This window comes from Ochotona princeps, chromosome 13 (assembly GCF_030435755.1).
Source record: "Ochotona princeps isolate mOchPri1 chromosome 13, mOchPri1.hap1, whole genome shotgun sequence".
NCBI lineage: Eukaryota > Metazoa > Chordata > Mammalia > Lagomorpha > Ochotonidae > Ochotona > Ochotona princeps.
In genome coordinates, this window is record NC_080844.1 from 40,215,289 (window position 1) to 40,759,684 (window position 544,396).

Here is a 544,396-nt window from a genome sequence, read left to right on the forward strand (position 1 = left end):
GCATCTCAGTTCTGAGCTTCCAGTAAAGCCATCATGCAGGGAACTGTCCTTCATGAAGTCAAAACTCTGAGCGTGGACAACTTCCATTTCAGGTAACAATAGGGTAACTGGTAATAGACTACTCCCCTGCCATAAGCAAAATACGGACAAAGCATTTTGAAAGTCTGTTTCCAGATGTTGAAGAACAGGTTGCACAAGACTCTGATCCCTGAGGAACAAGAAACCAATGACGTCAAGTCCTACCACTGTCCCAGTGTGAGGTCTGAAAGTACTTTTCTGGACTCTGGCACTCAGGGGAAGCCCAGACAAGCCTCAGGATGCCTAGTTGAAGAGACAGAAGTCCAGTGTGGTGAGGCTGAGATTGTGGGAATTTGCTGGAGGCAGATGAGGATGGATAGCATGCAAGGTAGAAACCCAGAATCTGCATAAAGATCACTGTGAGTCTGTCTAACTACTAAGCTGTACTCAGACTAAAGCACCATAATCTAGTGGAAACAACAGCAACCAAAAACCCACTGGGAAAGAATAATTTCCAGAAAACCATAAATTGGACAGTTGCATAGACCCAAAAGTTTCTGTGGCTTTTCATTTCTTATCAACCAGAGCAGGGAGACTTTGCTAAATCCTAGTACATTCACTCCAGACTCCAGAAGGTTCAGATTCTAGGAATAAAAATAATCTAGCCGTAGAGCAAAAGCTACTTAAACTCAGGTTTTGAGAGTATCAAACTAATCCACAACTAAATTAACTGCAGTGCAGAATAAAGGTCAAAATTCCTTAAGAGATTGACAACAAAATTTATACTTTGGTCAGTATTCATTCATAATAATTTTAAAGATCACTAGACAAGCAAAAAGGGGAAGAAATGTCGCCTATATACAGAAACCAAAACACAGAGAAGAAAGGAATAAACAGAAAAGGACTTTAAAACTGTTACTACGGGCCCCGGCGTGATAGCGTAGCCACTAAAGTCCTAGCCCTGCACACAACAGGATCCCACATGGGCTCTGGTTCTAATCCTAGCAGCCCCATCCAGCTCCCTGCTTGTGGTCTGGGAAAGCAGTCAAGGATGGCCTAAAGCCTTGGAACCCTGCACCCATGTGGGAGACCCAAAAGAGGCTCCAGGCTCCTGGCTTCAGATTGGCTTGTAATGTTGGGGGAGCAGGTGGAAGGGAAAAACATAGAGAATTCTTGAGTAAATGGTGACTGCTAATTTTCCACTGCTGATGAAAAAAATCAACCCAGAGATCCAACAAACTCGGTGTTCTTCAGGCAAATTTAATACAAGGAACACTAAAAATTACACTAACACAACTTGACAAAAATAAATGATAAAACGTTTTCAGAGAAAACAAGTGAAGCGAGACCACAATTTCACTGACTTAGCAGAGTCCATTCAAGCCAGAGGAAAATAAGAACAAATTTTAATGTTTTGAAAGAAAATTGTATGTCTAACAAATACATCCCTCAAATACAGAAGAGAAATACTTTTTCCCCCAGGAAAACAAAAGCTCAGAGAGCAATGTGCCAGCAAGTCTGTTCAGCGAGAAATGTTATAAGAGTTCTTCAGGCTGAAGGAAAACTCAGCTTGCATTAGAGTGGAGGGAGCCAGGAACTGTAAATATTTAAGCATATGTAAAAGATTTTTCACTGTACAATCTCTTTAAGAGGTAGCAGACTGCCACAAGTAAAATAGTAATCTATACGTTGAAGGAAATTTACAGCTTTCCATTCCCGCCTCCCTGCCGACAGTGTTTTCATCACTGTAATCCATCTTGAGACCATCCAGGCCAGCTGAGGTCTTGGCCACACCCTCAGGTGGGCGGTACGAGCACTGCCCACCCATTTCCTAATTAATTAAGAGACCACCAATGGGGAACATCTTACCTTAGGTCCCTCCCCCCCGCCAACAAGGAGGGGTCAGGGAATGGTTAAAAGCCCAAGACCCTTCCTCAAGTCTTTGGTGTCTCTCCCTCCCCTTCCAGAGGCACCCCACCTCCCGCCTTCTCTCCGGAGGTGCTTCTCCTTCCCTGCTCACCTGGTCCCTTCGCAAACAAACTTTTCTGTCTGCAACAGATTCCCGGCTTGTTATTTGTATACGAAGCTGAGGAAAGAACCCACCAGGCATTTCTGGTAATACATCTTACTTAGATACACTGCAAGTGAATACACACAGAATGGGAGCTTTGGGATGGGGCGCATGAGAGGGGATGAAGGAAATACTGACTTTGGCAGAAGTACATTAGTCTTAAAGCAAGTGTTGTTTGAAGGAAGCAGTGGTTAAGAACCTGGACGTGAGAAAGTCCAGTCCAGCTGTGTTGGTTAACTGTGGGTTCTAAACAGGTTACCTGACTAGCCAAAGCCACATAGATGAGCTACCTCGCCTATAACATGGGGTGGCGCCTATGCCTTAGTGTGCTTGTGAGGATTACCCCATGTAAAGTGCCTGGCAGTAAGAAAGAAAACCATTATTGTCCGAATGTCAAACATGTTTCCACCTTGCCAGACAGCAACTTGGCCAGATATCAGCTGATCAAAAAGATATGACAGGAATAAGGAAAAGAGGTGTTAAGCAGCACTAAACTTTTCATCTTTGAAAGCAGGATCAGCAATGTCATCTCCAGCCGATAAATGAATAACCTGGTGATGGGAGAGTGTTTAAAAGCATCAGGGCAACAGCCACAGTAGTGCACAGTGACATCTCTGCAGAGTGAAGCTGAGACAAGGGAGAAAGCATTTCATTTTCTACGCTTGATCTTAGCCAAAGGCCGAGAAGTGATGCATTTAATTTTCTATAATGTATCCTTCAGTCTAACGCTCTCCCAACTGAGCTATTTCGGCTCCTATAGTGTATCCTTTTGAGTTATTACAAGTTCATCTTGTAGGAAATATTGTTTGTGCAAAACCTCAAAAGCCTATTTCCATCAGTTAAGAAGCATGCATGGCAAACGCCGGACTTCTTGAGCGCTTTCTGTTTGTTCTCAGTGGAGGATAAAGGACCGCTGATTTAAAAGACTAGAGCTGAATGCAAATTATACTTAGGACATTTTTCAAAGGGAATTGAAATAGTTAAATTGCCCTTTGAGTACCTTAATCTGAGAGAATTATTTTACTGCCATGAGTAAATACAGGAACTTCAACAAAACATTTTCAAAAGGTTACCTGTGTCAGTTTCTCATTGATAATTGCTATAATTTAAAATGTTTAGAGGTTTGTTGGTTCTTCATAGATTTAGTCTTTATATCAGACTACTCCCTACAATGTTAAATGACTTTGTAAAACTAGCTGCAAAATTGTAGAAGTTGCACCAATATACAAAGAAAATTATGGTAACACATCCTGTTGTTTTGCAGTTAATATAGGAATTACCAGATAAATACTATTAGACTCTTGTCCAGTAACAAGAGTTGATTCACGTGGGTAGTATGATTTATCTTTTTTTTTTTTAGCCAAGTATGTTCTCAATATTTTATAATGACTTTACAGTGGAAAATGCATCATCTCTAGAAACATGTGTTTTCTAAATGGGTTGAAAGCCACCCTGACAGGTATGCAATAATAAACGTATCTGTTATTAATTTTTAAAAAGACTAGGGCTGGCCCCTTTGACTGGGTTATAGAATCCATAAGTGTATGTGTGCTCTCACACCTGTCTGTAAGGTGAACAATGCTGTGGTTTAACACTGGAATTCTCTGCTCATTAACATGTTGGTTATGCCTTTTTCCATCCTGAAGTCTCAGTGGCCATTCATGTTCGCTGTTTGGTTTGACAGCATGGAAAGCTGGGAGAAGTGAGGCAAACAACAAAAAGGAGTGGAGGGAAAAGAGTAGAGTGCCTGAAACTTAAGGAAGATTCTGGGGGTGGACAAAGTCAGGTTTGAGTTATTTGTGGGAAAGCATTCACTCTGCCAATTTCCTATGAACTCTTACTCCCTCTGTGACACACCCAGGACCCACACTTGGGAGAGTAAAAGGAAGAATCAGAGCTGCGGATGTTGGAAGGGGTGTGCTCTCAAAGCACAGGGAGACAGAGGTCGCCTTCTGCACGATCATGATAAAAATTGCTTTCCTGCTTGATTTCATAGCCTTTTACTCTGAGAGTTAAGATGTTTGGGGGGCATGCTTGTTGTAGGGTTTTTGACCCTGAATAAGGCAGCAAACTCAATTCTTGTCTCGCAGGAAAGAATTTTCGTGTGGACACAGTTTAGCTTTAAAGCAAGATTTATTAGAAAAGCTGAGAAAGGAGACTCCCGTCCTAGTGACAGAAGGGGGCTCTGAGATAGAAAGGACCTTTACCCCCTGCCATAGTGGCAGGAGGAGAAGTAGAAGAAAAAACCTGTATTAGTGGTGGTAGGAAAAGCATCTTTTAAAGGTTCCCCATAAACAAGAGAATTCCTGGTTTCCACGGTACCTGGCCTTGGGACAAAAGGCCAGAAAGGTGTCACAGGCCAACTTCCTTGGTCCCTTTCTAATGATAAAGAGACCAGTCTGAGCCCTCACCCTTGGCAATGGCTGGCCCTTCAGGTGGGGAATTGGTATGTTAATGTCGCCCTTGTCTCTTGGGGAAGCGTGTTCCTGATTGTTAAACTATGCTCTGGTAAACCCAAGACAAGGTGAGGAAAATACCCTTTTATATTTGAGAAAAAAATGATGACTTGGAGACCCGGAATACCCTGCCTACTTCCCAGTCTAACTCCTCTCTCACCCTTAGCCTCCAGCAAACCACAGCACATCTCTGGAGAACAGGTCATGCAGTGCAGCCACAGCAACAGTTACAGGGCTCAAGCTAAAATATTCCAGAAAAGAAGCTGCGCTCTGTGGCTACGACACTCAGGAAATCAGCAATACCACTACTTAAGGGCCCTGGCTTACCTGGACCACCCACTGAGACATCTGCCTGTTCCCTACAGTGTGACTTTGAACAAGCTTTTTTTTTTTTTTTTCACATTTTGAAACATCCATTTCCTCATCTAAAATGGGAATAACAAAATGTACACTTTAAAAAAATAGAGTACTATTTTGTGCTGTCTAGATGTTTTATCTAATTTCCTCCTCATAGCAGGGAGATGTTATTGTTATTCCACTTTGTAGATGTGAAAATAGAGGTGGAGAGATCCAGGTGATCACTTGTCTGAAGACGCAGCTGGAGGATGCAGAGGGACTGGAGCCTGCACAATCTGACTTTGGAGCCTTGCTTGTAATTATGGTGCCAAACTGCCTAATACAGTTTCCCTGGGAATTAAGTGAACCAAAGCACTTAACTGTACTTGGCATGTTCTGAGAATGTCATAACTGATAATTATTAAAACAAGGGCTGAGTGGCATCCAAATTCCAAATCATATGAAACCCGAGGTTAAAGTAGATTATGTGGTATCATCGTAGAAGGCCAAGTGTACAGTGCAGGCATGCTCACTCTCAGAGAATCTGTAAACACAAAGCAAAGTTCTCAAAGGTCACAGACTCCCCAGGGCACCAGACATCACCAGCGCAGTGGCTATCTCTCATGGCGTGGGAACAGAGTAGAGCGGGCATGCAAGGAAGGTCGGGAGAAAACCACAGCCCTCTCACCAGAGCTCCCACAGAACAGAGCCCCCAAGGCCTACAGGTGCTCCTCACCCCTCACTGCCTGGGCTGTAACGCTGTGGTGAGAGAGGTGAGTGAGCCCTGGGATCCTCCAGGGCTGCCCAGCCACATGGGCTTAGTGTCCTGACTCTCAGGCCAGGCCAGTGTGTCTCAATGGGAGAGAACAGAAAATCTAATGTGTCACAAGGCCCACTCTTACAGAACATCAGCTTTGCACAATGACAGGCAATTGCTTGGTCTGGAGATGGTCTAGACTGTGGCTCCCAAGCGTCCATGGGTTGCAAGCTTACTCCCCAGTGTGGTGACCAATGTGGAGAGGTGGTAGACTCCAGGAGCCGGATCCCAGGGGCGCGGCCCTCAGATGGGATGCATGCTGCTTTTGTGAAGTGAGTTGGTCCTCAAGACTGCCCCTATCTGCTCCCCGGTTCCTGTCTTCCCATGTGACTGCTCTCTCCCACCACACAGTGTAGCCAAAGGGACCCTCAGCAGGAGCCAATCAATGGGATCACCCATTCTTGGACTTCTTCTTCTTCTTCTTCTTTTTTTTAATTACATTGCATTATGTGACACAGTTTTATAGGTACTGGGATACCCCCACCCCTCCCCCCATGGTGGATTCCTCCACCTTGCTGCATTGCCACAGTTCAAGTTCAGTTGAGGTTCTTTCATTGTAACCATATACCAAGCATAAAGCCCAGCATCTTATTGTCCAGATAAGCTCAACGGCTTCTTGGGGAGACCATCTCTGGTCTGAAGGTAGAGCCGGTAGAGTGTCATCCCGATTAATTAAAAGCCCCAACATACAAAGTTGTGAGCCAAAGAAACCTCTATTCCTATAATCTTCCAGCTGTGGCTATTTTATTGTTATAGCAATGGAAACACACTAACAGGGTCATGGTAGCATCATTTATTCATCCCTCCATCATCCCCGTCTCCTTCCCACTGAAGTACAGGACCTGGTGTCTATTTTTTCCCATCCTGTTTCTGCTAAGAATTGTAAGTGGTCCAATGTTTAAGTACTCAAATGTTAGCTGACTGTGCTACAGGAAGATGGCATAAAGACAAATACACTAGGGATTAGAATAAAGAGCTGGCATATATTTTAAGATAGAATGCAGATCTTTAAAGAAACTTTTAAACTGCATTAAGGGCTTCAAATTCCATCTCAAGAGATTAATATCTAGAGTTCAAGTTCACACGTTTAAGCAAGGGGATACATTAGTGGAAAAGTTTCAAAAGCCTGGAACACACTGTACCACGCTGTTCATCCCTCCTATTATTTCCTTCTTTCATGCTGCTCTTCATCGCTCTATAATTATGAGTCAGAATTGAGGAAAGTATGGCCAGTGTTAGGGAAAAGATTTTGCATGCCTCAGCGTACACACAGTACCAGACTTGCTTCAATGTTAGATCTGCATTGCTGGGGCTTTCTGGTTTTGTTTGGACTTGGCGTATTTTTTTTTACTTAATTTTATTTATTTATTTATTTATTTATTTATTTATTTATTTATTTATTTTTAAGGAAGACAGAGACAGAGAAAGATCCTCCATTTGCTGCTTCACTCCTCAAACACTCAGTCAGGCTTGTAGCTGGGAGCTGAGAACTCAATCTCTCATGTTACTGGCAGGGATGCAAGTACTTGAGCTATCACCTGCCCTCATGGGAGCCTGGGAGTGCAGGTTAGCAGGGGGTCAGGGGGATAGCACTGGTGGAGGTGTGTGGGGATCTGGGGGCACACGTCTAGGCAGGAGGAGTGAGCCTGGGGATTTCGTTAGGTGCTTGGCCCCAGGCAGGGCAGGGGGCAGGAGGGTTGGAGAGGAGAGCAGAGCCACAGTTAGCATGCTGGCCTGGTGGGTTGGTGACCAGGCTTGGGGAACTTTGAATGGGCCTGTATCCCCCTTGCTTAAATGTGTGAACTGCTGCTGTACAGTCCCAGGACAGTACACGAGCCTTGAGCCCAAAGGCTGCACTGGGGAACCCATGCACTCCTGGGCACAGCAACTGTGATTGATCAGGGAAAGGGCAGGGGGATGAGGGGAAGGGAGGACCACTGAGGGAGAGTACTGAAGATGAGGAATGACAAGGCCACTGTACTTGTGGGTAAGCGAGGGGGCTGAGACCAGGTAGTTCGGATAGGAGAGGCCAGTGGACTTTGATGGGTCAGACCAATGCACCAGCCCATGTGGAAAACCTGAGCTGGGATACTTAGCATAACCACAGCTGATTACCACTTATCAGTGCACATTAAAGCTAAGGATGGGGATGTGCCTGACGGGGCTAGATCACAGTTCACACCAGTGAGTGTTGGAACAGGAGACAGGTCACATCAGGCTTGGCCATGACACTAACCAGCATGCAAGAGAATCAGTGGGCTGATTCCCCCAGCTCACCCCTGTGGATCTGTAATTTCCATTGGTTAGCTTAAGAGCTGGGGGTGGTAATGGTCTGAGCTAGGCATGACCATGGAATCCTCCAACATTCATGAGTGCTGAAGTTGAGAACAGATCTGGCAAATCCAGGCTGCAGCACCTAGAGCGCACCCCAAAAATAGGGTGTGGGGTAGGTGGAGCTGCAACATTCACCAGCTCATACAAAGGCTGGGACGAAGTGAGCAGACTACAACAAGTAAGGGTCTGGCACCCATTGGGACATGTGCAACCTGGGTCTGGGAGTGGATCTGCTGAGGGAATTTGGGAAACTCCGCTGGTGGGACATAGCTCCCGCTGGGTAGCATATGGTTCAGGCCTGGCTGTTGGTCAGGCTGGGCAGGATAGCCCCACCCATTGGCAAGTGTGTGGGTTGGATCTGGAGGGGGGTGGACTAGGCAAGGCTGGGGCAACCTTAACCCACTAGCATGTGCAAGAGCCAGGATGGAATGTGTGTCATGCCAGGCTAGGCTATCACAGTTACCAGTTTGCATTAGCCAGGAATAAAAGCAGACTGGACAGGGCTAGGCTGCAGCACCCGACAGCTAGAGTTGGGAACAGAGGCAGGCCAGGCCGAGCCAGGCTGAAGCATCCGATGGCAAAGGCCAAGACAGGGTATAGGCTATGCCAAGCTGGGTCAGAGCAACCACTGGCATGCACAAGATCTGTGGCTGGGAACAGACTTGGTTGGGGAGCTAAGGGGACACCCTAGCTGGGTTGTGGTTCCCACTAGCGATCACAAGAGCCAGAATGGGAGTGGTAGTCTGGGCTGGACATGACTGTAGTGTCCCTTGGCATGGGTGTAGACAGGGTCTGAGGTGTGCCAGATCAGGCTAGACTCCAGCACCTACTGGTGCTCATGAGATCCAGGGAGGGTGTGGATGGGCTGGGCTAAGTCTCTGTCCCCACTGAACCACATGAGAGCTGTGCCTGGGCTTGGACCAGCTGTGGCTGAGCTGTAGCACCCAGCAGTAAGAACAGGAATGGGTATGGGCTGATTGGGCAAGGTCACTGTTGCTGCCAGGACAGGAGCTGAACTAAGTCAGGCTGGGCCAAGGACCAACTGGTGTGCATGAGATCTGTCACTGAGGAAAGACCTGATAGAGTAGCTTGGGGAACTCCTCTGTCAGGACGCAGTCCCTGCAGGTGAGCACAAGAACCAAGGCTGGGAACAGCGCAGACCAGGCCAGGTTGTGTTGCCTGCTGGCATAAGGTCTGGGGCAACACCAGGCTGGACCAGTACATAACACCCACTAACAGATCTGAGAACAGGACGGGGTGTAGGATAGGCTGCGTTGGGTCACACCACCAGCCAGTTAACATTACAGTTGGGACTGGGGGTTGGCAGGGCTGGGCAGGGCTGCAGGATCCACCAGCATAAGCTGGAACTGGGGGCAGTTTGGGCTGGGCCAGGCTATAGCATCTGCTGGCAGATTCCAGGGTGAGATGGACCATGCCAGACTGGACTGCAGCACCCACCAACACATGTGGACCCTGTCGAGTGTGAGAACTGGGGGCAGACCAGGTCAGGCAGGGCAACAACACCTGTTGGCCTGCATGTGAACTTGATCAGAGGAGTGCAGGACAATGTGACCCCAGAAGATCAGTGAGCACAGGATTACAATTAATTGGATAACATTTGTATGAGAACAACTGAATGGATACCTTTTGTATAACTGATTGGACATTATTTTGTATGAGAACAACTGAGTGTGTACCATTTTTATAACTAAATGGATATTAATACCTAGTCCTTTATCCTCTATGACCCTTGTTGTATAGGTGTATAAAGTCTGATGCCACTAATAAACTTCAGCTATTGAATGTCAGTCAGAGTTCACCTGTGTTATTATTAGCTCTGTGCACCAAGTCCATTGCTGCAGGACAGCGACATTATGTATTCATCCTAGTTAAAACCAAACCAAACAAAAAACCCCCTTGCACCCATGTTGTGGCATAGTGTGTTAAGCTGCCATCTATTATTCCAGCATTCCCTATGGATCCAATCCAGCTCCCTGATAATGTACCTGGGAAAGCAACAGCAGACAGCCCAAGCATTTGGGCCCCTACCACCCACAATGGGAAACACGGAAGAAACTGAGCACGGCCCAGAAAAGTCTTGGCTTTCTGATAAAATTGTTTTGCGGATAAGGCTATCACCTCCACCCTCACCCTTCTTCACTGCGTTTCGTTTGTATGGCAATTCTGCAAAGTAGGAAGGGAAGCATTTTATCTTGAATAAATGAAGTGGCCAAGTCTTTGGATACCAGAGCAACCGCCTGACATCACACACTCCGGGCCAGATCTCAGGAGTCCTGACCTCACGTCCAGCACTGGTCAGCTGCAGGCCACAGCCAAAGCACACGTTACTCTCCGGTGACCTGCAAGACTGGCCCCAGGACAGTTCACACACCTTCACCCTTGCCGAGGGACCGGCCTTCCACATTCAAAACAAGCAACAAAATAAAGAATTACATAACTATAAACAACACAGCTCTACCAGAGTCCAGCTCCAGCTGAGTTCGGAACGCGAGAACGGTGTGTGGATGAGGCGTAAAGAGGAAAGAAATGGACCACTAGGATTTCATGATCATAATGGACAATGCAGGAAAGCTGTCTGCTTCTCTGGCTCAGACTTTTTACGTCATGATCAAGTGGGTGTTTCCAAGGATAATTCTGCCATTTGTTTCACCTAAAAACTCTAGAAGCTCCTGGTATAATTCTTATTCTACAACTCAATCTTGTATCACAAAGAAAAGGAGAACCTAAAGATCAAGGAAAGAATGAAACCCTAAACACAGGTCCCTTGATTAGCATAATGTCAGTGTGGGACAGCCAAGACAGTAGGAATAATAAAAGGCCCTTTTGTAAGACCTCCAAGCTCACATTGAGTAAAAGAGCCAACTCCACAGTAGCAAACAATGCCTGACTGGATTAGAATTCTTCCACAGGGTGGTCCATGCAAAGGGAGGTGGAGCTGCATTCAGGTGGTTGTACAGACATATTGGCTAAGCCCTGCCAATATAGCAGTGCTGGAGTCCAGCTCCAGCCCAGTTCGGAGCTCAGGAAGGGTGCGTGGAGTTGGCGATAAAGAAAGACACAGACACTGACACTTGGTGCGTTCTCACAACAGCCCAAGAAAAAGCTGTCCTTTTTATTTACTCAGACACCTCACAAGCTTCTACACAAACAACTAATTATTCTATTTTTACTTCAAGACTAAGGGGGCATGTACAGACATTTGGTCACTCCGTCTGCACTTCAAGGCTAAGCAGGTGCCCCTAAAGATAATTCTGCAAAATACTGTATTCATATTCTTCAAAGCAAGCCATTATTTATTCTTCAACAGTAGCCATGGAGCAACAGCCAGGACTCCAAGGCCAAGGCACATGTGATTACCTACTAATTAGTAGTACATTCCTACCACATTTCTATTTCTACAATTTACCCATTATTTAATGGGAAAATAGGTTACAAGGGAAAAAACCTAAAATCTAAAACAGAAATTTCAAATATAAAATCCCTCTACAACTATAGACTCTACAACCCCATAAACAATAAAACAATAATCAAAAGCATTTTTCTTTAATAAAAGCATCCTTAATTCCTCTAGCTAAAAATTATAAAAGTGGCTAAAACAGCTACATTTTTCTATGCTCCAAAAAATTGCAAAGACAGGCTAGCCTTTGAGATAACAATAACTATATTTATTGCCATAGCAGTTTCAACTCTCACTCCCATCACTTCCATTACTTTGTAAAACTCTTATTAAGCCATTTCCCAGAAGGCATGCTATATGTCTGGGCCCGATTTCAGGGCAATGGGTAGGTACACAATAAGGTATCCAGAAATGGCATGGGTTTAATTGTACTCCTGTGCGCAGTTAAAGGCCCACTCACCAAGACATTATCAATAACATTAACTCTCAAGCTCACATTGGTGGCAAAAGCCATCTCACAGGGGCAAACAATGCCTCAACAGATCACAGAATTGTTAGTGGGGTGCTTGAGTTTCCATGCAAAAAGGTGGTGAGACTGCTTCAACGTGGTCAGTGGTCAGAGAGAAATCTACCGGGCCCTGCCAAACAGCTGGAAGCTCCCCCGGGTCCTGCCAAGCAGGGGAGCTGTTCTCTTCACACCCACTGCACGGACCCCAGCACAGCAGGAAATTCCTTGCGGCACTGCCTGCAACAGAACAATACTCTTCACACCTTCGTGTCCCTCAGATTCACTCCACAGACCCCAACACAGCTCTTTGATTTTCCTGGGTCTGACTCCATCAGAGTATTTAAATCTTACCTCTGACCAAACTAGGACTTCTGAGCTAACAAAACTGCATGCTAATTATTGCAAAGTTACACATGGGTTCTACTCTGTTCTGCAGATGTATAATTACACACCATGTCTTTTGTGGTTATTGTTAACCTAAAACCAACAGAATTCTGCCTTCTCTGGTTGAGTGGCAATGGGAAAACAGAGAGCGAGACCCTGCTTCTGTGGAGACAGACCCTGTGCTTTGTAAAGTCTTCAGAACACCCCCAAAGGAGCTGAATGCCGTGACACACGAATAAATAAACGCCCACTCTCTCCCGTTGGGATGCCCAAGAGGAGGCCACAGGCCCCGTGGGCACCTGGTGTCCCTCCCTGTCTGTGGCTGGGAGACACAGCCGTCCAGTGTGCCCTGGGAAGGACAGCTCCCACCCACTGGCCCGTCTAACCTGACCACAGCACTGGAATGGAAGCCTCCGGGGCAGCTGTGGGCTCTGTAGCCTGTCCAGTGAGGCGGAGGGTGTTCCCTCTGGGCGGGAGGCTCCGGGAGCTCAAAGCCAAGAGGGCATCGGAGGACAGACGCGCGGTCCCCGGGGAGGGGCGGTGGGCCGCGCGCATGCGCCCGGCTGTCGCCGCCTGCCGGAAGCGCGGGGCAAGCCCGGCGGCGGCTGCTCCGGCGCCACACACCGCGCCGGCCGTGGGAGAGTGCGGGCCGCGCGACATGCGGTCCCAGGACGGCGCCGGGGAGCCCAGCGAACTGGCGGAGCCCGCCGAGGGGGCCGAGCCCGGGCTGGTGCTGACTGTCGAGGCGGCCCCGGGCGCGGGCGAGGAGCCGTCGGCCGCGGAGGCTGAGGAGACGGCCGGCGGCGACGGCAGGTGCTGGCTGTGCCGTTCCTCGCCGTGCTGTTCGCGCGCGGAGCCGGGTGAGTACGCGCTGTAGACCCGCGTGGGTCTCCGCCTGCCTGTCGCGTCCCCACTTCCCAGCCCTCCCGGGCGCTCGGGAAAACCAGCCACGAGCTGTCTGTCCCCGGGTGGGCTGCCAAAGCAGAAGCCCCCGCGCGCCCCGCCGGCGCAGAGACCGGAGGAAGTTTAGTCAGGAGCTCTGTGAGGGGATTGGGAGGCGGCGGCGGCCGCCGCGGACGGGACCCTGGGGTCAGCGTGCAGCTCGGTGTGCCCTGCCCCGGGTCAGCAGGAGCGGCCGAGCCGAGTGCGGGGAGGGCGCTGACCCGGACCCCTGATGTGGGTGGGTGGTGCATGGCGCTCCCCGAAGGGGAAGCGGGGAAGTCTGGAGTGCAGAGTCCTGGAGAGCCAGAGTAGGACCCGCTTGTTCCTAACGCGTTTGGGATACGAGTTTTAGCAACTGACACAGAAACTCGACTTCCCTTTTCCCGGTTCCACCCTCTCTGTCCCCAGTGCGGAGCCCTCGAGTTTGCCCACCTTCCCCCACCACTCCCCCCTTTTTTTTACACTTGAGGAAAGTGAGGCTCAGGAAGGTGAGGGCTTTGGATTTTTGTTTAGTTTCTTCCAGCACCTGGCTTGTGTGCATGAGAGGGTAGGCGGGTGTGGGTAGCCCCAGGGTTAGGATCCCAGCTTGCCCGAACCCCTGCCCGCCCGAGTCCCTTCCCCTGGCAGGCTCCCTGGAATGAAGAGGGATACAGGCCAGTCTCCGCTTGGGAAGCTGCTCTCTGACCCACCTCTACTGACAGTGACCTGGGGCTTCTCGCCCCTGCCTCATCCTTTCACTGCGTAAATCCCCCGGTTTAGGGAAAACCCAGGGAAGATGACTCTCCACCAGTGTCCTGAAATGCTAGCAGCAGTAGCAGGCTTCTGATCATTTACTACCTGAGCCTGTGGTGACTGCCCAGCTGGCTGACCCCCTGCCTGGGTGACCAGATGTGCAGCCTTGGAGGAGGGCGGGCTCTGCCCCTAGCACCAGGTGGCTGAATGTCATTCTGGTGGAGTGAGTGTTCACAGACCTTTGCAAGCTGCCCCTGCTACTCAGTGTCATGCAGAATGTCAGGTGCCTGTAAGCCGCTGCATCTCACAAACGTGTGGGGTCTCTTTGAATGTCAGAGACAGTTGGTGACACGAAGCCATAGTAATACTCACCGTGCAAATGAGAACCAGATTGCCACAGGAATTCCTGAACTCACAGGCCTGTTGTCCTTGAACTTGGCGACATTGTCCTTTTGGCCTCCTCTTGATTTACTCCAACAAAACTCGTTCAACTTGAGGTTGAGAGTGTGACCCACATTCTTTACATTCTAGGAATTCCTTGACAGTCCACAGTTATCCCAGACTTACTCTGCTTAGGGCCAGTGGGGGTCTTGGATGGAAGCGGGAAGACACCAGCTTAGACCTGTGCCTCATTTAGTGTGGGGAAGCGGTGAGTCCTGTCGTGTTGACGGGTCCTTAGCTCGGCCAAGTTTTGACTGTCCCCCAGCTTCTGTTTCAGTGACTTGGCGGGCTTGGGAATTAGTGTTAGGGAGTTACTCAGGTGGTTCTCCGTTGCCTCTGAGGTCAATTACGGGGGAGCCACATACTTCATGTGGATTGTTCAGGGTTGCCAAGTTCTTAGGCCTGCTGCGGGTTAGGGACAGAGATCCATTTCAGAAGCAGAGGCCTCTTTGGATTCTACTCCTCACCTGCTGGTCTCCACTGACAGAATGAAAATTACTATTCAGTGAGAGATTGAGGTTTGTTAGAGTATATTGGTCCTCAGCGTCGGTAACAAATCAGTTCAGCAGGGCTCTCACATTTGTCGCAAGTCAGAAGGCGTTGAACCTAAAGAAAATATGTCTATGTGTGTTTTAAACGGAAAAAGCCATTGAACCCAAAAGTGTTAAAACCCTAGTTTAAAAGAGTTAAAACACCAGTGAGATATTCCAGGAGAAAAAATAGCCAGTTTGCTTTGGAGAAAAGCCTTGAACTGTAGACCAGGGAAGTATTTTTTGTGTGTCCTGTGTCTTCTCATTGTGTCTGTCTGAGGGTGGAGGCTCTCAGGATGGGTTGGGTTTCTTTGAAGAAAAACTTTCACTTGGATCTGAATTCTCAAATCTCAGCAGCCAGGCTCTGAGGCTGACCATGGCCAAGGCATGTATTTTGTGGTGCCAGACCTGCAAGTGCTTTCTGAAGCTTGCTTCTCATGGGATGAGTCACCATGTGCAGTCTGTGTCTGCCACGTGTGGACACGGAAGGGCGGCACAGGACCAGAGGCCGCGGGCGAGCCTGAGGAGTGCCAGCTGTGTGCCCTGAAGCTGCCTCTCCGGTGGAGCACCTAGGCAGGAAGAGGTGGAGGTTCCCCTGAGAATAGATCGTTGGCTACAAAGGTCAGGCCAGAGAATAGTCCAGGAAAACTGCAGCATCACCCTTTGATCCCCACTGGTGCACAAAGGTACCTAAGGGACATGAGGACACTGGAATTTCCATTTATCAGAGAAGGGCATGAAAAGTGATTATGCAGCACTATTCAACAGCTGATGAACATCAGGTCAAAAGGAGAATCCCAGTTCCCTATAATTACATGTCTGTTGCCCTCTGGCTCCACCATGTCCCTAACTGATGAGGGCAGTTGTGTTTCCTTTTTATCCTCCCCTTGTTTTTGATACAGTCTTCAATATGTGGCCTATCTTTTAGGAAATATCTTTGCTTACGCTGCTCCATTTGGCTGTCTGAAAGTCACAGGAGTGAGATCCAAAGCAGATTCAGCTCCCGTGGAAGGAAATCTAAGATTCAAGAAGAGACCAAAGCAAAGTTCTGAGTTCACATCATTTGGTATCCATTTACTGGGTACTTGGTATTTTCTGGCTCAGATATAAGCCAAGAAAAGGGGATTAGATGGACAGCCATTCTGTGCAGAGCACATGGGAATAAGAGGAATAGATGGCCAACTCTGACCCCTAAGATGCATTGTGAACAATGGCGAATTTTGGCTAGCCATTCAGATTGACACAACAGAGAGCCTTCCTGATGCTGCTGCCATCGTAGTGTTGGACTCCAGGCCTTCACAGAGCTCTCGGCTTCTTTCCTTCACTGAATATTCAGGGTCTTCCACGTGCCAGCCATGAACCAGAGAGCAGACATGTCAGCCTTGGAGGAGCTCCCAGGTGTGCTGGGGGAAGTCAGACTATCAGCCACCATGTGACACGGCTGTGGGCTGTGTTCCAGAAAAGGGCACATTCTTTATGCAGCCACATTCACCAGAGAGAAGGTGTCTGATGATAATCTTTTGTCACTTGCCGTCTTGACAGGTTTTTTAAAGATTCATTTATGTATTATTGGAAAGACAGAAATACAGAGAGGAGGAGAGACAGAGAGGAAGATCTTCCGTCCGATGCTTCACTCCCCAAGTGGCCGTAACGGCTAGAGCTGAGCAAATCCAAAGCCAGGAGCCTCTTCTGGATCTCGCACGTGGGTGCAGGGTCCCAAGGCTTCGGGCCGTCCTCAACTGCTTTCCCAGGCCACAGGCAGGGAGCTGGATGGGAAGTGGGCCTGCCAGGATTAGAACCAGTCCCCGTAAGAGGTCCTGGCGTGTTTGAGGCTCAAGGTGAGGACTTTAGCTGCTAGGTTATCATGCCGGGCCCTTGATAGGTGTTTCTTAAAATTTTTTCTCTCTCAAGCGGCAGGTGTTCTACTGTTCCTGGACTAACAGGAGGGTTGATTCTAGAGTGAGTCAGAGGAAGAACATTTCATAGGGTGGGACAGTGTTGACCAAGATGCAGGTTCAGTTGTTGCCCACGTCCAGGGATCCTTGTTACTGATGGGCGAAGATAAAGGTTACTGCCGAGCCCGAGAATGAGTGTGTCAGGCAGTGACATGTGTGCTCTGTTAGCCGGTAACACTATTCCAGTTTCCCCAATTTCTAAGTGAAAATGCTAAAACGTACACTTGGAAACAAGGACTAACCAAAATTTGATCTCTTTCAGAAGCCAAGAAGAAAGCACCCTGTCCTGGACTTGGCTTGTTTTACACATTATTATCTGCCTTCCTTTTCTCAGTGGGCTCTTTATTTGTTAAAAAAGTGCAAGACGTCCATGCTGTAGAACTTAGTGCATTTCGATGTGTGTTCCAAATGCTAGTTATTATCCCTTGCTTAATATACAGAAAGTAAGTATTTCTTAACTACGAAGTAGAAGATTTCAATAAATGTGTATCAGTCTTTCAACTAAGTTATTTGCCATGCAGTATCTGTGGTATCAGATTTATCAGTTCCCATGTTCTTGTCTCAGATTAGTGAAAGTCACAAATACTCAGATCTACCCACAAGAACTCCCCCAGTAGCACAGCCACATGTCCAGCGGAGGAAGACAAAGAGATTTATTCACCACCCCCATTTTACAAACAAAGTTTGTCTTGTATAAATGCTCCTATCCTATCCCACCTTCCTTTCCTTTGGCATAAATGATATTTGGAAAAGATAACTTGAGAGAGAGTGATAGTGTCTCCTAATGGCTGAACTTTTTTTTGTTTTTGTATTTGGAAAACAACCTCTTACCAGGGTAGACTGAGGTTATAGTCATAACATGTAGATCTTCTCCAAAAGGCCACAGGGCATCCTGGAACAAGGCCTTCTTAGCCACTTTTCATACTCGTTGCCCACACATGTGACGTGGAGGGAATGGTGCTACGTGGACCTGGCCCTGCGAGGTAGTTGCAAGGACCAAGTAAGGTTGGATGTAGGTCTGAGTACTCTGTGGAATCTGAAAGCATGTTTTACCCCCTCTTCTCTCCTCTCTCCTCACTCGATCTCTCTTCCCTTTCCCTGGGTACTCTCCCCATCTCACCCTCCCTGAGTTGAAACCAGGTCTCCCTCCACATACTTCGAACTCTGGGAAGGAGACCAGTTGGGGCCCTGGCGACTAATAGTTTCTTATTTTCTTTCTTTGGCCAAAAATACTTAATCCCCAGATTAACAACTTTAGCCACAGTCCCCTAAAATTCCCTTGTATATCATAGCACAGTAAAGATTTCATTTAGAATAATTTTAGTCTGTATCCTGAGGCTTGGGTGGAAAAAGTAAAAATTTGCTAAGGTTAACATTGGCAGAAATTCTGCATTACATGTGGCCATGTCACAGTATTTTAGGAAATGATGGTAAAACATCATGCATTTCCATGTGTGGCAGCAGAGCACAAAATAATCACTTTGGGTTCGGCACTGTAGCCTAGCGGCTTAAGTCCTCGCCTTGAACACACCGGGATCCCATATGGGTGCCGGTTCTAATCCCGGAAGCTCCACTTCCCATCCAGCTCCCTGCCTGTGGCTTGGGAAAGCAGTCGAGGACGGCCCAAAGCCTTGGGACCCTGCAACCACGTGGGAGACCTGGAGGAGGTTCCTGGCTCCTGGCTTTGGATTGGCATAGCACCAGCTGTTGTGGCCACTTGGGGAATGAATCATCGGACGGAAGATCTCCCTCTCTGTCTCTCCTCCTCTCTGTGTATCTGGCTTTCCAATAAAAATAAATAAATCTTTAAAAAATAGTAATCACTTTCCCCATTTTAGAATAAAAGTATTATCGCTTCTCGGCCTTTTGGCTAAGATCAAGTGTAGAATAAAAGTATTGGGAAGGACACCAGGAGATTTTTCTTCTCAATCTCAAGCAAAGGCTGGGAAGTGATTTTCTGAAAACCTCTGGCCCTCATCTGTTTTGTCCCATTTTGTGTATCCTTATCGTGCTTATTAAAGTCGGGGCCAAAAGAAAGCCTCATTTTCTAATTCAGGTACCCAGGGGTGTCCCTGTCCAGCTTACATGATACCCGCATGGAGGCTGGCCCTGGCACAGATCCAGTCAGAGAGCTGCTCCAAGTGAGGCGCTCAGAGTAGGTGCTTAATGAATGCCAAGTTGGAGAGAAGCTGAGTTGCAGTAACTACCCCATCAGAAGACTACATGTGCTTCTTCGTTGTGTTTTCATTCTTTCTTCATGAGAACAATGGAAAACTGTCATATAGCTAAAGTCAGCTTCAGAGTTTTTTCATAGAAAAAGTCACCAGATAGGGAAAGCACAATAGCCAAACCCAAGTGTCCTTACACAGCGCAGCTGAACATTTAAATTCTCTTCATTACAAAAATCATGCATTTTGATACAGAAAATCTGAAGACTATAGAGAAAGAAAGTTATGTATAAGCCCAACTAGTAAAGTGTAACCATTATTGACATTATATTCTTTTTGTCTTGCAAGTGTATGTAAAGATATATGAGGGAATATCTCATATGTACTGAATTATACTATTTTGTAGTTCCTTTGAACTGTTTCTCTTATAGTATGAACACTTTAATGCCATTAGTTATAGTAAATACCAAATATAAGGATATATATATACCAAATATAGGAAATATTTATACAAGCTGTATAATATTCACTTGTGGCTATTATAATTTACTATTCCCTTATTGCTTCATAGCTAGTCATTTTAAAACTGTTTAATTGAAACTTCGAATTGAAAAAAAAATACCAAATTCATTTAATATGCATTTCTTCATTTGAATTTACAGAACTGGGTTTATAGGCCCAAAAGATCAACGCATTTTCCTCGTTCTCAGAGGACTCCTTGGTTCTTCCGCCATGATCCTATTATACTATGCTTACAAGACAACGTCCCTCGCCGATGCCACAGTTATCACGTTTAGCTGCCCCATGTTCACGGCTTTGTTTGCGTGGATATTTCTCAAGGAAAAATATAGCCTGTGGGATGCTTTTTTCACCTTTTTCACGATCGTTGGAGTGATTCTTATCGTGAGACCACCATTTCTGTTTGGCTCCAACACTTCTGGGACAGAAGGAAACTATACAGTCCGTCTTTTGGGCACATTAGCAGCGGTTGCAAGTGCTGTGTTCGCTGCCATGACTCTAGTTATCCTCAGGAAAATGGGAAAATCTGTGGACTACTTTTTGAGCATCTGGTATTACGTAATCATTGGCCTCGTGGAAAGTGTCATTGTCCTCTTCGTGATAGGAGGGTGGAGTCTGCCCCCCTGTGGGATAGACAGACTTTTTCTCATCCTCATTGGGCTCTTTGGTTTGGGGGGTCAGATATTTCTCACAAAAGCAGTTCAGATAGAAAAGGCAGGGCCTGTAGCAATAATGAGGACAATGGATGTGGTATTTGCTTTCATCTTTCAGATCATTTTCTTTAATGATATGCCATCATGGTGGACAGTGGGTGGTGCTTTCTGTGTGGTAGCCAGTAGTGTTGGAGCAGCCACTCGGAAATGGATCCAGAATTCCAAATGAAACACCATTGCTGATTTTGTTTTAAAACTATCACCCATTTCAGACACGACAGCATACACACACACCCACAACTTGAAAATCTGCATTTATTAATTGACTTTTATCCAATAAATTTTGTAAATTAAATACCATTTTTGAATATGATATGTGTTTAATTAGTGAAGAATAGCTGGTCTGTTTGGCTTAGCAGGTCTTTGTAGCTTTTATTTTGGTTCAGGTTTGTTTTGTGGTAAGAGGAAAGCTCATTATTTGAAGAAAAAGTACTAACATTTTTATGACTAATAATATATGTGACTTTAAAAATATTTTTGGAATTGGTGTGGCATGGGTGAGAAAGAAATTTTAGATATTCTTTTAGCATTATGGAGCCTAAGAAACCTATTGATTATGCTGCTATAATTAGTATTATGTTGGCAATGCAATTTGCAACATAGTTCCATTTAGGAGACCAAAGCTGAAAATTAGAATAGGTACCTAACCAACAGTGTAAATAGCGCAAATGAACTGGCCTTATTTTTAAGGATTTTTTTTTATGAATGATCATCCTACTGTTAACTCATATGTGTGCCTTTTATTTTTAATGCCGGGCTGTTTATGTATTTTCCCGAAGTCTTTAAATTGCCAAAGTTAGCTAATCTTTTTCTGTTTCAGTGGGATTTTGATCACTGAAGCCTTCATTCTGTAGTTGCAATTGTCCTCTGGTTTTTGAAACTGCAGTACGTTTTGCTGGCACTCCTAAGATTTCAGATCTTTGCAGCAAAAGAAAGAATGGTGTGCAAAAGAAACACTGATGTGGCCAGTGTGCCCATTCCCTCCTCAAGTGTTTCCTCCTCAATAGAGAAGTGGTTTTTCTATATATTTTCTTTGAAGTTGTTGTGTGATGCCAAGTACAGTTCTTTCAGGATCCTATTAGGTTGAACGATACGAAATTGCCAAAATTTTGCCATTTCTGCTTACCAATCCTATTGTTTCATAAGGTTCATTCTAATAGATACCTCCCTTTATCAACTAAATAAAATGCTTAGAGAAGTTTGAACTCTTAATTTTTAGCAAACCGAAAAGGTACAATAGTACCATTAAACTTACTTTTATAGCCTTTATTCTTTATGAAATTGTATGATGCTGTTTTCATCTTATATACCAAATATGTAGACTTATGAGTCAATCGGCTTTGAGAGTTTATTTCATAGAAAAAAATTGTCAAAGTCTAGACTAGAAAGATGATGTTAAATATCAAGACTGTAACCATGAAGTCAAGTAACACATTTTTTATCTGGAACTTCATTAGATTAATAGAGAATTTAATATCTAGAAAAGCTTGGGAGGTTAATGAGGATGCAGTTATGACATGAAAATGATTCCTTGTCACAGGAAACTTTTGTTGTTGAGGCTTTAAGGACCCTAGCTCTTACCATGTCAGATATAACAGCTACTATTATCGTAAGCCTGAAGAGTTAGATTATTTTTTTTAAGATTTATTTATTTTTATTACAAAGTCAGATATACAGAGAGGAGGAGAGACAGAGAGGAAGATCTTCCGTTCGATGCTTCACTCACCAAATGACTGCAACGGCCGGTGCTGTGCTGATCTGAAGCCGGGAACCAGGAACTTCCTCCAGGTCTCCCACGTGGTTGCAGGGTCCCAAGGCTTTGGGCCGTCCTCGAATGCTTTCCCAGGCCACAAGCAGGGAGCTGGATGGGAAGTGGAGCTGCTGGGATTAGAACCGGCGCCCATATGGGATCCTGGCGTGTTCAAGGCGAGGACTTTAGCCATTAGACTATGCCGCCGGGCTGAAGAGTTAGATTATTATGTCCCCTCCCCACCCCCTTCTTCTTGCCACCATTCCTGCAAAGCAAGGGGGAACTTGGTTTTGGGGATTTAGGCCTTGGTGAGAAAGGATCTTTTCCCACAGTCCCATGGGGAGAAATTTTGGTCTGTTGATTTTATCTAATACCACCTGGCAGATCCTAAATGAAGTCCTTTTAGTTGACTCATCTTGTAGATAATTATAGAATCTGCTTGTTGGAACTCAAAGATATCCTAGAAGTCCTCTTGGGGAAGCCACCCTCCACAGATTGGAATTGTAGACATGCCCAAATTGGGTTTCCGTGGCCTTCTCATGTCCTTTAACTCCAGGACAAAGCAGGGAATTAAACCACTTCTGGCGTTGCCTTTGTTGAGTGAACTCTCAGGGATCCCTCTCCCAGTTCTTTAGCTTGCATAATATAAGAAACACACATGTGACTTGGAAAGTTAAGATCCCTTTGGATCTATATGCTAGAGACTTGTTTTATTTCAACAGTATGGCCCGAGTACTTGAATGTCACAGTGTGCGACTGAAGATGGAGAAAATGTTTCTCGAAACTTTTGCAGGGTATGATTCTTGAACACTTGGAATGTCCAGGGTGTACACAAGAATATGTATTGTTAACAATTATGAGTGTTGTCTGTTTTGTAAAGATTATATTTTCTATATCTTGAAAAAAACTTCATAAATTGTTTTTATTTTGTAAGTATGAATAAAATAATACAAAAATTCATATGTTGGTTTTTCTGATTATGGAAGGTCTAAACTAGTGTAAGTTATTTCCATTTGCAATGACCATTTTTCTTTTCATGTATTAGAAATTAATTTCTGTAGATTGATTCCTGGCCATTCAGCTGGGATATCATCTCATGTCACACTACATCTGTCCCTGTTGTGCTGTCAGCGTCAAATCCCACACCTCCAAAATTAAAGCAGTGACCTTCTGTTCCAGTGAAGTCATCGTTCTAACAGACCCTCAGAGCTTGGAGTGGCTTTGAACTAGTCTTATTCCCACAGTTGGCCTGTTACTAAGTCCCAGTGTCTTCTCATCTCGTGGATTCATTCTTTTTTTTTTTTTAAGACTTATTTATTTTTATTGAAAGGCGGATATACAGAGAGGAGGAGAGACAGAGAGGAAGATCTTCCGTCCAATGCTTCACTCACCAAATGACCGCAGCGGCTGGAGCTGAGCCAAACCGAAGCCAGGAGCCAGGAGCTCTTCTGGGTGCAGGGTCCCAGGCTTTGGTATGTCCTCAGCTGCTTTCCCAGGTCACAAGCAGGGAGCTGGATGGGAAGCAGGGCTGCTGGGACTAGAACCGGCGACCGTATGGGATCCCGGGAGTGAAAGGTGAGGACTTTAACTACTACACTATATGGTGCCGGGCCCGTGGATTCATTCTTTGCTCACCATTTTCTACCATCCTAGTCCAAGATACATCATCTCACACCAGAGATTTTCACTTGTGTCCAAGGCGTATTACCTGCTTTTAAACTTTTTCCTTCCACTGTGGTCCTTGTCTCCATGTTAGATTGATCTTCCCCACTCTGCTGCTGTTATTACTCTGACTCTCCCTAAGCCACAGGGATGCTAATTGCCTATCATCATTTGCTAATTCTTCATTTGAACTTACTCCCATTTCTCCAACCTGAGTTTCCACAGCCAAACACCAGTTTGATTATCAGATCAATCTTTCCACTAACTCGCATATTTATCAGTGGTGGCCTTCCTCTGTGTCTCCCCTGTTTTTCTTACCTTCTGTTACCCTCTGAAGCCAGTTGGCCTCCTATGACTCAGCTAGAGCTTTTGTTTACTTCAGTGTCTCTTGCTTCTCATCCACACAATGCAAGTTTGAGGAGAGGATGAAGCACTGAATTAGTAACATCTGAAGAGCTGAGAATGGTTTTATCATGTCTGCCTGGGCAATCCATGTTCCTGAATCTCTTTTTCTCATTTCCCAAATACACTGCTGTTTTCCCAATCCATCTTAGCAGTGAGTTCTGTAGGAGGGTCTGAGGACCACAGTGAAGGATTAAAAACATGAAAGTATTGAACTGTGGTTAATATCTTGGAGTTGAGTACTGAGTCTTCACAATGAAGACCTTAACAGATCCTGGGGCTGACTTGCTGGTGACCATAGAACATGTCTTTCGGAGTGCAACCTCATTCAACCCCCAGCACCAAGCTCTACAGCTTTGATTTCCTGCTGTTGGGTGATGGGAGACTGCCAAGAGGCACCACACCTTTTGTAAGTCTTTCCAGCTGGTGTTAGTGTTGGTCTTCTGTTGAGTATTGCACTTGGTTGTGAGAGGGAAAACGGGCTTAATTTCTGTGTATTTTTGGAATAATCTAGTAGGAGGAAAGCCACATGTTCTTGCTTGTGGCCCCTGGTAGAAGTGTGTATAGATCCATGGTTAGTTGGCATTAGGAACTGAATGTTAGATATAGGTTAAACATGTTAGGGTTGACCACCATCCCAAGCATACTCTTCTGTGGTCCTCTTATTGTACATCAAATCTAATATAGCAATCATATGTACCTATTCAGCAGGATCCTATCAGGGATTCTCTGTGATTCACAAAGACCCATTTGCGTTTTAGTGTATTTGAACACTAAGTTTGAAACTGGACTTGGACAGTCAACTCAAAGGATAGGCCATGCACCTGGTGCGTGTCCATCACTTCCTGGAAATTGGAGAGGCGGGGGATGGCTTTAAAGCAGGAAGGGAGCAGACATATCTGGTATCAGGGCAGTGCAGGGAGCACTACCTCAGAAGCCCGGTACACAGCAAAAGGTTCCTCTTGGTTCTGAAAGTGTCACTCCTAGGGGAAAGAATCCAGGTCTTTCCAGCTAAATGTCCATGACTCTGGAAACTACCCAAAGATGAATACCAAAAAGCAAATGAAGTAGCCCAGACTGATGAAGAATTGCCAGGCTGAGGTCAGAAGAGCATATGTCTACATTTGCACAAAGGTGGACTTGCTTGCGCAGGTTAAAGTGTATTTAGGTAAGCGGTGTAGTATCAAGACCACACTAAGATCGGGAACCCTGTGGTGTCTAGACCGCTGAGGTGGCTTGAGTAGTCATTCTGGAGGGAGGCACATACCTGAGGGTGTGATTATTTGGCCATACTTCAGGTATCAGATACCCTTGAACATGATTTTGTTAGCAAGCTGTATGTGCCAAAAGCAGTTCAGAGAGATGGAAGCTAATCTTTAACAACATTGGAGGTTTTCTTTTTCTGTTTTTAAGATTTATTTGAAAGGCAAAGAAAGAGGAAGTGATGGAGATCTTTCATCTGCTCATTTGGCTGTTGCTGGGCCATGCTGTAGCCAGGATGCAGGAGCCTCATCCAGGTCTCACATGTAGGTGCAGGGGCCCAAACACTGGGGCCATTATCTGCTGCTTTCCCAAACATGTTAACAAAGAGCTGGATTGAATGTGGAACAGCCCAGACTGAAACCGCTGCCCATGTGGGGTGCCAGCATTGAGTACTGCCACTTATTGTGCCAGCATGTCAACCCTGTGGAGATTTTACACATTTTCATGTTAAAATGAAAATTGAATTTGAAGCCTGATTCCAAATGAACTTATCTTTTTCTGTCTTGTGTTGTTTCCCCTTGGAACCTCACCACGTTGCTATGAGGAAGGCTGAGGAGGCCGCGTGGAAAGGCCAACACGGAGAGGACTATGTCCCCAGCCTCGACACTTGGATGCTTCTACTGACAGACGTGTGAATGTGGGGGGAGAACCCCACAGTGCCCAGGTGAGCTCCCCCAACTGGTGCTCCGCAGGTCAGAGACAAGACTTTCCCAGACTTTCAAATAAGAAGATAATTTTTATCGTTTTAAGCCACTAGAAGTATATATATATAGAAGTAAGATGCATACATATCAGATTACACGTGATCAGAATTACATAAAGCAAAACATTTCAAAACAAAAAAAGATCAGCAAAAAGAATATTTTCCGAGGCTTTTCTCAGTCTATGACAGGTAAAACTGACAAAAATTGAAATATGTAGGGGATAAGTAAAATAAAATAGGGTTTTGATCTACTGACACCAACTCTCAGCAGGCTTGGGAACCTCTGAGAGTCTTCAAGATACTTTTGGGAATTTGCAACATCAAAACTGTATTGAGGCTAGTACTGAGAACATCATGAGCCTGTTTACTCTCATTCATGCACGAGTGTTTAGATATTGGAGTTTGCAGAGCTACAAGACCTGTGTTGCTGCAACCAGTTGACTGTAGCAGATAGGGGAATCCAGTCATCCATGAAGCCAGATTGGCAACAATATAAAACAATGCTACTGTTCTAATTTTTTTTGAGAATAATTATACTTCATAAAAGTGTTATTTATCTGAACATAGAATTATTTGTTAATGTCTTTAAATTTTAATTAGGCTTCCAAGTGCAATAATATCCATATAGCACACATAAAACAGAAGTTTTTCAGACTCTTCAGTAATGTTGAGAAACTCAACATTCGTGAAGGGATACCAGACCAAAAAGTTTGAGAACCACAGATTTTCTTATTTGTTTATTTGTGAAGCAAAGAGAAAGCTCTCACCCATTCCCCAAATGTCTACAGTGGCCAGCGGGTGAAAGCTGAGAATAGAGAATTCAATCCAGGTCTGCCGTGTGCGTGGCAGTGACCCAGGGACATGCATGTTAGCAGGCAGCTGGGATCACAGCCAGGGCCAGGAATCTAACCCAGACTGCCTGTATGGGATGCATGCATGTGTTATCCGTATGCGTGGGTTATGGCAAGATATGAACCAAGAACCTAGGCAGGAGATGATCTCCTGAGGTCTCTAAGGAGCAAAGCTCAGAGCTGTGCAGAAGTGAATCCTGGGTCAGCTGCAGTCAGCCAAACTTCCCTAGATGTTCTCAGAACTGACCAAGGCTGCGATGCCAGCCTTGGAAACAGAACAGTGGCTGTGGGAAGCATGAGCGCTGTGGAGAGATGAGAGGCTGCAGTGTGGTGAACTTCCAGCTTTTCTTCTCCTGTGGTGCCCTGAGTAGTTGAGAAAAGCCTGGAGGCAGAGCTTTAATCACAGCAAACATCAACACCACCCTCTAGCGTGTGCTTCTTGTGGTGGCTCCTGTCCTGTATTTTGTGCTCTGGCTCCTGGAGTCCTTGCAACAGCCCTGTTTATTATCCTCATTTTACTGGGGAAGCAAAACTTGGAGAAGGGAAGTGACTGAACAAGGGATCTTTGAAAGTTAATGGAAAATGTTTGCTATGAAGAAGCTATGGATTTCAAAAATATTTGTACTCAAATAAGTGTATCTTTTATTCCATTTGCCACAGACTTTTTGAAGTAGCCGCAGGCATATCTGAGCCTTGGTGCTTAAACTTAAGCCATCAAGCTCCTGGGCAATGCTATTGACTAAGCCTGCAGCTTCCTGCACTGATTGTAAAACTGTGAGGTTTCCTGTCTTTTTGCTTTAATCCACACAAACTTTTGTGTGCTGGTTAACAATGCACATGGGAGCTTTGTAAAGATGGCATTTTAAGCTCCCCATTTAGTTATTTCAGTTTTTATTCCCAAGTCATTGGCACCCTAGGAAAATGGATCGTGTGTGTCCTGCGTTTGTGTACCTCTGGCTTCAGGGACTGTCGAACTCCATTGGAAGAAAAATGACTGACTAAGTAAGCAGGTAAGTCCTCGTGTCATTGAACACCATGGTTCTAAAATCAGCACCCCTTGTTTCTACAAACCCATGTGTCAAGGAACCATGCAGTTATAACTTGCTACTATTATACCATAAGTCCAGAAGAAAATGAACTAATCCAAAGATTAAACACTTGGTTCCCTTATAACCATTATATTCATCATTGTATAGTAATAAATTGATACTGCTAAACATATCAGACTGTGTCTCTGGTGTTTGTAACTCTTCTCTGAAAGATTTTATTCCCAACATATGTCATCCCTTTTCCTGAGATAATATCCTGTTTAGAGGAAGTAATTACGCTAGTCGCCCTAACATACAACCCCCAAAATCTCAGAAGTTTTTTAAAAAATGCTTATTTATTTATTTTCTTTTTTTTTTTTTAAGATTTATTAATTTTGATTACAAAGGTGTACAGAGAGGAGGAGAGACAGAGAGGAAGATCTTCCGTCCAATGCTTCACTCCCCAAGTGACCGCAACGGCCGGTGCTGCGCCAATCCGAAGCTGGGAACCAGGAACCTCTTCTGGGTCTCCCTCGTGGGTGCAGGGTCCTAAGGCTTCGGGCCATCCTCAACTGCTTTCCCAGGGCACAAGCAGGGAGCTAGATCGAAAGTGGAGCTTCCGGGACCAGAACCGGTGCCCATATGGGATCCTGGCGCGTTCAAGGCAAGGACTCCAGCCGCTAGGCCATGCCACCGGGCCCTATTTATTTATTTTCATCTGTTTGAAAGACAGAGACAGGAAAGTCCCAGTTGGTTACTGATTCACTCCCCCAAGTGCCCAGGCCTAGGCTAAGCCAAGAACTCCATCTGGTTCTCCCAGTGTGTGGCAGGGACCCAAGCAGCAGAGCTGTCATCTGCTGCTTTCCACATGCATTAGCAGGAAGGTGAATCCGAATTGAAAGAACTTGGACTCAATGCCAGCCACACCAGGAGGAGACAGAGGTGTTCCGAACAGTGCCATAGTATCTGCCCAAAAAAACACTTGCAAAATAAAGGTTTTGTTGTTTTATAAGATCTATTTTATTATTTACTAAAAAGGCAGAATCAGAGAGAGAGGAAGAAGAAAGAGGGGAAAGGGATCTTCCAGCTACTTTCAATCCCCCAGATGTCCACAAGAGGCAGGACTGGCCAGGCTGAAGCCAGGAAGTAAGAACTCCTGGGTCTCATGTGGGTGGAAGGGACCAAAGCTCTCGGGCAGGCACTTCAGTTGGTGCTCATGGGATTCCTGCAGCAAAGGCAACAGCTTCGCCAGGGCACCACGGTGCTGGCTCTGAACAATAAGCTTGGGTTTCCTAGTTCCTTTCTGGTATGATATAAGTTGTTACCTCTTAATAGTGTTTCTCTTTTTAGTGGAGTCTCAGGCTTCCAGCATTTTTTCATCCTATAATCCTGATTCTCTACCGCATAACCTCTAAATTTGCCAAGATTTTGTACTCATACTGCAGTGTTCATGAAGAACATCACCTTCATGGACATCCCATTGATTTGAACAAAAAAAAAGAAAGGAACGAAGGTTTTCCTTTACGCTCAGGAAATGGGAAAGAAAACAGAATTTGGTGAACTTGTCACATTATCTATCATCCCCATGCTCTGGGGAACTGCCAAAGTGTACCATGGTTTTGATACATCTGGGGATGCAGAATCTTACACTCAGTGGCCTGAGAAGTTGGCAAGCCCATGATGTCAGCTCAGAACAGTTGGATTGTTCACTCTGTCGATTTAAATCTTGAGCCGTGTTGCAAGAATAGACTGCACTCTTGTGTTGTCCAGTGGCAGGCATTTGGAGAGATGGGCCCTGAGTGCTGTAGATTCCTGTGGCTACATCGGACCCTGACCCTCCTGATGCCCTATTCTCCAACTCTTCTGTAAAGAGATCCCCGTTATCCTTCCAACTAACTCCTTCCTTGTGATTAAGTTAGAATTTGTTCTGTTGCTTGCACCCAAAATATATCCATCAGTGCCAGTATTTGCTGCTTACAACCTGAGCAACTAGATTTTCATCATGATCAACCGTCTTGGGGCTCAGTGGGATGTCCATCCCATCTTTCCCTGACGAGTTCCGTGTATCCTGTTTCCTGTAGTCTCAGATCTGCTGAGCATATGGGGGAAAAAAAGCAAGAAATAATACAAAGTCAATGTTCACAGCCAGATATGTGGTAGAGACAACATGACATCCTTAGCAGGGTGTCAGGTGGACAGTGGAATCATAGCCAGGTATGATCTCAAGAGGGATCCTAAAAGCAACTTATCTATCACAGACAATAATCGGGATTATACAATAGCAGTCTCCCAAAGAAAGAAGATACAAACCACTTGGGCAGTTCCGAATTTTCTGCTAGCCATATTAAACAATGTGAAAAGGAACAGCTAAAATTAATTACAATAAGTTCTATTAAGCAAATATAGCCAGAATAGCATTTCAACCTAAAATCAATATAAACAGTTATTAGGATTTTACATGCTTTTTTGCCATACTCAACTTTCAAAGCCTGGTGTGTGATTTATAGTTAACTGGAGACCAGCCACACTTTAGTGGCTGCATGATACAGATTTGATAACACCATTCTAGAAAGTGCTAGAAAGAGCCATGGTTGTAAATGGGCACTATCCTTTGAGCCCTGCACTGTGACAAAACTTGACAAATCTTACAACCTCTGAAGGTTGTTATTTTCCCCTGTGTTACAAGCAGAAAAGCTAATGCTTAGGGACAGCTCATGCTTCTGTTGGACCCAGAGCACTTTCTAGTTGATGTTAAGCGCAGATAAAAGGAGATGGATTGTCTGGGACTTCACCCCAGCGGTCCCAGGTTGGGAAAGTGCTTACGGGAAGCTCAGAGGTATACCACCAGTCGTACCAGTGCAGTGTGCAGCCAGACCCCCTGTTCCCTGGGAAGGCGAGAGGCACAGAACACCTGAAACAGGCTGATGTAGGTGCCAGCACATCTCCCACCCACATTTAAAAAGTTCTGTGAGAAGTCATGGTGAAGTGATGAGCAAGGCAAGAACAGAAGAAAAACAACATTAAGAAAGGGAAGTGAGCTTGAACATTAACAAAGAGCAGAGTTGGTGATACAAAAAAAAATCATAAACCTGGCAGTAAGTGTGATTTCCATGAAGTGGGTGGAGGCAGATTCCACAGGTGCTCCCTGTAAGGTTGCCCTTGGGAGGAGGAGGGAACAAAGCCTGGAGGCAGGTCAGAGTCCGCCATGAGGACAGTGACCGGAGTCAGAGAAAGAGCCAGCCTCAGCAGGAGGTGAAGAAGTGCACCCCTCCCTCTACGGGTGTGTTTGAGAACACCAGTGTCTGGCAGGCTCCCCCGCAGGTTCCCAGGGAGGATGCAGATGTGCTCAGCTAGAACTAACCCAAGAAAGCTAGAGCCTAAGTAAACAACGTCATGCGAGATGTGGTCAGAGGGTCCATTAGTGCCTTTTCTCCTTATTGAAGAAGTGACAATCATGGATAGTCATTGTTTAGACAGCTTTGCTTCATTTGTCAAATATAAAAAGGAACAATTTCATATGATTAGATTTTTTAGAGTTCAGTGGTATATAAAATAGAAACATTACTACTTAAAGCCCCATCCTTTCTCATGTATTCTATTTCTGGTATCATTTTAACTAATTCCTTGATCCCACCTCCATTCCCCTCAGCTTAGAAGTATGCTCAACTTTCTTCTGGTTAAACCAAATCAAGCAAAACTTTTAAAACTCTCCTGCCTCCTTCTGTGACATCACCCCCACAATCTTCTGTGTCTGCCAGTCTGTCTTCAATCCACCAACTGCTGTTTTTTTACTGCGATTTTTCATGTTGGCAATTGAATAGTAAACAATTGTGCAATTGTTTTTCTTCCTAAACAAATCTGTTTTTCTCTTTTACTGTTCTCCCTTCTGGCTGATCACTACTGAAATAGCATCCACTTTTCCCATCTGATCCCTTTGGGAGGGCACAGTGCTTCAGCTATATTGTATGTGAAATGAGTACTTGTTGGCTGCCTCGGAAACTTAGTGAAGTTTCTGTGAATGTGGGAGAGAGTCATGTTCCAACTGGCTTTCCAATAAACTTTGCTTTTCTTCTAACTTTGTACTTGGGTATAATTTCAGAAGTACAGAAACACTGCAAGAATTGTAGAAAGAATTCCCATTACCTTTCACCCAGATTTGCTGAGTGTTAAGGGAGTAAGTTAAATCAATAAGTCAATGCTAGCAACCTCTCGTATAAGACAGGGATTTCCATAGAACAGAAGATATAGCCATGAGCCACAGCATAAAGACACTTTGGTCAGTGACAGACTGCATATTTGTGAATACTCAACAAATTCAAGGAAAAATTGAACTGAAAAGTAATGTTAGGGACAAGCATTTAATCTAGAGGTTAAGACACTCATTTAACATATCCTGAGTGCCTGGGTATGATACCCAGCTCCAACTGCATGCTCAGCCAAACCCTGGGAGAACACAGTAATAGGTCAGCTAGTAGGGTTCCTGCCACCCATGCTGAATGCCCTGGATTGAGATCCGGGCTCCTAACTTCACTCTAGCCCAGTATTGGTTGTAGCAGGCACTTGGGGAGTGAACCAATGGACGAGTGCATGCATTCTCTCTGTGTCTCTCCCATGAACAAATATTTTTTTTTCTAAAGATTCGTTTATTTTTATTGCAAAGTCAGATATATACAGAGAGGAGGAGAGAAAGAGAGAAATATCTTCGGTCCAATGATTCACTTCCTAAGTGACCTCAATGGTCGGTGCTGTGCCGATCTGAAGCCAGGAGCCTAGATCCTCTTCCGGGTCTCTCATGCAGGTGCAGGGTCCCAAGGCTTTGGGCCGTCCTCGACTGCTTTCCCGTGCCACAGGCAGGGAGCTCGATGGGAAGTGGAGCTTCCGGGATTAGAACCGGTGCCCATATGGGATCCTGGCACACTCAAGGTGAGGACTTTAGCCGCTAGGCTACAGCACCTGGCCCAGTGTTTTTTGTTTGTTTGTTTGTTTGTTTGTTTTTAATAAAGAGTATGTCTCATCTTTTAAAAACAAGTAAGTTGACAGATGGTGTTATGATACAGCAGATAAAGCCACCACCTGCAACGCTGGCATCCCATATGGGCACCAGTTCCTGTCCTGCCTGCTCCACTTCCCATGCAGTTTCCTGCTCATGGCCTTGAGAAAAGCAGTGAAATATGCTGAAGTGTTTGGGCCCATGAGCCATGAGGGAGACCTGAATAAAGCTCCCTGCACTTAGCTTCAGCCGGGCCCAGCACGGGCTGCTGCCATCCTGTCGAGGGAACCAGTGAATGGCAGATCTCTCTGTCTCTCCCTCTGTCTGTAGTTCTGTCTTTTAAATAAAAACTCTTTTATTTTTTTAAAAATGTTAAGTTTTGGTCCGGCGGCATGGCCTAGCAGCTAAAGTCCTCGCCCTGAGCACACCGGGATCCCATATGGGCGCCGGTTCTAATCCCAGCAGCTCCACTTCCAATCCAGCTCCCTGCTTGTGGCCTGGGAAAGCAGTTGAGGATGGCCCAATGCATTGGGACCCTGCACCCGCGAGGGAGACCTGGAGGAGGTTCCAGGTTCCCGGCTTCGGATCGGCGCAGCACCGGCCCGTTGCGCTCACTTGGGGAGTGAATCATCGGACGGAAGATCTTCCTCTCTGTCTCTCCTCCTCTATATATATCCGCCTTTCCAATAAAAATAATAAACCTTTAAAAAAATGTTAAGTTTTTTGTTTAAAAAAATTGAAATCCGTATATAGCTTTTTAAAAATAACATACTGGCACCATGGCATGGTAGGCTAAGCTTTCTCCTGTGGTGCTAGCATCCCACATGATGCCAGTTCTTGTCCTGACTGATTCACTTCTGATCCAGCTTCCTGCTTATGGCCAGGGAAGGCAGGCGAGAATGGCTCACGCAGGAGACCCACGCAGGAGACCTAGAGAAGGTTCCTGACTCTTGGCTTTGGATTGGCCCGGCCATTTGGAAAGTGGATGTAAGCTTTTTTTCCTCTGTGGTTCAGCCTTTCAAATAATAAAATTTAAAATGCTTTTAACAAACATCTTTAAAATATATTCTTAATTTGAAAGAGAGAGACAGATATGCAGAGATCTTTCAAGTACTGGTTCGCTCCCAGTTGCCTGTAACAGCCAGGGTTGGGTCAAGCTTGGCCAGGAGCTCAGAATACAATCTGCGTCGCCTACATGTATGGTAAAGACCTAAGTAATTGAATCATCACCTGCTCTCTCCCTGGATGTGTATAAACAGGAAGCTGAGACTGGAATGGAGCCAGGATTAGAACCCTGGCGGTCTAACATGGCTTACGGACATGCCAAGCAGCACCTAAACACTTACCCCTCAAACCTTTAATGTGTTTTAATTCCAGTTTTCCGTGAACTTTTTAAAAGTGTTGTTGGGGGCCCGGCGGCATGGCCTAGTGGCTAAAGTCCTCGCCTTGAAAGCCCCTGGATCCCATATGGGCGCTGGTTCTGGTCCCGGAAGCTCCGCTTCCCATCCAGCTCCCTGCTTGTGGCCTGGGAAAGCAGTCGAGGACAGCCCAAAGCTTTGGGACGCTGCACCCGCGTCGGAGGACCCGGAAGAGGTTCCTGGTTCCCGGCATCGGATCGGCGCGTACCGGCCCGTTGCGGCTCACTTGGGGAGTGAAACATCGGATGGAAGATCTTCCTCTCTGTCTCTCCTCCTCTCTGTATATCTGGCTTTCCAATAACAATAAAAATCCTTAATAAAACAAAAAAGTGCTGTTGTATACTGGTGTTTCTGTAAGATTATCATGGAGCTCAAAAATTCCTATGACATTGTAGGGCATAGCCGTTGTAATGTCTAAAGTCAATTTATTATTCACATGTTTGTAATGTTAAAACAAAATTAAGCAAAAAGCCTGTGTAGGAGTGTTTAGATACACACCATTGTGTCGCCCCTGCCTGCAGAATTCAGTGGAGCTCCATGCTGATGAGCAGTAGGCTTCAGCTGTCCACACACCCTTGCGCCTCGGTGCTGCCCCTGGCTTTGTGCAGGTGCTGTGTCTGAGGCAAGCACATGTCAAGGCATTAATGCTGTGTCTTGGAGTGTATCCCCATTGATAAGTAACACATGACTGTGTGCAGATACAGGTTTCATACATAGGAATGAGACAGAAGAAAGGGAGGGAAAGGAAGAAGGCAGATTCAGTCTATTTGTTGTAGGGAATTGGCTCTTGGTTTTGTGTGGGCTGGCAGATCCAAAATTTACAGGTGGACCGACAAGCCAGAGTCTGGAACCTGAATTGTGTTAAAAAATGGATTTTAAATTTTGAAAATGCAAAGTCTATCTGTTTTGAGCACTCATTAATAAGTGTAAGGTGACTTATGTGTTGCTTGAAAATGTGACTCTTGAACACCTCCTGTTAAGAAAACACTCTAGGCTAGTATACAGTGTAACTTAAATAATGATTCATTTGTGAACTGAAATGCCCTGGGATTTGTCATTCGGGCACAGTGCTGTGTGAGTCATGCTTCCAGCCATTCAGTTCAGCCCGAGTTGCTTCAGCGCAGTGTCTACGGTTCAGTACATTTGCTCATACTGACTCTTCAAAAGCCTGCCTGGTAGCTTGGTCTACGAGCTTTCAGCAAAGATAGATGTAGCATTTCAAAGAAGTGTTTCTAACACTCAGCAGTCATTAACAGGAAAGTGACCTTAATGAAGCAATTTAGTACTTCTCATTACCAAAGAATGTAGATTTGGAAGTCTGCCTGGATTGAAGGGAAAAAAAATTGTCCAAATAACTTTGAGGCTGGGTGCTTAGAATTTGTTGGTTTAAGACCTCAATTCTACCAGTAGATGTCGCTGTAGTCAGCTATTATCCTAGAAAACCCGAACAGAAAAAGGTCGGGTCAGGAGTTCAATGAATGGGAGAGGGGAGAATCAAACAAGCTCTTCTATGGGTGAAGATGTGCCTTTTAAAAAAACACCATGAATATTTACTGGGTGTATTAACAGACAATAAATGTGTATCCATTAGTCTGTCCTGAGCTTTGTAATTGAGTTAGATTCTGATCATAATGTCAAAGAAACAGCATTAGAGTTTACAGAACACGAATGACCTCTAAGTTCAGACAAGCGTGGAAGAAAATAACTCCGTCTGGGAGTCTGTTCGTGAGAGGAAGCGTGAGGATTCAAGCACGTATCTGATGCCATGCACTGAGCTAGCTTCTGTTAGAACAGAGGAGATACTTAGAGCTCCATGGGAAAGCAAAGCAAGGAGGACATAGGCCAGAATCCCCAAGTTGGAGTGAAGGAGTTGAGAAACAGTTTCTACCGGGTCTCCTATCTTCTGGGGTCCCCCTTTGTTGCAATGGTTCAGGAACTGCTTGGAGCACTCACACATCCTCTAGTCTGAGTCCCAGCTCTGCTGTAAGTGCTAATGCACACCCTGGGAGGCTGCAAATGATAGATGAAGGACCTGGATCTCTTACCCACACAGAGACCCTAGTTGGGTTCAAAGCTCCCAGCTTCAGCTTGGCCCAACCCAGGCTCTTGCAACCATTTGGGAAGGAATCTTTGGCTTGGAGCTCTCTCTCTCTTTCAGATGAAAGAAACAAGAGCTTAAAATAATTCTTGAAGAAAAATATGTCCACCTTCCTTCCTTGAAAACTGATGGTTGCCTGGAATGACATAAAGGGACTGGGAAAAGTGCTTGCAAACTTGGCAAGTTATACAGAGGTTTGATGCACTGGATGGTTATTTACGACAGCCGGCCTGGTAGCTGTTTTGAGCACTCATCAAGTGGCCCGTTCTGTGCCAAGTCCCTTCTCCCATTTAGTCCTTCCCAGAGCACCACAAGGCAGGAATTTTTATTACTCTCATTTTTAGAGACGAAGTATCTGAAGAATGGGGGCAAGAGGTTGAGAGGTGAAATAACTCGTCCACGATCGCCCAGCTCAGGGATGGGAGTACCAGCTTCGGCCCTGCAGGGCACCTTGCAAGGCTCCTTTGTTGGTTCATTATTCCGGGACAGCTGGTTCTGGTCAGGCAATGACCGCAGGAGAAATCTGGAATCTCTGCTGCTCAAGTTGATTTGGCCCCATCATTCATTAAAAAAAGAATGAATAGTCATTCTTGGGAGCAGGGCCTCCAGCTTCATGCAAGGGAGTAACACAAGCACGAATGCTCGCTGTCCTAAAAGAACTTGCTGTTGGGAAAGAGAGTAGAATTGGGGGCATCTGAAGGCGAGGGAGAGAGAGGGAGGTCACCCTGCTGCACCTGACTTCTCCTTGCCACCCCCATGGGCTCCGGAACGTGCAGCTGCTGTGAGGAATGTGCTAGGTCAGATACGGAGTCTGTGGAAGCAAGGGGGTATTTTGGCCTCCTTTCTGTGCCTCAAAATTAATGGAGCTTATTTTCTCAGATTTTCCAAAATAGGCATTTGCCTCTGGCTGGGGCTCCGGCTTCAAGAATTTCGGTACAGAATCTCATTGTCATCTCTTGAAAAATTGTCAGGACTTGCAAACTTGTTTTAGCATGAAAATAGAGAAGTAAGAACACCAGCAGGAACGGGAGCCTGGAGTGCCCACCTGACTGGTGCTGAATGTCTTCCTTGAGTTTCTGTCCTGCCATGCAGTTTCTGCAAGAAGGAAGGCAGCCAACGGGGCCCTGTTTCAGAGCCACGGGTTGAAATGCTAAGGCCAACATCACATTCGGAAGGTGGACACTCGACGGTCTCTGCCAGGTACGTGGGTTGCGTTTGGAACACTCACTGCCAGCCTCGTGTTTTCTTCCCCAATTGTAGATGTTTCAAGTCTCTGCTAGGATGTTTTCAGTTCTCTCTTCCACTTAACAATATTTTGCTGAATTCTCTGGAGAGAGTTTCCATCTTGTGCGTGAGGAGGGTGGAATGTCTGTTTCATGTAAGTCATTCGTGGAATCTCTTCCATCTTTGTTCCCCTGGAACAGGTAGGAAATGACACTTGGAGGAAGTACAAACTAAATACCTATAAATCAAGCAGTTGGTAACCCAAGTCCAAAACCAGGAGAACATTTTTCCAGAATGTCCACCAAAATCTGTACACAGTTGTAACCCTCTAGGAGAGGCAAACCTTCCCTACACAGCAAACAGAAATGGCAAGTGTTTGAAAACAAAAATTCAACTTAACAAGAAAGTACATTCATGAATTAGTGAATTTCTCTTTTCACTCTAAGAGTGTGAGGTGTGTTTTTTAAAAGTAATATTCTACGAACTTTTTGAAATTCCTCTATGTGTATGTGTCCCCTAAGTGACCTCAGGGCTCCCAAGTCTGCATGAATGAAGAGACAGTGCCTTGTGGTGTGAATTGCTGTCATGCTGGCCTTAGCACTCGGTGGGGATAGAAACCTGACCCCAGGGCCACCCGTCTTGTACTGTTGGAGTGTCTAGATGCATAGCCCGAAGCAGGTGCATGTGTGTGATCTGCGGGGGGGCATGAGGGGCATGTTCTTCCAGACAAGCCTCTGAGGGCCTGAGTCAGACACTGGAAGAGACGTGGTTTTAAGCAAAGTCCAGTCTTGAACAGGTCCCGGGACTGTATTGGAACATCAGTTACATCGCAGCATTTTGGGGAACCGCTACCCGAGAGCCCTTCTGGGATGGTGCTGGAAGTCTTGGGCCTTTAGCGGCCTGTTCACAGGGGATGCGATGCAATGGCAGAGGTTTCTGGCCTGATCCCATCCTGCCACTAAGTCAGCTAAAAGCTACCTGCGGCCCTTGTGTGAGGATGACATGGGTCTCTGTAGTGACCACTCCACAAGCCTCAGGAAGTAGCAGCTTTGCTTCTTGCGAACCGAACTGTAATTGTGAAAACCCCCAGGTGGTTGAAGGACATGCATCAGTCTGGCTGTCCAAGGGGAGAGAGAGTGCAAGAGGGAGAGAGGTTTCCAGATCCCAGCTGCCTGCTCATTGTAGGTGTGTGGAAAATCCCAAATGTGGCTGCAGTGCCGGGTTAGTCAGGCCTGGACTGGGAGGCTTCCAAAACGTGTAGTAGGTTTGGAGCACCTGCAGTGAGGAATGAGCTAGGTTAAATGCAGGGTCTAGGGAAATGGGGGGTACCCCTCACCTGTGGCTTAGTGGGTGTTTTTCTCTCAATGATGTTTCTCTGGTAAAATTAAGTGACTGACTTAAGGCAATGAAAGCTCTTAACCTAGATCTGAGAATCTCCAATGAATTGTATTCAGAATTCACCTTTTCAGGAATGAGTTTACGGCTCAGCAGTTAACTTACTGCCCATATGGCAGTGTCTAGTTCAAGTCCCCACTACCCTGCTTCAGATCCAACTTCCTGCTAATGTGCACCTAGGAGATAGCAGAGATGGCTTTAGTACTTGGGTCCTACCAGCCGTATTGGAGGACCAAGTGGAATTCCAGGCTTTTGGCTTCTGCACGGTTCAGATCCAGTTGTTACAGACATTTGTGTGTATTTGGGGGGTGAGGGGCGAACCAGCTACTGGAAGATCTTTTGTTGGTCTCTCTCTGCCTTTCAAGTCAAGTGAAGATAAAGAAATAAGCATTATTTTAAAAATAAAGTTCAGGGTTGATGTTGTGGGACAACAGGTTAAGCTGCCACATGCAGTGCCAGTATCCCGTATGGGCACTAGTTTGAGATCTGCCTGTTTCTCTTCCAAACTAACTCTCTGCTAATGTGTCTGTGAAAGAAGTAGAAGATGACCCGAGGACTTTGGCCCTACTATCCATGTTGGAGGCCTGCATGAAGTCCTGGCTCCTGGCTTCAGCCTGACCCAACCCTGGCCATTGCAACCATTTGGGAGGTGAACCAGCAGATGGAAGATCTCTGTCTCTCTCTCTGTCTCTCTCTCTCTCTCTCTCTCTCTCCCTCCCTTTCAAATGAGATAAATATATATATTTTAAAAAAGAACAACTTAGAATTCCTTCCCAGGAAATTCCTGGGTCATGCTCAAAGCGCAGCATTGGCAAAATGTGTGTATTTTTAAAAATTCAGGCTTCCATGCATTTTTCTGGGATTAAAGTGAATAACTTCTGTCAGCTTTTTTAAGGAGCGAGTGAAGCAAGAAAGCTGACCGCTGGGTGAATTTCTTCTCCTTGGTCTCTGACTGGGAGAGCGAGAGGACACCTCAGTCCAAGGAAGAAGTGGAATGTTGCATCCTTTGTTCTGGTTCGAGACATACAATTGATTAGAACAAAAGCTACCCATCCCAACTTCCTTTCCCCAGATTGAAGAGTGTTAAAGGCAGGCTCCCAGACACATTCACTTTCCCACTTCCTTCTCTCTTCTGCCATGTGGGAGGGGCATTAGTTTCATTTAACAGAAGAGGAAACTGAGGCACTGTTGATGTGAGTCATTCCAAATCCAGCAGCGCCCCTGGTGGTGTGGGTTTAGACTTACTGTGGAATGCGGTGACTTTCAAACATCCAGGGAACTCTACTTGAACTATTTTAAGATTTATTTATTCACTCAAAAAGTAAAATGACAGAAAGGGACACCCACATACACCGCACTCACTCTCCTCCTGGTTCATTACTCAATGACTAAAATAGCTAGGTCTGGGCCTCGCTAAAGCCAGGAGCCAGGAAGTCCAGCTAGGCAGCCCCCAGGAGTGGCACAGGCCCAGGAACTTTGATCATCTTCCGCCACCATCCCGGGTGCTAGAGCAGGAAGCTGGAACAGCCAGGACTCAAACTAGCACTTTGATCTTGAACATGGGTATTCCAAGCAGTGGCGTAACCCACTGAACCACAGTGCCCACCCTGAAATATTGTATTCTAAGAGACACACACAGTTTTTCTCTTTCAAATGTGAAACTAAAATATGTGAGCAGGGGAACTCTCATGTGGAACTGATAGGAAAGCAAATTGCTATGACCACTGTGGCAGATGGTCTGTACTTTCCTCAAACAATGAGAAACTAGGACTGTTTTGCTTAGCCCATTAATGTCCCTTCCAGGCATCCATCAGAGGAACTGAAATTCGTGTCCTGAAGATGTACCTCTGCACTCCTGCTGCCTTGGAGCAGTGAACAGCCTGCCAGTGTCCCATGTCCAAAAACTAGGTAAGAAGACGTGGGATGAGCTCCATGGAGTGGAATTTGTCCTTTAGAAAGAAGGGAAATCCTGCCATTGCCACAGTGGAGCACACAGAAATAACCCAGGCAAGTGCTAACTGGTACTACTGAGATCTCTAAAATAGCGCAGCTTGTAGCAGCAGAGAGAATGATGACGGTTTCCAGGAACCGGGAGAGAGGACGGCAGAGAGCGGTACATGGGTACAGCGTTTTCATCATGCAGCATGAGACAGTTTTGGACATCTGCATAACTTGGTGTCCGTGTGGTTAACAGCACCACATTAGATACTTAATAGATCCAGGAGACAGGAGAGAACTTGCATCTACGGCGTTGATGCTGGAGGGAGTGTCATGGATGCATAACTACCTCCTCTCTCATCAAGTTGTACACATGGAGTATGTACATGTTTAAGATGAATCAGCCAAGTCACAGCGCAGGGAGGGCTGTGCATCCCAAGCACGGCAGTGTCATTGCTTGCTGCTCCTGTTTCAAACAAGAACCTGGACAGCCTGGTGGGCTGTTACATTGCTTGTGCATTAAAACAGGAATTGATGGTGTCACTAGCAGCTCTTGTGTAGGAAGAAAAGAAACTAACACACAGAATTGTTAACGATAAATGGAAGGCCCAGCTTCTCAATTTCCTCCCTGGGCTTTACATGGTATAGTGGATTCTTTTGGGTACCGATGTGTTTGATCGATTTTGGCAAGTGTGGAAGCAAATTATACATTTAAGGTTCCATCTCATGAGGCAATAGCTTGAGAATTTTCCATGTCAGGAGAATAGTAATAATAAGAATGCATCCATATATTGAGGATCACTCATATGTTCATTTGAACACTGCATCCTTCAAAAACAGGAAGGAACTTTCCAGCATACCTGGTGTGAAATTGTGCAAGGGAAGCAAGCCCCCATTGCCCCAGACAGCTGGCCACAAGGGCCTGTTGGATCAGCTTCAGATCCAACAGCGCTATGCATCATAGTTATAAATGGTATAATGGTGAAAGAATATATAAGCTGCCTTACCATAATTATATTGAATTATATATTTTAGCTCTTGAAAATGTGGTGTCCTTTCTGTTTGATCTTCTATACTTAGAAGGCAGAGTCTTGGATAAGTTTTGGGTACTTTTGTTTAGCTTTTAATTTTGTAAATATTTCAGTAAAGATAAAATAAATAACCTAAGAATCAGAAGCCAAATGGTATATTGGTTGATAGGTGATTGACAGACATAGAAACACACGTGTGAGTATTTAACAAGTCCTATTAAAAATAGAAAATTGAAGTAGATTCCAGTAGAACTAACTCACCTCAGATGGGCAATACACACGCACAGTGATGCCAGCATTATTGTATAGATTAAAACCAAGGGGTGGTATTTTAAACATCACATACTTTTATCTAACTTTTTAAACAAATAAAATCTGATGAAAATTTTTTTATAGGATTACTCATTTATTTGAAAGGCAGAGTTACAGAGAGTGGTAGGGGTAGGGGAGGAGAATCTTCCATTTGCTGATTCATTCCCTAAATGCCTGAAACTGCCAGGGCTGGGCCAGGCCAAAGCTAGGAACTGGAGACTTCTTCCAGCTCTCCCACACTGGATCATCCTTCTCTGGTTTCCCGGCCGTTATCGAGGCGCTTGGTTAGAAGTGGAACAACCAACCAATGCCCATATGGGATATGCCCACCCCAGTGTGATCAAAGTGTAAGTTTGATTATGAGAAGCAGGGATTATTTGCATCTTTTTTTTTAAAAGATTTATTTATTTTATTACAAAGTCAGATATACAGAGAGGAGGAGAGACAGAGAGGAAGATCTTCTGTCCGATGATTCACTCCCCAAGTGAGCCGCAACGGCCGGTGCTGCGCCAAACCGAAGCCGGGAACCAGGAACCTCTTCCAGGTCTCCCACACGGGTGCAGTGTCCCAAGCTTTTGGGCCGTCCTCGACTGCTTTCCCAGGCCACAAGCAGGGAGCTAGATGGGAAGTGGAGCTGCCAGGATTAGAACCGGCGCCCATATGGGATCCCGGGGCATTCAAGGCGAGGACTTTAGCCACTAGGCCACACCGCCGGGCCCAGATTATCTGCATCTTTACAAGCAAACCTTTTAAGCATCTGAAAATGTCTCAGAACAAATCAGAAAAGTACATTGTGCTACACCAAAGACAGTAAAACATGGTGAATGAAAGGTTCGGCTCTGGAGCCAGACCCATCTGGGTTTGAATCTGACTACATCACTAACTAGCTGGATGTCATTTGACCTTGGGGCAGGTATTATTCTGAGCTGTGACATGATTTATTAGTCATCATGTTGTAAGGCGATTGGGAGAGCTAAAGGAGAACCTGGACGTCAAGAGCCTCCTGCAATGCCTGATGTTGGTGGCAGCTGAGTAAACCAAGGAGAAGCAAAGCCCTGCCCGCAAGATGAAGGTGAAGGCTGCTGAACCAGAGTTTGTCGGGAGCTCCTAATGCTGTGCCTGGGTCTGCAGCACTTACTGCGTGGTCTCACTCACCACAAGCTCCCATTTCTAGCGGTGGGTGTCCCCTATCACACTTTTTCTTCTTTTCTGATATTAGGATGGCGAAGGAAAAGAAGTTCTTCAAGTTGAGTGCAGGAAAATGCAGGGGTTTGCTCCAAGGAAAAGCTCTTGTTGGCGACCTCTGGGGAAAGCCGCCTAGAGGAGCTCTGATGCTAATCTCATCTGAAGTAAGAGACTGACTTTCCAGGCCAGCAATTCAAAGTGAATGTATTTTTTTTCCTCCTTTTCTTGAAAGTGGCATGTTTATTTGGTAAAGAAAAATAGTTGCATAATAAAGAAAAGTGTAATGTTTTCTCCCTCCCCCAACATTTCTAGTCCCCATCCCTTGCTCCATTTAAAAAATTTATTTTGTTGACTTTGAAAGAGTTAGAGACCCAGAGGGCGAGAGAGAGAGAGGGAGAGATCTTTCATCTGCTCTTTCACTCTCCAGCTGGCCACAAAGGACAGTGCTGAGCCGGGTCAAAGCTGGGAACCAGGAGCTTCATTCCGGTCTCTCACATGGTGACCATCTGCTGACTTTCCCAAGCCATTGTTAGCAAGGAGCTGGGCTGAAAATGGAGCAATCAGGACATGAATATGTGCCCATATATTCAGGTAACAGCTACGTCTGGCCCCGCATTGCTCCATTTTTAACTCCTGATTTTGGAGTTTTCTGGGGAGTCATCTCACTAGGAGAGGGATTTGAAGGGTCCAATCTCATGAAATCATTGGCACATTTGAGCTCAGGCTATCCTAAATGTAAGGGAACTAAGGCATTCCACATCCTTCTTGTTGAGGCCAATGTTTTTTTTTTTTTTTAAAGATTTATTTTATTTTTATTACAAAGTCGGATATACTGAGAGGAGGAGATATAGAGAGGAAGTGGAGCTGCCGGGACTAGAACCAGCAGCCACATGGGACCAAGGCGAGGACCTTAGCCACTAGGCCACACTGCCAAGCCCGAGGCCAATGTTGATACATCCCAGTTAGAATTTGAAGATCAAGGTCTGGGATAAGAGTCCGTCCTCAGGGCTTGGTTGGACAGACCTCCCAGCAGCGTGGTTGCTGATGGGGGCATCTGAGTCGGGTTAGACTCAATGTTTGGGGTCCTAGGCCCAGCCACTGCTACCCAGTGGTGGGTGAATCCAGGGCTTGCCTGGGCCCAAGAATTTTCTTCCTTCATGGCAATTACACTGTGAGGGGAACTTGGAAGCCAGGATCCCTGGCTTTGCCCACCGCTGCCATTTTCGGGGGGAGGGCAGGTAAGTTCGTCCTCGGGGCTTGGATGGACAAACCTCCCAGAGTGGCAGCTGATGGGGTCATCTGAGCCAGGTCAGACTCAGTGCTTGGGGCTCTAGCCTCAGCCACTGCTGCCAAGTGGTAAGTAAATTCAGGCCATGTGGGCAGCCACAGTGCCAACCAGCACCAGGCTAAATCTGGTGGCTTCCCTGTGGTGATCTCTGGGCTCTTGAAGGGGTGGGATTAAAGCCTAGAAACATCCTAGAATAAGGTCACTCTATGTGTACATCAGGAAAGAATCCTGATGGACTCCCAATGACAGGGCCACCATACTTGCAGATAAACAAGGGGACTGAGACCTGGTGGTTTGGAGAAGAGAGAATGGAAGATCTGTATGAGTCAGATTGATACACCAGCCCAGATAGGAGTCCTGAGTAGGGCTTGTTAGCATGGAACATTGCTGACCAACACATGCCAGTCCACATGAAGGCTAGGACTGGGAGTCTGTCTAGCAGGTCTAGATCCTAGTGCCTGACTGAATGTTGGACCAGCGGACAGGTCACATTTGTCAGGGTCATGTCACGAACCAGCACATGAGAGAACCAGGTCTGGGGGTAGATTCTGTGGAAATACAAGGCCCACTGGTTAGCTCAAGAGTTGGGTGATAATGGGCTGAGCTAGGTATGACCATGGAACCTGAACAGTCACGGGTAACAGGAACTAAGAATAGTCTGGGGCAGGTCCAGGCTGCAGCACCTACATGTACATCCTACAACAGGGAATGGAGTAGGCCAGGCCACAACATTCACCAGCTCATCCTAGGCCAAGTTGGAGGAGCAGCCTATGCTGGGTAAGGGTCTAGCACCCACTGGCATGTGTGAGGTCTGGGAGTGGACCTACTGGGGGAACTTGGGAAACCCCCTAGTGGGTCATAGCTCCTACTGGTGAGCATGTAGTCCAGGCCTGGGAGTTGGGCAAGCTGGGCAAAGTAGCTCCAACTGGTGGCTAATGTGTAGGTTGTTTTGGAAGGCGGCAGACCAGGCAGGGTCAAGCAAACCTTAGCTCACTGACAAGTGCAGAAACCAGGTTGAAGTGCAGGTCATGCTGGACTAGCTGTCACACCTACTGGTTTGCATGAACCAGGAATAGGAGCAGACTGAGCAGGGCCAGGTTCCAGTACAGCCAGCAAGAGTTGGGACTTGGGGCAGGCCAGGTCAGGCCAGGCTACAGCATCCAAAGGCAAAGGCCAAGACAGGTGAGGGGCTGGGCAAGAGCAACCATTAGCATGCATGAGATCTGTGGCTGGGAACCGGCCTAGTTGGGGAGCAAAAGGGATGCCCTGGCTGGGTTGTGATTCCCACAGGTGAGTGGAACGCTAGAGTGGGGGCTGCTGTCTGGTTTGGGCATGGCTGCAGTGTTCCTTGGCACAAGTGTGGCCAGAGTCTAGGGTGCACCAAACTGGGCTAGACTCCAGCACCCACTGATGCTTGTGAGAACCAGGGTATGTGTAGGACAGGCCAGGCTGGGTCTCTGCCCCTGCCGAGCCATGTGTGAGCTGTGTGTGGGTATGGAACAGGCTTGGTTGGGCTGTAACACACAACAATAAAAACTGGAATGGGTGAAGGGCAGTCAGGAAAGGCCACTGTTCCTGCTAGGACAGGAGGTGGGCTAAGTAGGGCTGGCTCATGAACCCATCAATGGGCACAAGATCTGGCACTAGGAGAGGTTCTGATGGAGGAGCTTGGGCAACTCCTTTGTCAGGATACAGTCCCTGCAGGTGAGCTCAAGAACTACTGTTTGGCCCAGGTCAGGGACGAATCAGGCTGGTCCAGTTCATATCACTCGCTGGCAAATCCAGGCACCAGAATGGAGTGTGGGTTGGGCTCAGTTGGGTCACAACACAAGCCAGTTCACATGAGGGCCAGGACTGTGTGCCTGCTGGGCTGGGCTAGCCTGTAGCCCCCACCAATGTGAGCTGGAATTGGGGGTGGGCTGGGCCCAGTCAGGCTACAACATCTGCTGACAAATGTCAAGGACAGGCCAGCTGTGCCAGATTGGGATGCAGCACCAAACCAGCACACGTGAGAACTTGGAGTTTGGGGGCTAAGCTGGTAGGGGAGCTGCAAGGGGCTCCCCTGTATACCACTACTCCCATTGGAAAGCATGAGTTGGGATAGGGACAGACCAGGCTGGGCAGGACTGCCATATCGGTTGGCCTCATGTGAGCTGGAATAGGGAAATGCCAGACTGGGTAATTGTTCCTTCTGGTGCATTCTTAAGTCACAGTGGGTGTGAGTTGGTTGGGCTTTGCCACAACATCAACTGGCAGATGCTGGCATGGGGGTGTGCAAAAACTGCAGAACTACCTGGAGAGTGCAAGGTCTGGAAGCAGAGTGGGAGTGAGTCCGGTTGGGAAAAAGTGGGCACCTCCCTCTTGGGTTGCCACTCTTACTGGTGAGCACGAGAACCAGGGCTTGGAGCAAGCATGGCTAGACAGAATGACACCTGCTGGTATGTGGATGAGCTGAATAATGGTGTTGGTTGGGTTGAACTAGGATTCAATGCCCATTGACATGTATGAGAGCTGAATGGGAAGTGGAACAGACTGAGCTGGTCTGCTGTACATACTGGCAAACACGGGAACCAGGGCAGGGGGGTGGGCCTGGTGGGAGTTATTGCGGGTCGCTCTGACTAGACGCCACTCCCACTGGTTTGTATGAGAGCCAAGTGTGCAGTGGGTGAGATTGGGCTGGGCTGCAACATCCATTGGTTAGTGTAGAAAAAAGGCCTGGAGGCAAAATTGACCCAGCAATTGCAACCACCAGCATGTACGTATCTGGGGCAACAGATTGTGCCGGACCCTGTATTGGCAAGCACACAGAAGAAACAGGTCTGGGGTCACCTCAGATAAAGTTTCTATTGGGATCCCTCCTCCACACACACACCTGAATTCCTGGACTCAGAACCCCAACTGTGGGGGCAATTTCATGCTCCATGGTCCAACTGTGGACTGCACGTGTCAGAGCTGGGCCTCCTCAGTGGCTTAGACAAGCAGTGGGCAGCATATCCAGGTGCACATGGAGGATGTGGCAGTACATTGAAGTCATCAGAGATCACCTGGTACCACAACAGAAGACAGAGGACAGAGCAAATTGATCAACTACCCCAGCCAAGTTTTGGTAGTGAATATCTGGGCAAATGGAGACTCTAAGGTGGACTATGTCAACCAGTGGATTCTGGAGGGATTTCATCGTGCTTGGAGTGGCAAGATCAGCAGTAATTCGGAACTGCTGAACTATTGAATCCTCTTGAGCAAGATGTTCAGACCATGCCCCACATCGGAGACCCTGAGGTGGTGTCAGGTGGCTGGACTCAGAGTGCAGAGGTATTTGGGAGGCTGGGTGTGGCTTCTCCCCTCAGTTTCCTCCTTCCCCCTAGATACAAGAAAGAAAAAAAGAGAATGTGGAAATGGTGATTTCACCCACCTTCCTGTAGCCCTTGACCCTTGTCACCCTAATCAACTATGTAAAAATCATTTTAAAAAAAGTCTGGGGTAAAAGATCAGCCCATATCAAAGATGTTAGTGTGGCCAGAGATTGAAGGTTGGCTTTTTGGCTTACATCTCTGCCCACCTGTCTCCAGAGGGTCTGAGAGGAGCCAGTGGACCACCATAAACTGGATGCAGACCCACAGTTATCTGAGGGTCATCAAAGCTCAGAAGCCATGCCAGAAATCAGATCGCTTTCTGTTACAACCAAGCATCTGGGATAGTGGCTATGCACTCAGTTCCGAACGGTCCAGATCCAAGCAGATCCCATAAAAGGAAGATAGGAGACAGTTCACCTGGTGAGACAGTATTCTCCCTACAAAACAACCGTGTACAGAGAGACCAGGACCTCTGTCTCCTTGCCATAGACACTGGCGGCCAGCTCATGACATACCTAGAAGGAATCTGAGTATTGATTTTGGAAATGAAAGCAAGTTTATTTCATTATGGTCAGATGCCAGCAAAATAAATCTAGATTATGATTATGTGTTTATACCCACAAAGGAAACGACTTGGCATGGGTTGCAAGGTATTTAATGGAAATTTAGAGGTATTATGACATTCAGTGTTTTGCTTCATTATGTTTTTGTTTATTGGCATGCCAACATGGCCACAGAAAATTTGAAGACTCCCAGCCCTTCAGTGACCTCCTGTCACTGACCTCCTAATGCTAATTAGCTGGCAGCATGTGATGTAATAGCTGACTGCAGAGGAGGAGGGCCAAATCTCTCCCACACATGCGCTCTTGGAAGCTTTTCTTCCTTCCCCTCTGCCCTCATCCTCCAAGTCATCCTTTCAGACTCACACCCTTTAAAGGCTTTCACTTCTCAGAGATGGTGATCCTCTCCCCCTCTTTTTTCTCTGAGAATGCCCAGTATGTGTTCATACTACTCATACTGTCCTACATACTAGCAGCAGTCTCTCTCTCCCCTGGTCCTGAGCCAAAGGACTGTGAGCCCTCCTGGCTTGTCATGGGGCATCTCCACCAAGAGGTCCAGTGCTGCAGGGAAGGAAACCAAGTGGTCCTCAGGCTTCCATGGAGGAAGCAAAATCCCATCCATAATGGGATGCTACATGACACCCAGTAGGATGGTTGCACCCAAAAGTCAGTTATAAGGGTTAGATATCAGAACTCTTGTTCATTGCTGGTGGGACTGTAAAATGGAAAACAGGCAGTCTTCAAAAGATTACACACGGAGTCACCTACAATCCAGCCACCCCCATATTACCCAGGAGAACTGAAAATGCAGGTCCTCAAAACAACTTGCTCGTGAATGCTCATTGCAACGTGCATGAAATCCAAAAGCAGAAACAACTCAAATACCTAGCAGCTGAAGGTTGAGGCAGTAAGATGGGCTACACCTGTACAGAGGAATATTTTTCAGAAAAAAATAAACAAGCTGCTGATATATGAACAAACCTTAAAGACATGCTAAGTGGGCCAGGACAGAGGCTCAGCTGGCTAATCCTCCCCATTCAAGTTCCGTAATCCCAAATGTGTGCTGGATCATGTCCCAGCTGCTCCACTTCCCTACCAGCTCCCTGTTTCTGGTCTGGGAAAGCAACCCAATGCCTTGGGAAACCTGGAAGAGGTTCCTGGCTCCTGGCTTCAGATTAGCTCAGCTCCATCTGTTGCAGCCATTTGGGGTGTGAACCAGTGGAAGGAAGATCTTTTTTTCTGTCTCTCCTGCTCTCTATATATCTGCCTTTCCAATAGGCAAAATAAATCTTCAAAAAGAAGATGGTAATGATGAAGAAGAAAACATGCTAAGTGAGAGAAGGCAGTTGCAAAGGATGTAGTGTGACTCGACTCGTGGGAAAGAGCAAGAGTAGGAAAGTCAAGGACACAGCAGCTTGTTCATTACCCAGAGCTGCTGGAGCCGGAGGAATTGAGTGCTGATAGTAGAAGATTTCTTTGGGAAATATTGAAAATTTCTGAAATGGATTATGAGGATGGCCATAAAACTGTGAAATAACTGGAAGCTGTTGACTTGTATTCTTAAATGGAGAATTGTGCAATATGTGAATTATGTAAGAATAAACTTGTTATTTAAAAATATGTAAGGAAAGAAATGTCTATCCAGAAAGGTATGATCTCTCTCTACATAAAGCTAACCCAGAGCCAAGTTGACAGGGTATCGTTTTTAGCATATGTATGAGAAAATAGGGTAAATTAAAATGTGTGTGTGCCAACTTGTTTTTGCTGAGAGAATAACAGGAAGGATAAATCAGAAATTAATGATAATATCCCCAACAGAAGGGAATGGGAAAGGAATGAAAGGAGATTAACCCTGATGTAGAGTTTTGAATATGGAGACCATATTAGTATTTTGAGATATTCCTTGACACCAAGTCAACAAGACTAACAGAACATGCAAATAGGAATCTAGGAACCTGTATAGATATAAACAGTTATTAGCTGCTATAGTAATCAGTTAGCAAATGACAGAGAAGAAACCTTTCCCTTACCCTGAAAGTCAGTTGACCAGTGGGGACAGGATGATGGAATTGGAAAAATCATTATGATGATAAAGGTGATGATGTGAAGGTTTTAAACATCAAAAAAAGTAAATATGTTTTAGTTTAATGCATTATGTATCCCCAGATTGGCTCCTTTTGTAATAACGATATTCAAGAAATATTTGGAGAAGCATGACTAGGAGTCTATGGATTAGGTGATAGTAATTATCAGTATTGAGTTCTTGACTTAAAAGTTTCTATGTTGTGACTAGCATGATGGCAGAGCAAGCTAATTCTCCACCCTGTGGTGCTAGCATGCCTCATGGGCACTGGTTTGTGTCCTGGCTGCTGTACTTCTATCCAGCTCTCTGCTTATGGCCTGGAAAAGCAGTGGAGGATGGCCCCAAGTCTTGGGACCCTGTACCCATGTGGGACACTTGAAAGAAAGAGATTATCTCTCAACCTCTGGTTCACTCCTCAAATACCCTCGACAGCCAGGACTGAAGGCAGGAGCCAAGCCTTCCCTTGGTGTGTCCCACATGGCTTACAGGGTTCCCATCAGCAGGAAGCCAGATGGGAAGTGAAGACTGGGCTCCATCCCAAGCACTTTCTTAATATGGGATGCAGGCATCCCAACCACTGGCTTAAACCACTGCACCACAATGTCTGCCCCAACTAAGACTTTTTAATTGCAACTGGATATGTCAGTTTCACACTGCTGCTAAAGTGCCCAAAGCAACCAGTGCACATGCCTGTCACATCAAAACGTCCTTGCTTCAAACACAGCTGAAAATCCAATGTCACAGGAAGTGCAGCGTCCCCCACTGAGTGGCTTCCTTTCCACTCCTTCCCACCTGAGTAGCTTCTTCAGGAGTCTCCTGAACCTGAAATCCATGGACAGTGCAGTCTGCATCGGGATTTCTAAAATCCAGGTATCTCTCCTCTGAGCTCAGTGAACCTGTGCATCAAACCAAAACGCTATTTGAAATCTGAAGTCAAGAACGTTCCTTTGATTTCCTTTTAAACAACAGTGATGAGAATATGAACACTGATTCTAATTGCTGTGCTCGATCGATTGTGACAGAATCAGCTTAATGAGTCCAACAGTGGTGTTTATTGTGCTGAAGATCATTGGAGGGAAAGCTGTCCTGTCCTGAAGTGGTTTTTGCCATCTCCATTGTGGATTCAGGGACAGTGGGGTGGGACAGGACGAGCTTGTGTGCTCAGTCAGGGTGGAGGTTTTTTGTCTATCGTGTTTGTTGACATGTCTCCATGCCTTCCATGGAGACACATGCCTGGCACGTAATAAGCTTCAATAAATACTCTTGAAATGGAAGAATGGGCCCAGAAAGGCATCCAAGAAAGTCAGAGGGAAAGGAAAAGTCAAATAAGATTTCATGAGGGAAGATGGCAGCAAGTGGGGTTTTATTGAGGATGAAGTCACACTCCTGATAACTGGCCACGTCACCTTAGAATCAATGATGATTCGGCCTGGTGCAGTAGCCTAGTGACTAAAGTCCTCACCTTGCTTGTACTGGGATCCCATATGGGTCTCGGTTTGTATCCTGGCTGCTCCACTTCCCCTTTGGCTTCCTGCTTGTGGCTTGGAAAATCAGTGGAAGTTGGCCCAAAGCATTGGGACCCTGCTCCCACATGGGAGACCCAGAAGAAGCTCCTGGCTTCTGATTAGCTCAGCTTGGCAGTTGTGGCCACTTGGGGAGTGAACCAGCAGATGGAAGCTCTGTCTATCCTCTCTGCAAATCTGAGTTTCCAGTATATATTTTTTAAGATTTATTTATTTTTATTGCACAGTCAGATATACAGACAGGAGGAGAGACAGAGAAGAAAATTTTCCGTCTGATGATTCACTCCCCACATGACTGCAATGACCAGTGCTGCGCCCATCCGAAGCCAGGAGCCAGAAGCCTCCTCCAGGTCTCCCATGTGGGTGCAGGGTCCCAAGACTTTGGGTCATCCTTGACTGCTTTCCCAGGCCACAAGCAGGGAACTGGATGGGAAGGGGAGCTGCCGGGATTAGAACCAGCACCCATATGGGATCCCGGTGTGTTCAAGGTGAGGACTTTAGCCGCTAGACCCTCCAATATATATATTTTAAAGAATCAATAAAAACCATGACTGACACACAAGAAGGGGTTGATAAGCAGCAGGTGACAAATACGGCCTGTTGTGCTAGGCAGTGGTCACAAATCAGCAGCCCGTGGCACACACACAGCAGACAGCTGGTCTACTATGGGCCCCTTTCAAAATTCAGGTGTTGTCAACATGACAGGATTCAGGGGTGGGTCGTTTAAGGGCTGAATGGGTTATGAGACTCCTCCCACCGGAATGATTTAAGCCTTGCGCGAGAGAGGCTTCCCACTGAGTTTGGCTGGTTCTGCCTCTCAACTGGCTGCTCCCTGAGGCGATGGCATTCCTTCCTCAGAGAATGCAGCTGGCCAGGCACCGCCTTGGACGGAGGAAGGAAGGAACCCTCACCACACACCAGTCCTGCAAGTGCCCGCGACTTGGACTCCGCAGCCTGCTAAACAGTGAGAACATATACATTTGTTCCTTGCAAACTACCCACACAGGTGTGGTTGAAGCAGCACAAATGGACTAAGGTACTTGCTAGAGATTTTTTTAATATATGGGAAGTTTGGGGCCAGTGCTGTGGCATAGTAGGCTGATACTCTGCCTAAGGCAGTGGCATCCTTATGGGCGCCAGTTTGAGTCCCGGTTGGTCTGGGAAGGCAGAAGAGGGTGACTCAAGTCCTTGGACCATGCACTCAGGTGGGAGACCTAGGTGGAAGTTCCTAGTTTCATGCTGACCTACCTCTGACCTCTGTTGCCATTTGGGGAGTGAACCTGTGCGGTGGAAGATCCCTCTGTCTCCCTTTCTTTCTGTAACTCTGCCTTTTAAATAAAAATGAAATGAGTATTTTAAAAAGTAGGGTGGTTTTATGTAGCACCCAAATTGCTGGCTGCTCTTGTAACCTCAGGTGATGTAGCAATTCTGAGCCCATGTTCTCATGGGGCAGCAATTGGCGAGGCCTGGGGAACCTTCCGGGCCTAGCAAAGCACCTGCCTCTCCTCAGCTTCCCTACACCCAGGCCAAGTTTCTCTATGAATATAGATGAATAATATGAGTATAGATGTTTAAGCTTTTGACCCTATAGGAGAGCTGGTGAATTCTACAGTTTCCTTTGAAATCTCACTTAGCACCTTCTATCTTAACCCTTCTTGCCACCTCCACTCTTTCCTTTCTGTGTCCATTTGTGTTCTCAGTAAAGTTTTAAATAATCTTTTAAAACTTACTTTAACACATGTTTAAGAGGGGGCGAGTGAGCTCTTACCTGCCGGTTCACTCCCCAAATGCCTAGAACTGCCAGGGTTGGGCTGAGACCAGAGCTTCAAAATGGAAACTCACTTCAGGTGTCTCTTGTCAGTGGCAGGAACCGAGCTTTTGAGCTACCAGCTGCTTCCCATAGCAAGCGTTAGCAGGAAGCCTGGGGTCAGGAGCCAGAGTCAAACCCAGGTCTTCCTGTTTGGGATACAGTCACCTTAACCACTAGGGTCAATGCCTAACCCTTTCATAACTTTTCACAACAAGTAAATATATTCAGAAGTTTAACAAAATTAACCTTATGTTTGAAAATTATAAAACAAAGCAGTTTAAAAAAATGTGTTGCCACAGGTCGCCTCAAAGAATTTCCCACAGTTACACACTAGTTCAGTTACACAGAAGCAAAGGCAATTGATTATTTCCAACCCCTTCTCCTCTCACCCCTATCATAGAATTAGTCTCTCTTGGCGCATTGGTATGAATATCTTTGTTATCTTGCCTTGCCAGTATTTTCAGAAACTTAACACATGCTAGATGTGGCAGGTGTGTTTCTAATTTTAATACGGGTGGGAGTCCTCCGAGCCAGCTATTTCAAGAGGGCTTTGAGAATTACAGCAGAGCATCAAGTTGGCGCGTTGTGCTGCCTGAACCACAGCCCATGCAGGCAGAAGTCTCTTGATTGTCAGCCTTCTTCTAGCCAGTTACAGCCTTGTAAGCTATGAGTGATTAAAGAAGGGGGAAAAAAGAAACAGCTCGAGCACCTGTTCCAGCTTTAGCAAGGACCCTAAAATAGAGCAAGCATTTACTAGGAAAGCCAGGCTTCAGCCTCTGCAGCTGCTTGCCTCCTTATCAAAAATCAGTTTCTGTCTATTCTGCAACATAAATAGGATGACCTTTCCCCTTTGTAATTCACCTCTTTTCTTCTTGACCAAAGGAAACTCTTTGAGGACTGTTGTGTGATTTGGATTCACTAGGGAAGATTTTGTATTTTTAAAATTCCGTTAATGCTATTAATTCACTATAAAGGAATCTACTTGTAAAACTTTTTTCAGTTGACATTTTTAAAAGTCAGTATAGCGCTTACTGGTTCTCATTTTCATTTTCTTCCCCAATTAGCTTGTAGAATGGGTTAAAAAATTACAGAATCATAAAAGTTGGTGCTGTAAACACAGCAGTCAGTAAACCCAGGCTTCACTTTAAGTAAACAGAAAAATGGCACAATGGGGAGAGAGGAATAGAAAGGTCAGCGGGCAGTGTGTCTTCAAAGAGCAGAAGAGAAAAGAGAAACTAATCTTTTGTTCAAACCACTCCCCAGCTCTAAACAGCCCTAGTCCCTAAACTCAGCTCACACCTTGAGCATGCTAAGGCGTACTGCTTGGCTTGGTCCCATAAACCTCGGGTTTATTGACTGTGTTTGCTTTGGCCCTTGCTGTGACTGCCCTGACAATTCAGCCACAGGATCTTCCTTTCCCAAACAGAAGAGTAAGTGCACTCGGTGGAGAAGTGTCCTACCTTAGGTTATCTGTCTTACCCAGTTCTGTATCCAGAGCTCAGAGGACTCTATTGGTTGCATTTGGGGTTGTTCATTCTCAGGGGCTCCCCAAAAGCACCTGACCTGGTGGTCCACAGAGCATCTACTCGGTTAGCATTTCCGTCTTCCTGTTGAGTGCCATCTGAGAGCAGTTGGCATCCAGAGGCCATTTCTCACCCCCGACCATAAAATTCTATAATATCTAGATTATGAGGCATTTTGCAAAATGTCTTGTATATCCAATATTTATCTTAAGTAATTGCAAGTTGTCATGAGTGGAGCAGAGTGCATAGAAGGAAAAAAAATGGAAGTGCTACCCAGAAAATAGAATGCTTTAGAGTTTGTGTATTTCTCAAAAAGATTTCTTTATTTGGAGGGTTAAGTGGCAGAGTAACACCCTCTTGCCACTGAATGACTCCCCAAATGGCCACGATGGCCAGACGAGTCCAGGGAGAAGCCAGGAGCCTGGAAATCCAAGCTGGTCTCCTACATGGATGCCAGGGGACCAAGTCCCTGGTTCCTCTGTTCTCCCAGTCACATTAGCAAGGTGCTCACCTGGGAGCAGAGCAGCAAGAGTTCAGACAGGTTTTCTGATAGAGGATGTCAGGAATGGAAGTGGCATTTTAACCCATTGCACTTCAATGCCAGCCCCAAGAGTTGCATTGCTGAAATAGCTTGATTTGAATTGTGACAGAAAATGTATTAAAGTTAGTTAATTTAAATTTATTACTTTGTATCTTAAAGATGCATACATTTTTATTAGAAAGGCAGATTTACAGAGATAAGGAGAAACAGAAAGATCTTCATCCACTGGTTTACTCCCCAAATGGCTGCAACAGCTAGAGCTGAGCTGATCCAAAGCCAGGAGCCTCCTTCAAGTCTCCCACATGGGTGAGGAGCCCAAGGCTTTGGGACATTCTCTACTGCTTTTCCAGTCTACAAGCAAGACACTGTATCAGAAGTGGAGTAGCTGAGACACACAGTAATGCCCCTATGGGATATCAGCTTGAAGGTGGAGGATTAGCCTGTTGAGCCATGACCAGCCCTAAAATTAGAACACACCTATGTCATGTGTATCTCCCTTCTTGTTACCAGATAATTTCCATTGAATGGCTCAACCACATTTTATTTCTCTGTTTATGAGAAGTTGAACATTTGAGCTGTTTAAAGTTGTTGGCTATTATGACTAGTGTTAAGAACATTTGTGAATAAGCTTTGTGTGGCTGTATGATATGATATCTCTTGCGTCTTTAACTAGAAGTGGACCCCTCCCATTGTGTCCTGCTATATTTGATCACTTATTTTCTTCTCCCTGTTTTGTTCAATACTTTGCAGCTGGTATGTAATAGCTGTGCAAAAAATGCATGTTGTAAGAACGATTCAAAAAATGCTAGATTAGGAGAGCAAATGTAGAAAGAAAAACTATTAATTCAATAAACTGAGTATACAGTCAAAGTCAAGTTGCCTGAATCTGGATTGATAATTCTCAAGGAAGTAAGAAAATTTTCAGAACTTCCACTAGTACCAACATGGTTCTCTGTTGGCTCTAGTTCTTCCCTTGTAAAATGTCAGAATCCTTGGATCATTTATGTACCATAGTCTGTAATTCTAGCATAAAAGCTAGTAAGACTTGCTCATTGAGTGTTTATGCAACAATCTTTTTAAAAAATTTTATTTATTTTACTTGAATGTTAGAGAGACGGAGAGCTTCCATCTGCTGGTTTACTCCCCAAATGGTCGCCATGACCCAGAGCTGGATTGGTCTGAAGCTGAGAGCCAGGCCCTTCTCCCGCATCTCCCATGTGGGATGCAGGATTCCAAGGCTTGTGGCTTTCTCACACCATCAACAGGGAGCCGGATGGGAAATGGAGCAGCCAGGACACAAACCAGAACCCATATGGGATACTGGCACCCCAGACAGAATTAGCTCGCTATGCCACTACATCAGAACCTCCGACAATCTTTACTAAGTGAGTTGACCCATTGGCACTTTCCAACAGTAATAAATGAGCTCATATCTTTTTTGTGTGTGTTTTTGAGAACTTACTTATTTATTTGAAAGAGTTACAGAGAAGGAGAGGCAGAGCCAGAAATGGGAAGAGTTTATCCATCAACTGGTTCACTCCTCAGATGACCGCTATAGCCAGAGCTGACTCAAGTCAAAACCAGGAGCCAGCAGCTTCATCTAGGTCTTCCATGTAAGTGCAGAGGCCCAAGGACTTGGCAATCTTTTGCTGCTCTCCCAGGCTGTTGAAAAGGAACTGGATAAGAAGTGCAGCCGAGACTTGAACTGCACTCATATGGGATGCTAGTGCTGCAGGCAGTGGCTTTACCCTCTATGCCATAGCATAGTGACCCTCATACCTGTTTAGTTTTGGGTAAAATGCCTACAGATACAGATCTCCCATCCTCTGGGCCACTCCGCAAATGCCTGTAACAACAGGAGCTGAGCCAGCCTCAGGTCAGGAGCCCAAAACTCAATCATGATCTCACACACTCGGATGAGAGTCAGAATCTCAACACTTGAGCCTTCATGTGCTGGCTGCCAGGGTGCACCTGTGGGGGTCTCTTCCTTCTGCTGTCTCTGCTGTGCTCGTGGGTGCGCTGCACGCTCTCTCTCTGTGCTTCAGTCTCTGCCGCAGTGAGATAGTGGGTCAGATCTCCTCCAGGCCGACCTGGACAGTCTGCAGAGGTTAGAGCAAGGCAGACAAGAAGCCAGAGGACTGAGAGGTTCCGTTGTTCAAAGGCCTTGCTGCTTTCTGCTGGACACCCACGCCTAGAAAGTCACTGGCTGTGGTCCAACTTGTATTATCGCAAAATGTACTGTGTCAGAGTTTTTCTGATAAAGTTCCAGAGACAGTTTTGTAGAATCTGCCTTTCGCCTTAGTTTTAAGGAAGCCTTTGGGTAGAACTCAGCAGAAGCATATGCAAATGCCTCACTCAGCTCGTGTGTTTGCCCACAAAGGCCAGGCTTGAAGCAAGAGATGGCTAACATATTTTGTGGACCCTGTTCTGCATTTCTGAAACCGGTATTACTGGCTTTTTCTGCTTGACCATTGAGAGAACAGCTGTTAAGTAATGACCTTAGCTAGGAATATATAGGTAATAGACAACATCTACAGGACCCAAGACTGACACTGGTTCACTGTACAAGAACCACAAGAACACGTGTTTTGCACTCATGACAGATCGAGAATGTTATCTCTTCATTCCAGTGCAAAATATGTATTGGAAATAACAAATGGACAAATGCTGAGAATTACAACGGTACTTTTCAGAACCCAAAAAAAGGATATTTCAACCTGCTGTTACTGGAAGATTTTAGAGAACATTAGAAGAATATGGGCAAATTCCTTTATCTCTAATCACCAAATATAAATCATAGCCTACATATTAAAAAAAAAAACCCAAAAAGCATTTGTACAGGTGCCGTTTGATGTGGTGATTAAGTTGTATCTGGCATAAAGCTGCTACTGGCATGGCATACGGCATTGGTTCATGTCCTAGCTGCTCTACTCCTGATCCAGTTCCCTGTTCATGTGCTTTTAAATGAACAAAAAGATGACCCAGGTCTGTGGGCCTCTGCTACCCATGTGGGAGACCTAGAAGAAGCCCCTGACTTCTGACTTCGGCCTGCCATGCCTGTCTGTTCCCGCTGCCTGGGGAGTGAACCAGCAGACAGAAAATCTCATTTCCTCTTTTTCTCCTTCTTTACCTGCAGCTCTGATTTTCAGAAGCATCTTTTAAAAATTCGTTTAAGCTACTCTAAGGAGAGAATAAATATTTGTTGTAAAGAAGCTACAAATCAGCTTTTGGTACTATAATAAAGTAACAGCAATCCTAACAGAGCTCTGTGTATTGAAAACACAGAGTAGAAGAATCCAGTTTAGTGACCAGCAAGGGAAAGAGTGCAGAGATTCCAGTGGAATTGACAAATAAATGTGAGTTTTGCAATAAATAGTAGGTTTGGTTGTTCTTAGCTATTTCAAACCTTTTCCTGCTCTGCTGCACTCAAGTTTGAAAGCACGTGTCTGAATGATTTATCTGGGGGCATCTGTCCATGTCTTGATCAGGGAGGGACTTCCTCCATGTGTGATGGATCTGCACTGCTTGTGACTGGAAGTCAGCCTTGGTTGCCTCCTGTCAAACCCGAGAGCTGTTACCTGCAGCAGGGAGCGGCGGTCGGGCAGGCCAAAACAGCAGAGGTCTGTGACCCTGACGTCAACAATCTGCCTTCTCCTTTGCCCTGGCTGGAATCTATGACATAGGTTTGGGGCTAGGGGCAAAACAAAGCACGAACAGACATGCAGATAAGCCTTGGATCAAAGCTGTGGTGCGGACCAGCCAGGGGCAGGCCTGAGGCCAGGGAGCCAGAGGATAGCAGAGGGCACGTGAGGCTTGCGGGCTGAGCAGCTGTGTTTTCTGATAGCACTCCAGCCAGCCTGCACAGAGAACGCGGCACACGCTCAGGGGAATGGAATGCCTGGCAGACACCAGCCCATTGCACACGCATGGAAACCTGATCTAGCAGCTTCATCCTAACACATGTCCTGGCATTTTATCTCCTTTGATTCCAGTGTTTTGTCGCATATCACAATGAGGCCAGCCAGACCAGGTCAGAGGGTCAGTCTTGAGAAGCCAGAGTGGTCAGGCCCAAACCAAGACCAGGGAGGTTTCAGTTTGTACCATTTTCTTTCTTAAACTGGAGTTCGTCCAGATAGCACCAAAAAGGGAACCTGGTTTGAATTGGAGAGTTCTGGTACCAGAAAGCATAGTGGAAACTACTGTCATAGATGCATGTGGCAGGGCCACTTGTGGAGCCAGTGGCTTGGCAGAGGAAGCATCATCAGCTGGCCTGATCCAGGGGGGTCAGTGTGAGATGCTGGTCAAGAATGAAGCAAGAGATCAGGAAATGAGATAAGAAGCAGGTCTAGAAACACAATGGCAAGGCGAATGGCTTGAGAAAGTTCCTGATATAAACTGAACTGCCCAAGAGACCAAGTGCTGGTCACACGTCAGGGGCCTTGGCAACAATCAGATCATTTACTGGTATAGAGTGGAGCTGGAATCAAATAGACAAACACTACAAATCAACCTGAAGACCTGGTCCAAAGATATCAGTCCCTAAAATGAGCTGGAAACCTGGACTAGGGGTCTCACGGTAGAAGCGAGAGACCACCAGGCAGGTACTGACCAGCCAAGCAGACTTCTGCACCCAGTGCAGACACCCTGTAAGTGAGGATGCCAGGACTGTGGACCAGGTGATCATGTCTGCTCTACATGACTTGTCTCATTGGCCAAATGTAAATGCTTAAAAGAGAGGAGGGATGGGGTGGAAATGGTGGCACGGTGAATTAAGCTGCCACTTGGGGGAGGCCCATATTCCATGTCAGAGTTCCCATTCAAATCCTGGCTCCTCTGCTTCCTGCTACGGTGCCTGGGAAGGCAGCATGGGATGGCCCACATGCTGGGGTACCAGCCACTCTGTGGAAGAACCATATGTGGTTCTGGACTCCTTTCTTTGGCTTGGCTCAGTCCAGGTCTGCATGGGCATCTGTGGAGTGAACCAGCAGATGAAAGATGTCTGTCTTCATGTCACCCTCTCACTCTGCCTTTAAAGGATGTATTTTTAAAGAGAGATGGTGTTTTGGAAAGTGATTCTCAACTGTGGCTGCTTCCCGGAGCCCCCTGGGATGAAAGCAGCTTGGAGCTGCAGGACCTCACGTTGTCTGAGGCCTAGTTGGGGAGCAAAGGGGATGCCCTGGCTGGGTTGTGGTTCCCACGGGTGAGTGTGAACGCTAGAGTGGGGGCTGCTGTCTGGTTTGGGCATGGCTGCAGTGTTCCTTGGCACAAGTGTGGCCAGAGTCTAGGGTGCACCAAACTGGGCTAGACTCCAGCACCCACTGATGCTTGTGAGAACCAGGGTATGTGTAGGACAGGCCAGGCTGGGTCTCTGCCCCTGCCGAGCCATGTGTGAGCTGTGTGTGGGTATGGAACAGGCTTGGTTGGGCTGTAACACACAACAATAAAAACTGGAATGGGTGAAGGGCAGTCAGGAAAGGCCACTGTTCCTGCTAGGACAGGAGGTGGGCTAAGTAGGGCTGGCTCATGAACCCATCAATGGGCACAAGATCTGGCTGCTACCTTCTCATGCACATGAAGAGGAAGCAGGATCAGAAATGAAGCAGCTGAAATTCCAATTAGCACCCATACGGAATGCATCGTTGGCAGTATCTTAACCTGCCACATCATGGCTGCCCCCATGAACCCTTCTCTGTCTCTTACTGTGTGTATGTGAACGTAACATTTTATGTTCCTGTCAGCAATGTGTATCACAGCTAGTCCATATTTTTGTCAATGATTGGTATTGAAATCTGTTGGTCATTGTCATTGAAGGATGTGGAGTGGTACCTTATAATTTTAATTGGTATTTTCCTGTTTTTCATATGCTTACTGAACATTTATTTTACGTGTGTGCTTGAAAAAGTTTGTGAAAAAGAAGAATTAAAAGATCTTACTAAAATATTTTAAAGAGTGAAATAAAAAGATAATGTGGACCGTGGGCATTAAGCCTGTCAGTTCAGGTATGCACCTGCCACATGCTAGTGGCTTCTGTCTCTAGTTCTGGTTCCTCAGTCCAGCTGCCCATCAGTGCAGCCCCTGGGAGGCAGTGCAGACAGCTCTAGTGATGGCGTTTCTGTCACCCCCCGGAGTTCTGAAGTATGTTCCCTGCTCCTGGTTCTGGGTCTAGCTAACCCTAGCCTTGTGGGCATTTGGGGAGTGAATAAAAATTTAAAAAAAATTAATATAGTGTAAATCCCTCTTTTTGAACTTTTTGTAGCTGCCTTCTAATATGGCTTCATACATTTAATATTTTTCAATTCTGTCCCTTTTGTTATCTTTCTATTATTGACTTGTGGGAGTTCTTTATTCTGCGTGGAAATCATTTGTTAGATTTAGGTGTTGTGAATATTTTCTCGGTCTGTGAGTTTGCCATCTGAAATATTTTAAAAAAAAACCTGTCTTCTGATTAGTTAATGTTTCAATTTTGTTGAAGTCAACTTTTTCAGTTTTTTTGATAACCTGTTAAAGAAATCTATGTATACCAGAAGATCATGAAAATGTTTTTCTATATTTTTTCCTAGAGTCTTTGTACTTCTGGCTTCCATTTTGAGACTCTTCATCCATCAAGCAGTTGATTTTGTATTTTCTATGGGTGTTCAACCCAGAACTTCCCAAGCATTTCTGACTTTGAAATCTATTTCTGTGCATAATACCTATCTCCCTTTCAAGAAATTAACATATAAAACACAGCAAGAACTGAATATTTTCCTAGGGAAATCACTACAACAACCCAAACAGATAAACATATCCAAATGTCATCAAATTCTTTAATCCTGGACAAAGGACTAAAACACAAAGGCAGTAAGTTAAAAAGAAGTTGTAGCAGACTTGATGAGGTTGTGGTAACTACACATAGAGGATAGAACTGTTTCCAATTAATCTTAGAGCCATAAATGCTCAAAACATAGGAAACTATCAAATATCAGCTAATACATACATCAATAAACTAGCTTCAACAAAATAAGCACCTTATTTGTGAACCCTTGGAGACAATCACATAGCCCATTCATTTCTCTTTCAACACCTGAAAGTTAGTGGTTTTACCTGCTATGCCACAACGCTGACCCCACAATGTCTTACAGAGTACCTACCAAAATGCAAAATGTCCCTTTTGTTAGTATACAGTAATTACACATATTTATAGTATAAAATAACACATGTACGCAGTATGTAATGATTAAATATAACTAGCCTTTGCATTTGAAATGGTTGTTATTCTTTTGTTGGGAACCTCTGAACTCTGTATTCTAATTCTTTATAGGATATTTGCATATGATAAATAGCTGTGAGCTCTGGTCACCTGATTGTGCTGGAGAACATGAGAACTTGTTCTTCCTATGTGGTTGTATTTTGGTATCTGCTATCCAACTTCTAACTTCTCTATTGCTACTAATATCTAGTGATCACTATTTTACTCTCAAATTCTATGAAATAATTCTAATTCCAATTAAATTTTTAGCTTCTACGTATGAGTGAGAATATGTTGTATTTGTCTTTCTGTGCCTGGCTTATTGATCTTAATAGTTATCTCCACTTCTGTTGATACTGCTACAGAATTTCATTCTTTTAGTGACTGGATAATATTCCAATGTGGTATAGATATACTACATTCTTAGCATTTATTTATTTGAAAGGCAGAGGTACAGGAAGAGAAAGAGAACTGGGGAGAAAGATCTTTCACCTGCTGAGGCTATCCCCAAAAGGTCACAATTGCCGGGGGTGGGCCAGACAAAGCCAGCAGACTAGAACTCCAGTTGTCTACCATGTGCAGGCACCGAAGCACTTGGGCTGTTGTCTGTTGTTCATCTAGGCACATTAACAGGGAGCTGGATTGGACGTGAAGCATCTGGGTCTCAAATTGGCACTCCTATGTGAAGCCTGCTTTTCAGGCTGTGGCTTAACTTGCTGTGCCACAATCCCCATTCCAGCCACACATGGTCTTCACCCATTCATGGGTCAATGGATACCTCTGTTGCTCCTGTATCTTGGCTATTGGGGAGCATACCACAGCCACTGTGAAGAGTGAAAAAGGTATCTTTCTGGATACATTGATTTCATGTCCTAATAGCAGAACTGCTATTCCGTGTGATAGTTATATTTTTAGGAAACAGCATACTGACTGTACTAATTTATATCCAACCAACTATGTCGTAAGTTCCCTTTATCTGCATTCTCACTAGCATTGGGCTGTTTTTGGTCTTTTTGATTAAAGCCCCTTATAACTACGGTAACATGATATTGTGGTTTTGATTTGCATTTCCCGGATGATTAGTAATGTTGAACTTTTTTTCATAAATTTTTTGGCCATCTGTATTTCTATTTTTGGACAATATCTATTTAAGACATTCCCCCATTTCAAAAAAAAAAAAAACAGGTTCTTCTGTGTTAGTTTCTGAGTTCCTTTTACATTTTGGATCATAACCTCTTTTCGGGTAGACAGTTCACAAATTCTTCTCATTCTGTGGGTTGTCTTTTCATGCTGTTAATTGCTTCCTTTGCTGTGTGGAACTTTTTACGCTAATGCAATTTCACTTATCAGTTTTTGCTTTGGTTGCTCTTGCTTTTGGGAATCTTTCGCAACAATTCTTTGTCCAGACCAATGTCCTCAGGTGGTTTTTTATTTATTTATTTTTGTATTCCCTGGTAGTTTTAGGATTCACAGTCTTGCATTTAGATCCTTGATTCATTTTTGGCTGATTTTATAGTGAGAGATGGAGATGTGGCCGCCGCCTCCTGCGTCTCAGTATCCAGTTGGCCTAGCACCACTTGCTACATAGACAGTCTTTCCTTGAATGTATGCCTTAGGCATCTGTGTTGAAAATCAGTTAGTTGTAGATGTGTGAATGTATCCCTGGATTCTCTGTATTGTTCCGTTACTCTGTGTGTGCTTTGCGTGTCAGTACCACTGCTGTTTTGATTCCTATAGCTTTGTAGTATAGCTATTCAGGATTCCATATGAACTTGAATTTTTTTTCTGTTTTTTTTTTTTTTTTGAAGAATGTCATTAGTATTTTGATGGAAATTGCCTTGAATCTATAAATGTCTTTGGGTAATGTGTATGTTTTAGTAATAAGAGTAATATTTAGTTTTATCGTTGCTTAAATATTCTTCAAGTAGATATTTTTACATTAACCAACAGCCTTAAAGTTGTGTTTGACTTTGAAAAACTAACAATACTGGGAGTAACTGACCAGGAACCCTTACGAATGGTTTGCAAATGTTGCAAGCAGAAACAGCAGGTAAGGAAATGCAGAACTGGGCGTTTTCTAAAGTGGCCGTGAGATTTTGATAACTTTTTGATAAGTCAATGAATAATTGATCTGCTTCAATGTTAAATTTACCTTTAAATACCAAATACTTCCTTTCTAAGCTGCTGCTCTAAAAATATTAATAAGGTGGTTCATTAGAATCATGCATTTTAAGGAATTCCTTTAAAATCTGGAAGAATTATTAAAATATTTAGTTATTTGGAAGACAGAGTTTCTGAGAAATAGGCAAAGACAGACAGAGAAGTCTTCCATCCACTGGTTTACTTCCCAGTGGTCACAATAACCAGGGTTTGATTAGACCAAAGCTAGGAGCTCCTTCTGGGTCTCCCACATGGGTTCAGGGCTCAAGCGCTTGGGGCATCCTCTGCTGCTTTTTCAGGTGCATTAGCGGAGAGCTGGATCAGAAGTGGAGCAGCTGGGATTTGAACTGATACCCGTACAGGATGCCAGTATTTCAGGTGGTGGCTTAACTTGCTATGCCACAATGCATGACCCAAAAATCTGAGACATTTAAAAAAAAAATTTATAATCTGTAGTGAGTCTAAGAGTAACCAAGATACAAGTTAGATTATTTCTTAGGGGATGGGGTGTTTGACCTGGTGATTAGGATGCCCACATCCCACATTGTAGTATCAGAGTTCAGTATCCAGCTCTCTTTGTTCCTGCTGAGGCAGACCCTGGGAGGCAGCCGTGATGGTTCAAGTCAATGGATTCCTGCCACTCCTATGGGAGGCCCGGGTTGAATTCCTGCTTCTGGCTTCAGCTTGGTCCAATTCCAACTATTGAATGTACTTGAAAAATGCACAGCAAGTAGATCTCTGTGTTTGTGTCTCAAATGAATGATAAATATTATTTGAGGGGCTGGTGTGATGGCCCAATTGGCTAATCCTCCACCTCCAAGCACCAGCATCCCATGTGGGTGTCAATTCATATCCCAGCTGCTCCAGTTTCTGTCCGGCTCCCTACTTGTGACTTGGGAAGGCAGAGGAGGATGGCCCAGATGCTTGCAACCCTACAGCCGCATGGCAGGCCCAGAAGAGACTCCTGGATCCTGACTTCAGGTCAGCTCATCTTTGGCTGTTGGAGCCATTTGGGAAGTAGACCAGTGGATAGGAGGTCTTTATCTTCTCTCCATAAATCTGCCTTTCAATAAAAAATAAATAAATGTTTTCTAAAATTATATTAAAAATATTATTCTTTGTATTTAACCTGTCCCTGGAACAGTTATAACTTGTAAGTTATTCAAATATGAGATTTGTGTTTCTTTTTTGTGAAGTGCTTGATACTCTACATATATATATATTTTAGTATATGTGTGTATGTGTTGGTATCACTATCACCTTTATTCTGTTTTTCTTCATTAGAACTATGGAATTTAAATTTTTTTTACTTTATTATTATTGTTATCATTTTATGATACAGTTCCATAGGCCCTGGGATTTCCCTTATCCTTACCCAGTTCCCTCCTCCCTCACTGAGTTCCCCTATATCACTACTGTAGTATAGTTCTTCATACACGGTGATATGTCCATCATTGCATGGACAACAGCAGAGAGTCCAACAGCCAATTGTCAAGATATAGTAAACAATTTCATTGGGAGTTGATTCTTGTCTGGAAGCAGCAATGCATACTACATTGTATCCTCACATCTGGATATGATAGTCTCCATTATACAGTTACTATACTTCCCCTTAAAAGCCACGAAACAAAATCAACAACAGGAAGAAAAAAAATCAGTTAGCAACACCATGAAGTTAAATAACATGCTACTAAATGACTAATGTGTCACTGAAGAAATGAAAATCAAGAACCTTGAATAAAATGATGCTTGTATATAATCTGAGTCATTGAAGAATTTAATCAGAAGAAAATGTTTTGAAGAGATGAAACTAACAAAAACAAATCCATGAGATATAGTTTCTTCTGATCTTTGTTGGTGAAATGTGTCTCCTTTAGGCAACAAGTAGATGGGTTTTGTTTTTTAATCCAGTCTACCAATCTATGACATTTGATTGATGAGTTTAAGATGTTTACGTTCAGGGTTAATACAAATAGGTGGTAATTTGGTTCTGTGATTTTAGCAATGGGTTGTTCATTGATTTGGTCTTCTGTTATTTTACTGAGATGTTCTTTGCATTTGCCTTTGGTTTTGGTGGGTGCTATTTCTTTTCTCTGTCCAGAGAACATCTATAAGTATCATTTGTAGGGCAGGTTTGGAGGAGGCATATTCTTTCAACTTTTCTTTACGGTGAAAGAATTTTTTTTTCATTTTCAAAGACAAAGGAAAGTATCCTGGTTACATTATCCTGGGCTGACAATTTTTTTCTTTTAGAATCTGGAATATGTCGCTTCATTCTCTTCTTGCCTGTAGAGTTTCCTGTGAGAGGTCTCCTGTGAGATTAATTGGCATTCCTTTATATGTCAGTTGATTTTTTTTTTCACGTGCACATTTAAGGATTTTTTTTTTCCTTGTGTTCAATTGAAAAGAGCTTGATTATCGTGTGTCTTGGTGAAGCTCGCTTTTGGTCAAGCCTGTTGGGAGTTCTGTGCCCCTCCTGGATGTTGTTTCCCAATTCTTTCTCTAGATTAGGGAAATTTTCCCTTATTATTTCATTAAATACATTTTTTTAAAGATTTTTATTATTACTGGAAAGCCAGATATACAGAGAGGAGAGACAGAGAGGAAGATCTTCCATCTGATGATTCACTCCCCAAGTGAGCCACAACGGTCGGTGCGGGCCGGTACGCGGCAATCCGAAGCCGGGAACCAGGAACCTCTTCCAGGTCTCCCACACGGGTGCAGGGTCCCAAAGCTTTGGGCCGTCCTTGACTGCTGTCCCAGGCCACAAGCAGGGAGCTGGATGGGAAGTGGAGCTGCTGGGATTAGAACCAGCGCCCATATGGGATCCCGAGGCTTTCAAGGCGAGGACTTTAGCCACTAGGCCACCCCGCCAGGCCCCATTAAATACATTTTTAGAACCCAGCTTTTCTTTCTGCACCTTCTTTTTTTTTTTTTTTAAAGATTTATTTATTTTTATTACAAAGTCAGATATATAGAGAGGAGGTGAGAGAGAGAGGAAGATCCTCCGTCCGAGGACTCACTCCCCAACTGACCACAACGGCCAGTGCTATGCCGATCCTGAGCCAGGAGCCAGGAGCCTCCTCCAGGTCTCCCATGTGGGTGCAGGATCACAAAGCATTGGGCTGTCCTTGACTGCCTTCCCAGGCCACAAGCAGGGAACCGGATGGGAAGTGGAGCTGCTGGGATTAGAACTGGCACCCACATGATATCCTGGTGCGTTCAAGGCGAGGACCTTAGCCACTAGGCCACGGCACCAGTCCTCCCCATAACTTTTATATTTGGCCTTTTAACGCGTCTTTCAATTCTTGAATACTTTTTTTGGCCTGATCCAGCTCTGCTTCCAGCTTTTTGTGTGTTTTCCCCAGGTGACAGGAAATATCTTCCAATTCTGAAATTCTTTCTTTTGCTCCTTCATTCTATTTTGGAGACTCTCCACTGTACTTTTAATTTGCTTCACTGTATTCTTCATTTCTGATATATCAACTTTCATTTAGTTCATTCGTAGTGTGATATATATTCCTTAAATGCCTTGCATGCCTGCTTCATGTGATTCTCATTGTTGATAAGAAGTTTCATAACAAGTACTTTGAATTCTGTATCCCCCATTTTCTGAATGTCTTCCTCAGTTAACTTGAAGTTGGCAAAGCGTTTTGCTCTTTTTCTGGGGAGCCTTCAGTAATATTCATTGTGCCTCTGTCTCTTCTGTTGCTCTTGGTCATTGAACTTCTGGTTATCAGATTCTTCTCCTTGGGCAGGTTTCCTAACTGTGTCTATCCTACATGTATTATAAACACTTTCCCATCCATAGCACATTGCAGGTGGCCACAGTAGAACTTGGTTAATAAGAATGTTACAACACAGGATAACTTATCACCATAAATGGAAGCTTCATAGCCAGACGTGAGAAGTTTTCTTTTTCCCTCAGAATGTAAAGCAGTTCTCCTTAATTTCTTACAAACAAGGCGCAATTTTAAGTCTAAAACTTAAACGAGGTCATAGAAATCAGTAAAACAATATGCATTATTCCATTGTGTGTTTAGTAAACTATATGTGTCATAGTCATTCTTGGACACCAAAGTGATTATTATTTAATTTTTTGATTAATATTAAAAATTAATACTAAAATACAGAGAGCATTTTGTTTTTCTGGGGGGAGTATTGCAGATGACCTACAGACTTCATTAATTGCCCCAGCAGACCGCAGTGGGCTAGCTTTATTTTCAGAAGCTTGAGATAACTTGGCTAACTGGTCCATTCATGTGATCTGTTGGCTTGGGACCTGCTTGGCAGAGCAGAAACCTGTGTCTGGGATGGACTTTGGTTAATTTCTCACTCATAGCCTTAGAGTGTGACAGAACACAGAACATAGAGCCATTTTTCTTGGTGCTTTGCTTGATATTTGTGGTCCTGTCTCTGAGGTCAAGGCTGTTTAAAAGTTCAAGAACAATAGAGGCTGGCTGATTTAGTTGCTGGGCCAAAGAGAAGATGATGTTCTTGGCTAATAACCTTCATCCAGGATTTGCTCAGATTTCATTTTGATGAATGTCCTGCATTTAGCCACCCTACTTCATCCAAGGGAGTGGGAGTGGGAAGTAGAGGTCAGGAAGAAATGGGAATGTTGGGAACTGGAGAGTAAGAAAGGCTTCAGAATAGGATGGAACCATCCCAAAGGGTTGGGTTCAACAGACTGACCCAAGTCATCCAGCTGAGGTGCTTCTGTGTTCTTGGGAATACTCTGAAAAAAACCCACTACTTCTCCACACTCTCACAACCCTTCTGACACCAAATGTGGGAGGCATCTTCCTGTATCAACCAATAGTCCAGTGCTCTGGACACCAGCTGGGTGGCCTATGATTTAATTCCATTCTGATACCATCTACCAGGAGAAGGTGTTAGCCACACCCTTTGGGATGGTTCCAAAGACTCAGGAAAACACTTTACCTACTATTATTGATTTATCCTAAAGGCTGCAACTCAGTAACAGTCAGATGGAAGGCATGTCTCAGAGCAGGTCTGGGGGCTGGTGGTACATATTACCTCTTGGTGTACACCACTCCCTTAGTGCCCACCCAGAATCTCAGGCTGCTCATCAACCTGGAACTCATCAAATCTTGTGGTTAAGCAGTTTGGCATACCTTTCACAGCTGGATGACCCCTCAGAAGTTGCTAGATTGGGCAGGAAGTTCTAAGTTTGTAATCATTTGGCCCCATCCTAAAGCCATTTAGAGGATGGAACATTTGGAATACCTAATCCCATTCAATTCTAATCAAGCTGAACCAAGAATAACTTGCATTTGGCTCGTATATGTCATTTCACAGAGTGCCACAACAGTGCCTTGCGTCATTTAATCTTCAAGGCAACTATGGCACTGTAATTCGTAAATGGTAAAGGAGGAGTATAGGTTAAAGGAAGTTAGGGTACATGCAGAGTTACAAAACCAATGGATACAGAGGTTAGACTTGAATCCAGACCTTCTGACTCCAAGTCTCCTGCTCCTTGCTTAATATCAGAGGTTGTTTTTGGTTAAAGAAAACACTAAGCAGTACAGTTGGACACAAAACAATTTTTCATTCATACTACACAGTCTTGTGCAATGGATTTCAAAGGGGATTTCTTAAACATTTTGAGCAATGGTATCCTTGCTAGGATATGGTCTAAGCAAGCAGCTAGTTCAGGGTCATGAGTTTGGAAGCCACACCTTCCCCACCTATGTAATCCTTTCTACCACCTGTGAGTCAAATAATGCTTACCCATCATCACCTGGAACCTGAGGGAGGTGTGCTGCGTTGTGGGTTAGCCACTCCCCTCTCAAGCACCCATAAAAGCCCATTTTTTTTTTTTTGAATCGGTGAAAATTTTTTTTCTTTTTCTTTTGTTTTAGTATTTTGTTAAATTTTTATTTTGAATGTTTGAATTTTATGGTATAATTTCATAAAAACTGGGATTTCCCTGCGTAACTCCCACCCCCTGACAGATTTTCCCCACATTGCTACAATAGTTTAGTCCTTCATAAGGAATCCTGATTCCATCAATCTGTTGATTAAGTATGCCCCAACATTGCTGGTACAGATATCAGACAGTCCAGAGTCCCATTGTCTACACATTTCCAACAGTCTCAGTGGGAGTCCATCTTTGATTTGGAAGCAGGGATGCATATTGCATTGTATCCCCACATCTGGATAGAGTAGTGTCTATTACCATCACTATAAATGAGAAGCCATGAAACAAGGTCTGGGATCAGAACCAGTGCCCATATGGAATCCTGGCACATGCAAGGTGAGCACTTTAGCCACTATGCTATTGTGTTGGGCCCCTTAAATGCTTTTTAAGTAAAAGGCAAGAACCTAGGAAATAAACATTTGGTCAACAACCTAGACCACAATGATTAGAATGTGTATGTTGTTTCCTAGTGAATGTATGTTTTTTTTCCATCTTTCTAGCTGGTTAGATTCTAAAGCTTTCATATTTCATTATCACACTGGTAAGACTTCAAAATGCTTACTACATTAGCTCCCATAAAAATCATTATGCAGGGAAAAAACATTGACAGGGTAAACTATTTAACAGCTGCAAAAGGGAAAGTCACAAAGAACATCTAATGGATGTTAACATGACTTAAAACCAGACTTGTGGAGTACTTTATCTTGGAGAAGAAAAGAATGTTAGCATGGTAATATTGATTTCTATGCGTCTGTAGAAGGGCCTCGTTGTACTTGAAAGTTATATGCTGGAAATTCCTCATGTGTATAGAGAAAAAATGAGAAGGCTGCTGCCTTAATTCACTTTTCGCTCCCATTTTTGGTCTTTATTGGTCATTTGTTCCATTTCGAATGACCTTGCTTTTAGGTGCAGTGAAATCAGCCTGCAGTGGTGTTTTATCGAAAGATAGATGGGCCATGCATGCCTTAATTCATGGGCCATTGGCTGGCCTATGGAAATAATCCAAAGTGCTTAGAGGAAAGTTTCATTTTTGCTTTCTGGTTAAAATAATGTAAAACCTCATCATACAGCACTGCTAAGGAGGGCAGAGGGAAAAGCAAGTTATAAACTACACATGTAAGATTCAGCTATAATAAGAAATAGTAATTTCTAGTGCCGTGCATTTTGGAAAAATGCACTGAACTGGTGATCTTGTAAAGAAGTAGGCATGGGGATAAAGCAGGATATTTGCTCTTGTTTCTGAATTGTTCTTTGGTGCTTTCTTTATTAGTCCACATTTAATTTTCTTATAATCTGATTGTGTTTTTCAAAAGAAAGAACCTGCAATGGTGTGTGAATTTGATCATGCCAACCATTTGACAATGGCCCTTTCAAAGTTTAAAGCAGGTCGGCTGGTTGTGTCCATCCTTATTGTCGCAGTTTCAGCCCATTTTCATTTAAACTACTTGATTCCCCCAACCCCCAACCCTGAAGGACATTGTTGGTTTCTTATAAGCCTCTGAATTTTCAGTGACTGTATGTTTCAAAATGTCTTAAAGCTGATTCTCACTGCAGTGACAAACTCTGGGGAATGCATTCCAGAGGTTGGGCTGAGAGAGCTCCTGCTATGTTCAGTCATTTGCAACCCCCAAGAGACTATTATTTCCCAGGGTTGGCAACCAGTGGAGCCTCTAGATTTTTTGCTGATAGGCTACTTTGTTCTGGTCACGGGATTTGTGTTGGTAGGAAAGTCATCAGTAGGGAACTTCTGAAGAATTGCAGCATCAGAGGAACAAGGGTGCAGACCTGGCTTGGCTGTATGTGAAGAACCATGTAACTCTGGACAAGTTAGATATGTATGTGTGTGTGTGTGTGTGTGTGTGTGTGTGTGTGTTTTAATATTGTCTGTTTGTATGGGGCAGGAGAGGGAGAGAGTTGTTATCTACTGGCTTGCTCCCCAAATGCCTGCAATAGTTTCAGCTGGACCAGGTAGAAGCTGGGAACCCAAAACTCTGTCAAGTCTCTCATGTGGGTAGCAGGGACCCAAGTACTTGACCCATCATCTGCTGTTTCCCAGGCTAGGCTTGAGCCAAAGCTGGAAACTGAACCCAGATGTTATAATGTGGGACATGTGTGTCTTAACCACTAGGCTAAATGCCCACTGCCAAGTTAAAATGTTTAAAGCTTCATCTGAAACGGGACAACACCATGATTCTGTGGCTCAAATATACACATTTCCCCCTACATGCTCTTATTCCTAAAATGAAAAGGTGAGACCAAGCAAGCTTGGCAGCTTGCAGGGAAGCTGTGCCAGCTACCCGGTTTGAGATATCATCCCACACTCACATTTGAGCGTGGTAGACGTCAATGATTACGTGACATGGTTCCTGCTCCTTCAATATCACATCAGATACACGATTTGTACTTATAACACTACATACATCGTTTGTATTTCATCTTTGTAACTATGTTTATATTTTTTCTGAGTAAAGCAAATCTTGTCTCTGTAGGCTAGTAAAATCTCCATTTGTCCCCCCTTTTGGAACAGAAAATAAATAGCTGTTATTAAACTGACAGCTTTCAATTGATGACATATTTATTATAATCAAAGAAATAGGGGAAATAACACAGGCCAATGTGTTTGTAGATTGAGATTACACCTTTATTCAAAAATAAAAAATAAATGAAAAAGATTAGTCTAATGCTTGCTACACAGGAAGCACTGCAAGAACTATTTTCAGAGGTAAGCGTTGGGCAAGTTAACCCACTGCCTGCCATCGAGCATCCATTAGTTTTAATCTCGATGATTCTACCTCTGATCCAGCTCCCTATTAATAGTCTGGAAAAGCCCAAGAAAATGGCCCAAGGTGCTGAACCCCTGCTTCTCATGACACTTGCAAGAAGCTCCTGGCTACTGCCTTCGGCCTGGCCCAGCTCAAGCCATTGTAGCCATTTGGGCAAGGAAGCAGTGGATGAAAGATCCCTTCTCTCTGACTTTCAAATAATTTAAAGAATCTTCATCACTGTTGTAATTATCAGTCATCTCAATTTACGGATAACAATAATTTTCCATGTGTGTATTCATTCAGATTTTCTGTGAAAAAAAAAAAAAAAGGCAATCAGGTGGGTGTAAGTTGATGGTTCCCAACAATGGCTAAACGTTAGCATTTTTTAGTGACTTTTTTTACAAATTAAAAAATTAGTATTTAACAGATCCAATGTGCTTTGTAGAAGTGATTCTAAGTACAAAATGGCATTTCTCTTTTCTTTCACTTGCCCCTCCCTGTCTCTTCCTTTCTCTTTGTAACTTTTGAGATAGCATATTTCAGATTTACACTACAGCAAAAGGCTTAATACATTATGAAATAAGAAGTTTAACAAGTAAAAATCAAAAATCCCTTAGTTTAGCGGGAGCATAGACAACAACTCTAAACAGTAATTGAATAGAAAACTGATCATTTCACCCATGTACGGTAAATTACAATCACAGATCATTAAAGCTGTAGTATGACATCCCTAAGCACTGGGTTGGAAAAGATACAAAATAAAGTTTCACAAAAGTACATTTGCACCGAGACTGATAGCTCTAGACTTTATTTATGCTTCTGTACTGAGAGGGGAGCATGCAGTGTTTGTCTTAGGGGTCTGGTTTATCTCACTCAATGTGATGTCCTCCAGTTGAGTCCATTTTGCTGCAAATGACAGAATTTCATACATTTTTTTAAAAGATTTTATTGTTATTGGAAAGCCGGATATATACAGAGAGGAGGAGAGACAGAGAGGAAGATCTTCCATCCGATGATTCACTCCCCAAGTGAGCTGCAACGGGCCGGTACGCGCCGATCCGAAGCCGGGAACCAGGAACCTCTTCTGGGTCTCCCACGTGGGTGCAGTGTCTCAATGCATTGGGCCGTCCTCGACTGCTTTCCCAGGCCACAAGCAGGGAGCTGGATGGGAAGTGGAGATGCCAGGATTAGAACCGGCACCCATATGGGATCCCGGGGCTTTCAAGGCGAGGACTTCAACCGCTAGGCCATGCCGCCAGGCCCAATTTCATACATTTTTAAAGCTGAGTGATATTTAATTGTATATACACACCACGTTTTCTGTATTCGCGTGAAAATGGACTCCTTGGTGATTCCACATGTTGGCTAAGTGAAGAGTGCTGCTATAAGCATAGCGGTGCAGGGATCTCTTTGATTCGTTGTATTCAAGTCCTACATATGCCTGTAATGGAATTTCTGGATCATATATCAAATCTATTTCTAGTTTCAGAAATCCCCACACTGTTCTCCACAGTAGCTGAACTCATTACATTCACACCGACAGTGTATAGCTGTTCCTCTTTCTCCACATCCTTGCCAGCATTTGTTACTCTGTGTTTGGGATTTTAACATTCTGACAAGTCTGTAGTGAAATCTCACTGTGGTTTTGATTAGCATTTCCCTGATGTCTAGTGATAGTGAGCATTTTTTTAAGTTTTTTTTTTTTAATTGGAAAGTCAGATTTTACGGAGAGGAGAGACAGAAAGATCTTCCATCTGCTGCTTCAGTCCCCAAGTGGCCCCAATGACCAAAGTCAGGAGCCAGGAACTTCCTCCAGGTCTCCCCTGCATGCACAAGGTCCCAAGGCTTTGGGCCATCCTCTACTATTTTCCAGTTATACAAACAGGGAGCTGAAAGGGAAGTGAAGCAGCCAGGACACAGACCAGAGCCATATGGGATCCTGGCGTGTGCAAGGGGAGGACTTTAGCCACTAGGCTCCCACATTGGGCACAATATTGAGCATTTTAAAATACATTTGTTGGCCATTCATTTTTCTTTTTTTTTTTTTTAAAGATTTATTCGTTTTTATTGGAAAGCCAGATATACAGAGAGGAGGAGAGACAGGAAGATCTTCCATCTGATGATTCACTCCCTAAGTGAGCCGCAACGGCTGGTGCTGCACCGATCCGAAGCCGGTAACCAGGAACCTCTTCCAGGTCTCCCACGCGGGTGCAGGGTCCCAAAGCTTTGGGCCGTCCTCAACTGCTTTCCCAGGCCACAAGCAGGGAGCTGGATGGGAAGTGGAGCTGCCGGGACTAGAACCGGCGCCCATATGGGATCCCGGGGCGTTCAAGGCGAGGACTTTAGCCACTAGGCCCAACCATTCATTTTTCTTCTTTTGAGAACTGTCTGTTGAAGTCCTTTGCCCATTTCTCAACTGGATTTTTTTTTTTTTAGTTTGTTAGTTGCTGATGCATTTGGACATTAATGCTTTGTCAGATAGATGGTTTGCAAATATTTTCCAATTCAGTTGGATGTCTCTTCACTGATTGTTTCCTTTGCTGTGCAAAAGCTTATAATTTTGAAAGTCCCATTTGTTTAGTTTTGCTTAAAAAAAAGTTTTTTTTTTTTTTTTTTTTATTAGAAAGATATACAGAGAGAAAGAGAGAGAAACTGTTTCTGGTTCACTCCCCAAAGAGGCTACGTGGCTGGGAGCTAGGAACCTCCTCCTGTCTTCCATGTGGGTGCAGGATCCCAAGGATTTGAGCCATCCTCTACTGCTTTGGCTACAAGTAGGGAGCTGGATGGGAAATGGAGCAGCTGGGACATGAATCAGCACCCACATGGGATCCCTGTGGATGTAAGGCATGAATTTAGCCTCTGGGTTATCGTGCTGGGACCTAGCTTTGCTTTTGCTGCCTGTGCTTAGGGAGTGTCTTATCCAAGAAATCATACCCTACAATGTCTTAGAGTGTTTCCCTACATTTTCTTCCAGCAACTTCATGTTCTCGGGTTTAAATTGAGGCCTTTGATCTATCTTGAGCTGAATTTGTACATAGCGAGAGGTAGGGATCTGATTTCATTCATCTCTGTCTCTTTCTCTCTGTGTGTGTGTGTGTGTGTGTATATACACACACAGACAACTGGTTAAGCAGTATAATTTTTTCAGATTATCCTTCCTCCATTGAATGGTCAAAAATCATTTGATTACATGTATATGGATCAATTTCTGAGCTTTCTATTTTGTTCCATTGACCTCTATATTGGTGTTTATTCTAGCACCATGCTGTTTTAATTAGAATTACTTACTTTGCAGTATGATTTGAAGTCATATATTGTGACTTCATCTTAATATTTGTTGTTGTTGTTGTCCAGGATCATTTTGACTATTCTGGAATGTAGTGATTCCGTATGAAATTTAAGATTGCTTTTGCTAATTCTGTAAAGAATGTCATTGGTGTTTTGATAGGGATTGCATTGAATTTGTAGATTGCTTTAGGTAATATAGACATTTCAGTGATGCTCATTCTTTTAATCCATGAGCACAGAATATATTTCCTTTTTTGTGTGTGTCCCTTGGTGGTATCTTTCATCAATATTTGCTAATTCTCATTGTCTAGATCTCTCACTTTGGCTACATTTATTCCTAAACATTTAATTTTTTTGTGTGTGGCTTCTATGAATGCGATTTTTTTTCCCTTGGTTTCTTTTTCTGGAGTTCATCATTAGCATACAAAAAGCTGCTGTGTTTTGTGGGTTTATTTTGTAACTTGCAACTTTACTGCATTGGTTTATCAATTCTAAAATTTACTTTGTGGTAAATATAAATGTCATGGTCTGCAAACATAGAGACTTTAATTTCCTCTTTTCCAGTTTTGATGTCCTTTGTCTCTTTGTCCTCCCTATTTGCTCTCACTAAAACTTCCAGTGTTAAGACTGGTGAAAGGGACCAGTGCAATAGCTTATTAGCTAAATCCTCACCTTGTATGCCCAGGACCCCATATGGGTGCCGGTTTGTGTCCTGGCTGCTCCACTTCCCTCCTTCTAGCCTGGAAAAGCAGTAGAGGATGGCCCTCGGTCTTGGGACCCTGCACCTGGAAAAATCTCCTGGCTTCGGATGAGCTTGGCTGCAGCCGTTGGGGCCATTTGGAGAGTGAAGCAGCAGATGGAAGATCTTTCTCTCTGTGTTTCCTTCTCTGTAGATCTGCCTTTCCAATAAAAATAAATATTTTAAAAAAAGTGATGAAAGGGAACATCCTTATCTTGTTCTAGATCAGAAGGAAATGCTTTCAGCTTTTCCCCATTCATGTGACATTTGGCTATTGGTTTGTGATATGTAGCCTTTATAATTTTTCCTATAGGGATCATTTTTTACGAAACTGGTGACAAACCAGAGATACTCTAGTAGCTTTCAGAAGACATTTCTACATAACTAGAGCAGGAATCAGAATCCACTAAATCCTACACTTTCCCCTTTCGGGATGTGCTGATGTCCATTTGATTCCCTCCCATTGTCATATTTACTTGCTGGTGTAGATGGCCAGGGGATCAAAACAATTGCTTGTACTTTAGCATAGTCACTGTCGATTTGTTCTTGGAGATTAGTTTTTCCAGACACAGGTTGAGGTAGCATTGCTAACCTTGTACTTTCAGAATGGAAGCGACTGCTTTTGTTTATTTCTTGGCAATCAAAGCCCATTGGCCTCCTCACAAAAGGAGCAAAAGGAGGGGAAAAAAGAAAAAAGGAGAGTTATACCAATAGAACCAGTTACGTTAAATCAAATGAACTGAAATGGACTTTCTTACAAATCTAAAGAAGAAAACAAGTTTTGGTCCATTCGGAGCTATTTGTGTTAATATGGTAATTCTGGTTTAGTCTGTTAAACCTCTGTTTAAGAAGCCCGTCTCTAATGCAGAATGAAGACAGCATTCAATAGGATTAGGAAATGAAGCCTGGAAAGAGAACACTAGCATTACATTTCAAACCATTTGGAATTCGAACCAAGTTGGAGACTTGCTTTTTGGCAGATACGATTTTAATAAGAGGAACGGCCTACCTACTGCTTTAATCTAATTGTAGAAACCAATAAATCACAAAGTAATTGCGAGATGATGAAAGACAGTGATTTGGGGAAATGAATTTGTTTACATGCAGTTTCATCTAAGTTCAGTTCTGTGAATAACAAATCTCCAATGTCTACTTTGGGGGGAAAAGTGCATGTGGGGGCACACACCACATGGCTGAGTATAGCTCTCTCTTGGGGACTTCTCTTCCCATGAACGAGAGCCTATTTCTGTGGAAATGGACAATGGCAGGCCTGCACACACCCCACTCCAGAGCCCCTCGGGGCACAGGGCGGGGGAGCAGCTAGTCCGCAGAACAATTGGGAAGTCTGTTCACAAGTTTGGCTGTCTACATCTCTGCCCCGCCAGGGCGTCTGAAGCATTGGGGGAACACCCAGTCGCTGTAGAAGCTTGGTCTTGGCACCAGAGAATACAAATGAATTACAAAGTGTCCCTCAAGCCCTTCTGTCTAATTTTCCTGCTTCTCCACCACCTCTGTACCTGACAGCCACCCAGCCACTGTGCTGGGGGAGCAGGGAACACCCAGTCCTCACCCCAGCCTGGACATGCTGGATCTGCGGGTCTCTGAAGGCCAGCAGTGAAACTATGTTCATCTCCTGCTTATTTCAGTAAACACGGAGGGTTGGCAGGCTCTGCTGTCACCTTCACAACTTCTGTCCTGTGAAGACGACTCCCTGCTTTTCCTCCTAGATTGTACCGTCCCACATTTGCAAGCTCAGTTAGGCACCCTCAGTGCGGCCATCTGGGGTACATCCAATTCAGTTGTATAGCCTCCCGTGATGGTAACTGGTTTCTTTGAGATCTGGCTTCTGTCCCCAGTGCCCGATATCATTTTTAGCTCTCATCTGCTGGTTCGCTTTTCAAATGGCTGCCCCAGCTGGGGCTGGGCCGGAAGACAGCCCAGGAGCCCAGAACTCTATCCAGGGATGCCATGTAGGTGGCAGGGTCCACATTTTTTGTCATCTGCCGCCTCCCAGGTGTACCTTATCAGCAAGCTGGATCAGAATACAGAGGTGGAACTTAATTCCAGGCACTCAGAAATGTAGTATGATTATCTCAATCTGAAGTCTGTCTTTCTTTTTTAAAATTATGATTTATTTATTTTGATTGGAAACGAAGGACAAATAGAAAAATCTTCCATCCACTGGTTCACTCCACAAGTGGCCGAAACGGCCAGAACTGAGCTGATGAAAGTCAACAGCCAGGAGCTTGGGCCATCCTCTGCTGCTTTCCCAAGTCGCAAGCAGGAAGCTGGATGGGAAGTGGAATAGCCACGATGTGAACTGGCGCCCATATGGGATCCCTGGCATGTGCAAGGCAAGAATTCACCCACTGAGCCATCGTGCCAGGCACTCAACCTGAGCTCTTAGTCACTGCGCCAAAAGTTCACCTCTGGAGGGCTTCTTGAAGCACTGATTGCAGAATCCCACTGCTAGAGTTAGTTTTCTTTTTTTATTTGAAGACTTATTTGTTTCTTTGAACTCATTACAGAGAGACAGGGAGAGAAATCTTCCACCCACTGTTTCCCTCCCCAAATGGCTGCTGAAGGCAGGAGCCAGGAGCTTCATCCAGGTCTCTGCCACAGATTCAGGGGCCTAGCCCATCAGCAGGGTGCTGGATTAGAAGCAGAGCAGCTGGGACACAATCCAGCAGCCACATGGGACGCCCATGCTGCAGGCAGTGGCATTACCTGCTGCATCATGACAGCCCACTCAGTTTTGAGTTCAATAGGTTTGAGGTGAGACCTGGAATTTGTATTTTTTTTTTGAATTTGTATTTTTTTATAACATATTCTGTAGTGATATTGATGCATCTTACACCAGGATCATAAACTGAGAGGTACCAGTTTATGAATTTAAAAATAAATCAGTATGCCATTAGCAAAGAAGTAACAATACTTAAATAGAATTTTAACATTCATATACTTCAAAGGAGGGCTTGGAGAGGGAGCAGGAGAAAGAAAGAAATCTTCCATCCGTTGGTTCACTCCCCAAATGGCCACAGTGGCCATGGCTGGGTCAGATCAAAGCCAGGAGCTTCATGCAGGTCTTACATGGGTACAGAAGTCCAGGCACTTGGACTCTGCTCTGCTGCTTTCCCAGGTGTATTAGCACAGAGCTGCATGTGAAGTGGGGCAACCAAGAGTTCTATCAGTGTGTTACAAGTGATGGCTTTACCTGATACGCCACAATGCTGGCCGTCTTGGGTAGAATTTTAATTGCAGGTGTCACAGTGAGACAATGTGAAATCCCACTAGTATTTTAGTTTATCAGTGCTCTGTCTTACAGTTACTCAAATTGGTGCTAACAAAGGTACAGAGGAAGATACATAAACAGTTGTACTAAGAAAAGAAGCTTGTTGATTTAGCCGATAAATAGAATAAAAGGGATTTCTTTAATTTTTCATATGATAATATAAAACATAAATGAAAAAAAAGTCACATCTCCCTAAATTTCTGAGAGCATAAATCTGTGCTCTCCAGTATCTGGAAAACATTAAACAATTTATGGTAGCTTAACAAACTGTTCCTTTGGTTTTAAGGTAATGATTTCATCCCAATTTGATTCTAATTGACTAAGTAGTTACAACATGAAATTATCTTTCCCACAGATCGCTGTCTGTGTCAAAATTACCATGAATTATTGCTCCAACCATACATGCAGTTTCCATTTTGGAGAATGCCCCTGGAGCAATCTCTACCCTTACAGTTGGTCCTTCTTGAATATCCTCAGAGCTGCTACAACCCAGCCTTCTCTGAAAAGGGAGCCTGATAGCCATGCCTGTGCCACCAGCCTACTGAGTGGTCCTCTGGCCTGTGCCAAGTAGGTCTGTCCTGGGCATCACAAGCTGTGAGCTAAAACACAGAGGCAGAAAAGCTTTTGGAATTTCTCCACTTCATGTTGCTCCATGAAGAATGAAGGAGTTAAGATGCATGGAGTTCTTGGGGCAATGCCTGGTGCATAGCAGGAGTTCTGAAAACATGATTGTTTGCTCATGGTGCAAATTCCTGGTCCTCAGGTCCTGAGAGGTTCTGAGGCTCCTGCCTTTCCAGGATCGTGGAGGTCCAACTGCTTAGTTCTCTAGAGATCATGCAGTACCCTTCCTAAATATTCCTTTATGGTCTCCCATGTTCTAAAGCCCAGAACCTTTGGATCTGTTACCTTATATAATACAATATATTTCTTTTTTTTTTTTTTTTTTTTTATTTTATTTTTTTATTTATTTATTTATTTTTTTTTCCCGGCAAATTGGAAAGCTGCCCGAGAGCCTCGCACCCCATGTACCTGCGCAGGTGGTGGAAAGCTTGGCTGTGTTAGGCTGGAATCGTGGCAGGGACCCTCGCACCCGGGCCGCATGGCGGCCCGGGGCCAAGCTGCTTGGGCCCCCGCCTGGATCGTGCTAGCTAGCTCCTCCCCCACTCACTCCAGCCCCTGGCATGGCGGCTCAGAGGCGTTCCCAACCCGCTTCTCAGGGTCCTGGGACAACCTTCCCGCCCAGAAGGAGGCCATCAGACCAGGACCCCGGCAAATTGGAAAGCTGCCCGAGAGCCTCGCACCCCATGTACCTGCGCAGGTGGTGGAAAGCTTGGCTGTGTTAGGCTGGAATCGTGGCAGGGACCCTCGCACCCGGGCCGCATGGCGGCCCGGGGCCAATACAATATATTTCACAGCTGTGATTGAATTGAAGATTTCCACATAGGGTGATGATCTTGGGGGGAATCCACTGTGATCACAAACATTCTTACAAGGCAAGAGGGAGATGGGATAGTAGGGAAAATTCAGTAGGAGAAGCAGAGACAGATTGGAGAATGCTATACTGCAGGCTTTGGAGATGGAGAACAGGGTCATGGGCTCAGGAATGCAGACAGTGCGGCAGCTGGGAAGGCCCAGGGAGTGACCACTCACCCTGGAATCTCCACAAGGAATGTAGCACTGCCAACACCTACAATTTGGCCCAGGGAGACCTATTTTGGGCTTCTGACCCCCCAAACTGTAGGATGGTTGAAGGTACTACGTTAGTGACAATCTGTTGCAGTAGCAATAGGAAACTAATACATGGTATAAGCTGACCAACGCTAAACTTTGCTGCTGAAAAACAACAAAAACTCCAACCACAACAGCTCTAAGGCCACTAGAAGAGACTGAAGTTTTAGCCCTGGCCCAGCTCCAGCTGATGTGGGCCCTCGGGAAATGAGCCCCTACATGGGAGCTCTGTCTCTTCATGCGTTTCTCTATGTGCCTTTCAAATGAATACACATTTTTAAAAAAATAAAATAACTATCCATAACTCCAATATCATAGCACAGTGGATTAAATGTGTAAATATTCGCTACTAACTTTGTATGCATTCACATACTCTTATTTTCAAAATTGGAAACACACAGTATGGTATTGCTTTTTTATTTTTTTCAAGAATTCCAGCCAAAAGTTTGTTTCATTTTAGGAACTCCTGAAGCCTATGTTTAATGCTTGCATAATACTCCATGGAGTAGTGAAACACAATTCCTTAAACCTAACCATGATTGTGAGAATTTACATTGTTTTGCTTCCAACTTTTCAGGCATAGATTTTTATCAACCTGATTCCTTAAAATGAACCCTTGGAGAAATGAATGGATCATTCAGTGCTCAAGTGTCCCAATGCTGGAAGCTCCCGCAACATCCGGAGCCTAGTCTCATGCCCCTGGCTGGTGAGCTAGACCAGCCCACCTATGACCAGGCTAAATTAAATTTTAGTTTGAAAACAAACCCTGGGGACATGGTAGGAACTGGTTTAATAGGCATACATGGTATTTGTTTGTCTTGAACTATTTACTTTTGTACTGTTACTTTCTCAAACTTTTTTATTTTGAAAACTTATAATCTTACAAGGAAGTTGAAAAAATTCTGTGCTGCCTTGTATCCTTTACCTGGATCCGTCATCTATTATTAATACTTTGTCACCTTGACTTTTGTTCTCCTACTCCTCTACAATTTCTTTGTGCTGAAACCAGCGTTCAGACAGCATTATACTTTACCCCTAAATACTCTATCATGCATCTTCTACCCAACCCAAATAAGCATAACAGTACAAATTATATGCATAAAATTTAATATGGGAGCCAATCAGTATCTAACATGCAAATTCCCTCAATAATCTCAACCTATGATTCAACCAAGACACACATGGTGCAGTTGGTCACTTTGCAGTGTCTGTCAGCCGAGAAGAATACTGTGATGTATTTTTAACTCTCCATGACATGAACTTTTTGGAAGAGTCCTGACCAGTTGCCACATAATGTGTGCATACTTCAAAATGTTCATGAAGGTGTAGAATTAAGTTTATTTTTGTGTAAAGTGAACTTGAAACCTAGGTATGGTTCTTTTAATAATATATATTTTCCATGAACTTTTTGAAGACCCCCTTCCACTCTCCCACATTCTAGATCTTCCACATTGTATTTTCATGAGTGAATACAGGTCAAATGATGGCAGGGGGTCCAATCATTGGTCATGTTAAATGTTAGGACAGCACCCTTTCCCTGCGTAATTATTGAGTTACCTGTGGAGATGATACTTGGAGACTGTGCAAACATTATGTTCCCCCAGCATTTCACATAAAAAGCTTCGGAGCCATTGATGATTCTTCCTAATTACAGCATTCTCAGTTACAAAATGATGCTTTCCAATTCAATTTTTATTTCCTTTTTACATACTCTCTTCCCTTTACAAATGAGTTGCATTCCTCTTTAATGTAATAAGATCCACTCATGGATTCTTTTAAAATACTGTAGTATAGGGCCCAGCACAATAGCCTAGGGGCTAAATCCTCACCTTGTAAGCACTGAGATCCCTTATGGGCGCTGGTTCTTGTTCTGGCTGCTGTACTTCCCATCCAGCTCTCTGTGACCTGAGAAAGTAGTAGAGCATGACCCAAGGCTTTGGGACCCTGCACCTGCGTGGGGAATCTGGAGGAGGCTTCTGGCTTCAGCCCAGCTCTGGCAGTTGCAACTACTTGGGGAGCGAACCAATGGATGACAGATCTTTCCTTTCTGTCTCTCCTTCTCTCTGTAAATCTGCCTTTCCAATAAAAATGAACAAATACATTTTTTAAAATACTGTAGTATAATCCAATAGCATTATTTTCTTTTTGAAGCTCAAATTGTCTTAGTCCTAACAGGAAATATCTTGACCTAGGTTGTTTATAAGTGGTAGGAATGACTTCTTGCTGTTTTGGAGGCTGAAGAGTACAAAGTCCAAATGCTGTCAGTGTTGGTGTCTGATCAGGGCTGTCTTTCTCAAGTGGCACCCCTCCATGGTCCTTGTAGGGCGAAAGGGCAGAGCTGGTGAATGCCGTGTCCTCATACGACAGTCCTTTGAAGCCTGTTTTATAAGGGTTTCCATCCCCTCATAGGGGCCTCTTTCTAGCATGCCATGAGTTCAGACAGGACGCAGACAGTCCCATAGCACAGGCCAGTGGTCCTTCCACCGCTTCCTGTGCACGTGTCCTCATCAGTCTGGGGCATGCCTGTGCCTGCTGCTTCCACAAGACCTTCCAGGCTCACTTGTACTTTCACTGCTCCAAGACTTGGAATGAACAATTTCCTTTTTAGTGAGAACTGATATTTAGTTCCTGAGATTTGGTCGTAGTCAGGCTTATTGTTACTGTCCTCACTTATTAGGCCCTGTCTATGAAAAGTGCTGATGTGTGTGTACAAAATCACGACTTCACGCTGATACCTCCCATACAACATCACCAAGCATATCCTCGCTTTTCATCTATACCCGCCTATATTGATTTTCCTTCATACAGGGAGAGTCCTAGTTCCCCAAAATATCAGCATATTTACTCTAACATGCAATATTTACAGAATAGCTTCAGCATTACTCTGTTAGTGCTATTAAGAAAATAGAATCAAGTAAAATTCAAGATTTTTTAAAGGCTATTTTTATCTTTAGAATATATTCTACTAAGGGTATATTAGGATATTATGTTAAAAAGTTTCTTGGATGAATTTCTTTTTTGAAAAAGCAGTTATTCATTTGAGGTATAGAGTAAGACACAGTGAGCATGTGTTCTCATGCACAGTTCATCCCCTACCCGACTGCCCTGGGTAGCACTGGGCCCGGCTGAGGCTGGGAGCTAGGAACTCAGTCCAGGTCTCTCCAACATGGGTGGCTGGAATCCAGCTGCTTGAGTCATCACTGTTGCCTCCCAGGTTGTACGTGAGCAGGAACTTGGCATCAGGAGTCAGAGCCCAATATGGAAGGTAGGTGTCCTTCAACTGCTAGCCTAACCACCTGCCACCTTGATTGATTTCTTTTTTTGTGTGTTGGTACACTATCAATATCTATGGGTATTGATCTGATCTGTATTCGGTTTTATAGTTTTATCACCATTTTAATGTAATTTAATGTCATATGTTTTGGAACATTATGTGGTCCAAAGGTAAAAACTGTAGGTAAAGTATGATTCTATTATATTAGTAGCTCTTGATGAACAACATCTGCTGGCCTTCTCACAGGGTTTGGCCATATGACTCACTTTGGTCAGTGGGAGCACAATCATGTATCAGCTCTTGCCTTGGAATTTGGGTTAGGGGATACTCTCTTGGAACCCCACTATCAAATTGCAAGGAAGTCCAAGCTGTCCAACTAGGAATAGAGAACAGGTAGATAGACCCAGGAGAAAGACACCAGAGGGAGAGAGAGAGACCCAAGGGAACAAGAACTAAGCAACATGAGCAGAACTTGCAACTTCAAGCACTCTGGTAGATGATTCTAGCCCATCCCATCTGGAGCAAAAGAACCACCCAGCCATAAGAACTCACAGCCAGTAAGCCATGGACTTTGGGGTGGTTTGTTAGACTGTTCCAGGTGACTAAAACAAAAGATACACTCAAAGAAGTCAGTTACATCTGTACATATTGTTGCACAGGGAGGTACTCTGAAATTTGGAGAATTGTTCTTCATGACATGGGAAGTCAAGAATTCAGAAAAGGTATAGCAGGGGAGCCTGCACTCTGCTCTATAGTGTCTGAGGCCTCAGCCCTTTCAGGGCTCCAAAGAGAGGCATGGACACCCTTTGTCTTTAGGTCCAGACTTCGTGTCACCTACACTGTGTTCTGTGGCTCAGAGCAGTCCCCAAATGGGCAAGAGTATGGACTCCACCTTTCAGTGGGAAGGTGTCAGAGGAACTTCTAGCCCTCTTTAAACCATTGTCCCATCCCTTCTTTTTCATTCCATTTTCTCCTTCTGTAGAAACTATTTTTTATCATGTTGAGATTTTTTTTAACCAAAATAGACAAAAATGCACAAATTTTATTTCTCCATTTTCCCTACACAACAAATGTCTACCTTTGTATGTTGCTTATTTCTAAACAGTTTTATTTCTAAGCAGTATTATTGCCATATCATAAACTATATCCACCTACCCTGTACAACTCAATATATTTTTATTTGTGTGCATGCATGTGGTCCATGCATAGGTACATCACCTCCTCCACATACAAATTTCTTACTCTCTTTATAATCTTTTTCTCCCTTCCCTCCACACTCTACCCCTAGGCATCTACTTACCTGCTCTTTGACACTGTGTCCTGGCTTTCATTTAAAAAATTTTTATATATGGTATATAATATGCATATATTACATATATAATAACACAGAATGCAATCTGTTAAAATACTATTTCTGATCTGGGTTCTCAGCATAACTACTTAGAGGATCATCTATACTTTACCTGCATCAATAGTTTGTTCTGTTATGTTGCTAATAATTCACAATAGGGAAATGTCTGAAATTTGTATCTACTCAATACTGATGAGTATTTTGGTATTTCCAGTGTGGTATGTGTCTGCTTCAGCTGCTTAAGGGAGATATCATAGACCAGGTGACTTAGACCAAACAAACATTTGCTTATCACTGTTCCAGGGCTGGGGAAGTCCAGTATCAAGGTGCTGGCAGGTCTGGCTCTGGCTCAAGGCCCTCCTGCTTATTTTCCTGGTGTCGTCCTATGTCAGGAGGGGTTTGGCAGAGGGAGGGAGACAGCATTTTGATTTCTATCTTCTTAAAATGATACTAATGTCATGATAGGGATCGCTACCTACCTGCAAATACTGTAATGTTACACATTGGATGTTAGGGCTTCAACCTTTGAATTTTGGAGGGAATGCCCATCAGCCTTCATTCTTTCAAATAATGCTGTTACGAATACTTAAAGCTTTTCCATTCGTGAACAAGTCCTTACACAGATGTTTATTTTAATTTTTCTTGGGCAAATACCTAAAAGATATTAGTATGTGTTACGGTTTGGGAGTGTCTCCTCCGAAACCCAGGCATCAATATGTCCTGCCATTAAGTATCTCACAGAGAGGCTGCTCTGCTTGGCTGACTTGCCAAGCTCTGTGTAGCTTGATATAGATGAAAAATGAAAAATGTTAATGCTCTGCGGCAGGACCTCCAGCTTCTAATAAATTAGACCAGGCCCACTCTTCCAACAGTGGAATTATCCTCTGAGTTCAGACCAAATTGCATTAACTGTTGCTTCCATGCCCTCAATAAAAGCAGAAGCATGAGTCACTTTCCCATTTATAAAAGTAATACTTTTCAATACTGAGTAAAGCCTACAGGAATGTGCCCGGCTGGAGCTCAAGAATTGAATCCCTGTGAACTCACTGTGGTCAGGGCCCAGTCCTTGACTTAGATGGGTCAGAGATTTAGTGTGGTCGGGCAACCCAAAGCACTCAGGGACTGTTGGAGGCTTCTGGCCTGATGGAAGGTACTAATGGTTCAAGACCACGTGAGAGTGTCCTTGTGAGAGCCAGGATGTGAAGAGAATGCTGTGAGATGTCAAAAAATGTAAGTGAAGTGCCGCAATCGGCACCAAGGTGCTTAGGAGGAGCTGGGTCAGTGAGGAGATGAAGCGGTAATGTCATTAACTTTAGGGAGGAATTTTCTGGGTTATAGCTCCAACTCTGCTGGGTATCAGCTGGTTCTGACTTTGTGCCTGCTTTACATGCATTAGCATATGAAGCCCATAAAACTGTGCCTGGCACATGATAATTATTACATGGAAAGATCAAAGGTAAAGCAGGTCAGGACAGCTATCAAGAGCCTGGTATTTTACACGAGAAGACCATGATGAACTCTGCCTGGCTAAGATCGAGCTGAAGAGCAGCCCCTGATGACCTCCACACACCCCAATTCCAGGAGTGCATGAGTGAGCATGCCCCAATTTCCCTAAATGAGTAGGTTGGTGATCTTGAGATGAGGAGATATCCTGGATGGTCTGGGAGGACCCAAGATTATCACAAATGTCCTTGTAAGAGGGAACATAGGAGGGTCAGAAAAGGAAACGTGACAATGGAAGCAAAGGTTGGACTGATTGAGACTTGACCCAAGGAAGCAGGCAGCCTCCAGGAGCTAGGGAAATCGAGAAAGTTGATTTTTCCTTAAAGTCAGCTGACAGTGCTGGACCTGTACCTTGCCTGTTGGTCTAAGATAGTCCTTGGACTTTTAACTCTTCGAACTGCAGGATAGTAAGTTTGTTGCAATATGTTCCATCAGCAAGGAGAAAGATTTCAGTCCTTACCACTCAGCTGGGTGCCAGCATTTGCATCTTAGTTCTGGGGGCTGGGGAGCAGTGGCTTCTCCCCCTCCCATGCAGCTGGCCTCCTGAGTCAATGCAGCAAGCACTGTTCAATCAGCTACCGCCTGATGTCTTCATCAGAGACAGGGGTTAGGGGTGATTGTTCTACTGGACCTAGTGATTGGATCATCTGGGAGAGATTTGTGTTCTGGAGCCTGGTCACTGGGTAATGTAGGAGATTACATATGCACAATATGTTCAAGGATGTTGCATTTTGTATTCAATATAAAAAGAAAAAGAACCCAGTAAGGGTTGAGATAGCCAAGCCCTGAGCTTTAGAGACCCTTAGTTCAGTGTGGATCCTGGTTCCCTCCCTCCTGTATTCAGGAAGGCAGGGGCATTCCAACTTTTCGAATGACACACACAGTAATAAAAATGTTCTACACTGCATTCCAGAACACATCCATATGCATGCACACACACCCACCTCTGAATCAAAGGTCAAACACCTGATGGAGCCTGGTATTTCCTCTTCTACTTTATTTCATTTCTTTTTTTTTTAAGATTTATTTTCATTGGAAAGGCAGATAAGATTTTATGGAGACAAGGAGATATAGAAAGATCCTCCGAGTGCTGGTTCACTCCCCCAAATGGCTGCAATGGCAGGAGCTGAGCTGATCCTAACGGAGCTGTTTTCCTATGTGGGTGCAGTGTCCCAAGGCTTTGAGTCATCCTCCTTTGCTTTCCCAGGCCACAATAGGTAGCTGGATGGGAAGTGAACAGCCAGAACTTGAACCCGTGCCCATATCAGATCTTGGTGCCTGCAAGGTGAGGATTTAGCCACTGAGCCATTGTGCCAGGCTCTTATTTCACTTCTTTTTTTTTTAAGATTTATTTATTTTTATTATAAAGTCAGATATACAGAGAGGAGGAGAGAGTGAGAGGAAGATCTTCTGTCCGATGGTTCACTCCCCAAGTGACCGCAAAGGCCAGTACTGCGCCATTCCGAAGCCGGGAACCAGGAACCTCTTCTGGGTCTCCCACACCAGTGCTGGGTCCCAAAGTCTTGAGCCGTCCTCAACTGCTTTCCCAGGCCACAAGCAGGGAGCTGGATGGGAAGTGGAGCTGCCGGGATTAGAACCGGAGCCCGTATGGGATCCCCGCACGTTCAAGGGGAGGACTTTAGCTGCTAGGCCACGCCGCCTTATTTCACTTCTTAAAGCTAATAACCTTGGCAGCAGATTGACTCATGGACCATTAGTGAGCTGTATCCCTCAGGTGACAGAATCAGAGAGCTCATTGCCCGACTATCTAGGAGAAAAGGAACTAATAGTGTGCTGGGGCTGCAGTAAATGCAACTGAGTTCCTGAGACAGCACACATAGCCCCTGCCCCAGGCGTGGCAGCTGCAACATTCTGCTGTTTCATAGATGAAGGCAGAGAAACAGGTGAGGAGAGGAAATGCTACCCTGGTGATTAGGCAGAATTGTGCTGTGACCTGAAGTGGGCTAAGAGCAGGGTGAGGGTGACAAGTGGGCATGTGAAGGTTTTGTGGCAGGGCATCTGCTTTGTATCTGCTTCTCACCTGTAAAACTCATGCTTGGGCATGTTGCAGTTTGGTTTCTGTATTCTTAATTGTTCATGATGCTTTAACATGCAGATTTGAAATATTTAGATACTCAACTTTCGCCCAAATTGCTTTGTAGACTTAGAAAATCTCTTCCCATGGTTAGAAAAGTTTTCACCTCCATTTTAGTATGTTTTAAAATTCAGCTGTGAATTTTTCAGTTTATTTGATGTGTATACATGTGAATGTAGGGGTGGGGCAAGATGCTTAGTGATATTTTCAAACTAGCCAATTTTTCCATTATTTAACAATCCATCCTTTTATAGTTGATATGCTGATTTATTCATTTTTTATATCCGTGTATATATGTATACCAGGATTACTCTAAATCACACCTCTTCCCTTGTTCAGTCTACTCCTGTGATCCTAGCACATGTTTTTGATGCTACAGGATTGTAAAATCATCCAACATATATGAAAGTACAGAAAGTCATGAACCCTGGGCACTCACATCCCAGAATTAACAGATAATGTATCTGTGCAGGCACTTTCTAAATAAATAAACTCTTTTCTTCCTTCTCCTTACATTTACCAGTTCATTATAAGGAATACAGATAAACAGCCAGATGAAAAGGTAGACAGGGCAAAGTGAAGGGCGTGGATTCAGTTTTTCCACACACCCTCTGTGTGCCCCACCTTCCCAGTACTTCCATGTATACAGCAACCCAGAAACTGCAGTAAACTTTATTTTTCAAAGTACTTTCAGATTCACAGCAAAACTGGGTGGAAAGTACCGAGATTTCCCCTGTGTCTCCTGCCCCCACACAAGTAAAAGCTCGTCCACTATCCACATTCAGCTTAGTGGTCTGTTTGTAACAGTCAAATCTCTGTTATCACCACAAGTTGGCAGTTGATGTTAGGGTTCACTGTCACTGGTTTGACATGAATCCACCATGGCCATATTATAGAGAAGAATTTCACAGCCCTATTCATTTTTCTTTCTCCTCCACCCCACCTCCTGGAGGCCACTGATCTTTTCGCTATGTCCATAGTTTTGACTGTTTCAGAATGCCCTAGAGTTAGGATTTTATAGTGTGTAAGCTTTTTAGATTGGCTTCTGTCACAGATTAATGTGCATGTAAACTCCCCTGTGTCTTTTCTCTTGATAGCTCATTTCCTTCTAGCATGAACAACATTCTGTGATTCAGGTGTGCCATCATCTGTTTACCTGGCCACCTATTGAACTGCATTACAGTTGCTTCTAAGTTTTGCAAATTACAAGTAAGACTGCTGTAAATGTACATTTTCTGTGTGTATCTAGGTTTTTGTGTACACATATGCTTTCAGTTTGGGTAGATACCAAAGGAGTATGATTGCTGGCTCAGATGGTAAGAGTACATTAAGTTTTTAAAGAAACCAGCCAACGGTCTTCCAAAGTAGCTGTGCCGTTTTGTATTCTTGCCAGCAATGAGTGAGCGTTTCTACTGCTTCCATCTTTGGAGTTGGGCCCTGTAGTAGATGGGCAATGATATCTCACTGTTATTTTGATTGACAGTTCCCTAGTGACATATGATGTTAAATGTCTTCTCAGAAGCTTGCCGTCTTGACAGCTTCTGTGATGAGGTACCTGTTCAGGTCTTTGGTCCATTTGAAAATCAGGTTGTGGCTGTAGCACTACAGTTCAGCTGGCTAATCCTCCCTCTTCAAATACCAGGATCTCATATGAGCATCGGTCCATGTCATGGCTGTTCCATTTCTCATCCAGCTCTCTGCTTTTGGCCTGGGAACACAATGGAAGATGATTCAAAGCTTTGGGTCCCTGCACCCACATGGGAAACTCAGAAGAAGCTCCTGGCTCAGCTCTGGCCATTGCAGTCATCTGGGGAATGAACCAGCAGATGGAGGCTGTTTTTCTGTCTCTCCTTCTTTCAGTAAGTCTGCCTTTCCAATCAAAATCTAGAAAAATCCAGGTTGTTCATTTTCTTTTTGTTGAGTTTTAAGTGTTATCTGTGTATTTTGGCAACAGCCATTTATCAGACATGTTGATTACAAAGCTCTTCTCCTGGTCTGTGGCAGCAATTTACCATTCTCTTGATAGTTTTATGCAAAGCAAAAGTTCTTCATTTTAGTGAAATCCAGCTTCAAATACATATATATATATATTTATATACGTGTTATATATATATATATTTTTAATATATATTTTACTTGAAAGTCAAAGAGACAGAGAGAAAGAAGGATCTTAGTTCACTCCCCAAGTGGCCACAACTACCAGAGCTGGACCAATCAGAAGCTGAGAGCCTGGAACTTCTAGGTCTCCCATGTGGGTGCAGGGTCCCAAGGCCTTGAGCCATCCTCCACTGCTTTCCCAGGTGCATTAGAAAGGAGCTGAATTGAAAGTGGAGCAGTCAGCACTAGTAATGATATCTAAAATTCTATACCTTCTTTTAATCCCACATTATATTTTTGAAACATATCCATGTTGATCCTTGTAATTCATTCACCTAAACCACTGTATAGTATAAGTAGCTGTCCAGGTTTGTTTGATCTGCTGACTTTTATTTTGGCAATTATTAGCAAATCTGCACAAAACTTATAAGTCCATCTCTTGACTCACCTAGAAATTTCCTATGGTAGAGGCATGGACATGAACTGCAGTTTTAGTGTAAGGATATTTCACCTTCACTCTATCTTGTCTAATTTCTCTTCACTGTGGTCACATCCATTTACTCTCCCACCAACTGTGTATTAATTTTTACATTTTTTTTGCCAAGCAACTGACGTGAAAACCTATGTCACAGACAATTTTAAGTTTGTTTTCCCTATTTTGTACATGAGATTTAGCATGTTTTCTCCATTTGTCCATTTCCTATTTTTCTTGCTGACTTGAATACATTCCTTAAAAGATGCTACTGATTTATCTGTTCTGCATGTTGCAAGTTCCTTCTGCTAATCTATTTTCTTTCAGTTTACTAATAATGCCTTTGGTTATAGAGGTTAAAGTCAAGCTGAGCAATTTTCTCTTACTCTTACCTTAACTTTAAAACACACACACCCCTCAACCAGAATTCCTTTTCTACCCTAAGACCCTTATTTTTGTCTAGAAGCTTCAAAGTTTTTACACGGGTAGGATACATCCTTTTCTTTATCTACTGTACAGCTATCTTGGCTCTTGTGTGTCAGATTTCAGAAGCTGAAAGGACACAGTTATGTGTCCTTTAGTATGCATGACAATGATCACACCATTTCAAAGAAGACATAAGCTAAGATTGGCCTCATGCACCTCTGAAACACATGAAGAAAGGGTGCCGAAGGCATTGAAGGCTAAACGGGTATGAGTTTCCCTTGAGTGGACACCCAAGCCAGGATGCCAGAGTAAAGACATGCCCTGGGGGAGACCTTCAGCCAGAACATTCCGGGTGGCTTGGGTTCTCAGGGTGAAAGCTCTGAGGATGTGAGCTCTGTGTCAGGACGTTGTTCCTGAAGCCACCCAGCACCACCTCTAACTCATTCTATTGCCTGAGAAGTGACTCACTGGGCTGCCCTCGTTTTGAGGGGAGGGGCACTTGACTGTCTGTTACCAGTGGTGAGGCTAGGAAGAGTGTGTGAGACCAGAAATACTCCTGTGGCTACTGCTGGAACACACACACACTCTGTTTTCTGCCTGTTTCTTGATGGGAGCGTGTGGACTCCTGCCCAGTGCCGGCCCCTAGCCTCCTACATGCGCAAGCACAGTTCTTTCCCCTAGGCTGCTTGCCACTGTTTCCTGTCTGTCCAGGGGGACATTCCTATCAATATGGTGATACGTTGTGATTTCCTCTCTTGAGCCATGGCATGAGTGCACGGCCTGGCCTCCTGTGGCTCTGCTTTCTCACTGATAGAGATTCCTGAGTATGTGGCAGACACGGTGAGGAATGCAGGAGTTGGGGTTTGTAGGATTTTCAGCCTTAAGGTTCCAGTCCATGCCCCATCCACCTCATTCCTTTACCTCTCATTGACTGACTGCTTGGTCAGGTGACAAGCAGGGTCACCCCAACCATAGCCATTTTTCTTTTTAAAAAAATTATTATTATTATTATTATTATTATTATTATTATTTATGTTTTGTATTATTTATAAAAGTCAGATATACAGAGAGGAGGAGAGACAGAGAGGAAGATCTTCTGTCCGATGATTCACTCCCCAAGTGACCGCAATGGCTGGTGCTGCGCCAATCTGAAGCCGGGAACCAGGAACTTCCTCCGGGTCTCCCACGCGGGTGCAGGGTCCCAAAGTCTTGGGCCGTCCTGCTTTCCCAGGCCACAAGCAGGGAGCTGGATGGGAAGTGGAGCTGCCGGGATTAGAACCGGCACCCATATGGGATCCCGGGGTGTTCAAGGCGAGGACTTAAGGCACTAGGCTACGCTGCCGGGCCCGTAGCCATTTTTCCAGCAGACTTCCTCTAGCAACATTTATAGAGATAAAAGTTTTCTTTTTGCTTTTTAGGTTTAGTTTATTTTTTAAATTTATGAGCAACACTTTTTTTTTTTTCCCAAAGAAATACTACATGTAACTTTAAAAAGTTGGGGTTGTTTTTGAGGCAAAGAGACAGACACAACGAGAGATCCAGACCTTCCATCTTCTGGTGCACCCCCAAAATGCCCACAACGTCAGGGCTGGACACGGCTGAAGTCAGGAGCCCAGAATTCTTCAACATTAGTTTCTCATTGGATGGCAGAGACCTGAGTGTGTGAGCTATCATCTGCTGCCTCCCAGGGTTTGCATCAGCAGGGAGCTGGACTTGGAAGCAGAAGCAGGATTGAATGGAGGCACTCCAGCATGAGGTCTCCCAAGAGGTATCCAATCAGCCCAATAGCCACAGCATTGTTACTTACATTTTAGCTAAACATGTTTTTTAAAAATTTTTTATTTTTATCAGAAAGGCAGTTTTACAGAGAGGAGAGACAGAAAGATCTTCCATCCACTGGTTCACTTCCCAAATGGCTCCAACAGCCGGATCTGAGCCAGTCTGGAGTCAGGAACCAAGATCATCTTCTGGATCTCCCACATAGGGTGCAGGGTCCCAAGGCTTTGGGCCGTCCTCAACTGCTTTCCCAGGCCACAAGCAGAGAGCTGGAAGGGAATTGGAGTAGCTGGGGCAGGAACAGGCACCCAGATGGGATCCTGGCACTTGCAAAGGGAGGATTAGCTAATTGAGCCATTGCACCAGGCACTTGTTTAACATTTATACTGTAGTTTTTATTGTTCTTATTCCTTTTGTTTGATATTTAATTGAATATTTCTAAGGTATACAACCTGATGTTTTGATAAACATATGTAAAGTGAATTGACTACAGTCAAGTCAATTACTATAGTCACCATCTCACATAGTTCCTGTGTTGTTGTGTGGTATTGATACTAAATTCTCTACTCTTTGAAGCCGAGTTCAACATGCAGCTCCATGCTGTTAACTGTGGTCATTACTAAACCATAGATCTCTGGATTAATTCAGCCCACGTAACTGCAAATCTGTAGCGTTTGACCCCTTTCACCTGCCAAAATGATGTCTTCCAAGTGAATATTTTTCTTTGAGTTCCATGATCATGTCAGAGCTCTCTTCCTCTAAGGAACATTTTGGCCATGAAGGAAAACACGAAACTCTAATTACATTTAGAGGTGTCTCGGGCTGTAATGTGCATGATTTGAGATTCCAGTATCTCATAAACATTTTATTTTTAAAGTTATGCTCTTAAAATTTTTCACTGAGGCTTCCTAGGATAATTTGAGCCAAATGTACCTTTTGTTGGTTTTCATGCTGCACTTTGAAGCCGGTATTCCAATTGAACTCCAGGATGTCCCAGGAAAGGATGACTTTCCTGATGCCTGCACAAATGAAAATGAAGCGTTCAGCTGTTCTTTTTTTTTTTTTTTTTTAAAGATTTATTTATTGAATTTTACAAAGTAAGATATACAGAGAGGAGGAGAGACAGAGAGGAAGATCTTCCGTCCGGTGGTTCACTCCCCAAGTGAGCCGCAACAGCCGGTGCTGCGCCAATCTGAAGCCAGGAACCAGGAACCTCTTCCAGGTCTCCCACGCGGGTGCAGGGTCTCAAACCTTTGGGCCACCTCAACTGCCTTCCCAGGCCACAAGCAGGGAGCTGGATGGGAAGTGGAGCTGCCGGGACTAGAACCGGCGCCCATATGGGATCCCGGGGCTTTCAAGGCGAGGACTTTAGCCGCTAGGCGGTCCTCAGCTGTTCTTTTGTAAATGAGCCACCCCTTCGGTTTTGCTTAGGTCCTCGGAGCTTCTCATAGATTAATTCATTTAGCCCTTACCTTCACCCTGAGGGGCAGGCATGATTTACAAAAGAGGAGGATGAGGAGCAGAGAGGTGAGGATGGTGACTGAGGGTTTGCACGTGGAACCTACTCCAGGGGTCCCACACCCGTGTCTGGGCCCTGACACTGCCTCTATGGAGAAAGGGAAGGTTTATCATCCTGCCTTATTACATTTCCAATTGCTGCCCCACTTCCTTCACCCTTGTTTTACCATCTTATCAAGGCTGAGCTACCTATTTTTTTTTTTAAAGATTTATTCATTTTATTACAGCCAGATATACACAGAGGAGGAGAGACAGAGAGGAAGATCTTCCGTCCGATGATTCACTCCCCAAGTGAGCCGCAACGGCCAGTGCTGTGCCGATCTGAAGCCAGGAACCTGGAACCTCTTCCGGGTCTCCCACGCGGGTGCAGGGTCCCAAAGCTTTGGGCCATCCTCGACTGCTTCCCCAGGCCACAATCAGGGAGCTGGATGGGAAGTGGAGCTGCCGGGATTAGAAGCGGCGCCCATATGGGATCCCGGGGCTTTCAAGGCGAGGACTTTAGCCGCTAGGCCACGCTGCCGGGCCCATACCTATTGTTTTAATAAGCTCGTGGTTTTCACCAAACTCAAATTGCCTCACTACAGCTAACCTCAAATATGAGCGTATTTCAACAAGTTTAGGCAAAAGTGAAATTTGCTACAAAAGAAGCTTTTGAAATCTCATCGTTTTTTCATATTAGACAGTTTTCACGAAAATTTTGAAGCCTGGACTCCAGGACTTGGGGTACCAAAGTGGCCATAAAACTCCGTTGTCTCAACTTTTGTAAGTGCTGTTGTGTGAGATAACTCTGGCAAGCTTGCTGCTGATGCTCTGCTCCCTGGTGGCATGTCCTGTTGAGACCAATGCACTGACTGGGAAAGGAAGGGAGCAAATTCTACAGCTTTGAATAGAGGTCGATGTGTGTGTATTCCATGGTGCGAGTACAGCCTGCTCAGATCCAAACCTAAACTTTGGTCATAAATGGGTTAACTGATGACCAGCGCCTCGAGGGTGGCAAAGGGCCAATCATGCTGTCTCGCTCTCTCTCTCTGAAATGTGCAGTTCAGGGTGTGGGGCCTCCTGTTGGCAGCCACAGCCATGAAGTCAGAGACCCCTTCCCCCATCTTTGCCTCCAGAATAGAGGAGGCAAAAAGAAAGAGGGAAAATGGTTACATTTCTTAAAATGATTGCCTGACTGAACTTCCCTAGTCCCAGCTTGTATCATACATTTACATCAATTTCCAGTGAATGGAAGGCATTATGTAACACTTCAAAAGCAATGCGGGCCTGCTTCTTAAACTTCAATCATAGATGCATTCTATTTACACGGAGTTTCCACTGCAGTTGTGTGGGGTTGCTGTTGCTGCCCATGCATGTAGGCTTTGTACACAGAGGTGTATAACTTAGTCGACTGGAGCTGATTTTTCCATGGAAATTTTGCAGGGCTCCCCGAGTTCTCAGGCGCTTTATCGGACAGTCTTTCTTCTTCCCGATAATGGCTGGCAGCAACCCGCAGCACGGAGGTTACATGCTGCACTTTTGAACAACTCTTGAATGGGCCCATTGTTCCTCTGGGATGGTCTGCATGTTTCACTGGACAGAGAGTGGGGTGTAAAAAAGGCACCTTGTGTGCAACTCTTGGCGAGGTTGGGGAGCGAATTAAAATCTCCAGAAAGTCTGGGCAGTGCTGTTCAGAGAAGCAATGAGCCCTCTGCAAGTCCTGTTAGCTCAGACATTCCTAAGCGGTGAGGCAGCCTCAGGGACTCGGCTCCCTCCAGTCTCCCTGGGAGCAGGAGCGAGGGGGCGCCCAGCTCAGGACACTGATCTAGACCTGCCCCCTGGTCGCAAAACTCTGGGGAGGGTGCCGCGGTGCAGCGCTGGGGCCCTGCTGATGATCATGCTAGGATAAGTCCCTGCTCCGAGGACCTAGCCTGCTCTTGGCTACCAATGGTGCAATGACTCATTTAGAGGACTCAATGTTAACGGTGTGCTCCTCCACCAGTCTGCAGTTCCCATGTGGCAAATTAAATTAAAAACAAAAACAAGTCTGGGGCATCTCCAGGTGATGGGTGATATTACTAGATTGCTTAAGTGAATTAGAAAACCACAATATGATACTGTATATTACGTAAAAGGCCCCCTGGTTTATTTCAGCAGTTGCTTTTTCCCCCTGGCGCCTGCTTGTTACCTGTCCAGGACGGCGCTCACTCCAGCATTGGAGTCCACGACCGCTTTCCGTTGCTCTAGCGCTGACTAGCCCGCCTCATCCCCTGGAGGTAACGAGCAGTGTCCTCAGAACCCTTTGCGGACACCTTGCTAAAGCCAGCTCACAAACGAGGAGGAATTAAAACTCTAGTGGGGAAGAAACAGCAAACACAGTTGGACGAGGCTGGCAGATTTTTTCTCTTAAGGGCAGAATTCCTTGGCTTGGCCGTGCGTTCCTCCTCCCATCTCTCCTGCGCTCCGGGAGGCTCAGAGGAGGGGAGATCACTTTGAGCAGGGAGCTGGAGAGAAGGGTCAGATTTGAGCAGGAGGGAAAGCGGTGAGGTGGTGGGGTGGGAAAGACCTCCCGCTCTTTGAATCTCCGCGGCCACGACCTGCAGGGATTGTTCAGTCACCCAGTAGGAGTTAGCATGGGAGGCAGCAGGGAGCCAGGGGGGATTTCTGCAGAGATGAAACTGTAGGAGTGTGTGTCGGGGGTGAGGGGGGAGGGAAATCAACGTGGCTGCAACGTGTGGGGTTGGTTTGGTTCAAGGGAGAAGACGCGTGAAGAGGAAGGAGGTTCTAGCAATTGCCCTGATGGGAGGTAGCGAGAGAGGCTGTGGAAGGGTCTTCGGTTAGAACAGGTGAGGAGGAGGAGAAAGGAAGGATCCCCCGTCCCTCAAAGTCCCTGGCTCTCTTAGCCCACGGAGTATAAAAGCCTCTGGCAGCTAAGGCGGACTCGCACACAGCCTGTGGTTTCCAGGTTTGCTTCAGCACGAGGGAGCACTGGACCTTGGGTTCACGCACTTGGACCACCACCCTTAACGCACGGTGATTGCATGAATGAATGAATGGACTAACAGATTCAAGTGGGGTTGACATTGGATGGAGAGCCTTTAGTCAAGCCCTCAGCTTCAGTTTGCTGTTCTGCCTACTGTGGATGGTGTCTTGGGACAGGGTGGCACTCCTACCCCGAGGTCCCCCCACGTCCCCCCCAGTCCCCCACTCTGGGCCGGCGCCAGGGACCGGCTCCCGAGGGCCGCGGCCAGGGTGGGGGCGGCAGCCAGGTCCGCCCTCCGCGCCCGCCTTCCCCGCGCGGCCGGAGCCGGGGAGGGGGCGGGCCCGGCACAGGCCGCTCCCTCGGCCTCCCCGCTGCCCGCGGCGGCGCTCGCGGGCTCTCACCCGGGGCGGGCGAGTTCTGGGAAAGCCCGGCCCAGGGCGGGGGCCCCCGCTGCCGCCCGCTGCCGCCCGCTGCCGCCCGCGCCACGGCCGCCGCGGTCCGGGCCGCGCGTACAGCTCGGCGGGCGCGCCGGGGCTCTGCCTTCCCCGACACCGGCCTGGTTCTGGCGGGCTCCCGGCCGTCCTAGCTGCAGCCGACGTAGGAGTGGGGACGCCCACGCGGCTAGCGACGGTCGCGGTCGGGAGGTCCCAGGGCGACACTGCGCTGGGGACAGTGGGCGTCGGGAGCCAAAAGACGACAGGTGAGGGCGCGGCTGTGTGTGCAGCTCGGTTCCCGGGGATCTGGGACCGCTGTGCACCCACAAGGCAGCAGCCTAACTCCGCGTGTCCTCAGGCGGACAGTACCCGCGGGATGGTGGTGGCAGTCACCCTGGGCGCACCCTCCTTATCCTTCAGGTGTCCCGCCTCGGGGCGCCGCTTGCTGTTTGTGCGGGCGGAGGTGGCAGCAACAGGGGGAAAAAGTACTGGATCAGCTTTTTGGGGGCTGCCCCCAGCAAGCGTGTTTCAAGGAAGGTGCTCCAGAGATGGTTTGCTGGAGACAGTGCTCCTCACCAAGTACTGGAGAGTACTGTAGCGGACCTGGGCCGGCTCCAACTGGTCACTAGCAGAATGTCTTCAGCTGAAAGTCCTTCGGTGGTGTTAGAATAGATGATCTAGTGCTAGAAGTCGGCTGTCCAGCTCATGTTAAGAGCAGGGTGGAAAACGGTGGACTTAGTAGACTCGGGTGATTAAGCCACGGGGAAGCTTGCTTCCACTGACTCAGGCAACTAGTCAGTATCCCAACGAGTCGTGTTCGTGAACTCATCGAATAGAGACAGGATTTATGTCACCGAACTTGTGTCTGTATGCCTTCTTAAGCTGAGCTGCATTGTGCCCTGTCTGCACGTGCGAGTTGTTTAGGTCTGTGAAGGATCCGGCGTTCTTGTAGGATGAGGCAGGAGTGCCGACACAGGGGCACTGCTGTGGCTGAGAAGGCTGAACCTCATTAGGGAGACTTTTAGAGAGCATGTCTGGGAGGTGGGGCAGGTGTATCCAATAGATGCTCAGGTGCTCTCTGCTTACTGCAGGGGAGGTGAACTTCTCTCGGGTGGTGGTTTGCAGCCCTGACTTCCAGAATGCTTTGCAGAGGAATGTCTGGCATCTGGCTTCACCTACTACTTTCTCTCCCTGCTCGTGGCTCCTCCTCCCCCACGTTCACTCTGAACCCCACGGCTTTTCAGACCGAACCTGGTAGCTGCTGTGAGGCCTTCTACGTCGTTAGCCAGGCCTCAAACAGCCAACCTCCCCCTATGCTCATTGCTGCAGGACTTGACCTCAGGGTGCTGGGGGAGGAAGAGAGAATGCAATTGAAATGCGTACAAGAAGCGGAACAGCATTTTCCGAACAGCAATCTCCCTTCTTCACAGTCCACAGGGGCCTATCCTCACCAGGGGAGCCCTGCCTGATTGTCCTCCCTGCTCTGTGCCTTGGGACCAGGTAGGATTGAGACTGAGCTGCTTCTAACAGAAGCACCTTGGCTGTGCTCAGGTTTGACCTGGGTCATTCGTCATTAAAATTCCACACTCAGGGTTGTGGTGAAGCTGGAGTCTGGTGAAGGTGACTGGTTTTGTTTTCCTCTCTGCAGCCTTGCCTAGTCACGTTCTTCTCTGTGCTTCTGTTGTGTGTTTGCAAGGACGACCACTTGATTTGTAGTTTGTTACTTATAACTTTCTCAGTGAATAAAGATTGAACGGAAAGACTGCCCAGTGAGAGGGCTTGGTCATGCAGAGAGCAGGTGATGTAGCCAGGCCTGGGCAAGAGGCGGCCTCCACGCAGAGAAGGGCTGTTCTGCGTGTGAGTGTGGGCAGTCTCTGCCAACAGTAGCTGCTTCTGTCTCTCCTCCTCTTTGCCTGGGCTACCTGTGCTGTGAACAGCAGGAGCACCCAAAAATCTCAGACCTTGAGATGTTTTGGAAAAGTCAGAAAAGATAACAGCTAGGAGTGTGAATTTGCTGGAGTTGCTTTCCTCCCAACAACCCATTGAGAATCTTGACTCTGAGCAAGTGGGAGCTTGGTTGGCGGAAAAGAAGGCAGGTGTTGGGGGTGGGTAGTGTTACTGAATGAGGGTGGAGAGGTGCCGATGGGGCTTAGCGAAGCATAGCACACAGGTAACTCTTGGAGAAGAGAACTGCAGATAGGTTGTTGAGAAAAAGATCTGTAAGATGCTTCTGCCATCTGCCAACCATGGGGCCTGGAAAGGAAGACAAAACTCTGGGGTCGTGTGGTTCTCACTTATCCCTGGATGGAGCACGCATGTTTGTGTTTACTGATGCCCTAATTTGGCAGTGTTGTGCCTGGGAACCCAGCCCTCCACAGCTGCACTGTTCCGACATCATAGCCCCTATGAATTTATGACTATTTATATTTAAGTGTAAATCGGTTTAAATCAGCCACATTTCAAGTGCTCAGTAGCCGCACATGGCTACTGGTTACTGCACTGGACAATGTAGGTATAAAATAACTTCATTGTCTCAGAAGATTTTGCCCTAGAGAATTGTTCCAAAGAGTTAAAGCCTATTGATCTATAGGGCATATTACTTTCCAGGCCAGATTTTGTCAGAAATGGAAATTTTCCTGCTTACAATCTCCTGCTGCATTGATTTAGGTGAATATTAATTTAATTAATTACTTTAATTAGCTAATTAAAGGCACCATTCCAAGTACTTTACAACTGTTAACTTATTTAGTTTTCTGCAGTTTTTTTTTGTTTTGTTTTGTTTTATCTGAAAGAAATTTGCATCCATTGTTTAACTGGTCCAATGCCTGCACCGCCAGAGCTCAGCCCTGTGGGTGGCTGGGACTCCTGTATTGGAGGCATCACTTGCTGCCTTCCAGGATCCACATTGGCAGGAAACTGGGTTGAAAGCAGGGTAGGCAACCAGGTACTGCAATGTGGGCATTCCAAACGTGGCTTCAGCTGCTGCACCAAACATTGAATTCTTAGGCTATTTGGAAGAAACTGCAAGAGATCTGTTGTCCTTTACCTGTGATTCTGAAATAAAAAGGGCTCTGCGAACTGATCTTCTTTGCCTGTGAGGCTTGTTCATATATTTCCTTTAGAAATAATGGGTGTGTTGAATTCACTGCTGTGGACCCTTTTACAGCATCTGAAAGACTTCTGACTTATGGTTGACTGTTCAGTACTTAGATGAGGGAGTGTAGATTTTCAGTATTGTTCCCATTTTGAAGATGGGAAAACAGATGCTGAAAGGTGCCAGAGCCAGGATTCAGAGTAGGCTGGCACTGGGGTTTGGTCTCTTGACATTTTGCCACTCCTCAATCTCACAGCTTCTGACCCAAGAGACAGGCCTGGCTCCCTTCCCCACCCTCCTTTTTTTGAAGCCTGGATGAAGCCTAATAGCTTTAATTCAGCTCCTTAGAAACCCTCAAGATGGGGCGATGGCAACATTCTTTAGCAGCTGAAGGTTCTGAAATGCGCTGAGTAATCTACCCTAACAGGCTTGAGGGGCAGCTGCTTCGTTTTGCCCCTTTCTACCGCATGCCAGCCATACTTGGTTTTGAGCCATTCTCTGATAATTAGTAGAGAAAGTGGTCATTTGGTATGGGTGCTGCTGAACCCTCTGGGCCCTGCTTGAAAGCTGTGGCCCATAAGGGTCTGGGTAATAACCACTTTGTTGGGCTGGAGGGTGGGGGGCTGTTTGGTCTTGGCGTGGACCAGGTGGAGCTAGAGATCGGACCATTCTGGAGGTCTGCCAGGGTTTTGAGCCTCCTGCTATGATGTTGAGGGTATGGATGCCCCTGCCTGGGCTGACCATCTCTGCAGTGGAGGCTGTGAATTCCTCTTTGGGGAGCTCCCCAGTACCTTACAGGCCAGACTGGAAGTACAAATGGCCTTTGCACCTTCCTTCCCCAGGTAGCAGCAGGCCTTCGTGTTTCGGTCCAAACCTGCATTTGAAGAAACTGTTGAGTGACCCCAAGGTTTCTCCTGGAAGCCTGAGAAACTTGTGGCTGCTCCAGGATCTGAGGGCACGTTTCAGCAGGGGTTCCCAGGGATCCCTGTCTCTGGAGCCGGCCAGCTTGGCTACCTGTTTGGTATAGTCTCCCGGGCAGCGGCTGGATGGTTTTGGTGGCTTCTGGTTATCATGGTTTATGATCTAGGGCCCCTGACGAAAAACCTCAGCAATCAAATGGATGTGATTTGTTTAGGCTTTATCACCTGCCAGCTCCACAACCTCAGGCAAGCGATGGGCCTTTTGTAAGACCGTGCCTACAAGAAAAAATTCAGCCAAAGCCCTTTATGAAGCACATGTTAAATGTGCAAAAATTTTAGCTGTTAATATTTCTTGGCCAATCGGTTTCCGTAGTGTAGTGGTTATCACGTTCGCCTAACAATATTTCTTGGCCCAGGTCTTGGCTAGTGTGCAGTTTTAGACCTTAGGGAGGTATGTGTGTGTGGGAGGTCAGATGAAGGCCTTCTGGAAATTGTCCAGGTCTGAATCCCTGGGATCTGTAAATGTGTTATGTTATGTGACCTATAGGGCTTTGCAGATGTGATTCAAGATTTTCAGATGAAAGGATCCTGAGTTGCCTAGATGGGCCCAGGCTACTCCTGAGCGGCCTGATTAGAGGGACCTGGGAGAGTTGAAATTAGCATTGGGAGGTGGTGTGGAAGGGACCAGGACCCAAGTCGTCAGAACTTGGGAAAGGTAGAGAAAGGGGCATTTTCCGGACAATGTCCAGTAGGGACTCAGCCTGGCCAGCCCATCAGGACTGTAAGATACAAACTCAGTGTCATTTCCACTGCTTGCTTTGCGGCCATCTGTCACAACAACCACAGGAAACTAGTACATGATGGAAGAGAGAAAGGCAAGTGGGCAGGAGTGCAGTGAGAGCACCTCATAGGCCAGCAGCACGGAGCCTGCATTTCATGAGCACTTTGGCCTGAGTGCTCTTCCAAGTGCTTTCCTACCACCACCACCCGAGCTAGAAATGCAGGTGGGGAAACGGAGATCCCAAGAGGTTGAGTGACTTGCCCAGGGTTGCCTGGCTGGGTGACTAGGCTGGTGATCTAAGCTGGGACCCATTCTGCTCTCCCGTGCAGCCATCTCTGCTGGCTGTGATGGTGTCCACCACCGAAATGGTATATGAGAGAAGCGTGTGTTTGGGGATGGAGGAAGGCCATGTGGTGGTGATTTCTGCCCCCAGACCTTGGCTGTTAGGGACGTGGTGGCTGTTGCGGCCCCCATCTTCTGCCTTGCATTTGGCCAGCTCGCAGCAGGAGGAGCCGCCGTGGGAGCCAGGCCTGTGCTGGCCTCCCTCTGCCTCCCACCTCTGCCCACCACAGACCGCTGGCCCTGGCTCCTACTGGCTGGCTCTGCTTCCCACTCCTGCCTGTTGATTGAATTTGCCTCCTTCCTGACTCTCCTCCTCAGGCCTGAATTCCACCCCTTCTGGCCCCTGGCTGGCTAGTGTCAGGGTGAGGGGAGGGAGACTGACATATTTTGCTTTTCCTTGGATTTCTCTGGAGCATGTTAATGTCCCAGCTGGGCTGCTTTTGTCTCTCCAGCCCAAATACTCCCAGCAAGATTGACTTGGAGCATGGGCTTTCAAATCATGCTCTGGAAGTGTTTAGGGTCTCCACTGGGGGAGGCTGCTGCATGGGGAGTGAAGAGTTCTGCCATGTTCTTACTTCTCTGTTTATGTTGTTGGGGTGGGGGCTGGGAGGATCTTGTTTAGCATTTTTGCATGGAAGGGGGGCTGGCTTGTTAAGGATGCAGAAAGAGTAACGTTTGGGAAGAACAAAAGCCAAAGTTTTAGGGTACCATGCATATGACCTGTGGCCCATGGAGTTGGAGATGGAATAGAACTCTTCCCTAGCTTCTTTGTTCAAGTGTGGGAGCTGGAGTCGGCTTGCTTGGATTCACTTGCTTCCTGACTCTGCTATTTATACTCTGCGTGACCTTGTTGGAGACACTTGATCTGTTCTGGTCTGAGGGTTCCGCTCCCTGCTCTCTGGGTGGTGGTGCAGTACTTCTTGCCTGGCTGGCTGGTGCACAGATGTCCCTCTTTCTGGCTGCAGGTGACTGCAGGTGCAGTGGCATCACGGACTGCTCTTCTGGGCGTAGCAGCATCACCTGCTAGAGATCTCCCTGCTTTCTGCCAGGAAACAAGCCATGGAGTATTTCTTCCTTCCCCACTCTCTTTGCTTCTCAGCTTGTAGGAGTAGGGATGGGGAGGGCAGTGAAGCCTTGGCTGCTCTCTGCCTCCGCTGGACTTTCTTGTTTCTGGTGCAGACTTCGTCTGCTTGGATCCTTTCCCCTCTTTCCTTGAAACTGAAGGTATGAAAGCTAAAGCTGAAGGACTCACTGTCTCGCTCCAGCCCTCTCTGCTAAGGCAGTGGTCCTGAGCCTCTTGCCTCAATGAGGGAAGAAGAAACTACCTGGGGAAAACACTAGCAGGCTGGTTCATCTTGCCAGGGCTGTTAGTCCAACTGTACTGGCCCAGGTCACTGTGTGATGGATGACTCAAACCTGCTGTCTCTGTTTCATAATGGCTTTGTGCCTGGCTCTGGCTGCAGGGTGGCCTCAAGTGAGAGGTGCTCCATTTACAAACGTAGTGAAAGATCTCCTGCAGGAGCTGATTGTGGGTGCACAAGTTCGTTCAAGAACTAGCAAAGCTCGGCACGAGTTTGTGCGTGTGTGTGTGTGTTGCCTGGTAGGAAGAACTACGGTGGACTGATTGAGCACTTGGGCTGCTGTATTCAGAGTGAAGGAGAAGCAGAAGCAAGGAGAGACTCACTCTGTTTTGATGACTTCATTTTTAGGTCTAAACTATATAATATTACTGACTATGGAAAATCCGAGAGATGGAAAAAAAATCATTTGGGAAAAATGCACGTGACCCAGTAAGTGCTTTACACATCTAGGATTAAAAGATCAAATAATGCGGTTTAATTTGGACATCCCTGGGGTTGTTTCAAGTGACTGTCATTTTTAAAGGAAGCGTCAATTCATTTGTTGTTGTTCATAACAGGAACTCGGAGGTAATTGATGGACGTATTTTCTCCCATGAAACGTTTGCCTGGAGGAATCAAAGCCATAGGATTGGCCTGTTTTGTTAATCTCAGAGATGAGCACATTCACAGAAGTGAAATACTTTGGGCATGAAATTGTTTTGCCCTTTGCTACTTAAAAGCAGAATGCATTTGGATGACAGAGCCAGAGCACTTCTGTTAATGGCTGGATCTCAGCCCATTCATTCGCTTCTCCACTGCTTAGCGGGTGAATCCATCCTGAGTTCAGCCTAGTTTATGAGGCTTGAGGTTTTTCCTTCGTTGTGGCTGGGGCATGGCCTTAAGCATTACAGCGGGAGGGACCGGTGAAGTGAGAGATGCTTGTGGAAGAAGTCGGCTCATTGTTGAATCTCAGAGAGGAAGGTGCATGGAAGTTTGCAGCAGCAGCTTTCGAGTGCATATCCTGGTGCAGTGGAGTCCAGCAGGACGGTAGCCTCGTATGTCCCCTTGTGCCAGCTCTTGTATCTAGGTTTTTGACTGCCCTTTGCGGAGTCAGCTGCTGGCTGAGGACAGGTGAGGGGGTGTTTCTGTGGCAGCAGGAACACCCAGATCGAGTGAATCACTGGGGATGAGAGAGGGGGCTTATTGGTGTCAATGTTGTGTATGTCTAATGGACTGCCACCCTCAGAGCGGTGAGATCTAAAAAAGGCACATACTTTGGAGATAGTAGTTAGAGAAAAGTCTTGAACCCAATGCAGTTTTAACAAGTCTTTTTTTTTATGTTTTGATACAGGTGTTATACATAAATTTAGGATTTATTTATGAGTTTTTGATAGTGTCTTATGTCATCTAATGATTAGAACTGAGAACCTGAGAGAAAGGGGTCCAAAGCTCAGCCCTCTTGCTTTTAGGATCAAAGGAACAAGTCTCTTGAGGGACTTGAGGAACTGTTCAGAGCCATTCTGCTGGCAGAGGTAGAACTGGGCCTTCTGTTTTCCTGAAGTAGAGGAAGTTTCCTGAACTATGGGCAGTTTGGGGACCTGGATTGCTTGCTTCTCATTCCACCGTGAAGGCATTCTTGGGGCATCACATATTTCTGAATCTCAGTTTTTTTTCTTCCTGTGTTTCTCTGGGGGCTCACACAGTCCCCCTGTTTTAGGAGGAAGATTTGCTTGTCATTGCTGGTGGCGTTTGGTCTCCTTTAGTGACTCCATTGTCCAGATGGCTAATTCATTCTCTTCCACGGAGTCCTACAAATGGATTTACTGGGTCATAAAGTGAAGTTCGTAAAAGACTCTTGGTACATATTTGCAAAATGCTCTGCAAGGAAACAGCAAGTTAGCTTGACTAATCATCACTTCAATGGTCTTTGCAGGTGGTTTCTCCGTGAGATGAACCAGGTTTTCAGTATCTTCTTATTTCTCATTTTTACAAGTTTAACAAAACTTGGATGTGCATTTCTTTGATTAATAGTGATGAAAAGAGTTTTTTACGTCGTTCTAATTACTTTGCTTCTTCTCAGTTAAGGATTCACTACATTTGTCTCTTCTTCAAGCCTTTTAATGAATTAAAGATACAACACTGCTTGATTCTGTGTCTTGACTGATATTTTCCTGCCTTTGTTAGTTGCTGATTATTTTTCTCCAAAGGAATTTTTTCCTGATTACAGTAAATGGTTACTTTTGGATTTTGTGGGAAATAAAGAAAATCGCAATGCAGAAAAAGTTAAAAATCGCCCACAATTCTGCTTTCTAGTGTAATTCCTTGGGCTGATATTGTGGCATATCAGATTAAGCTGTTGGCATCCCATATGAGCATTGGTTCAAATCCCAGTGGCTCCACTTCCCATCCAGCTTCCTGCTAATGTATCCGGGAAAGCAGTGGAGGATGACAGAAGTGCTGGGGCCTCTGCCAGCCACGTGGGAGACTCAGATGCAGTTCTGTGTTCCTGGTTTCATCCTGGCTTGTGGCCACTGGAGAGTAGGTCAGTGAATGGAGGCTCTCTCTGTCTCTCCCCCTCTCTGTGTAACTCTCCCTTTGAAATAAATTGCTAAAACCAATCTTTATTTTTTTTTCTGCTTTTCTAAATTAATTACGAACATTTGTATCATTTTCTACGTTTTTCCCCCCAAACGGGTATTGTACTGTCAGATTTTATACTACTTTTTACTGAGTGTTGTGCCTCATAGTTAAGTGGATTGTATTTGTCCATGCTATATGTAACTGTTCATTAAATATTTTTTATATGTACAGGAAATGGGAATTTTTGTGTGGCCTGATAGAACTGTCTATTTTGCAATGACTTCCATGATCTTTAAATTTGCAGTCTTTATTTTCTTTAATTATTTTCTTAAATACCTTCAATTTTACATCTGGAATTAGTTTTCTGTGCATTTACATTATGAATCGAAGGTTGAACTTATTTTCAGAATATTTACCTAGTTTTCCTAAATTATTTGTTGAATACTAGATGGTTCCTAATTGCATGTTGAATATTTTGAAGTCAGTTTTATTTTTTATTTTTTTTAAATATTTATTTATTTTTATTACAAAGTCAGATATACAGAGAGGAGAGACAGAGAGGAAGATCTTCCGTCTGATGATACATTCCCCAAAGTGAGCCACAATGGCCAGTGCTGCACTGATCCAAAGCCAGGAACCAGGAACCTCTTCCGGGTCTTCCATGTGGGTGCAGGGTCCCAAAGCCTTGGGCCGTTCTCGACTGCTTTCCCAGGCCACAAGCAGGGAGCTGGATGGGAAGTGGAGCTGCCCATATGGGATTAGAACCGGCGCCCATATGGGATCCTAGGGCGTTCAAGGCGAGGACTTTAGCCACTAGGCCACGCTGCTGGGCCCTTGAAGTCAGTTTTAACTCTAAGATATCTATAAATTCTTGAGTGAGTGTCTTACCTTTTTAGTTGTGTTAATATCTCACAGGACAAGTTCTCTGCTATTGTACTTGTGAAGATTTTCTTTATTATGAATTGTGTTTTGATATGTTTTGTCAAAATCTCAGAAACCCATTGTAATTCTGGTTGGGGTTATAATCTCCATTAATTCTGGAAGAATCAATGTATCTATGGTATTTAATCTTTCCTTCCTGATATGTTTCTTGCTATACTGGATTGTTTTTATATCTCAGTTAAGGTTTATAGAATTCCTTTTTATAAGGCAGGCAATTTTTAAATTTTAAGATTTACTTATTTTTATTTGAAAAGCAGATATAAAGAGATAAAGATCTTCTGTTCAATGATTCACTCCCCAGGTGCCTGCAATGGCTGGAGCTACTCCATTCTGAAGCCAGAAGCCCAGAGCCTCTTCCAGGTCTCCCATTTGGGTGCAGAGTCCTAAGGTTTTGGTCTGTCCTCAACTGCTTTCCCAGGCCACAAGCAGAGAACTGGATGGGAGGTGGGGCTGCCGGGATTAGAACCGGTGCCCATGTGGGATCCTGGCACGTGCAAGGCGGAGACTTAAGCCACTAGGCTACTGTGCCAGACCCAGTTTTTTTTTTCTTTAAGATTTACTTATTTATTGGGAAGATAGCTACAAAGGGAAGAGATCTTTCATCTCTCATCTGCTGGTTCAGTCCCCAAATGGTTGTTGTAATGCCTGGGACTTGGCCAAGCCAAAGCCAGGAGCTTCTTCTAGGTCTCACATGTGGGTGGCAGGGGCCCAGACATTTAGGTCTTCTGCTGCTGCTTTCCTACGTGCATTAGTAGGAAACTAGATCAGAAGTTAAGCATCTAGGACTCGAACCAGCACCCATATGGGATGCTGGTGCTATAGGCAGCAACTTGCTCCACTGCGCCACAGTACTGGCCCCTGGAATTCTATATATTCTTTCTTGTTGATTTCTAAATTATTGATGTTTTTACTTTATGTGGGTTTTTAGTGGATTCTCCAGGATTTTCTATGTGGAGGATTATACTGCCCATAGTAATGATCATTTCTCTTTAAATGAGAAATTCCAGCACATAGTAAGAGTAAGGATAATGGACCTTTTAATTTTATACCCAGTTTTAATGTAACTAACTTTTATATTTACTAGTGAGTATGGTGTTAGATGTTGGTTTAAAATAACCTAAGTCGAGTCTGGCACAGTAACGTAGTGGTTAAAGTCCTTGCCTTGCACGGCCAGGATCTCATATGGGTACCAGTTCTAATCCCGGTGGCTCCACTTCCCATCCAGCTCCCTGCTTGTGGCCTGGGAAAGCAGTGGAGGACGGCCCAGAGTACTGGGACACTGCACCCGTGTGGGAGACCTGGAGGAAGTTCCTAGCTCCTGGCTTCGGATCGGCACAGCACCGGCCGTTGCGGTCACTTGGGAGTGAATCATAGGACAGAAGATCTTCCTCTGTCTCTCCTCTCTGTATATCTGACTTTGCAATAAAAATAAATAATAAATCTTAAAAAAAAGTAACCTGAGTCACTTTGAGGAAGTAGTTCTGCAGTCCTAGATTTGAACCAAGTGAAAGGGAGTTGAGTTTCATCAAATACCAGGAAGGCCATCTCCGAGGTGTTTGTATGCTTCATCACATTTTACCTACTGCTGTGTTAGGACAAATGTCCCACCATTCAACCAATCCTGTGTGAGCAGTTCTCTATCATTTTGTGACTAAGTCCCAAATAGAGATACTAATCTAGAACCCATTTAGATTGTATTTCAGATTTGAAAAATATTAGCTAGCCGTGGTCATCAAAGGCCAGAAGTAAAATGAGCTTGCTGCTCTCGAGTGTGCATAGATTGAATTCCAGGAGACCCACATGCAGCTTGCGAGTTGGTAGGGGGCTGGGGACTCAGCACATGGTGGAAGAGTCCCAAGGTAGTGTGTGCTCTCGCTGTGTTCAGCGATCACCTCTAGGTGCCTGCCTGTTGAGTGGAAATGGAATGCCTGGTTTTTTGTCAAACGGGGACACTTACTGCTGTGTGTTCCGTGACCAGACATGTGTGTTGGAGCTCTCCTGTGGGACTGCAGGGCAGCATGCTTGAGGACCACAGATGCAGGATGTGCTGGCGCTTTCAATATTATGGAGATGCAACTAAGGCAGGCCAGCCATGTCCACTGAAGTCATGGTCCCAGAGGGGCAGGGCTAGGAGCCCCATCCGGTGACAGCCTTTCATGCGGACAGTCCTGAGGTTACAAGGGACAGGGAACACATGTGTCTGTCTCTCCTGTTTATAAAGCCACCAGAACTCAGTCATGGAGACTGCAACCACATGGCCTCATCTAATCTTAACCACTTTCCAAAGGTCCCACCTCTGAACACCATGGCCGCATTACATGTCTAGGAGTTGAACACCTGCTTGGGTTTTGGGGGGGACAAACCGTGTTCTAACCATAGCATGGATCTGCTTTTCTGGACTAAAAAGGGGAAAAAATAGTAGCACAAACTGGAATGACACAGCTGGGGCCACAGGATTGCCTTAGAATGATTTAGATCCAATGTCAAATTTTAGTTTGGGTGAAAGGCTAGAAGAAAAAAAAAGTGCATTTCTAAGGCATATAGGAAGTAAAAGAGAAAGCAAATCCAAAACTTGAACAGTAACATGGCAAATACCTTTTGCTTTGCATCTGACAGTGCAATAGGATCAGACCCTGGGATGGAACTGTTGTGGGGCTGGCTTCGCGGGGGTGCCGAGATGCTGAGCCTCGCAGGGAAGGTCATCGGTTGTCCCTTCCCCGAACTGTTCTCCATCATGTATTCCATGTGCATGCCACCCGACATGCTCTGGTTCCTTGGTTTTGTTTGCTGGGTTTTCCTGTCATCTTATTTTTCCTCAAACATCTTTTCTCATCCATTCATCTTTCATGCATTTTGCAGTCTGAGCTGGCTGCTAAGGACCCGAGTGAGCAAGACCCCTCATTTGCTTCTGTCCATTGACCTGAGCTGAATGTTAAAGCAGGTGAACACCTGGCAGCTTCTGTCGTTTGTGAAACAAGATATTATGACCTCTGTCTCTTCTCACTATTCTAGATGTTTGTTTATTTGGAGAAGGCTAACATGAAGCACCATCAATGAGCAATCACTGATAGGCCTTAAATTATGGCCATGTTTGTTTAAAGGGGCTCCTTGATTACAGCTCCGTAATTTGATTCCTGGGAAAGAACCTTCTATTGCTGTTCCTTGGTGTTTTTTTTTTTTTTTTCTTGGTCACATTTATTTTATTAAGTAGGTAGTAATTAAAACTCAAAAACCTCTCTCTTCATCAGATGTTTGATCCCCCTTCACAACTTTCGCTCTTTGAGCTTGAACTTGGAGCTTTACTCCATCTATAATGTGGTTTTCCTGTTGTAATGTATTCTGAAGTTCTGCTTGCGAAGAAAACTGAATCCAGCCCATACCTCTGTGAAAGCCAGTCTCTTTGTCGAAAGGTGCAGTGCACTTTCGTATATGGCCAAACTGTGCAAAGTGTTCTCTCAGCACACTCGAGGCTGTGGTCCAAGGAATTTTCCCAACAAAAGCAATTGGCTGACTAATACTTGTTCGCAGCCCCATAGCACCCTTCATGGCAGACGCCGCCATCTTTAGTGGGGAAGAAGCCCTTGGTGTTTTCTTTTGCACAACATTTCCATCCTTATTTCTGACTTTCTTATTTTTTTCAAGATTTATTTATTTTTCTTGGAAAGTCAGATTTACAGATAGGAGAGACACAGAAGGATTTCCATCCACTAGTTAACTCCCCAAGTGGCTGCAATGGCCGGAGCTGAGCTGATCTGAACTCAGGAGCCAGGAGCTTCTTCCACGTCTCCCACACGGGTGCAGGGGTCCCAAGGCATTGGGTCATCTGTCCTCTTTTGCTTTTCCAGGCTACAAGCAGGGAGCTGGAATGAAATGGAGCAGCCAGGATATGAACTGGTGCCCATATAGGATCCCAGCGCATGCAAGGTGAAGATTTTAGCCACTAGGCTACTGAGCCAGGCCATCCATCCTCATTTCTGACTTTGTGAAGGAATTTCCTTTTAATTTGAAGAATTCTGGAAGCCAGGGGCTGCAAGGACTGAGATAGGACATCACAAGGAAAAAGAATGAATAAGGAGAGGCAAGGAATGCTCACCTTGTGACCAGTTTTATTCAGAGCAAAGGCCCAGGAGAGAACCTGGCAGGATGCCCAGCATGTTGGATGCCATTGTACCAAGAAGTCCATTCAGGTCCGTCTGGAGTAACAAGTTGGCACAAATGCCCTGCCGTTGATTTATTGCTTAATTACTGTGTGACGCTGACTATAGTGTTTGGTTTTTCTAGAAGGAGGACATCTAATGTGTTTCTAGTTCTGTGCTTAGTATTAATCATCAAATATCTTTCTGGTTTCTGAGGGTCTCAGGGTGCAAATAGCTGCCAAAATCGCAGAGTGCCTGGCCAGGAGAGGGAGCTCTGGGCTGGAGTTTGCTGATGTAGGGCTGGAAGGAGGTGCATAACTTGATGGGAGGATGCAAGGTGTTCCTCCTCGGGGGACAGTGATGCCTCCTTAGGCTTCTTCCCGAGGGAGGTTAGTTCCCCAGGTGGGCAGGTCTCCTTCAGGGCAGGTTGTTTCCAGGTTGCTTCCAAACACGTGTTGTGGATCCTCGGTGTCCTGACCTCCACTGGCATGAGTGGCACCTTCCTGCTGCTGCTGCCACATCTTTCTGCTTTCTCCAGAGCTGCACAACCAGCTGCCCAGCTGGCATCTCCCCAAGACTCGTTCCCCAGACGAAACTCTGTCTATCCACAAGCCTGTTTCCTCCCTTGTTCTCTACTGTGGTGGAGTGAGCCTTTATCAGTTCACTTGCTGAGAGCAAAACCCTGAGTTCCGCCAGGTCCATGGCTTTCTAAATGTTGGAGGTTACCATTTTCCAGACCTCTCTGTACCTTCCACTTGCCCTGTTCATGTTTGTCTTTCCGAGTGTGTGTTCCACCAAGCCCAGGGCTTGTTGGTTGTTTGCTGCTGTTATCTCCAGCTCTCATGCCACACAGAGCCTGCCACTGAGGTGCTCCATAAATGCTTACTGATTGACTATGAGAGTGGGAATCTGTCTGTGTTACCCCTTAAAATCTTTCAAGGAAGACAGGCCTAGATTTGATCCAGCTTTGCTGTGTTCTGACTGGTTGGCCTGGATTAAGCTATTTATCAACAATGATTTTGAGATCATTTCTCGTTTGTAGATTAGTCGATGTTTTATTCCTCCATGCATTGATTTCTGAATCAGCAAGATGGACATAATGATGGTAACTTCTTCGTAGCATTGTGGTGAGGATTAAGTGAAATGGAGCAGGAAAGGTTTACGAGTTTCATGCAGGGCACACCTGTTGTGCCAGCCATAGGTTTGGAGGAAGAATGGAGAGCATCCTTGCTGTGGACTAAGAGGTGAGTGCTCTTTTAGAAGGTCAGACGCAATGCAAGGTTTCACCTTTGTGGTGGAAAACCATGAACTCTGGACTCAACAGGCAGGTTCGAATGAAAACGCTACCGCTTAGTAGTTGTGAGGATTTTTGCAAATTACCTAATCATTCTCAGTGTCACCTTCAAACATCTCTAAAATCAGGATGACAATATTCCCTACCAGGTTATTACCATAAGGTGATAGATGAGATTGCCTCTGAAAAACATCTAACAAAGTTTTTAAGCTACTCTATTATAATGTTAAGCCCTGAGTTCCCTTGGAAAAAGATCTGTACTCAGAGCCTTATTCTTGGCTCAGTCCCTCATCACTTGTACTGGATACTTGGGTGACGTATGAAGACCTGGCATCCCAGATTGCAGGTGACACAAAGGAGAGAACACAGTGAATACAATAGATGTGGAATTGGGGGCACAGAATGACCTCAAGAGGCTGGAATGTTGGCCCTTGACCAGCTGAGGTTCCAGTAGGAGGATCAAAATCAAGGGCAAGGAGACTTGAAGGTCATTTTAATCTTCCAGTGGGTGTGTGGAAAGGCTTTTTGGATCAGTGACTATGGAAGTTAGGGGTTGGGAAGAACCTTTTAGAAAAATCTGCAGCAAGAATGTGACAACCCATTGGCTATTTGGGGGAGGTCAGTGTGTGGGTGAAGAGGGCTAGAGAAGACTGGGAATGTTCTTCCTGGGTTCCTGGGAGAAGAGAAGGTACCAGTTCATAGGAAAGAGTAAGTTAGCCAGTAGAACTGCGTTAGGAAGAGGATGGGGTGAGAGCCCTGTGCACGGTGCTGGCTGGCTCTACCTTGCAAGAGGCCTGAACATCCCAACTGCAGCGTGTGAGAGTAGGAGGCATGGGGGAGTCATCCACAGAGAGGTGACTGTTGGAGCTGGGGACGGAGGAGATGGGCTGGCCAGGAGTGGCCAGTCCAGAGCCATTAGCCTTGTTGGCTGTAGTTTAGAATAAGTGGGATAAACAAGCCCTAACCGAATGTGGACTAGTTCTGCTGCCTTCTTGGTGCTGTTTCGCCCACTAAAGCCAAGTTTTGCTGCATGAAAAGGGCAATTTGAGGTTTTAAAAGTGTTCATTTTAAATTAATACATGCTTATTTGTAAAGAACACTATTGGCAGAGGAAAAGCCCTCATTAATCTCCATCTTATCCTGCTGAGTTTTTTTTTCTGGAAGTAATATCTGTTGCTCCTGTTAGTGGATATTCTTACAGACGTTTTTTCTCAGAATCAATAAGCCACACAGGCATGAATATAAAGACATATACTTGTGTATACCTGTGTGCAGTTTTGTTTTATACAAGTAAGTTCATATCATGTTCAATTACTTTTAAAAGTATTGTATTTGGAAGGCACACACACACATACACACATCTAGCATCTATGTGTGCACTCTTCCAGATAACTACAAAAGCCAGGGCTGAGCAGGGCTGAAGCCAGGAGACCAGAACTCCATCTGAGTCTCCCATGTGGGAAGCAGGGTCTACATCTGTAAGTTAACACCTGCTACCTCCCAGGGTGCATATTAGCAAGAAGATGAACTGGAGAGTGGAACCCAGGCTTGAAGCCAGGCACACTGATACATCATGGGGCTGTCTCAAGCAGTGGTTTCAATGCTACACCAAATGTTTGCCCATTTTTATCTTTTAAAAAATATAACAATGTGTACTGGAAATATTTCCAGGTAAAATGATCTAGCCACAAAAGCAGCAACACCTGTTTTCCTGGGTGTGAATGTACCATGCTGTATTTAATCATTCTTTTATTGATAGTATAAGCCTTGCTTTCAATTTGTGGATCTGTCCCTCCTCCAGGTATTCATTTCCGGAGTACTTGGGTACATTCTAAGTCAGGAGTGTACAAATTTCTGGAGCCACAGGCAGCATGTAAGGAAGGAAGGGGACGGCAAATGCAGATGAACAATGTAACCTGCAATGGTTTAGGGTGAAAGAGACCTCACTGGGGGCATGCTGGAGAGATGAGAGACGGAGCTAGCTGCCTGGGTATTGGAGGGTGGGTACTAAATATTGCCCATTAATACCCTGCACCCATCAGGGGCTGCCTACTAATTAGTACACCACTAACCTCTTAGGAATTTCTGTGTAAGGTTCGACTACCTGCCTATGCTAGATGTTAACAGGACTTTCTCAATGCGTTTGAGCCAGGAGGGCTGGCAGCCCCAGAGGAAGGGGAAAAGAGGGTGTGCTGCTGTGTGAGAACATTTGGCTCCAGCCCCAAGTCAAAGCCAAAGCGGGAGTTATCGGTTAGAGAACTGGGTGGAACTGGAGGGCAGGTTTGGTTTGGTTTGGTTTGGTTTGGTTTGGTTTTTACAGATACTCCAATGAATATTCATTTACAGATGTATGTGGCTTTGATTTAGGATTTTTCTATTTGTAACAATGTGAAAGGCAAATGCTTCAGTAGAAACTCCTCCAAAGTTTTGAAATGATCTTCTCTCAGGCTGGCCATGCCGTGGTGAGGGCAAGTGAGCTGTGCTCACTGTGTGCTGTGCTGCAGAGCGTGGGTCCGTAGTTGTGGTGTTTCACATGGCTACGCAGAGGCGGCCATGGATTTACTGTAACATTCCCCAGTGCAAAGTTTCCCGTGCTCATCTGGGAGCCCCTTAAAGAGCATCCTCATCTGCAACGGCTCTCATGAAAGGAAATTAAAGGGGCCCTCCTCATTTATTCTACTTGCCTTTTGTCCAACTTGAGGATTCGTTCTCCACTCGCTCTGGTTTTCCTGCCTTTCATGTCTTAGCACTTTCTGGGGATGTGGCAGCTGTGCAGCTTGGCCCATCTAGGGAGGAAGCTGCAGCAGCCCAGCGGGGAGACTGGGAGTCGGTGGCAGAGACTGTGTCCTGCCGCACGGGTGACGAGGCTGCCTGGCAATTTCCCCCTTTGGTTTTTCTGCCTATTCCAGGGCCTCGCCCCTCCCTGCTTGAGTCTTCGTTACTTGCTGTACAGTGAGGTCATCTGGTTTGCTTGTTTCACTTCACCTGCCTCTACTTCCAGCCGAGCCAGACTCAGTCAGCTGGCTCGTGTATGGCCTTGTGGTCTGCACACAGGCTGAGGAGCAGCAGCTCCCTGCACTGAAGTGCATCTCCCAGCGCCTTGCCTGGTCCTGCCTCACTCTCCCCTAGCAATCCATGTCTAGCGCCTCCACCACCAGGAGTGCCCTGAGCACCCAGGCAGATCTGCACCTGAGCGGGGCAGTGAGGCAGGGCACCCCACTGTTACATGGTTATTGTGGAAGGGGGACTTGGAGGTAGGTGTCTCCTTCCTCACTGTGCAGGTGGCCTGTTTCCACCTGTGAAGCACCTTGATTTGGCACTCCTGGTCCCATGTGACCTTTCCTGCAAGTCACCTTGGGGATAGCATGAGCAGATCACACAAAGTGACCACAAGGAGGCTGACTCATTGGCTTAGCCTGCAAATATTTATTGAGCTCCTGCTGTATCTGAGGCCAGGCTTCAGGGAGCAAAGCGGCACATTCCCAGCTCTCAGGAATGTCTACTTTGAATCAGGGGAGACAAGGGAGCCGTACACAAGTGGAAAGTAAACTTTGTAGCAGAGGCACAAGCTAGCAAGAGCAGCCCGCAGTGTAAAATTAGAGTCCTGGGCAGGTGGGAGCAGGCAGGGCCTCTCTGGTTTGAGTTCCAATGTCACCTCCTCAGAAAGGGGAGACTGAGCAGGCCAGGTGACACCCGAGGGAGTCTCACAGGTGCCAGGGTAGGGCTGTCGCTGGGAGGGCTCTTCTCTTCCCTCGCCACCATGTGTGTGGACATCCTGAGTTGTGTCGTGGGCCAGATTGTGGTGTGGTAAACCACAACCAGGGAGGCATGCTACAGTGTGCTAGGACCTCATGCCTCATGTGCACAGACCTCATGCCCGAGTGCAAAGATGGGCCACATGGAGAAGGGTGCATGCGAGGCCCGGCTTTGCTTCGTCTTTCATCTTCTACTCCTTTTCTTAAGGATCTCTTGGGGCTGACCTTCACCTGTTTCCCCATCAACAGGAGGACGTGTCAGAGGCAGCTTTTCGCAGGCAGCTAAGAGGTTAGCGTCCTGCCATGTTTACAAAGTACACAACTCAACATTCACCATCTTAGCTCTGCTCAGGTGTACGGTTCAGTAGCTTCAGATACCTTCCTAATGTTACATTTCTGTCACCACCACCCATCTCTTAAATGTTTTCATCATCCCCAATTGGAATCCTGTGTCTAGTGAGCAAGTATTCATTGCCACTAGGCAGATCTACAGAGAGGAGGAGAGACAGATCTTCCATCCACTGGTTCACTCCTCAAATGGCTACACTGGCCAGAACTGAGCTCTGATCTGAAGCCAGGAATCAGGAGCTTCTGGGTCTTTCATGTGAGTGTAGGGGTCCAAGGATTTGAGCCACCCTCTGCTGCTTTCCCAGGCTGGGAGCTGGATTGGAAGTGGGATAACTTGGGCTAGAACAGGCACTCATATCGGAAGCTGGTGCCACAAGCAGAGGATTAGCTGGCTGTACCATCACAGAGGCTCCACTTTGCCAAATTTTCTTTCTTTAAATTTATATATATATATATATATAATTTATTTATTATTATTTATTTATTTATTACATTGCATTATGTGACACAGTTTCATAGGCTCTGGGATTCCCCCAACACTTTGTCAATGTTTCAGTTTCAGGTGGGCTATAGATAATGGAGCATGGTAAATGGATGTGATTTTCCAAAATTCTCTCTGCTCATAGGTAGTGTTTCCTCTACCCACATGCTCATCTGCAGTGCAGTGCCAGAATCCCCTAGTGGTGGTGATGGTGGGTCTTAGGTACTATTAAAATGAGAGCTCCCCTCCACTGCCTGTCAATCCCTGGGGCGGCACCTGAGCCTGTGTGTGTTTCTGCTGCTGTAAGTGTGGAGCTCGCTGGTCTCCACCTCCCGGGGAGAGCAGGCAGCCTGACTACAGGCCAGGGCGGATGAGGCTGCTCCAGGGAGGCAGATGCTGGCGTTTGAATGTCCATTTCAACTCTGCAGGCAGTTAACTGACTTCCATTTGCCTAATTTCTGAAAACTTTGGGTCGTTTACTCATGAAATGGACCATTGTGATGTTGGTCTGCACTTCACTGTCATTGCTGTGCCAAGCAGGTGAGATAATGCTACCAGGTGCTCAGCCTCAGGTTTCACGTGGGATAAGACGCAGTGCTTGTCCCATAGAGGCAGGGGGCAGGTGAATCCAGAGGCTGCTCTGCATGGGAGAGCGGTGTTTTGCTGAGTGAAGTAAACAATCTTGACTCTTTCTGCTGTCATTCCATTGCAGGCAAGGGACTGAATTGCTAGAGGAGAAAATACATATGTGCCTGTAGCAACTGAAGGGTGGAATACTTGAAAAATGTTCTTTGAGATGGATTCATATGGACAAGTGAATGATCAATATTAACACACGTGTTATGTCGCTGTAGGAAACAGTGTTTAAAGATGAAGTTGTGGCACTTCTGCCAGATACCACGCGGAAATATAGGCAGTCGAAAGAATGTTCTGGATGTTTGGAGCTGCGCTGGTTTGAGAGTGAGGCTCAAAGATGTTGGTCAGCAAAGCTTTCTGAATAGAATGTGGCTGGGTAGGCTGCAAGGTTGGGGGCGGGGCTTGGCAGTGGCCAAGAGGACACAGCAGAGGAACTGACTGGCCACACTCAGGGGCTGGATTGGGGGCCAGTCCACCCTGCCTGAAGCGGTTATCAGATTGGAGGACTGAAGAAGCTGATCCTTGGATCCAGTGGTTGGCTAGCCTGTGGCAGGAAGATTGAGAAAACTGGGATTTGTTAGAGGATGTTTGCAAGTAGATAAAACAGGTAGGATTATGCAGAATTCATCAGAAGGGTGGGGCACCAGGACTTCGTTTTGTAATTTTGGGAAGGAGATCACTGATGCTCATAGAGATTCCGTTAGGTCCTACAACTGTTCCTACAGACAGTGTATTTTATTCATGGTATTTAGACAGTATAATACTACATTATCTAAAGAAGCAGCATAAAATCATACAGTAGAATTTGAGGCCTGTGAAAGATATATGCTCATAGGGAAAGACTGAAGTTAGAACAAAATTATGTTATTTTACGTAGCAGACTTTTTTGAGTTTTCTTTTTTTTTTCCTTTTTTTTTTTTTTTTTTAAGATTTATTCATTTTATTACAGCCAGATATACACAGAGGAGAGACAGAGAGGAAGATCTTCCGTCCAATGATTCACTCCCCAAGTGAGCCGCAACGGGCCAATGCGCGCCGATCCGATGCCGGGAGCCAGGAACCTCTTCCGGGTCTCCCACGCGGGTGCAGTGTCCCAATGCATTGGGCTGTCCTCAACTGCTTTCCCAGGCCACAAGCAGGGAGCTGGATGGGAAGTGGAGCTGCCGGGACCAGAACCGGCGCCCATATGGGATCCCGGGGCTTTCAAGGCGAGGACTTTAGCCGCTAGGCCACGCCGCCGAGCCCATTGAGTTTTCTTTTTAAAGTAAGAGTTATTCATTTGAAAGAGCGGGAGACAAAAAGATTGATCTTCCATTACTGGTTCACTTCCTAAGTGCCTGCAACAGCTAGGGTGGGCTAAGCTCCAGCCAGAAGCCAGGAGCAGCATCTGGGTCTCCCACGTGGGTGGCAGAGACTCAGTTACTTGGTCTATTCTGCTTTCCCTTGCACATTGGTAGGAGGCTGGCTTGGACGCTGAGAAGCCAAGACTCAAACCAATCTCTTACAAGATATAGGGGTCCCCAGCATACTCCACTAAGCCACAATTCCTGGCCCTCGGTTTTTCTCCACTACATATGTATAACTATTATTATCAGAAAAATGTAACATGTTATTTCTTAAAATGTTAATTTAGAATATGGTATACCACTTTTGCCAAAGCTTGCTTTGTTTCTTAATTTTTTTTCCATCATGGCATCCATAAAAATCACAACTGTCATTTGAAAGGAGATGCCCAAAGTGAACTACACTTGCCATACTGCCTATACTCCCCAAACATACTACTCTCTGAGGACCCTACACCTTTCAGGCCCTGGCATTTTTCACCCCATATCTTCTTCCTCCTGACCTGGCTATCAACCTCTGTGGAATACACCCCCGACCCCCACCCCCACCTACTTCTGCTGGAGCTCCTGGAGTGGCCTGCCAGCTGGGAGGGAGGTCAGAACAACCCTGTTTACTTCAGATGGTAGACTTGGCAAACAACTTTGTATGTTTTACTTGGGGTTACACCATCCTGGAAAACAGCAAAAATGCCAAGGCACTGACTTGCAAATGAAAAAATTACAAAACAGAAATGAATCCCTAAAGCTTATTTGCTTCAGTTTTAATCAGGTAACAAGTGTGAATCCTATGACAAATCCCAGGCATAGCTGACAGTGAACATTGAGTTTTAAGAAGCTGTCCTACTTGCATTTGTAGCTCTTCCCCAGACAAGCCAGGAGAATGACATCAGCTGCTTGAGTCAGCTGTTGGCTTGGGCATCCACCCAATTTGAGGTCACTGATGGGCATCTATGAAGAGCAGGAATAATTTTGTAAGCTTGTGTGCTAGAGGGCTTCTGATGGCCTTTGTTGGTGCTGGTGTTAACTATAATATGTATGAGAAAGAAAGGGCTAGAAATGGCCACCTTATACATTAAGCTTGTGACTTAAGATGCTTTCCATCTGCTAGGGCTGTATGTGGGGGACCTGTATGTAACTGGAGACACATTGATTCTGCAAAGTGGTTTGCTCAGGGTGATGGTGAAATACAGGCTGGGTATCAGATGTGGGGAACCCAGCCAGGGATGCAGGAGACAGCACCATGGAGAAGTTGAATCATATCTTCTGTTGATTAAAGCAGGATCATTTTACTGAGAGACTGAAACGTGAGAAGGTGTTGGGTAATAGAGTGATTCTATTATGTATATCTCATCCAGAGTGAGTTTTCTTTACATGTATTTTTAATTATTGGGAAAGACAATTTTATTAATTGAGGAATGACTTGTAAGTTACTGGTTGGGGGAAAAAAAACCCTTAAGCAAATCCATGTGTTGAAGTTAGTTATCCAACAATCGCATGGTGCATGAGGTATAGTTACCCAATTAAAAGGTAATAGTTGGCTGCTTGGGAAAATGTGTGATCTTTTGGCTGCACGGTGCATGTAGTGCCAGCCATTTAAGGAAGCAGGTGGTGGTTCTTCCTACCCCTTTTGTCCCCTTTGCTGCCAGGCTTCCAACCTGTGATCTCTTGACTTTTAAGGAAACTTCCCAGAGCTGCCCAGTAGGATTCTGTCTACTGCCTCTGCTGAGCTGGTGCTTAGCATGGGTACACAAGCCTTCATGAGCCCCGGGCAAGACACTACTGTCCATCCCAGCTCCAAGCAATGATTGAGACTCTATCTCCACTCCTTTTTTTCTCTGTCATGAACTATGATGCTTCGGCAAGTCTTCTCTGATGGCTCGAATCCATGTCGATTCCCGCCATCTCTATCTGCATTTTTGACCTGCTGCACAATTAGTATGCACACTGGTGAACCATTCCCCTACTTTTTTAAAAAAAAATTTATTTTTATTACAAAGTCAGATATACAGAGAGGAGGAGAGACAGAGAGGAAGATCCTCCGTCTGATGATTCACTCCCCAAGTGAGCCGCAACGGGCCGATGTGCGCCGATCCGATGCCGGGAACCAGGAACCTCTTCCGGGTCTCCCACACGTGGGTGCAGGGTCCCAAAGCTTTGGGCCGTCCTCAACTGCTTTCCCAGGCCACAAGCAGGGAGCTGGATGGGAAGTGGAGCAGCTGGGATTAGAACCGGCATCCATATGGGATGCTGGCGCTTGCAAGATGAGGACCTTAGCCGCTAGGCCATGCCGCCGGGCCCGATTCCCCTACTTTTTAACTGCCTATACTATACTATTGAGTTTTTAATGCTACTAATTTCGGTTCAGTTCTTTTCTTGAGGGTCTGTAGTAACTAATGAGACCCCTGAAGGCAAGGATTGTGCCTTGCTTCTGAACCATTTGTACCCTTACATATGTGCTACTCATCCAGTAAACATACAGGACTTTAAGAGTCCTGCTAATACATTCTACATAAAACCATAAGGGAATACTAATGAGTCTTTTTTATTGTTTGCTGGGGATGATTTAAAAGAAGTATACTGTTGTATATTAGGAAGTAATGTGAAAACAGAGAATTTTAAAAATTCTTTCTTTTTTTAGGTAACCTTTTTTTAACGGAAACATTTTAATGATTATCTTATTTTTTTAAATGTTTTTTATTTTGAATTTTGAATTATGTGGTACATTTTTGTATAGACTGGGATTCCCCCCCAAACTCCCACCCCGATCATATTTTCCCATTTTGTTTAGGTAACATGTTGAATTATGTTTGAATTATGTTATCAAAGGATTAATACTAAATAGTCCAGGAAGTAAAAAAAACAAAACAAAATAAAACAAAACTATGCTTCATCAAGAATATAGACAAGAGGCTACAGACAATAATCAAATAAAAAAGTCGGTTTCATGCATATAAATTTAAAAAATGACCACAGACCAAGTGTAGTATGTTCTTAGCAGATTTTTATTTTTGGAGTGATTACTAGTTCATTGTATTGTTGGCAGCATTTTGTGACAATATTCATTTTCTGCCGTTTTACAGATGTAAAAACTAAGCCTGGGCAATGGTGCATTTCCTAAGACCCACCTTTTGAAGTAGTGGAGAGAGACCCTACATTGTAAGTAGGTTGTTCGCTGCTCACAGATGCCCAGCTGAGGGAGCAAGTGGAATTGAAATGTAGCCTGTAGTCTGCTTGAAGTGAATATGGAGTAAAATACATAGCTGAAAGTCATCTTTGCAGCCACCACCTCAATCAAGATGCAGAACATTTCTAGCATTTCCCAAAAATTACACTGGTGCCATTTTAAATCTTTCTGCCTCTCCTGACTCATTTTTGTGACTATACCAAGCACTCAGCAGATTCTGTTTCCATAGGTTAGTTTTGCATGTTTTAAAGCAACATCTTCTATTAGAACTTTCTCCGACAATGGAAGTGTTCTGTATTACAGGGCTGTCCAGTTTGGTTGCCAACGGCCAGTTATGACTCTGAAATACTTCAAGTGTGGCTAACACCATTGAGGAAGTAACTTTAGTGTTGTCCTTAATTATAGTCAAATTCAAGTTGTCACATGTGTGTAGTGACTTCTGTATTGGACAGCTCAGCCCTAGAACCTGAAGTAAATGACTCATTGGGTCCTTGTATACAATGTAATGTTTCTGAGATTCTCTGTGTTGTTACACAATCAGGAGATCATGCCTTTTAATGCCAAGTATATTCTGTTTTATGAATATGCCCCAAACTGTTTATTCATCTGTTGATAGATTTTTGGGCTATTGCCAGTTTTGGAATGTTGTGAATAAAGTTGTTATAAACATGTATAACATTTTATTTACACTTGCAACATTAATTGACATTTATAACATTTTGATTAAAACATCTCATTTTCCTTCTACCAGTAACGTTTTGGTACCATATGGTGATTATATGTTTAACTTTACAAGGAATTGTCAATCTGTTTTCCTAAGTGATTGTGTCTCTTTTTATTCCCACCAGGAATGCTGTGCCCCCAGTAACCTTCCTGTGGGCAGTCATTTTAATTTCAGACTTTTTAGTGGGTGTGAAGTGCTATGTCATTGTCATTTTAATTGGCATTTTCCTTATGACTAATGATGTTAAACATCTTTTTGTGTGCTTCCAGGCCATTTGTATTTCTTCTTTTATAATTGCTTATTTAAACCTCCGCTTATTAAAAAAAATTTTTTTTTTGATCTTATTGAGCTGTAGGAGTTCTTTATATACTTTGGATGCAAGTCCCTGTTGGTTATTTGTATTAGAAGTACCCATATTTCCTACCAGTCTATGGCTTGTCTGTTGAAAAACAGATGTTTCTAATTTTGGTGGAGTTCAGTTTTCCAATTATTTTTCTTTTGTGGTTTGTGCCTTTGTGTTCATTCAGCCTAAGAAACTTCAATTTATTCTAACACTATGAAGACTTTCCCTTGTGTTTTCTTTTAGAAGTTTTATAATTTTAGTTTTTATATATAGGGCTGCGATCCATTTTGGCTTCTGTGTGTGGTATGAGGTATAGATTGAGGTTCAAAATTTTATTCCCTCACACTTTGCTTGGAGGCCTTTCACTTATTTTGTGTAAAGTCTTTAGCCTGTCTTTAGCCTGTTTTTTTTTTTTGTTTTATAAAACCTGGGGTGTTGATTTATTGAGTTTGTCACAGACACACACATATGTAGATGTAGTGTTGCACTTACTCCTCATTTTCATCAACCTTGATACGGGCAGGAGTCATCTTAACTTTAGACATTGTAGTGACCGTGAAGTGCTAGGCCCTTGTGATGTTTAGTTGGTACTCCCCAGATGACCAAGGAAATTCAGCTTCTTTCCATGTGTGTCTAGGCCGTTAGTATTTCTTCTCTTGTGAAGTCCTTATTCAAACCTTTATATAAGTGAGTCTTGTAACAGAATAGGACCCTTTTGAGGTATGTATACTGTCAATATTTTCTCACAGTGTGTGACTTTTTCTTTTTTTTTAAGATTTATTTTTTTAAGATTTTAAAAGATTTTTAAGATTTTAAGATTTTTAAGATTTTTTATTATTATTATTTTTTTTTACTGTTTTTTTTTTTTTTGCAATTCTTTTTTTTTTTTTAAATTATTTATTATTTAACTTCAGTAATTACATTGTATTATGTGACACAGTTACATAGATACTTGGGTTCTCCCCACCCCTCCCCAAACCCTCCCACCATGGTGGATTCCTCCACCTTGCTGCATAACCACAGCTCAAGTTCAGTTGAGATTTCCCCATTGCAAGCGTATACCAAACATAGAGTCCAGCATCTTATTGTCCCGTCAAGTTCAACGGCTTCTTAGGTATACCCTCTCTGGTCTGATGACAGAGCCAGCAGAGTATCATCCCAGTCAATTGAAAGCTCCAACATACCATCAGCAAAAATTTTTTAAAGATTTTTTTTAAGATTTTATTTATTTTTCTTGGAAAGTCAGATTTCGAGAGAGGAGAAGAGATGGAGAGGAAGATCTTCCATCTGCTGCTTCACTCCCCAAGTGACAGCACGGGCTGGAGTTGAGCTGATCCAAAGCCCGGAGCCTCTTCCAGGTCTCCCACATGGGCACAGAGTCCCAAGGCTTTGGACCATCCTTGACTGCTTTCCCAGGACACAAGAAGGGAGCTGGATGGGAAGTCAGGCTTCCAGGATTAAAACTAGTTCCCATACCGGATCCTGGCACATGCAAGGCGAGGACTTTAGCTGCTAGGCGGTTGCACTAGGCCCATCTTTTCTTTCTTAATGGCATTTTTTTTTTTGAAAAGCAGAAGTTGGACATTTTTTTAATTTATTTTTTTAAAGATTTATTCATTTTTTTATTACAGCCAGATATACAGAGAAGAGGAGAGACAGAGAGGAAGATCTTCCATCCGATGTTTCACTCCCCAAGTGAGCCGCAACGGCCGGTACGTGCCAATCCGATGCCGGGACAAGGAACCTCTTCCGGGTCTCCCATGCAGGTGCAGTATCCCAATGCATTGGGCCGTCCTCAACTGCTTTCCCAGGCCACAAGCAGGGAGCTGGATGGGAAGTGGAGCTGCCGGGATTAGAACCGGCGCCCATTTGGGATCCGGGGGCATTCAAGGCGAGGACTTTAGCCACTAGGCTGCGCCGCCGGACCCAGTTGGACATTTTTATTAAGCCTATTTTCTCATTTTTATATGATGAGTGCTTTTGTGCCTTGATATTTTCTGTACCCAAGGTCATGATGACTTTTTTCTTGGTTTTTCTTTTTCCTAGAAGTCTTACAGCTTTAGATTTTGCCTAGTCCTATAATCCTTTGTGAATTAATTTTGTAAGATCCTATTTAAGATTTTAAACATTTATTTTAATGACTTAAGAGAGGGAATGGGGTAGAAAGGCAAAGACCTCCAGCCTGTTTTACTTCCCAAATAACTACAGTGGTCAGAGTTGGGCTGGGGTGATGCCAGGAGCCAGAAACTCAGCCCAGGTCTCCTTCATGGTGACCAGCACTTGTATCACCACCTGCCTCCTCCCAGGATGTGCACTGGCAGAAAGGTAGAATTGGGAAAAGAGCCAGGATGTCCAATTTTTCTGCTTTGGGACAGCACGAGGTCCTACTCTAGGTCCATTTTCTATGAATTTTCAAGAATTCAATACTTATAAGCCATTAAAGGAGAAAAAAAGTCATATGATCATCCCAGTAAATAGAGAAGGCTTTACAGACCATGCTCATTATGTATGAAAATATTCAACGGATGAAGAATACAAGTTTCTGGTTTGATAAAGAATGTAAGATGCCTATGGCTAACACAGTAATGCTCTTAGCACTTAGTCCTGTGGTTTGAGATCCTTGTCAGTACACCAAGGTGAATAAAAATAAATGAAGGGTAAATATTTATGAAGGAACACGTGAAAACTCCCCGGGGACCAGTGTTGTGGTGTAGCAGTTAAAGCCATTGCCTGCAATGCCTACATCCCATATGAGAACTGTGTTGAGTCCTGGCTGCTCCACTTCTGATTCAGCTGCCTGCTGTTGTGCTTTGGGGAATCAGTGGGAGATGACCCAAGCATTTGGGTACTCATGTAGGAGGCCTGGAAGAGGCTCCTGGCTTTAGTCTGCCTAGCTCCAGCTATTGTGGCCATTTGGGGAGTGAACCAGCAGATAAAAGATTTTTCTCTGTTTCCTTCTCTCTACCTTTTAAATATATAAATAGCTCTTCAAGAAAAAAAGTCAGAATATCACATAATTGGTTGAAAATTTTGTCTGAAGATACCTTCTAGAAATAATCAGTTTAGGAAGAATAGGTTATAAAGTCTGCACATAAATCAGTTGTACTTTTGCACACTGATAACTATAAACTAGAAAATGAAATTAGAATTAACTCCGTTCTCAATATGATTACTGACAAAGTACTTAATGACAAATTGAACAAAAGATGTGAAGCCCTCTATGTAAGTAAGTATAAGATATCACATAGATGAAAAAATGTACATATGTGTGTATAGTTGTGTATTATGTATGCATATGTATATATTCATATATCTGCATATGCATGCATATTCTCTGATATATGTGTATTATTTATCAATCTATGTGGAGACAAAGGGAAAGAGACAGAGCAGAGACTTCCTGTCATTGACTGACCAAGCTTATGGATTAGAAGCAAAAACATGTTAATGTTTTGCTAATATTTTTTCCTAAACTGATATATATTGTTTAAAGCCAATCCTTTTAGTATTCTTAAATTTGTTTTTTTTAACAAAATTTCAAATCTTTGTGCTCTTACGTAAGTCATTTAAGCACTATTTATAAAGCGCCATTCATGAAGTAGGAGTGATAATAACATGTACCTATTGTTAGTTAGAAAAAGCAGCAACTTGGAATAGAATTTTACTTTTCTCTCAATCCAGGGAACTGGCACCGATCTTGTTTCTTTGCTGTGGAAAACATCCGTTTTCCTGATTACCTCATACTCTGATATGGCTTCTCCAACCCAGGCCATCGTGCCTTTTTCCACCCAACAGCAAGGAGAAAGAGAGGGTCAAGTGCATGCTTCCTAGAAACTGCAAATGCCTTTTTTCTTGCATCTTTTTATCTGTAATTAAGCCACATGGTTCTATCTTGGCATGCAGAAGGTAATTATAGGATGACAATTGAATTGGCCGACCTTCAGAGGTTCTGTTACTGGGGAAATGGAGAACAGGGTTTGAAGGGTACTTTGGCATCTCTGCCACCCCACCAATACTGGTGATTTAAAGAGAAATGAGATAATGTGTGTACGGTGCCTCTAACACACCTGACACTAGGATGCATGCTTAGTCTAGTAGTTAAAACACAGCTAAGATGTGCTTGCTTCAGCAGCACATATACTAAAACTGGAATGATAGAGCGGGTTAGCATGGACCCTGTACAAGAATGACACACAAATTCTTAAAGCATTCCATATTTAAAAAACAAAAAACATAGCTAAGATACCTGCATCCCGCATCAGAATACCTCGGTGCGTTCAGTATCTAGACTAATGGAGCCCCAGTGCGGTCGCCACGCAAGGAGACTGGATTCAGCCTAACCCACTTTAGCTGTGAGGAGAAAACAGATGGGGAAGTGTGCCTGCTGTCACTCTCTGTATCTCAAATGAGGCAGGAAGGAAAGGAGGGCGAGGAAGGGGCTAGCAGATAGAGAGCATGCCTGACACTAATCCATGCCCAGTTAAGCATTAGACATTATGTTTGTAGTGAACTTGATAGACAGCTATCTGTTCAGTCTGTTAATTTGTTCAGTACATGTTGAGTATCCTTGATGCTGCATAATGTGCCTGTGTTTAAATCCTTTTATCGGTAAATAGAAGATCCTCATTCAAGATAGCAAATGCTTTGAATAGGTCTAAAAATTATGGAGCTTTCTAAAATTAAGCTTTTATTTTTATGAGAGGTTAAAAGACAGAGAAGTCGTACTTCTATCTATCCACTGGCTCACTCCCCAGATTCCTTCACTGACTGGGGCAACAGGTAGCAGGGGGCTGGAGCTGGGAGTTCAGCCCAGATGTCCTGTATATGTGACAAGATCCCAGACACTCCAGCCATCACAAGTGCTTGCCAGGGTGCGCTAGCAGGAAGCTGGAGGCTGGAGCCAGAGGTTGCTCTCAAACACATGCGTTCTGATGAGGGGTATGTCTTAGGCATTAGGCCAAATGCTAACTCTGCTAATCCTTTACCAGACAGAGCAAAGATTATCCCCCCAGTAATTCATGTGTCTGGTCCTGACCCTACTTTTGGAATGCGATAAAACAGTCTGCTTTCCATGTATCAGTTCTTCAAATCGATGATAACTATCAAGCTCCCATTTCGTTTCCTTGCTCTACACAAACATTTCATTAGTGCATTATTTATCAGGCACAAGGATTGGCCAAAGGTAGTCAGAGAAATTATATAAATCAATACAGATAGTTGTATTTCCAAAAGAATTTATTTACAAAAGCAAGTGGTAGGCTGGTTTGGACCTCTTGCTATAGTTTGCTCATGAAAATGTGGCAGCTGGGTTATTCCTGGCTGATACTCCTTGTCCTGACCCTGACAACATACTCTATATCACTCATGATTCTTGCATCATTCCTGGGATGTTTTAAATTTTTTTGTCTTATAACTTTGGCTTTGGTTTCCTGCATTTCTTGCATCTGGATGGTTCTACTTTCTGGCCATTTTTCAACTAGTATTACCTACCTCAATTTTTCTGCAGCTTGGCCATGCTACCTTGGCAAGTCACTTGCGCTGCCATGTATTTGGCCCACACATTCATTGACCTTTCCAAGGCTGCCCTCCTGCAGTCTCCTCCACAGCCTGTCCACACTAAGAATGGAAGAATCCCTTTTCAACCCGTTTTGTTTTTCATGGCTGCGAGAGTGTGATCTTAATTCAGTGCTTCAGGTTGTCTGTAGCTAACAGTATAATGCTTACTATATCTCTAGCCCTAACCTTAGCCCGTATCTTCCTTTAAAATAGCCCAGGGCTACCCAAGAAAGGATAGAAAGGAAATTAACATTTATTGATGGGCCACTTTCTTCAATCATGTAAAATATGGGTGTTTCATCTCACATTACGGATATAGAAGGTATAACTCAAGGTTAATAATTTAACCAAGTCGTGATTCTGCAAGTTATAGGACTGAAATTAGAATCTGAGTGGGCCTACTGGGGCAAGTATGCCTCTGGTCAGAGTGAATTGAACATAGTGTCTCCAGCATAAAGCCACTGAACCATGTCCTCTCACATGAAGACTTGTAGAGTACAGAATAACCAACATGGGTCCTGGTGCTTCGTTTTTGAAGCATTTCCTTCACAGTGTTGTGAAGTAGGTTATTTTATTTCTGTTTTACAAGAGAGGAAATCAAATGCCAAAGTGATTAAAATGAGTGTGTACAGTGCCAGGCCCCAGAGTCTGGCTGTTTGTTTGTTTCCTTCTTTCTTTCTTTCTTACCTTTTTATTGCAGTGTTTGCTCTTCACTAACAAATCCCTCCATCTGTTTCTCCAGCTACCTCCTGCTTGTCTTTCACAACTCAGCTGCATCATCATCCCCTCCAGGATGTGCTACCAGAGGATCCTTCCTACCTCATCCTCTGCTTGAGGTGTCCTTCCTCTGTGTTGATATGGGTTCCAGCCCTAGTCTCACTGTGCCTCAGTGCGTGTGTAAGGAAACGGAAGGCGAGATCTCTGCCTCACTGAAGTTTGCACTTGACAAGTATTAGGAAAGAAATGTCCAAGATGCTGCCAAGTCCAAGGCTGTAGGGAGTTAGATCTCTATGGTGTTGCTCATCTCTGATTACAGCTGGGGGCAGCACCAAGATCACCACACCTGTAGTAGTAGAGGATAGACTCTGCAGACACAAATGCACAAAAAGCAAAGGCTCCTCCCAGCAGGCATGGATCTTTGCAGCCAGGACCTTAGAAACCCAGACTTGTGAGATTTTGGAGTAGGTGGGAGAGAAAGGGGCATTGCGGTGATTCTAAGGAGAGATGCTGGAGTCAGCTTCCTGTGTTTGTATACTGTCTCCATCCTCTTCCAGCAGTGTTATTTCCACAGTGGATGTAACTTTTTGGTGCACTGGTTTCTAACCTTTCAACTGTGGCTAACACTTAACTGTTTTGGTTCCCGCTGCTGTGAAGCAAATACCCCAACACTTTGTGGCTCAAGACGATACATGTTTGTTATCTCACAGTTGCCATAGGCGGAGCGTTTCTCATGAGCTTGTGGTTAAGATGGAGGCCATGAGCGGTGGTTATCTGAAACCACAGCTGAGGATCCACCTTCAAGATGGTTCATTTATGCAGCTGCTGACAAGAAGCCTCAGTATCTGCCACAGGGACCTGTCCAACACCACAACTAAGTACTCTGAGAGGAGGTGTGGGGGGAAACCCCAGTACCTTTTATGATATGATATGATAGTCTCAAAGAGCTACCTTGTTCCTTCCACCACATTCTGCATGTAGGAAGGAAGTCACTCTAAGTGTGGCCCATGTTCAAGGCGAGAGGAGTTAGACTGTGTGTTTTGAAAAGAAGAGTATACAAATTGTAGATATATTTTAAACCTTCATAGGGCTGAATGAGAGCTACAGGAGACAATAATTGCAGGGCAGTTAGAATGTAAAGCTTTAGCCTAGAAAACCTCCCACTGAGACTCCCAGATCCTCACCAAAGACTCTCAGTATGGGCACCAAGGGCTATGTCCCAATGGCCAAGGAGACCACGGGGAACTGGACTGTCCTCGGAGGCCAAGAACTCTGAGGTCATCCATTCCCTCTCGGATCTCCCACATGGGATGGAAGATGCCCAGATCCTTCCTCACAGGATCTAATATCATCAGAGCAATAGCCGAGATCCCTGAGCGGACCTCAGAAACAGAAGAACAGTAAACTCCCTTTGGGACTCGGGAGGGGAACTTTCTCTGGTCCTTACTTAGTTCCAAATTTGGATCCCCACCCTCTCTTGCACTGACCATCAGGGTCGCTCCGGAGCCTCCCCCCACCAAAAAAAAAAAATTAGAGTAGACAGAGAACAACAAGGAAAGCTTAGAACCAGACAGGAAATGGTCAGCTTGGAAACAGTGAAATTTTTTTTGCAACCAAATGGTCCCAACTAGAGACCATTATGCTCAGTGAAATAAGGCAATCCCAGAGCCTATGGGACTGTATCATAAAATTGAAAAAAAAAAAGTTATTTCTGTAGTTGCTGACATGAAAAGTTGTTCATGGCATACTTTGAATTTTACAAAGCAGATCTGGAACAGCATGTGCAATACAGTTTGGTGTTTGTATAGTTAGGTACTTTCATATCTGCATTTATGTATTCTGGAAAGTTCTTTGAAATATTAATGTATCTCTGAGTGTTGGCAATTGTGTTATGTTTAAGAAACTTTTTTCCCTTATTCTTTTTTATATTGTTTGAGTTTATACCGATCCTATGTCTACATAAATAAAAGAGGACTTTTCCAAAGAAAAAGAATGAGACATGAAGTTGGGAGGGGGATGCATATGGAAGTTGGGAAGGATGGCATGTTGACTGAGAACACCGGAGCTGTGTGTGGGCTGCTTTGTTCCCTGGGAAGCATCTGACTGCTGGGGTGTCTTCTGATTCTTCGGACTGTGAAGACCTGCCTCGGCAGGCAGTAGGCTAGAGCCTGTTTCCGCTTGAGGAGACATATAGGTAAAGGGAAAACTTTCTGGAAACAGGAGATGCAAGAGAGATCTGTGGTAAAGGGCAAAGCAAAGGCTAGATATTGCCATTTGTAAATCAAAACAAAGAGTTTTAGGTCCATTGGTAACCAACTGAATGGTTCTGAACAAAAGGAGTTAAAATTTTGTGCTTAATGGAGAAAAAAAAATCTGTAAATATTGCCTAATGATATTTTTTGAAATGTTTGACTACTGTTACTTTGCTATTTGTCTCATCTGTCTTTGTACACCTTTTCTTTTTAATTGAATATTTTGCATGATTCTAATATTTTTGTTTTATTTTTGTGTCTTGAGTCGTTCCGTGTGTCTTAGTTTATTCCATTTGTGATTGCCTTACTGCTTTAACTTGGTCTACTTTAAGAAATATTACAGTGGTTCATGTAGAAAATAACCTTACCACAGCATAGATATCCTCTATATTTACCTTTGTTCACCCATTTTTCTTCCACATTTGTTAGAAATCCCACAATAGTGTTACCATTTTTGCTTTAGATGCTTAATCATTTTAAGAGATGTAAACAATAAGAGAAATTGTATCTACCTATAGGTTTAACATTTTCAGATCCTAGAGGACTGCCTTTTTTATTTTTTGTACAGGATTGCTGGCGATGAATTATTTTTAGCTTTACATGTCTGAAAAGTGTGTATTTCAGTTAATCTGCCAGTGACACTTTTGCTGGGTATATAATTCTAAGTATCTAATTCTAATGAACAGTGACCTTTTCCTTTCTCTAATGAGTTGTTCCACTGTCTTCTGACTTGCATAATTTCTAAAATATTTCTTTCTTTTACACCTGTTTACCCAAGGTTTCTGTTTCTCTTGCTTCCTTAACGTCTAGATTCTCAGCTTCCCTTACTCACACTGTTGAGTTCTGAGGTCCCATTCTCTCCCTGTGACCTGGAAACAAGCTAAGTCATAAACGGTGACATTTATGGGACTTACTTTATTTTCTGTTTTCATCTTTCAGAGGTCATTGCTCTGTGCTGTCTATTGTTCTATGTCTAAACATACTTTTTCCTGATTTTTAAACATTAGCTAAGCCAGAATAATAAATCCGATTCTTGTTTATTTTGGAAAGAAGCACAGTGCTGAGATGTTAAATCAGAAAAATAAAGTTAAGACAATAAAACTAACTTCTGATTGTAAAACTCTTTCCTGAAAACTGTGTTATATTTTATATTAACTTGGAATTATGAATCAATTTAAAACAATTCATTTAGTGCCATACCATTTGACATTATCCCTTTTCTTACAGGAAACAAGAAGCATTCAAAATGGGGTTCTAACTCGCTCCAACTTTAATGATAGATCAGAAGCTGCAGAATAAATCCATGATAAAAGTCTTGAAAAAGTTTTTCTTCAGACAACAGAAGAAACAACACTGACCTACCACCTTTAAACTCTCACCTAAAAGTTATTTATGACAGGAGGTAACAAATTGGAAAGTTATTTGACTCTTAGTGCACCTGAATGAAAGAACTTGCTTGTCACTGTGTTTTTCTGAAGACTATATATGTGATTATTTTCATAATCACTGATCTTATGAAAATCTTGACATGATCACCAGGGAGGAGAAAGCAAGCAATCGCTAAGACCTGTGTATTGGTCAAGATGACTTCTGAAGAAATGGCAGCTTCCGTTCTCACTCCTGTGACTCAGAGAAAAGTGGTGTCTGCTCTGTCAGCTGCGGAGGACACTACAGACAAGACCTCGGACACCAGCGTTGCAAAGGTGCATCCTGTCGGACCCAACAGGCAGGTGTCTCACTCCATCTCACAACTGAACAAGCTGAAAGAAGAAGCTTCTGGCAGCCACTTGCCCAAGGTTCGCTCAATAGCACAGGAAAAAATAGTGAGTGATGAGAACAGGAGCGAAAAGAGCTGGGAGCTCAGTTTGCCAGAATCTGTGAAAAATCTTAACGTTAGCTGCAACAGCAGGCTGAGAAACCATCAGCATGGCCTTCCTCTAAGCCAGCTGGATGAAAAGTGCCACTCCATCCCCAAACAGAACTTGTGTTTTGAAACTGGAATTCCTGCAGCACTGGAAAGAAAGGTGTTTCCTGGAATTCAACTGGAAATAGATGGGTCTCCCATGGACCTGAGTCCTTTAGGAAATCAGTCAGTAATTGTGGAGGCTGATGGATCCCACCCTGCTGGTGATGTGGCACTATTGCATTTTCATTATGGAGTTGACAGAAGAATGGCAGACACTTTCTGTCCCCTGTCAGAAAACTTAACCTTGGATGATTGTGGAAACTGTGTGCCACTGCCAGGTGTTGAGGGGGAGCCGAAGAAAAATTATATGACATATGCTTGTCAGCTGATGGAATTGACCCAAAACCATGATAATCAGAATGGACAGCTGCCGTGCAATCATTGTGACACCTTAAATGAAAAGTACTTGTGCTTTGAAGGTGCTTGCCAGAAGGTTGGCAGGGTGTGTTCAAGTGATCACTTTTGCAAGGAGAATTTTACTGACAGTCCACCTGCCAAGACACTTTTGAGTGACTTTGAGCACTTTCCTGAAAACTGTGATGATGTAGAAGACTTTTTTAAAAGCAAAAAAGAACGGTCTACTTTGTTGGTGAGGAGGTTTTGTAAAAACGACAGAGAAGTTAAGAAATCTGTATATACTGGGACAAGAGCAATTGTGAGAACTCTGCCTTCTGGCCACATTGGCAGGACTGCTTGGAGTTACATTGAGCAGAAGAGAAACGGTCACTCGGTGCCTGGTGGGAGAGTGAGGGAAGCCCTTTCCTCCTCGGAGATGAGGCAAGGTGGGAGCCAACGTCAGCCTGAAGCCCAGTGGTTGCTGGTAAGAGCTCAAGTTTCTTTTCACCATTTCTTTATGCCTTATCTTGTTAGAATTCAAATGTGCATTATCTTACTTTGTGGAAATTTTAAGATCCATTGCATTGGATTCTTGGGGGAGGCATTTGTAGTTATTTTGGAAAAGTGATATTCCGGCTGGTGGGTATTCAGAGGGGACAGGCCCTGTAATCATGGAGCACACACGTACATGCATTTGTCATTGGGAGAAGGGGCATTCAGGAGATTTCCAAGTGTGGGAAAACGTCTCCAGCTATTGCTTGGCTCTGCACGTTTGAGGTAAACATCAGGATCCTCTTCTGTTATTGTCATTCACGGTTTTGAGATCCTCAGACCTAAAGGAACCTAAGTCTGGTTTTCTGCATTTTGCAGCCATCCTTCCCTCATAAGCATGTTTGTGTCCAGGACTCCTCTGGAAAATTAATGAAATGAATGGATTCAGAATAATGTGTTAAATGCATCAGATGAAATATCAAGCATTACTAAAACGAATTATTATGATGTTTGTTTTGGAGTTGTGCCATGATAATTTTGTAATTCTTTGTTAGCACTGCTAAATAGTGGTAAAAGTAAAATCTATCTTTTCAAAGTAACAATGGATATAAATCAAGAATGGTTTGCTTGGGACTTTCTTGGTTTTAACAGTCTTGTGGGAAAACTCTCAGGCCTGCATAAGCCAAAGCAGTTGGTCATCCGAAATAGCAAACCTACCATAATTGTAACATGACATGTAAATAGCTGATTTCTGCTAATAAGTTATTGCTGTTACTGACATTTGTTGAGTATATTTGTAATTGAAGAAAATGCTGATTTCGTGAGATTCATAAAAATAAGGCCTCCTTTTTTCTTATCTGTGCTTTTAGGTCCTCTGAATTCTATCCAGTCAGTCTTCTTTAAGGTCCAAATTCCATTCTAGATATAACATACCATCCAGTCACTTGCCCTACCGTGTACTCTCATTTTTTTTCCTCATCCCAGCTAAGCACTCATTTGTTTAGACTGTTTTCAGTGTGAAAATGTCACTAGAACTCTCCCACATTTCTGATCTTCTAAAACAGGGCCCTGGAAATAAATACTGGTCTAATAAAACACCACTCAACACATTTAAACATAACCAGTGTGCTGTTATCTTCATGATCATCATGGAAATCCTAGCTAAGCACTGAGCATGTGCCAGACTTTGGGCTGAATAATTTACACGTTCATTATCATGGAGTCACCTTAGCTACCTTGTGTTGTTGATGTGATTACTAACCCCGCGAGTCTCTCAGAAGTCATATTTCTGCTCCAAGGTTGTTTAGCTAGTAAGTGGCATAAGTAAGGTTGTGAATCAGTTCGTTTGCACTTTTGAGTAGTTTTTTCTCAAGACCCAGAAAGCAGCAGAATTTAGAGTAAACTTTTCAGAGTGCAAGACTGCATTTCGGCATCTGTTGATTCAGTGTATGATATCTCACCATTGGTCGCATAATGTATGGAGATTCTTATCCTGGTTATATATTACGGTTGGTGTGCAGGCTCCCCTCCAAATCCATTGAGTCAGAATCACTGGGGCAGAGCACCACATGAATGTACTTTCAAGTTTCCCTAGTGATTGAATGGCATTGACATTCATTGGCTAGGAGCTTACACTGAGCTCTGGGTGGGTGTGTGCTTATGTTTTTGTGTTTTTTTTATTTAGAGAGAGAGAAGGTGAACAGCTGGCTCTTGTATCTACTGTTTAATTCCCCAAAGGCTGGCACTGAGCTAGGCTGATTCTAGAAGCCAGAACTTTAATCCTGGTCTCCAGTGTGGCTTTTAGGGGCTGAACCACTTGAACTCTCCCTGTTACTTCCTAGTGTCTGTGTTAGCAAGACACAGTTTTGACTTGAAATTGAAACAGTTTGACTCCAACTCAGGCACTCCAATGTGGCACGTGGACATCTCCACTGGTCTCTTAACCGCTAAGCTAAATACCTACATTAGCTCTTGTGGTTTTGGTCAGGACAATTTGGGGAACACTTCACCTTGCTGTAAAGTCTTTAACACTGCTTGGGTTCCCGAGAGCATGAATGCTGACCTGGGTACCTGTTCGCAAAGTGAAACCTGCAGCCTTTCTCTGGGTAATTGACCACTGGCCCCAGCTAGAAGCCATGGATTTGTTTCTGTGATGGTTTGTGTAATACCATGCAAAACCTGGGTTGCAGGCCAGGAGTTTGCCACAGGCTTGCCTGCCCCAAACGCTGGAATCTTGTTCAGCATCTCCAACCACAGCATTACTGCTGAGAGTAGCCAGCCAGCTCATTGAAAAATGCAGGGAGTGGGTTAATGCCATGTACACCTGACCATTAAGAGCACAACAGAAATGTAAATCAGTATATGGTGTTTCAGAACCGTTGGGGTATGTTTCAGAATAATGTTAGCCATGTCCACATTTTACCCCACCTGACCCCCTGCAGGCCTGCTGCACCAGCTCTGGGCTCAGCCCTGCCCTTCTCTGTCACAGGCCCTGGGATGGATTGCCCAAAACAGGGATGAACTGAGAGGGGATGTCAGCGGTCCCTTCCCTGCTGCTCAGTCTGGAAGCTTGGGGAAGTTGCCAGACAGACGGCTTGCAAGCGAAGTTGGTGTACTATCCCTTAGGATGTAGCTGAGGGCTGAACCAGCTGCCCTGGTCTTTCTGAAGCTTCTGCAAGGGAGTGCCCTTTCAGATTACACTGTAGCAGGAATTATATTATAATGAACAACCTAGGATGTTATCATGTTTTGACATTTAGAACCTGTGGGAACTTATAAAGGGCAAGAAATTGGTCCCAGGTGTTTTTGTCACTTTCTGCAAGTCCTGCATAATACCAAGGCTATAGGACAGGTCAGTTGGCCCAGATTTGAATTGCAATTCTGACATCCACCCTTTGTGGCGTGTGGATTCTGGTAGGTGGTTTAATCTCATTGTTTCTGATTAGCTCATATGCAGATGAGGAATAACTGTCAGTGTGGGCCTTCCATGATGTGCCAGTGAGGCGAGTGCTGTTCTCACTTGACCCTTTGTGACCTGTTTTGTTGGGGGTTGCTCCAGGGTGGCTTCTTGCTGGGGAGGGCTACCAAGGGATGGATTTGAATGTTCAATCCACCCATCTTTTTTTTTTAAAGATTTATTTATTTTTATTACAAAGTCAGATATACAGAGAGGAGGAGAGACAGAGAGGAAGATCTTCCGTCCGATGATTCACTCCCCAAGTGACCGCAACGGCCGGTGCTAAGCCAATCCGAAGCCAGGAGCCAGGAGCTCTTCTGGGTCTCCCATGCGGGTGCAGGGTCCCAAGGCTTTGGGCCGTCCTCAGCTGCTTTCCCATGCCACAAGCAGGGAGCTGGATGGGAAGTGGAGCAGCTGGGATTAGAACCGGTGCCCATATGGGATCCTGGGGCGTTCAAGGTGAGGACTTTAGCTGCTAGGCCACGCTGCCAGGCCCAATCGACTCATCTTGTCTGCAACTCTATGTCTGCCAACTCAACCAATGGCCAACCAAAAGCATTTGAAAAAAAAAAAATCTTACATCTGTGCTGAAAACATCTGATTTCTTCTGGTCGTTATCTCCCAGAGAATATATCGCTGCAACCATTTGCCTAGCACTTACATCATGTGAGATATTATTAATAATGTGGAGATGATTTACTTATCTGCTTTATTTGCTTGACAGAGTTACAGACAGAGCTAGGTACCTCCCATCTGCTTGTTACCATCTTTTAATTTTCAAATGTCCATAACGGGGGCTGACTCAAGCCAAAGCCAGGGGCTGGGAACTCTGTCTGAGCCTCCCACAAGGGAGACAGAGACCCAACGACATGAGCCATTACTTACTGCCTCCCAGAGTAGGCATTTTCAGCAAGCTACATTTGGGAGGAAATCTAGGATTTGAATCCAGGCACTGTGACAGGGGACACAGGCCTTCTAAGTGATGACTTAAGCACTGTGTCCAATACTTGTCCCAGGGAGAGATGATTTCAAGTATGCAGAGGAGGTGCAGGGTTCTTTGCAGCTACTAAGCCATTTTATGAGGGACTTGAGCATGCAAAGATTCTGGTATTTGAGGAAGTCCTGGAACCAATCCCTGGTAGATACCAAGGAACCACTGGGTGTCTCCGATGTGGCAGCTTACATAATCCTGCCCACACACTTGAAGAATGTGTTATTTGTCCAATTAATTCCTTTGGCCTCAAGTTTTTACTTTTGTTTTATTTTTGCATGCCTTAGTCAAAACGACCCAATTAACTTATATTTGCACAGCTGTGCAGAGACGAATGGATTTGAATGGAGGACATTAATGAGGATTAATGCTTGCTGACTGATGAACTCTGTTGAGATCCTCCTCCTCCTGCTTGTAAAAAATTAAAACCCTGCCCTCTTCCACTTACAACCATACTGTCTTCCATACTGCCTCTCTTCCACACTCCCTTTATTAACTCAACAAAATGGGATGTTTTTGACAAGTGACTAAAGTCTCCAGGTTAAAGGTTGGGTAAGGGGTTTTTTCCTTTACGAAAACTTTTGCCCTTGCCTGCATTTTAGGGTGGGACAGGCGGGAGCGGGGGTGGAGGTGAGAGGGCAGGGAGGCAGGAATAGCGCTGCCTGGAGCTACCTGGGATGTGAAATAAAAACTTCCCTTCTGCCCTGTAACTGCTGCTGTAACCAGAGTGGGCGGTGCTGGGGGTGCTGGGTAGGTGTGTGTGGGTGGGGGAGGCGGGCAGAGTCCTGCAGCACTGGGATGCCCCATTTCCTCTGCTTCTGCTCCTCCATCCCTAGGAGCAGCTGCTGTGCGAGAGTACCAGGGTGCCTCAGAACACCAAGAAATATGGAATTGAAGCATAAGTTTGGGTGCCAAAAATTTCGAAATCCGTGCATACTTTTCTCATAATGCATGTTTTCCATGAATGTTTTGAAGACTCTGATATGCACATATTTCTAGGCTTTTTTTTGTACCAAAATAAACTTTTAAATCTATTTCGTGAATGTTTTGCAGTGTTGTCTAAACTGAAAAATAGAAAAAAAAAATTCTGTCAGATAAAAAGAAGAAAAAGAGAATAGATCAAATACAAAAACAATAAAAACTCAAGAGTAGAAAAAGTGTAAATTGAAAAGAAAGGTGTAAGCCAGCTTTTATATTACTGCTTTCCTGTTCTGATTTCTTCCTTCTGAAGATTTCTTTCCTTCTCCTATTTCACTCTGAAATTTGGAAAAGTACATTTAAAAGCCAGTGGTAGTGTAGAGCAAAATGACCTGTGATGATGTGTAGGTCTATCATTCTATATTTTTGTCTTGTTTTCATTGAACTTAACTGCATCTCATAGAAAGATCCTGTCTCTGTAGAATGTAATCTTCAAATGCAAATTCATCTTCTCATTTTTGACTTTTGTGAATGCTTGAGCCCCGGTGTAGAATATAGTAAGAGGTGGCTATGGAAATAGAAGCTCAGATACTATTTAGATGGAGAAAAAATTCAAATTCTGTGGGGTGCTCAGGCGAAGTTTGGGCTAAGCTGGAAGTTCGTGCTTGGGGACTTACCTGGCTGCAGCGTCCATTCCTAAGGGGTGATGCTGGGTTCATGCCCGGGTGCAGGATGGTGCTGGCTCTTTCCTGCTGAGCACAGTGAAAGAGAACCCAGACACTGTGCGATTTAGTTACATCTAGGGCCGCTGGAGAACGTGACTGGCTGTCACATTACTTTCTGTTAGCCGCCTTGGGGCAGTGTGGGCTCAGTTGGCTTGCACCTCTCTGTGGTCACCTCTTCAGGATCTGCTAAGACGTGGGATGCAAACTCTTGTCCCTGGCCTCTAGTTTGAGGTGAATGTACCTGCAATTGTTCTAGTTTTTTCCCCCTTTCTTCCTCCATGTTCTCAATAGCAGGAATTAGCAGCCGGCAAAAACCTTTTCATTAGAATTGGCCAGTGTTGGAGTAGGAGTTTGGGGCAGCAATGCAGCTACAGCTTGGGATGCCCCGCTACCATGTCCGTGTGCCTGAGTTTGAGTAAGAGCTCTGCCTGGGGGGCCAGCTTCCTGTGCCCGTGCACGCCCTGGGAGGCAGAGGTGATGGCTCAAGTGGCTGAGTCCCTGCTACCTGCCTGGGAGTCCTGGATGCAGTTCCTGCCTCCTGTCTTCAGGCTGGCCCAGCCTCAGTCTCTGTGGAGTGAACCACTGGAGAAGGCTACTCCCTGTCCCTCTCCAACAAGCCACACTTAAGATGTGGCCTGAAGAGAACCAGGATTAGTAGTCAGGGGAAGACCTTCAGATGGCTCTCTCCACACCCTCCAGACTCCCAGAAAGCTCCGTGGCAAGCCATGTCAGCCTGCAGCGCCCCACGACTGCTCCTTTCTCAGAGCGCACAGTGCCCAGCTGGCTCTGAGCCACAATGGCAGATCCTTGGGGGGCTGGAGAAATGCTCTGATTTCTTCTTTTTTTTTATAAAAAGAAATTTAACTTAAAATTTTCATTTTCCAGAATTTATGGAATAGTATTTCAATGCATGTGTATAATGTGTAGTAATTGACATCTATCACCTCAAACGTTTCTTTTTTCTGTGTTGAGAACATTCGAAATTATTAGAACTCTCCTATTTTGAAATATGTAGTAAATTGCATCTTTTTTAAACAGTTTATGGAGATACAAGTCACACATGTGCAACTCACCTACTTAATATGTGCAGTTCAGTGGCTTGCATATAATCATAGCTAGGGATTTATCATCCCCTCAAGAACAAGCCCTGTACTCGTTAGTATTGCCCTCCATTGTTTCATCCCTTCTGCAGCCCCAAGCAGCCACCTGTCTACTTCCTGTCTCTCTGAATCTCCCTGTTCTGGCCTTCTTGTGAATGGACTTGTGCAGTGTGTGGCCCTTTGTGATGGCTTGTTTCGTTTAGCGTAAAGGTTTCAGGGTTTGTAGTTCATCTCTACTGTATCAGTACTTGATTATGTTCTGCTGGGTAAAATCCATTGACGAATAATACGCTGCATTTTATTCTATCGTCTACTAGTAAGTTTTGAAGTATGAGCATCCAGGTTTTTTTTAAAGATTTTTTTTTTTATTGGCAATGCAAATATCCAGAGAAGGAGAACAGAGAGAATGTTCTTCTGTCTACTGGTTCCCTCGCCTAGTCTGCCATGGCCAGGGCTGAGCTGATCTGAAGCCAGGGGCCAGGAACTACTTCTGGGTCTCCCACGTGGGAACAGGGTCCCAAGGCTTTGGGCTGTCCTCAACTACTTTCCCAGACCACAGGCTGAATGGGAAATGGGGCAATCGGGACATGAACCGGCACCCATATGGGATTCCAGGGTTTGCAAGTAGGTAGCCAGTAGGCTACTGTGCCGGGCCCTCAAGTATTTACATGGCCATACGTCTCCATTTCTCCTGCGTATATTCCTGAGTTTGGTCATTCTATGCATGTTCATATTTACTTTTCAGATCTTGCTCATTTGAATAAAGGTCCCTTATCAGATATGTGATTTGCAAGATCCGTTTTGATATTAATGTCAATACAGATACAATAATGAAGGTCAAGAGAGTGGCAAAGAAGCCCGGCAGTTCCGAGGCGCAGTGGGACTTGTCAGACACATTCTTTGGCTATGAGCTTCTTGGCCTTTCTCATGTTACTCTGCCAGAAACAACTTTCAAGTGAGATTTTTAACATCTTCCTTCTTTCTTATATTTCCCTCACAGTCAGCTTGCATGATTTTTCAGCTCTTTCTTTCTGCCTGAGCTTTTTATTTTATGTATGTATTTGTACAGGTATGCATTTTACAGAGAGATGAATTAGATGAAGTATAAATGCTATGATAGAAATGAATACACAGTTTTTATTACTCGAATTTGGGATTCTATAGCAAGTGGTTGATCAGATAGTCAGTTTACAAACGTGCGTGTCACAAGCAAGGTAACCAGACAATGACATTGAGGAGAACTCCAGGACTTTGTAATAGCATGCTCTCTTGAGGCTCAGGTTCCAGCTGGACCAGGCTTAGCATGCAGAATTTAAAGAGGCACCCACTCTTAGGTTCTCACAAGTGCCAACCCTGTCATCAGTAGTGAGTGTCTCCTTAAGGTTTGAGCACTACACAGCTCTTTTGCCTCAGCCAGGCAGTCCTGGTATAGGGGTCTGTGACAGTCTATGGCTTCATGGAAACCAGGAGAGACCTTGGCTAAACCCCTGTTATACTTCTATCTAAGTATTATAAGCTGAGAGGGGCTTCTACATTTGGGCTTATTTATTTGGAAACGTGGCACAGAGTGCCAGATAGATCATTTCTACCCACTAGTTCACTCCCCAGATGGCCACCATGGCTGGAGTCCGGCCAGGCTGGAGCCAGGAGCCAGGTGGGTACAGAAACCCAAGCTCTTGGACCATCCACTGCTGCTTTTCCCAGGTGCACGTCGGGCAGTTGGGTCAGAAGTGGAGCTCTGTAGGTGCTTCCGGTGAAGACTGCCTTAGTGAAGAATGGCAGTTTCCAGCCGATCCCTGATGTCTCCTCCTCTCCTTGGCTACTCCTGGAGCAGGCATCAGCTGTCCTCCTGCTGACCCTCGGACTTGGAAGCCACTCTTCTGTGTAATACCTAGGGCAGAATTAGGATTTTTCCATTGAAATTCACAAAGAGTCTCTTTCAGTCCCACAAAGCCAGAGATCCACGCCTGTCACTTCCCCAGACTTGGCCTGAAAAGCGAAAGTCATGTTCTCATCTTCCTGTCCCTGGCTCACCATTTCAGTGGACTGTCAGAAGGCCTGAAAAAGTGTCCAGCTGCTCTGTGCTTAGGCTGGAGCACCTGAGGCCGATGTGGGAGATGGGGGGTAGAGTGGCTTGGAGGAGAGAAGCCCCTGCCCTCTGGACCCTGAGGTGGGTTTCTGGCCTCCCCAAAGGCCCAGGCTTTAGCCGTCAGAGGTTTCCATGTGCACTGGTGGGAATCCAGCTTGGATTCTCAGAAGTAGGCCAGGAGGGGATTGTGCATGGTGGTGGGGGTGGAGGGGACAAGCAGGCAGTGGTTGCAGCTTAAGGAAGGCTACTCTTGGGCTATGCAAGGTTCAGCCAGTTCTTTGAAACTATCTGTGGCTAATACCCCCAGTCTTAGACCTAAGGCACAAACCCCTCTCCTAAAAATACCCAGATGGCGAATTTCAGCTCTGTGTCACTAGTGAACTGTGTGACCTCGAGCAAGCCACATTAAAGCCTGGGATTTTAGCTGCTTTGGGTACATGCAGTAAGGGTAGACACATCTGTTGCCAGTTGTGTGCTAGGTATTTACACAGTTGGCATATTGTATTTAATAAATCAGAAGTTCTACATTTCCTCTGAATTTTTAAAAATACTTGCTTTTTTTTTTAAAGATTTATTTATTTTTATTACAAAGTCAGATATACAGAGATGAGGAGAGACAGAGAGAAAGATCTTCTGTCCTATGATTCACTCCCCAAGTGAGCGCAACGGCCTTTGCTGTGCCGATCTGGAGCCAGGAACCAGGAACTTCCTCCAGGTCTCCCATGCGGGTGCAGGATCCCATTGGGCCGTCCTTGACTGCTTTCCCAGGCCACAATCAGGGAACTGAATGGGAAGTGGAGCTTCTGGGATTAGAACTGGCACCCATATGGGATCCCGGTGTGTTCAAGGCGAGGACTCTAGCTGCTAGGCCACACCACTGGACCCTACTTGCTTATTTTTTTTTTTTTTAATTTGAAAGATAGATTTACAGTGAGAAGGCAAGATGGAGAGAGAGCTCAGTTTCCATCTGCTGATTCATTCCCCAAAGGACGTGAGCCGATCTGAAGCCAGGAGTCAGGAGTTTGATGCCTCCTTTGGATCTCCCATGTGGACGCAGGTCCCAAGGACTGGAGCCCAGCTTTGCAGCTTTTCCAGGTCACAAGTAGGGAGCTGAATCAGAAGTGGAGCAGCTGGGCCTGGTGGGGTAGCCTAGCAGCTAAATTGCTTGCCTTGCACATGCTGGGATCCCATAGGACTGCTGGTTTTAAACCTGTAGGCCCTGCTTCCCATCCAGCTCCCTGCCTGTGGCCTGGGAAAGCAGTTGACGATGGTCCAAAGCCTTGGGACTCTGCACCTGCATGGGAGACCCAAAAGCGGCTCCTGGCTCCTGGCATCGAATTGGCTCAGCTCTGGTCATTGCAGCCACTTGGGTAGTAAACCATCAGACAGGCAATCTTCCCCTCTGTTTCTCCTCCTCTCTATATATCTGCCTTTCCAATAAAAATAAATAAATCTTAAAAAAAATGTGGAGCAGCTGCTATATCCGATGGTCATATGGGATGCCAGTGCTGCCGATAGATGATTAGCCTTTTGAGTCACCACATAACCCTCTCCTAAGCTCGGAAAGCACATCTGTCTGTGGTTTTTTTTGCTATGAATGCTGGCCTTAGGTTTGGTGGATATGCTGCTTTCCCCAGACATGCCTCCTTGCTGTCTGAGTTGAGGTGAGCCTGCTGATTCTGTAGCACTTGGTGAGGCGGCAGGGCAAAGGAGAGATGTTCCTCCATTGTTGGCTATGCTTTGACATGCCTGGTGCAGTAAACAAGCTTGATAGCCTAGCGGCTAAAGGTCTCACCTTGGACACGCCAGGATACCATATGGGCACCGGTTTTAATCCTGGCAGCCCCACTTCCCGTCCAGCTCCCTGCGTGTGGCCTGGGAAAGCAGTTGAGGACGGCCCAGAGCCTTGGGTCCCTGCACCCGTGTGGGAGACCTGGAAGAGGCTCTGAGCTCTTGGCTTTAGATCAGCTCAGCTCTGGCTGTTGCAGCCACTTGGGAAGTGAATCCACAGATGGAGGACTTCCTCTCTTTGTCTCTTCCTCTCTGTGTACCTGACTTTGCAATCAAAATAAATATTTAAAAAATAAAAAAAAAAAAGCAAGCACTTGTTGCGTACTTGCTGGGTGCCAGGCACTGGGGTACCTGCATGGCTTCTCTTACTTTGTCTTGCCTTCTCGTAGCATCTGTCTGCCAAGCAGGCATCGTTCAGTCCCCACTGCATCTTGGGTCCGAGTACCATGTCCAGCGTCACACAGTGTCAGGAAGTGGACTGGGTCTGGCTCCCATTGAAGTCTGTGCTCATAATGGCGTCTCCGAAGTTCCTGTGGAAGGTTCTGATGCAACTCGCCCCTGTCACTTGGCAGAGATTCTGTTCTCTTATTCAATGTGCAAGTGTTGGCTGGAGTTGTCCTGGAACTCATTCCTTCTTCACATGTGAGCTGGGTGTGACTTGGGGATGAAATGGGAGACACAGGGAACAATACCAATACCAGTTCTTAAAGTGAGGGGCGTGTTGGCTATTGAAATGGCTAAGATTTACTTTTATGACTCAGCCTCCGGGGGAGGGGGAACCAAGCCCAAAGGTTGGATTTTTTTTTTTAACTGAATTGCTGTGATTTAAAAGTACATTTCAGTTTTATAAGCTAGTAAGCAAGAACAAAGTCCAAAGCAAACTGCATATGAGTCAGAAGCTTATAGCTTATTCACCGCCGTGCTGAAAATTTTCAAAACTACTGGGAACACATTTTAGTATTTTTCCGTTGTAATTTAAAGTTGACTGTGAATTTCAAGGGTTCTGCCCAGCTGGCTTGCGGCTGAGAAACTTGATTCTAAGAAACCATCACACCATTACAATGAGGTGGCCACCAACCTCACAGGGTCCTGAAAACCCAGAAAAGAAATCTGAACTGGTGAAGTTCAAGTGCTTGGCAAATAGTTGCAAAATCTCCCTGCAGGTACAACTTTTCTCCTCCAACAGCAGGTTCCAAAGAGTCAGAGTGACGAACCTGGGACGTGAAGGGGGACACAAACCTACCCTGGAGGCAACAGAACCAGAGACAGCCCAATCTCCTTTCAGAAATGCTGAGAGCATCAAGTCGAACCTGCACCACTGTGAATGAATGAGAACTTCACTTTCAGTTTGGGGTTGGATAATTTTTACCACCAACCCCTACATTATTTTCCCCCTATGTTATAATAGAAGAAGGAGCCATTTGTTAGGCGGGGTTGAGTGACTTTGTTGCAGAAAGATTTAGCACCAAATTAGAAATGGTGACACTTTAATAGTGAGTGTGATGTACCCCGGGAGCCAGCGTGTGGGAGTTTGGCAGTTGGAAAGCCCCATGGCTTCAGTTTTTCCAGCTTGTGTACCCTTCCACCAAATTGCAGTTTCTTAGCCTTGAAAATCTCTGTTCTACAACAAGGGAAAAGTCCACTTGAGTTCTCAACTGTTTAATAGCAAAAGCATTATGTTTTGTTTTGTTTTTCTTCAGTGAGGATGGTTTCACTCCCTGGGTGGGGCAGCCAGTGTCCTTTTGATGGTCACATGGCATATGGGTACTGTCTGAATGTGTAACTCTGATGTTTGTGTGATAAGGAATACATTATTATGGTGACTATATATTTCAGATAAACTGAAAACTTTTTATTCAAGGCAAAGAGAGGTAGAATGTGTGAAGCTGAGTCTGACCCAGAAGTACGGGATGAGCGATCTTGGTGACTTCTGATAACTTGAACAATCAAAAGTGCAAGTGGATCAATGCACAGGTGCATTGCTAGGAAAGGCAAGAACCTCAAATGATTGATGCTATGGTGGTGTCAAAGAACCATTGGTCTCATATAAAGAGAGTAAATCCGAATCCAGGAGAATCCAGAGGTTTTTCTCTATTTTTTACATCAGGTAGCTACTGTGGTTAGGAGTGTAAAGTTAATAATTGAATTTAAATACCAGAACATCATCAGTTCAATGAAAGGTGTTCCTTTTGAAGAAATTACCTTGAAATCGCCTAGTTCCATTTGTGCAGCTGTGTTACAAAATTCCTTGACCCTTTCATCTTGGCTTGAGATTTTAAAAATATAATATTTGAGTCACCTGGCTAATGTAGTTGGGTCAACATTGATGCTTGATATCTATCAAGGACGGGATTGGATTCACTGGTGGCCTTATAACCTGTGGATGAAAGACAGTTTCTGGAGGTGTTTTGAACAAAGAAAAGATTGTAAGTGCTACAGAAAACACAACCTTGAATACAAATTTGGCCATTATTTTACTGTCTTGCGATTACATTTCTTTGGAATTGAGGGACAGTTGGAGGCATCCACCTTTGTTTTGAGTTGAGCCTCCTGTGCACAAAATTGGCACAGACTGCAATTTGGTCCTTCTCTCTCACCTCCCTTGGCCAAGTGACCTCTCCAGGAGCAGCATGCTTACCCATACATGGCAATGCTGGTTGGTACCCAATGGAACAGAACCAGAAGAGCTGTTGAGGCCCTAGGCTATCACGTTGTTTTTCTCTTGAAATCACACATGTGCTGCAAACAGTGGAGTTTATTGTGCTCCCTGTGGCCTAAAATATAAAAATTAGTATAGCTTAATGCTTTTCTAGGTGAACTTGAAAGGAGTATTGGTAGCTTTATGAATGACAGAGGTTTCACAGTATTTTCTACAATGTTATTCACTCCCTTATTTATATGATAAAGTGGTCAGTGCCCTGGACAGATGAAGTTACCTGGCCAGGTTCACATAGCTCACAATGGGAGACTGAAAACTGCAACCTGGGTCTGCAGGCTCTGTCAGCTCCATTTTCATCTAGAATGCAAATGTGTCAACTGATTCTAAACCATGATACCATTGGGGTCCCTGGGATGCATACATTTCTAAGACGGTGCTGGCCTGGGGAAGTTCATGGTGAGATGATAGACAGGTGTGGATGTGCTTTCTCTGTTTTTTTTTTTTTTTTTCCTTCTAATAACTTCCCAAAGAGTAAATGACTTTGATTGGTACTTAGTTTATCATGTTTTTCTTCACTCATCCTTTGGACTTTTTCACAATATATCCTGTCTTCAGTTCTTTAAGATGTTGGCTCATCTTGTTACAATCAGAGGAGTTTTTTTGAGTGTAGCCAAGAAGTGCGAGTTCACTTCTGCCTTCAGTCTGATTTCTTTCCATCCTCAGCTTGGCTTAACAACCGAGTTCTTCCACGAGCTCAGAGCAGCCAGCAGGGGATCCCTCCCAGTCTCTCAGGAGGGTGCTGCACTCATTCTTTTTCTCTTTATGGGAAGCAGAGCTGAATACCAGACCCTGAGCCTAGCAGGAGTCAGACCAGGCCCAGGAAGAGCCACTAACGTCCAGGCTGGCAGGAGCTGAGCCAAGAACTCCCTGCTCATGAGCAATGGCGCTGGAAGGACTTTTAACAGTCCAGCCTTCATCTTGGCCAGAAGGAAACTGGAGGCTCAGGCAGACACTGGCCTTGCCCTGATCTGTTCAGGCCTTATCCAGGCCTGGAAGCTGGGGTGCTCTCAGGCCTACTTTACGCCCTGCACTGCAAATGTCAAATGCTCTTTCTAACCCATAGGGCAGAAACTTGAGCTGCCATAGTTGTCACAGCTAACTTATTGAGGGCTTAAGTCACCACAGTGGTTAGTGAATGCGCTTGGGAACCAGCTGGTCTTAAGTTCTGGCCCTGTACTTACCAGCTGTGTGATCTCATGCAAGTTGTGTAACCTCTCTGTGCTCCTGTTTTCTCATCTCTAAGGGGCGTGTGTGTGGTGATGGTGGAAGGGGGCGAGTAATAATCTAACCTGCCTCTTAGGGTTGTTGTAAGGACTGATTGTTATGTGCTAAATGTTAACATATGTTAACAACGATGTTGGAGATTCTAGAACATTAGAAAAGCACTTGGCACCGTAACTGTTGTGGTTGCATTGCTTTGGCTCTTCGACCTCAGTTTTTAACCACAGTGTTGTATTACCTCCCTGTAAATAGTTTTTTTCTCCAGAAGCCCTCACAGAATAACTCTGTATTCTCAAGCACTAAGAGAGGTCCAGGAGGATTTGTGTGGTCTCAGAGGGCTTTATGGAGAAGGTGGGCTGTCAACTCTGCCCTGATAAGGGTTAGATTGGTTTCTGTTCCACTAGGGAGAGGACAGATGTGTCACTGTACTGAAACTGACCAACTACCTTCCTCTTCCAAATCCAATTTTTAAAAAGATTTATTTATTTTTATTGCAAAGTCAGATATACAGAGATGAGGAGAGACAGAGAGAAAGATCTTCCGTCCAATGATTCACTCGCTAAGTGACCGCAACAGCCAGTGCTGTGCCGATCCGAAGCCAGGAGCTAGGAACTTCCTCCAGGTCTCCCACACGGGTGCAGGGTCCCAAGGCTTTGGGCCGTCTTTGACTGCTCTCCCAGGCCACAAGCAGGGAGCTGGATGGGAAGTGGATTTTCTGGGATTAGAACTGGCGACCATATGGGATTCTGGGGCGTTCAAGAAAGGACTTTAGCCGCTCGGCTACCATGCCAGGGCCAGAAGTTTTGTTTTGTTTTGTTTTGTTTTGAATGATTTCTAAGCATAATTACTGTATATAAATAAACAGGACCTAACTATCTACCAGAAAAAGTTTGAGAAGTTTTTCCTAGACATGTTAACTGTGAGTTCACCTGTAGTCAAGTGCAAGTGGAGATAAAAGGTAGCCAACAGTGTGTTTGAATCAGAGATGATTACTACATGCAACTTGCGTTTTATCCTTACTCTGGAGAAAGTTTAAGCCAGGTTCATAGCATGACTCTTTCAATGAACAGGGTCGTTTGTGGCCTTTGTGCTCTGCCCTTAACAACTGCCAGTTTACGAGACAGGCTCCATGGGGGAAATTTCAGCAGAGTATTATATGAATCCTGAGCTGAGTTCTGTGCGGTCAGATGACTGAGTAGTAGGAAGTTGTCAACAAGATCTCCTCACCTAATTCTTCAGGTTAACAGCTTTTGGGTGCCGAAAGGGCCTGTGAATGAACAGTGACTTTAAAAAATGCATCTTTTTCCTACTATGGGGCAAGGCATTTAAATAGTCTAAATTAGAACACGTGAAGGGAAAATAAAAATCCAAGCAAAGCAAATAAGAGTTCCAGAGTTACTTGGAAGAAGTTGAAGTTGTAACTGTAGAAGAGTCGGGTTCCCACGAGCAAGAGATGTATTTAAGAAATCTGGCAGCTGGGGCTGGCAGTGCAGTAGGCACAGAGGATGAGGCTGTTTGCTTACAGCACCAGCATCCTGTGTCAGCAGCAGTGTGAAACCCAGCTACTCTGCTTCTGGTCCAGCTCCCTGCTGATGCACCTGAGCGTGCAGCAGATGACAGCCCAAGTGCTTAAGCCCCTGCCCCCCACGTGGAGATAAGGATGGAGTTTCTCATTTCTTTTGGCTTTGACATGACGTAGTCCTGGCCATGGTGGCCACTTGGGGAGTGAAATAACAGATGGCAGATCTCTCTCTTTCTTGCTCATTCCCTGTTTCTCTGGCATGTTTGCTAGCTCTGTGTATTTCTCTCTCTCTTCCTTTCCCTCACTCTCTTCCTTTCTTTTTTTCTCTGACACTCTAGCTTTCAAATAAATCTTTTTTTTTCTAGTGCAGTGGGTTAATTTATGGCTTGCAATGCTGGCATCCCATATGAACACTGATAGGAGTTCCAGCTGCTCCATTTCCTTTCCAGCTCCCTGCCAATGGTCTGGGAAAGCAATGGCGGGTGGCTCAGGTGCTTGGACCCCTGCCACCCATGTGGTAAGATTTTATTGGTTTATTTGGAAGTCGGAGTTAGTGAGAGATTTTCCATCTGCTGGTTCACTTTCCACAATGGCCGGGACTGTCCCAGGCTGAAGACAAGAGCCCAGAATTCCATCCCAATTCTCTACTTTCTCTGCCTCTCAAATAATGTTTTTTTTTTCTTCTAAAGATGCATTCATTCATAAATTTTTGAGATAAACTTATGCATCTAGGAATTACCTGAAATTTCCAATCACATGTTCAAACACTGGGCAGCACTGAAGACCAATAGGCAATTATAAAAGCACTTTTTTTCTTAGGAGACCACAGTCAAAACTTAAAATCATCATTGGTAAAAATCACTGATTCCAAATTGAAATGTGCTGGTGCCAAATACAGTTCTTGAGGATAACCAAGCCTGAAAACCTGGTGACAAGCAAACCACCCACAGAGCAGCCAAGCTTGGGACCATATGACTCACTACTTGGATGCTTCATTTGTTCTTTTTGAATCTTATCTCTTCTAGGCTTTAAATTAGGGGGAAAAAGTAATACGTGTTCCTTGTAGGAAGGATTAATGTAGAAAATTTTAAAAACCTTTGGTCTTCCCCTAATGTCTTCTGACCCCCTGCAACCCAGATTATTTGTTTCTGCTTTCAGACCTTTTCCTATGAAGTCGGTCCAGGCTCTGATTTAATTTTGTAGCCCTTTTAACCAGAACTATGCTTTGCACAAAAATGGACCTCGATACAGTCTTACTTGACTAATGCTTCTTTTAAAAAATATATTTATTTGTTTGAAATGCAAAGATACAGAAAGAGAAAGATCTTCTAGTTGATGGTTCACTCCCAAATGGCGACAATGGCTGAAATTGAACCAGACTGAAGCCAGGAGCCAAGAACTCCGTTTGGATCTTCCACGTGGGTATAGAGACCCAAACTCTCAGACTGCCTTCTGCTGCTTTTGCAGGCACATTAGCAGATAGCTGGATGGGAAGTGGAGTAGCCAGGACCTATAATGGTGTTTATGGGGTGCCAGTGGGAGGTGGCTTAATCTGCTGTGCCATACCACCATCTCCTTGATTGATAATTGGCAAAACAGGGATGGAAAGAAAGAGTACCTGAGTGGAAACCCAGAAGCTGTGAGATACTGAAACCAGTGATTTTGAAGTCCAATTCATTTGTATGTGACAAGAAGTATTGCTAACCATCTTTAAAGGAGCAATCCACTTATTCTTTTCCTATTTCCTCCTTCACTGTACATATGATAAACCTATGATGATAAGTAAATCCTTGGGAAAAATAAGTATGTTTGACTCTCCCCACTTCCTCCTATGCTAAGATTTATTTATTTTTATTTGAAAGGCAACTTTACAGAGAACAGGAGAAATAGAGGGAAAGATCTTTCATCTGCCATTTCATTCCTCAAATGGCTGCATCAGCTGATCCAAACCCAGGGGCTTGTTCTGAGTCTGTCACACGGGTGCAGGGACCCAAGGACTCCAGCCATCTCTGCTGCTTTCCCAGGCCACAAGCAGGGAGCTGGATGGGAAGTGGGGCAGCCAGGACGTGAACCAACACCCACAGGAGATGCCAGCACTGGCAGACAGCATTAGCCTGTTGAGCCACCATACCAGCCCCTATTTCCTCCTCCTTTGAGACTTGAAGATGTGAGAAAAAGAGGCTGGGAAGACAAGAGGTGCTTTAGCAGTAGATAAAACTCTGATTTTGTATGACCTGATTGTAAAATTTGCTGTGGAGCATTTTATACTGATAATTTCTTTTACAGATGTTTTTGGAGAAGTTGAAAATATGCTGGTAATAGCATATCAAGACTCCACACTGCAATTTAAACATACTGTGTTTTATTTCCTTAAGCAGAAAGGGTTTTTTTTATTCCCCTTTTTCTGTAATTGTTTTTAATAAAAAAGGAGAAAGAGAAAAGTCCAAAGTATCTTTTCCTTCTTGGGCTGAAAAATTACAGTGTGAGAAATGAAGATAGTGAGTGTCACATCTCATTCCTACTCCATCAGTAGCTGTCTTTAAAGAAGAATGACTTTTGAAGGCTTAACTGTAGTCTTGAGGTGTGATTCATATTATTTCCCCAAGGTTTCATTTTGATTTTATGATTCTGTGACTCGTTGACTGAAAGTTTATTTGGTACTTGCAAATTGAAAACGTCTGGGCTGGAAGAAGCCATTTGCCCTTCCTGATAGTCTTGGATTTGCTTTTAAGTTCTCCTCGTGAACCTGAAGTGTATTGTCCCGTGGAGAGCTTTCTGAAAGGGAAACTTCTGCAAGGTCCTTCTTGTCTTTGAGTTTTCATAATAATGGAATGCGTTCTACAGGCAGCGAGTGAGCAGTTAAGAGCTGGACGGAGTCCCAGCTCCGTGGTTAACTAGCAGTGGAGCCTCGGCAATTTACTCCGTCTCTCTATGCTTTAGCTTTTCTCACCTGTAAAATGAGCGAAATATGGAGAAGTGTGCGCGTTAGGGGGCCGAAGAAGGGCTGAACATGGCACACAGAAATCTCTCGGCCAATTTGTTTCTGTTAGTGACCAGGATGCTCTCTGTATCATTGCTAATAAGTAGTGAATTACAAAGGTTTGTGGCACAGGAAGCTGTCTGTCTATGCACACTGTGTACACCTGACAGTGTTCATGAACGTGTATGATGGTTTCACTCTGTGAATTGGTGGCTGGCTTCTTGTCTGTCAGGAGCCTCCCAGAGTGCCTTGCATTTAGCTTTTCCTCAAGACAGGCTGGCTGCAATGCACTGAGATGTTAGAGGGGGAAGGATCCAGGTCCCTCCTGCTCCAGAGTGAGGGCTCTGTCTTAGAACTCTCCTCGCCAGTTGCTGAATGAGGACCAGCCACACTTAGCTTTTGAGTTTTGCTCTTGGACCAGGAGCCGAAGCTGCCAAGCCAGCCTTCTAGGCTCTGAATGAAATTAAAAAGCAGAGCAGATTTGGAAAACAGAAGTTATTTCTTTTTACAGGGTGGCCGGATTAGTTTCTCTAAGGTTTTTTTGTTTTTTTTTTTCACTAGTAACTATTTTAAATTGTGAAAAGGAAATGGCCAGAACTTGAGATTTGTCAACTCTTGGAATCTAGGTTGAAGAAACAGTGTGAATGTCAACACCAACTGTCAAATCATTGAGACCAGCGTGCCAGTCTTTTAGTTTGGGGACAGAGTTGAGCAAGTCTGCCTGCCTGGGGAATAGTGACAATCATTTCCACAAGCTTTCCTCTTGGGGAGAAGTCGACTGGCCAGCAAAGATGAAATCAAACTGAAGTGAAGAGGTGCCAGTTGCTCCCTACCAGGCCTTGGGCTCTAGGAAAGATTTGGATAAGAAAAGCATTTTATTTATTAAAATATTGGTTTATTTTTACTCAAAAGGATGATTTACAGGATGACTTATAGAGAGAAGGGGAGACAGAAAGATCTCCCATCTGCTGGTTCACTTCCCAAATGACCGAAGCTGCTTCGAAGCCAGGAGCCTCCTCTGTGTCTCCCATGTGGCTGAAGAGACCCAAGGACTTAGTCTCTCCTCCATTGCTTTCCCAGTTTGTAAGCAGGGAGCTGGATTGAAAGTGGAGCAGCTAGGACATGAAGCAACACCCATATATATGGGATTCTGACGCATGCAGGTGGAAGAGTAGCCTGTGAGCCGAGGTGCTAGCCCCAAGAAGCAATTTTAAGATTTATATACTTTTATTGGAAAGTCAGATATATAGGAAAAAGGAGATACAGACAGAAACATCTTCCATCCACTGGTTCACTCCCCAAAGGGTCACAATGGCCAGAGCTGAGCCAATCCAAAGCCAGGAGCCTCTTCCAGGTCTCACTTGGGTGCAGGGTCCCAAGGCTTTGGGCCATCCTTGACTGCTTTCCCAGGCCACAGGAGCTGGATGGAAACTAGAATGCTGGGGTATAAGCTGGTGCCTATATGGGATCCTGGAGCATGCAAGGTGAAGATTTAGTCACTAGGCTGTCGCGCTGGGTACATCGCACCCCCACAGGTCCCTAACACAAATACATACAGCACTTTAAAGATAATTTTTACCTTTCTGGTACATTATGTTTATTAATGTTGACACTAGTTTTTTTTTTTTTCATAGCTGATACAGTATTTTTTCAGTCCTAATTCCTTTTCTTACAGGCACTTGAAAAGGTTTTTTAGCTCAAAGAATTCTTTGAACTAGACAAAGATCTATTTCTGCTGTGTGGTCTTTCATCTGTCATGGAGATTAAAGATACCAGCAAATGAGAAGGGGTCACAAAAAGGAACGGGTAGTTCTAGTGTGTCCTCAGCCTCTTAAAACAGCAGAAAATGGAAGGGTGCCTGAGTGATGGTGTGGTTGGGAAGAGGCGAATTTGCTGCTTACCAAATTTGTTTGCACTGCTTTTTTGTGCCACGCGAGCCCATATCGCCTGGCAGCGAGAGGTACATGTGGCCTGAGTGGTGGCCCTGGAGTGCCAGTTCTCTGAGGCTCTCAGACAGGGAGAGCAAGATGCAGACAACAGGCTGCTGACAGCCAGGAAGAATAAGCCGCTCTTTGAAGGCACCAGGGTCAATCCTTTACAAGTGTTAAGAGTTCTCTTAGCAAATAATAACAGCCCCTTACTGTGCTTTTTAATCTGTAGGGGTGAACATAAAGAAATTCATAATTACCCAAATTATTTGGGTGAAAGAAAAAAAAATACCCTCCTCAGTAAGAGAACACAAGAGCAAACCTAAATAGATTTGTTTTTAATGTCTTTTTATTTTTACAATAATATTGTTGAGAGGCAGGCTGATGTGGAGAGATGTCCATCTGTTGATTCACTGCTTTGAGTGCCCACAACAGCCAGGACTGGACCAGGCTGGAAGCAGGAGCTGGACACACAGTTCAGGTCTCCACCCTCTGGGGAGCAGGGGCCCAAGTGGGTGAGCCGTCAGCTGCTGCCACTCAGGGCACGCATTCGTAGGAAGTTAAAAGTGTCGGCCCAGGCGAGCACTCAATGTGAGATGCAGGCATTATAGGCAGTAACTTATCCTGTGAGCCACACATCTGTCCCTGGAGTAATTTTTCAGAAACTGAAATTTGAATTGTGATCTGAGAGAGAAAAATTGAATTATTTTATTGTGAAACTAATAATTGGTTGTGTATCTCATAGGGTTATAATGTTACATGATTATGTTATACTGTAAGTTAATAACTACACATATAAATTAGTAACATCTATAATACATTGCTCAAACTAAAGCAAATATTTATTTTTGCAACTATTTATTTATTTATTTATTGGCTATACTTTCTAGGTTCACAACCCTATCTGTAACTTGCCTATTACCTATAAGCTTGATTGGGTTTCTTTCTTTCCTTTTTTAGAAATATATTTCTTTAATAGGCAGAGGACCATCTTCTGCCACTTCCCTAGGTGCATTAGCAAGGAGCTGGATCAGAAATGGAGCATTGACGACTCAAACTAGCACCTATATGGGATGCTGGCACTGCAGGTGCCAGCTAAGCTCCCTGTGCCGCAGCACTAGCCCCAGAGCAAATTTCTTAACCTCTGGTGGTTCCCAGTTTTCTTCCTTAGAAGTGGGAAGTACTGTTATGCCACTCTTCATGTTACTGCGAGGAGTAATGAAGCGTTTTCCCAACATTGTGTATAATGTATGATGTTCCACCTTAAGTTGTTTAAGGATCCATGAATCCATTCAGAGGCCCTGCCCAGTCAACTAGGCTACATCCTGTTGGATTCGTGTGGTCTGGCTGTACCACAAATTCCTCTAGAGCCTCGTTGGCTTTTGTAGCAAACTCTTACCTGTCTCCACGTGTCAGAATTCTTGGAAACCTGAGGATGTATCATTCCAAATACAGTTGAACATATTTTGTCCTTCCAGAGTAATTGGTTTTTTAAGTTTTAATAACAGAAATGTGTTTATGTATTTGCATATATACGTATATATTCTAGTGTCTATTCTAGAAACTGGAAAAATTACATATCATCCAATCACCAGAAGGTAGCCAGTATTAACTAATGGGTTTCCTTACAGTCTTTACTGTTTCTTTTTCTCCACAAAATCTGTCTTATCATACATTATGTTTCTATAGCCTTTTCCATTAATCTCTTTTATTGCTATAAGGAAATGCCTGCAGCGGACTATTTATAAATGAGAATTTTATCCACTTCACAGTTCTACTGGTTCAAGTGCACAGCCTAGGCATTGGTGCAGCTTGGGTAAAGGCTGTCCTGGTTCTGTCCACTGAGTGGCAGGCATCATGGTGGGAGCCCTTGTGGGAACGAGGGGTCCCACTCTTGTGGGAAGCCAGGGGACAGCTCAGAGGTCCATCTCAGATTTTCCTAATGACATGCTCCTGGGAAAGCTACCCAGGAGATGCATAAGAATGACCTTAATAACTTCCAAGGGTTGCACCTCAAGCAACCCACGGACTTCTGCCAAGCCCCATCTCATCTCGTGCCATGCCATGCCAGCTCACATCACCATGCTGAGGAACAAGCTCTGGCAGATGAACCCTTGGCAGAGAAACTATATCCACAGTATGGCACAGTTTTTAAAAAATGACATTTTAAGATGATTCATAAAATCTTGAAGTAATTCAGTGATAATTTAATACATTCAGAGTTGTGCAATTGTTACAGTAACCAATTTAAGAATATTTTCTTTACCCCAGAAAGAAACTCTATACCCATTAGTAATCATTTTTCTTTTCCCCTCCCTGTAGTCCCTAGCCACCACGAATCTGCTTTCTGTCTCTTTGAATTGCCCGTTCTGGACACTTCATATAAATGGAATCCTACAATATTCAGGTCTTTTGTGGGAGACATTTTCCACTCAGTATAATGGCTCTAAGATTTATCCAGATTGTAGTTGGGACTTCATTCCTTTTTGTGGCTGCTGTGTGCCATTGTATGAATATACCACTTTGACTTATTCATCAGCTAGTGGACCCAGCTTCCTGTAGGTTGCTCCTTGTACTTAGAGGAAATGTGGCATTAAATATCACTAAACCTCCATGAATTTTGTGCTAAAACATATACTAGTTGGGTGGACTTTTGGCACAGTGGTTAAGACACCGTTTGGGATGCCCACGTTCACTTTGAGTCCCTGGCCTGAGCATGACTCTCGGCCCAATACCAGCTTCCTGCACATGCCCCAGGGAGGACATCAGGATGGCAAAGTTTGTGGTCCCTGCCACCCTTGGGAAGACCTGGATTGCATTCCTGTTTCCTGCTTCAGCTTGGTCCAGTCCCAGGCCATTGTGGGCATTTGGAGAGTGAGCAGTGACTGGGAGATCTGTCTTCAGAAGTCACTGTATATGTTTACAAGATTTATTTATTTTTATTGGAAAGGCAGATTTTTTTTTTTTTTTTTTTTTTTTAGCAGAAAGATACATAAAGTTCTTTCATCCACTGGTTCACGCCCCATGTGGCCACAGTGGCTGGAGCTGAGCCAATCCAGAGCCAGGAGCTTTTTCTGAATCTCCCAAGCAGATGCAGGGTCCCACGGCTTTGGGCCATCCTCTACTGCTTTTTCAGTTCATAAGCAGGGAGCTGGAGGGGAAGTGGAGCACCTGGGACATGAACTGGTGTCCATGTGGAATCCCGGTGCATTCAAGGTAAAGTTTTAGCCACTGAGCCAAGTGAACCGTCTCTGAAACTCTATGACAGGGCAGGTTTTTTTTTTTGTTGTTGTTGTTGTTTTGTTTTGTTTTGAGCAAAGCTTCCCATGATAACCAAGTTTGGGAAGCACTGCATTTCATATTTTTGGAAAGTCACAGTCCACGTGAGTGTGGGAGGAGTTGTTCAGGGAAGTAAGGCTTCAATAAGTGCACCGGGCTTTCCTTGACTGCAGAGGGCGCTTGCTTGGGGGTGTGCTGATGGACAGGTCTCTGCCTTCCTGAGTCAGATCAGCAGAGCTGCATGAGTCACTGAAAGGCTGGATGGTGACAAGAAGCCCGAGGCATGAGTTCTGATGCCCCAGAAGGCTTACCTAGGAAACCAGTTCCTTCTTGGTAAAATGAGGGTGGAGTATTAGTTATGCCTTAAAGCTTATTTCGCACATGATAGGATTCAATTGTTTATAATAGAAACAGAAGGAACAACTTTCTGTAACTACAGCCTTTCCAAAAATACAACAAACAGCAAAAGCTATGCCAGCTTGAAAAAGTTAATGTCATCTTCTAGACCTCTGAGAAGCAGCTGCATCCAGGGACTCTCTCCTCGTGCAGTTTTGGATAGTTGCACAGCACAACACATGCACATCTGGGTAACCAGCTAGTTCGTGTTGGTTTGTCTGAATGACAGGTTCAGTTGTGTGCTCCTGTGTGTTGTACTGATGAAATGGGTGATGATATGCAGGTGAAAGGGAGGAAAGAAGTTTGGATGGGTACAGTCACCAAAGAATGGGAGAACATCAGACATGTAAAAGGCAAGAAGTTGAGAGTTCATGAATGTAGAAATGACCCTGTGAAAAGCGTGACTTGGATGCATTGCATTGGATAGATGAGAAGACAGAATTGCTTCCAACACCAGGACCGAGGTCTGATGAGCAGCGTACTATGCTGAAATGGAGCAGCGTCACGGTAGTGTCTAGAGAAATGCAGAGGAACCTGTGACTCACAAGGTCTGATTGTTGTAGGAGGAGGAATAGCTCCCCTAAGGTCTCCAGGGTGGGGATCTTGGAAACAGCATTTGATTAGTGGTGATTCAGAAGTAAAGAGTTGGTTTTTACCAGCTTTGTTGAGATCTGGTGAGGCAGCCAAAGGGTGCCCCAGCCAGGTGACTGTACCGGGAAGTGGGATTGAGAAAAATGATTCTGTGGCTTTGTATATCAGTAATATTGTATTGCATGCTAATCTTGTTTACTCTTACACAATTGTACCGGGCAGATACCTTTGTGCTCCATTTAGCACAAATTCCACTGTATTTGAGGGAGACTTTGTTTTGGTTTTTTAAAACACTTGATATTTATACTATTTTTCCAACAACATTTAGCTTATTTCTAAAATATATACTTTTTTTTTTTTTTTTGGAAAAGTAAAGTTACAGAGGGAGAGGGAAGAGAGAGATCTTCCATCCACTAGTTCACTGTGCAAATGACCATAACTGCTGGGGTGGGGCCAGGCCCAAACCAGAAGCTAAGAGCTTCTTCCAGGTGTCCCACAGGGTGCAGGGGCCAAACAGTTGGGCCATCTTCTGCTTTCTCAGTTATATAAAAGGAACTGGATTGAAAGTCGAAGTGGTATGGAATGCTGGTGCCAGAGGCAGTAACTTAACTCACTAATCCACAGTGCCAGCCTTTTAGATTATTTCTTTTCTTTTTTTTTTTACATGTCTTTTTAAAATTTTTTAATTTTTTATTTTTTTATTATTTTTAATTCATTAATTACATTGTATTATGTGACACAGTTTCATAGGTACTTGAATTCTCCCCACCCCTCCCCAAACCCTCCCACCATGGTGGATTCCTCCACCTTGTTTCAATGAGGTGGTCACAGAAGGTGGTTAAGAATTCGCATTTACTTTTAACATATTGGTTACTCATTGCTATGTCAATTAATTCCATAATGATGTAAATTTTTGCTGATGGCATGTTGGAGCTTTTAATTGATCGGGATGATACTCTGCTAGCTTATTTCTTAAGTGAAAATTTTAGGTGGTCTCTTCTTCAGCTCAAGCAATCTCTATCGGTTCACTGCTGTTGGGTGGCTTCTGTTTGTGTCCGTTACGGCTTTTGGAAAAAGTACCTGGCACAGTGATTAGTAGTAGTAAGTTATGTGGGTTTTTGTTTGCTGCCTTTTTTTTAAAAAGATTAATTATTTTTTATTACAAAGTCAGATATACAGAGATGAGGAGAGACAGAGAGGAAGATCTTCCGTCCTATGATTCACTCCCCAACAGCAGGTGCACGCCGATCCGAAGCCATGATCCAGGAACTTCTTCCAGGTCTCCCAAACTGGTGCAGAGTCCCAAAGCTTTGGGCCGTCCTCGACTGCTTTCCCAGGCCACAAGCAGGGAGCTGGATGGGAAGTGGAACTGCCGGGATTAGAACCGGCGCCCATATGGGATCCCAGCGTGTGCAAGGCAAGGACTTTAGCCACTAGGCCATGCCGCTGGGCCCTTGTTTGCCTTCTTTAAGGCAAAAGGCAGTTAAAGGCCAGTTCTATGGAGGGACTTCTCTAGTTTTTGTGATCTTGGGGTCTTGTGGGTGTAGGTCAGGACTGGGTGGTGTGGGAGGCAGTGTGGTTTTGAAATTAAGCTTAGTGCATGCCCAGTCTTCATCAAGTTGCTTTCTTCATCTCACTGTCAGCTCTCTCTACTGTAAAGTGGAGATAGCCATGCTTCCTTAATGCAGTTGTGAGTTGAGTGAGGTGGTCCAGGTCAGAGTTCAGTGTGGGCATCTGGTAAATGTTCCAGAAATAGAAATCTCTACAATTATTAGTATCATTGGAAATAACAAAAAGTGAGATCTGCAGCTGATGGAAATAGTTAGAAATGTAGCCTAGATGAGAAAGAATAGAGACAAACCAAAAATAAAGGAAATAAGCTTGCTCTAAATGTCTGTTTCTTAGTTTTATGAGCTTGGCAAGACTTGACGTCCCCACGCCTTGAAGAAATGAGTACTCCTGTGGCTTGCATTACAAGAAAATTACCAGGATTAGTGCATTTATAGTGAACTGCTGAATTCTGATGGCAAAGTAGGAAATGCTTTTTGCAGCTGTGATACATCAGTGTTAGCATAAACCCAGGCACAATTACTAGACTTAAAATTTCTTTCTGTCCTTTTCCAACTTTGATGAAATCTTTGTTTTCTGGTCTCTATCGTGAGGCTCAGGAAGTGGAAGAGATCTTGACTCCCAAGGGTTCTCTGGGACAAGGGTGCTGCGTGCTCAGCAAGGCAAATTTTAAGCAAAATCCATTTCCTGGTTTTGTTTAGTTTCTAATCTGAGTAAACTTTCTACCAAACTGGTTTCTGTCTGTGGTGAACTCAAACCAGTTGTGCAGGAAGGTGGTACAGATTGGTGGTACAGAAGGGTGGCTGGGGAGATCAGAGATTAGTTGAAGCAGGTGGTTTCTTTCTTTTCCTTTTATCTTTTTCCTTTCATTTTACATAGTTGATCGGGGTAGGATCAAGGATCAAAGGAAAGGGGGTGAGACCAATGTTTACACATTTTCTATTTCTTCTTCCTGTATTGGGGAAGTGAGGGGTGGGATACAAATGGAGAAACCACTTCCTGCCTCCCAACCACCTCAGTTCTCAGGGATGGGGAATGGCCACCCAATGTCATCCCATGTGGAGTGTGTTCTGAGGGTTCTGCTCAAGTGGTTTCAATAGTTCTGAAATGCTGTTGATATCACTACTTCAAGGATGAGGAAATCCTTCCAAGGTCACCTGGCTGACATAGTCCACTTTAGAGTCTCCATCTGCCCAGAAATTTGCAGTTAAGCTTCGCTGGAGCAGTTGATTAATTCATTCTGCCCTGCCTCCTCAGCAAACCAATGGGTTCTGTGGCCCAGCCCAGCCCAGTTGTGCCCACCACACTCTCAGCACTCACATACACCAAGGGGAGTTTCATCCTAGTCAAAGCACCCCCCCCCAAAAAAAAAACCCAATGGACCAGCCCCCAGCTCTGGATTCTGTGCCTGCCAGCATGTGCAGTAAACTGGTCCAAGTCTGCCCCACATCCCATTCAGATCTTGTATGCATCATTGAGTATTGCAGCCTAACTCAACCCAACCGAAACCACCCTCCAGCCTATACTCATGCCAGTGGGTGCAACCACCTATACAGCCAGGCCCACCCCCAGTCTTGGTTCTCATGCTCACCGTGGGAGTTGTAGCCCATCAGAGAGGCGCTCACAGCCTCCCCCACTGGACCACTCGCTGCCTTGAATCTTGCACTCTCCAGGTGGTTGTGCAGTCTAGTTCAGCAGGTCTTGCCCCCAGTCCCAGCACTTGCCAGCTGATGCTGTGGCAAAGCCCAACCTGCCGAAACAGGTAGTTTCTAATGGCATTCTCCCCAAGACTGTGGAAAAAGAAAATAGATTCCCAATCCTACTGACACGTGTCTCTGTGACGGGGGATTGAAGCATTCAGTGCCCAGTACAAATGAAATGATTAGCATTGCACCAAACAGCGGTTAAGTTTCTTATAGTGTACAGGCCATTACCCAAGAGAAATTGCTCTTTATTTTTTAAAGATTTATTTATTTTTATTGGAAAGGTGGATATACAGAGATGAGGAGAGACAGAGAGGAAGATCTTCCATCCGATGGTTCACTCCCTAAGTGGCCGCAACAGCTGGAGCTGAGCCAATCCGAAACCAGGAGTCAAGAGCTCCTTCTGGGTCTACCACACGGGTGCAGGGTCCCAACACTCTGGGCCATTTTCGACTGCTTCCCCAAGCCAAGGGCAGGGAGCTGGATAGGAAGCGGGGTCACCGGGGTTAGAACCAGCGCCCATATGGGATCCCGGCGCATGCAAGGAGAGGACCTTAACCACTATGCTATTGCGCCAGGCCCCTGCTCTTTATGTTACATGATCCAGAGGCTATTCCCAGGATTTCCTACCCGTTTTTCATTCATCAAAGTAAGGATTGGAAAGTTTTACTCAGTGGTATCTCAGTTTTTCCACACTGTTGAAGTTAGTGTTTGTTTTTACATGACACCATGAGCAGAGACAGCTCAGGTAAGTTGTCATCGTCATGATTAAGAGTAAAGACTCTTGTGCCACAATGCCTGAGGTGGCTGTGCACCTTGGGTTTGCTGACTCCTTTGGCCTCAGGCTGCACATCTTTAAAATGGCAGCGTAGTGGCATCTACCTTCAAGTTGTCAAAGTTAGGAACAATAACATGCTCTTAGTAAGCACTAGGTGGAGATTAGCTCTGATTGATAGCTTTGGCAGTGTGAGTGTTGGACTGAGATGGCCTGAGTTGGTGTTCCAGCTCACCTGATTAGGAGCTGGTCTTATACTTCTCTGGCCACATTTATTAAAAGGTTAGTTGGAATTCTTACCTGGACTTTATTGGGGCTGATGTGAGAACTCCGGGAGAAAGTTGCAGAGCACTTCATAATTCACACCGCGCCTGGAATATATTAAGCACTCAGTAAGTGTTAGCTGTTAGTTTCTTGGTTTCTTTCTTTACTTTCAATTTCCAAAACAACATCCTTTGCACTCAAGCAGAAAGTTGGAAAATCTGAGATTGACAGTTTCTGGAGGCTTATCCACCTTCCATTGCTGGAAGGTTCTGAGTTGGCCATTGAAGAGCAAATGCAATTACTGTCTTCCCAAATCTACTCCCCAGACCACAGTGTTCTATAGCAGATCTTGGCAACACATCAGGTTCCAGGAAACTACGTGAATCATTGCAGAACTCTCAACTCTGTTTCTGAACTGTAGGAAAACATGTGATTCTGTTAACAGCTCTCTTAAGTATCCATCTTCCCTAATGTTCACACTTTTATCTCTTCAAATCATGGCCTGGCATCTCCTATCATTTTTTTCTCATGTCCTTCCTGATCCCCATGCCCAGTCCTCCTCTTCCACTGCCTTTAGCTCAGTACTTAAAACAGATACATCCCTAACCATCTGGATTTACCTACGACCTGCATGCACGCATGCACACACACACACACTCTCTCTCTCTCTCATTCACTTCAGAATTCCTTTTCTACTGGAGGCAGAGCTTGTACATCTTTGCCTCATTCACCACCCTCCTGGTTTACCTTTTTCCTGTATAGCATTTTTGTTCTCAGCTAAAGACATCACATTCTCTGTTGCCTTCTCACATGGAAGCCACACCTTCTTTGGGAACAAGGAAGAGATCTGGTTTTCTTGTTGCCTTGTCTAGGGCTGGACAGTTGAGTTGCTGCCTGCTTCCTGGCTTGCACAAAGATATTCATGTTACCCATCTGAGATTCTTGTTATGGTGTTTCACATATCAGGTTCATCATCTTAGGCTGAAAGATGAATCACAGTGATGTGCTAATCAGCATTATGTGTGCTGTGCAGATTGAATGAGCAGTTTTACCAATTATGATCGTTATTTTATTATCCTTATTTATTGGTCCATTGAATAGACATGTATAGAGACGCTAAAGATGGTTTTCTACTGGAGTTACAGAAGTAAGCAGGGATATTGTTCCACTTTTCAAATATGCCATGTTGTGAGGGGAGCTATGTTGCATGGATAACATTTTAATTAATTTTATTTATTTGAGAAGCTGAGAAGAGTGTGTGTAAGTGTTGCCATCCGTTTGTTCATTTCTTTTTTTTTTTTTTAAAGATTTATTCATTTCATTACAGCAGATATACACAGAGGAGGCGAGACAGAGAGGAAGATCTTCAGTCCAATGATTCACTCCCCAAGTGAGCTGCAACAGGCCGATGCGCGCCCATCCGAAGCCGGGAACCTGGAACCTCTTCCAGGTCTCCCACGCGGCTGCAGGGTCCCAAAGCATTGGGCCGTCCTCGACTGCTTTCCCAGGCCACAAGCAAAGAGCTGGATGGGAAGTGGAGCTGCCGGGACCAGAACCGGCGCCCATATGGGATCCCGGGGCATTCAAGGCGAGGACTTTAGCCGCTAGGCCATGCCGCCGGGCCCGGTTTGTTCATTTCTAAATGCCTGTAGTAGTTGGGCAGAGGCTGGGCAGAAGCTGGGCGCAGGGAACACAATCTGGAGTGCCTACATGGCTGGCAGAAACCCCGCCACCTGACATCACTGCTGCCTGCCAGGGTCTGCATTAGCAGGAGGCTAGAATTGAGGTCAGAGCCAGATATCGAGGTGAGGCGCACAGATTGGGGGTGTGAGCATCTTTGCTGCTAGGCTCAGTGCCCTCTCTGGCATGAATAACTTCAGCAGAATTGTGAGAAGTATTTGAAGAAACAAGTACAGGATGTGGGCCTGATGTGTGGAGATTGAGGTGAGTCAGTGAGGCTCTTGTTAGCAAGGAAGGTTTAGCTCTCTGCTAGTAGGAGTAAAAGCAGTTAGTTAAACCAAGGCAGCAGCAGCAGGAGGAAAGGTTTCAGTCGGAGTGAATAGCATGTGCAAAGATCCTTGTAGGGGAGGAGCACAGTACACACTGAGGGATGGAGGCGGACTGGAGGGGCAGGAGCTGTGAGAGTTCGAGCAGGTGAGCAAGGACAAGACCAGGGCTTCTCTGTCTTGCTGACTCTTGATAGCCCTTGTCACAACTAAGAACTCTGTTTCTGTGCATCATGGATTTCTGTTTGCATAAAGGTTCTTTTGCACAGAATCCACAGTGGATGGATGGAGGGCAAATTAGTCCTGGGAAGGCAGGCAAGAGGATGACCCTTGCAACCAAGCAGAGCTGTGGTTCAGATCCTAGCCTCATCACCTTCTTGCGGGTGACCTTGGTCCAGTTATGCAAGCTCTCTGAGCTCCTGCTTGAAAATGAGGATAGTAATATGAACCCTATGGATTTGGTAAAGGTCATACAAGCAAATGCAGTAACATTGCTGGATGTAGCAGCTGGGCTGTCTGGATTGCTCATTCCGCAGCCCTGCTTGCTGAGGTCCGGGGGCATTGACAGACCCTGTGCAGTAGGAACCAACAGCCTCAGCCCTTGATCTGCTGCTTGACCTTTCAGGGCTGAGCCATAGTGGGGACGTCAACTTGGTGACATGACTTGCTCTTAATGGAGCACTCAACAGCATTTTTCTCATTCCTTGTTCCACTCTGAGGAGTTCCACTCTGAAGTCCGTGTTTGGCCATAGCATTGGCTTCTCACTCAGCATTCCTTAGGGAAATTGTCTGTCCTTGGGTCTTTTGTTTGCTTGTCTCTGTCACTTCCCATATTTTTAGTTCCCTCTTGGTCCCTGCCATCACCTCTCTTGAATTTGGGCCCTTATTTGTCCTGTTCACTGAAGTCTGATTGTACATTTAAATGATTGTGACTCTGGCCCCAGGCTTTTGGATTGCACTGGGTAAGTGATCTCAAATATTCCCTTTCCTGTCTTGACGTCTGGGCTCTGGAACCATTACTTCTGATGTTGGTTATCTTGAGAAACAAACCCCGTTTTGCAATTCTATATCCGGGCTAACACCCAGCCTTCACTTGCCTTTTGTCTCATGTCGAAACCCTCATGCTTTTGCTGCCTTTATTTTTTCCCAAATAAGTGACATGACCCTTGAATTCTCATTACCAAATCTGACTCAAGAAATTGAAAGCACAGTTCACCTCTATGTGCCTCGTTCTTGCTGCCCTTTAGTGGTCAAGTGCTTGTTAAATGCATTGCATCGTGTTTGCCTACCCCTTAAAATTATGAAATCTGTGCAGATAACAAGTATCTTCAATCAACTTTGTACCTGTAGCATTTGGTTCAGACCCTTTGAAGTGACATTTATTAGCAGTTTTTAAAACTGGTAATTTTCAACCTGCCAGAAAAGATTAACTTGAACCTGTACTGTAGAAGAAGAGGAGGAACATTTGTGTGTAGGGGCATCAAGGACCTTGGAACATTTCCAGAGATGATATCTCACCTCACAGTATTTGTTGGCAGGATCCGTGGTCAGCTGATGAGTCAGTTAGGTTGCCTCCCTTTATTACTGGAGAGGACTTTCTAGATAACATTTTATGACACAAAAACCCCATCCTGTGACTTACGAAAGGTAAGTCTGTGCTTATGTTTTCCAGGGCTTGTTTACGATCTCTTCCTAAAGAGGTTGTATGCTGACAAGCCAAGATGGAAGCTAACCTCATTTTAGGATTGTGGACAATCAGGGGCGTGGGAGGAGAATGGAAACCACAGGAGGCGAGCACTCCATAGCAGCTAAGAGGTGAAAGGGAACAAGAGGAATGAAATGAATAAATGGGTCCCTTTAATGTCCTTTAAGACAAGAAAATAAGACATGACTTAAGAATGAGCTCTCTGCATAGTTTTAGTTGCTGTTTGTTACATTCAGCACAGTGTTTACATGTAGAAAACCCTATGAATATTTATTAAATTAGTATGTGTGATTGTTGGAATTGTATCCTCCAACAAACAATAATATCCAGATTGAAGATTCTGTATTCACACCATTCCTAATCTTACAGGTTTGGGAGGACACTGTTTTATTTTAAAGATTTAATAATTAATTAGAAAGGCAGAGTTAGAGAGGAGGATCTTCCATCTGCTGCTTTATTCCCTCAAATGGCCACAGTAGCCAGGGCTGGGCCAGACCAAAACCATGAGCCAGGAGCTTTATCTGGTCTCCCACAGTGGTAGTAGAAGCCCGTGTTCTTGGTCCATTGTCTTGCTTTCACAGGAACATTAGCAAGAAGCCAGATTGGAAGCAAAGTAGCCAGGAGTCAAAGCTCATTTGGGATGCTGGTGTCATGGGCAGTGGCTTAACCCATTGCAGCACAACACAGGCTCCAGAAGCATGCATTTTTGACATCCTAAGACTAAGATGCTGGAGGTGTGAATGGAAAGACAGAAGAACACATACCAACCGACTCCCAACTTGACAGTGAAATAACCATGCTCTAATGTGCAATGCCAGTTCAGCACCAAGGATAGCACCCAAGAATGTTCCCCTCATGCCTAAGTGCTTCTCCTTCCATGGTTGTATGTGACTTCAACATCCTGGCCTCACGTGGTCTTTCTACATACCTGCTGTAACCTTCTTGGCTGGTGCCTGCCAACAACTGCCTTCTCTGTTTCTAGATATGAACTGCCTACACTACTGGGGAGAAATTACACAGATAACCTGTTTGCTCCACCCAGCAGCCTGAAATATCCCTTGTTGTTTCTCTCTACTTACTGCATGACCCACACGCTGGCTATTCCAAAGGTGTACTGCTTTGACCTTTCACCCCTTTTCTACTCCCTTTCGGTCTTAGTACACAACTGTCCCTCCTACTTCCCCAGGAAATTCACAGTACAGGCTGAGAATCCCTTTAATTTACTTTTTACACTCACTTTGCTCTGTCCATCCTCAAAGGAAAAGGTGTCCTTTGGCTGCCTCAGAACACATTCCCCTGCCTGCATTTCTGGTTTCTCTCCCCAGCCACATGGGAGCCTTTGGATCAGACCTTGTTCCAGCAGATATGCCGCCTCTTATTTTGGATCCCTACTGGATCCTACTAACCAGTGTTCCTGGAGTTACACTGAGTCCTTATTTAAAGTTATAGACTTGGGGGTGTTATTTCAGGCTTGTTTCATCAGTCTTTGGTTGCAGGGTCCTGGAATCTCTATTTTTAACAAATGTTCCTGGTCTGGGAAGTCCTGTGAGAAGCTCTACCTTTTGTTCTTGCTACCCTCAAACCCTCCTGACCCATAGCCAGACTGATATCCCCCAAGTGTAAATCTGACCACATGGTTCCCTGTTAAAAGTCACTTAAGAGTTTTAAAAATAAGGCAGGCTCCAGGTAGAAAGCACCAGGCACATCCAAAGTGACAATTTGAAGAGAGTTTAATGAAAGTGATATTCTTTTTTTTTTTTTAAAGATTTATGCATTTTATTACAGCCAGATATACACAGAGGAGGCGAGACAGAGAGGAAGATCTTCAGTCCAATGATTCACTCCCCAAGTGAGCCACAACGGGCCGATACGCGCCGATCCGAAGCCGGGAACCTGGAACCTCTTCCAGGTCTCCCACGTGGCTGCAGTGTCCCAATGCATTGGGCCGTCCTCGACTGCTTTCCCAGGCCACAAGCAAAGAGCTGGATGGGAAGTGGAGCTGCCGGGATTAGAACCGGCGCCCATATGGGATCCCGGGGCTTTCAAGGTGAGGACTTTAGCCGCTAGGCCAAGCCGCCGGGCCCGAAAGTGATATTCTTAAAGATGACAGCCTTTGGGTTCATGAGAGTCAGGGCAGTGTTCCAGGGTTACCAAAGATAGGCTTGAAAGGTAAGGGAAAGAAGCAGTTACCTGTCCTGAGAGATTGATTTCTCTTCCCTCTGCTTCTTCCTCTCTGGACCTGGGTTAATGAGGTGCACTGGCTGAAAGCAAGGGAGCTGGTATTACAGTCTGTGCGGGTCAGCCTATAGAGTGAATAGTAGGAGAAGGGAGGAGTATGTGGGCCTTGGGGGAGGGGAGCAAGAGAGCAGAAGTGATGTAGCATGGTTTCCAACCAGTGCCCCAGGGACAGGGGCTGCTGTGGTTTGAGCACCAAAGGTTGATGTGTTGGAAACTCATTGATAGTACTGGGAGATGCTGGGGCCTTTAGGAGCGTCTAATGGGAATTGATTGGGTCACTAGGGGTGCTGCCCTTGAAAGGGATTGAAGTGGTTCTTATGGGACCTTGAAAACATATGGTTGTAAGAGCGAGTTTGACCCCTGAATTGCCTCTTGTTGTGCTATCTGCCATAAGTAATGCAGCCAATGGGACCTTGCCACAGCTGGTGCTGTATTGTGATTGTGAGCTTCCAAATCTGCAAGCTTAGCAAATCTCATTTCTTTGTAAGTGCCCAGCCTTAGGCATTTTGTTATAGTAACAGCAGCAGCCTAATAACTAAGCTGTCATGGGGGCTGCCTAATGTCCTCTCCCATCAAGTGTCCTCCTATTGCCCTGTGGGGGCTCTGGCTGTCCTAGTCTCTTGCCTTTCTCATGTGTTTGTTCCAACCCTTTGCTCATGCAGTTCCTTTGCCTTCAATGCCCACCTTGTTATCCACCTAACAACTGCCAAAGCTTCTACAAAACTAGACCCAAGTAACAAGATCTCGACCCAGTCTTTCTTCATCCCACTTACCAAGTTGAATTGGTCACTGCTTCCCTGGGCTTTTATCAAACCCCACATTTTCCGTCCTGATAATAAAGCTAACATGTGTGGAAGGCTTGCTATGTGCTGAATAGAAAAGTCAATATGCATCCACTAATTAGATACTCGTGACAACTTGATTGTACCTATTTTAAAAACTAGAATACTGAGCCACAGAGTGGTTCAGCAAGGTTTTCCTGGATAACCCAGCCAATTGTTAGTGGAGCCGGGCCTGAAACCAAGATTTCTGGCTCTAAACAGCTTAGCCACTCTGCCATAGGGCCTGCTAGCATGGTGGCACTCACCTGTGCTTGTTCTACCCTCTGATTTCCCTACTAAACCATAGACTCACCAAGGGTAGGATGGTGATTTATTTCTTCCTTACTACCTTCTTGCCCTGTTCTAGTACATAACACAGAGAACTGCAAAAGGGGGTATCTAAGAGATGATAAATGAGGAGTGAATAAAAAGGGGGAATCTTTTAGAAATAAGCCTGCTTTATGGTTGAGAAGACTGAATCTCTGAGAAGTTAAGTAACCAGTTCTAAGTCGTAGCCTATGCTGTGTATTTGGTCCAGGTCTGCTTGGATACAAAGTCCAGCATCCCCCAACCCCACTACGTTATCAGACTGCTGTCGAGAGCAATAGATGACTTGAATGCTATGTAATTATCCTACCCCTAAAATTTGGCAAATCACGTGGTTCATATTTTGAAGCTGGCATCCCTCAAATAGCTTGATATTGATGCCATCTGAGATCAAGAGCTGAACCAGAAGTGAACAGAGAGTTAGTCTCCAGAGAGTTGGGGCTTAGGGACCACAGTTCTGTTAGCAGAAGCCAGACACTGCAGTGAAATGTTTTGTCAGCCTGTGACCCAATCCTGGCTCTCCCTGAAGCTGTAACGCAAATAAACAGGATGACCATGGCTTAAAGAGTGTGTCTTCTGATCAAGTAACTTTCAGTTATTTATTTTGGAGAGAGAGTTCCTCTCTGCTGTTTCTCTTGCCCGGGTTCAGAGGGTTACATTTGAGACCTGTGAAGTCAGTCTAGGTCTTCCCATGTGAGTAGCAGGAATCCGGTCACGTGCTGCTCTCCAGGATTGGTGTTACTAGGAAGCCGGAGGCAAAACTTAGAAGCAAGCCATATGAATCCCCTGCATAGTAAATATTTTCCCTATTTTTTAGACAAAGGTTTGCTTTATTTGTTGGAAAGACAGAGTGATAGAGGGAGAGAGGAAGTGACAGACAGGAAAAAAACCCCTTCCATTGCTAGTTCTCTTCCCCAAATAACTGCAATGGTCAGGCTGAAGCTAGGAACCTGGAATGCCATCTTCTCCATTGTAGGTAATGGGCCTAAGCACCTGGGCCTCCTCCACGGCTCTCACAGGTGCACAAGCAGGGAGCTGGATTAGGAGTGGAGCGGCTGGGTGCTCTGATAAAGGATATGACAACCCCCTGTGCCGCAACACTAGCCTCATTTCCCTGACTATTCTGGCTGTTTGTTTCAATGAGGTAAATATCCATAACCCAGCCTGAGAGAAGATTTGAACTCCTTGTTGCTTCTGTGAATTCAAGCCCCTTGTCTTCTGACCCCCAACCAGCCTCTGCTCCCATTTCCACTTTTGCTTCAAACCCACCCATCTTCAGGACTCTCTTGCTTGACTACCCTGGCCACCATTAATCCTTTCCTCCTAGTGGCAACTTCATACCTGCTGCATGCCAGGCGCCAGGCTAAGCTCTTATACCCACAGGCCCACAATGTCACATTAGCACATTTGGGAGGGAATGCGGCCGTCTCCATTTCACAAATGAGCACCTGAATTCAGGTGGTTCAGGGAGATGTGGCAGCTTGCTAAAGATCAGATAGCCAGTAAGTGCTGGAACTGAACCCTGCCTTGGACCTCCTGTCCTTTTGTGAAAGTAACACCTCTTCTGCCAAGGTGGGGCCATCCCATCTAGATCTGTCCCTTGCAGAGCCTTGAAGGGCTGCATGGGGTATCCGGCACGCCTCCTGCTTCCCTGCTTATCTGACATCTCAAGGCCCCCTGCCTCCGAATGCATCTCCCCGTGTTGGTGGCATCGCTTTGAGCCCAACTCGTGGCTCTGCCTGCTGTGGAACAAGGAGTCCGAAGCCTAATTCCTTGCTCTCTGCTGCCTTTCTCTCAGCAAGCCAAGCCTCCAACCTTCGTCTCTGGCCTTCTCTCACTGCACCCTTGTTTGCTGACATCATTGCCGTCCTTGCCTCCTAGCTATCACTGCTACTACCTGACCCTGTCTTTTCTCCTCCTTATTCACTGTTCCTGTTGCTGTCTGCTTTCACCCACTTCGTGCCATTGATAAGCTTATGAACAAGTAGAAGAGCCCTGCTTTTGATAGACTGGTGGTTGTGACAGCAACGCCCTTTGGTGCCCCACGTGGCTTCACCACTTTCTTACTTTGGCAAATGATTAACACTCCCTCAATCTTCTCATCATAAAGTGGGTGTTGGACAGGTTCCAGGTTGAAATGTGATGCTCACTGGTTGCTGTTATTTGACTTTGGAGTTGTGTGTTCTTGGACAGGGTCCATACTCTTCATCTCCCCGGTTGCTGTCACTTCACTGTACAATTCACTTTGCTTAGCTCCTGCAGGTGTCATTTGGTGACCCCTAAGGACCACAACTGAAAAACCCTTCAGAATGCCTGCCCCTAATTTCCGTCTATCCCTCTATTCTCCTAAAATGAACCAGTTTCTTCTCAATATCAAGTGGCATTTAGCTTGATTTTTTTTTCTTTTGCCATGATGAATCCCTACAATTGCCAAAAGAGTTTTCTGTTTCCTTTCTGGTGAAGTGACATGGCTTAGATGAAAGGAATGTGCTGTCCCTCTTCGAATTCACCCCAGGGTGATCCTGTCACCCACACAGAGGTATTGGCCAGCAGTGTGGGGAGCAGACCCCAGTGTGCTGATGAAGGCCAGGGCTCCACTGCCTCTCCCTCGGTCGCCGCTTGGGCTCCTTCTGCGGCATTTCTAGGGGCAGAATTTCATCCACCAGGCAACACTGGGAGTTGTCTTTTCTTGTGGCCATCCTCCATCTCCTGCTCCAGGCCGTTCCTATATATTTATTTATGTTCTCTGTGGGCAGCCATGTTCTCCATTCCAGCCACAGACTCATAAACGTGTCAGTGATGTATACCTACAGCTCAATGAGGATGGAAAGTGGTCAGGAATGGCTTTGGGGCAAGTGGTCTTGAGGGAGACCTTGAGGGAGATGTGGGGGAAGGTCAGGACAGAAAGACTGTAAGCCAAAGTGTCAAGATACAACAGGGACAGGGTACCTCGGGGCGGAGTACCAGGAGAGACACATTGGGAGGGGTTTGTGACTCAAAGTGTAGCAGCAGCCAGTGGGTTCATTTCATTTGTTCTCCTGTTCTCTCCTGCTTTCCATGAGATTTTAATTCAGGGAGGGCAATGCTGGACACAGATGCTGCCATCTGCTGCCCAGTGTACTGCAGCAAGGAAGCACTAATCATTGGGAAGATGGCTTCCTGGTGAGTCCCAGCATGGTCTAGAAATCATTCGTAAGGAAGCATCCCGATCAGTTCTGCAAGATGAAAGTACTGTGAAATGAAAGCATGGTGTCGAGCACTCCCAGCCGAGCCTACGTTCATTTGAGTGATAGGAGTGTTTGGATCATAGAGTGGAAACACATGTGTCATGAAACAAATACGCCAGCATTTCTGGTGTGACAACCAATGATCTCTTGCTGAATGACAGATCAAAGACAGGGAGTCTGCCAAGGCCTGCATCGTGGCCTGGGGCAAGGGAGTGAGCCTCAGAGCTGTCCTGCTGTTCAATGTCTTGACCTTGGGATATCACCCCTTGACTCAGTTTTACATATAGGAAATGGGGTGGAAGGCAGTAAAATCCAGAAATAAGAGTAGCACCGGTTTCCTGAGTCAGTTGTCATGCTTGCGGCATGAGTTCATCCAGTCCTAACAACAGCTTGATAAAATGACAGCAGGAGAGCAAATGATGAACGGGAGAAATGAAGTGGTATGCTCACGGTCAGCTGCTGGTCAGTCAGAAAGCCAGAGACTGGAATCTGGCTCTTGGCGGCCACAGAGCCTGTGTCCTGCTGCCTCCAGGCTCAGCTGCCTCTGAGGTAGCCCCGGAGAGCTTCATCAAAGGGCCAGATAATACATGTAGGTTTCAAAAAATTTGTGGAATATGGAATTAAAGGTCAGTTAACTTTGCTAATTTTTAAAAAAATTTGCTTAATTTTTTTAATATGCATTTACTTTTTAAATATTTAATCCATTTGAAAGGCATATCCTCTGGTTCACTCTTCCAATTCCTGATACTTGTGCATTTTATGTTTTTTTATCTTGCAGAAATAAAATCTCAACATGACTAATATGTAAAACATGTTTATAACAACATCATTTTTTAAAGATTTGCTTTTTTATTTGAAAGAGATTTACAGTGAGAGAAGGAGAGACAGAGATCTTTCATCTCTGGTTCACTCCCCAAATGGCTGTAAAGGCTATAGCTGGACCAATTTGAAACCAGGAGCCAGGATCTTCTTCCAGGTGGGTGCAGAGCCCAAGGACCGGGGCAGTCTTTCACTGCTTTCTTAGGCCACTAGCATGGAAGCAGAATCGAAAGTGGATGAGTCAGGACTTGAACCAGTACCTGTACGGGATGCCAGGACCGCAGGCAGAAGCTTGATGTATTATACCATGGTGCTAGTCCTTGCAACAGCATCTTTAATATCGGTGATTTGGTAATAACCCTAAATGACAGCCAGAAAACACATTCATATAGGGTTGGAGATTCACTGCACAATGCTTACACCTTTTGTAAAGAATGAGGTTTCTGTATAGACTAAGGTCTTTGCTGTGTTAAGACACCCACATCCTGTATCTCAGGATGTCCTAGGTCCCCCGTGCAGGTGATGGGGGACTGAGCACTCAAGGTGTCCTCTGCTGTCTCCCAGGGTGCAGGAGCAGGGAGTTGAATCTGAAACAGAAGAGCAAGGACTGAAAACAGCACTCCAATATGCATGGGGTGTTGGCTCCACCTGCTGAACCACAATGCCCCCCTCCAAGAGTTTCCATAAAAGGATAGGGGTGAGCATCCTTACTAGAGTTTTCAGTAGGAAGTTCATAAAAATTTGTGTTTGCTTGGGAGCATTTTCAGCCAGAATGAGAGCAGATTGTGTCAGAACTGCCCTGTGGTTGATTGCATGAGTCCCTGGAGAGTTTTCCAACCCAGTTCTGTTTGTATTCTGTGAGGCCATTGCTCCATCATGATACAAGTCCAAAGGACAAAGGTCTTCGTGGGGTTGGAAGGCGTGGATGGGAACCGACCATGAGGCCAGTGCTGCCTTCTCTGAAGTTCCCATTGTTTTCTTTTTTCCTACCAGTAGGTGGAAATAGAACTGAATCTATGACCACTTGCTCTCTCAGCTGAATCTTGGCAGGATTCCTTTCATTTCTGCTCAAAGGGAAAAACAGAAAGAAATATCCTCAGGAGAAGCAGGGAGCGTACCACCAAGGACCATTACAGTGCAGTCCCCCTGGGCTGCTCCAGTCTGGTGGGCAGAGAATGGTTGTGAGGCACTGGAGACCAAGGTGCTGGAGGCAGCCTGGGTGGAAGAGACAGCCTGGTGGGGGAGACAGCCTGGTGGAGACAGCCTGGGTCGGGGACACAGCCTGGGTCGGGGCACAGCCTGGGTCGGGGCACAGCCTGGGTCGGGACACAGCCTGGGTCGGACACAGCCTGGGTCGGGCACAGCCTGGGTCGGGGCACAGCCTGGGTCGAGGATACAGCCTGGGTCGGGGATGCAGCCTGGGTCGGGGCACAGCCTGGGTCGGGACACAGCCTGGGTCGGGACACAGCCTGGGTCGGGGCACAGCCTGGGTCGGGGCACAGCCTGGGTTAGGGGCACAGCCTGGGTCAGGGATACAGCCTGGGTCAGGGATACAGCCTGGGTCAGGGGCACAGCCTGGGTCAGGGGCACAGCCTGGATGCAGGAGCAGCATAGGTGCAGGAGCAGCATAGGTGCAGGAGGTAGCTGTGCTGCCCTTGGGGTCCTGCTGGATGCCCACCTTGAGACGAGGCCTTTTCCATCCCTTGCCATTTCCCTGTTTCCCAAGATTTGTCTTTCTACTTTCAAAATATTGTCCTGTAATTGTACATCATGATTATTTTCAGAAACTACACTGATGAAAGTTTCCAAACTGAAATAGTGTGGAATCCGATAAAGTAGGAGGGCAAAACTTGCCACCCACAGCCGTATATACTGACAAGCTCTGGCTGAGCTCGTGTGTGTATGTATATGCTCTTTTCACTGCTCTTTGTCCATCCAAATAAAATTTGCATCAAATAATACAAATCACTCTGCTTTTTTCCACTTAGTGCATGAGGGTCCTAGTTTTTAGTTGGGGACAGTTTTGCTACCTTGGTGACACTTGGCAAAAGCTGGTTGTCGCAGCAAGATGTCACTGACATCCTGTGACACACAGCAGAGCCTCCTGCAACCAAGAGAATTACCCAGGCTCTGATGCTTGGGGCTGTGCTTGAGAAATTTTTACTGGGAAATCTCATCGTATTTGTTTAAAATTTTTAAAAATTTTATTTATTGAAAGACATAGGAAACTCCAATTTGTTGGTTTGTTCCCTGATTTCCCCACCACACTTGATATTAACAGGAATACACCAGAAGCTCAGTGAGGCTGCAACTGGGAGTTGGGAACTTACTCGAGGTCTCCCACTTGGGTGGCAGAAATTGAGCCATCACCTGCCAAGCGAGGACTGGAAGCCACACACTCTGCCATAGGAATGTGGGCATCCCGAGTGGTTTCCTGACCCACATACCAAATGCCTGCCCTAGGAATCTCATGTTATACGAAAGGCGTGCAATATTCTCCAGTGTGAATTTCCCATCTTATATTATTGCATTTTCCTGTTGTCAGTCATTTAAGGTAGTTTTCAAATTAGTGCTACTAAAAACCATGTTTATATCTTGGGCATTTTGAGATTTTATTTCTGCAGGATAAAAACACCAAGGCAAAATGTCCCCGGTTTATTCATCTGTCACCCTGCAAACTGCAGTTCCACAAATTCACAGCAAGCTGATTTGCTAGCAAACCCTGAGTTGTCCTGATGTGAGGCTATTTATGTATTCCATTTAACATATTTAGACATCTTGTTGGTGAAATATTAATGAGATTAGGGAATGCTGTCTCAGTTTCTTTGGAGATGTGATGTATCTCACTGATTTTTTTTTTTTTTTTTGTCTGGAAAAAAACCCTAGATTCTGAAGCACTTCCAGCTTTTTAAATACACATCTACCTGATCAGTCTGTTTAAATGGAAAAGCAATTTGCAGCAGAAGTTTGATGCTTTAGTGATGTGTGCAATCCTGACATGTTGAAAGGAACAGCTAGTGGTGATTTCAGTAATCTTGTTTCCAGCATTAAAACAATAGACTTTAAAAGGGATTTTATTTACTTATTTTTAAAGATTTATTTATTTTCATTACAAAGTCAGATATATAGAGAAGAGGAGAGACAGAAAGGAAGATCTTCCGTCTGATGACTCATTCCCCAAATGACCGCAACGGCCGGTGCTGCGCCGATCCGAAGCCAGGAACCAGGAACCTCTTCCAGGTCTCCCACATGGGTGCAGGGTCCCAAAGCTTTGGGCCGTCCTCGACTGCTTTCCCAGGCCACAAGCAGGGAGCTGGATGGGAAGTGGAGCTGCCCATATGGGATCCCGGCATGTTCAGGGTGAGGACTTTAGCCGCTAGGCCACGCTGCCGGGCCCTAAAGGTGATTTTAATCCTGTAAAGAAAACGTGTATATTTTCAGGTGATCGCTCTTGCCAATGCAAGAATGCCATTTTCCACACAAATTTGCAAAAGCACAAAGTATAACCTTGAGAGAAGCACTTGCTACTTTTAACTTGAAATATCACTGATAGTTACCACATTCCTAGTGCTTTCTCTGGTTTTTCTGCCTAACAAGCATCAACATACTTGACCTTCACACCTCTTTGGATAGTCTTTCTGTTCTCCTTTATCTCCAGGGAATGGGCTTCAGGAATGTGAGGGCTGATGGGAAATAGCCCATCTGGAAGATGCCAAGCCCAAGCCAACCACTGTGTGTGCTGCATCCCTTTACAAGATTTTAAATTTATGTTCCCTTGAAAAGCAGAGAGATCTTCATCTGCTGATTCATTCTCCAAATTAAGGCAATGTGGGATTGAGCCAGGTCAACGCCAGGAACCCAGAATTCAGTCCAGGCCCATCCCTCATGGGTGGCAAGGACCCAAGTGCTTAACCATCTTCCCAGGCTGTACATTAGTAGGAATTTGGCGTGGAAGCAGAGCCAGGACTCAAGGCTCTATTTAATATGGGATCAAGTTGTATCTTAACTACTCTACCAGAACCCCGGCTTAAATTTTAATATTTCTAGATTGATGGTCATTGAATTTTTTGAGAAAATATAATTGTTTCAAATTGCTTTGCATTTAGACTTGAAGGCAACTAGGCACGTATAACCCCAGCTGAGTAAGAATAGTTACTGAAGCAACTCTGGGGTCATAGAGCTCTCCCACAAGAAGATCTCCAAGTGCTGAGCATTGATTAAAATGTGAAGGCATTGATGGAGTTGGAGGACATTAGAAGCTTCCAGTCATATTTATGCCCCTTGGATTTACCCCCAAGAAAATATCAGTTTCCATTATGAAAATTGCAGGTGTAAAAATATGCTGTTCTGGTGCTAGCATTGTGACACAGTGCAAATTCAACTGCTGCCTGCTGCAACAGCATCCCATATCAATGCCTTTTCAAGTCCTGATTGTTCTGCTCTTCATCCTGCTCGCTGCAAATACATCTGGAAAAACAGCCAAAGATGGCCCAGGTGCTTGGGTCCCTGCACCCATGTGGGAGACTGAGATGGAGTAGTTCTAGGCTCCTGGTTTCAACCTGGCCTAGCTATAGCTGTTGGGCTCTTTTGGGGAGTGAGCTAGTGAATGGAAGATCTCTCTCTCTCTCTCTCTCTCTCTCTCTCTCTCTCTCTCTGAGAGAGCGATAAAGTAAATCTTTAAAATTTTTTTTTAAAAAATTATCTTCTGTTCTTCTGTCTCTAATAGCAAAGCCTGTTCAAGAACCCTCAGAAGAAAAATCTTGCCCTGAACCCACTGGAATTTGCTGCACATGCCCAGTTTAGGCTAAAGTGGTATCTAAGAAAGATGCCTGCAGGTTGGAGTGACCTGCTACCCCTGGGGGTCTGTCTCCTCCTCCTAAGAATTTCTTTCCTGGTCCTCAGCAGAGTCTCCAGCGCTCTTCCCTACCATGTACTCTGCATCTTGTTCTAGTACCTGTTTTCAAGCATATTGTTGGTTTGGCTGTAGTAAACTGAGCATGGATCAGTGGATTCTGCTGTTACTTCTTGACTTGGTAGGCTTTTACTGTTGCTTGTAGATTTTTTTTTTTAACTGTTTAGCTGTGGTCCTTCATCCTTGATGAGCTCTCTTTGGTTGTATCTTTAAAGCCTGTTAAGCCTTTGTTGATGTCACCGTCCTTGCAGCGCCCTGCACACTTCATGAAGGCTCCTTTAGATTCTGCACTTCCACTTCGTGGACATGAACTCGTTTCAGTCTCAGGGCCTTGGCACCTACTGGTCTGTCTGAGGCTTACCCTCCTATCACCAGTCTCTTACACAGCAGCTCACTTTAGCTCACAGCCGCTGGGAAGCCTTCCTTTGCTTCTCTCCTTCCTCCACCCAAGATGACCTATTATTTGTGATTATTTCCTGAATCTCTTTCGTAACATTTGACAGACTATTAGAGACCCGGGCAATATTCCAGTGCAGTAACTCTTTGTCCCCTTGTTGAATGAACAAGCATAGCTCCTACTTCTCTCTCTACTCTCTCTTTTTAAAGATTTATTTATTTTTATTGGAAAGGCAGTTACACAGAGAGGAGGAGAGACACAGAGAAAGATCTTTTGTCTGCTGGTTCACTCCCCAAGTGGCAGCAATGGCCAGAGGTGAGCCAATCTGAAGCCAGGAGCCAGGAGCTCCTTCCAGGTCTCTAATGCAGGGACAGGGTTCCAAGGCTTTGAGCCATCCTTCACTGCTTTCCCAGACCACAAGCTAAGTGGGAGCTGGATGGGAAGTGGGGCCACTGGGAAACAAACCAGTGCCCATATAGGATCCTGGCGCATTTGACGTGAGGACTTTAGTCATTAGGCTACTGCATCAAGCCAAGCTCCTAGTTCTCCTGACTCCCATTTGGCTCCTTTGGCTCCTCTGCTTTTGGCTTTTCCAGACCAGCGTTTCCTCTGAAATGCACGTGCAGGTTCCTGTCACCTGTCCTTCCTGTCCACTCTGTCTTCTGGCCTTTGCCCTGTCCCCTCTATAGGACACCCTGGTTCTTCTTCTGGGCCCAGCCAATCTTATCTAAGGCATCTGGCCTGGTTTTGTTTTGTTTTTGTTTTTGTTTTTGTTTTTCAGTATTAACAGGTTGCTTTAGTGGGTGTGTTTGCTTATGTTTCTTATGCATATTTTAAGCTTACTAAGAAACTCAGGCAAATAGGACAAATGAGCATGTAACCGCTGCCCACTTCTAAGAGTCAGCGTTTCCCATGGTTGTCTCTGTTTTAAAGAAGCACAAGATAGAAATCAGTTGGAGACACCATTCCTCACCCTCTCCTCTCCTCTTAAAGATAAGGCTTGTGGAAATTATAACACTGGTTTGGAAAGTCTGTAAACGGAGGTTTGTCGAAAAGCACCATGACCACCATGGCTCGTCTTGGCTTTCATTTATGTTTTCCTGATTTCTGATAAAGGCAAACATTTTCTGTCTTTATTGGCTACGTAGAATGCTTTTGCAAATTGCCTATTTCATCTGCGTGACTGTCTTTCTTACTGGTTTGTAGGCTTCTCTGTATGTATTATTCCTTTGGCTGTCGTATGTGTTGTGGGCTTGTTTATATGTTCATGTGTTGAGCATCAGCCTTAACTTTTAGTATGATCTCATTAACATTTTCCTCTGTTGTTTCCTGGCCTTTTAGCTAAGATCTGGTGTAGTAACATTTTCCTCTATTATGTCTACTTTTTATATTTCGGATGAGTAGATACTTCCCTATCCTGAGATTGTAAAAATATTTTCCTCAGAAGTGTTTGAAATGTGGTCGGGCCCGGCGGCTTGGCCTAGCAGCTAAAGTCCTTGCCTTGAAAGCCCCGGGATCCCATATGGGCGCCGGTTCTGGTCCCGGCAGCTCCACTTCCCATCCAGCTCCCTGCTTGTGGCCTGGGAAAGCAGTTGAGGACGGCCCAATGCATTGGGACCCTGCACCTCTGTGGGAGATCCGGAAGAGGTTCCAGGTTCCCGGCTTCGGATGGGCGCGCACCGGCCCGTTGCAGCTCACTTGGGGAATGAGTCATCAGACGGAAGATCTTCCTCTCTGTCTCTCCTCCTCTGTGTATATCTGGCTGTAATAAAATGAATAAATCTTAAAAAAAAAAAAAGAAATGTGGTGCCTCTCATAGTTTGATTTCTGCTCCATCTGGAATTGATTTTTGTGATCAGGTAAAATCTAATTTGCCTAAACCAGCCTGTCACACCTAGAATTGGCCATGATTCTTTCTTTGTTTTTTTTTTTTCTGCTTCCTGTTCATTTTTCTTGTCATATTACACTGCCTAGTACCTCTGTTGTGAGTCTTTAATAGGCAAGTCCTCCATCCTATGGAAAACCTCATTTAATCTGGTTATTCCTTTAACCTGTAATGTAGGTATGGTCTCCACTTTATAGATAAAATGACTGAAATGTAGAGTAGCCTTTCCAGAATCACACAGCTGCTGGGTGACAGAGCCTGGATTCAAACCAGGTGCAAGTGAGTTCCCTTGGTCATAGCTGAGTTAGGGGACAGGGAACTCTTTCCACCTTGCCTGCGCATGCCCACATTCTCTATTTCTAATAAGGAAAGGAAATTTTATTGAAGTGATGCCAGAAAAGCACTTCCAGTGTGTGTGAACAAAACTAATAGGCTTTGTTTAATTTAGACCTGCCAAGAGTAGATTAAAGCACCTTATAAGTATGAAACCGCTCTTGTTCCAGATGGCATAAGCATTCACTCAGGTATTATAATCACATTGCAGTGGAACTTCGAAAATAACGGGTAGGTCTTCATAGTAAGTTAGCATTCTGAGAAATACCATCTAGTGACTGAAACACCTCCCCCATCATCCCTTGTGCCTTGTTGCCTTCTCAGCCTGTAGCCATTCAAAAAAAAAAAAAGTTGAAGCAGCTTTCAGAGATCTGCCCAAAACAAGGTAATATAAGATGATGAGAAAATCTGAGCAAAGAGAAAATAAACAAGGTAAAATAGAAAATAATCTGCCTTAGTGTCATTTACTCAAGTTTGCCCACAACATAGCCCTAAGCTTCCTAGCAACCAAAGCAAAGAAAGCCTGTCCAGCTACACAATTCACAGTGGGCATGAGATGAAAATAGAATAGTTGCTAAGGGGACGCTCAGTGTTTCCTGATCTGAGACTGGAGAGGAGCTACTGCACGCCCTCCAGCAGGGATTCTCATGAAATCAGTGGTGTCCTTCCACGTCTTTGTTCCCAACTGAGCCCAATGTATAGTGAAGGTGGCCTCCCGGAGGAGGCCAGCATCACATCTACTTCATTCCTTATCATGTACCAGAGCCCCAAGCAGAGCCTGAAATGTGACAAATGTCTAGAATGTTCTTTGTAAAGGTATTGATGGATTGATTATTTGAAAGGCAGAGAGAGACAGGTAGAGATATCCCATCTCCTGGTTCACTTTCCAAATGCCTGAGGCACCCAGGGTTGGCCAGGCCAAAACCAGGAGCCTGAAACTCGGTCAAGCTCTCTCAGGTGGGTGGCAGGGACCCAAGCACTTGAGCTGTTATGTGCTGCTTCCCAAGGAAGCAGGAAGTTGGGGTCAGAAGTAGAACCAAGACTCAACTGTTGCACTCTAATGGGGGATGTGGGCATCTCAGGAGAGTACACCCAGAGCCCACACTCACACTGCGCTTTTCAAATGAATGTGTGCTAGTTGTAATGTTTGTTAATAAGCACTGATGGCTGAGTGCAGCATCATTATATTGAAGTCAGCTATATTTCTTTACACCAACAGTGAGTAAGCTGGGAATGAAATTGTCACAAATTCCAGTACACTGGCATCACGAAGAATAAAACAGGAGTAAATTTAACAAGACTGCAACAAAATTAATGCATGAGAACCTACACAGCAGTATGACAAAATTTGTAAGCAAATGTGGTAAAAGCAATTTTACGTGTAGTAAAGAGACAGGTATTTTAGATATGTGGCTGTCAAATGATTTGGTCAAACGTTAAGTTTTTTTTTTTAAATTATCTATTTTTATTGGAAAGGCAGATCAGATTTACGGAGAAGAGAAACAGATCTTCTATCCACTGGTTCACTCCCCAAATTGCTACAATAGCCAGAGCTGAGCTGATCTGAAGTTGGGAGCCAGGAGTTTCTGTAGGGTCTCCCATTTGGGAACAGGGTCCCAAACACTTGGGCCATCCTCCAATTGCTTTCCCTGGCCATAAGCAGGGGGTGATATCAGAAGTGGAGCAGCTGGGACATGAACTTGTGCCCAACTGGGATGCCAACACTTGAAAGTAGAGGATTAGCCTGTTGAACCACCCAACCAGCCACTATAGTCTAAAATTTTAAGAAGAGCATCTGACTGGGACATACTGAGAAGTTCCCTATGATCATTACTTTTGCGAGAAAGTTCCTAATAAGGAGCAACAGAGACTTGATGTTTAACTTCTTGGCCAAGAATGGGGTATTAATGTTACCTGTCAAAGATGCTGCTAGAAGCTTAGAAGCACCCACAGTGTATGATGAAGGTGTGTTATCAGGTTGTGTTTGGAAAATAGGAGGCCACCTCAAATGGTTAGCAGCATCTACTTCACATCAAGGACCCTTCATAAGACAGGTCTCAACTAGTGATATGTACGCTGATATCCTGTACATGTGTCATGAGCTGATTCTTGTTGATCCCATCATAGGAGTCTGCCAGTATTCTAGATAACCTTGGATGCTACCACCTGCCCTGCCTCACCACTCCTGTAAAGAGGGGGCATGCACTAGCTTGGTCCAGGTATACCACATCTGGTGACTGTGCATTCTCTTTGGCTGGATGCCCTGGTTTCTAGCCTGGTGACATCAACACCCTTTACCCCTAGTAGGCTAGAGGTGTTTTTGTCTGTGAGGTAGGATGTGTGGTTGTACTTTTGGGGGACCTTGTCCTGATGTTTTCTTTAGAAAATGACAATGAAAGAACTGTCCTTACTTTACAAAGGCTTACGTTCTAGAAGGGAACTGAGCGCTGCTGATTGATACTTTGTGGATGGTGCAGTGAGACTTCAGGCTCAGGAGCCAACTGATGCAGTGTAAGTCCTGGTTTACTCACGGACCCTCCTGTGTCATATTTTTAGGACAAAAGGAGGTTATCCCTTCAAGCTCTTCATACAAGCTTCTTGGGTTGCAATAGCCAGGATTGGGCTGGACTGAAGCTAGCAGCAAGGAACCCTATTTGGGTCTTCCACATGGTGGCAGAAGTCCAGGTACCCTGACTTTCTTCACTGCTTTCCCGTGCACCTTAACAGGGAGCTGGATTTGAAGTGGAGTAGCTGTGACTCAAACCACTGCCCATATATGGGATGCCAGAGTTGCAAAGTGGTGGCTTAATCCATAATGCAATGCTTCTGCTAATCCTTCAGATTTGTTTTTCTCATAAAGTGCAGGTGAGTGTGTGGTAGTTTTGTCATTTCCTGTAGGGAGACGACCAGGGGGAGAGCTTGTTTGTATTGCTGGAAGAAATTAGGGAAGAAGGCAAGAGTCTTAAATGGAGTGGGAGGAACTGGTCCAACAGCCGAGTCTGGTCACACAGCCCCGCAAGCCTCTCTTTAGTGTTTGCAGGACCAGGGAATAAACTAAAAATCCCTTCTCGTGCTGACATCCTGTGAAACCACTCCCATGCTTGCCTTGAGGTGCACTCTCCAGTGTGTCTGCAGCTAGAGGTCATCCAGGAGCCATGTCTCTGTGTCATGGATGTCAGACAGCCTTGTCCTGTGTGCTCTCCCGTGCCCAGGGAGCCCAGCTTATGAATTGCTCTGAAAAATCTGGAGCCAGGGGAAGGTTTCTGTCTCTGCCTGAAGCCTGACACTGCTGCAGTGTGAAGGGTGTCTCCCACCTCTCCCAAGTGCTTCACTTGCCAGGGATCTCAAAGCGAAAGTAGAGTCCCCCGTTGTGGCTTCCCTCAAATGACTCGGGAGTCTCTAAGAACCGAATGTTGCCATTGTTCGTCTTAGGCACTTGACTTTGGAAGGCTCCATCAGATCTTTTCGTGTCGTTAAACGGGACCAATTTTGTGTATGGTGCAGATAGTAAACATACCCTTCTCTGTCAGTGCATCCTTGTTTGGTTCCTGCTTCGGTCTGAAATGACAGCAACAACCTTTAGCTCTGCAGCCTGCTCTGCGCCTGACTGGTTCAATATGCCTCTTGTGCATTTTCTCATTAGGCAGGTCTGTGTTTGGAGGTGCTATTTGTTGTCCTTTGCAGGTGAGGGGAGTAAGGCAGTGAAGCAGCCCTGCTGAGGTTTCACGGGCAGTAGGTCACTATCTCCTTCTGTGACAAATGCTGTATAGACGGGACAGTGAATTTTAGACTCCCCAATTTTTAAACTCCAAAATTCCTTTGTTTTTAGGTATTCTGGAATTGGCTTGTTTATATGACTAATTTGTAAATAAGCCACAAATGAGACACAAACAGGACAAAAGACAGAGGAGAGGGGGAAATTGACAACCATGCAAGATTAGAGAAACTTCTGTGGTTTCTGCCTCTCCTGAAATCTGTCCTGTCTTCCTGTTGATTCTCCTGATTCGGAGAATCTGGGGTGTTTTGGGAGAGGAGCCCATGATTTGGAATGTGTGTCAGGAAGGGCTGGGGCTAGGGGATTCTTCCTTGGGGCATCCAAGCATCCTAAAGACTTAGGTGTGCTAGGGAGCTAGCTGTGCTATGGGATGCTCCACATGTGGGAGTGCCTTGCCTGTTCCTGTAGAGGTCATGGAAACACTCCCCATTGGTTACGTGACTACCAGAGCAAACTGTGAGGGAACCATCAGTTCATTTGGTCCCAAGGCCTGAACAGATCCTATACAGTGGTTTATTGTGATATGCCCTCTCCTGTTAGCATTGAATGTAAGAACGGTCACATGTGGAAGTGGGATGGGAAATGGTAGTAGTCATTCATGGGCAGGCTGACCACCTAGGGCCTAGCCTGGCAGAGACTGGGAGAGGATAGGCTGCCTTTGGCCAGTGGACTCAATCACTGTTCAGATGTCCCGATGTGACCAAAGGATAAGACAGTTTAAGAAACAAATAATGCAGCATTTTGTACATTCAACTGTATTTCTGAGTCAGTTAGCCAGTCAACAGACATTTAGTGAGGCATTTCCTGGGGTTAACACTATGGCGGTCACTGAGCACCCAATAGCAAGGCAACTGGGGGCCCAGTACTAGGGACGAGTGAGTAGGCAGATGGTCCCACTGGCCGCTGCCTTTGGCCAAGTGCTGCGCTGGGAAAATCAGGTCTGTGGGAGTCACTTTGGGTGACTCTGCCTGTGATCTGGAGATGGTATCACTGCTCAGAGCCTTTTGGGAACTACCCTTCCGGAACTGCCTTTGGAGCTGGTCTGGGGCCACACAGGAAAGTCCATCTCACTATTATATTTTATAGCCACACCTAGTTCATGACCAAAAATGGTATTACCTGGCTTGATGACCCACTATTCCTAGACTTGGCTTCGATGGACTTGCCTGTGTGCCAGAATTATATCCAACCTCAGAGGAAGGATATTTACCACCACGGAGCATATTAACAGTCATTTGGATCATTTGGTAATGATTTCTCAGTTGCCTAAACCCCCATTGTGCTTTGTATCTCTGCCACAGCACTTTATCCAATCTCCCTTGTGGCACAACTGTCTCTATCTGCATACCCAGTGTGGGGCAGCTGCTCAAATCTGTATATTTTCTGAAATCAAACATGTTCATTCTCAAAGGACATTTCCAAGAGGCATTCCAGAGTCACTTAGAGAATTGTAAGCATTGTGGGAACAATGGGCTTTGTGGTGGCCTCTGGAATCTTCCAGGCCTGCCTCCAGTCTGTCCCTCCCCTTTGCCAGCTTGTAGCCCACTGCAAACCGATCACTGCCTCTAATCCTCTGTTGACTCACTTGTGGTCTAGGGGGAATACTTGCCTGATATGGGCTTCTGTAAGGACAAAGAAAAATACCCATGTAGTGCCCAAGGCCTCCATGTGGGTGGGTGTCATCATTATTGTCAAATTGGGGTGATTACTTAATGGATACATAAGGGCTGATCTTTAGTGGCTAAAGTCTTTGCCTTGCACACACCAGGATCCCATATGGGCACTGGTTCTAATGCCGGCAGCTCTACTTCCCATCCAGCTCCCTGCTTGTGGCCTGGGAAAGCAGTTGAGGATGGCCCAAAGCCTTGGGACACTGCGGGAAACCTGAAAGAGGCTCCTGGCTCCTGGCATCAAATTGGCTCAGCTCTGGTCATTGCAGCCACTTGGGGAGTGAATCAGTGGATGGAAGATGTTCCTCTCTGTCTCTCCTGTCTGTATATCTGACTTTCCAATAAAAATAAATAAATCTTCTTAAAAATGTCATAACTTGTCCAGTGATTTTATCATTTAAAACCACTTTTCGTAGAAAATTCGTGCAGGAAGGAATCCTAGTCCAACCCCTTTCTTTCAGTGAGACCACGAAAGGGAAGTGTGCTAAGTGGATCAGTTGAAGTCATCTGCTGGCTCATGGCAGAACAGGCCAGACCGGAGCTCCGTTCTGTGGCCTTGGATTCTTGCTTCTGCACCAGAAGTTGCCTACCTGCTTTCAGTGGCCAGGAGCTCTGGTTCCTGGTGTTCCTGGGTGACAGAGCTGAGGACCTGGGACCTGCATTTTCTGGAGCTCCATCATGAACTTCCCACAGCCCTGTGTAGTACTGTGTGTCTCTGCACAGTGCAGATCATGTGCTGGTTTCATAGCTCACAGCGCTGGCTCGAGCAATCTAGATACTGGTTAAGGAGTGTGTCAGACAAACCCAGTGTACCCACCTGCCAGCTTACCACTGCTTAACCTCTCCGAGCTTTGGTTTTATTAGCAGAGCAGCAGCAGTGAGAGTATCTATTCCATGGTGGTGGTGTGAAGGTTCAGTGAGGTATTTGCAAGAAGTGTGTATGCATTGCCTGGCCCATGATGAGCACTATTTAGAATCGATCTAAATAGGATCAGCAGCATGTGCCCCTAAGATGTATGGAATCTGTGAAGCCTTACTTACTCTCTCTCCTGAGCAGGTGCTATTGGCAAATTCCACCCTCTCCCTCAATCCCCTTTTCATCCAACAGCATTGTGGTCCCTTGGATCTGTCTCACCCCAACCGGTGGCCCTAAGAGCTGCAGTAAGTTAACAGGTGTGGCTCATCAGGAATGGAGTCAGGAACCCCTGGGTTTTCTTTCCATCAATGGTTAGAGGCAGAGGCTTGAGTGAGGCAGCAAGTGAAGCCACTGTATACAAAGCCAGCATCCCATGGGAGCACTGGTTTGAGTCCCAGCTGTTCCACTTGCAGTCCAGCTCCTTGCTGATGCACCTGGGAAAGCAGAAGACCGCCCAAACGTCTGGGTTCCTGCCACCCACATGGGAGACCCAGATGCAGTTACGGGCTCCTGGCTTTAGCCTGGCCTAGCCCTTGTTGATTATCACCATTTGGGGAATGCACAAATGGAAGAGTCTCTCATTTACTTTCCCTGCCTTTCAAATAAATACAAGAAATCACTTTTAAAAATAGTTACAGGCACACACACAGACCACTGGGTTAGGCAGTAGAGGTTTTTTTGAAGTGAGTTTACCTTTGGAGGAGCCTTGGTACCATGCACCCCCAGAGGGGGTGCCCTCTAAATTCACCCTGAAACTGAGTTCTTTGTGCATTAACATGTTAGTTTTCTTTTTCACTTGCATAAAATTTTGGATAATTGGGAAGTTCTAAGTTTCTGTTTGGAAACCCTAACACTTTGGATTAAGACCAAAATAATCCAGATAAGCCTAAATTAACAGAATCCAACGTCATAAAACCTCGGATGGTTTTCCCTAACATCAAAAATTGTATTTCACCAAAATTCTTGTAGTGCCCTGACTCTGGGTCATGGCTCTGTCTTGATTCTGAATGTTACATCATTTCATTCTGGCTTATGCAAATGCTCAGCACTCTGCATGTTGCAGTATTCTTCACCATGGCCTGCGTTTGGGCCACTCTCAGTGAGTCGTATTGGTGATGGATGGGTTCAGAAGGAAGCGCAGCAGGAAGAGGCTTTGCAGGAATGGAAGAGGTGAGGCAGCTCCATGTGAGATTCTGCAAAGGGATTAAGATTTGGCACGGGCTTGGTTTCTGTGCAGCCTCTTAGGCAGAGAGCCCCAGGAGAGGGAGGCAGGCTGTCAGCTGAGGCTTCGCACACTCTCAGCCTGCCTTGAAGGGTGGTTGGCTCCTCTCTTCCTCTCTCTCTTTCTCCCTCCCTCTCTCTGAGGTACCCAGTTTTTCCTTGTTCAAGGATGGATGTGGATGCAGGAGGCTTCAAGAAGACAAGGTAAGAGTTTCAGTTTTCTAAGAAGTCCTCAGGTGGTCTCAGTGTCTGGGGAACTGTACCCCGTGCAGCCTTAACCAACACACAGTTCCTCTGAGACATTTACAAAGAGAATCAGAAAGCATTATTTCCTTGTTGAGAAAGTTTCTGAGTTGTGTTTATCTAAAACGTTTAATTTTTTTTCTGTAATCACAACTTGGAGATATCTTCCTTTGTTTGTTTGCATTTGGAGCTAGAAGATCTTGAGAAGGATCTTGGTAGTTTATTACGTGTTTATTTTCATTCTTTTTACAAGGGCTTATGGTGTGTTATATCTCAACATTTAGTTTAATGAAAACTTCGATTTGGTATGTTCTACAGAATACTAGCTTTGAATAAATTGTTCTTCAATTTGCTTTGTTTTGTTTTTTAACTTATCTTTTGGCTGCTACAAATATGATACTGGTAGAGGACATCCAGAATTGTAAGAATTTTGAGGAAAACTGTAACCAAGGAATCCAGTGCAAATATATTTGATGTTATCCATGATCAAAATGAGCAATGTGTTTTGTGTTTTAGTTATGCTTTATTAGACACCCCCAAAAACTCAGTGCAAGTATCCAGTTTCTGGGAAAGGTGATGAGTTTATCTGAGTGGTTATTTCTCAAGACATGAGAAGCATGTTAGACCTTTGATAAGATTAGCTCCAGAAAAGATCATTAAAAGACAGCTTTCTGTTTCAATTCAATTCTGTTTCTTTCAATTCCAAAATCCATCCCCTTTCTTTAAAAAATTTAGAGTTAAAAATAACCCAGAATAAAACTTGAAAACTGTTTTTTTTTTCTCTGTATTTGGCTAACTTCATCGCAAAGTTCTGTAGTTGAAGGAATTCAAGCTATGAAGACTACTCTTGAAATGGCTCACACAACTCTATCTGCGAGTCTCTGTAACTTCTTCAAGGGCATGGAGGGTGTTTTCTGAGGAGTAGGATTGAAAATTTCAACTGAGTGTGGGTTCTTTCCTCACCTCTGGGAAAGATAACACCACTAAGTAGCACAAGGAATCATGTCAGTTTTTTTTTGACACAATCCCATTTTTATCTGTGTCCAAAATTGTGTGGAAGGAACATTGGACATGTTTCAGGCCAGCAAGGGTGCCGAGTGAGTGTTTCTGGTCATTGTGGCAGGCTACGGACAGAGGGACTCCTGATCACTTTAAGTTACTGGAAGCAAAATCTTTCAGGTCTAGGGGACTCTGACGTTATGGTTTGGGTTGGTGAGGGGATAGCTGTGTGTTACGTTATTTTTTCTTTTAGTTCTTGTAGTCCTCTGTCTTGAGGGAAACACTCTGAAAATAGAAACTCTTACATTTAGTATTGCTTTAATTTAGCATTTTAACCATTGTGTCTTCATTTAGTGGGAATGGCTAATATGAGAGAATTGTGTTTTTGGTGAATGACCAATAATAAGGTGACTTGAGGATCAATTGGAAAAATTGTGATAGCAGGTGCCATCTTTCAGAGGGTTGTGAAGAAGCACAGTCCAGCATTCATTCTCCCTGTTACTGAAAAATCTAGACAAGCCATTGCTATGAATGCTTCTCAAAATTGAGCTTTGAAAAATCACAGAGTATAGTGTGAAAATGGCAAATGCTGGTTTTCAACGATACGTCTCAGTGTTATATAAATTTAAGGAATATCCTTGTTACTCAAATATTTTTAGATACATTGGCAGTAACATCTGGGAGTGGCTGCCATGAGTTATCGTTTCCTCCTTGAAAAAGTCTCTAATTGTTGTTTTATCTAGTTAAACAGTAAGATGGGTGCATAATTGGGACAGATTCACACAGTACAAAATAGTAGACCCAAAAACATCTCCTCCATGGACAAGTCTTCAGAATTTGGAAAAGGAGTAAATAGTTCTTTAGGACTGTGCTTCTGGAACAGTATCTGCAGTGTTGGTTAACACACAGCATCCTGGGCTATTCCACAGAAAGAGAGGAGAGAGACAGGTGGAAGAAAGATCCAGCTGTAATTTTTTTATGCTCATAGAGCCACACTCCATCGCCCCCGAGAGACAGGTGGAAGCTGCAGGCCCTAGAGTTGGCAGGAGATGGAGTGCAAGGAGGTGGCTCTTGTGTTGCTCAGAAATGGATGGCTCTCTTGAAACAGCTGGTCAAGAAGGACAAGAAGCCAGGGCGGATTATTGGAGTAGTAGAGAAATCGGGGGTGGGTGGGTAATGGCATGAAAATGCCATCAGGAAATGCCCCGTGGGTGGAAATAGTCAATGCTTGATGAAGCTATGGCAGTAGAAAGGGCCACCTGACAGGGATAATGAGATTGAGCTGGAAGCTGGAATAGGACTGGCTGAGGTTAAAAAAAAAATCAGGCCAATTAGTAATAATGAGGGTGTTTACTCACTTGTAGATTGGCACGATACCTCAGTGGGCTGGAATTAGGACAAATGATAATTTCCTGTGCTAATGACTGTACAGAAGAGAGGAAGAAGTATCTTAGAAGTTGGAGGGGTGTCTGTGTGTGAGCTGATGTGATTTAATGACCCTAATAAATGTCAGATGCGTGGTCTGCTCAAGAGTGGAAAACTGAGGTATCTATAAATGATGGGAACTACATAAAAACAGGAATCGTAATTATGAAAGGAAGTCAGTATACCTCAATCTTGCCTTCTAAGTTTTAAGAGACGCTGACTGCCAAACACCTTTTGGAAAATGAAATATGACAAGATTGGAAAAAGTCCATTTTGGCAGGTGTGATTGCAAAGAGCCAGGTTTCTTCTATTGAACATTCTTGGCCTGATAAAGTAAGAATAAACAACCCCATTTTAAAATGCTTTCTTTGTTTCAGGAATTGTGTGAAACCCTCTATGTGCCTTAATTTGTTTCATCCTTGTAACTCTGGAGTTTGTTTTGTACAAGATAATAGTTAATATTTACAGAAACAAAGAGAATTGCTCAAGTAGATGCTTCATAAGAGACATCTCTGAAAGTAGTAGAGAGTTAGGGTCTGGCACCATAGCCTAGTGGCTAAATCCTCGCCTTGCATATGCACCTGGATCTCATATGGGCGCCAGTTCATATCCTAGCTACTCCACTTCCCATATCGCTCCCTGTTTGTGGCCTGGGAAAGCAGTAGAAGATGGCCCAAAGCCTTGGGACCCTGCATCTGCTCGGGAGATCCAGCAAAAGCTCCTGGCTCCTAGTTTTGGATTGGCTCAGCACTGGCCATTACAGTGACTTGGGGAATGAACCAGTGGACAAAAGATCTTTCTCTCTGTATCTCCTTCTCTTATATTTGCCTTTCTAATAAAAAAATAAAAATGAATCCTTTTTAAAAATTTGTACAGAGTTAGTTTAGAAAATACCCACACATAATTTAACAGACATCTGATAAGAAATTGATATGAAAAACAAATATAAAGGACATTTTAAGTAGCTGAAGTGTGGGAACCTGTCCCTCACTTTGTAGGACCTTTGTGAATGATGGGAATACTTGGTTGACATGAAAAGGAGCCAGCAAGCATCATAAATTGCTTTCCTTGCTCCTTTCAGAGAAATATATCAAAGTGAGCACCAATCTCAAATCATCGTTGAAAGCAGACACACTAGATCAAGAAGTAGTAGATGTACAGACTGTTCTAGACCTCGTTGACAGAGTGTATGTGAATAAATCACGAGGACAGCTTGGCCGTCTTCCAGTCCTGAGGGGTGTTGGTGAAAGCAGTTCATTTTTACCTTCAGAAGTCCTGTAGACCCCTAAGGCATGAAGAAATTGCTTCCTTTGTTTGGTCGGCAATGATAATAAATATATATGAAGTATAAAATGTAATACATCAAACAGTGTTTTAGGTTATGATTTTGAATTGGCCAATCCTGTTTTGTCACTGTCTGGAAGGTCTTTGGGAATGTTTCATTCCTGAAATGGCCAAGAACTACCAGCCCCTTACAATCATGTAAAATAAGCACGTCGTAATTCATGTGAGCTCAGTAGCAAAGCCCAAAGAAACAAGTGGGCAGTGGCTCAGTCAGACACGGTACATCATGGAGCCCTGCTTCACCGAGGGGGGCGAGGATTCCCACAGCCTCAGAAGTGGACTCTCATTCCCTGCTAAGTGTACGGCATGTGGATTTCGGCACTTACCAGCTTGTGAGCCCCAGCTGCACAGTCTTGCTGCTCCATTCGCCTGGTGATCTGGCCTGCTCTCACCTTTCCAATCCTGGTGGTCCTAACTCCACCTGACCTTGAAACCTAGGTACCTTATGCTCTGCTTTGTTGCAAGTGGCCTAGATTCTTCCTCACCTGTGACTGACTTGGCATGTACAGCAGAATGGGGATGTGTCCTGACCAGAGTCAGTAGAGTCCAAATTTGTGCTGAGCAAGACAGAGAACCAAGACAAGGAATTGGTCATGGTCAAAACTGGCAGCAAGAGATGAGGGAGATGAGGAGTGAAGGGTGAAGGTCATTTGATCATGTAACAGATGTTTGTGGAACTCCCACAATGGGCCAATCAGTGTAGCTGGAACACAAGTATGAATGAGACAGCCCTGGTGCTGACAGAAACAAGTAAGCATGCTGGAACACGGTGTCTCAGTCTTGACATTACTGATATGTTAGGATAATTTCTGTCCTGTGACCTCTACCCACTAGATGCCAGGAGTTATCACCCAATGTACACAGAGCTGTAACAGCCAAATGTTTCCAGACATTGTTCAATGGCCCATGGAGGCAAAATCACCCCTAGTTGAGAACCACTGCAGTGAAGTATGGAAATGAAGAAAGAATAGGCTATTATATGAGCTTATAGCAAGTCCCCTTAATGACAGCTGGGAGGGAAGGCTTCAGAGGTCACCTGCAGGGTGCAAAGTCCTCAGAAACAAGTTTAGAGGAGCAAAGTTGAGAGGAGGAGTTCCAATGGAGGGAATAGCTGGGCCTGGAGACCACATGATAGAAGCCCAGGGCCGGCTTCGGCTACTAACAGGGAAGGTGGATAGTCTTTAGGGAAGCACACACTTGTACATATAACCGTATGCCTTCCCAAGAGACAGTTTTTACAGTCAGCCCTGATGGCAGTTAGTACCTTGTTATGTTGTGCTGAGACACAGGTAGCGAGCGCCAGCAGGTGAGGGGTAATGCTGGTTCAGAGATGCGTAGCCCCGGGGATCTCAGGTGCCACGAGGGGAAAGTAAGCATTCGGCTCCCTTCTTGGTGAATTTTCAGAGATGCAGAATTCTAACTTAACTACTTTTCGTGGCTCAAATTCCTGTTACCTAAATCTAATCAAGTTAGACCCAAATTTTAAAATGTATCAATAGAAAACTTTTCTTCCATAATTACCCTCCCAAATGCCTCCAATTGTTAGTATATGTGCTGCCAAAGAGAACACAATCTCCAATTATTAGTAACTGCAGCCTGCCTCAGCATTGGCTTTAACTGAGAATATGTGTCACTTGGGCCCAGCACAGTGGCTGAGCAGCTAAAGTAGCAGCTAAAGTCCTCGCCTTGTACATGCTGGTATCCGATATGGGGTTCTAATCCCGGCAGCCCCACTTCCTATCCAGCTCCCTGCTTGTGGCCTGGGAAGGCAGTTGAGGATGGCCCAGAGTCTTAGAATCGTGCACCTGAGGTAGATACCCCAAAAAGGCTCTGGGCTCCTGGCTTCGGATCGGCACAGCTCTGATCATTGTGGCCACTAGGGGAGTGAATCAATGGATGGAAGATCTTCCTCTCTGTCTCTCCTCCTCTCTGTATATCTGACTTTCCAATAAAAATAAAGAAATTTTAAAAAGAGAGAGAGAGAGAAAAGGGTATTCATCATTCGTTGCAACAGCATAACTGGTTTGTATCTCTTGCAGCAAAGCTGGGTCCCCCATGATGGGTCTACTTGGGGTTCTACAAAGATGAATACATTGGAGGAGGATGTGCTATGTCTTTGAATGGCCTTGTCCCTTCTGCAACACTCCCTTTTTTGCTAGCTTCTTGGTGTCCATAGTACCTATTGAGTCTTCCGGTCCCTTAGCAGTAACTGGCACAGAACACCTGTATTATGCCATCAACCCCAGGGATGCACAGGAGAGGAAGAAGAATCAGAAAAATGTGGGGGATGGGAAATAATAGGCCTCGCTGCATGCTAGCTACTTCAATGTGGGTGAATTCCCCGTAGCAGCCCTTTGTTACTGGGTATTGTCTTCCTCCATGTTCAGACAAGGACCAGCCCTGCTTTCCTGCTGCTACCAAGGGGTATATAGCTGGGATCCAATCCTCCCTATTTTTCAGGCTCTGAAATCCATGTTCCTTCTACTTCAGGTTTCTGGAAGAATCCCCAGACCAGAGGGCCTTGCCAGGACCCCACTGTTTTGTTGTAAGGCCTGTGAGGGCTCTTCTCGAGCCGTTAGGCAGGTCTGGAGTTGAGTGAGTGACCTCCAGGCATAAAAATCTGGCTTGATCCCCAGCAGTTAGGGGTGTGCATCTTGTGATCTGTGCACGTCCCTCTTTGGGCCCTTACTTCATCATCTCTTCCCAGGAATCTTCAGCTGGCTTCTCAAGCAGGGAGCCTAGTTCTTTTCTTTTGCCCTATTGCCTGCCTTGAAGTTAAAGAACCGGGACCCAGCTCTGGGAGATCCAGATTCTAGGGACTGCTGCCTTCCACTTGCTGTTTGGTCTGTAATTCATTTCTTCTTCAGTTGACTCATTTGCAAAATGATCAGCCAACCATAAGCCCTACCTGGCTGTCGCACTGGTTGCTGTAAGAGTGCAGTAACACAGTGGTTGTAACAGCAAACTGGAAGATGCATGTCTTACCCTCATCAAGAGGTACTTTGTCAGAAATGGGAGGAGGGAAATGGCAGAAAGGTGCTTATTGAGCAAAGGAATGAAAGTGACTCTCTGAGCAGGTGGGTTCCGGAGAAGGTATTCATATCAGTCAATCTGATGTCCACATCAGAGAAGCAGCTGGGATGTACAGAGTCTATGTATGTATGTATTGTAACATACTAGGCATAGGCATTATAGCTTGGGTAAAAGGAAGTATCAAGAGTTTTATAACTGAATGGACCCCAACAATTATCCAACCACCATCCCGTTCTTTTGATGATCATACTGAAAAACCAGACTCCCATGGCTAGATCAAGGTCATATGTAGAGGAAGACTTGGCTTTATCAGTGAAGTTTCATTTGGACTCTCTGTGAAAAGAAAGGGAAATCCTAATAACTTTTGATAACATCTCCCAACAAAGGTAGACCATATGACTACCGTGGTAGTAATCACGGGGCTAGAGTCTGCACTGTTAACCAGGTTAGGACCTGGGGCTAAAGGGAGCAGCTCGCAGTTAGGCATACATACAGGGACAAATGAGTCAAGGAGTTTTTCATTAATGAATCTGTCCACTGAACCAATATTTACTGAGCACCCACAGCTGTGTGCCAAATACTAATCCAGCTACTTAGATGAAGTGGTGCACAGCCAAACCCTTCCCCTGGACCAGCTGGTTGAGTTGTACCCAGACTTGCTGTAAAAATGATTAGGGAAGGTGTGTGACAAGCTGTCAAGGATACCGAGATGGAGTTCAGGTGTAGGACTGACAACAGAACCATGAACTTATGCTCAGTGAAATAAACCAGTCTGAAAGAGACAAATATATTTTCCCTGATATGTGGCAGTTAATATGGAATACAAAATAGGGTATAAGAATGAAGTGGTCATGTTGGGATGTGGTTGTCTTTTTTAGCCTTTGTTTCTACTCCAATGGAGCTGTGATCTTCCCACTGCTTTTTGCTTGTCTGTTACGATTAGTGCTGAATTAAGCCTGTAATTATAGCGTGGATTAGACAAGTGAATTTCAAAATCCCATGTGAAAATGTTGAGCAACCTGGGGTTTTGGACAGAAAAGAGGGAGACTCATTGGAAGAGGGGTGCTGGAGGCCGGCCGCATGGTGGTAAGGCTGTAATGGAGCTGAGGCCATGGGAATGGAGAGAGAAGGGGCCCATCAGAACAAGGCTTGAAGTGCTGGTGGCTTCCTGGCCTCAGGCCTTGCGAGATATAAAGGTGACACTGAGATTTCCTGCCCAAAGGAGTGGATGGGTGATACGGCAATGGACACCTAAGGTGTAAGTGGCAGTGAGCCTGTTTGGTGGCAGTCACACAGTCAGTTTGGAGCAGGGTTGGAAGCGATGGCAGAATGGCCAAAGTGTAGCGTCATCCAGCCGGGGCTGAATCCTTGCTGTGAGGAGTATAGTTAGAGCCCCTAGAAGAGGCTGACTTCTCCTGATTACAAATTAAGGAACTGTCCTCTTGGAAGGAGAGCAACTGCAGAACAAAACAGCAGTTTGCCAGGGAGTCTCTGTTTATCCCCCTTTTCATGGTGATCTGATTTTTTTATGTGAACGCAATATTCATACAAAGAGAACAGAATTGATAGATAAAATCCTAAGAGTATAGCAACATTTCCTTCCCTTCCCTTTTCTGTTTTTTGATTTAATATTAATTAACATAGCAGTTAAGGGCTCTGCTAATTGAGATTGACAAGTATAAAGTTAAAAAAAAAAAACACCTTTATTTGGCAGCAATGTAGCCAAGGACTAAAGACAGCAAACAAATAAAAAATGACCATTTCACCCATATACAGAAAATTTCTAAAATAAATTACAGGTCATTAAAATTATAATGGCATAACATTCTTTATCATTCACTTTTTTTTTTTAAAGATTTATTTTATTTTTATTACAAAGTCAGATGTACTGAGAGGAGGAAAGATAGAGAGGAAGTGGATAGAACCAGCGGCCACATGGGATCAAGGCGAGGACCTTCGCCACTAGGCCACGCCACCGAGCCCTATCATTCACTTTTAAACAGAAGATAAATTTTACTGTGTACACTTTCAAACAAGCACAAACATACAGAAAGTAGTGGCATGAGTGTCCCTTCCTGGCCTCAACCTGCAACAGCTTTGCCCATGTTCTTTCAGCAACCTGCCCAGCAGGATGTGCCCCTCCTGCTAGAGAATTTACAGTAAACTGCTCCGTAGGTAAATCACTCCATGATGTGTTTTTGACAGATACAGGCTGTTTTTAAGTCTAACGGTAATTTTATCATACCAAAAGAAACAACCCTGAATTTATTTTTTTTTTTAATACCATATCTGCATTCAGACTTCCCTGGTTGTCCCCTACATAGTTTTTAGTATTTGGCTTTTGGAAAAGGGATCGAATGAAGTTGAAATATTCATTTGGATGATATTTCTCTAGTCTTTTAGTTCCTTGTAACTCCTTCCTTTTTTATATGCGGTTTACTTTTTCCAAGAAGCTGTAGTGATTGTCCCATAGATCTGGTTTTAGAGAGCCTTGAATGACGCTGTAGAACTTATTGCTGTAAGATACAAACATCTGTTAGGTGACTTGGGAGTTCTCTTTCCTGGGTGTCTCTGTCTCGGGATTCTCAGCCACTGTAGCCGCTCACGTAGTTCCACCCAGGGAGCTGGGTGGAGCCCAGGCAAGGCCAGTGAGTGTTTCCTTTGCTGATAGCGGCCTGACAGCACACATGTGTCATGTTGTACCAGGCCATCTGGGGAACACAAGGAAGAGTGTGATTGCCTTTGCTTGGCTCTGAGGAGCTTATGATGCAGTTGAGAAGAAAATGACATGAAACTGACCGGAGAGAGCAGGCAGCAGCGCTCTGGCTCTGGGAAGCCTGGACACAGCTGGAGCAAACCCCAGCCTTGACAATTAACAGCAGTGTGACCATGCACATGTTGCTTCACGTTTCCGAACCTGATTCCGCCTCATTAAAACGGAGAAGAAAAGCCTCTGCCTGCTTTAGGATTGGATGGAAAGTTGCCAGTGTGGCCTTGGAGCCAGGCAGTTGGAAGCTTACTCTGGAGTCCTGCTCCTTCTTGGTAATGTTAAGTTTTCCACAAGCTCCACGCACCTTACACCATGTCAGTCCATGCTCAGCACTTCCCAGGTAGAGCCTCATTGTAAGGCTCTTGACAACTCCATTCGACAGGTCACAAAACTGAGGCTTAGGTAATTAGATAGTTTCGAGCTCAGAGCTCATTCTGTACAATTCTCGAATATATTACTCTTCCGAGCAGGTCCATTAAAGCTCACTCTCCTTGTTTATAAAGGAGAGATTGTATCTTACAGAATGATCATGAAAACTAAGACAAAGTGTGCTTTGAGAATACAAAAATCAATACTTTTGTTTTCATGGTGAGTTATGAAATAACAAATTAGTTTTTTACTGTTATTTATTTTAGTTTGCTTTATCAAAAAATAGTTTTTATTCTTGGTTTATGTAATTATTTTTTTTTAAATGTTTATTCTTATTTTCTGTTTTACAATGTTTATCCGTAGGACTTCCTCTCCCTTCCCCAATTCCTTTCTCTCCCCAACATTGTCTCCTGTGTTTTGAAGTAAAATAGTCCATCGGGTGTAGTCTTGACTCCAGCGTTCTAATAAATTAGTTTTTCCTGTTGAACTATCCTATGATATATTAAACTGTGTGGGCCATTCATAAACACAAAAGTGATACGGAAAATGGAGTAGTTGACTTGCATTTTGAAACCTTCATGGTGAAGGAGGGGTGAGTGAGAGCCAGTGGGTCTTTGGCCATCTCAGGAGCTAGGGAAACCAAGTGGGAGACTTGATGTCCAGGGTTTTTATAAATGCCCATTTGAAACTTCCCAATTTTCCCATTGACACATGCAAGTGACTGGGAGACTTGTGAAATGGGCCCATGACAGAATTAGGGGGTTCCATGAGGAGAGCCACCCAGCAACTCAGAACCCTCCAGACAGGAAATGTAGTCGCTGTCAGAAGCGCTGCCCTGGAGAACCCGGCTGTGGCTGAGTGAGGAAATGGGGTGCAGATGGGAGCAGGTGGAAGGAGCGCCATCTGGAGTCTCTCACTGGGTATCTGGCTCTGCCTGAGCCAAATGTGGCTCACCCAGGGAGGCCTCACTCTCCTCATGAATGAAACCCATGAGGGATCACCCAAGTCCTTTAAATTCCTTAGCTCTAGGGATCTCTGAAATTATTTTTAAAACTAAGGTGGGGGGGGGGACAATCTACAGAAAACAGATTTCAGTCCTTATTAGGTTTCAAGTAGGAACAGACACAGAAGCTGAGACTGAAAAAGAATTCGAAGAAACACTGAGAGAAGCATCTTGGATGTTGAGTAGATAAAGACTTTTCGGTGATGCTGGTCAGTGCTGGCCTTGCATTCCCAACAAACAACAGATGAATCACAGGAGACATCCGAGGAAGTGGAAAAACCCCTCCTCAGAAGCGCATGGGTTGTTTGGATTCAAGTGAGCGAGCCTCTCCTGGGAAAAGGCAATGACTCGGTAATTCCGAGGATACTTCAGAAAGTTTGTGGAAATGGAATTACAGAAAAGTTTATTTTAGTGTGAAACTCTGTAGTCTGTGACAGGTTCAGGAAGCTGTACCGGATAGCCAGCGAGCTCGCTAACAGGGCTAGCTGGAGGTGGTGGGTGGTGATGGTGGGATATTACAGACACGAGACGGCAGGTTGTGGAGTGCAGTGAATTCCAGGGGGCTGGTGGGCTGTAAATGCTGTTAGTGGGCAACACACATTCGGGGTCACCTGAACACCACTAAGGCCATGGGCAGAATATTTTGGAAAGTGGTGGAGCTGGGTGACAGAAACAAGGGTCAGATTCTGACATGGTATCCGAAAATGGAGAGGAGAATGGCTTCTATCCCCCAGGGACCTTTAAGCAAAAGCCAGATGCTCAGAATCAGCCAACATCATCATCATTGTCAGTATCACTGTCATCGTTGTCACAACAACAGCTACAGTAAGCATCTGTTCCATGCCAAACAGCAAGCCAGCTCCATTAACTCCCTGATGGTACCAGCCTCCCCTACCACCCATCGAGGGAGCATTCTTACTTTGTCTTCCTTTTGCCTCAAATGCCAATGAGTCTTGGCAAAGGTGAACCTTAAAATCAGTGACTTGCAGAGATGAGAAGTCACAGCCAGGCTTATCTCATCCTGTTTCCTGAGGCCTGCTTGGAGCCTGTTGCACACGTCTGCCATGCCTTCGGGAATGCAGAACCAGCAGCAACAGCAGTGGCAGTGGGCAGTGATCTCTTTTACAAGTGTGCAAGAATGATATCTGTCTATCCCTTTAATTTACACTTTTTGGATCACCAGGGAAAGTAAATAATGGATTTGCTGGCTTGTCACAAATGAAGACCCACCCAGTGTGTTTAGGTGACCAGTCCAAGGTTCTGTGACTGCCTATTGAAACGGCCAAGTCCAGGACTGGTATGCCAACCCCTCCAACCCGACCTCCAACGGCTTCCTCCATGCTGCTTCCCTGGGCTCCTCTCCCAGCTCCTCACCCCAGCACTTTGGTGGGCAGTATGAGAAGCTCTGCTCATTCCCCAGCGACTGGCCACGATAAGAAAGAAAGAACAGGACAAGCAGCTCTTAGCCCAAAGCATCCAGACACAAAACCCTTCCTACAAAAAGCCTTGGAATCCCTTCTGATGAATAATAGGTAACCACTCAGACGTACTTGAAAATAGCTGCTACATTTTGAAATTGAAAATAAAAGCAAAGAAGAAAAATTGTAGAGGAGGCAGACAGCAGGTTTTAAAAACAGTTCTCACTGGAGATGTTCAAAGCCAACATAAAAACCAGCTAATAAACTTCCCATCACAATCCAAAGAGAAGTATACCTTCAGATCTCACTGGGGCGCTCGGAGACAAGAATAGCTGTTACTGGGAACTGTCTCTCTAATGGGCACTGCCGGTTGCAGCCACCTGAGAAGATAGATGCTCTTATTGTCCACATGATTTTAAAGAGGAGAACTGAGGCTTATCAGGATAAAATTTTTTTTCAAAGACTGTAAGTTAGTGACAAAGCTGGCACTTGGACTGGGGCCCAAATCCAGTGTTTGTACTCTTAATTGCTGTGCTCCTCAGCACCCTGCACACAGGTCTGTTACCTTGAACTAGAAGCGTCCCCAGAAGATCAGTCATCCAGCACAGTGGTGAGGATGCTGTGCTCTATGTTAGAGTGCCTGATTTCAAGTCGGGGCTCCTCTTGCAGTCTAACTTCCTGCTGAGGCACACCCTGGGGAGCAATGGGTGATAACTATGCTTGGATCCATGCCGTGCAAGTGAGATCTGGATTGAGTTCCAGGCCGTTTGCTTTGGCCAGGCCCAGTCCTGGCTGTTGCAGCCATTTGCAGAGGGAATGAGCAGATGGAAGATCTCTGTCTACCTTTCAAAAATAAAGAAAGAAAAAAAAAAACTGTAAAGGTCACTTGTCAGGTTCCTTCCTTTCTCCTAGATTAACATTAACACCATTTTTCAACTCCAGTAATTGAGCCTCAGGAAATTTGTTGTAGATAACAGGCTCTTAAGTGTTGCAACCAAAAGGATTCAACTCAAAGCATCTTGCTGCTTCCTGGCCTGTTTCTTTTCCTCTCTGTGTATACACAGCCATGTATTTGCACGTGTGTGCGCATGCACACGCATGCACATGCATGCACACACACCCCAAAATATGTGGTTAAGAATACACTGGGTTCAAATAACTGAAGCAAACAGCTGGCTGGAGTGACAAACTCCAGGACTGAAAGGCACCATACGCTGGTTCCTAATTGCATGTCTACTGACAGATTTGAAGTTCTCTTTGAAGAGGAGGGTCATTGCACCTTTAACGATCCTTCCAGGAGCTTTTTCAGTGTGGATGACTCTTGACCCTTGCTCAGTAGTAACAGAGAGAGGTGGGTCCATGTCTTGTGTACTGTATGTCTCTGGGGCTTGTGCACTTGTGCACTGAGGAAGATGGGCAGAGGAAAGTGTCAAGAAGACCAATGTGTGAATTCCCTTGACCACCTTGCGTTGCCTCTAGCAACTAAGATTTATGTGCTAGCTACACTTGGAGTGCTTGCTGACCAGCATGTACTGCTCCAAACAGGATAGACAGTGTCCACGTAATGCCAACCTCCTCTTAATGCTAGAAGGGTAACTGAGGCACACAGAGGGGGCTTGGCATCTTGTCATATACCTGCTATATGGCAGAGACTAGATCAGGCAGCCCGGCTCCCGTATGCATTGCTGGCAGATGACAGAGTTGCAATCTCTTCTAAGATCGAAGTAGAGTATTTTCACACAGGTATTTGCTCACACAGAGCCTAAGCCTGAAGTTCACGTATGCTGTGGTCCTGAGCAGGTGGGGACAGAGGGTGGAGCCGGGGAACCTAGCCATGGGGAGCAATTGGAGATGAATCAGAGACTGTTTTGATGATTGATCTTGTGAGTGTGGTTTGTCAAAGAAACTGACAAATGAAACATCATTTGCAGCTTCCGTTTACCACTTTGATATGCCACAATTCATTTCTTTTGATAGTCTAAGTCACGGAATTTAAATACCCTCCTCCGTGAGATACTGTGGCTTGTAATTGGTCTTCAGTGCTGCCACACCCCCTACCCCGTCTTCTGGCACAGTGGGCTCAGTGCACGTCTCCTCTTGGGGCATTTGACCTCTTGCTCTAAAAATAAGGGCCAGCTGAGTGCTGTGGTTCCTTGTGGCGCAGATGGAAGCTTCACTAGACAAGTGTGGTTTGTATTTCTGAACAGCTGCACACATGGGACGAAATGATCTGAGTGACCTATTTTCAGACCTTGACACATACAGTTGGCTTGAAATTCAACATGCACTTTCTCAAAAGTGAAGCAAATGTAAACAGTCTTCTCATACATTATCCTGCATGTCGGAATTCTATGTTTTAATGGTTTCTCTTTTGACTCTGGAATATACCATGTTCGTAATGGGAAAGGAAATCCCTTTCATTTGCCTCATGGTGATGACATGAAACCCGTAGAATGTTAGAGCTGACAAGAGCCTGGAGATTGTCAAGAGTGACCCCTCTTCTCCTAAGAGACTCAGGGAGGCTTAGTTCTCCAGCGCCTCACTGGTCAGTGGAGGTGAACACGGGGCTAGACCTGGGTCCTGCATGCCTGGCCAGCTGTGCTGGGCAATGCTGGGCTGAGTTTTGGACAGCTGCCACTCAGGGGCACTTTGATGGACTCAGCCGTTATACAGACCCAGGGCTCCCAGGTCAGTCATCTCAGGGCTTGAGCTACTCTTCCAGACTTTGGGTCGGGATTCTCTGTGTTGGTCCCTCTTTACCACTCATCCAAGCAGTGCCCTTGATTGACAGCTTTCATCGCCCCCATTGTCCCCCTAGACATAACTCCCCACCAAAGACACCTGCCCGTCATGCCCACAGAACTAGCCTCATTGATGACCTTGCTGTCATTGTCCATTTCATTCACTGATATATGGCAAACATCTAGAATGATCTCTGTTCAGACAGAGCATTTGGAAGAGGTCTGTTTAATGTCTGGCTGTTCAACTCCCATCAAACAAATGCTCACTCTTCAGTTTAAGGCTTTTCTTCCACTAATCATTTACCATTTTGCCCACTTCCCTTTCAATCCTCTAGTGATTACAAATACCAAATTATTTTATAGGCTCCCAAGTGTTTACCAATAAATATTTAAGTCAGTGTGTTTATACATGGCTGTATCTAACCTCCTTATGAATATTAAACCACTTAATTAACAGCCCTGTAAGATTTGCACTAGCATTTTTACTATTTTAGAAATGAAGACATTGAGTCATGGAGGAGTTCAGGTGCAGTGGTGAGGTCACACTTCCAGGAGGAGGCAGAGCTGGGGTTCACACATAAGGGAGTGTGGTTTCAGGGGTCATGTCCATGATCCTTATGCTAAGGCTAGCTCTGCTATTCATGTATTTGTTGTTGTAAATGCAGACAATCTAGAAGTGTATGAAGTAAAAACTGACAATTCTCCATTCCTTAAAAAAGTATCCAGACTCTGTGTGTATCTTTCTACAGGATTTTCTAAAGTTTACGTGAGTAATCACCTAGTGTTAAAACAGTTCCTGCTGATGAATAGACAGGTCTTCCTACAGGGTTCTCATAAGAACACTGCTGGAATTAACATCTTTGTACCTCCATCTGTGCAATATTAAGTATTGTAAAGCTTTATGTGTTAAACATTCTTTCTGCCTGACTTTCTCTGCCTCTGTACATAGGAAGTAAACAGTGGCTGTCTAACAGTGCAGACAGCTTGTCTTGGTTGGCTGTAACGTAAGCTTGCATCTTCGCCACCCGTCTTCTTCGGTTGGAGCAAATCCTTCCTACTCTTTGGGGCTCCTATCCTCTCTTCCTCACTGACTCTTCCTCTTTCCCATCCTTCCCTCATTATTCCTCTCTCCTTTCCACCTGGAAAGACACAGTCCAAGGTTTCCTCTGTAGGATCTTCAGATCAGGAGATCTTGGTGGCTACTTCAGAGAAGGGTGTGCTCTGAGCTCCTGGCTGTGGTGATTCTTACGTGGAGGGTGTCGGTTGGAGTTAACACTGACAGTTTCAGTATTTAGCCTTGTGATAAAAACGATCTTCATCTTGACCCCTCTCGCTTAAAGCACAACATTGACAGATTAAGAAAGCAACAGTGGAAGGCAAAACGAGGAGATGAAACAACGAAGGTTCAAGGCATTCTGTTGGCTGAACTGCTCCTCTGTGTCTTGCCCCCACCTTGCTTGGTGCCTTCCTTACGTTACTGTGTTTCATCCCTGGTGAGGACAGACTAAACAGATTAGTAATGTTCTGTCTGGAGAGACGAGGAGGATGTGAACACAGTTTTTAAACTCATAAATACTTCTTGTGTAACCATCTCGATGAGACCCCTGGAAGTTAGGACATAGTGTAGGGCAAGAGAAAAAGCAATAAATGGGACTTCAAATGGTGCACTCTGCTTTAAATCACCACTTAAACAGCTTAAAAAAAAATTAGAGTACTGCATGCCAATGGATTGGTACTGGGCTTCTCAGGGGAGTTGGAGTGCTTGGGATCCTTGGGCGTACAGGTAGAGGTCAGGGGGGAGAGCAGTGGTTGCTTGTAGCTTACAGTGCTTGCTAAGGCCCATGAAGTTGTTTGGTTGAAGGGAAAAGTGGGAGGAGCACATAGTGACTTTCCTTCATCTCTGTTTAAAGCTGAATCACTATGTCTTACTCTGGTGATTTCTGGGCTTCCACATGAAATTGCCCTTGGGAAGAGTATGGTTGAAGAAAGTTGCAGTATTAAAAAAGTAAGTGTCCCCAGAGCATGGCCTTAGGTGTGTGATCAAGGCCTGGACGAGGGGTGGGCTGTTGTCACAGGCTCCTTTGTGCGCTGGGCTGTATGTAACCTGCGGATTTAATCCCTCTTCTGTGAGTCAGAATGCTGCGGCAAAGTTTGCCTAGCCATAGTGCTACTGTAAGATTTTATAGCCCTTTCTGAACCTCTTTCTAAGCTCTGTTCGTTCCTAAATAGTTGTTGAGAGGACATCTGAGATAAAGTGAGTAAAACATTTCTCAGAGTGCCTGCCACACAGTAAACCTTGAATCAGTGCTGATGTCAGAGCTGAAGTTGCTGTTGACATCTGATCCTGTTAGTGTCTCCCCATCTTGCTGGTAGCTTGGGTCCCAGCCCTGTAACTTTGATGGAGTTTTAACTCCTGCAGTGACACTATGCCTGAGCCACGAATTCCCCACTCAGGCATCTGCCTGACTTCCCAGGCTTATAACTCACTAGTCAGTACTGCATTTTCTTTCCTTGACCATATCTGGGTTGGCATATGTAATAAGCAATGATCCATAATGAATTTTCTCTGTATACTTTTGCATTTATAATAGTACTTTGTCTTTTTAGCAGTCTCCAAAGTCAAATGATCCCTATTTGCAGATGACATAATCCTATATGTATGGAAACCAAAAGACACTACCAAGAGACTATTGGTACACACAGGAGTTTGATAAAGTTGCAGGATATAAAAATCAGCACATAAAAACGAATAGCTCTTATATATACACACATAAAAATGTCTTGGCTGATAAGGAACTTACAAAGTTAGTACCATTCACAATAGCTACGAAAAGCTTAGATGTCTTAGAATAAGTTTAATCAAGGGTTTTTAAAAAGCTCTACAGAAAAAATATACAAAGCATTGAAGGAAGAAAGAAAAAAAAGGTACAAAGATTCTTCCGTCTTGTGTTCCTGGTTTGGAAAACTTAATAACATCAAAATATCCATTTACCCAAAATAATTTAAAGATTCAGTGCAATCTCAATAAGAATATTAAGAACATTCTTCTCAGATCTAGAAAAAAAATATTAAAATTCAAATGGAAACACATGAGACCCCCAAATTACTAAAGCAATCTTAAACAGAAACAAAGCCAGAGATACCCAAATGCTAGCTTTCAAGACATGCTGCAGGGTAGTTATAATCAAAAAAGCCTGGTACTGGCACACAAGTAGACATGTTGACCAATGGAGTGGAATTGAAAACCCAGAAATTATACGTCCACAACTAATTAATCATTGACAGACATGTTATAATCAACCACTGGAGAAAATTGAATCTACAGAGGTATCAAACAAGACCTCTAGTTAACACCTAATACAGAAACTCACAATGTGTCGAGGATCTGAATCTGTGAGCTGATACTATCACAGTAGAGGAAATTGGGGAAACTGCAAGACATTGGTATAGGCAAAGAATTCCTGGCAAAGGACCCAGAAGAAGGAGCAGTAAAAGCAAAAATAGACACATAGGATTACTCCCAGCTAAGAAGCTTCTGCCCTGAAAATGAAACACTCAGCAAAGTGAAGAGGCAGCTTCAGAATGAGAGAAAATATTTGAAAACTATGCAACTAGGAAAGAAATAATATTCAAAACCCATAAAGAACTCAAGCCCTCAACATTGAAACAATCCATTTAGGAAATGTACAAAGGACATGAACAGGCATTTCTCAAAGGACGAAATTGTTGAGATGGACAACAGAAACATGAAGAGATGCCTGTGATACACTCGCCCTCAGGGAAATGCAAATCAAAACCATAATGGGGGTTTCACCTCACCCCAGTTAAAATGGCCATCAACCCAAACAATCAAAAAACAATACATGCTAGCAAGGGTCTGAGGGGGAAAGGCAACCTAATCCAACCTAATGCTAATGGTGGGAATGTAAACTAATGCAAGTGTGATGGAAGATAGCTGAAGATTCCTCAGAAATCTGAAAACAGATCTACCACGTGACCCAGCTATTTCACTCCTATGAGTTGAACTGTCATCGGAAATTCCATGCAAAAGGTAGCAGCAGCCTCATTTCTTGTCTCATACGAAAGAAGAATTTTCATGTGGACAACTTCAGTATGCAAAGCAAGATTTATTTAAGAGAGTGAAAGAGGTCTCCTGTCCTAGTGACAGGAGGGGACTGCAAGGGAGGAAAGACCAGAAGAAATGGTGGAAGTGATGTCTTTTATGCACATCTCAGGGGAGGGGTTACAAAATGAGCCATTCAGAGGGATAAAGAAAGGGAAGTATGCCTTTCTTATAACTTCCTGTGAAATGCATGAAATCTATATTAATAAAAAATGTTAAAGCAGGCTGCGTGTGTTTTCATGTTTGGTATTCATCCTTTTCTGCGGTTGAAATGCGAAAGTATCAATGACTTGCCCCAAGCCATGATCTTGCAAGTGGCATAGACCAGCCAAAATCCAGGTCCCCTGATTTCTACCATTTAACTAGTTTCTGTCATCTTTTGAGTTTATACATCAAGTACATTATTTTGTTGCAATATATATAAATGTGTAGGGAACCCTGTGAATCTAGGGGCTAAAAGAAAGAGTTTAACTTCTACTCCTTTGTGGCCAGACTGTAATCACTTAGCAAAACATAGTAAAAATAACTGACTATTAATGAGCAAACATTTTATTTTTGGACCTAGTCTTTCAGAGTGTTCTTGATTTGTCCTAATGAATAGTTGCTCAGGTGTTTGTCAGATGTATTGCCTTCCCAAAGGTCTAAAGAAGCACCCAGGATATAAAGAAAATAGAGAAAACAGTGAAATTCACCAACAAAGCAGTGGCTTTAATGAACAGAAAATAGGATTTTGCTTATAAGAAAGACATTCTAAATAAAATCTGTCTGCTTCTTTAAACAGCAGATCCTACCATCTTAAGGACATATTTTGTCTCCCTGTGCCAAAAACCACAAGACCTTTCGTTCTGGTTCCCATGATCCACTGCAATGCTCTATTCATAAAAGTTCTGGGATGTCTCGCCCCACCCAGGTCTCCTTTGATGTTTCCATACTGAACTCCTTTGGGTGGGTGTAGCTGTGCCTGAGCTGAGCAGAGCTGGAGTTTAGGAGAACATTTCTCATGGACTTTGAAAAATGTTAGAATCTTTTGACAGATCACCTTTGCTTATTAAGATGCTCCCAGGGGTACAGAACTTTTCTGAAGATCACCCACGAAATAACCACCCCTGCAGATAATCTCATGCTGAAATATATTACAGTGGCTGAAAACCTGGAAGCAACCTATTCTACACTAACAAAAGAATGTTGAAGGATCATGGGAAGAGCGCTCATGTGGCAATGACAGTGAAGTTCCAATGACCAGAGGCCTGCTGAGCATGGGACATAGAGAAAGCAGATTTTAGATTGTATGTAATGTTAGCACATCCATGCTGAGATGGGCAGTGACTGTGATTTTTCACAGTTGATCTTTGTTTTCTGCTTCCTAATGATACATTTTAATTAGTGGGCGGGAGAAAGTTGCTTTGAAAAATAACTGAAAACAAACTATCCTGCGGAGTTGTTGTACTGTAATAAAAGGTTCTTTGGATTTCTTTCTTTTTTTTTTAAAGATTTATTCATTTTATTACAGCCAGATATACACAGAGGAGGAGAGACAGAGAGGAAGATCTTCCGTCCGAGGATTCACTCCCCAAGTGAGCCGCAACGGGCCGATGATGCTGCGCCGATCCGAAGCCGGGAACCTGGAACCTCTTCCGGGTCTCCCACACGGGTGCAGGGTCCCAATGCATTGGGCTGTCCTCAACTGCTTTCCCAGGCCACAAGCAGGGAGCTGGATGGGAAGTGGAGCTACCGGGATTAGAACCGGCGCCCATATGGGATCCCGGGGCGTTCAAGGCAAGGACTTTAGCCGCTAGGCCACGCCGCCGGGCCCGAGATTCTTTGGATTTCTTTAGAAGAGTGGTACCTTTGGCAGGTCAGCGGCACAACCCTCCTAACATAGCCTAACACAGAGATGCCAGCAGAGTGTCTTCAACTGTGACAACAAAAAGTTCCCACAATGGGTGGGCATTCACAATGGGTTCTAGCACTGCTTGGGATGCCCACATCCCATATTAGAACACCACTTTGCATCCTGGCTGTTCCACTTCCTGTCCAGCTCCCTGCTAATATGCCTGGGAAGCAGCAGGTGGTAGCCCTACTCACTGAGTTGCTCACACCTGTGTGAGAGACCTGGCTGGAGTTCCTGGCTCCTGCTTTGGCTGCTGTAGCCACTTTGATAATAAACCAGAAGACAGAAGATGTCTGTGTCCTTCTTCACTTACTGCTAAATGTAGCCTGGGGGGGCGGGTGGGGATGCAAAATCACTCTAGTTGAGAACCATTGCCTTAGAACCCTGTGCCGGTACTTCCCTAAATGCCACTTCTCTCAAAGACCCAGCAGGAGGGAGCAGCGGCTGTTCAGTCATGCACAGGAACGGAGTAGGTAGAAATCTAGGAATCCATTCTTTCAGGAAACGCTTGCTTGCCGGAGAGAGGTTTGGTATCAGGAGAGCATGGCAAGAGGTAGTAAGACTCTGGCCAGCTATGGGATGGGACTCACTGGGGAGAATTCTGCTGCTTGTGAGCAGAGGTGGAGTGAGGACAGCCTGGCAAACAACAGGCTCGTGAGGACTGGAGGCACCAGCCGTGTTGGTCGCCAGAAGGAGGTGGAAGGCGAATTCCCAGGCTGAGATGGGAATGAAAGCAGAAATGCAGTTGACTAGACATTGGGGAGCCTGCTGCAGAGAACTAAAGCTCCTTAAATTCCTCCTGACAGGGCACAGGATTGTCCTCAGAGCCCCAGGCTGCGCTCAGCTGGCGTGTGGCAGAAGCAGAGCCTGGGAGGAGGAGCTGGCCTGGGGGTGCTGGTGGAAGGAGGCAGCTCATGAGCCCCTGCAGAACAGGGTGACCTTGGGGAGACATTCCTAGTTGATTCTGGAAGTAAGGGAGAAAAAAAATGGAGCCAGTTTTCCTAGGGGAAAAATCTCTCGCTGCAGATCAAAGAATGTGCCTATTTTCAGTTTTAATGGATAGCATTCAATTGCCTTTCAGATGACAGTACCATGATCAATAGATACAACTGATATTGGCATTTCATAGTGCTTGAATACGAAGTTTGTGATTTTTTTATGCATTTATGGAAGCCTGTGGCTGTTAGTGGCTTTGTTTTCATGACCTGTTAGTCATGTCTCTGATTTATGTGAGGGCTCGTTAGGAACACAGTTGCTAATCGTTTTTTCCTATGGGAAAATACGTCTTACTTGAAGATCTGCTTGACGTGCTTTCTAGAAATAATGTGTGGCAAAAAGTAGATGTTGTCCCCTTGCCCTTTGTGAATCTTCATCCCTATGCTTCAGTGGCTAGTTTTTTGGGTATCCTGTACTGCAGATGTGTATTTAATAGAAGTTTAAGAATTCATCTAAATATAGATAAGGGACAAGAAAGATGAATGGTTGAAGAGTAGAGGCTTAGACTGAGAGTTATACAGAGGGACTTCAGAAGGCTTGTGCAAAGACCACGCACAGATTACAAAAACTTCATTGCACAAAAATAAGTTTGTCTTTTAATTCCATTTTTCCACAAGATTTTTTGAAACTCCTAATGTGTGTCTTACTTCATGAAATAAATACATTTAATTAAGTTGAATGATAGAAAGTTTCCATTTTTGTAGGCCTTAAACAGTTAAATATCAACCGTTTCACATGACTTGGTCTAACAGCAATGTTGGCTATAGAGAAAATTTTTGTGAAATGAATATTCTGTTTTTTTATTGCTTTCTTAAAAATTCAGAGATTCATTTCCCTGAAGACAGAGTTGAAAACTTTGGCTGTGTATCATACTGGGCATGGCTGGAATTCAACCAGTTATTCTTACTTAGAATGACTGTTTCCATTGGAACAAGCGTTCCCACCCTGGCTGCTCATACAATCACTTGGGGCAAGTTAACAAAAATATTATGCTGTGTGTCGGACTTTGCCTGGTAAATCAGTGCCTTAAGGCTCATGTACAGAATTTAGACCTCCAGGTGACACCAAGGTAAAGCCAGATTTGTGAATGATTGTCCTGGCATTACACTTTGAGGAGACCCATCAAATCTTTTCTTCACCTTAGAAAGACAAAAATACAGTGTTTCTACTCCCCATTTATTTTCCTTTTATTTTGGACCAGTAAGTCCCCAAAAGAAATGTGAAATATTTAACTTCATGGAAATCATGTTTTGGTTTTCATTCAACAAAGCATGTTTCCAGTGTCTACGATGTCCCTGGTTCTGTGGGTGTTTGGGTGAAATCATAAGTTGAAAGTGAAGAATTTGGTCCCTGTGGGCATTTGGGGAATGAACCAGTCCCTGGAGGATCTCTGCTCTTGTCTTTCTCTGTGTTTTTCTTTCATGAATAAAATAATTTAAAAGAAAATCGAGATATGGGCATAGTGTCTGAGTTGCAGGTTAATACTTGCAATCCCATATCACCGTGGTTGGCTGCCCTGTCAAGCTGTGGCTTCCCTTTCCAGATCCCTGTGAATGCAGACCATGGGAGGCAGTAGGTGATGGCTTAAGCAGTTGGGTTCCTCATATATGAGAGACCTGGATTAAATCCCCAGTTGCTGGCCTTGACCCTGCTCGTCCTGGCCGTTGTAGACATTTGGAAGAGTGAACCAGGGACTGGGAGCTTGCTTGCACTCTCAAATAAAAGGGAAAGAAACAGAGACAGCCAGAGGGAGGGCAGGCACTTAGCCTAGTGGTGAAGATGACTCTTCACTCTTCTTAGGACGTGTGTGTCCTGTGTTGGAGTACCTGAGCTCAGTCCTGACTCCAGCTTCCTGTTAATGCCAAGCCAGGGAAGCAGCAGATGATGGCTCAAGTGGTTGGGCTCTTCCTACCCTCATGGGGGACCTGGATTAGATTCCTAGATCCTACCCATTGCCTGGCTCAAACCAGTTGTTGTTAGAATTTGGGCAGTGAACGGGGGAATCTGTCAGTCCGTTTCTGTCTGCCTCCATATCTTTCTTTCTACCTTTCAAGAAAACAAACAGATAAATACATTTCATTTTTAAAAGAATGGAAAAGGCTTATGTTGATTGTACAGAATAGGAAAATCTATAGAAAGTGGATTAGTGGTTGCTTGACTTTAAGTTGAGGAAAATGTGAAGTGATTGCCAAAAAAGTTGTGGGACTTCCTTTTAGAATAAAGATTGTCTAGCTTTGGCCATGGCGATGGCTGAATAAGTCTGAATGTTTACAAGCGATCGGAATGTACACTTTAAATGGATGAATTGCATGGAATGTTGACGCTGTCTCAGTATATAATGTTTATATCCCAATAAAGCTGCTGTGTTTTGAAAAGCATCCTTTGCTGGCAGGATATCACATTGGGCAAATATATTAGAAATGGAAGAGAGGAAACTGGGTGCTGTCTCCTTCAAATTTGATAAGGTTTAAAATGGGAACCATAGCAGAGCTGAATAAGGGAAATCCTGCTTGGAGACATGCAGTTGCCACCTGCATTCCAGCTAACTTCTGAGTGTTCAGAGAGGTTATGGGACGGGAAGCCATGCTGTTGTCCTGGGATATCCAGGACAAGAAAACAAAAGGGGCTATTCATAGAACTCTCTGTGCCTGCTAGAAGTGCTTAACATGGATTTATTTATTTACTTGCCACCTGGGCACCCCACCCCCTGTCCACCATTTTACCACATCAGAACCGAGGCGTAGAGAAGGCACCTGTCCAAGGTCTGTCAGTTTGTTCAGTGGTGACATTGAGATTGTCTTAAACAGTGACAGGGATTCTTACAGGAGTGTAACAGGACGGCAGATAAGACAACAGTCGGTAGGAGAGCTTGGACCTACTACTGGTGTGGCTGGTAATTAGCAATGGGTTCAACTAAGGTAAAAATGCAGGTGAGGCTAGAAGGATCTTGCTAAGGAATCCAGCTCCAGTAGGTGAAGGTTATGGAAGATATCTCAAAGCCAGGTATAAGAAGCCATAACCAGGCTTCTAAATGCATAAGGAGAGTAGGGTTATGGTGCTGGTGCTGGTGTGCGTGTCCATACACAAGTCACAAGGCAGTAAAAGCAACGTGCAGCCCAGAGCAACATCTCAAAGCCAGAACGCTGAGAAGAGTGGACATCAAACCCGTTTTGAAAACAAGTGAAGCTGCTCCTCCCGGGTGGATAGGATAAGCTGTTCTTCCTTGGCTGTTTTATGTTCTTCAGAGTAGAGCTGTTCTCTTCCCTCATGGTGGGATGGATGGAAGCGTGAAGCTGAAAACATGTCAGATAGCAGTGTGCAGGGGTCAAGGAGAGAGGAAGGCCATTGGCACCCGTGTCCAGCCAGCACCTCAGACCGATCTGCTATCCAACCAAGTTCTGGAGTGAGGGAAAACAAAACAAAACAAAAACAAGAATATCAGCGGAACATGTTGGGCCCCAGCACTGTGACAGGTGCTTGAGGTGGATCCGCGTGCTTTCTCAGAGCCAGCAGCAGCTTTGCATCCTGGTGAACCCATTCTAACCTCTTATCTTGGCTCCATATAAGGGCTCAGTTCCTCCAGGAAGATTTTTCCATGACCTCTTTCTGCCACAACCTGGATTTTTATAACTAGCCTGATAGCACTTTCAGTTAGCTAGCCTTGTGTAACAAGCTCCACATTACCCCCCAAATAATCCGGAGTTCACAGGACAGCCTTTCTTTCCCCATTTTCCTACCCCGCCCCCGGACCTCATGATGAACTGTTCTACTGTGCCTTGTCTTGCTTCTTCTCCTCTGCAGAGGTCTGGGGTCCCTGTAGCTGCTCACTTCCCAGTGAGATCAGCCTGCTCCCAGGGCCTGAACCTGGCTGGAACTCCTAGAGCCCCAAGTGCCTGAACCTGTTTCCTTTCACTTTTTATCTCCTGGCTGAGCCTGTTTGTTAGCTTTCCCTATTCCGACACAATCGATGAAGGAGGAGTGACTTGCTGATTAATTGGCATGGATAATTGATTATTCGCACTTCAGAAGGCAGTGATAAAGGGTGATGATCTTACAGCCAAGTCTTGAATGCACAGCACACATTTTCAGAATGTACGCATCCCAGACTCACTGTCCTGTTCCTTTCTCCTCTCCTGCTCTGCTGTCCATCCTTCCATCCCTTCTAAATTTCCTCTTCCTTTCCTCACCAGCTTCTTTCCCTGCTACTGCAGCAGCCCCCGCCCCAGCTCAATTTGCTAACTGCTCACAATTTAGATCGCATTTATCCTCTTGCAACACTTGCAGAATTTACCTTCTGTTATTTTCTGTTTCTTCCGTTGAAAAAGAATAATTGTGGCCTTTTTGCTTTTTGGGTAATAGTCTGCTGGATTTTGAAAGCCAGGGAAGGGTTTGATAAGGATTGCTTAAAGTTGTCCGCCATCCTCAACATTGCTCAGGAGTGTGAGTAGGGTAAGTGGTAGGAGAGCTTAGGAGGAAATCTGTTGAATGATAAGGAAACTGCAAATTCAGCTGGGGTCAGCAAGGCTCTCCTTCCTCACTCAGAAGATGGTTAATTTTTGCTCCTGCAGTTCCATGGCTACAGGGGGTGGGGTGGGGGGGATGAAAAAGAGCAATTGGAGGGAAATTCTCCAAAGAAAAGAAGGTCGTTGCAACCCCTGCATCTCTGGTTGCTGGTATCTACCCCCTCACCCCACCCCGTTTCTTTTTCTTTTTCTTTTTGTTTCTTTCTCTCTGTTTCTCTGTTCCTAGTACCTCTGCTTCTTGTTTTGTAGCACATTCTTCTTACTGCCTGGTCACAAACAAGCAAGAGCTAAGAGGCTCATCACTGATGTATGGACTTTCTCTTCCAACCTTTAGTGCCTCAAGCACAACTCCTTCCTCTCTCCTCCACACTCATGATTTAATGGGCCAGTCATAAGCAACGTGGACAGTGAGCTTCCCAGTAACAAAAGGTGGGCTGAGTTTTGGACCATGGGTGATAGATCCTTCCAGGTGACCCACATTTGCTCCTGAAAAGCCCCCGCACAGATATCCAAAGCAACTGCAGAAATGATTGAGATGTTGGTAGATGTGTGACCCATGAAAAGGCTCCTTCTTCCATCTCAGCATCCCATTCACTGTGTTTTCTTTGACTATCACCCTCTCTTGATGCGAGGGAGTCTCTAGGACCCGCCTCCTGCCTCCCTGCCCAGCTCATGGATTCACACTGAAGCTTGGCTGCACTGATCTTGCCTTCACCTCTTACATGGTCGGTAATGCCCAGAAAATGCTACTGCTGGGAGACAGATAAAATAAATCCAAGGAATATTTCAAGAATTCCAACTGTGTGCAATACAGTATGCCCTGAGTCACTGGGTCATGGGGAGGAGAAAAGATCTTTGGAACACCCACAAGTGGTTGATGATCCCAGCTGGCTGGTCATGGCTCTAGTTACTGTGTACACTGGTAGTGTTGCCAGTAGCCTTACTTATTTGTAGTCACAACTGCATAGTATGACTTTACGCGAGCTCTTAGAAAGCAATGACTGCACACTGTAGTGTAGGGTTCCCGCAAAGTGCAGAGAACAGTATTTTAAATTGTTGTAAGGATCCCAGGGAATCTGAAGACAGGGAAAATGCTGACAGCTGCTTTCTGCACAATAGAGCTTCAAGCCATTATTCTATATATAATCTTTTCACCGAAACACTGTCACCTGATTGTTTCAACAAAAGATTTCTTTGTTTTGAAAGCCTTAAGCTCAACAGGGACAATAGAACAGGCTTTTTGAATTGGAAAATTCTAAGCAGTAGCACACTGTGTTTTTTGGAAAGTAAATTGGAAGGTGTCTTGAAAATTTTGTTCACTTAAAAATGTAATGAAGTTTTTAGCCTAATTTTTTTGTTTGTTTGAACCCTTGTAAGGATTTCATCAGCTTTGGGGTTTGGGGTTTGTGACACCTCAGTGGCTTCAAGGTAGACACAGGTGGGGTGGAAGGTGATGACTTTCTGCCGTCCTGAGTCCTCTGAATGTCAAATATGTTGTTTTGTCCTTTTCTTCTCATGTACTCCTAGCACTCTCCCCACACAGGACTGGAACCTCTGTTACAGAACAGGGGAGGGCTTTTCCTGGGCATTTACGCAGAATCCCTAACTCCTCCCATGAGTCCTTGTGCAGTTCTCATGCTGTGAGAAAATGTGGGCTGTTTGGCATTTCCCAGTGTTTTTAAATTTCCCTAAAGATGTGCCTTTCCTTTTTACCTCGAAGGCTACAATTTCCCCAAGCTGGAAAGGAAGGTGGTGTTTTCTTCTAACTGTTGCATTTTTTTCCACTTCGGTGCCTCTAATTAAACAGTAAAAGTCCTGAATTCCCACCCACCCTGTGGGATGTCTGAATGTTGTTGCATGTGAGTGCAAGCATAGATGGTCCTGTCTTACAGTAATGTGCATTTGGTCGCTCTTCCCAGCATTTGCTATCAACAAGGAAAGCAGCGAGTTGTACGACATCTTGGGAATGCCTGTCGTTGTACCATTGATATTTTTAGGAGCATAGACTGTCTTGTTTTGAGATTGCTTCTTTAGGACTACGCACGCTACCTCTGGAAGGACAATGCAAGTGCTCAGGCATAAAAGATAAACTCTCCAGCTTTACTTTCTTGGTTGTTTTCTTAGGAAATATTTATGAATGGAAACAGCTCTGGGCTGGAATTACACCCAACTGTAAGGGTTTAGACGGCCCCATGACTCAGCCCAGACTCATTTCTTAACCTCTTACCTTTGCCCACATGCGGCTAGTTTGCACATATTCCCTCCGCATAGAGCATTTTCCCCCCTCTTGCCTCCCTCATCTTTACCTGGCTAGCTCTCACAGTGTTGTCTCTTAAACAACATGCCTAGAAGAAGCCTTCTTCTCATTCCCCTCTGTGTTTCCGAGGTGCTCAATGCTGACCCCATGACACAGTTGCCTGCTGTACTGTAATTGCCCATTTTCTTGCCTACCTTTGCTGAAACTCAGAAACTTTCTTGAGAACAAAAAGCTTTTTTATTCATCATTTCGTCTGCAGTGCCTGGCAAGCTTTTTGGCCCAAAGTAGACATTCAGAAAATATTTGAATAAATGGAATCCAAAGGGGGGAAAAAAACTTTCTTAAGCAGGGATTTCTTAACATTTCAGAAAGTACTTGCCACTTGTCTGCATTGGATACCAGTCTCTGGGGCATGGTAGTTATCTAAGAAGTCCCAAAAGGCCCTGGGGTCTCCCCAGCAAACTGGGTTGTACCTCTGTTCTGTACCCTCCCTCACATCCTCCGGCTTAGCCATGCCCTGCCGCCTCTTGCCTTCTAGTCCCAACAGTTCTCCCGTTCTCCCAGGCTCCATGACTTCCTGACCTATTGGAGTTTGATGACAATCTGACTCCTGGAATGCTGGTGGTGTCTTTTCATCCAGTGCTACCTACTGCATTTGTTCTGTGTGAAGTGTGTCCACAAACAAACCTTTTCTACCCTTGGATGACACTTGAAAGTCTATTATGCTTGTTCATGGCTCTTATGCAGACATGAGGCTCTGAAGTGGCTGCCAGCATTCCTGCAGCACCTCAGTTAATAAGAACCAGAAGCCAGCTTATGTTAGGTTTTGTTAAGGGGAGTTCAGTATTGTGACTCAAGTGCAGAGTTTCTGTTCCACTAGGGAATTGGGAGGAGAAAAGGAATAATGTCCATAGCTCCTTTCTTGGAGACCAATTTTTGGGGGGGATCCTATCATAGGAGAAAACTTCAAGAACTAAATCCTGGGACACAGTAGGTTAACCTAATGCCCTTGCTGCCAACATCCCATATGGACACTGAGTCATGTCTGGCTGCTCCACTTCTAATCCAGCTCCCTGCTAATGGCCTGGAAAAGCAGTGTAAATGCTCCAAGTGTTTGATCCCCTGTACCCATGTGGAAGACCCAGATAAACTCTCCAGCTTTACTTTCTTGTAAAGCATGAATCAGTGTTGATCACTGCAGCCATCTAGGAAGTAAACCCGCAGGTGGGAGATCTCTCTCTCTCTCTCTCTTTTTAACTTTCAAAATAAATCTTTAAAAAAATAAATCCTTACAATTTTTCATTAGAAGAAACATAGTATATTCAATAATGATAAATGACTACCTACTGATAATATAAAGACCTGTACTTGAAGACCCTCTGATTAACACTCCCTCCTCATTCCCACCCCCATCCTTTGAAGCACAAAGGATCAACAAAGGGAGGCAGCCGAAATGAAGAACAGAGGACGGAGATGGACAGCAGGATTAAAGGCAGGAAAGGATGGGATGGCATAGAAGGTAGATCCAGACAGAACAGGAAAAGCAGGAGGGAGAACAGACAAGTGGAAGAAGGTCAAGTGATGACCAAGAGGAACTTTAAAAAACAGAACAACAACAATGCATGTCGAGCAGCCTGGAGAGATGGGAGAAGGCAGGAAAGTTAGAAAAAGGAAGAAACCTGAAGTAAAAGAGGAACCCTACTGTGTAATCCCACCTTCACCAAGAGGGCTAAAATGTCCCAGTTACCAGTTCTTGAATGTCACATGTGCCCAGTACTACACTAAGGTATTGCATGTATAGCATTGTGAACGCCCTACCCAAAAATTGCATCCAGAGTTTGCTGGGCACTAGAAAACATCCAGATGTCTCTTTGTGAGTTCACTTGTAGGAGACAAGGATAGAACTATTCTCCCTAGCTCCAGCCGAGAAGGTCAGAGGCTGGCCAACTAAGGAGGCATTTTACAAGGGGAATTGGATGGGAGAACAGAAGAAAACATCCCTGAGCATCACAGAGGCACCATCAACCAGGCAATACTAGGACATGACTAGGAGGAGTCAGGGAATTGGTGATATTGGGGAGTGAGAACTTGTTTGGGATCCTGTTGACCAATAGGCACAGCTTTGGAGCTTGCGGTTTCCAGCATTAGTATTGTTATGACAACATGGATACTCAAGGCTGGTGAAACTGAGACAACTGCTCTGATGGGCATTTGGCTTAGTGGTCAAGACTTGGTTTGGGAGGTCTGCTTCCTGTATTGGAGCACCTGGGTTCAAGTTCTAGCTTCACTCCCAAGTCTAGTTTTTTGCTAACGCATACGCTTGGAGATGGCAGCCCATAGCTCAAGTGGTTGGGTCCTTGCCATTCATATGAGAGATCTAGATTGAAGTCGGGACTCCCACCATTGGCCAGGCCTGATCCAGACCATGGCAAACATTTAGGGAACAAACCAGCAGATGAGGGAGCTCTCTCTCAACTAAACAAAGAAAATAAACTTTGAGCTATCTCACCTCTATGAATCCTGGCTTGTGACAACCCTGTAGCAGTCTTCATTAGACAATCACGAGTTACTTTCCTACTTCTCCTGGATGGTGATGCTGTGTCTGCTGCCGCCAGGCCCCTCACTCTGCTGTGCCATGCCTTGTTGTCAAGTCAGTGTGTTCCAGAAGGTCAGCCTTAGCCTCAGATCATCTTCAGGGGCTCTTGAGAGGAAGAATAAAGGAGGAAATGTGGTTTGGTCCACGTACAGTGAGCCAGGTAGAAGGGAGTCCAGGGGAGCCATGAGATGGAGGCAACACTGGTCCTTTGCCATCAGACAGAGAGAGCAAGATTAGAAACCGAGACAAAGAGAACAGGAATCGATGCAACAAAGGGCTGTGGAACAGGAAGCCAATGGCCTGGTCTTGTAAGTTGGCGTCAGTTCCTTTCTACCTGCTGTGGGCATACAGCAGCTCAGATGCATGTGGTGTCAGGAACTTTGTCCTTCACCGCTTCACGTGCACAGCTTAGGAAAAAACCCTGATGCTGAGCCTCTGGGCCAGGGAATGCAGTCTACAGGATTGTGAAAGTGAGTTCTTGTCTTACAGGGCTTTGGCCTCATGTGATTCATTAATTGATCCATTGCTCCTTAAAGCTGCGAGGAGCCTGGTAGTTCAAGCCATTAAGTCCTTTCTGTGGTTCTAATTCACGGCCTGACATCACAAGCCTAGCAAGCATAATCCATTCGTCCTGATTTGATTTTTTTCTTTCTAAGAGGCTTCCTTGGCAGCCAGGTTCTCTCATTACAATATGATTCATCCATGTGGTAATTCCCATTAGAATTAATATCTCAGACGTGATTCATCTTTGGAAATATTAAGCTGGAAGCATCATTTGCAGAAGGCTTGCGGGATATTTGGTGAGAGTTGCCTCTGCGATCAACCAGCATGTGTTGGGCTTTGCCCTGAGCTGGTGTCTGACCTAGGGGTTTCAAGCTGTATAGCGCCAGTCACTCTCATTCTAGAAGGGAGATGACCTGGAGGAAAGTGTCGTTGTATGGAGCATGTGAGAAGGATCATCAGAGGCGAAAGGGAGTATATTCTTAAAGTTGAAGCCCATGGTTTTCAGAGTTCGATAGCAGTCAGAATCACCTGGAAGGGGTTGTTAAATAAAATAGATCTCCGGGGCCCATTCTCCAGGCATTGGATTCAGGAGATCTGAGAGTGGGACCAGGAATTTGTATTTTCAACAAGTTCCTGTGTGATGATGGTGCTGCTGGACTGGGGCCCACAGTGCAAGAACGGGGGCACAAAGCCTTTGGTTGCCCTCCATCACACACTGTCTCCATTGCCTGCAATTTGCTAAGCAGTGTGCCCTGCATTGGGGACAGAATACCAAATAAGCCATGATTCCTGCTGTGGTGGGAACTCCCTTCCTGGAAGAAACAGACAGTGATGTCCATAGTTCACAGGCAGTACCTCGTGCAGATTTTGCAGTTTGTAAATGAAGCACAGATAAGAATTTCTTTCTTTCTTTCTTTTTTTTACTGGAGCCCAAGGTAGGTTACTTGGAGAAAGCAAAATTTTAATGAAAGGGGAGAACATGCCTTGGAAGGAGTTGTCTGGAAGGGTATTTGCAGCTGTGAAATTCCCACATTATCAAGTGTCCTGGGATGTCCTCTGCACCCTCCTTCGATGGTTCCCGCAGCCCTGAGGGTTCTGCTGACTTCCTGTAGAAGCAGAGCTCTGCTTAATTGGCCTGGCCTTAGCAAGCCTTTATTTTTGGCTCCCTGGAGTTCTGTTTGGTCACTGTCTCGTGCATGGGCTAAATACTCTCAGTAGAATGGAATTCTCGGCACAGGCGCTTGAATGGAATGTGGAATGGGACCAGAGGAAACAGTCCTGCCTGCCACCCAGATCTGACTGTCCATCCCCACCGCTCAAGGCGCCAGGCAGCCACCACTGCCACCCACCTCCAACAGCCTCCCAGCCATTTTTTTTTTCTGATGATCTTTACCTAGTTGGTTAAGGCTCAAAGCATCAAGGGCTACAGGAAAGTGGGTTAGATCATTGTTTCCACATTCTCTTTTTTTCCCCCTCCTGTACCCGGGGGAAGGGGAGAGACAAAAGGAGAAGCCATACCCACCCTCCCAACCATCTCAAGGGTCCCCGATGTGGGGCATGCTCCGAGGGCACTGCTCAAGTGGTTTCAGTAGTTCAACTGTTCTGGGTTGCTACTGATCTTGCCATTCCAAGCACGACGAAATCTCTTCAGAATCCACTGGCTGACGTAGTCCACCTTAGCCTCCACTTGCCCAGATTTTCACTGCCAACACTTGGCTGGGGTAGTTGATTAGTTTGTTCTGTCCTTTGTTCTGATGTCGAATGTACAGCCTCCCAACTTTTGTTGACTCCTAGGAAACATGGCAGTTTCTACAGAACTGCCTTTTGTTCACTGGTGACAATCAACTGTCTTCTTCAGTGTGATTCAATTGGCTATAAAGAATTCACGGAAAAAAAATATGATTTTATACAAGATTTTGAATAAGACATAGACTTGAGAGATTTACCCAGTCATTGATCATGAATTGTTTATTGTTGAGGAGTTGAATACCAAGGACTGTTCAGATACAGAACTAGAGAACCAAAAAAGAAAAAGGTGATGGGATTGTTAGAACAATCGCCCATCTCCTGCAAGTGCTTTCCTTGACTCTATCTGTAAGCAGGCTCCCCACCCTGTTCAGCTTGGGGATTAGCAGCAGTAGCTTAGAGTTGGAGAATGCTAAGGTTATATGTAGCTGTAGGCGCACTAGCTCCTAATTTGAAATGCCATTAGTAGTGGAATTTTTTTCCACAGAGTTGTCCTGAGATTTAAATGAAATCATGTCTCCGTGCTCATTGCCTCGTTCAGTTTATGTTCTCAACACATACTGCAATTTTATAACTGTTGTTATGAAGTCAGCGGGTCCCAAAGTGAAAGACCTTCATCATGTTGAAAGATTTCAAAAGCTGGGCCATCCAATCTTGTACAATTTCCCATGACTCCAATCCCAGAAGGATAGCTTTTAAAACAGAGTGAGTGTGAAATGGATTCCCTGGACAATAGTGCCTTTGATCCTAATAGAAGTCAAATCATGTTGGAGCCTTTGGGGCTGTTAGTTTAGAGGCACGAGAATCCTGGTGGATGCCACGGGTGGGGTGTGTCTGGCTGCTGCAGGCCATGCAGGACACTAAAGTCTCTGACTCTCTCTCCATCTGAATTACTCCTGCTCTCTTCAGCCTTGCTGTGTTTGTCACATTTTATTTTGTGTCCTAATTCCGCTTCCTAGGGATGTATGTATGTGTGTATGTATGTATTTATTTTTTATGAGATTTACATAGTTGCTCAGGGTGGGAAAGATCAAGGGTTAGGGGAAAGAGGGTGAGACCATTGTTTCCAAATTTTCTATTTCTTCCTCCTGTATCTGGAGGAAGGGGAGAGATAAGTGGAGAAGCCATACCCAACCTCCTAATGTCTCCCGTTCCCAGGGATGGGGAAAGGCCACCCAATATCATCATCCCAGGATCCCTGATGTGGAGCATTCTCTGAGGGTTCTGCTTAAGTGGTTTCAGTAGTTCTGAAAGGCTGTTAATCTCGCTGATCCAATGATGGGGAAGTCCATTGGCTGAAAGTCTGCCTTAGAGCCTCCATTCATTCAGATACTTGTGTCATCGCTTGGCTGGGGTGGTTATCCAATTTGTTCTGCTATAACACCAGATGTCCTCTGGGGACCCCAATGGGCTGTCATATCCTCCATGTGCATCTGGGCATGCCATCCACTGCTCCATCTTAGCCCTTGAGGAGGCCCATTTTTAACACATGCACTCTACGTTCAGTCAACCGATCCTGCAATTTTCCCCATGGTTGGAGTTCTGAGTCTAGCAGTTCAGTCGAGGGTAGATCCCCAAAGAGAACTCATCTGAGGTGATCCTAGACCTGACTCTTGTGTGTGCCAGCCAATGTGGGGACTGACTCAATCTGTCACCCACATCAGCCTACACACACACACACACCAGTAACTGCAATTGCTGAGTCAGTTCTGTCTCCAGCCTCATCTTTTACACAAACCAGTGGGTGCTGCAGCCAAGACCAACCCAGCCCACTGCATGCTCAGCCCTCATGTACACCAGCAGGAACTGCAGCCTAGTTGGGGTAATTCTAGTTGCCCCCTGTCCTGGTTCCTGTGCTTGCCAGTATGTACGGCACACTGGTCCAGTTTGTCCCACATCCCATTCATCTGGCGTATACATCCATGGGCATTGGAGTCTAGTTCAACCCAACTGACTCCACCATCCAGCCCATACCCATGCCAGCAGGTGCCACCACTTGTGTAGCCAGGCCCTTTCCCCAGTTCTGGTTCTCATGCTCACCAGTGGGAGTTGCAGCCTAGGGCTGCTGACTACCAGCCATTCTTCTTTCTTCAATCATAGGAAACTGCCAGCATTTTAAGTTTCTTCAAGCCTTGTGTAAGCATTGCTTGCTTTTCTGTAAGTTAATCCATAATATCAAGGTCATTTTGCCCAAACCACACTGGACCATTTCATCACATGGCACCTGCCATAAATGGAAGAAATATAATTCAGTGAAAAGGCCTATTCATGGTTCAGTCCTTATTAAGCCTGTTGCCTTGAGGGGCAAAATTTGAAACACTGACTAATGTACAGCTCGATACACAAAAGGGAAAATTTTTATGAATTTATTGATTCTTTCCCTTTCATTTCTTCTAAAACCTCAGTGAGTTTTATGAGTCTACATCCAAACAAACAAAAAAGAAAACAACACCAACAAAAAAAGAATTAAAAAAAAGTCTACATCCAAAATACATCTTGGCTACATACAAGTATGAATCTGTAGTTTTGTGTATTTGCTTATTGTCTGTCTTCCCCACTAACCTGAATCTCTTCTTGCTCACTGTTGGGTTCCCAGAAATTGGGCTTGTAATAGTGTGTGTGCTCAGTGAATATAATTTAATTGTTGAGTTGGTTAATGGACACATAGCTATTTAACAAGTTTGCATTCCATGTTGTGATACATAGATTTTATCTCAAAAAAGTTACTACCCCATGGAGGGCCTGCCTAGTTTTCAGCACCTTCTAGTACCACATTAGTCAAGTGAAATAAAGTTTATATAATGTTTTTACTTAGTAATTCAAAACTATAAATCTTCCATGCAAAGGAAATATACTCAGTCATTTATTAGTCATAACTTCACCAGGGAAGAAATTATGACTGAAAACAATAACAATAGCAGTGTAAACACCACTCAAACTGCTTGCCAAATAATGATGTGGTCTGAAATCTCGCTCCTGGGTGGTAGGGTAATCATCTACAAAACAATGGATCAAATTGGACCCCAGAATTGTACAAAAGTAAGTTTTAATGCTGAATTGGACTCTTACTAGCTGTAGAGGGCTGCTGTATTTCTCTACTACTCTAGTTTACAGCCACACAAAGTCAGTGTAGGCAATCAGTTGTAAAATTAAAAAGCTTATCTATGTGCACAGCACACCATCATTGAGTCAGTTAAGTATTGCTTTGCTATAGAATGTTCCCAACCCTAGTGTTTTCACGATGATTATTTAGCCCATGATTATGTGAATTAGTTGGGTCATTCTGTCAGTTGGCATTGATTGTCTCCATTGGGCTCTCCTCTGTGTCTGTGGTGGCAGATGACTGGCCGTTGGATAATCTAGCATCTAGGATGGTTGACTGTGTGTCTAGCCATTGGCAGGCTCACGGCCAAGGTAACAGGAGTGACTTGTGCTGTTGTCTTTCGTCTGCCAAAAGGCTAGCTCATGGTTTTCCACATGGTAGTTGTTTCAGGAGAAAGCAATTCCCAGTGCACAAGCGTTTCTCAGGATTCTTATATCACATTTGCAGGTTTATCATCGAGTAAGTAAAATTACATGGGCATTCTAGAGTCACTGAGGGGAACTGTCTTAGTCTGTTCAGACTGCTATAATGTAAGAACATACACTGGATGACCTATGAATAATACAGACATTTCTCAACAGTTCTAATGCCTAACAAATCTAAAATCAAGGTGTCAGCATATTCAAGGCCTGCTGCAGGCCTGCTTTCTTGTTCATAGATGGTGCCTTCCCACTGTGTCACGTGATGGAATGGACTAACTAGCTCTCAGAGGAGTCTCTTTTTATAAGAACAATACTTCCTGTGGGCTCATCCCTCAATACATAATCATTATGTGTAAGCCCTGTGTTCTAATACCATGACTTTAGAGGTTACATTTCAACTTACAAATTTGGGGACACACATTCAGATCATAGCAGAAATAGTTAACAGCTGTTTTTGACCTCCACCACAATAACTATTGTCACTATTATAAACACTATTATTTATGGTACATTTGCTCTTGGCCAAGCACTATTGTAATTCCATTCTGTTTATCAGAGATTGTAATGCTTGCCATAACCTTATGAGGTAGATATTATTGTAACCTCATCTTGGAGAACACACAGTTGGGGTATAGAATAGCAAAGCCAGGCATCCAGGGTCACTTAGCTGGGAAGCAGGGGAGCTGAGAGCCAATCACATGGGCAGAGCCACCTGTAGGAGGTAGTTTATGGAAAAATAGAACTAAAAAATGAGTTTACTTTGGCACAGTGTTTTTGCGATCCACGCATAGGATTTTCCATGATTTGTTTTGTATACCCAAGTAATCCTGTAAGCAGTAATATCCTGGTTTTGACGTGCTGCTGAACACTACCGTCTCTAGCACCACTTCTCCCACTTTGCAGTATTTTCAACAGGCACGTTATTCCCACTCATCCAGTCTCAGTATGACTAGGATGTATTAGTTCACATACTGGTAGAAAGGTTGGTCTGTGTGTATGTGTCGTGGGGGCGGGGAGAGGTGATGATTTAGCAATGGGAATAGAAACTCAAGGTCTTATCCTTAGAACCCTTCATCTTTTATTTCTGCACACAAGTTTGGGGGCCTAAAACAGTGCTGAATAATTACTTAATATATATTGCATTTAGGCATTTTAGAGGTTTACTTTATTTATTTGAAAGGCAGAGTTAGAGAAACAAGGGAAGAAACACAAGGAATCATCCATCTGCTAATTCATTCTAGCAACAGTCAGGTCTAGGCCAGGCCAAAGGCAACAGGCAGGAACTTCTGGGTCTCCCAAGTGAACACAGCACCCTAAGCACTTGGGCCATCATCCACTGCCCTCCCAGGCATGTTATTAAGGGGTTAGGTAGGAAGTGGAACAGCCAGGACTCAACTGGCACCTATATGGGATGGTGGGTAAAGGCAGCAGGTTAACCTGCTCTGCCACAGTACTCCAAGGTGAACTGTAGTACTTTTTGTGGGTAGAGATCATTGCTTTCTCCCTTTGTCTGCAGCAGTTAGCACAGGTGACCAGTACAGGAGTTTGGCACATTTTGTATGTATCAATGAGCATATCCCCTTCACTGATCACAGCCACGTGTGGGTGAGTACTCCCAACCCCTTTACTCAAGCTGGGTGCATTCCAAGATTTGCAGTAGGAGGTTGAAACCACAGATAGTCCTGAAACTGTTATGTTTTCCCTTTACATACTTACACAAATTCAGTGTCTTTCCATCTTAATTAAAGTCTTATCACACACTGTAACCATACTTGTTTAGTTCGAAGTGTGACAACAAAATTCACATGAATTTTCTTTTCCTTCACAGCTTCATGGTAGGAGAGTCCTTCTTTCCGTAAATCTTAGCAACCTCAGTATGATATTTACCCTTAAGATGATAATTGTAAGCTTTTTATGTGAAAGAAGCACTTTTTTGGCATCCATTTGTCATACCTGAGTTGTTAACATCACTCACTAGTCTTGTGCTTTGAGACCTTTAAGTAAAATAAAGGCCATGTAATGCAATGTAATTAATGAATAAATGAATATTAAAGAAAAAAAAATAAAAAAAAGAAAAAAAAATTAAAAAAAAGAAAATATTAACCTGTAAAAAAAAAAAAAAAAAAACATTTTTTTTTTCTTCCTATCTCTTTGTAAACATCCTGCTAGCTAAATTTATTCAAAGGCAGAGGGCAAGGATGCTCATTTATGTCATCCAGAGAAGGGTGATACAGGATGGAGAGTGGACTTGGTGGACTCAGAGGGGCAAGAGAGTAAATGCAACAGGAAAACAGCCAAATCACAGTCTAACCTCAATGATCTTAATAAAGTACAGGTTCTTACAGCAAAAAAAAAAAAAAAAAAAAAAAAAAAAAGTAAAATAAAGGCTACTTGAACATAAATACTGCAGCATCAGGACAGTTAACCTAATGGCTAGCAAGTAGGTAGTAGAGCGGCATGGAGTGGCTGTCATGTAATTCTGTAAAACTATCTCCAAAGGTTGTCAATTTAAAACCAATGCGTTGGGCCCGTCACGATAGCCTACCAGCTTAAGTCCTCACCTTGCATGTGCCAGGATCCGATATGGGTGCCGGTTTGTATCCTGGCTGCTCACTTTCTGTTCAGCTCCCTGCTTGTGGCCTGAAAAGACAACAGAGGATGACCCAAAGCCTTGGGACCCTGCACCTGCCTGGGAAACCCAGAAGAGGCTCTTGGCTCCTGGCTTTGGACCAGCTCAGCTCCGGACATTGCAGTCACTTGGGGAGTGAACCAGCTGATGGAAGATCTTTCTGTCTTTCCTTCCATCTGTAGATCTGACTTACCAATTAAAAAAATTATTAAAAAATTATTTGGAGCCAATGCATTTTTTTTATTTCCAGAATTTTTATTTAATATTTTCAGGCCATTCTTGACCTCAGGCAACTGAAACTAAGGAAAGTGAAACCATGGATGCTGGTGGGCGGCAAAGAGAGGGCTGTTATACGAATGGTGGCAGATATTGGCCAGATGTGACTACTGGTGTGTGGTAGGGACAAACACCAGTGGGAATTCCCTGCTCTATGATGGCTGAAGGTCTTGCCATTATGCTCCATTTGGTAATACCCAGAACCATAAAATTATTTCATTTTTTAAGGAGCTACTATGACTTCAGATGTGTGTATACATGTTCTGAGTTTGCAACCCTGCGTGTCTGATGAAGTCTGTCTGTTGGTTGAGTCTGACCCATGGCCAATCAATTCATGACACAACCTCCCCCACCACTGCCCCAGTCAGCACACACATATTAAGAATCTATTGGCACCTCTTTATTGCTTATATCTGCTCTGAAGGCCAAAGGTGGCAGGAGAGCCACAGAATCAGGTGAATATACATACCTGTGAGATACAAGACTAGAAGAAAGACAGGTGTGTTGTATAGAAGTTGAAGAAGTGGTAATAAGAATTAAAAGTGAATTAACACTCCATGTATAGGTTAAGTGCTTACTTTAAAAAAAAAACTCCATGGTCTAATAGCATTTAAATAAAATAGAATACATTTCTTTACTTTGCCCTTCCTAATTGTAAAATGTAGGTCTCCAAAGTGGGGAGTGTTTGCTGAGAGTTTCAAGGCTGATTAGTGAGTCCTTAGGTCAAGTGATCCCTTGTAGATCTGTGTCAGGGGAAACATTTTGGAGGCATTGGGTTGGATACTGCAGGAGCCAGTAGGCAGCTCTGAAGCTGTGATGTGGACAATAGAATGGGTAAGGTCACCAGTGAGGGCACAGTAGGCCCATGGAGTAGGAAACAGAGCAGGTCACCTCATTCGTCACCAGGCACTGCCTGCATATTCATCTGTTGAAAATAAAGTGATGTCTCAACGTTTTTTCCTCTGCCAACAACAAGCAAGGAAATAGCTTGAGGACTGCCCACCCCTTCCGGGCCAGTGCTCTTGGATATCCCCGCGTGCTTTAACAACACCTCAGATGGCATTGAGCAACACGCAGCAGCACAGCTGTCACCTCGCACACTGAATTTTATAGACAATACAGTTGTAAACCATCTGCTGTTCCTTGAGGGAAGAGGAGCCTACTCCTGCATGGACTTGTCCAACATTTACTGGCACCATTTCTAAACCCTAGGCTGAATGCTCCACATGCTTTGTGTGATATCTCACAATGTATCCAGGAAATGATGTGTCTGTGTCTATACGTTTTGTTTTTTACTGTACCCATTTCATAGAGGAGAAGCTGTTTTGTGCTCATGAGTAGGTCTCTAGCTACTCAAACCGCCAAGTGTGCAATTGCATGGGTGGACTTCAAGGCCTGGGCTCTTTCTGTGCTAGTGATCATGTCCCTGGTTACACTGACCATCCTAAGATGTTACACTCTATCTCTACATGGAAGCATATTTCTGGGGGCAGAGGAAGGCAGACTAGAAATCCAGTTAAGGTCAGTGCAGCTTGAACTTCATGGGGACTTGGGGTTTGATGGAAGGTCTTGTAAGGACTTAGCAGAGTTCAGATTCCTGGTTGAGGTGATGTTTGGAGTGTGCTTCGCAGAGGCACATGCATGGCCTGGAGGTCACATGAGCGTTTCCCGTTTGTGGCCATTGGTTGATTTCATCAAATGGAGTGACCTCCATTTCAACTGTGTTGTAAGCTCTTAGTTTATCTTCCTTTTTCCTTTCCTGGACTGTGAGCTCTTTAAGGAGAGAAACTGCCTGATTTTCCCAGATCTAGTGCTATGGCTGGGATATAAAAACATCCCTATTTGTTGATTTGATGAATGAGTAACAAGTCAACCAAGGCAGGTGCTCAAAACAGTGTGATGGACACAGTACAATGTAGTAAGCCCTTTCCCACCATCAGAGAACCTGGTTACCTCACTCCATGTGGCGTTTTGTCCCTGTTGTTTATACAGGAAAATCTTCAGAAAGTTGATGAAGAATATACATGTCTTAATTCTGTTTCTCCACAAACTGTTTGAAATCTTCATATCCTCTCTGTTCATCACTGGCCTTCCAGAATGCTTGATAAAGGCCAAAACCTTCCTGCTTAATATCAAACTTCATTTTCCAAATTAGGTTGGATTTCAGTATGTGCGGCCATCTCGGTGGCCTTTGACACAGCCAGTTGCACAGACCAGAGTCTATACTCATGTATGTTGAATGGTTGCATTGGAGTGCACTAGAGACATAGTTGAGTATCTGCCCCAGGTGGCTCAATCTTGATAATTCTCCATGCATTCAAAGGATGAATGGAGAAGAAATCATAACAGTGATAGGGACAAGGCAGATAGAGTGGGCCAGGATCTGTCTACTATTTGGATGTGGGAGTTAAAGGGGAAGAATGAGAAAAAAAATTCAAAACCTTTGATCTCTGCTAATGGATTAAAGGATTCTGCCCAAGAGAGAAGTGGGAGAATTTCTCCTTCCCCGTAGCCATCTCATCCTCACTTTGGTGTGAACATGGAGAAATGGTTTCCATGAATTTGTAGCTAAAGTGTGCCACAGAGGCAAATGGATGGACGGGGCGGCCATAGAGGAGACTGGAAGGATCCAAAGGAAAGCTCTGCTCTCATCTATCCACAGAGGAGTTGTTCTCTGCTAAGAAGGGGACATTGAAGTGGAATGTCATTTCGGTTGTACAGTGTGTAAGTGCTCCGTTTGATGACAGGCTTGTTTGAATGGTGCATTTTATAACCACACACGACTTTTCCAAATACATGGTGTCTGTGGAATGTTCGGGTTGATGCATGAGTCCAGAGCTCAGAGTGTTTGTGCTTGGAGGGACTGGATCTTCTTTCTTAATAAGTCATCTTGGCATTTTGTCAGCAAGTTAATTTGCTTTTCTAAGAAACTAGCTGAATACTTCCTGTACTTTGTGCTATTCACAGATCTACAATGCAGTGAGAAGAAAAGAAGAAACAGAAAATACAGTTGGATCTCTTCTCCATTTCTTCACAAAGCTCCCAGCCTTGGAGACAGCCCTTGGCAGGATCAGTGTGGGTCCCTACTTGAAGCAGTGTATCCGAGACCCCGTGTGTGGGTACCGTGCCACCCTGCAGAGGACCTCTGTCTCCCAGTACCTCGCCGGGTCTCTCCTGGAGGCCACCACGTCATTAGGAGCAAGAAGTGGCCTTCTCAGCACTTTTGCAGGTTCCACTGGACGAATGATGCTGAAAGGTAATGGCAGAAATTTCAGTTTTAACTTTTCATAGAGAGGAATCTGAACAATTATTGATTCATTTATCAGGGACTTGCATTCAAAGTGTCTGTTTCCAAAGAGGGAAAGTCCCTTTAAGTATCAATATTCTGAAATATAAGTATTAAGATTTTGAAGTTCAGTTTTCAAAAGGAGTAAATGGTGACATTACAGTCTTTTTGATGTTGCAGCATTTGTCTATTAAGAGATTTCATATATACAAGGTTAAACCTATGAGGCTTCCTGCGCTCTATTCTGCTTCCCTTCATCTTTTTTTTCTCTTAATTTTTGTGATAACACACTTACAATTTATTTTATAGTCATAGGCTTTAATCCTTCCCTAAAGAAATAATCCAATAAGTAGAATGACTGTTGTTCCACAGGTATAGATAAACAAGGGTATAGACAATAATCACATCTCAAGTTGTCTGTTTCACTCATATACATTGTATTTTTGTGCTGCATATATTAACCACCACAAATCAAAGAAAATATGTATTTTTTATTTCACTAAGCATAATGGTTCTGTTTATATCCGTTTTGCTGCAGAAAGCAAGATTTCACTCTTTTTATGGCTGAGTAGTATTCCATTGTGTATGTGTACCACACTTTCCTTATCCAGAGGCTTTCTCCTAGTGACAGTCCATGATAGATGTTAATTAATGTGATAAAACTACTAGTAAATAGTGTGGTCTTGTAGTCACGTCTAAAACCAGTGGTGGTCAAGAACAAAGTAAAACATAGGTGTACTTCTTGTACAGAATCAGTAGTTTCCCATTGGCCAGAAGAGCCAGAAGACATCTTGTAGCAACTCCCACCTTAAAGGACAACATAGGCAGGAGGTCCACTGCAAATGAAAACCTTTGGGGAAGGGCTTTCTTGGCCTCAGAGCTTTTCATCTACTTCCCACAAGTGGCAGAAGGCAGCCCAGAAATGGCAGTGCACCACGGAACTGCAGAGGCTTGTGCCCTGAACAGCTGTCCCAGGCCAGTTGGCAGGCTTCCCTGGCAGGAAACTGCCAACCAGGCTGGGACCATGCAGAGCAGTGTCCAGCCTAGGAGCTGCCAAGAGCTTAATCTGACGTCTGGCCATCTCTCGAGAGTAGTGGCTCTTGTCCCTCTTGTCCCTCTTCATTGAGCCCTGAGACCTGGAGCTAGTGAGATAGTGACCTTCTTCCTTCATCTTCATCCTCTCCTCTGTCTCTCACACAGTCTGTGCAAGTCTAAGAGGAATAGCACCACCTGCTTAGCACATTGAGGCTGTATTTGTTTTCTGCAGACATCTTCTCGACATTGCTTATAAATGGTGAGTGAAGGAAAACACACAAGTTATAGACACACTCATCTAAGAGGCTAGTTTGGTTTCTCTCTCTCTCTCTCTCTCTCTCTCTTTGGCCCATTCAATATGTTGACTGAGTCTATATTATGTGCTGGGTGGTAAGAAAGGAATAAAACATCGTTCCTGTCCTTGTGGAACGTATGGGCTATAGGTGGTGGACACTTTTCCCTTCATGCAGGATGTAAGGTTTGTTCACTCTGCTGTGACTCCCAGACACTGCCAAATTTGTGTTCTCTGTCATTGCTCTTCCAGGAGGTGAGCTGAGGTTAGTGTGTGGAATTTGCATTGGTGCAATACCTCTGAGTGTGTTGAGGGGCTCATTCTGCGATGGGCCTGTGTTTATTGGAGAGCCAGCAGCACGTGGGTATTAAGGGGGATCCGAAGGAGTGTAAATCCATTTACTTGCCTTCATGGTGTTTATGATCCTAAAGAAAAGGCCAGATTTGCATCCACCTAGTAATCAACAAATAGTAACTGCAGAAAACCGAGTGTCAAATAACGGGGAGATTACTTTGAGTGTTCACGAGGTTTGGAGAAAGAGAGCATGTTCTAGATAACAAATAACTTGGTCTGAAATGTGAGGCCTCAAATAAAGAAAAAACAAAAAGTCACTTCCGTTTCTGTCCATTGCTATGAAGTGGATCTTCAGGGCCCTCAGAGGAGACAGACATCCCTCCAGCCTTCCCCAGACTTTGGGGAGAAGCAAGGATGCCGACTGGTGCATCTGTTGCCCTGACAGCAGCTTGATTTTCATTGCTGTTTGCAATTGCCCAGGCAGAAGAGAGCCTCATAGATCCACCTTCCCAGCTCTGAGACTCGCTGCACTGTCACTAATGTGGGATCTTGACATTGGCTTTCTGTGCAGGCACCAGAACTTCTCTCCCTCTTGCTTCACGTGTGGGCAGCTCCAGCTGAGTGATACCGTTGGCAGGTTGCCCTCTGCCTTTTTCTTACTTCTGGGCCTCTGGCCTACTCACTCGGAAACCTTATTCAATATTAGCACCCTCTCCCACGAGGCTTTCAGAATCTCCACGTACCTCTGTTAAGCGCATAATGCTTCTGCATGATATGGAAGAAAATGCATCAAAAACCAGATGAGTTTTTTACTAGAAAAAAAGAAAAAAGGAAAGTTTGTGAGGTAAAGCATATGGTAATGAACTCAACTGAGCCATTCAACAATATAACATATTTCAACGCCTGGTGTTGTGCAAACTAAATATGGTGTTGTACAAGCTTGTTGTACAAGTTAAATACTTTAAAAAGTTTGTGGGACATTAAATTTATTATTTTTAAATCTGAGCCATTCCACAGTGTAACATGTTTTCAACACCTGGTATTATACATAATAATATGAGGCTACTTTAGAAAATTTGTGGCGGGCCCGGCGGCATGGCCTAGCGGCTAAAGTCCTCGCCTTGAAAGCCCCGGGATCCCATATGGGTGCCGGTTCTGATCCCGGAAGCTCCACTTCCCATCCAGTTCCTTGCTTGTGGCCTGGGAAAGCAGTCGAGGACGGCCCAAAGCTTTGGGACCCTGCACCCGCGTGGGAGACCCGGAAGAGGTTCCTGGTCCTGGCATCGGATCGGCGCGTACCGGCCCGTTGTGGCTCACTTGGGGAGTGAAACATCGGATGGAAGATCTTCCTCTCTGTCTCTCCTCCTCTCTGTATATCCGGCTTCCCAATAACAATAAAATCTTTAAAAAAAAAAAAGAAAAGAAAATTTTTGGAACATGTTATTAGAAGTATGAATTTATTATTTTTATTCCATGCATAATTCTTTTCAGAATATATATTTTCTGAATTTGATAAAGTGTTCTGTGCCAAGATAAACTAAAAATTTTTGTTCTTTTTTTAAAGATTAAAAATTTTTTTTATTGGAAAGAAGAAGATACAGAGAGAAAGATCTTCCATCCACTAGTTTATTCCCCAAGTAGCTGCCATGGCCAGTGCTGAGCCAATCTGAAGCCAGGAGCCAGGTCCCTCTTTCAGGTCTCCCACTCAGGTGCAGGGTCATAAGGTCTTGGGCCATCCTCGACTGCTTTCCCAGGCCACAAGCAGAGAGCTGGATGGGAAGTGGAGCAGCTGGGACATGAACCAGCGCCCATATAGGATCCTAGCAATGCAAGGTGAAAATTTAGCACTAGGCTATCGCACGGGACCCTTTTGTTCTGTTTTTTTTTTTTTTTTTTCATGAACTTTTTGAAGTGCCTTCACATATATCATTTTTAACAACATAGAAAAAATTTTAATTTAAATCATTCTTCGAAGCCACTGAATGTTCATAATCCACAGGAGCCATAAAATATTCCAATTCCACAGGTCAGCCATCGGGTCAAGCTCTGATGCTCCTCCCCCTGCCTGAGGCCCTCGGCACGTGCTGGCTGCTGAGATGTGCATGGCCGCCACTCTTCTCTGTCACTGTTTGCCCCACAGGATCACTTTGGCTAATATCTTTAGACTTGGAGTCACTAATGAAAATCTGGAAGAGGGTGTGTATGCTGCACCATCAGTCTCCATACTTACGTGGGTTGTGTTCTGGAAGTTCATTTCTCCAACAACTTAAAAGACTGGAGAAATGATTTTGAATGTGGTAATTTGGTTCCAGACTTTAGTCCTCAAAAACCTCATTAAGCCCTAAGACACTTGGAATCTACATGTGCTCCCTGGAATAAAGGGAGAAGTACGTAGTGGGAATACTGAGGCTCAACTTCTAAACTGAATATTGCTATTAATAAAATGATAAAATGACAACACTTCTTGTTGAGGGAAAATATTTATTTCAAAAGCAAAGAGACACAGAGAGGTCTTCTATCTGCTGGTGGTCTTCTATCTACTCCCTAAGTGGCTGCAACAGTCAGAGCTTGGCCAGATCTGACTCGGGAGTCTCCCACGTGGGTGTAAGGGACCCAGTATCACACCATCGCCTGCGTCCTCTGAGGATCCATCAAAGGAAGCTGGCTGACAGCTTCTGCACAGTATACGGCAGTCCCAGTTGTAGCTTGACCTCTGTGCCAGACACCCTCTCTGCGAGGAAATAATTTAATTATAGATGAGGTTAAAGTTTTACTGGGAAATTGAAGCCAATTTTCAGCTGTTTCAAAGATTTCAGATGATGCCAGCTATAGTTCTTTGTTGTGGTCAGTTATACTTTGAAACACATTCTTCTATGAATTAGAAATTTTTAAAAACTTCATTTGAAAAGCAGAGTTAGAGGGTGAGATATACACAGTCCATCTGGATTGTGGATGGCTGGAGCTCGACATGTGGCCATCGTCTGCTGCTTTCCCACATGCCTTAGCAGGGAGCTGGATGGGAAGTCGGGCAACCGGGCTCAAACCAGCACCCTTATGGGATGGCTGCATTACAGTGACTTAACTGTCTGTTATACAATGTAATAGAATTTTTAATGGGTTTTTATAAAGGACTGAACGGCAGAAGGAGCTGCCCAAGTTTCATAATTTTTTCCCAGAGAGAAATGGAAAGAAATGGAGTCAGAACTGTTGGAGGACTCATATTGAAGTCGATTAAGTTGGAATATCTGGAGAGAGATGAGGAGGGAGAAAGACCAATGCTGTAGAGTTTCATTTTCATGAGTTACTCAGAGCATTCAAAACCAAAGTGGGAAGGTGGCCAGGACTGCGGCTGGTGGAGATGCCGAGCCAGTGCTCCGTGGGGACAACAGGCCTTCAGTGTTGCCAGATGGAAAGAATTGTAGAGACGGATGGTGGGGAAGGTTGCACAATTGTGTGAATGTATTTCATGTTGCTGTTTACTTTAATGTGCTAAGCTGGTCGGTTTCATAGTGTGTGTCTAGCCTTCACAGAAAAGAATTCAAAGAAAAAGTGAGGGGCGAGCCATGTGATATTGGTCTCTGGCCCAGGCATATTGAAATGTTAGGAGTCCTCTTGCGGAAGTGGTGGTAATTTCAAGATGGGATGTGGAACAGCCTTGTAGCAAGTAAGACAAGAAAATGTCCAATTTGACAGCCAGTCAGGAGCTGGGGGACGTGACTGAGCAGAGCTTTGCAACCCTGTAATTAACATAGCATTATGTGGGAGAGAACCAACAAACAGCACACAAGCAGGCCTGGCTTTCTGCCTTCAAGGATGTGTGTTCATCGGGAATGTTGCCCAACTTGAAGAGATGTTTTCTGGTACAAATCACTCATCAGCAAGAGTGTGCCCTTGATCATAAGTGTCATTCCGGTCAGTTGGGTTACAATTAAGAACTTTGTCCTTCCCATCTCTGTCCCCGTGTCCCTTGGCTCATCAATTTTGTTAGAACCTCTAGATCTGGTGGTAGTGGGAGTCAGTGACGTGTGGATTTCAATCATCGGGATTTCATGCCTTCATTTTATGCCTTTAAAAAATGTTTTATCTGTTAAAAATTACAAAAGCAAAATCAACTAATAAGGGAGAAGGAAAAGATAAGAACTTTGGGAGTGAAGTACCAAACTAGAAAAATTAGAAAAATAAATTTTTTTCAAATAATGCAATATTTCAAAATGTGTGTATGAAAAATTTTTAGTGTGTACCACTTAGGTTTTCTTTTCTCTAATTGTTGCTAGCTTTATGAATTAAACATTACATATGATCAAGACAGTTTTTACTCATTTAAATTATGCAATAGAAAAGAAACCTCTATAATTTGTATTAACCAGTTTCAGTGTGTGTATCTGTGTGTGCATGTGTAGTGTGTGAGAGAGGGAAGTTACTCCAATAAAATTATTAATCATGTGTAGATTATAAAAAGACTTAAAAGGAAAGCAAAAAATTATCTCACAGGTTTAATATTCTTACTTGGAAATTTGTTTTTGATAGAAAAGTTGACTGCATCTTCAGTGTGTTTCCTTTCATTGAAATAGTATATCCTATTTGTCTCTTTCTCTAAAGTTACAGCTTGGAATGGAAAGAGAAGAAGTCAGAGTGGCAAGACACAGATACATTCAGATTGCGTGACTGTACTAGTACATAGCTTGGTTTATAAAGGCTGTCTTGGTTGACTTCCTCATAATCAAAACAATTACCCTTACATGCCCACCAGGCAGGGAAGGCATGCGCATAGTTCTAATTCCAGTAGTTAAGTTTACTTTTAAAGGAGCAGTCTGACTTTCTAGTTTTGTGAGGTTGAAATTGTTTTCTTAAAAAAGTATGCTTTAATGTAATATTAGGTGCTTCTGTACCAGTTAATTGCTAAAAAACAGTTTCTTCCTACCTACCATGGCCTAGTCCTGTGTCACCTACAGGAAGAATGCAAAAGGCCACACCTGGAAGCCTTCTACTTGTGAAATAGTATTTTTCATTCATTCCAAAGAAACTACAATGTTAGATTTCAGGTATACTAAATTAGTTCTACTGCCTACAGAGAACTCATCAAATACTGCCAAGCTAAATGTAGTGCCTGAAGGCCAGCAAGGTGGATGGCACAGGACAGAAACTCTGTATTTTGGGATCCCAGGGGGTCAGTTTCCCTAGGAAGTGTTACTGCACACCCAGGGGTGCCCTGACCAGTGTGATTCTGTACACAGGATAGCCAGAGCGTGAGCCCCACACTAGTAATGACTCAGGGGTGCCCTGACCAGTGTGATTCTGTAACCAGGGTAGCTAGCCCCATGCTAGTAATGACTCAGCGGTGGCCTGAACATCCAGTTGGAGTTGGAAGAGTGGTTGTGTTCAGTTCCTTTATATGTCCTAATTTTGTTCCTAGAAGCTACTATATAAAAGGGGAAACTTTTGTCATATTTCTCAGTATAAGTTTTGAGAGGAAGGAAGAGACGGGGAGAAGAGGGGGACGGAGCTAAGTAAGGTAATTAAGGCCTTGGATGACAGCAGTGCCACACAGGCAGTTGCCTTCCGAGCCAGTCATAAAAATGTCAAGTCCCAGTAAAACAGGAACTCAGAATTCAAGATAATTATTTGAAACTCTGCTCAAAGAAACAAATTATTAGACTCTAAATCTTCCCCCAAAAATCTTATTGAAGTAAAAAAAAATGGTGCTAAAAGATGATTTTTCAATGTTGGTAATTAAATGCACCAGAAAAAGTGGAATAAAAAATTATTTTGTTCATTGTTGCAAGAGGCAGATTTGATTATAGAAGAATAAACAACAAAGGATACCTTGGGCGAGTCAACAAATCTGAACTGGAGAGAGAGGGGAGATATTTAAGAGTAGTACAGTTATTTAATAATGAAAGGATAACCAATAGAAAATAAAACAACAATAATTGGAATATTGGAAAAATGGCCCAAATTCCTCATTTCTCCTCAAAGAGGTTGAATACATCCTGCTTAAATAAGAAATATAATAACTCTGTAACAATTTCTTTTTTTTTTTTTTATTGTATTGTTGACAATCTTTACATAGTTAACTATAGTTGAAGGAAAATCAAGAAAGAGAAGAAAAAAAAAAGAAAAAAAGAAAGAAAAAGAAAAAAAGAAAAAAAAAAAAAAAAGGTTCAGGGGGATAGGGAGGTGGGCAATGCTATTATGTCCATATTGTTTCCATCATGTATCTGAGGTAAAAGGGGATATTGAGGGAGAAGCCCCACCCGGTTTCCCGCCCACCCCAAGTCCCGGATGTGGGGCATGCTCTGAGATATGTGCTCAAGTGGAGTTAATAGTTCTCCAGTTATGAGTCACTGCCAGTTTCACTCGATGAGGTGGTCCACTGATTGATATGGTCCATCATGAAGTCTCCATTTGTCCCATATTTCACTGCCAACATGTAGCTGAGATGAATGATTGTCCTATTCTGTCTTCTGTCTTTTCTTGGTTAGAATTCTGAGTCCAGCAGTTCAAGTGGGGAGATCTCCAAAGATACTTTGAGGTATTCCCAGACCAGATTCTTGTATGTTCTAGCAAGCACAGGGCCCGGCACAGTCCATCACCCTGATCAGCTGGTGGTTGCAATTGCTGTGTTGGTTCTGTTTTCAGTCCCGAGTTGCACTGGAACCAATGGGTGTTGCAGTCCAGTCTGGTTCGGCCCTTACATCAACCAGTGGGAGCTGTAGCCTAGTTGGGGCGACCCACAATAACCCCCACCAGACCGCCCCCTACCCTGGTTTGCCAGTATGTGTAGCAGAAGACCAATCTGTCCCCCATCCCATTTGGCTCTGGTACTTGTCAATGGGTATTAAAGCTTGGTTTTATCTAACCAACTCAACCATCCAGCCCTCACAGATATTGTTGAGTACCTCTCTATCTAGCCATCCCAGCCCCCGTCCTAGTTTTCATGCCCTCCCACGGGAATAGTGACCCAAGAAGGGGGAACCCACTTTTTCCCTCCCAGGTCTCTCTGTCCCGGTTTATGCACTCTTTAGGTGGTCCTGTGATTTGACTCGACAGAATTAGTCCCCAGTGCCAGCTTCTGCCAGCTGATGCTGTGGCCCTGATCTTGTCCACATGCAGCGCACAGGTGTTGTAGCCTTGCTTAGTCGTGTCTGTCTCTATCCCAGCCAACACTCTCCAGTGGGAGTGGTTGTCCAGCGAGGGGACCAGCCCCTTAACCCCCCCGCCAGCTCTGCCCCTCCCTTCCTGGATCTCACGTGTGCTGGATGGGTGCTGCATTCATATCCAGTACAGGCAACCACGCCCTGGCGTTCCAGAATGTGTACTGGTTTTGTCGCAACCAAACCCGGCCCATTCCACACTCTGTTCTGGTGATCGGATTTGCCAGAGGATGACATGAACTGATTCAGCCTGGTCTGCTCCTGACCCATGCCGAATGCATGCCAGTGGGAAACTTTCCATGGCCTATTCTGGGCTGTTTCCAATCATGCTTCTCGCGCTTACCTGCAGGGACTGTGTCCTGCCAGAGGAGTTGCCCAGGCTCCTCCATCAGAACCCCTCCCAATGCCAGATTTTGCGCTTGCCAGGGGGTTCTTGAGCCAGCCCTACTCAGTTCACCTCCTGTCCTAGCAGGAACAGTGGCTTTTCCTGGCTGGCTTTCACCCCATTCTGACTCTTGTTGTTGGATGTTTCAGCCCAGCCATGGCTCGTCCATACCCACATACAGCTCACACATGGCTCAGAAGGGGATTGAGACCCAGCCTAGTCAGTCCCACATCTACCCTGTTTCTCCATAACACCAGATGGTGCTGGGATCTGAACCGGCCTGGTGCATCCAATCCCAGCCCACACTAGTGCCTCGGGTGACTGCAACTGTTTCCTAGATAGAACGCAGCCCCCATTCCACCACATACACCCCTTGGTGGGAACCTCATCCCAGCTGTGGCATCCCAGATTGGGACCGTTCCTAGCCGTAAATCACGCACCTGCACGTGGTTGCTCCGAGGACCATTAGGTGCCAGCCTGCTACTCAAGCCGGAGCTTATCTTTTACTTGATAGGTGTTCAAAGCTCAGCATTATTAAGGGATTGGAAGTTCTTCAAAGGAAGAGTTACTGGCACTGGGAATCTTTAGGATTGACTCAGATCCCAGAAACAGTGGGGTCACTCTAGAGCTATCTCAGCAGCGATTCAGATGTCCAATACCCCAGAGCTCCCCGGCCGGGCGGCCAGCAGGCACAGCCCCCAGGCATGTCCGGGCCCAGCCCGCCATGAGCCATGGGCACATGGCGGACTGGGTTCGGGATCCGAGCTAGACGTCCTCTCCCGCAGCCCTCGGCTCGCCTCTGGCAGCCAGAGGTTAAATCCTGCAGGCCCGAGGTTGCACCCCTCCCCAATCCCGTTCACCACCCAATGAGGGTGGCGGGTGGGCCCCGGACATGCCCAGTCACGGAGGCCTCCCCCCTCGGCGTACTCACCCCAGAAGGAAGCAGGCCGCACCCAGGCATGTCCGGGCCCAGCCCGCCATGAGCCATGGGCACATGGCGGACTGGGTTCGGGATCCGAGCTAGACGTCCTCTCCCGCAGCCCTCCAACAATTTCTTATAGTCAGGAGAACTTCTACCAAAGAACAGAACAGAAGCAGGTGCAGGTAGTTACCTCTGAGAGGAGCCCATCACTGATACACATCATCAGGAAAAAGCACCCTCCAGTCCAATCAGGCCCTGGACTGAGACCAGCACCTTGTGTGAGCCGGGAAGAGATCTCAGGGACTGGAGGTCACTACCTTGCAACTCCTTTACTTACGTCCTCCTCAGGACTGCCACATAAGGCCACTCATTCGTTTGCTCATTCATTCAGTGTCTCTTGAGTACCCAGTGTGTGTCAAGGATTTAACAGTAAACAAAATGCAGACTTTTCTCTCAAGGAATTCGTCTGCTACTCAAGGAGCTGGACAGATAAACATGCAATGTGACAATAGTTTAGCTGTAATAGTTGAAATAAGCGTGAGATGTAGGTCTCAGAGGGAAGTTTCTGGATCTTTTGAGTGAAGCCTGAAGTTTCTAAAATGGAGAACCTGGAGAAGCATGGCCAGCTGCTTACCCGAGCAAAGAGGTCCATATTCACATCAGGAAACTTGTGTTTCTAGGTAACTCCACGGAGGACTCTCCAGCAGCACCGGAGGAGCTAAGGTGCAAAGCGTTCATTCCTGACACCTGGAGACTTGTGTAAAAATCTGTGACTAACATACAATTTTGTGTTCAAGTTAGAAATTTGTACATTTTTATAAAAATGAACTCATTACAATCGACTGAGACTTAGAGTACACAAAACTAATCCTTTTGAGTATTTCTAAGTTGTTTGCTTTAAAAGACTAAAACTCATTCAAAATGAGCTATGAAATTCTGGTCCATGGGAACATTTATAGAAGATAATGGGTTATGCTTATTATCTGTTTATAATAGCATGTGGGTCAGTAGGAAATATTTAAGAAGAAAAAATAGAAGATATGAAGACAGCCTGAGTCATTATTTAAACTTCTGTTGCAAATGTGTCTTCAAACCAAGAAAAAAAACGAAGAAATTAGTAATGAAAGTTGGTAAAAGGGCATTTTAAAGGATGCTGGATTTTTGTGGACTCAGTTCTAACATATTTTTACCATCTTCAGGAGACTCGAAACTGGCCCATGGAAAATACATATTTGGTGCTTTAATTCTCATCTGTGTATTTCATTGTAGCAATAGGTTTTTTTTTTTTTAATGATTTTCCGTTAATATACTTTTTTAGGTGTGGGAATTCCTCCCTCCAACTTCCCTCCTATTTACCATTTTCCCCATATTATTACAGTAGTGTAGTCCTTCAGTAGCAATTCCATGTTTAACAGGCTGTGGCTGAAGTCCATCATGACACTGTAGGTATGGACAAAGGTAGATGATCTAGTATCATAGTGTCAAGGTGTGTTTAACTGTTTTAATTGGGAGACTTCCTTTTATTCAGGAGTACAGATGTGCACTGCAACACATCTCTCCTTCCTGGTATGCTGGTTTTCATTATACAGTTCATCTATGAAAATATGTGTATATACTTGTGGGTTTCAAGGGCGAATGGGTCACTGATTCAACAAGATGGCAACTAACAGTCAAGGTCATTATGTTACACATGGTGAACAAGATGGCGGCCAAGGGCAGAGCCCTGGGTGTGAGCCAGGGGTCAAGTTGTTTTAAAGAAAAACTGATTGGCCAGGGCCATTTCGCTCACCTGCCCCTGGCCTATCGGAGGTGGCTTCCACAGTTGGGCACAATTGGCTTCTAGTTCTCTCCTCCTGGAATTCCTAGAATTCCTGACTTGAGGCTATGCGCTGCTCCATATAAGAATGTGTGTTTCCCAAATAAACTGGAACTGCTTAGACAGAACCCCTGCAGTGTCTGTGTGTTGGGAGGTTGGTTGGTGGGCAGCAGGCTCACCCCCTCTGACAACGGAGTACTAGAGGAATCTGTCAGGGAGACCCCACATGTACTTCTATGTATATTTGCTGTATTTTGCGTGAAGGTTGTCTTAGATCACATAATGTTTGTCTTTTTGGGACTGGCATGTTTCACTGAGCACAATGGAATCCAGTTGGGATCATTTTGTTGCAAATGGTAAAATTTCATTCTTTGTAATGCCTGTGTTGTATTCCATGGAGTAGTTTCTTTTTCCATTCCTCTTTCGATGGGCATCTGGATTGTTTCCATGTCTTCACTACTGTGGCTTGTGCTGCTATAAATATAGGATTGCAGGTCACTTTCTCATATGCAGATTTCACTTCCTTTGACTATATTCCCAGGAGCAGGATATCAGGTCATATGATAGATGAGTTTTCAGTTGTCTGAGCAACTGATTTCCATGGATGCTGCATTCCCACCAGCAGTAGAGTAGGGTACCTTTTCCCCACATCTTTGCCAGCAGGTGTTGTTAGTAGATTTCTGAATGTAGGCTATTCTCACTGGAATAAGGTGGAATCTTGGTGTGATTTTTATTTGCATTTCCTTAATAGCTAGGGAGTCTGAGCATTTTTTCCACATATTTGAATTTTTCTTGTGGAAAATAAAATGTGTGTTCATTTCCCTTACCCATTTCTTAGCAAGGTTAGTGGGTTTTTTTTTTGTTGTTGTTGTTGTTTTGTTTTGTTTTTGCTATTGCTGAGTTTCTGAAGCTCTTTGTAAATCCTGGATATTAGTTCCCTATCTTCTGTGTAGTATGCAAAAAATTTTCTCCCACTCTGTTGGTTGCATTTTTGCTTTGTTGTTTGTTTCCTTTGCTGTGCAACTTTTTAGTTTGATGTAGTCCCATTTGTTTATTTTGGCTTCAGCAGCCTACGCCTTCCGTGACTTTTCTAAGAAGTCTTTGCCTATGCCCGTATCTTGTAGAGTGCTTCTCATGTTTCCTCGAACAGTTTCTGGGTGCAGATTTAGGTCCCTGGGTATTTTTCAAGTGAATGAAATCAATGAATGTGTGAACACCAGCGCCTAGCTCCACAATAGCACATAGATAGTTGCCAGTACAGATTTGATCTTGCAAGCATCATAAAAATCAAAAGTGCATTTATCAATAATGATTATCATTACACATTTTATACAAAAATTATTTGGACTAGTTCTAGCTCTGTCCAGTGTGTGACCAAAGGTAGGTGACAGAGCCTCTGAAAACCATACAGGAACATTTACACCTCGGGTTTTCCAGGCCTCCAAGAGAGCATCCTACCTATTTGGGAAGTATTAATTGTCCACACTGAGGTAGACAGCCCTGAAGTGACTTCTCCTTGTCCTGTTTCTGTGTTCACCCCCAGTACCCTCGTGCTCCTGGGCTAGTTGGCAGGTGCTCCTGATGGTTTTGTTTCTAAACAGTGGGTCCACACTGTGAAGGAAACGAGGAAAAGAAGGAAGGCTATCTCATTGGTGCTGCTGCGAAGGGTCTGGGGTCTCAAAGGGTTGAGGGTGCTTCCATTCTCCAGGCTGCACACCAGGAGAGGGGTCTCTCCCCCATGCTTATCACACACCAGCACTTTATGGTGGTGGAAACACATTTGTTTCACAAACTCTTGTTAAATGTTTACACTGCCAGGGTCCTGGAATAGAACAAACATCACCACACCCACAATAAGATTAAAGACCAGTAGAAATTCAAGGCAACACATAAGTTATTGACAAACTTGATACTACTGGCTCTTGTTAAGGGCTCTGTGAATAATGAGAGCTTGTTTGCTTTAAGACTTATTTATTTGAAAGAGTGACAGAGGGATTGAAAAGAAAGCACACGTAGCGAGAGAGAGAGAAAGGAAAGAGTGAGTGAGTGAGTCTTGTATCTGCTGATTCTCACCCTAGACCTGTAACAGCTGAAGCCAGAAGGCAAGCATCCCATTCAGATCTGGCAGGGACTGAAGTACTCAAGCCATCATTTGCGGCCTCCCAAGTGCCTTTACAAGGAGGTTGATGAGAAGTGGAGTAGCCTGGACTTGAGCCAGACACTCCATTAAGGAATTCAGGTGTCCCAAGTGGCAACTTCACCCACTACACCATAAGACCTGCCCTATCAGAGGATTTGAAGCAGTAGAGATGCAGTAAGATTTATGTTTCAAAGCATGAATCAGACCAAAATCAACTTGGGTCAACCTCACATACACAGCTCCTCCAATCCTCTTTGTAACCAGGACAAAAATTGTTTGCATTTGAAGCTTTCCCAGCGATTGGAGAATGAATGAATTAGTGCCAAGTCAGGTGAAGTGCTGTGGGGAAGGAGGACTAACTATATTTCCTGAGAACTGAATTCCAAAAAGTTGGACTTAGAAGAAGTTAGTGGTGCAGACTAGAAGGTGGCATTGAGACCTTCCCCTCCAGTACTAAGGCAGCTGTTACTGGTCCCCTCCCTCCACCTCATTCCAAGGCCAAACTGACTGAGTGCTCCCAGAAGTCAGAGCAGTGTTTTCCATTAATCAGGGAAGCAGAAACTCATTCCTCATAACTAAACTCAGGCCATGTGTGTTTTTCTTTGACAGCTGCAATGGTTTTTTTGTTGTTGTATCTTAAGAAAATATGGCGGTGGGACCAGCAGCATGGCCTAGCGGCTAAAGTCCTCGCCTTGAAAGCCCCAGATCCCATATGGATGCCGGTTCTAATCCCGGCAGCTCCACTTCCCATCCAGCTCCCTGCTTGTGGCATGGGAAAGCAGTTGAGGACGGCCCAAAGCTTTGAGACCCTGCACCCATGTGGGAGACCTGGAAGAGGTTCCTGGTTCCCGGCATCGGATTGGTGCGCACTGGCCCGTTGCGGCTCACTTGGGGAGTGAATCATCGGAAGGAAGATCTTCCTCTCTGTCTCTCCTCCTCTCTGTATATCCAGCTTTCCAATAATAATAAAAATCTTTAAAAAAAAAAAGTGGGGGTGGAATTTTGCATCTGAGTAGAGTTCTATCCTCTCTGGCAGTATGTAGCCACCATTCTCCCATGTCCCATGCGCTGTTGTTGCTCCACCTGCCTGGCACTGCCTAAGTGGTCTTCCTCCCAGCTCTGATGTCAATTTGTACTTGTTTGGCCTTGCTAGAGTCTCTGTGTGTGGCTTGGGATCTGAGATCCCCACGTGCCATGAAGCCCTTTTGGGGCTAGGAGGCCAGCAAGGGAGTAAGGCTCTAAGCATAGGCTGGTTACCTTGGAACAGGCTTCTGTAAGAGAAAGAGCCAACATCGGGAGTGTGTACAGTATGCCAAGGAGATGGTGTGGAAGTAGAGCGGTCAGCACAGCGAGAGGTCATGCTCATTTGGAAAGTGTGGTTACAATTCAAGGAGCAAGCTGCCATCTTGGACCTAAAGCATTAGAAAGACATTGCACTCTCTTAAAGAGATTGAAGGTTGGGAAGGTCAGCCCAACACAGTGACATGTGAGGGCTGAGAGTCTGGGGGTGCCTCCTTAAGAAAGCAAAGTGACAGCTGCAAACCTTAATGATTCTTCCTGGATCAGGAATCATTGTACTTACACTAAGGGCCAGGAGCCACTGTGAGCCCACTTAGTTTTTCTTGGCAAGAGGCACTGGGTACAGGAGAAGGGACTAGTCTTGAAAATTTAGCATCACCAGGAGAAAAATGAAATGCAATAAACACTACAGTTGGTTAAGAATGGAGGCATTTTTACTACAACAGAGAACCATTGTAAAAACTCGCCAGGCTTGTGCCAAGGCATAGATGCTGCTGAACTTGTCCCTGGAGTCTTGGGGCATTTGAGTGCTCTTGGCGCAGTCAGCTCAGCCAGAGTGGCTGGGAGCAAGGCCTCCTCGGGGCTTCCATCAAGCATAGATCTTGCCCAAATGTGGAAAATCTTTAGGGATGTCAAAACCATTAGGGATCCGTAGCCTTGACTTGAACCAAGCAGAATAAACAAACCCCTGCCCAAACTGGAACTTGCTGGACGCCTTTCAGAGTGTCCGAGGGGAAGGCTGCAGGCCTCAAGGGTCTCTGAGTGGGTTCGGGCCTGGTTTCAGCTGTGTCGCTCAAGCCTCATAACACTTGATGTGAACGCCTGCGCTTCACGTTGGCTTGTTCAGTTGTCTGTGCAATGCCACAAAGGGACTGCCTTGCAACTTGTCACACAGACCATCTCTTCCTTGGTGAAAGGGATGTTAAAGCCCCAGTTAGGCTTCTAGGGTGTGTGTTGCCTTCAGGAACTGGGCTGGTCACATTTCAGAGAGCATCACATTTTCCATGCACAGGGCCTTGGTGAGTTCCCAGCCCCAATTTCTGTTTTCCATAGCCTTTGGCATTCTTTCCAGCTTCATGATTCCAAAGCTTTCTATATGCAAAGCAGAGGGTAACTTTATGTCTCTCTCCCCCTCACTGTAAAAGTGACATTCTTTTTAGACTCTTTTTAATTTCCCCTTTTTTTAAAATTGGGAAAGCAAATTAGATAATTATGAGTGTGTATTCACTCACTAAGTGGTGAACTTAAGTGTCTGGTATGCCTGGGTAATATGCTGCACTGTTTGGGAATAGTAGAGTTGGGTGGACTGGAAAAAATGAAACAGGAGCTGGTGTTGCAGCACTGGCAGTAGCCTAAGTGGTTACGTGACTCCGTATCAGTGTCACTCTGAGTCCTGGCTGCTCTCCTTCGGCTCCAGCTTCTTGCCGGTGCACCTTGGAAAGCAGTGAAGATGGCTCATTCACCTAGGGCCCTGCCACTCATACGAGAGACACAGGAGTTCTGCCCTCCTACCTGTGGCCTAACCCAACCCCAGCCATTAAGATCTCTCTCTTCTCTTTCTCTGCCTCCCTCCCCCAAATAGATGAGAGGAAAACCATATCCCGCTTCCCTTGTGTTCTCAATCTATATAAAGAGAGACATTAAGAGAAGAGTCCAAAGACACGCAGTTAAGGGTCAAGGCCCGGATGGTTCCACCTGATTTGAACTGTGCTGGAACTAGACATGGGCTCTTACCCTGCTCCAGCACTACATTTAAGAGAGTTCCTGATGTGGCCCTGTGACAGGTAGAGATGAGAATAATAATAACCATAATAATAAACAACCATAATAACTCTAGGAGCAGAATTGACAAGTACCTAGGAGCAAACAGCTGTGTTGTAGCATGATACACAGGAAGCAAGGATCAGTGATGACGAATGTGGAGTTGGATGACGGACCTGAATTTACAGCAGTTATTGCGTGTAAGCTGTGTGGTCTGAGGCAGGTCACCTCACTTCACTCATCCTGAGTTTTAGCATCCTGCTTAGAGAATGAAACAATGCAAATAGAGTTAGAATGGTACAAAATAAATGAATTAGCAGAATGATTAGAATGTCTGGAAAAAAGCAAAATGAAACAAAACACCTGTGACAGCAAGAACAAAGGCTTGGCTGCAGAACTGGGTCTTGGGATGGGGTTTGAAAGGAGAGGGAGAGAAGTACAACTGGGGAATGTGCCTTGGTAGCTCCGGACAGGTCAAAGCAGACTTCAGGACAGGAGCTGGCACAGCAGCTCTTGCCCACGGGGCACATTGCTGCCACCCCCACTTCGCCCTTACTGTATCCCCAAGACTGATCAGTCTCCGTGAGTGACTCACCCATCCTGGAAGGTCTCACTGGGCTTCCTAACCAAAAGATTTACACACAAATCCTCTTTACCCTTTCCTACCTTAACTGTGAGGAGAGAGAAAGGAAAGGAAAATGGAGAAAAGAACCAGAAGAGGGAGAAAGTCTGAGCTTGCAGAGGTGGAAGCAGCTCTCCGAGAAGGGTCTGCCTACACAGATGCTGCTCTGAGCACTCGGGGTCTCTGCACTGGCCACAGGTCCGACTTCCCTTTGACCCTGTCTGCTGCACTCCATGACAAGGTCTTCCTGTCATTCCAGCAGGTGGCTCTATAGCTTAGTTCATTCAAGTCACTCAGTTGACTTGAATCAGTTTTAACACAAGGGCACTGATTGTTCCCAGGCAAGTTTACAGCAGACTGATTTCTCAATGCGGATCTCCTTCCCAAGTTCTGTGAACCACACGCTTCTCCATGATTGCCAGTAGCAACAGCTATCACTGACTGCGTTGCTCACTACCTACAGTAAACTCTGAGCACTCCACCAGTGCCAAGCCTGCACCTGGAATTGCGGTCCCAGAACCAGCTGAATCTCGGGCCTCTCCTGAGACTTCTGGTGTCAGGTTCTGCATGTTCTCAGGTAAAATCCCCTGGTTGGAGTTTTGGCTGGGCCACTTGCATCTTTTCTGTGTCTTCAAACCCATAGTCTCATTCACTTCCATGATCAACTTTGAGATACTCCAAGCTCTTTCCATTGGCAGGATGTTTGGGGATTTCTTTGCTATCTGAAGTCTAAAACCCACTGAGAGTGGTCAGAGGAGAATTCCAATTGACAGCTATTCGTTTAGAGATCAAGACGAGGATGGCAGCTTGGGCGCCTTCAGGTAGACTATAGAATTCTCAGGGAGTATATCCACCAGTTGTCATAAAATTCAGTCTCCTCCTGTCTTCTTGCTTTGTGTCTATAGACAAAGAGGAAATCAGCGAAAATGAACAGATCAGTGAGTAATCAGGGATAGCAATGGATTGAAGGAGTCGCATACCTTATGTGTGTCAGTGGACCAGTTCCCTCTTTCCAGGTGCTTGTAAATGGGTAGTTAGTTAGGAGCACACTCCCCATGTGTGACAGCCTGCCTAGAGTTCCTGTGGAAACATGCAGCCCTTCCCTTAATGGTATAGTCATGGTGCTGAGTATTTTATGGATAGTTCAAGGTCTTTAAAACAACAGAGAGGTGGGATTAGGATCTTCATTTCAAAGATGAGAAAAATGAGACTTGGCAGCTCTAAGTTGATGTTCTTAGAAATTTCATTTCAGGAAAGAGGAGAGGAAAGGTATTAGTGACTTTCTGACTCTCTGTTCTCCTGAGATGTTCCCAGCTGGCCCCAGACTTGTCTGCCCCAATCCACAGTCCTGAGGCTCCATGGCAAGACTTAGCAGAGGCTTGCATGGTGATCCCACAGCCTGCGCCCCCATCTTCCAACCTAGAAGATGTGACAAGAGTGTCCATTCCAGCCACGTAGTTTTTCAACCTGTGGGATTAGCAAAAGTGCTTTACACTCAAATCTCACATCCTGAGAGATGTTTCTGTGTTCCTTCTGCCTGGGGTTTTGCAGGAAGTTGATCAGATGGCCTACTCTGTCTAGAGAGGTTAATTACAGGGTTAATCACCTAAGCAAGAATTTGAACTTGGGTGTCCATTCCACACCAGACCCATGTCCCCATGTACTCTCCTTTATTTTATAAGGAGACCTATGCAGGCTTGTGGTAGGAGGAGGCTCTGTGGTAAATGAGGGTGCCTGATCCATGAACTCACAGCCCTGGGTGGCACAGTGAGAACTGGCAGCTTGGGATGTCTCTGTCTGGTTTAGAAGCCAACGTCTGTATTGCTCATGCTCACCAGACAGAGGCTGGTAGCTGTTCTTCTAGGCCCTGGGACTGTTTTATACCAAATCAGACGTTGACCTCAGGAAAGAAATGTAAGGTCTTTCCCAGGCTGCGTAAACCCTGTTGGTTTTGTGTATACATTTCACTGGGCTGGCCTCCATCCTCCTGCACCTCCCACTGGCATCACGGACATCATCTCACAGCACCAAATGACCCTTCTGAGCCCCCAGGACCTTGGTTTAGGGGGGATTTTATAAGGATTCCTTTGAATCTTTCACAGCACAGGATATTCAGAAAGCTGTTGCAAACACACGCATGTGTTTACATGTGAGAGTTAAGGCTAAGCATTGAGAATAGAAGGGAAGTGACCAATTATCAAGACAAGCTGATAATTGGACACAAACTCATCCCAGGGCATGGAGGAATAGAAATTCTTCCAGGATTTGGCTCTGGGGAGGTGAAGGTGGTGCTATCAAAGGGACAAGGAAGTTTGATCCAGTTTAGCTATCTTGACTAAAAGTGCTGGGACATTCAAGTAGACATTCCCAACAGAAGCACCAGAATTGGATCCAAGTGAGAAGTCACAACTAGAGTTTCATGTTTGTAAGTCTGACAGCTTGAGATGAGAGCTTTTAAGAGAAGTGGGAGATGAAAGAGGATTGAGAATTGAGTTCAAGCTGAATAGCTGTTAGTGCCTCCAGGAACCTGCATCATAACTGGAGTGTTAAGAGTGTAGCAGTGGGGCCCAGTACGATGACTCAACTGGCTAAATCCTTGCCTTGCACACATCGGGATCCCATATGGGCATCAGTTGGTATCCCAGATGCTGCACTTCCCATCCAGCATCCTACTTGTGGCCTAGGAAAGCAGCAGAGGATGGCCCAAAGCCTTGGGACTCTGTACTCACATGGGAGACCCAGAAGAAGCTCCTGACTTCACATCAGCTCAGCTCAACTCCAGCTCAGCTCTAGCTGTTGCCACCATTTGGGGAGTGTACAAGCAGATGGAAGATCCTTCTCTCTGTTTTTCGTTCGCTGCTTAAATCTGATATGCCTTTCCAATAAAAATAAATAAATCTTCAAAAAAAAAAAAAAAAGAACAAGCCATGATGATTTAGTGTTCTGAGCAAGCACATCCATCGCTGGTTGGGCTTGTGAATTACTGAGTTCCTTCCACATGACAACTCTATGGTGATTTCCATGCTGTCAATCATAACGTTCCCAAATGCATCAGTAGGCACTAGGACATAATTTTTAACTGCTTGGTTTTACCAGCAAAGATCTAGTTAAATCATGAAACAGGGTAAAAAAAAAAAGTGTGACTAACTGAACAATTGTAAAAGGTTTCTGAACAACCTTGTCCACTACTAGATTAGGTATGTCACATAGGTTGAACCACATAGTAAACACAAAATGAAAACTTGTAATAACATTTGATTAACAATTAGAATGCTGAATATCTTATGCTATTTTGATCCCATTTTAGTTGAGAGTGTGAAATGAACAGTTTTGAGTTTGTATATATCCAACTGGCAAGAAAAGGTCAAAGGAATGGGCTTTTGAGTCTCTTGGCTTAGCCCAGAATTCTGGCCTCCTTACTCACTATCTGTGAGCATGTGGGCAGGTTACTTAGTCTCTGAGTTTCCTCAGATATACAGTGGAATATTAATCATACTTAGAATGGCTGGTCAGACCAGACAAGATGCTTAAAAACATTTTTACAAGTCATGTACTTAGTCAAGTGGTAAGTTCTACAGTTGTTAGCAAGTAATATTATCAGTACCATTATTGTTACCTTTTATGGAGAAAAAAGCCATTTCCATCCCTATGTGTTTTTCTCATTAAACTAACTTTGACCTGCTCTGAGTTGGTACAGGTCATTTCTGCAATAATATGTTCTGAATCAGAAATGTACACTGAATTTTTTTTAAATCACAGGGCTATTTTAATTAGTACTCATATAGTCAGGGCTGAAAATGTGATTATAATAACAAACAATAAAGAATGTATTCTTAAATTTTAAAAATATGTGTTTTCTTTTTTAAAAAACAAACATAGTTCTTAAAAAGAACAGTGTTTAGGATTTGAAGTCATGGTTACAGTCACATTTCATTTTGCCATCTGTTCTTGTACAAGTCCAAGTTAACTGTGCTTAGACATGTGATATACTCATATAAAATGTTTTTAGGGTTAAATATATCAATGTAGTCTACAATATTTCTATAATAATGGCAGAAAACACAGGACCATCCCAATGGAAACAGAGAAAAATTTGACATAATTAGCACACTGTTGTGAATAAAAGTACTTGATGAAACAGAAATAGCTTCTTCCCCCGTCTGAAAAAATGGATTTATGCAAAACGCACAGCTGACATTGTGCATGATTGTGAAAGGCAGTTCTGAGCTTTCAGCTTATCAGACACTGTCTCCTTGCTTTCTCGTGATAAAATTGAAAACCCCAGGGAGTGAAGGTTGCCTGTTGATCTGACCAAAGGCAACTTTTGGGGAGACAAGTTCACCTTGCTAGAGCTGCCTATCAGTCACTATTCTTACAGTAATACTGGAAATTCAGATAGGAATAGTGCATTGGTCTTGTTAAATGCAGCTCTTGGCAGGAAACAAGCATTTTGTGTATTTTTAAGACCTCCCTCCTGGCCTGTCTGCCTGTTAGTCTAACTCCTTACATTCCTTCCCCCAGAAGAATGGACCCCAACTTCTGTAAGAGATCTGAGGCAGTGATCTCTCTGGCTGCTCATGCTGAGATGGGGCATCATCAGGAGGCAGCAGGGTCTTCTTCCACAGGTCGATCTAAGGGTTTCCAGTAGAATGCAGATTTTCTCTGGAGTATTGTCTGAAGTACCACCTGGAGCTTGGAGGCTTCTTGGTGTTTAATACAAAGAGATGACTCCAACCCATTGGCACGGTCCCATCATTCAAGTTGTCTATGAATTTAGAAGAACAGTTATGTTTTTGAGTCAGATCACGGGAGACACAATCATCATATATAATAAATAGTAATGGCACAAAGCTGGCAGTGAGTCCTTAGCTGTGGGCAAAGAGGACACATTTTGCTTAGGTATCTTTGGTTCTCTTTTAAGGGATGTGCCAAGATCTAACAAACGTCTTTGTAACACATCTGTAGGGGAGGCTCCCTCAAGCATCCGACAGTCAGTTGTCATTTAGAAGCTGGATGTGCCCAGGTATCCAACAGAAGTGAGACTGTCCTTTATTGCAAAGCTTGCGCTGTTCTGTATGCCTTCCCTGTTAATACTAACATCACTTAGAGCTGAGTACTCGACCCAAACACAGCTTTATAATTGAGTAATGTATAGGAATGGTGTAGCGACAGTGGCTTACAGAAGGAAGACAAGATTAGGATAATGCAGATTGAAAGAACAATAATAGAAAAGATAAAAAGAGACCCAGGATTTTACTTTGCTGCAGCTGAGTTGTGCTGTAGTAACAAAGAAGTTACTTATCTAAAAATGGGATTCTTTTTTATTTATTTATTTTTCATTTGAAATACAGTTACAGAGAAAGAGAAGGAAAGAGAGAGAGGTCAATCTTCCATCCTCTGGTTTACTCCCCAAATGGCTGCAGGAGCTGAGATTGGATCCATCTGAAGCTGGATGCCATGGGCTGCCTCTGGGGCTCCCTGTGGATACAGGGGCCCAGGGACTTGTGCCAGCCTCCTCTGCCTTCCTAAACCATAAACAGGAGCTGGCTCAGAAGCAGAACATCCGAAACTTAAACCAGCCCCCAATGGGATGCCAGGGTTGCAGGTGGAGGTCTAGTGTGCTATACCACCACACTGGGGGTGTAAGGCCCGGAGGTAGGGGTTTCTTCTTAAACAATAGCCTGAAGTGCCTTCACACAGTGTTGTTGTCCCCGTCCATGTTAGGCCCAGGATTCTCTTCTGGAGTCTGGCCTGTGGGGACTCCAGTGTGTGATGCATCCAGGAGTCATGGCCTGAGACCTTTATCATATGATGAGACAATCCAGCGCTGCCTGTGTTTGTGTTCAAAGTGAATCCAAGTCCGAAAAGTTTCTGGATCCTGAATTAAACAAAGTTTCTTGAATGTGATACCAAAGTTACAGCAAAAGGAGCACTAGATAATTGAACTTAATTAACATTGTACTGTTTACATCAATAGACTATCAGCAGAAAAGAAAGATACCACAGAATGGGAGAAATATTTGCAAATCAGCTATGTAATAGCAGATTAATAATATTCTGAATATATGGAAAACTAAAACAATAACCCTCCCTCCCAAAAAATTCATACATGAGCAAGGGGACTGGTTCAATGGCACATCAGGATAATCTTCCACCTGCAGTGTCAGCATCCCCTGTGGACACTGGTTCACACCCCAGCTCTTCCACTTCTGATCCATCCCATGCTCATGCCCCCTGGGAGAGCAGCAGAGGATGGCTCAAGTCCTTTTGATCCTGTACCAACATGAGAGATCTGTAATAAAACTTCTGGCTCCACACAGGCCCTGTTGTAAAAGGGGAATATGGCAGCTCATTTGGTGCTATAGCAGAAGAACAGAACTAATTGGACAACTACTCCAACGATGATAGCAAAAATCTCAGTGAATGGAGCCAATGGACTTTGGGAGGGTGGCATCATCCTTGGATCAGTGAAATTGGCAGCATTACAGAACTATCCAAACCACTTGGACAGAACCCTTGGAATATGTACACATTGAGACTCTAGGTTGATATAAAGTGATGGTTCCTCATGCCTGGGTACTGGGACTTTGGAAAGTCGTGAGTGGTTTCCCCCTTTGTTTCTCCCCTCCCCTCAGGAGCAACAAGAAGAAGCAGCAAATTTGGAAACAATAAATTCACCCAATTTTCCCTAAACCTTGATCCTTTCCACCCTCATCAGCTATGTAATCATTATTTTAAAATAGAATTTATTAAAAAAAAAAACACAACTACTCCTGGCTCCCAGACTTAGATCAACCCAGCTCCAGCCAGAACAACTATTTGGGGAGTGAATCAGCAGATGGAATATTTCTTTATCTCTCTGTTTCTGTTTATCCCTCTCTTTCTCTGAAAGTCTTATGTTCAGGTCAGATAAATGAATTCTTTTTTTAAAAAAATAATAGACATGTTCCTATAAAAGATATACAAATGGCCAAGAAACTGATGAAAAATGCTTACCTGATTGCCATTGGAGATCTGCAAACCAGAGCTGTAAGATACCACTTTGTACCCACTAGCATAGAAAGTTGGCGAAAGCATATAAAGAAATTAGAGCCTTCTTCTTTGCTGGTGAGGATATAAATTAGTGCATCTACTGTGTGAAATGATTTGAGCATCCCAAGAATGCTAAACAAAAAATTAACATATGTTCCTGCAACCTACTGCTTGGTATGTTCCCCATAGACAGGGAAATGTGTTCATACAAAAATGTTCACTCCGAGGTTCATAGCAGTGTTACTCATACTAACCAGAAAATGTAAGTAATCCAAATGTCCATCATCTGATGGATAAACCAGATTTGATATTTAAACATAATGGAATTCAGTCATAAAACAAATTAAGTAACGGTTTATGCTGCAACTTTTGATAACTCTTGAAGCCTTTAAGCTAAGTGAAAGAAGCCAGACACAAAAGACCGTGTGTCTGTGATTCCGTTGTCTGAAATGCCCAGAATAGGCAATGTCACACGGAGAGAGGAACTTAACAATTGGTTGGGGGCATGGAGATAATTCCATAATATTTGGAATGAGGGACATGGAAGTGAAGTTGGTGCCAACATGTGTAGGGTTAACTCTGAAGGGTGTGAAGGTGTTCTCACATTGACTGTCATGATGATTACTCAACTCTGCATTGGTTCTAAACTTTGAGAAGAAAATGTTATGGTGTGTAAATTCTATTTCACTTTTTAATTTCAAAAAATTTTTCAAGACTTATGTTTTTGAAAGCTGGTTACAGAGAGAGGGAGGCACAAAGATGTTCTATCCACTGGTTTACTCCGCTAATGGCCTTAAGAGCTGGGGCTGGACCAAACCAAAGCTAAGAGCCAGGAGTTTCTTTCAGATCTCCCACACGGGTGGCAGTAGCCCAAGCACTTGGGCCATTGTCCACTGCTTTACTGGGTACATTGCTGGGGACCTGGATTGGAAGTGGAGCAGCAGAGACTCGAACTGATGCTTATAGGGGATGCTGGCATCACAGCCGGTGGCTTAACCCACCATGCCATAACACCCCAGTAGAGCTCATTTTTTAAAATGGACATAAGTAACTCCATGACATTTTAGCATGAAAGGATTTAATTTTGAGGATTCACAAAAGAATTTAATAATTTAAAAAGTGGTTTAAATTTATTCATTTGAAAGTCATAGCAGGCAGATAGACAGATCTTCCATCAGCTGGTTCACTCCTCAGATGCCGGCAACAAGCAGCACTGGATCAGAGCAAGACCAGTAGCCGGGAGCTCCGTGTAGATCTTCCTTGCGGATTGCAGGAACCCAAGTACTTGGGTCACCATGTGCTACTTCACAGGGTACTTTTCACAGGAAGCTGGGACAGCAGCGGTGATGGGACTCCATCTCGAGCACTCTGATAGGGGCTGTGAGCATCCCAAGGATGCTGAGGATTCGAGTCACCATAAGTAAGAAGTCATTGAGTAGAGGAAATGCCCTGGGCTGGGAGTGGGACACCTGGAGTTCTAGACCTTTTTTGCAACTTGCATTAATTTAGTGACCTTGGAAAAGAAAGTTGATCTCTAAGAAGTGTAATTTTGTGATCTGTGAAGCATGGAAAATTTGTCCCAGTCAGCCCTTCTGTTTCTTACATAGTGTTATTTATAATGATGTAAATTAGCCACTTAAACTTCCGTAAGCATCAAATGTTACAAGACTGGTTTTACCCTTAGGTAAATGTGCATAGCAGAGTTTAATTTATTTGAATGAAATTCTGTGTTCTCTGACTTTAAATTTGTAAATATTGTATGAATTTCTAGAAGAAAATGTGAAAGGTTCCAGCAGAATATTAACCAAGATTATGCCTGGATATGTAATAACTTGAATTTTTTTCATCTTCACTTTGATGGGTGTGCATTTCTTAGCATGTTGAGAAGCTAAAGTTGTTTTATTGAGAATTCTGTCAGATTTTCTGTTCTGAGCCTTTTCAATCGATAGATTATTTGGTGTGAATACATCTTAACTCAGTCTGAACATATATTGCCTTTTCTTTTTAAAGTGTTGACTTAGAAATAATTTGCAGCATTGATCTTTTTTTTCATCTATTGTTGAGGGAAAGCCAGATTTGTGTGTTGTGAGATTGGTTTTTTTTTTTACTAGGAAAACCAATACAAAATGAGAAAAAAAATCACCCATTAACTTTTTTTTCTAGATCCAATGCTACACTATCGAAGACAGTTTTTGGTTCTGCCTCAGATTGTTTTCAAACTAGTTCTGAATCTTCTCTGAAAAGAGATCACTGTCCTTCCCTCTGTCTAGTTTCATGTAGTGAGGGGTGTACTGTCAAATGCACAGATGAAAATCTAGTGCACAAATGGTGTTAGATGTGACGAAAAATAATTCAAAGAAAAACTGATGAGTAGACACAATAGGTTTTACTTCCTTGTCCAAGTTCCACCTTTTTTAAAAAAAGATTTATTTATTATGTTTCTTGGAAAGGCAGATTCACAGAGATAAGGAGACACAGAGGGAAAGATCCGTCGCTGATTCACTCCTTAAGTAGCCACCATGGCCAGAGCTGAGCTGATCTGAAGCCAGGAGCCAGGTGCCTCTTCCAGGTCTCCCGTGTGAGTGCAGGGTCCCAAGGCCGTCCTCTACTGCTTTCCCAGGTGACAAGCAGGGAGCTGGATGGGAAGTGGAGCAGCTGGGATGTAAACTGGCACCCATATGGAATCCCAGTGTGTGGAAGGTGAGGACTTCAGCCACTAGGCTACCATGCTGGGCCCTAATCTCCACTTTTTAAAAACAATGCTACAACATTTATTGGGGGAAAAAATTGGAACATTTCCATGCTGAGTCAGTTATTCTGTGCCTGAGAAGATTCTCTGCTCTCTGGATGCATTTTTTCAGATAACATAGATGTTTTAAAAAATACTGTTACATGTGCATAACGCAAAAGTTAAGTGAAAGACAAGTGAGTAACGTATAAACACTATTAGTGTGGTACACGCTGCAGAGAGATGCAAACATAAACCTTCATGTATAAAATGTTCCTTTTTTCCTCGGTAGGATCATTCTCAACTTTACTGTTTTCACCTAAATTTACCAAGAAAAGAAATTCCAGTTCAGCAGGACATGTAAATTTACCTCACTAGGGTTTTTGCAAGAATTTCTGTTGGAGAAAGTCCTAGAAGTGGAAGAGCTAGAACAGAGGGTGTATAGACTTAAAATTTTTATTTGTCTTCCAAAAAATCTTGTGCCCATGTCACCATCCCTTACAGAGAATAAGAATGAAAAGGCAAATATCAAAAGTAGAGCTACGCAGTGAGTTGTCTCCTGTTGTGATGTAATTTAAAGTCACGATCAGCAAGTGGTTCAGTTGGCTTGGGAGAGGGATGCCTTTAAAGACCGATTCTTGTAAGGTACAATCCTGCCTAATTGTCCAAGTGTGTGTGTGTGTGTGTGTGTGTGTCCATACACGTGCAAAACACACATAATAGAAAACCAGGAGGACGAGTCTTGTCAGCATAAGAGGCAGTGCTGAGTGTAATACAAGGCCGATTTTTATCGTCCAAGCCGAATTTCAATTCTGACCCCTCTCGTAGAAGCCAAGTTGCTTTAAATAAATTGTTTAACATTTCTGATCTCTGTTTATTAAAAACACTTGGAAGGGAGGAAAGAACTTGGAGGGAAAGGAAGGAGGGAGATGACTCAGGATGTGCCAGCTTCTCCAAGCAGCATCCCTCCTAGGATTCTGTGGCTGGAATTCTCCTGTAAGGAAGTCATGTGTAGATGCACCCTGGTAGGAGGCATACCTATGTGGATCTGTTACCACACCCGTCTGCCTTTGTTCCTTCATGAGCCACACTTCTCTTGCTCCTACTGGGACATATTTGTATGCCAACACTTCAGAAAGTTTGTGGAAAATAGAATTAAAAGATTTTTTTGTGTGAAATAAATTGAAATCTGTGCATAATTGTTTGAATATATGTATGCTTCTATGAGCTTAGAGATCCTTTGCAAAGCTTCCTCCCTGGTTTCGTACAGTGATGCTCCACATCTCTTAGTATAGGCCTCAGTGATGGAGGATAAAGCCATGGTTCGTCTATCTCACTCTTTATGAAAGAGTGAGGCTTTCAGCAGCATGGTGGGCCAAGCCTCCTTGGAACCACTGACTTGATGCACTTCCTGGGCCTCCTTCAGTTCTCTCCGCTCTTGAGAACTCCTGAGTGTGATGAGAAGCCGCTGAAGGGACTGTGATTGCTCTGTCAATGATGCTGAGCCAGACGGTGAGGTCAAGGAGGGCCACCATGTGCTGTAATACTACATCCTCCTCAAGGGAACCATCGGAGAGTTTGAGAAGTCATGCAGTTAAGACGGAAAGAAAAAAAAAGTTTGTATAACACAGTATTTCCCTAAATTATTAAACAAAGAACCACACTTTGCAAAAATTCAGTATAACATGCTTGGGAAAATGCTGATATAAAACATGGGAATGATCTTAAGAGCCCATGGGCAAGACAGGAGCAGCCCAGGCTACAAGTCTGCCTGCTGCAGTGTCTGGCAGCTGTGACATGGTATGTGGAGGGGTCATTCCAGGCTGACCAGTGAAAGGAACTGGCCCCACTCTGGGTCAGATTCCTACCTTTGGAGTTGGACAAGGTTTTTTGACCAGATCACTCCAAGTAAAGAAGTTTGAGAATGGGCCTACACAGAAGCGTTTGTACACCAGAAGGCTAATGAGCACTGTGGAGTGAGACCAGAAATACGGGCTCTGGGATCAGGTACAGGGTGCTCCATCCCAGCACTCCAGCTTGTTGCCTTGTAGCCTGATATGCACTTTACTGTTGCTGTAAATGACATGGATGGTAATAGTGTGCGCCTCCCAATATCATCCCTGGAATGCACAGAGTACAGCAAGCTTTTATCTAAGCAGAATATTAGAACTCTATGTTCTGATGCCACATGCGGAAGGTTTCTAGGCTGTGACAGTATCTAGACATTATAGACCAATACTGTAGAATGATTATTAGCTAAAGACGTGGCTGTGCTCAGCATTGTGGTATACCAGATGAAGCCTCTTTAACACCAGGATCCCACGGGGGTGCCACTTTGAGTCCTGGTTGTTCCCCTTCCTCTCTGTCCCTGCTGATGCACCTGGAAAAGCATTAGGGGTGACACAAGTGTGTGGGAGACCCACGTGAGTGACACTGAAGAAGCTCCTGGCTTCAGCCAGCTCCATCCATGGCCGATGCAGCCATCTGGGGGGGTGGACCCGCAATTGTAAGCTGTCTCTCAGTCTCCGTCTCAGATCCTCTCTAACTCTGCCTTTCAAATAAATAATAACAGATAAATAAACCCTTTAAACGACAACATAAATAGAAACATGGAACTGAGAGAACACATTAATTTTAAGTTTAGTAGTTAATTTTTGTTCAGAAATTTTCTAAAAATGATTTCATAAAAAGATAACTGCAAGGCCCATTGTGATAGCCTAGTGGCTAAGTCCTTGCCTTACGTGCCAGGATCCCATATGGGTACCAGTTTGTTTCCCAGCTGCTCCATTTTCCAGCCAGCTCCCTGTTTGTGGCCTGGGAAAGCAGCAGAGGATGGCCCAAAGCCTTGGGACCCTGCACCCATGTGAGAGACCTGGGAGAAGCTTCTGGTTCCTGGCTTCGGATCAGCTCAACTCTGGTTGTTGTGGCCCCTTGGGAGTGAACCAGCAAATGGAAGATCTCTCTTCTCTCTGTAAATCTGGCTTTCTAATAAAAATAAATAAATCTTTGAAAAAAAAACTGCAGTGGCTTTTTTTAAAATTTATTTTTATTTGAAAGACAAAGTTAGCACAGGGGACAGAATCCTCCAACTGCTGGTTTACTCCCCAAATGGATCTGGGCCACTCCAGAGACAAGAGTCAGATGCTTCTTCCAGGTGTCCCAAATGGCTGCAGGGGCCCAAGCACGTGGGTATCCTCCGCTGCTTTCCCAGTGGTACTAGCAAAGAGCTTGATTGGAAATGGGAGCGGTGGAACAGCCAGGACTTAAACTGATGCGTCTATGGAATGCTGGGATGTCACAATGGGTAGTTTAATTCACTGCAGCATAATGCTAGTCCCTAGTGTGGATTTTTTTTAAGATTTATTTTTTATTTGAAAGTTACAGAGAGAGAGAAAGATCTTCTATCCTCTGGTTCACTCTGCAGATGGCTACAACAGCCAGAACTGAGCCAATCTGGATCTCCCACATGGATTCAGGGTAACAAGGGTTTACGCTGTGCCGCCTTTGCTTTCCCAGGTCATAAACAGGGAGCTGGAGCGGGAGTGAAGCCTCTGGAGCACGAACTGGTGTCCAGATGGGATGCCAAATGCTGCAGGCAGGTGATTAGTATGCTCTGCCACTGTGCTACCTTCCTTAAAGTGGATATTTGTGAACATTGCTGCCCTGATGGTGCAGGATTCAGGGGTCCTAGATCTAGTAGGTCTTTAAAATGACAGTAAACATGGGCCCGTGTCGCAGAGAAGTCTGGAGGGTGACTTGATGGAACATGTGAAGGTAATGGAGGAGGTACTCAAGAAAGATGAGAAAATGTGGTGCAGTAGGGGTTAACAGTGCGGGACTAAGGGGTGGAAAATTACATCTCCAGAGCTTGGATGATATTTCTTCTTGTTGCATTGTGTGAACTCTCTGACAGTCCTGCCTCAGGCAGAGCCACAGTGAAGGCCTACTTTGTTTCAGGTTCTGGTATTAGGTTCATGTTTCCTTTTAGGATGATGTCATGTGTATCCTGAGACACGTGGTGGTCTCTGGAGGTGGTCTCTGGATTTATTACGGTTACACTGACCAGGCTTCTTTTTCTTTTATTCGATAGTTTTTAGGACTTCTGCATTGCTGTGTCCTCCCAGTCACCTGACTTGTTGTTCATTAAGCAGCCGGTGATTCATATCTCAGGATATGTTACAGTTTCTAATACATCATCTTGCCTGGCATTGTTTCTACATTTTATTATGTTATCTCTTCTCTTACATAACAGACAAGTGACTGTTTCATAAGATTTGAGAGTTATTTTATTTCCTTTGCAAAGTGCTGCAATTCCAAATCCTGCTTAGATTAATTGCTTCTGGAAACAGTACCTGTGTATAGCTAATTCCATTGTGCGAAGATTACTAATAGCTGGAAGCTGCAGTCTGCCTCTGTCACTGGGCTACATTCAGACTCAATTTTCAGGATATCTAGTCACTTTCTATAGCACTCACAGAAAAAAAAAATATTTTTTGGAGAGTGAGGCCTTGCAGACTCTGTGTCAGCATCTGTAGAAGGAGCTTAGAGAGAACCTAATGTGACTGGTATCTGTTTTTGCTACAGTCGATTTTTTTAAATAGTTTTTTCCCCCCAGCAGGTGAATAAAAAATGCCTAGAATCAAGTTCTTCCTCTTCTGCTTTCCTTTCTGAGTCAAAGAGGAGTCATCTCTTTGATACTATAGATTTTATGAAAGGCAAACCAGATTTTCTTTTTTGGCCTGGAATCCATTTAAAGCAAATCCAAAATCGACATCAGTGGAGAACAATGCTGTTTGCACTTTTAAACTCTCTGTTGTGTTTAGACTGTCACTCGCAGCCTTCTGCTAGAAGGAGAGCTCCCTGCTTGACCAAATGCCAGTTCCACCATGAGCTTTTTCTAAGCGGTACTGCCAAGGCAGTTGGGCTGCTCAGAAGAAATGACTTGAGCAGAGAACATAGCAGAGCAGTGCCAGGCCAACATGGTGACAAAACAAGTTGGAATCCTGAGGATGGAACTGGGTCCCATTTTGTTCCCCATGACTCTATTGGATTATGTGAATATGGGCAAACCATAGAGTGTGATATTTTTGTTTGTTGCCACCATCAAGACATGCAGGCTAAGTCCCAAAAGGTTAGATACCACATGTTTGCCTTAATTTAAGATGATATGATGCTATGTAAAACATGTTATTTTATGTATGTTATATGTTGTGTATAAACTAAAATTGAAATGGCAACGAGGTGATCATAGAATGTGATTAAGAACTCGCATTTGTTTTTAACATATTGGTTACGCATTACTATGTCAATTAATTCCATAATGAAGTTAATTGTTGCTGATGGTATGTTGGAGCTTTTAATTGATCAGGGTGATACTCTGCTGGTTCTGCCCTCAGACCAGACAGAGTCTCCCTAAGAAGCCGATGAACTTGACTGGACTATAAGATGCTGGACTCTATGTTTAGTATCTGCTTGCAAAGAGGCAGTCTCGACTAAACTTGATCTGTGGTTATGCAACAAGGTGGAGGAATTCACCATGGGGGGAGGGTGTGGGAAGGGATGGGGAGAATCGCAGTACCTATGAAACTGTGTCACATAATACAATGTAATTAATGAATAATTAAAAAAACATGCAGGCTATCCTTCAGAGAAGGTATCTAATGAAGGGAGGGTTGAGATGATTCAGAAATTAAGGACAAAGGAAAGTCTTGTTTTTTTACTTTTAAGGGTATTGGGAATGATTGCTTGTGTAAACCAAGAAGTTGTGGGAAGAAAAGTTAGGGATGGAGATTACTACTAAGACAAGCTCTAGAAGGGACAAAAGTAGATTTAATCACAAACCCAGATGGAAGAGGAGGAGGCACATTGTATCCTTAGAGAAGGAGAAGATGGAAGAAACCAAGGCATTGAAGTGAAGGGGTTCTTAATGCGTGGTCTTAATTGTCTCAGCCTAGTAAACCAAGAAATGACCAAACAATTCTTTTTTTATAATTTATCTATTTTTATTGAAAAGTCAGATATACATAGAGGAGGAGAGTCAGAGAGGAGATCTTCCGTCTGCCTGTTCACTCCCCAAGGGGCTGCGATGGCCGGTGCTGCGTCAATCCGAAGCAAGGAGCCAGGAACCTCCTCTGGGTCTCCCCTGCAGTTGCAGGGTCCCAAGGCTTTAGGCCATCCTCGACTGCTTTCCCAGGACACAAGCAAGGAGCTGGGTGGGAAGCGGGGCTGCCAGGATTAGAACCAGTAGCCATATGGGATCCCAGCACGTGCAAGGCGAGCACTTTAGCTGCTAGGCTATCGTGCCATGCTCAATCAAACAGTTCTAAGGGAAGCTGAAGTGAATTTGGCCAATGAAAAAGGCAGGAAGAGGGAACAGTGAGTGGTTGAAGTAAAATTAATAAATTCATGTCATGTCTAAAGCCAACTCAAGAACTTTGTGGCCCCATTCCTGAGTAATGTGATTGTCAGAGTCATCATGTGATGGGAGAGACAAGAACAAAATGGGTGACTGTAGTTTGTCCAGGATTGAGGATTGGGCAGTACACATGGTAGAAAGCCAAAGTGTTAAAATCCTGACCATGGCACCATAACAGGTTCAAGGGAACTAGAGGTATTAATGGAGGGGGTGGAAGGTAAGAATGAAGTCAAGTTCAGCAATAATAGCTGGAAGCTCAGTAATACAGAAGTGAGAGCAGGTTGGCACCACAATTAAGAGGTTGCTGAGGACAGCCGCATCCCGTATCGTAGCACCTGGTCTCTGGTCCCACCTGCATCCTTGATGCCAGCTTCCCTTGGGAGGCAGCAGATAATGGCTCAAATACTTGATTCCCTGCCACTCACAACCTGCCTGCCAACAATCAGTAGAGGGCGCTACTGAGTCCCAGGTGTCTGGCTTCAGACCGGCCCAGCCCCAGCTGTTGTGGGCATTTGGGGAATGCACTAGTAGATGGGTGATCACTCTCTTGTCCCTTTCTCATCCTTTCAAATAAAATAAAAATGAACAATAATGCTGTAATGAAACCGTATGGAGTAATACTTCCAGAATTTTCTGCAGTGGAGATTTTTTTAAAAAGTCAAGCAATCATGGATTCTGAAGGCTAAGGATGTAGTTCTGTGAATTAGTTGTTGCCCACTATCCAGGATGGGTCACAGGTCATAGGTGATAATACAGTGCTGTCAGGAGAGTGTGCGGAGTCATCAGTTGCTTTGCAGGAAGGCGGGTGTGTGAGAGAGACTGTGGGCAGCTAGAACCTGGCCCTCTCCTAACGTGCAGTGAGAGGTGGCCAGCAGAACGTCCAGGAGGGATACTGCATGGGAAGTGAGGCCCAACAGCAGTGTTTTCTTCCATGGCTCCCTGGGTGCTACTCACACAGCATGAAACCATGAATGGACCATAAAGTGTGGCTCTGAGGAGACACTGGGTTAAGCCAATATACACAAAGCAATGTTTTCTTGCCAATACCTGTTTGAAGAGTATACTTTGGGAAACTATTGTTGAATGAATGGTTAAGTGGATGAAGTGAGTCAGTTCTCTGCAAGAAACTAAGAGAAAACACATTCTAGCCTTTTTAACTGGGAGGATCATTTTGAGCCTGGGAATTTTTCTCTTTGGTGTTTCTCTCTAAGGCACTTCTACCCTCTTTCCTTCATGCCTCCACCACTTTTTGGCTAGCAGTTACAGACCAAAGAGTAAGATTATTTTGATACATTTCCTTATCACCTGTTCCTTCTTTTCTTTTGTACATGGGTCTGTAATTGCAAAACCCCTAGTGGATTTCAATGAAATCAAAGACTGAGGGCGGCTAGTTGGAAGACCACGTCCTGGTAGTCTCCTGCATGTTCACAGACAATAAGAACTGTTCAGAGACTGATGTGGTAGAGGAATGCTTCTGAAAGTGGAAAACCCAGCCCCCTTCCACCTGATGGCAAGGAGTGAGATAGCAGAAAGTCCCCGGATGAAGGTGATAACAGCTGTTCACCGAAGCAAAGGATTAGATGAAGAAACCTACACAAGAGTTCGAATACTGTCAAGTAAATGTCTATCGTGGGAGATCCCTCCCTTGGTGTAACCATGGCTTTTCCTGCTGTATTTCAGAACGCCAATCAGGCACCTCTATGGCCAGTTCCAATGCCCTCCCTTCAAGTTCAGCCGGGATTAGCAAGGAGCTGATCGATCTGCAGCCCCTCATCCAGTTCCCAGAGGAAGTGGCCAGCATCCTGACCGAGCAGGAGCAGAATATCTACCGAAAGGTCTTGCCTGTTGACTACCTTTGCTTCTTGACCCGGGACTTGGGCACTCCAGAATGCCAGAGGTCCCTGCCCTGTCTCAAAGCGTCCATCTCCACATCGATTCTTCCTTCTCAGAATGGAGAACACAATGCCCTGGAAGACCTTGTGATGAGATTTAATGAGGTAAGAGGTCGCTTTGGGGTCTTGTCATACCTGAGTCAGTTCTCAAGGGGGCCCATGTGACCTTTGTCTGAGACGCTTGGGGTGGAGCCTGTGTTCAGGGAAGCCGAGAGCCTGGAGTGGCTTCCCTGTGGCCCTGGGCCTAGGAACAGGGCAATAGCCCACATGCTGGGATCATGGTAGGCTGCACTCTGGGACAGAAGGGACATGGTCTCTGCATAGTGTAACCTCCTTCCACCATTTTCTAGTCTGTGTTTTATTTGTCTCACATTTAATTGCTTTTACTTTAACTATTAAATCACTCTGTGCATGTGTTAGTTTTGGGTGGATTGAACACCACCAATACATTTGCTTTTGATTTCAACCATTTAGGAAAAATTATCTTAAATGCCTGAAAGATACTTCCATTCTGGGCCACATATTCCTGATTGACAGAGGATCATATGACCTTTGTTACTTAAACGTTGCCAGGCTATGAGAGCTTATCCAGCAGCCACCAAAACACACCAACCAAGGTTGTGCTGATGGTTGTAATTGCTAGTGACTGTAGCAAGACCCAGGGAATCCAGAAAGTGTCAGGTTGAGCCACTGTCACCATGCTAGCACAAGGTGCACATAGCACCATTTTGCACATAGCTCTTATTTGCTCCTCACAGTCACTTTGGGAGACAGATATTATCATGAACCCCATTTACCAACGGGGAAGCCAAGGTACAAGGCAATGAAATCATGGTGAGATTCAAGGGCGCCTGCTCAGGCCCCGCAGCCTGGGCTATGTGACCTGACTCTGCCTGCAGCAGGCTGGTGCTGGGGGTTGGTGTCTGGTTAAAGGGGAGATTCTTGGTCCCATCCCAAGCTGAATTTAAAAAGTCTCTGGGAGGCCGCGTGAGAGCTTGTAAACCACGTTGCCCCAAGGTTGTTTTTTTAAAAATAAATCTGATGTTCTTGATTTTCCCTACTGATAAAAATGGAGTGGAAAATGAAAGTTCCAGGAAATGGAAGGAGTTCAATAGTAGATTTTACTATATCATGTGACTCATTTGAAGCATCAACATGTATTTGCTTTTACATTTTTAGGGACCCTATCTTTTTTTTTTTTTTTTTTTTGTCATTGGTTTTAAAAATTCAACCTGAGCTGAAAAATGAGTTGCCGGAACTTTTAAAGCCTGATTTCAAATTAAACTTGGCTGTCTTCTGTTCACGGCCATTGTAACCTTGGGAGTCAGGGAGATGAATCAGTGATTTCACTACTTCAGAGTCAGTGGTTTGACTCACAGCTGGCTGGAGGCATGCTTCAGTCCATCTCTGAGAATAGTTTAGCTAAGCAACTTCAGGACATACACAGGATTTCTGGGAAAAATGCTTAAACTACTTGAGAGCGCAGACTATTTTCAAATACCCTCAAGTGTCTATTTTCATACAAATTATGAGCATACTGATTTTAAAAAAAAAGTCTTATATAGTTATTACAGGCAGGTTCCACCTGCATTCAGTAACACAGGGAGAACTAAATTCTAGTTTTATTATACACCACTGGACAGCAAAGCTGAGTTACGTAAAAAGAAAATTGTGACATTCTGATTTTCACCTGGTTAAAATGGCCTTGCCTCCAAACTGGTTTATGTTCTGTGAAGGAATGGAAGCAAAGGAGCTTGCAAAGGGGCAAGGATCACATTCTTAAGCCCATTTAATACCTGTAATTGTCATTATCTCTTACACATGAAGAAAATGAAGGCTAGGTAACAAAATAATGATCTTTTAGATCATGACCCAAACAGTGAAATATTCTTGAGCCAATACTCATGATGTAAATAACACGTAAATAGATAAAGGTTGGAGAGGAGATGCTGCTCTTACTTACGAAAGAATTGAGCCAACAAGCAGAAAAGGAAATGAGGGGACTGAAGATCTTCAGGACTTGACAGCAGTCATTGTTGCAGACAGGAACCACTGATGAATTCCGACTCTATGTTGCGTGAATTAAGCCTGATGAGATTCAGGAGATTTGTGTAGTATCAAAGGATGTCTGTACAAGGTACCTATTAATTACAAAGGGCAAAGCAAGATAGTAAAGAAACCCATTATGCTTAGCAGGTTCCCCCTGCCAGGATGCCCTTAGAGGGTGTGCCACCATCTTCATGATATTTTGCTAAGAATGTGTCCTCTAAATCTGATTTTAAAGCATCAGGCAACCCAATAGTCTACTCTTCAAACGCATGTAGAGGAACAGGTCTAACAGAAGCCTGCAGGACGATCACGGGGGGGGGGGACGAGCCAAGGAGCAAACGGTGACAACGCAACAGCGTGGGTCTGAGGCTGAAAGAAGACATGGATAGAGTAACAGCTGAAACTCCAGCAAAGCCTCATCTAGTCACTGCATGACCGTCTGTCTGGGGTTATAATACTGATAGTGGGATTAGGACAGACATTAACATTCAGGGAGGAAGCTAGCTGGGGCATGCAACAATCCTCTGTACTATTTTTGCAAGTTTTCTGTAAATCTAAAATTACTTCAGAAACAAAATGTTTTTAGAAAGCAGTGGGCTCGGAGAGAGACTGAGTCACTTGGTCAGGGTCAAACAGTAGCTCATGGGATACCAGTAACCAGATTTCTCCATCTGCAAAGTCTGTTTCTTTTTACCCAGTGGCTTTTCTGGCTTGTTCATTTATCAAGTTCACGTTTCGAGGAGAATCAGAATTGCTGGCTCGGAACTTCATCTTGAATCCCTTTCCTTCTCCTCTTTTCTGCTCCTTTTCTCAGCTCCGTGCATCTGTCCTCTTTCCTGACTCCTCCTCCTCCTGTTTTCATCCAGTTTCCTGTTATCTACACTCCCTCCTATCAGGCCCTGACTCAGTCATTCACCCTGGATGCTTTCTGAGCCTTCCCTTCTGTCCACGGGTTTCTTGCATGTATTTTTAAAAAATAAGCAAAATCTGAATGAACGTGGACCACACTACAGCCCACACTTTGGTTCTGTCGAAATTGGATGCAGATTAAATGTGCTTTCTTTAGTGGGTGGAAAATGTCTCTTCCTGAGAACCTTGTAGTATCTTAACAGACGAGAGAGAGTATTAACTGTGTCTCAAGTGCTTGTCGCCGAGAAGTGGATGCATGCATGCGTGCAGTCGGTCATTCAGTTAACATTTGCTCAGTGCTTTTAAGAAGCAGGCCTGAATGGTGGGTATGTACTAAGGAAAGTAAATCGCAGTCTGCAGCTGCCAGAGGCTACCAGGCGTAGGCACAAGCAACTTCCAAAAGAGGCAGGAAGTACGTGAGGCGTGTGTGGCACCCACAGCCAGGGCCGAGGTGTCGAGGTGGTGGGTTGGAACTCCTTCCGCTGGGCTGCGGAGAGGGGGCTGGACCTTACCTGACCGGATGTGTAGGGAGACCCTGGAGAAGGGAGGACATTCCAGATGGGGAGCCAATCAAGACGTGTCTGCATTGATGAGACTCATGGTACAGGGACGCCGCTTGTACATGATCACCGTGGTGAGCTGGAAGTTTCCACGGGGTCACAACTCTGTACACAGCAACTTAATTACAACGTGGGGGAAAAGAGGACAATTACTGAAGCCTTTTGGGGGCATTGTTGGGGTGTTCCTTCTAAGGAAAAATATGGTTAAAACACAATTGAAAGTGTGGCCGTGAAGCAGCTGAGAGATAAATCATTTTAAATCTGAATTACAGCCCAGAAGCAATATCTCCCTCCCGCCCCCTTCTGCCCTCCTTCACATACAGCACACCAGTGAAGCTTCTGGAAGGTAGACCCTATCTCTGCTTCAAAATAACAGAAAGGATTTGTGGAGCAACCCATAAAACCACCAGCAGCAATATCAGCATCCCATATGGTGCTGGTTCGTGTCCTGGCTGCTCCACTTTCTATCTGGCTCCTGTTAAGGAGAAGATGACCCAAGTCCTTGGGCCCCTTCCACTCTCATGGGAGACCCGGATGAAGGGTGCCTGGTTCAGCCCTGGCCGTTGCAGCCATCAGGAGAGTGAACCAGCATTGTAAGGGCTATATATAGATCTCTACATAACTCTGACTTTCAAATGAATAAATCGATCTAAAAAAGATAAGAAAGAAGCAGAATGGACACAGAAGCTGGTGCAGTGTGCACAGGAGGTAGTTCGGTCCTGCTGAATGTGGACTTCTCTCTCTGGTCATGTTCTTGTAGTTGTGTATTGACTTTGCTTTCATCTCAATGGAAGGCAGAGAGTAGACACACAGAGTGATGCTTCACCTGCTGGCTCACTCCCCAAATGCTTGCCCACAACCAGGGCCGGGCCAGGCAGAAACCAGGAACGCAGAATGCTGTCTGGATCTCCCATATGAGTGGCAGGGGCCCAAGCCCTTGAGCTGTCATCTGCTGCATCCCTAAGATGTATTAGCAGGAAGCTGGGAGGGAGGCAGGGGAGCAGGGACCTCAGCGTTCTTATTGGGCTTCCCAAGTGGCAACTTAACACTCTACTCCGCAGCACCTGTCTCTTAGTCACGTCCTGTATCCAAAATCTCCTGAAACCAGCATTCCTGTTCTCCCTGCCCCCTCCTTTCAGGCTGTCACCTCCTGTTGGAACCTCTGGTCATCCTCTTCTCCCTTCTCCTGCCCTCTCCCTTTGTCTTCCTCTTTCCCTATTTTCCTTCCTCACACTCACACTGCTTCTGATTCACTTTTTCAACTTTGATAGAATAAGTCCCTGAGCCATTTGTCTTTTGTGAAAGAAATGGATGTCCTTGTGGGTCATTTTACCAAAGGGATTGTGAACTTTATTTAGCAGATGTGAGTACGGCTGAGAAGAGCTGAGTGGCACGGACTAAGGCCAATTCTTTCCCCTTGGCTCGCTCTCCTCTTTTTTCTAGAAACACCATGGTGAACAAGGTGTGAGGGGGAAGGATCCTGGGAGACAGATCCTCTCCCAGCTCCATGCCCTTTGTCCAGTGTTCACCCTGGAACGCTCTGTCACCTCCATCCACACCTGGTTCTCAGGCCCTGTTACCAAAATGAATCTTACGCTCCTTGCCTGGGCCACTGCTGAGCACGCTTGAGTACAAACAGGCAATGGTACGTCTCCTTAGGGAATGATTTTTGACTTCAGGAAGCTAGTAGAAGGTTTTCCATGTCCTGTGCCCTGCAATGGCGATTTTCTTTGTCCAGTTGTCTGTGGAGGGACCATTCACATGGGCTCCCCATTAGGATCTGCTGGCATGCAGGCAGGTCAGGAGGCATTGTTTGAGGTACCAGTCTCGGGGCTAGCCCACACCTGACCACCTCACCTACCAGCACCTGCATTTTTGGGCTTCTCGACCTTCCAAGCCATGAGAAATCAGTGTCTGTTCTTTATAAACCGCCTGCTCGATCACTTTCTGTTGCAGCAGCACAGAACAGGCTAAGACAGGTAGCTTTTGACATTTGAAAATCTGAAATACTGCCCTCTTAGCATAATACATGTCTTCAAAGAGAACAAAGCTATATTTCAAAGCCAGAAGATTAATTCCCATCTTTGGGGTCATGCATTGTTGTAGATAATTGAGATTTGTGATGTAAACTTAAATGAATGTTGAGCCTTGCTTTTCCCTCTTTCCTTCCTTCTTTTCTCTTCTCTTCCTTTCCTTTCCTTTCCTTTCCTAAAATCATTATTTTGGCCAAAGTATAATTCTCTTAGTTCTCCTCTTTAAAACTCACATCGCATCTCTAGAATGTAACTAACCCGGAAAGATTAGCTGCCAAAGCCAGTGACCCACTGCAGACCTGCTTAATTCTGTTGAAAGCAGGTATCAAGTTAACACTTTTGTTATGGACTGGTAGGGATAAGAATGGATCCCAGGGAAATTAGCAACTTAACAAATAAAAATGTTGACGTACGTACATGAGCATTATTTTTATTAGAAATAGTAAATGTGATTTAGAGAAGCAGTGTGGCAGCTCCTCAAGGCGCAGTCCTTGGCCTTGGATCAGTCACCTAAATGACCCTGTTCGCTGGCAAAGACTGTGAACTTCAGGGTCAGTGATTCTGAGCCTCTCTCTGGAACTGCATTAACTAACCCTATTAGGATGTTTAATTCAGCATGTTGGAAATCACTCCATTCGAGGTAGATCCTGACTGCACGTGTAAGAAATGAAGAGGAATGTGCTTACACTTTGCTGAGGACCTGAGTCCATGCAAATATCTAAACATTCGTGAGTCCACCTGCCTTCTCCATGCCTCCCCTTGGCTTCTTCTCACTTAGTGGGGTTTTGAGTGCCAACCTAGGTACTAAATGCTGCCTTGTGCACTGGGAATACAACACAGAGCAGGAGAGGCAAAGGCCCTGTCCTCACAGAGCTTAAATTCTAATCCTGTCCAAAAGGTATGTCAGTAGAACTATTAGCCTTCCTTTTCCTCCCTCACATGTCACCCAGTTCCTCTCCACTACTCATGCATGGCAGCTGTCCTCCCATCTCAACTGCCTCCACATCTCACCAGACACTCAGGAGTCATTGTTGGTTTCCTCTTTCCCCAGATCCCTGGCATATAAACCATCAGCTGGTACCACTTACTCCACATCTTGAGTTTGGACCATAACTTGCGTTTCACCTACCATCATTTTGGAGCCAGCCACAGGTGCACTCACCTTCAGTCTTGCTTTCAGGCTAGCATGGCCTTTAATTCATTCTCTACCTGATAGCCAGAGGCATCTTTTGTAAATGTAAGGCTCACCCTGTGCGGGAGGTCCCTCCGGTGGCTTCCCTTTGCCTGTGAAATAAATCCAAGTCGACAAGACCTGCGCACCCTTGCTCCTGCCTGCTTCTGCAGTCTAACTTGGAAGATCCATCCCCTTTCTCTGGCTCTTCCCTCAGTGCAAATTTCCTTCTGTTCCCTGTGCAAAACAAGCTGACTTTTCTCCAGGTGACTTCTGAGCTTCTTCCCCAGGTCATATCGCAACTGCCACCTGACTCCAAAGTCAGAGAAACCATTCACTCATTTATTTTTTGTTTCCTATTTATTGAAACCAGAAGCTTTTCTCACTTGTTCACTTTCCTCTCTCCAGCTCTTTGCTCAATGTCAGCTGTGTATAATAGTTTCTTAATAAATATTTAATGAATGTTTTTAATTGGCATTAATGAATATTTACTAAAATAGCAGTGTTAGCAATATAAAGCAAAGCAAGGCATGGTCCTTCATGCAAGGAATTTGCAGCCTAGTTGAAAGCATGTAAAGCATAAAAGAAAAATGTACATTGAGGGGAAACAATGCCAAGTGTCAATTCTTACTTGAGAGACCATGGTTGGGTTGGTTGAGAGAGTATGAGTCCCTCCTTAAATCTGGGAATGAGCCTAGGTTCTGCCACGTCACTGTGGGACCTCAGACAAGTAAATGGTATGAACTTTTTTCACCTTTGTATTTCTCATATATCACGTGGGGTGCTTTGGAACAGGAGTTGTGGTGCATCAGGTTAAGCTTCCAGTCAAGACGCTTACATTCCATATCGGAGTGCTGTTTCAAATCCCCCTTCCAGTCCAGCTTCTTGCCAATGCAGCCTGGGAGGTAGCGACTGATAGCTGAGTCCTTTAAGCTCCTGCCATCCACATGGCAGAGCAGAGGGAATTCCAGGCTCCTGCACTCAACGTGGCCTAGTCCTGGCTTTGGGGAGTGAACCAATATATGAAATACTGTGATCTCTCTCTTCCCTTTCTTTCTCCTTCTCTTTCTTTGCCTTTCAAGTAGGTGAAAGTAGATGAGTGACTTCACATGGCTATTGGACACCTGAAACAAGAGAATGTGTATAAAATGACCAAGCAGGGGAAGGTTCTTGGTAAATGGTGAACAGTGTGATTTGTGACAAGTGAGAGACAAGGACTGCACATGCCGTGAGGGGTAGGGACTTACAGCACAGCTCCCTTGGGACCACCAAAGATTTGTAAGCCTTGGAGTTCGGAGAGCTTTTGCCAGGCACCATTATTGACTTTGGCATTGATGACGTTGCTAGGTCAAGGTCATGTTCTCCTATTTGCCAAATGTACAGATCCCTGTTTGCAGCTTTTTATCCAGCTTTTTTTGAAAACTTTGAAGGTGGACATCATCCTTTTTCAACAAGCCTGTTGTGATAATGGAGTTGATTTTAAAATTCTTGCATACACCAAACAGAAACCTTCCTTCTGCACATTCCTCTTGTCAGTCCCCAGGGGACTAACAGAAATTATGTCTTCCTTTGGGTCTGGTACTCTTGGGGCTGGATAGTCCCCATATCTTCAAAACACATTTGGTGTTTCACTATGTGGAAATGAAGTTGCCTGCTCTGTTTTCTTTCTTGCTATTGAGTATGCTGCCTGTATTGCTTACTAAACTAGTTTCTTCTTTCTGTTGACTATTTCTGATCACCAGCTCATCTGATGGTCTGAGACTTAGCATGTGAAGAGCCACTGGGTTCATCTTTTCTTCTGCATTTAGCAGCACTGTGTTTGCCGTTTTCTCACAGGGGTAGAATAGTTTGAATTTGAGTCTACTCTGTTTTAGTTTGGGGGCATTGAAGTCCCTCAAAATAATTTTGAATCTTAATTCAGCAATGGATTAAAGTAGCTACCACTCTTGATTTTCTTATCTTTCAGTTTGATTGGTGTTAGCCCATGTGTATTTGTTCATATTTTTGGTGAAAATGTGAAGCCAAGTAGTAATTACTAACAAGCCTGAAGGCACATACTAGAAACTGCTCAACAACTTGGCCTTGAACTGTTAATCCCCTCTTTGCCAAGTAGTTTTTTTAAGCTGTATGTGAATTTCCTTAACTCCGCAAGCATCCAACAAAAGCTTCTCCCTGCCAGTCCTAGGTGTAACTCAAGACATTCTGTGAAACCACTTCCCAAAACCAAGACACATAGTTGATATACAAGTGAAAGTGTCCTTTGAGAAGGAAGGAAAGAAAACTGCGTTAATCTGATCACAAACCACTTGAGGATGTTTACGTTTTCCTCTAATATTTATTGATGACGAGAATGATGCTGACAGAAAGGGTAACAGCCACTGCTAATCTTGTGCATTATAGCAGGCAATGTGCCAAACACAGGATTATATTTAGCTTTCACACAGTTGTGACGGCCAGCCATCTTTGTTTTATTTTACCAAGAAGAAAACAAAAGCAGAAGCGCTACCAAATTTGTCAGTGTCACATAGCTAGAAAGTACCTTAGCCTAGTTGAAACTAATGGGCAGGCATTTGGCACAGCAGCAACACACTGTGGAATGCCCATGTCCTGTATTCGAGTGCTTAGATCCAAGTTTCCCCTCTACTTCGAGCTCTAGCTTTGTGCTGATGTATACCCGGAAGGCAGTAGTTGATGGTTCAAAGACTTGACTCCCTGCCACCTACATGGGAGATCCTGAGTGAGTTCTTGGCTCCCAGCTTTGATGGAAACCTGTCATGCCGTTGTAGACATCTGAGGACTGATCCAACAGATGAGAAGTCTCTGTCTGTCTGTCTGTCTCAGCCTTTCAAAAACAGATTAAACTTTGACTTTTGTGACCCCAAAGCCTAAACTCTTGGTTATTACTGTACATATGATGTTATACCCAGTTGCAAGATAAATATTAATCCTGGAAACACCATGAATAGAGAAAGGAGGACATAAAATGCTAATTTATTAGCAGTAAACCACCCAGAGCAAATCAGTGTTTAGCAACATGAATTCATACCATATGCTGGACATGTGGGCTTATTTTTTCACTGAGGGCTTACCTTGTTATTTAGTATGTTCATGTACATGGAGATGCTCCCAGAGTGTAGCACTTCCCAGAAGGACTCGGGTCCTGAGTGCCGAGGGCCCGTGCCTACTGCAGAGTGGGCTCTTCCCCTGCCTGGGCTTCTGACTCCCTATTCTAGGCTCCTCCCCTCCACAACTGCTTGTCTCTCCTGCAACCTGCCTAACATTTTATCCATGCATTCGTTCATTTGAGAGACAGAGATACACAGTGGGTTTCTATCTGTTGGCTCACTCCCAAAGTGTTCACATTGGCCAGGGATGGGCCAGACTGAAGCTGGGAGCCAGGGACTCAATCCCCAGCTCCCATGTTGTGGTAGGACCCCAACTACTTGAACCATCACCTGTCTGCATTAGCAAGAACCTGGAGCAGGAGCCAGGGCCATTGAACCCACTGGCTGAGAACTGCAGGTTAGTTAGTTCCTGGACATTTCTGAGGTAGGTGAAAAGAATGGCAAAAGGGGAGGGCAGGGCAGACATTTCAAGACAGTTGTCCAGCATGTTCCAGCATGTTCCAGGAAGGATCACGCCTGATGGGTTGGAGAAGTCAGAAAGCAGGAACACCAGGAGAAAGTAAGGAGGCTGGCTTAGGATGATGAAGAGAATAAGGAAAAGTGGTTGCTGGATGTTGAGAAGAAAGAATCCTAGTAGTTCAGTGAGGATTGGGAGTCAGTCATTTGAGGAGGCTATTGGGGAAGGAAAAGTTAAGATTGACTTCAGGATTTCCAGGCAGGGTATTTGGTATAGGTGGCCTGCCTGGGTCATCCCTTCAGCAAGGTGGTCAGGAACACTTGCCAGGATTCAAACACATCAGACTTCAAATCCCAGCTCCCACCTCCCCCCACTTTTTTTTTCATTAGTGGTAAACTTGGACAAATTGCTTTCTCTGAATCTTTTCCTGCCTGTGAAAGGGAGATGAGAGTAATTTTCTCATAGGTTGTTGTCATCATTAAAGTAATAAATCTCTACTTCACAGAATGCCAGCACAGAGTAGGTGCTCCACAGATGCTAGTCATTGTAATTGCTGTTGTCATGTAGGGAGCTATCTAGTTTGGGACATGCAGGTTTCAGGATGAACATAACGAAAGATCTTTAGATGGATGTTGTCTACGTATGGAGAGAGCAGGCCTTGCAGCTCCTGTGCGAGCCTGGGGTCTCGGAAGGGAAGGATGAGCCAGGAGAATCCATGTGTTTCTGAGGCATCAAGTGTGGGGAAGAGCATGGGCTGCAGAGCTCAGGCTTGGGTAACACCCATTGTCATGGAGGCTTGTACACGGATGCACTGCAAATGTGAATGTGGACATCACGAGGGATTCGGGCAGTGCCATTCGGAAAAAACACAGGGGGTTGCAATCTAAGAGACAAACATCACATTAGCCAAAACCAAGGAAACAGAGTTCAGGTCACAGAATGGCGTCGTCATTTTGCCATTCTGTAGCCTCTTCTGAGCACACCTGAAGTATTGTCTCTGAGTCCACATTCACGGAAGGATTTCTTCCCTCCCTTCCCCCACTTTTTAAAAGATATATTTGTTTGAAAGGCAGAGTTGCAGGGAGTGAGAGAACTTCCAGTGAAACCAGGAGATTACAACTCTGTCCAGGCCTCCCACATGAGTGACATGGTCCATCCTCCATTGGTTTTGCAAGCACATTTTCAGAGCACTGGATCGGAAGTGGAGCAGGTGGGACTCAAACCAGTGATGACATAGAAAGTCAGCATCGCAGGGGGCAGCACACTGGTCCTAGCAATTTGATTTTTTTATTATTTATTTATTTTTTTAAAGATTTATTTTTATTTTCATTACAAAGTCAGATATACAGAGAGGAGGAGAGACAGAGAGGAAGATCTTCCATCCGATGATTCACTCCCGAAGTGAGCCGCAACAACGGGTCGGTGCAGATCTGAAGGCAGGAGCCAGGAGCTCTTCCAGGTCTCCCACGCGGGTGCAGGGTCCCAAGACTTTGGGTTGTCCTCAACTGCTTTCCCAGGCCACAAGCAGGGAGCTGGATGGGAAGTGGAGCTGCCGGGATTAGAACTGGCGACCATATGGAATCCCGGAGCATTCAAGGCGAGGACTTCAGCCGCTAGCCACGCCGCTGGGCCCTGCAAGTTCATTTTTAAGTTGATAATTCTGAGTGGCTCGTGACTGCTGTTATAAATGACCAAATGGCCCTTCTCCATATCCCCCAGCAAATCCCTCCCACTACCTACTTGCACACATGCTACAAAATAGTCTGAAAAAATATTGAAAAAAGAAAAAATATTTTTGCAATAACCAAAAATGATATCAAACTATTCTCAGGGTCCGTAAGATACAGATGTCAGTGGCACCCTGCAGACCTCATTTGTCTGTTTTCTGTGGTTGTGACAATACTGCAATGGAGGGGCTCAGTAGTTGTGACAAAGATCAAACAGCTTGCAAAACCTAAAATATTGCTATTGCAGGCTTAAAAAAAAAATAGCCAGCTTCTGGAAAGATCATCCAGCTTTGTTTTGTGTTTTTCAAGTAGAAGGTACTATGAGGAAGAAAGTTCTTTGCCTGAAATTACCTTTGGAGGGCAAGCCCCACTAGAAGACCACTGGGCCCCACTGGCCTGCGGGGTGGAGACCTACACTGCCATGCTGAGAACATGTGCTGGTGGTAAGGGGAGGCTTGCTCGAGAAGGGCTGAGCAACCCGGTGCAAGAGGTTCCACAGCGGTGCATCCGAGCATCACAGAACGTGGAAGGTATTTTAGGGGATAGGAAGTCACGTCTGAGTCGGTGGTGAAAGAGCAAACATAAAAGCTTTTCCTGTGCTTGACAAACACAATGGCAGCCTCGGTGTCTGCTTTCTTTTACTGCGCAGTTAAATATATCTGTTGTCATCTCTCTCAGCAAGAGGGGATTTTCTGAATGTTCTTGTTTATAAATGTGAAGAAAATTTTTGCACGGAGAGTCATGCTTTTGTTGGCCCAAGAAAGTGAGCACTTGCTGATCTTCTGGCAAGCCTCACAAAAATGCTGCGGTGTATTTATACTCTGGGGGCCAGAACAAACTTCAAAATGACAATGCTCAGATACATCATCGGCCAGCTTTCCTCTTCTGCCTCCACTGGGTTTAACAACTTTGTCAAATCCCTTCCTCTGAAATTTACTTCAGCTCATCCAGTTGAAACTAACGCTACAGTTCTGTAAACAGGGGCGGGCTTCCCTACAGTGCTTCCTATCTTGATCAGGAATCCCAGCAAGCTAGATGCACAGACAGCAGCGTCTGATGGCCTCTTTCTGATGATTTTATTAACATCTCAGAAGCAGTTACAGCAATGTCAACTTCACATTGCTTTAAAATGTAATGAAAAAAAAAAAAACGTAATGGGGTTCAAGTAGAATTCTAAGCTGGAGACAGGAACTTAAGGTTACTGCAAACACCATACTGAGAGTGATCAGATTCAAGCAATTGATGTCTGTGCCAACAAGAGAACCACCTTCTGCTAATCAAGATCCACCTAGGGACAGATGCCCTGCTTTGGGAACTGTCACCAGGAGGCTTCCATTCCCAGGGAAATTACGCGATAGTAGCAGAAGAGCTGCATTCATTCATTGGATTTTTATGCCCGTGCTTTGTGCCTGGGGCAATACTCTGCTCTTCACTTTGCAGCAGCTCCCAACTGCCTGCTGAAGAAGGTTTAGGCATTTGTGCTGTCTTCAAGGGTTACCTTCAGTGTCCACATCCTGTTTCTCCCCACTTCAAGCCTTCATTCCCCTTCCACATCTCTCTGCTTGGATGACTCACTACCGCATTCCTGCAGGTGCAACAACGCCTCAACGCCATCTCAGAGGGCATCTTCTATCCCCTGCACAAAGCAGCAGCCCAGGCTAAGAGTGGGCTGGCTCTGAGATACAGGCTCAAATCCCAAGTCCATCACTTCACCGTCGTATGATCCAAGGCAAGCCTTCTGATTAATTGCTGCCACCCTCCCCCCCAGAAATGATGCGGCTGGGATGGAACAGTGGGTTAAGCTCCCACTAGAAATTCTGATATCCCATATGGGCACAAAGTCCAGCTGCTCTATTTCCGATCCAGCCCCCTACTAATGTACCCAGAAAAGCAGCTAAAGATGGCTTAAGTGGTTGGGTACCTGCACCTACATATGAGACCAGACCTGGGTGAACTTCCAGGCTCCTGGAATTGTCCATTTGGGGAGTGGCTCAGACAGAAAATATCCTCTCTCTCTCCCCCTTTCTCCCCCTCCCCCTCTCTTTCTCCATCCTTTCCTTCCTCCCTCCCCTGCTTCTGCGTGTGTATGCATCTGTCTATAACTCTACCTTTCAAATAGATGTCACTAGAATTAAAGAATTGGAGGAAACATCTTGATCAAGGTAACTGATCCAGAGTTAGGCACTGCATGTAAACTTGTAGCTCTGGAGCACTCCTAAAACAGTTAAAGTTTTCCTTGCTTCCAGTTCTGTTAAGCTTTGCGATCACTCCTTAGAAGCTGTCCAGAGGTTGGAGGGTGAATTATAAAGATCATCATGTACCATGGAATGATACTTCGAAGATGGACCACATGTATTAGTGGTGTTTCCAAGTTATAATGGAGCTAAAAAGCACCTACATCTTTCCTACATTTAAATATGCATACTTACCATTGTGTTAGGATTTCCTGCAGCATTCAGTACTGCCGCTTGATGTGCAGCACCATGATCTCAGAGCAGTAGGCTATGTATGTTATCGCCTGGGTGTGTAGTAATGCTGTCTAGATTTGTGTGATTCCACCCTGCAATGCTTGCACGATGGCAGAACTGCCCAACAGTGCATCTCTCAGGGTGCGTCCTGTTGTGAAGATATAGGCTCAGGCCCTTGCTCTGTGCAGGGGAGGGTTACAGTGAGGGCTTTGGCTATGGCTAGATCCTGTGTGTGGTACATAAATCATTCTCCTTGTCACTCCTTTCACATACTGATTTTTTTTGTCTTCATCATCCTTCCATCTGGTTGTCATAGCTGGGCAGTATCCACAGGGAGAAGCAGCTGCACTCCCAGCTCCGAGGAAGGGGACATCTCTCAAGGAGGAGGGAGTGGCTCTCAGCTACTTTCCTTGTGGGGTGTTGAGAGAGAAGGGGCCCCACGCAGGTGGGAGAGCTGGGACCCTCCCCGCCCAAGTTCAGATGCCGGTTCTCCTACCCTTACACTTTCCTTGTTACCCGCAGCATTTCTTTTTTTCATGTTTACCATTTAGTTTTGGGGTTTGTAACAATTTTATTCGCAAACTTCATGCACCGAAAAGACGTATTTAGAGGTCAATGGGTTTTGTGTTTTTTAGTGTCTACAGAGTTGTGCTACCATCACCACTCCAATTTTAGAATAAATTCACCACCTTCAAACAAGCCCTGTACCCATTTGCAGTCACTCCGCATGCCTCCCTCCCTAATTTGGGACAAGTCACATAAATGGAATCCTACAATGTGAGATCTTTTGTGAATGACTTCCTTGGCTTAGAATGTTTTTCAGAGTTCATCAGAACCATACCCTAAATCAGTACTTCATTTTATGGCTAGATAACATTCCATTGTATGTATCATTTGGATTCTTTATATTCTTTAGTAATTATTATTGATGCTCTCTGGACATTGGGTTAAATTTGGTGCTTTGACATGGTTTTATTTTGGGGGGCACATACTAAGGAATGAAATCACTGGGTCATATCATAAATCAGTGTTCAGGATTTTGAAGAATTACAACACTCTGAAGAATTACAACACTGTTCTGGAGTGGCTACTCCTTTCTCCACCTCCTTATTCGCATTTCTGTTCTCTTTCTGATTGTCCCCATTCTAGTAAGTATGAAGAGGTATCTCAACATAGTTTCATTTGATTTCCCTCAGTGCCTAATGATGTTGCATCTGCTTTTGTGTGCTTTTATTTATGTTTCTTCCTTGGAGAATACTATCGAAACACTTCATGGCAATGTTTCTGACAGTTCAAGCATGGCATCAAGGTGTGTTATCGTGTGTTGGTTGCCTGCTGTCAGGCTAACTCCATGAGAATGAATGACTGTCCTCGGCAGGGAACCTGAAAGCTCAGCTAGTTAGTGGTCACCAAGGCAAGGCTCAGCACTTAGAGTTCACCCTGCATCAGAGTTACAAGGATCGGCCAGAAAAAAGGAAAGCAGATGTCTTCTAGACATGTGTCTGTTGTCAACAGAAAAATTCACCTTCACGTAGAAAATGTAGCTTCTTGGTGACAATGAACAAGTTGCCTAATTTAGTAATTTTGCTTTTCCACTTTCCTTTCTCCTCCATGTTTTTCAGTTATTTTCATTCCTTATTTAAATTGTGGTATAATTTACACAAAATAAAATCCACTTTTTTTGACATGCTGTGTGAGTTTGAACAAATACATAGCATGCCATGGCCACAAACAGCGAGATAGAGACTATTTACCTCATTCCAGAAGTTTCCTTTGCTCTTTTGTCGTCAATCCTCTCCGTATCTCAAGCCTCTGGGAATCACTTATCTGATATTTTTCTTATTTTGCTCTTCTCAGACTTTCATATAAATGGAATTTTGGCATAGCAGCCTCTCAAGCTTGACCTTTTTCTTTACCATGATGTGTTGGAAATTCATCAGTGTTACATCAGTGGTTTGTTTGGGATTGTATGACATTGCATGAATCTACCAATTATCAGTTGAAGGACTTTTGGGTGCTTTTCAAGTTTATTTCTGATTATCATCTGAGCCTTTAATGACATTTTCAAACAGGTGAATGTAGATTTTAGTTTCTCGCAAGTGACTATGAATCTGGTGTTTCAAGTATTATGCAAAGTAGTATTATAATTTGGCACTCCCAACAACAGTGTGTGGGTCCCAGTGGCTCCACAACCTCATATGCACTTGGTCTTCAACTGTCAATGGGACAGCAATCCCTTTCCCACATTTGTCTTCTGTTGTGTAGATAGACTGAGAAGTGAAGCAGCCCGAGCACAGGTGCTTTGTAAACTGTAAAGTCCTTTACCCAGATAGAGAGGCTGCTACTCAGGGTACGAGTAGTTGTGCTCACTCTTAGTCAAAGGTGTTTCCCGCAGGAGCTAAATAATCTTCCCCATTTCCATCCCATTTTGCTAAATTGAGTCATAGGAAGTCTAAACCAGCCAGAAGTTTTGCCTTAGATGCATGGTGGAGTTTGTTTTGGCTCTCATTTTTTTGAGTTTTTCAGAGTGACAAATGGCCAAGATATAAATCACGAAATATGTCAGTTTTGTTTAAAAAAAAAAAAAAGAATGGTCCCATGTGATGGAATGGACAGTGTGACATGCTGCAGGAGAAGCAAAGGCAGGCCTAGCCAGGTAGTGTCCCAGGTAAAGCATTTAGGACAAGGTTAGAACATGAAGAGGATTGGCTACCTACTATGTCCTACTACGGAAGGGTGAGACAAGTGGGCAAGAAAACTGACAAAGTGCTAAAGGCAACATTTTGCAAATTTGAAATGGACTTTTCCCCAGATTACAAAGAAATATATATTAAAAAAAAAAAGCAAGTCAAAACTTAACCTCGTTAACATTAGCCTGTACTGATGTTTCACATAATTTATTAATACAGGAGCACCATGGGCCATCTGGTAGTGATGGGAGGTAAGAAAGGACACAGTAATGTGGAACCCACCGGGAGGGTGCCCACCAGCCAGAGCTGGAGTTCAGCACCAGGCAAGGGTGTGGGCTGTAGCCCAAAGTAGAAAATATTTTTTCATGAACTTATGCCAGTGTGATTGCATAAATAGGAAGAATAAATAGGGAGAAAAAGACCAATTCCTGTACAAAAGAATTTTAAAGAACTTTCCATAAATACTAGGAGGTGGAGTGTAACTCCATGCCCCCTCAGTGGCAGCTGAGAGGAAAAGCAAGGCCTCAGCAGGTAACCAAGGTTGGCTTCCACAGGGACGAGTCATCTGGACAGCATGTGCTCTGGATAGGACAGATGGTAAGAGTGGCGTTCTGGAATCTTCCTCTCACAAAGCCCTGATGCTAGTCTGTGATGACTCAGTTGACAAATCCCAACTTAGGGACCTGCCGCCAAGTGCCTGACCAGTACCTCTCAGAAAAGTCAAGGATATTAAAAATCAGGGAGGTCTGAGATGCTGTTGGGGCCAAGAGGAAACTGAGGCTATGTGATGGTGAGTACATGTAACATTGTATCATCAATGGGACCCTAGAACAGAAAATGGGGTCCTAGAATAATGTGATGCCTCAGAAATAACAAAGGATGGAGTTCAGTTAAAAACAATGTATGTTAGTCTAAGTGTTCATAAACAGGGAAAACTGGGTGCTAGTTATAGGAATATAGAAACTGTGTCTACAGTTCGTGATACTTGGTTCAGATAATTATTATGGTTTCTTTCTCTCTTGTGTTTGAAAGGCAGTGAGGGCTTTCACCCATTGGTTTACTCTCCAAATGACTACAAAAGCCAGAGCTGGGTTCGGCTAAAGCCAAGAGCCAGAACCACTAGCTGGGTCTTCCATGTGGCCGGCAGGGTCTCTAACACTTGAACCTGCTGCTTTCCTGCATGCATTAGCAGGAAGTTAGATCCGAAATAGAGTAGCCATTATATCTTAAATGGGATGCAGGCATCCCAACTGGCAACTTAGCTTGCTGCACCACACACTTACTCCCAAGATATGGTCTCTGAAAACTTGTGTGGTGTTGGATTATAATAGCCCAAAGTTAAACATTTACTATCATATATCTTAATTATTGTTCTAACAAAAAAAGAATGATGACTGTAGATATTTTATGGTCATTTCCTTTCTAAGTCTTAATATCTGGAGAAAGAATTTGTTTTAAAATAATAATAACAACAGTAATAATAGGGCCCAGCATGATGGCTTAATTGGCTATACCTCCTCCTTCAAGTGCCAAGATTCCCAATGGGCATTGGTTCATGTCCCGGCTGCTCCACTTTCCATCCAGCTCCCTGCTTGTGGCTTAGGAAAGCAGAGAAGAATGACCCAAAGACTTGGGACCCTGCACCTGAATGGGAGACCTGGAAGAAGTTCCTGGTTCCTGGCTCCTGGCTCCAGGCTTTGGATTGGCCTGGCTCAGCTCAGCTCTGGCCATTTGGAGAGAGAATCAACAGATGGAAGATCTTTCTGTCTTTCCTTCTCTCTGAAAATCTGGCTTTCCAATAAAAATAACAACTAAGTTTTTAAATAGTAATCAGATAATCATTCAGAATATCAGGCACAAAATCACGGCCACTTTTGGGGGGGGCAAATTAAGTTGTTTCTAGCTGAGTTTCCATCTGTTATTGTAAATGTTATTTAGTTTTGCTTTTCAAAGGCACAAATAAGTTTCACTATATGAATAAGATATATTTATAAATATTACAGAACCCAGGGTTTATGAAAAGTGACCACCCTAGTGGAACATATCTACACAATAAACATTGTACAGTGTAGCTCTGCAAGTCAGAATGTTTTACACTAGGAAAAACACTCCTATTCCTCTGATCAACTTTATTCCTCACCACTGCCCCCAAGATAACAGCTTTGCCTTGCCTTTAAAAGACATGTAGCAGTTTGATCTGTTGCCTTGTAGTAAACTTCATGTAGCATGAAGTGTCTGGCAAGATGCTGTAACGTACAGATGCAGTTCACTGTGACAAAACTGAACCAGGAATGCCACCACCACCACCCAAAGCAGTTGACACTCCCCACCAGGAATGCCACCACCACCACCCAAAGCAGTTGACACTCCCTACCCCCAAGTCCCGCCCCAAGACTCAGGCCTGTCGTGTTCTTTTTCCTTGGGATGTGCTTAGGACCTGTCTAGAGCACTGGGTCCCATTAATATCCTCAGTTGGCCGTTAGTGACTGATGATATTGTGTGGAAACCTTGGCTACATGGCTACGAGCTATGTAAGTACAGCTGGATTAGACAATGACCAGGTGTGGAGTTTATTCATTGATTTGATTTATCCTGACATTAGTCCAACTCATGACCATTTCAGTCTGCAAGCTAATCCCTGCAGGTACCTCAGCCACATAGTCATTTTGTGTGGAGGTATGGGACACACTCAGCCGGCCCTAATTCCTAGTTCTCCACTTGACGGTGGTGTGAACTCAGATATGTTTTCAAAGTTCTTTGAACTTCGGTGTGTCCATCTGTAGAATGGGAACAACCCTAGGACTGTGTAATAAGGTCTCACAAATAGTGGAAAGTACACAGCCTGTATTATTTCTGATTCCTTCCACTTACAGAAAAAGCATTTGAGAAAACATTTTAAGTAGCAAAGTGAAGGGACTAGAATATGTAGCAAAAGCTAAAATTATGCATGAAAGAAAAAAATGCCTTAGTTCCCTCGAATCCTCAGCAAGAAGTATATGATAGCGATTTTCTCAATATCTGAAAAAGGGGGGAGGGCAGGGAGAGAAGGGAAAGGAATGAGAAGGAAAGGAAAACATCCAAAACTCCGAACTCCTGAACACTGGAAGGCACACATGGGTCACATGCACCATGTAGAAAATGGATGGCCTCTCCAAAAGGCAGAGTTACAATCATAGAGACAGACAGAGCAGGCTTTCACCCACTGGTTCACTTACCATGTGGCCGCAATGGCCAGTTCTGGGCCTGGCTGAAGCCAGGAACCTGGAACTCTATCCATGTCACTCTCGGGTTGGCAGGGGTCCAAGCATGTGAGCCATCTTCTGCTGTTTTCCTGGGTGCGCTAACAGAAGTAGAGCAACCAGGACTCAAACCAGTGCTTCTGTGGGATGCTGGGTGTTACAGACATCGGCTTAGTCTCAAAAGTGGTTTTGAGGTCAGAAATCTTTACAGAAGCACCCTCTGTTTCCCCAGAACTTATATTGACCCTAAGGAAAGGGACATCAGCCCAAATCATGACTGTCCAGAGATCACATGTGACCTGCTAGGGTCCTTTAGTCTTCGTGTGTTGCTCATTGTCCGTCTTCCTTGGCAAATGGATTGAGCTTAGAAATGTAAAGAATGAATTTCTGGCCTGACCCTTGGAAGACTTTTTGTGTATACCAGTTGCCTCAGCCAAGTTGGTGACAAGGGTGACAGGCTACCAGCAATTGAAACTGGAAACTCCTGTCCAGTTCTTGTGTCTTTCAAAGTAATGCAGATTTGTGAGCATTCGCCAACTGCCTACTAGCTTTCCATTTCCCCAAAGGACTATTCCACTGACTGTCAGTAAAGGAGCTCAAGAAATGTACAAAATGCTGTGTTTTTGCATGAGTTAGATGTCAGGCAAATTACTTTCAGGACTGAGGACCAGGTTTAGGAGGATGGGAAGGAAGAGAAGAATGAGGGTGAAGTACAGTTGCGTGCAAATGAGTTTGAAAAGCTGCACTTAACAATGCAATACAGGCATGCACATGAAGCCATAGGGTGGTCTTGTCTCTTAGCTGTTGCTCCTCCAATACTCGCTGAATGACTAAATGAATAGAACGTGGAAATGAGGACCAACTGGAAGGTGTCTAAAGGCTCATGCTGCCAATTGGCCACCTCCACTAGGAAACAGATGTACCAAGGCCTCCTTGGCGCACCTTGTCGTGAGCTGGGCACCATTCTAACACCCTTGTGAGGATTGTTCCAGAGCTCATGCACAGGTTCTGAATGGGTTCATCCATCAGCTGGCGTTGCCTGTCAGAGGTATGTAGCTAGAAAGCACTCTTGTGACCCAGGCTAATTGGAGAAGAACATGTCCTCCTGTTGTCGCTTGGCCAGCACTTTTGGCGGTTTCTCAAGGAATATCATTTTCTTTGTTCACTCAATGATTCCTTCACCCTGAAATGTTGCTGGAGCACCCACTGTGTGCCACACTCCGGGTATGACCAGCAATGAAAAACCAAACATCCCTCCTCTCCTGATGCTAATTCACTAGGTGAAGATAAATAGTAAAATAATTGCTAGAGCCAGAAAGAAAAAGTAAGCTTGGTTCCGGGCTGTGCATCAGCTGAGGGCAGTGAACAAATCAGTAAGGCTGAACATTTGAACATCAGCCACTTTGTAGCAATCTGAGCTTGCAAAGGACAATATTTCAATATAATGAAAAAAGTTAAAATCATAAATCTACGCAGATTTGAAGGAAAGTGTTTTCTTACCAAAGAATGTGACCAGTAAGTGTAGAAGTGATAGAAATAGTCATCAAGTTATTGGAAGGATACTAGCAAGTTATTGGAAGGATATGATGACTTTATTGGCAAGATACTTGGTGGATACTAGCCTGACTAGACAACAAAAATTCCTGTCATCATCAGAGAGAAGGGCCTACGTGCCAAGCCGTGTGGGGCGGTGCACTAGCAGAGCCCAGCTTCACTGTTAATATGCCTGCCAGGACAGCATTGCCTAAGACCAGTCATGAGGAAACATCAGATGGATCCGAGCTGAAGGCCTTTCTGCAGAACACAAGGCCTATAATCTTTGAAATTATGTGATGACATGAAAGACAAGGAAGGTGAGAGGACCTGTTCCGGGTTGTAAGACCTAGGAGACCTGAGACGCAATGCCGTGTGTGGTTACTGGATCAGTAGCATGAAGGTCAGCTGGGGACTTGCTGGAAATGCAAAGCCTTTCACCCTGCTGTACCCACTGGATCTTGGTCGCCCTTTAGCAGGATCCCAGAGATCCCTGAACATGTTTAAGGTTGACAGTGGCCAGAACCCTAGAGCAGCAATTCCCAAACTCAAAACTTTATCATATGGGCTCAGCACAGTAGCCTAGCGACTGAAGTCCTCACTTTGCTTGCGCCAGGATCCCATATGGGCACCGGTTCTAATACCAGTAGCCCTGCTTCCCATCCAGCTTCCTGCATCCACATGGGAGACCCAGAAGAAGCTCCTAGCTTCAGATCAGCACAACTCTGGCTGTTGCAGCTCCCCTGGGGAGAATCAGTGGACAGAGATCTTCTCTCTGTCTCTCCTCCTCTCTGTGTATCTGACTTTCCAATACAAAATAAAATAAATCTTTTTTTAAAAAAGACTTTAATCAATTAGGAAAACTTCTTATGGGAACCGATTCCTACTCATAGATCTACTGAATTAGATGCCAAATGATGGACACTGCAATTGGGTGTTTTTAAGAAACTCTCCCAGGTAGTTCTATACATTTCAGAATTTGGGGACTCTAAATGGCGTTTTCTATGCAGAGGTGGCCAAAATGGTTCATTCCACTTGGGGTTTAAAACAGGTTGGAAAACCAAATTAATCACCACTGTGATTCCTGCTCTAAGCACCAACGCATGACCCCAAACTAATACTTTAATGTAGGAGTGGAATGTAAATAAATATTGCTTGTTCTTATTTTAGAAGTTTGCTAGAATATTTAAGTAGATTTGAAAAATACTTCTAAAAGGATTGTTTGTACAAACATCATACTCTTTCTTGTCCTTGTTTGGCATAGAGTTTAATTAGATTTAAAATGGAGAGAGTTCTTTGTAAGTCTGTGTGTTTCTTTTCTTCCAGGGCATGTAAAACAGGACATCTGGGTTTTATCATTAAAATACTAAAACACATCCAACCTTTTTTAGGATATTTGGCTCAGCGTTTATATGCTACAGGTGTTGGATATGTTTGATAGCAGGCTGGAGTCTCCTCATTTAGAATTAAAAGGAGAAGAAAAATGTATACATTACAACTTTGTTTCAGAAGGCTTTAACGCATTTAGATTTTTGAACTGTTTTCTAGCACTTAGAAAACTATGAGAATATAGAAGTATATCTTTTGTTTAACTTTATACATATAAATAATCTACTTTGCAGATGTTCTTTTTTTAACTATATACTCAATTCTCATCAACTCAGAAAAATTTCCCATTAGCCTCTATTTGTCTGTTATAACTTGGATATTAACAGTATTGTTCTTTAGCCCTGTCCTCCCTGTTCCATGGAAGCTGTAGGAGCTGTGGGTGAAGTGAGAGGCTGGATGAGTGTAGACACAGTCCGCCTGGAAGTACAGGGAACGGTGCTCTCCAGCAGAGAGACCAGCAGCAACCGGTATGAACAGCGGAGTGGCAAAGGAGATTTAGGACGACTTTTATGAAATTGTGATTTCCACATTCAAAGAAACATTGCGTTAAATGTAGGTGCCTTACAAAACCAAAGCCCATATCTGGAAATTCTATCCAAATAAGCACCTGCTAACACTGGGAAAGTTGTTCGCTTTCTATCATGTTTAGAAATGGATAAAGCACTTTTCCGTTCTTCCCTTTGGTTGTATGATTCTGTCATTGCCCTGTAGGTATTGCTTATGGGTCAGTATCGTGAGGGAGAAGGTCTTGGAGCTGAGCCTGGAGGCCGGCACCTCTGGCTCATGCTGTCTCGCTGCGTCCTGCACTAAATGCCTGTGCCACTCACATGCCAACAGCATGGTCTTTTTCTGTTTACTTTTGGGGTTTGTTTTCTTGGGTTTTGATATCTTTTTTTTTTTTTTTTTTTTTTTTGGATAGGAGTATTTCTAATACTTGATTTTTTTCACTTCTCCATTCCTATCACTGTGTCCTGAGTACTTCTCAAATAAACAGTTCTGTAAAAGAGATGTCCTGAGTCAGATGTGAACTATGTCTTTACCCTTCTCTGTAGCTAAAACTCACCATTTGTCTACAAGGAAAGCCCCAGCTGGTATTTGACCCCCAACAGATGTGTCACTTTACAGGAAGTGTCAGCATCACACACACCCCACCACCAGAGAAGAGACAGGGGTTAGCTTCAGGCCCACTCAGCAGAACCACCCCAGCACTGTGCCGACTGCAGGGGCAAGTGCTCCAGATAACTCCCTCTTTGAATTTCCGCAGCTCCTGACCTTGGGCTTGTGCCCATGGAGCTATGAATCAGGGTCCCCAGTTGGTGATCCACAGCCGGCGAGCACCTGCTCCCTTTCCAAACACAGATCCTAGCCAGAAGTTTCCCTGAAGGGCTCTTCCTGTCGGCTTCCTCCCTCTCAGAAGCAGGGCAGGCTTGCCCGCCCCTGCCTCCCCTGCCTCCCCCTGCCTACCCCTGCCTACCCCTGCTTCCCCCTCTCCTCCCCTCCCCCTGCCTCCCCCTCCCCTGTCCTCCCTAATGAAGACAGATAGCAACTGCCCCTTCTGTGCAGTTCTTCCTGGTTCTCCTCAGGCCTCCCTGCTAGATCCCTACCCCACATCTCTGTTCTCCCTCCGCAGCCGGTGCCCCAGCAGGGCACAGCTGGCACTTGATGGACCTGCTGCCTCTGCCACCCCTTGGACTGCACGTGGCCTGGTGAAGCTGTGCCAGGGCAGATCCTGGGGAAGGCACTCTCATTTGCCCTTGCATGTCCTGCTTGTCCTCCTTACCTCTTGTGCCTTGACTCTTTTTCTTTTAAGATTCATTTTGGGCCCAGCACAGTAGCCTAGTGGCTAAAGCCCTCACCGTACACGCACTGGGATCCCATATGGGTACTGGTTCATGTCCCAGCTGTCCCACTTCCCAACCAGCTCCCTGCTTGTGGCCTGGGAAATCAGTCAAGGACAGCGCAAAGCCTTGGAACCCTGCACCTACATGGGAGACCAAGAAGAGGCTCCTGGCTCCTGGCTTTGGATCGGCTCAGCTCTGGCCGTTGTGACCACTTGGGGAGTGAACTAGTGGATGGAAGACCTTTTTCTCTATAACTTTTTCTCTCTGTAGATCTGCCTTTCCAATAAAAATTGTATATATATTTAAAGATTTAAAAAATATTTATATTTTAAAGATTAAACTTTTTTAAAGATTAAAATATGCATTAAAATAATATATGTATATTTTTAATATATATAATAGGTTTTTTATTGGAAAAGCAGATCTACAGAGACAGGGAGTTACAGAGAAAAGGATCTTCCATCCACTAGTTCACTCCCCAAGTGGTCACAACGGCCAGAGCTGAGCCGATCCAAAGCCAGGAGCCAGGAGCAGGTGCAGGGTCCCAAGGCTCTGGGCCATCCTCCAGTATTTTCCCAGACCACAAGCACAGAGCTTGATGGGAAGTGGAGCAGCCAGGATTAGGATCTTGTCGCGGGACGTTTTTATAGATGAAGTAGATGGTGAGGCATTTTGAAGTAATTTTGCCCTCTACTGAACATTCTAGAAACTTTGCCTTTCCTGTCTGGCTCTGTTGGTTTTGATGTAGAATTGGTCTCTGTTCCCTCCCCAGGAAAGATTGCCTCCTTTTTCACATGGAAAGACACCTGTTGAAACAACCGGTATCGTGTGGTGTGGTTTAGTTGCATTCTAGCAAATGCTGTAACCCCAGCCACGGTACCTGATGCGTCCTGAGTGCAAACCCTGGGTTCTCGGACCGCCTGCCTCTTGGGAACCCCTTCATGACTGTTTTCCCAAGATTGTCCTCACTTCCTAACAGCCCTCTCCTGACCTCCTGCCTGCTCCTGCTCCCCACCCCTCATTGGCAGCATCCCTTAGATATTCCTTGGTAAGTTTTTTTTTTCTGAAAATTTTCTTTTAAGACTTATTTCCTTGTATTGAAAAGGCAGATTTACAGAGAGAAAAGTCTTCCACCCACTAGCTTATTCCCCGAATGTCCACAACAGCCAGAGCTGAGCCGATCCAAAGCCAGGAGACAGGAGCTTCCACTGGGTCTCCCACGTGGGTTCAGGGTCCCAAGGCTTTGCGCCATCCTCAACTGCTTTCCGAGGCCACGAGGAGCTGGTTGGGAAGTGGAGCAGCTGGAACATGAACTGACACCTGTAGGACATGCTGGCACTTGGCAGGCAGAAGATCAGCCAATTGAGCCATTATGTCAGCCCCTGGAAACTTCTCGCTCCCTCTGCCTCTCCTCTCTGGCCTCTTTAAAATAAGTGATTGTTCTTTTCAAGGCTCCAGTCCTTGAGAAGTCTCTGTCTTCCTATTGTAGTTAAAAAAAAAAAAAAAAGCCAGCCCTGTTTCCGCAAATGTTCTGTCTCAAGGAGAGAACAGCTTGTTACTTTTTAATTATCAATATTAGTTGACATTTACTGGGAATGTCTTTTGCTCCAAGCACCAGAGCCCTTTTCATGTACTATCCCTTTCATTAGGCACCATCCCTGGAACAAGGGACTTTTTATTATCTCCAGTTTATGAGTAGGGAAGAGACGTGCTTAGGGTTATGGGGATAATGAAGGCAGAGCCAAGAAACAAACCTGTGCTTCTTGGGCTCCCGGCCCCATGTTCTTCCCCAGTGCATAGCCTGTTCTGCCCCTGCCCCAAGCACACGTCTTCTCTGAGAAGTTGAGCAGATGGAATTCATGTTTTCAACAGCTTTACAAAGGGCTCCCGCACTGAAGCTCCCTCCCACCCCTCAGTACTCCACAGGCAACAGAATGGCTTACCTTCTCAGGGATGTATTACATCTGCTGGCATCCACACAGCCGGGATCTCTTTGATCTTGTTGGGGTTCCAATATCCTTCATTTCTTCACATTCCTCCCCTTCAAGGAAATGTACTCCAATATATGCAATCCCCTTTTATTTCCTTCCAGTTTCTCCTGCCTTGTTGAGAGTTAGCACCTGTGTTGTGGTACCCTGCTGCTACTTGTTCCCCACCATCAGTGCATATGGTAAAACTTGTATTCACTCTTGTGACAGGTACCTGCCTGCCCTGAAACCCAGAGGGATCTGCAATATCTCTTGGTCCTCCTGGTACTGATACAGGTCCTGGTCAGCAACCTTCCCTTACTTTTTTCCCAGGTGGTGTGGCCTGCAGCCAGTGGCTTGCCCATTCAGGAAACTTGAGTCTCTAACTCAGGGAGCCTAAAATGGCCCTAGCCCATTCTCCAGCACATTAGCAAGCCTTTGCTTCCCTCCCTCTATGATGCCCAAACACCTCGGGGGCAGTGAAGTCTTCCAGGCATGGGTTGTGTTGTTCCCTATGGGCCTTCCCCAGCACTAGCTTGTTGAGACTCTTGGGTATAGAGCAAGCTGGCAGCACTGGGGTAAATGCCCTTGCCCTGCTTCCCACACTGCAGCCCCTAGATGCCATGGGGCTCTCAGGTGCTGAGCAGTCTCCTGAGAAAGGCAGCATCAACAGGATATCAGCTGGTGTGTCTTACACTTTATAAGATAAGATATTGAGTACCTACCATGCTGGGAACCAGATGAATTAAACAATGCCTACCTGCAGGGAGCTCTAATTCCAGGGATGAGACCAGGAGGATGGTGGTCACTGCATAGCGTAGGAAGTGCAAAACAGAGTATGTTAGTACAGAAACTCCATCACCTGAGGGCTCAGGGAAGCTTCCTGGAGGAGAGGACATTTGGGCTACTAGAAAGGCAGTTGGCTATGCGGATGGAAGGTGAAGGACAGGCACCACGGACAGTGTAAGTGTGAGGTGCCATGGGCCCCTCCAGATGGAAATACCAGTTCATTCTTGTACACACAAGACAAAGTATCCATTGGGAGGCAGCAGTAAAGAGGTGGTGGGTAAAGCCAGGTTGTGTGAGGTTTAATATCTAGGGCAGGAGTGCGGTAACTGAAGAGAGGCAAGGAGGGCCAGGAGAGCCACAGGAAATGCCAGCACCCCAGAGCCAATTCTTGCCAGCAAAGTACAATGTGATGAGCGTGGGCACTGGGCCTGGGCTGCCTGTGTGAGGATGCCTACTGCTTCACTTATGACCTTTGTGATCCTAGGCAAGTGCACTTCTTGGATGATGGGAGATGGTAATGGCCCCCAGCCTGAAGAGCCCTAAGATTGTGCAGGCGGTGTGCTGTGCCACCATCTTCTGGGGTTGGCGAGGACTGCGTCTGCATTACTAACCGGGCCCCAGTGCTCAGAACAGCACCTGCTGGGTCTTCGGAGAGTAGATGCTTGGTCAGGATCTATTGAATATCACCACAGTTCCCCAGCTTAGCAAGAATGAAGTGACTTCATGGTGGCAGCAGCTTGGGCAGCAAGTTTCCTAGGGAGCAACTCCTGACTTTCTCTGGCCCCAGCTGGAGACACTGTCTCCCTTACACTCTTTAGTCCAGAGGAACCCTGTCGGTCCTAATCTGCCTGTCACAGTAGGGTAACAGGACAGAGGCACTGGCAAAACAATTGCAGGTGCCAGCGCCACGTGCTGCACCACTCATTAGACCCCTGACATCCTATTTCTGAAGTACACGCATCTCCAAGACCTGTAGCCGAGCTCCACGTGATCTTGGCTGGGAAACAATTCACTCCCTCCAGGTCAGGGCAGTGGTTCAAGGCTCAAGGCTGTAAATTATGTTTGTATCTAATTCTCATAAGAGAAAAGGGGAAATACTAGAGAATGGTGTTTTAACAACAAAGGTTTTCCCAGAATGGGACAGGGCTCCCCTCTAATGACTTGATCCCATTAAATCTCTTCCTAAAGCCTCCACCCCTAAACACCACAGCTGGATTAAATTTCCTCCCTTTTAGCACCCTTAGGTTAAGAGCTGGAGAGCCAAACTTGACTTTTGGGTTGGGGAGAGAAGTATTCAAACATTGGCAGTGTGGCAAAAAAGAAGATCCCATAGCCTGCATAGCTTTTGGCAATTCTCCAAAGCTTGTGGCTTTACATATCTTAGTCAAAATATTTTCTGTGCTTGTTTTCAAAACAGCAAATAAGTAGTAAATTTAGGAGCTAATCTCTCAGTACTGGGGGGATTTATACTTGAAATATTTGGAAATAAGTAACTTTTACAAAGTTTAACAGGCAAGACATTCTGGAAACAATACAAAGGTAGTCAAAAAAAATGCTCTCTGCCCTCAAAGACTTGGCAGTTTGAGAAGTTGGACATGCACACAACTGACTCGGTTGACAAGTAGAGCAAGTAGTTTCATATTTTTTATATTTAACCATTTCTGTCTCCAGCCTAGTATAGTTCCCTTAATTCACAGACATGCAGTAACTGTGGAAAGATGAAGCACTATTACAGAGACATAAATAAAATGCTTCAGAAGGATAATGAGGATCAAAAGTGGCAGAAGGACCAGGCTCCCAAAGACAGAAGCACAGAGATGGGTAAAGTTGGCCTTGTTGTCCCACTGTAATACCAAACATACTTGTATTTTATTTCTCACATGTTTGCTTTTGTTCAACGAGGCTCCAAGCTCCCCGAGAGGAGGTGCCATGACACACAGTTCAAATCAGTCTCAGTAAGTGTGTCTTAGAAGAGGAAGGGGCACCTCAAACCAACATACACTTGTCAGAAGTTTTCCTCAAAGGCAAATGAGGAGCAAACTCACCTCAAAGTTGCTGAAGTACAAGAAAAAGTCGCTGTATGTATATGGAGGTGTCAGAAGTTTCCAAGAATAGTAGATCTAAGAATCTGACCCATGACCTCTGGAGTGTCTTCCACCTTCCTCTGTGTGGGGTCATTGTGAGGCAGGTTCTCCTGCCATTGCAGCAAACCGTTGGAAAGGGCCCCAAGCTCTTCTGCTGATGGCTTACAGTTCCAATGAGAGAATTCAGTTTCTCTCCCTGATAGTTTGAGCTGCCAAGACTCCGGGGAGGGCTCCAGTTGCCTTGGTATGGGTACTATATCAATGTTTGAGCAAATCATTGAAGCCTGCCTTGAAGGTAGGAGTATAGTAAGCCCCTTGTACTCTTTATAGATTAAGACAGAGTTGTTTAAAAAAAATAAAAATAAAAAATAAAAATAAAAATAAAAAAAATAAAAATAAAAAAAGACAGAGTTGTTACACAAATGTTGGGTAAAAGAAATAAACATTTCCGGTAGAGTCACACCAGAAGGAATCAGATTTTTAAAAATCTGATTTTAAAGAAACAACCTAGAGTAAGAATAAGTGTAGAATAGAAAATGACCTGTTGCAGTAGGACTGGGATATCAGATGGATCAACAGTAAAAATTGATACTGGAGAGGAAGGAAATTAGGTTGGGTGATTCCAGCTGTGAAGGCCACAAGGCATCTGCGTTTATCTCTAGTCATTTGTGATGTTGTTTGCGGGAAGAGGATGCCCATAGGAGCCAAGCAGTGTGTGTGTGTGTGGGAGGGGACTTCTGAAGAAACCATGTTTGGAGGCCCCCAGTGCCCTTCCCCCACCCCGCACCTCTTCCAAGCAGTCACGAGTGGCATCTTGCCAAGCAGAGCAAGTTCAAGAGACTCTTCTGCACCACTTCATGTCGGGGAGGATGCCTGAGCGTGGGAAACACAGTGGCTGTGGTCCTCAGGCCTGGGGCCCTGGCATGACAAGTCCTGACCTCTGCTGTGGAGCAGCTGGAGGAGTTGGTCTCAGAAGAAGGTAGCAGGAGAATACACACACCAGGGGGATTTTAAATAGTTCACAGGGGGAAAAAAAATCAAGTTTATTTTGAAGCTAAGAAAAATCCATGCATAGTTTTTTGGTTTTTTCATAATATAGTTTTCGATGAACTTTTTGAAATCTCTGTGGGGGGTGGGTAATTATAATAGAAAAATTATAATAGGAAATGGTATTTTCTTTCTAGCAAGGAGTCAGAAAGCCTTTAGAGTCAGGGTTGTGTGAGCTTGCGCTGTCAGGAAAAGCTTGTGCTCAGGGCACTAGCTCTCCTCAAGCAGTCACAGACTCTTGATGCCAGCTTTTCCGTCACTAGGGAGAGGGACTTGACACCCCTCTCTCCTGCTCTCTCTGTCCTAGTTCCTGCGATTCAGCCTCTCTGCTAATGGCGGTCGTAGTGGCACATTGGGCCCTTAACCACACTGAGGATCAGGTTAAGATCTTTAGATACCTTTGCCACTGTCATCCTCATAGTAATTTTATGAAGCAAATTAATTCTCTTTTTACTGAAAAGGAAACTGAGACTTGGAACACTTGAGTGACCTGCTTTAGGTATGTGTTCAAGGAAATGGTGGGACATAGATCTACCCAATTGCAGTGCCCAAGGTCACACACACACACACACACTATGCTATACCACTTTCCCTGTGGTTCTTCTCAGTTCCAGCTTGGCTACAGTCTTCATCCCAGTCTGCTTTTTTAGGCCTGCGTGAGACGTTGGGATCCGCATTTAAGCCACAACCATTCTTGATGCTCTGCCTGCACCACTGAGCACTGCCTAGGTGGGTGTGTGTATGTGTGCACACGTGTGCATGCAACCCATTGGCCACTTGAGAATAACTTTGTCTAGGCCTTAATCACCTGCTGTGGATTTCGCCTTTTGAGCCCAGCCTTGCAGTTTGCAAGACATGATAGCCTTCACAAAGGATCCTCTTCCCCAACAAGCTTTGGCTGAACAAGTTCAAAAGCTTTTTGGCAGAAAGTCATTTGCCTTCTCTTTCTGGACCTGGGAACAGCGATAGGAAGTGTCCATGCCTTTTCCCAAATATAATCCCAGAGTCCTTGGAGGCTGAGAATCCTGCCTGCCCACAGCCTCCTGGGACTCCGGGTGGCTTGCCTGCTGGCCAGAGGCACTGAACATCCCCATACTAGACATGTGGGAAAGATGGTCTCTGTCCTGGAGGACTAAGGGTCTGTTGGAGGAGACAGAACTGATGCATGTGAAAGAGGCAGGCACACAAATGCAGCAAAAACAGACCCAACGCAAAACCACGTATGGCGAGAAGCCGAGAATCCAGACGTAACTTTGGATTCAAGGTCTGATTTTAAAGTGGGAGAAAAAAGAAATGAGATGAAAGCTGCTAGGTGAGCCTTCGGAAAAGCCTTCCCAGAAGAGGCATCAGTCACTCAGTCTCTCCATCATTCACTTGCTGACTCTCAACAGGGTTTAAGTCCTGCCTGGTCACTAACAGTGTTGCTTCCCTGTGGGTGTGGCAGAGCCCACAGCTGTATTTATGGGGAACACATTAGAGATGTCCTGAGGACAGGGGGATGTGGAAGAGCAGCGGAATGCTCGGCACGTGGACTCTGCCCAGGTGGGAAGTCAGGGACATCCTCCTTATGAAAGCGATGCTTCCAGAAGGCGGCCACACCTGTCCACATGCACACCTTCTCTTCCCAACTTACCTGCCAGTGTGGACACAAAGGCCTCCGTTCAGGTCTGCCCACACACCCCATGACCCCAGGGCCAGCCTTTAGGCATAGGGGATGTGATGTGCCCTGAGGGGGACAGATTGAAATGAGAGCCACTTGCAGGATATAGGCAGACTTCAGGTGCTTGATGAGGGTTTGTGGATTCTATGATGCAGAAGTGACCACACAGCCTGTGAACCCACCCCCTTTACCCTCACAGGCTGACTCTCAAGAGGGGCAAAAGCTGGGCGAGAGCTGGTGGGAGTCTTGGGAAACTTGGGCCCATGGGCCCAGGGTTGAGTCCTGACTAGGGAGACTTCAGCGAAAGGAGCAGAACGAGTTAGCTCAAGGACAAGCTCAGCGAGTGGGGAGTTTCAGCAGGAAAGGTCCCAGGGCAAGAGTCGGCTTCACGCAGGACATGGACCAGACCAGTGGACAGGGTGAGGTCATTTTGATGGGTGTGAGAGCATTTCTTCCAAACTGAGCTGAAGCCATGCCAGCGGGTACTTGATGCGAGAACACAGCCAGTGGCTCAGTTCAGCCAGGTCTGAAGCAGGCAGAGGAAGGAAAACCAGTGCGTTTTGAGAGGAGCCATTGTGGAGGAGTCGTGAGCGGGGGGCCGCGAGGCTGGGGTGATGTGAGCCAAAGCCTTCTGCGAGAAGGCCCTCCAGAAGTGGGAGAGTGTCCCCGTGTGCTGTGCTGACCACTGGAAGGGACCGTGCTCAGCCCAGGTGACACCTTCCTGCTGCAGCGGCACTCCCTACGTGCAAGCCAGAGCTCCTCAGGCAATTCTTGTGCGATTCTGTGTGACTGCAGTATCCTAAAAACGTCTTTTGAACTGGCACCGCATTGTAGTCCCCATGAATAAATGTTGCTTGGGACAACATTTTGACATTTTTTTCTTCGTAATTGGTGATGATAATCTTAACACTTATAACCTATAAAATTATGAAAATACTGAGTGGTAGTAAAAATTGCCCCTGATGTTAGTAAGGCAGATGTTGGGCTGTGTGTATGATAACACTGCTTACATAATCTCCACAACCAGGACCCTGGGGACTCTGACTCGGTGATGGAACGGTTGGTTTAAATTAGGTTTCCATGTGAAACATGGTGTCGCTATTTTTTCCTAGCATTGTGGGAAAGTATACAGCAAATGATTTGACTGATAGTAAACAAATCTGGATACGCAGTCAGGATTGAGACACAACCTACTCCGAGGTCTCGCTCTGCTCTGAGAAGCTGCCTCTCCAGGGGCAAGAGGTTAACCCTTTCTAGCCCTTCGAGTCTCTGCAAGAAGAGGGTGCAGGAAGAGTGACTTTCTGAAACTCTGATTTACCACGAGTTTCAGCAGGAAAGGGGATGAAGCCCTAGATCAAATATAGTAAAAGTTGAATCACTTTGAAGATTTTTTTTTTATTTTAAGAAGAAGGAGTTTAATTTTCAAATTAGATTTATTAATTCTAAGTGTTGGCTAATGATTTGCCATTTTACGATAGAGCTCATTAAAAGCCAATCAGACTACGCCAGCGTTGTGGCATAGTGGATAAATCCACCACGTGTGACACTAGCATCCCATGTGGCTGCCACTTCATGTCCTGGCTCCTGACTTCAGCCTGGTCCAGCCCTGGCAATTGCGGTCACGTGGGGAGTGAATAACTGGATGGAAGATCTCTCTCTCTCTCTCTCTCTCTCTCTCTCTCTCTCTCCAGCTGTCTGTCCCTCTCTCTGTGTGTAACTGATTTTCAAATAAGTAAATAAATCTTTACGAAAGAAAAAAAAATCAGACTAAAGCAAGAATTAGACAGAAGCACTAGCAGTGATCAGTTTCTTCTGACAGTCTCTCGCTGTAGTGCTCAGGCATTCACGCAGCTGACTCTTACCCGAGTAAGGGGGTGAGGAGACAAGGCATGGAGGTGGGGTGCAGGACAGGCAGTGGCTCTGGGACTCCCAGAAAGCTCTTGGCATGATCTGGAGCAGGACTTGTCCTGGGGCTCTGATTCCAGTTGTGTTCTCCTGATGTTGCCTGAGGATGCAGCAACCTCTAGAGCAGGTGGAGGGCCAGGTGTGTGCTGCGAGCCTGAGATACAGGCGACAGCGCGTACAGCCATGCTCCTGGCTGGTACCAGATAATAGCCCTGCTTTTGTTTTTTGTTTTTCTGGATTTTTAATTTTTTAAACTATTTTTGGGGTGTCTTGGCATCTTTGTATCTTCTGCAATTCCAGCTTGGTCTTCAAATGTGTGGTTCAAATTGTGTAATTAGAAAAGCTGCCAAGGCCAAGTTTAAAGAAATCCAACCTCCATCAGATGAAAGGATACCAACCTGGGAGTTCTGGTGTTGACATTAACAAGGATTGTGGCCTTCGAAAGTTATCTTTCTTTCTCATGAGATGTGGATCCTTGATCTGGAACAAAAGGGGTTAGACTGCCCTCCATGTTTGCTTATAGCACTAAATCTGTTCATTCTTACCATTTCATCAGCTTGTAGGCAGCATGCCCTTAGCCTTGAACTCTTATTTTCTGCAGTTGTCTGGGTCATCATGAACTCTGTTCAGGCCTCAGTGTCCCTCAGGCCACAGAAAACAGTTGCTTTCCAGATCTCAGCACTGTTGCTGAACCAAGGGCAGTCAGTGGGGCCAGGTGGGCTCAAGACCAGCACTTCCGCTGGTTAACAACTGAAGTCGTCAACCCAGACTTCAGCCAGCATGGAAAACGAACATGGATGTACACACTTACCCCAGCACCAAAGTACAGGTAACAGCAAAATATGAGGGTCCTTTAAAAAATTCACAGAAGGTGGAGTTATAAGATTGATTGGCAGGTGGATATTTGGCACAGCTGTTAAGGCACTGCTTGGGATGGCTGCATCCTTTATCAGATGTCTTCCCTGGGAGGAAGTAGGGATGTGCAAGTGTGAGAGCCTGCCACCCATGGAAGAGAGCTGGTTGGAGTTCTAGGCTGTTTGCTTCATCCTGGCCAAGCCCTGGCTGTTTCAGACATTGGAGAAGTGAACCAGCAGTTAGAAAATGTCAGTCTGTCTCTCTGTGTCTCTCTTCCTTCCATTAAATGTACACATCAGTGAACAATTTTTCTAACTGAAGAAACTGATGTCTTCAGAGCAAAAAACCGAAAGCCGTATTATAGCTTTTTCATAGTTTGCATTTTCTGAACATTTTCGAATACCACTTATAATCTTGGAGATGAAGCAATTGATTTGGAGGCACTTTATCATAAAAGGGGGTGTGGATCTGCAGTGTTGCGAAGTATTATACTCTGTTGAACAGAAAAAAAAAAAACATACGTCGTGTTAGAAAAAGTGTAAGCCCGAGATTGGAGAACATGCAATTTGCGTGTACACATGAAACATCTGTTGGGCCGTCAGTACAGCGTGTGGAGCAAACACTCCAAGTTCACATCCAGGCTTTGCTGCCTGTTGGTTGAGGGCCTCAGCAGGCAGGTATGGGCAGTGATGGCCCCGGATTCTTAGGGCCGTTGGGAGAGGTAAAATGCTGAGGATGGTCCCTGCATGTTATAAACGTTCTCCAAGTATTTATTCTTCTCGTTATTTTGCCTTTTGAAGAACATGATAACACATTTGTAAACAATCATTCCAAAATATTTTTTGTGGTTTTTCAACTCATAACCTATTTTGCTGTTTGATAAATGTATTTGATATGTGAACCAAGTGCATTGATTTCATACAATCTTTTTTTAAGATTTATCTTATTGTTATTGGAAAATCAGATATACAAAGAGGAGGAGAGACAGAGAGGAAGGTCTTCTGTCTGTTGATTCACTCCCCAAGCAGCAACAGCCGCAGCTGACCCAATCCAAAGCCAGGGGCCCAGAGCCTCTTCTGGGTCGCCCATGCTTTGGGCAGTCCTTGACTGCTTTCCCAGGCCACAAGCAGGAAACTGGATGGGAAGCAGGGCCATCGGGACATGAACTGGCGCCCATATAGGATCCTGGTGTGTACAAGGCAAGGACTTTAGCTTCTAGGCTACTGCGCCGGGCCTGATTTCATAACAATCTGGATGCCCATCAGAGAAATGTATTTCCATTGACAATACCCATGGGCCTTATTTTCTTTAGTCTCGAGGAACTATATAGATCACAGGAGCTTAGGGATTGGCTGTCTTCAGCCTCCTTGTCTTAACATGGAGATACAAGAACACTGAGTTTCTTTATCTGAACCCTGGAGCAAAGCAGTGATGGAGCTGGGCTTTCACGACAGGGTCCTCGGCTGGCGACTCTCGTTCCTGGTAGCAAATTGTTTTGGGATTTTTTTTAGTTCTGTTTTGTTTTGTTTTTTTCTTGTTGGGGAAAGAAACGAAGAAGTTGAGCAAGTTTCCAGGACATGGTTTCAGCGCATGCTCCACTCTGTCTTGCAGGTGAGCTCCTGGGTGACCTGGCTGATCCTCACAGCGGGCTCCATGGAGGAAAAGCGCGAAGTCTTCTCATACCTAGTGCACGTGGCCAAATGCTGCTGGAACATGGGCAACTACAATGCCGTCATGGAGTTCTTGGCCGGCCTCAGGTAGGCTCAGTGGGGAAGAAGTTGGCTCCCTGGGGATGCTTTCCTGCCTACCTGAGTTAACTTCCTCTAGCGTGTCGCATTTCTCCAAGTCAGATGCCTGTAGCCATCCTTGTGAGAAACGTGTCATCCTCTTCCAGAGCCACCAGCTCAAGGCCAGGGACGGTCCCACTGCACTCTGATCCCAATATTAGATGTCACACTGTCGCTTCTGCTGTACTTACGGTAACTGGGATCAGCACTGATTCTCTGTGTGTGACACAACAGCAGGAGTCAGGGATAGTTGGAGAGCATCCTGGGGACAGGTTCCAAATGCTATATTTTAGATTTTCTTGATGCAGAGTGCCCCAGAGTGGCCTTTGCAGGCGTAGACCCTACTTTATTTTAATTAAAACCTCAGAAGGCCTTAGAGCCAGGAGACTCTCTTAGATAAGGACTCACGTGAGGCCAGGCTCTGCCTTATCCCTGACTCCTGTGAATTTTGTCTGACATCCCAAACTCGTTGGAGTTTTTTATTTAATAATATATTTTTTGGAAATTTGATGTGATGAAAGAACACCCTTATTAAATGACTCTGATTTTATGCTGCTGCATGTTATTTTCTCAAACAAATTTTCAGCTCTTTTAAAGAAAAACACAGAAATAAGATTTATAAGGCCAAGTGTTATAAAAACTTTTTTAAAAGTTTTTACTTTTATTTTAAGGCCAGATTTACAAAAAGGAGAGAGGGAGAAAGAGATCTTCCATCTGCTGGTTCACCCCGCAAATGGCTGTGACACCAAAGTTGAACTGATCCAAAACCTGGAACTTCCTCCAGTTCTCCCATGCGGGTTCAGGGGCTCAAGAACCTGAGCAGTCCTCTACCACTTTTCTGGGCCGTAAGCATGGAGCTGGATCACAAGTGGAGCGGCTGGGACATGAACCAGCACCCATATGGGATGCTGGCACTATAGATGGAGGATCACCCTGCCACTGCACTGGGCCCGGTTTAGTGAGTTAAACTATCACCTCTAATGGCAGCATCCCATGTGGGCACTAGTTTGATTCCCAGCTACTCTACTTCCAGTCTGGCTTCCTGCTAATGCACATGGGAAAACAGCGGTAGACGGCCCAAGTCCTGAGGACCCTGCTTTCACATTGGAAACCCAGAGGAAGATCCTGGCTCGAGGCTTTGGCCTCGCCCACGTCTGGCCATCTTGGCCATTTGCAGAACAAACCAGAGAATGGAAGAGCTCATTCTCTCACTCACTCTCTGTGTAACTCTGCCCTTCAAATAAATACATTTTTACTAAAAAGAAATACAAAGATTTCCAACTAAAGATACTTATTTTGTGTCAGTTTAAAACAACCTGAATGAATAGTAATAGGAAATCAGTTCAAGGAAATAATGTGCATCCATGTAATGATTCGTTTAAGCCTCAATGTTCATGAAAAGCTGTGATACCATTGGAAAACAAATAGCATAAAATGAGCAAAACTCTGAGAACAAAGCTATGGGTACTGAATAACTTCATTGTTACTTATTCAACTGGAGAGACATGAATAGATTAAGTACTGGAGGAATATACCTAATATTGTGTGTATTTTATAGAATTCTGATTTTTTTCTCTTTGATATTTTCTGGGCTTTTTTCTAATGATCCTCTAGTACTTTATCCTCATAAATAAAAGTTTTTAAAAACTGTATCAGTTCTCAGTCTAACAAAAAATGACTGAGCTTTGTTCCGACGCATGTTGTGACTGCTACTCTATTTACATAAGTAGGGGTCATTAAAGGATGAGAGCCATACCATAGTCATTTATTTAATTCACTTACTTATAACTCTGTCTCCAAGGTATATTTTCGCTGCCATGTAAGAGTCCGGTCATAAGACCAGATGAACTGAGTGGGATGAAATCAGAAAACAATTTTATTTTTCAGACCTTGTGCCGCTTAAACCTGCCACCCACTGTTTATCCACTGAAAAGTTCCTATTAGCTTTCTCAGGCACTTCTGTGGTTACTAAGCAGGAGTTGTCCTGCACTCCGCACCATGAACACATCTCAGAAATAAGTCTTTCAAGAAAGCAGATTGCCTGAGAAAATCCACAGTGTGGTCCATTTATGTGAAGGCACAATGCAGCAAATAGTTTTGCAAACTTGCTTAGTGATGTAGACGCATGTTGGGAAGGCATGAAGAACTGTGTAAAGGAAAGAGAACAATGGAGTTTGGGTGGGGAGGCCAGGGGAGGGGCATGGGCTCCCTGTGGAAGCTGTCGTAGCTTCGGCCACCCTGCTGACATTGGTTGTTTAGACTGAAGTCGGCACTCGGGCATCTCTCTTGCTATCCTCTCTTGTGTCTTTTGGTTGCCTCCTGTGTTATGTGATGATATTTTAAAGCACTCTGATCCAAATCCAAATGTCCATTTCTCATTCACTTGATAGTTTCCTCCCTACCCTAACCAATCTCAGAAACTTGCAGTAGGGTGGAAAAAGCTGGTTTGTCTGTCTCCGTTTTCTTACTACCATCCCATCATCCCTGCAGAAAATACGGACAGCAGAGAAGAGGGAAGGGAAAGGGTTTAAGCAAGCCCAGAATGTGCCCTGTTGGGACTGAGGCAGTCTATCATTGATGCCCTCACAGAAACAATGTGAAGTGGTTTTAGGATTTGACCTTCTCCAACCCTCCTTCCACATCTTATAGGGACCTGACAACAATGCAGTGCACCAATCAGCCCCTGCCTGGGGCTCTGGCTCTAGAGGGCCCGCCTCACAGGGTCATTTCTACTGGTGTCACCTTGTTCAGCAGGGTCCGCCTTCCTTCCGGTGTCTACTTCCAGCTCATGGACGGTGTCTAGCATGTTGCCCTCCCAAGTCTGCACATGCAAGCCTGTGCACTGGGCCCTCGCCCCCTCTCTTGGCTGTCAGGTGGCTTCAGCCAACCTTCCATCTTAAGCAATAGTCACCCACCAGCCACTGTCATCAACACAGGTCAGAGGTCAACATCTCCATGAAGTTCAATAGAAGCCCTTGTCATGGAGTGCTTTTTCTCCTCACATCCAGCCCCCTTGCAGCCCCCTCCATAGAAACCTTTTCTGCTTTCCCGTTTGGCTCCTGTGTGGGGGCCAAAGGAAGGTGGGAGGGCAGTGAGGGCAGAGTAGTTTGTGCACCGCACTGCTGGTGCTGGGGCAGCTTGACATCTGTCTGTTGAAGATGGGTTACAGTGTCCCCTATTGCACTCTCAAAATAGGAGAAATCTGACTTAACATCTTGTTATGCAAAGTGGGTTGGTGACTCAGCAACAAGGCAATTCTACGGGAGAGGTTAGGGCGGCACACTTAATGTATTTCACTGGCTTAATCCAAGGGTAATGGGTAATATTTGAAGATGAAAGGAACGGGGGAGCACATTTTCTACATGCAGGCTGACCTCTAGGAATATTTGTGCAGACATGTTGCCCACCACCCTTCCATATTGGCCATGGCTTCCGGAACAGCTCCAGCCTCCACTCAGTGTCCCAGCATCCATCATTACCCCACCCCATATGATTGTGTTTGCTTGTCCTGTTTTGCTGTGTGTTCCAACTCACAAAAGTAACATTCATAGCATTTTGAAAATTAGACATACATGGGAATGTGAAAGACATATTAGCATATAAGGAATACTTAGAAGGTTAAAAATGAGCTTTATGGAATTGAGTCTTTTTACCGGGTCTAACATATCATATACTCACCATAGGTCGAGAAAAGTTTTGAAAATGTGGCAGTTCATGGAGCAGTCGGACATGGAGACCATGAGGAGCCTGAAGGACGCCATGGCCCTGCACGAGTCCTCACACGAATACAGGAAGGCGGTGACACGCGCGCTGCACATCCCTGGATGCAGGGTCGTCCCATTCTGCGGCGTCTTCCTCAAGGAGCTCTGTGAGGTCCTCGACGGAGCTTCCGGGCTCCTGAAGTTCTGCCCACGCTACAACTCCCAGGAGGAAACTTTAGAGGTGAGATCTTTCACAGTCACTACTTGAGAAGGAACCACTCTTTTGGCCACCTATCCCATCAGGTATTTTCTGTGCTCCTTAAAGCAATAAAACATCATTTACATGTATTTATTACGTAAAGATCTATTTATTTGCAAGGCAGAATGATGGGGCGGGAGGGTTTGGGAGAGGAAGGAAGAGAGAGATCTTCCATCTGCTGGTTCGCTCCCCAAATGACCTCAGTGGCTGGCACTTGATCAGGCTGAAGCTAGAAGCCTGAAACTCCATCTGAGTCTCCCGTGTGGATGCCAGAGTCCAGGTGCGTGGGCCATTATTCAGTAGCAGGGACTGGAACAAACATGGAGCCAGGACTTGTACCCGTACTCTCCTATCTCTGTCTCTCCTTCTTACTCCTTCACCTCTCCCTACCCCTTCACCTCTCCTAGCCCATCTCGCACACCCCTCAGTGGGAAAGCAGGAATAGGAAGACTCCTGAAACCCCCTCCTCCCTGTGTGACCTGGGAACACAAGCCTCAGGGTATGTAGCAGGCCCACCTGCAATGCCAGCATCCCATGTTGAAGCACCAGTGTTAGTTCCAGTTTCTGTGCTTCAGGTCCAGCTCCATGCCAGTGTGCCTGGGAGTCCATCGGCTAGTGACCCAAGGAGTGCTGATGTTACAGTCAGTGGCTTAACCAGCTTTACCACAATGCTACAGCACCAGCCCCTATTTGCATGTGTCGAGGCCAAGGTTAAATAATTACACTGTTTCTGAGTAGTACAAATAAGCTTGAGTGCTCTGCTGGAAAGAATGCCAAGTAGCACTATCAGGGCCTACCCAAGTTCCATTAGGTTCAATGTCACAATATGTAAGGACGAGAGGAAAAGTGTTTCTGAATTTCTTTTAACATAGACAGGTTTTCTTTTTGAGTGGGAATATCTGGGTACAGGGGATAGAGAACGTCAAGTCAGAATATTTACTTTTCCATACCGGGGGGAGAAAATAGGTGTCTGTATGGCCATCATTTTTTGTGCTTTGTGAGAAGATGCTGGGAAAGCTGGAGCTTCATCTAAAGACAGGTGCAGGCTGCTGGTTCCCAGGCCCAGCACTCCATGGTCCTGAGTTCCAGAAGGGAAAGCATGGAGGGCATGGGCACTAGAGAGAAGGGGAACTGGGAAGCTGGAAGGGAAAAAAAAAATCAGGAAACCTCCTTTACTATGGTATTTAAAAATAGAGAGGGGAGGATGGCAACACTAGCACGCCATGTAGACACCCATTCAAGTTCCGGCTGTTCCACTTCAAATCGAGTTCCTTACTAAAGCATCTGGGAAAGAAGCGGGAGATATCTCGACTGCTTGAGTCCCTGCAGCCATGTGGGAGACCTGGATGAGCTCCTGGCTGCAGTGTCACCAAGCCCTGGCTATTGAGAGGCATTTGGCGAGTAAGACAGCGAATAGATAATACATCTGATTCCTCTTTCCTCTCCCTCACCCAGTCCTCACCACCTGCTGACAGCACTCACACTCAAATATTTTTTTTTCCTAATGAAAGAAGAGGAGCCAGCACTGTGGCATGACTCATAAAGCTGCCACCTAGTTCCAGCATCCCATATGGGTACCCGTTCAAGACCCAGCTGCTCCACTTCTGATACTGCTCCTTGCTCATAGCCTGGGAAAAGCAGCAGAGGATGACAGCGCAAGTGTTTGGGCCCCTGCACCCACATGAGCAATCCACCTGGAGCTCCTGTTTCCTGGCTTTATCCTGGCCCAGCTGTTGCATCCATTTAGGCAGTGAACCAGCAGTTGGAAGATCTCTCTCTGTTTCTACTTCCATAGACATAGGCACCATTGAGCAAAAAGCATCTTCACCTAATGCCTTCTTCAGGCCTGGTTCCAGTGGGTTGGATGCTTTTGTAGTGGTTTTCCCTAGTTCTCACTCGAATGATAAAATAGCCCTGCCCTTCCTCTGTAAAGTGGCTAATCCTCTCCCCAGGGATCCCTGCAATAATATCGCCTTTAGTGTTTTAAAATCAAAATTGGGTGTTGATTCCTAGCACAACTAAACCATCTAAATGGAAATAAGAGTAAGTTTTCATATTCCACGTGGTGAAACGAAAATGTTTTTCCTAGAGGCGCTTGTTTTCTTTCCAATAAAATAGGCATGCATGCCATTATTTATTACTATTATGATTTCATTCCCCTGGCCAAGTAGGTTATTCAGACGTATCGTGTGAAGTCATGACGGCCAACTCGCTGTTTTTCCACAGTTCGTAGCAGACTACAATGGACAAGATAATTTCTTACAGCGCGTGGGACAAAATGGCCTGAAGAATTCCGAGAAGGAGTCCACGGTCAACAGCATCTTCCAGATCATCAGAAGCTGCAGTCGCAGTCTGGAGACGGATGAGGAGGACAGCCCCAGCGAAGGGACTGGTTCCAGGAAAAACTCCTTGAAGGACAAAGCCAGGTGGCAGTAAGTTTCATGTGTTGCAAAGACAGAATAGGGATGGGCATTTGGCCAAGCACTTAAGTCAACCCATGAAAACTCCCGTGTTCCTACACTGGAAAGCCCGGGTTCAATCCCAGTTCCACCCCTGACTCCCGATTCCTCTACTGTAGACCCTGGGATAATTGGTCCCTGCCGCTTGCATGGGAGACGAGGCGTGGTTTCTAGCTCTGACTTCATCCCCGGGTGCAATCCTCCTGGAGGCTGTGACCCAGGACTCTCAGGAGCTCTCCGTCACTCTTATTCTTGCTCTTCTTGCTCCCAATTTCACTCTCTCTTCCTCTCCTACCTCTCAGACAAATAATTTTTTTAAAAAATTTTAAAGGGTGGACTGCTCCTTTTCTTCTTTTGCCTCCTCTTGGTCTCTCCCCTACCTCAGTTTAGTTTCACACACACTTATAAAAATCCGCCTCTGTTAGCATGACGTCATGCTCTTTTCTCTTCAGACTTACCTTTCTCGTTTCCCTGCTTGTTTCGAAAATGATTGCTCGTAATTTAACTTGTTGTCCACTATTATCACTTTAAAAATCCTGGGACTATGTCTATTGCCATTGCTGAAAAAGTCAACAAGTTAAATTTCAGCAGTACAGCCATGATCTTATTTTTTTTTCACTTCTGTATCTGTGTTTTATTAGTCTTTGGGTCAGGCACTGTACTGGATAGTAAAATATTTTTAAGTCCAATATATGGATTTGCTAGGGCTGGATGATACCCAGACTCAGTATTGGACAGTGACCCGGCCTCTGGGGTTCAGAGTCCTTGCTTTGAGAAACAAATTGAAAAGGTGCCTCATCCTTTCTCCTCTGTCGGAAGCTGTGAGGTTGTGCACTCATCCTGATTGCTGTTGGCAGCAGTCACTGCAGTCCAGCCTGTCAGACTTGCCCACAACCACAAGGCAGGTGGAGACATCAATGGGCATGGGACACCACTTGCATTTCTCCAATGTCTTTTACTCGCAGCCAAGCCTAACTGCAAGTGGTGGAGCTTGACCCAGGTGGAGGAGTCCTTCTAAGCCTCATGCAGCTCTCAGGTCTCCAGGTTTGCCATCCTCGCCTTGAAAGGTTGTGTTGCTGCTTGGTGCTCAAGAATAACACATCATGGCTCTTTTGAAGTCCTTAGACACATGTCTGTGTGGTTGTAAGACATTGCTGTTTGTTTGGTGCTGAGAAGGACAATAGTGTTTTCACAAAATATTTTCTATAGGGGGCAGGTGTCTGGTACAGTGGTTAGTTGCCACTGGGATGTTCATTCCATATTGGAGTGCCTGACTTCAAGTCCTCGCTCTGCTTCCAGTTCCCCTTCCTGCCACTACTCACGCTTGGAGGTGGTAGTGATGGTTCAAGAAGTCGGTTCCTGCCACCTACCTAGATAACCCCAATTGAGTTCTTGGCTCTTGGCCCCTGGCTTACAGCCTAGCTCAGACCCAGCCATTGGGCCATGTGGCGAGTGAACCAACAAATGGAATATTTCTCTGTCTTCCTCTGTCTTTCCCTCTCTGTGTGATCCTGCCTTTAACATAAGTAAGTAAATCAACCTTAAAAAAAAGGAAGGGCCCACAAAGCAGTGTACTGTATGCCATTGCTTAGGACATTAGTATCCTGTCACAGAGCACCAATGCCACACGCTTTGCTTCCAATTCACTTCTTCGCTGATGTGCCGGGGAAAGCACCAGATCATGGGCAGAATGCTTGATTCTCTATACCCACGTGGAAGATTCTGATGGAATTCATGGCTCCTGGCTTCAATCTAGACCAGATCTGGCTATTGCAACCATTTGGGTAGTGAGCAAGCACATGAAAGAGATCTCTCTCTCTCTTTCCCCATCACCCTACCTTTCAAATTAATTAATTAGTTGATTTTTTTTAATGGAAAGGGAATGTCATTCCATTTCACTGTATTTGTAAGAAAAAGCAGCCAGCGGCTTGGGAGGTGAAACTTCTTTGTTATAGTGAGACCTGGCTGACATTCGTCTTTAAAGCTGCTATGAAGGAAATCTCCATGCTGAATGGATGAAATAATGCAATTCCAATTGCTGTTTAAAAATAGCAGCCTTCATGTGAGGCAGTGGGTGCTTGTATGTGTGGAGTCTGAAATCTAGGTACCAACGTTTTGTTTCATCATGCTATCCTTTCCCCAGGAGTTTCTTTGGTTAACAGTCTTGCCCTGTTCCATCACCTCTCTTGAAATTTTTGTTTCCAGTCTTCTGCTTGGTGCGTGTCCTCTTCCTAACCATTTTATCATCTGCATCCGGGGAACATTCTCTTCCATTGCACGCTTTGCGGACCCTGCCATGAGCACTCCGAGGCGGGAGGGAACAAGCGCAGAAATGTAAATATTTACTTTCCACAGACTGTGAAGTCCTCTTGGACTCCTCTCCGGGAAGCCTGTGCACCTGAGGCCCTGTCACAGTTTCCTTCCCCCCAGATGACCATTCCCCTGAGAGGAAACTGAGCACACACAGTCAGGGCGGAGACCAGGACAGCGAGTGCAGCTCCTGTGAACCCCTGCCAGCATTGGAGGGTCCAATGCAAGGATTCAAAGCATGTGGGGAAAGGCTGAGCAGATACTGAAGCCTGGAAGAAGTGTACTTTGTTGATGTAGCTGAAACACACAGTATGTAACCAAGAGCCTCCTGGGAGCACTTACAGAAACCCTAGGAAAGCCTTCATAAACAGGTGAAGACTTTAACAGGAAAGGAATGGAGTTGAGAGAATCTCAAAATATCCTTGGGATCTAAAATGGGCTTGCTGAACTACTGTACAGATGAATAAGTGGTACCCAGGGAACAGAAGTCACTTTCCTGAGCAATAAACAGCAGAGTTGGCATGAGCCTGGCCGTGGGGTCAGTTAAGGGCAAGGTCCTTTGCCCTGCAACCTTTGACGGAGAGGGGCTGACCCTCCACTCCCCTTCAGTTGGATCATCTGAGAACATTCCAATTATGTTTATTTTTTTTAATGATTATTTATTTGAAAGCATTAGAGAATCTTCACTAAGCCTCAGCAGAGGCTCCATCCTGGTCGTCTCCTAGGGAGTACAGGGGCCCAAACACCTAAGCCATCTTCCACTGCTGTCCAGACACATCAGCAGGGAGCTGAAACAGAAGTGGAGCAGCCAGAACATGAGCCTGCAACCAGATAAGATGCTGTGTCGCAGGGGACAGCAGTTTTACTTACTACAGCATAATGCTGGTCCCCCAATTATATTTCAATCACAATTTTGCTGTGTCATCACGGAGAGTAAATAAGCTTTGCCTACGTGAATATGTTTCAGTCAGGAAGATGTGAGAGGATCATATGTTGCCATTGTTGGAAAATGAAAATAAAGAATGTTAAGGTATGTAGGGAATATTAGAAATACTGAACATATTGTTCCTCACGGGGAGCCTACTTTTAACAGAAGATTGTCCTGAGTTCTTCATATGTGTTGACTGATAGAAGTCTTGCAACACCTACATTTTACTCAGCTAACAGCACCAGGACTTAAATTCAGGCAAACTGGCTCCATGTCCACATACTAGCTAATTATAGTTTATAGACTACGTATAGTTGAGACAGGTGCTAGGTTAAGTAAAGGAAGTGTTTTCCAGAAAAGAATTTTTAAAACATTAGATTTTATGCAACAAAGGAAGCAAATCCTTTGGACAAGGTGTGGGCTTTCTTCTATCTTAAAAGCTAAATTTAGGGGCTGCTGGTGTGGTGCAGCGAGTTAAGCTGATATCGGCCACACCAGCATCTTGAATGGCTACCGGTTCAAGTTCCGGCTGCTCCATTTCTAATCCAGCTCCTGCTAATGTACCTGAGAAAGCAGGAAAAGATGTCGCAGGTACTTTAGCCCCTGCGCTGGTGGGCAACCTGGGTGACACCCCTGGCTCCTGGCTTTTGCCTTCCCCAGCCTGGGCCATTGCAGCCATTTGGGGAATGAACCAGCAAATGAAAATTCATTCTCTCTCAAGTCTGCCTTTCAAAATATATATATATATATCTTTTTAAGAAGCTAAATTTAGGCTTCTGCAGCACCTGATTTGATGTTCAACTGATCTTGCTAAATTTGTACAAAGCAATAAACCCTTGCGAAGAAAATATTGAAGTAAGTTGACAAATCCTCGTGGTATCACCTAATACAAGATTGTCCTGGAGAAAGATTAGTGTTTATGTGTCAGTGGATAATTTCTGACTGAAGGTTCTGCAGCAGCCCTCTTGGCAGGACAGAAATTCTCTTTCTGTTTTCATTCCTTGATCTTTTTGCTAAGGCAGACACCCAGAGTGTGCAAGGTCATGTCTTTACCATAAAACCACGTCTTAGTGTTGCATTCATGTTATTCCATTCCAAAACAACTGTTTAGTGTTTCACCTTATTTCTTCCTATAAATCCACAGAAAATTGTCTCCTGAGAGAGTCAGGTACATAATTGTCTGAAATGCCCTATATTATCCAAGACACAGAGCTACCACTAGTTTCCTGCTTAGAATGAGTTTATTTCATTATGAACAATTGTCAATTTTATTTGGGGCATTAGTCCCTAAAAGAATGTTTTTTAATGGAATTATTGCCATCTGGCATTAGCTCTTAATGCATTCTAAAAGAAAAGCTGATGTCGGGAGAGACAGCGTCCCTCTCTCAGCAGACATCATCTCAGACAGAAACAGGCTCCAGAACAACCATGTAATTTTTCTTTCCAGACGTCACTTCTCATCATGCCTGTAGGTTTTGCTGAAAAATGCCTGTTTTCATTCAGAACAGCAAATTGGTGGAGTCAGAGAAATACCATTTCGCTTGCTAAGTTCAAATCAGAGGCTCCTTGTCCAGGTCAGCATCTGTTCTATTTTCATGGGAACTGATGTGCACCCATCAAGGCCTATTTGCACGTTAAAGAAGAAACCAGAAGAAATACAGAGAATTCAGAAATGATCCCGTGGCCATGGCCCCAGCAGAGCACAGCTGGGCTGATTGAGGCTCAGGAAGAGGAAGGGGCAGAACCCTAGGAGTAGGTCCCACATCGGGGACCCTGGGATGGCATTGGGTGGCCATTCCCCATCCCCAGTCACTAGGGAGGCAGGGAGGCTGGGTGCGGCTTCTCCCCTAATTCCTCCCCCTCCCCCTGATACAGGAGGAAGAGGGAGAAGATTTGGAAACAGAGGTCTCACGCACACTCCTCTAGTCCTCGACACTTCCCACCCTGGTCAACTATGTAAACATAAAAAATAAAAAGCAAATTAAAAAAAAAGTGGAGACAAAGTAAGAGGAATGAAAATAATTCTTTCTGATTTAATTACGGCAGTGCTCTTGACCAAGCCAGACACTATGCTGAATGCTTTCAGGTGTGTTGCTGTATTTGATGGTCACCTCTGTGTGACAGGAGTCATCTTTTTGCTGTCTACCAGGCAAGGAAATTTCAGGAAAACTGAGTAATTTGACAAGGTCACACACCAACAAAGTGTGGAGCTGGTTGTTAAACCCAGGAGATGTTCAGAGGGCAGGTTTCTAACCATCACCCTGCATGCAGGAAACAGTTTTGTAAGAGGACATAAGTATTCTTTTTCCACTATTCAGAGAGCTAGAGATAAATTAGATTTGCTTTTTTTTCACTTTTTATTGTGAAATATAACAGTAAGAAAAGATCATGCAATGTATTTGCAACTAGCCCCTCCTCTTTGTTTTTTAATACTGTTTTTCATTAAAAGGAAACAAGGTTTCTGGGAGAAGTGGCTGACTGCAGAGCGAGGACAGAAAAGCTATGAGGTGAGCCAGGAGCATTTTATGCCACAAAGTAAGAAGGCACTCAGAAAAACCCAGTGGTGGGAGTATATAAAAGGAACGCAAACCCCCTCTCGCCAAAGCAACAGCATTAGTAAAATAAGATTACATTATTATCCACCAAAAGTACTAGATAAATATTTGTAGATTCATGCTAATATAAGTAAATGATAAATAAATGACCAGAGAGGACAAATAGGAAAGACAAATTTCCAGGCAGAATCCCAAATAACTTGTAAATACTCCATCCTCTGGGTGGGTGGAACGTGGCTCTCAGCCCTTTCACTGCGCGCTGTGCATAATGACTTCTTCCAAAGAGAACAGAGTGGAAGAGAATTGTTAAAAATCACAGTGTGACATGACACACACGGGCTCAGCCACATGATCAGAATCGATAGCAGAAAATAAATCGTGGTGGTGGTGGGTGTCTTCAGTATGATGTGAGAGAAGGCCTCTTCCTCCCCAAAACCTAGGACTCCTGTCCAACTATAGGAAAAGAGCGGAAAAATCCCAGTTAGGAGAACTTTACAAAAATACCTGACTAGTAGTCAAAACAGTCAAGTTCGTCACAATTACGGGAAAGTCTGCAAGACCACCCTACTCCAGGAGACCAAGAAACACGATGGTTAAATGTGATGTGGGATCCAGGGGAAAGCAGGCGTGAAGTAGGCTTATTAAAAGACAACTGAATAATTCCCGAGTGATTGCCTGTGTAATGATCACCCAGAATTAGAATATTGCCAACATTTATAAACTTGTTTCTCTTTTCAGTTGTATCATCACCAGCTCTCCTCCTAAAGAAAAATACTATATATTTTATATCGTCCTGCTCTTCTTGAAAGCTTTTCTGCTAATTTACATTGCTAAGCAGTATAGGGTATTTTTGCCTGGTTTTGAAATGTATATTGCATAAATATAATCATACGGTATATATTCTTGGGTGTCTTGCTTTAAGTGTGTCTGTGCTGCTTCATGTAGTTAAATATTGCCTTTTCATTTTCACTGCTATCCAGAATGATACCATATAAATACATCAGAATCTGTGTATACATTCTGTTGTTGCTAGACATTTAGGTTGCTTCTGATAGGAGGCTTTGAAAAGCATTTTCCAACCATTAGGTTTGTGAGATGCAGAAATTCAGTGTGTAGCATAGATACTTTTTTAAAAAAGATTATTCAGTTATGTGGGACAAGGAGGAAGAGCCCACTGTTTGGAGCCAGGAGTAGGGTCTTGTTCAGGGACCACGTTCTAGGCTGAGGGGCATTAGAAAATCCAGTGCCGCCAGCTATGCCTCACCAAGAGGCAGTTGGCTCCCCAGGTGCCTCTAGACAGTGGAAGAACTTGGCTGTGTTTCATGGTGATAGCACAGTTTCCAGAGCTGTGTGGACCAGTCTGATACCAGCTCCTTCATGGCCCTATCCAGCACTTGGTCCGCATTGTTTGTGGACCAATCAGCAGATATTTGGTAACAACGGGTCCCTCTCAGGCAGGCTCCTGTGCCTCCCCCAAGATCCTCACAGTCGCAGTAGTCCAGAGTTCTCACCCAGCGAAATAACTTCCTATTTTTCCAAGTTGACAAGTCTTTGATCTGCATTCATGTGTTCCCATGTATAAACAAGGAGTCCAAATCTAAGGTTGGATCGAGAAGGGCCATAGTAGCTTATCTGGCCACCATGAGCCTATTTCCCAAAGAAGGTCTGAGCCAGTCCTGTTTTAACATAAGTTTCTTCTCGTGCCAGCCTACTTAATCTTATTTCTGCCTCTTTTAGTCCCATTGTGTCCAAGTCATGTGTTTGTTTATGATTTAAGTGGGAGTTGATTAAGCTTAGGTATGAAATTGCAAGCTTTCGAATCAGACCCAACCTCCGCATGGCCAGGCCTCTTACGGACCAGCTGACCTCTAACAGGTCATTTCCCTATTTCTGAACCTCAGTTGACTTTGCCAGTAGGTTACATTTAGTGGTGCAAAAAAAGAGTATGTAAATGATTTATTACAGAAAACAGAAAATTAATACATAATGGAGGTGATTATTGGCAATCAAAATATAATAACTCATATTGTAGTTCCTTATGGCTATGATTAGATACTTAAGAATACATTTTTATTTCTTAATTATGTATTTGAAACTCTAAATTACAGAGAAAGAGAAAGTCTTCTGTCCACTGATTGAGTCCCCAGCTGTTGCAACAGCCAGGGCTGGGTCAGGCAGCCGCCAGGAGCCAGGAGCTTCTTCTGCATCTCCCATGTGGGTGCAGGAACCCAAGCATTTGCACCATCTTGCACATCATTCCCCAGGCACATTAGCAGGGAGCTGGATTAGAAGTAGAGCATCCAGAACTTGAACTGGCACCCATATGGGGATGCTGGCACTACAGGCAGGAGTTTAAAATGCTGTGCTACAGCTCAGACCCCAATATAAGGTCTTAGAATCCAATTATGAATAATAACTCTGACATCATTTTATAGCAGAGCAATAATTAGAATGCATAGTGGGCCAAAATAATGAAGCCCAGTATCTGTAAAAGGCTCTGGGTTGTTACGCTTCTGACTGTAAACCCTAATTTCTGCCTCTTCCCACCAGGTTTATAATTGGAGATTTGCTGGATTCAGAAAATGATATCTTTGAGCAGCCCAAAGACTGTGATTCTCACGGACCTGAGGAGCCTCAGAAGGCCTTTGATCACGGGACGGAGCTCATCCCATGGTATGTGCTGTCCATCCCAGCTGATGTGCACCAGTTCTTGCTGCAGGGTGCCACAGTCATCCATTATGACCAGGACACACACCTCTCTGCCCGCTGCTTCCTCCAGCTGCAGCCTGACAATAGCACTCTGACCTGGATAAAACCCACCACTGCCTCGCCAACCAGCGCTAAAGCAAAACTTGGCATGCTGAGTAACACGACTGAGCCTGGCAAGTCCCCCTTACTGGGCAGTGCCGGGTTAAACAGCCTGGCAGAGGGAGTCTTGGACCTGTTTTCAGTGAAGGCTGTGTACATGGGACATCCTGGCATTGATATATACACTGTGTGTGTTCAGAACAAACTGAGTAGCATGCTTCTGTCTGAGACTGGCGTGACACTGCTCTACGGGCTTCAGACAACAGACAATAGATTATTGCACTTTGTGGCACCAAAGCATACGGCTAAAATGCTCTTCAGTGGATTGTTGGAACTCACAAGAGCTGTGAGAAAAATGAGGAAGTTCCCTGACCAAAGACAGCAATGGCTACGGAAACAGTATGTCAGCCTCTACCAGGTAAGAGGTGTGGCCCGTCCTCTTTGCTCAGTGCTGTGATCCCCGGGGCTCCCACTGCACAGTTAGACCACCAGGTTCATGTCTCCAGTCCTACTACTTACCCCTTGTGTGACTTTGGTGGGGGAGGGTTTACTTAAGCTTTTACTGCCACAATCCCCTCACTTTTCAATGTAAACAATGTGAAAATAAGTGAAAGATGCGTGTCAGAGGTACAAGGAATGGTGTCTGCACAGAGCAGGTCCTGTTATCATGTGGTGGTCACTAGAGTTCTTGGGAAATCAACCAGTGATTAGAGATGTTCTCACATATCAAAGATTTCAGCTGAAAGCAGTGTAATACGGAGTGCTTTTATTATCAATTCATAATTAATGGATTCATTGGAAATTTTCCTTTTGGAAGTTGAAATCCTGACTTATCACAGGACATGCTATGTGACTTTTGGAGAATTGTGTAACTCACTGTATCGTTGCCTGTCTGGAGAGCTTTTCGGGCTGAATATGGAATCCTTCTTACATGGAGTTCTTCCTCACCAGGTTTCTAGAGGCAACAGCCCTTAGCATGTAGTTTTTCACTATAGGCTACTGAATGAAACTGAGTGTGTTGCTGACAAATCCTAAGTTGTGAGGTGCTTTACCACTGCAACTAAGGGTGAGAAGAGGGCCCGGCTCAATGGGATGATGAAGACATTTGACCAAAGTGGAGTAACATGCTTGCTGGGGCAAGTGGGTACAGATTGCATGGAAACTGTCATTGAAAACTGTCCCAAGGTGACAGTTAAAATGGCACCCACATATACTGTTTATCTGCAGGTTTTATGGATTTGGGAAATCAATTTGAGGTTCTTCCAAGCTTCTGTTTTTTTCTGTAAATTTTTTTATCATGATTACATGGCTGATCAGAGTGGGAAGAATCAAGGTTTAGGCAAAATTGGGTGAACTCTTTGCTCCCAAATTTGCTATTTCTTCTTCTTGTTTCTGGGGGAAGGGGAGAGACAAAGGGGAAAACATTCATGATTTTCCACACAGATGAGGAACCACCACCTCATATTAACCCAGAGTCTCAGTGTGCACATATTCCGAGGGTTCTGTCCAAGTGGTTTGGATAGTTCTGAAATGCTTCCAATTTCACCAATCCAAGGATGATGTCACCCTCCCAATGTCCATTGGTTCCATTCACCGAGATTTTTTGCTGTCATTGTTTGTTTGGGGTAGTTGTCCAGTTAGTTCTGTTCTTCTTCTGCTACAGCACCAAATGAGATGCCGTATTCTCATTTTACAACAGGGCCTGTGTCCACTGCTCTGCCTTTTTCTTGCAGGCCATGAATCCAAAGCATCACCATTGTCCCCACCCCTGGGGCTCACAAACCCAACACCCACCTAGTAGGCTGGCCCGAGGACCTGGGCCATGCAACCCGAGCCCCACTGGATCCCCCATCCCCAGGGTCAGAAACCCGGCCCCCACCACGCAGGTGGAACCCAGGACCTGAGCCAAGCTACCCAAACCCTGTCAAATCTCCCATCCCTGGGACTAACTAACCAGGCCCCCACTGGGTCCAGGCTGGCATGACCCAGCATCTCCCAAGTGTCTGCAATTTTTTTAGCATCTGCAATTTTATTGCACAGCCTGACCCAGTCTAGTCTGCTGTCCCAGCTCTTGCTGGTGACTGCTGCAGCCTATCCCAGCCCAGTCTGATTGTTGTCCTGGTCCTAATATGAACTGGCTAATGCTGCAGCCAGATCTGTCTCCTCCTGCCCCCTGCCCTGGGTCTCCTGGTAACCTGCCATTGTCTGGGCTGATCCTCGCCTTGCTTCTTGCACTCACCTGCAGGAACTGTGTCCCAATGAAGGAGTTTCCCAAGCTCCTCCATCGAGTCACCTCCCAGTGGAAGCTCTCATGCACACCAGTGGGTCGTTGGCCCAGTTTGACTTTGTCCACCTCCTGCCCTGGCAAGAACAGTGGCCTTGCTCAGTCAGCCACACCCATTCTGGTTCTTGTTGTTGGGCGTTGCAGCCCAGAACTACCTGGTCCGCGCCCAGACACAGCTTTCACATGGTTCAGTGGGAGTCAAGACCTAGCCTAGCCTTGTTTGGCCTACACCCAACCTGGCTCTCACGAATACCAGTGAGGGCTGGAGTCTAGCCCAATCTGTCGTTCCAAAGTCCCAGTGCACATCTGCGCTGATGCAGACTGTAGCCATGTCCAGCCAAGCCTGATGCCCCCAATCCTACCCTCGTCCTCACTATTAACAGGAGAATGTTATTTAAGAATGTTTCTTAATTGCCAATTTGAGAAATGTTTATGTAGAAAATAATCTTTCTGACATGAGTTGTATGGTGAATATATGGGAAATTACTTTTATTTTAGTGTTAGTAACTATGATTTGATTTGATGAAGGCCGCAATAAGAAATAACACAAAAGACAAGAATAAAAAGTGATATTTAAGGAAGCCTGGGGGAGGGGAATATACAGGAAAATTGGAAACAGTGAAGTTCAAGCATGCTCGTGTGGGATGTAGAGGAACATCTCCCAGGGGCTTTGGCTTGGGGTGTCCGAGGTCAGAGCTGAGGGCCTGTGGTCTAAGGAAGGGACTCTGGAAAACTGAGGAGGTTAAACAGAATTATCAGGTAAACAACTTTGGTTATAAGCAACAGAGAAAAGTTCTGGAGATTCTCCCCATGGTGTTAGTTCTGGAATATAATTTCTGTGGCTAGGCTGATAATTGTTCCCCCAGTTGATATATTAAAACACATCCCTGGAATGCAGCAGAGATGTGACCAGAACAACAAGGAACACGATGAAATCCCCACAGGGATGTTTGGGAATTGGAGAACAGAGCCACTTGGGTGGCCAGATGACTTTGTTCTGTAATTGCCTGTGATCTTCCGCCTCTGCAAGTTTACTGAAAACCATTAATGTACTTACTTCCCCGTTACTTGCTGCTTCCTTGTGTGTTCAGCAGGTGGTTCTTTTACAGGAGGATGGACGGTATGAGGGGCCAACGTTGGCTCACGCTGTGGAGTTGTTTGGTGGCAGGCGATGGAGTACTCGAAATCCGAGCCCTGGGATATCAACAAAGAATGCCGAGAAGCCTAATGTACAGAGAAACAACACCCTGGGCATCAGCACCACCAAGAAAAAGAAGAAGATGCTCGTGAGGGTACAGTGTTATTTGTACATTGAGTGTCGCCTCCAGTCTCCTAGGACTACTGTGTCATCTGCTCCGGCCTAAACCCCCATAAGCCATTGGGGTTGGGATCTAGATGAGGCTTAAAACAGATGTTATGAGGCCTTCCTTGCACCTTTTGGGTATCAGAACCAGTGCCAGGAACTGTGTGAACACCAGAGAAAAAGGCAGATCAAATAAATACAATGCTTCAAATTAAAAGGTAGTCACAAATACCTTCAAGTGAGAGACTCTCAGTGAGAGTCACTGTCACCTGTAGAGCGCCCTAGGACAGAGAGAGGAAAGGGTGAGATGGAGAGGCAGGCAGAAAGGCCGCTCAGGGCAACCGACAGATGGCTGTGGAAGGATGTAGGGGAGTGGACCAGACAACACAAAGGGAAGCAGCCCCGGCAGAAGAAACAGCATAGACATAGGAAACTCAGGTTCTTTCAGGGAAGCACCTGTAGTTCTGGGTGGCTGGAGCATGAACCCAGTGATGAGCAAGAAAGGGTTAGAAAACAACAGGCATCACCTTATGAAGATCTTGGATGGTCATAATGCTATACATAGAACACAACTCGGAGTATATCATCCCTGTCCCTTGTATGGCACATTATACATGTCATTGCTATAACAGGGTGATGTATTTTTCTTGCTAGTATCCATAAAAGGAACCACTGTTTGCATATAGAAGCTTTTTGATGCTACCGTCAAACTTGGCTTTGTAATTCTGTCTGTCCAGAGGTTGTGTGCCGCCTCTTGTCTGTGTCCCTCTCCCTAGGAGTACTGCTTCGTGAGGAAGAACAACTGAGATATGGTGACCTCAGAAGACTTGGTCACTTCTGTGAAGGTCATTACTGCTCTCACCAGGGGAAGGCACTACTGCAGATTACAAGATCAGAAAATAGAGACCTGGCAGAACTAAAACAGGGCTGGGAAAGCAGTGCAGGCTGGGAACCATCATGACTTCTGTGTTCGCAGGGTGAGAGTGGAGAGGCAACTGATGATGAAATGGTGACCCGAAAGGGCAAAATGTACAGAGAGTGTCGGAGCCGGAGTGGTTCGGATCCTCAGGACATTAATGAACAAGAGGAACCAGGTAAGGCAGCAAGCTCACATCTCAGCATTTGGTTTTTTTCTTGATTTTGTGGGGTGGGGAACTACCCATGTGGTTCTCAACTGTCATTTCAAAATTGTGGATATTCCTAACAATTGCCTTTTTAAGCCGATCTACCTTTGTTTTTAACCAGATGGTGAAACCTAAGAGGCAAGTTGTAAGCCTAGTGTGCTTGGCAGGGGATTCTTGGGAATTAAGTTGTTATTGTTGACAGGAAGTAGTAGGTGTATAAGGTACATCTCGGCGGATGAGAGCAGCAATTCTGTACCTTTGCTTCTATGTGAGCTCTAAAAAAAAAAAATCTGGGAGCCCTCCTGACCACACCCCATGCCTAGCTGGCTTAGACACTCGCTGTCTGGGACCTGGACATCTGTGTTTTGGAAGCAGCCCAGATGACTCTACTGCATAGCCAGTTGGGAACCCACCGGATTGGCCGTCTCATATCCGTTGGCCTTGCTCAGAGAGCATCCTTGGTTGTGATTTCTGAAAGAAAGCGCGGTCTGAGTCATTGTTGTTTGTGTCTCATCCTCACAGAGGCAAATGCCACCACAAGCCCTCCTAACCCCATCCCTTCCAGAAGAGCGCATTCTCTCACCACAGCGGGGTCCGCCAGCTTGGCTGCCGCGACGTCTTCTCCCACCAGGCCAGTGTCCTCCCCTGTGCTGTCTTCTTCAAACAAGAGCCCATCCAGGTGGGGCCTTAACAGGAGCAAGCGGAAGGGCCCTCATGTCCTTCCAGTCAGGTGGAAGGGCCTGATCTTCAGGTGTCTGTCAGAACACTTCAGAATTTGGATTTGCAGTTCCGCTAAAGACTGAAACCCCACATCTTTAAATGATCCCTATCTTTCTGGTTTTGTACTCCTGCCTCCTCACATGACTATATTTACTCCTATTTATTAGAGAAACCATCTTTTCGAAGGTTTACAGGAGTAACAAAACCCAAACTGTCGTCTTCCACATCTGCCCCGTGCAGTGTGCTGCCTTCTCGCTCAGATGTTCCACAGCCACGGGTGGCTGCCAGTCACCACAAACACTGCAGGCTGTTGCATATCTAACACTAAAACAAGTTTTACTGCATCACAGTGCTCTTGAGAATTTTTTTTTAAAGATTTTTATTTATATAATTTAGAACAAGGAACTATAGGTAGAGAGAGAGGGAAAGTGACAAATTTTCCATGCTTTTGTCCACTCCCTACGTGGCCACAATTGCCAGGAGTGGAGTGGGCTGAGCCAAAGCCAGAAGCCTGGAACTCCACCCAGGCCTCCTTCCATGGGGGTGGAGCAGCACGAGCACTTGGGCTGCCTGCTGCTTTCTCAGATGCATCTGCAGGGTATTGTATTGGAACCAGAGCAGGCAGAAGCTGAGCCTACAACCTTAGGGAATGCTGGCTTTGCAGGCAACAGCTTCACCCGTTATACCACAACACCAGCCCCTGAGTATTAGTTTTTCAAGTATATAACTTAATCCTTTGCTGACTGGTGAAATTTATGTGATACTTTTCCTCATAGAAGTTCAATGTTTCTGGAGACATGAGCACAGGTATTATAACAAGTTGATTATATTTTGTTATAATTTTGAGGTTGATATTATAGTAAGTTACTTTAGAAGCTTCATGTAAGTTGCAGCTTTGAAATATCCGCCCTATCAGAAGAAAAAGTGAAGTGAAAGGCTTCCAATGGGAATTGAAATGTCCCTTCACCTGCCTATATTCCACAGCACATTGAGGAAACAGGGAGGTCCCAGGTGGAAATAAGATAAAACAGGTTCTGTGCACTGCGTCATCGGGGAGTGCGTGCCGGCAGACACTGGCTTTGGAAACGTTCATTTCCCACATAAACACGTGCACACGCATACTTACACGCACACAGCAACTCTTTCTCTGTCTCACAGAAGCTCCTATGGACCCCCCCCCCCCAAAAAGCCACAGTAAGTTATGTTTTAGAGAGAACGGTACCTTTGCAGTGTCAGTGATGAGCCTGACAATCTATGCTTTCTATGTTCAGATGCTACAGCGGGTGAAAATAGGGCAGGGGCATATAGGACATTTTTGTACCATTCTTGTAGCTTTTCTCTAATTTAGATTTACAATAAAACTGAAAGTATATGTTATATTTTAATATTCTTATATATCCAATATTGTCAGTGCATGCGGTATCTGGGTAATAGCCAAATACCCTGGTCTCAGTAGTTTTTCACTTTATTTGAGTCACTCAGGGAAAGGAAGGGAAGTGGAAGAGGAGAAATTTCTAAAAGGGACACACATGCCAGACACAAGAGCAGTGGCCAGTGTCCTCTTGAGGGCAGCGTTCTGAAATGTAAAGGAAAGACAAAACCAGAGGGGAGAAACCAGCTCCAGTGCAGTTAAAAGGGAGAGTGGGATTTTGTCTTCAAGCTAGCAGGGAGAAGACAGTTGGCTAGCGTCCAAGGGAAATAGGTTTGCACAGACAGTAGCTGCACCTGCAACAAGGACAGGGCATTCACTTGGTTCAATGCCAAGGATGAAGCTACCTTTGTCCCCTGCCTGAACCTGCACTGTGCATTTTCCATGCCACTTTGAGGACAAACTACCTGTGATTTCTGCCTACACATTACTACAAATGTGCCAACCCCTAATGCTTTTTCAGTGGATGAAGGTGACCTTCAGGTGCCAACACAAGTTGGTTTTCCCTGAGCAAACACTGCCATCAGGATGGAGAGTAGCCCTGGCTGTTCCTTATAATATTCTCCATACTTTCCCATGTAACCGAAATATTGCCAAAAATAAATTCAAGGCCCCCGCAAAAAGATCCTCTTCGTTGATGTGAGTGAAAAACATGGTCACATTCCTATAGTCTGCGTTGTGTTGGAGAATTGTATAGAAAATTGAAAATGCCATGAAGCAGTGAAACGGAGTTTTTGACTGGGTTGGCTGATACTTTTATACTGAAGGGACACAGCCTCAGCAGGTGCAGATGAAGTCCCAGGCTGAGTTGGCCTCTTTCCATTGCTAATATTTTTCTGAGTCACATTTTCCATTAATTAAAAGCTCTTCCTTGTTTTTGTCTAAGAACTAGTTAATAGAGGAAAAAGACAGCTGCATTCTCAAACTTTCTACTTAAAATGTGTTTATAATTTAGGACATGAAGAACAACATGCATTATTTCTCATCACTTATGACTAAATAATCTTGAACCCTTTAAAAAAATAAGAATCTTGTTCAGAAACAATTTGAGTTTATACCACTCCTTTTCATTTGGGATTTCAAATAACTGTTTTATTAGTAGAGAAGTAGGAATCTTACTCAGCCTTGTTTCCTTACCTAATAGGCTGGAAATGTGAAATGGTTTCAATATAAGACATGTTTGATTGCTTCTAATACAATTTTTTTTAAAGATTTATTCATTTTATTACAGCCAGATATACACAGAGGAGGAGAGACAGAGAGGAAGATCTTCCGTCCGATGATTCACTCCCCAAGTGAGCCGCAACGGGCCGATGCGCGCCGATCCGAAGCCAGGAACCTGGAACCTCTTCCAGGTCTCCCACGCGGATGCAGGGTCCCAGTGCATTGGGCCGTCCTCGAGTGCTTTCCCAGGCCACAAGCAGGGAGCTGGATGGGAAGTGGAGCTGCCGGGATTAGAACCGGCGCCCATATGGGATCCCGGGGCTTTCAAGGCGAGGACTTTTAGCCGCTAGGCCACGCCGCCGGGCCCGCTTGTAATACAATCTTGATTGACTTAGAGAAGTCAAGAGAGAGTACTGGAAACCAGCTTAAATCTTGAATGGCTCGCTGTTCATCTTTTTGCTCCTGTTTTTTTTTTTTAAAGATTTGTTTATTTTTATTGAAAGGCAGATATACAGAGAGGAGGAGAGACAGAGAGGAAGATCTTCCATCTGATGGTTCACTCTCCAAGTGACCGCAATGGCTGGAGCTGAACCAATCTGAAGTCAGGAGCCAGGAGCTCTTCCGAGTCTCCCATGCGAGTGCAGGGTCCCAAGGCTTTGGGCCGTCCTCAACTGCCCTCCCAGGTCACAAGCAGGGAGCTGGATGGGAAGCAGGGCCGCCGGGATTAGAACTGGCACCCATATGGGTTCCCGGGCATGAAAGGTGAGGACTTGAATCACTACGCTATTGTGCCAGGCCGTTTGCTCCTGTTAATGAGAGAACAATGTTGGGGCAGATGACAGAAGTAGCCCAGCATTTTGTCCATGACGGCCATGTTTCTGTTTGCAGTGCTTGGAGCAGCAGCAGCTGGCATGGGCGGATCAAAGGAGGACTGAAGGGATTCCAGAGCTTCATGGTTTCAGACAGTAACATGAGTTTTGTTGAATTTGTTGAGCTGTTCAAATCATTCAGGTATGGCATGACCTTCCCTCTGAGTCCGTCGCAAGGCCACAGTTCCACAATGACACTGAGTGAAGGTATTGTCCTTTCCTTGCCCAGCGTGAGGAGCCGCAAGGACCTGAAGGATCTCTTCGATCTGTATGCAGTGCCCTGCAACCGGTCTGGCTCGGAATCGGCCCCACTCTACACCAACCTGACAATCGAGGAAAATGCTAGTGATCTTCAGCCTGACTTAGGTTTGCTTCATGTTTCAGAATTTTCCTTTGTAACCCTTTCTAAGAGTAAGAGCCTGTCACGCAGCCTGTCCCATGTGGGGGGACTGACCCCACAGGTGGTGACACTTGGAGAATGACTTCAAGGTGGTGTCTGGTCATGGAAGCAGGTGCTGTTGGGATGGTGGGCAAGGAGATTCACCCGTGTATTCCTGGGTGCTTAACCAGTAACGCCCTCACCATCCTGACAACCAAAAGTCTATTCTCAACTATGTCGATGCTGAGTGTGGTGTGTCACAGTTGAGAACCACAATGTGGAACATCTAGAATGCTGCAATATTGCTGGGGGAATGTACTTTGGAAGGCTTACCAAAACTAAACATACTTTTTCCATAACATCCAGCAGTCACATTTGGTATTTACCCATTTAAGTTGGAAATTTATGTTCATGCACAAACCTGCACCAAACATTATAGTTACATGTTGCAAAATGATTTTTATTTGAGAAGCAGAGACAGAGCTCCTACCCACTGATTGATTCCCCCAAATGCCTGTGGTGGTCCACACTAGACCTAGCTGAAGGCAGGAGCTGGGAACTTAATCCAGATTTCCCATGTGTGTGTAGCAGTCCATGTATTTAAACCATCACCGGAAGCCTCCCACAGGAAGCTAGAATTGAAAGCAGAGCCAGGACTCCAACACAGGCATTCTGATATGGGATACAGTGTCCAGGACAGCATGTCCTTGAATACCATGCCAAATCCCCAGCCCCCATGGATTTGTTTTTTATTCCCTCGACTATGTGAAACCAGGAATAAACCTGGGGTTGGATAGCTTGTTTGAGCAGATGGATTACCAGTGTTTCTGGTGTGACTCCACAGCACCATTCTTTCCAAGATGAACTTTGTGGGAACTGCTGGCTGACTTGTCTATGTTCTGTGGATGGTTCTGTTTCAGATTTATTGACCAGAAACGTCTCAGATTTGGGACTGTTCATTAAGAGTAAGCAGCAGCTTTCAGACAACCAGAGGCAGATATCTGACGCCATTGCTGCCGCGAGCATCGTGACAAATGGCACTGGGATTGAGAGTACATCGCTGGGCATATTTGGGGTTGGCATACTCCAGCTCAATGACTTCCTGGTGAACTGCCAAGGAGAACACTGCACATTTGATGAAATTCTCAGCATCATCCAGGTTGGTGCCCACTTGCCCGTATGTGTAGGGGATACTTTGGGCTCATCTAACAATTTGTTGTTAAATAATTGGTTTTTTTTCCATACTTCTTTGCAAAACTTTTATGTCTGGGACAGAAATAAGAAAGATTCTTTTTTTAAAGATTTTATTATTATTATTGGAAAGCCGGATATACAGAGAGGAGGAGAGACAGAGAGGAAGATCTTCCATCCGATGTTTCACTCCCCAAGTGAGCCGCAACGGGCTGGTGCGCGCCAATCCGAAGCTGGGACCAGGAACCTCTTCCAGGTCTCCCATGCAGGTGCAGTGTCCCAATGCATTGGGCCAGCAGGGAGCTGGATGGGAAGTGGAGCTGCCGGGGCTAGAACCGGCGCCCATATGGGATCCTGGGACTTTCAAGGCGAGGACTTTAGCCACTAGGCCACGCCGCCGGGCCCAAGAAAGATTTTTTTTAATGCTCAGTATTGTGGTTTTTTTTTTTTTTAAAGACATTTCTATTGGAAAGATAGATCAAATTTAAGGAGAGACAGTGAGAAAGATCTTCCATCTACTGGTTCACTCCCCAAATGATCAGAGCTGAGTCGATCTAGAGCCTTCTCTGGATCTCCCATGTAAGTACAGAGTCCCCAGGTTTGGGGCCATTCTCTGCTGCTTTCCCATGCCGTAAGCAGAGAGCTGAATGGGAACTGGAGCAACCCAGGTCACAAACTGGTGCTCATATAGGATGCTGGCACTTGCAGGAGGAGAATTAACCAATTGAGCTGTTACATAGGCCCTAATATGCGTGTTCTGATTTAGCACATAATTGACATATGCCCAAGGCCATATCTGACTCAGTGACTGAGCAATCATTACATAATTCCTTATTCTCCTAGTACCTATAACATAGTTTGGATTTTCAGCTTCTTTTGTTATTGAACAAATAGTTATTAGCTCCTACATTGCTGCCACAGTTCCTGCCTGGAGTAGGAAACAGAGTTGGGAAAAGCAGAAAGGATCAGAGCTCTGGCCCTCGAGGCAGCTTACATTCCAGTGCTGAGGCAGCCAAGAAACATAGATGGGGTATAAGGTCAGGTAGTAGTGGGTTCTGAAAAGAATCAAGGCAAGGCTAGAGCGATGGTGGAGGACTGGGGGGAAGGAATGAGCCAAGGCTACCGGGAGGAGCTGGCATCCGGACTGAACCCTCACTGAATGTCAGAACTGAGCAAAGAGCATTCCCGACAGGAATGGGAGCAGCAGCATCAGGGACAACATCAAAGCTGGTGTGCTGCCATCTGTGGTCCCTCGGCCAGCTAGACCTCAAGCAGGTGTGCAATGACCCAGTCCGCTCAGCCTGTTAAACTGTCGAGAGGAGATTGCCTTTAATCCAAGAGAAAGCAGACATCATTAGCATTCATGGGCGGGACAGTAATGTGATCTATATCTTTTAAGAGGTCACTCTTGCCCTTCTAGAGAATAAACGGTGCTGGTGAAGCAGTGGAAAGAGCGAGCAGTTAGGAGAGGGTAGTGATATTTATGCTAGAGACAGGAGGGAGCAGGAGGCAGGCAGAGTGCCAGCGTGGCGGCATCCCACGTAGCAGAATGACTCTTCTGGATCCTGAGACAAGAGGAGCTGAGAGGACCATCACAGCAGGGAGTGCTGCCTGCAGTACTGTTGGGTACAGGTGCAGTACTAGGTGGTCTATGTGAATCGTCTCATTCTACCTGCCACCACGTCTCTGCCAGTTGTACTTATTGTCTCCACTTTCACCTGGCTAAACCAATTCCCTTCCTTATAAATCAGCCTTATTCTTTTCTCTTGTTCCTTTTTTTTTCTCATAAATAAATCAGCTCCATATAATAAACTCACATATAATGAATGTTTTCTTTTGGACTAAAAACTACCTCTTACCATTACATGACTAAATTAGTTCAAATATTTGTTTTAGATGTTTCCTGATGAGAACAGAACAGCTTTAAAAAATGATGTGGTGGTTCCCCACCCCCCTCGTGGTTTGCTTTAACTAAAGTGCACTTCTTTTTTTTCTATTCCTGACAGAAGTTCGAGCCTAGCATCAGTATGTGTCACCAAGGGCTAATGTCATTTGAAGGCTTTGCAAGGTAACTTTAAAAATATCTCTTGATCGTCATTGACAAGTGCGCCTTTTCCCCATGCACACTGAAGAACATTTGTCTTCTCTAGGTTTCTGATGGATAAAGATAATTTTGCCTCGAAAAACGATGAGTCACAGGAGAACATCAAAGAGTTGCAGCTCCCCTTATCCTACTACTACATCGAGTCTTCCCACAACACCTACCTCACTGGCCATCAGCTCAAAGGGGAGTCCTCAGTGGAACTCTACAGCCAGGTACCAAGGCTGTCACTTGAGATGCGGTTTTCGTTAAACCTGTTTATTTACATAACTACCAAAGTCACAAAAGCTTGACCGCAGGCTCCTCTGAAGAGTTTCTGTGTGACACGTAAAGAAACCATGATGTGTGCGGGAAAACCAGCTATACATCCAGCTCTTGTTTTGTTTCCTCCCCCCTCTATCCTTAAACTTTGTTCTAAGCAAAGAACAGAAAATGTTTGTTTGAGACTCATAGCTTTTAGATCCGAGTGGGTCTGACCTATTTCTACTAAAATTAGATTTTCTCATGGGAAAATTATCTAATCGTTTCACAAAATGCTAAGTAAATCAATACATTGTAGTGGGAAAGCAGAGTAGAAAATGCAACTTGCTACAAAGATAATGCCAAGATATCGTTTGTTTTGCCTTGTAGCTGGTTGGACAATCAGTCCATCTCTATGGTAACCAACTTAAGGCAGAAAACATCTCCACGGACTGTGGGCCCTGTCCCTGTGCGCTCAGGTTCATGGGAATGGTCTTTGAAAGCCAGGCGGCTCTCCGCACTGGGAAAAGCACATCCTTTTGACCCAAGTGTCCAGCGGCCAGCAGTGCACATGTCTGTTGCTCCTCTGCTGTATTGTGTGCAGCTTCCTCAGGCTGCTACTTGTTCTCAGAACCCCTACAAGCCTGACTAACCCGGAAGGAGCTAGGCTAGATCTAAGGACCGTAATAATTGTGGCTATGGGTCTGAGTTTGAAAACTCTGATTATGCTGCTGATACAACTACAGCGACAGTGAGTCCTTCCTTCACCACATTGGTTCAGAGTGTCCTCGAAACAAGAAAGGATTTTGTCCCAAGGCTTATTTTACATAGAAAATATATTTTAGATTGTTTTCTAAGGAATTTTCATTAATAAATGAAGATGTTTCCATGTAATAGTGAGGTTTTTTTTTTTTAGATTTATTTATTTATTTATTTATTTTATTGGAAAGGCAGATACACAAAAGACAGAGAGGAAGATCTTTAATCCAATAATTTACTCCCCAAGTGGCCATAATGGCCAGAGCTGAGCTGATCTGAAGCCAGGAGCCAGGAGCTTCTTCAAGATCTCCCACTCAGGTGCAGGCTCCCAAGGCTTTGGGCCACCCTCAACTTCTTTCCCAAGCCACAAGTAGGAAGCTGGATGGGAAATGGGGCTGCCAGGATTAGAACTGATGTCCATATAGGATCCTGATACCTGCAAGGCGAGGACTGTAGCCACTAGGCTACCATGCTGGACCCATGTAGTACTGATTTTCACAATGAAAGTGCTAATTAAGGGGCCTGAGAAGAGTAAGGAACAGAGTAGAATGGGGCACCTTTTCTCTTCCACCACAGCTGAAGGGTAACTCTTGTATGTGCTTTTCAGGCTGTCCTTCCACTTGCACAGAGAGTTCCAAAGTCAAAAGAAGTTTGAAAGCCATCATCCTGTGGAAAAGAAATTAAATGCACACACCTACACACAGATACTATATATAGTTCATATATATATGTGCTTGTGTATATATTCATAAACTACATACATATATGCCTATATATATCCACATGAGTGTGAGTGTGTGTGTGTGTGTATTTCCCAGGAAAAATAATTGAGGCTCACTATCTCATCTTTAATTCCTCCTTTACTTCTCTGTTTCACTTTAAAGAGGCTTTTTTTTTTTAAGATTTATTTATTTGAAAGCTAAAGAGAGAGATCTTCCATCCGCTGGTTCATTCTCCAAGTAGCTGCAATGGCCACGGCTTACAAGTCTCCTGTGTGAGTGCAGGGGTTCAATCACTCAAGCTCACCTTCTGCCGCTTTCCCAGGCACATTAGCAGGGAGCCAGATTGGAAGCAGAGCAGCCAGGGCATGAACCAAACTGATTGTTAGTCATGTCTCCTGGAGCACGTGGTTCGAGGTGTGAGATAACACATCAGAGCTTAGGAGGCAATTGCACTGTTGTTGATTACCGACCGTCTACACTAGGATGGGATAGGGGAGGTTATGGAGGAGTTGCTTTCCCTGCTATGACTCTTATTCTGAAAATAGATACCAGGCAAGGGTTTGATAACTCTTTGCTTCTGCTCTTCATACATGCTGCATGTTCATAGCAAAGATATTGGTGGCTGAATTTGAGTCTTAGTGGAGGCGATTTTTGTCCAGACTGGCTTATTATAAATGTTGAGTCTAGCCATTGAGGAATGAGTGGCTCTGTTTCCTGTGAGCTCTGGTGTGGGCACTGTTGCTTCACTGCCATCATACAGATAGAGCACTCGGCGGGCTCTCTAATTTCAAGTGTACCATTTCAAGGGACCCAAGTTGTTCAGGAACTTGCCACGTGCTTCTGCCACATTTTGCCTTCCAATAATATTCATTTCTGATTAACATTTCTCATCTTAATCTGTTCTCTCTCTCCCCATCCCAGATTGTTCATGGCCTTTGACCAAAATGCAATGTTTGTTTTATGCCTTACACCTGTCACCATAGGCCCTAATTGTGGACACCTATAGACACACTGGACTGTGTGCTGGATTTAGCTTGAGGCTTTAGCACCTGGTCCACATCTGGAGTAAATTAATTTGTTGATCACACAGGTCCTCTTGCAAGGCTGCAGGAGCGTGGAGTTGGACTGCTGGGATGGAGATGATGGGATGCCCATTATTTATCATGGACACACACTGACAACCAAGATCCCCTTCAAGGTAAGGCCTCAGAATGTTCCTGAAGTCAGATCATCAGGAGGCCTCATATTCATTTGTCATGTAAACCAGGGACTACCAACTTAGGCCTTTCTTCCTGGGTTCTGATGCTCCATATGAAATGCAGATGTTCCTAAGTGTGTGATATAATATGTGGGACATGTATTTGTTTATTTTTTTTCTGGGAGTTGATCTAGAACTTTTATTATGTTTTCATTCGACTGAAAATTTGTAACTATTACCTTAGGTTAGGTGGCATGTAAAAATAAAAATATTGTGATTTTTACAGGATGTGATGATATACAAAGGCAGACACTGTTCTCTGACTAGAGGAATTAAAGGTCACTTGTCCTGGTATGCAGCGGCCCATGCCCAACATTGTCTGTTAAAATGCAGTTGAATAATTAGCATTATAAAGTAATGACAATCAGTCTTATCTAGGAGGACTAGTCTCATGGGATTATTATTTCAAATTTTGAGTAGCTTATTGGTTTATTATTTTTTAAGAGTCATTTTATTTTTATTTGAAAATGGAGAAATTTGCAGAAGAGAGGGTGAGAGAGAAGTCTTCCATCCATTGGTTCGTTCCCCAAATGGCCACAAGGACCAAAACTGAGCCTGTTAGGAGCCAGGAGTGTTTTGTGGATCTCCCATGTGGATACAGGGCCCAAGCACTTGGGTCATTCTCCATTGCTTTCCCAGGCCAAGAGCTGGGAGCTAGATCAGAAGTGGAATAGCCAGGACACAAACCAGAGACCATATGGGATGCTGGCATCACAGGCACAGACTTAATTCACTACGCCATAGTGCCTTATTAGTTTTTTTTTGTTTAACATTTATTTTTAATGGAAAGGCAGATATACAGAGAGAAGGAAAGATAGGAAGATCTTCCGTCTAATGGTTCACTCCCCAAGTGGCTGCAATGGCCAGAGCTGAGCCAATCTGAAGCCAGGATCCAGGACCTTCTTCCAGATCTTCCACATGGATGCAGGGTCCCAAGGCTTTGGGCCATCCTCAGCTGCTTTCCCAGGCCACTAGCAGGGAGCTGGATGGGAAGCAGGGCTGCCGGAATTAGATCCAGCACCCATATGGAATCCTGGTGCATTCAAGGTGAGGACTTTAGCCACTAGTCTATCAAGCCGGGCCCGCCTTATTGGTTTATTATTAAGTTAGTAGTTTAGTTGTACAGTTACCCATGCAGAGATCCTTAGACTATGTGATGTTGGTTTTCTCTGAACTGTGCCCAGGCTGGGAAGCAATATTGCATTTTCATCTTGTATGTAGAGATGGTAGTAGCTGAAATATATTTTTCTCTTTAATCCTTAAAATTCCAGTCATCAGTATCGGTTGATAACTGCATTTCTGTTTAAGTAGATGCGCTATATGACTTACTGTCTTAAGGTTAAACCCCTTGGAAGCACAGTGTCTCACTGTGCTTGATGCTGTAGCTGAAACAGTATCTGTAACTAATCATACAGATAGATGACAGATTCGTTAAACAACACAGTGATAACTGTTCCTTACAGTGTATAGACTAAACTCAATATGAATAGCTTAATGTCTATACAAAACAGCAGTATCCTTGTTTTTAACTTGAAAAACATACTGGAAAAGACAAACGCTGCCTTAACTCGAGTCTGCTACAGACAGCCACTGAGAAGCTGTCTGCACGCCCGTGGCTTTCTGATGCCCCTGGACAGATACGCAGCTGCTAATGAGCTGTCTGGCTCCCGCAGGAAGTCGTTGAAGCCATTGATCGCAGCGCTTTCGTCGCCTCTGACCTGCCCATCATCATATCGATTGAGAACCACTGTTCATTGCCTCAGCAGCGAAAAATGGCAGAGATCTTCAAGGTGAGGTCTCAGCTGAGAGGAAGGATGGTCTTGGCCCTGACCTCACATCATCACGGAGTTTCATGTGGGCCCTTTGTGGTCGGTACCACAGCTGGGCCTTGGCCGCGAAGCACATGCCTCTGAGGCCCACAGACGTGAGCAGTGGTACTGCCTCAGAGGCGCAACCCCTCTTGGGTGGTCCAGCTTGTCAACCAGAGTGATATGGCCTTTGGTCTCCTTCCCCCTTCCAGAAAGTGTAAGAAGACAGCACTTCCGCTGCCCAAGTTGGGGGTGCCATAGTGTCACCTGTCAGTTGTATTGAGGAAAAGCAGAGAAGATCTCGGAGCCATGAGACAAAGCTTCTAGTGGCCTACACAACAGCGTGGGGGATCCAGGGTAGCAAGAACTGATGTTACACAGCTGGTGTGTTGCAGCTCTCCTGCAAGGGGGTAGTCCACAGCACAAAGAGCCTAAGATGCAGGTTAAGGAATGAGTATTCTGGTACCATTTCCCTCTTCCTCCAGTGGCAGAGGCCTTTGGTGAGAGCTGAGTGTGCCAGGGAAGGAAAGTGATGGAAGACATTGTCCCCCAATGCTGATGCCAATAGAACCGAACAGGCCTTCAGATTGCCTTGGCTTAAGCGTTGCTTTTTTGGGTTTTTTTTTTTTTTTAAGTTAAAATAGCTAGAAATAGAAATTGCCATGATTTCTACCCTCTCCTGATGTGTCGCCCTGTGTCTGCTTCTGTCCACCCACACATCTGCTTTGGAGAACACTGCTAAGACCTTTGTGGAAATGGCATGTGTGATTTTTTTATTGTAGTTGGGGACCAGTTCTCCTTATTTCCATCCTCCATCTCCTTATGCTCATCTGTCACCTACAACGTACAGCCTCTCATGGAATCTCCTTTCTTCTTGAATACATCAAACCTCAGAACCTAATCCTAGAGAGCCAGCTCTTGAGCCATCCGCAGAATAAATCGCTGTGTGTCCTTCTAATACCTCTCTCCCCTCCTACAAGAAACTGCCGAGGGAAAAAAGAAGCATCTTTTCTATTCCTCTTTTCTAGTTTTTTTTTTAATTTATTCATTTAAAAGAGTTACTTAGAGGGAGAGACAGAGCTGTCTTCCATCTGCTGATGCATTCCAACATCCAGAGCTAAGCCAGGCTAAAGCCAGGCTTCTTCCAGATCTCCCACATGGACAGCAGGGCCCAAGCACTTGGGCTGCATTACCCAGGCTGTTATCAGGTGACTAGATCAGAAGTAGAGGAGCTAGCACATGAACCAGTGCGCATATGGGATGTTGGCATTGTAGGCAGCGGCTTTACCCGCTGTGCCACAACACCAGCCCTGTCGTAGGATTTTTAAAACAAATCCGCTAGTCTGAACTAGCTTGTGTGTTTGTGGAATATGGATTTCACAGAGCATAGATAAAAGGCATTGATTGTGTTTTCCTTCATCCTTTTCAGACTGTGTTTGGGGAAAAGCTGGTGGCCAAATTCTTGTTTGAAACTGATTTCTCAGATGACCCGATGCTTCCCTCACCTGACCAGCTGAGGAGGAAAGTGCTTCTTAAAAACAAGAAGCTCAAAGCCCATCAGACACCAGTGGACATCTTAAAGCAGAAGGTACCATCTTCTTGCTAAGCAGGCTCTGAATGTGCTGTGTGCTTACAATAACAAAACTTGATGTCCCTTGAACTTTTCCTTCCACTTGCAGGTAACCATTTTCAAGACTGAGTTCCTTAAATGATGTACTTGATTTTGGGTTTTCCATTTCACGTGCCAGTAAATGCTTATTCCCGTGGAGAAGGCACGCGTTCTTTAATGATTCCAAAAAGAGCGATATGTGACTGTAATCTCTGGAACCAGGCTGCAGGGCCAGCAGTCCCACAGTGATTGCTCTAGTCTGTTCTAGAAAAAGCCCCCTTTAGAGAGATGCCTTGGAGTGAGATTTGTGGGATAAGGCCAGCAGGAACAGCAGCAGCAGCCCTGTGACCCCGGTGTGTCTACAGCATGTTGACCCCGAGTGTCCCCAGGCCCACCTGGCTCACAGAGCTCGGAACCTTGGTACCATAAGCCTGTGTGTGCAGGGCAACCCTCAGCCCAAGGACCTGATGCGAGGTTCGGATCCAGTAAGCTAAAATCACGTGCCAGGCCATGCTTGCTCATGGTAAAGAGTGACGGCTGCTTAAACCATTTGTCCTATGAAGGAGGGCACTGTTGGCCCACATGCTGAGGAAACTTACAGCAGCCAGGATCACAGCATGAGCCCCAAGCCACCCTGCAGTACCCAGAGCAGGTGTGCAGAGCCAAGCCCAGGGCATAGCCTCGGCCTTGAGCTTTCACTCCTCCCTTTGGCATCACATCTAAGCACCAATCCTATTCCAGTCCTGTAATAGTGGCTCCCAGAGAACGGAGAGTTAAGCCCAAGAGTTCTGGGGGCCCCACAAGTTTAGAACCCATGTCCCCAGGTCACTAACGAAATAGCAGTCAAGTCGAGGTGAGTCAGTGTTCATTTGGTTTTGTTGCGGAGTCCACTTGAACCAACCATCAACCCTCCTGACAGCTTTAATTGGTAGGCTTCCTGGGCAGGGCCTGAGCTGAAAGCCTGCAGGATGCTCAGCCTAGTGCCAGAGAAGTACTGACAGGTGCCAGGATGCAGCCACTGACAACCACACACCACCATGGGACCATGAGGCCATCAGTCTCTCTGGGCTTTGGGGCTTCATCTGGAAAATGGGTAACTGACCTCAAAGACACTAGTCTCCTAAAGACCTCTCCCGAGGTAAACTGTGGACCTGTGAGAACAGCAGACCATACAATCCAGGCTCCCCACATTATCACTGTTTCCCAGGTGGGTCTTGAAAAGCATCTTACTATCCCAGAGTTCCTGGATTGTCCAGCTCAGCCACAGTGGGAGGCTGGGTAACCCACAGGGAGGGGCTCCTGAGGTCAGCAGGCCCCAGGATTATGAGGGGAGAAGGACAGTACGCAGACTCCATAGTCTTTTTTTTTTTTTTTAAAAGATTTATTCATTTTTATTACAGCCAGATATACACAGAGGAGGAGAGACAGAGAGGAAGATCTTCCGTCCGATGATTCACTCCCCAAGTGAGCCGCAACGGGCCGATGCGCGCTGATCCGAAGCCGGGAACCCGGAACCTCTTCCGGGTCTCCCACGCGGGTGCAGTGTCCCAAAGCATTGGGCCGTCCTCAACTGCTTTCCCAGGCCACAAGCAGGGAGCTGGATGGGAAGTGGAGCTGCCGGGATTAGAACCGGCGCCCATATGGGATCCCGGGGCTTTCAAGGCGAGGACTTTAGCCGCTAGACCACGCCGCCGGGCTCTTTTTTTTTTTTTTTTTTTTTTAAGATTTATTTATTTTTATTGGAAAGTCAGATTTACAGAGGGAAGGAGAGATAAGAGCTTCCATGTGCTGGTTCATCCCCCAAATGGCCACAACTGCCAAGCTGAGCTGATCTGAAGCCAGAAGCCAAGAGCTTCTTCCAGGTCTCCCACATGGGAGCAGGATTCTAAGGCTTTGAGCCGTCCTTAACTGCCTTCCCAGGCCACAAGCAGGGAGCTGGAAGGAAAGTGGAGCAGCTGGAACATGAACCGGCACCCATATGGGATTCTGGCACATGCAAGGTGAGGACTTTAGCCACTAGGCTACAACGCCGTGCCCAGACTGCATAGTCTTCATAAACCTCTGCTTCTGGTCACAGAAGTGGCTGCTTCTGAGAGGCCTCAAGGCTTTAAGAAGGAAAAAAAGTTGGTTCTTAGCATAGACTTAGCATTCTGGCGCAGGCGGACTGAGTCACTTGTTCAGTCATTTGGGACTGCTCTTGGCTCTCTAGCACGGTAAAGGTTTCCCTCACAGGGTTTGCCCTGGAGACTCTGTTAGGCACCACACAGGATTTCCTCCCGGTTGTTTCTAAGCATTCCAGATTCCTTCTGTAGGTTGGCTGACATTCCTCCAAGTGCTCATAGTGCATTTCAAGTGCACCTAAATATTTTTCCCTACCCTAAATGAATGCAAATGGGTTAAACCACTCTTAATGACTAGGATAAGCTTTAAATGGAAGTTTTGGCGGTTGTGAATGAAAATTCAGTAGCTAGGCATTGAAATTTAGATTGCTCTCCTCCAGGCTCATCAGTTGGCTTCCCTGCAAGCACAGGCTTACAACGGTGGGAATGGCAACCCCCCAGCTGCCAGCAATGAGGAAGAAGAAGATGAAGAAGATGAATATGACTACGACTACGAATCCCTTTCAGATGGTAAGAGAAACAGATTCTAATGTTGTGTGCAGGGGGATGCTTGGGTGATTTCCTGGTTTCTGCTTGTCTGTGTGTTTTTTCAAAAAGGTTGAGTTCCGCACAGACCAGCAAGGAAGATTCTTGTCCAAGGCTTTCCGAGCCCAGTCATTTAGCAAGGAAGGACCACACAAGGAAAAGACTTCTGTTATCCGCCTTGATCAGAATACAGAATGCATCATGGGAGTGAGGTATCTGTGAGTCAAGTTCTAGGAAGAAGAGGTGAAATGGGAGAAGAGAAGCCCATTTTTGTCTTCTCATTTTGCAGTGGCCCATGTGCTTGGGCAAGAATTGTAGCCTGTGACCAAATTTGATCTCTTCCCCAGCACCACCTGCAAGGGGGCAGCATCGCCACTCCCTGCTCTCTGCTTCTCCTTTTCTGCCTAGCCCTGGTGTAGGGATGTAGAAAACTCATCATTTCCCAGGCCTTACAAAGAGCTAACTACAGATAACTTGTGAAGGATTCTGCTCAGATGAGATTTAAAGGTTATTTCATTTGCATTAAATGAATGGAGATTGCAATAGCAGACTGCTTCATTTTGGTAGCTTCTAGAAGATAACTATATAGTAATAGGGAAATGCCAAGCTTCCTACTGGCATACACATTGCCCATGTAGAGTATATTGTTTCTGTGCTGAATTGTTGTCTCACTAAGTGTAGAGATCTGTCCAAGATCAGTGAGCCCTGGGCTCATGGGGAAGATGATGTTGGAGAAGGAAGATTTGACAAAGTGGAGAAAAAAATAGATCATTCAGGCCAACAGGGAGCGAGTCCAATACCTTCTGCTCACTCTCAAAGCTGTCACTTCCAAAAGCCTCCTTCACTGTTACTGTCCCATCTTTGTCACCAGACTGCCTCTGCTTCATATATGACCTTAGGGGTGGGCATTTTGTACAGTAGGTGAGACACTGTTTGGGTTGTCCACTTCACATATCAAAATGCCTGGACTCAGGTTCTAGCTCGGCTTCTGACCTCAGCTTCTTGCTAATGCGTACCCGGAGAAGCAGCAGGGTGTGGCTCATGTGCTTGGCTTCCTGCCTGGATTAAATTTCTGACTCCTGGCTTTGACATGGACTAGCCCCAGCTGTTAGGGACATTTGGGGGAGTAAAGTAGCAGAGTGTGTGTGTCTGTGTGTCTGTCGTCTGTCTCGTTTGGCTCTCTGCCTTTCATATGAAGTGGAAAAAAAAATGTAATGTGTGCCCTTGATTATTGATTTCTGCTCATAACATCAACTAGAAAACTAGTTGGTCTAGAACTTCATGATAATACAAGGACTACTTAAATGACAAATTTGCAACCTATAGCTGAGAAGCCATGGGAATGTGAATATCCTTAGATTGACTTATTCTTCCTGTGGATCTACTGTAGTGGTGGCAGCGTCCCAGAGAATAAAGTAGAGCAGATACAAAATGAAAACCACATGTAAGAAGTCAACCAATCCAGATGTACTTCGCCTCCCTATCGCAAATTACTCTGGCTTTTTCTTCACTTTTTGAACAGAGAAAGGAGAAGGGTTTCAAAAATGTTGTTGTAGAAGTTCTGGTTTACAAATAAAATGAACAGATAAAGGAAGGATCTTTCTTATTTTCAGTTGGGAGAGTGAAATGTAACCTGTCCCACTGAGCTTCTAAGTTCATGCCATACATTTCATAAACTCACGTGCACCGACTTAGGATATCAGTGGGAAACGGAAGCCCGCCAGGCTCTGCTGCAGTACACCCTGGAGTCCCGAACAGTGTCCCTTCGCTGCCACCACCCTGGGTCCCTCGGATGTGCAGGGAGAAGGTTCTGTGAGGTGTCTGGTGATTTCTGACATCTCTGATCCAGGACAGTGTTGCCCTACTCTCGTCACATGATTATTTCCCATTTCATTCAAAAATTCTCTGACCCGTAGATTCCCAAACAGGCCTTGTAGTCTGTCCCATGAAATCTTCTACACGTGACTGGTACAGGCCTGGTCAAGCATAGACATTGGGGGGTGGTGGTGCCTCACTCCTCGCTGCCTTTGCTACAATCTCCACTTGTTCCAGCTGGGATGACGAGAAAACAGAAACCTGCCTGCAGTGTGGGGCGCTAGCCTCCAGCCTTTCGGAGGGACCTTAAAGATTTCTAAGGCTCTTGTGTTTCATGGTCCCTCTGAGAAGCTTGGACGATCACCTCCAGCAGAAGTAAAGACGCTCTGAAAAGCCTGCATACAAGGGCAGGAGTTCCTGCAGTCTCCTGGGGCCCTGGCAGGCATGCCAGGTTTAGATCTCGCTAAATTCAGGTGCTGAGTTTTCAGGAAGGAATGAATATCCTTGCTGCTTTTGGCTGTCAATCAACAAACAAATCCATGATGCTGAACCATAGAATGTATCCCCAAAAAGTCTAAGGAGGTTGCAAAGGAAGTCATGTATTTTAGGAATTGTGAACCTGCTTTTGGGTAATAAATTCTTAATGAGTACTGCTTTGTCTGAATTTCATGCTAGCAATAATGTCTTATTGCTAGTGGTTGTACCCCTTAATAGTCAAAAATATTAGATCTCTGAAATATTTCCCCTTTACCTTGTAATCTAAGCTATCCTTATTTATGCTTTGACACATATCTTGTTTTAATTTATTTGGGGTTTTGCGGTCTTAATTTTGCTTTTTATTTCGCTGAATTTAATAAAAATCAGTAAATGCTTTTCTCCAGTATTTACGTTGACTAGTTTTGAATATTTACTGCAGCACAAATTGGAGCTTGTAACGCAGTGTGGGCATATTCTATGACAATGACTGCACATTGCTAACCGGTTAATCAGTGTCTGTCCATTTGAAATAACTAAATGACATGAGTGCAGTAGCCATTGGAATGATTAATATTAACAATAATGTCTTCTGTTGCTAATGACTGCATCTCTTAACCCTCAACATACGAACCTATGCAATGTTTCCCGTTTCATTTATCTTGTATTCCGAGCTGTTGTTATTTATGCTTGACTTCATATCTTAGTTCACGCTGTCTGCCTTTGTGTCTGGCTTCTCCTTATCTTTGTCCCGTTTCTGATTCTGTTTTGCTGTAGCAGATGTCCTTCCTGCCCCTGCTCCTAACCACCAGGAAGGTAAACACCCTCAACCTGGCCATTGGAACTGCACGGATGGCAGCATTTCAGTTCCAGTTTCTCGGGCCGGATTAGCATGAAATTATGACACCTCTGTGAATGCAGATGTAGTCAAATGATTTATCTCATCTACTTCCTACTCCCCAGCAGCCTGCATGGCTGTGATCTGGGATGAGGATACTCTGGTGTAAGCATTTGTGATCTGGTAGAAGGATAGGTCTTGGAGGAAAAATTCACCTTCTGGTGTATTCCTCTTCAGAGAGCATGCTCACAATACATCTCCAACATTTTTAGAATCATTCTGAATAGAATTGCTGGGGGAAATAAGCAAAATATAACAGTATCTGTCACACTCAGATATATGCATTTTATTTTCTGTTATCACTTAATCAGTGAATAACAATCATGAAAATCTTACCTTCCAATTAATTATAATTGTGAAATTTTTCGTTGCATATATAATACATCTTTTCCCCTCTGGTTTGGCTTTGCTCCAGGAAAGAGAAGTGAATAGGTTCACTTTAAAGAGAGTGATTAAATCATGCGTTGCCACCTAGAAGCGCCTCATCCACCAAATCCTTCCCATAGCTCTGTGCTGCCAGCTTCTCGGTCTAGGCTCTCTCCCATAACGACTGCCCAGTTCTCACCATCTGTATGAAAATGAGCAGCCCCGTATATATCTTCTCTTTATGGCACCAAAGCTATTGGCAAATGAGCCAAACTAAAAACAAACACCTGACCCCAATTTTTTAAAATGTGCTTCAAGCCATCGTTTCAGTAGTGTGCGCAGCCAGAGCGCCCGTCTCCTCATGCGTATGAGTAGTAGCTGGCTGTCCTCATGGTGAGGAACACGAAGCCGTTGTGTAAATGATTCGTTCCTTTTCACTGAAGCCTGCTAACTGATTTTCAGACAACATTCTGGAAGACAGACCTGAAAACAAGTCCTGTAATGACAAGCTTCAGTTTGAGTACAGTGAAGAGACCCCAAGAAGAATAAAGAAAGCAGATAACTCTGCTTGCAACAAAGGAAAGGTAAGTGCATGTTTTCTGCTCAGCGCCACTTGGGCCGTGATGCACCTGTCAGTCTCAGGCGGGGCTCAACATCCCCCCAATCTCTTCCTCTCCCCTCACGTTGCCTTTGGGAGGTGGAAGTGTGGGAGACAGCCAGGTGGCACAAGCCTTGGTTAGTGAAAGACAGAGACCTGTCTCCAGTGATTACAGCTCTGTGTTCTGGGTCATCCAAGAGTCAGGGACGGGCTCGTGGGGAAGGAAGATCTGACCAAGTGGAGACGAACAGAGCATTCAGGCCATCAGGACAAAGTGGTACATGTAAGGAACTGCAAGAAACTTAAAGGAACGATCAAGAAGATGGGTGAGGACTGGTGGGGACGTGTAACAGTGATGACACTGACGATATGTGGATAGGAGGATCCCGTGGCAGCCAGAGCCTGTTGTGAGTGGCTCCCAGCACAGACTGTGGTAGCATCTCAGACAGGTGCAGTGACCCAGCTGCAAAAGAAAATGAAGCAAAAAGACCTCAAAACCTTACGCCCCTGAGGCTAGTCAGTCCTCCACTCCCTCAGCGAATGTCCACTGATTGTGCACCCAGAAGGCCATGAAGCAAGCCATGGATTGTGCCCAAGGGAGGAGGTGCGAGGCTCACGCCTTGCCCTCAGAAACTTCCACTACAGGAAAGGTGTTAGGGACGGGTGTAAATGTATGGAAAGTAGAGCGTGGGTGGGGGTGGGGAGGTGTGTGACGCTGCTGACACCAGAGAAGGGCAGGTAAAGAACTTTGGGGATTCAGGGGATTGGCATAGACCTTCCATGTAAAATAGCGTCATTTGCACCTTGACAGGTTTATGACATGGAGCTGGGAGAGGAGTTCTATCTTCCTCAGAACAAAAAGGAAAGCAGACAGATTGCACCTGAGCTCTCTGACCTCGTCATCTATTGCCAAGCTGTGAAATTTCCAGGTAAGAGTCCTGGGGGCCGTTCGCTGTAGTGCTCATGAGGAAACACAGCACAGACTGTTCACTTTCCAGATCAACCAGCACTTTCCCTTAATAGCTAATGAAAATACAAACAACCAAGTCTAATAATTAAAATATATGAGCTATCAAAGTATAAAGATTTGTGCTACATCTTTTATTATTATTGATTCATACTTAAAATTTATTCATTTTTATTGGAAAGGCAGATTTATCGAGAGGAGAGACAGAGAGGAAGATCTTCTGTCTGCTGGTTCACTCCCCAGTTGCCCTAAATGGCTGGACCTGGGCAGATCCGAAGCCAGGAACCTAAAGCTTTTCTTCCCAGTCTCCCACATGGAGGCAGAGGCCCAGGGACTTGAGCCATCCTCCACTGCTTTCCCAAGCAGAATTGGATTGGAAGTAGAGCAGCCAGGATTTGAACTGGCACCAATAAGGGAATACCAGCACTGCAGGCAAAAGCTTAATCAATAGCACCAGGCTCCATCCCAGAATGTATTTTAAATACCAGTTCTCTCTCTGTGCCTAGAAAATGGGTCAGAAGTCTTAGCCTATTACACATACGAAAAAAATGAGGTGGAGCCAGCACGGTGACTCAACAGACTAACCCTCAGTCTGCAGTGCCAGCATCCAATATGGGCACGGGTTTGAGTTCTGGCTGTTACTCTTACAATCCAGCTCCCTGTTAATGACTGGGAAAGCAGCAGAGATGGCTGAAGTTCTTAGGTCCCTGGATCTACGTGGCAGACCTGAAAGAAACTCCTGGCTCCTGGGTTTGGATTGGCTCAGTTCTGGCCATTGTGGCCATTTGGGGAGTGACCCAGCAGATGGAAGATCTCTCTGTCTCCATCTCTCTGTAAATCTGCCTTTCAAATAAAAATCTTTAACATAAAGTTGAGGTAACAGTGGCCTTTTCACACACCAAAGCGGAGACAATAAATGGAGCTTTCTGAAGTTTTCTCTTGTAAACTACCTTTAAATTTTTGGCAGCAGCTATTGTACGTCTGTCAGCAAATCTTGTCCGGGAAGATATGAATGGATATATAGCAAGTAGAAATACAAAGAAATGCAAGGACCTAGAATTGTCAGATTAGTTTCAAGGTCATGGCTTCATGTCACACAAGTGCATTTGGTCATATTTGCGAATAGAGAAACTGTTTTGATGATGGAAGAAAATCCCTCACTTGCCAAAGAGCACTGTGGCTGGCCCAGCATTGCAGTGGGTTCAAGGGTGGAGGGTGTGCTGTTCCAGGGTCCCACTCCCTGCAACTCTGATTCCTTAGAAAAGCAGCAACACCAAAAATGCTCCACTGACTTTGCTGCAGCTTCTTAAGCACAGAGTAAATGAGGAGCAATGATTCCCAAAGGTACCTGAGATCCACGTGACAGATAGAGACTGTCGGCAGACGGAGGATCATGGGAAGGTCAAGAGGTCTCTTGGTGTGCCTTTGGACTTGAGGCATAGACTAAGCACGTGGTGGTTTGACTAAAACACTTTCTTCTCCTACACATCTTCAAAATCTCTGTGCTCTGCAACCAATCAGGTGTCGTATGGAGGGTTTTGAGGTTATGAGCACGTAGTTCTGGCTACAGAGCTAAACGCTTGGCTGCAGTTGTCCTCAATGCTGTTGTTAATGATGCTGAAAATGCTGGTAGATTTTCTGTGCTGGGTTCTAAGGGAGTAGCAGAATTTCAAAATAGACACGAACAGGGATGGAAAATGTTGAGTTCCCTTGCCTGGCGTTTTTGGCTTATTTATTTTCATTTTATGGGAACAGGCCTGTCAACTCTAAACGCATCTGGCTCTAGCAGAGGAAAAGAAAGGAAAAGCAGGAAGTCCATCTTTGGCAACAATCCGGGGAGAATGAGCCCAGGGGAGACAGCACCGTTCAACAAAACATCTGGAAAAAGTAAAGTCACCTTCTTACAGTAACGTTGCCTGATTCCGCATACCAGGGCTCAGATATTTTCACTGTCGAAGCACTCCCTTGAATGCTTTAATTTCTTCTTCTTTTTTTTTTTTTACTTTCATAAGTGTTTTCATTAACCAAGTGTGCTATAAAGTTTTTTAAATCTGTTAATTTACGCTTTGAACTTACTAAAAGCAGCATTTCATTGGACATGTTCTAATACTGTTTGCCTCAGAACTAAAAGCTAAAGGCGCCTTGGAACATTCTAGTGGTTTTTGGAACTGTTCTCTTAGCCATTGTAACTCCAGAAGATATATCCATTTTATTTCTAATCACTTTTTTATTGTGAAAGTAATAAATTCTCATGGCTAAAAGCTCTAACAATACAAAGTATTATTAAAATTCCTTTCCTCCCTCAGTGTCCTGGTGCTGTTCCTCAGAGGTAAGCACTGTGAAGTTTATTGTGTTTTGTTCAAGAAAATGAAAAGGCTTTTTAAGTGGATCCAAATGGAATATGACTAAACATACTTGCACAACGTTTACGCCTGCTGTAACTTTTCACTTTCTGTACATGTGTCTACCTTACTCTGTTTAACACCTGTGTGGTATCCCGTTGGGTATGTAGTTACTTAACCATTTCATTGATTTAATGGCTTCCTTACTGCTCAAATACTTGGGTTGCTTCCTGTTTTATATTTTTTCATTTTGTTGTGTATTTGTAGGTATATTCCTATGGCACAAGTGAAAGTCCAAAATCAAGGGACACCCAGGCTTTAATTCAAATCAGTATTGCTATTCTCACTTTATTTTAAAAGATTTATTTATAGTTAGAGAGAAAGACCTCCCATCCGCAGGTTCACTCCCCATATGGCCACAATAGCTGGAGCTGGGCTAAAACCAGGAGCCTGGAACTCCATCCAGGTCTCCCTTATGAGGAGCCCAGGCACGTGGGCCTTCTTCCACCGCTTTCCCAGGTGCATTTGCCGGGAGGTGGATCAGAAGTGGAGTGCAGCGGCCTGCACTCCTGCGGCATATGGTGTCACAAGTGGTGGCTTAACGTGCTGCACCACAACACCTGTCCCCAGCTGTACTCCCAATCCAGTAGCCAGGTGCTGCTTCAAGGTGACAAATGACCTCACAGGTTATATCAGGGTATCTTTTGCTGTCTTTCTATGTTAAACCTGTTTCTAGGATGTTTGTGGGATCTAAGTGGGAAAGAAGGTAGAAGTTTTCAGCACTAATCAGAGGCTTATCTTTTGGGGGGTGGGGTTAGGTTTCTCTGAAGGAATTCGACAGACCTCGGAGGAGACTTGCTGCTCTGTGAACCCAGCCACCTCCCTCAGTGCTCTCATCAGAACTCCCAGATGCTACCATATCTCCTCTCTGAATGAAAATGCCGCCAAACGGCTGTGCCGCAGGTACTCCCAGAAGCTGATCCAGCACACCGCCTGCCAGCTGCTCAGGACCTACCCGGCCGCCACCCGCATCGACTCCTCCAACCCCAACCCCCTCATGTTCTGGCTCCATGGCATACAGCTCGTGGCCCTCAACTACCAGACGGACGGTAATGGACCACAGCCTGCCCTCTCTCCCTTGTGTCTGATCTTTCAGTGTGGCAACCACACAGCACTGTGTGAACAGGGCAAGGTTCTAGATGGGGCACACAGTAAAGAGAGCAGAGAGGATGATGCCGAACCATGACTCTGGCACTTCATAGTTCAGGCTGATTGAAAAGAACCTTGGAGGAATTGCTAAGGTCTCCTGGTTCTGTCTCCTCTCTTTTCCAACTAATTTGTTTGAGGCAGAGGAAACAGAGGCCCTATCTATGGGCTCATCCCCAGCTGCTAAGATGGCTGGGGTGGGAGCCAAGCATTCAGTTAAGGTCTCCCAAATGGGCTCCATCAGTGCTGACTGTCAATATCAGCCTTAGCAGCTGAAATCAGAAGCCAAAGCCAGGAGCCAACCCTAGGTATGACGGTGTAGCAAGTGGGCATCATCATCGCTTTTTTTAAAGATTTGAATCATTTTAATTTGAAAGGCAGATGTATAAAATGGAGAAACAAAAAGAGGAAGATCTTTCATCTACTTGTTCACTCACCAAACAGCTAAAATGGCCGTAACTGAGCTGATCCAAAGCTGAGAGCCTGGAGCTTCTTTCTGGGTCCCCCACATGAGTTTGGGTGCCCAAAGTCTTAAGCCATCATCTGATGCCTTCCCAGGTCATAAGCAGGGAGCTAGATCCGAAGTGGAGCACCTGGGATGTGAACCAGCACCTATATGGGATGCTGGCGCTGTAGTCAAAAGATTAGCCTACTCTGGTCCTTTCTTAGTTCCAGCTTTGGATCCCCACCCTCTCTGGCAATGGCCATCAGGGTCGCTCCAGAGCCCTCCCACCCCCAAACACACACACACACACACACACACACACACACACACACACACACACACACACACACACACACACACACACACACACACACACACACACACGAATAGATAGGCAGAGAACAACAAGGAAAGCTTAGAACCAGACAGAAAATGGTCAGCATGGACTCACACATACCTTACTAGGTAGGACACAAAGATTAATTACTCCTCACTAAGGTATTGAAGATTTCTCTGCACACCCCTCCTAAAACTGTTCTGCACCTCAATTGTTGACATATGCCTTGTTAGTTATAACCCAGTTTAGACTATCCTAAAATCTGCCAAGTTCAGCAAAATTATGCTTCAACAAAATAAACTGCTAAATACTAAAATGAAAATAGACACGAGACAGCTGAATAGTACCCTATAGTCATTTTAAGGTGTATAACAGCTGGTTCTGTGTATAAACTAAAATTGAAATGTCAATGAAGTAGTCACAGGATGTGGTTAAGAACTTGCATTTTTTTTAACATATTAGTTACTCAATACCATGTAAATTAATTCCATAATACTGTTAATTGTCGTTGATGTTATGTTGTGGCTTTAAATTGATCGGGATGATATTCTGCCAGCTCTGCCTTCAGACCAGAGATGGTCTCCCCAAGAAACTGTTGAATTTACCTGGACAATAAGATGCTGGACTCTATGCTTGGTATATGCTTGCAATGAAAGAATCTTGACTGAATTTGAAATGTAATACAGCAACAAGGTGGAGGAATCTACCATGGGAAGAGGGTATGGGGAGGGGTTGGAGGATTCCCAGAGCCTATGAAACTATGTCACATAATGCAATGTAATTATATATATATATATATTTATTTATTTATTTTAAAAAAAGATTAGCATGTCACACCAGCATGCCAGCCCCAGGAGTGAGCACCATAACCACTAGATTAGACAACATCCTGGTTGTCTAATCCTTTGGCCTGGTAACATGGTTCAAATGGCTAACTGTCCCTCTTCAAGCACCAGGATCCCATATAGGTGCTGATTTGTATTCTGGCTGCTCCACTTCCCATCTAGCTCCCTGCTTGTGGCCTGGGAAAGCAAAGAAGGATGGCCCAAAGCCTTGGGACCCTGCACTCAAGTGAGAGACTTGAGAGAAGTTCCTGGCTGCTGGCTTAAGTTTGGCTCAGCTCCAGTCATTGCAGCCACTTGGGGCGTGAACCAACTGATGGGAGATTTTTCTCTCCATCTCTCTGTAAATCTGCCTTTCCATTAAAAATGATTAAGTGCTTAAAATAAATAAGCACCATCCTCTGTCTTGCAGTTTGCCCTCCCCTTTCAACACATACTCTGGAGCTGTACCCACTTTGCTTGGAGAAGCGTTTCTGGGCAGGGCTTTCCTTAGGCCACTTAGAACCAGCCTCACCATATAATCACTCTTGCAGCGCTCCAGAGCGTCACTGCAACACAGTGTGACTTAGCACCACTCTGCCTTCTCATCACCTCTTTTCACACATGAGGCAGAGAATAATGGGCAGTTTCCTGCAAGTACCCACCCAAGGAAGAAAGCGAGTAGTGTTCATGACTCCATCGTCCATGGCCTCTCACTTCAGGCCTGACCCGCCAGAGCAGGCGCTACCACTTACCACGCGCATCCTGGGCACCTGGCACTGGACTGCATACCTGACCCTGCTGTCTCATTTAGCTTTCATAATAACCCCAAGAGTGGGTATCTTTATGATCCCCATTTCTCAGATGAGCAGACTGAGGCACAAAGCAGTGAATTAGCCCAAGGATGCAAGATAACTTATAATACTAAGTTCCAGGACTCTGGAGGCTTGAAGGATAGAGCATGGTATTTTTGTTTGGCTCTTGGGAGGGAGCAGGGAAGCTCTAGCAAGTAAGGACTCTATAAAGAACGTTTTCTAGAAGCACATTCAAAACCACACTGTTTCCTTTAAGCAGTCAAGCAGTGAGCAGCGCTTATCATTCATCTCACGTGAACTGAATCAGACGCTGACTGACTGTGCCGGACCAGAAACCACAGCACAACCCTGGCGCCTGCTGAGGTCAACCCACAGCTCTAGCCTGGGGACCAGCCAGTTCCACAGCGCTGATGCCAGTAGTACCCAGCTGTGGCTGACCTCAAAGGCACATGATTAGAGATAACGGTCATGTGTTTTTCTTGCCTTTGCTATGTCTGCACCTTTATAATTGAAATGAAATGAGGTGATGTAGGTGAAGTACCATACGTTCTTAGCGTGGCTCTTGGCATACCGAGAGCATTCCACAGACGCCAACCATCATCAAGTGTGCTTGATAAATTATAAAAACAGCTTGATTTGGACTCACAGATGGAAATAATAGTGAAATACTTTCAAAGTTATGAAAATTGTATTTCCATTTCTTTTCAATCCTTTCCCAAGTGGCTTGTAGGATCACAACTCTGGCTCTGTCTGTGGTTTTGTGTTCGCTGGCACTCTTGATAATGAAATATTTTCAGTAATTTCAAGTCATTAGCCAAATGGTTTTATCAAGCAAACAGGGATGTGTTTGGTTTGGGGTATGCTCAGGCAGCTGAAGTGCCAGAGACAGTGCAGACACACAGGGCCCACTGATGGCACAGATGGAACCCGGGGACGTGCCATTCCTTGAGCCGTTCTGAAATCCAGCTCTGAACCATGTCCACTTAAAACAGGATTTTAAGCAACAGAAGGTGGCATGCTCCGGCACCATCAGCGTGCCTTGGAGTTAGAGCATCGGGTGACACTGGTTCATGCATGCACTCTCACTGGGTTAGAAGAGGGCTTTTCAAGTTGTAACTTCGATGAATTTCTGGCGCCACTCCCAGGGGACAGGAGGAAGGCTTAACGTGAGGCTTCACCTTCATTTCAAACCACATGACTCGACATGGATCAGTGGTGCCTATTGGGTCACCAAATGAGATCTCAGTCAAGAAAGCATGCTTTCAAATTTTGGAAAGCTGTTAGGACAAACATAGTACTAATGAAATTAGACTTCAGACCGTAAGCACCATGGGCATTTTTATTATGTTCTCATTATGTAGCTCATGTCAGGGCGAGCAGTGTTGATTCAAGCCTTCTGGGTTGGAATCCTTGCTCCCAATATTTATTAGCTATGTGCCTTGGGTGTTTCTATTTTCTTGTACCTCAGTGTTTGCTTCTGAAAAAATGGGAGTGTTAAAAGAATCTACTAGTGGGATGCATATGAAGGACAGGATATTGCCTAGTTCTTAGTATTCCCCTTAATTTAATATATAAAGGTTCTTTTAAAAGTTCATGAAAACAAATATTATGAAAAAAAACTGCCTGGGTTTCAAAACAGTTTTGATATCAAAATAAATGTTTGAATTCCTTTGAATTCCATATTCCACGAGCTTTGGAAGTATTTTTGCATGTCCATTTCATAGCTATTCCCTTCTCCTGAGCAAGTCGGCCTCACCCTCTCTATCATTCTAGCCACGTCCACATACCTGTCCCAGAGTGGCCGGAGAGTAGCATTTCCTCCCATTGCCGGGGAGACCAGAGGGCAGCCCAGCCAGGAGTCTGTCCCATCAGACCTTAGAGAAAGAAAGGGGTGCAGTGCACTGATTTGACACCAAAGACCAAGGAGCTTTCGTATGCCTGACATCTTAACCTAGGAATCCCTGCACAAGAGCCAGGCCAATCTCCCCACACACGGAAACATTTTATGCAGAGGACACAAAAGTGGGGGCCAACCTCTCGTTGCTCCAAGGCACTTACTACACTTTTCCTTGATGTCGGTCCATGGAGCAAAGTTCAGGCCATCCATGGAAGGAATATATCAGAAGGAACAGCCAGCAGGTGTGTCTCATAAACCTTTGTGCTCATTTGGGAAGCTTTTGTACCGACTTGAGCCATCAGATGAGCGTGTGAGCGTGCAAGAGTCCAGAAACAGTGCAGGCATCAGATCATTCATCAAAGAACTCTGCCAAGTAAAATTTGGCCACAAAAGACTCGAAGCCTTTGTGTAAGCTTCTGAAGTTTATGGTTGAGGAAACTGTGGACATGATATAAATTATATGTGATGATTTTTTTTCATATTTAACTGCAACTAAAAAGCAGCATTGTGATTGAAGGATTGAAATTGATATTTCAAGGAGAAATTGCTATTTTCTTTGCTTTGTGTATAATTAAAACTTCTTTACATTTGATGTTTTACATATTTTTAAGAATTCATTTCAAAATGCACTAACACAGAGGGAGACCTTCCATCCACTGGGTCGCTTCCCAAAATGCCTGCAAAAGCCAAGGCTGGACCAGGCTAAAACCAGGAGCCTAGAAATCTATCCAGGGCTCCCGCATAGCCTCCCAGGATACAATGGCAGGAGGCTGGAGCCAAAATGGAATAGCTGGGACTTGAACCATTGCTCCAAAAGGAGATTTAGATGTCCTAACCTACTTTACCACAATGTGGTCTCCTGACCATTTAGCGTTCAGTATGTACGGTGCTGAAGCAAGCACAGGTCATTCAGCTTTGAGACAACAAGAGCCGACCATACAGTTGTCTGGATGGTTTGGTGTTTGGTTATAAGGAAATACCATTATTCCTTTCCAAAATTCAGTTTAAGATGAGGTGATGCTCAAGCTTTCCAAATGAATTAGTAAATTGTTATTTGCAGGAGATTTTAAGTGGCAAACATGGTTGCGGTTAGGAGCAATGGACTCCTGCCCAGACAGTCAGCTGTACCTGCACAGGGATTTTTCTGTCTTGTTCCCGGCTGACCTCCAGTGCCAAAAGCACACAGAGTGGGCAGAGTGGGCACTGCTCGGTCCATGAGACAGTGGATGAAGATGACTTCTCTGGGCTCAAGCTCAGGGAAACTCAATACAAGAGTCTCTTGAAAGTCAATGTATGAGCCTCAAATGACAGAGTGACAAGAAATCCTGGCTGTCTTTGTTTTGCAGATCTCCCTCTGCATTTAAATGCTGCAATGTTTGAGGCGAATGGTGGCTGCGGTTACGTTTTGAAACCCCCAGTTCTGTGGGACAAGAGCTGTCCCATGTATCAGAAGTTTTCTCCACTGGAAAGAGACCTGGACAACATGGAGCCTGCTATCTATTCTTTAACTGTGAGTAGGGTCCCTGTTGTCACCCCAGAGTGAGACGGTTAAGGCTCCCTGAATTATGCTAAAGGCGCCATGTCACCAGGCATGCTGATTTAGTTGGCCTGATGATTTCTGGTTAGGCTTGTTGTCATCGGGCACTGGATTTGCCAGGATCAGACAGATGGGGCTGTGAGTTTCCTGCTTCACCTGAGGGACTGACGCTGGTGATTCTCTTGCAGGGCTCACAGCTCCGAGTAGAAGGCCACTAAAGCTGAGCTCCTTGTTAGGTCAGTTCCTCATAAGCCCCAACAAGCTCTAGCATCAGACATACGGGATCCACATACAAAAACAATGAAGTATCTTTCCTCCTTTGGCTAATCTTGGTCATTCCTGAGTCTGTCTCTATTGCTTTTGTCACTTCGTTAACTTATTAAACTCTGCTGATCGTATGTAAGGACACAGGAATGGAACTCTTCATTCAGTTTGCTTTCTCCTGACAGAGAAAAAAAAAAAAGCAATATGGGGATTGCGAAAGAGAGGGAGGGTGGTCAAGGTCATTTCTTCCCTCCTTCATTAGATCTTATCTGTCCTTCCAAGGGACAGATGCCAAGCAGCCCTCTCTCTACTCATGACACCCCAGTCGTTGGGGCACCCCATTTTCAGGTATTCCTGCCACTAAGCTGTTTTTTTCTTTTCCTAAGACCACAGCGCAGTAGCCCCTTTTCTCTTTGACCAGGTGAAGTACAGCGGGGTGACATCTGTTCACAGAACGCTCTAAAATCATTTTAAACAACATACCCGGTGCCATGCTTCAAAACTGAACTATGCAGGAAAAAGCTACTCCATTGTACACTATCCTCCTGCCACACTTTGAACCATAGTCTCAGTAACCCAGGTCCCCTGTTCTTGCACTTCTGTCAGAAACCTCACTTGGAAGATAATGGAATCTTGGCAGTGCCAAGGTCATAGTTAAGTGAATGCTGTTGACAAAAGAGGCTTTACGCGTGATTTCAGCCATGTGATGACCTGATTACAATCGGCTGGGTTCCTCTGCTCGGCAGTCTTATTCATGGCTGACCTTGTCCCATCTGGTTTTCCTCAGGGAGGGAAGTAGTGAGGTGCAGAGGTTGTCTTTGCTTTTCTTCCATCTTCAGTGACTTTGACTCTACTTTTCCCTTCTTCAGATTGTTTCTGGACAAAACGTGTGCCCCAGTAACAGCACAGGAAGCCCGTGCATTGAAGTGGATGTGCTGGGCATGCCGCTGGACAGCTGCCATTTCCGCACCAAGCCCATCCACCGGAACACCCTGAACCCCATGTGGAATGAACAGTTTCTATTCCGGGTTCACTTTGAAGACCTTGTGTTTCTTCGTTTTGCAGTCGTGGAAAACAACAGTTCGGCAGTGACAGCCCAGAGAATCCTGCCACTCAAGGCTTTGAAAAGAGGTAGAATAAAATTCCCCCAGAGCACCCACAGTCAACCCTGGCACCTCTAAAGCGAGGGCTGACGTAAGGAGGGGACCTTCAAGGAAGATGTCTCAGAGTGTGGCTACTGGTGTGAGTGAGCCATGACTGGGTACCTGCCAGAGGTCCAGCACTGAAAGTGGGGGATGAGTGTGAGGTGCAGACTGGGACGGGTGGGAAGGGGGAAACCCGAGAAAAGGACTGAGCTGTTGGCTTGCGTGTTGGCTCTGTGGTGGCACTCTAAGAAATTCTGACCTAGTGCACCTGGCCTGTGCTCTGCTTCTCATAATTTGATGTGTGTAAAAGTCCTGTGAGGGGCTTGGTACTATGCTGACCCTGGTTCTGCAAATCAGGGGTAAGACTTGAGATTTTCCAACAAAGCTCCCAGAAATGCTGCCTCTGATGATATACTCTGAGTGCCAGAGTTCTCCCACGATCATACTAAGCTGCCATTCCCCCAAGCCTCACAAACACATCACACCTCCCTCCTTCTGATTCTTCTCCTTGTCCTCTTGTCCATTGTGCTAGTAGCACCCACCACTGTATCTCTTTGCTGGGACCTTCCCAACAAAATGCAATGACATAAATGGTTTTCTCCTAGCTCTTACAGCTGGAAGATCACCATCCAAATGTCAGCAGGCATGGCTTCTTCAGAGGCCCCTCTCTTGGCGTGCAGGTGGCCACCCTCCTGTCTGCCCTCTCATAGTTTTGGTTGGCCTGTGTGCACATCTGATGTCTCCAGCTGTGTCTATAAACTGGTGTCCTTGGAAAAGGACACAACTCATTTTGAATTAGGATCACTCTAATGACCCCCCATTTTAGTGTAACTACTTAGGTAAGGCCCTTCTCCAAATAGTGACAGGGGTTAGGCCTTTGGCATATGGGTGACAGAGGTAGAAATGGGGGAAACACAGTTCAGCCTCAGTTATTATAAAAATGTACAAAAATACAGAGATGTAAAAAGTTTTTAGAAAATCAGTTTTTCCATCTTTTCAACATAGTTCCTCCTGATACATACCTTTTACAAGCTATGCCTGCCAGCTATGTCTGCCAGTATATATAGCACATGAGCATACAGGTGTGTTCAGAATAGACTTCCTGCTACGACTTTTTGTGTTAGAAACTACATCTACATTACTGCTTTTATTGGCTGCATATTTATTATTCCTTCTTGTACAAAGAGTACTCAAAGCATGACTTAGTGAACAAATCCGATATTGGAACATTATCACTCAAGTGTCTTTATGATGGAATATTTGTGAAATAGGCTCTGTAGATGCGTCAGTAGGAAAAAAAAATTAAGTTTTCTTACTACCTTTGGAGTTTGAATCTAAGTTAAAAACAGCAGCACCTGGACAAATTGAACATATTTGGAAAACTCAAGACCCTCCCCAGATGGCAGCACCCTCCTGGCATCTGTTGGGTGCACATTTGTTGGCATCCCCAGCCCATCCTAAGGTGCTGTTTCTACCTGTCATTTTTTTTTTATCTCATTAGAGTATTGTCTGAGCAGAACTCTACAGTTATGCTAACCAGCTGTTCCTAATTGTGCACTATTCCAGGATATCGACATCTTCAGCTACGAAACCTCCACAATGAAGTGTTGGAAATCTCTAGTTTATTCATAAATAGCAGAAGGATGGAAGAAAATTCCTCTGGCAGTGCCATGCCAGCCTCTTTGGTAATTAAATTCTGTTTCACTCAGTATATTTATGGAGACTGCTATCCCACCAAAAGGTGGGCTTTTGTTGTTGTACAGCAATATGGCCAGTGAGAGTCATGAATTAGGCAGCTATAGAAATGAGAACAACAGTGGGAGTGGGCTGTTAGCCTGGGGATCAGGATATTCAAGTGCCTGGGTTCCATTCCTGGCTCAGATTCTACACGTCAGCTTCCTGCCAGTGTGGAACCTGGAAGGCAGCAGTGATGGCTCAAGCAGTTGGGTTCCTGTCATCCACTTGGGAGAGCTTGAATGAGTCCCCAGCTCCTGGCTTCAGCCCCAGCCCAACCCCTGCCCAGCCCCTGCCCAGCCCCTGCCCAGCCCCAGGTGTGATAGACATCCAGGGGCTAAACCAAAGGATGGGAATACATACACACCCTTTCTGAAATCTTTTTGAACTTTTAAAACAGTGGCTAACACTTGACTCTAGGCATTTTTACATATGTGCTAACTCAATCCTCTCAGTAACTTCAGGAGGCAACGAAGTATCCTCTCCCTTTTACAGATGAGGAGTATAAGTGCAAGCAGCAGAACAAAACAAGACCATTAGTACCAAATCATATGCTCTTAATGTGCCTGCTAGGGAAGCCAGCCAAAATGAATAAAGTGGAGCAAAGCTATTAACCAGATCAGTCCAAATGAATAAAATGGGAGAAAGGCTAATTGAGCAAATCCCAGTAGGATGCACCTCAGTACTTCTAAGACTTTCAGGCTAAGCCAGAAAAATTACCTACTTGCTTCAGCAGTCCAGGGGCAGAAGTTACAAGCAGCACAGGCTGGGGTGGGCGGTAGGCATTGTGAGTGATGTGCAGGACAGGCATACTGTACACCCATGAAGGGGAGAGGGAACACGCCACCATTGCAGAATCTGAATGGTAACCAGTTCCACACAGCAGTCCTGTGCCTGCTGAAGTTTAAGAAGCACTGGACCAGAGCTCACCCCTCTAGTGCAGGTCGCTTCATTTAAACGTCTCTGTGTTTAATAATGTGGTTCCTTTGGTGTCACTCCTGTACTTCAGCATGTCCCAAGCAGCTCTGGAAACTGCACTGGCTTGGACAGCACCCACCGCCTCCTAACGGCCAGCCCCGCTTTGTTCTCAGGCGCCTTCCTCCTGCCCTCATCTCCAAACCTCCATTTCTGCTCTCTGCCACAACCTTGTTTCCTTGGGGTTTCCTGCTTTCTATTTCCTTGCTGTACGAAACCTTTGGCTGTACACCTGTGCCACACCCCACACTCATGAATCCACAATCTCTCGGGGTAGGCATCTATATTAAAGACTGCCAGGTGATTGTAGTGGGCCAGCATGCCTGAGAGCTGCACTCTTGGCTAAGGTAGAGGAGGATGGAGTGCACCGTGTGCAGAGGATTGACAAGCAAGGACTGTCTGGCTCCAAAGGGCAGGCCTCATCTGCTTCACGCCATCTCTCTCTGGGGAGTCCACAGATACCATGAATGAGCTGGTGACTTACAACACTGCCACACCAGACGCCTGCTGTCTTTCCACACCATTCCTACAACTCTCAGCGCAAAGTGGACCCTGTCCCCTCAGAGGGAGGGCCACATCCCACACACTCAGGATCAGGCCCACTTTAGATGACAGTCACGAAATCCCAGCTTATCGCTGCGACTTCTAGCTGAGCAGGCATAAATCCAGGCAGCTCCCACACTAGACTCACTGGAGAAAATACTTGGCTTCCTATTGCTGCTTTCCTGTAAGAGGTGCAATTCCAGACCAGCGTAGTGGAAAGGATGCTTAGCACCAGGCATGGACCAGGCGTGCAGGGCATACATTCCCTCGCCACACCACTCACCCAGAACCTTGGAAGCTCTAAGAACTCCATCATCAGGATTTCATCCTGTAGATATGACTGACCCAGTCACTGGCTGAAGCTGACCCACTCCACCTCCAACCTCCGTGCTTTCCTTGAGGTCTGACGGTAGGATTGATAACTCTACCCTCTCATGCATTGGTCTTTCTCAGCTACTAGTTAGGTCTTCAATAACAACAACAACAATAAAAACAAACCACTATGCTCTTTAGGTTCCAAGGCTTTGAGGAGCTATGTACTAAGAGTTAAGGATAAAGACCCAAGACTTGGTTTTTATTATATCACACTGAGGCATCCTTGGGTTTCCAGGCAGCAGCATATATGCGTGTTAAACATGCGTTCTTTGGCTGTGGAGTGTATCACCCTCCATTGCTGGAGATCATCCTTGACTTCTCGCTCTTAAGCCTCCCATTTAAAAAAAAAAAAAAAAAAAAGATTTCTTTTTATTGGAAAGGCAGATATACAGAGGAGGAGAGATAGAGAGGAAGATCTTCCATCCAATGTTTCACTCCCCAAGCAGCCGCAATGGCCAGCGCTGTGTCGATCCGAAGCCAGGAGGCAGAAGCCTCCTCTGGGTCTCCCATATGGGCATAGGGTACCAAAGCTTTGGGCCATCCTTGAGCGCAAGCAGGCCACAGGCAGGGAGCTGAATGGGAACTGGGGCCACCAGGACAAGAACCAGCATCCACATGGGATCTCAGCACATGTAAGGAAGGGACTTTAGCCACTAGGCTACTGCAACGGGCCACCCACCATTTAAAAAAAATGTTTATTTATTTATATTGGAAAGGCAGATAAGATTTACAGAGAGGAGAGACAGAGAAAGAGTCATGTCCCCACATGGCCACAACGGCCAAAGCTGAGCTGATCCAAAGCCAGGGACCAGGAGCTTCCTCTAGGTCTTCCATGTGGGTGCAGGGTTCCAAGGCTTTGGGCTGTCCTTGGCTGTCTTCCCAGGTCACATGCAGGGAGCTGGATGGGAAATGGAGCAGCTGGGACACAAACCAGTGCCCACATGGGATCCCAGTGCTTGCAAGGTGAGGATTTAGCCATTGAGCCATCACACTGGGCCCCGATTTAACATGTGGTGATTCTGTTTCTTCAGTATCTTTCAAATCCATTCATCTTGCTCTATCCTTACTGCCTTGGCTGTCGATGACTCTCAGCCAGCTTGCAGCAGTAAGTCCCTAACTCATCTCTTGTCCTTGGAATTTGTCCCCTTCTGTCCTAATTAGGTCCTCCCAGATAGTTATATCTCAAACTTCATCTGATTATGTCACTTCTCTGTTAAAAAAAAAAACCCTCCGTTGGATCTCCACTTCCTCTAAGGTAAAGCTCACTCCAGAGAGAACCAAATCCGTTGTTGGGTTAAGTGAAAAGGGGATAATGGGAAAGCCTTTTGGGAGCTGAGCCAAGACTGGAAAGCAGAGAGAGGGAGCATGCATCAGTTAGAGACAGTGCTATCCAGCTCTCAGCTCCAGCTGCTTGCTGCCATGTAATGTCAACAGATCTTTTAGATTTTCAAGAGAATTGGATATCCTGATTTCTGTAAACATTGGCAGCTATTTCACCAGTGCAGGTGTTTGTCCTGGAAGTTGAGATGCCAACACCCCATACTGGAGCACTTGGCTTCCGTGCCTGGCTCTAGATGCCAGTTCCATCTGGAGGCAGTGGTGACAATTAACATGATTGGGTCCTTGTTATCCATGCAGGAAACCTAGACTGAGTTCTGAGCTCTCTTGTTCATTCTTTCTCATTCACTCTGTCTCTGAAACACATACAGACATATAGTGACTTACGATTCAAATGTTTAAATCACATGATATGTAATTCTGGGCCCAGCACAGTAACCTAGTGGTTAAAGTCCTCGCCTTGCACATGCTGGGATTCCAAATGAGCGCCAGTTTGTATACCAGCAGTCCCACTTCCCATCTAGCTTCCTGCTTGTGGCCTGGGAACAGTCGAGGATGGGCCCAAAGCCTTGGGACTCTGTACCCATGAGGGAGACCCAGAAGTAACTCCTGGCTCCTAGGTTTGGATTGGCTCAGCTCCAGCTGCTGCGGCCACTTGGGGAGTGAATCAGCAGATGGAAGATCTTCCTCTGTCTCTCCTCCTCTCTGTATATCTGACCTTCCAATAAAAATAGATAAATCTTTTTTTTTAATCACATGATATGTAAACCTGAATGAAACTAATCAAATTAAAAATGTACAAACATGACCAAACAGCCAGAATCTCTTCCTCACTTGAAGTAAAAATAATATACACACTAAGACACGTAAACCCTCCAGTCACTATTTTGCCAGAGTCGATCTAAATTTTGGCCAGTTTGGCAAAGCTCTGCCTGATTGTATTCTTGCTTGCATTTCTAGGTTCAGTATCAGTCACAAAGCTCACTGAGGTTCCATTTTTCCCAGAGTCCTCAGGGCTAGGCAGAATGTTTGAGTCACTGTTAGCATACCATAAATGATTTTCTTCTTCTTTTTTTTTTTTGGAAGATTTATTCCGCAAACAGAGAAGGGTGATGCGGGCAAGGGCAGCCCCTCCCCCACAGCAGGTGTCCAAAGCCCCAGGACTGTGGTGGTGCCACTCCAGTCGTGTCCCACGTCTCTCCCAACCCCTGCCTCTCCTCAGTCATAGGCCTCGAAGATTTCCTATTTCAAATGAATTAATGAATATATATCCTAATACAACGATATTTCAGAGTTATGGAAAACTGAGCTTATGAAAAACTTATGTAGTTTGTAAGTTTTTACACCAAATATACTTTCTAAAACTATGTTTACTTCATTTGCAAGACAGAGAGTGAGCTCCTGTATGCTGCTTTACTCCTTAAACGTCCACCACAGCTGGGCTGGGCAGGCCTACACCAGCAGGCTGGACCTCAGTCCAGACAACTGAATGGGTGGCAGGAACCCAGTCACTTGAGCTACCACATGCCGCCTTCCAGAGTGCGCATCAGCAGGTGGAACGAGGAGGGGTGCTGGACTCAACCCAGACACTGTGGCACGGGATGCGGGTATCCCCAGTGGCATGTTAACTCCTATGCCGAGGGGCCGGCCCGCCCTGAATGCGCTGTAATTCCGTCATTCACAAGATGCTTAGAAGCTGCTGAGCTGCACACCTACCAGGCTCTTTCAGACTCCTTCAGGCTTTCATGTTACTTTGTGTAACATGATTAAACAGGTTTCTGGATGGTGAGTTCTCCAAAGGCAGAGCGTTTTATTTACCAACTTTCTATCTAAAAGTCTAGCCCAGTGTCCTCCGGCGAAATGGAATACTGTAGAAGTCACGGAGACTAACTTGAATTTCAGATAATATGTCTCCAGTTAAGATGGAAACAGACACTGTGATTTAAGACAAATTTCTACTTTGGTGGTGCACTGCTACGTACCCTCATGGGCGTATAGAGGAAAAAATAAATATACATTTAATATATATATTTACATTTATACTCCACCACATATATTTTTTAGTGTAAATGAGAAACCATGTGGTTTTCTTTGACAGATGTTTAACACAGAAGAGAGAAAATGTTTTCAGACTCACAAGGTCTCAGTGCATGGGGTCCCAGGCCCAGAGCCCTTTGTGGTTTTCACTATAAATGGAGGTACCAAAGCAAAACAGCTTCTCCAGCAGGTGAGTTCACAGACCCCATGGGGGGAGAATCCAGTATCTCATTAATGGGGGGGGGGTGTGTACACAAGCACATTAATAGATATTCACATTCATGAGATGCATCCTAAAAATGACCTGAGGGATCTTGGCCCCATTAAGCTAACTCAACCAAAGAAAAGAACGTTTCACAATTTTTAAGCCACATAAAACACTGGGCTATGGAAGGACAAAGACCAGAACGAATGGCCCTGCAACCATGTATGCGCTTCCCCTCCATGCTGGGACATCAGCCTCATCTCGTTTCAGAGCTTACTCATCAATTGGGGTTGACAGCTGAGCTGAAGGAAGTCCATGTGCCGTCCTAGGAGTTGAATCAAATTCTCCAAGCATTAGCATGGTCCACATGGACCCTGAACACAGCCCCTCTTGCCTAGGGCCTTCTTTTGCATGGGGAACCACTAGTATCCCTTCTTACCCTGGCCCTGATTTTGACCTTGAGTGTTACCTTCCTGATGGTACAAGGAAACGTGGAGCACCTAAAACATGAGAACGGCAGTCAGTTAGCCCAAATCCTCCTGAAGGCCATTCTGTGCCACTTCAGCTCCGGCTCCCCTTCGGGGTCTCTGTAATCTCTGGGCAGTGTCACCCTCCACACCAGGACTTGGGAGAGTAAGAGAGGCAGCAAGCAAGATCGGCATCCACAGAGAGCAGGCCCAACAGGCCCAGTGTAGTCCCTTTTCTCTCCACCCCAGAAGCCCTTGAACTTCCCTGTAGCCTGAAATCTAGCAGCAGTCACATAAAGGGATGGCAGGGGGGTAAAAGCATATTGACCAACATAAAAAGTGTTAGCGGCTCTGTCCCTTGAGAGAGTGTATCGGTATAGTCAACATTTTGCCCCAACTTTATAGTGATCTGAATAGAACCCTAAAAAACAAGCTTAGATGTTAAATTTCTAAGATTACCAAATGGCAGCTGTTGCCAAGGGCTTTGTTTTTTGAACTTCAGTGTCCGCTACCACAAAGCACTTGTTGAGGGTGTTAAGGTGCAGAAACGTTTCCCTGGGCCAGCTGCAAAAAGCAGCCCATTACTCTACTGTCACCCCATGCAAACAAGCACATGGACGGCAGGACTGAGGAGGGCTGGCACTGGCCCTCGCATACCTAAAGGCTTGAAGTCCTGGGCTTTCCTGTTAGTAGCAGCTATCCTGTTTGCCTGCCCAGAGTTAAATGCCAGTATGGCCTGTGTTATAGACCACGGGCTGGGGAGGGAGTCTCCCCACCCCCCATCCTCAGCACATCACTTCGTGCTTTTCCCCCAGGGAGGGGCCAGAGTTCACCGTGGTCACTGTATCACTGGCAGGAGCTTGAGACACAAGAATGTTTGCTTAACCTAGGCCAGACAGTGGCAGCTTTCTCGTGGCCCCCTCATTGCACTGCTTCTCCCGGGAAGGCAATGAAGGGAGTTTTCTCAACGTTACTGATCTTTACTCCCAGGGTCAGACTTTTATAAGCAACATGTGCAGTAAGATTGAGAAAGAACACAAGGAAAGTAGCTATGACGCTAGTATCTGTTAAGTTCTCATAATATACCCATGTTTTAGACTTTCGGCCTCAGTTCTAAAAATTATATTTTTAGGTGGGAAAAGTGAGTCTCCAGGGGGTTAACTATTTTGTGCAGTGCCTCACAGCCAATAAATATTAGAGGTAAACTATAAACCCAGGTCGGTCTGGCTCCAGTCTCCTCAGCCATTTTGTCTGTACAGGCTCATTCTCAAAGAACCCTCCAAGCAGTAAAGCTACTGCCTGTAAAACTGAGATCCCATAAGCATGCTGGTTCATATCCCAGCTCTCCACTTCCAGTCCAGCTCCCTGCTGATGATCCAAAAGCAGCCCCAGAACATGGTCCAGGTGTTTGGGCCTCTGCACCCACATGGAGACCTGGACGAGTCTCCTGCCTCTGGTTTCAGCCTGGCCCAACGCAGACCCCTGCTGCAGCTGTCTAGGGAGTTGGGATCTCTTGGTGTGTCTATACTTTCCCCTCTCTGTAAGTCATTCTGAAATAATGGATGCCTTTTAAAGAAAATAAGGGTGGAGAAGGGGGCTGGCTCTGGGGCGTAATGGGTTGCAGCACCAGCATCCCATGTGGGTTCTGGTTAGAGTGTCCTGGCTGCTCCCATTCTTATGGCCTGAGAAAGCAGTAGAGGATGGCCCAAGTGCTGGGGCCTCTGCGCCCACATGGGAAACCCATAAGAAGCTCTCTGCTCCTGGCTTCGGACTTGCCGAACCCCAGCAGCCATGTGGGGAGTGGATCAGAGGATGAAAGATCGGTCTCTCCCCTCTTTCTCTCTTTCATAAGTAAATAAATCTTTAAAAAAAAATTCTGTAAGCAATGTCAGGAGTTAATTGAAAGAATTCCAATAAACTTGGGTCAGATGAGAATTAGTCCTGTGTACTTACCATGAGAAGACAATTATTTCCAACATGAGAAAAAGAATTATTTTAGTAAAGGAAAGATGAACTTGGTTCTTTGCCCTTGGTCCTATGCTGGGAGATGACAAAGAGCTAAACTCATGGAATGAGAAACCTACAATGTTTAATTCAGTCAGTTGTCATTCCAGCAGCGGGAAAAATAGTAACGCTGTCTGGGGGTTTTGGCTAAAGTGTGCTATTGCTCAGGGTGGACACGAACAACCCTCTTGGACATGAGACAACGCTCAGATCTCCCCAGCAGAGTGATGCAAGCCTCCCCAGGAGGATCCCCTCGTAAACTGCCCATCAAAGCTCTCTGAACAGCAGGAAAACAGATTTGTTTTGATGTTAAGCATTTGTTCCATTCTTCAGAGGTGTGCCTAAATGTGCCTTTGCTTTTTTAGATTCTAAAAACTGACCAGGACACCAGACTTGTCACCGCAGACTGTTTTTTGATGGAGGAGAAGCATTTTCTGTCTAAGGAAAAAAATGAAAGCAGGAAGCAACCATTCCAGAGAGCCATTGGCCCAGAAGAGGAGATCGTGCAGGTCCTGAGCAGCTGGTTCCCGGAGGAGGGCTACGTGGGCAGGATTGTCTTCCAAACCCAGCAGGAAGTAAGTGTGTCCAGGCGCAGCCTCCACTGTAAAAGCTCAGTGTGGCAGGAAGAACTCCCTCAAGGTCAGAGTCTCTTCTGATCGCAACTTGGATTATACTGAGTAAATATGGAGGCATGATTTTATTCTACACATATACAGAATGTTGTCTCTAGGTAATATCTACTCTTTTAAAAAAATCCCTTATAAAACACAGGGAGGAGGGGCTGGCTCTGTTATCAAAGACAATAGCTGTCCAAGTCCTAGCTGCTCCTTTTCCCATCCAGCTGCCTGCTAATCCAGCTAGGAGAGTTGTGGACACCCATGTTGTTGAGGCCATTTGGGAATGAGATAGCTTGTAGGAGATTTTCTTCCTGTCTTTCCCTGTTTCTGTAATCCTGCCTTTCAAATAAACAAATCTTGCAAAAAAAAAAAAAAAAAAAAACAAAGGGAGCAAGAACTTTAAGAATCGCTTACACACGCCTTCAGCTGCCGGTCCAGGATTTACCTGTGTGCAAAGCTGTCTCCCCGAGAACTCCATTAAAGTGTACCCCACCCCTGACCCATGAGGGGTATATGTCAGGAAGTACTACAGACAGGGGCCAGCCTTATGGCGTAGCAGCTGAAGCCTCTGCTGGGATGCCGGCATCCCATGTGAGTGCTAGTCCATGTCCTGGCTGCCGCACTTCTGCTCCAGCTGCTTGCCAATGTGCAGGAAAAGCAGCAGATGATCCAAAAAACGTGGGCCCCTGCCACCCACATAGGAGCCCTCAAAGTTCCGGGCTCCTGGCTTTGTCCTGGCTCAGCCTTAGCCATTGCGCCACCTGGGGGAGCAAACCAGTGGTTACAAGATTCTGTTGTCTCGCTTCTCCCTAATTCTTCTAAATAGATAAATCCGAAAAAGCAAAAACGAAAGTACAGACAGCACAAAATCCTACTCACAGTACTTCCACAGACCTGAGAGCCCGTCTGGTGACCAGTCCAGCTACTGTGTGGCCAGGTTCTGGACACGCTACACAGAGGGATGATGCATGACCCAGGTAAAGAGCAGGCTGGCATGACCTTCCATCACACTACTCACAGTGGAGCACAGTTTAAACATTATGACTTGCTAACTTCTACCATTTTCATCTACTATTTTTGAGCTATGGCTGACAGTGAGTGCAAACGTAGAACGAAAACGCACACGTAAAAAGCGAGCTGCTGTACTGCGCACTGCAAAGCCTGTAGGTATTCTCCATCTGGTTTGACTGCCTTCTCACTAGTGCCTGCTAAGCTCACTCAGAGTTTGGGTTTTTCTCAAGATTTAGCTGAAAGGCAGAGCTACAGAGATAGAGGGGAGACAGAGATCTATCTGCTCTTTCACTCCCCAGAGGACCACAGCAGCCAGAGCGGAGCAATCCAAAGCCAGGAGCTTCTTCTCACATGGCTGCAGGGCATAACCACCTGGGCCACCTTCCTCCACTACTCAGGCCATTAACATGGAGCAGAATGGGAAGTGGAACCACTGGGACTCAAACAGATGCTCATGTGGGATGCCAGCGCCACAGTACGTGGCTTTAGCTCCACAGTATGAAGGCTTTAGCTCACTATAATGTGCCAGCCTTTCATACAAGCCTTTGTTTTGAAGATGTATTTACTTGAAAGGCAGAGCTAGAAAGGGAGAGACAGAGACCTTCCATGCACTGGTTTATTTCCCCAGGCTTAAGGAGACAGGAACCCCGGCCTTGTCTCCCACAGGGCAGTGGGGTCTAGCAGAAGTGACTTGAAAAGAGCAGTGGGGAGGGGGTGAGGGGATCTTCTGCCACTTCCATCTCCCCAAATGGCCAGATCCTTGCCAGGATGAAGTCAAACCAGAAACCCCATCCACATGGCCCAAGCAGGATCAAGGACCTAAGCACTAGCACCATCTTTTGTTGCCTTCTTAGGCACATTAGCAGGGAGCTGGAGAGGAAGCAGGGTGGCTGGGACTCAAACCAGCACTCTCATATGGGCTACTGTCATTACATGTGGCAGCTAAATATCCTATACCACAATGCTGCCCACTCTTCTTAAAATAATTTTTTAAAAAAAAGATTACTTGACAAGTTACAGAAAGAGGAGACAGATCTTCCATTCACGGGTTCATCAAATGGCCAGAAATCAGGGCTCTCATACTTGGGGAGCCAAGGCCCAAGCACCTAGGCTCCCTTTGCAACGGCATTAGCAAAGAGCTGGATTGGAAGGACACAGAACAGCAATCCAGTGTAAAATGCCAGTGTCACAAGTGGCGATTTAACCTGTTATACCACAACACTGCACCTGGTCAGAAATCTGTGCGGGAGACCCAGAGTGGCGCCTGGCTTTGGCCTGGTCCAGTGTTGCAGGCATATCGGGAATGAACCAGATGGGACTTCTCCCTCTGGAGCTTTCAATTGACTGGGATGATGCTCTGCTGGCTCTGTCTTCAGACCAGAGAGGGTATACCTAAGAAGCCGTTGGACTTGACTGGACAATAAGATGCTGGACTCTATGTTTGGTATACGCTTGCAATGGGGGAATCTCAACTGAACTTGAGCTGTGGTTATGCAACAAGGTGGAGGAATCCACCATGGTGGGGGGGTTTGGGGAGGGGTGGGGAGAACCCAAGTATCTATGTAATTGTGTCACATAATACAATGTAATTACTGAAGTTAAATAATATATATATATATAAAAAAATAAAAAATAAATAAATAAATAAATAAATAGCTAAGAAGGAAGTTCTGTGGAGGTCAGAGGTGCCCACATACAACTTTGTGGAAAAACTAAAAGGTATTTATAATTTTTTTATCAAAAATAAACTTAAGATTTATTTTTTATTGAAAGATATAGAGAGGAGAGAAAGAGAGGAAGGTTTTCCATCCATTGATTCGCTCCCCAAGCAGCCGCAAACGCCGGTGCTGAGCCAATCCAAAGCCAGGAGCCAGGAGCCTCTTCGGGGTCTCCTATGCGGGTGCAGGAATCCCAGACTTTGGGCCGTCCTTGACTGCTTTCCCAGACCACAAGCAGGGAACTGGATGGGAACCAGGGCTGCCAGGATTAGAACTGCTGCCCATATAGGATCCTGGCACATGCAAGACAAAGATTTTAGGCACTAGGCTACTGTGCTGGGCTTAAAAAAATTTTTTTAAATCCTTGCTCTTTTGTTTTTATTCAAATGACTGAAGTATATCTTAAAAGACAGCGATCATGTTTAGCATATGTAGGTTGGGTCTCCACACCCACATAAGTGATTTGAAAGGTCTTGGCTTCAGACCAGACATGTGGGGAGTGAACCAGTGGATGAAGATCCTCTTCCCCCATACCTCAAGTCTTGCCTTCTTTCTGTTGAATTCTGCCTTTCAGACAAAAATAAACCTTAGGGGAAAAGATGTTTATAGATTTGGAGCTCTAAGTTTCCCCATTTATTCTGTGGAACTAGTGAAATACGCAAGCAGTTTAGCCACACATTAAATCTCCAAATTGTGATCTCATCTCTCCCATCTGCCTTTTATCATTTATTATGCACACTGGCAGGTACTTACCCTTCTCCTTTCTCCCCACACCCCCCCCTTTTAACAAATATTTATTTGAAAGCTAGAGTGGTCATCTTCTATCCTCTGATGCACTCCCGATATGGCTGCACAAGGCAGGGTAAGGCCAGCCTAAGGCCAGGAGTTTCATCCAGATGACCCGTGTGGGTGGCAGAGTCCAAGCTCTTGAGCCGTCTCCCACTGCTTCTCTAGTGCATTAGCAGGGAGTTGGATTGAAAGTGGAGCATCCAGACTCAAAGCAGCACACACATGCGATGCTGGCATTGCCAACCGCTACTGGATTAGAAATTGACAATTTGGGACCCTTAAACATTAAATAATCCTGAATAGGTCCCCTAATCTGTGGAATCTGGAACAGAAATTGCTTTCCTGCCCCTAAAACTGTCAGGAGATGCATGTAAAAAAGACAAACAATGGTGGACATTTGGTACAGTGACTAAGCCACCACTTGGAATGCCTGCTTCCAGATTGTCAGGGTTCAAGGACCAATTCTACTCTTCCTTCCAGGTTCCTGCTAATACACAACCCTGTGGGGCACAAGAATGGCTCACTTAGGTCTTTGCAACTCACAGAAGACCCAGAAGTCAGGACTCCAGGTTTCAGCTGAGCCAAGGCCTACGCTGTTGGCAGGCTTTTGTTGTTGCTATTACTTAAAGTGAACCAACAGATGGAAGATCTCTGTTTTTGCCTTTCAAATAAGTATCTTTAAAATGTAGAAAATGTTCAGTGAAAGAGCGTAAATGGGGTCTGCTATTTTTATCTGTTCACAAACATGGCTTCTCACATAGCTGGGAAAGCCAGAGGTGAGACAGTTCTGAGTAAGGCTACAAGCTCACCTCTTAAGAGTAATGATTAGTACATTATTGTCATTGGACTATTTTATGTGATAACTTAGAACCCTTTGTTTTATTTGTTTCCTGGGTTTTGGTTTCCCCAGCTTCTGTCTCTGGTTAAATTAGGATGACCAATGCAATGACCTATCATACAGCCACATTCTATTATGCAGCAAGACCTCCAAGAATGGACATCAAACAAAGAGAACACTCTTAAGTGAGGAGAAAATGAACAGTATAAGGTAGAAGAGGACAGTCTCCTTTTGTAACTCCTAACAATTGATGCTTGTAAATTGTTACGCCCTGGTTGCAGGAGTGATGGGCTCAGGCCGGAGGAGCCAGGGGACAAGCTCCCTATGTGGGTCCTGGCTGGTGCTAGTTAGCTTGGCGCCACCTGGAGGCAGCTATTTATTTCAATTTTAATAACAGCAAAAACAGTTCTTATATGGCTGGCTGGTTGCAACTTCCAGGACAGTGAAAGATTGTTAGCTTTCTCTAATTAGTTCACACCACTTCAGCAGTTTGGCCTGAGAAGAAAACGCTGAAATTCTGGAGATTGGAGGTAAGTCCCTGTTCCTGAATGGGCTTACCTACCGTTTACTTCCTCAGCACTCCTGCCCTCGGAGTCCACCTTTTAGAGATCGTCACTTCCATTGTAAAATGTTACAAAGAACAGGAACGCATCTGACAGTTCACCTCCATTCACATCACTCTGTGGTTTTACTGTATGCAGTCATATGTATTCACATTCAGGATACACACAAATATTCCTGTGTGTGTTATTTGATGTAGCTCATATCCAGCCAGTCTCATCCCTTTCATTGTGGATTTTGGTTCTTTCAGCCTGTTTCAGCATATCCTCTGTGCTCGATAGCTACACAGAAATGAGAATTCTCTTAAACGGACACCACTGTGATTTCATTTGGTCTTTGACAATACCAAAATGGTATACTGTTTCTTACAAATTTACTGCAGGTGATTAGGACTTTCCAACAAGGCATCCCGTGTGAACAGTGCACAGGACGTCATTGAGCAGTACATATCATTGCACTGATCACCCTAATTTTAACCAGAGACAGAAGCTGGGGAAACCAAAACCCAGGAAGTAAGAAAGCATAAAGGGTTCTAAGTTATCACATAAACTATTCCAATGATAATGAACAGGCTTACTGTGGGCCAGACCTCATGGGTCCGTCAGCATCAGGAGAAATTCAGTACTTTCTCCCTCCTTTACAAAACAGTTTATGAAATGCTAACATGAGAACAGTTCTTATCCTAAGTTATAGCTCAGGTTTTTTACACCCTTTCTTTACTCTGAATTTTACCATTTATTCACACTTTTCTCCCCATTCAACAAAGATCCCAGAAGAGAGATGCACTGTTCAGGATGACAGAGAGGTGCTCCTGAGCTCAGAGGAGAGCTTCTTTGTCCAGGTGCACGACGTTTCCCCGGAGCAGCCACGCACAGTCATCAAGGCACCCCGCGTGAGCACTGCGCAGGACGTCATTCAGCAGGTAACAGCCTCTCCCTTGCTCACCCTGGCCCTTGCTTCCGCATCAGTTGTTGGAAACAAGCAGGTATTCATACAGCAACAGTTCAATTTATGAATGAAGTTCTAGAAAAATGGGGGAAAGAGGAAGTGTGTCTGATGGCTGAAAGCTATTCAGTCAACATACACTAAGATGGTACATGTCGTGAGCCTGAGACACCTCAGTCAATCCCTGACCATCTTTTTTTTTTTTTTTAAGATTGATTTATTTTTATAGTGGCAGAAACCTTATCCTTTTTTTTTATCAGGCTCAAATCTTTACTATGTTATTAGCTGTGAATACTCTGGACTCTACTTACCTTCTAGAAGCTTAAGTTTCTTCATTTGAAAATAGGGATGATAATGCCTAAGTAACAGCCTGTTGAGATGCTTAAAGTGATGGAGCACAGTATGTTACAGCTCTAATTCCACAAATGTAAAATGAGTCGGATGAGCTGCTCTGGAAAAGCCCTTAATTTCACTTAGAATTAATGGAAACGTTGCAGAGCCTGTGTCTGTCTGTATGTAGTTGACTGTAACTTTTCTTTCAGACCTTGTGCAAAGCCAAATACTCCTACAGCATCCTGAGCAACCCCAACCCCAGTGACTATGTGCTCCTGGAAGAGGTAGTGAAAGACACCAGCACCAAGAAGTCTTCTACCCCAAAGGCCTCTCAGCGAGTCCTTTTGGATCAGGAGTGTGTGTTTCAAGCCCAAAGCAAGTGGAAAGGGGCAGGAAAATTCATCCTTAAGCTAAAGGAACAAGTACAGGTAACATTTTACAGTTATTTCCCTTTCATCATAACCACATCACAGTCAGATTTGAGAGCTAGCTTTGTCTCCACTGTGGGGTAAAAAATTCTATGCTCCCTTGTGGCAGAGTCATCCCTCAGTCCTTCTTTCCAAAGCCCTATTTAGCAGTTTCATTCTGAAACGGCGTCACGTAATTGAAGATGCTGAGTTTAACCTCAAACCAATGGAAGACTTTTTTCCCACAGGCATCCCGAGAAGACAGAAGAAAAGGCATTTCTTTTGCCAGTGAACTCAAAAAGCTCACCAAGTCAACTAAACAGCCTCGAGGATTCACATCGTCTTCTCAGCTCTTGGCCTCAGAAAACATCCAAAATAAGGAGGAGAAACCCATGAGTGGCTTGTTCTCTGGGGACACAACGGATTACCGACAGAGACCAAGGGCGACATGCTTCACCCAGGTACACTGTCAGTTGTGCCTTAACTTACTCTGCAAGGCATGGTTAACACGGTACCTTCTGTCTTTTCCAGAAGGCAGTTAATATGGAAAGAATTCTAAAAATATACAAGCATGCTACAAAAAGATCATGAAAATGAAACTGCAACTTTCAGGACAAAATATTTGAAATCTATGCACATGATTTCTTCAAAAAGTTCATCTAAAATTACTTTGAAAAATTTATGCATGGATTTCAAAAATTCTATACCAAAATAAAAAGTACTTTTAAAATTTTTTCCACAAACTTTCTGAAGTATCCTCATATGTAATTTGAAGTTATGTTAGACCTTATTTTATAGATTAAGCCAAAGACCCCAAGAAGACAAAGTGCCATTCAGCCTTCTCAGCCTTATTCAGCAGTCTAGAACTGTGCTGATAACACACAAATGTTCTTTCAAAACTGTATGGATCATTCCATGTTAGATGCTTGCTTCTATTTTGTTTTAAAATCAAACATCTCGTGCCCGGCACCGTGGCATAGCGGCTAAAGTCCTCACCTTCAAAGCCCCGGGATCCCATATGGGCGCCGGTTCTAGTCCCGGCAGCTCCACTTCCCATCCAGCTCCCTGCTTGTGGCCTGGGAAAGCAGGAGAGGACGGCCCAATGCATTGGTACCCTGCACCTGTGTGGGAGACCCGGAAGAGGTTCCTGGCTCCTGGCATCGGATTGGCGCGTACCAGCCCGTTGCGGCTCACTTGGGGAGTGAAACATCGGACGGAAGATCTTCCTCTCTGTCTCTCCTCCTCTCTGTATATCCGGCTTTCCAATAATAAAATCTTAAAAAAAAAAAAAAAAAAAAATCAAACATCTCCTTCCGCATCACTTTACAAAAGCAAAAAAAAAGAAAAACAGGAGCTGGCATCCAGGAGCTCATGGCTAAAAAGAAAGCACAGCAATTTAACAGCCTCCTTCTTAAATGAATTACAATTACAGCTTCAGATACCAGCCCACTGCTTGGGTAACTTTCATCCTGTAACTTTCATTCTGAGTAACTTTCATTCTGTTTGCATGTTGTTTCTTTGATTTGTATTTATGTTATTTCAGAGACAGTTGGATAAACAAAGAGCTCTCATTGGCTCACTCCCCAAATGACCACAGAGAGCCAAAGCCAGGAGCCTAGACTTTAACCCAGGTCTTCCATGTGAGTGACAAACAACCCAATTAGATGAATTCTCATCCCTGCCTCCCAGGGTCAGCATTAGCAGGACATTTGAGTCAACAGCCAGACCTAGGCATCGAACAAGTAATCTGACGAAGGACACAGTATCTTAACCATTAGGCCATTCACCCATCATTTAACTTCTCAATGAAGGGAAAATCAAAGCATATATGCAACTATTCATTGTAGTTTTAAGATTTAAAATACATGAGAACAATCATAGTGCAGGCACTATGAATTACATTAGAGCATCAACATGCATCTTTAGCAGGAATTTCTCAAAGACAATTACAAACCTTTACAGTCAAGACACCAGCTGGGATACCATGTCAGTGCGGATGGGTTCAAGTCCCAGCTTCCTGTTAATACAGACCCTGGGAGGTAGCAGTGATTGCTCAAGTAATCAACCTGGGGTGAGACCTGGAGTGAGTTTGAAGCTCCCAGCTTTGTTCTGGCAAAGCCGCAGCCATTAAGGGCAATTGGGGGTATGAGCCAGTAGATGAGAACTCTCTCTCAAATATTTTTAGTTACAAAATTACCTCTTCATGGAATCAAACTTGATTTGTAACATCCCCTAAGGCAACCCACTATCCATTAAGACTGTATTTCTGTATTTCAGGAACAAATCCTAGAATAGTGCCTCATTGTACTTAAAAAGCTCCTTCAAGTGTAGTATGCAAGGTTGTTGAGGTTCTCTGTGTAGACTTACTGGAAAAATCTCTTACTGGCAGTACTCTGCATCAATAACATCAGGTAGTGTAAATTGTGAGCAGAACAGTGAGCTCTGAGGGTGTCCAGCACCCTTTTTCTGTTGACACACATCTGATATCTCCATTATTAAAGTTCTAGACTATCTCTTTTGCCCCAGTACTGCTGAATCAAACCTCATCCAAAAGCAAAGTAAGCCTGAGGCCGACACTAAAGTTGAGCCTCTCCAACTGTTAGGAAAGTGACTGAGCATGACATAATGACAAGTCAGAATGTTACTTTCCATACTCCTACACTGATGTGATTTATTAGGTGCTAAGTTTTATCATATCTGCATTGCAACTCTTCTAGGAATAGGGTACACTATACTAATGTCCATAAATGTAGGTGCACTTCTGCCCTACACATCAGGAGCCCTTTGTGTCCTACAAGATGACACTGAGTAGGTAAGGTAGTCCTGGCTACTCCACTTCAAATCCAGTTTCCTGCTAATAATGTGCCAGGGAACACAGGAGATGGTGGTCCAAGTACTTGAGTCCCCGACATTCCTGTGGGAAATCCAGATGGAGTTCCAGGCACCCATCTTCAGCCTAGTCCAGTCCTTTTAGACATGTAGAAAATGAACCACTGGATAGAAGATCTCTCTCTGCCCACTCCCTTGTCACTCATCTTTCACACAAATACTAAAAAAGAAAAAATACAACTCCACTAAAAATCTGAATTAAAATATAAATGCTGTAGTGAAGTTTTGTTTTAATCTATTTAAAAGGCAGAGTTACACAGAGAAGGTCAAAGGAAAACAGATTTTCCATCTGTTGGTTCAGTTCCTATGGTCACACCAGCCGGGGCTGGGCCAAGCAGCATCCGAGAGGGAGCTGAGGACTCCAATGAAGTGTCCTGTGGAAGGGACTCAGAAATTTGGACCATCTTTTGTTGCTCATCCAGGCACATAAAGGAACTGAAGTGGCACCACCAGGACTAATTAAAAAAAAAAAACAGTACCCAAATGGGATGTCAGCCTCACAGGTGACGACTTCACCTGCCATACCACAGCATCAGCACCTGTAATGAACACTTGAAAGTGGGGAGAGGTACAGTAACTGAAATGATTCCCTCTGGGATTCCTGCGGCATCACTCATTTGACATATTTCATGTTATATGCTATGAACATATATTGATTACACCCAAAGTTAAAATGACAAGAATTTCTGTTATCTAAATGCACAATTCAGATAACATTCATCTGTTATCTGAATGCACAATTTAAAAGGATTACACTTTCTCTTCAAGTTGAAGAGTTTATTTGAATATAATAATTTTTTTTTCCCCCTACAGAATATAGTGTTCCAGGGCAGAAATAGCTAATGTTGTAACATTTTAAATCCTAGTCACCACTTACTGGGTTTGTGCTGGTTAAACAACTCTGAAAAAGAGCTATGCTATAAAAGTCTGCCTCAACAGATTAATTAGTCTATGTGTATAATATTACAGGCGAAGATCTCCCAGCAAGAAGAACAAACACAGTAGAAAAAAATAGAATTACCTTATTTTGTTGGCCTTAAAACTGGAAACTGATGATTTCTGAAGTCTTCACACAGAAGATAAGGTCCATGCTGAAGGCAAGCAAGATGGCACAGGATGGTAACTACCAATCAACTTACTAACGAAGGAAGGAAGCCCAAGGAATTCCCATTATATAAATGTAAGCAGTTGGAAAACCATCACCAAGCTTGAAGTAATTGATTTAGAACAAGGGTCAGCAAACTGTATCTGTAAAGGGCCAGATGATGGATACCTTACAGTCAGAGATGACATGATCTCTGTTCCGACTCCGCACCTCTACTGATGTAGCCAAAGACAATATATATGAAATGAACACGGCGAGAGTCTGGTAAGACTTCACTGATGAACACTGACATTGAATTTGGTATGAACTTTATGTATCTGCTACAGTTTTATCCAACCATGTAAAAATGTACAAGCTGTTCTGAAAAGGCCATATGAAAACAGGTGGGAGGGCTGAATTTGGCCCCAGGGCCTTACTTTTCCAACCTGAGAACTAAGAATGAACAAGGGGTCAGAAGTCAGAAAACAAAAAAGGCTAGTGTAGCTATTCATTTTATGGCTGAGAATTGGAAGTTTCTGTGCACTGCAAATGTAAATAGGTCCTTTAAGAGTCATTAAAAGTAATTCAATACAGTTCCTAAACTGTGTACAATAATGAACTCTTTAGAAATTTTTTTACACATAAATTTTTTTTAAGGCTACTGTTTATATATATATACTCAATTTCCTTTTTGGATTTCATAAAATGAACTTAGAATGATGTGTAATTTATATCAACTGAGATGTGATGTCATAAGGAACCTAACCGTTTTGTAAAATAGATTAAGTTGGTAAATTTATTTATTTTATAAGGTTTGTAGTGACACTATACTTATATTTATTAGACATAACTTCCTGGATAGTCTATGGATTAGATGCATTTATCGTTCAATTTCACTGTCTGAAGACAACTCTCCTAAAATGAAAGTGTGCTTTGAGCATCTGAACTGGGCTAGACTTTCATGTAAGAGCCTCAGCCTCATCTACATTTCTAATTAAGAGCTACTGATCCAAGCAACACTTGCCATTTCACGTAAGTTTTTTTTTTAACTTTACTGTACAAAACTATCAAATATAAAGGACTCTTATTCTTGGTACAAAACAAATTACAACTTAAATGAAATTTGTTTTTCTGATGTAAATCCCAAGTTACCATTATATTGCTATTAAATTTTAACAATTTTTACCAATTATAGAAATGAGTAAAACAATCGTCATGCTTCTTGCATATTCCCAAAACATGCCATGTTGAAAATGTACCACATGGCTTTCATGTCACTTAAAGATCAGTGGGACAAAGCCCTCATACTGGAACACCACTCAGTCAACATAATTCTAAATACTAGTTTGTACATGTTGTACAAGGCTACTGTTTCCTTTTAAATGTAGTCTGTAACAAATATACAATGCAACATTGTAAAAACATTCCAGAAATGCCTTATCAAGCCCTTGACGGGTCAAATGGCTGGGATAAACTACAGCAAATCACAACGCTAGCGGGTAGACAATACCCTCCTTGTGGTAAAAGCTTTTTTCCTTAGAAGGAGAAGTTACCTGTAGCTCTCCATGGAGGCTCCTCTATGAAAGTATGTCCTCACAGATGTGAAGTTTCCTTTTTAACAGCTACCCAGACATGCATGGGCATTGCTTTCTGGTCTGAAAAAAACCTGAATTAACTTATACGCACAGCTCTTACAGATGTGCTTCCATGCCAATGAAACAAGACCCAGACTTTCCTCCCTACTGTGGTCCTACGCTAGACAAGACTAAAAAGCATCCTGCAGGGCAAGTGCTCTTCAGATGGTCCTTTCTGAGTTCAGGAAAAGAAAATGCCTGGTATCCCAAAGTTATTAAAAGACAGATTGCCTTTATACAGAATCCAGATTTGGATCAACACATTTTCTTGATGCACTGTCAATAATGTATTATTCACCACATCTAAGTATAAATTTCCCATGTTAAATCCTTAGCCACCAGCTAAAGTTGCTTATAATATCTGAAATGAGTATGTCTGAAAAGTCTTAGAGTCAAACCACACCGCGTCCAGCCTGTCACCAAGCAGTGCTCGGAAACCATCTCTATTTGATGACGTACACCTGAACTATGAAGCAATTCCAAACACTGACTTAGGCGATGTTGACTTTTTTAAAGTACTCTGAATGAGGTATGTACGTGAATACTAGTGACTACTACATTTAGTTCTGAAAAAGAAACTCATTTAGAGTCATATAAAGTTAATGCAAAAATATATTTCATACAGGACATTCAAATACTGGATGTACAATTATGGTTCCCCTATAATTACACATAACAAAGTTGAAAGCACAGTAAGAAAAACAGCTGATTTTTCACCTAAACTAGTTTCTGCTGCCAAAGTGTAAATGCATTTGTATATGTTTGGAAAATAAATGATCTATGACGTAGTCTGATCATTTGTGCTCTGATGGAAACAGACCCTTGGTTATCCACAAATTTGTAACAGGCTTTTTTTTTTCCATCTAAAAGATGAGTTCTCTGCAAGCTAATATTTATAAGCTGAGTCACACCTTTATCATAATGAAAAAAGCCCAAAAAGTTTGATCTCATTATATATATGTATATATAAAATATAAGATTTATTTATTTGTATCGGAGAAGCAGATATACAGAGAGGAGGAGAGACAAAGATCTTCTGTCCACTGATTCACTCCATAAGTAGCTGCAACAGCCAGAGTCGAGTCGACCCAAAGCCAGGAGCCAGGACCTTCCTCTGGTCTCCCACACAGTTGCAGAGTCCCAAGGCTTTGGGCCATCCCTCGACTGCTTTCCCAGGCCACTAGCAGGGAGCTGGATGGGAAGTGGAGCAGACAGGACTCATACAGGCACCCATAAAGGATGCCAACACTGCAGGTGGCTGTGTAACTTGCTACACCACAGCACTGGCCCCTATATTGTTATTTGCTTTTTTTTTTCTTTTTCTACTCTCACAATAAGCAAAGACATTTTGATTCAAATACTAACAGAAAAAAACTTACAACCTAGTCAATGCAACACAGATGTCACTAGTTACTCCGAGTGTTAAAACAGGCATTTTACCAGTAAAAAGAAAAAAAAAAAAAAATGAAGCCACAATAGGTATACACTTTATCCCTGCAACAGCAATTCTTCATTATTCTCCAGGTCATGTCACAAGATGCGAAGAACTTCAGAGAGACTAGAATCACAATAAAACTATCTTTGAAAGCAGCTACAAGGAATAACTGATTCTTTTTTTTACAAAAGCCAACATAGGGGCCTAGCATTGTAGCCTAGCAGCTAAAGTCCTAGCCTTGCACATGCTGGGATCCCATCTGGACGCTGGTTCTAATCCCGGCAAACCCGATTCCCATTCAGCTCCCTGCTTTTGGCCTGAGAAAGCAGTCAAGGACAGCCCAAAGCCTTGGGACCCTGCACCTGCATGGCAGAAACAGAAGAACCTTCTGGCTCCTAGCTTCAGATCAGGTCAGCTCCGGCTGTTGCAGTCACTTGGGGAGTGAATCATCGGACTGAAGATCTACCTCTCCGTCTCTCCTTGCTATCTGCCTTTCCAATCAAAGTAAAATAAATCTTTAAAAAAAAAGACCAACTTAGGCAGCTTCTCAAAGTACATTATTTAATAAACCTGGAACCAATTTCAAGCTGTATATTTTTTCTTCAAAATATATCATTAGGATGTTTCTCTTTTCCAGCTATGATTATGTAACAAATATATCTGTTTAAAGAGTAAATAGCTAAAAAACAATTTTGATAATCTTGATTTTTCTATTCTATATAGAAATTGTATTCCAAAAAGATTCAATCCAAGTTTTTTTAAAGAATACTATAACTTAATATGTACATTAAATATTAAAAAGGCAGCATGATGAAATTTCCAAATGCTGTCAAGGAAAGACTTTAGATCCTCAATGAAATGACGTTTTCAGGATGTCACAGAAGGGGTAATGTGTCCTCTAACCATTCTTAGGAAACTCTCCTTGTAAGAAGAAAGGAAAGGTCCTAAGTAGACAGCATACCTTGACATGTATACGCACACACACACACAGCCTAACCAAGTTCACTTCATTCTTTGTACTGCTGTAATGATGTTTTCAAATGCTTGGTGAAGTCCAGGGAAGACTGAATAGCAGCTTGATTGCAATGTCTTTTGATTAGCTGATTTAGATCTTCATTTAAAACTGAATCACCTTGTACAACCTTATCCTGGAAAACATTAAAGGTATGAGTTTGGCTTCTGCTTCTGGCCTAAGGACACCTACCTGTAGGTAAAGTGGAAAACAGCAACCGCTAAAAAGAACACAGGAAAACTAACCATGACAGATGATTGGTCAGGCCCTGGACATTCCCTAAACAAGACTATCTCTGTAGAATTCTAAACCCATCCATCTATTCGACTAAGAACTCCTAAACATGAAAAAAAAATCTATATATAAAACAATCAAGTTAGACATTAATTTGGTTAAATTTTTCCCCCCAGAGACACAGAGGTAATAAGTTGCCACATGAATCGCTCACATCCTAGATTAGAGTTGCTGAATTTGAATTTCAGCTTTGTTTCCAAGCATAGCTTCCCTGCCAATGTGCATCCAGAGAACAGCAGGTGGGATCTTCAGCACACGGGTTCCTGTCATCCACTTCTGTTCCAGGCATTTTGATGAGTTAACCTATAAATGGGAGAGCTGTCTACCTTTCAAATAATATTTAAAAGGTAAAATGAATTAAATACCTTCGTTTTAGTAGGTGAAGATTCAACAGGAGGATTGAATGTCATTGTTGCCATGCTGTAAGTCTCAAAAAGTTCAGATGCAGATCTGTAATCGCAAACGTAAGAAATGCAGAGATATCACGGTAACTGTGTAACTTGAAAATAAGTAGACGGAATGCAAAGAATGCTCTATTATTCCAGACTCATATTAATGTATAACATTCCCCTGCTTTTGAAACCAACAAACCGGGACTGGCGCCGTGGCCTAGCGGCTAAAGTCCTCGCCTTGAATGCACTGGGATCCCATATGGGCACCTGTTCTAATCCCGGCAGCTCCACTTCCCATCCAGCTCCCTGCTTGTGGCCTGGGAAAGCAGTCGAGGATGGCCCAAGACTTTGGGACCCTGCACCCGTGTGGGAGACCTGGAAGAGGTTCCTGGTTCCCGGCTTCGGATCAGCACAGCACCAGTCATTGTGGTCACTTGGGGAGTGAATCATCAGATGGCAGATCTTCCCCTCTGCCTCTCGTCCTCTCTGTATATCTGACTTTGTAATAAAAAATAAATCTTTACCAAAAAAAAAAAAAAAAAGAAACCAACAAACCACCCATACACTCAAACTATTTCCTCAGATAATGTCAACATTATCCAACTATCCAACTACCTCCACTTCAGAGAAACCTGGTATACATTCAGGAATGCCGATCTAGAGAAAGCTGAGCAGAATACACCTGGGAAGCAGCAGAAGATAGCTTAAGTCCGTGGGCCCTGGCACCCATGTGGGAAACCCAGATGGAGTTCGAACTCCTGGTTTCAGCCTCAGAATTACTACCATTAGAGGAGTAAAACAGTACATGGAAAACAACCCCCCCCCTCATCGACCACTTTCTCTGCAACTTTGCCTTTCAAATAAAAAAACTTTTAAAAATATTTGCTTTATAAATTGCTGAATCCAGAGTAATTTTTTTCCAAATATTTGAAGGTAGAGTTAAAGAGATTTTTCAGCCTGCTTTTTCATTCCACAATGGGTCACAATTGATAGGGCCAGGCCCATCCTCTTGGTTCTCTCAAGTCAGAAGCAGGGACCAAGCACATGGGCCATTTCCACTGCTTTCCCAGGTGCATTAGCAGACCTGGACTGGGGGGGAGCAGCGGGACCCAAAGTGGTGCCTGTGCGGGAGACTGGCATTATAGGCAGCAACTTAACTTGCTAGAACATAATGCTGATCCTTGGGTATTTTTTCTTTTTTTTAAGATTTTTTATTATTATTGGAAAGCCGTATATACAGAGAGGAGGAGAGACAGAGAGGAAGATCTTCCGTCCGATGTTTCACTCCCTAACTGAGCCGCAACGGGCCGGTGCGCGCCAATCCGATGCCGGGAACCTGGAACCTCTTCCAGGTCTCCCACGCGGGTGCAGTGTCCCAAAGCTTTGGGCCGTCCTCTCCTGCTTTCCCAGGCCACAAGCAGGGAGCTTGATGGGAAATGGAGCTGCCGGGATTAGAACCGGCGCCCATATGGGATCCCAGGGCGTTCAAGGCGAGGACTTTAGCCGCTAGGCCACGGCGCCGGGCCCAATCCTTGGGTATTTTTAAAAATAGCCACTCAATTAATGGTAACTTTTGTATTACTTTCTCCCTTTTTGAATAATGGAATTATTTCCAAGTGATTTTATTGGGAAGAGACTTTTTCCAGCTTTTCCATACATTTTAAAACTTCAAAACAAGAAGTTGAGGGAATAAAAGCTTCCTGAGACAGGCACTGTGGCAGAGGGGGTTAAGCCACCTCTTCCAATGCTGCTACACATAGTGCAGCACCGGTTCAAGTCCTAGCTGCTCTATTCTAATTCATCCTCCTGCAAATACACCTAGGAAAGCAGAAAAGGAGAACTTAACCTGCCGTGTCACCCACGTGGGAGACCTAGATGCACTTTCCACTCCTAGCTTCAGTCTGGCCCAGGCGTGGCGACTGTAGGCATTAGCAGATAAAAGATCTCTTTTTCCCTCTACATCGCCTGTTGTTCTGCCCTTTCAATAAATACTTTTGTTTTTGGGCTCCCACACGAGTGCAGAATCCAAAGGCTGTGAGCCATCCTCTACTACTTCCCCAGGCCACAAGCAGGGAGCTGGAAAGGAACAGCCAGGACACAAACCAGTGCCCATAAGGAATCGTGATGCATGCAAGGTGAGGACTTTAGGTGCTAGGCTACCACACCAGGCCCCCAGTAAATGATCTTTAAGGAGAAAAAAATTTTTAGGAGGACACATTTCTCCATCTAAAACAGCAGGAGCAGACTGCAGGAAGGACTCCTGGGAAAACTGTTATGCACAGCAATTCTCCAATGCATGGCATTTCTTTTGCTATTTTCTGCCATGTGAAATAAATTTTTAAAAAATCAAAGCTCAGGGCCCAGCGTGGTGGCTCAGTGTCTAAAGTCCTCGCCTTCAACACACCGGGATCCCATGTGGGCGCCGGTTCTAATCCCAGAAGCCCCACTTCCCATCCAGCTCTCTACTTGTGGCCTGGGAAAGCAGGAGAGGACGGCCCAAAGCCTTGGGACCCTGCACCCACGTGGGAGACCTGAAAGAGACTTCTGGCCCCCGGCTCCGGATCGGCACATTACTGGCAGGTGCAGTCACTTGACAGTGAATCATCGGATGGAAGATCTTCCTCTCTGTCTCTCCTGTCTGTATATCTGACTTTACGATAAAAATAAATCTTAAAAAAAAAAAATCAAAGCTCGACTGGACTTCAAGTAAATATGTGAAACTTTTCACGTACCACTTAAGAAGAAAGATGTTAATTAAGGACCCAAAACTAACAAAATCACAGTCAGCATGTTTTTGCTGTAGACCAACTCAGGCACATGCGGGGAGTTCAAACACAACCGGCACCTTCTACCTCCTGGTCTGCTGTCTTATAAAGGGGACTTTTCACAGTGAGCGGCTAGGAGCTGCAGGCTGTGGATAAACATGGCAGTGCCATCACTACCTTCGGCTTAGCTCGGGCCGGAGTGCTTCAGAGCCTTCAACAGGTGCACCGGCAATGAGGTGTGCTGCATATCTCCGCACTATGGGATGATAGTGTCTCTGCAGAGAAAACAAAACAAGCAGCTTACGTAGGTCAACACTTGACAATACAACCATTTTTTCACAACAAACCTTCTCTTTAAAAAGCCACATACATATATAATTCATTAGAATATTATACGTAGGGCCCGGCGCCGTGGCCTAGCGGCTAAAGTCCTCGCCTTGAACGCCCTGGGATCCCATATGGGCGCCGGTTCTAATTCTGGCAGCTCCACTTCCCATCCAGCTCCCTGCTTGTGGCCTGGGAAAGCAGGAGAGGACGGCCCAAAGCCTTGGGATCCTGCACCCATGTGGGAGACCCGGAAGAGGTTCCTGGTTTCCAGCATCGGATTGGCGCGCACCGGCCCATTGCGGCTCACTTGGGGAGTGAAACATTGGATGGAAGATCTTCCTCTCTGTCTCTCCTCCTCTCTGTATATCTGGCTTTCCAATAAAAAAAAAAAAAAGAATATTATACATAAAGAAAATCTTTGCTCACAGGCATAAAATGCCAATCTACTGGATGAACACGTTAATACTGATAGCACTTGGTCTTGCTTTTAGAGCATTTACCTAATGCTAGTATTTCATGTAAAAATCACTCTGCTGCTGTGCACACAGCAAATTACCACATGGAAGAACCCAGCTTGAAAAACAGGGCCAACTGGGGCGATAGCATAGTGGTCAAAGTCCTCACCTTGAACACGCAGGATCCCATAGGGGCACCGGTTCTAATCCCGGCAGCTCCACTTCCCATCCAGCTCCCTGCTTGTGGCCTGGGAAAGCAGTTGAGGATGGCCCAGAGCACTGGGACCCTGCCACCCACATGGGAGACCTGGAGGAAGTTCCTGGCTCCTGGCTTCGGACTGGCTCAGCTCCAGCCATTGCGGCCACTTGTGGAGTGAATCACTGGACAGAAGATCTTCCTCTGTCTCTCCTCCTCACTGTATATCTGTCTTTCCAATTAAAATAAAAATTAAAAAAACAAACAGGTCCAACTGAGCCATCCTGGAATAGGATCCAAGACAATGTAACTGGTAACAAATCCTCTTCCTGTTATTAGGGAAATTGTTCATAAAACCACTTACAACAGGGCCTGGCGCGGTAACATGGCTAAAGCCCTTGCCTTGCACACTCCGGGATCCCATATGGGCACCATTTCTAATCCTAGTAGCCCCTCTTCCCATCCAGCTCCCTGCTTGTGGCCTGGGAAAGCAATCGAGGACGGCCCGAAGCCTTGGGACCCTGCATCCACGTGGGAGACTTGGAAGAGGTTCCTGGCTTCTGACTGGAGCAGCTCCAGCCACTGCAACCACTTGGGGAGTGAATCCGCAGACAGGAGAGCTTCCTCTCTGTATATCTAACATTCCAATAAAAATACATAAATCTTCGAAAAAATAAAACCTTCTACAACCTCCCCCCACACAACTGTAACTATCTTTCTCTGTTCTGAATTGCTGGTAAGAACAATGTAAAAAAAGAAAAAAGGGACATACTAATGAAAGAATAAAAAACAAACAAACAGAAAAAACCAGCAGGGCAGACCCAGAAAAAACATTTTTGGTTTTCTGGTACTATCGGGTGGAGGGAAGGGTGGGAAGGGTGCAGAAAGGCTATCTTACCCGCAGTGCATGCAATTCCCACAGAGCGGTGTTCTGAGCATTACAGTATTCAGGTTCATCTAGCTCAGGGAGGAAAACTCCACTTCCTTGAGATTCATTGTCAAGCAGCAGATCCGTTTTTGGGAAAGTCTACAAAATACATCAAATAAGAATTAATTAGCTCCCCTGCTGGACAACTACTTCCATTGGAAAGCGTGAGTCGGGATGGGGACAGGTCAGAATAGGCAGGGCTGTTACACCTGTGGGCCTCATGTGGGCTAGATAAGGGAAGGGCCACGGTGGGCTGACTGTTCCGACTGGTGCAAGCAAAAACTAGAGTGGGTGAGGGTTGGTTGGGCTAGCCGCAGTACTAGCTGGCAGAGGCTGGCACTTGGAGCTAATTCTGTCAAGTCAAATGCCAGAACTACCTGGAGAGTGCATAATCTGGGAGTGAGTGTGGCCTAGAAGGGAAATAGTGGGCACCTCCTTCGGGGCTACCACTCTCATTGGACAACACGAAAACCAGGACAGGGGCAGGGGTGGCTGTACAGAAGGGCACCTGCCAGTAGGTGTGTGGGCTGGATAGTAGGGTTGGTTGGGTTGAGCTGGGCTTCAATGCCCATCGACACGTGCGAGAGCTAAACAGGATGTGGGACAGACTTGACAAGCCTGCAGTGTGTACTGGCAACCATGGGAACCAGGGTAGGGGGCAGAACTGGTGGGGGTTATGGGGAGTCGCCCCAACCAGGCTGCAGCTCCAACCGGTTTGCATGAGGACCGAGTATGAAGTGGGCAGGATCGAACTGGACTACAACACCCGTTGGTTCACGAGGAAGACAGGGCTGCAAACAGAACTGACCCAGCAATCCTAACGACCAGCATGTGCATAAGCTGATTGGTGTGACGGACGGTGTCGGACTCTGTACTAGTAAACTCGCGCAAGAATCAGGCCTGGGGTCAACTCAGATGAAGTTTCTTTGGAGATCCCTCCAACTGAACTGCTGATCTTAGAACCCCAACCCTGAAGAGACTGTCAGCCAGTGGATTCTGAATAGGGTTCATTGCGATTGGAACTGAGAGATTGGCAGCAATCCAGAACTGATGAACTATCAAAACTGTATGAGCGGGACCCTCAGAGCGTGCCTCCCGTTGGGGATCTGGGATGGGTGGGAGGTTGGGTGTGCTTTTCCCTTTGTTTTTTTCCCTGACCCCCGATACAGGGTAAAATGATATTGATGTGGAAACAATGGTATTACCCACTTTCACCCTGTAGCCCTTGACACTTTGTTCCCGAATCAACTAAGTAAGATTATTAAAAAAATAATTTAAAAAAAAGAATTAATTAAATGATATTATTATTTAAAGAATGCTGATGCAGGCACTGTGGAACAGTAGGCTAAGCTAACGTTGGGCAGCCAGCATCCTATGTCAGTGTGCCTGTTCAAAGCCTGGCTATTCCACTTCCAATCCAGCTCCCTGCTATTGCACTTGGGAAGCACAGAAGATGGCTCAAGTACGTGTCTTCCTGCCACCCATGTGGGAGATCACGGTATTTCTCACTCCTAACTTCAGCCTGACCTAAACGCAGCTATTGTGGCACTGGGGCAATGAACCAATTAAAGAAGTTACATCCCAATCATCTTCCTCCAATACCTATCAAATACATCTTTTTATAAAGAATAATTTTATTGTCCTGCATTTGTACTTAACACTTTATGATTATATAAGGACTATATAACTAGAGGCTGATGCTATGGTGCAGTGAGTAAAGCTGTCACCTGCAATGCCAGCAATCTCATATGAGCAATAGTTCCCACCCCAGCTATTCTACTTCCCTTCCAGCAACCTGCTGACATGCCCAAGAAAGCAGAAGCACCGAAACCGTGGGGCCCAGTATCCACATGGGACACTCAGAAGTTGTTCTCGGATCCTGGTTTCAGACCAGCCCAGCTGCACCACTGCAGCCATGTGGGGAGCACATCACACGATCATTCTCTCCCTCTCCAAACTCTACCTTTCAAATAAAAATAATCTTTTTTTAAAAAAGCGATAAAGATAAGGTCTTTAAAGGCCTTTGTAGTTAGTTCTTGTTGCAAACATGGTGTATTATACAATAAAAATTACAAGAGAATGTTCTACCTTGATTTACATCCAAAACAACACACATATATAAAACACTCCTGGGCCAGCAGTGTGACACAGCAAGCCAACGCCCTGCATGCTGGTGCCAGCATGCTACATATGTGCCAGTTTGTGTCCCTGCTGCTCCACTTGTGACCCAGCACTCTGTATGGCCTGGGAAAGCAGCAGAGGACCCAGGTCCTTGGGCGCCTGCATTCACATGGGAGAGCAGCTTAGCTCTGGCAGTTGCAGCCCTTTGGGGAGTGAAGCAGCAGATGGAAGACTTCTCCGTCTCTCCTTCTGTATAAAATTTGCCTTCCAAATTAAAAAAAAAAACTTAAGAAATGTACATGTAACATTAATTTAGCCTATAATCCCATTTTTAAAGCTCTTACAGAAATATCTGTATCAGGTACACATAAAAAAGACACTGAAGTATCATCTGCAGTAACAAATAATCAATCTACATCTTCATTCAAATAACGGTGTAAGCTTCGGGCCTAGCAGCTAAAAGGACTGCAGGGACAGAGCTCACTGTGCAGTACATTAGCTCAAGTCCTAACTTGGTTCCCAATTCCCAGGTTCCTACTGATGGAGACCCTAGAAGGGAGCAGTGATAGTCCAAGTAGCTGGGTTTCTGCCATTTAGATGGGAGACCTGGATGGATGTTCCAGTCCCAGGATTCTCATCGAGGCCCTAGTCATTGCAGGTACTTTTGAAGTAAACCAGCAGATGTGTATTTTGTATTTCTCTCAGCCTCTAAAATTGAAAAAAAAAAAAGGAGGGGAGAGAACTGTAAAAGTCTGATTGTCTAAATTTTAACTCCACCTCCACCTATTACTAGCAGCATCACTCCAAACAAGCTACTTACTCTCACTGGATCTTATTTTTAAGTGAGTTTCCTCGTTATTAATTACTTTTTTTTTAAAGATTTATTCATTTCATTACAAAGTCAGATATACAGAGCAGAGGAGAGACAGAGAGGAAGATCTTCCGTCCAATGACCCACTCCCCAAGTGAGCTCAACGGCCAATGCTGTGCTGATCCGATGCCGGGAACCTGGAACCTCTTCCAGGTCTCCCACGCGGGTGCAGGGTCCCAATGCATTGGGCCGTCCTCGACTGCTTTCCCAGGCCACAAGCAGGGAGCTGGATGGGAAGTGGAGCTGCCAGGATCAGAACCAACATCCACATGAGATCCCGGCGCGTGCAAGGCGAGGACTTTAACCACCACGCTATTGCACCAGGTCCCACCATTAAGTTTTAAAAGAAACTACACCAGGATCAGCATTGTGACCTAGCACAATGGGCTCTGATTGACATCCCAGCTGCTCTACTTCCAACCCAGCTCCCTACTAATGGACTGGGAAGAGCAGCAGAAGATGGCCCAAGTGAAGACCTGAATGAAGCTGCTGCCTCTAGCTGCAGCCTGGCCCAGCCCTGTTCCCTCCAGCCACCTGGAGAATGAACCAGAGGATTTAAGTGCTCTCTCTCCCTGTTAACTTACTGAAAAAAAAAAACCACAAAACATGACTGCACTCAAGAGTTGGACTCTGTGGCACTCTATTACTACTTACATGCATTAATATCCTGGTAGTTGCTAAAATGCCAATGCTTGAATTTGGAAGAACATGAAGAGCAAGGGTACAAAGACGTTTGATGAAGGCCAGGGCTCGCTGTTGAGAAACTTGCTTCCTGCGCTTGGTTAGCATGACATCAAGACACTGGAGCACAGTCCCTACCCCTTCATTGGTAGCACCTGAAACAGCAGACATTTACTTCAGCACTGCTCTTTTCCTTTATACAATTTCAGTGAACTCAAGAAAAACCCAACATGAACTGCTACACTTCATGCCAGTTTCCTGGCCAGTAAAGTCATACTGGAGAATTACTAAAGGATGTTCTAGGCTATAGTTACTCCATCCCCAGGTAACTCTGAAACTCTCCAAGTGCTACTAGGCCTAAATACCCACATACAGCACTGGAAGGCCAGCAATTTACGTAACACTTCTTCTCACGTCTTTGATTGTTGTTCTGGTGATAACACATCTTTAAAGATAAGTTTATATTAAGGAAATAACTAAATACACATACCTGCATGTAACTTGAACAGTGTTTTGTAGAGATGTGTATAGAATTTCATTGGATCAATATTCAGAACATCACCTTTCAAATAAAAAACAATTATGTACGTTGTTTACAGCTTCCAAAAACAAAGCGAACAAAATTTAATTAGGAAAATAGTGTGGGGCTGGTGCTGTGATGGAGGTTAGCCACATGCAGAATTTGAGTGTCCCACATCAGAGTACCGGCTGGAGACTTGGATATTCTGCTCCCACTCCAGTGCTCTGTTAATGCAGGTGGAAAAGCAACAGAATATGGTCCAGATGTGTGGACCCCTGCCATCCACCTGAGCTACTGCCCCCTCAGCCTGTTTCAATTATTTTGAGAGTGAGCCAACAGCATTATGGCACAGTGGTCACACTGCAGCCTGTGACACTGGCATCCCATACAGGTGCCAGCTCGTGTCCCGGGTGCTCCAATCCAACGCCCTGCTAAAGACCTGAGAAAAGCAGAGGAAGATAGCCCAAGCACTTTTGCCCCTTTTGCCCACATGGGAGACCTGGAGGAAGGTCCTGACTACTGGCTTCAGTCTAGCTCAGCCCTGCCCATTATGACAATCTGGGAAGCGAACCAAGGAATGGAGCATGTTTTTTTGTTTGTTTCTAAAAAAAACAAAAAACCAACAAAACTTACCTTGCCCAGAAAGAATATGAAAAGCAGTCTGGACACAATGAAGGCTTTCTTGATAACTCAGATTCTTAAAAAAAGAAAAAGAAAAAATCATTAAAAAGTTATAATAAACACTTAATACCTTTAAAAAGTAATCCAAACATACTTACACCAGATTCAATGAGAGTATGAAGAACTACTAATAAATCATCAAAAAACTCCACATTGATAAGGTGAGCAAACCTGAAATCAAACAAAGCTTAGTTACAAAAAACTTGAAAGCAGAAATAAAAGCAGGTAAAATCAATTTCTAAATTGTTTTAATATTCTATATTTCAAAAGGTGATGACAATTATTGATAATTTTCATTACTTCAGATTGGCCTGGCAAGTCACACACTGAACACTAGAACACATGAGACATTAAAACAGATTAGCCCTATCTCAAAAATAATTCTGCCCCTGGTGAGCATTATGGCATGGTGGGTAAAGCTGCTGGTCACTGCACTGGTACCCTATATGGGCACTGGTTTAAGTTCCAGCTATTCCACTTCCAATCCAGTTCTGTGCTAATGCATCTTAGAAAGCAGAAAGACGGTCCAAGTCCTTAGACGCCTGCACACAATTTAGATACTTGCACACACACGAAGACCCACAAGAAGCTCCTGAGTCCTCCTGGCTTTGGAGTAGCTCAGCTTCGGGCACTGCAGCCACAGAGGAGTGAACCAGCAGAGGGAACATTTGGCTGTCTCTCCCTCTCTCTGCTACATTGCCTTTCAAATAAATAAATATTAAAAACAAACAAAAACTTCTGCCCTGAGAAATAAGCTACTGACAGTAAACCTTCCCTGAGGAAATTTTACAAGATTTCTAGCGCAATTCAGCAGCCAGTAGCATCAGCTTCTAAGAAAATCAGTGCTAATGAGAAAAGAGGTAAGACTATTTATAAAAGTACAGTCTGAGAGCTTTAAATCTGAAATAGCAGGCAGGCATTTGACAATGCAGTAAGATACTGCTGTGGACACCTGCATCCACGGGACAGCCTAGGTGTGAGTTTCGCCTCTGCTTCCTCCCTGGGAGCAGCAAGAACTGTCTTATAGCTTGTCTATGCCACCCACCCTGCTCCCGAACTCGCTAGGAGATGAATTGGCCATTGTAAAGTGTCTCCCTCCATCTTGTGCTTTATATTCACTTGAAAGGTAGAGTGACACACCAAAGGACAGATAGATAAGTCTTCCATCCACTGACCCACTCCCTAAATGACCACATCAGCCAGGACTGGTCCAGGCCAAAACCAGTAGCCAGCTTCATCAGAGTCTCCATGAGGGTGGCAGCAGTTGGACCATCTTCCAGAAGGCAGCACTGCAGGTGGTGGCTTTAACCTGCTATACCAGGCCCGGCACGGTGGCCTAGTGGCTAAAGTCCTCACCTTGAACGCGCAGGATCCCATATGGGCACTGGTTCTAATTCCGGCAGCTCTACTTCCCATCCAGCTCCCTGCTTGTGGCCTGGGAAAGCAGTCGAGGACAGCCCAGCACCTTGGGACCCTGCACCCATGTGGGAGACCTGGAAAGAAGTTCCTGGCTCCTGGCTCCAGATCGGCACAGCACCGGCTGTTATGGTCACTTGGGGAGTGAATCATTGGACGGAAGATCTTCCTCTCTGTCTCTCCTCCTCTCTGTATATCCTACTTTGTAATAAAATATAAAATAAATCTTCAAAAAAAAAAAAAAACCCTGCTATACCACAGCACTTAGCCCCTCTCTTTCTGCCTCTCAAATATTTTTAAAATAGTGATAATAACAAAATCTGGTATCTAGCCTAGGCTCTACCACTAATTACCTATGTGCTTCCCAAAAAAGTTACTCAAGCATCCTGGACTTCCATTTCTAGAAATAACAGAGCACCAATAGCATTGAAGACCAAGAATCACCTGGGCTACGAACTACGAGTACTCTGTATGATAAACCAGACACTGAGTAGAACAAAGTCAGGACATCCTCCAGGATTAGTGAAGAGTCTTTGACCCTATGTAACTCTTCTGGGTCCCCAACCTGGGCACAGGGGTCCAAGCACTTAGGCCATCTTCCACTGATTTCCCAGAAACATTAGCAGGAAGCTAGATTGGAACAGACAGAACTCATGTAAGATGCCAGCGCTGCAGGCGGAGGTTTTACGTGCTAGGCTACAATGCAGGCCCCAGCCATCTGTTCTAGTAAGACACACAAGTACAAAATACACACAGATAAATAGATGCAAAAGAATATTTAGGTGTAACAGAAGAGACTGGTCAAATGATGTAATTCAAATCCATAATAGACTATAATGAATTCTAAAAATTAAGTTATCTATACGTGTAACCTGTAAAGATATCCCAAGTAACTGGTAGGAGGGTAAAAAAGCAAACTACAGAGCCTCATACCTAGCATGATTCAGTCTGAGACAAGAGAGGCAGATAGGCACATGTGTACACAAAAGATCTTTTTCAAAAAGTTGTTGAAAAAAGTATAAACTGCACAGAAAACTTCAAAAATTTTAAACCAAAATAAACTTTTTGGGTCACTGTATTTAGTTTTATTTGACAGAAAAAGTTGCCAATTGCTAGTTCACTCCCCAAGTGCCCCCATGCATGAACAGCACAGGAAAGCGATGTAACTGGGTGGGAACACAACCCGGATCTCGGATATGTATGGCAGAGACCCCACTTCTTAGCTCATCACCACGGCCTGACAGGGGTCGCAAGGAAAATGCTGGATTCAAGAGCTGAAGCCCAGGCAGCAAAGTCAAGGACACAGGCATCCTAACCCACGTCTCCACCGCAGGATAAATGCCTCCACACCATTCATCCACTGTGTCACTTCCCAAATGGCCACAACAGCCAGGTCCAAACAAGACCAAAGCCAAGAGCCAGTAACTCATCTCTCTCTCCTTTTAAAACTGCACCTGCTTCTCAAGATTTGTTTATACTAAAGGCAGAATTACACAGAGAAAAAGCCAGATCTCCCCTCTGCTAATTTACTCTCCAAATAACCAAAATGATCAGGACTGAGCCAGGCCAAATCCAGGAAGCCAGAAGCTTCACCTTACTCTTCCAAGCTGGGGTTGAGGCACAAGGAGTTAGACCAGGACCATCTTACTGCTTTCCCAGACACATCAGCAAGGAGCGAAGTCAGAAGTGAAGCAGCCATAACCTGAACCAGCACACACATGGGAGACTGGAATTGCAAGCAGTGGCTCAACTTGCAAAGACACAATACAAAGACCTCTGTCAGCAGGAACAGATTATGCAGACTAGGGAGATGATGTGCAAGCTGGGTTAAAATGCACAGCCGTGACTGGCATGAGCCACTCCAAGTGTAATGCTAGATTCCAGCATGATGGCTCAATGGCTAAATCTTCACCTTGTAAGCAGTGGGATACTATACGGATGTCGGTTCAAGTCTTGGCTACTCTACTTCCACTCTCTATTATGGCCTGGGAAGGCAACAGAAGATGGCCCAAAGCTTGAGAGCCAGTACCCACGTAGGAGACAAAAAGAAGGTATTAGCTTTAGATCGGCACATTGGCACAGGGGAATGAACCATAGGATGGAAGATCTGTCTCTTCTCTCTCATTAATCTAATCTGCCTTTACAATAAAAATAAATAAATCTGGGTCTGGCACAATATGTGGCTACAAGTCCTTGCCTTGCATGTGCCAGGATCCCATAAGGATGCTGGTTCATATCCTGATTGCTCCAGCTCCCTGCTTGTGGCCTGGGAAAGCAAAGATGTCCCAAAGCCTTGGGAACCTGTATCCACGTGAGAGACCCAGAAAAAGCTGCTGGCTTCTGGCTCCTAGCTTCAGATCAGCTCAGCTCCAGCCACTGCAGTCACTTGGGGAGTGAACCAGCAGATGGAAGACCTCTGTCTCTGTATATCCTTCTCTCTGTAAAATCCAATAAATCTCCAAAAAATATTTAATAAATAAGTAAATATTTAAAAAAAGCTATGATGCTAGAGAAATATAAATTACATAGTGAAAAGAACCAAGACATGAACCTTAGGGATGCCTGGCATTCACTGAGCTAAAGAAAATAACTATTGCAGATGTTAAAAACACTGTTGAGGTGAGAAAACCAAGAGTCCACTGTTACAGATTCAGTGCTACAGACAGAGGAAACAGAAGTGAGGACCCTGGATTACCAGTGAAACTTCTAAACTTCTGGACTACCTTGGTCTTATTAAGTGATAAATCGAAAAGGTTTTAACCTACACAGCCCTTACTTGGCAAGTCCTTCCAGCACCGCTGGCAGGAGAGGTGATCTCTGTGCCTTCTTCAATATTCTGAAGTATGTTACAAACACAATATTCAGAGTTTCTGTGTGCTGACAGATGAAACAGACAAAATAATGTTAGCACAATCTGGTCCATTTCCTCCTGAGTTAACAAATAGCCACTTTCAGAGCTTGATCTTGTCTTTCCCTTTCCACCCTTCCCTGCAAGTCCGTATTCGGGATTTTAACAGAATGAGCATATTCTGTTACTTCATAGAGATTGCACTGATCATATCATGGTTTCTTGCATATCATAAAATTCACATACCTAAGTCTAATGAAGTAAACCAAATTTATACAGCTAAAAATTAAGACAACAAATTTATTGCTAAAACCAGAACATTTTTAAAGTATGCTAGATTGTGAAACTGCCTACCAATTTAAGTTTCTTCTCAGCACTCTCTGAAGCTTCCGCCTCCAAAAGCTCCCGCTCCAGTTTCTCTTCTGCTTTCTTCCACTGAAAATAGATTTGGGGTGGGGAGAGTGAGGAAGAGTATGTACCACTACATGAAAACAGCAGAGTACACAAATGTTAAAAAAAAATTGAATACTACAACATTATTTTAAATGCAAATGTAAGCAAAAACAGAAAAACACAGTATGCATATACAAACCAAATTCATGTGGTAGCTGCAAGCACATAAAATGTCCACCCTTTTATACATAATTTATTTCTTTACAATAACTAAATCTATTAATAACTTCATTCTGAATGGTTGTTATGAGATACACTATCACTTTCTACAACTTCAATTTAAAATTTTCAGAGTTAAGCCCTGAAATAATATCTACAGTGAAAATAATCTATAACATGGAAGCCAGTTGTCAATAATACTTTCAGCCTAGCCTTGTGGTAAATCCTCTTAAACCATCACTTGCAACATTAGCCATCCCAAGAGAGCACCTTTTCAAGTCCCAGCCGCACACCTCCCACCCATCGTCCTGCTAACATGTCTGGGAAGGTAGCAAACCATGCTCCAAGCGCTTGCAATCCTGGCACCCACGTGGGAGCCTGGATAGAATTCCTGACCTTGGATTTCAATCTCACCCAACCCTGGCTGCTGTGGGCATTTAGGAAGGAAACCAGCAGAGATATCTCTGTCTCCCTGTCACTCTGACTTGGAAATAAATTCATCTTAAAAAAAAAAAAAGTACAACCATATACAAAGAAAAAAAAACCCAGATACTTCAGAAATTCAGTAGAATACTTCAACTTTTGAATGCTGTGAGAGCAGCAAATAATGGTTGCTAAACTGGAGCTTCTGGAGTAAACTAGTAAAGTTCTTTCACTGTTAATATCTCTTAACTCCCACTACAAAAGTCTTCAGTACATGCGCTGCTAAAGCAAGTACTACCAAAAATATTCAGTGTTGGGCCTGGCACAGTAGCCTAGCAGCTAAAGTTCTTGCCTTGCTTGCACCGGGATCCCATATGCATTCCAACTTGTGTCCTGGAGATGCTGCTTGCCATCCAGCTACCTGTGACCTGGGAAAGCAGTCGAGGGCGGTCCAAAACCTTAGGACCCTGCACCCACATGGCAGACCTGCAAGAAGCCCTGGCTCCAGATCGACTCAACTCCGGCCACTGTGGCCACCTGGGGAGTGAATCAATGAACGGTAGATCTTCCTCGCTGTCCTCTCTGTGTATCTCACTTTCCAATAAAAATAAATGAATCTTAAAAAAAAAAGATTCAAAATGTTGGCACATTTTTAATCTTTGCAATTTCCTTCACAACAGATATCCAAAGCTATTATTAGTACAATAGGTGTAACTGATACTACCTTCATTTGCTTGTAATTATTAAAATGTCTATTTTGATGACTTTCATATTTTCCAAAATTAACCCAACTTGAGTAGATATCCATAAAAATTATTTTGTATCAGCACAAAGCAATTAGATACAGCAAACTGTTTAGAAATATTTTGATAAAACGAAAACGGCAATAACAAAGATGCTGAGGTAGCAACAACTGTTCATAAAACATGCTAGGCAAGGGCCCGGTGGCGTGGCCTAGCGGCCAAAGTCCTCGCCTTGAACGCCCCGGGATCCCATATGGGCGCCGGTTCTAATCCCGGCAGCTCCACTTCCCACCCAGCTCCCTGCTTGTGGCCTGAGAAAGCAGGAGAGGACGGCCCAATGCATTGGGACCCTGCACCCGCGTGGGAGACCTGGAAGAGGTTCCAGGCTTCGGATTGGCACATACTGGCCGTTATGGCTCACTTGGGGAGTAAATCATCGGACGAAAGTTCTTCCTCTCTGTCTCTCCTCCTCTTTGTATATCTGACTTTGTAATAAAAATAAATCTTAAAAAAAAAAAAATGCTAGGCAATACAAATACTAAATGATTTCTACACATCATTGCAAACGCATAATCACCAAGCAACATAGCTATGACTATTATTTGCTCCATTTTTTGAAAAAAAAAAAAATTTAAATTTCAGTAAATAAACAAATGCCTGGAATTTTAACACAAGTTTAAAAAGCAAGCCAATAAACAAACATGATTCAGTTCACAGCAGCTCATTTTGCAGCCACCTTCACACGAACTCATGCTCTGTACTGAGCAAAACTGTGTGTACCATGGGATTCTAAATTGATCTAAAGGCCTACGTATGACAACCACATGGCACAGTAACATTCACCTACTGCTCCCCTGCCAGTAATTATCAGTTCAAGCTGAATCAAGGAAACACTTTATTGCTGCAGTGGGGGAAAAATTTTCTAAACATTAGATTTCAAAACGTTCATTTTTATGATTTAATTGAATTTTACCCATGTCAATTACAATTTTTAAGACTTTTTTCAAAACATAATATTTTTTTTTAATTGCAAAGACAGATTTACAGAGAAAAATCTTCTGTCCACTGGTTTACTCTCCAAGTGGCTGGAACTGAGCTAATCCGAAGCCTGGATTTTCTTCTGGGTCTCCCAGTGGTGCAGGGCCCCAAGGTCTTGGGTCATCTTCTACTGCTTTCCCAGGCCATAAGCAGGGGGCTGGATGGAAAGTAGAGCAGCCGAGACATGAACCGGAACCCATATGGGATCCTCACAGACACAAGGCAAGGACTTAGCCTCTAAGGCTATGGCGCAGGGTCCTAAAGATTTATTATTTGAAAGTTTTACAGGAGAGGACTGAGAGATCTTCTACTAGCTGGTTCTCTCCCCAGATGGCTGCAATGCCCACAGCAGAGCCAATCTGAAGCCAGAAACTTCTTCCAGATCGCCCATGTGGGTGTCCATGTCAAATAATAGTACCACCAACGAGGCTTAGCCTACTACACCACAGCATCAGCTCCAAATACCATGATTTTAAGCCAAGATCCAACCAATTAAGCACTTTAAATGCTAGGATGCCTTACTATGTGGAAGAACTGTTAACAGATCTGAAGGAAAATATAGACTCTAATACAGAGGGAGACCTTGACAATGCATTTGCCCCAGTGGACAGATCGACAAGACAGAAACTCACCAGGGAAACAAGAGAGCTTACCTAGACAACAGAACAAATGGACTCAACTGACCGGTCTTACGTGTGTAAGGACTGGCAACCCATTTGGGGCCGTTTCATGTACCGGCTGCTCCACTTCCCATTTGGGGAGTGAACCAGCAAATGGAAGATTTTCCTATTTCTCCTCCTCTCTGAAAATCAGCCTTTGCAATGAAAACAAATATTTTTAAAATAAAATAATAAAAATGAAAACAGATGGTCTTAATTGATATCTACAGAACCTTTTTTTTTTTAAGATTTATTTATTTTTATTACAAAGTCAGATATACAGAGAGGAGGAGAGACAGAGAGGAAGCTCTTCCGTCCGATGATTCACTCCCCAACTGAGCCACAACAGCCGGTGCTGCGCCGATCCGAACCCGGGAACCAAGAACCTCTTCTGGTCTCCCACACAGGTTCAGGGTCCCAAAGCACTGGGCCGTCCTCTCCTGCTTTCCCAGGCCACAAGCAGGGAGCTGGATGGGAAGTGGAGCTGCCAGGATTAGAACTGGCGGCCATATGGGATCCCGGGGCGTTCAAGGCGAGGACTTTGGCCGCTGGGCCACGCCGGGCCCTCTACAGAACCTTTCGTCCTACAGACACATAACACACTGTTTTTCATCAGCACATGGAACAGTTTCCAGGACCAGACACAGTATAGCGCCAGAAAACAAGCATCAGCAAATTATAAAAAACTGAAATCCTACCATGCATTTGCTCAGTCCAGAAAGGAACTGAAACTAACAGCAAGTCAAAATATCCCAAAAATGTACAAACACGAGGAAACTAAACATTGTGCTGAATGAACAATGGGTTATATTATAAACCAGAAAGGAAATTTTAAAAAATTTCTTGGACTAAACAAAGGCATCAACAAAACGCATTAAAATTTGTGGAAAAGAGCAAAGGCAGTCATGAGAGGGAAGTTCAGTGCAATCAGTGCCTACATCTGGAAACTAGAAAGACCCTAGACACAAGCTAAGTATAAATCTGAAGGAACTGCAAAAGAACACAGCAAAATAAACCCAAGATTAGCAGAAAAGATGAAATAATTAAAATAAAATAGAAAACAAAAGAATACATAAGAAAAAGAGATGGTCCTTTGAAAAAAATCTGTAACATAGAAATGGCACTAGCCTGACCACTCAGAAAGGAGAAGAAATCAATAAAATCAAGAAAAAGGAAATATAACAGACACATACACAGAATAATCAGGAACTATTATATATATATCCTGATATGTCAACAAATCAGAAGACCTAGAAGAAACGGATAGATATTTGGACACATACAAGTTAACAAAAACAGAAGGTAACTGAAATCCTAAACATACTGTAACCAGGACATAAATTGAATCAGCAATTAAACCCCCCTCAGCAGGCCCAGCACAATAGCTCAGTAGCTAAATCCTTGCCTTCTATGCGCTGAGATCCCACATGGGTGCCAGTTCATGTCTCAGCTGCTCCACTTCCCTTCCAGCTCCCTGTTTGTGCCCTGGAAAAGCAACAGAGGATGGCATAAAGCCCTAGGACCCTGTACCTGCAAGGGAGACTCAGAAGACACTTCTAACTCCTTGCTCCTGGCACATGGCTTCAAATGAGCTCAGCTCCAGCCACTGCAGCCACTTGGGGAGTGAACTAACAGAACGCATGATCCTTCTCTCAATATCTCCTCTCTGTAAATCTGCCTTTCAATAAAAATGAGTAAATTAAAAAAAAAAAGGTGCAAGACTGGGTTCCTTCACTGTTGAATTCTACCAAATATTCCAAGAACAATGAACCTAATTATCCACAAACTATTCAAAATAATAGGAACTCAATCTTTCCAAACTCTATGAAGTCAAAACCATATTAATATCAAAGCCAGACACAACAGAAAAAGAGAACTACAAACTGCTATCCCTGACTAACAGACACAAAAATCCTCAACAAAGCAGCAGCCAACAGATTCCAACAATACATCAGACACATCATTCACTGGGATCAGGTGGGCTTTAATCCTGGCCTGCAGGGTTGATTTAACATATGCAAATCAAATAAACATGATACACAATAAAATGAGTAAAAAGTAAGTGCTCATCTCAATAGATGCAGAGCAAGCATTTGATCAAATCCAACACCATTTCATACTAAAAGCTCTAAGCAAGATTGGCACAGAAGGCATATTCTACAACAAAATCAACGTAGTATATAAAAATCCAGTGCCAGCATCATAATGAAAGGGGAAGAGCTAGAAGCCTTTCCACTAAGATCTGGAACTCGACAAGAATGTCCTCTTTCATCATTGCTATTCAACATAGTATTGGAAGACCCAGCTAGAGCTATCAGAAAAAAAAAAAAGGAATTCAAATGGAAGAGGTGAAAGTCAAATTATCCTGCTACACAGATGACATGATCTGAACATAGGAGAAGCCAAAGACTCAACTAAGAGACTACTGGAACTCAGTTTGGTAAGGTAGCTGGATACAAATATAAAATGGATTACTTTAGTATACACAGTGACATGGCTGAGAAAGAAGCTATAAGAACGGTCCCATTCAGGAATAAACCTAAACAAGCATGTGATTGACCTCTACAATGAAATTAAGACACTGAAATGTGGGAGAAATGCACCACGCTATGGATCACGGATCGGCAAAATTAACATCAACAAATGTCCATATGACCAACAGTAATACACAGATTCAGTGCAATCCCAAAGAAAATCACAACTTTCTTCTCAGAACTAGAAAAGAGGATGCAAAAATTCATCTGGAAACATAAGACCAGCAATAGCCAAAGCAATCTAGTTAGCTGAAACACAAAAAGAAAACTGGAGGAATACTATATTAGATTTCAAAACACAGTACAGGTAACACAGGGAATGCTGTAAGACATAGGCCTACGCAAAGATTTTTAGAAGACACCAAAAACACAGGTGGTTAAAATCAAAACAAACAAACGGGACTACATTGAAGAAGCTTCTGTACAGTCTATGAGGAAAGACAACCAACAGAATGGGAGAAAAATTTACACACTACGCAACAGCTAGGAGACCAACACCCAAAATCTACAATATGAGCCAGCGTGACAGTTCAACTGTCTAATCCTCCACCTTCAAGTATCAGCATCCCACAGGAGTATTGGTTCATGTCCCAGCTGCTCAACTTCCCTTCCAGCCCCCTGCTTATGGCTGGGAAAGCAGTAGAGGACAGCCCAAAGCCTTGGGACCTGCATACATTAGAAGATCAGAGAGAAGCTCTTGGTTCCTGGTTTTGGATTAGCTCAGCTCTGGCTGTTGCACTCATTTGGGGAATAAACCAACAGATGGAAAATCTGTGGCTCTGTCTCCTCTTTGTAAATCTGCCTTTCCAATAAAAATAAATTTTGTTTTAAAGATTTATTTATTTTTATTCGAAAGGCAGATATACAGAGAGAAGGAGAGACAGAAAGGAAGATCTTCCATCTGATGGTTCACTCCCCAAGCGGCCGCAACGGCTAGAGCTGAGCCAATCCGAAGCCAGGAGCCAGGAACCTCTTCCAAGTCTCCCACGTGGATGCAGGATCCCAAGGCTTTGGGCCATCTTCGACTGCTTTCTCAGGCCACAAGCAGGGAGCTGGATGGGAAGTAGAGCTGCTGGGATTAGAACTGGCGTCCATATGGGATCCTGGCACTTACAAGGTGAGGACTTTAACCACTACGCTATCGCTCCGGGCCCTGAAAATACATCTTTAAAAACTTTTTATACAATGTAATTAATGAATTAAAAAAAAAAAAAAGTTAAAAATAGCAAAGTAACTGTTAAGACAAAAGATATGAATAGGCATTTTTCAAAATAAGAGACTTGGGCCCAGCATGGTGGATTAATGGCTGAGCTCCGTACCTTGCACGTGCCTAGATCCCTAATGGGTGCCAGTTCTAATCCCGGCTGCCCCACTTCCCATCCAGCTCCCTGCTTGTGACCTGAGAAAGCAGTCGAGGATGGCCCAAAGCATTGGGACTCCGCACCCGTGTGGGAGACCTGGAAGAGGCTCCAGGTTCCTGGCTTCGGTTCGGCACAGCTCCAGCTGTTGCAGTCACTTGGGTAGTAAATCAACGGATGCAAGATCTTCCTCTCTGTATATCTGACTTATCGATAAAAACAAAATCTTAAAGAAAAAGAAAAACCACTCAATGGGCTAAGACGCCACATCTACTGCCACGCATGAGAATCAGAATGGGTGCAGGCCAGCCAAGCTAGGTTGCAGCACTAACTGCCAATTACTGGGACTGGGTGCAAATCTTGTCAGGCTGGACCTCAGTATACCCTGGCAAGTGCAAGAGCCTGCACTGGGAGTGGGCCTAAAGTGCACCTCCTCCTACGCTATAGATTCTGCTGGCGAATGAAAGAACCAGGGCTGGGGTCAGGGCAGGTTAGACTGGGCAGCAGCACCCTCTGGCATATGTGTGCACCAGATCTGGGATGGGTGGCACTGAGCCTGCAGCACCCATGGGTATGCACAAGAGCCAGACGTCACGCAAGACAGGTTGGGCTAGGTCACATCACAAGCCAGCACACTCAACAACCAGGACTACAGGCAAGCCTAGAAGGGGGTATGAGGGATTGCCCCACTAGGCTGCAGCCCACTGGTATGCCTGAGGTGTGGTAGGTTAGGCTGGGCTGGGCTGGGCGGCAGCACCCATTCGTTTACATGACAAATGAGGTTAGGGCCAAACTGACCAGGCAGCTGCATCCACCAATATGTACACTGGCTAGTGTGGCTGACAGACCAAACCTGACCACTAACTAGCTGGCACACATTAAAGTCTAAGGTCACTCCAGGAGCTGTTTCTTCAGGGACCTCCCAGCTAGATGGCTGGACTCAAACTCTAACCAGAGGGAAAATCACAATATATGTGGTCCAATCTTGGATTGCGTGTATTAGAACTGAGCCTCCTTGGTTGCTGCTTAGTGTGCAGTAGACAGCATTCCCAAATGCACACGGGGTACATGACAGTCAGCTCATCTAGGCCAGCAGAAGACATCGAGCGAGTTGTCAGAATATGGAAAGCAGAACAGGATGGAAAATGATCTTGGCCAAGCTTTCCAGCAAGTGTCTGGGTCTGTGGATGCACTGAAGTGGACTTAGTCAGCCAAGAGACCTTGCAAAGATTTATACAACCCTGGTGCAGCAAAGCTGATGACATCTCAGAATTATCAACACCACCCTTGGAACATTCTTTCCACATCAGGGTCTCTAAAGCGTCATCAAATGATCACCCCCCACCCCGATGCTGACGTAGTTTCACAGCAAGGAGTGGACCTCATCCACACTGTGGACACAGGCGAAAAGAAAAGGACTGAAAAATTTGTCCCACATTTTCCTCCATACCTCAACTCTTCCCACCCTATCAGAGGCCCACATAGGCATGCACCTCAACCTTATAACTAGCAAAAACAAAACTTTTTAAATGCACAGGTTCCCTAGCTATTAGGGAAATGCAATTAAAAAATGGCCTACACACAGAAATGAGGAAACAACAACTGCTGGCAAAGATGTAGGTAAAAAGGAATCCTAATCCACCGCTGGTAGGAGTGTAAATTAGTGCAACCAATATGGAACTCAGTATGCACAGTGCTAAGACAAATGCAAATTGGTCTGTCATATGACCCAGCTTTCCCACTGCAGGGAATATATCCAAAGGAAATTAAATCTGCACAGGAGAGAACAATCTGCAATCCTATATTTATAGCAGCGCAATTCACAAGAGCAAAGGCATGGGAACCCAAATGCCTTCAACAGATGGATGGATAAAAATACTGTGGTACATCTACTCTATGGAATACTACTCAGTCGTAAGAAAAATGAATGGAATCCTACCATTTGCAACAAAAATGGTCCCAACTAGAGACCATCATGCTTAGTAAAATATGCCAGTCCAAAAAGGACAAATATCACATTTTCTGATATAAGACAGATTTTAGGCAAAGTGCAAAGTAAAGGTATTCAAATATATCCATATATTCCCACAGAGGAATATACAATGACGTCTCTACTGCTGAATAAAAGTAGGACTCCCATTTTGAAACCCATCAGCATGATACCAGATCTTGTACTTGACCTGTACGACCACATAATGATACATTTAAATAGCAGAAAGTTGATCTTGTAGCTGTTACTAAGGAACTATACTACTACCATAATTTGAGGAGTAATAGTGAGGTGATGGGAAAATCGGGAAGGAACGGGAGAAATGGAGGGTCAGGGAAGAATCCCCTATACCCACAAAACTGTATTGTGGTAAATAATAAATACACTTTTTAGAAAACACTTTAAAAAAGAAAATAAATCAAACCTTTCTCTGCATTCGCGATAGCGTTTTTCTCTTCTCCTTGAAAGTCATGAACTTTTTTGGTTTATTAATGTCCTCAGTATCTTTCTTTACTTCTACTTCCTTTATTCTTAGGCACAAAAATGTGTTTAACATCTAAGGTAGACAAACAATACAAATATAGTGTAACATTTATTATGTCATAAAAATGAATACAGAAAAAATGCATTTCACAATTTTATTTCCTTCATCCATACACCATGCAAAAACTTGGAAAGATTTTTTTGTCACATTGTAACAGTCCTTATTTTATTAATCGTTTTTAGTAATTTCGGTCTATGAAAAGACAATAATACCTGGCTAAAAAATGTTTGCAGTTTAATGGATATAAAGGCAATACATTATCTGGCATTGGTGGTCAGAATTATGAAGAATTATGTAGGTCAGGAAAGGTCTGGTTACTATCGAGGAGATAACAATGAACACACTTCTAATCTAGCTTTAACTTACCAAATTAAGCATGCTCAAAGATCCAATATGAAAAGCAAAAAGTTGTGCTCACCTAAGCCACAGAGACGAGCAATGAGCACATTCCCAGGGAACTGACAGAAAGTTTTTAAAGAGGTGACAGACCAGAAAATATGTAGGTCAGTGAGGAAAGAGGACAAATACATTGACATGGCCATCTGTACTGCCAACCAAGCTTGCATCGCACAGCCTGCTGGGAAATGCCATCTTCTCAAGGCAAGGCAGGAGAAGCTGCCACGGCTTCCTGCCACCCATTCCACAGCTCCCCACTGACTGCGTGGCTCAGAGTGGCTATGCTATTCTGAACAGAAAAGCCACTTTGCCCCCCTGCCTTCCCACACTCTCCCAAAATGACAGTCTCAGCTGGGTTTGGCAGAGTCCAGGCTGAACTCTGCTGTTGTGCTCTGACTCAGTAGACAGCAACCCATCACACTGCTGCCAGTTAGGGCAACTTACAGAGCCAAGAGCAGATCCCCTGCCTCCTGCAACTGGGGTGCTCCCAAGGCAAGCCCCCCACTGTTCACTCACTCTGCATAATCCAGGAGTTTCTTGAGGCTGGCACCAGTAGAAGTCCATAGAAACACAGAATCGACCTCCTCCGCACCTCCTAGCTCAGAGTTCCAGACCCAGACCCTGGCACGGCACTTGCACAGTGCAAGAGAAAGGGGGCGGGCAGGGGGAAGCAGCTGCACCAGGTCTTGTGGAACCAGGACTGCTCATGTTGGGTTTTACAATTTCTGGAGTAATCTGCCCTCACTCCGGGTATCTACAACGCTCCACTACAGCTCCCTGCCTCAGGCACGCGGTTACAGTCATCCCAAACACCTGCCTCTCACCCTGAGTGCTCTGGGTAATAACCCCACTGTGTCCCAACACCAAGGCTGTAACAATCGTTACTGATCTCCTCCAACTCACTAGAACCTACCTGATGGGACGTATGGAGAGACCCGCCGGTATTCCTCACCTCTGGATCCACACCTCACAGAAACAAACCACACCTTACCAGTGCTTATATTTAAAATATGATTTGCTTTTCCCTTTTACTTCACACAAATGCATTAATATATGCTACATAATAATTGACTGTAATTTAAAACAAAAAACTGCAAAGTAGGGAAGAAGGCTTACCTCTGGCCTGACTTCATAATTTCTGCCCTTCACAAAACCAGAAATCACTTTAATTACACCAAGAGAAGCTTGGCCTAATTTATCTTGTTTAAAGAGTTTCTTTACTGCCTCACAACACATTTCAGACACCTGAAAAATAAAATGTGACATTAAACCAGTGCCGCTCAAGCTTGGACATTCTGACATTGGGCTAAATGATTCCTGGCTGGGGAAGGAGTAACTCTGCCTTACACTATGTTCAAAAGCCTCCCTGACCCTCACCTAGCTGACACCAGCAGTTTCCCTCACCTAACCAAAACCAGGACTAACAAAAAGTCCCTTGAACCCTGCCAATTTTCCTTGGGGGGTGAAGATGCCTTTTGTTGAGGCCCACTACAGTAAGTTTATGTTCAAAAGGCAGTTTTCAGAGCCAGAGTTTGGCTGAGTTGCTAGGCTAGTTAATATTCCCAGTGTCCCCCACTGCACCATCTGGGTAAGGGCTGGCTCCAGCTCCTGAATCCAGCTTCCTGCTTATGCAGATGCCAGCAGGCAACTCACACAGCTCAGGTGGTGGGCTTTCTGCCCACTATGTGGGAGACCTGGAGGGCATTCAAAGCTCCAGGCTCTGCCCCAGCATAGCTCTCATTATTGCAGTCTTCTCAAGAGTAAACCAACTGGAAAAAGCTCATTCTCTCAAAGAATTTAAAAAGACACAGTGTTTAATACATTGACACTATTTAACCAACAAACCATAGTTCCAAAAAAACTTTGTGGAAAAAAGAAATCACAGTGTATAATTAAGGACAATCGCAGCATTCACTTAGAAGCCACCTACCGATTTTGACACATCATTCATGAGAGGGACAATTAATACAATGATGTTGTTGTGAAAATTAAAATGGGGTAGTGCCACCAGCAGCTCGCACAGGCTCTTCACAGCCACTTCTGCTAGTCCTCGGTATGCCTTTAAGGAAATGACATTACTTTTCTTCAGCTTCCTTTGCTTCCAATCTGAAAGATAACTATAGTTCCTCACTTACTGGCAAAACTTCAAAACAACCGATATTATAACAAATGCTTGTTTTACTAAAATTTTCAAATATCTAAACAAAGAAGAATTAAAACAAACAAAAATCACCTTTAGGGACAGCACCAGGATCCAATTTTGAGGCCAGTTTGGATCCTGGGTGCTCCACTACAGGTCCAACTCCCTAATGTGCCTGGAAAAACAGTGGAGGATGGCCCACCTGCTTCAGCCCCTGCTATCCACATGAGAGACCTGGCTGAAGTCCTGGCCATCAGTCTGGTCCAGCCCCAAGTGCTGCAGCCATTTGGGGAGTGAACCAGCACACAAAAGAATCCTTCTCTCTTCTCTCTGCCTTTCAAATAAATAAATCATTACAAAAATAAAATTAAAACTGCATAATGGCTCAGTCTGCCCAGGAATGGTTCACATCTGTCCGAGTCCAATGTGGATGGTGACTGAGCCTTTGAAGTGTGACTAGCCCAAAAGTGCATAAAGTGTAAATATGCACATTTTAAGCTTAGCACAAAAAATAAAAAACTAAGACATCTCACAAATTTAACAAAATCTAACTCCATGTTGAAACTAAAACACATAAATTTACTTTTAATTTGTCTTACTACTTTTTGCATGCTTTTCCGCTCACGACTTTTAAATTACACAAATACTTATGTTGTATTTCTACTTGACTCTGCTGAACTGCATAAAGCACCCGGGCCTATCTTTGGGAAACAAAAGCTTTGTTAGCAGGCAGGTCCTGGATGGAATGTCAGGGCACAGAATCAGTTCCCATGTCATCCACAGCCACTGCTACCCTACTATATTCTACTACTCTACCACCTTTCTTAGGCCAACAGGACTCAGTAGTTCTGTTTCAGCAGATAGCAATTATGTGTCTTTGAGGCCTACTACTAAACAGAAGAAGCCAGGCAGGTCACATGAAGGCACTGGGCCTAGGTAACCAATGCCCTTTCTTCATGCATGTCTCAAGTTCTTGCTATTACCTGTCTTATCTAAAAAGGTTTCACAGACTAATTTGTCATGTTGAATAACTAACTCATAAGCCCATTTCTAAAGCACTCACATCATTTCTAACTATTTTTCCTCCCTAACACATCCAAATAAGAAACGGAAACAGGGCCCGTACAATAGCGTAGGGGTTAAAGTCTTCGCCTTGCACAAGCCGGGATCCCATATGGGTGCCGGTTCTAATCCCAGTGCCCTGCTTCCCTTCCAGCTCCCTGCTTGTGGCTTGGAAAGCAGTCGAGGACGGCCCAAAGCCTTGGGACCCTGCACCCACGTGGGAGACCTGGAAGAGCTCCTGGCTCCTGGCTTCGGAGTGGCTCAGCTCCAGCCGTTGCAGTTGCGGCTGCTGGGAGAGTGAACCATCGGATGGAAGATCTTCTTCTCTGTCTCTCCTCCTCTCTGTATATCCGCCTTTCCAATAAAAAAAAAAAATCCCTCCTGTTCATAATTCGAGACGTATAATTACTTGCTAGCTAAACAGCCTACAGCAAAAACATTAATACTAACAACTGGTAAAATATACACTAGACAAAGTTCTAAATACTCTATACGTACAATTCCATTACTTCTTACAATAATCCCATGGAGTACAGACAGAAAAACACAGCACCGAAAGTAATCTATCCACCATGCAGGGGTGGTAGGTGATAAACCTAGGTTTTGCATCTAGGAAATCTGACACTATACACCTGCCTCTCACTAAACAAAACAAAATACAGAATTTACCTGCACGATCAAGGCTAAATAAGTTACATACTTCTAAGATATACTTAATATACCTTTAATCATTTGCTCCAGATTTTCTAAATAAAATTTGTATTGGCTAACCAAGCCTTCTTCAAATTCTCTTAACTTCTGGGTTTCTTTACGGATCTAAAAAGAACCAAAAGATCAATCATTTTTAAAAATCATAAATTTAAAATCTGTTAACACAAAATCTGAGAGCCCACTATGTCAAGTGCTGATAAAAGAATTAATACAAGAAAAACCAAATAACTACTTCCCTCCCCAAGATTTCACACTTTTCACCTTCCTATAATCATTACCCAGGATTACCTTGGAAGATTTTTCTGCTTCTGTTAGGGGTCGAATTTTATAGGAAGGAGTAATATCCTTAAATAACTCCATCAGAGAAACGATTACCAGCTTCCGAACAGTAACAGCCACATCAGGATCTTGCTCCATTAGCATAGATCGTAATTCTTTAAGTTTCTTAATCTGTTAAAGAAACAATTTATAAGCCTGATGAAACCATGACAGAATCATCATGAACAAACAACACAAGAGCACCACATCAGCTTCAACAGGTAGAATTCACACGACTCAGTGACTCTAACTAAGCCACACAAAACTTCAGATACTCTTTACCAAAAGATTTATCACTGAAGTTATAAGGTAGTCATTTTTAAAATGATTTTTCTTATTTGAAAAGGCAGAGTGACAGAAAAACCGAGAAGGAGATAGACAAAGCCAGCTTCTTTTTTTTTTTTTTAAGATATCTTTATTTTTATTACAAAGTCAAATATATAGAGAGGAGAGACAGGAAGATCTTCCATCCGATGTTTCACTCCCCAAGTGACCACAATGGCCGGTGCTGCACCAATCCGAAGCCGGGAACCAGGAACCTCTTCCAGGTTTCCCATGCGGGTGCAGGGTCCCAAAGTTTTGGGCCGTCCTCAACTACTTTCCCAGGCCACAAGTAGGGAGCTGGAGGGGAAGTGGAGCTGCCGGGATTAGAACCAGCACCCATATGGGATCCCGGGGCGCGTTCAAGATGAGGACTTTGGCCACTAGGCCACAGCGCCGGGCTCAAAGCTGGCTTCTCATTGCTGACACACTCATGCTAACTAGTCACGGCCTGGACAAGCAAAGCAAAGAAGCCTGGAACTCCATCCAGGTCTCCCTCGTGGGAGGCAGGGGCCCAAGTACTTGGGATATCTTCCACGGCTTTCCCAGGCAGAGAATTAAATAAAAAGCACAGTAACCAGAGCATAGATATACGATGCAAATATTACAGGTGGCAGCTTAAACTACTGCCAATTAATATCAAAAGTGGGTAATCATGTATTGTGTAAAGTAAAATATGTGTGTATAAAATATTTATAAAAGTATAAAAATGATTTTTCCAAAGGCAGTTTAAATCTGTCAGCTTATCCAGAAATTATTTTTTACTGGTTTTTCTTAAAAATATTAGACAGACACCAAGGACTATCAGTACGAGCACCGAGGACTACATCCCTACTGCCAAGGAGACCACGGGGGAAATGGAGTGCCTTTGGAGGCCAAGAACTCTGAAGTCACCCACCCCCATTTTGATCTATAATGTGGGATGGAAGAAGCCCAATTCCTGCCTTGCAGGATCCAGGGTCATCAGAACGACAACCAGGATCCCTGAGCAGTCCGCAGAAACAGAAGAACAGTAAACTTCCTTCAGAACTAGGGAGAGGAGCTTCCTCTGGCCCTTGCCTGCTTCCAACTTTGGGTCCCCACCCTCTTTCGTAAGGACCATCAGGATCGCTCCAGAAACCCCTCATAACAAACAAATGAACAAACAAACTAGAATAGATAGAGAACAACTAGGAAAGCTTAGAAACAGACAGGAAGCGGCCAGCCGGGATGCACTTATAACTCACTGGGTGGGACACAAAGATCAGTTACTCCTCTCTGGGGTGATAAAGATTTCTCTGCACACCCCTCCCAAAAACGTTCACCTAAACTGTTGACATATGTCCTGTTAAGGTTACAAAGTTAGACTACCCGAAAAACAGGTTCAGCAAAATCATGCTTCAATGCTATAAAATGCTAAATACTAACATTAAAATAGACAAGAGAATAGCTGAATAGCAATCTATAGCCATTTTAAGGTATATAGAACATGGTTGAATATAAACCAAAATTGAAATGTCTATGAGGAAGTCACAGGTTGTGGTTGAGAACCTGCATGTCCCTGGTAACATACTGGTTAATCAATACCATGTCAATTAAGGCCATAATGTTGTAAATGGTTGTAAATATTATGTTGGGTTTTTTACCTAATTGGGATGATACTCTGCCTGCTCTACCTTCAGACCAGAGATGGTCTCACCAAGAAGCCATTGAACTTACCAGGACAATAAGATGCTGGACTTCATGACTGGTCAAAACCTCCAATGAAAGAATCTCAACTGAATTTGAACTATGGAAATGCAACAAGGTGGAGCAATCCACCGTGGGCGGGAGGGGAAGGTTTGGGGAGGGGCGGGGGGAATCCCAGTGCATAAAAAAGTGTCACATAATGCAATGAAATTAATAAAAAAAAATATTAGACAGAGACAGAGAGTAACAGACAACCTGCTATCCACTGTTTCACATCACAAATGGCTGTAAAGGGACCAGCGGCGTGGCCTAGCGGGTAAAGTCCTCGCCTTGAAAGCCCCGGGATCCCATATGGGCACCGGTTCTAATGCCTGCAGCTCCACTTCCCATCCAGCTCCCTGCTTGTGGCCTGGGAAAGCAGTTGAGGACGGCCCAAAGCCTTGGGACCCTGCACCCGTGTGGGAGACCTGGAAGAGGTTCCAGGTTCCCGGCATCGGATCGGCGCAGCACTGGCCGTTGCGGCTCACTTGGGGAGTGAAACATCGGATGGAAGATCTTCCTCTGTCTCTCCTCCTCTGTGTATATCTGGCTATAATAAAAATGAATAAATCGGAGGGCTGCGGGAGAGGACGTCTAGCTCGGATCCCGAACCCAGTCCTCCATGTGCCCATGGCTCATGGCAGGCTGGGCCCGGACATGCCTGGGTGCGGCCTGCTTCCTTCTGGGGTGAGTACGCCGAGGGGGGAGGCCTCCGTGACTGGGCATGTCCGGGACCCACCCACCACCCTCATTGGGTGGTGGGTGAACGGGATTGGGGAGGGGCGCAACCTTGGGCCTGCAGGATTTAACCTCCGGCTGCCAGAGGCGAGCCGAGGGCTGCGGGAGAGGACGTCTAGCTCGGATCCCGAACCCAGTCCGCCATGTGCCCATGGCTCATGGCGGGCTGGGCCAGGGCGGCCAGTGCGCCATTTGGCGCCAGGCTGTGCCTGCTGGCCGTCCGGCCGGGGAGCTCTGGGGTATTGGACGTCTGAATCGCTGCTGAGATAGCTCTAGAGTGACCCCACTGTTTCTGGGATCTGAGTCATTCCTAAAGATTCCCAATGCCAGTAACTCTTCCTTTGAAGAACTTCCAATCCCTTTATAATGCTGAGCTTTGAACACCTATCAAGTAAAAGATAAGCTCCGGCTTGTGTAGCAGGCTGGCACCTAATGGTCCTCGGAGCAACCACGTGCAGGTGCGTGATTTACGGCTAGGAACGGTCCCAATCTGGGATGCCACAGCTGGGATGAGGTTCCCACCAAGGGGTGTATGTGCTGGAATGGGGGCTGCGTTCTATCTAGGAAACAGTTGCAGTCACCCGAGGCACTAGTGTGGGCTGGGATTGGATACACCAGGCCGGTTCAGATCCCAGCACCATCTGGTGTTATGGAGAAACAGGGTAGATGTGGGACTGACTAGGCTGGGTCTCAATCCCCTTCTGAGCCATGTGTGAGCTGTATGTGGGTATGGACGAGCCATGGCTGGGCTGAAACATCCAACAACAAGAGTCAGAATGGGGTGAAAGCCAGCCAGGAAAAGCCACTGTTCCTGCTAGGACAGGAGGTGAACTGAGTAGGGTTGGCTCAAGAACCCCCTGGCAAGCGCAAAATCTGGCATTGGGAGGGGTTCTGATGGAGGAGCCTGGGCAACTCCTCTGGCAGGACACAGTCCCTGCAGGTAAGCGCGAGAAGCATGATTGGAAACAGCCCAGAATAGGCCATGGAAAGTTTCCCACTGGCATGCATTCGGCATGGGTCAGGAGCAGACCAGGCTGAATCAGTTCATGTCATCCTCTGGCAAATCCGATCACCAGAACAGAGTGTGGAATGGGCCGGGTTTGGTTGCGACAAAACCAGTACACATTATGGAACGCCAGGGCGTGGTTGCCTGTACTGGATATGAATGCAGCACCCATCCAGCACACGTGAGATCCAGGAAGGGAGGGGCAGAGCTGGCGGGGGGGTTAAGGGGCTGGTCCCCTCGCTGGACAACCACTCCCACTGGAGAGTGTTGGCTGGGATAGAGACAGACCCGACTAAGCAAGGCTACAACACCTGTGCGCTGCATGTGGACAAGATCAGGGCCACAGCATCAGCTGGCAGAAGCTGGCACTGGGGACTAATTCTGTCAAGTCAAATCACAGGACCACCTAAAGAGTGCATAAACCGGGACAGAGAGACCTGGGAGGGAAAAAGTGGGTTCCCCCTTCTTGGGTCACTATTCCCGTGGGAGGGCATGAAAACTAGGACGGGGGCTGGGATGGCTAGATAGAGAGGTACTCAACAATATCTGTGAGGGCTGGATGGTTGAATTGGTTAGATAAAACCAAGCTTTAATACCCATTGACAAGTACCAGAGCCAAATGGGATGGGGGACAGATTGGTCTTCTGCTACACATACTGGCAAACCAGGGCAGGGGGCGGTCTGGTGGGGGTTATTGTGGGTCGCCCCAACTAGGCTACAGCTCCCACTGGTTGATGTAAGGGCCGAACCAGACTGGACTGCAACACCCATTGGTTCCAGTGCAACTCGGGACTGAAAACAGAACCAACACAGCAATTGCAACCACCAGCTGATCAGGGTGATGGACTGTGCCGGGCCCTGTGCTTGCTAGTACATACAAGCAACTAATCTGGGAATACCTCAAAGTATCTTTGGAGATCTCCCCACTTGAACTGCTGGACTCAGAATTCTAACCAAGAAAAGACAGAAGACAGAATAGGACGATCATTCATCTCAGCTACATGTTGGCAGCGAAATATGGGACAAATGGAGACTTCATGATGGACCATATCAATCAGTGGACCACCTCATCGAGCGAAACTGGCAGCGATTCATAACTGGAGAACTATTAACTCCACTTGAGCACATAACTCAGAGCATGCCCCACATCCGGGACTTGGGGTGGGCGGGAAACCGGGTGGGGCTTCTCCCTCAATATCCCCTTTTACCTCAGATACATGATGGAAACAATATGGACATAATAGCATTGCCCACCTCCCTATCCCCCTGAACCTTTTTTTTTTTTTTTTTTCTCTTCTCTTTCTTGATTTTCCTTCAACTATAGTTAACTATGTAAAGATTGTCAACAACAATACAATAAAATGGATTATAAAAAAAAAAAAAAAAAAAAAAGAATAAATCTTTAAAAAAAAAAAAAACCAAATGGCTGTTAAGGTCAGGGCTAGGTAGGGACAGAAAGTCTGAGCCACAGTCACCATGCAAGTCTGCCATGTTGGTGGTAAATATCCAGTTACGTAGGCCTACACCTATCGCCTCCCAGGAGCTGCACTGGAACACAGCTGGAGTCAGACTGTCAGTACAAGCACCGAGGACTACATCCCAACTGCCAAGGAGACCATGGGGAATTGGAGTGCCTTCGGAGGCCAAGAACTCTGAGGTCATCCACTCCCTCTTGGATTTACCACATGGGATGGAAGAAGCCCAAATCCTTCCTTGCAGGATCCAAGGGCATCAGAACAACAGCCAGGAGCCCTGAGCAGTCCGCAGAAACAGAAGAACAGTAAACTTCCTTTGGGACTAGGGAGGGGAGCTTTCTCTGGTCCTTGCTTGGTTCCAACTTTGGGTCCCCACCCTCTCTGACAATGACCATCAGGATCGCTCCGGAAACCCCTCAAAACAAACAAACAAACAAAAAATCTAGAATAGACAGAGAACAACAAGGAAAGCTTAGAATCAGACAGGAAACAGCATGGATTCACTTATACCTCACTAGGTGGGACACAAAGATTAGTTACTCCTCATTAGGGTATTGAAGATTTCTCTGCACACCCCTCCTAAAACTGTTCTGCACCTAAACTGTTGACATATGTCTTGTCAGAGTTATAAGCCAATCTAGACTACCGGAAAAAAAAGCCAGGTTCAGCAAAATTATGCTTCAACACTATAAAATGCTAAATACTATAATGAAAATAGACACGAGACAGCTGAATAGTAATCTATAGCCATTTTAAGGTGTATAGAACCCGGTTGTACATAATCTAAAATTGAAATGTCAATGAAGTAGTCACAGGATGTGGTTAAGAACTTGCTTTTTTTTTTTTTTAACATATTGGTTACTCAATACTATGTCAATTAACTCCATAACGTTATAAATTGTTGATGTTATGTTGGGGCTTTTAATTGATTGGGATGATACTCTGCCGGCTCTACCTTCAGACCAGAGATGGTCTCCCCAACAAGCCGATGAATTTGTCTGGACAGTAAGATGCTAGACTCTATGCTTGGTATATGCTTGCAATGAAAGAGTCTCAACTGATCTTGAACTGTGCTAATGCAACAAGGTGGAGGAATCCACCATGGGGGGAGGGTTTGAGGGGGGTGGGGGGAATCCCACTACCTATAAAACTGTATCACATAATGCAATGTAATTAATAATAATAATAAAAAAAGCTGGAGTCTAAAGCCAGAGCCAAAAAGCAAGTTCAAGCACGCCAATGTGAGACACAGGCATTTTAGTCACCAAGCTAAGCACTTACTTCTAGAGTTTTCTTATACCACGTGTGTCCTATTTTCCAAAAAATGCTTTAAAAATTAACTGCCTATAGGGGGCAGCACTATGGCATGGAGCGCTAAGACCAGCTGCTCCACTTCCCATCCAGCTCTCTGCTTATGGCCTGTGAACAGAGGAAAACTCCAGTCCTTGTGCCCTTGTACCTATGTGGGAGATCTGAAGGAGATTCCTGGCTTCAGATCAGTTCTGCTCTGGCCATTGCAGTCATTTGGGGAGTGAGTCAGTGAACACAAGATCTCTGGCTCTCCCTCTATCTCTAACCCTGCCTTTCAAGTGAAAATAAATTACTATTATTTTTTAATTATTTATTATTTAACTTCAGTAATTACCTTGTATTATGTGACACAGTTACATAGATACTTGGGTTCTCCCCACCCCTCCCCAAACCCTCCCACCATGGTGGATTCCTCCACCTTGTTGCATAACCACAGCTCAAGTTCAGTTGAGATTTCCCCATTGCAAGCGTATACCAAACATAGAGTCCAGCATCTTATTGTCCCGTCAAGTTCAACGGCTTCTTAGGTATACCCTCTCTGGTCTGATGACAGAGCCAGCAGAGTATCATCCCAGTCAATTGAAAGCTCCAACATACCATCAGCAAAAATTTACATCATTATGGAATTAATTGACATAGTAATGAGTAACCAATATGTTAAAAGTAAATGCGGGTTCCCAGCCACCTTCTGTGACCACCTCACCTATACTTCAATTTTAGTTTATACACAACATATAACATTCAAAACATAACATGTTATACATAATATCATATCATCTTAAATTAAGGCAAACATGTGGTATTTAACCTTTTGGGATTGGCTCATTTCCCTTAGCATTATGGTTTCCAGTTTGGCCCATTTGGCCACAAAGAACTGCATTTTGTTTTTTTTAATAGCTGAGTAGTATTCCATGGAGTCGATGAACCATAGCTTTCTTATCCAATCCTCTGTTGATGGGCATTTTGGTTGCTTCCATGTTTTTGCAATTACTGATTGTGCTGCTATGAGCATAGGAGTGCATGTTGGTTTCTCATAAAACAATTGTTCTGGATATATTCCTAGGAGTGCTATTGCTGGATCATACGGTATGTTGAATTTGAGTTGTTTGAATATTCTCCATACTGATTTCCATAGAGGCTGTACCAGCCTGCAGCCCCACCAGCAGTGGAGTAGGGTTCCCTTTTCCCCGCAACCTCGCCAACAAGTGTCGTTGGTGCTTTTATTCATGTGGGCCAGTCTTACTGGCGTTAGGTGGTACCTCATTGATGTTTTAATTTGGATTTCCCTTATTGTCAGGGAACTTGAGCATTTAAATGTTACATACAATATGAGATATAAATTCATTATGAACAGCCTGGAATGGTAGCCGAGTGGCTAATGTCTTGCACACACCAAGATCCCATATGGGCACAAGTTCATATCCCAGCTGATCCACTTCCCATCCAGCTCCCTGCTTGTGGCCTGAAAAAGATGTCGAGGATGGCCCAAAGCCTTGGGACTCTGCATCTACATGGGAGCCCTGGAAAAAGTTCCTGGCCGTTGCAGCCATTTGGGGAGTGAACCAGCAGATGAAAGATCCTTCTGTCTCTCATCTCTATAAATGACTTGCCAATAAAAATAAGTAAATCTTAGAAACAAACAAAAAAAAACAACAAATCACTGCATAATTTTCTTAAGCTTCAAGTTTTCAACTATAAAATGAGAGCACTATTTACTATTGCTATGGATCTCTAATGAGCCAACACAATCATCCAACAGAGAAACTATTTCATTTCACATGACTTCCTATATATTTTATCATTTAATCCTCACACAAGACATTTCTACAGCAGATACAATTCTCCTGTGGAAACAAAGGTATATCTTGAGTAAAATGATTTATGCAAATCTGAACAGATTCAATCTCGGCCAAGACTGAATCTCAGGATTCTTGAGCTCATGGACTATGACGGCTTGCACCAGGATACACACTGGCCCAATATTTCATAACTCTGGTTCTATTTCTTCCCAAGTATGTTCCACTTACAAATATTCCTGAATGTCACTTACTTCCATCTTATATGTTCCTTTAAAGAAAAAATACTAACCAGGCAAGCAAATTTGCCAGCAGTTTCTTACTTCTTAAAGCAACTAATTTTACAAACAACTCTTTTAATGTTACAACAGTAAGTCCAACGTCTCCACTGAAGGTGAGGAAAAGATCCCGACACAATTTTTCTAAGATCACAGAAACATTTACACACATGATCAAGCCAAGACTGTCATCCAATTCCGCTACAATGTTAACATTTTTCTTTTTGGATATATTATAAGCAACAAAGAAATTCTTAATATATTAGACATATGTACAACTAATTTGAGTGCCTGAGAGAATCTGTACTACTCACATTACTTTCGGGATCTGATACAATGGCAGAGGCCAAGGCTGCAATATGCATTTTCTTCTCCTGTAATTTCTTCTTCCGCTCAGCCAAGTGCTCCTCCACAGTTAGCTCTCGAACAGGATTCTCCACAACTTCTAAAACAGAAGAAATTTCCCTCTTAAACATGTCTTTAGTTATAAGCATCCAAAACCTTAGTTGGGGCCCAGCACAATAGCCTAGTGGCTGAATCCTCGTGTTGCACGGGCCAGGATCCCATCTGGGCACCAGTTCTAATCCCGGCAGCCCCACTTCCCACAAAACTCCCTGCTTATGGCCTGGAAAAGCAGTCAAGGACGGCCCAAAACCCTGGGAGCCTGCACCCATGTGGGAGACCCGGAAGATCCTGGTTTCAGATAGGCTCAGCTCCAGTCACTACGGCCACTTGGGGGAATGATCAGCAGATGGAAGATCTTCACGTCTCTCCTCCTCTCTGTATATCTGACTCTCCAATAAAAAAGTAAAAAATAAAATCTTAAAAAGATATATACCCATAGAAACTGGCTCATAGTGTAGCCACATCATTAGAAAACACTCAGCATCACAAAGGGGTGAACTGTCTGTACATGAAAAAACAAATTCTCCAGGAAATTATCCTGACTAGGAAAAAAAATGCAAACCAACTCCCAAAGATATATACTGCATAATTTAATTCATATAACATTATGAAAATGAGAACATTTAAAAATAGAGAACAGATCAGTGGTGGTTAGGGAGAAAGCAAGGGGGTTAACATCAGGATAGAAGCAGCTGTAAAGGAATGTGGTAATGAAACTTTTCTCTCTTCAATGTATCAATGTCATTATCTGCTTACCATATTCTACTCACCTGTCTGTATGGTTGGAAACTGAGTAAATGCCAGAGGATTTATTATTTCTTGCAACTATCAATCTATAATTATCTCAACACGTAAAATTAAAAACATACTATGCAGTTCAAAGGCAAGGCCATCACAGGCTAAATTTCCCCCACAAGGCTAAATTTTCATACATATGCATTTAAGATACATACGTATAAATTACATATAAAATCTGTACATATTTTATTTTAAAGTATGCATTTAAATACTTTACAAATACATTTTATTTGCACATAAATGACTTTATTTTTGAAAAAACATTTCTAGGAACTGGAACACAATATAAGTAATGAGCTTACAATGGATGATTGAAAATAGTTTACTTACAATCTCATTTACACTAGTAATGAGGTCCGTTAAGATGAATTGCATCAATGCGTTCTTCCACAAATTCCAAAACAAGCTTCAACCAATAAATTTTTCAATTTAACTTTGATGAAAGCTATTCTGGCCAGGCAGCAGTAAGTGGGTGCTGGGTGCGAGCCCAGTCAGGGTGACCCACCAGGATGGCCCGGCCTCGCAGGCTGCCAGGTTGGTAAAAAGCAAAAAGGACGAGCTGCAGCTGCAGGTCATTCCGCAGCAGTGTGTGCGAGGCAGGCGCACCGGCAGGCCGCACCGCCCTGAGCACGCTTCTCCAAGAAAGGAGCATTTCCAACAGTCACAACCTCCACCAGAGAAGGTGCGTGCCCAGCAGCACGCCGGCCACACTGCCCGACCCACCCGACGCACGGGCCATGTTCTCCAAGCTCATGCCTGCAACAGCCTGCAGAGCGGCAACAGCCCAAGACCGTCGCCACCTGCTACCCCCTGCAAACTCTGGGCCATGTCCAGCCACCAGGCACCCTGGATGCCCCATTCTCTCCCACAGCGTACCCATAGCCCACAGCTCATGAGACCCACAAGGCCCCCAGGGGAAAACCACATCAACCACAGATGGCCAGAGACTGGAAGCCTGGGTGCTGAGATGGAGCCACGGGCAGTCCAGGGTGGCTGGGCCACAGGAAAGAGGAGGGGGTATCCTAAAGATGGCACTAGAAGGTTTTATAAAAACATTTTTTTGTGGGGACAGTAAACTTCTGGGTCACTTATGTCCTTCAGGAGTTTTTCTTTGGATAAGCTCTATTTCTATTTAATATAGAACTACAATGTTAAAAAAAAAAAAGTTCCTCTAGCTTTTACAAACCCAATTATATTATGAAAAACAGACACTATACAGAGAACTTAGGTAATGCTATTCATAACAAACCAAATGACTTCATTATCAAGTTGTAATTTGTATATGTGCTGCCGAAGCAAGCACTATCAAACTGTAATTTGAAGCTAAAAAGTTAATAGCTTTAGGGCCCGGTGCAATAGCCTAGCAGCTAAAGTCCTCGCCTTCCACACACCAGGGTCCCACATGGGCGCCAGTTCTAATCCAGGAAGCCCTGCTTCCCATCTGGCTCCCTGCCTGTGGCCTGGGAACAGTCGAGGACAGCCCAAAGCCTTGGGCCCCTGCACCCAAGTGGGAGACCCGGAAGAAGCTCCTGGCTCCTGGCTTCAGATTGGCTCAGCTCTGGCCATTGTGATCGCTTAGGCAGTGAAACATAGGACAGAAGATCTTCCTCTCTGTATATCTGCCTTTTCAATAAAAATAAATAAATCTTTTTTTAAAAAGTTAATAGCTTTATATAGGCAGGTCATTCTCTTAAAATTACAAGGAATCAAGAACAGTAACAATTAAAAAGACTTGGGCCCGGCAGCGTGGCCTAGCGGCTAAAGTCTTCGCCTTGAACGCCCCAGGATCCCATATGGGCGCCAGTTCTAATCCCGGCAGCTACACTTCCCATCCAGCTCCCTGCTTGTGGCCTGGGAAAGCAGTTGAGGATGGCCCAAAGCACTGGGACCCTGCACCCGTGTGGGAGACCTGGAAGAGGTTCCAGGTTCCCAGCATCGGATCAGCGCAGCACCGGCCGTTGCGGCTCACTTGGGGAGTGAAACATCGGATGGAAGATCTTCCTCTCTGTCTCTCCTCCTCTCTGTACATCGGCTTTCCAATAATAATAAAATCTTTAAAAAAAAAAATTAAAAAGACTTGATGCCTTCATATTACAAATAAAATCATATACTTCTTTCCAGAGGCTAATCTGCTGCCTAAGGCATCGAGGTCCCGTTGGGCACCAGTTCTAAGCCTGATGCTCCACTTCTGATCCAATTTCCTGTTTTATGGCCTGGGAAAGCAGCACCTGACAGCCCAAGTCCTTGAAACCCGGCACCAACATGAAGATCCAGAAGCTCCCTGTTCCTGACTTCAGAGCATCCCAGCTCTGGCCACTGTGGCCATGTGGGAAGTGAACCAGGGGATAGAAGGCCTCTCTCTCCTCCTCTTTTGGGTAAACTAAAATACAATACGATATGATACTCTACAATAAAATCATATATATTTTTCTATAACAAAAAAAATCAATTCCACAATTAAATCTTCAAAGGTGGAAAAACTTTCCAGAGCACTGCACAATGTGCAATCCAGATTTCAAAATTAACTCCCACTTCCTACTATGCAAAACATTCTAATTCTCAATAAACAATTTGATAAAATCTATCCCATTACCTTCCTCAAATTCAATCTCTTCTGCGTCCTCTTCATCTTTGCTATTGTCAATAACTGCACAAAAAAAGAAAATGTGTTTTTAAACTGTGATACCATAACTTACCATCAAACCTGAGATGGTGACTGCCTGTCTGGGGAAGGAGCGAAGCTTCTGGGTGATGCCAATGTGTGTTTAGCACCTTGCGGCAGTCACACGGGGTACACTATGGAAAGTCACGTTCATGTTGCATCTTAGATTTCTACCGTTGTGTGTCTGTTCACACACAAGAGACACAATGAAAACCAAGGGAGGTTAATCAAGGATAATTAGATGCTCCAGTTTTAGAAACAGGAGTTAATGAAATGACTCTGAAAAAAAATATCACCTGAACCCTACAGTGCCAGTTATCCTAGGAAACAACAGACACTGGAGATCACCATCTGTGCAAGGCCAATTCACGATGATCTCACAGTGAAGAACCTCTAAATCCATTATAGCTCTTCATAACACATACTTCACATGAACTTTCTGAAGACTCGCTGTCTAATTTCAAAAAACTTTGGGGCCTAGCACTGTGGCCTGGGAAAGCAGTTGAGGACTGCCCAGAGCCTTAGGACCCTGCATCCGCGTGGGAGACCTGGAAGAAGCTCCTAGCTCCTGGCTTTGGATCAACTCAGTCCCAGCCATTGCAGCCACTTGGGGAGTGAACCATCAGACGAACGATCTTCCTCTCTGTCTCTCCTCCTCTCTGTATGTATGACTTTCCAATAAAAAAATAAATCCTTAAAAAATTTTTTTGCACTCTTTTAATTCCATTTTCCACAACCTTTCTGAAACACTCATAATTTCTCACAAAAATGAAGCTTGCTGTGAAACTAAATACAGCTTCCCCTACTTTAGACATACATGAAAGTTTAAATTATTTCTACCATTATCCATCTGCCAGAAAAAGCCAAGATTCCCATGTACTGATTCACTCCCGAAACACCCACAGCAGAGAGGGCAGTCAGGTTACAGCCAGACACCCAACAGAATCCAGGTAGCCCAGATGCTGCACTTGCCATCCAGCTCTCTGCATCTGCCCTGTGAAAGCAATGAAGGATGGCCCAGGTCACTGGGACCCTGCACCCACACGGGTGACCAGGAAAAGGCTCCTGGATTCTGGCTTTGGATCAGCTCAGCACTGGCTGATGTGGCATTTCAAATGGAAGATGTCTCTCTGTTTCTCCTTCTCTGTAAAATTTGCCTCTGAAATTAAAAAAAAAAAATCTTACCAAATAAATTTTTTTAAAGAATTAAATTATGAGGGAATTAGATGCAAAATGTTTAAGCCTACACAAGTTGCTGAGGTTTACCTGGCTTCTCTCTGGTCTGTGGAATTATACCACTTTTATCTTTGATAGGAAGCAAATGAATCAGTTCCTTTTCAGGTGCAGTTTGCAGAGTTCTTGGTATTTTTTCATATTTCTCTATAATGTGCTCATGCTTTCGTTTCTTGGCATGAATGGGCTCACTGCAAGGAAAAAAAACAATTATCAAATTTAATGCATTTTAAAAGGTATCTAGAGATTACTTAAAAGTGCAGAAATGTAAGCCACAAGCCAAACCTGCAACAGGTACACACATACGCACTTTGATCATTGCCAAGCACATAACAGGCACTCGAACAGCAACTGAACAAATGGACCGCATACACACAAGACCCACACAGGAGCTCTGTCCACTCTCCCCTTTAGAGAACTACAGGTGAAGGTCACAGCAGATTCTTTTTGTGAGAACCTTTCCTCGGAGCCAAAAGGCACACTGTGCTCTTTACTTTTCCAAAATCTTTGACAGCACTGTAAGGACTGGAGAGTTAAAACAGCATGCTACCTGGGCCCGGCGGCGTGGCCTAGCGGCTAAAGTCCTCGCCTTGAACGCCCCAGGATCCCATATGGGCGCCAGTTCTAATCCCGGCAGCTACACTTCCCATCCAGCTCCCTGCTTGTGGCCTGGGAAAGCAGTTGAGGACGGCCCAATGCATTGGGACACTGCACCCGCGTGGGAGACCTGGAAGAGGTTCCAGGTTTCCGGCTTCGGATCGGCGCGCACCGGCCCGTGGCGGCTCACTTGGAGAGTGAATCATCGGATGGAAGATCTTCCTCTCTGTCTCTCCTCCTCTGTGTATATGACTTTGTAATGAAAATAAAAATAAATCTTAAAAAAAAAAAAAACAGTATGCTACCTTCAAGTACTGTACCTCATCATTTAAACAGGTGTGTACAACAAATCAACTAGATTGCATTTTTAAACATGGTATTCAGTTCATCTTCAACTGACTATGAAAATAAGTCATAGGCAACTTTCTAACATGGAAAGAACAACATGATTATAGATCAAATGAAATAGTACCTAGGGGGAGGGGTGGGGGGATCCCCAGAGCCTATGAAACTGTCACATATGCATAATAATTAATAAAAAAAAGATTAAAAAAAAAGAAAAAAGAAATAATACCTAGATGAAAGATCTCTTGTTAGAAAAGATGCTTTTTGTCCTAAATCCTTCAGTAACTGTAAGTCATCTTCATCCATCATATCTAAGGGAAGGGCTTCCTCTTCTTCCTCTTCTTCCCTCTCAACTCTTTTACCTGTTTCACAAAGAAAGAGAAAAAAATAAAACTTCAAGTCAAAAAACTGAAGTTGTTTGTCTACAACTGACAGGAAAAGCTTATGTTTTTCTAACACCTCAGTTCCGTGTTTCCAAGAAGGAAGCACTACTGCCATGCGACGCAGAGCCACTTCTTGCTAAAGCTGAGTGCCCCGAGCTATGCAAAATGCCAGCATCTCCCTAAACTTTACCCAACCGGCATTCCCAGGTCACTGATAATAATGAAAAAATGATACCACACATTATCGAATGCCTTTCAGTTTGAGAGCCAGGGACAGTCTCATATCTTTTTCATCTCCAATGACTTTCATTTCCATTCCACTTTAACCACCCTTTTTCACGGGCTGCATCTTAAACACTAGCACACACACCACCTGCTCTTATTCAGCTACTTTTGCTGCATTTCTTTAATCAAATACAGACCATCAATTCTATAATCACCCCACTTCCTGTCCATGTGTACTGTCCTCACACAGACTGCATGGTTATCACTTCATTCTCTTCCCTGTATTCTCAACTACTTTTCTTTCTACATTGAATACACTCATACACTAATTCTGTTTGCTTGCTTTCTCCATCTATGTCAGAAAATATTGCCAATTGGGCCCGGCGCGATAGCGTAGCGGTTAAAGTCCTCTCCTTGAACGCACCGCGATCCCTTATGGGTACCAGTTCTAACCCCAGCGGCCCCACTTCCCATCCAGCTCCCTGCCTATGGCCTGTTAAAGTAGTCAAGGATGGCCCACAGCTCTGGGACCCTGCACCCATGTGGGAGACCTGGAAGAAGCTCCAAAATCCTGGCTTCAGACTGAGGCCATTTGGGGAGTGAACCAGCAGATGAAAGATCTGTTTCTCCTCCATATATCTGACTTGCTAATAAAATGTTTTTAAAAAGTATTTTTTTAAAAAACAGAGCTTTTTCTTTCACTTTTGTTACATAAGTGCTAATATGTCATGTTATTTAAATCCTACTAAATCTTAAGACTAAGTAACCAACCTGGGCCATATTGCTAGTAAATATAATCAACAGAAAGCTCAAGCCTGCTTTCAGCCAATATTCTTCTTTAAAATACACACACACACTTCAAAGAGTCAGAAAGAGAGGAAAGGCGAGCTCTCCCTCCACCGGTTCATTCTCAAGGCAGTAATGGCCAGAGCTGACTCCCTATAAGGAGAGACCGTATACTGAGACACACACAAACAACAGGACAGCCAGCCTCTGATTCAACAAGGATTTTGCTGAGTGTCTCACCAAAAAATGCAAAGAAAAGCAGACTGAATATCACTGCAGACTAAACATCCAAGGCTATGGACAGATCAAAGCAGACAGCTGCCCAGTGTGGGAAGTGGTATCTCATACTTGATGCAACAAAGCCAACACCATCTCAGAATAACAGACTATTCAAGCAAAACCTTCAGGCCATTCTTCCCTCCCAGGGTCTCAGAGAAGCACCAGGGGACCTCTCCTGGCACTGATGTGATCTGGCAGCAAGGAGCAACACAACACCTCCCAGTTCTCCTCCCATACACCGCCCCCCCAGGAGGGCGTGGTTTTTACTCTTACCCACCTTCCCCCTAAAACACCCAGAGACTGCATGGGTCTGTAACCCCCTCACAAACATTTTAAACTGAATAAGTTTAAGTTAAACCAACAACCACTCGGCTCTCGTTCCTGAGTCCCATCTCCTAACAGTGAGCATCCTGGGAGGCAGCGGTGAGGGCCCAAGTGACCGGGTCCTCACACCCACCCACGTGGGAGGCCTGTGCCCAGCCTCAGCTGTCCTGGACGTCTAGAGACCGCGCCACCCACGGGTAGCTTTTGCTCTGTGACCACCTCTCTCCACTCAAACACATAAAAATCCAAAATTCAAGCTGAGTGATGGCTAACTCCCTGCTCTACATTTTCAACATCAACTCCTACTTCCTTCCACCACCAAAACCTGATGCATTTGTATCAGTAAGATATGAAGATTTATATCAGCAAGATATAAAGCTAGCATGACTCAAGTAATTAGTCTACTTGGAGTTCTTGAATAGTTTCACAAAATCAACCTGACAACTTAGAGTTTAATTTCACTCCAAGTTTCTACGTGAAACTTGAGTCATAGTTGAGAAAATCAAAAATCCCTTTGGTAACACTGTGAATAAGGAATCAGAGAAAACCAACATTTGATCCTTAACAAAACTGTCAATCAATGGGAAAGTGGCCACACTGACATAATCTCCAGTTTGTTTTTTCCAAATATGAATCCTGAAAACTGATTTTCTTTTCACTTCTTTTTTATTATTATTTTACTATACAGTTTCATAGGCCCTTGCCTCCTTCCCAACTCCCTCCCCTGAGAACTGTTTCGTAAACAAACTCACAGCAGAAGTCACCGGTTGGCAAGTGAATGCCATTCTTCACACTGACTGCACTGAAGTACATAGGATTACTGTACTTACCTACTCCTAGAAAGGTCTAAAAACAAGAGTGACTGCTCAACGGTATTTCCATGAGCAACATCACAGAACTGAAGCACGTGACTATCTTCACAATTACCTGCCCGTTTTTCCCTCGGGTCCTCCAAAGGGACGGGTTTCTTAGACACAGCATCTTTCACGGCTTGCCTTAGCTTCCGCTGCTCTTTTCGGTACTTCTTGAGCGTGCTTTGTTGTTTAAACTGCTTGTTTTTTAGCTTGTTTTCAAGTTTAACCTTGCTGGTTTTTATCAACTTCCGAAAGCTTGGGACCTGCTTTTTATTTCTTCTCTGGAAAACAGTCACAAGGTGGACTGGTCAACTGACAAGACTAAAATTAATTTCATTTTTTTAGAAAACCAGGTTCAGGAGGAAAAAAGATTGCTTTGAAGTGTCATCAAGCCATTTCCAGAATTTTCATGGCTCTAGCACCTAACAGCTAAAGCCAAACTCGCATTAACACCCGCCCCGCCTCGCCGTGGGGCCAAGGGCACGAGCGCTTCCCCCAGGTGTCTCCGGGAGATCCCAACCCACAGGAAAGACGGAAAGGTTCCTCGCGGCTCGTTAGAGCATCCCGCTGTCCTCAACAGGTAACAGCTGCCGCTCAAACGGCGGGTTTGCCATTTGCAAACCTGCAGACAGCCGGGTTAAGCAGCGACCGCCGCTGCGCACCCACCGCAGAGGAAGCAGCGACGGCTCGGCCAAGCTGCCCAGCACCCCCAAACTGGCCAGGGACACTGAACCCCGAACTCCAGCCTCCGCCTGCCCCCCTCCCTCCCTGCAGCGACCCCCTCATTCGGAAACCCAGTTCTCAGACCTAACTACGAGATCCCAAGCACACCGCTTTCCTGTTTTCGACTCCTTGAAGGGGGCCAACGCACTGCCCCGGAGCCCGTGACTCTGGAGTCACAGAGAGCTTCTCATTTGAGAGAGCGAGAGAGACAGAGAGAGAGAGAGAGACAGACAGACAGACAGAGACAGAGACAGAAAGACACAGGATTCGGGAGGCGCGTCCAGCCCTCGAGGTCTGACACGCTGCGCCAGGAACGCCGAGGCCTCCAGGCCCCCACGGCTGAGACCCACGGAGAAGCCACACTCGGCCCACCACGGGGCTGCCCGGGACACTCACCGCCTTCATCCTGACGCCCTAAGCCGGTCCCACCAAACCCAGAAACCCAGCAGGGACACACGTGCCAGAGTAACAACACCGTGCGACCCGGAAATGGCCTACACGCCCTCTCCGTGCTCCGCCGGCGGAAGCGTGGGCGGGACTTCCGCGGGGGCTCGAGCGCGCGCCCTCCTTATGCCGGTGACGTGCCGGCAGCCTCCCGCAAGCGTGACCCAGCCCACAAGGGGCGGGGAGAAAGCCAACAGGGGGCGGGAAGAAGGGCAAGATGCGGGGTCCGACTCGAGGTGGGCGGGGCGAAAACCAGCAGGGGCGGCAAGAAGGGCAAGGGGCGGGGCCAACTCGCGGTGAGGCGGGGCTCCGAGGACGGAAGGACCGAGGGGCACTTGGTGAGGCTCTCTGAACCTTTGACTTTTGCCCGATGTCTGTTAAAGTCAAGGGAAAATCGGAGGACTGGTTTTTCTCAGTCACTTTACTGCGTGCCTTTCTGCCTCTCCGCAACCTCTTGTCTCTTGATCTAGATGTTCGTGGTTTGTCCTCCGTGAAGCATGGGATAGAGACACCTGTCCACCCCTGGACAAGCGCTCAGAGCCTGTTTGTGGAATGACAGATGACTTCTCACCGCCTTTTGCCACTCAGAAACCTCTGATTCTCGGTGTGTTGTTTGGGAATCATCTTGCTTGAATTTTAGGCAATGTCTGATAAAGAATTGTATAAACGAGACTCATCAGCTTCTCAATATTTTCCTACTTGTTTGGGGGGTTAACTATATTGTGTGCCTGTTAATTCTGCCAAAGCCATTAAATTTAGCCTTAAGACTTATGCATTGCAAGCATGTGGTTTTCAAGGTGCTTGTCTCCCCCAGATTTTTTTAACTTAAGAAATTTAAGAATCCCACTTCAGGTTTTCTTAATTTTCTTTCTTTCTTTCTTTCTTTTTTTTTTTTTTAAGTATCCTATGTTTACGCACAGCACTGGTAGTCTGGCTTCAGTCCATGGCAGGTGAAAAAAATAAACAAATAAAACCGGCAGGCTCAAAGGGTCCTGAGGCCCTCGTTGATATTACTCTTAAACAATCCTGCCAAATTTTTTTAAAACTTATTTAATTATTTGAAAAGTAAAGACAGAGATCTTCCATTTGTTGTTTCACTCTCAAAATGGCTATAGGAACAACTAGAACTGAGCTGTTCAGCAGCCAGGAGCCAGGAGCTTCTTGGAGGTCTCTCACGAGGGTACAGGGACCCCAGCACTCAGGCCTTCCTCTGCCGCTTTCCCAGACAGAGCAGGTGGGACTCAAACTGCAGCCATTTAGGATGCTGGACTGTAGGAGGTGGCCCAGCCCTGGCCCGCAAACCTACCAATTTCTATATCCCATCTCAAAGACCCAGAACAGCCCTCTATCCAACACCCCTCTTTCAGGCTTCCCAGCCTCCTCTCCTCTCTCTTCCACACCCTGGCTCAGAAACAGCAGAGCCTGTCCCACTGGAGTATTACTTCATCCAATTCGAACCAGCAGCCTATGCTTTTCCCAATTGCCTGAATTCCTTCCCAGGCGTATCAACACACCCACAGTCACTCCCACCCACACAGCCCTCCCTCCAGCCTCCTAAGATGAGCCATACCCATTCCAGCTCACGTCACTTCCTCCCTGTTTCAACAGACTCTGGGATCATTAATTATCCTTATCCCTGCTCTGCCCTTTCCCTCATCCTTTTGCTCTTGATACCTTATTCCCCTTAACTCTTCCTACTTTAAATGTGTCTCCTACAACCACATCTCCTTTTAATTGTTGTTTTTAGTTTCTTCCCTGCTTGTCCTTATTTCCAGAAGGGCAGGAAGCAATGTTCTCCTGGTTGCCTCCACTTCCTCTTATGTATTATCAGAGCCCAACTCTGCATAGCTTCTTTAAAAACCGCACCATAGATTTGGCCCATTTTAAATTTACAATCAACTGAAATCTCTGGATCATTTCTAAGGGTTTGTTGCCAAGCCTAATCTGTTCCATCTTGAACTATTTGAAAACTAATAAAAAAAATTAAAGTTTACGTGACTCTTACTTAATGGTAGCAGTCTCTCCTGCTGTGTTGTTTCCCATTCACTCAGTCCACTGCTTCCCCGAGCTGGTGCTCCATGCCGTCTTAGGTCACTAAGAACTTCTCTGGACAGTTGTGCTGAGAAGGGTCCCTGGGCTGTCCCAAGCTGGCACTGCAGGCATTGTATCCAGAGGTTCCTAGGAGCCGTTTCAGAGACTAGATCTGCCCATAGCATTCCAATGATACTGCGTTCATTCAAGTCACCAGGCACTTGCAAACTGATGGGATTTTTGGTTCACACCCACACAACTAAGCTCTGAATCACATCATTTTTTTTTCTAACCACCCTGGATCTCTCCATTGTGTTTAATGTTGGAGGTTTCCCATTTCTTTCCTTAGCATGTTCAGCTCCTTTGGCTCTCCTGACAACTTCTTCCTTCAGGGGCATTCAGAGTTCAACTCTTGTCCCACTTTTGTACTTCTTTTCCGTTTGTTGTTGTTGTTTGTTTGTTTCTGTTTTTGATAATTTTTAATAATAAACTCTAAAATACTTACTTTTATTCAAAAGGCAGATTTATAGACAGACAAAAGGATCATCCATTTGGTGGTTCACTTCCTAAATGGCCACAGCAGCCAGACCTGAGTTAATATGGAGCCAGGAGCCCAGAGCCTCTTCCAGGTCTCTGACACAGGTGCAAAAGCCACCCTCCACTGCTTTCCCAGGTCATAGGCAGGGAGCTGGATGGCAAGAGAGGCATCTGGGACATGAACTGGTGCCCATACGGGATGCTTGCATTTGAAGGTAGAAGATTAGCCTATCGAGCCATTGCACTAGGCCCATCTAATTCTTTTCTTGTACTACCTGCTCTTCCAGTGTGAGCTCATCCATCTATCTATTGCAAAGACATTTTGTCCAACCTGTGCCAATCCTAAAGTTTATGTCTTGTAGCAAGCTGCCTCTTGGGCACATCTGCTTGGTAACCATTGGGTTTCAAATCTGTATGTTCAAACTTAATCTATTTTGGCTTGCATCTCTTCCAGTATTCCCTATTTCACTCTGTGGCTCACAGCTACAGTTCCCGGAGGAGGGGGGACATTTACTGTATTTCAATTATTCCGCTTTCTACAAACATGGACTTCCAAGCTAAACTGCCACTGGTAAGACACAGCTCAATAAGGCTCTGATGTTATAAGCCCTCAAGATAGCTCATGTAAGTTGTAAGAAAGACTTTTTTTTAAGAGTTATCACTTTGTAATATCTCTTTGGTAGTAACAACCCACTTCTCTGTATTGGAAATTAAAAAACAAATTTGTCATTGAGGGTCATTACTGCCAATCATCTTTGACATAAAAGAGTCAGGCTGCCCTAAATGCACACAAAGAGGACCTTGTGGAGATTAGAAGCATGGGCCAGGATCCAACATGGGCACCAGTTCATGTCCTGGCTTTTCCATTTCCCAGCCAGCACCCTGCTTACAGTCAGGAGGGCAGTAGAGGATGCCCAAAGCCTTGGGACCCTCCACCTGTGTGGGAGACTCAGAAGAGCTCCTAGCTCCTGGCTCCTGGTTTCAGATAAGCTTAGCTCTGACTGTTGCACCCATTTGGGGAGTGAACCAGAAAACTGAAGATCTTTTACTCTGTGTCTCTTTCTCTTCATAAATCTGATCTGCCTTTCCAAAAAATAAATAATCTTTAAAAAAAAAAAAAAAAGCAGGGCCCAGTGCGATAGCGTTGCACAGTGAAAGTCCTCACCTTGATTGCACCGGGATCCCATATGGGTGCTGGTCTGTATCCCAGCTCCTCCACTTCCCATCCAGCTCCCTGCTTGCGGCCTGGGAACAGTCGAGGCCAGCCCAAAGCTTCAGGACCCTGCACTTGCATAGGAGACCCGGAAGAAGCTCCAGGCTCCTGGCTTTGGATTGGCTCAGCTCCAACCATTGTGGTCATTTAGGGAGTGAATAATCAGATGGAATATCTTCCTCTCTGTCTCTTCTCTGTATGTCTGCCTTCCAAAAAAAAAAAATCTTAAAACAAAAAAAGCAAATTCACTATTTCACACATCATGGGTGAACCAAGTTGTATGTCAGCTCCTTGATGAAAATTAGCACAGAAAAAGTGAGACATCACTTCCAGAGGTAAGGCTGATCTCACTTGTGATAGTTTTAAAATGTACGTTCTTGATGCTGGTGGTTAAGACACTTGTATTCCAGCCCAGCGCCATGGCCTAGAGGCTAAAGTCCTCGCCTTGAATGTGCCGGGATCCCATATGGGCACCAGTTCTAATCCTGGCTGCTCCACTTCCCATCCAGCTCCCTGCTTGTGGCCTGGGAAAGCAGTTGAGGACAGCCCAAAGCATTGGGACCCTGCACCTGTGTGGGCAACCTGGAGGAAGTTCCTGGCTCCTGGCTCCAGATCGGCGCAGACGAGCTGTTGTGGTCACTTGGGGAGTGAATCATCAGATGGATGATCTTCCTCTCTGTCTTTCCTCCTCTCTGTATATCTGACTTTGCAACAAAAATAAATAAATCTTTAAAAAAAAATACACCTATATTGCACATGGGAGTAACTGGATTCCGATTTCCAGCTAACGTACACTGTGGGAGGTAGCAGGTAAAGTCTCAGTTACATGGCTACAATGTATGTGAGCACTGTGCTTCATCTTGACCCAACCCCAGCTGTCATAGACATTTAGGGAGTGACCTACTGGAGGAAAGCTTTGTCTCCTTAATAATAATATTAACTAATAGTAATAGTAGCTTAAGAGTGAGTTATTTAGGATCATGCCATTGTGGCATCTGAAAAAAAGGTTCTCCACAAAACTGTACAAATTAAGATTATATATCTATGCTTGATTATTTCATTGGACTTAGATCCCAAAATGTATGTTTGATATCAGCCCAAAGATCTTTGACTCCCTTGTAATGGAAATTGACAAGAGGCTAATGTGAGACCCAGACAAAGTTTATTGGGGATTACGGCTGTAGGAGACTGCTGGCTGGCTCAACAGGAAAACTAGGCAGGGACTTTTCTTGGGTGGGGAGGTATGGCAGCTTCCCTTTGGAACAAAGCACTTTGATCCGTACCTGTCCCACAGTTCTGGCTTATCTCCCTTGGAACACAACACCTCTATTTGCACCAGGATCAGTGTATTGCACAGATGCTGGTGTTTTTCTTGCAAAGGATGTATTCAGAGCGGTGGCACTGCTCACTTTTGGCAAAGGTCACATATTGGTCTCTGTGCACATATACAGGCAGTAATGGTTTTTGCAGTTAAGGTATGGAACCTTCTTGCATAGAGAACTTATGGTTGGAGATGGATAGATGTCAAGTCTGGAGGGGCTTGGTTTTCTGAATCCTGCTTGTATCTTGTATCATATCTGTTCCTGAGAGTTTATGTTTTGTTTTGTTTTTGTCTCCATTTGATTGACTGAATGCCTTGCAGAAACAAAAAATGCATACTAGCTCATCTGCCTGAGTATTTCAGAATGCAGTAATGGCTGTGTACTACCAGTAGCTATGGGCTCCAGCAGGGCCACAGGGTGATTACAGACAAAGCCGAAGCATAACCACTGTCATGGATACTCATCAAACAACCAAATTCAAATGGGACAAAATCTGGTAAGTGTTTGACTTTGCTTAGTGAAATTGCAGTACTGAGGAGTAACTCAAGGTCTCCAAGGACAAAAGGGCCCTTACGTTCATCCAAAAAACAAGCGTGAGGACACATGTGCATGCCGAGAGAAAGCAGGAGGAACTGGAATGTGTCCTGACAGCCATGGAGAAAACAATGACTGAGCCCTCCTTCTCTTTGTACATAATGAAATCTCTACAGGGGCCAGCACAGTGGCACATCAGGTAAATCCTCTGCCTATGGCTACAGCATCCTATATGTGCACCAGTTCGTGACCCAGCTGCCTCATTTCCCATCCAGCTCCCTGCTTGTGGCCTGGGAAAGCAGCAGCAGATCAGATCCTTGGGTCCTGCACCCTGGAAGTAACTCCTGGCTCCCAGGCACAGATCAGCTCAGGTCTGCTGTTGCAGCCATTTGGGGAGTGAACCAGTGGATGGAAGACCTTCTCTATCTCTACTTCTGTCTTTGCAAAATCTTCCTTTCAAAGAAAAATAATATATTTTTACTGATTTAATAATTTATTTTTTCAATTTTTAATAAATTTATGGACCAGGGCCAGGCACAGTAGCCTAGTGACTAAAGTCCTCACCTTACATGCACTGGGTTCCCATATGGGCGCTGGTTCTAATCCCGGTGGCTCCACTTCCCATCCAGCTCCCTGCTTGTGGCCTGGGAAGGCAGTTGAGGACGGCCCAAAGCCTTGGGACCCTGCAACCACATGGGAGACCTGGAAGAAACTCCCGGCTCCTGGCTTCGGATCAGCTCAGTTCCAGCTGTTGCAGTCACTTGGGGAGTGAATCAATAGACAGAAGATCTTTCTTTCTGTCTCTCCTCCTCTGTATATCTGATTTCCCTATAAAAATCTTTTTTAAAATTTTATTTATTATTTTGTGATAGAGTTCCATATACTGGCATTTCCTTTCCTCCCTCCGCAAATATCCACCACACATTGATTTCCCCTATATCATTGCAGTAATATAGTCTTTCATAAACAGGTGTAAATCCATCATTCTGCTATTCAAGTGCATCCTGACATTGTAGGTATGGACAACGGCAGGGAGTCCAGAATCGCATTGTCTAGATATATTGAACAGTTTAATTGGGAGTCCATCTTTGATTTGGAAGTAGAGATGCACACTGCATTGCATCTTCACTACTGGATATTATAGTCTCGATTACACAGTTATTATATATCCTCTTAAATGAAAAGCCACAATGCAAAATCAACAACAGGAATAAAAAAATAGAAAGTTTACAGAAACATGAAGTTAAATAACCTGCTACTGAATGACCCAATGTGTCACTGAAGAAAGGAAAAAAGAAAAATCAAAAGCCTTCTTGAAGCAAATGCTGCTGCTGCATGACCTAGGAGTCGGTGAGGAAATTCATAAGAAAAAGACTTTTTGGAAGGAATTAAAATAAAAACAAAAATACCAAAACCTATAAGATGTAACAAAAAACAGTATTGAAAATACTGTTGATCTTGTATTTTGCATGAAGGCTACCTGATATCAGAGAGAACATATGATATTTGTCCTTTTGGGATTGACTTATTTCATTGAGCATGATGATCTCTTGGTTGCAAAAGATAGAGTTTTATTCTTTGTAATGGCTGAGTAGTATTCCATGGAGTAGATGTACCACAATGTATTTATCCACTCCTCTTTGGATGGGCGCCTTATCTAGCTCTACCTCTCTCTTTGTAAAATCCTCCTTTCAAATAACAATAAATAAATCTTCAAAAGAAAAAAAAAAAAACAAGTGGAGCAACTGGGGCTTAAACTGATGCCCATGTAGGATGCCGACACTGTAGGTGGTAGCTTAACTTGCTAGACTGTTAAGGAAACAAGATCACAGAGACTTGCTAGGCACTTGTGGAAAGGAAATAAGTAATCTTTATTCTAGAGGGCGTCAACCAAGATCTCTCCAATGGCTGAGCCCCCCGAGTTTTCTTGTCATATAGGGTGCAAGAGCAAGCATAAAGGGAAGCACAGAGGCCAAGAATCAGTTGCTTGCCTGGAGCTGTCAAAACATGGCACAATTCCCCACACTTTCTGTGTAGTTGACATTTGGTCTTGGCATTGGTGTCACTGGCCTTGTCTCTCGTTCAGAGTTAGCTCATCTCTCCGTGTCTGTCATGCAAAAGTGATTTTCCATGCTACCTGTGTGAGCCTGTGTCTCAGTGAAACCTCATGCAAGCCTGCTTTTCTCCTTTAACACCATAGCTTTAGAAGTAATATGTTCTAAATGAATTACACAGGTAATATAATTGAGTTCTCTTTTACTACAGAAATCAGGTAAAGTTACCACTACCTGATACTAATTTTTTTAAAGATTTATTTGATTACAAAGTCAGATGTACAGAGAGAAGGAGAGACAGAGAGGAAGATCTTCCGTCCGATGATTCACTCCCGAAGTGAGCCGCAACGGCCGGTGCTGCGCCGATCCGAAGCTGGGAACCAGGAACCTCTTCTGGATCTCCCACGCGGGTGCAGTAGAGCTGCCAGGACCAGAACCGGCGCCCATATGGGATCCCGGGGCATTCAAGGCGAGGACCTTAGCCGCTAGGCCACGCTGCCGGGCCCAACCTGATACTAGTTTTAAAAACTTAACCATAAATAATAACAAATAAAAGAATGATGCTGCAAGATTGCTGGTTTTTCTTTTTCTTTTTTTTTTTAATCACATCAACTGTTTCACTTCATTATGGTGAGAACATTTAAAATGAAATCTGTTTGCATTTTGTTAATTTTCAATTTGTTTTTAACAGATTCAATGTGACTTGTAGGTACAATTCTAAGAATGTAATGACATTCGCATTGCCTCCCTCCTTCCCCTCTCGCTATCTCCCTGTCTTTTGATTTATTTTTTTAATTTTAAAAAATGTTTTAATTAATTAATTTCATTTCATTTTATGACACAGTTTCATAGGCTCTGGGATTCTCCCAACCCCTCCCCATGCCCTCCCCCCATGGTGGATTCCTCCACCTTGTTGCAGTATTACACTTCAGATCCAGTCATGATTCCTTCATTGCAAACATGTACCAAGCATAGAGTCCAGCATCTTATTGTCCAGATAAATTCAACAGTTTCTTGGGGAGACCATCTCTGGTCTGAAAGCAGAGCTGGCAGAATATCATCCTGATTGCTGGTTTTTCTTTTGCATCCTCACAACACTTCCTATCCCACACTTGTCCTCCTTACTTGCTCCCCGCCCCCCAAAATCCTCCAGTAGTGCTTGAAATTTTTTACTTAAGGATTTTTTTTTCTGGACCCTGCAAGGCAGGTAGAAGTCCCAAGGAATTTCCACCCTGGAAGAAGTCTCCAAGCACCAACACATGGAATCTGCAGGATAAATAGGACTGTACCAACTGAAATAGGCTGAGCTATGTGTTCCACAGCACTTGAGCTTGCTGAGGCATCCCAGGAGGCAGCAGATGATGGCAAAAGCTGAAAGACTCACAACAGGGATTGCTGGTCCTATAGTCCTGGAGGATAAGACTCTGAAATCAAAATGTTGACACAATTGGTTCCATTCATAGGGTTGAGGCAGAAGCTCTTTCAAGTCGCTGTCCTTGTCTCCGATGACAGCTGGCTCTTTGCAGCCTCTCTTGGCTTATAGGTGGATGGGGCCAATCTCTGCCTCCATTTAAAGTATTGTGGGTCTCCATGGCTTCACATGGCCATCTCTCCCTATTGTGTGGACACCAGAGTCCCGTTGGACTAAGGGCTGTCTTAGTCTACTTTCTGTTGCTGTAACGATGTAGCTGAGACCAGGTAGATTATAAAGGCTAAAGGTTAACTTATCTTACCATTCCCGAGGCTAGGAAGTCCAGAGTCCAGATCTGGCTTCTTGGAGCACGAGACCAGGACAGAAGGTATCATACAGCAAGACACAGAGCAAGAGTGTGAGCTCAGCTCTCTCTTCCTCTTACAAAATTCTGTCAGCTGGGCCCCGTCCTCATGACCTCATCTAATCCTAATCACTCCCCCAAAGATCCTACCTGCATACCCCATTAATGAATGAATTTGAGGGACGTTTCCAAAAGATGATATTGTGGGAAACACGTTCAAATCATAGCAAGGGTCCACCCTAACAGTCTTGGGTTAATTCGGTTACAAGGACGCTATTTCCAAATAAGATCACATGCATAGACAGGTACCGGGGTTTTAACATCTCCTTTTTTAGGGGAATACAATTCAACCCTAACATGTTGACTCAGCATCAGATTCAGAGGACTACAGCAATCATTTATGTAAGCACTTCCAAATTTCCATAAAAAGAAATCATTCCATTTATCTTGAATTGCTCTATGAGATAAAATATCAGCCATTGAGTTCATTTATTTTTACTTAATTAATGAACCAGAGGATTAGGTGTTACAGTGTAGCAAAGCCTGTGTTTACACCAGGCAGGGTATGTAACAAGATACCAACCCTGCTAACTAGAGTAGATTGTCAGCAAACAGGATCAAATACCTTAAGCTTTTTTCTGTAAATTGCCATTTATTACAGATCAAGGAAAAATTAAAAAGGAATTTCTCTAGAATCGTAATGTGTGTTCTTTCTCAGATTTTCACTGACAAATTAAGTTGTGACATTTCCTCTTTGTTTCCTTGCATTGGCTATTCAGCACTGGTTTTTATTTATTCATTGCCTTTCAAAATCCCGTGGGTAGGGGAAGTTGATTCCACACACAAAGTCATGTACAGTTTCTGATAGCCCCTTGGGCAGTAGTAGTTCTACAGTTCTCTCTGTACCAGACTCTGCTAGGAGCGCTTTGTGAAAGAATGCTCTGTAACACAAGGGTGTATTGTTTGAGGCTTTTATTCTAAAACTGCTGGGAAATATATCCACGTAGGGAAGAGACTGTGGAAGGAAACTAACATCTGAGGTATGGTATCGTATCTATCATGGTCCTACCTCCCACAGTGCCTCCCCTAGCCCGAAAGCTCAAGTCCTCCTGCTGGTTACAAGTTTGGAATTAATTCTCCACACACATTACAAAGAACTGTTTGGGTGGAATTTATGGTTTTGATAGCCTTACTTCATTTTTCCAATATATTTACTTTAAAAATTCATTTTTAAAAGATTTATTTATTTTTTTATTGGACAGTTAGATTTTACAGACAGGAGAGAGAGAGAAAAAGATCTTCCATCTGCTGGTTCACTCTCCAAGTGGCTGCAACAGCCAGAGCTGAGCTGAGCTGAAGCCAGGAACCAGGCATTTCTCCCAGGTCTCCCATGAAGGTGCAGGATCCCAAGGCTTTGGTCCATCCTCAACTGCGTTCCCAGGCCACAAGCAGGGAGCTAGATGGGAAGTGGAACAGCTAGGTCATGAACTGGTACGGGATCCTAGTGCATGCAAGGCAAGGACTTTAGCCACTAGGCTGCCAGGCCAGGCCCTGAAACATACTTGTTTATTTTATTTCTTTTGAAAGGCAATAAGGCAAAGAGAGACAGAAATTTTCTATCTTCGGATTTACTCCTGAAATGCCCACAACAGCTGGGACTGGCCCAGACCAAAGGCAAGAGCCAGGAACTCATCATTCTCCTATGTGGGTATTAGAAACCTCACTTGATCACCTGCTGTGGATCTGGGATTTGAACCCACACACTCCAATACGGAATACCCCACCCCAAAAGCCTGCCTCTGTTGATTATTTAAGCACCACTTAGGAGGCAAACATTTGGCAGACATTAGAGAGGCTGAAACCCAGAACAAAGTCACCAAGTTCAGTATTTGACTTTGTTTCTTAAATCCAGATTCCTGCTAATTCAGACTTTGGGCGGTAGTAATGATAGCTTAAGTGACTAGATTCCTGCCACATACACATGAGACGTGGGCTGAACTCCCGTGTCGGTTTTAGCCAGTACCAGCGTGGCCATGGTGGGGTTGTTAGGAAGCACAGCAGTGGAGAAGTTCTCTCCCAAGTGTATGCTCTCTACCTGTAAAGTAGAAAACAAAATGAAACCCCATCTAACTGAGTAAATGGATACATAAATAAGTAGGTATCTGTGAGACTGACAAAAGGTCTTGATGATGCCAAATATTTTTCCCAACATCAGTTATATCTGAAAGAAAAGAACTATCTACCCTCAGGTGTCTCTTTCTTGGGCCTATTGGATCAAAAGAAATCTAAAACTATTAGGACTTTTTAGCTCTCATTTAAGAAGGCGGGGGGTGGGGTGGAATTTGGGCCTGGCGCCGTGGCCTAGTGGCTAAAGTCCTCACCTTGAACACACCAGGATCCCATATGGGCACTGGTTCTAATCCCAGCAGACCTGCTTCCCATCTAGCTCCCTGCTTGTGGCCTGGGAAAGCAGTTGAGGACAGCCCAAAGCCTTGGGATCCTGAACCCACGTGGGAGACCCTGAGGAAGTTCCTGGCTCCTGGCTTCAGATTGGCGTAGCACCAGCTGTTGCACTCACTTGGAGAGTGAATCACCAGACGGAAGATCTTCCTCTCTATCTCTCCTCCTCTCTGTATATCCGACTTTGCAATAAAAATTTTAATTAAAAAAAAAAAGAAGGGGGAATTGGTGGATTCTGGAGATGGCAGAAAAACAGAAGGAGAGAAAGGGGAGGAGGAAAGTAAAAGTGGCTCCAAAAGAGCTAGACTTTCCAGCATTATAAAATGACACGGTGCCAATGATAGCTGATGAATGAGTCACCCATTGCTAATTAGCAAATTACCCTAAAACTCAGCAACTTAAGCCAACAATAAGTATTTATCATTTGTGTAGCTCTATATTTTAGGAGTGGCTTAGCAGAATTGTTCCGGTTCTTTAACTGAAGTCTAGGTGTTGGTGGTCAGGACCATAATCACCCAAAGATTTGACTGAGGCTCAAGGGTTAATTTGCAATGTGACTCATTAATATGGTTGTGGCAAAAAGATTGAGTTTCTCATCATGTGAACCTCTCCATAGAACCACTTAAGTGTCTTCACAACAGAGCAGCTGTCTTCCCACAGGGTGCATTATCGAAGAATGAGTAATGGAGACACTCTAATAGCTCTATCATAGCCCTAGCCTTGGAAGTCATCGTATCTGCTCTTCTGTTCTTTAGCGCTGTCGTTTCGTTTAGATCGCACTCCATGTTAGGTGGATTCAACTTCGCTTTTTAAAGAGAGAAGCATGAAAGAATTGTGGACATATTTTAAATCCACTGGAATCAGGTTCAACAAACTTCTATTAGGCATCTTCACTGGGGTTAGGGAAGGATCTGGAAATCAAACACAGATCCTTTCCCTATCACTAAACAAATAGGAGCTTTTGTATAGGTGGATAGGGGCCGATTTTGGATTACAGGACATGTCAGGGCTGTGAAAGGCTTACAGCGGACTCGACCTGAGCTCAGATTTAAATCTTGGACACTGTGAGGGACTGGTTTTCTGTGAAGCAGAGGAAGGTCATCTTGTACTCGGTATTACTATCTGTTCAATAAAACCTAGTAAGACTTGAGCTGATAACCAAAACCCAAAGTACAGACATATTGATTTATTCTGTCTTCTAATCCTTAACACCCAGGTCAGAACTTCATACCTAGAAAGAATCAATAACTATATTTTTTAAAGATTTATTTTATTTTTATTACAAAGTTAGATGTACTGAGAGGAGGAGAGATAGAGAGGAAGTGGAGCTGCCGGGATTAGAACCAGCGGCCATATGGGATCAAGGCGAGGACCTTAGCCACTAGGCCACGCTGCCGAGCCCAGAATCAATAACTATTAACCGGTTTGTTGAATTAAATGTAAGTGATCTGGTAAGATGAACTATAAATCCAGACCTATGAATTCCTATTAGATGGTTGATTTAAGCACTGTGCTTCCTCCTATTTCCTGTGACTTACTTGATACAATAGCAATTTACCCCAGAATTTAAAGCAGTCTCATGGCACAAAGTGGAAGACTGAACCAAAATGATACCAGCAGTATCAAAAGAACCATTTGTTTGATTAAAACAGTATGTGTGCATGATTTTTTTAAAGATCCATTTGTTTTTATTTTTTTAAAGACTTACTTATTTTTATTTGAAAGGCAGATATACAGAGAGAAGGAGATACAGAGAGGAAGAGAGGAAGATCTCCCATCTGATGGTTCACTCCCCAAGTGAGCGCAACAGCTGGAGCTCAGCCAATCCAAAGCCAGGATCTAAGAATTTGTTTGGAGTTTTCCACGTGCCTACAGGGTCCCAAGGCTTTGGCCATTGTTGACTGCTTTCTCAGGCCTCAAGCAGGGAGCTGGACACGAAATGGGGCAGTCAGGATATGAACCAGCGCCCATATGGGATCCTAGTGTATTGTAGACAAAGTGAGGATTTCGCCACTGAGCCACCACGCTCAGCCCAAAGATTCATTTGCTTTTATTTGAAAAGCAGATTTACAGAAAGAAAGAGATAGAGAAGAAAAGATGTAGCATTCAGTGTGGGCCCGATTCATTTCCCTACTGCTGCATTTCTGATCCAGCTCCCTGCTGATTGCCTCGGAAAGCAACGAGGATGGCTGAGGTCTTTGGGCTCTTGCACCCACGTGGGAGATCCAAAAGAAGCTCCTAGCTCCTGGCTTTGGATTGGCTCAGTTTCATCCATTGGCTATTAGTGGATAGAAGGTCTATCTGTCTCTCCTCTCTCTGTGTAAAAATCTGCATTTCAAATAAAATAGTAAAAGCACAATTCTTGGTCTGTTTTGTCTATTTTCTGTTACCATATTGAAATACCTGGAACTGGACACTTGAAAACAAAGAGGCTTATTAAGCTCACAGTATTGAGGCTACAGTAATGGCACTGACTAGACTCAGATGGCATCATAACCATAGGAGTGTGTGAGAGTGAGACATGACATGATGAGAAATGAAGGAAGAGAGTGACCAAGCCAGATGTCAGCCTAAATTTTGCAACATCTCTTCAAGTAACTAAGTAACTAACAGGGTCCCACAAGAACAGTCTTGGGGATCTGCCGCCACCTGAAGTAATGGTATCTTACATGGGCACCAGTTTGAATCCCTTCTGCTTCACTCACTTTCCATCTTTCTTTTTCTTTCTTTTTTTTTCCCTGCTTCACTTTTTTTTTTAAAGATTTATTATTTTCATTACAAAGTCAGATATACAGAGAGGAGGAGAGACAGAGAGGAAGATCTTCCGTCTGATGATTCACTCCCCAAGTGACCGCAACGGCTCATGTTGCGCTGATCTGGAGCCAGGAGCCAGGAACTTCCTCCAGGTCTCCCACATGGGTGCAGGGTCCCAAAGCTTTGGGCCTTCCTTGACTGCTTTCCCAGGTCACAAGCAGGGAGCTGGATGGGAAGTGGAGCCACTGGGATTAGAACCGGCGCCCATATGGGATCCCGGCGCATTCAAGGTGAGGACTTTAGCCGCTAGGCCACGCCGCCGGGCCTCTGCTTCACTTTCAATCCAGCTTCTTGCTGATGTGTCTGGGAAGGCAAGAGAAGTTGGCCTGAGTGCTGGGTCCCTGCAGCCATGTGGGGGACACAGAGAAATCTCCTGGGAAGCTTTCTCTCTCTCATTTTCTCTCTCTCTCTCTCCCCTTCTGTCTTTCAAATAAACAGATAAATCTTAAGAACGACTTAAATCTCTTCTGAAGGAAGTATCTCAAATATCCGAATTACTTTTTATGAGGTTCCTTTCATCACCATCACGCTGAGGATCAGGAACAACACGGGCGCCCTTGGGGAACAAACCATAGTAGGTAGGGAGCCAGTGATCAAAGAAACACAACAAATATCTAGGGCCGATGCTATTGCATAGTGGGTATGGCTGTCCCCTGTGAGTCCTGGCTGCTCTGCTTCCCTCCCGGTTTCCATCTAATGGCCTGGAAAAATCAGGGGCAGATTTCCTGTGTCTGAGTCCCTGATGAACTGAGATGGAACTCCTGGCTCCTGGTTTTGGCTTGGCTTCACTAAGTGTCAGCCATTTTTCCCTAGACACTTTATCATCCAACTCTGCAAAGACGCTATTGCTTTTTAAAATTTCTCTGTGTGCTGTTTTATCTCTTTCCAATAAGTCCTTTTTCTATTTTAATCCTTTATGTGGGCAACCATTTTAATAAGTGATTGTGATTTCTTTCAACATCGTTCTTGTGAAAAAAAGTCACTGTATACAGTCTTATTTATGTAAATGACAATTGTTTCATTAATCTCATTTCTTGGTTTTAAAATGCACGCAGCTTTTGCGTTTCTCAAAGCTGCTCTGTGTATCTCCAATGTCGCTTGGTGCCTAGCGTGTTATGGTAGTTCATCAGTCATTCATTACATATTTACTCCAATTTCGATTACATATTTACTCCAATTTTGAATTATCTCAAATTCCTTTCCACTTCAACAATACTCACACCCATTAATAAACATTCTCAAACATTTTCTTTAGGGACTGTGAGAAAATTCCCTTGAAGGATGAAAACTGACTAGGTCACTGACTGTGCAAGCATTTGATTGGACTACGTCATGCCAGTGTGTCCTCCGGAAAGCTGGAGTTATCAGAGGTTTTCTAGTGTATGATTACCTCCACCAGAGACTCCTGGATTCTTCTATTTAATTCTTTTTTCTCTTAAACCCCTTTCATCCTTCACAAGGCTATTGTAAGCAAGCTACTGGTGTTACATTCTCCCCCCCAGCAGCCTCGATCCAGAGCCATTGTATCACATCCCCTGTAGGAATTCACAATGTGGAGATGCAAGTTAAAGACAATCCTCTTCTTCTAAGGCAAAATTCTGTTGTCTTTTTCTAAACATTTAAAGTAGTGCAAGATTATTTTTAGGGGCCCCGGCAGCATGGTAGCCTAGCAGCTAAAGTACTCAACTTGCACAAGCCAGGATCCCATATGGTCGCCAGTTCTAATCCCAGCAGCCCTGCTTTCCACCTAGCTCCCTGTTTATGTCCTGGGAAAGCAGTCAAGGATGACCCAAAGCCTTGGAACTCTGAGCCTGCATGGAAGACCCGGAAGAAGCTCCTGGCTCCTGGCTTTGTATCAGCTTAGCTTCCAGCCATTGTGGCCACTTGGGGAATGAATCAGGGAACGGAAAATTTTCCTCTCTGTATATCTGGCTTTCCAATAAAATAAATCAATAAATAAATCTTAAAAGAAAGGTAAATTTATTTTAAAAAAGATTTTTTTAGCCAAAAATTTATACCTGTCTCCAGGATCCGTATTCAGTCCCTAAATATTTTCCAGGATTATCTAATCACAAAGACAGACTAGAAGAGGGTTGGACAAATTTTTATGTAGTCTCTAATGAAGAAATATAAATGGGTAAGTAATGTATGTGAGGGGCTTGAGGTGGGGAGATTTAATGTCACTAATGATGGAAGAAATATAATCTAAATTGCAAAGCCAAAGTCCTTTTATTCATATAAAAAGAGGAAGCTTTTAAAAGATATTTTAAATTTATTATTTTTTTATTTTTTAAAAGATTTATTTATTTTATTGGAAAGGCAGATGTATAGAAAGGAGGAGAGACAGAGAGGAAGATCTTCTGTCCATTGATTCACTCCCCAAGTGGCCGCAATGATTCACTCCCTGTGCTGATCTGAGGCCAGGAGCCAGGAACTTCTTTCCAGGTCTCCCACATGGGTGCAGGGTCCCAAGGCTTTGAACTGTTCTTGACTGCTTTCCCAGGTCACAAGCAGGGAGCTGGATGGGAAGTGGAGCTGCCAGTATTAGAATTGGTGCCTATATGGGATCCTGGCGTGTTCAAGGTGAGGACCTTAACCATTATGCTGTCGTGCTGGGCCCAAGATATTTTAAATTTTTTAAAAGGCAGAGTTACAAAGAGAATTTTCCACCTGATGGTTCATTCACCAAATGGTAGCAATAGCCAGGGCTGAGCTAGCCCAAAGCCAGGAGCCAGGAGCTCCAGTGGATCTCTGAAATACTCAAGTCATCTTTCACTGCTTTCCCAGGCTCATTAGCAGGGAGCTGGCTTGGAAGCAAATCTGCTGTGACTCAAACCAGTACCCATACAAGATCAGACTTTGGTAAAGGTTTAAGAAGATTGGTATTTGTATACAGTTCTAGTGGGGAACGCACAAACATTTAACAGTGTGTAAAAAAAGTCTTTTTTTCCTAAGATTTATTTATTTTTATTGGACTTACAGAGAAAAGGAGAGAAAGAAAGAGAGACAGAGAGGAAGATCCTTTGGTCTGATGATTCACTCCCCTAGTGACTGAAACAGCTGGTGCTGCGCTGTTCCGAAGCCAGGAGCCCAGAACCTCCTCCAGGTCCCCCACGTGGATGTAGGGTCCCAAGGCGTTAGGCAATCTTTGACTGCTTACCCAGGCCACAAGCCAGGAGCTGTATTGGAAGCAGGTCTGCCAGGATTAGAACTAGAGCTCATATGAGATTCTGGTGTGTTCAAGGTAAGGACTTTAGCTGCTAGGCTACCGCACCGGGCCCTCACTGACTCATCTTTACCTTCTGTTTTTGTAACTCTATTTATTTTTTGTTTTTTATTTTTTAAAACTATTTATTTTATTTTTGTTGCAAAGTTAGATATAAAGAGAGGAGGAGAGACAGAGAGGAAGATCTGCCATCTGATGATTCACTCCCCAAGTAACAGCAATGGCCAGTGCTGCGTTGATTCTAAGCCAAGAGCCAGGAACCTCCTCCAGGTCCCCCACATGGTTGCAGGGTCCCAAGGCCTTGGGCCATCCTTTACAGCCTTCCCAGGCCACAGGCAGGAAGCTGGATGGGACGTGAGGTTGCCGGGATTAGGACCAGCACTTGTATGGGATCCTGGCACATGCAACGTGAGGACTCTAGCTGCTAGGCCACTACGCTGGGCCCTGTGACTCTTTCTAAATAAATAAACGTTTAAAATCCAAACCAAGCAACTTAACCCTTAAGCCAAATACCAGACTCTGTATTTTAAAATTTCTATCTTCTGTTCCATTGCAAAATAGTTTGCATTAACTTTGTACTTTTGTAATGAAAATAAAAATATTGAAATAACAAAAGACAAATACTCAATCTGCTTCAGATATAGCCCTAACTGCTTTTGAGAATAGTAACATGTAGTGAACTTTAATTTGCCTCATTTGATTATTCTAGTAGCAATTATTTGCAGAGCTTGTCACTATTTTTACAAGTCTTGCTATGATTTTAAGTGTAATTTTTCTTCTAAATGTAATGGAGTAATTATAACTCATGTTTCTTCAAAGTCTATAACTATAATGTGCATTTGGAAATACACTTCTGTGTTCCTTTGAAAGTTACAATATAATCATTTTTTAAATAACATAAAGGGAAACAGTAAAAATCTAAAGATCCATCATTCTCTTTTCGAGACTTTCTTGATCTTTACAAAGTTATGTATATAGTTTTATACATCATTGCAATTATGGCATGCAATTGTGTGTCTTATGCTTTTTATTTAAGAGTATTTTTGTGAAAGTTCCCTGTATTTCTGCATGTCTGTCACTTTGTCTTGTACTATTTCACATAAGATTTAGCTAGTTTTCCTACACTTCCTATATTATTGGTTATTAAAATATTTTTCAATTTTACAATTTTGAAAAGCAGAGTTACACAATGAGGGAGAGTTTTTCCATCCACTGGTTTACCCCTTAAATAGCTACAACAGTATTGCTGGTCTGGTTCAAAGCCAGGATCCAACAATAGCTTCTTTTAGGTCTCCCATGTAGGCACAGGGGCCCAAGCACTTGTGTCATTGCCGGAGACCAGCTCCAGCTGAGTCCGGAGCTCGAGAAGGGTGTGTGGATGAGGCGTGAAGAGAGAAAGAAAGGAGAGACGGACCACTAGGATTCTTTGATCATTGTGGACCCCGCGAGAAAGCTGTCCGCTTTATTTATACAGAAGCAGTACAAAGTTTTCTTTTAGGGGCATTTTGACATAGCTTCAGGGGGGCACAATTTACAACTTCTTGAGAAATGATTGAGGAAGGATTCCACATTCCTTGCTTATCTTGATTTGCCAGTCTTCATCCGCTCTCCTCAGGTCTGGGCTCTAACCTTGGCGCACCTGTGACAACCAGACCCCTACCTTGAATTATGTATGGGTTAGTAAGTCCGGAGTCTTGGTCAATGGGGATTACAGGCCATTGGCACTAAAGGCCATTAGGTCAGCAAGCTCACACAGTTTGTTAACTGAACAAGTAAAGCAAGAGTTATAATGGCGGAAAGAATTATAATTAGCAATTAGCCAAGTTTACTCCATTTATGTTTCAATTCTACAATGGACAAGTGAGTGTTTCCAAAGATAATTCTACAAATTGTTTCACCTTAAGACAGGGCATTATCCATTCCAACATTGCAGCCAAGAATTTCTCAGTAGGCAACACATCTTATTCAGTGATACACTCTTGCTACAATTCTTATTCTACAACTTATCCATCACTTAATGGGAGAAATACATCAAAAGAGAAAAAAACAAAGATCTGAGACAAAAGGTTTCAAACATTAAGTTCCTCTACAACTGCAGGTTCTACAACCTCGTAAGTGATCAAACAATAATCAAAAGTATATCTTTATGATGTTAGTGAAATCAGCCTATATTTCCTCTAGTTAGAATTTATGAAAGCAACTACATTTTCTATGCTCTAAAGAGTTGCAAGGACAGGCTAACCCTTAAGGTCACAGTAACTATAATTTTTTTGCCTTAGCAGGATAGCCTTTAGGGTCCCAGTAACAGGATAGCTTTTAGGGTCACAGTAACAAGAAAACTTTTAGGGTCCCAGTAACAGGATAGCTTTTAGGGTCCCAGTAGCTATATTTTTTGTCATGGCAGTTTTAACCCATACTCCCATCATTTCCATTAGTTTGTAAAATTCTTATCAAGCCATTTCCCAGAAAGCATGCTAAATGTCTGGGCCAGATTTTATGGCAATGGGTAGGTACACAATAAGGTGTCTGGAAACAGCATGGGCTTGATTGTACTCCTGTGTGCAGTTAGAGGCCCACTCACCAAGACATTATCAGTAACATTAACTCTCAAGTTCATGTTGGTTGCAAAAGTCATCTCACAGGGGCAAACAATGCCTCAACAGATTACTAAATTCTTAGTGGGGTGGTTGAGTGTCCATGTGAAAAGGGCTGAAACTGTGTCAAGGTGGTCAGAGAGAAATCTGCCAGGCCCTGCCAAAGAGCTGGAAGCTCCCCCGGGCCCTGCCAAGCAGGGGAGCTGTTCTCTTCACACCTTCGCATTATTCACACCCACTGCAGGTCATCCTCCTTTACTTTTCCCAAACCATTAGCAAGGAACTGAATTGCTGAGTTGAAAGTGGAATCACTGGCCTTGAGCCTGATTCTATTTTATACAGCCTTCAGCCTGATTCTGTTTTACACACCACAATAATGTTTCCAATGGAATAAGGAAAGTGAAGTGGGACAGCCGGGACTCGAACTGGTGTTCTTCCTATGGCATGCAGTATCACAGGTGTCAGCTTTACCCGCTAAATATACACCCGCAGGTCCAGTCCCATTTTCTGATTTTTAGCTCTTGCACAGTTATGCTTTGTATTGCTTTTATTTTTTGGAATGCCTTCCTCATGACAAATTCCCAGGAGTAGAATTACAGTGCCCCTTAATACGTTCCCCCTAAAATGCTTCCCCAACGATCAGTGTGCATTCTTAGAGCAGTTCATCCATCTGCTGACTTGTGGCTGCACCGCTGTGGCTTACCAAGCAGCAGCTGCCTTGTGATCTTACTCTTCACTCATTTCCCACACATATCTCACCCTGCTGAGCTAATCTGCAATATGCATCCTTTCAATATTTGTTACCTCACTGTAATCCTCAAACTTAGGCCCAGAGACCCTCTCTTACCAGCTGGGGTTTTACCAGGAATGCCTGGAATTTAAATCATCTGCAGAAGCTGACGATTACAGTACAAACCAAGAAGACTTGTCTTTAGAAGACTGTGCCTTTTTCACTGCATTATGGAAGTTTCACTTGGATTTTGACACGAAATTTGTTCAATCCTTGTCAATTTTCAAAGGGATGTACTGACTGTATTTTGACTTAATCCATTCATCATCAGATCAGTATATGCTGAGAACATTCTATGGCTATTTTAGATTTTGCTGGCACATATTAATACAAAGCAAATAATTAGTAAATATTCCCTTTATCAATGATGAATAACAAGTGGGGAAGAGTGCTTCTAGGAGAGGCTCCGACACTCACGGAGAGCACTGGGCGGGAGGACTTAGCACACAATCTCAGAAACCGAAGCAAGGGTGGTGTATCTGAAACGTGAGTGGGGAGAGTAACCTGAGATATAGAAGAGCAAAGACCCACACCGTCATGGAGAAGCTTTCAGCGAGGACGCTATGGTAGCCAGAACAGTGACAACAGCGACAAAAGACTGTTAGAATAAAGTTCAGAGAGTTTGGGAGAGAAGTGGGAGAGAGGGCTGGATATGTAGACAGACCATGAGATGTTATAGCCCCAAGAGCAAATTCTTGTCTAGCCTCAAGAGAAAGCCACTGTGTTTGCATTAAGAAAGAAGAATCTTTGCAGAAAGCATTTAGAAGAAACATTTCAAAGTGAAACAGAAAAAGGAATGGAGGTAATAAAACTACAGAAACAGAAAACAAAGAGCAGCTCTTAAAAGTTTTGAGAGCTTATATGATGGCCAAATAAGCAACGTTCTTCCTACAAGGATTTTGATTAAAATTAGTCTGGGGTGGGAGCCTATTCACCAGTACTTTTTTTTCTATTCCTAAGATTTACTTATTTTTTATTGGAAAGGTAGATCAGATTTACGAAGAGAAAAAGAGTCAGAGAAGAAAGATCTTCCATCCACTGGTTCACTCCCCCAAATGGCCATAACGAGCAGAGCTGAGCTGATCCCAAGCCAAGAGCCAGGAGCTTCTTCTGGGTTTCTCATACCTGTCCCAAGACCCTGGGTTGTCCTCCACTGCTTTCCCAGGCCACAAGCAGGGAGCTAGATGGGAAGTAGAGCAGCTGGGACTGATACCAGCACCCATATGGGATCCCGGCGCATGCAAGAGGAGGACTTAGGCAATTGAACCCATCGCTCTGGAGCCTAAGACATCAGTCCTTTGTAAAACTTCCTAAGTGCATGCAACATGTAGCTACCTTTCAGAGACACTGGTGTAAGGAAATTTGGTGTTGATTTAATACCACAGAAGGAAAGTGTCCTTGAATGATTTGTGGAAATCCAGTATAGCCTTAAAAAAAAAAAAAAAAAAAAAAAAAAAACAAACAAACAAACAAAAAAAACCAGAAAAAAAATTGTGGATTAGAGGTACATGAGGAGGTTGAGGTCTTTTGTTTGGAGACATGATTCTCTTCTTCAGTCCAACTGAAGTAAAGTAATAATATGGGATTATTGCACCATATTCACACATCAATAATGAAGAAGGGGTCATGCATAAAGGACATGACTAGCTACTTACATTTAGACAATTTTTGTGAAAGTAAATTTTTATTAGAAAATAATTTAATTCCATTTACTTACTTGAGAAGCAGAGAGATAGAGAGGACATTTACAGCTGGTTCATTCCCCAAATAGCAAGAACAGCCAGAGCCGAGCCAGGCTGAAGTCTTGAGCCAAAAACTCAGCCAGGGTCTTCCATGTTGGTGATAGGGACCCAAGCATTTGAGACTTCACCTGCTACCTTCCAGGGTGTGCATTCTCTGGAAGCTGGGTTCCAAGTGGAGCCAGGATCTGAACTCGGGCACTTCACTATGGCATGAGGGCATCCCAAGTGCTTCCTAACCCCTGCCCCAAGAACCCACCTGTCAAACTTCTAATGGACTATCAAAAGGATATACTGGATCTTGAAATTAGTCTTTGTGAAATAGGATATAATACTGTTTCAGCGGACAGAATCTTTTGTTGTTAAAAGGTAGAAAGTACAGCAAGAACTTCTGATATGTTATTCATTCCATTTCAGACAGTTATACAATATAAAAGGGGGCTGATGACTTGGTGTAACAGATGAAGCCTTTGTCTGAGGTCCTGGTGATCCCACTTGGGCCCTGGTTCGAGTCTCAGCTGCTCCACTTCTCACCCAGTCCCTGCTTATGGCCTGGGGAAGCCGCAGAGGACGGACCATGTCCTCAGGCCCTTACACTCACGTGGGTAACCAGAAGAGGCTCCTGGCTTTGAACTGGCCCAGTTCAGGCTGTTGTGGTCCGCTGCGGAGTACACTTGTGGATGGAAGATCTATCTCTCTGCCTCTCCTCCTCTCTGTAGCTCTGCCTTTCAAATAAAAATTAAAATCAATCCTTCTAAAGAAAGAAATTAGAGCGTTAAAGATAATGTAATTTAAAAAAACGAATAATATCATTGTCGAGGCTGCCGCTGTGTAGTGCAGTAGAGTGTAGTGTAGTGTGCTACTCTGCTGCCTGTGATGTTGGTACCCTCCATGGGCACCAGCCTGCGTCCTCTCTGCTCCATCTCAGAACCAATTCCCCACTAATGACCTGGGGAAATGAGTGGAAGACGTGGATGAAGCTCATGCCTTTGGCCTGGCCCAATATCAGGGATTCTGGGCATCCGGAGAGTAAACCAGTGGATGGAAGTTCTCTCTGTCAGTTTCTTCCACTCTCTTTCAAAACAATTAAAAATATTTTTAGAAAGCATAATTTTCTGTAGAGAGAAATATAGTGGCAGTTAAAAACAGATACTTATGAACAAGTTAAGAAATGTCTGACAGCAGGGAGAAAATTGCTGGATGAATTCTCCAGGCAGAGGACAAAGGTTAAAGAGACAGAAGGTTGAGATTACACTGCTTCAGCTATCTTTATCTTTGCAGTCATGTGACTCTCCTTATGTCCAGATACCTGCTTTTACCTCAGGTTTAAAAATTAAGATAAAGCTTGCATAACATAAAATTAAGCATGTGAAAGTGTATACCTCAGTGCTATTTAGCATATTTGTCATCTTGTGCAACCCACTCCACTGAGAAGCACCACAAGAGGCTGGTGGTGTGGTGCAGTGGGTGAAGCGCCAGTTCTACTCTGGGCTGCTCCACTTCCAAGCTGGCAGTTTGCTAATGTGCCTGTGAAAGCAGCGGAAGATGATGGTTCAGCGCTAGGCTCCCTGCCACACGTACGGGAGACCTGAATGGAGACTCAGGCCCAACCTCGGCCTTTACAGGCACTTAGTGAATGAACTAGCACACGGGAATCATGGCCATCCGCCACCCATCTTTCCCTTTCTCTCTGTAACTTTCAAATTTCCTTTCTCTCTGTAGCCTTTCAAAGAAATACATAAATACAGTAATCCTTAAAAACAAAACATTGTAATCACCGGCAGTAACACCCTGTTTTCTGTTCCCCATTCCTCCAATCTTAGGTAATCACCAGTTGGCTTCCAAATTCACTTGTTTTGGTTATTTCATGAACATGAAAGGCTACAATGGGCACCTCTTGTGTTTGGCTTCTTTCACTTGGCATGTTTCTAAGATTCATCACATTACTTGGTTCTCTTTTACAGTCGAGTAATATTCCATGGTCTGGTTGCTTTTGTTTCCCCATTCCTCTGTTGAAGGGCATTTGGGTTGTTTATGTCACCATGATCACATATGTAAAACATTTTTGTTTCAACACCTGTATTCAAAATTTTTAGCACATATGTAGGAGTGCAATTGCTGGGTCATATAGTAATTCTATTTTTTTTGAAGAACCAACAACTATTTCTCATGGTCTCTAAACTATTTGTGAAAATCATCATAATTTTATTTGAAAACCAGAGAGAAAGAGCTCTCTCCCATCTGCCTGTTCACACCCTATATGCTGGCAACAGCCAGGGTTGGGCCAGTTAGAAGCCCAATTTGGGTCACTCATTTTAGATTTCTACTAAGAATGAACATTTTTTTTTTAAATCCTTGCATACAGGGGATCTTCACAAAGTTCATGGAAAATACGCATCATGGAAAAAGTATGCATGGATTTCCATAAGCAAAATGAACATCATTTAAATATCATTTGTCTTGACTCTCAAGGAGGATTCGCTTATTTCAATCCCTTTACAATACTGGTTATTTTCCACGGAGATCCTAGTGGGAGTGAAAGCGGATCTTACTGTATTTTTGCTCGAATTTCCGTAATGACCAACGAGGGAGAATTCTGACGGTGTTGTAGGAGGTGAAGAAGGGAGGGCGTGGGTTTGAAGCCCTGAAGCGTGGCAACGGCGAGGAAAGCGGTAAAAATCAGAGTTAGCACTGGAAGGACTTCCCGCGCTGGCATCTTGCATGGTACTCCGACACATGAGACACGCCCCGTGAATCTTTACTAGGCGAAGCCGCACCGCGTCTCTGTCAGGAACTGTCAGGCTCGCTGCCGCCCAACCGTCTTCCACCTCCGGGACGGCCGATCCCAGAGGGGCCGCGAGCGCCTCTCTAGCTTCCGTCTCTATGGTTCGGGGAATCTCCAGGTCGAGGCTGGCGCGACCCGGCTTTGTGCGCGTGCGCGAGCCCAGGCGCGCGGCCGCCCTCGCCCGACTGGGCGACCCCGCGAGTGGGAGGGGTGGGTCTGGCAACATCGCGGCGAGCGCCGCGGCCCCGCACCCCACAGGGCTGTTCCCTGGCGGAGACTGCGCCGGGGCGTCCGCCGCCGCCTGCCTCGGCGGCAGCCATCCGGACCTCCCCGGAGCCCCAGATGGTGGGTCCGGAGGATGCCGGAGCCTGTTCGGGAAGGAGCCCCAAGTTGTTCCCGGTGCCTTCGCCGGAGCCCGCGGGCCAGGACGGAAAGATGATCCGGGCCACGGGCGGCTTCGGCGGAGGCGTCGGCGCTGTGGAGCCTCTGGAGGAGGCTGAGGAGGAGGAGGAGGAGGAGACGCCGCAGCTGCTCCAGCGTTACCTCGCGGCGGCCGGGGCACAGCTGGAGCCGGGGCTGCTGTACCGTCCGGTGCTCGGCGGCCAGGCCGGCGCCCCGCAGCCCGCGGCAGTGCCTCTCTCGGACGCTTGCCCGCCGGGAGCCAAGCACCTGGGCGCCGAGGCGGCCGATGTCCGCGCGCCGGGACGCGGAGGCATGACCAACGGGGACTCGGGCTTTCTGCGGGGCCGGGACTGTCGCGACCTGGCCCTCGCCGGCAGCCCGGAGCTGCGCTGCCGCCGCCGACCCTCCTGCGATGCCCTCCGGCCGGAGGGGCCTGGCGACGAGACCGCGGACCGGGCGGGCAGCCCGTCCGACTGGGCCGCGCCGCTCGAGGACCCGCTGCGGAGCTGCTGTCTGGACACCGAGGAGCCCCGGGGTGCGGGCAGTGGCTCCGGGGACAGCAGCAGCGAGGACTTGGGGCAGCCGGGAGCCGGCGCACGGGGTCTGCAGGGGGGCGCGCCCCCAGCTACCTCGGCCGAGAGGACTAGTGGGGGCTTGGGCGCCGAGCCGCGCCTCTGCTTGCCCGACGTGCACTTAAATTGCCGGAACACTTACGAGGTGAGCAGCCGCCAGAGCTCTCGCGACCACCTGCCCCCGGCGGAGCTGCCGGTGCCCTCGCCCGCCTCAGAGCAGAGCTCCGCGGGGACGGCGGCCCGGGCTCGACGGACCGGCGGCTTCGCCGACTTCTTCGCCAGGTACAGTGCAGACTGAGCCGGGGGGCTCGGGGGCGGAGTCGGGGTGTGGGCTGGGCCGGGGGTCGCGGCCGGGAGCTCGGGTGTAGCGACTTGGATGGCCGCCTTCTGCTGGCCTCCCGCGCGTCCGGGCTTGGCTTTGATTTGTTACCAAGGGAAGAGGAACTGGATCTGCTTATGTTTCTGTAGAAGTTGTGGGCTCTGCGGGGAGCGGATCTTTCTGTTGGCTTTGTCAACGGGGGGCGGGGAGGGTGTGCTGTACGTGCCTGTCACACCTGATTTCTGTGCATTCGGGTCTGGGCATCCTGCAAATGCCATTATCTGTAGTTGGCGCTTCTGGAAAGCCGATAACCCATTTCCCCATTATTTTAAAAATTGTATTGCAAACGTTTGCAGAGGCTGGAGGGGTGTATGTGTGTATGGGTGTGGCTGTGAAGGGGAGGGAAGTCGGTTTTTAAAGTTATTTCATTTGCATGGAATACGAACCCATTTGAGTAGTTTGGAAGGCTTGAAATTTGAAGGGATTGTGCCTTACAATATTTAAGTATATGTATATTTTTCTTTTATCTGAATTAAAATCCAACCAGTTTGGTGCTTGGAATGTGACCCCAGCTTTTAAAACCAATTACTTGTGACACTTTGGATAACTCATAACTCATTTTCTCTGCTTGTTAGGCATTCCACTTTTTCCCCCAACCACTTATTGATTATTTTTAAAAATCATGTTTTGGTGACTTGATGTGATGTCCTTGAAATACGGTGCTGGGCATTGTGGATCTTACAGTGGGGCTTTGTTGGTTAATGTGGATAGTTAAGCAGAGAAGTTTTCAGAAAATACCAACATTAATGAACATTACTGAAAAAACACTTTCCCTTGAGTTAGATGCTAACCAGCTTCTGAACTTTTTAAAAAGTTTCTGCACAAACAGAAGATGTTCTCTGTTGTAAGACCTTCCATTTTGGAGTCTTCTTTTTCTTTCCTTTTTCAGGCATCTTGATTAAATTTAGAGATTAAAACAATTTTAAAAATAATTTTAAAAAGATTTATTTGTGTTTATTGGAAAGTCATGTTTCCAGAGAAAAGGAGAGACAAAGATCTTCCATTCACTGGTTCACTCCCCAAGTAGCTGTAACAGTTGGTACTGAGCTAATCCGAAGTCAGGAGCCAGGAGCTTCTAAGGATCTCCCACGTGGGTGCAGGGTCCCAAGGCTTTGGGTCATCCTCTACTGCTTTCCCAGGCCACAAGCAGGGAGTTGGATGGGGAGTGGAGGAGCTGGGACACGAACCAGCGCCCATATGGGATCCTAGTGGGTGCAAGGCATGGACTTTAGTCACTAGACTGCCGTGCTAGGCCCAGCAAATTTTGCAGCTCATGTTTAGTTTTATTTTTTTAAAGATTTATTTATTTTTATTTGAAAGATTTTACAGAGAATTGAGAGACAGAGATCCTCCATCCACTGGTTCACTTCGGAATGGCTGCAGTGCCTGGAGCTGATCCGAAGTAGAGCCAGGAGCTTCCTCCTGATGTGGGTGCAGGGCCCAGGGATATCTTAACTGTGCGCTTAGCCTGTGGAGCCACAGGGTAGGTTCCTCAGCTCCAGTTTTAGAAGGTTGTACTACTGGTGTGCGCATTGGTGGACACAAAGATGCAGTTTTCTGACTGTAGTAGATATGTTTTAGTCTTTTTTAAAAAGGATAGATTTAGTTTTATTAGAAAGGCAGAATGACAGAGAGGAGTGATAGAAAGATCTTCCATCTGCTGGTTGAATCTTCATATGACCCCAACGGCTGGAGCTGAGCTGATCTGAAATCAGCAACCAGGAGCCAGGAGCTTCTTCTGAGTCTCCCATGTGGGTCCAGGGTCCCAAAGTTTTGGTCCATTTTCCACTGCTTTCCCACAAGCAGGGCATTGAATGGGAAGTGGTGCAACTGGGACACAAACTGATGCCAATATGGGATCTCAGCACTTGGAGGTGGAGGTTTAGCCAGATGAGCCAACGTGCTCATCTGCTGCTGCTTTTGTCCCTATTTTCCCTGCTTTTTCAGATTTATTAAAGCAAGGGTGGGGAGTTCTACTTTCATTTATTCATGGGACAAAATATGTAATAATATCTGTATTTGAATCTGTAGTTGCAAAATCATATTTAAAGCTTATAGTAATATTCTATAAAGTCTCAAGGTGAGTTAAGTTTGTGTCTTTGAGACACTATATGGCCTTTAGATATTGGTCATTGTTTCCATTTTGGTTATGTTTTAAGGTCAGGTGTGAGGGATTTTAGACCTGGGAGGCACTTTGAAGATCATCCTAAGGGTTTACTTGGTGGCAGGTGTTGGGAATAGAGATAATTTGAATAATGATCCTTGAGCAGAGGTCGAATTCCTCTTAGTAAGGAATAAGTTTGCAGAGAGACATACATTACAATCATGACCAATTATAAGGCACACCTACTTATAAGAGGCTTTCTACTGTTAGCAATAAGCATAAACTTTGATCAAGTTAACATTTTTCTTTAACTTACAAATGACATGTGTTGTAGCCAGGTAGTGTTCATATGGCTATAATATTCCTTCGTATTGGAGCACTGGGTATAAAATTTTAAAAAAGGGGTGTTCAGAAGTTACTTCCTGTAAGCATTTTTCTTTCTTGAGATGTACATATTGAGACTTCGGGAATTGTGGCGGATTTTGGTGTAGTGGGTTAAGCTGCCACTTGCAATGATGATATGCTAAATTGATCTAAGTGCCGGATATTTGTCTTTGGACCGTCTTCCTGCTAATGTGCATGGGAAGGCAGCAGAGAATGGTCTGTGTGCCTGGGACCCTGCCACCCATGTGGGATTTCCTCACTTGTGGTTTTATTCTGTCCCAGTCCAATGTTGTGGCCGTTTGGGCAGTGAATCAGTGGATGTAAGGTTCTCTCTCTTTCTCTGTGTATGTGTATGTATGTGTCTGACTGTCCCTCTCCCCTTCTCCATGTCTGTTTCAAATAGATTAAAGAATCTTAATTTAAAAGAATAAAGCTTAGGAATCTTTGCTTTACTTATATGACATTGTTGGGAAAGGGCAGAATCAAAGGCAGTTTTCCTCTTAGTATTTAGGTAAATTTTAACTGGGTTCTTTTGTTACAGAATTTTTACATTTTATTTGAAAGTCAGAGCTGGAGAAACAGGGAGAGATCAAGATTTTTTGCCTGCTAGTTCACTTTTCAGACGGCTACCATAGTCATGGCTAGGAGCCAGGAATTCCATCAAGGCCTCCCCTATGGGTAGCAGAGTCCTCAGTACTTGGGCCATCCTCTGCTGCTTTCCCGGGCACCTTAGCAGGCAGCCAAGTGAGAGGCAGAGCAGCCAGGATGGAAACCTGTGCTCTGATGTCACAGGTGGCCGACTCGTGTGTTGCACCACAGCACCAGCCCATGAAGTGGGTTCTGCACACCTTAAGGGTACTGGCATTTATTTGTGAATCTTCAGTATTTAGCATGTTGAGTTTAACTTTGAAGGATTCTCTTTTTTACTGTGCTCTAGGTGGGATAATTCTGACCAAATTCTCTGTCTACAGGCAAAATAATCACAGCTACGCTTGTCTTAGCAGCTCCGGAGGTTCCCTCCACCTCCTGCCTTCCAGTTGGTACCAAAGTATCCTTGGTTAGTGTCTTGCTTAGGGATGAATTCATGTTCTTGGGTACAACCCCTGCTCCCACCTTATTTGTTAGGTGAGAAAGATAAATAACTGAAGTGAGCTGGTGGCAGACTGGGATTAGAAACCATTCCTGATTTCTGTCCACGTGTATATTTTCACTCAGAACTCTATTTTTTTTTCTGTCCCCTGTTTATGCTCCATGCTTCCCTTCTCCTTCTCTTAACTGGGAAAAACTGTAACAGAAACACTTTGAAAAGGTAGTTTTGTGTTTGTTTTTTTTTTTAAATATTCAAGGGAACATTTTACAACAATATGTGTATTACTGTAGCTTGTTGTCAGTGAATAAACATTATTGATAGGAACTTCCACTGATGAGGTAGAAACCATGTAGGAGGGCCCAGTGCGATGGCTCAATGGCTAAATCCTTACCTTGCAAATGTTGGGAACCTATATGAGTGCCTGTTTGTGTTCTGGCTGCTCTGTTTCCCATTTAGCTCCCTGCCTGTGGCCTGGGAAAGCAATCGAGGATGGCCTAAAGCCTTCGGACCCTGCACCCGTGTGGGAGACCCGAAAGAAGCTCCTGGCTCCTGGCTTCAGATCGGCTCAGCTCCAGCCATTGCTGCTGTTTGGGGAGTGAACCAGCAGATGGAAGATCTTTCTTCTCTGTCTCATCTCTCTGTAAATCTGACTTTCCAATAAATATAAATAAATCTTGAAGAGAGAGATTATGTAGGAAATAGACTTTGTTTGAAACTCTTCTTTTGGAGGACCTTATGCTCTTCTTCTAGATTAGGGTAATTTTGTTCTAGACCCTGTGGGGACTTGTTTCACATAGATATTTCTTCCTGTGTCTAGAGTGATTTCTACAAGTGAGGCCTAGGAATAGCATTCCCTCATATCCTAACCCTATGAAAATTAAATGCTTAACGAATATCACTGTTACCATTTTCGCCAACTCAGCAATGAGGAAGAGTGAAGAGTTGAAATTTCTAGGGTTTCCAGATTAGGTGTTGTTCTAAGCATCCATTTATTGCTTTTTTTTAATTACTTATTTGAGAAATGGAGAGGGAGGCAGAAAAATATAGAATTCTGATCCCGTTTTATTGTCCAAATAGTTGCAGTGGCTTGTATGTGCTGGCCCAAAGCTGGGAGACAGGAAGTCAACCTGCGTGTCTCACATGGGTGGCAGAACCCCAGTGACTCAGGCCATCTTTATTGCCTCCCAAGGTTTACATTGGCAGCAGTCTGAAATCAGGAGCAGGAGGCAGGGATTAAGCCAGACTTCCTGACGTGAGTGTCTTTACTGCTCGGCTAAATGTCTGCACAGGTTACTTTTTAAAAGAATACCGTAGGTTTAAAATTATTTTTGTGGGTCCTTTGAGCAAATTTGTGCCCTGGTGTTTAGTGTTTAGATTGATTGGCTCTCTCTGGGCTGATAGGTGCTTGTTGTTTGTTACAAGGTCACTTAATGCTTTCCAGGCTTGTTAGGGTTACGACAAGGTCACTTAATGCTTTCCAGACTTGTTAGGGTTACATGGGTCTGCTTGTTACTTAGAAGCTCATAGGTCGATGTACGTCCTTGTAGTACTTACCAGTTTTTTTGAAAAGTTCTCGTCCTGAGTCATGAGAATTTGGTCACCCTAAAGAACACAGCGAACTGAAGAGAGTGTTGCAGATTTTCCTCCCTTTATCTTAAAAGAAAATTGACTTTACAGTTTCTGGAACATCCAGATTCTTGCAGCTTTCTCTGTAGTTGTTGACTTCTGAAACTTCCTAAATGGTATCAAAAACTGTTTCAGAACACTTCTTACCAAAGGTGGGCTGACAGGGGAAAAATGGTCTCTTTTAGTGAGTGCTTCTCATAGTTAGATAGGCTCTGTTCTAATATGAAAATTCTGTGATTTTGTTAAATATGCTGAGCATTTTAAATTGCTATGATTATGATTTTTCTTAGTTCAAGATTCTCAAAGTCAACTGTGTTCTTTTTTCCACCTGTAACTTTGACTCATTGACAGGATCATGATTTACCTGAGTCAGCATAGACTGTGAGATAGAGCTTTCATGCTTTCTGAGCTGCATATTCCTCCTAGCCAAGTAAAATAAAACTATGCCTGCAAAGCCAGTTTCTACGGGACAAAATGTTTTTCCGAATCTCAATAAAGACAGTATCAGGCTTCTTATAATTTTTAAAGTTTAAATGCTCCCCAAGGGGAGCATTTAATCGCAATAGTGTAGCGGTTAAAGTTTTCTCCTTGAATGTGTCGGGATCCTGTATGGGCGCTGGTTCTAATCCCAGCAGCTCCACTTACCATCCAGCTCCCTGCTTGTGGCCTGGGAAAGCAGTTGAGGACAGCCCAAAGCCTTGGGATCCTGCACCTGCGTGGGAGACTTGGAAGAGGCTCCGGGCTCCTGGTTTTGGACTGGCTCAGCTCCAGCCGTTGTGGCCACTTGGGGAGTGAATCATCGAATCGAAGATGTTCCTCTCTGTCTCTCCTCCTGTCTGTATATCTGCCTTTACAATAAAAATAAAATAAATCTTTAAAAAAAAAAAAAGCTCCACAAAGCAAACAATACTGTTGTATATAATTATTTACATGAAGAATGAAGGAATATCTGTTGACATTCAAAACATTAAATTCAGGGGCCGGTCAGTTGGCTGATCCACCACCTGCAAATGCCAGCATATGATGTGGGCGCCAATTCGTGCCCTGGCTGCTCTATTTCTCATCCAATGTCCTGACTGTGACCTGGGAGAAGAGTAGAGGATGGGCCAAAGCCTTGGGACGCTGCACCTGTTTGGGAGACCTGGAAGAACTCCTGGCTCCTGGCTTTGGATTGGCTCAGCTCTACTGTTGTGGCCACTTGGGGAGTAAGCCAGTGGATGGAAAAATTTTTTTTTTCTGTCTCTGCACTCTCTTTAAATCTAAATCTTTCAGGTTAAAAATATATATACATATATACACACACACACACATATGTATGTGTGTGTGTATTCCCAACATATGTATTCATTTCCAGTTTAAAAATTTATATGTTAAATTCAGTAAGAAAGAGGTGAGTGAGTACATTTCCGTCTGCTGGTTCACTCTGTCAGTGCTTGCAGCAGCTGGAACTGGGCTAGGTCAGAGCTCAAAGCAGAGCTCAATCCAGGTCTTCTGTGTGGGTCAGGAACCCGCTCACTTGTGCCTTCGCTGTTGACTTAGGAATCAGTGTTGCAGATCGTAGGGGGTTGGCATGAGGAGCCAGAGCCAGTACTGTGATATGGAAGGTGGGCATCTTTAATCCTGAATACCCATCCAGAATCAATACACAAATGACATTCTAGGGATCTGCATTAGTGAAACTGAAAATTTAGCACTAGTACAAGCCTTCACCCTAGAAATTTGTTAAGTGGGGAGTTTAGAAATACAAGTTAGGTAGAAAGTATTGGAGAACTCCAGTTTTTGTGGGACTAATGATTTAAACATTGGAGCATATGAGTATTATTTTGAAGTACTAAATTAAATTAGCATTTTACTGCTATGCCTCAGCAAGCAAAGGCAGGCTGCTTCGGCAGTATTGACTCGGAGTTGCCTGGAAGAAATCTGAACTATTCAAAATGAGTGCTAGAAATTTATTTTTAAAGACACACCTTTAATTTTAAAGTGTTTCTAGAGGTACAGGAAAGTTACCGAACCCTCTGTTGATAACATGTTACAAAGATACAATTGTCACAAAAAGAAGGTTTGTAAATTACCATCACTTTACACTTTATTCAGCAGAGAGCTTTACTAGAAGGTTGTTTGATTTGTTGGGGGTGATTCTGTTCTTCTGTAAATTTGGAAATGTTTGAAGTGAAAGGAACCTCAGGGTCACATTTTTCATCCCTGTGAAAAATCAAGGTTGCTATTTCTGAAACATCTGCCAGAGATGATCTGCAAGAGTGGGATTAATTTAATACTGTAAAATAAGAGGTTGCTAGAGACAGAACTATCGCCTTCAGCTTTCCATTGTATCTTTCAGTAAAAGTCTTCCTGTCCTGAGTCACCATGCTGACCCTCTTTGGTTTTTCAAGTGTGGACAGTACAGACCAACAGCTCAGTAACAAACTTGCTTTGTTTCCTTTCTCTTTCCATTTCATTTCTTTGGGATATGGCAGTATGGCAGATGGGGCAGAGAATAAGGTAATAAGTAATTTTTCGTTATTCAATTTACTGAAATGTAGGACTTTAACTTCTAGACCGTATATTTCTTGATGGTTTCTAGGGTTCCATTTTGTGAACCAGGGCAGTAGTTCCTAACCTTTGATGTACTTCAAAGAAATGTAAAAGTGCATTTTTTAAACAAGTAGGTTCTGTTATTTGCAATTTACGTTTAATCAGATTTAAGGGACCTAATCTTGGCAGGTAAATTTGCATTTTTTAGGAAACTATCTTGAATTGATGTAGTTTGTCAGTTAAATTTTTGGGGATTGAGAATTTAGATAGTTTATTCAAACTGTGGGATGTGGGCGCTCCCCACTGTGGCACAACGGGTGGGCCGCCACCTGTGATGCTGTCCTCTCATCTGAGTGTTGGTCGGAGTCCCTGCTGATTCACTCCGGATTGAGCTCCTTGCTGGCTGGTGTACCTGGACAGTCAGGTGCTTGGGTCCTTGCCACACACGTGGGAGACATAAAAGAAGCTCCTGGCTCCTGGTTTCGTACTGGTCCATCTCTGTCTGTTGAGGCCATCTGGGAGTAAACCACTGGATGAAAGATCTGTCTTTCCTCTTCTGTCTCTGTAACTCTGCCTTTTAAATAAATAAGTAAACCTTTACCAAAACAAAAGCTACATTTGGAATTAGACTGTCTGATTTTGAATAGTTATAGATCTGGACTTCTGGATCTTAGTTCCTCCATAAAATAAAGATAAATAGTAATACATACCTCATGGAATTGTCATGAGGGTTATATAAGATAATGTTCCAAGTGTCTTGTATTTATTATGTACCATATGTAGTGACACATGTTATTAATCAAACTGTAGCAGGGTTATTGTAATTCCTTCTCTAGTACAACCATAGAAATCCACTAATTTTAGGAAAGGAAGACATTGCAATGAATTTTTGTGTACTAGGGAAGAAGCATGGCAGAACTTATGTAATAGGAGAATTTAAAACATAATTTGTACATGGATTTGGGTGGCTGTTGAAATAAATTCTGATATAGTGACACAATTTCCAGAAGTCTGAGATTTGCCTGAGAAGCAAATCTGACAAAGCACTAAAGGGGAGAGTTGAGATATATTAAAATGTATCTTGTATTATTTTATAGGACTTTTCTAGACAAAGATTTTTTTAGTTCTAAGTTCAAGAAATGTTTAACTTGGCTTATTCATGCATTTCATAGTTACTATGTTGTGGTAGAGTGGTTTTGGGAAAGTGGAAACATTTGGAGAATTTGAGGCAATACATCTGTTACCCATCTCAAAATACATTCACCGGGGAAAATGAGTCTCTTTTGAGACTGCTAATTTTTTCCTAGGAACTGTTAGCTATACTAAGAGTTGTGCTCAGAGAGCTGGCTGATAGTTGTTTGAATTTTTTATACTTAAAAAAAAAGAGATTTATTTACTTTATAATCTGAAGAGCAGAGTTACAGCGTGAAAGGGAGAGAGAGAGATTTGCCATCCATTGGTTTGCTTACCACATGGCTGCAGCCTTGGAGTTGGGCCACACCAAAGCTGGGAGTCTGAACCCCTCCAAGGCTCGCACACAGATGGCATGGGTTCAGACACTTGGACCATCTTCTGCTTTCCCAGATGCATTAGCAGGGAGATGGATCGAAATGAAGCAGCCAGGACTTGAACTGGCACTCATCTAGGATTGTGGCATCATAAGCAGCAACTTTACCTGTTGCACAACTTCCTGAGTTGTCACATGCTGCCTCCCAACATCTGTGCTGTCATGAAGCTGGAATTGGACCCAGATAATCATAGGGATACAGGCCATAGCCTGTGTCGTATCTGCTAGTTAAATGCCCATTTTGGAAATCCCCCCCAGATTTTTTTTTTAATTTTTATTGCAAAGTCAGATATACAGAGAGGAGGAGAGATAGGAAGATCTTCCGTTTGCTGATTCACTCCCCAAATGGCCGCAATAGGTGGGGCTGGGCCAGTCAGTCTGAAGCCAGGAACCTGGAGCTTCTTCCAGGTCTCCCACTTGAGTGCAGGGTCCCAAGGCTTTGGGCCATCCTTGACTGCTGTCCCAGGCCACAGGCAGGAAGCTGGATGGGAAGTGGGACTGCTGGGACATGAACCGGCACCCATATGGGATCCTGGTGCGTGCAAGGAGGGAACTTTAGCTGCTAGGCTATCGTGCAGAGGCACCCCCACCCCCAATTTTTTTTTCTGGATTTATTTATATTTATTTAGAAAGGTGGAGTGGTAGATTGAGACTGGGAGTTCTTCCATCTGCTGGTTCGCTTTTCAGACTCCCAGCTTCACAACTCCATCTGGATCTGCCAAATGGATTAGGAGTTGATCAGAAACAGCAGCTAGACTCTAATTGGCACCATGGTGTGGGTACCATATTGTGGGACTCCTAGGATTCAAGGAATTCTGATACAGGTAGTTCCTAAGCTACTGAATTCCTGGCTTGGTTGATGGGCAGGTTTCCTCAGGTACTCACTGATACCTTACACATTTGCAACTAATGTTGCTTTATTGTTTTAAATTGGATCATTTGTAAGTACTGTGTAATCAATAAGTATAAACAGAAAGTGCAATAGAGAAACAAATAGAAACAAATACAAGTATAGTGCTACATCACCAAACTTTACTAGTTTGGGAAATTATATTTGCCTAGTTAAATCTCAGCTTCTTTTTATTAAAGCTATTCTTGGGTCTCCTCAATGGCAGTATAACTGTACGTTTTCTTACATTTTTACAGTTTATTCAAAAAAGGTGTTAATTTTCTTTCTGCTGCTGCTAGCTGTAATTCTTTAAGAAGAAACTCCACAAGCTGCACATGGCTTACTCCTTCCAGATTTTGTTGCTTCAGCCTTTTTTGCACTTCTTATTTCTGTGGCTAAAAGAAGAAGGAAACCCATGTGACTGTCTGGGTTTTTAGCAGGCTCTTTGCTGCATTAACAAAAGTTTACCTTAGGAAACCAAGTATCATTCACGCAAGCTAGTTGGAGAGTGATTGTGATAATGTGTGTCAATGCCTTCGAGTTTGGCTTTTCAGCTTCTTACTAATTTGAATTTTATGTTGATTACTATTTTTGTTGTAACAATTCTGTCTTTACAGAGTAAAACATGTTAAATTTGAAACTGAACATGTTAGTTTTGAAATAAAATTATGAACTGTTTTCTCACATTTTCCCAAATACTGTAATGTTCAACCACCCATCATACATGGGGAAATTAGAATTTCCAGATCTGGTTTTCATTTACATTGTTTGTATCCAATCCTTTAGTCAAGTAGAGGAAATACTTCTCTGTTGTCCCATTCTGGGAATAAGTTATTCAAGGACTGTAATAATTTTTTAAAAAAGATTTAATTTATTTGTATTTGAAAGGCAAAGTTAACAGAGAGAGAAGCAAATGAAGGATCTTCATCTGCTGGCTCGAGCCCCAAATGGCCACAGTGGTGAAAGCTGAGCCAATCCAAAACCCTGAGCCAGGGCCTTCGGGTCTCCCACATGGGTGCTGGGGCCCAGGGTTTGAGCCATCCTTCTGCTTTCCCAGGCCACAAACAGGGAGCTGGATGGGAAGTGGAGCAGCTGGGACACAAACCAGCGCCCATATGGGATGCTGGCACTAGGAAGTGGAGGGTTAGTCAGTTAAAACACAGTGTCAGTCCCCCCTATTTTTTTGTTATGGTCGAAATTAGAATAACATAAATGTTCTCAGTATCTGCTTGAGAAAAGCCGGACAAGGAATATAAAAGTAAATATAAGTACTATTTATGCATTGTTCATGTTAGAGTAGTGAAAAGAAGGTAAAGAAAATTAGGGGGTTTGGAAGTACCATTAGACGTTTAAGAAACTGTCCATAAATGAATTTGAAGAGGTTTGTAAAAAGAATTTCTGGAAAGAATACATGTTGGGTGGAAGTTTTCACCATATCCTTTTAGAGATAATCTTCATATCCTTCTGTTTTACTTTTTTTTAAAATTGTTATTTCAAGAGAGAGACAGAGACAGACATCTATCTTGCATCTGCCTGCTCACTCTCCAGAGACTTGCAACAGCAAGGGTGGATGAGCCTGAGGCCAGGCGCTTGAAACAATCTGGATATCCACGTGAGTGGGTGACCCAAGTCTCTGAGCCGTCATCTGCCTCCCAGGATGTACATTAGCAGGAAACTGGGTCACAAACAGAGGAGCTGGCACGGAAAGGAAGGACTGGAATGGGTGCAGGAGTCCCAAGCAGCAGCTTCAGTAATTCCTATACTCTGTTTTTGGGGAGTGATGATTTACTTGTTTCGCTTGCATAAATCCCTTGACCCTACTTTTCCCCCATTTATTTATTTATTTTTGTTATTTTCCATGATATGATTTTGTAGGTATACGATTCCCTCCTCTACTTCCCTTTACCTTTCCCCCCTCCCCTATCATTTGCCCCCATATTGTTAGAATGGTATAGTCCTTTAATAATCTCAAGGCCCCATTAACTTTTTAAGTTTTTTTGTTTTTGTTTTTGTTTTTGTTTTTAACGAGAAAGGCAGGGACAGACATCTTTCATCCTCTACATGGGCAAGGCCAAAGTTAGCAGTCTAGAATGCAATCCAAGTTTCCTATATGAACAGCAAGGTCTCAAGTACTTGAATTATCCTCTGCTGCTTCCTATGGTGCACATTAGCAAATGGAAATTGGAGTCTTGAGCGGAGCCGAGATCCGAACTTAGGCACTATAGTATGGCATATTGGCTTCTAGCTGTCTAATTAGGTCAGTGCTAAAACCTCGCGTTTACTCTTTTTTTCTTTTTTAAAGATTTATTTTATTTTCATTACAAAGTCAGATATACAGAGAGGAGGAGAGACAGAGAGGAAGATCTTCCGTCCAATGATTCACTTCCCAAGTGAGCGCAATGGCCAGTGCTGCGCCGATCTGAAGCCGGGAACCGGGAACCTCTTCTGGGTCTCCTGCATGGGTGCAGAGTCCCAAGACTTTGGGCCATCCTCAACTGCTTTTCCAGGCCACAAGCAGGGAGCTGGATGGGAAGTGGAGCAGCTGGGGTTAGAACCGGCGCCCATTTGGGATCCCGGGGCTTTCAAGGTGAGGACTTTTGCTGCTAGGCTACGCCGCCGGGGCCCTCATTTACTTTTTAACTTTATACATACCACTTAGAATTAAAATAAATCCTAGGGACCAGTGCAGTGGTGTTGCAGGCTAATTGTACACCTGCGGTGCCAGCATCCTATACGGGTGCTGGTTCTAGTCCAGGCTGTTCTATTTCCAATTCTGCTCCCTGTTGATAGCCTGGGAAAGCAGCAGCAGAGAGTGCTTTAACCCCTTGGGAGACCACGAGGAAGGTCTTGGCCTCTGACTTCAGATTGACTTAGCTCTGGCTATTGCTGCCAATTGGGAAGTGAACTAATGAATGGAGGACCACTACGTCTTTTCCCTCACTGTAAAATCTGCCTTTCAAATAAAAATAAATATTAAAAATAAATTTGAAATCCTTGAATGTTGTTTAGAAAACAAGAACTTGGGCCCAGTGCACGATAGCCTAGTGGCTAAATCCTCACCTTGCATGTGCTAGGATCCCATATGGGTGCTGGTTCTCTCCAAGCTGCTCCACTTCCCATCCAGCTCCCTGCTTGTGGCCTGGGAAAGCAGTTGAGGACGGCCCAAAGTCTTGGGATCCTGCACCCGTGTGGGAGACCAGAAAGAAGCTCCTGGCTCCTGGCTTCAGATCGGCTTAGCTCCTGCCATTGTGGCTGCTTGAGGAGTGAACCATTGGACAGAAGATCTTTCTGTCTCTCTTATTCTCTGTAAATGTGACGTTCCAATAAAAATATATAAATCTTAAAATGAAAAAGAAAAAGAAAACAAGAATTTGCTATTTTCAGAATTTGTGTTGATCACCAAGATTTGTTATCTAACATACAACTTTGATAGGTAATTGTTTTTTAAGGTAACCAGCACAGTAATTGAACATATATCAGAGGTTAGTGTCATCTTCCTTATATGCTCTCAAAAGCGAAACAGTGTTTTCAAAAGCATTAATAGAGATTTATTTTTAAACTTGGATGAAAGGAGCTGGTGGTGTGGTATAGTATCTCAAGCTGCTGCCTGTGTTGCTGTTGTCCCATATAGGTGCTGGTTTGAGTTTCAATGCTTCTTTTTTTTTTTTTTATTTTTTTTTATTTATTTTTTTATTTTTTTTATAATCCATTTTATTGTATTGTTGTTGACAATCTTTACATAGTTAACTATAGTTGAAGGAAAATCAAGAAAGAGAAGAAGGAAAAAAAAAAAAAAAAGAAAAAAAAAAAAAAAAAAAAGGTTCAGGGGGATAGGGAGGTGGGCAATGCTATTATGCTTCATTTCCAATCCAGTGCCTTGCTAATGTGTCTGGAAGAGTGGAGGAAAATGTCCCAAGTGCTTAGACCTTTGTCACCTATGTAGGGAATCCTGATGAACTTCCCAACTTAGGCCTAGCCCATAGCCCAGTCTTGTCTGTTGTAGCCATTTGTCTCTGTCTCTCCCTCTCTGTTTGTAACTGTGACTTTCTTTCTTTTTTTTTTTTTTTTAAAGATTTATTCATTTTATTACAGCCAGATATACACAGAGGAGGAGAGACAGAGAGGAAGATCTTCCATCCGATGATTCACTCCCCAAGTGAGTGCAACGGTCGGTGCTGTGCTGATCCAAAGCTGGGAACCAGGAAGCTCTTCTGGGTCTCCCACGCGGGTGCAGGGTCCCAATGCATTGGGCCATCCTCAACTGCTTTCCCAGGCCACAAGCAGGAAGCTGGATGGGAAGTGGAGCTGTCGGGACCAGAACCGGTGCCCATATGGGATCCCGGGGCTTTCAAGGCGAGGACTTTAGCTGCTAGGCCACACCGCCGGGCCCGTAACTGTGACTTTCAAATCCATAAATAAATCTTTAAAATAAAACACAAACAATGGGCCTGGCACAGTAGCCTAGTGGCTAAAGTTCTCGCCTTACAAGCCTGGGATCCCATTTGGGTGCCAGTTCTAATCCTGGTGGCCCCGCTTCCCATCCAGCTCCCTGCTTATGGCCTGGGAAGGCAGCCAAGGATGGCCTAAGACCTTGGGTCCCTGCACCCACATGGGAGACCCGGAGGGGGCTCTGGGCTCCGGGCTTTGGATTGGCTCAGCTCCAGCCCTGTGATCACTTGGGGAGTGGACTATTTGACAGAAGATCTTCCCCTCTGTCTCTCCTCTCTGTATATTTGACTTTCCAGTAAAAATAAATGTTTTTAAAAAAACACAAAGTAAATATACAATTAAGAGGCATAGCTGAGGTGAGTGTTTGGTGGTAAGATGCTCACTTGCATGTCCCCTACAATGTTATAGGGTACCTGAGTTTTAGTCTTGGCTTCTTGTTAATGCGTGCCCTGGGAGACGGTGTCTAATAGCTCAAGTAACTGGTCTTTGCCTTTTGTGGGGGACCTAGGTTGAGTTCTGAACATTTGCCTTTAGTTTGGCTCAGCCCTGGCTGATATGGTCATCTGGGAGATGAACCAGAGGAGACCTCTCTGTTTCTGCTTTTCCCTGTCTTTCAAATAAATTGAAAGAAAATTAATATAAATGAAAATTAATATTATATTGTCTACGGGAAGAATTTTGGGAGAAACAACTATAAAACATGAGAGTGAGAAAGAAAAATCTTCCATGTGACCCAGCTGTAGGCAACTGCCTAGGATGCCCTGTGTCTAGGCAAGTGTTACACTACTGGGAGAAAAGCAGCTAAAAGCTGGCAAGCATTCTGGCCTGATTAATGCCACATTTGTGTAAACTATACCAGTGAGCTTGTGCACTTGCCCAGTCTTCTTTTTTTTTTTTTTTTTTTTTTTTCCCAAAGAGATGGGCAGTGGAAGGGTATGCACATGCCAGCATGCTGGCATATGGGGTCTGGGAACCCACACCCAAGTGTGTGTGGGCCTCTGGCATGGTACCTGGGTGGTGCAACACACTGCCGGAGGACCAGGCTTTGAATTCTCTGCACTCATGGGCATGAGGGTGTATGGATTGCTCGGAGAAGGGGTGCTAGGGATGTGTGGGAGGGAGGACTGCTGAGGGAGAATGTGACAGGTGAGGAGTGACTTCTGGGGGATCTCCACCAACCTGGTTACTGCACTTGCACCCAAATGGGGGGGCTGAGACTGGGTGGTTTAGAGGAGGGAACCAGAGGACCTTTTGGGGCCAAACCAATATACCCGCCCACATGAGAGACCTGAGCTGGTCTCCCATGTTGGTATCAACCACCGCCTTCCTGCCTGGCAGGACTTAACCACAGTAACCCACCAGTGAGTGTTGGAGCACGGCGTGGAGCACATGAGGCTGGACCATGATACTAATTGGCTCACGAGAGAACTGGGTCTGGGAGCAGATCATGTAGAGGATTTGTGGGCTCACCCCTTCAGGACTGCCTTATCAGCTGGTTTGCTCGAGGGCTGGGAGTGGTGACCAGCCAAGCTAGGCATGACCATGGAACTCACCTGCACTCATTGGTGCTAGGGTTGAGAACAGACTGGGCTAGTCCAGGACATAGCACCCGCAGGCACACAAAAGAATTGGGTGTGGAGCAGGTCAGGCCACAACATCCACCATAATGCACAAAGGCTGAGACTAGTGGGGCTGACTGTGCTAGTAAGGGCCTGGCACCCGCTGGCATGCATGAGATCTGTACCTGGGAGTGGGCCTGGTGGAGGAACTTGGGAAACTCCCTTGGTGGGCCACTGCTCTCGCTGATGAGCCTGTGAGTCAATGCTGGGTGTTGGTCTGGCCATGCAGGGCAGCTTTGCTTGTTGGCAGGCGTGCGAGTTGGCTTTTGTTAGGGGCGGACTGGGCAGAGCTAGGCCAGGATGGGTGTGAACTGTGTGAGGCTAGGCCATCACACCTACTGGTTTGCATGAAAGCCAGGGATGGGGGCAGGCTGGGCAGGGCTAGACTGGAGCATCCAACAGTGGGGATTGAGAGTGGGTCAAGCCAGGCTGCAGAATCCAAGCGCAAAGGCCAAGCTGTATGATGGGTTATGCCAGACTGGGTTGGATCAACCACTGCAAGATCTGTGGCTGGGAGTATGCCTGGTTGGGGAGCTAAGGGGATGTCCCTGCTGGGCTGCTGTTGCCATTAGCGAGCATGAGAGCTGGAATGGGGGCAGCAAACTGGACAAGGCTGCAGTATCCTTCAGTATGGGTGTGAGCTGGGTCCAGGGTGTGCCATACTGTACTAGGTTCCAGTGACCACTGGTGCTTGCAGGAGCCAGGGTGGGTGTAAGACAGGCTGGGCTAGGTCTTGGTACCTACTGAATCATGTGAAAGTTGGGTCTGCATGTGAGCTATGCATGGCTGGCCTGTAGCATCAAGTAGTAAGAGCTGGAATAGGTGTGAGCTAGCTGGACAAGGCCGCTGTACCTACCAGCATAGGAGGAGAGCCAAGTCAGGCTAAACCAAGAACCCACCAGTGTGCATGAGTTCTGCCAGTGGGAGGTAACCTGATAGAGGAACTCCTTTTTCTGGACGCAGTCCCTGCAGGTGATCACAAGAATCAAAATTGGGAGCAGGCCAGGTTGCAATGCCCACTGGTACGTGTGTACCAGTTGTCAGGTCTGGGGGTGGGCCAGCTTGGGTCAGTTCATAACGTCCACTGATAGATGTGAGAACCAGGACAGGCTACAAGACAGGCCAGGTTGGGCCACAACAATAACCAATTCACATTAGGCTAAGGACTGGGGACAGTCCAGGCTGGGCTAGGCTGCAACACTCACCAGCATGAGCTGGGACTCAGGTAAGACCGGGCTGGACTGAGGAGGAAAGCCAGGCTAGGTTAGATGACCACATGCACTGGTGCATATATGAGCCAGAATAAATGTGGGCTGGTTGAGTATTGGCTGTCAGGTGTTGGGACTGGGAGAAAGTCCTGTCAGGCTAGCATGCAGAACCACATGGAAAGTGCACTATCTGGCTGGGAGTGGGTGTAGGATAGAAATTGTGGGCACCTGTCTGATGGGCTGCAACTCCCACCAGTGCACATGGGAACCAGGGCTAGAGGCTGGTTTGGCTGGACAGGCAGTGGCATCCACTAGCATGAGTGTGGGCTGGATAGTGTGGTTGGTCAGGCTGAGCGAGGCTCTAACACCTATTGATGTATATGAGAGCTGACTGGGATATGGGACAGACTCCACCAGCCTGCTGCACACAACACACCAGCATGTGCAGGAACCAGGGCTGATGGTAGGCCTGCTGGGGATTATTGAGGGTCACTCTGATTAGGCTGCAGTTTCTGTTGGTGTGCATGAGGGCCGAGTGTGTGGTGGGTGGGGTTGGGCTGGACTACAGCATCCATTGGTTTGTGTATTAGATGGGGTTGGGGACAGAACTGACTGGATGACTGCAACCACCAGTGTGTGTGTGTAGGCTGATGTGCGTGATGGACAAGCCAGACACACAGTGTCACTGTGGGGGGGCACACACAAGTCAGGTCTGGGATCATCTCAGGTTTCTTTGAGGACCCTCCCACCCCACCTGAACTACTGGATTCAACTTCAACAATGGGGAAAATCACAGGATGTGTGATCTAACCTTAAGGTGCATGTTGTCAGAAGTGGGTCTCCTCTGATGTTGAAACTGTGTAGCAGATGGCATACCCAGATGCAAGTGTGGGCCATGACAACCAGTTCATTGAGTCCATCAGAGGACATTTGATACTGTGGAGGGCAGAACAGATTGGACTTGACCAAGCTTTGACAGCAAATATCTGAGTGAGTGGAGACTGTATCAATCTGTGGACCTTGGAAGGATTTCCTCAACCTTGGAGCAATGAAATCGACAATACTTGAAACCTATCTAAACCACTTAAGCAGTACTTCCACATTGGGGATCCTAGGGTGTCATCAAGTGCCAGTCCCCGGTCCCCAGTTACAGGTGTGGTTAGCTTGCTGGGAGTGGCCCTTTCACCTCCTCTCCTTTCTCCCCCCAGATACAGGAAGAAAAAAAGATTGAGAACAATTGTCTCATTCGCTTTCCCCATTTCCTCGACCCTGCCCATCCTAATCAGTGGCCTATTTGTATACAACCTTGTCAGTTATGCAAACATCATCAAGAAGTAAAGATATTAAAAAACACAAACTGTGGTCTCATTTATATGGAATATTCACAATAAGCAAACTTGTGGACTGTGAACAGATTGGTGATTGCTGAGGGGCATGGAGTGACTGCTAAGTGAACAGAAATCATAGATGAATCATGCTAGACCCAGGTACTTCTGGTGGTTATGCAGCATTGTGAGTGTGTTAAGTGCCATTCATGGTAGATTCTGATATGTGCATGTTCAGATAAGTTCACGATCCCATCACAAAGTGCTGCAGGCTAGGTAGCTTAGACACCAGCTATTTATTGCTTGCACTCCAGTGCCCAGTGAGGGTTGCCTTCTGACTTGCAGACGACTGCCTACCTGCCACAACTTAGCAGGATGGGGATGTAGAGAAGCAAGTTCCCTATGATCTCTTATTAGGGAACTGATCTCATCATTAGAATTCCACTTGTAATCGCATGTAAACCCAATTACCTCCCACAGATCCTCACCTCCAAATGTGGTTACGTTCGCGATGAGGCTTCAGTGCCTGAATTTCAGCAGAGACACAAATATTCAGTCCTCGGTAATTTATTTTATGACAATAAAAATAAGAGTTTCTAAAACTGAACTTTGAATCACCAATTTTTAAGACACTGTTGCCAATATACTCAACAGACTAAATTCTAACATCTTTCCATAGGAACCCAAAAGCCATATCTAAACCATACATTTTGGTAAAAAAAAAAATATTTCAGGCACATTCATGTATTTGTTTTAAAGGTAATGTTTATATATTTGAGAGACAGAGCTCTTATCTGTTGAATCACTCCCAAATTCTTGGTCGGACTGCATGCTGAGGCAGGGAAGGAGTGATGGAAGCAGAGGGAGGGAGGCGTGCTTGGGATGCAGTCCAGGTTCCCTAGAGAATGGTGGGAGCTCACTGAACCGTCACTACTACTTCCTAGAGTCTGTATTGACAGGAAGTTGGAGTCAGAAGTCAAAGCCAAGCACTCTGTTAAGAGACTTGGAGGTTTTAACAGGTGTCTTTTAAAAAAGATAAAAGATTTATTTTTATTTCAAAGGCAGATTTTATAACAAGAGAAGGAGAGACAGAGAAAGAAGGTGTTCTGTCTTCTGGCTCACTTCCTAATGGCTACAAGGGCCAGAACTGAGCTGTTCCAAAGTCAGGAGCCAGGAGCTTCTTCCATGTTTCCTACATGAGTGCAGAGGCCCAAGGACTTGGGCCATCTGCTATTTTCCCAGGGCATAAGCAGAGCTGGATCAGAAGTGGAGCAGCATGAATGGTGGCCATATGGGATGCTGGTGTCACAGGGCTGAGAATTAGCTATTGTACCACTATGCTGACGCCTTTAATAGATTATCTTAGCAAGGCTGAAAGTCCACTTCCATAGTGGTTTTTTTCTGGATATTTTTATTAAGTAGAAAACTAAATTCCACTAGTAAAGGCATTTTAGACAAAAAAATTGATTGATTATATAAAAATTGCTTTTACATTTTATCAAATCCAAAATACAGGCAAATATTAGAAGTTATTAAAAACTTCAGTGATAAAAAATAGTATTTAGAATAAATCCATACTCAGTCATACTTGTGTATTTAACATATTTCAATACATATTAATCTGTATCTTTCATATATTTTAGTTAAAAAAAAGGTGTGGATTTGGCCTAGGGTGGTAGCCTAAAGTTCTCACCTTGAATGCACTGGGATCCCATATGGGTACCAGTTTATATCCCAGCTGCTCCACTTCCCATCCTGCTCCTCGGGGACTGCTCCTTGTCAAACTACATCAGTACCTGGGGATGGGGAACAGCCATTTGATGACACCTTAGAGACCCTGATATGGGGAAAAATGTTCTGAGGGTGTTGAATGATTTTGATAGTTCTAAGATGTTGTCAGCTTTGTGCACCAGGGTTGAGAATATCTTTCCAAGGTCTATTGGATATTGGTCCACTTTACTGCAGGCCTCAGAACATGTTTCAAAGCTTGGCTAGGAAGAGTGGTCCACCCTTTATGCTTTCCATCCTGATGAGGCACCCGACATCCTCTGCTGGCCTAGATGAGCTGTCATATCCTCTGTGTGCATCTGGGTATGCTGTCCACTGAATAGGCATTGGCAACTGACTGAAGGGATCCCAGTCCCGATACTTGCACTTCAAGGTCAGATCACATGCACTGATATTTTCCCTGTGGCAGAGTTTGAGTTCAACTATCTAATTGGGGAGTTCCGCAAGAAACCTTACCTGGGGTGATCTCACACTTGACTCTTGTGTGTCCCAGCCTGTTTAGGGTCAGGTTCAATCTATTATCTGCAGCAACCAGTGCACATACTGGTGGATGCAGCTGCCTAGTCAATTCTGCCCCCAACCCTATGTTTTGCATGAACTAGTGGGTGCTGCAACCATTCCAGCCCATCCCTCCACAGCCTGGTCTTCACACACAACAGATGCAACCCCTGTGGACCTCTGCTAGGTCCACTCCTAGCCCCGGTTTTTGTATACTAGCATGTGCTGCAGTCTAATCTGGTTCATTCTGCATCCCATCTGGCTCTTGTGCACACCTGTGGGTGCTACAACATAGTTCAGCATAGTTCAACCCCCCCCCCCCCCCCCCAGGACCCAGGCCACACAAACCCTGGTGAGTGCTGCAGACTTACCTGGCCTGAGCTGCCCATGCACTGGTTCTTGTGCTCCTTCCTGGGAGCTGCAGCCTAGGAGGGGACTTCCCTAAGTTGCCCTACCAGGCCTGCTCCCAGCCCTGATCTCTCACATGCCAGTGGGGGCAGCAACCCTGCTTGGCATGGTCTGTCCTCGATCCTGGCCTTTGCTTGTGCTGGCCCAGCCTGGTCTCCTCTCCGCCCCAGCTCCCAGGAGAGTTGGTGAGTTCCGTGGTCCAACCTGGCTCAGTCCATCCCTACCTCCTTACAAGTCCCCTGTGGAATCTACCCTCAGTTCTGATTCTGTCACGTTCTGGTGGATGCTATGGCCCATCTCTTGTCCCCACACTTGGGGAAAGGTACTGTGGCGTAGCCAGCCAGGCCTGCCCCCAGCCCCAGCCTTTGTGTGTACCAGTGGGTGGTAGGTGATGCTGTTTAGCCCAGGTCTCCCATATAGTTGGGTGCTTTGGCCTGATCCAGACATGGCCCTGGTGGCTTGGGTGGTATGTCCCAACCTAGAGTTCACTGCCTTCCCGACTTACCTTTTTATTTTTGTTTAATATTTATTTATTTTTATTGGAAAGTCAGATTTACAGTAAGGAGAGACAGAAAGATCTTCCATCTGCTGGTTTACTCCACAATTACTAGAGCTGAGCCAGTCCAATCTTATCCGAAGCCAGGAGCCAGGAGCTTCTTCTGAGTCTCCCATGTGGGTGCAGGGTCCCAAGGCTTTGGGCTGTCCTAGACTGCTTTCCCAGCAGTGAACTGGAAGGGAAGTGGAGCAGCTGGGATAAAAACTGGTGCCCATATGGGATAGCAGTGCTTGCAAGGAAAGGATTTAGCCACTAGGCTACTACGCCAGGCTGATTCCCCACTTAGCAAGAATTAAACAACTTGTTGGCATACTGGTACAGTTAACACAAACATAACATTAAGCAGGCCCCAAATTCCTGCCAGCTATTGACTTTTCTTGCCTAGGTGAGGGGCAGCCTAGGCAGTTGCCTACAGCTGGATGTCTTGTTTTAAAGTAAGCAGGAATAAATTACAGAAAGTCATGTGTGGTGCAGGGGTCAGTGGAGCCAACCAGTTAACTAAGTTGTATCTACTTGTTTTTTTTTTTTTTTTTTTTTTAAAGATTTATTCATTTTATTACAGCCAGATATACACAGAGGAGGAGAGACAGAGAGGAAGATCTTCCACCCGATGATTCACTCCCCAAGTGAGCCGCAACGGGCCGATGCGCGCCAATCCGATGCCGGGAACCAGGAACCTCCTCCGGGTCTCCAACGTGGGTGCAGTGTCCCAATGCATTGGGCCGTCCTTAACTGCTTTCCCAGGCCACAAGCAGGGAGCTGGATGGGAAGTGTAGCTGCCGGGATTAGAACTGGCGCCCATATGGGATCCCGGGGCTTTCAAGGCGAGGACTTTAGCCGCTAGGCCACGCCGCCGGGCCCGTATCTACTTGTTTTTATAGGGAGGTGGTTACCATAAGGTAGATGGTAGAAGGCAAACGTGTATCAGTCACATTAAAGACCTGGAAGGAGGTCTCAAGTTGTCAAGGATTAATAAACTTTGCTTCTGCTGTGAGAAAGTTAGACTTCACTGAAAGTGAGGGCTGAAGCAATAGAATATTACTAGAATTTGCCAAATGAGGGAAGCAAGATTTACTCCTCAGTAAATACAGACTTGAATACACAACTCCCACTCTGAGATTTATTTGAAAGGTACGGTAACAGCAGGGGGCAAGAGAGAAAAAGAGAGGTCTTTCTTCCTCTGGTTCACTTCTCAAATGGCTGTGATGTCAGAGTTGGGCCAAAACTGAAGGCAGGCACCTTGAACTCCCATCTGGGTCACTGGGCCATCCTCTGCTGTCATCCAAGGTGTCTTAGCAGGGAACAGGATCTGAAGAGGAGCATCCTGGAGCTGGCACTCTGTCTGCCTTGGCTCCCGCAAGTGTTGGTATATGTAACATAGTTTTTCTTCTTGAAACTATAAAAGTTGGATATTGATTGATTTTCAAGTATGGAATGAATCATGTATTCCCAGGAGGAATTCCACTTTGTCTTGTTCTTCACTTTCTATACTGTCAGATTTTGTAAATTAAAGTTTTATTAAAAAATTTTGCATAAAATTTAGCTGACCAATTAAAAAGTATAGTTCTATTTTTTAGCATATTTAGAGTTACATAGCCATTACCCTAATCAGTTTTAGAACATTTCTATAGTTTTATACACTTTGAACATGAAGTGCATGTGCTTTATTTGGAGATTAAGTTTATTGTTGTATTTATACACTTTTTTTTTTGAGATTTATTTATTTGAAAGAAAGAAGAGAGTTGGAGGGTGGGGGAGAGAAAGAGAGATAATCTTCCATCCAGTAGTTCATGTCCCAGATGACTAGAAGGGCCAGGCCTGGGCCAGGCCAAAGCAAGTATCATTAACATGGAGCTGGATCAAAAGTGGAACAGCCGGGACGCGGAGCTCAGATGGAATTGCCGGCATTATAGGCTGCAACTTAATCTGTTCTATCTCAGCGTGAGCCCCTTATGCTCTATCTTGTCTCCTGGTAACGGGCCATTTTTGCCTGCACTCTGCTGATACCATTCTTGTTACTGCTTGTGTGGTTGTCCTAAATATTCTTGCATGCATCCTTTTTTTTTGTTTCTAGTGATTTCTAGCTAACCTTTGAATGCCTTGGTACTACAGCTGAACTTAAAACAGTGCAGACTGTTTGCATGAGGCATTCTATACACGGCATAGTAAGTTTGCCACATAAAAGCAACAGTATTTTTTACAATTACTTTTTCTTTTAAAAAAGATTGCCATAAACAAAATTTGCTGACATGTGGACTTTATTGTAGAGAGGGAGGAAAAAAATTTGTATTTTTGAGCTACTTAACTGAAAGCATTTTGGGTAGTGTTGAGGAGCGAGGGATTAGCAGTGAGGTGAGGCTCTCACGTCTTGGTTGCCGTGCAGAGGGCGTGCACCAGGTGAGTGTGTTGGGAAGAAGCATCCGTGCAGGAGACTGGCACTTAGTGCGTGTGACATGGACAAGTGACACAGTGTCAGCAGTGTTTCTTGGAATGCTGGGGTAGTGAATTGAATCCTACATACATAGGATGAAAGCTATAGGCAGAAACACTTATAAGTAAATTACTATTTTTGAGGGTTTTAAAAAATTGATGGAAAGTATAATGAAAAGTTAATTATGTATATGAAAAGATTATTAAATTCATGCATGGTTTTGATTCATCTTCTGTGAACTTTGAACACTTATTGGTCCTTGAATTTCAGGCTTTTGTTTGTTTTGCATCAAAATAAACTTATCTTTTAATTCTATTTTCCATGGACTTTTTGAAGTTCCCTCCTGGTTCAGATCTTGAGTACTGTGTTGTTTAAGAAGGCCTGAGAACTGCCTGTGGCACATTCCTACAGATTCTTTGATTCTTGATAAAGAACTTTTTTTTTTAATTAATTATTTTGCATTATGTGATAGTTTCATAGGCTCTGGGAATCCTCCCACCCCTCCCCACGCCCCTCCCCCCCGGTGGATTCCTCCACCTTGATGCAGTATTACAGTTCAAATTCAATCAAGATTCTTTCCTTGCAAACGTATACCAAGCATAGAGTCCAGCTACTTATTGTCCAGATGGGTTGAACAGTTTCTTGGGGAGACCATTTCTGGTCCGAAGTTAGAGCTGGTAGAATATCATCCCAGTCAATTAAGAGTCCCAATATAACATGATAAAGAACTTTTAACCGGGGTACCTTTTAAATATCTCTAGCAGCTCCAAAATACTATATCCTTCACTTTTATCCATGTAATTCCTGGGCTTTTTTTTTTTTTTCTTAAGTGAAGTTGAGTCTCTACTTTGGTAGATGTGAAAATATAAGCAGTGTTTAGTAAATAAAATTTTATATTTGTCTTTTAGGATTTATAGTAATGTCAAAGATGAGAACCAGAAACAGCCTGAAAAAGAAAATAATTGTATTTTTTTTTTAAAGCTTGAGTTATTTAGCAAAATGAGTGCTTATTCTTTTTTTTTTTTTTTTTTTAAGATTTGTTTATTTTCATTGGAAAGTCAGATATGCAGAGAGGAGGAGAGACAGAGAGGAGGATCTTCCAGGTCTCCCACACGGGAGCAGAGTCCCAAGGCTCTGGGCCGTCCTCTGCTGCTTTCCCAGGCCACAAGCAGGCAGCTAGAAGGGAAGTGGAGCAGCTAGGATAAAAACCGGTGCCCATATGGGATATTGTTGCGTGTAAGGCAAGGACTTAGCCACTAGGCTACCACACTGGGCCCAATAAGTACTTTTTTCATGCTTACTCAGTAGAAATTCTTTTCCAAATGACAAGTGATTGAGATTTGGAAAGAATGTAAGTAGTCTTCATGTCAGATATTAAATCCACAGTGCTCAAGGTTACCCAATATACTGGATTTTAAAAAGACAGTACTTCTCTGAGTTAGCTATGTTGTAACTATGGCGTTCCATAATTAGATAGTGCTTCTTTTTGACCTTTGATTCTTCCTCTCTGTCTCTTATTTTCTCTGTATATCTGACTTTCCAATTAAAAAAATCTTTTAAAAACGCATACACTACAATTGAGGTTTTTCTGTTTTCCTCTCAGTATATTTTTGGATTGTGAGAGGTGTTTTGTCTTATACAGTGGTGCCTAGAATGTTTTCGTTTGCGCATGTCTAGGACTTTGTCTATGATCTGGAAACAGATGTACTCACATCAGTGTAGAAATATCCAGCAGTGTTCCCGTGTAAATTTGCTGTTGTCAAATATCTTAGTTTTGGTAGTCCTATGTATGTAAAATGTTATTTTGGGTTTAGTAAGTGATTTCCCTAATTATTGAGGGGTTTAATTATCTTTAAAATTTTTTGTTTTGGGCCTGGCATGGTAGCCTAGTGGCTAAAGTCCTTGCCTTGCTTGCACCGGGATCCCATATGGGCATTGGTTCTACTCCCAGTGGGCTTGCTTCCCATCCAGCTCCCTGCTTGTGGCCTGGGAAAGCAGTTGAGGACGGGCCAAGGCCTTGGGATCTTGCATCCACATGGGAGACCCGGAAGAGGTCCGGCTTGTGGTTTCGGCTTGGCTCAGCTCCAGCTGTTGTTGTGGTTGCTTGGGGAGTGAATCAACGGACGGAAGATCTTCCTCTCTGTCTCTCCTTCTCTCTGTATATCTGGCTTTCCAATTAAAAAAAAAAAAAAACTTTCTTTAAAAGAAAATAAATCACCATAGTGCCCCTTTAAGACATCTTTATGTGCTAGGACCTTGGGTTTGGTGTCTGACACTGTGCTGTGTCATGTAGAATCTTAATCTCTGTCTTTACTACCAGGCCAGACCCCTGCCCTCGATACTTACTTTGAATTTGATGCCTGGTTGTGTTTGCAAATAAGTACTTTAATTTCATTGATTAAAACGTGGAGATAATTAATACATAAAAATTGTTGGTGTTTATGCTGTTTTTTTTTTTTTTTCAAAATTTTCACTGAGATGCTTTATTCCTTGGTCATATATTTATTGTTTCCCTTTTAAAGAAATTTGTATTGTTCTGAAAGCATGCTGGCAGAGGGAGAAACAGAAAGCGGTTTTCTGTCCTAGTTTCACTGCCCCATGTAGCTACACTGGCTGGAAGGGCTGGGACTGGACCAGGCTCAAACCAGCAGTCTGGAAGTGCGTGGGTCGATCAGGCCCAAGTACTTGGCCTATGATCTGCTGCTTTCCCAGCACATTAGCAGGGAGCTGGATTAAAAGCAGAATAATGGGGAGTTGAACTGGCACTCTGATACGCCAGGCTGGTGTTGCAAGACACAGCTTAACCCATTACACCAACAGTGTCGGTCCCAGTAGATTCACTTTATTGCAAATAGTAAAACAGTGAAAAAATAATATAATCAAGTCCTTTAGCTATTTTATATAGATTCTTTTAAACTTGTTCTCAAGTTACTAGCTGTTTAAAAACCTTATTATTTATTTTAATTTACTTGAAGGGCAGAGTGAGAGCAAGAGTGAGTGAGAGAAACAAAGAGTTACCTCATCTGTTGGTTCATTTCCTAAATGCCTGCAAAAGCCATGTCTGGGCTGGACCACAATCTGGAGCCAGAAAATCTATCTGGGTCTTCTCTGTGACTGGCAGAGCCCACGTGCTGGGTGGGTGTGTCATCCACTCTCTTCCCAAGTCCATTACCAGGAGGCTTTATCAGGACTTGAACTGGCACTCTAATATGGGTTGTGGGCATCTCAAGCAGTAGTTTAAACTTGTGTTCTGCAACCTCACCCGATTCTCAGCTTTTATTGTCAAGGGGCTGGGAAGGAAACATTTGTATTTTATTTAGTTATGGCTGTCAGTTTTTCCCAATTATTTCTGATAATAATTCTTCAAATACCAGATACTCTTGTGTCTTGTTAATAGTCATAGTAATAGTACTATAAGTAGGAATGTTATTTATAATTATTTTATAATTGCATTAGGAATAAATAGGCTTTAACTAGTAATTACTAGTAAATAGTTCTCTGGTTACAAAAAGTCTCAGTTCCCATGAGGAGGGTGAAAGGGGAAATCATGGAATTGTATCATGGAAAAAAAAAGCAAAAACCAAAACTCATGTAACTTTTTTGTTTCAGAAACCTTTTTCCAAAAAGGACTAAGGAACTCAAGTCCGTTGTTCATAGTGCTCCTGGCTGGAAATTATTTGGTAAAGTCCCTCCCAGAGAGAATCTTCAGAAAACTTCCAAAATCATTCAGCAGGTAAGTACTAAAATGGCCGTGAGTTTGTACCGTCTCTCCATGCATTCTTTTCTTGATAGTTAGCCATATTTGGAATTATAAGTACTTGTAGTAACCTTCTTAATTGTTTTATAAACAGACCACAATGTTTTCAACTTTCTTTTAATACTTCTGAAAATCTTTTATAGTAATATAGCATTGATTTTGTTTTCTAGTTATCTTTTGGTTAGCTTAAAGAAAGTCCTCACCATATTTTTGACAACTAATTGAACTTGATAGCACAGCACAGATTTCATCAGTATTGGTGGTTGTGAATAGTGAAACAATAAAAGCCCCCCCCCCAAAAAAAAAGTGGGTTAGGAGGCTGAATTTTTTTCTCTGTTGTTTTTCTGGTGTCTTGCCTAAACCAAGGAGTTTGGAATTGAGAATAGTTGACACAAAATGTTTCTAGTAACTTAGAAGCCTTTTGTTTTATTACCTTATTAAAAATCTGTATTCTTTACTTCTTAAGAATTTCAGATCTTATTTGACTCCTGAACTTGTGGTATTTAGTATTAAATTAGTGAGCATGGAAAGCAGTAATACCAATCAAATGTTTTCAAGTTTGAAGAAATTGTTGTTCAGAGGAGATACAATGAATTTTCTCCCCCCCCCCCCCTTGCCAATTTAATTTAGGACATTTAACCTGTCATGCTTTAAAAAAGTATATTTAGGCAATAATTGTCATTCAAGTTGGAAAAAATATCTTTTCAGGATTTAATAATGTTTCTTTTATTATTTGAAAGAAACACTGGTCTCCTAGGTAATAAAGGAAACTGATTTTTAGATCTCTAAATCAATTGTTAACAGTTTTACCTGTAAATAATTAAAATGATTTCTATGACTTCTAGAACTTAAAACTATAGTGTGGTGATTCCAAAATGATGTGTCCCTGTCTTCCGGGGTGCTGTGGCTATCTCCAGGGAAGCAAGCGATATTTACTGTGTGTTTTTGAGGCAAACTCTGATACTGTACTGTACATCTGCCAGATTCAGTCCATACTGTTAATGTAAATGTAAGTACTACATAGTACAGTAGCACTACGTCCTCTCAAAGTGTCATATCTTTGTGAGTATGCTTTGTTTCAGTTGCGTTAAAATAAGATTCTGAATGAGAATTAAGGGTGGGAATAGAAATGAGAGTGATGATATCGAGTATTTCTACATTTAAGAAATTGTTCAGTATACAGAAGGCATACATGCCTACTCAGTAGTTAATTGTGGTTATCTAAAAATGAAATAAAATGAGTGTTGTTTTATAAATGGCTACTGTTAGGATATAAACCCTATTTAAATTGTTTGGACATAGCTACTTATTAAACAGAAACATTATTTCTTTTGGTTTAGGGTCACTGTGAAACAATGACTCAGACATTAAGCGCAACTGCCAATCAAAGAAGTTTGAGAACCTGTGCTGTTGTGACATCTTAAATTTTTCATAAAATCTGAAAGTAATGTTTCTTGTCTAGTTTTTCCAGAAGACCAAGTTCGCCCTCTAGAGGCAAAACAGTGGTCTTGCTATTGAAGGTTTGTACAGGTATTGAACTTTATGGTAGTTTACCTTAAATATGCATGTGCATACCTTTTAAAATCTAGGTAAACTGACATTCTGTAATAATTTATTATCATAATTTTCTAAATGAATTTATGGTTGTGTAGTTGTACTTGTTTGTCTTTAACAGTCTGTTATCATTTTGGAAAGCCAAGCTTGCATGTTTTCTTTTTTATATATGTTATGTGAAAATTTGGTGAGCAGTCAGGAAGAGAACAGCTCTTATGCATATAGGAAGAAGGATTGGAGTTGAAATTCACCTTCTTGACTCTTCAGTCCCTTCTGGATCTTTTCATTTGATAGTTTTCCCAGCCATGTCTTGGGCATTCCATTAGGGTGTTGGTACTAGTGCGTATTTTGGTGCCTGCTTATGGGGCTGTGTGTTTCTGAGCGGTGTGATAGCTGGTCACATCATTGTCCTGCTGATGTTCTGCCGACCTCAGCATATGTGTCATTTTCACCACACGATGGAACATGTTTCTGCCCCTGTTGCTTGTACTTGCTTTACTTCTGTTGTGTCTTCTCCCCATCTGCCTCTGCCGTGTTCTTCCCTGTAGTTGTGATTTTCAGATATCTTGATATAATGGGTAACTTATACATTTATGCCTCTACTCCAGCTTGAGAACATTTTTGTAGTCCAGTTTTGTTTTGATTTTGGAAAGCATTATGAATATAAAGTTGTATTTGAAACCTGCTGCCATGTCCTCCTCTCATATGGAATGCTGCGGTGAAAGCCGTGAAGAATGTTAAAGCAGATCTGTCCTGTCGTAGGATCTTAAGCTTATTCAGGCTGTGGAAAACATATATCTATAGTAATTCAAGTATACAAGTGTCTGAAAAGATAAAAAATAGTGTTAAAATATTAATATCATAAATTCTTTGGAACTTTCCAAAGATCTTTCACTTTTTGAATGGGAAAACAGTTACTTCATTTAATAATAATTTTTTAAAAAGATTTTATTAATTTGAAAGACAGGGTTACAGAGAGGGAGAGAGAAGTAGAGGGGGAAGGAGAGGAAGAGAAAGGTGGAGAGAGGGAGCAAGCGAGAGAGAGACACAGACAATAGCTTCCCTCTGTTGGTACACTATTCAAATGACTGCAGTGGGCCTGCTGAACTCAGGAACCAGGAGCTTTGTCCGAGTCTCCCACTGGCCCGAGCACTTGGGCCATCCTCTGCTGTTTTGTGAGACATATTGGCAGGAAGTTGGATTGGAAATGGAGCAGCTGTGACTGGAGCCCATTTGGGAAGCTGGTACTGTAGGTGGCAGCTTTATGCACCATGCCACGTTATTGGTTCTGGATAATGACTTTGTAAAAATAAATATTCAGAAAGGAATTGCCATACTGTTAACTATAAATGTAGCTATGCTGTTTGGACAGAATTTTCTTTAAAAAATATTTATTTATTTATTTAAAAAATATTTATTCCCCAAGAAACTGTTCAACCCATCTGGACAATAAGTAGCTGGACTCTATGCTTGGTATACGTTTGCAAGGAAAGAATCTTGATTGAATTTGAACTGTAATACTGCATCAAGATGGAGGAATCCACCAGGGGGGAGGGGCGAGGGGAGGGGAGGGGGGATTCCCAGAGCCTATGAAACTGTCACATAATGCAAAATAATTAATTTAAAAAAAGAAAAAAAAGAAAAAATATTTATTACTGGAAAATCAGATTTACAGAGAGGAGAGACAGAGAAAAAGATCTTTCATCTGCTGGTTCACTCCTCAGGTGGCCAGAATGTCCGGAGCCGAGCTGATCCGATGCCAGAAGTTTCTTCTGGGTCTCTCACATGGGGTGCAGGGTCCCAAGACTTTAGGCCATCCTCTATTGCCTTCCCAGGCCACAAGCAGGGAGCGGGAAGGGAAGTGGAGCAGCTGGTATACGAACCAATGACTATATGAGATCTTGGTACATGCAAGGCAGAGTCTTTAGCCACTAGGCTACTGCACCGGATTCAGGGCAGAAATTCTTAAATGAAAATATATCTGTAGGGCCTGACAGCGTGGCCTAGTGGCTAAAGTCCTCGCCTTGAAAGCCCCGGGATCCCATATGGGCGCCGGTTCTAATCCCGGCAGCTCCACTTCCCATCCAGCTCCCTGCTTGTGGCCTGGGAAAGCAGTCGAGGACGGCCCAAAGCCTTGGGACCCTGCACCCGCGTGGGAGACCCGGAAGAGGTTCCAGGTTCCCGGCTTCGGATCGGCGCGCACCGGCCCGTTGCGGCTCACTTGGGGAGTGAATCATCAGACGCAAGATCTTCCTCTCTGTCTCTCCTCCTCTGTGTATATCTGGCTGTAATAAAAAATGAATAAATCTTTTTTTAAAAAAAGAAAATATATCTGTAAAAGTATACATTAAAGACCCCCTGCCTGGAGACTTTTCTAACTGGCGCAGGTATGCACAGCTGAACATACTGGCTTTCTGGCGGGGTCAAGGTAGAGGGGAGGGAAGCTCAGCTAGCTTCTGGGACCACCCCACCCTGGAAGTTTTTTTGGTTTTATTGTTGACCAGAAAGGGTGTCTGTAGCTATGCCTCATGGCTGACTTGGGGGAGGGGCACTCGTGGCAGCTCTTCAGGACCCTGTGCTTGGAGGCTTTCTAACTGGCCCAGGTATGCACAGCTGAGCACACTGGCTCCCTGAGTGGGGAGGGACGCTAAGCGGGCTTCCAGGACTGCCCCATCTTGGAAGTTTTTTTTTTTTGGACCTGCAAGGGTACTTCTGTGGGGCCATGTGGCTTCCCGCAGAAGGGCCTGGTGCCAAAGGTGCTGGGCAGAGCCCCTTGCACCACCACGTGGTGCACCCTTCCATTTTGAACTGACTTGATTTACAGGGGGAAGATGGGATTGCACCGGTGGTAGTGAGAGATGACCTGTGGTTTTTATACAAGTCCATGACATGTGTGTGTATGTATGTTGGGGACTGACACCAAATTTGTAGACGTGAACCAGAGTGAGAGTAGTGGGTCTGAGAGTAGAATCTGGGGGAAATGTGGGCTCACCTCTATGGAACTGCGATCCCTGCTGGCTTGCCCAAGAACTGCAGATGGGGCCAGGCCTTGCTGGGAAGCTAAGGGGGCACCCCAGCTGGGTTGGAGTCCCCACTGGTGAGGATGAGGGTAGGATTGGGGGCATCAGCCTTGGCTGGACATGGCAATGGCCTGCACCAGTGAGGGTGTACCCTGGAACTGTGGAATGACAGATTGGGCTAGACTTCAGCCCTCACTGGTACTCATGAGAGCCAGGTTGGGTATAGGCCAAACAAGGCTAGGCTGGGTCTTGACTCCCACTGAACCAATGTGAAAGCTGTGTCTGGGCATGGACCAGGTAGCTCTGGGCTGCAACACCCAACAACAAGAACCAGAATGGGTGTGGCTGACTGAGCAAGGCCACTGTTCTTGCCAGGGCAGGAGGTGGACAAAGTCAACCTGGGCCAATGACCCACTGGTTTGCGCGAGAACTGCCACTGGGAGGAGACTCGATGGAGGAGCTTGGGAAACTCCTTCATTGGGACGCAGTGCCTGCAGGTGAGCGTAAAAAGGCGAGGAGTAACCCAGACAACGCCAGGTTACCTACCTGCTCATGTACATGTGGGTGAGATCTGGGGACAAACCAGTCAGGATCAGCACATAACACCCACTGGCAGATCGGAGAACCAGGGCAGGGTAAGAGGAGTCAGATTGGGCCACAAAACCAGCCAGTTCACATTACGATTGGGACAGTAATCAAGCTGGGCTGGGATAGGCTGCAGCACTTACCAGCTGTAGCTGGAACAGGGGCCAGACTAGACTAGGCCAGGCTGTGCAACAGGATTGTTAATGCTGAGGTGAGGTGAGTTGTGCCAGCCTGGACCCGGTGGGGGCCGGGTTCATGGGTCCCAGGGGTGGGGTATCTGACAGGGCTTGGGTAGCTTGGCCTAGGTCCTGGGGTCCACCTGTGTGGTGGGGGCCAGGTTCCTGAGCCCTGGGGATGGGGTAATTGGTGGGGCTTGGGTCACCTGTTTTGGGTCCTTGAGCCTGCTTGTGAGATGCCGGGTTTATGGGTCTCAGGGTGGGGGATCTGGTGGGGATTGGGTCTCTTGGCCTAGGTCCTGGTGCCCGCCTACTAAATGGGTGTCGGGGTGTTTGTGAGCCCGGGTCCTGGGTGCCTGCCTGTGAGGTGGTTACTGGGTTCATGAGCCCCAGTGGCAGGGGATCTGGCAGGGCTTGGGTCACCTGGCCTGGACCCTTGGACTCTCCTACAAGAACATGTCCTACATGATGAAAAAGGCAGAGCAGTGGACACAGGCCCTGTTGTGAAAGGAGAATATGGCAGCTCATTTGGTGCTGTAGCAGAAGAACAGAACAGAACAGACTGGACAGCAACCCCAAACAAACAATGACAGTGAAAAATCTTGATGAATGGAGCCAATGGACATTGGGAGGGTGACATCCTCCTCGGATCAGTGAAATCAGCAGCATTTCAGAACTATCCGAACCAGTTGGACAGAACCCTCGGAATGTGTGCACATTGAGACTCTGTGTTGATATGAGGTTCCTCATCCCTGAGTACCAGAATGTGTGGAAAGTCATAAGTGGTTTCCCCCTTTGTCTCTCCCCTTCCCCCAGAAACAATAAGAAATAGTGAGCTCACCCGATTTTCCCTAAACCTCTGTCCTTCCCACCCTGATCAACCATATAATAATTATAAAAAATAAAATTAAAGAAAGAAAAATTAAAATCCATTATACATTAAGAAAATAGGAAAGGTTTTACCTACCATTTTTCCCTTGTTGTTTGTTTATTTTCATTATTACTTGCTTATTCAGAGCCTGGGAGAACAATCTATCTGGTGCTGATTCACCCCCTAAATGCCACAATACCAGGCTAAGCCATGCCAAAGCTGAGAGCCAGAAACTTATGCCATGTCTGTTATGTTGTGTCAGGAATCTGATGACTTAAGACATTGATACTGCTTCCCAGGGTTGCCATTAGCAGAAGCTGGGGCCAGGCACTGGTATTAAACTCAGACACTCTGATGTGGAACCTGGACGTGCTAACTGGAGGTCTTAACTACTAGGTCTAGCGTCCGCTTCTCTCAGCTATTAATTATGCAGCTGACATGTGACTATATTTTCTTACAAAATACAAAACATAATAGTATGCTAGATGTCACTTCATTTCCACATCAGTTTTAGATCTTTCAAAATTCAGTTTTTATGTGGAAAACATGCATAGGTATTGTTATATGTGCGTATTTTTACTTGTATGATGATATATATTTTTCTGCAAGTTTTAAGAACAAAATATCAACATACATATTTTAGTTATTTTGAGACATGCCTAAGTAAAATGTATCTGTAGTCTAAATATATTCATATATTTTATTCCCACATTAAATCTTCTGAAATGTCTGATCAGTTCAACTGCTTTTTATGTTAATAATACACATAAAAACATTCTAGCATAATAACATGATCAGACTAAAGTTGGCATTTAATTTGATCAATTCCCAGATCACAAGAATATTCACAGTATTATTTTTTGAGGATTATCACATGTGTTCTCTTGCAGGTGTGAAATTCCTGCTTGTGACCTTTTGAACCCATTGGTGAGCCATATTAAAAATTGCATCTATTAATTTTAAATAATGCTTCAGTTTTATTATAGTTCAGTTGACCAGGGCTTTTTTGTTGTTTTATAAATAGATGAAGTGGGAATGCGGCTGAGTAGTTTGTCTTTCAAGCTGCCAGTGAGAATGATTTCTCATGAGCGACAGACTAGGTTGGCTATACTCTGTTTATGTAAAAATGACAGTCTGCGCGTTATCTTAGCCAAAAAGCTAAGTAGAAAGTGCTCTTTAGCTAGGCACTGTTCCTATATTGGTATCTATAATGTGAAAATTGGATTGTAGGACTTAGACAATAAAGTTTTCATCAACACTCATGTCATTTTTTGAATGTTTTAGTTGAGAAATTAGATCAGTTGTTTTTATTACAAAGTCAGATATACAGAGAGGAGGAGAGACAGAGAGGAAGATCTTCCGTCCAATGTTTCACTCCCCAAGTGAGCCGCAACGGCCGGTGCGCGCTGATCCGAAGCCGGGAGCCAGGAACCTCTTCTGGATCTCCCACGCGGGTGCAGGGTCCCAATGCATTGGGCCGTCCTCAACTGCTTTCCCAGGCCACAAGCAGGGAGCTGGATGGGAAGTGGAGCTTCCGGGACTAGAACCAGCGCCCATATGGGATCCCGGGCCGTTCAAGGCGAGGACCCCAGCCGCCAGGCCACGCCGCCGTGCCCAGATCAGTTGTTTTAAGATACTGATTTCTTTTTTGTTTTTTCAAAGATTTATTACTTGGAAGGCAGAGTTAGAATGAGAGAGAGAGAGAGACAGACAGATAGAAATCTTCATACGCTGATTCACTCTACGGATGGCCACAACAGCTGGTGCTGGGCCCTATTGAAGCCAGAAGGTTCTTGTGGGTCTCCCACGGGGAGACAGGCCCAGCACTGGGGCAGTCTTCCATTACTTTCCCAGTTGCGTTAGTAGGCAGCTGGATCTGAAGCAGAGCAGCCAGGTCTTGAACTGGCATTGATACTGGAATGGCAGCATTGCAGGCTATAGCTTTATGTGCTGTGCCACAACATTGGTCCCTAGGAATGGTTTAATTTGAGTATTTCAAGTTGTCTAAGAGTAGAATGGGTTACTTTCTTCAGTTATTCTTTTGTTTTTGAAACTTGATACTAACGGACCAAAATCAAGGTGGAAAGGACTAACATATTTGCTTTGTGAGTAGCAGTCAATTATATAATTCTCTGAAAGAGTTAGAACTCAGTTTTCTTGTTAGTAATGTTGCTGATATGTGTTCTATTAGAAAATTTGAAAATATACTAGTTGTGTTTTCATTTTTAATATAGTTTGTAAGTTTTACTTTTTTAAGATTTATTTTACTTGTGAGAAACAGTTATGGAGAGGATAGGCAGAGAGAGGTCCTCCTTCAACTGGTTCACTCTCCAGATGGCCAAAATGGCTGGAGCTGAGCCGGTCAGAAGCCAGGAATAGGAAGCCAGAAACAGGAGCTGCTTCTTAGTCTCCCTTGTGGGTCCAGGGACTCAAGGATTGGAGCCATCCTCCACTGCTTTCCCAGGCCTGTTAGCAGGGAGCTGGATCGTAAGTGGAGTAGCTGGGCTTGAACCGGCACTCGTAGGATGCCAATACCACAGGCAGAGGATTAGCCCACTGCCACAGTACCAGCTCCCTTGATTGGAATTATGTTGAATCCATATATTAGATTTTGTTGAATTGATGTGTTGACAGCACCGAATTTTCTTGTGTATGAACATGAATTATTAATTGGTTTTAATTATGCTTAAATGTAGACAATGTTGATAAGTTTGATTAAGCACTCCAGAAATAAATTACTTTCTTCACTGTTGACTTGTGTAGGGCCTGAACTATGGTCAGAGTTTGTTTTTGGAAGTTCTTTGAAATGTTACACCCCTGCACGCTTTGTTTTCACCTTTACTTACTTAATATGATGTCACCATGAAGAGGTAGCATCTTTCCTGCTGCATGTATGTTCTTTATTTGTAACTGGTAAATTATTATTTTTTCTTATGTGTGAATAAGTGGCTTTCATGAAAAATTTTTTGGGTGGCCTGAAGATTTAGAGGAATTCCGTGACAGTTCTATGCTGTGCTTCTGGGAAGGGGGAGAAATATGAGCCTCAAGAGAGACATTAAAATTAGATAATGAAAGCATGTAGAATAAAAATAGTTAAGCCCTCAAACAGGCTAGAATTTTGGAGGGAAATATTTTTTTGTTGTCAAAACAAACTTGGAAAATGGTTAAGATTAAATTACATGAATGTAGTTTGAGTTTGAAAATTACAATAAAAGTTTTATTCATTCTTCATGTCAGACATTTTATATTATGTTGGCTTCAGATCACATTAAACAAATAAAAAGTAGTTTACTAAGATACTCCTGTACCCCAGCGAGTAATGAAAAGCTTTACTCCACATTTAGCTTGAAATATTGATGAGTTTTGTCTCTCCTGCCTCCCAGATCCTGAGGCGTCATAATCAGGTAGACTTCTCTACCTCAGACGCGATCTCCTCACCCCGCGGCTCCGGCTGTGTAAGGAGAGCAGTCTTTTTACCTTCGGCAGTCCTGGGCTTGAGGTGCTGGAGCTATCAGCAACAGGAGTTTTGTTTCTGAAACACTGTTCAGGTTCTCTATGAGCTGATTGCAGTATATGGAAATAGAAAGGTTATTAACGTGGTTAATAGTAACGCCTTTAAGAGGAATGTTTCCACTGTCTACTACCTATGAAGTCAGTTCATGGGGAAACAGAATTGGAAGTATGAATTTATTTTGGTCTAAAAACTTTTGGTGCAATTTTTTTCATAATACGTGGAAAATGTGAATTGTGGGAATAAACTACGCGTTGATTTGAAAGTGGTATTTTTTTTTCACCAAAATAAAGTTGATTATTTTAGTAATTCTAGTTCTCTGGGAACTTGTCGAAGTGCCCTTGTATCCGTCAGTCTATTTTGGTTTTCTAGTTTCGAGGAGACCACCTGTTCTACTATCCATTCTTTTTTCCAGTTCCTGAATTTTACTTCTTTTTTGTTTGTTTGTTTAAATATTTATTTATTTTTTATTGGAAAGTGAGATATACAGAGAGGAGAGACAGAGAGAAAGCTCTCCTGTTCACTGGTTCACTCCCCAAGTGGCCACAACAGCCAGAGCTGGGCTAATTCAAAGCCAGGAGCCAGGAGCTCCTTCCAGGTCTCCCATACAGGTGCAGCGTCCCAAGGCCTTGGCTGTCTTCTGTTGCTTTCCCAGGCTACAGACAGGGAGCTGGATGGGAAGTGAAGCAGCTGGGATACTAACTGGCACCCATTTGGGATCCCGGTGCGTTCAAGGTGAGGATTTTAGCTGCTAGGCTACTGTGCCGGGCCCTGGATTTTACTTCTTTAAGAAGCTGTTGAAAGACTCTTCCTATTCAAAAACTTGACCCAAAGATTAAGATGCTGGTTAGTATGCCAGCATTCTACATTGGGATGTACCTGGGCTAAACTTCCAGTTCTCATCCTAGTTTCCCACTAATTTGGATGTTGGACAGACAATGGCGATGACGCCTGTGGTTGAGCTCCTGTCATCCACGTGGGAGACCTGTATTGAGTTCCAGGCTCTTGACTTTGGTCTAAGCTAGTCCTGGTTGCCAGGACTTTTGGAGGGACAGTTCTTGAATTCATCTTAGATTTTTGTTTTAGCTTGTCTGGATTTCATTTCAATTAATGTATAATCAATAAATAGTGATTGTATATAATACAGTAGACATGGATCAGGTTCTTGGTATATAAATATATCTAAGTCAGCATTTGAGCTGTTCCATTATAGTAGAATGATAGGTGGCAGGGGAGGAGAGCCTCATGCATAATAATGATGTTGCTTAATAAGTGCTATAATATGGTTGTGATCTGAAGATAAGAGTAGAGTTAAAAGAATAATTTATACTTTTAAGAGCTGGCACATGAATTATGTGGTAAAGTGTAGTGGTAGGAACAGAAGAAGCAAAAAAATGAGGAAAGCTGCTCTAAAGCAAGCTGAAATGAGGAAGATCTCTTTTGTGTGTTGGCTAGTATATTAAGGATATAGGGCAGAATTAGGTTTTATCCATGATACTTTTATTGTTACTATCATACATTAGAAGAAGAGTTCTGGAAGCATTATGAAAGTTGTGTTAGCAGACAGTGTTTTGTAGACAAGGCTTGGGTTTTTGGTGCGGTGGTTAAGATGTTGCTTGGGACACCTGCACCCTGTGTCATAGTGTCGGTCCTGAGTTCTAGCTTCTGTGTAAGCCCCTGCTAGTATGCACTTGGTATGCACTTGGCAGGCAGCCGATGATGGCTCAAGTACTTGGGTCCTGCGACCCACATTGGAGACCTAAGTTGCCTGTTGGGCTCTTGACTTTGACCAAGCCCTGGCTCTTGTGGACATTTAAAAGTGAACTAGCAGAAAGAAAATACTTTTGTGTCTGTCTTCCTACATTTAAAATAAAATAAAAAGCAAATTAAAATTAAAAAAATGGTTTGCTTTACTAATCCTTGATTCTGGTTCCCAAGATGAGCTGATTACTAGAATTCCTCTATGTTGAGTTGTGAATATCAGTTTTGCGTTTTTTGATAATTATTTTTCTTTTTTACTTTGAGGATTTATTTATTTATGTATTCATGTATTTATTTATTTATTAGATTTTTTTTATTATTATTGGAAAGCCGGATATACAGAGAGGAGGAGAGACAGAGGGGAAGATCTTCCATCCGATGTTTCACTCCCCAAGTGAGCCGCAACGGGCCGGTGCATGCCCATCCGATGCCGGGAACCAGGAAGCGCTTCCAGGTCTCCCACGCGGGTGCAGGGTCCCAATGCATTGGGCCGTCCTCAACTGCTTTCCCAGACCACAAGCAGGGAGCTGGATGGGAAGTGGAGCTGCCGGGATTAGAACCGGCGCCCATTTGGGATCCCGGGCCATTCAAGGCGAGGACTTTAGCCGCTAGGCCACGGCGCCGGGCCTAAGAAAGATTATTTTTATTGGAAAGTCAGATATGCAGAGAGGAGGAGAGACAGAGAGGAAGATTTTCTGTTTGCTGGTTCACTCCCCAAGTGGCCACAATGGCTGGAGCTGAGCCAATCCAAAGCCGGGGGCTTCTTCCGGGTCCCTCTTGGGTACAGGGTCCAAAGGCTTTGGTTTGTCCTCGAATACTTTCCCAGGTCGCAGGCAGGGAGGTGGATGGGAAATGGGGCTGCTGGGATTAGAATCGGTGCCCATATGGGAGCCTAGCATGTAAAAGGCAAGGGCTTTAGCCGTTAGGCTACTGTTCCAGGCCCTAAAATTTCTAGTTTGCCACTTCTTAAACATGAGAAATATAGTTTCATGTATCTGGAAGTTTCAATGTCTTTTATAAATCTGCTTCTATTGAATATTATTTCTGCTGTTTTTTTGTCTTACTAGTTTGTATCTTACCTCTTTGTGTGCTTGGCTGCCCTTACTTGGGAGTCAGGTATCATATTTAAAATTGTTATCTTTATTTATTTATTTGAAAGAATTATATATAGAGAGGGAGAGAGATACCTTGCATCTGATGGTTCATTCCCAAATAGTTACAACTGCCAGGGCTTGGCCAGGGGGAAGCTAGGAGCCAGGGGCTTCTTCAGTTTCTCCTATGTGAGTGCTGTGACCTAAGCACTTGGGACATCTTTTTTTCCAGGCATGTTAGCAGGGAGTTGACCAGAAGTGCAGCAGCTGGGACTTGAACTGGTGCCCATATAGGATATTGGTGCTGCAAGATGGTGACTTAATTCTCCGTACCGCAGTACCAGCCCCTAGATACCATATCTGAGACATATGATACTTAAGAAAAAGCATCATATACAGAAAACAGTTTGAAGGCTAAAATGATATGAACTGATGCCGATATGGGATGCCAAGTTGCAAGGGGTGGCTTTACTTACTATGCCTCAACACTGGTCCCCCCATTTTTTCAAATTGGTAAGTTGTGCAAGTTATCATCATGCTCAAGGCCATCTAGGTTTTCTCCTGTGTTGTCTCTAGGCGTTTCATAGTTTTGTATTTTTTATTTAGCCCTGTGGTCTGTTTTGTGTTAGTTTTTCTGATGAGTGTAAGTAATGTCCAGGTGTTCTAGCCCCATTTGTTAAAAAGTCTTTACTGTATTGGTTCTTCGCCTTTACTTCTTTGTCAAAGATTAGCTAATCATATTTATGTGGATTTATTTCTGTAATCTCTATTCAGTTTTACTGATTTATTTCCCTTTTTTTAAAGATTACTTATTGTTTCTTGACCTTTTGACTAAGATCAAGTGTAAAAACGATTATTTATTTTAATTGCTCAGAGAGAGGGAGATACAGAGATCTTTCATCTGCTGGATTATTCTGGAAATGGATGCAATAGCTGAGGCTGGCCCAGGTGAAAGACAGGAGCCAGGAGTTTTTTCCTGTTCTTTCATGTAGGTGGCAGAGGACCAAGTACTTGGGTCATCTTTGCTGCTTTTCCTAGTCCATCACCAGGGAGCTAATGGAAAGTGCAGCACTGAGGACATGGAGCCGTTGCCCAGATGGAATACTGGTGTTGCACATGTTGCCCTTGCCCGTTACACTGCTGTGCCAGCCCCTGCTTGCCTTTTCTTTCCCCAGTGCCATGCTGTCTTGACATGTAGCTTTATGGTGAGTTGTATTTAGATAGTGGCCTGACTCTTCTTTCAGGATTGAGTTGACTATACAAGATCTTTTGACTTGTATCTGCAATTTAGAATCACTTTGTCATTTTCAAAATAACTTACTGAGATATTGATCGGTATTTTTTAAAGATTTATTTATTTATTTATTCATTTATTTATTTATTTATTTTTATTTGAAAGACATATTTACAGAGAGAAGGAGAGACAGATCTTCCATTGCTGGTTTGTTTCTTAAATGGCTGTAATGACCAGAGCTGGGCCGGTCTGAAGCCAAGAGATTGGAGCTATTTGAGGTTTTGCATGTGGGTTCAAGGGCCCAAGGACTCAGTCATCTTCTGTTGCTTTCCCAGGCATTGTTAGCAGAGAGCAGGATTAGAAGCGGAACAGCCGGAACTTGAACTGGCACCCATAAGAGCCATTGGCACTGCTGGTTGAGGCGTTAACCTGCTGTGTTCTGGTGCCAGCCCCTATCATTGATATTATGTTCAATCCATATATTAGATTTTATAGAATGTTATCTTGATAACACTGAATGTCCTTATATATGAACTTGAATTATCTCTCCATTATATGGTTCTTTTTGCTATCACTCTTTAGAGTTTTATAGTTTTCTTCACAGAGGTTTGTTAGACTTATGGCTATTTTATTTTTTGATTCTCATGTAAATGATAAGTTTTTTAAAACATCTATTTATTTTCACTGGAAAGGTGGTTATACAGAGAGGAGATACAGAGAGAAAGATCTGTCCACTGGTTTGTTCCCTAAGTGGCTGCAATGCTTGGAGCTGAGCTGATCCAAAGCCAGGAGACAGGAGCGTTCTGCAGATCTCCCACGCGGGTGCAATGCCCCAAAGCCTTGGGCCATCCTCTACTGCTTTCCGAGGCCTCAAGCAGGGAGCTGGATGGGAAGCAGGGCTGCTGGGATTAGAACTGATGCCCATATGGGATCCCGGGGCAAGCAAGGCGAGGACTTTAGCCAGGAGGCTACCACACTGGGCCCCAATAAACTTTTTATAAATAAATTTTAAAGATTTGAACTTAATGGACAAGAATCTTAACTGATAAAAAGAAGAGAAATAAACTTTATTTAGTATTCAACAATCTAAAATTCATAATACTTGATTTTTAAATTTTTTTTTAAAGATTTATTTTTATTACAAAGTCAGATATACAGAGAGGAGGAGAGACAGAGAGGAAGATCTTCCATCCGATGTTTCACTCCCCAAGTGAGCCGCAACGGGCCGGTGCGCGCTGATCCGATGCCGGGAACCTGGAACCTCTTCCGGGTCTCCCACACAGGTGCAGGGTCCCAATGCATTGGGCCGTCCTCGACTGCTTTCCCAGGCCACAAGCAGGGAGCTGGATGGGAAGTGGAGCTGCCGGGATTAGAACCGGCGCCCATTTGGGATCCCGGGGCATTCAAGGCGAAGACTTTAGCCACTAGGCCACGCTGCTGGGCCCAATACTTGATATTTAACAAGAGGCAATTTGGGGTCCCTTTCAAATATCTCATGTATACTATGTAGTGATGACTTTTGGTTCTAGTTTTGGTGTGAATGTGAGGAAGTCAGCCCTGGATGTGCTTATAGCTCCCCAGTCAGGATTCTTGCTTTACAAGTTCATTGTAGTTACTTATGTTTCACATTTGCATAGTTTGGTTTTCAACAGAAGGCTCAAGGACTGCTTGTCAATTTCTGGAGTTTATTTTTGGTGGGGGAGAGTAACTGGGAGAGAGAAAGAACAGTATCTTTCATCTCTGGTTCACTCCTTAAGTAGCTGTAACTACTGTGTTGGACCATGTTAAAGTCAGGAACTGGGAGCTCCATCTGGTTCTCCAGTGTGGGTCCAGGGGTCCCTTAGATCATCTTCCCCTGCTTTTCTAGAGTCATTATCAGGGAGCTAGGTCAGAAAGGGAGCGGCTGGGATGCTGGAATCACAGTGTTGGCCCCCAAACATTTTGTTTTCTACTATTCTCTCCCCCTAATTTCAGCTGCCTCTTGTCTTTCCAAACTGTCAGCCGATTTTGCCTTGGGCTCCCACATTCTGCATTAACCAGGCATGGCAGTGGTTTGTATCTGTAATATCACCTTGTTTTTTGAGCCTTTGTCAGGAATTATAGAGGTTGTTTTCAGCCAGAAGGTTGGGGTGAGTTACCCAGTTCACCAAGCAGAAGACTACCCTATCACTCTGAAGACATCTTTTGTTTATAACCGTGTGTGTGTGTGTTTGTATAACTTTTAGGAATGTAGATGAAAAATAAAGAGTTATCTAAATTTCTAATTACACAGTCAGGTCATATGGTGGAGGGCAGAGCAGTAGAGTTAGAGTCTGATTGTTGTGACCTCATTTTTGTTCAAAACTGTGTCAAAGGTAGCTAGTTGTATGGAGTATTCAGTCCTAAGATCTGATAAATTTGCCTAAATACATTTGAGTTGGGTTTTTTGGTTATGGATAGTCAAAAGCAACATAGCTAATAAATAGGGTATCACCTTATGATCACTTTTACTAGTACTGATATTTAATATTTTATTATCTGTAATATAAATTACCATTATAGACATGCTAGAGTTATTTTTAGTTTATTTAGCAAATATTTGAGTCATTCAGGGAAGAGGAATCTATTTCCAGAAAAAGATGGATTGAGAATATATTTTTCAGATTTTTTCTATAATAAATATTTGTGTTTGGAAATGGTGGAATATAGCTTCTTTCATGTGAAAAATACTTGAAAATATTATGTAAAACTTATTTCCCAAATAGATATATACATAATATCCTATCTGCTTCATTTTGAGTTCTGTGTTGTAGTAAATATGTGCTTAATTTTTTATGAAACACGTAGACATTGATACATTATCCAATCTTTCACTGGTTTTTCATTTTGTTCATGATGCAGTTCAAGTACCTTGGCCAAAGAATGGCCTTTTGCCCTTTGTGTAATTTTTCCTGATTGACATCGTTGTATTTCCTTAATCTGTGACTTGACTTCTTCCCTCTGTCTTGGTTTTTTTTTAATACTTCATACTTACTTAAGTAACACCTATCATTTTTGTTCTGGTTTTGATCCTACCTTTAATAAAACCCTTGTTAATTATCCACTGTGGCTGTAAATAATTTCACTTAAGAGGAACTTCATTTTTTGTTGTTAGAAAAGATAAGCAATCTCAAATATGGTAAAAGAAATGCCCTTCATTCTAGTTCAGCCCTCCATAGGAGAACATAGATTCCTCAGTATTTTCCTATACACGTTTATATATATGTGACCTTGGTTATCATTTCTTTTGTGTGTTAAAGAGTATAATTCTAAAGGCTTGAGCCAACATTGTGGTATATCATGCTAAGCCACAATTTCCTATGCCTGATTTCAGTTCTGAGTGCTTTGCTTCTGATCTAGCTATTCATTGATGCATCTGCAAGTGCAGCAGATGATGGTCCAAGTGCTTGGGTTGCTGCACTCATGCAGGAGGCTGGGATGGAATTCTGAGGTCCTGACTTTGGCCTAGTCCTGACTGTTATGATCAAATGGGGAGTCAGCCAGTGGGTAGAAGATCTCTCTTTCTGTTTCTCCCTCTCTTTGTCACTCTACCTTTCAAATAAATAAATGAATAAATAAATAGTTTTACAAATAATGCTACAGACTTAACAGCATTTAAATTTGATGATATTTTGGCAAAATGTTTCAGGAATGGTGGTATGTACTTCACATTGTATCACTCAGGAAGCAGTCTGTGACTTTTGATGAATCAGTGATTCCAATATTGTTAGCCATGTTTATCCTCATAAGCCTCTTAACAAATTGTTTTTGTTGAACTCAGTCTTTTCTCTTTTTTTATTTATTATTTTTCGTGATACAGTTTTTTAAGTCCTAGGGATTCATTCCTCCCTCTGCCCCTCTGCTTTCATTTCTTCTGTTTTCCCTCCTGCCGCTTTTCCCATTTATCACAGTAGTGTGATCCCTTTGGCAGAAATAAGTTACTTTAGAAATAAATTATGTGAGGTTTTATTTTTATTTTATTTTTTTTAAGATTTATTCATTTTATTACAGCCAAATATACACAGAGGAGGAGAGACAGAGAGGAAGATCTTCCGTCCGATGATTCACTCCCCAAGTGAGCTGCAACAGACTGATGCGCGCCGATCCGAAGCTGGGAACCTGGAACCTCTTCCAGGTCTCCCACGCGGGTGCAGGGTCCCAAAGCATTGGGCCGTCCTCTACTGCCTCCCCAGGCCACAAGCAGGGAGCTGGACGGGACTAGAACCGGCGCCCATATGGGATCCCGGGGCTTTCAAGGCGAGGACTTTAGCCGCTAGGCCACGCCGCCGGGCCCAATTATGTGAGGTTTTAAACATTTATTAAAAAATGTCCAACAGAAAAAGCTGAGTATGTCTACCAAGAACATGGTGTGTTACATGAACTTCCCTGATTACTGTTTTTAAAGCTGTATTTGTTTATTCGAAAGGCAGAGTTGGGGTGGTGGGGCAGGAGGAGAGAGGGAATGAGAGAGAGAATGTGCTGTCTGTTGGTTCACTCCCAGAATGGTCACAGTAAATATGGCAGAGCCAGGCCAAAGCCTGGAGCCTCTATCTGGGTCTTCCATGTGGATGCAGGGGCCAAGATTTTGAACTATCTTATCCTGATTTCTCAGGTTCATCAGCAGTGAACTGGATTGGAAGTGAAACAACCAGGACTTAAATCAGAGCCTTTCTGGGATGCTGGCATTGAAGGTTGCAGAAGCTTAACTATCATTTCTTTTAATAGGCTTATCAGATTTAGAAACAGTTTGTAAGTTAGTAGTTGTTAGAGTCTTTGGCCAAAGTTTTGGATAAGATGTATTGGTAAAGTTTTTAAGTTTAGAGTAAATAGGGCCCGGTGTGATGGCTCGATTGGTTAATGCTCCCCTTGCAAGAAAAAGGATCTCATATAGGTGCCAGTTCACATCCCAGCTGCACCACTTCCCATCCAGCACACTGCTTGTGGCCTGGGAAAGCGGCAGAGGACAGCCCAAAGTCTTTGGACCCTGCACCTGTATGGGAGACCTAGAAAAAGCTCCTGACTTCAGATCAACTGAGCTCCTGCTGATGCCATTATGGCTATTTGGAGCATGAACTAGGTGTTGGAAGATCTGCGTTACAATAAAGATAAATATTTTTAAAAGAATTTAGAGTAATTAAGTTAGATTCACAGTAGATTAAAATTTAAAACTAAGTGTGTGGGAGGAAAAAAATTCAAAACTAGTAGTAGACTAGAGATTTAACATTACTCTTGAAAAATCTTTAAATGTATGCTAATGAGATTCTTATATCAGTGTTTCCTTTATGTATATATTTGTTAAAGATTTATTCATTTATTTGAAAGGCAGAGTTAGAGAGAGAGAGAGAGAGAGAGAAAGAGACAGATTATCATCCATCCACTGGTTCACTTCCTGAATAGCTTTAACAGCTAGTTCTGGGCCATGCCAAAGCAGAAGCCGGGAGCTTTTTCTGGGTCTCTCGCATCAGTGGCAGGATCTCAGGGACTTGAACCATCCACTGTTGTGTTTCCCAAGGACATGGAGAGCTGAATTGGAGGTAGAACAGCTGGAACTTGAACGACCTGGTGCCCCTTAACCTGTTGTGCCACAGTGCCTGCCCCTTGTGTCAACATTTCTATCACTGATTGGCTGAAAGTTCAGAAAGCAAGTTTTTGTTGTTGTTGTTGTTGTGTTGTTGCTTGTGGATTATTCAAAACTGGACCTGGATAGCTGATACCATAGAAGGTAGTAAAGAACATCTCCCTAAAGCCTTTTCTAATTAATTTGTTGAGCTCACTTCCATCTTTCCTTCTCCTGTAACACTTTAATACTTTGTATATAATGTAATTCATAGTTTATGGTTGCATCAGAAAAAAAGACTTTTTTTCTGCTTGCTTTTTTTTTTTTTTACAAAATTAAAGAATAAATTGTATGTATTTCTTACTGTAGCATAATATCCTTTCTTGTACAGATCTGATAATACAACTGAAACTTGGAAGCCTCTGTACATGAAATCTGTTTTTGTTTACTATAGGAATACGAAGCACGGACAGGAAGGACCTGTAAACCACCACCCCAGTCTTCAAGACGTAAAAATTTTGAATTTGAGCCACTTTCTACCACTGCCTTGATTCTTGAGGATCGACCGTCGTAAGTATTTTGCTGACCAACATGAATGCTGTTTATATTTTGAACTTAAATCAGATTGTATTCAGTGTTTCACATATTGGGATATTAGACGCAGAAAGAGATTTATTAAATTTTTAAAATTCCAAGTGCATATCCTAAATAGGGTATGTTGTTGCTGTCCAAGTCCTATGTGTATTTTCTAGGTGTCTCTACAAGGTAATAAAAGCAGTCTTAAGATTTTATGTCTGCCTTTATTTTAACACTCTGATCTTTAACATGATTGAACAGCTTTTTTTCCTCTCTTGACATTTAATATGTACTTAAAATGTATTTGTTCTTGCCTTTTATACCATATAATGATTTAGTATTATTAATAATTCATTGAAAAAGATATTCATTTGAAAGGGAGAGTGACAGAAGGAGAGGGACACACACATACGCACGGTGAGCTCTTCCCTTGGGTGATGATGGCCTAGGATGGTCTGTGGAGCCAATAACTCCATCCTGGTGTCCTGCAGGGTGCTATTCTTTGTCTTCTTGTGAGGGACACACACATACACACGGTGAGCTCTTCCCTTGGGTGATGATGGCCTAGGATGATCTGTGGAGCCAATAACTCCATCCTGGTGTCCTGCAGGGTGCTATTCTTTGTCTTCTTGTGAGGGACACACACATACACACGGTGAGCTCTTCCCTTGGGTGATGATGGCCTAGGATGATCTGTGGAGCCAATAACTCCATCCTGGTGTCCTGCAGGGTGCTAAGGGACTGGGCACTTGACTCATCTGCTGCTGCCTTCTCACACACAGTTTCAGGAAGCTGATTGAGAACAGGGTAGTTGGCACTCCAATATAGGGGTGTCACAAGCAGCAGCTTCAGCTGATGCACCACAACACTGACCCCAAAAACCCTACTTTTAGATTCTTAGCAGAACATTTTAATTTATTCTCTTCCCATTACTGCCCATGTTCCTATTCTCGTCATTGCTACTATTCTTTAAAGTATTCTCTGATATATTATCAAACAAAACATCTTCCATACAGCACTTGACTCCATAAAGCACTTGATTTTTAGTTGCTTTTCTTCTTTTTGGTCTCTCTGAATGTATTCTTGTTTTGAAAGGCAGGATTACACACACACACACACACAGACACACACACAGAGGTAGAGAGAGGAGAGAGAATCAGTCTTTCATCTGCTGGATTGTTCCCCAGTTGGCTGGGCCAGGCCTAAACCAGAAGCCTGGAGCTTCTTCCAGCAATCACATGCAATCAGTTATCTGCTGCCTTGCAGATACATTAGCGGGGAGTTGGTTCCAATGTGGAATGGCCAGGTCTCCAACATTCATATGTACCCATATGGGATGCCAGTGCGGCAGAGGCTAAATCTATTATTCCACAATGCCAACCCCTGAGTCTGTTCTTTTTCTTTTGCAAGAACTTTCTTTCCTTTCAATGTAAAAATTCCTACCTGCCTTTGTAATTTCTCTGCTCTACATCATTTCCAGTCACTACCCTGATGAGTTGAAAAAGGAATCTGGAGAGGACCAGGCAGAGGTAAAATACATGTTAGATATTGGAAGGGAAGAAAGACTGGGCATATAACTACAATTTTTTTTTTCTACTCACATTCCTTTATGCTGAAGAATTGTGATTCTGATATGCTTCTTTTTAGGATTTGATATATATGTTCATATTCCCTCTTCAATTGTTCAACAACATTTTTATAACTTTATGAGAATATTCAAAGTTTGATTTCAAATTTGCCCACCAGATAAGACAATAAACCAGACCAATTCAAAGATTTCTTTCTTCAGCTTTTTAGATTTGAATGGGCCTTTATTGGGTGGGGATTATGTGGAGAGTGAGGAACCTCCACAAACCAGGTCTTTCCATGAGACTTCTTAGTCACTTGTCCTTCTGGTTTAGTCTGTGGAAAAACTGATAGGGAAGAGAGAGGAGGATGAAAGCTTAAGTTTCATTGAGTATAAAAGCCACTTGGGAATACCCTTGTACCACAGTGCCCTTGTGGCAGCCTGGGCAGCTGACAGCCATCTGGCCACAGACGGACATGGGCAGAACAGAGACCATTTTATAGATTCAAGCAGGTACAAAATTGTCTGTCCTTTTTGTGTGTGTGTGTGTGTGTGTGTGTTGTTTTGCTTTATTTTGTTTGTTTGTATTTTAGGGAAAATAGCTGTGCTTTAAATTTTTAAAATTTTTACTTTTATTTTACATAGTTTATGTAGTTTAGAGGAATGCATGCCCCTGTGGGCTTCTGATTAGGGAGGGGAGGTTCAGATATGGAGGAAGGTGGATGGGATGTTTCAGTTTTTTTTTTTTTTTTTTCCTTTTTCTATGGGGAGTGGGTGGTGGGGGCGGCTGCTTGCACCCAGGGATGGAGGATGGTCATTTGATGACGCCTTGGAGATTTTGATGTGGGGAAGAGTGTTCTGAGGATGTTTGTTTTTGATATGTTGTTGGTTTCATTGTTTCAGGGTTGATAAAATCTTTCCAAGTCAGTTGTTTGACAGAGTCCACCTTAGCGCATCCACAGACCCAGGAACATGTTGAAAGCTTGGTCAGAATTGTCCAACCTGTTCTGCTTTCCATCCTCTGACAAGGCAGTTGATGTTTCCTGCTGGCCTAGATGAGCTGGCTGTCATGACCCCTGTGTGCATCTGGACGTGCTGTCCACTGTACGGGCATCAGCAGCTGAGGAGGCCCAGTCCTGATTCCTGCACTCTGAGAGCGGACCACACATCCTGTGATTTCCACTCTGGCCAGGATTTGAGTCCAGTAGTCTAGTTGGGGGAGTTCCCCAAGTAACCTCACCTGGGGTGACCTCAGACCTGATTCCTACTTACACCAGCCAGCTCAGGGTCCAGTGCAGTCTGTCACCTGCACCAGCTAACTCACATGCCAGTGGATGCAAGCTCCCTGGTCGGTTCTGCCCCAGCCCCATATCTCACGTGAACTGATGGTGCTCTGGCCCAGCCTAGCCTGCGCACCACAGACTCTGTCCTTACACATACCCAGCAAGTGCTGTGGCCTAGTCAGGGTAACCCCCAAAAACCTTTTCCAGGCCGTCTTCCAGCCCCTGCTGCAGCATGTCTTGGCCCATCCCATATCCTATTTAGCTGTTATACATACCTGTGGGTGCTGCGGCTTAGCTCATGCCAACAGGTGCCATCACCTTGTCCAGCCTGGCCCCCCTCCAGCCTGGTTCTTGTGCTCACCAGCATTGAGTATAGCCTAACAGAGAAGTGTCCACAGTTCCCCAGCCCTGAATCTTGTGCTTGTCAGAGGGTACTGCTTTCCCAGGGCAAAAGCAGGGAGCTGGGAGGGAAGTAAAGCAGCTGGAACACAAACCAGTGCCCTTATGGGATCCTGGCACATGCAAGGTAAGGGCTTTAGCCATTAGGGTACTGCACCGAGCCAAAAAAACTACTTCTAAAATGAAAACCAGAGCAGTGGCATAACAACCTAATTGTCCACCCAAACGTGTCAGCATCTTTTATGGGCACTGCTTCGTGTCCCAGCTGCTTTACTTCTGATCCAGCTCCCTGCTAATGACTGAGGAAAGCTATAGAGGTGACTCAGCAATGACTCAACACCATGAGATCCTGCACCCATATGAGACCTGAAAGAAACTGCTGGCTTCTGTCTCTCCTTCTCTCTGTAAATCTGACTTTCCAATGAAGATAAATAAATTTTTAAAAGAAGTAGTGTTTTATATCTTTGAACGTTTATTGGGATCTTGAGTTTGTGTTGCTTTTTTCTATGTGAGAAAGAATGTTTTAATACCTGTTTGTCATTTTTATATTAGCTTGTTTGTTACATTTCTGTATATTGCTGTTTCTTAATTTCTTACTATGTATTCTATTTTATGTTATGTCACGTTTCTGGTAATTTTTATGGGATGCCAGACATTGTGATTTACCTTAGTTGGCTGTTGGACTTTGTGTGTGCCCCTGTGAAGTAGTTTTTTGTTTTAATCTGGTGTGTGGTTATTTGGAATTAGTTTGATTCCTTTGATCTGGTTTTATCAGAGTAGTACCAGAATATAGTCTGTAGTTGTTTTGTCCTTAATTCTGAGGGAATGCTTATCTAAAGGCTCTCCCTGAAACAGTTATCTACTGGGAGTTCTTTCCACTCTGCTTAGTCCCAGATGATCTTTGAGAATGTTCTAATTGTCCCTTTCTGATGGTTCTTTCCTTGCCCCCAGTTTATTCACATTTCTATGCCAATCAGCACTCATCCAAAGAACTGAAAGTATCCCTTGACACTCTTTTTTTTTTTATACTGGGTCTGTAATACACAGAATTTAGCTGTATGGACTTCTCAGCTCGAAACTTTTTTGAATTCAGGCAGGTTGATGAACCTTCTCTGAGGATTTTCTCCCATCACTAAGACCTAGAAACTCCATGTAATAAGCTCAGGCGTTTTATTTCCTTTCTCATAAGAATTGTTGTCAGTTAATTTTTCTAGTCATTTAAGGGAAGAACATAAAGTTGTCTCTTGGGGCCTGGTGTGGTGGCCTAATGACAAAAGTCCTCTCCTTGAACGCGCTGGGATCCCACATGGTTGCTGGTTCTAATCCCCACTTCCCATCCAGTTCCCTGCTTGTATCCTAAGAAAGCAGTCGAGGATGGCCCAAAAACTTGGGACCCTTGCACCCATGTGGGAGACCTGGAAGAGGCTCCTGGCTCCTGGCTTTGGATTGGCTCAGCTCCAGCTATTGCAACTGCTTGGGGAATGAACCATCAGACGGAAGATCTTCCTCTCTGGCTCTCCTCCTCTCTGTATATCTGATTTTCCAATAAAAATAAATAAATCTTTATTAAAAAAAACCCCGTCTCGTACTATTCTTAGCCAAAATGAAAGTTTTAAGTTTTATTCTTGCTTGGTACCTGTGCTTGTGGAATCTAAGTTGAGGATCAGAACATATAATGTGAAACTCTTTGTTATATACTTTTCCCTATCCTAGTCTGTTGAAAAGAAATCAATTGGCTCTCCAAACCAATTATTACTATAATCTATTTGTACAAGTGGTCATGTAAAAAACATTTCTTTTTGCGTTTTCACATATGTAAATTAATGATCTGAAACCATTGATTTGATAAACCAAAATATAGTATATCCAAAGGATTAGTTGATTATCAAATTATTAGTTAGAACAGTGTCTTATCACATTAATACATTCCAAAACTTGCTGCGCCAAAGAAGTTAGACATGGTCTAGATGAACTTCTTCATCTTCATCTTCTTTGTCTTGCTTGCCGTCTTTTTTTCCTCCAACGTCTTCTTCACCTGGTAAAGTTTATCATGCAAAGGGAGAGAGGGTCTGTCTTCCTTGACAGCGGCTTTCCTCCTGGCCAGAAGCTCTTCAGCTCCTCCCACTTCTTGGGGTAGATGTGTGTCCCCCTCCTTTTCTTCAACCTGAGGGCCTTTGCCCTTGGAAACCTTGAATAGCTTCTTGATTCGGTGCTCCTATAGGGCAAAGCGACACGCTTTCTGAATGTTGCCCCCCACAGCCTGGGTGTGCTTGGCCCGTGGCTGTGGCTGTGCTTTGCTTACTCACATGCTTGCTTGCCTGTGGCGTTTGGTGAGGGCCCTGACAATGGGACAGCATGGAGTCAGTGGCTGCTGCAGCAGAAGCTAGATGAATTCTTTTAAAGGCAACAAATGAATCCATTGTGATAGAAATCAGAGAAGTGATTTTGTCATGTAGGAGCTGGGTGGTAAATACTGAGTGCGAAGGAATTACAGGGCCAGAGTTGCGTCTTAGTGGTTAAGTTGCAGTCTGTGATGACTGGGTGCCAGTTCGAGACCTGGTTGTTTGACTTCTGATCTAACTCCCTACTAATATGCCTGGGAAAACAGTGGAAGATGGCCCACATGCTTGGGATGCTGCCTCCGTGTGGGAGTCTGGATGTAACTTCTGACTCCAGCAGAGCCAGGCTGTGTGTGTGTGTTTCCTTCTTTTATGAAACTCTGCCTGTCAAACAAACAAATAAATCTTAAAACAGTTGTGGGTCATAAGACAATTTGATGGAATAATGGGAATTTTCTGAGTATTGCTTGGTATATTGGTAGCACAAATATATGCATTTGTCAAAGCTGATCAAACTCTCCTTCAAATCTTCCTTCATTTTATTATATTTAAATTTCACATTAAACAGGAAAATGTAGGCCGTCTAGTAGCAACTATAATTGAGTCAAGGCTCCACTGTATTGGTAACATCAGTTCATGACTTTGGAGATGAACCATTTCCATGAGTTGGGGAACCAGATCAGTTTCACATTGCAGTAGAAGGTTGTGTTAGAAATTTTCAGATGTGACCATAAAAATAATAAGTTAATCTTTTTTAAAAGTTGATTTGGCTCAAGTAATTGTTTTTTTCCCAGAAATCTTCCTGCCAAATCTGTGGAAGAAGCCTTACGTCACCGACAAGAATATGATGAGATGGTGGCTGAGGCCAAAAAACGAGGTATAAAGTTAACTCCAAATGTTATAATTGATTTCTTATTTTGACAGATTAACCTATTTGTTTCAACAACAAGATGAATAGTAAAATTGATCAAGTGTCTTCAAGATGTTACTGAATTTTTTCTTTTCTCTATGATTTTTTTTAACTGTTAGGGAAAAAAATGTGATACCAATATGATAGGCTTCCTGTTAACTCTTAGAAGAAAGGTATTAGATTGACAAATCTTAAAATTTCAGTTATATGGCTTAAGATGATTACTATTTTGATTTAGAAATGAAAGTATGACTTTATTAATTTCATTTTTTATGTTTAGATTTTTTATATTTTAAAGTTTAATACTTTTAACACTTTAACATAACTTCCTATGTTTTTGAATCTAATCTTTGCTTTTATGACTTATTAAGGCACTCAATAGTCCTGTTGTATTATTTGGTTAGGCACAAAAATGTGTACTGTCATGAGTGTAAATTTACATTCATTCTCTTCTCTAGTAAAACAGTTTAATTTAAGCATAATTTAATGTGTTTACTGACCATTGTTATTCAGAATAAATATATGTTAAAATGACATAGCTGTAACTTTAGAACTATATATTAACAGCTGATATTTTCCTTTGATTTTAGTGATTGGAATATAATAATAGTATTCATTATGCTTATATTCAGAATTTCATTTTTAAAAAATGTCCACTTGTTTTCATCTGTTTGAAAGGCTGAGCAACTGAGACAGAAAGAGGTCTTCTGTCTACTGGTTTATTTCATAAGTGCCTAGAATAGCTAGCCCTGGGCCAGGCTGAAGCTGGGAGCTTGGAACTCGATCTGGGACTCCCATGTGGTTGGCAGAGGTCCAAGCAATTGGGCTATCACTTGCCATCTCTAAGGACGCGTTAGCAGGGCACTGAATGAGAAACAAACAGGGCCGCTGGAATTCTGAGCAGCACTCTAATATGAGATGTCATCATTCCCGACAGCAGCGTTACAGGCTGTGCCACAACAGCTGACCCAGGGATAGCCCGACAGAGATCTGTCTGAGGTTCACTCTCCAAGCGCCCCCGGCAGCCTAGTCTGGGCTGTGCTAAAGCCAAGAGCCTGGAACTAAGTCTGGGTCTCCAGTGAGTGTGTCAGGGTAGCAAGTGGTTAAACCAGGGTGCACCTCCCAGGGTGCGCATTCACAGGAAATGGAGTCAGGACTTGAACCCACATATTTCCAAGTGGTATCTTAATGGTGGTACCAAATGCCCAACCAACTAGTTCCACTGTACGTTTCTACTTTGGAGACTCCTTGGTAGTAGAGTGTTAGAGTAAGCATAGGAAATAGAAGGCTTGTTATACTTGGATCTTTCTAAAAAGCCTAAATATTTAAGCACTAGTTAGGTTATTTTACTATGAAAAGCTTAAAGTATTTCTGACATACCTAGTCAATATTTATTAATTTTATTAATATTTATTAATGTATTAATATCTTAAGCATTGACCTTACTCTTTGGCTGTTATTTAAAATAATTGTCAGGTGAATGATTATAAAATGCGATATGGTAAATTTAAGACTGAATTAGAAATTTTTAAGGCTTTAGCCTTAGTCTGTTTGATACTGTTTGTATGTGATACTCTAGATTGGCCTAGGGTTAATTTCTTCACCTGTAAAGTGTGGGAAGCAAGTTTTTCGATTCAAGGCTTTCAAGCCTTTCCTGCAATACTGTATTGTTCTAATGCAGTGGAACCATTCCTCAGTGTATCTTACATAGAGTCTAAGTACATGAAACAAAGTTGAGAGGCCAGCAGCACAGTGGGCTGCATTCTGTATTTGAGAGCTGTTTTGTGTCTTGGATACTTTGCTGCTGATCCAGGTCCATGCTAATGTGCCTAGGAAAGCCAAGGAAGATGGCTCAGGTCCTTGGGTCCCTGCATACGTGTGGGAAACCCCGATGGAGGCTGAGCCTCCAGCCTTTCCCCTGGCCCAACCCTGGCCTTTGTGGCTATTTGGGGAGCAAGCCAGCAGATTTCCATCTCTTTCTCTACCTCAGCCTCTCCTGCTACCACTCTGTCCTTCAAGTAAAAAATAAAAAATCTTTACACACATATATTCACATCTAAAAACAAAATGGAGAGGTTTAGTTGGCCTCCGGCTTGTGTGTCAAGACAAGTTGTGGAATGTATAGGAAACAGTTGGAAAACATTTTGTCTAGCTGATCTCTGAAGTTCTCATTGATTCTAAAGTCACATGTAAATTTTGATTTGTAATTGACTCCGTCAGTATTTGAAGCATGTCTTGTTCCAAAATTGTGATCTTTGATTTCAGGAGGTATGGTATTTGTACATGTGTTTCTTGGGAGGGTGTTTTTTTTTAAAATTTCAATCTAGTTAGTAAAGTGAAACACCATACTAAAAAAGTGTTCATATGCTAATAGTGGCATTGGAAAAACAGCTTTTAAAAATGATGTGTGGGCCTGGCATGGTAGCTTAGTGGCTAAAGTCCTCACCTTGAAAGCGCCGGGATCCCATATGGGCACCGGTTCTAATCCTGGCAGTCCCACTTCCCATCCAGCTCCCTGCTTGTGGCCTGGGAAACAGTGGAGGACAGCCCAAAGCCTCAGGACCCTGCACCTGTGTGGGAGACCTGGAAGAGGCTCCTGGCTCCTGGCTTCGGAGCAATCTAGCTCCGGCCATTGCGGCCACATGGGGAGTGAATCGTCGGATGGAAGATATTCCTCTCTGTCTTTCCTCCTCTTTGTGTATCTGACTTTCCAGTAAAAATAAATGAATGTTTTAAAAAATGATGTGTAGTTTATGTCAGTATATTCATAAATCTCTTAAATGGATATTAGATGGTTGCAGTTACCTGTTTTTTTCCATAATTTATTCATAAAATTTTTACTTCATAGATGAAGTATGTATAAATAGATATTTGTAATATGAAATTTTCTGTTTTCAATAAAATATTTATTTGAAACAATGACAGGAAGTCAGAGAGAGAGAGAGAGAGAGAGAGAAAGAGAGAGTTCAATCTTTGATGCACTCTTTGAATCCTTAGATGTCCACAACAGCCAGGTCTGGTTCAGGCCGGAGCCAGGAGCCACGTACTCCTGCCTGGTCTCCCACATGGGTAGCAGGAGTCTAGAGCCTAGCCTGCCTTCTCAGGAGCATTAGCAGGAAGCCAGATCAGAAGCTGAGCAGCAGAGGCTTGAATTTGCACTCTGATACGGGACGCCAGCATCAGAAATGTGGCTTAACTTACGGTATCACAATTCTGGACCTTTTCTCTTTGTTAGTCCTTTCATGCTTATGGAGTGGAGGCGTTATTTTAAATTATACAAATGAAGTTGGTTTTCTTTTTCTCGTTTTCCTTCTGCTCTTCCTTCCTTTTGCTCTATCATTAAAGATCCTCTTTTGAGAAATTTCATTTATACAGTTAGGAAGTAGAAAGGAAATTTGATCTAGCTCATTTGTATTGAAATAATTCTTGTTTAAAACAGAAATTAAGGAAGCATATAAAAGAAAAAGAATAATGAAGGAACGATTTAAACAGGAAGAAAATATCGCAAATGCAATGGTGATTTGGATCAATGAGATCCTGCCCAACTGGGAAGTCATGTGAGTAAGCACACTCTTCCTCATGGAGCTTCTCCCCAAAGATGTCATGTTTCCAGTTTGATGTTCCTGTTGCTTCTAGCTTGTATTTTATGCTTCGGCTAAGTTGTATTGTTACTCACTACCTGAAAACCTTCATGTGTAGGCCTTTACTTGTATGATTCACCCAGTCTCCAATACCTTCTCCGCTCACCACCCTCTGTGTCTGTGAAAATCTTACCTACATTCTTAGATCTATCTGAAATGTCAGTTGATTCTTCTCTACCATAGTTTCTTAATTTTAGGCTGTCATTAATTATCACACTCAGTATTCATGAAATAGCAGGTTTGGGGAAAGAATATATTAAAATACGAATTTGTAAGCTTTATTATATATTATCCATTAAAGTAATAAAAATGCCTTTCAAAATCAAAGAACTAGTGGTATTTATGTGAATATACTCCATCACCATACTTTGAGGCTAATATATTTCTTTTTCTATTTTTGGATAACATTTTTATATGTTGTTTTTTTTCTCTGTACTGGAGAGTGCAAGGTATCACTTGGAATGCCTAGTGTGGGATGTACATTGAGAATTTGTTCAATATTGGTACAGTGTGACCAAAAGTGTAGTTCCCCCGTAAAATCATAGGATTTTACTTCTTTTGGTTTCAGTTGTCTACCGATAGGCTTTGCAGATATGAAAATATCAAGTAGAAAGTTTTATGAAATGTCTTATGGCTTTAAGTTGTACACGTTCTTGAGAAGTGTGATAAAATCTTGTGCTGTTGTGCCGTATCTCGGGCTTGAATCATTCCTTTGTCCAGTGTGTCCATTTTGAATATGCTATCTACTGTTTAGTCACTTAGTAGTTGTATCTGTTATGAGATTAACAATTACAAATTTAATAATAGTCCCAAACCATAAGAGGAGGCTGCTAATATAGATGTGATGAAGAGAAGCCAGAGATGAAAGTACAAAATGGTTTGAAATGTTACCACATATGCCTAACTTTTATTACAGTACATTGTTGTAATTATTCTATTTTCTTCCTGATATTAATCTGTTAATGTGCCTAATTTATAAGTTAGACTTTACTGTAGGAATGTGTATGTAAGAAACAAATATAAATTGGATTTGGTGCTGTATAGTATCAGGCATCCTCTGTGATCTGGAAATACATTCTCTAAGGAAACGAAGAGACTACTGTTTTATATTAGATTCTTTACACAAGTAACTGCATTTGATTTTTACAAGTTTTACCAGGTGTGTTTTTATGCCCTTTATGTTAAAGGTTAGCTCGCAGTCAGAGAGGTTACTTGATCTGCCCAAGGCTATACAATTAATGAATGGTCAAGCTAAATTTGAACTTGGATCTGTCTGATTCTGACACCTGCATTCTTTTAGGTTTCTACTCTCCCAGAAAGACGAGATCTTTCTTTAGAATCTTGGTGAATTTTTTAGTACTACATTAGCATTTTAATCCCTTTTATTCTCTCTCTCTATGTGTAGGGGTGTGTGTGTGTGTTTGTGTGATTTTCTATGTATTTCTGATTCACTTATTGTATTCTTGGTATGAGTGGCATGTCTCAAAATGAGTTGCCTTTTGATGATTATTGCCTGTATTTGAAGTACTATGTATTTTGTACATTTTTGTTGCGTACAAGAATGAACTCAGGGAAAGAATTATACTGAGCTCTCTAAATTGTTAAAAATCATCTGATCATTTGGCCATAGATGAGGTAAAACAGAATGCAACTAGTATTTTTGGTATAAAGAGTAACTTTCTCCTTTTTCCTCCTTTAATTCTAGGCGTAGTACAAGAAGAGTTCGAGAATTGTGGTGGCAAGGGTTGCCCCCTAGTGTTCGTGGGAAAGTTTGGAGTCTAGCTGTAGGAAATGAACTAAATATCACTCCTGGTTTGTATTCTCTGTTCAGTTATTCCCACACTTTGGGTTTATGGGGCAGATTAGTGGAACTGCTTTGCAAGGACTTTCACTGCAGCAGTCAGCATTATGTATAACTAGACAGTATTAGAGCAAAAATCTGTATATTTGTAATCTTAATGATGATAACTTTAGATATCATAATAAATATTTAAATTTTCATTGGTATCCCATGATGAATGAACATGTTATTTTAAAAGAGCATTAAAGAAAAAAACAATTTTAACACATAGACTTTAAAAGGAACATTAAGAATTTTCTTTAAAGGACTGGTGTTGTGGTGTAGTATTTTAAGCTACTGCCTGCGATACTGGTATCCCATGTCAAGTCTGAGCTACATCATTTCTGATTCAGCTCCCTGATAATGGCCTGGGAGAGGCAGCAGAGGATGGCCTACATGGCTGGGTCCTGCTACCTACATGGAGGCCTAGAAGAAGCTGCTGGCTCCTGGCTTCAGCTACCCGGGGAACAGACCATAGAATGGAAGATAGCTCTGTAACTTACTTACTTACTTACTTACTTACTTACTTTCTTTCTTTCTTTCTTTTTTAAAGATTTATTTATTTTATTGGAAAGGTGGATATGCAGAGAGGAGAGACAGAGGGAGGAAGACGTTCCATCTGATGGTTCACTCCCCAAGTGACCACAACGGCTGGTATTGAGCCAATCTGAAGCCAGGAAGCAGGAGCTCTTTCAGGTTCAGGTTCCTAAGGCTTTAGGCCGTCCTCAACTGCTTTCCCAGGCCACAAGCAGGGAGTTGGATGGGAAGTGGAGCTGCTGGGCCTGACTTTTTTTTTCTTGATTTTTTTTTATTATATGTTTGACAATCTTTACATATTTAATTACGGTAAAAAGGTTCAAGGGCTATAGGGAGAGGCAGAGAGGAAGATTCTTGCTAATACTCTAAGCTGGAATAAAGACGCTAAAGTTTATTTTTTTAGACTGGGGGCTGGACACTTAATGCACATCTTGTGCTTGGTTGGCAGAAGCCAGCCATTTGGTTATCACTGCTGGCTCCCAGGATCTGGTTGGCATTAGCAAGAAACTGAAAACAGGAGCCCATCCAGGACTTGAACCCATATACTCGAATGTGGGGTACATGCGTCTTAACCACTAGGCCAAATGAACGCCCCCAAAATAAAATTTTAGAATGAATACAGTGAAGCAAATATAGACAAACTAACAAACAAAAAAAAATCCCTAATGTTCTTGAGGTTCTGGATAGTATGTCAACATTGTTTAAGAGATTTTTTTTTTTGGTGTTCTGTCACTGTTAGAAATTAAAGACAATTAAAATATGAGAATTTGGGGAAACTTTTCAGTGTTTTCTGTTCCTGAAGTGTTTGTGAGATTGTGCATGTTTCAGAAGGATTTGAAATAAAAAGGCTGGATTAGAGAATTTAATGTGTAGGCCCTTAGACCAAAGCTATGGGAAGGGTAAGCAGCTTTAGATACTAATATCAAAATGAAGAACCCAATTTTAGGCAATAAGGAGAAATAGCATTTATTGAGAGATCTAGAAGGTGCTAGGAACTTTACTTAAATCAAGTTGTTCAGTCATCAGTAACCCTGTAAATAGATGTCATTTTTGTCCAGTTTACAGATGAAGAAAGCCACGTTTGAGAGTGGTTAACTAAGTTTGTTGACGTGCCACAGCCAGTGATGAAGCTGCAGTGTGAACACAGGAGTCCTGTCTGCTAGCTCTCAGTGCGAGTCCTCTAGCACAGACTTCTCTCCCTGCCTCTTAGATGCTTTCACAGTGTGACCACTTGAAGGATCACTCAGCAGTGTTTCTGTTCTCTTTCTTAGTGTGTCATGAACGCTTCTGGTAGTCAGGTATTTTAGTTTGCCACTTTTGATATCTGCTACGTCAGGGAAAAGTAAAATGTGAACACATTTCTTTCTTGTTGTTAATTTTTTTTTTGTCTCTTATCATAGAACTTTATGAAATCTTCCTCTCAAGAGCCAAAGAACGGTGGAAAAGCTTCAGTGAAACAAGTTCAGAGAATGATACAGAAGGTGTGATTTTTTTAAAATAGGAATTTTAGAATGAGAATCCAACCACAGAAAAAAAAAATTTGTGCTGTTTGGCAGGAACTGTGGTGATTGCCTTATATCAACTCTCTGACTTTGTAGTAGGTGAATTAAGTAAGAGGAAATTGAAGCTTAGTTATCTTGTAAGCTGGGAAGCTGGGGGTTGGATGCAAGTTTCTTAGACTCCAGAGCCCACGATTTAAAGCACAGCAGTACGGCTAATAGGATCAAGTATTTTTAGGTCACACGTTTAAGAATTTTACACACCTTGCTTGTGACTTTTTGTCTCTCCCCATCTACTGATATTTATTCATTCCTTAGTGTATTATTCATAATTCTTATCATATCATCTTAATTTTTTTTTGTTTTTTTTATACTCCCTCTACCCTCATCATGTTTTTTTTCTCAAGTAATTTGGGAGAAAACAGCCCTTATTTATTTATTTCTTTATTATTATTTTTTTAATTTTGCTGCTCTTTACCTAGTTGATTAGGGCTCAAAAGGTCAAGGGCTACAGGAAAGTGGGTAAGACCATTGTTTCCACATTTTCTTATTTCCTTCCTGTATCTGGGAGAAGAGGGGATTTAAAGGGAGAAGCCCCACCCACCCTCCCAACATCCAGGGTACCCAACGTAGGGGATGTAGCGTGTGCTCCGAGGGCGTTGCCCAAGTGGTTTCGATAATTCAACTGTTCAGAATTGAAGATCCCTTATTTAAGCCTACCACTTTTTGTTTTCATTATATTTTTATTAAGTTTACATAAATCTGCTCAACTATTTCAATGTGTAATAAGCAATTTTTCTTTTAGGCAGTTCTTTTTTTTGATATTTATTCTACTGCATAGAAAGCAAACGTTCCTATAAATAAAACTTCAGATAGAGGAATGGTGCATATCTCTTAGTGGTTTTCTAAAATTCTTGAAAATTCTTTCCAGTTTGGGAAAAGTAAACAACAGAGTATGGAAAATTGGCTAAGGGTTAAAGAAAAGATTTAGTTTTCAGAAAAGTTTTTGTGGGTATTGCCCAAAGGTCTGTTAGCTGTGGTAGGCAACTGAAGTGCAAGGAAGGTGCATATGTACATTGACAGAGCCTCAGCATTTTTATTTTTTAGAACAATTACAATTACAGGCATTGGGGCTGGTCTGTGGAACACTGGTGCAGCGTTGCCTGAAGTGCTCACTTCCCATACGGGTGCTGAATTGTTTCCTGGCTGCTCCACTTCTGATCCAGTTGCCTGCTAATTTGCTTCAGAGGGCAGTGGAATATGGGCTGCTGCATCCATATGGGAAACCCCATTGCAGCTCGTGTTTCCTGGCCATTTGGGGGAGTGAATCAGCAGACGGAAGATCTCTCTCTGCCCTTTCTCCCTTTTTTGTAACTCACCCTTTCAGATAAACAGATGTATCTTTAAAAAATTGCTAGCATTAACTTTTGAGACTTTTTTAAATAACTACACGGTAAAACTTGTAGGGGTCAGTAGTGCTTTGGTGTAGTAGATTAAGCCTCAGACATTTATCTGGCATCCACCTGCTACAGCTCCGGCCTTCGTGGCCGTTTGGGGAGTGAACTAGTGGATGGCAGGTCCCTCCATCTGTCTCTTTGTCAGTCCCTTTCTCTCTGTAACTCTGCGTTTCAAATAACTCTAAAAAAAAGTCATGGTAACAACACCCTTTATTATATAGAATATTTTTTCTCTTCAGTTTGGATTATTTTTGTTGATCTGTAATCAAGTGCACAAGCTTTTATTCTTTCTGCTCTATATAATTATTCTATATATTGAGTTTTTAAAAAATATTTTAAAATTTAAAGGACAGATATACAGAGAGCACACACACACACACACACACACACACACACACTTCCATCCACTGTTTCACCGTCCAGATGGCTGCAGTAGGTGGAGCTGTGCTGTCTAAAACCAGGAGCCAGGAGCTGCTTCTTGGTCTCCCACATGGGTGCAGAGGCTAAAGAAATTGGGCAATTTTCTACTGCTGTATCAGGCACATTTGCAGAGAGCTGGATTGGAAGAGGGGTAGCTGGGACTTAAATTGGCACCCATATGGGATGCCAGCACGACACGCGGAGGCTAAGGCTACTATGCCATGGCATCAGCTCCTGCATGGAGGGTTTTTTTGTTTGTTTGTTTGTTTTGTGCATTAAGTTTCAATTTCAGATATTTTTCCTTGTATTTCTGAAATATCAGCTTGATTTTTCTTACATATTCTCCTTGGAATTTTCCACATTTTTGTCATCTTTTTTCTTTATTTAACATATTTATAACAGATCATGTCTTGCCCATTCCAATGCTGGATTATCTAAAAATCTACTTCTGTTGATTGATTCTCCTTTTGATTAAAAGTCATATTTTTCTGCTTCTTTATGTATGTAAATATTGTTAATTACATGCCAGACACTGCATATAAAAATAAATCTAACCTGATATTTCCCTTGCAGAGAAAGTATGTTGTTTTTCTATTAGGTGGTTGTATTACCTCAAGTTTATTAGGTGATTGTATTATCTCAAGTTTCCGATTTCTTAATGGGGAAAGCAATATATTTTTTAGATGATATGTTTACTTGAGAGGTAAGAGAGACAGGAAGAGAGAACTTTTATCTACTGGTTCATTCCCCAGATGCCTCAGCAGTTTGGGCTTGCCTGACTAAAGCTAGGAATGAGAACTCAGTCTAGGTCTCTCACGTTGGTAGCAGGATCCAGCCTCCTGAGCCATTACTGTTCCCTCCCAGTGTCATCAGTAAGCAGTAAACTGGAATCAGGAACATTCTGTGGGATGTAAGCGTCCCGGCCTGCATCTATGACTGCTAGGTCACAGGCCCACTCCAAAATTGTCCTTGTTTGATTATAGGCTCCCCTCAAATGAGATGCTGTTCTAAATACCATGTGTCTTAAAATGCCCACCTTCTTGTACTCAGCCAAAAGCCCATAGGGAAAAAACCAAATATACATTCTGGGCTCTTCCACATTCCTAGCTATCATAATAGTCTTATTTGGTCATGAAAAACCTTTCTGGTTTATTTCTTACTAAGCCAAGTGCCTTTGCCCATGGCAAATTCAGTCCTAAACCGATTGAGTCTTGGCAGGTGCCCTCAGGAACAAGTGTTAAGAGCCATTTTTCTAGGAAAATCCCTCCCTTCTACAATTTAAATATTTCAGACCTCTCATATCTACAGCTTTCTGATAATTTTTAGCATGTTATTATTTGTGATTATTTTTCCTCATTATTAGTGTGGGAGTGACAATGTTTGTCTTCTGTAAAAACTAGAATCAGAAATCTTTATGTAACTTTCTGATAAGTATCTATACAAATTTTTTTCTATGAAACTAAATTGGAGCAAAAGCCTGGTGACAATTCTTGAAACTTCATCATTCATTTTGTAACTTGCCTAAATTAACGCATATACTATTGTGATTATTCTATACTTACACAATAGAAGTTACTGTCAAGTGATTATTTACATTTTATGTACTTGGCACATGCAGGTGTGTCTATTGCTGATCGAGAGGCCAGTCTGGAATTAATTAAGCTGGATATATCCCGTACATTTCCATCTCTCTACATCTTTCAGAAGGTGAAGTTTTTTAATTAGCTTGTAACTACTTTTTTTTATCCTTCCATATCAATATTACGATTTCTCTAAATATGTAGTTTTTTTTTAAAGGAAAACTATAAAACTTTGAGCTGTTACATAAAAAACATGAAAAATTCAAAGTAAGAAATTTAAAGGCATCTGTTATTTTATCCCACTGACTGAAATATCTTATGAGAGTTGGTATGGCATTATACTTTGTGTAGTGGACAGGTTCTTGGTATATCGCTTCTTGGCTTTTTGGCTAAGATCAAGCGTAGTACGTATTTGATACATTTTTACTTCAATGAATTTCTCTGTTTTACTTTTTATTCTATAAAGTACTTGAATTCTTAATATTTTTATTTGGTATATTGGTGAAATATAAAGACCTTTGTCCCATCAATTAACGTTTCCAGTTTTACCATTGAAACAGGAATAGTTTACTTTTTTTGTGTAAAGGTTGTTAGGAAGTTGCTTGTTTTTTATGAGATGCAAAATGACTACATTTTATATAAACTTTGCGTTAGACTGAAGGTTTTATACACCTCAGATTCCTCTAACTTTAGATTGATTAAAGAGATAGAACTTTTAAATATTAAGATTAAAATTTTAATGTGACAGTGTAGCTTGATAGTTTTTGCTGAATTAGATAAAATGAAATAATCTGTAGTCATCAAACTTATATGGTACCAAATATGAATTGTTTGAAATATTGTTTGCAAAATATATACTTTGTATCTATCAAGTGATGATTTTTTTAGAGGATTATTTTAATTAATAAGTTAAAAATATCTTGGCAGTGAACTTAAAGTGTTTCTGGCAACTGTTCAGTACACTAAAACTAGTCATTTGGGAAATGTTAGACTTTAGTGACATGTTATGTCAAAATTAACCATGAGACAATTATTTGTATATTTTCATTTTTCTTCCTAAAGGGTGGTCCATATCATGATGTTTTACATAGTATCTTAGGGGCATACACATGTTACAGACCTGATGTTGGTTATGTAAGTATTTGTTTAAATCTGTTATTTAAGTACATTTTATTTAAATTTTTATCAAAACATATTATATTAGAATTCATATGTCTTCATGTTTTCCTTGGGCTTATCAGTTTACCCAGAGAGGAATTTTTTATATAACCCTCTACAAGCTTCCTGGAAGTGCTGTGGGATTTCACCGTTTAGTCTGTGAACTTTAATTGCGCACCTGTCAGTACGAGACCTCGGTCTCTTTCCCTCATCTTTTCCCTGATTTTAACTCTAGAGAATAAACTTATGTCCTGCAGCTAATGAAAGAACAGGCGCCTATCCATAGGGGACAGAGAAGGAGTGCTTCATTCGCAGCCCCGGAATCTATTTTTAGCCTTATTCCTGAATTTCATAGGTACCTGGTATATTAAATTCTTGAGTGTTACATTGTTTTTGCTGAATTGGCTTCTTGATTATTGTCTTTTTCCTCTTAAGATATTTAATGTTCTCTAATTATGTAATTTCTAATTTCTAAAATGCTATTTACATCTTTTAATGTCTGCTCATATCCTTTTCTGTTCTCTCTGTCCACTTTATACTTATTTTTTCTTTCTTGTCATTTCATTTGGATTTTTGGAGGTAATAAAGAAATGAGTGTTCAATTGCTGTGTTTAGCTAAAAGTCATAAAACCTTTTCATCTGTTTAAAAAAAAAAAGAACATTACAGATCTTGCTGTAATGTGGCCATGTAGTTCAACTTTATTTTCTTCATTCATATGTTTTATTTATTTTTTTTTAAAGATTTATTCATTTTATTACAGCCAGATATACACAGAGGAGGAGAGACAGAGAGGAAGATCTTCCATCCGATGATTCACTCCCCAAGTGAGCCACAACGGGCTGATGCGCGCCAATCCGATGCCGGGAACCTGGAACCTCTTCCGGGTCTCCTACGCGGGTGCAGGGTCCCAATGCATTGGGCCGTCCTCGACTGCTTTCCCAGGCCACAAGCAGGGAGCTGGGTGGGAAGTGGAGCTGCTGGGAATAGAACCAGTGCCCGTATGGGATCCTGGGGTGTTCAAGGCAAGGACTTTAGCCGCTAGGCCACGCCGCTGGGCCCTCATTCATATGTTTTAATGCTTACAGTTTAGGAAGAGAAAACAATAAACAAATAAAACATGTCATATTAAAAGATGAGAAGTACTGTAGGAAGTGTGGCATTGACAAAAGGGAGAATTGCCAGGTTTGGGGTCGGATATGTTGTAGTATTAAAAAAGGTATTTGTGGGGCCTGTGGTGTGGCATAGTGAATAAAGCCACTTCCTGTGTCACTGGTGTCTACAGAGGTACTGGTTCATGTCCCAGCTGCTCTGAATCCTATCCAGTTCCCTGATAATGGCCTGGGAAAACCAATGGAAGACGGGACTCAGGTATTTGAACTCTTGCCACCAATGTGAGAAAACTTGGTTGAAGCTCCTGGCTCCTGGATTTTGCCTCGCTCAGCCCTAGCTTTTGTGGCTGTCTGGGGAGTCAGCCAGTGAAAATCTCCCTCTCTCTGTTCTTCTGTGAACTCTTTCAGATAAATAAATAAATCTTGAAAAAAAAAAGATAATTCTAATGTAGAATGTGAAATTTGAACCAAGAGTTTTTAAATTCTCTTGCTTCTATGGTCTGTAAAGAATTGTAAAACATTATATTTGGCTTGGACGTGTTTAGTTAACATTTAAATGTTTGACCATCAGTTAAATTATAAAGGAGTTAGCTTTAACACTAGTTAATTTTTATTTTTTTTTTTTTTACAAAATTAGGTAGTTAAGTACTATAATGATTTTATGTATCAAATGTCATTGGTATATGATGATACATATATTTCATTGTATATCATCATTCATTTAAAGGAAAATGTATTAACATCTTGTAGTATTTAACATTTTGGGGCCTGGCGGCTAAAGTCCTTGTCTTCCATGTGCTGGGATCCCATATGGGCACCGGTTCTAATCTTGGGAGCCCTGCTTCCCATTCAGCTCCCTGCTCGTGTCCTGGGAAAGCAATTGAGGACGGCCCAAAGCCTTGGGACCCTGCACCAGTGTGGGAGACCTGGAGGTGACTCCGGGATCCTGGCTTTGGATCAGCTCAGCTCTAGCCATTGCGGCTATTTGAGGAGTGAATCAGCAGATGGAAGATCTTTCTCTCTGTCTCTCCTCCTCTCTGTAAATCTGACTTTCCAATTAAAAACTAAATAAATAAAAAAAAGAGGGATTAAAATGTTTAAATTTTTAAAAATTTGCATCTGTTTTATTTCTGCCAGTTAATTTTATTTATATGTAGTATATGTAATTTTATTTGTATGTAGTATATATAATTTTTACTGAAGTCTTTTATAATCACCTAATTGTATGTCTGTAAATTAACAAAATAGGTGAAAAATTTTTTCTGAGGCACATAAGCTTTAAATAATGACATTTTTTTCTGATTTGTTTTATTTTTGAATTTTGTTATTTATTTTTTAAGATCAAAAGAAAGATCTTCCATTTGCTGGTTCACCCCTGAAATGGCTGCAGTGGCCAGTCCTGAGCTGATCCAAAGCCAGAAACCAAGAGTTTCTTCCAGGTCTCCCATGTTAGTACAGGGTTGGACCATCCTCGACTGCTTTCCGAGGCCATAAGCAGGGAGCTGGTTTGGAAGTGGAGCACCTGGGACTTGAACCACTGCCCATATGGGATTCTGGTGCTTGCAAGGAGAGGATTATCTGATTGAGCAATTGCATCGGGCCCAAGAATGATTTGTTTTAATTACAATTATTAGAATATAGATGATAAAACATTAAGATATTAGAGAAATTTGGTAAATAAAAATTCCAAGTGATTACAGCATTGTCTTTTTGGCAGCATTTTAAGTGGTACATAAAATAATATTACTTCTAATAAATGGTTCATTACATTCAATTAGACAGTTTCAATCCCTTTTGTTTACTTTGCTACCATTACATTACAGATGATTAGCCTAATGCCCGTTTCATCCATTCAGCACATGTTGTGATATCAAGAGCAGAGAGTACTGAGAGTAACAGATTACTGCAAATTTAGTGATGTTAGACATTTATTTCAAGATATGTTTTTACTTATTTGAGAGGCAGAGGGAGAGACAGAGCAATAGTCTTCTCTCTACTGATTTACTCCCCAAATGGCCACAGCGATCTCACATGTAGGTGACAGAGACCCAAGTACTTGGGCTATCTTCACTGCGTTCCTCAGTGCTAATATTACCAGGGTGCTGGACTAGAAGTGGAGCAGTTGGGACTTAAACCAGTGATTCTATGGAATGCTGGCATTGCAGGAGGCAGTTCAACTCACAGTGCCACAGTCCTGGCCCTAACTTAGAGACTTTAAACAACCGAATACAATACAAGTCTATTATCTAATAGTTCAGGAAGTCAGAAGTCTGAAACAGCAATCACTGGGTTCAAGTCAAGGTATTGTCAGGACGGTGTTCCCTCTGGCAGTTCCAGGGAAGTGTTTTTTTCCTGTCCAGACATCGCCTGTCTTCATGGACCACAACCACTGTCTTCAAAGCCAGCCATTTAGCATTTTTTCTGACTCTCCTGTCTTCCTCTTTCACTTCTATGGGCCATCATGATGATTACCTTGGACCTTCTGTGATTTTCTAGGATTATCTTCCTTATTTGATCTTAGCTTGAAGTCTCTTTCTCTATGCTGCAACATTTTCGTAGATTCTGGGGATTAGGGAATGAGCATCATCAGAGGGCAGTTATTCGGTCTACATGGGCCCTGTCCTCAGTCTGCAGAGAACACTCAGAAGAAGCTAGAGAAGAAGGAGAACAAAGACACATTGAACCACAGAAGTGAAAGGAATGCTGCTACAAGGATAGGAAATTAGCTGCATGACTTTATAGTATATGTCACTGGTCATGTTTGCACTGTAGTGTTCTAGTGATGAATTTTTTATTGATTTCCCTTTGAAGGTCCAGGGAATGTCCTTCATTGCAGCAGTCCTCATTCTCAATTTGGAAGAAGCAGATGCCTTCATTGCATTTGCAAATCTGCTGAATAAGCCATGCCAGTTGGCTTTTTTCCGGGTGGATCATGGCATGGTAGGAACATTTGGAATGGGTTGTGTTTTCTTTTGTATGTTGATTTAGTCCCTGTATTCTCTTAAAATGAAAAAGTAATCACTGAAGCCTAAGATAATATCATCTAATATAAAGTTTATTTTGCATCATAGTTTTATAATTGTTTGATGAGTATATTCAGAATGAGATACTAATAAGTAGGGTTTTTCTGTTAATGTTTAAGAATTTAATTTCTCTATTTTTAGAATCTGCCTGTTGATATTGATTTTTTCTGTATGCAGATGTTGAAATATTTTGCAACATTTGAAGTATTCTTTGAAGAAAATCTCTCCAAACTATTTCTTCATTTCAAGTCTTACAGTCTTACACCAGATATATACTTGATAGACTGGTAAGTCATGACATACATAGTATAAATAATAAAAAGGAAACAGAGTTTGACTTTACATGGTTAAAACACATCTTACGCATAGTATCATGCATTGTTTGAACCTTCCCTTTTGTAAAAGATTTAATCAATTTAATTCAATTGATTGAATTTATTTAAATATTTATTTTTATTGCAGAGTCAGATATACAGACAGGAGGAGAGACAGAGAAGATCTTCCATCCGATGATTCACTCCCCAAGTGAGCGCAACGGCTAGAGCTGTGCTGATCTGAAGCCAGGAGGCAGGAACTTCTTCCAGGTCTCCCACGTGGGCGCAGGGTCCCAAGGCTTTGGGCCATCCTCGACTGTTTTCCCAGGCCACAAGCAGGGAGCTGGATGGGAAGCAGGGCTGCTGGGATTAGAACCGGCGCCCATATGGGATCCCAGCACGTACAAAGAGAGGACTTTAGCTGCTAGAACACTGCACCGAGCCCAGATTTATTTTAGTTTTCATTGTGCCAAGCCATTTATTTTGTTTGGGTTTGAAAGGCAGATTTGCTGAGAGACAGAGAGACCCTCCATCTGCTGGATTACTCCCCAAAAGACCACAATGGCCTGAGATGAGCTGATCTGAAGCCAGGAGCCAGGAGCTTCCTCCAGGTTTCCCATGTAAGGCCAGAGGCCAAGGGACTTGAGCCATCCTGTGTGGCCTTCCCAGGACAGGCAGGGAGCTAGATTGGAAGTGGAGCAGCAGGGAAGGACTCAGTGCCCATATGAGATGCTGGCACAGCAGGTGGATGATACGACTGTGTACTGGTCCCTGTTTTATATTTTTATCAAAAGTATATATTAAGGGCCCAAGCGTGGTGGCCTAGTGGCTAACGTCCTCGCCTTGAATGCGCCAGGATCCCATATTATCTTTAGTCTATTAATGGGGAAAATGGGACACAGTAAAAACAAATATTATGCTTAATTAATTCAACTAAAAAGTGACACTTTCGGGCCCGGCGGCGTGGCCTAGCGGCTAAAGTCCTCACCTTGAAAGCCCCGGGATCCCATATGGGCGCCGGTTCTAGTCCCATGTGGGCGTTCCACTTCCCATCCAGCTCCCTGCTTGTGGCCTGGGAAAGCAGTTGAGGACGGCCCAATGCATTGGGACCCTGCACCCGCGTGGGAGACCCGGAAGAGGTTCCAGGTTCCCGGCATCGGATCAGCGCACACCGGCCCGTTGCGGCTCACTTGGGGAGTGAATCATCGGACGGAAGATCTTCCTCTCTGTCTCTACTCCTCTCTGTATATATGGCTGTAATAAAATGAATAAATCTTTAAAAAAAAAGTGACACTTTCAATGTATAAATACAGATACTCTGATTTAGGAGCCCATAGCAATACAAATTAAATGGTTTTATCATTCTTGTTTGTTTTAATCATTAATTTTTGAATTTACAAATTCACATAAATTTATGATACACTAATTTTGTACCATTCAGATGTGAAGAAAGAAGCCATATTGTAGTTGCCTTTTTACGCTAATTAAGCATTATTCTTTTTCCAAAGAGATGCTTAAGGAATGATTGAGTCGATGAATGAAAAATCTCAGTGATGACTTTTCTGCTTGTTTTAGGATTTTTACGCTGTACAGCAAATCCTTACCACTTGATCTGGCCTGTCGAGTGTGGGATGTATTTTGCAGAGACGGGGAGGAGTTTTTATTTAGGACTGGTTTAGGAATCCTTCGATTATATGAAGATATTCTTCTACAGATGGACTTTATTCATATTGCACAGTTTCTAACAAAATTGCCAGAAGATATCACATCAGATAAACTGTTCAGCTGTATTGCAGCCATTCAGATGCAGAATAGCACCAAAAAATGGGCTCAGGTAGAGTGACATTTTCCTGCCTATTAAAAATGTGGTGAAGCAATCAGTTGACTCTTTGTAGGAGTTATTCCTTTCTCAAATGTTAGTGCCTGTATTTAAAAAATACAACTTTTATATATGTAAAAAGACTTTTAAAGACTTGAAGAAGCAAGAGTTTAAAGTAGTTTATCTCTCTTTCACTTAAGCAGGACTATGATTTATTTTTACGTAGGTCCAGCAATGTTTTGGGAATTACAGAAGTACCACCTATGAAAGTCTTTTATTTGCCAGAGTACTTATTTAATTATTTTAGCATTTCAAATAGAGAAAATGTTTATTAAACAATTGCCACATACTAAGAGTTTGCATGGAAAGAAGATGATGTAAGATCTTACCCTTTAAAGGCTTTCTCTTCTTAGAGAAGTAAATACAGCAAACACACCGGCAATACCAATGGTTTCCCACAAGCATCACAGCAGGATTCATGAATGACACTGACAGTGCTGGAAGTTCAGTTTTTCTCTTATGAAAATGGAATAAATATTAATCCCAGAAAATGTTCTGTTACTCAGTAGTAGTTTTAGAATATCTGGCTGTTAGTAAACACTGGACTCTGATTGCATTCAATCAAACTCAGTGTAAGAAAACAAGGGTATTTGAGAATGGCAGTGTTCTAGGGGACAGATATAAGTATTTTAGAGCTTTCTTGTGTTTCTAAGTTACAATTACTTAAATTTACTTAATGTGGGTGACTTATTTTGAGGATTAATCTTTGTTCTGTATAATTTCTAGGTCTTCGCGTCTGTAATGAAGGATATTAAAGAAGGAGACAAGAACAGTAGTCCTGCTCTGAAAAGCTAATCTGCAGAAGTAACAGGCTAACTGAGCATGAGATTCTTTTGGATAAATTTTGTTTCATAGGTAGGAAGCATGGAAGAAAATGTTGAGAGAAATCGAAAATAATCAGGAGGTGGAAAACTGCTGACTTTAAATTCCATGGCTTAAGTTAAATAAGTAATTTATTGACAGTATTAATGAAAAAGTATTTTGTAGGGAAAGCCATTTTTCAATGAAAAAAATTTTAAATGGCTACTTTATACTCCAAAATTTGGAGTGAATAGTTTAATGCAATAACTTTTTAAAATAGCTTCAGGAACGATTCAGATTTTTACATTTCCTTTCTTAACAATTACCACAGTGGCACTTATAGGTCAGAGTAGGACAGTTAAATACTACTTTAACTTATGGAAATATGATAGTACAGATATTATCGTCAGCTCTAGTCCTTTGAAGATACTGTAGACAAGGAATGTGTAACTCTGGTTTTGAAAGTAAATTCTTTCCTTCTTAAGGAGTTCCTATTACTCAAGGAATTTTGTCCCCCTCTTTTTTTTTTCTAGTTTAACAACTTGTTCATCTAGTATTTTAACACTGAGAAAACTAAATAAGGGATAGAAGTAAAGTTCTTTGCACTTTAGTGGAGTCAAGAATTGATTTTGGGAGTAAATCCAAAAATGCAAATAAAGTATTTCAGTGATAAGACGAAAAAGTAATGAATTGCAAGAGTTCTTAAGTACCATACTACTTGACAAGGCTTTATATTTAAAAAAATTCCCCTGGTATGTATAGAAACAAAAATTGGTTATTCCAATTGAAATTTGAAATCTAAATATGTAGCTAAGTCCATGACTTATAAAACATTATTTTTTTTTTCTAATCAATGGAAATAAGAGTAAAAGAAAAGGTAGAATGAACTGTTTTGAGTCCTATTTGGATAGCATAGTAGATAAAGAATTATTGATCTTTGGTAAATTGGAATTAAACTTATTTTAATTTTTTTCAATTTAAACTAAGTCATTGAGTGTTAGGGATGCTAGCCGTTAAACATGCTATTTGGTTAATTAATTTATGGTGTGTTTTTATGTTGTAATTTTGTTTGAAGCAACACATAAGCACACTACTTCTGTTGGTGGTGTATTAACCGTCTCCAAACTAACAAACTTAAGAGCCTTGTTAGTGTAATGACTGCCTTTTAAAGAGGATGGGACCAGAAGGCGCCTGCACATTTTTATACCATCGGTCATTCTAGCCTAGGCACTACTATTGAACCCTTGGAAGTTAACTCCTTTTATAGAGGCTTTGTTAATGGAAACTGGTAGTGTAATAAAATATTAAAGGAGTTTCTAGGGTCTTAAAAGTTTTAGGATGATGTTTTGAGTCTGGTAGTATTTCCTTGGTATTGATGTTCCCTATAGAGGGAATGCAGTCTCTGGCAGTAATCTCATTGAGGTTATGCTACCTGCCTAAATTTAATCTTAACTTTATGTATTTGTTGCCTATTGGGCTTATGTTACTTTATTCCTTTTTGTTATTTTTTTTATTGTACAGTTTCTTTACCTTTGAAGTATAAATATATATATATATGTATATATACAATGTAAATGTAAACAATTCACTAAAAACCACTAGTACCAATAACTGTGTAAATAAAACTTGTAAGCAGAGTAATTACTTGCAATGAGTCTTCATTACTTTGGGAATGTCTATTACTTAGCCACATCTAAAGGAAAAAAATGTGCTTTTTAATTTTCTGGTCAGATGGCTCTTCCAAGGGATGCACTAGTCTTTAGAAACCGGCAGTTACCTTCCCTTGAACCTTACACCTAGGCAATATGTGGTTATTCACATGACCTGTTCATGGCTCGGGTATTGTTTTTGGTTGAAGTGTATTTTCAATTAAAAAATACTCTTCCCAAAATATTCAAGATAAAGTGAAATTTAATATTTTATTTGCTTATCTGCTTAAAAGTGCACCTAATGCTATTTAAATGCTACTAGACCCAGAGCCAATGGAATTGTATCATAAAATTAAAAATAGGAGAAAAAAATGCTACTAGAAGTCTCCCATAACTATTATAGTTTTCTGAAGTCAGCTTTTGCTGATTTATTTTCTGTTACTTTTATTCATATTAATGCTATTACTTTGATGTTTGCTTCACAAGTTAGGTTGCATTTGAAAAGGGCATTGAAATTTGCCCTTCAATATAACACTTTTGACTGTAGCTTAGGAACTAATGCTGTTTCTGCCTGTAACAGTCAATTCTGTTGAATGTATTATGTTAGAAGCTTTGATTCTAAAACTATGATTCTAAAAAATCAAGATATTGTACATTTATAATGTAATGATTTATCTTGGTTTCTCATTTTCTATTTTTGTTTATATAGAAAAAAATATACTCCAAAAGCATATTCAAACAGTAGGGATTGGAATAAAAAGAGGTGAGAAAGATGTCAAAATTAGTCATTTTGATTTGGTACCACTGGAAAATAACTTTTTAATATAGAATTTATATTATTCTTAAAAATGAATTTATATTATTTTGCGGCTGACACTATCTAAAGGATAAATTCTCAAATGTAGTTAAACCTCATTAAAACTTCACTATTTTACTACATGTAAAAACTAAAATGAAGATGTTTTAGAACCTCATTAGGGGCCCTGCATGATAGCCTAACAGCTAAAGTCCTCACCTTGAATGTGCCAGAACTCCATTTTGTACTGGTTTTATCCCAGCACCCTGCTTCCCATCCAGCTCCCTGCTTGTGGTCTGGGAAAGCAGTGGAGGATGGTCCAAAGTCTTGGGACCCTGCGCTCAAGTGGGAGACTTGGAAGACGCTCTGGGCTCCTGGCTTTGGATCAGCTGCAGCCGTTGCAGCCACTTGGGGAGTGAATCATCAGACAGAAGGTCTTCCTCTCTGTCTTTCTTCCTCTCTGTCTCTCCTCCTCTCTAAATCTGACTTTCCAATAAAAATAAATATTTAAAAAACAAACCTCACTATTTTATCATATATAAAAACTAAAATGAAGATGTTTTAGGCAAGATTTCACGGAAAGTAGCCACTTCAGAGAAAGCCTTGCCTTTAACGATACTGTTTTCTTACTAAGAATGCAATTGCAATAGAAGTTGGATCAGAAGCGGAGCAGCCAAGACTCCAACCAGTGTCCATATGGGATGCCAGCACTGAAGCCAGAGGCTTAGCTTGCTATGCCACTGATCTCCCAGATTCAGTTTTTAGACTCATATGTGAACCCTTGAAAATAAACAGGCCTCACTCAATTTTTTTTTAAAGATTTATTTATTATTATTGGAAAGCCAGATAAACACAGAGGAGGAGAGACAGAGAGGAAGATCTTCCGTCCAATGATTCACTCCCCAAGTGAGCCACAATGTCCGGTGCTGCGCTGATCTGAAGCCAGGAACCTGGAGCCTCTTCCGGGTCTCCCACTGGTGCAGTGTCCCAGTGCATTGGGCCGTCCTCAACTGCTTTCCCAGGCCGCAAGCAGGGAGCTGGATGGGAAGTGGAGCTGCTGGGATTAGAACCGGCGCCCATATGGGATCTCAGGGCATTCAAGGGGAGGACTTTAGCCGCTAGGCCACGCAGCCTCACTCAATTTTTAATGAATACATTTTATGGATTCTTTTTTTTTTTTTAAGATTTTTATTATTATTGGAAAGCCGGATATACAGAGAAGAGGAGAGACAGAGAGGAAGATCTTCCATCCGATGTTTCACTCCCCAAGTGAGCCGCAACGGGCCGATGCGCGCCAATCCAATGCCGGGAACCTGGAACCTCTTGCGGGTCTCCCACGCGGGTGCAGGGTCCCAAAGCTTTGGGCCGTCCTCAACTGCTTTCCCAGGCCACAAGCAGGGAGCTGGATGGGAAGTGGAGCTGCCGGGATTTGAACCGGCGCCCATATGGGATCCCGGGGCTTTCAAGGCGAGGACTTTTAGCCGCTAGGCCACGCCGCCGGGCCCTATTTTATGGATTCTTAAAGAGTGCCAATGAAATGCGTCATTTTCTCAAGACCCTCTAATGAGTACTTATCATAATAAAAATTAATTTGTTTATTCTGGTCTACAGGGTCCAACTTAATCTGGTCTCTGCCAATCTGTCCAGTTTCAACTCCCACTTACCCTCATTTATTATAGCCTAAATACAGGGGACTTTTTCTTTTTTAAACTACCAAACTGCTACACACCAAATAGTACCTGGCACAACATATGATAGATGGGGGTAATAAATGGTTTTGTTTTATTTTATTTCTCACAGAACTTATCTTTCATGTAAAATTTTTGTATTAATTATTCCGTTGGCCAGAAACTCAGCTCCACTTATTTCTTGTTCATTGTAATATTCCAATACTTGGGAGTGTTGGCATGGTAGAACTCAAGAACAGGAGTATCAGGAGATTGTAGGGTCTGGAAAGATGATGGATGCGGTTTTTACACAAAGTAGTGCTTCACAGTGCTGATGCTGAAGGGAGGTTGAGCTAACAACTGAGGGGTGTCTGTTATGCTTAGCAACATGGGGTGTGGCAACTAGACAAAAGGAAGATTTTTGTAGCAGTGTGAAGCAAATGGTTAAAGATTTCTAGTGTAGGGCCCGGCGGCGTGGCCTAGCGGCTAAAGTCCTCACCTTGAAAGCCCCGGGATCCCATACGGGCGCCGGTTCTAATCCCGGCAGCTACACTTCCCATCCAGCTCCCTGCTTGTGGCCTGGGAAAGCAGTTGAGGACGGCCCAATGCATTGGGACCCTGCACCCGTGTGGGAGACCCGGAAGAGGTTCCAGGTTCCTGGCATCAGATCTGCGCGCACCAGCCTGTTGCGGCTCACTTGGGGAGTGAAACATTGGATGGAAGATCTTCCTCTGTCTCTCCTCCTCTGTGTATATCTGACTGTAATAAAATGAATAAATCTTTAAAAAAAAATTTTGTAGTGTAGATAATTTCTAAACTATACTCCAGAAGAGAAAGCTGTGATTAGTTAGTTGTGAAAAGAAGGTCGTCTTCCCCGCTTTAAAAAAATGGAAGAGATTTGAATATTAGATTCTGAATAGACAGGATTCAGTAGGTTTAGGAAATAGAATGGAATAACATGTAATCTGAGATGCTTGAGTAGGCTGCAGGGAGTTGGATGTGTATGAATACAGAAAGAGGAAAAGGTATTCAAATGCTGGTAGGTTTGAAAATTAGATGTTGGAAAGGCTTAAAAGGGGGATTTGGCCTGAACCATTTGCAAAACAAGGAACAGAATAGTTTTGTTTGGACTTTTGTGATTGGGTGGATGATGCCACCATTAATCTGGAAAGGATTCATGCCACTCTCCCTTGCCAGCTATGTTTCAGATTGGTTGTCTGCTCTCAAATATGGCCAAGCTTATTTCTGTGTAGATCTTTATGCATTAGCTATCGTTTGTTTGGATCATTCTTGGTTGTGTAGCGTCTAAATTTTGGGTTCTCTGCTTTATTGTAACTTTTTAATTATCTTTTATTTGTCACATTTTAGGATACCAGATTATCCGATGTAAAATAACCTCCCATTCTCAGACTGCCATGTTCTAGTATTTTATAGAGTACTGTCCTCTGCCTTTTCTTATTTGGCCCAACTCACAGAAGAAAGTTCCTTGTCTACAGGAATTTGATCTAGTTGATAACTTTACAGCTAGTTTAACAGTTCCCAGGTACCATGGGGACATTTAAATGTAGGCGCTTTGCAGTGTATAACCAAAACTTGTCACATCTTTCCTGCAAAATGGCAAGTATGTGTCAGGAAATACACTATGCACTTTAATTAAATGTTGGCAAATGTTAGCTAAGTTGCTGTCCTTTGAGAATCAGATCAAAGTTCTTTGAACTTTATCCACATCTGTTTATACAACTCTTCCCAACCCTTTCTTTGAAGAATTATAACTTGGAGCTGAAAACCATGGAGCAGTTGCTGCAAGAAACAAGTGTATAGTGAAAAGCATCAAACTGCGGAAAGATTTTCTCTATTCGTTAGGGAAAATCATAGTCGTTTGTGAGGAGACAGGATTTCAACAGTCAACTGTTAACAGGGTGTAGTTAAAACACATACACACACACACACACACACACACACACACACACACGTAACTACCTAAAAAAACTAGGCCTGTTATCACAAAGTGACACAAGGCTTCTGTTCCAGTCAATGTATCTTCTCTGAGCATCGGTTGTCTCAAAAGTAAGAATAAAAGTAATATTTTTTTTTTAAAAAGGTTTATCTTTATTGGAAAGGTACATTAGAGAGAAGAAACTAAGATCTTTCATCCGATGGTTCACTCCCCAAATGGCCACAGGGTCATTGCTGAGTCCGTCTTGGGCTGTCCTCCACTGCTTTCCCAGTGCACAAGCTGAATGGGAAGTGGAGCAGCGGTGCCCATATGGGATGTCAGCGGTTAAAGGTGGAGGATTAGTCACTGAGCCTTCGTGCTGGCTCGAAGAATAAAAAGAATCTTAAACCTTTGTTTGAAAAGTCAGACAGAGATCTCCCAGCCCTTGATTCTATCCTTAGATTTTTGCAACAGTCAAGGCTGCGGCAGCCAAACCATGTCCAGTCTTATGTGTGACCCAAGTAACTTGAGCTATCAG

The 544,396-nt window shown here is 44.2% G+C and overlaps 5 protein-coding genes and 1 non-coding gene across 11 annotated transcripts; 4 read left to right on the plus strand and 2 right to left on the minus strand.

Annotated features, from left to right (window-relative positions):
* The first annotated feature begins 13,000 nt into the window (after nt 1–13,000).
* SLC35G1 (solute carrier family 35 member G1) lies at nt 13,001–20,636 on the plus strand. Its single transcript, XM_004580271.2, has 3 exons — nt 13,001–13,202; nt 17,205–17,385; nt 19,773–20,636. The coding sequence occupies exons 1-3, from the start codon at nt 13,001–13,003 to the stop codon at nt 20,509–20,511; spliced, it is 1,122 nt and encodes a 373-aa protein (XP_004580328.2). The 3' UTR covers nt 20,512–20,636.
* An 80,791-nt stretch (nt 20,637–101,427) lies between these two features.
* Nucleotides 101,428–385,822, plus strand: PLCE1 (phospholipase C epsilon 1). 4 transcript variants are annotated; one of them, XR_009246452.1, is made up of 34 exons: nt 101,428–101,591; nt 137,321–138,879; nt 238,035–238,323; nt 273,929–274,245; nt 311,250–311,395; nt 315,109–315,367; nt 317,612–317,817; nt 326,188–326,863; nt 329,839–330,021; nt 331,009–331,126; nt 331,679–331,835; nt 335,358–335,480; nt 335,568–335,704; nt 336,638–336,876; nt 338,915–338,976; nt 339,059–339,224; nt 341,821–341,928; nt 343,662–343,778; nt 345,226–345,384; nt 347,906–348,035; nt 352,066–352,187; nt 353,013–353,130; nt 354,924–355,055; nt 356,329–356,619; nt 362,378–362,541; nt 363,702–363,963; nt 365,544–365,662; nt 371,041–371,169; nt 374,021–374,230; nt 379,956–380,111; nt 380,677–380,895; nt 381,123–381,335; nt 384,733–384,943; nt 385,692–385,822. XR_009246452.1 is itself a non-coding variant. In XM_058671015.1 (33 exons), exons 2-33 carry the CDS (start codon nt 137,677–137,679, stop codon nt 384,766–384,768), a joined length of 6,966 nt encoding a protein of 2,321 aa, XP_058526998.1. In that variant the 5' UTR covers nt 101,428–101,591; nt 137,321–137,676; the 3' UTR covers nt 384,769–385,086. The 4 variants fall into 4 exon arrangements, 3 of the variants coding, with proteins under 3 accessions (XP_058526998.1, XP_058527000.1, XP_058526999.1); XM_058671015.1 differs by lacking the exon at nt 385,692–385,822 and having other exon boundaries at nt 384,733–385,086; XM_058671017.1 differs by lacking the exon at nt 385,692–385,822 and having other exon boundaries at nt 331,679–331,787; nt 384,733–385,086.
* Nucleotides 114,493–114,890, minus strand: LOC101522105 (SRA stem-loop-interacting RNA-binding protein, mitochondrial-like). The gene has a single exon (XM_036495873.2). The coding sequence runs from the start codon at nt 114,883–114,885 to the stop codon at nt 114,550–114,552; it is 336 nt and encodes a 111-aa protein (XP_036351766.2). The 5' UTR covers nt 114,886–114,890; the 3' UTR covers nt 114,493–114,549.
* On the plus strand, nt 131,685–131,789 carry LOC118759474 (U6 spliceosomal RNA). Its single transcript, XR_004996208.2, has one exon. It is a non-coding gene; the product is annotated as a U6 spliceosomal RNA (small nuclear RNA).
* A 2,635-nt stretch (nt 385,823–388,457) lies between the features above and the next one.
* Nucleotides 388,458–436,752, minus strand: NOC3L (NOC3 like DNA replication regulator). Of its 2 annotated transcripts, none has more exons than XM_058671019.1 (21): nt 436,594–436,752; nt 435,548–435,755; nt 432,853–432,985; nt 431,715–431,872; nt 430,380–430,433; nt 426,898–427,025; nt 417,922–418,083; nt 417,645–417,738; nt 415,651–415,826; nt 414,837–414,965; nt 413,205–413,336; nt 403,778–403,858; nt 403,352–403,452; nt 399,258–399,330; nt 399,112–399,175; nt 398,449–398,520; nt 397,932–398,113; nt 394,256–394,384; nt 392,557–392,654; nt 389,588–389,672; nt 388,458–389,064 (listed from the first exon to the last, which is right to left on the minus strand). In XM_058671019.1, exons 1-21 carry the CDS (start codon nt 436,600–436,602, stop codon nt 388,924–388,926), a joined length of 2,409 nt encoding a protein of 802 aa, XP_058527002.1. In that variant the 5' UTR covers nt 436,603–436,752; the 3' UTR covers nt 388,458–388,923. The 2 variants fall into 2 exon arrangements, with proteins under 2 accessions (XP_058527002.1, XP_058527001.1); XM_058671018.1 differs by having other exon boundaries at nt 388,459–389,064; nt 426,898–427,028.
* A 26,021-nt stretch (nt 436,753–462,773) lies between these two features.
* TBC1D12 (TBC1 domain family member 12) lies at nt 462,774–538,093 on the plus strand. 2 transcript variants are annotated; one of them, XM_058671146.1, is made up of 14 exons: nt 463,639–463,771; nt 491,952–492,075; nt 499,196–499,232; nt 511,932–512,047; nt 518,436–518,518; nt 521,991–522,108; nt 523,898–524,004; nt 525,970–526,050; nt 529,564–529,652; nt 530,588–530,659; nt 534,605–534,733; nt 534,994–535,103; nt 536,706–536,964; nt 537,736–538,093. In XM_058671146.1, exons 5-14 carry the CDS (start codon nt 518,494–518,496, stop codon nt 537,802–537,804), a joined length of 1,059 nt encoding a protein of 352 aa, XP_058527129.1. In that variant the 5' UTR covers nt 463,639–463,771; nt 491,952–492,075; nt 499,196–499,232; nt 511,932–512,047; nt 518,436–518,493; the 3' UTR covers nt 537,805–538,093. The 2 variants fall into 2 exon arrangements, with proteins under 2 accessions (XP_058527128.1, XP_058527129.1); XM_058671145.1 differs by lacking the exon at nt 499,196–499,232 and having other exon boundaries at nt 462,774–463,771.
* The last annotated feature ends 6,303 nt before the right edge of the window (nt 538,094–544,396 follow it).

Excerpts from the sequence above, each read along its gene's own strand:
- PLCE1 (XM_058671015.1), top strand. The coding sequence starts at position 137,677 with ATGACTTCTGAAGAAATGGCAGCTTCCGTTCTCACTCCTGTGACTCAG. Across the intron at positions 341,929-343,661 it reads CAACCAAGATCCCCTTCAAG|GAAGTCGTTGAAGCCATTGA; the intron begins GTAAGGCCTCAG and ends TGGCTCCCGCAG. Across the intron at positions 365,663-371,040 it reads GTGCCATGCCAGCCTCTTTG|ATGTTTAACACAGAAGAGAG; the intron begins GTAATTAAATTC and ends TTTCTTTGACAG.
- TBC1D12 (XM_058671145.1), top strand. The coding sequence starts at position 462,858 with ATGGTGGGTCCGGAGGATGCCGGAGCCTGTTCGGGAAGGAGCCCCAAG. Across the intron at positions 512,048-518,435 it reads ATTCTTGAGGATCGACCGTC|AAATCTTCCTGCCAAATCTG; the intron begins GTAAGTATTTTG and ends TTTTTTTCCCAG. Across the intron at positions 534,734-534,993 it reads TCCGGGTGGATCATGGCATG|ATGTTGAAATATTTTGCAAC; the intron begins GTAGGAACATTT and ends TTCTGTATGCAG.
- SLC35G1 (XM_004580271.2), top strand. The coding sequence starts at position 13,001 with ATGCGGTCCCAGGACGGCGCCGGGGAGCCCAGCGAACTGGCGGAGCCC. Across the intron at positions 13,203-17,204 it reads CTGTTCGCGCGCGGAGCCGG|AAGCCAAGAAGAAAGCACCC; the intron begins GTGAGTACGCGC and ends GATCTCTTTCAG. Across the intron at positions 17,386-19,772 it reads CCTTGCTTAATATACAGAAA|AACTGGGTTTATAGGCCCAA; the intron begins GTAAGTATTTCT and ends TTGAATTTACAG.
- NOC3L (XM_058671018.1), bottom strand. Across the intron at positions 430,434-431,714 it reads ACAGACCAGAGAGAAGCCAG|TTATTGACAATAGCAAAGAT; the intron begins GTAAACCTCAGC and ends TTTTTTGTGCAG. Across the intron at positions 392,655-394,255 it reads GGGAATTGCATGCACTGCGG|AGACACTATCATCCCATAGT; the intron begins GTAAGATAGCCT and ends TTTTCTCTGCAG.
- LOC101522105 (XM_036495873.2), bottom strand. The coding sequence starts at position 114,885 with ATGGCGGCGTCTGCCATGAAGGGTGCTATGGGGCTGCGAACAAGTATT.